The following is a 576716-nucleotide window of genomic DNA, read 5'->3' as shown; positions in this document are numbered from 1 at the left end:
ATTCAAATAACCCAATAAATTCCATATAAGGAGTGGTAGTTATCCAAAATACATTTATTTGGATGTACAGAGGGTCCATGAAGTATTACCGTGCAAATTGTCCATGACTATTTTTATTAATTTTGGTCTCAGATACTATGTGTTTTTAAGCGATGGAGTTTAATGTATGCTGGTGCAGAAGTTGTCAACAGCTTGTTTTGAGGTTTCTTTTAAATCTTGAAGCTCGCATTGGGTCAAATAAAGTGCACGAACATGGTGATGCACAATTTGCACGGTAAGACTCATGGATTCCACTATACAAATGTCATTGATGAAAGGTCATTTGTTGTAAAGCGCTACGACGCCAGGGGTCGCGGGTTCGAATCCCGGCCTAGGCATGGGTGTTCTTTGTGGAACAGAAAGGCTAATCAGGACTGGACCTACAGTTTAAAGTGGGATCTGAACCACTATGTGGCTCCACCGAGAACCTGGTAGCCTCTGATTACAAGGCGACGACGTTACAGCTACGCCATCGGAGTCCCCAGGAAACGAGTAATGAAATTAACAGTTACTTTTATGTACGTTTAGCAGTAATGAACAATGAAAAATACTTTTTCAACAGATTTAACAATTTCATTAATCCTCATCGTTGCGATTGGCAAAAAAGTGGCAGAAAAACGATGTAAATTAAGAAACAGAATAGTACAAAGCAGATTCATTAGTTTGTGTCATACTGCCTCAATTCCTCTACGAAAAGGCGATAGAAACTTAGGCGGAGTTCTGGAGGGGCCAATGGGGCCTGCCCCCCCCCCCAACTTAAAAAAAGACTAAAAAATAACACGTGATTAAGTTCAGTTACTACATTTTTGTTATGAAGCCATACCGCAAACCTTGACGTTTGGCATGATGGCCTGTGCGGTAATTGACCCGCAATAGCGGGTCTTAGACGATTTGATTGATGTGTACAGTTTGAAGAAAGAAAAACGTAAAATGACTTTGTGTTCAGTCAAGAGTTACTGCTGAGGCATCAAAACAACTTTTCATTTTTTTTTTTCTAAAATTTCTGAAGCATACTATTGTACCGTAACTTTTTAAAAGTAATACGAGTATTGTATCAATAAAAATTTAATAAAATGCAATAATCGTACTGTTTTGCTTCTTTTAAAACTGACAACCAATATACTAATTAATATTTGTTTACTTAAGCGAGGAAATTTAACATTTTCAAATCTAATTTTTAAGTTCTTTTTTTATAATTTCCGGGGGTAGGCCTCCGAACCCCTCATAAACTAGGGGATATTCAATAACCCTCAGGTACATCATATGCTTCTCCCAGAGTATGCCCACACCCCCAAAGCAAAAGCTCAAACTACGCCCATGGAGAAAACACCGAAAATAGTAAAATATAGCCTAGTACTCCCAACCTAAAAATAATCATTCGCCGCACATATACAAAAAAACCTTCGTCTCGTTACTACATACGGGCAAGATATGGGTGGGTGATTCATACAACCTCAAGGACATTTATTGCCCTTCAACCTTCGTCCGTTAATGAGGATTTGTACTATGATTGGCACATGTGTTACAGCACACGTGCCACAATGTTGGATAAATACAGTGGCGTGCGGTGATAAATCAGGCAGGGGAACAGGTCACCTGCACTTGCTCCCCATCGCATGGGTGTCTTAATATAATACAATAGATCAAGTAAAATTCAACCCTTATTGAAATGTCAGAAGTGACAAACATGAGGCACGTTAAAATTATATGACAATAATAATTTTAAAGCAAATGTGATATAATATAAAGAAAACATTAAAAATAAAATTGTTGATGCGCAACAAAGAAAAATTTGATAATATAAATTTATGAGTCATCAGAGAAAGAAAATAATATTTTGTCGTGACCTGTTTCATCTCTTTATTCGTAGATTAAGTTGACGTTTTTTCATAGAGTTGAGTATTCTTGTAATTCAAACTTTCTCAATCCAATAATGGCACACAGATGGTTGAGTTTTTCATGACGTTCGCTAGATTAGTCAGGGTGGCTACTGTAGGACAATAGTAAAATTCAAGTATAATTCCCGGTTTTCAAAGCGAACTTTACAAAAATTCAAGCAGATGTTTTCTCTATTTCAAACTAAGGTTTTACAGTCTCTCACCACCCACACACATACACACAAACAAATACTTATATTAACAATATATGGTTTGTGCGATTCCAATGAATCCAATAATTCTAATTCACTTGGACGGTACATATATATAATTTAAGGCGCGGAGTTTACATTTGTCATCTCACATAGCTACTGGGCAGTGGCGTGCCCAAGGGGGGGGTTGGTAGGGGTTATACCCCCCCTTTGGCCCAATATTCCTAAAAAAAAGAACGTCAATGGTAGGAAAATATGACAAAATGAGGGCGGACTACCGAGAAAAAGTATAGGTAACCCCTCCCTTACAAAAATCCTGGGCACGCCACTGCTACTCGGGACTATAAATACATCTACAAACACAAGTCACATATGTTACGGGAAATAGTAATCTACGAAAAATTGTTAATTCTATAAGAATTTTAAATTTACCTAATCAACTTCAAGATATTTTATCTTGCAATAATCTTCAGTCTATCAGATGGATTGTTCTTCAAAGAACACTAACAAAGCAAATGGATTGAGAGAATTCTGTTTTATTTTCCACGCAGCTTTATTTACCTTCCTCAATAAAAATAAAACCTAAACTTGTTTCAGGTCATTAATAAATATGTATAAATTCAATGGAATTGGGATTTTAAAAAGTTGCAATTTTTCAGAGAAAATTTCAAGCAGAATTCACGCACAATTCCCGGAGCCAATAATTCACGCATAATTCCCGGAATTCAAGAAATTCCCGGTGAGTAGCCACTCTGTTAGTAGAAGTTGTTAATGTGACAAAACCTGACCTGTTCCAGACTCCCTTCTCAGGATTAAACAAGGACAACAATATAATTTTCCACTGGAAGAATATTCAGTTAATAATTTATAGAGTTGTAGTAACTCGTTTGAAAATGCTCTGTATGATTTCGTTTTAGTTTTTAATTCAGTTAGAATATGTGTTGGTTTGTTGTATTTTCTGCAAAGTTGAATGAACTAAATGCTTTCGTCCTCAGCCGGTCGATCATACAACACTCGCAACATTCGCTTCTCGTCCTGCCGCTGCCACTGCATGCCTTGAAACTTTGGTCTTAGGGTTGGTGGAACAGGTGGATGTGAGCTGTTCCCTCGGAAGCTATTTCCCAGCGTTTAGCCAAGGCATTTAGCAGACGCTTAGACTGTAGAAGATTTTTCCAGTTCGTTATGAATGTCAGACGCAAGTTCTCAACGAGATTAGGAAGTTATGGACTTTATACACCCAAATGTATCACTTGTGACGTGATTAAACTTCAGCACATAGCAAAAACTGGAAGAAAAGCGAATCCGCAATATCTCTCTGAGGGAACAGCTAGAGTGTTCAGCTTCCGTGGTGCCGTGGGGATCGTTTATCTTCGGGCGTGGTCGGAAATACTGGGCTTCAGACATTTTAGGGCATGATACTAAGAGACCATGGTAGAGCATGGGGTGAGAACCATGATGCGTTGGGGGTAGATGACGTCAACAAACGTCCAGCCACGGTGAAAGATTTTCTTCAGTGTTACTTTTGGAAACGTTGATTTCGAGAGAAAAGTGTTCTTATTTTGTTAATATAAATAATTTAAATAGCCCAAAAGCGCAGTAAGTAGGAGGGAACAGCCTGTTCCCTCTGTTCCATGGAGGGACCGCCACTGGATAAATATAGTCCGACCATGGAAAACTCAGTGGCGGATCCAGAAGTTACAGTTGGGTGTGGCGAATGTCGTCGGGTACTTCACCTCATCGATAATCAATTCTAGCCTGTGGCGGTGATTGGGTTCCAAAACTTAGGCGGGGGGGATGCGGCAAGGTGACAAAACTATGGGGTGCAAGAACAGTTTATTTTCTCTTGGTAGTACATAAGATTTAGCATATTGCGGGGACAAATGTGGCAAAAAGTAGGGGGCAACTGCACCACGCTCCCCCTAATCGCCGTCACTAGCAACACTTGTAATATTTTCGTCGTCGTCGATTTGTAATAAAGGGGTCCCAGGTTCGATACCCGGTGGAGGTATACTGCAGACCTGATTAGCCTATTTGTGCATAAAGTGGACTTAATTCAATTCAAACTTGCAGTGTTTTATGTAAACGTAACTCCGATTTATCAATATTTGCAGGGGAGAGGAGACAATGTATTCTTTGGAATATGTCTGACCATTAAAAAGAGTCAAGGTAATTGGAGTTACGTGACCGCACCTTACTGCTAAGGATTAGAATTGGATATATGACTCCAAATATAGCTCTTCAGAGGAGAATATTTAAACAAAACTAAAAACCGATTTTTGAAGTTACACTCCTCTGGTTCTCATACGACGATATGAGAAATTTAATTGGATTGATTGATTGATTTGATGTTTTAAGTCCACTTTATGCACAGTAAGGCTAATCGGGACTGGACCTACAGTTTAAAGTGGGATCCGAACCACTTGTGCCTCCACCAGGGATCGAACCCGGGACCCCGAAATTTAATTGGAAAACGCAGTTTTGACCATGACACGAACATGGGTCTCTGATACTGTGCCATTGATCTACCAACTGAGCCCTGGCTTCATCTGATTTTTTGCTGTCGCTGTTTTACTGATCAGTAGCTCAGAGAGAAATGGCATGGTATGGCAGAGATCTAAATACTTTTTTTCCTTGGACTGTGCCATTTGAGTATCAAGTCCTGCAAGTGACTACACACTCAGTGCATCAGTTCCATAACACGTACGGTCACCACAGTTGCTGCAGCTTGACAAGGCCCCTTCTCCTGCAAACAATAAAAACTAGCCCAGATATGCTTTTTTTCTCTCTTTAGGGGTAACATGTAACCAGCGGCGGTTCAAGGGGGAGAGCCGCCATGCCATGGCACTACCCTCAGAAGAAATGCATACCTAGCCCAAGTATTGTTAAATTAATACATTGATAGTTTACAGACAATGAGATTCGAATCTTGCAATCGGTCAAGCTGACGTGACGACCGCCCCAACCTCCTCACTGCATCGCCAGCTGTTTCGTACCCTCGGCGAGGCAGCGGTCCGCGCCACCCAAGAGCTGGCCTAACCAAGTTGAAACACGTGCAGAGGGTTTGAGAAGTCTCAGCGAGTAACATTCCCACCATGAGCCGGGAAGAAGGTGGCAGGGGGTGGTGTTAGCCAATGGGGTTAGCCCATAAGACACCAGCCGTGCCAGTTTTCGCTTGGCACAGCGAGGGAACTTTCGCAATGTTGACACAGTTGCCATCTTCAGAGATAAGTCGCTAAACACGACGGATTTGTAAGACCCGTTGGGGAAGTAATTCATGAAAAAGGTACTATCTACTTTTCTGCCAACTTTTGGAGAAATGAATTTTTTTATCACGTTGGCACTACCCATCATACTTGCCACCGGCCGCCACTGCATGTAACCTGGCCTTTTCTACATCCCTACTTACTTTTTTCTGATCACGTGACTACTCAACAGAATAAATGATCACCACATGCTGAAAATAGAACTTAAAGTTTGTGGAACACAGAAGTGTTGTTTTTGTTATATTTGTATACATTTTAGCACATCATTTCAGATTCAAGGAAGAGAGTAGCATTCAGTGGCACCAACTTACATGGAGACGAGCCCAGCCAATAATTTATATTATCATTATTGTATATTTGTTATCATGATTAATGGATTACTTATTGGAATCAGTAAATTAAAGATTACCTTTTTTTTAAAATAAGTGAACATGTACAGGGCCTCCAAGAATAAATGGTGGAATTTCATGAGGTCTCTGTGAAGCATGTAGCTACTAATGTGTGTAATGATTTGAAAGTGAGTAAAAAAAAAAAGTAAAGTACTCCCTTGTGATTTGCACCACGCCATGAAGGCGTATGGGCGCTATTCACCGGATGTTTAAATTTCTGTGCTTCTTGGTGCTGGCGGGGACTGCACTTCCGGTTTTGAAAATAATAACATTGAATTCAAAGGAGTAAAGGCGACAATATTTGTGTGGCTTTTGGTTTTAACATGAGATAGGGAACAAACAATTGTTCTCAGGTATCTATGCATCGTTTTCAGACAGATCCGATACGGAAAAATAAGTGGATGTAGGCAGTAAAGCGAAAAAAATGGACGCAAACACGAAGGAGTAGGCTCTGCAGTTGGCACTTCATCAAATCAAATGAAGATAGTTTACGTGTTTCGAAAATTATAATTGTCTAACACACATGTGTTGATTAAATTTAAAAGTCGGAACTATTTGTAATCATATTATAACGCATTTGCCTTTTGGTTGTTGATAAGCCCTCTCTCCATGGGCGTCGGTAGGTCAGTCGACCCCTCCTCCCCCTCTGAAAATTGGCATCCTTCATTTCAAGTTGCAAGAAAGCAGGAAGTTCGTTATTTTTATTGTAATAACAGAAATAAAGTTCACTTGTTTAGTATTCGAACAGAGTAATCAATGTAAAGTATGCATTAGATCGAAAAAATGAGTGAAAAATACAGGATCCAGTATATTTTTTCATATTCTACAATTTAATTCAAAGGATAAATGGTTCCACAGTTTTCAGAATTCGAAAAATTATAATTTTAGATGAGGTCACACAATATAAACTTTGTGAGTATTTTTGCTAACTTCTAAAGTCCTTTCTTGAACGATACTTGCAAAAGTTAATAACAAAATACAATAACTGTGCATTTCAGTATATTAACTATGAAATGTAAAAGTAAATTGAAGACTAAAATTGGTAAACGCTGTAAGTGCCATAAGAATTCAAACACCGTTTTCCACGTTAAACTGTGAAATGTGCCATGCTTTATAATGTGGTAAACGTGAAAAGTGGCTGGTAGCCCACTAAGTAGTTCAAAGGGCGTGTAAAGAGGTCACTAGTGTGCACGTTCTTACGGGCTGATGTGCAGAACGATGCAATTTCCCAACACTTCGCTTTTGGCACTTACAACGTTTACCAATTTAATCCTCAATTATTAATGGAAAATAGTTGTGCTGGATATTCACTCGGCTTGTGGATCGAATAGCATGATAATAATGAACAACAATAATAATAAAATTTGAATAACGTTTATTTAATTAGTTATATATTATTAGTGTAAAACAATAATTTTAACCGTAGTAATAATTATTATTTCTTTTACTGTTCTGATCGAAGTATTTCAATGTTTATAATTAATATAAAATTCATTTCAACCTGTAGAAGTCTTTCAAAAACGAAACTGATGGTAGAAGATCAACATTGCCCCGGAAAATACTTAGTATTGTCCCTTATATCTGCATCCAAAGGATCCGGGAAATTGCCAATCTTTTCTAGGTACCTTTTTTCCCTTTATCACTCAAAAATTTTAAAGGTATCCATTTTGTTTCCGATCTTTTATAAGAAAATAAGCTCGGTGACGATATGTATTCCACTTGTCTACATTAGAAAATTCGCCAAACCGGAAGTTCTTTCCCCGCCATCAATAATCGAATTGTCTGATCGATCATTTTTTTGTTTACTCAGGCACATGACCACAGCACATTTTCTCAGAGACTAACATAGTTGCCAGGTGCTATGTATATGATGCGTCATTGATTGCCTGTGGCGCCACATATGCGAGATTGGTCGCTATCTCATATTAGGCACCTTCACTCAGGAATTAGACCCCATAGGGGGTGTGGAGTTACGGCCCTACACTTTCTTGATCGCGGCCGAAGTTGGGTGTGATGTGATCAGACCTCGCCCTAGCCGCCTTTACCCTCCGGAGTTTCCTCCAGGTGCCCACTTTATACGACGCTGGGTGGGTGCCGGAGCCGCTTGAACAGGTGGGAAAAAATCCCGGTTCTCCCCCACCAGGGATCTAACCTGGGCCTCTCGCATGGTAGTCAGACGCGCAAACAACTGAGCCTTTGAACGTTTGAAAGTGTCTTTATTTAATTCAGTCACTCAAAAATAATGTGTTCATGTGTTTATATTTTCTGTCATTGTCGTCGTCGTAATAATAAAGTTATTGTTGTGAAATTTATCATTTTTGTTTCAGATGTTTAACCTTTAAGACAATTAAAGATCAATTGAAGACTAACCATCTAAATTTTTAAAAATATACATTGAGGGAGGGGGATATTTCTATCATGAAAAAAACTCAAACTATTCCTCCCTCCCCTGATTGCTTCTTGCCACCCACTTGGAGCACCACCCCAATTTGCTAATCATGTGCAAGAAGAGTTGAATCATAAATTTCCAGAATGGTAGATTGGCAGAAGTGGACATATGCCATGGCCCGCAAGAAGTCCTGTTCTTACTCCACTAGACATCTTCCTCTGGGCTTAGTCAAAAATTATGTTTACAGTGAAAGAATTTATAACCATGACCACCTCAAGGAACCAGACAAGCAATTTTAAGCGTTACTCCAGACATTCTTGCCAGAGGGTGAACAGAAATTGAATAGCGCTATGACCTGTGTTTAATGGTGTGCATATTGAAACATGCTAATGTTGTTCATAATATTTTTGAGGGACTGAATGAAGAAAATCACTGAATTCATTCAGGCCCATAGCCAGGCAGGGGCTGGCACCCCCTTGACATAGGGTAAAACTATTTTGTATTTTAATTTCTTTGAGTTGAAGAGTGAAAATGTAGACAGCACATCATATTTTGTTCACAACTTAGTGAAGGATAAATTCACATAACATGAACAGCAGCTATTACATTCGTTCATCTTGCTTATGATCCGAAGTCTAAGTAGTGCATAGTGTTTAGATTTTCTAGACTTTAGAAAGTTTACATAGTGGCGCTTCTTTATCTGTAGTACATTCCTTGCCTGTGTTGCAGCCTCTCGTTTAACAGAAATCTGTTACTTTGATGTCGTCATCCAACATTCCTTCCACATCTGCATCAAATGTCAACAGACCCCAAGTTCTGGGAATGAAGGGGTGTTCCATTGCTTCCGTTGGAGGTGCAATGATTGAAGGTCGGCACTATGATTGAAGTCAATATTGTACATTTTTACTTGTATGATATAAATATCTGTATCATCAAAATTAGTATGGAGCGTGTATTAAGGGATGGTGTCAGTAACTGTCAATTAACAAGATATGTTTTAGAAGATATCTTACAAATACTACAGCTTTTGTGGTACTAAATTCTATATTAACTTAATTACATAATTTACCTTCATTTAATTCAACCACATTTCAGGGTTGCAAGGTGTATGTAATTTATTGCATATGTTCGAGAATAACCAACTTTCTCCTTTGTCATTAAAAGTGCCTTAGTGTGATAGCCTGAGGTGAAACACGTCTGTTAGTGACACGTGACAGCAACAGTATTGCCAGTGTCCCTCATAATATTGTGAAAACATCGATTTTTAGAACAGCCCATTTATCCCCTTGTGCAATGTTTTTGACACTTCGACAAAGTTATTTTTCTGTCAAATTCAATAGATGGCCATCCAAATTGTTCATTCGTATTGTGAAAATTTGCAATAATTTACCTGTGAGTTCTGTGCATCAATACACACGATTTGCAAAATCTTTTTTCCCGCCTTCATGGCGTGGTGCTATGCACAGGGGAGCACTTTACCTTTTTTTACCTTTACCGCCTTTGGCAACACTTTGCTTATTTGTTATTAAAACATGCATGTTCTTACATATGTTTGTCTCTAAATTTTCCCAACATACAGGGCATTCTCTTGGCAGAAAGCGTTTCTTCTCATTCCGTTATACGGTTGTAAACACCAGGTTGCGTGACTTTTCGGACACACTGTATAATTGATCTAGATTGAGTGTATAATAAGAACTGTTGCGGTGAAGACAGAACATGCTACTTGCTACATGTATGTAATCAAATGAAAGCATGCTGGAAATACTCTTACCAGTCTTTCGATACTATAGATTTACATTTGATTCGGAAATAGACTATTACTGGTTTATCAAGTTTGTCTTCAAATAATTCTGGGGTGTCAACCTCAATTCCACGTGGTGCACCGTGCACTGCATTTTGCAGACTAACAAAGCTCTAGCCAGAATAATCCTCCATGTGTTTTGCACTGGCCATATGTGTTTGTTGATTCATCTATTTCATTTTATCACCATTCATCATCTTCGCAATTAGCCAAAAGTGGCACAAATGCTAAGTAAAATAAATCATTCATTCATTCAAATAATTCTGGGAATCCTGATTGTATATCATCAAGTGAATGGGTAATAAAGAATGCTGGTGGTAGAACTTTTCAAAATTCGTGGGACAACAAACATCTGCGGATTTCTTTCATGATGAAAATAAGAGTGTGGTATAATGTTTAGGTCCTGTATTAGCCAGTTTCTGTCCTGATGTTTTTGAATGAAAAATGGGATGTCAAAATGTGCTTTTCGTGACAATGACTTAGCGACATAGAATTACTGCAACAATACACATTCTCTACTATTACTAGGAACTATGGCATAGTAATATTTAGTCATTCATATCTGACTACAGCACAGTGTATATTAGAGGTTTATTTGTTTCCAAACCTAGGTATTTATGGCAAAACAGTTTTTAAATAAAACTGTGCACATTTTGCCATCCTGCTTTTCATTCAGAAAAATATGAAAAATGACCCATTTTGTTGTTTTAAAGATCTGATCATCTTATATTATGTAAAGTATGCAAGGATGCTAATGGTGAAAAAATATTAAGTTTATCAATTAAAGTAACATTTCATTTCTTCCAACTTTTCAACTGGAAACATGCTTAATGAAATTTCAGCTACCATGAAATTTCACAGCTTCACAAAGAATACTCTCGCCTAGTGTTGGGAAAGGATTCATGACATGTTTTTGTAACTCAAGTGTTTGAGCATAACCAATGTGATTTGGTGTTTTTAAGTCCACTTTATGCACAGTAAGGTTAATCGGGACTGGACCTTCAATTTAACACTAGACAGCTGTGTCATCCGGTAGACTACGCATGTGGGGTAGTTTTCTTGTTTCACCCCCTTCCACTATAATCTTCCGCTCCCCGTCCAGTTTACCTTCATTTGGATCGTAGAGACTGACGGGAAGCATCGGTGTCCTTTTACAAGCCTACCTTCAGTGTCTTTTTAATTTTGCATTCTCTGGCAGACAAAACGTTAGTGTCTACGTACACCAAAACTTCCACAGCAACTTCATACGATTTTGCTATCATCCTGAATGTGAAGATGCCAAAAACTAATGTAGATACCCAAGAACAACAAGGAAGGAAAATTTGTGCATTCTGTCCCTCAAGCAAGATAAGGTTGACCAGATTCTCCTGCTGCCATTGCTCCCAAGTCATGTGTGATGAACACCAGTCAAAGTGTTGCTGCTTTGAGTGCACAGGAGACTTATGAAAATGTAATTTTGCATTCCTGCCATGCTATTCATGTATTTTGGAAGTAAATACTAACTTTTGTAGTAGGCTGTGTTTTAATTCTGAAGAAATCATTAGTCTAGCGGGCGAATGGTTAGCTTTACATTTGGCACAGGACACATTAGCTTTCTAGAGTTACAGTGAGATCTGAACCACTATGTGACCCACCCTAAGTTTTTACTACCCTTGATAGTATTGAAACTATCACAAAGGTGCTGCAGATGCTATGTGACCCACCTTTAGAGCTCCAAAACTTACCACTACCTCTATCATGAAATACTTACCAAAAAGTAGTAGAGAAACTTCATTTTTGGCAAACTGACACTAAAAAAGTAACAAAGCAATAAAAAGAAGCAAATTAACTAGTTTATTTGAAAAACTTTCTTCTACATATCAAATAGGATACAGAAAAACCGAGGACCAAATGAATTATTCAAGAATGGATATAAATCCAGAGATTTTGATTGAATGGTTTCTTCATCCTTCATAGAAACGGGGAACTTTGTCTCCAAGAATAACATCCCGTCGGATTCCATCTTCAGTAATAACTCCGTACCGTATAACACCTCCGCTGGAACCGTCACGACTCATGGCCAAAGCAATAGCTGAAATTAAAGACATATTTCATATCACACTACACCTTGTTAAAACATCACATGAAAGCATTATTTAATAACTTCAAATGTTTTCAAGTTGTACATTTATTTTAACTTGCTTTTCCGTGACTAATTGAGACTAGAGAACGAAATGGTGATTACAGCAGTAACCGCCCACAGTGAGATCATAGCCAACTGCTTGTTGGATTGATTGATTGTTGTTACATGATGATGAGCATGTGTGATGATATGAAACACCCATGCCCAGACTGGGATTTGAATCTGGGACCTTGGCATAGTAGAATGCTGTACAAATCACTGCTTGTAGCAGTTAACCAGCAAGGCAGCTATTTTCAGGTTGAATAAGGTTTGTTACTAGTAGCTACGATGTAACTAAAAACATATCAGACAGGCAGCAATAATGGGTTGACTTCAACTGCTGTTTTAAGTATACTTCATGCACAGATAGGGTAATCAGGACTTGACCTACAGTTTAAAGTGGGACAGAAATTTTTTGGTCGGGATGGGAATTTTCTTCAATCCTGACAAGATGAGAAAAATTTGCAAATTCGTAACTAAGTCAGGAAATTTTTCGTATGGGAAATGCTCAAAATGGCTCGAAACTGACATTGCTCACTGCCTGATAGCACATGCATGGTATATCACCTTTTCCTGACAGTGTTGCCATTACTTTATTTACAACCCACGTATGAGCCACAATTTTTACAACTTTTCAACAAGTTATGACACAAAATGACTCGTACTTTTCTGAATATGAACATACGAGGTGTGGCTAGAAAAAACAAACGGATTGATGTTGCTGTCGACAAATGGCAAGCACGTCAAGGATAAGCGATGCAGGGGTGTATAACGTGATATCTTGCTAACCGGCTGTACCCAGGGTGCGCGGCAGTCAGTTCTTCTGTAGTTTGTGGACGAAGTGAACCGTACATCTGTGCTCCGTCAGAAAAGAAATTAAGTGTGAAAGTGGAACAGCGTATCAATCTGAAGTTTCTTATCAAACTCGGAAAATCCACCACAGAAACTTATGGTTTGTTGAACGAAGTGTACGGAGATGTGTGTTTATCATTCACTCAAGTATTTAAGTGGTTTCAAAGGTTTAGAGAGGGACGAGAAGTGATGGCGAACGACTAGCATCCTGGACGGTCTTGCACGTCAAAAACGGAATCAAACATTGCAAATGTCGGTGAATTGATTTGAATTGTGTACAAGAAGGTCAACTGTTAACCAACAATATTTCATTACGATGCTGACGACCCTTCGTGGGCGAGTAAGAAGACGACGACCTGATTTGTGGAAAATCAAGTCATGGATTCTTCATCAGGACAATGTTTCTGACCACACGGCATTGTCAGTCAAGGCTTTATTGGCCAAGTATCCCAGTGTTACAACATCCACCCTATTCGCAGGATCTCGTTCCGTGCGACTTTTTTTATTCCCCAATGTCAAATCAGCACTGAAAGGATCCAGATTTAAGACCGTAGAATGTGTGAAAACAAAAGCAACGGAGGTCTTGAACATGGTTTCGGAAAATGATTTCCAGCACTGTCTCCAGCAATGGAAGATTCATATGGAGCAGTGTATCGATAGTGCAGGGGAGTACTTTGAAGGGGATAATGTTCATATTGTACAAAATAACCCATACAAGATTTTGTAGCAACAGTCCGGTTTTTTTTCTAGTCACACCTCGTATTAGTGAAGTATGTTGTATCTAAAGATATTTGTTTGGTGGTTATGCCATGCATGTGGCAAAATCCATAATTTAAAGATTTTTGTAATATTGCACAAACATTACCAAAACTACAACCATTATCTATCAGCACGGAGGGAAGAAATATACTTAAAATACATAATAATCATTTCAGCAAATAATTTATACTTACTGTTTGTAACAAACTTCACACATTCCTCTTCTGTCATGTTAGGCCTGTAGTTAGCATCTACATATCCATACACATATGTGCTTCCTGATCCACCAATTGCTACTCCTTGTCGTAAAGCCATACCACCAATTGGAATGCAATAGACCTGAAAATAAGGTTATCACAAATAGCAGAAATGTGACAAATATAACAAGAAAATTACAAAACATAAAAATGATGAAAATATGGACCAAGTAGGAATAAACACCATATTGGCTAGAAAAGAAGCTGCACTTTTTATCCACATTTCAAGGGTAAAAAGTTAATATGCGGCTAATATCCGCAACCTTGACTATTACATTTTATCACATTATATGCTGTTTAAAAATGGTGCTTCTTTTTCATTTTAAAATAATGCAACAATAGAGCTAGTGTAAACAAAACTGGTGGCATTCTAATGACGGTATTACTGAAGTTAATAATGATTGATACGTGCCTAACAAGAAAGAAATTGAAAGGAAATTCTCCAGACCATAATCAGGGAGAGATTATCGTTTATTATTGAGGGAAGAAAAATTACTGGTAGTAAGTTTATTCAACCCCCCTCCCCTTGAATTTTAAGGGTGCGACTTGTATCCACATATTGTCGATTTTCTTGTTTTCCACGTCAGAATTTTTGTGTGGCTTATATCTGGGTGAGACTTATTTTCAAGCCAATGTGGTACACTGTGTTTCAAAAGTCCCTCAAGGATATTGAAATCTGGCCGTGAAGTAGCAAGCCACATGCAAGCGATAGCATGTACAAGTTTGTTTCATGTCAGATGTCATGACTTAGTTACCCATTTTTCTCCTAGGGGGCAGTGCCATTTTCACATGAAGAGAAAACCTTTTGTGTCCTGCAATTTGCTAGTTCACTTGACCTCATCCCTAGTGACTTTACCAAGAGATTTACCGGAGGTTTTGCAATGCAGTTGCTACCATAGACATTGATATGTTGGAACAGGATTGACGTCTGTCCAGTCAGCAAGAGCCACGGTTATTAAAGGTCAAGGAATTATAAATAAATTCAATTCAGGTCCAGAGGAGAAAATCAGAAAGCGTAAATGGGTTCTAAACCATAAAGAACCTACTTATCATTAATGTATTTCAAGTAGGTCCCTGAACCTTTTTTCCGAATCAATTTATATACGGTTCAAGTTCAGCATTGAAATGAAACAATATGCAACTTGACCAAATTTCAATTATTCTAGGAAAAAGGTTCCAAACCCGTTAACCCAATAAAATCCATTATAATTTATGGGTTCCTGAACTTTTAAGAACCAAGCTAAGGGAGGACATATTGCACATTTGTAAAGTAGGTTAAAAAGTTAAATATCTACTTATTTCAATAACATGTTCTCATCCCCGTAGGTGAGTTGATTCCTGAGGTACTGACTTCAGAAGTCCCGGAAGGACTTATGAAATGCCTTGTACATTGGAAATCACTACTTAAAATAAATAAATATAAAAAAAAGTTCCAACATTGTACATTTAAAAAAATACTGTTACAGTAAATTCGTTTCAGGATACTATATTATGGTGATTCAAAAGTTCTTCCTACACTTATAAACCGGATTTTTATTATGGAAAAACATACAAACAAATGTACATTTTTGGAAACAAATGCTATAACTAGCAATTCGAGTTGTAAAAAAGCTGGCATTTTTGAAGGGACGTTTTTCTTTCTCGATAAAAAGCTGGCTTTTTACCAATTACAGCTAACCTATTTCATTTGAAGTTACTGTTATGAGTTTACAGGTTTGTAGTGACATATTTTACAACTAGCTAAAATAAATTTACATGATGTAGCAGTAAAGAGGAAGATATTGGCCAATCCCGGTGGACACATATTGCATAGTGGTTCAGATATAATTTTAACCCTAGCTTACCGGGGAGGGCATTGCAGGCACAAAACCTCTATTATTTATATTTTACAACTGATTCAAAATAAATAACATTCGTTTTCAAGGATGTTCCCAATATTTCTTTATTACTTTTGTTTATAAAAACATAAATGTACTTAATGTAATTAGGAGGCAAAATGCACGTGTTGGGCATATCAGGCGCCATCTTTGAATGTGTCTCATTCGAGACACTCATGCCGGTGCCTTGGTTATGATGGTAATTATTATAATTATTATATTTAATAAACAACTGCACTTCTGCAAACTAAAAAACATTAATAAAAATTATTATGGATTTTCTGAGTTTTAGTGAATGATGAAATATATGTGAGAGACTCATTAAATAATTGGTTATTATTTTTTATTAATGATAGAATTTTTTTATTATTATAACTGCACATATATAATCAGCAAAGGAAGCAGTGATTCAATTATAAAGTGGTTTCATGAAATTTAGTGATAAAACAAAGTGTGGGGACACAGACACGGATATAGTTAAATTTATTTTTATAACATTTTTAAACATTACAAAATCAATTGCAGTTTAAAGCATTGTTAATGCCGAATTTTTAACATTTTGACAAAATATATTAATATTTGAGTGAACACTTGGCATCCTTTAAGAGGACCTTTGTTTAGAATAATCACTACTATAAGAACACTTTCTTTTTGGCATGACGAAATAAAAGAAAACTTTTTACATCACCTAAACCCTGAATATTATCCACTCCACTCCGATTCCATTGACCACGAAAAGAAACAAGTGATAGCTGTATTAGAACTAGAACTGCCTTTGCCAGTCGCTTCTTATTCAACATATCGACAATCGACAATGAGCAGTTCCATGCCAATGTTAACATGAGGATTGAGTGGTAAATGGATATTGGTATCCAATTAGGTTAGTTATAAATTGTTATTAATTTCTTGTTGTATAAAATGATTTTGAAATTTGAATTTGTTTCTTCTTTAGCTAAATACGGGACAAATGGGCATCCCGAGAATATTTTCTGAGACACCGGGACATTTCTTTCAAAAAGGGGACAACCCCGTTTGGCAACCCTATCTATAATTATAAGAATTTTGTAAATTTTAATGATAGTTTGCAAAATATCAACTGCCATGTTTATTTACAGTTTAATGATAATGACGCTATTTATGGTTTAACATTATTAGTATTTTCTATATTTTCTACACAAAATGTTTGCAATTTTTACCTATAAAAGTTATTGAATTTTAAATCAAGAGAAATTTAAGTGCATTTAAAGTTTACACATTAGATTACCTCTTGTATGGGCTTCACCCTATCAGTACAACATTTTAACATTTTCTTTTCTTGCATAGAGCCTAAGAAACACTATTAAATGATTATGGAGATTAATAAAAGTGATTCTGATATCTAGAAAATCCTTGTGTACATTACTCTACAATTATATTGATTTAAAGTGATTTAAATAAGCTATACTTTAAAAAAAATCACCTGATTGAAATCGCGAATCCACCTTGTCACAACAAGTATCCATCTCTTACATTCTTTCAGGGGTATAATAAATGTGATAATAAAACATCATCTTAAGATCGCTAGCAGTTTTTTTTTTTTACACAAAAAGTATTGTAAGCTTACAAGTTTCAATATAAAAACCCAATAATATGACACATTTCACTTACTTTCTCAGTTACATAAAAACTTTGCTTAGGTTAAGTAACCAGCACTTACCTGCCCCTTCTTGCGCTTATCCCAGCCAGCCACTATTATACCTGCCATCACCTGGTCACGGTAGTTGTAGCACAACTCCCGAAATATACTTGCGGCGGTCTCAACAAGAGGAGGTTCCCCCAGCTCAATCCTGAAACAAAACACCATATTAAGTGCACTGCAATACAGAAACATGCTTGTGATTCAAAGTAACAAAAACTCACATGGAAGTAGTGTATGTTTTAATACAATTAGGCCAACACACACATTACGGCAAGTTTAGAAAGGTATCCATTTGGAGAGGCTTCTCTTTGCTAAAGGTTAAATGTGTGAATATATTATGTTAAGATGGACATTGTTTGGGATAGGGTTGTAAATTAACCCTTACCTTACAAGTAAAAAAAAAACAAAAAAACAGAAACCTTGGTATTTCGATTGTTTATAATTGAAATAATGTTAAGTTGGTCATTATTCGAACAAAATAAAAATAATGGGAGTATAAAACATGCACTCTACCATTTAAACCAAAGAATAAACGCTTTCACAATTTTTAAAATTTCAAACATTACAGTTTTATGTGAAAGGTTACACATCATAAACACTATAACACAAAAACAAAATTTCCCCCTAACTTTCTCTTGAACGACGTGTGTAAAAGTTAATAACAAATAGTATAACTATGCATTTCAGTACACTAACTTGAAATGTATAATAATAAAAACAGTGGTGGCTTAAGTAGAAAATTCCCACCAAGGATATAATAATAATAAAAAATTGGAATAAAGTTTATTTTTATTAATTATAATAATCATCATAAGAATGATAATTATAATTATTGTTATTATTTGTTCTATTCAAGTTTTATCAATGCCAACAAAAAAATTCTGGCAACACCCATGCATTGGAATTACATGTAAGTTCAAGCAAAAAATATTGCAATTATGTGGAACCAAACATAGAAAGAAATATTATACTGGTTATTTACAATCGTAAGTTAAAAGTTTCTTCATACATACTAGAGGTGTGGTGTGCATGTAACCGATGTTACCACAGGTAACAGTAAAATGTGAAGAATTAAAAAGTTGTTTCAATTAAATAACAACAATGTTAAATACGTTAAGCAATAGCGTAGCCGTCGAGTAGATATCGAAGAGTACATTTTTTCTGCAGCCGACAGAAGCGAAGAGGGAGGTCATTTCTGCTACCCTGAAGAGGGAAAGGGGTGCCAATGCAAGAGACGAATGGGGGAAGACTTTGAGACAAGTGTGCTACAGGTTATTCATATGCTTCTTCAGGGGCCTAGTTATCGGTCAGGCCTGCGGTACAGGCCAGTGTTGTCACATTGGATTGGCAGAAAAGAGCTAATTCCCACCTAAATTGGGATACTATTTCTCTGAAGCAACTAGAGCTAGAGTGCAAAGACAAGGCTGGATTGAAAGATCACAGAGTGGACGGATAATAGATGAAAATATAGTTACTTGGTGCAATTCGTGATTTGGACAAACAACAGTAGTACGTACAGCGGAATTCTGTCATCTGCTCACCACAGAAATGTCACGCTGACCCAAAAAAATGTGTGGTGGTTCTTCTTCCCCTTTCCACCTCAATTGCAAAGAAACAAATAAAGAATTCACAAAGCTCGACCACTGTTCATTGGATTTTCACGGAAACTGTCTCATGAGTGGTAGTTCTTGCTAGGATTGTTTGTGGCGAAATAACTGAGGGGATTGCAAAAAAAGAATGAAATGAACAAAAATCTATGTCGAAGGCTTGCTTGCTTGCTTTTTTTTTTAAGTCCACTGGACCTACAGTTTAAGGTGGGATCCTCTGAATCACTACGTGCCTCCACCAGGTATAGAACCCAGGACCGCTTGCTTACAAGGGAACAATGCTACCACTGCACCACCTTTTCTTGGGGGGGGGGGGGGGTGTAGATGATAACGTCTAGCAGAATAATTGCCATACTGACGGCTGGTGACACTTTTGAAAAAGTCAAGCCACGCCACTGATACATACATACAAACAAAAAAAAAAAAAAATATTCCTAACTTCCAGTGCTACATACAATAATCTTGAATTGTAATTGAGGAACTGACACTGTAGACAGTGTGAATTTTAGTGTAGATTCAATACAGTGTACAACAGAAGCTGGTTTCATGATTATCAATTCAAACACAAAATTATACTTATTTACAAATGTTAGGAAACGCTTACTCATGAAATGCTAAATGGTACGCCACAATATCTGCAATAGCCTGAGTGTCAGCTGCAGCTCCAGATCGGCAACAGTAGATGCGGTCGGAAACCTTAGTTAACTTGTCCGTTACTCTGTTGGCAATATAGGCCCTGGAAATAAAAAAAGGCAGATATTACACTCTGACATTATGTATGACTGATGCATACACATTAGCATGCATTTGCAACAATTCCTAAAGATAAAAATTAAAGAAATATTTTCTTCCACTGCACAACTACAATGATGCAAACAATTTGAATTTGTCCTTTAGTATGATCAAGGTTAAATGAAATGCAGAATGCAACTTTCATTATTCAATTCTTCAGGAGTCTGTGACCAACAAAATTTGGGAACATTTAAACCTGGGAAAGATTTATATTTTTTCTAACTGGACAGGTAAAGTTAAATATATAATAAGGACCCTACTTGAGAATGATCATATCACATTTTATATCACTGATATAAGGAAAATCTCCAAAAACATAAATTAATATATCAACTTGTTTTGAAGTTACAGATCCTAATTGCCAAATTTTAACAAAAATGAAGAAACGTCACCTCCGCAAGGGAGGGAAAGCTTATAATTGGTTAGAAAAGAAAAAGTTGGGAGAATAAGTTGTCCTTTGTCAAGTGTAATACTCAAATTCTATTTTACAGCCTTACTACTTATATCATTAAAATAGAATAATGAAATACCCTGTTGTTGTACGAGAATCAGCACCAATAACCACACCATCCTGGAATTGCACAGCCATAATGGATGTCTGAAAAATGTAAATTTTTTGCTTTCAAATTCTAATTTTCAGAGACAAAAAGAGTAAATATTTTTTGAAGAATAATATATAAAATACAAATTATGTTAAATTGTAAATAGTGTAATTATCATTAAGCTCTAAACACACGTCAGCTGATAATATTTTGAAAACTATCAGTAAAAAATTGCCAAAATTCAGTTACAAAAACTGTAAAAATTATTGTTAAGTTACAATTACATAGTGCATCCAAAATGTTTTATTTTTACTGGAAGAAAAGTTACTGAAATTATTACATAGTTCATTACCACACTCAACAAACTTCTTCAAAGTAGGTTCATATATACAGTACCAGAAACAGATTTAAGTAAAAAAAAAAAAATATCATGGAAAATGATAGTCTTTAATGAATATTATCTACCCTGATCATCGGTACTATATGCTGGTTTGTGTTAATTCACATTGTATTTTTTACACATAAACACACACAAAATGAATGTATATACTCTATGTGATCAAAAGTATCCGGACACACCGCGAAACATGTGTTTATCATAGAGGGCGACACAGTACTGCCATCTATTGCATGGAACACATAGTCAACAAACTCAGTAGTCTGCAGACAGTGTGAGACAGCAGTATGGGATGGTCTGAGGAACTCACAGACTTTCAACGTGGTCAGTTGGTTGGGTGCCACTTGTGTAGGAAGTCTGTGTGTAAGATTTCCACCCTCCTAAACATCCCTCTGTTCACTGTTTCCAATGTTATAGTGAAGTACAACCCAAAAGCATGCAGGCCAACCTACCATGTTGACCTCCAGAGACCATCGAGTGTTGAAGAGGGTCGTACAGCATTATCTTCAATCATCCATCGCCACCATCACACAGGAATTCCGAACTGCATCAGGATCTACTCCAAGCACCATTACTGTTTGGCGCAAGATGCGGCAACTTGGTTTCCATGGCAGAGCAGCTGCCCATAAGTCCAACATCACACAGACAAATGCCAAACGGCGCCTCGTGTGGTGCAAGGAGTGTCGAAACTGGACCATAGAACAGTGGAAAACCGTTGTGTGGAGTGATGAATCACAGTACACAATGTGGCGATCCGATGGTAGGGTGTGGATATGGCGAATGCCTGGTGAAGGACATCTACCAGCCTGTATAGTGCCGACAGTGAAATCCAGAGGTGGCGGGGTTTCAGTGTGGTCATGTTTCTCCTGGAGGGGGCTTGGCCCCCTTGTTGCTTTACATGGCAATGTCACGGCACAATCTTACGCTGACATTTTAACAGCTATCATGCTGCCTACCGTCAAAAACCAATTCGGGGATGACCATTGTGTCTTTCAACATGACCGAGCACATGTCCATACTGCAGGACTTGTGGGGGAGTGGTTTCACGACAAAAATGTCCCACTAATGGACTGGCCTGCTCAGAGTCCTGATTTGAATCCCATAGAACATCTCTGGGATGTTATGGAATGCCGACTTCGTGCTAGACCACAGCGATCCACATCAATACTACTTCTCATTTTGGCACTCTGCGAGGAATGCACTGCCATTCCTCAGGAAACCTTCCGGCACCTGATTGAAAGTATGCTTGTGAGAGTGAACCCTGTCATCAAGGCTAAGGGTGGGCTAACACTGTATTGACTGCCAGTGTTCCCGATGGAGGGTTGCCTAAACTTGTACTTTATTTTCAAATGGGTGTCCGGATACTTCTGATCACATAGAGTATATGGTGTTAACAATTTTGTCAAAACCAGATTCCCGGACTCTTTCTGATTCATGTAATTCAACGTGTGTAAAAAAGGTGACTATGTTTTAACAAAACACCAGACTTACACTTAACCAAGTTTTTAGAATATTCACATGTCAAAAGTAATAATAAAGAGGCAACTTTAACAGCAACTGACAGTGGATAGGGGCATCATGCTTGAGCTTTCACTTATTACTTGCTACCTTTTGACTAATGGTAAACAAATATTTTTTTAATAATAAAATTGTAACATGAATAATACATAACTATTGTTACATTTAGTAACACATGTACTTATCCTAATAACAACCAAACACAAAATTGCAACAAGAAAGCAGTAAATGACAATAGACACTTACTGTACTACATTTCTAGTTGGAAATGCAGTAAAACCTCGTTAATGCATATTAATTTGGGGGATAAGTTGACCGGTTTAACAAAAGTGTGGATTAACTGAAATAACCTAAAAGAACACTAGAAAGTGCATTAAAACTCCGTTCATAGCAACAAAACACGTTTATTATGGTGTATTTAAAAGGCATAGGCCTAAATATACTATACAGTACAGTAAAATGCGAAAGTCTGAAGAAAACAGAATTTCATACGTGTTTGACTGCCTTTTCTTTGGGAAGTTCTCCCATGGACGTTGGATGTACGTATCCTTAGCCTTTACGGAGCAATATGATGAATGCGATTGTTCTAGCCACATTTAAAACCTTGCATTCTGCTCTTTTCTTTTTTTCTTTGGCCTATCCGAATTAAGCAAAGTCCGGCTTATCGAGGTTTTACTGCAGTTCAAAACATGACTGCTTCTCCTGGAGTATTTAATAAGCAATTTCTACTGTAACTACTGATAATACTCAGTTCAACAAACTGAAGTATAACTTGTCTGCAGTAAATTAAAAATTTCTTCTCATTTTTTGCTTTGTTCATGAACACACTTTTAGTGCACTACTACAAAAATGTTGATTTTTCCTAGAAACCCAGTAACTTTCCTTGACATTTCAAGAAAAAGTAAATTCCCAGACTGGTACACAAGACACCCTGATACATGCAATTCTCTTGGTTATGGTTGGTTGGTGAGGTGTATATGATGTATTTTTAAATATGATAATATGAGATTGTGTTCCAAATTCCAACAACCACTATTGTAAAGAAAGGCGTCTGACAGAAATCTATTTTATGTACACTTATATTCTACACCCCTCTCCTTTTCCGTATATGCATTTTTACGTTACAATCAATTAAGAACCGCTCCTGGTTGCCTCTTGCATAACAGAGACTTCACTCTATGAGTGCACTATTTAGCATAGCGCTAACCTGCCCCCGCAGAGGTCCCTATACATACGATGCTCACTCTCTGTGTATCTCTATGCATCCATTTGGCTCTGTGTAAGTGCGTAAAACACTGCCTCAATCTGAGTCTGCAAGACTGTAAAGAGTCGGAACCCGGTATTTATACATCCAACAATCTGACCCAGACCCAACCACCATGACGAAGGCCCTATTGTTACCTTTCAAACAGGAAAGCCGTTGAGGGAAAACAAACCGTTAGCCTCCCCGGCAAAAAGCAACCTAGGCCAGAGCATTTACAAAAAAAAGAAACTTTTATACATATATATTTCCATTTTCCCGCTGTGTGGATCAAAACCACACAGCCACTCTCACAAAAATGTATATTTGCAATTTTCAATCAATATTATTTTGTTGACGTCCACTTCATGGACAGACAGGCTATCAGCACTGGACCAATAGTTTAAAGTGAGGTCCAAACCACTATACACCTCCGCCAGGTACCTCCCAGGACCACCAGATTACAAGGCAACAATGTTACTACTACATAGAGTTGCATAAAAGCCGGCTTTTTTCAAGGGACAGTTTTTTAACGATAAGAAGCTGGCTTTCTTGAAAGAAAAAAAACCTGAAATTTTGGCTTATTACCAATTACAGCTAACCTATTTCACTTGAAGTTACTGTTATGGGTTTACAGGTTTGTACCGACATATTTTACAACTAGCTAAAATAAATTTACATGATGTAGCAGTCAAGAGACAGATATTGGCCAATCCCAGTGGACACATATTGCATAGTGGTTCGGATGCAATCTTAACCCTAGCTTGCCGGGGAGGGCCTTGCAGACCCAAAACCTCTATTATTTATATTTCACAACTGTTTAAAAATAAATTACTTTCGTTTCCTAGGATGTTCCCAATATTTCTTTATTACTTTTGTTTATAAAAACATGAATGTAATGTAATTAGGAGGCAAAATGCACTTGCTGGGCATATCAGGTGCAATCTTTGAATGTGTATCATTGGAGACACTCATGCCATTGACAGTGTACAATTGGTTGGTTATGATGGTAATTATTGAAATTTTCATATTTAATAAACAACTGCAGTTCTGCAAACTAAAAAAACATTAATAAAAATGATTATGGATTTTCTGAGTATTAGTGAATGATAAAATATATGTGAGAGACTCATTAAATAATTAGTTATTATTTTTTTATTAATGATAGTATTTTTTGTAATTATTGTAATTACTGTGTCTGACTACCATGCTAAAGGTCCCAGGTTCGATCCCCGGCCGGTTCAAATCCGAGAACTTTTCTAACGATGGAAGCGGCCCCGGCGCCCACCCAGCATCAAATAACATGGGTACCTGGGGGAAACCCTGGGGGGTAAAGGCGGTCAGGGGCATGATGCTGACCACATCACCCCACTCACGACCGGATCAAGAAAGTGTGGGGCGTTACCCCCACACCCCCTATACGCCTTCATGGCATGGTGCTATGCACAGGGGAACACTTTAACTTTTTTTTATTGTAATTAATAAATAATTGCACATATAAAGCGACACATGGCTCTTGGAAACCAAGCCTTAGAAGCAAATACAACCTTTTGAACCAAAGCAACATAAACTGCAAGTGTCGCTTGTCACTTGGCCTGTACCGTTTTCTCAGGGAACTTTCATACCAAAACAACAAGTGTCACTTGGAAGCAGGAATTCAGTCAGTAATCCATTCAACCTTTTGAACTGAAGTGTGACAATGAGCAAAACATGTCACTTGAATGTAGCTTGGACTATACTGTTTTCTCAATGGCATACATCGTGAACGGTTGCATCAGTCTGTTTTTCTTACATGCACGGTGAATGTCTTGCTTTATACTGAAGAAGTCTGTCTCGCATGTCATCTGTGACTTCAGTCTGAAAGCTCCAACAATAGCATGACACATGCCACCTTGGTCTTGTTTGTGCATGCGTTGTAGATGCTCGCTTGAAGGTGCCCATGTCACTTGTCACTTCAATGTGACCCCCTCCCCCTGCACTGTCATGTGTCGCTTCAGTTTGAATACTCTCTATACTTAGCAAGATAAAGGCCAGCTTTTTGATAGAATGTTCCATTTATAACCATGAATGGGCCTCTGGAGTGGAATAAAGTAATGCTGTTGCCTTGTAATAAGAAGGGGTCCAAATTCAATCCTCAGTGGAGGCAGAGTGCTCTGGATCTCATTTCAAACTGTACATCCACTCCAGATTTCTTATATAGATCTTTTTCCCATTTGCAGCCAGTCTTATTTGCTTACACTTCAGTTTTAGTGGCGGTGTTTTTCAACCACCAGGCCACAAAAGTTCCGTTGCACCCAGGGGTTGACAACAAATTTAAATCTAATTTTATATTTGACAGCAAGTCTATATATATTTGTACTATGATTATGCCATACTTGATATATTAATATTAAATAAGGTTGCATATTAATTTTCATATAAACTTTAAAGATCAGAAATGTATTTATGAGTGAAATTGTTGGGATCAGGGCATAGACATGTAAGAAATACATTTACCGGGCTGTGGTCTCACAAAGGTTGAGAACCACTGCAACAAGCAGCCAAAATACATCACCAGTTGCTCCGTGACCAGGTTTAGCGGACATTTAATCAAATTATATTGATGTACTGGAAAGCCAGAATACAAATACATTTTACTGAACACAAAATTTAATTTCAAGAGATGTGATACTAGATTTTCAAAAGGTAGAGCAGTATTTTTTTTCTTCATGTATGTGTTCATATAAAAAATTCAAGCATTGAAAATCATATCATACTATTAAGTTCAATGAAAAAAACATACAAAACTACTCTAGTATATGTGAATATGTTTTATACTACATTGATATATTTAATAAGCCTGCCGAAATATGAAGATAACACTTGGAAAGAACTGCCCATTCAAAAAAGCCAGCTTTCTTGAAAACACGGTTTTTGTCTAGCTACGAATTTCATATTGTAAATTGTATTTTATATTTATAAATTAGTGTCTATTTTACAGTAAGGAGATAAACAAAAACCATGGAACAGGAAAAATACTTCCAACTCCTGTATTTTCATTGATTTGAGACACTTTTGTGAAAAAAGCTGCAGGAAAAAAACAGCCATTTTTTTTTACCACATCCAACTTTACTACTACACCATCAGTAAGGTCAATTTCAGATTTTTCCAGTTGTAGCAAGACCATGAAGTACATCAGAAATTGTACCAAAAAGATAATATTGCACTATTCATGTTGAATGTTCAATGAATTCCACAGTGTACTATGAGATGCAAAAAGTGAAAACATGTTCAGTTCTGATGTACAAAGCTTATCTTTATTCTGTTCCGAGCGAGTGATTTATTTTACTGGACAATCTGAGCTAATCATGAAGATGATGAAATGTTGAAAGGACAACCCTATGTGCAGGCTGGGATTCGAACCCATGGCACCTGGCATTGTAGCATGGTGTACTAACCATTCAGCCATGCAAGTTGGCTATTCTGTTCTGAGTTTTGATTAAGCAAACAATTCATTTTTCTAATAAGTCACTCTTAGCTTTCTTCCTCCTCTAAAACAGTGACTCATCCATACATCCACAACACCCCATTTCTTTTTTTAAAAAAAAGCCCAATTTATGTTTTTTCGGTGCTAAATTTAGCTTATACTGGGTGTCTGAAAAATATGGAATATTTTGAAATGGAAAATAAAAGAAGATTAACTTCGAAGCAAGTGTATTCATGGAGATGAATAGTACAGGGTATGCAATTAATTGCAAACATGTCGTTCACTCACAAGATGGCCTTCATGTTTTGAAGACGACGTCAGGAAGATTGCTACCGTTTGTGCGTACACATTCCTAAAGTCGTAGGGGGTCCATTCACGACGTCACTGTTACTTTAATCCTGGAACACGACTATTACACTTCTTTTCCGGATTACTTACTCCTTGTTTGATTTTCCTCACTTTACCCGTAACTGTGGCCTCAGAACATGAGTTTTCGAAACTTCAGCCAATAAAATATTATCTGCGAAATAGTGCTCCTCAGCAAAGATAAACAAACATATCCCTCTTGAACAATGAGCACAGGCAAACTGAATGATAAACGTTGAACATGCTGTGAAACAACCTCCGAGAGAAAGTCTTTAATCCACCACCGAGTTCATCACATATTTCTTTTCTTGACCAAGTGGTAGCAATCAAACTGATGATTCTGACCGTTTCAACATTAGTTTTCACTAATTTATGAGGGGCAGTCAAATGAAAACCGAACACCCGCTACAAAGTGAGAATGGAGTTTGTTTTATTCAAAAGTAATTGCCACAAGTGTTAAGACATTTATCCCACTGGGACACGAGACGATCAGTTTCAGTCTTGTAGAAAGAGGTAGGTTGCTGACGTATTCACAACCTCACCCACTGTTGCACTTCCTCGTCCCCGAATGAAACCAACGTCCACAAATTTCGGTAACATTATAGTATAAGGGAAACGGATTTCTTCAAATTTACAGGAAAAAGTACTTACGGAAATCATTTTCTGTAGCGTTTTGGAAGTTCGTGAATCTAGTTTTGATCCATTTTAATGCGAAAACATGTCCTTTTCTGCGAAAATCTCTGTCCGACAAACTGTTTGTGCTGCCGCCATTTGATTTCTGCATAAGAGTACAATGTTCCGCGTGTTAAGAAGATGCAACCCCATAGTCAGTGTTTCAGCCTCGCCGTGTTTTAACTAGAACATGACGTGTCGAGTATTTTTAATTTTATTATTTTTAACTATGCTTGCCTAACCTAACTTAACCTAACCTTACGGAAAATGGTTTTTTGGGCTAACGTCAATGGTTTGCAACGTATTAGCATAATTTCAAATCCGGAAATGTAAGTAGGTATTTTCCGGTGAACGAGGTTGCAACACTGCATAAATCAACAAAACACTCACACAAGGCACCCTGAACCAGTACGCTATCGCCTGCAATAATGTGTTACAGAATCGAAATAACAAGTAACAGTAAGTACTCGTAAATGTAAGAAATAGACATTATCTTAGTTACAAACGCATTATTTCACCTTAGGAAATGTTCCGCATTCCAAAATAGTATGTTATAGGTGTTTCCCTTATACTATAATAGTACCCAAATTTCTTTCTCCAGGCCACCAAAAATATGGAAGTCACAAGGGGAGAGATCGGGGCTGTACGGAGGATGTTCAAGCTTTTCCTAGCCAAATGTCTGAAGCTTATCCCTCACCAGATTGGCAGTATGGGGACGGGCATTATCATGCAAAAGGATGATTCCGTCCGACAGTATTCCAGGGCGTTTTTAACTTTATGGCACATTGCAGTTTCTGCAAAGTGTCTGCATAGCGCTGCGCATTGATTGTGGCTCCACGCTCTAGGAAGTCGACAAGCAGAGGGCCCTTGCAGTCGAAGAAGCAGCTCTGCATGACCATACCCGAACTCGTATGGACAGCTTGGATTTCTTTGGCAGGGGAGAATCGACGTGTTTCCATTGTTTGCTTTGCTGTTTGCTCTCGGGCTCAAAATGGTGGCACTACGTTTCGTCCCCTGTGACGATACGTGACAGAAACACATATTCTTCCTCGTGGTACCACTGCAACTGACTCAGACATGCAGTCATTCTGTCAATCTTTTGTCCCTCCGACAGTTGATGCGGAACCCACTGTGTGCAAATTTTTCGGAACTGCAGATGATCTTTGATAATGGCATGCACAGAGCCATGACTAATGCCAACCTGAACACGAATTTCTTCCTCTGTGATTCATCGGTCTTCCCGGATCAGACCATCGATCCTCGCCATCACATCAGGCGTAATGGCTCGATGGGCCTGTCCTGGGCACGGATCGTCTTGCAGTGATGTACGTCCTTCATGCGACGATGAATTCCAGCACCCTCAGCCACCAAGAAATGAACCACACCTCTCTGCTCTTCTTCGCTTGCCTCCATTTCCAATGCTGGACGAACACACTTTTCAGTACACTCACCTCCTGAGCAATGACGAAGCAACTGTGTGGATCTGTGCATTTTCACTGTGCATTTCTCCTACACTACATATGGCAGTATCGATACGTAACAACAGTGTTGCCAACTTTTGCAAGGAATGTGTTTTATGGTAGGTGTTCGGTTTTCAATTGACTGCCCCTCATACATTTTTTAAATAACTTATTGAAATAAAAATGGAAAAGAAATATTAAAATTTTCTTGGGGGAAAAATATTCTATTGTAAATGTTTCTCTTAATTTTCTCATTTTACAAACATTTGCATATTAAATTATACGTTATTTTCTCGAAAATATTATCTATAGCGATTTTTTCTTTAGAAAATGTTCAAAAAACAAGACACAAGAAAACTACTCACAAGCAATGCTTTTATTTACATTTTTCTTGTACATGTTCCAGAGTGGTAACTATCTAAAAAAAAACAAAAAAAAAATATTTCTCAACAATTCACATAGCAAATGAAAACAATTTTCACAATACTTTTTCGAGTAACTAAAAAGGAAAAAAAGTAAAGGCAATTGAACGGGAATGAAACCCAGAACCTTTGGCCCGTGAAACTGATAGGCAACCATCTGGACACCAGATCACTTGACAGTCGGACAATATCTTCGCCTAATGAGGCATGCATGGAAAACTTCCAAATTTTCAAGCACTTTTTCTCGGAAATGGCTGGCTAGTGCTCTGTAGTACCTTAGCATATCAATACCTGTATGGGTACTTTACCACTACACAAATTCCAGTCCCAAACTCAATTTCCCAAGACAATTCGCAATTCGTTAATGGTCTTCTTGCAACCTTGAATATTGACCGTCAGACGAAGAATGCCTACAAGGTTAGGTTCCATTAGCAAAAATACAAAGAAAAATTAATATTTTGGCTAAGAGAACTGTACCTTGTCTTGCCTAACATGAAAAAGCTCCCTCCCGTGACGTTAGAACACAATGTTTCTAAAGTGTTGTGCGATAAGTGACACCCATTCGGGGAAGTGGCGTGTTCCATAGAGCTATTGTTCTTATGGTACGGTTACGTTACGTTAAGAAAACATAGTTTATTTAGTTTTTTCTCGATTTCCATACTTCCACTAATTATTACATGCAGATTCGTGATTAGGAGTTCACAATTAGTGTGTAGGTGAAATTTCATAGAAATTGGAGTGGTCCGTTATTGTAAACTCGTTCCTTATAGACGAACGATTCTCTAAAATTGTGAACGATTGCGAAAAAAACAAAATAAAGTACGAAAATAAGGTACTATTATCGTATGGGTGAAACACCTATGAATCATATATTTCGGACTTCTTTACATTGCTAACGTGTTGCGGAACATTTCTTAAGGCGAAATAATGCATTTCTAACTAAGATAATGTTTATTTTCTCTATTTACGAGTACTTACTGTTACTTGTTGTTTCGAATCTGTAACACATTATGGCCATCATAGCATACAGGTTTAGGGGGCGTTCTGAGAGTGTTTTGTCGATTTATGCAGTGGTGCAACCTCGTTCACCGGAAAATATCTACTTTCGTGCCCCTATTTGAAATTATGCTAATATGTCGCATTTACGTGTAGAACTTGTAAAATAACCTTGCGATTTACCACGTTCATTGTCCATACACAGCAATTCGGAACCATCTTTTTTTTCACAATTCGTTAATGCTCTTCCTTTACGCACAACACTCTTGCAACGTTGAATATTGACGTCAGACGAGGAATGCCTACGTGGTTAGGTTAGGCCTGTTAGGTTAGGTTCCATTAGCATAAATACAAAGAAAAAATAATATTTTCGCTAAGAGACGCATTACCTTTGTATTGCCTAACATGAAAAAGGTCTCTCCTGTGACGTCAGAACACAATGTTGCTAGAGTGTTGTACGATAAGTGACACCCATTCGGGTCGGAACAATCTTTCTTTCGAAATTTGTTAATGCTCTTCCTTTACGCACAACCATCTTGCAATCTTGAGTATTGACGTCAGACGAGGAATGCCTACGTGGTTAGGTTAGGCATGTTGGGTTAGGTTCCATTAGCATAGATACAAAGAAAAATTATTATTTTCGCTAAGAGACGCGTTAGCTTGTATTGCCTAACATGAAAAAGATCTTTCATGTGACGTCAGAACACAATGTTGCTACAGTGTTGTGCGATAAGTGACACCCATTCGGGTCGGAACCATTTTTTTTTTTTCGTAATTCGTTAATTCTCTTCCTTTACGCACGACAATCTTGCAACCTTGAATATTGACGTCAGACGAGGAATGCCTACGTGGTTAGGTTAGGTTCCATTAGCATAAATACAAAGAAAAATTGTAAAAACAACTCTCTCCTGTGACGTCGGAACACAATGTTGCTACAATGTTGTGCGATAAGTGACACCCATTCGGGAAAAATGGCTTGTTCCGAACTCGACAGGTGGTTCTAGTGAAAACACGGCGAGGCTGAAACACTTGCTACGGGGTTGCATCGTCTTAACACACGGAACATTGCACTCTCATGCAAAAAGCAAATGGCGGGAGCAGAAACAGCGTGTCGGACAGAGATTTTCGCAGAAAACAACACGCATTCACATTAAAATGGATCAAATCTACATTCAGGAACTTCCAAAACGCTCAAGAAAATGATTTCCGTAAGTACTTTCTCCTGTAAATTTGAAGGAATCAGTTTTACCCATACGATAATGTTACCGAAAATAACAAAATGTAGTACTTTTTTCGAATAGAAATAGTCACCAAAAACTAGCAATAACTGCTAGTAACAACCTCCTTCGATGCTGCAAGATTACTCACTCAGTGCGCTTTCTATTCACCTAAATATGCAGATAATTATTCTTCGCACGTCCCTTACAAAAATTTTCAAATTACAAATAAACACACATGACAAGAAATCTCAAAAATGTAAAATACTTCAGAGGAGATGACACTAATGTCGAAAAGGTCTTGTCAAGCACGGGATGACCAAGCAAATGTCAACGGCAAACAAATAAATTAAAACTTATACATAGAACACAGGCACGGTATACAATAGAACAAACTTTCAGATAAATACTAACCCCTGTACTTAGTGGCTCTCTTAACCAGTCAGGATAAAGAGAATCCTGCAACATATCAATATTCTTTTCAAGGTGCGGTTCGACGAGACCTGCCATGTTCACTTCATAAATTTCACACAAGTAATACGTCCACAGATTACTTATTTCCGTGATATTGGATATTGATGACTTTTTATACAGCGTAATGGTTTCACAGCCTCGCACAGATTACTACTGTAATCTGTAACCTAGTGAAGGCGCTGCTCAGAACAGTAGCGTGCCCAAGAGATGGTTGGTGGTGGTCCGCCCCGTCCGCCCTGTGACAAAAATGGAGGGCAGGAAAAGATGACACTACCACTAAAAAGGTATTCTTCCGAAAATCCTGAGCACGCTACCAAGAAAAAACGACACTGTCGACAAGAAGCTCGGGGTAGTAGAGCAGCCACAGGCTGAACCATGGCTGAACTTCGCCCATGAATAAAGAATTTCTAATTCCACACAGATGCGGCAAGCCCCTTGTCGCCTCAGTTCCGAAGGTGTTTATAGTGCCAGGCCACCGGCGGTTCCATGTTCGGGTCGTGGTATGTTAATGGGTGCTCCGCACACTATATACTCAGATTGTCCCAAAATATATACGCAAACGTTAACAAGAATATCAAAATCAAGTGTTCATTGTATAGGCGCCCACTCCATGGGGCTTGGGGGGGGGGGGGGCTCGAACCCCAATGTTAACGATGTGGGTGTTGAGCCCCCCAAATAATTATGCTTAAGAGGATCTAATGTATTATTTTGCTTCTCTTGTAAAGTTTACTCTGAATTGTGCCACATGAACTTAACTCTAAATACACATTTCAAATGTTCTAGACCATCCATCAACTTTGGGGGGCTATGACCGGAAACAGCAAAACACATGCACTTATTGCTATATACTAAGTATATAATTATTATATGCTATTATATATTAATAGACATATAATGAATTTAGCCAACGACTTGTTAAAGACTGATAGGGAATCCCCTAAAATAATGCAAACATTTAGGAATATTATTGATGTGAAAGAGTAGACTGGCCATACTGGACTGCGACCACTTTGCCCTCATGGGTGGACGTTGAGAGCCTCCAGTATTCAACAGGTCTTAAAGAACTATGAAAACCTAAATTTTTTTGAGAAATTTTCTGATGAAGATTCTACTGATGCATCATCAAAATGTGCTGGATACCTGCAGACAATGCTTCACTTCAAGAATATTTTTTTCTCTCCCTCTACTGCCATGTGATGGGTCCAATAGAAGAGGTAAACTGTAAGATTCAGTCTCCACGGATTGGTGCTACAGAAGTGGAATCAAAACTAAATTACTTCACTGACATCTTTCAAGAAAAGCGTATGGGTTTTGAGCAGTTCTGGCAGAAATGCACAGAGGGCAAATCCAGCCTCGTTGATGAGCCAGAATTGCCCCGGCAACATCGTCTCTAAGAAACTTGAAAATCCTGATGCTGCCAAACCTCACAAGTTCTACACTCCAAAAAAGTATTATAAATCAATATACACTGACGTGTGAGACACAGTAAAACCATGTGTTAAACAATGACATGAATCTACAGGACTACAAAAAGTACAAGCCGTAGAGAAAGAATTCATCTCAGCTGTGAACAGTTGCACAATAAACTTTGAGCAAACGCGAGAATTCTTTCGCCAAGAATTGGATGCTGATAGGCTCTCCTTACACCTGTCCATACTTGGTGATATCGCCAAACAGAAGAAAGTGGTTCTAACCACCATGCGTGACATAAGGAAGTTTCTTTTGGAAGACAGCACCCTCCAGGAGCTTCTCCCTGAAGTTGCCAAATTCATGATGCTCCTCCGCACTGTGCCAGTGACGACAGCCACAGCCAAAAGGTCATTCAGTGCTCCTCGCCAACTAAAGACATATTTGAGATCTACAATGGGGCAGAAGAGACTAAGCAGCTTACCAGTAGTCCACATACATTAAACTGTGCTTGATAATTTGGACCTGAGACTGCTCGTTAATGAGTTCATAAACAAAAAACAGTGATTTATTTTGAATCATGTTCATATGTTTTTGTTGTGTGTGTCACTTTATATCTTAGTGTATATGCTATGTGTTCTTTCATTATGGAAAAAAAAGGTAAAGTGCTCCCCTGTGCATAGCACCACACCATGAAGGCGTATAGGGGGTGTGGGGGGAACGCCCCACACTTTCTTGATCCGGTCGTGAGTGGGGGTGATGTGATCAGCATCACGCCCCTGACTGCCTTTACCCCCCAGGGTTTCCCCCAGGTACCCATGTTATTCGACGCTGGGTGGGTGCTGGGGCCACTTTCATCATTAGTAAAGTTCCCGGATTTGAACCAGCCGGGGATCGAACCTGGGACCTTTAGCATGGTAGTCAGATGCGTTACCGACTGAGTCACCGTGGCCACGTTCTTTCATTATGGCAAAATTAAATTTAAAAAGTAAAATATTGTAGCAAGAACAAAAACGTAGAACTATTTTCCTGCAATTTGTGTTAGCATTTATGTAAATAAATAAAACTGTTAAATATTGTAAATATTCGTTATTTTTGTGGGTACGTCAACACTAAGGTTATTTGCACCCGTCACATGTCCTTTCTTTACAGGTCTGTTGCGGACATTAAAACACACACATGCCCTCTCCAGGACTCGAACCTGAGACCTCCAGATCAAAGCGAGTTGAGTCGACAACCCAACACGCTTGCCTACCGAGGCTGGCATAAAACTGTTAGGTTGCCCTATTAATGTAAATACATACTTTACAATAAAAATTTTAATTGTTATCTAAAAAGGCAAAAGACTTTGAAACCTTTTCTCAACGTTTTTCATGTTACATTTCATTTGCATGAGGAATATAATAGCTACTTAAAAACTGCTATACAAAGACGTAATTTTTATTTTTAAAAAAGGGGGGAGTGAGTCATTCATTAATTTATTTCAGTGATCATAAGGGCCCCCCCCCCAATAATTTTGACAAGTCGGCGACCCTGGTCCATTGCATTTTGAAGCACTGGCATTTCCAAGAAGTTAGAAAAGTCCCTCCCTGTAGATGACTGGAGGGAATGAGTGCAGTTTCGTGAATAAGATTTGGCAAAATGTACCTAGCAGATGGATTGGATGAAGAGTTCAGAAGAATAACCTCCATCCCCTGTTGAAAATTCTGTCTACTGTTTTCCTTTTACCACCAATTGTCTTCAGAGTTTCAAACGTAAGTTAAATATTTTTTTTAATGGAGGAATGAAATGTAATATTTACAGCTAACCAACTTAAGCTTAACACACTGCATGGCTGTTAATGTAATATAATACTGAATAAATTATTTTCACTTGGAGGGAGAGAGAGAGAGAGAGAAAGAGAGAGAGAGGTGTTTCTCCACTGTACTGTTTTCAGTCAATAGGTGTTTTGAAACATCTTATACACTGTTTCTAGATTTTCAAAGCTAGACACACTACATACAATAATATTACATGTAATACTGTAGGTGAAGAGAATATTTCACTTGTGGTTCCTCTGCTGTACATGTACATTAGACCTACTGAAGATCTTCAGTAGGAAAATATTGAGTTTCAGTAGATCTTCGAGAAAACACAAGAGTACAATTGATATCAGTAGATTCTGTCTACTGTAACAGTAGAAATTTCCAGGAGGGCATTCACCAAAACTCATGCCACTAGACTCTTTGTATAGGGATGAATAAAAGTTAAAGTTTATGGTACCAAGAGTTAATGAATTGAAGTTAACCATTGAATAAGAATGCAATACCAGCAAAATTATAATTCTTTGTGTTTGCATTTCCACCATCGCCTTAACCAGAATGGTTATTAGCATGAAATCAGGCTTTGACAAAGAAAATTATTCATGTCTGTAGATTATTTTAAATTTTGAGAATATCTTAATAAACATCACAATCATTCAAAGTGTGTATACATTTTATTGAGACACCTTGTATATATTCTGTATTCATCAACTCCATGTAATCATCCTCATGGTTAGGATTGGCCTTAACAAGAAGAAGAAGAAGACAAAGATTTTAAAAAATCAATACTAACTAAGACTTCAGTATACATATATCACAAAACATATCTGTTGAATAGTACATCTCAGCAAAAACTAACAAACATATTTGTCTTCAACAACAAACACATTGTAAAGCAGCAGAAGCTGTTCAAGAGAAATTTTTCACCTCCCCAATGTGGATGTTTGCAACACCCCTTAATACCCCGCCATTCCCCAACTTTCCACCACACTTCAATACAAGAAAAATGTCCAGCCTATGTATTTATGGTTTTGATGAGAAAAATAATAGCCTAATTTTTTGAATACCTTCTCTTAAAGAACATGCTTAGTGTAGGTATAAATTTATTTAACACCTACACGATGATATCAAAATAACAGTAATCCCTGTATGGGTAGAATCCACCAATCTTCTCGCTGCCAGGCAGGATATGTATATCTCTTATTCTTTCATGGGTGTTCTTAATCAGGGTTGCTACGATTTTTTGATTATGAAATTCCCTGATATTTCCAGGTTTTCCAGTCCAAAAATGATTTTTTTCAGACATGTTTATCATCATGATTTTTGCTTTGAATCTTGTGTTTTTCAATTAAATATATAATCCGTTAATAATTATGAATATTCACTTTCACAACTTGAATTTAGCAAATTTCATTCTACACACACAAGAAGTGAAAATTTGAAGAGTAAAATGTAAAATTACAATCGCATCAAATGTATTGGGTGCTACAATCACATGTATCTAGCCTCAGGCTAAGGTAACAGAGATACATTATTTCATCATAACAGATCTCCACAATATAAAAGCAACAGAAAATGTTCACAAACCATACACAATTTTTCATTTTCTGGCAGAGTTAGTGTCATAGAAAATGCTGCTTTTTTTGCTTACATTTATAAGTACACAGCATCTGGAGAATTTTTTGTTGCATATAGAAATTATATAGGAAATGCCAACAAGACTAAGATCTATAAAATAATAGACGATAACCTCATCTTCACCAGCCTTTCCGATAATTATGATCATATTGTCAATATACTTTAGTTATCAATCAGATCTCTGGACTCCAAGTTTTATTTTGATATTGTTTCTAATATCTAGTATTATAAAAGTGAAAATTTATTACAGAAATTCGAAGGAACCATAATTTGGCAGAAGACTGACAATCATAAGAACGAAAGAAATAAGTTTCTAAACTGAATCTTTTTTGGGAGTGGAATCACAAGAACCGGATCCGGAAGTGGAAGTGAACTGCTTGTTCATTTTGTAAATTCCAGACTACCTGCAAAATTTCTTGACATTTCCCTGACAAGCCAAATTCCCTGATATTTTCCTGTTTTCCAGATGCTTAGCAACCCCCTGTTAATGCTCCCAGTGTGAAGCTATACAAGAGAGATAGAATGTAAGAGATGGAAGCCCCATAACTATACAACATGCACTTATATATGCTCTAGTGATACTGGAAACAATGGACTGATAAATATCAATCCATGGGCAGCTGTGATCTTCCTAATCTAAATCTCAATACATCATGCAGCAGAGGTTTACAATATTGCTTGATTTATCCTCAGCCTCTACATTGTCCTCAATTTCAGATTCTGCGTAGTCATCATCATGGAAGCCATCCTCTTCTTTCACAGTTTCACAGACAAAAGAAACTAATTCATGGTCGGTCACCTTTCTGAATGGCATATTGCATAAATGTAGAACAAAATTTTCACTTGTGTGGAAGGTAACCATGCCATTCCAGAGGGTCGATTATTATTAGCATCAACAGTGTCTATCAGACTGACTGCACTTACTAATAAAGGTCATTACAGAGGAAGATTCCGTATTCACAGGAATACCAACATAACAACAAAAATAAAATTACTCTGCGGTGGTGTACCACCCTTGACCATCCTTGCCGATTGATTGATTTAAAATTTTTGGGTGCGTCGGCACACATGACTATATATACAGGGGATGGACAAAAATATGGAAACACCTGCAGAAATGCACATTACCTTTATTAATATCGAATAGGACCACCTTTGGCACGCAGAATGGCCTGCAGTCGACGTGGAATGGACAAATACAGGTTGTGTATGGTAGTCAAAGGGATGTTGTACCATTCTGCCTCCAAAGCAGCTGCAAGTTGTTGTAGAGACGATGATGGTGGGTAGCGGGCTCACACCTTGGTCTCCAAAACCAACCACAGGGGCTCAATAATATTGAGGTCTGGCGATTGTGGAGGCCATGGCAGATGTGACACTTCATCTTCGTGCTCATCAAACCAGTCCTGGCCGATGTGAGCTGTATGAACAGGGGCTCTGTCATCTTGAAACACGGCATCATCATCTGGAAACAAAGTTTGCAGCATGGGATGCAGCTGGTCACTCAAAATGGTTACGTAGTCCCTGGCAGTGACATGTCCTCGCAAGGTGATGATGGGTCCGGCAGAATACCAGGAGATGGCTGCCCAAATCATCACTGAACCACTGCCATGCTTCACTCTCGTAACAGACAGTCTGTATTGTACGCTTGTGCTGGCATTCTCCACACATACACTCAGCCAGCAGTTGGAAACAATGTAAAGGATGACTCATCCGACCAGATTACAGTCTCCCACTGCTCCATTGTCCAGTTTTTATGGGCGTTGCACCACTGTCTCCGTCTAGCAGCATGGTCAACACTCACGAGTGGTTTGGGAATTGCAGATCTGCCATGAATACCCTGCTTGTGGAGTTCTCTTCTGTTTTGATGCTAACATGGTTAGTAAGCACTGTATTCAGCTCAGCAGTGACTTTGGAGCCATGGTGATCTTCTGCTTGGTCACAATCCTACCCAATGTGCGTCTGTCTCTGTCACGCAACACAAACTTGCATCCACGCTGGTGCTTCGCTGATGCGGTTTTTCCGGAAGTGTCGTAGGCAGTCATGATCTTCGAGACTGTGCCTCTTAATACACCAAACATTTCCGCTACTTTTGTCACGGAAGCTCCCACCATACACGCACCCACAATTTGCTCTCTTTGAATCTGTCAGCTCGGACATGATTCACGATAACCTGCACGGACCGGTCGCTGAACTGTAACTGGCACATCTGTCAGGTTGACCAGGGTGTATACCTTACAGGAAGTACCAGTGACCACAGCGCCACCTACCATTCAGACGCAAATCATGTTTGAAATGGCTACCTGTTTTATACCAGGTGTTTCCATATTTTTGTCCATCCCCTGTATATATATATATATTAATAACTTACGTTTTGCGAGTATCTAGGTAACTCCTGCGATGCTTCGGGATGCAACTGCTCCCTTCCTCAGGCTGCTCACGTTTAGGTTATGTATAAATCATAACCACGTTGCACTCTCCATAGGTACAGGATATAAGATTGGTAAAAGGTGTGTGGTTAAAAAACAGTATTGCAGCACACACAGACCGTGGCTATTCACAGTTTTAAAGTTTTAACATCCCAAGGAGCAGTTTCTAATCGGGGAAACAGCATGGTAGTCTGACATGCACCTGTAATGGGTTTTAGTTATTGTTTTAGAAAGAATAAAAATGCAACTTGTAAATTGGCCTGCATAGGACAAACCTATTAAAGGATTAAAGCTGAAATAGACCATTGGTCTGCACCAACCACGCCATTTTTTTAAAAAAAATCTTTCCTTTTGAAAAACCACTATGATGTTCCACATTCTGAAAAATTAATTTCCTTCTAGAATATCCCTGTTGCTTCCCTTCACTGTTGTCCAGACATCTGTGATGGAAAATAGACGAAACAAATTCAAATATCTAGACAATTCCGAGGGTAAACCCCGTGAAGATTCACGTGAATGCTCTAGAAGAAATTCTAAGCAGATGTATTTTTTCAGATTATGGAAAGGAAAGACTTTCAAAAATGGCATCGCTGGCTTAGGCATGGATTAGTTGACATCAAGTATAGCTGGCATATTTAACAAAAAAGCCTCAAATGTATATATTAAAACTCTTTATTATCAATAATGGCACTTTTATAGTAAAATAAAAAATAGATTAAGAAATTTTTACATGGCACGTACAGGGCCTGGATATTCCAGAGTAAGTTGAACATTTGCACACATTTACAGAAAATAAACTCAAAATATAAACAACAAAAACACAGATAAATTTTTGTACACATAACCTCAATTGTGAGTAATTATATTCCCATGTAGCAATTTGCAGTAAACATTTTCTTTAGAATGCAATTATTTTAAATGCTTATGTATATATACTTTTTAAAAATTAAAATAATTAAATCATCGTATTTGGAATTTGGCTACAACTATTATTATCTAAAAGACTGATCAATAGATGTGCTAAGTAGGAAATTCCATATAGCTACCTCAGTGTGAATATAGCTCCCGTCCAGCAGCATGGTTAGTGCTCTAAGCAGTCCCGAATTCAATCCCCAATTGGAGTTCCAGAATTTCACAGTAGGCACAACATCGTGAAGGCAATTGCAGGCTACTTGAAAGCAACAGTAGAGGACTCTGGCTTCTGAAAGCCAGAAAATGGCATGATGACACTGAATGTGTCATCGAAGTGAAATCACTTGGCAGGACAACCCTCAAATGCTGTTGCATCCTGAGTTTACAATTACTTCCCTCAATTGCAGGAAGATGGAAGTGCCTTGTGGCAGTAACAGCAGTAATTGCTATTGTTACTGGTGGACACTTTTAAAACAAGTTTTTACACCTACACCCAACATGGAAAAATAAAAATATCTCCAGTACATACTCGGTAAGAAATAAAAATATTATGCATTTCATGTTAAAAGCAATTCAGTGCTTAGGATGGAATTTTAAAATATACATGTAATCCTGAGCCAATAAGAGCATAGCACAGTCTTACGAAACAAACTTCGTACAATTTGTAAGGCAAAATTATTGTTTTCACTGATTATGCTGAAGCATCATTATAATTCAGAGTATCAAGGTAACAGAATTTAAACATTCATAACAGTCAGTTACATGGGAACACAATTTCTAGCTGGGTTAAATTCACAAATGTCATGACACTTTAAATCAAACATAATTACAGATATACCATGGATACAGATTTGTTTTAATATTTCTACATATATAAACACACATATTATATGTGGATAAATGCATTTATATACCACTATATATAATATCCCAGCTACAATGAGTTCTGGAATGTTTCATTTATAAAAATAGTGTTTTATAATACTTCTGTTTCATTTCATTATATACATATAAGATGATCAACAATAAGATATACTCTGATACAATATATGAATGTAAATCAAATAATTTGAGTACACCAGTTGCACCATAATATAGTTGTGACTTGTGAGTACAGGTACATATAAAAATATTGAACGTTTAATATGCAAGTGAGCAACTACAGGAAACATATGAATGATTCTTCAAAAAGGAATATCTGTCAAAATTGAAAAAGAAAATCACGGTTGACCAATAACATGTGTGACAAGTTTATCAAACTAACAAATAGATCCAAAATATCTTGGTTTTTGACCAACATACACAGAAAGCAAATTCTTCAATTTGCCGTGTAATTATATATATATAAAAATACAGAACGTTTAATATGGAAGTGAGCAAGTACAGGAAACATATGAATGATTCTTCAAAAAGGAATATCTGTCAAAATTGAAAAAGAAAATCACGGTTGACCAATAACATGTGTGACAAGTTTATCAAACTAACAAATAGATCCAAAATATCTTGGTTTTTGATCCTAGCATGCTTTTGACAAACATACACAGAAAGCAACATCTTCAATTTGCCGTGTAATTATGAAGAATAACTGAATACAATTGATTTGGTCTGCTCAATACTTAATATCTTGTAAGAAAATATTGCATGTTGTAATGTGAAATTACGTAAGAGTAGGAATATCCAACCAAAAGGGGGAATTCTACACACAAACCAAGACATAATTCAAAGCAATACATGCATGGCACAGGAACAGATTCAAAATGATTGATGCATTAAATGGCACATGCTGTGGACAATACGCAACACAATCGTCAAACATGTCCAACTTCAGAGTGACCATCTCTATTAAATTCATTTTAGTACAAAAAGCAAAACAGAAACTTGTACATAGCTAGTTCAATATGAGTTGTTCTTTAAAGAAAAAATAAATAGGCTTGAGACTATATCACTTTGAACCAATTCAAATACTCTCACCAATGCTTGGAAATTGTAATATTAAAAAATTTCAAAATATTGATTAAGGGGGAGAGGGACAATTTCCCCTAGGTCCTTCTCTTCGGCAGCTGCCGAACACTGTTGCCAGCTTCGCTCTTTTGGAGCCAGATCTGGCTCTTGCGTGCAATTGTTTGACTGTTAACTATGGCACCCGCCCCACTATGATGCCATCACTGTTTCCGGCTTACATAGACAACTTCTGTCATAATTATACATTTTGCACATGATGTGATATTGTTATATTGGCTGCGTCGCCCCACCCACTCTTACATCTCCAGCTACTCTTCTTTATAGTGCCTTGGCTGACGTGAAGAGGACGTAATATTGTTATCCGGGAATACTGTATTTTCGATTTCATACGACCATCGGGTGATTATTGAGATGGGTGATGCTGCTGGATGGTGAAAATTAAGAATAAATTGCCATCACTTTAAAGCAAATGGCAATAAAAGCATCCCCTCACCCACACCCCCACTCTGACACCTAAAATTACACCAGGAGGCACTTTATCCAGTTTCATACAACTAGCTCCTTGAAAATTTTTACTCCATTTAGTTCTTTTATGTGCATCAGGTTTGGCAACACTACCAGGATGGCCATAGGAGGCAAGGAGAAATACATTGCTCTTATGGAAGTATTATTTTGTTTGTTCTCTTAGGAATATCAAACTTCCGATGGCATAGAAAAAGATATCAACAGAAACAGGACAGACTGAAGTAGTAATTGGCAGGCGGAAATGTCGAAACTTCCATTTGATTAGCCGTAACTTGAAGTTGATTCTCCATAAGGTACACATGGGTTTCTGAAAATTCTTATTCATCATATTTTTCAAACATCGTTTCTAGCTTAATAATAAACTTTTAAAAATGCTATTAACTTGCGTTAATTCATACTCTATTGAACACCAGCTTTTTTCCTCAGTAGCATTGCCCATTCAGACGATATTGAAATAAATGCACAACTGGTGCGAAACTGTCTCTCATCCCCTTAATATATTAGTGCGTAAGTATTACACTCTTTATATGCATGAATTACGAAGGTTTTTGCTTTAAAATATTTAAGAATTACATCAGAATATTAAATTAGATATCACAAAACTGGTGCAAAATAATAATAATAAAACTTCAAATTTTGCATAATTTCCAGGATAATTAGATGTCGCAAAAGTGTCAGGTGGTATTTTTGTGAAGACAAAAATGCCAGGGAAGTATTGGCCGGTATCGATAAATAATTTCCAACCAATATTTTCCGATACTGATACATCAACAATGGTATTGGCTCAGCCGTATAAAATAGATTATTTTAAAAATCTTCAGTGCAAAAGAATCATGCAACAGGAACTGTGTGGAAAAAGCTCTACTATAAAAAATTATAGTATTGAACTGTGACTTTGCATGATATTTAAATGGCAATGTAAGAAAGCATAAAACCTAAAACTTAATATCTACAGTAGAAACTCTTTATCAGTAAAATAACGCAACACATATTATTTCAAGACCTCTTCTGTTACACTAAAACTTTTCTATTTATACAAATATCTCATACCTGTACCTAATACGGTGCTGTATAAACATAAGTGGACACAAAAAATAAAACTGAATGACTTATTATTGTCTTAAAAATATACATAGTGCATTTACAATTACTTTTAGTACAAAATTACAAAATTCATAGTATATGCATTTCTATACAAGTGAGCAAAGCAGTATCTGTCATATTATGAAATTCATGATAGAATGGTTTTCAAAGCAAGTATTGCATGATAAGTCTTATCACAGTGATAACACTCACTCCACCACCAATGGCACAATTATATTTGCACCAGAAACTAATACTAAGTCTAAATACTTTAATTAGTACAATATGCATTTCAACATATTATATATTGGATATCTGGAAGGCAACGTATGATATCTTCATACTCAACTCAGCACATTGCAGTGTAGCCATCTGTATAAATTTATTGCAGTTTTTTCTAGTAAACTGCCCATGCTAGCTTACCCATGCCGTACATGAGACTTACTTATCTGAAGGGGTAGGGTTCAAACGCCCACACATTTATTTTTATCACTATTTTTTTTTATCACTCCTTCCTTTGTTGTTTATATGAAGAAAATTTTGACATGCATATAGCACAGTGCCATGAAGGCACATTTAGGGTATGTATCTCAATCTCAGCCATTTTTGAAGTGATGTGATTAACATCATGCTCCGGCCACCTTTACCCCCCAGGGTTGACCCAAGGTACCCATTGACTTGAGGTTGGGTGAGGCCCGGAGCCGGACAAGGCCAGAAATATTCCAAGGTGAAGTTATAAAATCATTACAAAAATGATCATCATTAATAAAAAAAACAAGAACCAAGTATTGCATGTGTGTCACACTATCATTCAATCTAAAAAAAATATTGTAGAAATGTTCACAGTTGAAAAATCAAAAAACAAAAGATAGTCACCCCCTGGTAGGCTAGTGTTAAGAGTGACTTGATCTTACACCCATTTCTATTAAGTGGTTTTACATTAATATAAATGCCTTCCCTTTGAAAGAATGGCAGTGCTAGTTATTTGAAATTTAAGACGTACAACTTAGCACTCGCAAACCAAGATAAAATAATCCTTTCTGCCGAATGGTGACAACAGTCTAGAGGAAACAGAACCAGCAAATTAAATTTTACTATTCAAAAATTAATTTTAGAGAGCATACAAGTCATATGAATGTTACTTAGTTTAAAAAACATTTGAACTGTTGCTCTTATCTTTTTTAAGTAAATATATATTTACTTACAAGGCTTCTTGACCTCAAATGACTCATTTCAAAATGCTTATCTCGGAGTCATACGATTGTGAACGAACTCAAATATTGCATTTCTGATGGACCCTGAATCTGCTTTATAACTAAAGCTTTCAGACTGAAACGACAAACATGCATTGCTTGGAAATTAACCTTCAGTAACACATGCAACCTTTGAAACTGAAGCAATGTGATAAGCTGCATGTGTCTCTCCTTGGTTGCATGGTGTTCGAACTGGGCAGTTGTTGTTTACATACTGAATGGGCCCTTGTCTCTCGTTGTGTCAGTGTGAAACTTCTATGTCATTTATGCTACCTTGTTCTTCAGGCTTTACAAACTATTTCCAAAATGTGCATAAGCTCCAAAAAGTGTTTAGAAAAACAGGCATTATACTCTACTTTCCTTCAAATGGATTTTCTCTAGCAGATATTAAAATCTTACTTCTACTGATATTCCGTTTCTACTAACAATAAACACTTTTTGTTGTAATACTTCAGTTTTTCTTGGAGAAAATATGTAACGTGAAACACTGAAATAAAAAATGTTTATGTGCTTGTAGAAACTGTGCAAAGATATACACAGTGATTCCTTCAACACTGACAAACTTTCGCATTACGTAGAGGGCATCAAGGCAAACAACTTTCCTTCACGTTTTTATCACTGAAGTCTTGTTTTGATGCATAACTTTCAAAAACAACATTTGTATCCTGCATGTATGCAACCACATAACACAAATTAACTGTTTCCACTGACACACATATTTTCTGTCAGAAGATGACAAACATTTCTAGGACAGACAACGCAAACCAATCAAGACCAATGCTGTCTGAAGTGTGAATATTTCTGGACAAAATGTATGAAGTGTTCCAATTATTTAATTTCAAACTACATTGTACCCATGCATGTTACCATCACAGTGAGTACTTGCTGTGTGTTTTGTGGAGAGTGATTTTTCCCTTGTATATACTCAAATATGCATCAGTGGTGTATTATCCCATGTTATCTCGTATACTGGCAGTAAACCAACTTTTTTCATATATGAAGGAATTGAGGAAACGTTTGAAGTTGTCAGACTGTTTTTCTGTTACTTGCATGCCTGCATTGGTGTTTTATTTCAATTATATCTAATTAATATATAATAAATACAGTAAAACCTCATTAATCCAGACTAATGGGGGGGGGATAAGTTCACCGGTTTAACGAAAGTCCGGACTAACTGAAATAACCTAAAAGAACAGTAGAAAGTGCATTAAAACTCTGTTCATAGAAACCTAACACATTTATTATGGTGTATTTAAAGGGCATAGGCCTAAGTACACTCTACACTACAGTAAAATGTTAAGCAATACTTGGATGTACATATTCTTAGCCATTACGGAGCAATATGACGAATGCGATTGTTGACTTCTAGCCACATTTAAAAACTTGCATTCTTTTTTTTTCTATTTGGCCTTTTTTCCTGTCCGGATTAAGCGAATTCCAGCTTATCGGGGTCTGGATTAATGAGGTTTTACTGTATATAAAATAGATAAAAATTGTTGCAGTAAACCAAGTCAAATTTTCAAAACACCCCAGTGATATGTATATTTATTTGCAAGCAGTCATTCCTTTAATGTCATCTCCGATAAGGACTGCTCCTGCCATCTACTTCATGTGAGGTGTGAAGGGGATTTCTATTTCAGACCTGTTACTGCTTGATACATATTGTTTTGTTTCCATTACATGATCATATATTATCCCTAATTGCTTTTGAAATTAGGTTAGGTGGGTCAGGTTTAGGGTTTTATTGCAGCGGTTCTCAAACTTTTTTACTCATTGTACCATCTAATGTACCTCCACCATAGATTTTCTCCGAATAGTGGGTTTTGGGGAATTGTTTTGGCTGCCTGATTGGTGGCGATTTTTATATGTTGGAGGCGTGTAACTGCAAATAGAGCAAACTCGCATTCGAGCTGCAGTGTACGTGGAAAGATTGTAAATAAATAAACATTAGAATCCTATGCTTATTATTTTACTGGGTGTTCCTACATTTACAAACTTGGTGCAAAAATTACAATGTATGCTATGAAATATATAAAAAAAACTTTATAATTTTCATATATTTTTTCCAGTTATTGAAAAAATTAAGAACAAAAAAAAGTTTGTAAACAAACTGTCAAGCATAATTTTCAAGTTTTGTTGTAAATCCTCAGAATTTCTAGCGAGAAGGATGTGCCTGCATAGCCTGAAAGTATCTTGATGTCTGGTTGTGAACTTTAAACTTTCAAGCGGAGATTCGTCTCTAAATTTAATCTATTTCGGGACTGTTCCCAGTTGTACTCGGGACGTCTTTACACTTTAACAAATCTTTGTGGGTTTTTGAGTTCAAGAATGAAATGGGTAGAAATTTCGAACGAGTATTTATTTCAAAACATATGAAATGATGGATGTTAGTAACAAAACCAACATTATTTAACTGTTGAGCGTTAAAAGCTATGAAGTCAGCTCTACACATATGTTGTCATGTGGGTATTCTCGACATTTCTCTTCCGAACTGATCACGTACCCCTGAGGGTACGTGTACCACAGTTTGAGAACCACTGCTATATTGCATTACAAAAGACCTCTACATGCTTTGAACAACTAATCATGTGGTATCTAGTGTCAAACACAAAACCCCTTTGAGTCACATGTTCACCTCTGGCCGTTGTCGACTTCGAAGACAATAAAAGAAGAATGGCTGCTCAGGGGGAAGTATGGATGCTTGGCCAAGCTATTTTCTTAATCATATTGTCTCCAATAAATTATAGTTTGCAAAACTCTAAATTGCACTATCTCAAAGCTTCAAACTTACTTCCACATCCACCAAATTACATGCCTTCCTAATAATCGTATAAAACTTGTAAGCTTCCCAGGTGGCATAATGGTAATGCTATTGCCTCCCTGATGGCAGAGTGGTAACGTTGTCACCTTGTAATCAAGGAGTTCTGAGTTTGATACCCGGTGGAGGCATGGAGTGATTCAGATCCCACTTTAAACTGTAGGTCCAGTCCTGATTCGCCTTTCTGTGCATAAAGTGGGCTTCAAAAATGAAAACTAAAACATTTATATTGCCTGGTAATCAAGGCACCGTGGATTCAATATCCAGCGGAGGCGCACAGGTTCAGATCCCACTTTAAACTGTAGGTCCATTCCCCATGTGCACAAAAGTGGACTTAAAACAAGAACTCAAAATCAAACTATAAAACTTGTTATAATCATTAACTGTTACCTATGAAGCCTTTCTTTAGTGCAAAAGTATCAAAGAAAAATATCTAATAGATCTGGCAACTTATATATGAATGGTGATGCATGCATGGCTTACAGGGTTAAACTCTGCAACTTTACCATGTCAGGCTAGTATTTGTTTCCACAGCGTACAATTAAGTTCAGTATGTTATCCAACAGAAAAACTAAGTCATAGGTAACAAAGAACATGTGCCATGTGGTTGGATGCATACATGATAAAAATGACACTTTTCCAGGGTTTGTAACATCAACATGAGACCTTAACATGGAAAATCTGCTTCCTCAGTGTCTACTAAGTACTGTGAAAGTTGTCTGCGGCTTCCCAAAGACGCAGTGGTAATGTCATCACCTTGTAATGAAGGGATCACAAATTAGATACCCTGAGGAGGCACATAGTGGTTTGGATGACACTATAAACTGTAGGTTAAGTCCACATCCACAAATCTGTGCACAAAGCAGGCAAACAAAATCTCGCACCCAATGTTGTCAATATTATGTGACAACACTCTGTAGACTGCAAACAACATGTACATATGCAGGAAGAATTTAAGTAAAATCAAGTAAATTTTGGGCACGGGCAAGATTGAGGTATTGGGAGAAGGCATAAAGTGCCTATAGCTCCAAATATTATTAAATTTGTAATAAAAAATTCAGATCAGATTAATCCACCGGTATTGGTGCATTACAATTTCCATGATATAATTTCACGGTGTCATTGCAAGTGAAATACTCATCAAAAACATCCTGGTAGCCATGATCTTTCCACCACTTACACAACTGCCTATTCCAACCACAAGGAATGACGTATACCAATTCAGGATATTCCATAGCAAGTAAAGTGTAATAATCCTGGTCTCCAAGGTGTCCCCTGAATTCGTATTTTTTAACCAACATATCTATCTTCTCTCGAGTCAAAAGCATTTGATACTTTTCCGACTGCCTCATTCTTTCGAGATTCAAAAGCACAACCCCACTGTTGAGACCAGGAAAACCTTTACCTAACGGCTCTCCGAACGATGTGTTTGGATGCTTGTTTCGATACAGATACAGAACATGCCTGTAAACAGGAGACAATTCCGGTGCTATACCTACAACAGACTCATTTTTGAAATTGTCGAACTGCATGTACAGTTCCTTTATATCTGCTTTGAACTTCGTATCAATGTCAACCATAATAACTCTCTTCAAATCTGGAATTTCACGATACAAACCAACAGACAAGGAGAATAGTGGATCTCCGTAATATGAACCTGCCTTTGGACTGAAGTAATGCTGCATTAAAGATACTAGTGGTTTCAGATTTCTGGCAAATCTGTCGACATTGTAGTATGTGACCTAAAAATAGAAAGAAGCAGTTGTTAGGAAGTTGATTGATATAGTGGATTTCCAGTGGTTTAATTTTTAAAAATGGCAAATATACAGTAACATACTTGATACAAGAAACTGTCTTATGTTTTGTGCTGGAATCTAAATTATTATTATTTATTTTATTTCTAAACAGCATACTGATTATCTGTTTGATTTGGTTTGGTTTGATTTGGTATTTTAAGTCCACTTTATGCACAGTAAGGCTAACTGGGACTGGACCTACAGTTTTAAGTGGGATCCGAATCACTTGTGCCTCCACCGGGTATCGAACCCGGGACCCCTTGATTACAAGGCAATGACGCTACCACTGCGCCATGGGGGAGGCCCCTGATTATCTGTTATAATTTGGGTTACCACATGATAAACTTAAAAAAAAAAAAAAAGAGGACATTTTTTAGATTTCACAAAAGACGTTACAGAAATGTATTTCTGAATTCTGATATCATGAAACTCAAATCAAATCAAGCTGCGGCATTGTTAGAAACTTATGCCCCAAATGCTTTGAAATCAAAACCTCACACGGCTCGGCGGCGACAACAGAACAGACGCAAACTTCCAACAATTTTTCTGTGTTGGAAGAAAAGTTTCTTGTCATTGCAGTTGCAACTGAGTGTGTTGTATCTCCTTACTTTGAAATTGAACACAAAACAATATTAACAATTATTTACAAATAAAAGAGGACGTCTGGTAACCATAGTTATAATTAACATGTTTATAAACATGTAGTAAAAAATAACATAGTAACATAGTTTGGAATTAGGTAATAGTGAATGACATGCCCCTCTTGTTTGCTCAGAGATGCGTAAAAAAAAATAATAGACATTTCACGTGTGGAAAAGCATGTACTTATCAACAATAAAATTGGGGTACATACCTTCTGTTAAGTGTCATTTTTGGATACACTACTGGAAGTACACTGACTAACTATACTGGCATTGTTCACAAAACAATAAAAATAAATTACATGAATGCTCTGTTAGAAAATTATTAGCTTGGTGCCTAACTGAAGCTATCAGGTCATATTTTTTTTTTTCTGAACGTGCAATTATTTTCTCTATTATGTTTATATATGACCTGATAGCTTCAGTTAGGCACCAAGCTAATAATTTTCTAACAGAGCATTCATGTAATTTATTTTTATTGTTTTGTGAACAATGCCAGTATAGTTAGTCAGTGTACTTCCAGTAGTGTATCCAAAAATGACACTTAACAGAAGGTATGTACCCCAATTTTATTGTTGATAAGTACATGCTTTTCCACACGTGAAATGTCTATTATGCGTCTGACTACCATGCTCAAGGTCCCGGGTTCGATCCCCGGCCGGTTCAAATCCGGGAACTTTTCTAACGGTGGAAGCGGCCCCGGCGCCCACCCAGCGTCGAATAACATGGGTACCTGGGGGAAACCCTGTAAAGGCGGTCAGGGGCGTGATGCTGATCACATCACCCCCACTCACGACCGGATCAAGAAAGTGTGGGGCGTTACCCCCACACCCCCTATACGCCTTCATGGCGTGGTGCTATGCACAGGGGAACACTTTACTTTTTTTTTTTTACTTTTTTTATAAACATAATGAAAAATGTACATGCTATATGGAATATTTTTAATGCAGGGGCATGTGCTATTTAATAACGGATAATTTTCTTAGAATTCCATTTTACTAATCAAAACTTGAGTACTAGTACACAATTGATGAAATTAGTGAGAAATCAACAATGAAGAATGGTTTTAACCTGCTTCGCAGTAAACTGTCAAACAAAGAGGTGTTAGGGGTAGATGTAGACAGTGTAAATAACTTTTTTTTTGGCAAATGGTAGAGAAGTTGCACATGGCAAGAAATGAAGTATCCTTAATGTGTTTGTAGGTATTTAAGTTATAGCAGATTTGGTTCAGGAGGTAGGAAGTGCCACAATGTTATCTAAGGTATATGAAAAAAAGTGGAAACGCTTTCTCTATCATATTTTACTGATTTATTTTTTTTTGTAAAGAATTTCTGTCTTCTTCTGCCTGAGTTTGTTGATGTTTGCTTGCTTTATAACCTGTATTATTTTTTAATTTTGAAAGTGTGATGGCTTCCCTACAAAATTTAAGTGTCTACATTTCCCCTGTACCTCATTCGATTTGGGGTAAATGTAGACATTTATGTTATATGCATGAAAATCATAGGATAGCATTATAGTGGAACCACGAGCAAAACAACTTGCGCAGACCCGAGGCTCCTGTGCACCGTACCCCCGCGAGTAGCGGAGGGGGAGAGTGGACAATGCTTCCTTATGGCTCGAGGTGGAGGGAAGAAGGGAAAGCTGCATGGGGACATCTCGTCCCAAGGTTTTTTTCCTTGTGGTCGATCTATAGCAAGTTCATACAACATAGCTACTTTATTTCTGTTCCAGGTTTGTTCCTCAACCAGAGTTAATCACGTTTAGTGAACTCAGAACAGTGAACCATGCCTCGCCCTTACACAAGGAAAACTAAACAAAAAAGAATTACACAGCAGAAAAGGTGAAAGAAGGATGTGAGGCAATAAAATCTAATAGACTGAGTTATCGTCATGCAGAACTTGAATACAAGATCAATCGCTCAGTTTTATCCCAGCGTATAAATGACAGAAAAACAAGTTTTGAGACTGTTAGTCAGGGGAGAAAAACAGCTCTTTCTCCTAAAGCAGAAGAGGAACTAGCATCTTGCATTTTAGCTCGAGCGGAGTGGGATTACACGGTTGATCGCGAAGAACTACTTAGTCTTGTACAAGATTATGTCCTGAAAAATAAGATTCCAACACCAATTAAAGTAGTAAAACCCGGAGAAGATTGGTATTTAGGATTTATGAAGCGCCACCCACAACTTAGCTTAACCACTTGCCTTACGACTTTTTTTCCAAATTGATGTCAAAATTTTACACTTTTTTTAATTTTATATTTTACTACTACTTTACATGCAAAATTACATTAACAATGATTTTTGGTACAACAATCAAAAATAATCAAAATATTCTACTCCAAATAGGCATTCCTTTATTAACCCGAGTATACTCGGAGCTGTTAAATGTGATATAAATTGTGATATTTACTAACATTAATGCAACGAACAAAATGGTATGTTGTTTATGTTATAAATGATATAATATTGATTTCAAAAGACAAAAGAAGTAATTATTCAGGATCAAGTTCTTGCCACACTCGTACAGACGTCAAACTAACATCAGAATGCGAACTTTTGACTGAAATATCATCACAGTCAGTTAGCGTTGTTTCACTGCCACTAGCACTTACACTACACTCTGATGCACTTATGTCTGTGCTTATATCACTCATTTTGCTGCCAAAAGGACGAGAAAGTTCCAACCGAATCAACGCTTCCGAACAATGCATTCTTGCAAGCAACCGAATGTCACGCAATGCAGAAAAGCTGTTGTCTTTCTTCACTTCTTGGTGCCTCAAGGCAGGCACAAAAATTAGTGCACGCTCGAGACATCTGTTGGCCGGACTTGCAACTAACTCCACCTACCCAATTCATCATGAAAGTTCCGCCCGACTTAGTACGGGCCGGTAACAAAATTACATTCAAACTCCTCAGGTTTCCGAGATAACTCGGGATAATATTTTGCCGGAAGAGTACCACATCCGAGATAATTCGGGTTAGTAAGGCAAGTGGTTAAAAAGCCCTGAGCAGCTTCAACAGAAACGTGCTGTGCAGCTGATCCCTTTGTAGTTCATGACTTTTATCGGAAACTGGATGAAGTGATTAAACAAGAAGGCCTTGAAGACGGACCAGATCTAGTGTTTAATTGCGATGAAACAGGTTTTGCAACTGACCCAAGTAAAGTGAGGGCAATTGGCTTAAAAGGTAGCAAATTTCTGGGTACTGGACGAGAAAATATTTCAGTCATCGGCTGCTGGGGCAATGTTACCCCCACATATCATCTTCCGTGCCAATGGAGCTGTACAAGTACGATGGACAAATCCAGAGGAGTATCCTGGGACAATGTATGCAACTACATATAAGAGTTACCTGGAGGAACCAGTATTTTATTCTTGGTTGGTTACATCATTCATTCCATTTGTTGAAAGAATTCGTACTGAAACAAACACTGACAAGAAAGCTGTTCTTATTATGGATGGGCATAAAGCTACATAAGTGTGTGAGTTGTAAGAGCAGCCATAAATGCTAGTGTAATTCTTCTAAAACTGCCCAGTCACCTGATTCACACTATGCAAGCATTGGATAAAGCTATATTATCATCATGGGAAAAAAATGTATTGTCGCATAGGCGTAAGAACATACTAACATCCCGAAATAACATCGATAAAAAAGACACTTGTAGCAGAAGTGTGGGAGAAAAACCAGAAAGAAAATGCCATTTCTGGATTTCATGAAACTGGTTGCTTCCCAGTTAACGTGAACAAATCCCCAAATAAATAATATGACCAAGTTAAGTTGAAACGCTTCCGAGAAAAACCGGCTACAGAACAGATTGACAATAATAGCCCTGATGATCAGAATGACAACAATAACCCTGATGATCCTCCAGAAGTTACGCATAGTTCACCTGATTCTCACACTGAATTGTCCGATTACCCTGAATCAATGGTGCATGATCCTCCTGATAAATCTACAGAAGAAAACAGCGAAATAGTGCCTCAGCAGTACATTCACAAATTTCAGCAACAACAGATGAAATTCCTTACACTTCTGCTTCAACTTCTGAAGAATCAAGATCAGTTATGGACATTTTTCTCGACAAAATGAGAAGGGAATTGACCCCACCTCAACAGAAGCCTACTGTGAGACAAATCAGAGTTAAATAACAGTCCTACGGTAGTGATGAAGTATTGCAGCGTTTAACAGAAGAGGAGATGAATCGAAAGAGTAAGCCTAAATCAAAAGAGGTGAAGCATACCAAGAAACCAGTCCCAAGGTGAAGCATACCAAGAAACCAGTCCCAAAACCTAAGAAAAAGGCCAAAAGACAGGATGTGGATGATGATACTTCAAGCTCTGAAACTGACAATGAAGAAGTTTGGAAAGAATTAGAAGAAAGTAGTGATGAAAGTATGAATATAGTGATAAAGAAGAAACTGGCAATGAAGGGACTGATAAGGAAGAAACCGTGGATGAAGGATTGACTGACTGTGTTCTGACAGACATAATTCCAGGAAATTACTTTGTAGCGGATTTCATTCGAAAGTGCAAGATTGAGGTGGTCAACGAGGACATGGTTATGTGACCGCCTACCTATTCTCGTAGCACTTCTGGCAACTGGAGAATCGCAGGGGACCAACCTCCTTACTGGGATTTTTACCTTTCAGGCTTAAACCACATACGCTTACTCATGCAAAATGTGAAAAACAAGTCTGGGATTAGTAATTTTCAGGCTTTTATTAATTTTCACATGCAAACATGCTTGAAATGTATAAATTTATTAGAAAACAATCTGATTGGCATGCATCGCAAAAACTTACATCCACGGCTTCCATTCAGCTAAGCCACAGAATATCTCCACACTCCTGTTCCTCTATTTTATACAATGCAATTGCCAATATGGCTTTTCTTTACATTGCTGTCAAAGTTATAATTCATACAGCGTGATGGCCATTGTAGCTTTTTACACATTGCTGGCAAAGTTGTAATTTGTACAGCGTGATTATTTTCTTTATATACAACATTTTTGATTTGAGAACTTATGATCTGTCATAGTTACAATGAAATTTCTCGAGCGAATGCCAGAATATAACTTTCGATGACCTAATAGAGTAGACCATGATACAATTCATACGAGTGCTTTATTTCTTGGTACAGTAAAAGTCACTGGCACTATTACATTTTCAGAGGAACCTGATCCTGCTGAAATAGAGAAACTGTATTCTAATTTCAAGAAAAGTGTTTTGCTAAATGTTTTGTTTTTAGGCTATTTAGCTGTTGGGGTTAAGTATTTGTCACATTTGGTATCTTATATTGCTAGGCTATATTTTCAGTTACATTTAATAGGTCTAGTAGCCTAAGTCTGGGATTTTCTTTTGTTTATAACATTGCAAAATCTGTAAAATCTTAGCTTAATAAGTCTATATAACAAAACTTTGCATTGCTCAGTGGGCTAAGTAGGGTGCAGACCCTATGAATATTATCGTACTAGATATATTTAATCTATGTTGAATCCAGAGTTAGCATGAGCCTATTGGTAAACTTTCCGTATCCAGAAAATTGCTGAAACTCACTATTTATGTCACTTTCCATATTTCTACTTAGGTATCCTGCATTGAGAAGATGACATTTAGCTTTTTTAACGGAAATAATCTATATTTTCGACGTATGAAGTAAGTTTTGTTCGTTTCTTTTCCCCTTGGGTAACACGCTAAATGGCGGTCACAGTTTCATTACCGTAGGCAGCATGCCGTGTTTCCATCCCACTACACCCAAAAATACTTACATAGCCCCACAAACCATTGACGCATAGCCTCACGAACCATTCATACATAGCCCCATGAACCATTTCCGGTAAGGTTAGGTTAGGTTGGGTCACGTTTAGGTTAGAATAGTTAAAAATTGGTTTAGAAAAAAATGCGTAGACCCACACACCATTTTCGCATAGCCCCACAAACCATTGACACATAGCCCCACGAACCATTGACAGATAGCCCCACAAACCATTTGCGAAAATGAACCTTCTTCAGTTACAAAAACACATGTTTGGAAACACTGACTGGGATTATGTCATCACACACAGGCAACATCCGGCTGGAAGGAAATGGATCCAACAGCTTTCGTGCATCGGTCACACATTTATATCGAAAAATACATGATTTACCGGCAACATTCAATGAACATTGTGAGAAAACACTTTCCCGAACTTCCACAAGTCTAAAGAAACTGCATTTGGTAAGTAATTTCTCCTGTAAATTTCAAGAAATCCGTTTTCCGGATATAGAAAATTTACCGGTTTATTTAATGTGTAGGTTAAGATTGTGTGTAAGCTTGGATGTTCTAAAAACTGTTTATTATGCACAGATACACAGTCACTTAAGCTATGGTACCTTACTTTGGGCTCATTAGCCTTCAATAAAAAGGTTATTAAAATTGCAAAAGATATGTGTAAGATTAATGTGTGGTCTTCCAAGCTGTGGCCACTGTAAGTTAAGTTTTGTTAGACTAGGTATTATGACAACTCCTGCTATCTTTGTATTCCAATGCCTGCTTTATATAAAAGAAAACATTCACATGTATAAGGAGTTAGGGTGTTCACATACCTATCAAACCGGAAATAGGGATTTTTCAGATGTAATTACAACAAGACACAAAAAACATTTTACTACATCGGTTAAGTTTCACAATGCCCTCACTTTGTCTTTAAGGCAACTGCCCTTTCTAAAATTCAAAAGAGAACTGCAAAAAGTATTGACTGATAATTGTATATACAGGGTGGCCCATAAGAAATAGACCATACTTTGAAGCGCCGTAACTTCTAGCAGAGTCTGTATGAAAAGAAAACAGATGGCTTATTTTGTAACACAAACACTCTTTAATATCGGTTTTCCATTGTGTGATCAACTTGCATGCCATCAGCATCAATACAGGCCTGTATCGCAAAGGCACATTTCCACATGCTTTTGCACCCAGTTCATGAGGAACAGCAGTAAATTCCTCAGTAATCACATCCTTCAGGTCCTGTAGGGTGTTGATGTTGCGGGAATAAATTTTATCCTTTAAATAGCCCCACAGGAAAAAGTCTGGTGGTGTGAGGCCAGGAAAGCGCGCATTCAATTGACCCGCGACATCCGATCCAATGTCCGGGGAATGCCTGGTCCAACCAATTCCGTACAATTGTGGCATAATGAAGGGGAGCTCCATCTTGCTGCCGCCACAACTGATCAAAGTTGTGTCTCTGTTGGAGTAAAGGGTAAACAGTGTCCCTAATGAGCTTCAGGTAATTTTCACCATTGACACCATCTTCAAAGAAGAAAGGGCCAATGACACCTTGGTACTTAACACCTCCCCTGACCATGACGCCGGGTCTTTAATCATTGTACTCGACTAGCACATCTGGATTCGAATCCCGCCAGTAAACACAATTATGTGTGTTTACACTACCGGACAGGCGAAATTTGGCTTCATCAGTCCACACCACACTCTGTTCCAACTGTGGGTCCTCTTCCAACTTGGAGAGCCACTCTTCAGCAAACTGTAGGTGGCGATTAGGATCATCTTTAGAACATTGCAATATGACACTTCAGCTACATGTTACAAGTTCAACCTGTCAGAAAATGCACTTCCGCTAGAAGTTATGGCGATTCAAAGTGTGGTCTACTACTTATGGGCCACCCAGAATAAGACAGTTAAGAATTCTTTGAAATTAATTTTGTTAGGTAAAATAGTTATGCTTGTAAGATAATATTGTTAACTATTAAATTTATGTAAGTTGTGTTACATTTTTAAGATGTTGTTGGGATGTTTGTTTGTAAGATTTGTGTATACTTTATTAGTATAAGGCTAGGTTATATTTCTGACGATCGTAATACATGTGATGTCCTCATATGTTTCTACAATAAAATTATTATTATTATTATTACAAGTGGTTATATAATTTGTTTTTGATTTACTATGTTCACATAAGTTTTTAAAGTAGACCTAGTCATATGTTTTATGTTCCTGTGAGCTGTTGTGATTAACAACAAAGTAGTCTAACATGTGTTAAAAAGTTTGTGTTTTGTCTACTCCTAACAGTTAATTGTTCATGCTTTTCAATGTAATTAAACATATTTGTCATTAGTCAGAGCATATGTCGTAAAAAGTAAGGTCATATGTCTAACAAAAATGTTTGCTTTACATCAACAAATAGTATTTATGTGTTTTTGGCATACTTTCTTATATTTCATATTGTTGCATTTCATACAAACCAAAAAACTGTTACGATATGTTCTGTAACTTTTGAATTATTTGTGATAGAAAAATAAAACTTGGATAAAAAGATTCACATGAATATTATCTTTGTCTGATTTTACCCCAAAAGCAACATCATGCAGAGGGGTAGTATGGAGAACACCTGGGCACAAGTTCCTTTTGTTTTATTGCGATTTCATCATGCTACGAATACAATTTATACATGGTTTGATTTCGATTTATGTCTGTTAACACATACTGCAGAATTTTAGCGATCACTTAATATTTTGTTCAATATATGCTTTCGTGGTTGGGTTAGGCAGGTTAGGCAGGTTAGGTTTGGTTCCCTTAGCATTAAAATAAAGTCCCTAAATGCATTCTACTAAGGTTCCCATTTACTTCTACATTCATTCCAACTAGTCTATGATACTTACAGTCGATTGTCAATGGCAAAAACATTGCCCATGGCAAGTGTGCATGCTTGCATAAGGTAATTTTTAAGATGTTTTTCTTTTAACATAACTTTTTTTGGAATCCAAACAGTGCACATTACTTTAAAGAAGGATCAAATTTTGTGTGACAATGATTTCCAAAATTCTACGATAGTTAGTCCCTGATAGGAGAATTTTAAATAAATCATAAAACAATCAGAACCCTTACCCAAAAGTTGTGGAAAGATGTACATATGAAACCACATGGATTTGTTAGAAAACAGTTTATTTTTTATTTATTTATTTATTTACTCAGAGTTTCAGATACAGTCTTATTTGGCCATTTTACACTGAAACAACATAAAGTAGAAACAAAAAATAACAAAAGATAAAAACAATAACAAGATGGGATAGATTTACATGTTCTTCGTCAGTAATATACAAAAATTACGTTCAGGAAGAAATATATCTACATTCAGGGGAAGTTTGTTGTAGATTTCTGGGAGCCTGTAAAACAAGGAGCGTTGTAGAAGGGATAGCCTAGTGGTTGGGTTGTGGAAGAGTTGCAGGTTGCGCGTTAGCTTTTGGGGTACCCTAAGTGAGAATTCACTGATTAGGAGATCTGTTCTGATTTTGCCATTTATTATTTTGTATAAAAATTTCATGTCGGCTAGATCACGACGAAAGGATGGAGTGTGAATATTCAGAGCAGCCATGGTGTCTGATTTGGATACATGTCGAAAGGAAGGTATTCTATGGCGAACAATTGCAAGAAAGAAACTGAGAACAGAATCTATTCTGGTGAGATTAGTTTTTGAGGCCATTGCCCAAATTGGGGAACAGTATTCGAGGATGGGCGAAATGAAAGATTTAAAGAATAAAGCAAGAGATGATGGGTTTTGAATTTCGCTAAATCTGTATAGAAGACCGAGAAGGCGCATGGCTTTTTTAGTGGTAGCAATAATATGATAATTAAAAGTGAGTTTTTCATCCATGATAATACCTAGGTCCTTTTGGGTGGAAACGTTTTGGATTGGATTGTTTTCAATAGAATAAGTAGACACTACTTTGGTCTTTTTTATGGAATAAGTAAGGAAAGAGCATTTCTGAGGGTTTAGTTCTAAATTCCACTGACGACACCACTTAACAAGTTCTGTGAGAGCATTTTGAAGAATCATCATGTCATGAATCGATGAGATCTCCTTAAAGAGTTTACAATCATCCGCAAACAAAAGTATATTGATAGGGAGGGAGGACAGTTTTTCAGGGAGGTCATCCATGTACAGAAGGAATAGGAGCGGCCCTAAGACACTCCCCTGGGGAACTCCAGACAAAACGGGAAGAAAGTTAGAAGAGGTACCTGAAAGAACAACACGTTGTTCACGCTCATGGAGGTAGTCCTGGAGTAAAGAGAGAAATTTGCCATGGATGTTAAATCTGGATGATAATTTATGAAGGAGAAATTTATGATTAATTTTGTCAAAGGCTTTCGAAATGTCCAAATATATAGTGTCAAGTTGGGAGTTATTATCAATAGCTCTGGCAGCATGCGAAAGTAAGACGGAAAGATTTGTTAGGCAAGAGCTGCCTGGAAGAAAACCATGTTGTGCTGTGTTGATATATGGTGACATAAACTGAAGTAACCTGTTTTTGATGATTTTTTCACAAATAATTGATAGTGGCGAGAGAAGTGAGATTGGTCTATAGGATTTTACACATTTTTTATCTCCAGTTTTGTGAATGGGCACAATGTTGGCCCGTTTGAAGTTTTTAGGAAACACACCCTTAGAGAAACATTTGTTGAGTAAGGCAGACAGAGAAAGAGCCAAGGAGTCGGCAGTTTTACGTAGGAATATTGTGGGGATTTCATCTGGACCTAGGGACCGGTGGAGGGGCAATGAAGCGAGAAGGTATTTTACTTCCTCGGGGGATGTTTTGATTGAAGATAGTGTGTGAGGACAGACAGCATTTAAGTGGGGGAGAGGATCGGAAACTGAGGGAGGTGAGAAGTTCTGATGAAAAAAAACATTGAAAAGTTCGGCTCTTTCTTCTCCACTAGCAATATCAGTATTATGAACAATTTCTTTAGGTATACGTGGGCTTTGTTTTCTTGAATTTAGTAAAGTGAAGAATCTCTTAGGGTTTGTAGTACATTCGGTTGTTATGTTATTTATATGTTCACTATATTTTTTCCTGAGTAGGTATTTTGAATGACGTCTGATGTCACAATAGGTACCGTGAGTGTGTACATTAGGGTGCTGCTTCCATAGGTACCAAGCCTGTTTTTTATTTTTTAACACAAAGAGAACTTCTCTGTCGAACCAGACGGGGTATTTGGTAGATCTCGGTCTCGCAGTGGGCACGAAGTCCTTTATCGTGGCATGCAGAATTTCGACAAAGTTCTCAACGGCTTCGTTCACTTCCTCTTCCATCAACAAAAACCAAGGGTAGACATTGAGCGCCCGTTGGATGGCATTCCATGGAGCTTTTCGCCATAGGTGGTGGGGGGGTTGGTTCTGCTTGACGGATTCCTTGTCTTTCTTCGTGGTAGGCAGGTGCATTGTGACGTCGAGTGAGTCATGGTCGGAGGTTAGAAGATTTTTTCCTGTAGTTACCTGCATATTAGGCAGGGTTGCCAGTACATAGTCAAGGTTGCTGTCACCACGTGTTTTATGCAAGTTGAACTGGTTTAACCCTATTCCGTGAATGAACGTATCAATAAACCACTGATCATTTTGGCAGTTTATAGTTCCCGTATTTGGGCTTTCCCAATTGATGGACAGGTTGAAATCACCAAATAACATAATATCACCACTTGTCATTGCTGCTAATACCGAATCCCTGCAGGCTTCGAGGATGGAAATAGGAGAGTTCTTATGTGGGCGATAAAACGATCCAATTAGAAGTTTTTTTGTTTTTTTGAAAATTGAGTTCTATCCAAATAATTTCACAGTCCTTGATTAGGTCTCTTCGTATTTTACAATTCCATTTAACATTAACGCAGATCATCACTCCTCCACCACGACGACTTGCACGGTCATTTCTAAATACATTGTTGAACCTATGAAGACTAGAGTTTAAAAACTTTTTCGGTTGAAAAGTTATTCGGGTTCAAAGTGAGAAACTGCAAAAAGCATCTACATTTACCCCACCTACCCCTACATATCAACAGGTTTTTGAAACATTGGAACGCATGAAGAATATAGAGAATGTCTCCAATTTAGTTAATTTTTGGTATACTAACTAAATTTGGCCTTCTCATCACGAATCTGTTGCTAAAATGCAGGGGTCACGTGTGGAAATAGGGAAAAAAGCCGATATAAGTGGATTTCTTTACAGCTGTATGCATTGTTTTAGGATCAAAATTTTAACTAAGTTTGCCTAACCTAACTTTACCGGAAATGGTTTGTGGGGATATCCGTGAATGGTTTGTGGAGCACTAGGTTCCTCACTGCGCAAGAATCCATTTTTGTAGAACACCGTTGTCAAACTTACCTCTAATCGAAGTCTGCATTCCACATGCTCGTCTACCTCGTTCAAGTAACAAAGGAACAGTGTGGCAAGGCTGTAGACAGCGCAACGAATGCCGAACGTCACTTGTTCATATCATCCGACAACTTTTAACTTCAGATTCGTGATTAGGAGGCCTCAATTAGTGAGTATGCCAAATATGAAGAAAATCGGAGAGGGGTCCGGGGTAACGGTTCAGATAGTTTTATGATTACTCATAGCACAAAGACTAACTATCGTAGAATTTTGAAAATCATTGTCACACAAAATTTGAACCTTCCTTAAAGTAATGAGCACTGTTTGGACTAAAAAAGGTAACATTATAGTATAAGGGAAATGGATTTCTTCAAATTTACAGGAGAAAGTACTTACGGAAATCATTTTCTGTAGCGTTGTGGAAGTTCGAAAATCTAGTTTTGATCCATTTTAATGCGAAAACATGTATTTTTCTGCGAAAATCTGCTGCCGCCATTTGCATTCTCGGTAACACTTTACTATACCGGAGACGGATTTCTTCAAATTTACAGGAGGAAGTACTTATGCAAATCATTTTCTGTAGCGTTGTTGATGTTCGGGAATGTAGTTTTGATCCATTTTAATGCGAATGCATGTGGTTTTCTACGAAAATCTATTTCCGATGCGCTATTGCTGCTGCCGCCATATGCTTTCTGCATGAGAGCACAATACTCAATATTGCTGCTGCTACAAGTCGATGTTGTCCGTATGTGCTAAATTGAATGAAAGGAGTGCTAATGGAACCTAACCTAGTAGGCATACCTCAAGACTACTAGAGTAGAAGGCTGGGGCCATACCTGATCACGTGGTCCTTGACGTCAGGCGTGACGTCACGCGCGGACAGATCGCTCTACGCTCCGTTTCGCAGCCGAATCAAAGCAGTAATTTTGAACAAAAAAGAACCGTAATTATGCCCAGAAGCTAACTGGGAGTGAATACACAGACTTACTTAGGATCCGACATAATGTATGTCCTTACAGTTGGATTACACAGCCATTTACGCACACATTTTATCGGTAGTTTATAAGTCGTCACATTCCTCTGGGAAACATTAGTTTCATGTAAAATTGCGGTTAAGACACCTAGTAATGCATTTTGTTAGGGCAGAAAGAAAAATATATATGTTGAATGCGTAAAATAATTTTGTTAAATAAAGAAAGGCAGAAAGCCAAAATTATGGATAAGTTGAATATGTAAAAGAAAACAATCTCGTCTATTGCTCTCTTTTAGGAGTGAGAGAGGAGCTGTTTTCACTTAACTTCTTCAAATTTGGTAACTTTGCTTCGACTATTGGTATTTATTTCTTAATTAAATTTCCTTATTCAGATTACAATTCTGAGTCTTATGAATCTTTGAACTACACAGGGAGGAATGTGAGGAAGTTCCGTGTGTATTATGTAACACACACTTTAAAAAACTTTTCACTGAACGAAAACTTGAGACATAGAACTGAAGAAAGTCGAGGGTCACTTTATATACTTATACGTATATATAATCAGTGGAATGTCGAACAGGGGTGCCTACAGGCGGGTATGTGAAAGCTGGTTGAGTCCACTTAACTTTGGGGGGGGGGGGGGGGGGATTGTGATGAAAATTTGACTGAATAAATAATAGAACAATGGAGGACGGAAGTTGAACTACGTTGTCATTTAAGCATCACTCGTATATAAATAGCAAGTTGTGTATTTTGAAGTGTATGGTAGCCTGATGTTGTGTAATGAGACTACTGGTATTGCAATCCACTAACAAGTCTCGTTAGATGCGATGTGTTCAGTTATATATTGTCGCCCGCTGTTTTTATTTTTTTCATCGGAGATCACGACACGTCGCAACACCTCACTGAAGGCATTGTGAACTGCAACACCTCACAAGCCACCAGGGTGCGAAATCATTGAAAACTGGTGAGGGGGAGAAAGTTCGTAACCTACAACCCCCCTCCCCACAAACATATGTGTGAATTATACGATGTGCATATTTGTAATGTTATTAAAAGTAAAAATAAATTACTCAATTAAAATAATTATTGTGATTATTAATTAGAAATTAATTTGTTACTTTCATACATATTGATGTAGATTTGTTAATGATATCTTGAGACAGAAAGCATTCAACACTCACAACTACACTAATTTGTGTGTGTTTTCAATATTATTCTTAGTAAAGTATATTTGAAATTTAAAGTAATTGCTTATCTTTTCATTGTTATAACAAAACTCTTTCCCCCGGGAAATTTTTGGTGTTTTTTTTTTTTTTTTGTGGCCAAGATTGTTGGTGGGCGGAAATCCCCCTCGTCCCCTCCAGGATTTCGCACCCTGAACCCAACAATCGAGAAATACAAGAAAAATGGAGCGAAAAGAACAAAACAGATCAGCCTTTCCACGTTTCTTTCCGTATGGGGTAAAGACTCAGCTGGGTTTTGTCCGCCCATGACGTCACACCCGCAGCAGTCGCGAAAAGAGGCGTGTCTGACCCCAGCCTTTCCTTCTAGTAGTCTTGGGCATACCTCATCCCCGTGATGGATCGTGAATTTTTGGGCTAACATCTATGGTTTTGGGGGCTACCCGTGGATGGTTGGTGGGAAATAAGGAACAACAGTAAGTACTCGTTAATGTAAGAAATAGACATTATTTTTGTTAGCAATTCATTATTTCACCTTAGGAAATGTTCCGCAATGCAGACTAGTACGTTAGCAATGTAAAAAAGTTCCAAATATATGATTTATAGGTGTTTCCCTTATACTATAATAGTACCAAAAAAATAAGTTATTTATGTTGAAAAAAACAACTTAAAAATTACCTTACGCACTTCCCATGGACAAGATATTCTCTGTCGACAAGCGACAGTAAATATCATAGAAGCGTGTGAATGAATGTAGAAGTAAATCGGAACCTTAGTAGAATCCATTTAGGGACTTTATTTTAATGCTAAGGGAACCAAACCTAACCTGCCTAACCTAACCACGAAAATGTGTTGAACAAAACCTTAAGTAATCGCTAAAATTCCGCAGTGTGTGTTAACAGACGTATATCGAAATCAAACCATGTAAAAATTGCATTCGTAGCATGATGAAATGGCAATAAAACAAAAGGAACTTGAGCCTTTCTAGACGTTTCCGACAAATTTTAACTTCAGATTCGTGATTAGGAGGCCTTAATTAGTAAGTATGTCAAATATGAAGAAAATCGGAGAGGGGTCCGGTCATCTTAAGTCATACCAAAATTTTAAGCTTGATTTTCTAGTAAAAATAGATAAAAAGACACGAAATAATACAAAAACTGTCAATGTAAGATGCATCAAGTAAAATTTTCCAAGAGCAAAATATAAATGTACAATTGAACATGGTACAAATTATAAACTAAGCAAATGTTAACTACAAATTACTTACTGTAATATTCTTCTCATTTTTATCCTGGGCATTCTTAACGGTTTCAGCAGCGGTACTTTCACTGTCTTCATCTGTAATAATGTGAAGTTGAGTAACAGCTGATGCGTGTTCCAACAACGATTGGAAGAATGTTTGGAATTTGAATTTCATATTACTATTACCTGGCACTTTTGTTAAAATACACCAGATATGAATAACTTCTTCAGTCTCATTACTTTGTACAACAGGTGTTTCAGTATTCATAGTGGGAAGACAGCTTGTTTCCGTTGTCATGGAGGTACGTCCTTGAGATATTTCAGTTTCCGTTGTTTCCGATGAACTGTCATTAAAAACAGTTCCACTTTCAATGATCCCCACATAACTTCCTTCTTCAAGATTGAAACCGTACAACAAAAGCAGAAACGAGGTCACAATAGACAGATGTAACACAATTTTATAAAACAGACGCATGTAGATGCCCTTCGGTAACAAGTATTTCAGACCATAGCTTCAAAACAACACATCTCATTCGAGAGTCAAAAACAAGGATGCTGCGCTGTACCTACAAACACAAACACTTGATCAAAGAGAACTCTTTGCACTTGATGGAATGATGAATTGTCTTGTTTGTTTCGCCGGAGGGTAGCAAAGTTGCCAATTCATCCTTTCAACACAATCGCGAAAAATCTATACAAAGAATACCAAATTGTCAACTATAGTCATACGATTTTTACCATATGTTAAACTTAGAATAGTTGCAGAACTCAACTTATATTAATATTATAATTTTAGTAGTTCTGTAAAATGAAAACGTAAATATCTCTTGAGATCTGACAAACATTTTAGACTATCTCCCTCCACAGACAACTGTAGAACCTCTTTGTGTAGAACGCTACACAGACTAGAAATGAATAGGTGTAGTGTAGCAGTTTGTAATCTGTGGTAGCCGTGACAGTACCAACCAGGGCTGTTTCAGTCTTATGGGAGATTGGTTGACCGTAGTTAGTATTCTGTGTTTCTACTGTTCCTCGCGAACCGGCTGAAGTCAAATTCGTGTCCATATTCACGAACCGTTTCTTCTACTAAATTTTATTGTGAGAATGTGAGTAGAATACGTGTAATATTTACAAATAGTACCAGCAATGTACGTATTCTACAACTCTTTCATTTACACAATATGTAATTTCTAATTTGGATAAGTAGTTTCATCCGGTCGATCTGCTTCCGTAAATTTTGAATTTCTGTCGTCTGATACTTGTGAATATGTTTTTGGAGATACGGTAAGTTTTACCTAATGTAGTTAATGTGAACGTAATTATCATATACACTGTATGAAATCAGTGCGTAAAATCACAACATTTTTCAAAAGAAATATCGCCAACCAAATTCCGTTCATTTCGTATATCAGCACAGACTTGTTTTCAATATCGAAAACGAACTTTGTAAATAACTGTAAACCATTCGTTGTTTAAAGATAATAATATTATGAACTGTTCAGTGTCGTCGTTTTGTAAGACCCAAGTTCTATGTGTATAAGTTAATCTGCGATGTTATGTTTTCTCGTATTAGATTAGGTAGGTCAGGTTTGGTTCTCTTACTTTTATACTTATACACACGCGAGGAAATAATAAGATAATTAAACCTAATGATTCTAACCTACTTAAAACGTATAAAAATTAAGTGTATGCTCAGGGGGGCACTAATTTCAATGTTGTTTTTTTATGTACATATAATAGTTAAGGATCACTTGAGGTAAATGCAACTTTGTATTGAAAGCAGCATATTTTCAGTTACTATTTTCACCAAGTGGTCAACCTCGTTTTTGTGCTATTTTCACCTAAATTCATGATTCCTCACAATGTGGGAATTATTGTATAAACATTCACGTTCTCTTGTAAGATTTTGTTTTGCATTGCTTGTTAGGTTCTATGTCTCAAAAAATAATCATCTGTACCATGTGATGGTAAAAATTTGATATTCCCCGGACACCTATAACTTCTTCGTTTTGTCAATTTTTGACATTTGTACTTACCTATCTGCTTCACGGAGCATTCTTTAACGTGTATTCACGTTTTTTGATCAAAGTAATTGCATTTTTTTGGTAAAAATCTGATATTCCCCGGACACCTATGACTTCTTAGTTTTGTCAATTTTTGACATTTGTACTTACCTATCTGCTTCGCGGAACATTCTTTAACGTATATTCACGTTTTTTTGATCAAAGTAATTGCATTTTTTTTAAAAAAAAAATGTTGTTGTAACTGAAGAAGGTACGTTTCTGCAAATGGTTTGTGAGGCTATATGTCAATGGTTCGTGGGGCTATGCGAGAATGGTGTGTGGGGCTACGCATATTTTTTCTAAACAAATTTTTAACTATTGTAACCTATACGTGACCCAACCTAACCTAATCTTACCAGAAATGGTTCGTGGGGCTATGCGTTAATGGTTGAATTTGCGCTATGAAACATTCCCACTTCACACAAAATACCTTCCAGATGTTAGACAATGCTACAGGAACTTATTACCGTAAGTAGTTTCTTCTGTAAAAATGAAGAAATCTGTGCGGGGAATATCAGATTAGTACCCATGTGGTATGACTGCTCTCTCTAAAAAGTGGTAATAATAATCATCATTTTTAATTTGTGTTAAGCTCTAATATGGTTAGTTGAGTGATTTAACTTGCAAAAAATGACAATGTGTGAAATGTAATAGCATTTGTACTTAATAATAAAAAAAACTGGTGAAAATAACTTGTTCTGCTAGTCTCAACACTTCATGAATGTAGTTGCACATTTTTTTTTATTTTCAGAATAATTACTGAAAATCATGGTTCCCATTGTGTGATTTTTTTTTTTTTAGAAGCTATACAAGAGAATGATAAGGTGGTTTCAGTATTGCAAACAACTGTGAGAATAACTTTGCAGTTCGGAGAAACCTTTCTGTGAAAAAAAAACCACGCTTCAAAGTATGATCATTTCCACAATTTATCTATTTCAAGATGATCATTTTTGTATTGAGTAACATGCATGTATCATGATACACAAAGTACAGTAGTTACTGATATAACAGGTTAATCAAGTCCAGTGAGAAGTATGAAAGTAAGTAGTCTATGCTGCACACTGTTTATGCTGTACTTCATTATATACTAGTTGATCATGTTATAAAACTATGCGTAATAACTACAGAAAGGAGGTATAGAGTAGCATGGTCCAATATGAATTTTTCATTTTTGTAATGGTGCTCGTATGTCCTTAGGATAAAGCAACCAAAGTTGATAATGAAGACTTGCATTTCTTAAAGTGAGTACATTAAGTACATCATTTTTGTTTGCCATAGCTTCGGTCGACTTTATTTTTGCAAAGTGTACTCTCATTTATGTGGTGAGCACTCTAGCATGTTGGCTACTGAAATGTTAGTGTCACCAGGGAAACTATGTTACCTATTGGGCAGTTCCTAGTACATATTTTTTTAAATAGTATTTGAACATGAAAATGCAAGAATATTAATCCCACTGTACATATTTGGAATGAAAGGAGTAGTATTTTTTTTATACATAATAGAGCATTTATTTAATTTCTAGGAATTATCCACCTGTGTGCATGTTTCATGCACGCATCAAGATAGAAGAGATACAAATGCAAAGTCCGGTATGGGACTTGGACGTGGGAAGTGAAATAAATATGGCACTTCTCTGTTTAAGTCTTGTATCAGCTGGCACAAAGTTCATCGTGGCGAGGGAAATAAATCAACATTTCTTCATTCATGTTCAGCTATTTAGTTAATGATGAGTATTTGGTTTTTAAATAAGCTGTTTTATGTAAGAGATATTGTAGATATTATTTTTAACATTTTCTGTGTATTATTAAAATAGAAATATTAATTTTCAATATTAGGGGTTTTAATTCTTTCAATTGCTTTAAATGCTGAAAGAAGTCTTCAAGGAAAAACAATCAATTTTCCAAAATTCATACTTTTCTGTCAGTATAAAAAGCATATATGTATAGTAGGTGCTGCTGCACTTGATACAATAAGATATGAAATTTCACTTCAACTTAATGGTCAGTGTTATGACAGTAAATTTGTGTTAAAGGCTGAACCTTTTCGTAGCATTCAACCTGGTACTTCTTATTTATTTGATTTTTTAGAAAACTTCCGAGCATTCTCTTAGTAATTATTATATTTTTTCTGTACAGACTAACCTATTTCTAATAAGTGCCTTAAGGTATGTGATCTGATCAGTGGCGTGCCCAGGATTTCCGAAAGGAGGGGGTTAGGTATACATTTTTTAGTAGTCAGCACTCATTTTGCCATTTTTTCCTGCATTTGATGTTCTTTTTTTTAGGAATACTGGGCCAAAGGGGTTTTTTTAACCCCCACCAACCCCCCCCCCTTGGTCACGCCACTGGATCTGATCCCTGACAGTATTGGAATTTTTATTATCGAATGGAGCGTAGTTGCTGTACGCAGTCATTTTTTTCCGTTTTAATGTGTGGCAAAGAAAATATTTTTTATTCATCTGTGTAAAATCTTGCAATACAATCCTGTATAGCCGAAGGATCAATCAGGAACATATTTTTTTTGCAAATATGGATTAACATGACATAAATCATTCTGAATTCTTGTATACTTATTTCATTCCATTTCTCCACCCAAGAAAAAAAGTTACCTATTTTAAGACTGTCATTTTCGTATGATGTAGATTTTTTTTAAAAAAATGCTTTTATAGGATATTATATATTTCCGCTCAAAGTAATAATGCAATTTCAGGAAGTTTTGGTAATACTACGTTTTCCATATAATTTTCGTATACTTTTATTTTTGTTTGATAGAAATCAATTTTAATGCGAAAAGTTTGTAATTAAACGAAAGCATTGCATATAATTAATTTCCGCCACTTCTAACTACGTTTAGTCAATTTGCGCGTATAATTTATTATACGCGCAAATTGGCTGGACGCGGTTAGAAAGTATCGGAACGCGAATGGTACGGAACACGATAGTGTTTTGTCGTTTCGAGCAATCCGCGGGTCCTTGCGCATAGCGTTCGTCTTCTGTTTTTTCCCCGACGGTGCTGCCGTCGGTGGTCGCGAGGAAACGACCTTCGAGTGCCGCCATACTGTCAACCATTTTTAACCCGCAGCTGTAACATCTTGTAGTAGTATGTCTATGGTACCAACAACCGCAAATTTCGTGAAATCGACTGAAGCAGTGAGTAAATAGGAGTGATTACAATTTATCATGCTAAAGTGCTAAAAATCATGCTCCAGTAAAGAAACCTATCGGGATGAGTGTATTACAAATTGTTTGGACCTTATTAGCGTTGACTTGCATTGAACTAGGCTGTGTGATTGCCGACAAAAGTGCAGAATGTTTGTTTTATAACAAATCATTACAATTTGATGTAGAAAAGGAGTCACTATTGAAACAACTTGGAAGCCTGCTTGGAAAGAGGTAAAATTTATGTGGAAATTGCTAGGTTAAAAAATTTAAAGAAAATGTATTTTGGGTACCTAACTGTTCCAATGATATTTTTTTTCAAATTCTCCTAGCAGGAAGACTAATTATGGAAGAATTTTAGCAATTATTGTCACACGAAATTTCAACCTTCCTTACCGATTTCATCATGCTGCGAATGCAATTTTTAGATGATTCGATTTCGATTTACGTCTGTTAACACATACTGCGTAGTTTTGGCAATTACTGAAGTTTTTGTTTTTGTGCTCTTAGCATTTAAAAAAAGTCCCTAAATACATTCTACTAAGGTTCCGATTTACTTCTACAGTCATTCCCACTAGTCTACGATATTTACTGTCGCTTGTCAACGGAAAATACCTTGTCCATGGGAAGCGGTATATCTTTCTGGAAAAAACCAAGAACTTCAGCCGTAATTTGAAAATATCAAGGTTACGCTTGTTATAGAGCTCACATTAAAGTGGAGCAAAATAGTGGGCCCAAGTTGGTAACGGTTCCGATTGTTTTATGATTTCTCCTAGCACAGAGACTAATTATCGTAGAATTTTGAAAATCATTGTCACACGAAATTTGAACCTTCCCTTAAGTAATGAGCACTGTTTCGACTCGAAAAAAGTTATTTATGTTGAAAAAAACAACTTGGAAATTACCTTACGCACTTCTCATGGACAATATATTCTCAAGCAACAGTAAATATCATAGAAGCATGGGAATGAATAGAAATAAATCGGAAACTTAGTAGAATGCATTTAGGGACCTTATGTTAATGCTAAGGGAACCAGACCTAACCTAACCATGAAAGGATATATTGAACAAAACCTTAAGTAATCACTAAAATTCCGACGTACATCGAAATCGAACCATGTAAAAATTGCATTCGTAGCATGATGAAATCGCAATAAAACAAAAGGAACTTGGGCCATGTCGGTAAATAAACACTACGGAGTTTTAGCGATTACTTAAGATTTTGTTCAATATATGCTTTCGTGGTTAGGTTAAGCAGATAAGGTTATTTTAGAATTAAAATAAAGTCCCTAAATGCATTCTACTAAAATTCCGATTTACATTCATTCCCACCAGGGGTGTCGCCACTGGGTGGCCTCTAGCCCACCCAAATAGAATGAATACATGATATATATTATAGTATAAAGCACACAAAATGGCCTTTAACAATTGGTTAACAATTGACTAAGATAACTTAGTTTCATTTCTGAAGTGAAGAACTTTTCTAGATTCTCCATTTGGTTGGTTTCCTCTCATTAACGTGCACAAAAATTATAAAATTAAACTTTTAACACGTGTATAAGTAATGAGTAAACCTACAAAAATAGGAAAATTTATTGAATAAATTTGTTCAAAATGGTTATTCCAGAGTTCTTTTTAGTATTCCAGTGACTAAACGAGTTTTGGTAATGAAATCTTTCTTTTTTTTTAATGTCATCAGTTGAATATAATTTTTCCATTATTACGTGTGCAAGCTTTCATTTGTCTTATTTTTATAATATAATAAAATGCAAAATACAGAAAATTTATATGCTGAATTTTTAACACTAATAAAAATTGAATGCAAAATATTTGGGTAACAGTTAGATATGGTGAGAACACATATCTTCAAATTTATAGGAGAAATGACAGGAAAGTACTTAAATTGAGTTCCTGTGGACTTTGGAAGCTGGGAATAGTGTTTTTTACATTCGTGCAACTTATTTGGCCTCTAAATAATGTCATTTTCGCCATTAATGTATCTCCGTTGCACGATAGCTCATGCCACCATTACCGTCGACTACGTGAATCAAATGTTCCATGCGTTCGAATATGTAACCCCCTGTCAGTATAGCTACCATGCGGTAGTTTTACCAGATGACGTATGAGTGTTGTTTTTTTTTTTTCAATTTAATTTTCTGTTTGCCTAACCTAACTGAACCTAACCTAACCTTCCGTGAATGGTTTGTGGATCAATTTTCACTTAAAAACCTTTTGTGAATAGTTTGTGCGGCATTTTTCGGTTCATAAGTTTGGAAACACTGCATATCAGCTGACGATAGACGACGTGAGTCAAGATTTACCCACCATATAGCAACGACCAATAAATACTTGTAATGTGAAAAATTATGCTTTTTCAGTGAAAAGAACATAATCCCAAGTTGAAAAATGTTCCGCTATGCATATAAGGTAAGTACAAATGTAAATAATTCGGAAATAAATGAGTTAAATGTGTTTTCACTATATCTAACTGGTACCAATATTTGTAGTAATTGCATTATAAGTATGAATTTGAGCCATGAACAAGAATGCTCAGTACAGCACAACTTTGGTTGTGGGGGGGGGGGGAGGACTCATGAAATGCCACTCCACCTTGAAAAATGGCCACCGAACCAGAGCCCACCTAAAGATATTTTATCCACCCTTGAGCCCACCCCAAGAAAAATTTCTGGCGACGCCATTGATTCCCACTAGTCGACGATACTTTACTGTTGATTGTCAACATAGAATACCTTGTCCATGAGAAGTGCACATGCTTGTGTGAGCTAATTTTTAAGTTGTTTTTTCAACAGAAATAACTTTTTTTTTAATCCAAACTTTAAGGAGGGTTCAAATTTCGTTTGACAATGATTTCCAAAATTCTACAATAATTAGTCTTTCTGCTAGGAGAATTTGTAAAAAAAAATCATAAAACAATCGGAACTGTTACCGGACATTCTTGCTATTGAACCACATAAATTTTGACAACTATAATATCCGATGGATCACAATACTGATCCATGCAACCTGTAACGAGTATGTTTTCCATGTGACCACTAATTAATGTAAAACTAATTTTTCAGAAGCTGTATTAAATTGGAAAACATTTGTTCCCCCTTGTTATTTACATTAGTTTAACAATAAATACTTTGATGTTTGATGTAGCAGGAAGTGATAACATACAGAATATTATAACTTCAAATTTTACACATATTTTTTGTTTTGCATCAGGTAAGGATGCATCAAAAGTTGATAAAACAAAGAGAACTTACCCGAGAGCAGTACAAATTAAAAAGGAAATAAAGCACAATTCAAAATATAATCTACACTGTATGGACATATTTCAAAGAAGACAGGCATACACTCATATACATTTACTTTAGCATTGCTAATTTCTGTCACAGCTACATGTGATACCTGCAGTTACAGTTTAAATTATAGTATTCAGTATATGAACTTACCGAGGCCACTGTACTCCCTCGATAATTATGTGGAATTTTTTTTAATGGACAGATTTCGATGTTTTACGCAATATAAAATTCGTTCCCGCATGCTGAAAGCACAAATAACGGAGATATTTGATCCCAAAGTATGGCCCACGTAAGTTAAGACCTGCCATTTCGTAGTACTTTCGCCACTTTTTATTAGTAAAAGCCATTTGTATGCACACTCAAATAGCGAAAGAACACGTCGAAAACAACTATCAGTCCGAAACCTAACAATCCTATATTTATAGCTGCTGTTGTAGAATGTTGTGTTGGGTGCTATGTTCACTTGTGTGAAGCCTTCGGGCTGTTTTGCTTCACAGTAAGGTAACAGACTTGCTTTACTTCACAATAACACTTTCCGCAAGCTAAAAATAGATGAAAATGTTTGTGAACAACAAAATCTTTGTAAAGCATGCTAAATATTTCACTTTCTCGAAGGGGGTACAGACGATCAAGGGTAACAACCTTCCTTCAGAAATAACTTTTGAATGTTTTCTTAGCTTTCAGGTGGATACAAAGACCAGTACTTATACGGTTGGATTCTGCATAGATGTAGCTCCAGATTTTGCAAGTGCTGTCGAGAAATTCAAAAATCAAACCACCACAGTGATTGGACGTAGAAATGAAACTGATATTGTTGGTCATATTGATGGAGCAGGTATGCATTTTTGTATAAAGTGTGATATGGCTGTAATATTTCCATGGAAGTATCACTCAACACCCATGTTCTGAGTATTAACTACTGTAATGGTATGGTTCGAGTGACCCCGTATCTACCATTAGAGAACGTAATTTAGATGGCTGAGGTTTGAGCTATAAAAGAATACAACTGATTAATTACGTATAGCCTTAATACTAAGTGGTAGAACCTGTAGACACATAAGTAATAATTAACAATAACAAGATTTATTATAAGGATAGTAGTTGTTGATATATGAAGATATTCCTGGTCCTAGTGTGAGAGGTAAGAGAGCTGATTGGAGAGAACGGTAGATTAGTGATACTTAATGAGTTGTAAGCGTAGATCCTTGTCCGTCTTCTAAGAGCCTGGACTTTGCTGGGTGGATAGCCATCCTGGGTCAGAGACTGGACAGCACCTCCAGCTGTACTTCAAATCTGCTGGTCAACTTCACACTTCCTGTCTTTTTGCAAGTGTTGGCCTTCTACAAGGTTATTTTTGTTGCCTCATGTCAGTCTCAGGAAGTCCCATATTTGGGGATGCTTCTTGTTGTGGCTAGGAAGTAAACAATCGCCACTTCCTTAATCGTTTTGACCTTACTCCAAATAAGGGTTTAGGGGGCCACGATGATACTGAACACATATAAAGCTTGGAACATGTGAAAACTTACATGTTACACTACTCCAGTTGTTCCCAAACTCTTTTCAGGAGAGAAATTCAGCATGGAACAAGTGTGCTGTCTTTATGGCAAAGCCGCCTATGTACATATTTGGTTCATTTTACCCAGCTGTATTTTTAAAACTGGTAGCTTTGATATTTTGTTGTATCAAAATATTGGGTGCCAGAGCTGGGGGGTTAAGGACAATGGAGTTTTCTTGTTAGACAAGACTCAGCTTTAAGGCGATGGGGGACAATTAAAAACTCGCCGAGGTTTACACTCGTTGGAAACACTGCGGAAGGGAACACTGCACAAGAGGCGGGTCGTTCGAAGAGCAGGCAAGTCCACAGCTGCCTCCCTCGTCCACTTAGCGGCAATATAATTTATGACTGTTGATGGGAGCGAGGGACACCCAAACAAGACCTCGGTCAACTTTCTTGCAATATGAGAGTTTTAAAGCTGTGACGTCTGGAAAGAAGCCACCAGATTGGAGAGAACTTCTCCCCCTGAGATATCTGGAACAAGTTCATGAAATTTAAATTTTGAATTTGTATTGACATTTCTAGACTTTCGTTTTCGGGATCTAGAAAGTGCAGAAATCATTTACGGAAGTCGGAAACTGACATTGACAATACACGCGACGGTATTTTCAATTACTTTTTTTTTTCTGCAGAATCTTTCGGCGCGTAAAATCATGCATCAGGGATACCATGAAGGAGAGCAGAGAAAGTGATCTCTATATGTTTTTATTTTCTCGATTATTTTATAATGATAGTGGATTCAAATATGAACTTGTCAACAATGCCAAAGTATTATGAATTCAATTAGAATTTTATGATCTGTAAAATAATTATGGCTGAGCCGATACCACTTTGAACCGATACCGATACCGATACTCTCACCGATACCGATACTCTCACCGATACCGATACTTGAAAATTGCAATAATTAAAATTTGTTCAAAATATTGATCAATATTGGTGTGTAAATATTCTTCTCCAATTATATGTATCGATTTACCAAGAAATTTGCTTTATAATATTCAAGAATTGCATCAGAATATTAAAATATATATTATGTCATAAATAAATATAGTTTGTCTTGCAAAATTGGTGCAAAAATTGGTGAAAAGAAAGTTTGACTTTTGCATAATTTCCAGGATAATTAGACTCTACGAAAGGGTTGCGCGGCATTTTTGCGGAGCTCGTGAAGGACCAAAATGCCGGGAAAGTGTCGGCTGATATCGGTGGAAGAATTCCAACCGATACTTTCTGATACCGATATCACTGGTATCGGCCGATACCGATACATCGGCATCGCTATCAGCTCAGCCCTAATAATAATAATAATATTAATATAGGTAATATATATTTTCCTAATGACTAAAGATGAAGACATGCCTCACCTTCCTGCAGACAAAAATTCTTCGGGCGCCCTAGGTCGTCAGAGGAATGAAATGAATTAACTTTACTCCCATTTTTATGTGATAAATTAAATAATAATGTATTTATGTTTTTGGGTATTTTTCAAACACCATAGCCTACATTACAGTTTACCAAAGTCTCCAACGGGGGGACATTATCGAACAGTAGGTCTCTGTCTCGTCTCGATTTTACAAAGTTTGTCTTGTTCTCGGCCCTGTCATTACAATTTTGAATATTGAGATGTAACAAACTTGTACCAATCCCTTCGAGTTCTGAGGTCTAGCGCGACTTTGGTTTAGGTTAATTTCTCGAAGGCCACACATTCTGATTGACCAGCTATCCAAGGAGACGAGAGTGTCGAACAGTAGGTCTCGGTGATTTCAGTCTTTAGAGAAGCACGTCTCAACGTTGGTCTCGTCTTTTGGAAGTCAAGGCAAAGTTCCCCGTGCATGTAGGACCGTGCAGAGGAGGCACATTTAGTGGATGTGGGGTATAGGGCCCCACATATTCTCGATCTCGACCGCTTTGGAGGTGATGTTATCAGCACCACTCTCCGACTGCCTTCACCTCCCACGGTTTCCTCCAGGTAACCACTGATTTGAGGCTGGGTGAAAACCGGAGCCGTTTTAAGTGGGGACAAGGCCGGAAAAATTCCAACCTTAATCGAATCCGGGTATCTCGCGTGGCAGTCAGATACCATACCGACTAGTCTTGAAAGTCAGGTATCGAATATCAAACAGCCATCTCAGTCTCGATCGACTAGTCGCCAAAACCTGCCCTTCAGTCAACCGGTAAACTATCGTTTTCTACCGAATTATAAGTTTCCTGTCCTTCTCCAACAGTGCTGATTTGAAAATCGCAATCTAAAAATGTGAGCTATAAAGAGCGTCCGAAAAGTAAAAAACAGCCAAATGCGAAGAATACACACACACACACACACACACACAGAGAGAGAGATGTGTGTGCGTGTGTACAACCACTATATATATATATGCATAAATATTATATATACAGACATACACACCCACACACGCAGGGTGGAACAAAAGTCGCAATACATAGGAAAATGACATTTTGTTTTTAAGTTTTTCTATTTATTTATTTTTTAAAGTGTTCTTTCTAATGCGTGTTCATCAAGAGTGGAAGAAACGTATTGCAAACCAATGGTAACCACGTAGAGGATATTATATGAATACGTTGTTTCTTATCACAACATATTTATTTGTCCTATGTATTGCGACTTTTGGCCCACCCTGTATATATATATCAGCCACGTATCTAGAAATATGTTTCGGGGGGGTCCGAACGAAGTTTTTCAGGAATAATAATATTTAATAACAGTAATGTTTAAATTATTATATAAAATTAAATTAATACTAATTACAATATATAAATTAATATTATATTATTATTACACGATTAGGTAAAATGACTATAAGAATAGAGATATAACAGCGCATATTCATTACGTAGCTTATCTGTAGTTAAAACGAAATAATTTACATAAAAACAAGTGACCTGGCAATGAAATTATGTCAAATAGATAAATAATTGAATATTTACCGAATAACAAAAATGATGTTACATGTAGTTGGAGAAAAGTGAGTTTCTGATATATATTTTTTGCATAAATTATTTTGAGTAGTAGTGCACATAAATCCTCTTTGTAGTGTCATTCAAAGCCGTATGATCCCAATATAATCCTTGCCTTCTAAAAAATTCAGAGGAAATTAATAACCATCGACAAATGCTAATATTTTCATTACTTCATTTTAGTACTTGGTAAGGCTCTCAGGGCGTCCAGACCCCCCCCCCCCTAAATACGTTCTTCCTGTTCTTCCAAACCATATGATCCCAATATAATCCTTGTCTTCCAATAAGTTCAGAGACAATTAGAAGCCCAATATTCACGAAGAAATTTTACAGTTAATTGTTGGATTGGAGATGGTGTGGCAGATTGGATTTTAACGAAGTCGAAGTTCCTGTCCACTGTGCGTTTGGTCCTGAAGTGGCAGCCGCTCACCCCCATCACCATGAAATATTTTGATGCAAACCTACAAAAATAACATGGATAATTTTTTTTAAGATTTTGCAATAATTTAGATTTTCTTCTTGTATAAATGAATAGGTTGTCTCTAAAGAGATGCAGAAGTCTGCAGTCTACTATATTTAGTAATTTTAGTTTCTTAGTAATTTTAGTTTTATAACAATTTCTGCGAAGCTAGTAAATGTTCCAATTTGGTCGGGACAGTTCACCATATTTGCTCCCTCTTTTGACTTTTTTCGAACTGCAGTCTTCAGAAAATGCTCTCTTTTTGTGGTTAATTCACATTCAGACATGTTCTTCATTATTAGGATAATTCCATAGTTTTGGTGGATACATTCAAGGTACGAATACATACAAAGAAGGAATGACAAAGAATGATGTCAGCCTGTGTGTGAATGTTGCATACATCTCTTGCTCTCTCTCCCTCTTTTTTTAGGGCTGGTAACAGCATTAGGTAAAAAAGTACTTCTACAGTCATTGATAAGACTTTAAAATTATATCAAATTGGACTAGTAAGAAATGGAGCTATAGCTGCGAAGGTTGTTGTCATTGTCACCCTAGGCCCCTGGATCATAGAAATTAGACCGACCTGTTATTTCTCGTACATTTCTCACCTCCCTTCGTCGGGAATAAAACATGGCATTACAGGTTAATTTAATAGGAAACTAATGTCTTTAAAGTTTCTCATTTTTTGTACATCCACCTAGTTATTTTTAATTCGCAATCGATGTTGCAGATGTGAACAATAACACACACTGCTTCAATGAAGACTGTTCTTCTATTAGTCACATTTCTTGAATGCTATGTTTTCTTTTCATCGAATTCAACGGAAAAGAGTAGGTGCATAAAATTTCTACAATGTCTAAGTATGCCAGCTACGTCTAGGTAGGGGAGGGTGCAAATTTGGTGCAGGGATGCGAAAATCATTCTCGTCCTGGACACTGAAATCTCTAGCTACAACTCTGATAAGGAAATATTTCCTTTCGAGAGACCATTAATAGATTTACACCATTATAGAAGCATAACACAATAAATGTATGAAAATTTAATTATCATTTTAATAAAAAGCAATACAAAATTACCTTGGTACATTTATAAAGTAGCAAATTAATTCCTTTGACTGCTTCAAAATGTCAAGAAATTAGAAGATAGGTGAAATGTTTTTAATAAGTGAAACATTTCACCTATCTTCTAATTTCTTGACATTTTGAACCAGTCGTTAAAGGAATTAATTTGCTAGTTTATAAATGTACCAAAGTAATTTTGTTTATATATGTTTATAAATATAAATATATATAAATAAATGAATTAATTAATGATATTAATTATTTAATAATTGACATATATTTCATGACAGTCCTCCTCCGTAGTCGAGCGGGTTAAGGCGTTCACTCGTCTTGAGATCGTTCGCTGCGGGACGGCGTAGGTTCGAATCCGGCTCTGGTCGGAATTTATTCGGCCTACGTATAGGGTCGGTGGCAACCCACCATCGTGAGGAAATTGGGAAGCTCCGAGTGAGTCAGCGTAACCCGGTCGAGAAGACCTACAACAACGGCTGGGGGTTCGTCGGGCTGATCACCCGTCACCCCAATACTGGTCTGAGACCTCCACGCTATAAACAGGTGACGGAGGAACAGTGTGGGAGGGAGACCAGCAGTCGGTAGGTAAGCCAAGGCCCTTCAAGGTGCTGTAGAGCTGTGGGTTATGTTATATTTCATGACAATTTATATACATATATAACCAAGGTTTCGGACTTGGCCCGCCTCAAAAACATCCTGGTACTGGCCTGATCGCACTCCCTAAATTTCTTTACGCACCCCCTCAACACCCCTAGATGATAAATCCAGGCGCCGCCGCTGCCTTTGCCTCCTAGTTTTGGCACCCAATCGCCTCTTCTGTATATAACCATATACCCAGAACATGCCCTCACCGGGATTCGAACCCGGGATGAACCCTGCACGACGTGCTAACCACTCCGCCACGGAGGCCGGCATATGAACTGATCACATTGAATATTTCCGTCATGTGATGTAAAGTGAAGTTGTTGCGTTTTTTTCTCCATAAGGAATGAAGGGGATTCTATAAACATTTATTCATCATGATTTTCAAACATAGTGTATTGCTAATGAACTAGAAATCGCTTACACTTGCAACATGGGGAGAAATTCACACTATATCATGTGGTATGGTTATATTTTATTAGCAGTACCCATTCCGACGATGTAGAAATAAATGTACACCTGGTACGAAACTGCCAAGTCTTCTAATATATGCAATTAATATGAACATCAAACCCAAATATGCACCAAGTGTTTTAAATCGAGTCAAATGAATTAATTCGTTGACAGCATGTGGATTTTCCTCAAGGAAAAAAATATGCAAAAATCCGCCGGCGAATCATCATCACTCATCTTCATCGTCGACATTAGTAAAAAGTGGCAAAAAAACCCAAAGGTAAATAGCAAAACTTTAAAAACCAAGCGGGACTCCAACCAAGTATAAAAAATTGAAGTACTGGCCTGGGTTTGTAAATAAAGATACAGAAGGTTCGAAACATGTAGGGGAATTCGTACCTGTAAGTCCCATGACGTTACTAACATCTTATACTAGCACGACGCCCTCTCTTTTTACTCTTGGAAACAAATGATTTTCAAATTACTGTATAAATGTTGACATTCCTACAGTAGCAACCAATGTCCCGGATGTTAGTTCCCCAACAAACTTTCACCCCGCTTACTTCTTGCCTTTGTCCTTGAAAATGTATCAGAAAGAGGTAACTTTTGTTACAGTGACAACAGTTAGAAAATAAAGTATCAGTGAATATATATATTCAGTGTTCGAAAAATCTTCTTCAGAGCTAGGCGCCAGCTTTGAAAAGCAGGCGCCAAGAAACCACCTACTAGCAATTGTGCATACTACAAGAAGCTGAGCCGGCCCCCGTGGCGGAGTGGTTAGCACATCGCGATACGAAGCAAGGGGTTACGGGTTCGAATTTCGGCCTAGGTGTGGATGTTTGTGTGTGTTCATTCATCAATTTCATCATATCACTTATCCCCATCTTCGCAAATTAGCTAAAAGTGGCACAAAAGGCGAAGTAAAATAAAGAAAGTCAATCAAAAATCGATCAATCTATAAGAAGCTGAACATCACCGTATTCAAAACATCGCTAAATCGTGTGAGAAAGCTGGAAATGGGGGGGGGGGGGGGGTTGGAGGACAAAGAGTAAGAAATTGTTACTGATTCTATGGAATGTTCACAACGTTGATAAAAAAATCATTTGCTAAATACGTTGATAAAAAATTGCTAACTTACGCTGTACTGCAATTTGAACTTGGAATCTTTAAAATTTCGTACATGCAAACTTAAAGAAAACGACAATACTACAGCAAAATATCACAGTCGCCAGGCTGAATTTTTTAGTCGCCATGGCGACAGGGATTTTTCGAGCCCTGTATATATATATAAAATAACCCATGGCTTAACAGCCCTCGAAGGGCCTTGGCCCTCTCTCCCATACATATATACTATATACAGTATATTAATAATTACTTACAGATTAGGGGTTAATTAAGTAATAACATAAGAAAATTGGGTTTAATTTTGTAAACGCATTGGAAATTGAAACTGATTATCTTTTGTTACAGTCACAGAAGTTAGGAAACAAAAATACTGATATGTATCATCTATCAGTGTAAACGTTAGATTCTGGAGAATGCCTGGATAATTTGTCCATTCTTCGCAAATGAGGAGTTTATGAATAAATGATGCAAGGAAACCGGATATTTTTCAGAAAAGGATTGATACACACACATACATACATACATACATAGAGAATGAACTTCGATGGAAAACATACCACTTACAAGTTTTCTGAAGTGCAATTTAGATCCACTTTATGCTCAGGTAGGCAAATCGGGACTAGACCTACAGCTTGAAATAGGATCGAAACCACTGTGTCATGTGCCTCCAGCAGGAATCGAACCTGGAGCCAGGTCACTGGCACTGTCACGCTTAGCCAGTCCATTATTCCTCAAGGACTCATCGGTTATGACGCACAAGCGGCTACAATCAGTACTCCTTGAAAAGCATAATGTCTGAAAAATACACGAAAAAATCTGACAAAATTTGTCTATTTGTGGATCACTGTATGAATCTGTTTGAAATAGTTCCCTTGTACGAAGAAAAAGTAAACATAGTATTCGATGGAATTCTGATCATTTCCAAAGCATTTCCATGATGGAAAGTAAATTCGGCAAAATACAGAGCATTCCCTGACATTCGCTATGAGACTCGGCGGAAAGCGGCCCGGCATCGGCGCTTGTCTTTCCCGGTGAATGGATCCGCGACAGTCGCTTATATTAAACCTCGTAAAAACGTTTAGAGTAACAGGGTCAGTTCTGAATAAAAGTGGAAAGAAAAATGGGAAAATAAAGTATACAAAGACAATCCGCACACCATCCGTGAGTTAAAAGATAGTATTGTACAAAAAATCGGGAGAATGACAGTAGACGAACTTGCACGTGTAAATGTCAATTTCCTTCGGAGATGCCAGGAATGTGTTGCAGCAGAGGGACATCATTTTCAACACCTTCTGTAGTCAAGGTTAGTACACAATATGAAAACTGTAATTTTAATAGCCGATTCTAGCGACTGTCGCTGACCCGTTCACCGGGAAAGACAAGCGCTGATGCCGGGCAGCTTTGCGCCGAGTCTCGTAGCGAATGTCAGGGAATGCTCTGTAGTAGTATGCTTGAAAGTAGGAAATGTAAAGTATATATTTTTTTTCGTTTTAAACATACGTTCAGTGTGAAATTCACATTCAGTAAAAGCAAAATAAACATTCAATACACAAGAACCTGTCTATTTATCGTCCGAAGTCACAGAGCATCCCAAAATTATCCGGACAATTTGTTCATGGAAATTAAAAAAAGCCCTGTGAACAAAATAACACAGTTTTATTTCCCACCCCAGCACTAATAAATCATCGTTCTTGAAGCAGAGATGTCCCATAGTTTAATATATAATGTGCGGAAACGAAAAATTGCAATGAGGAGAGGTACAAGTTACAGTAAAACAATAGTTAAACAATGGTAAACCAAATAAATATGGATATAATGTAAATATGTTCTGTATTTGTTCGGTTACATATACATTGAGACAAATCCATGAAGAATTACATAATTATTATAATAAATCCATGCCTCTCCTGCATTCTGCCCGTAATTTTCCAGGCTTGTTCAAGTACGTTACTGCATATTACAAGAAACTGTATAATATGTTTCCTGATTTTCTACCTGAAATCTATTCCCTGTTGTCTGCTTTGTTTTTCTACCGTCTCTACTTTTCAGAGCTTCCAGGGCCTTCTTGCCTGTCGCGAATCCCACCCTGTAAGCTTGTTTACTCTGGAGGACCCTTCAGAAATATTTTTCCTCTAAAACGAACATGTGTTTCTCGTTTGGTGACCAGTAGACAGACCTCTTCTCGCCCCTCCCCCTTTGCCCTCCGCGACGAGCCTCGAGGGGTGAAGCGTGTGGCGGGGGTAGCTAGCAGACAGGCAGAAATTTAACATTACGCATATGGGAGAATTACTTTACTGGTACTCTTGGGAATATCAAACTTCCGATGGCGGAAAAAAACATATGATGGGGTAGAGGATCCATTGAAGATTATATTTTCAGAAGGAAAATACAAAACTCCCATTGGTTTAGCCGTAACTTGAATTTAAAGTTGCTCCTCCATAAGGAATACATGGGATTCTGTAAATACTAATTCATCATATTTTTCAAAGACCGCATAAGGCGTAATAATCAACTTAAGAAACCGCTTCCACTTGCCAAATGGGGAGAAATTCATACTCTTCATTTCTGGCGGAGATCTTTGCAGTAGCATTGCTCATTCCGACGATATTGGAATAAATGCATGCCTGGTGCGTTATTGTCCCTCTTCGCCTTAAGAGGCCATAGTGTGGGGACAAGGGGGAACTGCCTCCTAATTGCTGCCACTGTATCAAAATTTGCATTTTGAGTTGTAAATCCCCATCCAAAGGAATTCAAAATCAGATAATTCAGGTACTCACGTTTTCCGTGAAGCTGTTTTAAGTTATTTTCTATTAATTTCGGTAGCCACTGCCACCATCCTCGTTGAAGTTCATTGTGTCTTTTCTTGACATGCCAAGCTTCCCGGACGGTGTAGTGTTAATGCTGCTACCTTGTACTCAAGGGGTCCCAGATTCAGTTCCCTGTGGAATTACATTGCGCAGTGGTACTTTAAACTGTAGGCCCAGTCCCGATTAGCCTTACTGTGCATAAAGTGGACATAAAACACAAAGTCAATCAATTAAAACTGACTTTGTCCATAATCGACTATGTATTCAAAGAAACTCTATCATCACACATAATTTCAGAATCTGTCAACAAATAACTGTAATCATCAATAGCAAAGTGTACCAAACACCTTGGTTTCAGTTATGATAGAGTCATATTGTTCACTCACTGAATATGCCAAAATATAATGATTGTATTGGTTTTTTGAACATAACTGAGGAATGGATATCCAAGGTTTAGAAATATAGGGTATTCCAGTAAGAACGATATGATTTTACAATGAAATAAAATAAAAAAAACTATTTCAGATACAAACAAACTTGTTATATTATTTTGAAGCATAGTTTATTACATTATGTTTTGAATAATACATCGTTTAGTACACCTTGACTTCGTGCACACGAGTGAATTCAATGAACCCAATTTTCGATGACTTTGTGCAATAACTCAGGCCTAATGTCACGAATGCAGCGTTTGATGTTAAATCTTAATGCATCAAGGGTTCGTGGTCCGTTTGCATAGACTATAGATTTCAAATAACCCCACAAAAAGCAATCTAAAGGAGTTAAATCACAACTTCTTGGAGGCCAACTAACTGCTGCATTTCTTGAAATTATCCTTTCACCAAACTATTCTTGCAATACGTCGATAGTAGCATTAGCAATGTGACATGTGGCACCATCTTATTGAAACCGCATGTCCTCCAAATCAATTTCATCTAAATTTGGCCACAAAAAATCTGTTAACATCAATCGGTACTGCTCACCAGTCACTGTAACTGCATCTCCTACCTCGTTTTGGAAAAAAATGGTCCGATGATGCATAAACCACACCATACAGTGACCTTTTGCAGATACAAGGGCTTCTCGTGAGTCTCTTGTGTTTTGTTTTCACACCAACATATGTTAACATATCCACTTAACCAGAAATGAGCTTTATCTGATAACATTATTTTTTGCCCAAAATTATGATCCTTTTCAAGTTCAAGAGAAAGTCTATTTTCATAATTTTTTTGGATAATAACCAAATGTTCTTGAAGCAAGTATTTAGCCATGATGAATTGTCACAGTGTACTAAACACAAATAAGAACTAGTGACACTTATTACATTTGAAGCATAGTTGCCAGTTCATTTCAAAATCCGTCGTCACCTTGTAATCAACAGGTCCCGAGTTCGATACCCAGTGGAGTCACATGGTGGTTTGGATCCCACTTTAAACTGTAGATCCAGTCCCGATTAGTCTTACTGTGCATAAAGTGGACTTAAATCATGAAACCACTTACAGAAATCATTTCAAAATCATATCATTCTTATTGGAAAACCCTTTATTATAAACAATGGTGCCTTTGTAGTTTTGCATTGTGACATTATGAAATACTAATCTGCAAACAATGGAGGTGTCTTACCATATTTCACAGCATAATCATAGCATCAGATAATAAAACTAATGATATTCAGACACAGAAGATTAAATTTTATAAGTGCAGACTTCGCAACGCTATAGTAAATTTTCTCAAGTGTAATATTTTGAATATAATGCACAAATCAATAACAACTAATGTGTTAACTTTTTTTTCAGACGAGAAAAATGTTCACTAAACTGTCATGAAGAAATTATGTCCATTGATTCGAACTATTGAATTTTAATGTATTCACGAGCATTCCGTGCATCCCATTCTTGTTCCAAAGACAGTTAACGTAGTAATAAATTAATTTTAAGTGCTTGTAATATCGGTACCAAAAAAAATCACCCCACTTTTTTGCAAATTAAAAAAAGAAATGGCACAAAGTCTGCAATGATTATGTGGTGAAATCGTCATCCTTTGCCGTTTCCTGCCTCTGGCTGGATCGGCATAGAAGTCAAGCCTCTTCATTTTTCCTGGTCTTCCACCACTCCTCTCTTTCTACAGTGTTCCAATCTTGTCCTCTTCTCCTAACACTCTCCACTATCTGCTCTTTCCACCGACATCTTGGTCTCCCCCTGGCCTTATTCCCACTCCTTGTGCATTGTAAGCTCTTACTGGTAGTCTTTCTGCATCCATCCTCTTCATGTGTCCAAACCATCTCATCTGTGCCTGATCTATCCTGTCCTGAAGCTTCACCACACCCACTGTCTGTCGGATCTCCTCATTCCTTATTCTATCCCTTCTAGTCTTAATATACTCCTTAAAAAATTCATCTCTACTGCCTGCATCATTCTTTGGCCTGTCTCTGTCATTGTCAAAGTCTGTGCTCTGTATGTAATTATTGGCACATAGTATGTGTTATATATTTCCTTCTTGCATTTCATAGGTACATCCCTGTTCCATATTAATCTTCGAACGCTTTGATATAGTCCACCACCCATGCGGTGAAATACAGTATTTAAATGTTTAATGGTTGTTTATTACGTGTATGCATTTATGTTTCCCTTTATTCCAGGAACATGGGTGCTATTAACGTACGGTACTTGCGAAGGATATAATGGGACACAATGCATCCATGTAGTGAAGACAAAGTTCATGATTCATTGCAGTATGTATGTTACTGATGTAAGTATGATAGTAGTATATATTTAATTTAGCATTTGATTTCTGTAGTACTATTCTGAATTTGAAAGTAATACAGTAAAACCTCCTTAATCCGGACTCCGATAAGCTGGACTTTGCTTAATCCGGACAGGCAAAAGGCAATAATAAAAGCAGAATGCAAGGTTTTAAATGTGGCTAGAAGTCAACAAGAGAACTTTCAAAAGAAAAGGCAGTCAACCATTGATGAATTTCTGTTTCCTGCAGACTTTGTACTGTACTGTATAGTGTATTTAGGCCTATGCCCTTTCAATACACCATAATAAACGTGTTTTGTTGCTATAAACGGAGTTTTAATGCACTTTCTACTGTTCTTTTAGGTTATTTCAGTTAATCCAGACTTTCGTTAAACCGGTCAACTTATCCCCCCCCCCATTAGTCCGGATTAACGAGGTCTTACTGTCAAATAGCGGTTGCTTTTTCATGTGACCAGTGTTGAAATTATGAGTTACTTTTCTATTTTTTTTCCTCATGGAATGAAAATTCCTTGATGCAGATATTTGTATCTTGTGTATCTCAGTTATTAGGACGTATGACTAACATGCTTTATGCTTTCGTATAAAGTATGTACCAGGAGGACACTCCGGGAGGTAAAGGTGGCATAGTGCTGATCACATCACCCCTACCTTCAAGAAAGTGTGATGCCCTAACTCACAACCCCTACACGCCTTCATGGCATGGTGCAAAGCACAGGGGAGCACTTTACTTTAGATAGTTTAGACTGAACCAAGTGTTGGGTTGAAATGGACAAGTTGATGATTATTAAAATTGTAAGGAACACAACATACTCATCCAATCCTCCAGCACACAGGAAAAGTAGCATCCAGATGGGTGCGGAAATACACACTGAAGTGAGGAGGTGCTCCAAATCTCGATACTTTAGTTTCTCAAGAGGTGAATTTACCTTAACCCCTTCGCTGTGAAATTTTCTGACAAAATGGTTTCCCGTTCTGTGTATTTTTTTTTCTGAGTTTGTGCAGTAATATTTTTAAGTAGCTACTGCTTCAGCACAATTCATCCGAGTGTCATGGTTCATACGTCTTTTTCTTCAGAATAGAACAGGCTTTCAAATGGTACCATGCACATGTGTTCATGAAGTATGAGGAAAGGGAAATCTGGGATAATTCAGGAAATATCCCTGCGAAAAATCGCTATTGGTAACTTTGGGGCCCTTTGGACCAGCCCTGGATATAGGTACCCAATTATAATCTACCTTGAAAAATACTATGCTCTATATGTAATGTGTCTGCCAAGTTTCATTGCAATATCTTCAATAGGTATGAGGGTGAGGGGAAAAAATATTTCGCAATCTTGGTTGACAATACTATTAGAAACTCACAAACTCAAAAACCAACAATAAATCACCAACAGTTCAAATAACGCAACACCAAAAAAATGTACATAAGGCAACTGACTAAACGCGGCACACAAATAAACTCACGTTTTCACTTTGTCAGCATAACATAAAAACAGTTTACTCTCGTCTGAACTACTTCTTTTTTTTCCTTCTTCTTCTTTTTCGGCACTGAAAATCGTGACTAAATAAAAGGTCGTTGTTTCTTCAATAGCAAAACATATGTTTCACCAACAAAAAATGTATTATTCCGTTCAACGCTGGTTACTTCAGTCAGAGATGTTTGCGGGCATAATATTATGCCCAACACAGAATAAGCTATAGTGACCAAGGGCGTAATATTATGCCCAACACAGGGAAGGGGTTAAGTGCCCAAATGTCAACCTCCCTTCCATGTTGCACACCCTGGACTCATTTTTACAGACTAATCAAGGCTGTGGTGTATGGACCTACAGCCAGTATAAGCCTCTCTAGGGCTGTATGTGTGTGTGTTGTCCCATTTTGACCTTATATGTGCTGAGTGCCCCTTCACAGCCTGAGCTTTTAACTGAGGTAAGAATATTTCAGTCGTCAGATACATGTTAATTTTAGTTATGGTAAGGGGCTAGGTGCAAAATAGCCTAAGTGCTGATGCATCCACAATTTTCAATCAATCAACACAACCCTAGGTTCCCTATCTCAAATTTCCTGTTTCATTTTTGCATTCTTTCACTGAATCACCCTGTATATTTTTATTATATGTTAATAATAATTTAATGGATATTAATGTTAATTGTTCGATGGTCATCAGTGAAATGAAAGAACAATTCATGCAAGAAATATGATACACAACCAATATCTATCTAGAATGAAGTAACAGTAACTGTACAGTGGGATGCAGAAGTATTACCAAGCAACCTGTCCATCATCATGTTCATGTACTCTCTTCAAGAGCATACGTACAATCTTAGTTTCCCCGTGACTGTACAGTACAATTGTTATGCCTGGAATGACCATAATGTATACAAAGTGGTGAAAGTTGTGATGAAACCAGGCTTTTGCCTTGGTTGCTTCGTTGGCAATGTGATGAGAATGTCAAGGTTACATACTACATGCTTCTGCAAATATCCTTTATTAGATTTATGCACTATAAAATTTGTACTAGTATTCTTTATGCAATTGTTAGTGTAGTTGTGTTTTCTCTTTCTTTCTTCTTCTGTTGTATTGTTACAATTGGTATTTTTTGAATTGTTTACTCCTTGTACACCTATTTAAATTGAAGCCAGAGCTCTGTTATAATTGATAAATAAATAAATAAACCTCTCTAATAATAATAAAGCAAGAGGATGATATGACAGGGTGGCTACTCGCCGGGAATTATGCATGAATTGTGCATCAATTTTTTCTCTTTATGGTAGGGATGTGACGAAGCTGAATATTTGCCGATGCCGATGTACTCACCGATTATTTTTGGAACCGATACCGATTCCGATATTTAACCGATTCCGATACATAAGACTATTTAACGAAAATGGAATGTTATTTTGAGAATGACAAAAATAAATTTCCTTTAAACATTTATATTTGCACATTATACACATACATATGTATTTTCAGAGATTTAGCATTAGTACAAAAGCAGTTCTTATTAGTCAAAGGACTTCCTGTTCTTAGTAATGGAAGTTCAATTCTGTAAGATTCAACTTTAAAAACATGAGTTTTTGCAGCACTTCTAGTGTTGGGAAAAATTGAACATTTCTCGTACTGAAAATATCCTAACTTGGCCAGGAACTTGTAAATTTTTCCCATCCCAAACGTCAGGATTAAAAAAAAAGTCCTAGTGCCATTCCGATCAAAACATTTCTATCCCTCACATCCGATAATCAAAGTGAAGAAAGCATCGAGAATTAGCCCCTATTAATTCGATTATTGAACAATTTCTGACACTTCGGGATCCCGAAATGTTGGGAAATTATTTCCCGAAGTCCCTGAACAGATTTTTCGGAATCACACAACTGAATGCTGATTAGGGATCACATGAAGCGTGTGAGAATAGTAGGGGAGTAGAGGCGTGCCTTACATTTTTTTTTATTTTTTTGGTCGGGACGAGAAAAATTCGCAATTTCCTGACTAAGTGGGAAAATGTACGAAATTTTGTGAACCTCGGGAAATCTCGAATTCTACACGTCATTTTCATCTTAAGTGATTATTTTTGCATATCTGGAATAATTAAAAACAAACAACTTCCGATAAGTTCCAGACATTTTCAATGCCGAATATGTCGAGAATTCACGAATTTGTAAAACGACCTTTCGGTATTTTCCGACTGCTCGGGATCCCGAAAAGTCAGGAAGCCATTTCCCCAAGTCGAGATCGGAAGGGAAATTTTTTTCCCGATCCCAACTTTTCGGGATCCCGCACACACCAAGAAGAGGGCCGATATTACACTTTATCTGGCACGAATGACAACTTGACTCGAGTTAGTAACACTGGTTACATACACAGGTTCATACTTCATTTTATAACCTGTGTATTAATCTTTTTCATCTTACGGCGTACGTGCTGTTGCAATGTATGTTAAAATTAGATTATATCATTCAAATAATGATAAATATATTTTAGTTGTTGGTGCAAATATAATTTGGCTTAGCATTTGCTGATTGTCCAACCTAAAACACATTAATCATAATAAAATGGAAAGAAGAACTGTACACAGAAGCTGTCGGAAGCAAGTCGGTATGTGTTTGTGAAGTGAATACGTTCATCACCGGTACTGTACTTTAGTTGGTTTTCTGTTTTTTATGTGAACATTATAAGCACAGTCTCGGATTTAACTCAATTTAACCTAATTTTCAATAAATCTTACAAAATTAAAATATAAAACTTATTTCAAGGTAAAACTCTAGTATAATCGGTACCGGTTTAAATATCGGACTTTTGCCGATGCCGATGCCGAAGCCGATGTGTCAATTTCGGCCGATATTCGAACATCGGTAATCGGCTTCGGTACATCCCTACTTTATGGCAACTTTTATTAATCTAAATCCCATTGAATGCCCTGAGGCAAGTTTTTCACTGTTTACCTTTTTTTGTATCAAAGAAGGATAAGAAAGCTGTGTGAAAAGTAAAACAGAATTCTCTCAATCCGTTTACTTTGTTAGTGCCCTTTGGAGAACAATCTATCTGACAAACCGAAGATTATTGCAAGGTAAGATACCTTAAAGTTGATTAAGTAAAGTTCAAATTTGAGATTCTTGTACAATGAACAATGTTTTGTAGATTAGTATATCCTGTAACATTTGTGACTTGTGCATGTCGATGTACTTGTATTTTGACTCTTTTGGCAAATGTTAACTCCACACTGTAAATGAAATATTTTAAATATATATCATAGATACCGTTTAATTGAATTAGAAATTTTGGATCACACAGAACCTTTATATTGTTAATATATGTGTGCGAGTGGTGAGAGGTGGTAATATATGTGTGCAAGTGGTGAGAGGTGGTAATATATGTGTGCAAGTGGTGAGAGGTGGTAATATATGTGTGCAAGTGGTGAGAGGTGGTAATATATGTGTGCGAGTGGTGAGAGGCGGTAATATGTAAGGTTGAAATAGAGGAAACATCTGCTTGTACTCTTGAATTTTTGGAAAGTTCGCCTTGAATTCTGGGAATTATACTTGAATGTTATCATGATCCTAGACTGGTCACCCTGTATGAATATGAGGGGAAATGGAGGAGGCCATTGTAACATACATTTAAAATAGTAATGTGCTATGTACAGTGGAACCTCGATTTTGCATTCCCATATTTTACATTTTCCTGCATTGTAATGTTGTTGTTTTTTTACCTTAGTCGCCTGAAAAATGTAAAATCAAAGTTCCACTGTATTGAGTATTCTGGAAAACTCTGGGAAAATACATTTAGAGTTTATGTGGGAACCCTGCTTGCTTTCATTGCTGCATACATTGTTTTCAGTTTGTTTATTAAGTGTGGTTTTCTTTCCAGACAAAGGTTAATTTTTTAGAAGAGAACAGGAATTGGAAAACTGATCACTACTACATGTTTGAAGTGTTGACCCCAGAAATTTGCCCAGATGAGGGACTTAGCAATGGTTCTATATTCTGTATTATGTAAGTTTTGCTGTTTACATAAATTCTATGCTAACTTTACATAAAAATTCTATTCAGTTACTGGAAATCACATGGAAACCTGATTTGACATTTTACCTTTCTGGCTCCAATTAAAAAAAAGATAAAAAAGTCAGCTCGGTGGCTGAGCAGGTAAAGAGGTTCACTTTCGATCTTAAGTTCCTGGGTTCAAGTTCCAACCTGGATATGGGTGTCCTTTGTGAGTGTTACTTCATCAATTTCAGCTAATCATCACTCATCCTCATCATCGTGATAGCCAAAATTGGTTGCAAAATGGTGTAAGGCACTTGAAATGTTCGTTTACAGCATCAGAGCACACTAACAAAGTAATTCACTGGTAAATTTACTTTTTCATTTTTCCGTGCAAATGTATCAGTGAATTACCTATCTCCACATAAAAGCCAAACAGATATCTTTAGATACAAAGTAACAAAGAGTATACACAAGTACAAAACAGCATTACAATTATAACAAACTCACTACCAACCACCCATGACCTTAAGTGCAAGTTTGATTCAGGTTTATAAGAATTGCTTAAACGGACGAGAAGGAGTGGAGGATAGATTAATGTTATACAGTAGAAATCCAGTTGTACTATACTGGATCTTACATTTTCTCATGTGAAAATTTTGAAAAACATATTGAGGTTCTGCTGTAGTATGAAAATGCTATTTTGTATGATATTTTTATAATCCACACCTGTCAGTTTGCCTTGTTACTATTTGATCTGGTAATTCTAATTTTGATATAGGAAAATACTAGGGCTGAGCCTATAATGATACATCGGTACGGCATCGGTAAATATAGGTTGAATTTTTTCTACCGATACCAAAGATTTTCAACGGCTAGAAGAGCAGGCAAGAGCAACAACTCGTCTCAATATTTGTCCCTTTTAAAAGTTCGTTCACCCTTCCTTCTGACAGATTGGAAGACCAGCTCCAAAAGTTCCATAGATTTTCCTAGAAACACTGGATATATCCCCACCCTCCTGGGAAGCTGATGGCAAGATCTAAGGCATGAAAGCTGAACCCAAATGTAACCATGAAGGCATGTAACTGGTTAGTTAACCATTGTGCAAATAATGAACCATTCATTGCCTATTCTTGCTTGAAAGACACGCCACGCTATTGCCTAATCAGGTGGTTGTGGAATTCTTGGAAAGGATGGATGGAATGGAGGTCACAGTGAAATTAGCTTTGTTTTATCTTTGTTCAAGCGGGAAGTATATTCAGCAGTTTCTCCTTGTACTCTTCCCTTCCATGTCAGTCTTTTGTGTGACTGCCGGTATCGGCCAATCGGGGTTATTTATTTTCGCCAAGATTAGATTTCGAACATATAGCTTTGAATTACAGTACTAAAGTTTGAGTTTTTGTTTCAGTCCAGTTTATGCACAGATAGGCTAATCAGGACAGGACCTACATTTTAAAATGGGATCCGAACCACTATGTGCCTCCACCGAGTACCGAACCCATGATCTATTGATTACAAGGCGGCAGTGTTACAACTACGCCATCGGGGAGGCCCCTCTAAAGATTTATGTACACCACTACTTATAATAATGCACATAAAATATTAAATAGGTACTTTACTTTTCATCAACTGGACGTAACATCATTTTTTTTTTGTTATTCAATAAATATTCAACTTTTTACATTAATTTCCTTGCCTTGACAGTTGTTTTTGCAAAAATTTCAGCTAGATGCTGAATACTTGCTGTTGTATCTCTGATTTTATAGTGTCTTTTTACTATTTCTGTAATATTAATATTTTTTAGTCAAAAAACAAAGATCAAATGGGTATTAACGTGTCTTCCCTATATTATTTAGTCTTACTCATACACATTGCAGAAATTAAATAATTTACATATTATTACAAATATACATATGTTATATTAATGTATTAAATATAAACACTTTTATTATTATATTTCTGAGACACTTGGCTCGGACCGGCTCCCCAAATTATATTTCTAGATACGTGTCTCGTGATGTGACGAGTTAGTATGACTTGATAGCCTTTTTTTTATTTTATACTGGAATTATACAAGTACCGGTAGGAATCGGTCAGGGTATCAGTATCGGGAAATGATGTAATCTGCTCAGCTCTAGAAAATACCGTTCTGTGTGTGAATTATGGTTACAGTGAAACCTATTTTCATTCAAGGGACCAAGATGAAAGAACTTAAAATATAAAATCAGGGAAAATTTTATAGCATTTTGTTCTATTAGGACCACTGTGAATGTATAATTCGGAAAAATGTAAATCTGGGAATATAAAAATCAGGATTCCACTGTAAATACTATGTAATACCTCATTAATCTCTGTGCATAAAGTAGAGTTAACCCCTTGCCTGTGGCGAAGTTGAAGGAAAGTGCTTCCAATAAGAAATCGTCATTCATTCATTCATTACATTTCAGGAACTGACAAAGAATTAACAATCGATAGTTTCTCAAAAACTAATAAAAGCATGATAAAGTGATGTCTATAAAAATGACTTGCCGCAATACAACAACCGTTAATTGTGACATACTGTCTATATGTAGATGCTTCGCAAAATAAACCATTGCGTATAAAAACCCTGCGGGTTGGGCAACTCACCTCTACGAGAGGTACCTTTTACATGTAGGGGAACTCGCCCCTGTGAAGGAAGGAGAACACGAACAACATTCAATATTTAACACTTCTATGGACTGGACATGGCAGGGTCATGATAACAATAAAAAGGATGTTCCTTTAACTGTAGATTCCAGTAAAGATGATTGTCTCCACTGATTTGGTAGATAAGACACAGTCCAGTTATGAAACGTCTTTAGGAAGCCCAACTCCCTGCTTCTAACTGTACCGTAGCACCAATATTCAATTATAACTTGGAGACAACAACTGTTTACTGTATAACTTTCGGACTACAACTGTTATCACGATCTATTTAAAGGGGATTCAAATTTCTGATCGTTAAAACCGTTGAGCCAGTTCCATCCTGTTGTTAACCGTACTTTTTGCATAAAGCTGACTTTACTTTATTTCAAATGATTTGCTGTTGATCCCTCTGTCAGCGGAGTTTGAAGATCTACTGAAGGTCATCGGTGTAATATGCCTGTAACAAAGTTACTTCCAGCGCTTCAGCCAGACCCCTTGGTGAAGTAATTAGTCTACCAAGCTATGATACCAGGGGTCCCGGGTTCGAATCATGCCTTTGGCGTGATACGATTGTTAGAGAGTCTGTATATAGATCTGCCACAGGCAATGGGTTAAAACAAATGTGTGCTTTCACTATCTAATAGGTAACAGCATATGAGATAGAAGTATAAAACCAGAAATATGACATAGGATAGTGCCGTTCTTCTTTGTTGCTATTTTCCTTGAGTTTAGAATGTAGAAATAGATTCTGCCCAAAGGGATAGTAAATAATATTGCCTGCACTGTTTTCACCATGTTTTCTTTTCATTACTCCAGTTTATATGGCCACAATCGATGTTTCATACAGTAACATTTGTTGTCATGCTGTGTAACGTCACTAATCCTATGACTCCACTATTTTACCTTTACCATGTTTTTTACTACAATTTGGGTATTTTGTATACTTTGCAAAAATGCCATGTAACACATTTGCAGAATTTTAATTATCCTTGAAATTATGAATTATGTAAAATTCAAAATTCTCTATTTTACACAAGTATTACATGACAAATCGATTTTATGATTAAATGACAGCTGTTTTGATTAGGGCTAAGTTGATATTGATGCCGATATATCGATATTATCAGTTGGATTTTATTCCCGGCATTTCGATCATTCACGGAGTATGCAAAAATGCCTCGCAGCAATTGCAGAGTCTGAAAGTTATGCAAAATTTGAAGTTTCTATTGATTTTGTACTAATATTATGAGTAACACTATTGAGCCTTGTTTCCATGTTAACAAAACATTAACATGCTGACCAAGGCAAAATTTATTGTATAAAAATATACACTAAAAACATTTCCACCCTATAACAGGGTCTTCTTCAGATGAAGATTCAAGAGGGTCTTCTTCAGGGTCAAACTCTTGAATCTTCATCTGAAGAAGACCCTGTTAGAGGGTGGAAACATTACATTTTTAGTATATATTTTTGATACTATAAATTTTCCCTTGGTCAGCATTTTAATGTTTTATTAATATTATGAGGAAAAACTACATTTTATGATTACATAACAGGTATTCTTATAGTCTGATGCAGTGGTGGCGATTGGGTTCCAAAACTAGGGGGGCAAGGCACCAGAACTGGAAAGGGTGGTGGTGGGCAAGGACAGTTCACTTCCCGTGGTATATAAGGTTTAGCATAGTGCAGGGGCAAAAATTGGGGGAGGAAGTGCCCCCCCCCCCCCAATCGCCGCCACTGGTCTGATGTAGTTTTTAAATATTTTAAAGGAAAACTCTGGCAATTGATGCTCATAATTCGATGGGAATACTCATCGCACTAATAATAAATTATTTTTCAAGTTTTATTTTTTACTGTCGAACGTCAATATGGGCATTGGCTCAAAGTGGTATCAGGTCAGCCCTAGTTCTAATATTTAAATATTTCGATGAAACTCTTGAATATTTTAAAACAAGAGTCTGATTCAAACAGGTGTTCTTGGGTTACCAGCCAGGTTAAATTGGAGTTAGCTTCCAACGTTTCGAGTGCATACATTGCTCTCATCTTCAGGGAAAGCTACAATTCCTATTAACAGTCTGGTCGTATAGTTGCAAAGGGATTTAAACATTAATCAGTATCTCGAACAAGTATTAATTGTCACAAATTTCAAGCATGAGTGTCGGCTCAGCTTATTTTTACTGCTTTATTACATTCTCTATCACATTGTCTCCCTCCACACCTGCCTTCAAAGCCTGTATTATACTGGTATTTTATATTTACCCCCACCCCAGTCATCTCCGTAGCAGAGTACATTGTGCACTTATATTCACCAAGGGTCCCGGATTCAAGTCCTGTCCTCGGCATTGTGTCCCTTCATTTGTTTCATTTAATTACCATTCTCAACTTTGCAGTTAGCCTCGAGATGTAGGTAAGCAATGCAAAATAAATATACAAATAAAGAAATTATTGTTCATTTCAGACATTTTGGGAATCAACTAGTTAATTGTGGGCATCAAGATGTTAGAGGAGGTGGGGCAGAGATTAATATTTCTTCGTTAATTATTCTAATGCACAACCTAATTTCACTCACTTTCTTATGCTCTTGAGCGGATTTGCACATGTTGCAAAAATTTAATATTTTTGTGCTTGTATACAGTGGTGTTTGAATGTACCATGTTCTGTTCCCAGCTTCTTCACAACAGTGGGAGTGTATCTGTTGGTCGGAGTAGCGTACAGAAGACTTGTCTTAGGAGCCAAAGGGTTTGAGCAAATACCAAATCACACAATGTGGAAAGAACTAGGCAACCTTCAAGCCGTAAGTATAAGTCCATATTTCTTTAGAATATGATTTTTTTTTAAAAATTAAATTTTGCACAAAAATGCTACTATTTAAGGTTTAGTGCAAAAGGAGGACCTTTATTTGTGCCGGTAAATCTCTGAATACATTTTCACATGTGCAGTGATGTACAACTATTTACACAAAAAGGACAAAACAGAATTATTCTCTTGTGGGAAGTGAAATTTTAGAATCCCATCATTCATGGTTATGTCACGTACCGTGGCTGTGGACTCTAAGGCATCATGCTTTGGGCTCTGGTTACAGGACATGCGCAGGTTCAAGTCTCCTGGGGGAAGCTTAACAACTTTTCTCGTGATATTCGGCCTGTGTAGGGAAGTGATGGACACCCACCATTGGGGAGCTACAAATGAGTATCGTAACCAGGTGGTGAAAACCTACAACAACAACTGGGGGTTCATCGTGCTGACTACACGTCACCCGTAACTGGTTGGATGATCTTCCACCTAGAGTGAGTAGGATCAGATTGGAGTGAGGCCTGCACTCAAGACCCTCAATGGGATGTTGTGCCATGGATTATGTATTATTTTTTATAATCATTCATGGTTATAAATGACAGCTCATGGTTATATAAGGTCATGTCAACTTATGGTTATAAATGTCGCAAACAAAGAATCATCCCTGTGTAGAGGTTAAAATAGTTCTCCAGAAAATGTGCAGCCAGCAATCACTAAGACTCTCAAGTATGTCTTAACAGACATAATTAGAAATTGATCCATGTAAAAAATACCTGTGCACCATTATAAATTCAGAATTAAACAATCTGAACTTGGGCCAATAGAAATGCTGCTGCGTTGTTACAAGATATCTTGGTGGTCATGTCTTCAATAGAAAGAGTTCCATTAACAATGATGTGAATTGAATGTCAGAGTCATGTGTACCATTCTCATGGGTCCACCTTCAGTCATATATGATGAGCTGTGTAGAGGATAATGTCCCAATTACGCCTGTTGGCATTGCCAGAAATTTTTGCAGGGGGGTCAGGCCAATGATAATACTAACAATAATATTATTCTCATAATTATTAATACAAAATAAATATATATTAATAAAAATAAACCAATTTTATTCAAAATTATTATTATCATTATATCCTTGGGGAGACTTTTCTACTTGATCCACCAGATGAGCGAATATGTAGCATAATGGTTTTTTTATTATTTTTTGATATTTTATTCAGTAAGTAGACTGCAATGCAATGTTATTATATTTTGTTTTTAACTTTTACACACCTCTTTTAAGAAAAAGCTAGGGAGAAATTTTAGTATTTTATTGTTTAAAAAATATATATGAGTTTATAACTACATGTCCCTGTGTAACCGAAAGAGTTGGATAAATTTCTTGTGAATAAGTGACAAAGTCAGCAACGATGTTAAACGAAAGTTTACCTTTTTTATACCCTCCAATTATGTTACTTGTAAGTTTTCTGTCATCTGAACATTTTTATTTTATTTTAACACCTCTCAACTGTTTGTTTTGCTATTGTAAAACACTTTAAATTCCCTGTTCATTTACAATTGTTGTCAACAATAGAGAGTGATGGCTCAAGCATTGGCTCCTGATTGTTACAAACATTATTTTGGCAACATTTGAAGAGTGTCACAAGTTGAACAGCTTGTTGCTAGCCCTACCCTTGCTACTAGCTGTGTGCTGGACAGCAGCACCAGAAGCAACGATTTTGTGGCACACGTACGGGATTCACTTCTGGTTTCTCTTCAAGACAGTCACGGTAATAGTTATACAATTCCTAGATTGTATTTTATGTAGCTTGTGTGGTGTCTTGCAGTTTTAGGTCCATATTTAACTCCATGTTTTGGTGAAAATAACTAAATGTAATACATTTTACTACATATCAGTCCGTTCCCTGGTTGTAAATAAATATTTACATTTGAACAGTCATGTAATTAGAATTATTGTATTTATTATATCATGCAGGTGACATAGTAAGCCCATTACTAAGCATTGTGAATGAAATGTTAAGTAAAGTAGAGGTTTGTTTATGTGCAACTTCTAATGCAAATTAGGCTGTTTTGGACCACCCTCGTAACTTTCTTATCCATGGAATATCATTTTTTTAACAAGCACTTCTGTAAGTATGCTGTAAATATCAAAATTTTATTACGTCCCCCAGCAGAGATATTAAGCTCAATTTAATAGAAAATGAAAACTAGCATTTTCAAAGAACTATAACTAAACGAGGAGACCAATAACAGAGCTTAAATATTTTCTGCTAAAACTTTGGATGCATATATTTTCCTCTAAAAAATATAGCTCTGATATTCTGTTAGTTCCCTGCTAAAAGGAATTATAAATTTTGATTATTGTTTTGAATCTAATATCAGTTTTGGCTCTTGATTTTGGCCATTTGCATTAGAGATGATAAAAGAAAAGGTACATAACATAAAATGTAGCTTGAAATGTACTGAAAACAATGATTTTTACCCCAGCTTACTATCATTGTCTTAGCTGAGTTATCATAATTATCGCAACTGTCTGCAGAGGCCAGAAATCATGAAACAAAAATGGCCGCAATTTTCGAAGGAAGTCAAGATTTTGAAGAATAATGCCCCTTTTGAACTACCCTTGCATAGGGGTTGTAGCAAAATATATACATATAATTTTTTTTAGCAAGCAGTGCTGGACTGTTTGGTATGAATTGACCACTTTATATTTTCTAGACACTGTATTATTCCATTTTGAATATTCTATTTCAATATGCTTCTCTTTTGGATTTTGTTAGCCTTGCTACTTTCTTTAGTGTTTGCCCGGTCTTGCCCCCCCCCCCCCCCTATTGGTTTCCGTCCATGGTTTCTATTCGGTTTAATCTGAGAAAAGCAATTAAAAGAAAAAATATATATAAAACTCACCTCTCATGGCATGGTGTGGTACACAGTGTTAAATTTTATGAAAGAAAAAAGTGGGCAGTGTGGAACTGCAGAACCTTTTTCCATTCAAAATTTTTCCTTCATTTACAGGATGGATAAAAAAAATCATGGTTTTCATAAAAAAAAGTCATTTTTGATGATTTTTATTATTTAAATCTGATTTTTAACCCCTTCCCTGTGAAATTTTCTGACAAAACGTTTTCCCGTTCTGTGTATTTTTTTCTGAGTTTACGTAGTAATATTTTTAAGTAGCTACTGCTTCAGCACAATTCTTCCGAGTATCATGGTTCATACGTCTTTCTCTTCAGAATAGAACAGGCTTTCAGATGGTATTCACAAACTCAGAAACCAAAAATAAATCATCAACAGTTCAAATAAGCCAACACCAAAAAAAATGTACATAAAGCAACTGACTAAATGCACCACACAAACAAACTCACGTTTGCACTTTGTCAGCATAACACAAAGACGGTTTACTTTCCTCTGAACTACTACTTCTTCTTTGTCGGCACTGAAAATCGTGACTAAAGAAAGGTCGTTGTTTCTTCAATAGCAAAACATATGTTTCACCAACAAAAATCATATTATTCCGTTCAGCACAGGTTACTTCAGTCAGAGATGTTTGCAGGCGTAATATTACGACCAATACAGAATAAGGTATAGTGACCAAGGGCGTAATATTACGCCAAACACAGGGAAGGGGTTAAACTTAAAATTTTATTTTTATTTTTTAAAAACATACTTCAAATTGCTCATATGGTTTTAGGCACCACACATATAGATATAAGTATGTTACCATTTTACATATTACATTTCCAATCGTATGAGCTTCACCCCCATCAGTGTATATATTTTGTTTCCTTTCTTCGAACATAATAAACAACATTAAATGATTACGAGATTATGGTACGTTCACCAAAAGTGATTCTGATATCTGTTATTTCTTTAAAAGAATTTTAATCAGTGATTTTTTTTAAGATCACCTGATTTAAATCAGTCCACCTTGTTCATTTGGCATTATATACTCAATATTATTTTTCAGGACGGTTGCAACTTTTTATGTCGGCCATCAGACAGAAGAGATGAGTGGAGCCATCTCACTAACAACTTTAATGAACCTGAAGATAGAGACGACGCTTTACTGAGGCCTTAATGATATTCTTGCCTGTGATAAAACATTGTGATATGCCATGCATAAAATTACCAACGTATTTTACTTGCCTAAGAATATATCCTCAGGTAACGTATTTGCCAGCATATATTTTGTGAATTGTGCTATACACGTTTTACCGTGAAGTAAAAATGCATCTTTTTTTTTTAATTCTTACTCTCTTCACCCACATCACTTGTTCTTAAGCTCTGATGAATGATGAGCGTGCACTTCGTGTAGTGACATACACAAAGAATAGACTGAGTTTATTGTGTCATTTGAAAGTACAGATTAGTATGTTTTTAATGCTCTTCTATTTTAAATACAATATATATCACCATTTTTAAATTGTGACATCTTTTTTTCTTCATGAGGAGTGAATTTCTGCATTTTTCCAACTCAATGTCAGTTGGTCAAGCTTAGGAACATGAAAAAATGGCCATCTGAAAGTTTCAGGTACATATTGAGATTCTATTGTCTGTGTGCCTTATTTTAGACAGGGAGGCTACATTTATGTTATTTAATATTGTATAAACTGAAAGTTCTTGTTAATAAATGCTTTAACAATAATTGAAAAAAAGTGTTTATAAGTGTGCATTCATTTATTTATTTTTAATGTCTGCATGATTATTGTCAATATTTCACCAGATACTAAAAATGTGTGTCTCCCGCACCGTGGGTGTGGAGTCTTAGGGAGAATTCACACCGAAGAAACACGCGACATGCAACACGCGGACACGAGTGTTTCACACCGAAGAGACAAGATGCATGCGAGAAGCGACATTGGTTTCTTTGCTCAGTTTGCATGATTGTACCGATATAATTGCATTAATCAGTTTACTAGTATCGTAACAAGAGACATTTTTACATGTAAACTTCGTTGTAAAATTTGTGCAAGTTATTGAAACTTGGGAGAGGCATGTTGTGCACGAGAAAACTTAGAAATAATATGCACTGACCTCAAACTGTATACGCTAGACTTTTCAACCTGAATAAAGTGAATATCTAAACACTAGAGAAATAGTTCTCAACCTTCGTGAAACCATGTCACAGTATTTTTTTTAAGTCAATGCCCTTAGCCGAAGAATTTTCCTCGTATAGCCGATAGATAGCTGCATCAAAAAACTTGATAAAGCGAAATGAACGTTGTATTTAAATCCTAAAACATTGTACATATCGATACTTTATTATATCAACAAATTAGAGGATCAAACATAATGTCACTTGAGCTCTCCTCTAGAGTCTAAATACAGCTCGTTGGAATGCGCGAACAACAAACTGAAGCAACACGATGCACGGTATTGACAAAACGGCACAGTCCGAGACACACCTAAGCGACACGTGCATCTTGCCGTGTCTCTTCGGTTCGAAAGGTTGCATTGATTACTGAGTGTTGGCTTCCAAGCGACATGTGTTTCTTCGGTGTGAATTTTCCCTAAGGCATCATGGTTTGGTCTCCGGCTGCGGGATGAATGCAGGTTCAAGTCTCATGGGGAAAGTGCAACAACTTTTCTCCTGAGATTTTGGCCTGTGTATGGGACCAGTGGTCACCCACCATCGTGAGGAAATTGGGGAGCTACAAATGAGTAGCGTAACCTGGTCGTGTAAACCTACAACAATGACTGGGGGTTCATCCTGATGACAACACGTCACCCCGTAACTGGCTGGATGGTCACCCACCTCTGCTGAGGCATGTGGGAGCGAAGCAGCAATCGGTAGGTATTCACTGGCCCTCAAGGGCTGTTGCACCATGGTTTATTAGTTATTATAATACTTCTTGCCACTAGGCAACACATTGTTTTGTTCAGCTGCAGCTCGCAGCACATGGTACAAAAGGTTTACAGAAACAGGTTGTCTGTGAAAAGGAAAACAACCTGGTTGCCCATCGTTCTCAGAGGCCTGTTTTGTGCAAAGCAAAGGACCCATATCTGCGTAATTAAAACACCACCAGAAAGTTAAACCTTGCACATCGTCCAGGAAAGCTTCCTGAGCTCTACGATGAACGAGACACTGATGATCATTCACATACAGGCAAAAACATGATTCATCTGACCAGACAACACATTTCTAGTCCTCCATGGTCCACTGTGTGTGTCTCCACTAACTATAACTGATCAAGTTTGTGAGCAGAGATGAGAAAAAATTATAATTCCTATAAATAAGAACACCGTAGAAGTTGAGAGACATGAAAGACAAGTTAGGACATTTTTTGTAATAACCATTCTTCCTGATAAATGTGTAAATATAAACCACAGGATCATATTTACTAGCCATATCGAAAGTGTGATATAATGTTAAAAAAAAGAGTTTGTTATTAACTATAAAATATGTGCGAGTAGCAGTAAGGTGAAATGGCTGCCGTAATACAAAATCCCGCCAAATGTGAAGTGAGATCTGTCAATACGATTTCTGAACGCCAAAGCTGACATCCATCGGGAATTGTGTGCCATTTATGGACCGACAGTGATGAGTGAAGGGAAGGTCAGGCAATGGTGCAGAGGGTTTCGGGAAGGGAATTCAAATGTCCATGACGATGAGCGTAGCGGAAGGCCTAGTGTTCAGACGGACGATCTGGTGGAACGCGTTAACAATAAAGTACGTTCCAATTGCCGGTTCACAATATCTGAACTCGCCAAAGAGTTTCCAGAAGTGTCTACGAAAACAGTGCATTGAATTGTGACTGACAACCTGGGGTATCACAAACTGTGTGCGAGGTGGGTACCAAAAATGCTGACAGACGATCACAGAGAGAAAAGAAGGACAACTGCACGTGATTTTTTGGCCCGCTGGGGGGAGGATGTGGATGACCTCTTTTCATACATAGTGACGGGGGATGAAACGTGGATATCGTATGCCACTGGGGAGTCAAAGCAGCAGTCAATGCAATGGCGGCACTCTGGTTCTCCTAAAGCAAAGAAATTCAAGCAAACACCATCAGCTCACAAAATCATGGCAACCGTGTTTTGGGACCAAAAGGGTGTGACTTCTGTAGAATTCTTGGAACCAAAACGAACAATTACAGCCGAGGTGTATTGCGAAACACTGAATAATCTGCGACGTGCCATCCAAAATCGGCGGAGAGGAATGCTACGCTGTGGAATTTATCTGATCCATGACAACGCCTGCCCACACACAGCTTCTCGTACTGTTGAGACAATTCAGAGATTTCAGTGGGAACTATTCAATCGTCCCCCTTACAGTGACTTATTTTATGATGGGCAATACTCATATATTGCAATGGACAATACAGACTATGAAGGTGTATGTGAGGAGCAGTGCGATATTCTTGATTGAGAAGATAGTGATGTGGAGCAGCGTGGCATAAATGATCATGACAGCAACAGCGAAGTATCAGCCGACAAAGATGACCATCAAACTTAGTGGGCCACACTACACTGGACGTGACGAATCAACAATGTGGAATATTCACCCACGTCCTCAACATAAGCGTAGGAGAAAAAGGAATATTGTGATCCATCCATCCGGAGTGAAAGGTAATTTCCAAACAAACATAAAAAATACGAGGGCTAAGTCATAAGCCATGGCAACTATTTTCTTTTTTCTCGCAAACAGGGAACGACACGAAAAATCTAAGGTATACATTTGAAAGTGTATGGAATGTACTTTCGAAAGAAGCCACCAGATCGTGTATGTAAACAATGGTGGGGTAGTAAACATGCACCCAAATCCAGTCGGTGAGTGACAGCGTTCGAAAATGGAGGTCATGAAGCAGGAGCAACATTCGTACGTTAAAATAGCAGTTCCCCACGGCAGAAATGCACGGGAACGCCATACAGAACTACGGAAAATACTGGGTGTGCATGTCATGTCCTATCAAACAGTGGCGAGGTGGGTGAACGCCTTCATACGGGCAGTGTGTCAACTGCCAAAAAATACTTTCGTCCAATGTCATGTGTTCTGCCTCTTCCCTACGAGAGTCTCCTTCATACAGACTTTATCTGGTGGCTTAATTCGAAAGTACATTCTATACACTTTGAAACGTATATCTTAGATTTTTCATGTTGTCGCCTGTTCACGAGAAAAAAAATAGTTGCCATGACTTATGACTTAACCCACATATAATGAACAAAAAATGATGAGAACTAAAACATCAATGAAAATTGAAAAAAATGGAGGTATATAGCATCGTTCTAACATGTCAACCATTGGTGTTACTTCGACATCAGTTGACCAATGCCTGGTTATTGTATACAAATGCTTTCACTTTCATTTAGAAAAAAAAAGTCATCATTTGAAAATAAATGGTCACTTTATGGCTCAATTTGGAGGTCATCAACATCTGAGCCAAGTAATGAGTGAGACAGTGTTCAAAGTTAGTGTCACAAAAATGCAACTAGAATTTTCAGTTTGGTGCTTTCATAGTCAATTTTGGTGAGTACTGTCATTGTTATAAAGCTGGCAGAAAATTTGCATGTTATCTTGAATCCTTTTGAAGGGGGGGGGGGGGGCATTGTATATTTCAAGCTTGCAATTAATTGGACAAGCTTAGAATGGGTACATGGGGGGAGGGGTAATGGTGGTTGGAGCATGGTGCTGATCACATCACCTCCAAAATGGCAGAGATCGAGAAGGCCCCTTAATGTGCCTTCATGGCAGGTTGCTATATGCACAGGGAGCTTTATCTTTACCTATATTCAGGGTGTCCAATAATCTGGAAAAGTCATTAAAATGTCTTGTCTCTGGAAAAATTGAAATTTTTGTAGTGGTGCACTAAAAAAATAGGTTTTTGAACAAAGAAAGGAGAAACAAGAAATTTTAAATGAGTTGTGTACAAATTATTGTAAGAAATGGGACATGTTCATCTAAAACTCGACTACAATAAATGGCTATTTGAATTCACCAATTCCTCGTTGGAAGGAGGCGGAAAAGTGTTTGTAAGGAGTAATACATATATTACTCAATTGTACCATAATTATGCCGTAATTCATGATTTTTTATATAAAAGAATTTTGTCCAACATTAGTCAATAGTTGATTCACTCCCCCAACCCCACAGCCAATTACTGTTGAGTTTTCCATCTCATGTTTACCTTCCCTCGTGGAGTAAATATTCTAAAACTTGGTTAAGTGAGATTCTATATCTCTCTCTCTCTCTCTTCTAAGAGTGAATGTTTAGCTAAAATACTGTGATGATCTTCCAGACATGTTCATGTACTAATATCCCTAGTAATTTGGACTGGAAAAGTCTGGGAATTTTATTTTAGCGAAATTGTAGACACCCTGTATATTTCTTTGACCAATTTACAGGGTCTGTTCAAAAAGTAATGAGACCAAATTCGGAAAAAAATATGTATTGAAGATATCGCTACAAATCATTAAAATGCTTCAAAACAGGACCCCTGGGCGTCGACACACTTCTGCCAACGAGTTTTCCATGCTTGGAAAGCGACCTGGCAGTCCTTTTCCGGAATGTCCTTCAAGCAGCGTGTCGAAGCCGCTTTGACCTCTGCTACGGTCTCATGACAGTGTCCTTTGAGGGCTGTCTTTACTCGAAGAACAGGGAGTTTCAGGTGTTGTCGTTTCGTACATGGACATTGTAATAGTGTACATATTTGTTTGTAAAACACACTACCATCCATTCGGAAATTATTCCTTGTAGATACGTACAAGTGATAATGGTACTGTCTAACAGTGCACTTGTGCATTTCCACCTTTAGGTCTCTTTTGAAATGCCATTTTAATATAATTAAATTTATCAAACTTCAAACAGATTACCCTAACCTAGAACAGTAGTTTTTATTTATATATTTATGATCTTGTATTGTGTAACGACCCTGCGTGGTCGCCACATTTAACGACACTGCTTGGTTGCAATATTATATTTTGTTAAGAAGGTATGGATGAAGAATGCATGCTAAAAGTTTAAATGTGTTAACGGATCCACCTCTACGTTTATTAGTTTCGCTTAATATTATTTGACCCTGCGTGGTCTATGTATTCTGTAAATGTTGACGGGTCCACCTCTACGTTTATTAACTTCGCTCATTATTAGACCCCTGCGTGGTCGTTGTATTTGGTAAATGTTATTATTTATTGTCAATTACACTGTTCAACTCGATGTTTAGGATTACAGAGTCCTGCGAGGCTTATTATTAATTGTATTGTCTGAATGCACACAGTTTTAGTTTATATTGACACATGCAACTAGTGATTTTCCCACTAGTGTTTTCTTAATGTCACTTCTTGGATGTTTCTCAGTAAGTAGGTTGCAATATGTAAAAAAATGAGTTAGCAACGCGTACTTGTAATTAAAATTTTCACCACTCATGCGCCACCGCGAGTATAAAGCCAGCGCAGCGAGGCCCGAAGTGCAGTTGGCTTTCAGGTCGGCTCACGATAGGATCTCTCTTACCAACGGACCTGGAAGAAGGATCACTCCGCTCTTGCGAGAGTCCAAGCATCCTAAGGAAGGAAGGAAGGAAGGAAGTTGCACTCCGCTCTTGCGAGAGACCAAGCACCCAAGAGAAGTTGTCCTCCGCCTGCGGGCGAGAGAAGCCGCACTCCGCTTTCCAGCGAGAGAGGTTGAACTCTGCCTTTGGCAAGAGAACCCACTCCACTTTCGAGTGAGAGATACCCCCACTCCGCTTATTGGCGAGAGAGAACCCACTCCACTTTCGAGTGAGAGATACCCCGCTCCGCTTATTGGCGAGAGGTTTCCTTCCCCTATCAACCTGCGGCACCCCGCCAGGGTAGTGTGGCGTTGGGTTTCCAGACAACCTACTCTCTCTTTCAAGGGAACCCGTGACGACTGCGGCGACCAGGCCCTAAATAAAATTAGGTCCCCATACTCCCCATTGGCGCCTCACTGCGAGGAATGAATTGGATGTTCCCTGTTCCCCCCTTTTTTCTTCTAGTCTAAAGGTGGTACAGGTAAAAGCACGTAAGGGATACAGGTAAAGACTAGTGTGCTAACGGACCTCTTTGTGTTCTGATTATAATAAACTTTATATATATATAAACCTGGTTTAATCTTTCTTTACACCCAGCAAGCCCTGAGATATTTCTGAGTCTTTGTACTACGACTGAATCAGTTAGCACATATGGGTAAACTTTTGCCGACCACCCAACTGCAGTGTTTAGCGTGTTGAACGCAGCCAGTACCAGTACTCCTGCGCCGTGGTGCTGAGCTCTGCGTGGGTGGACGTTGCATAAAGTTTTTGGCGCTCTTAACGTGGGGCCCGAGAGATTGTAAAGACTTAAACCAGAAAGCCAGTGGGGGCCTTTTAGCTACAAGGACTAGAAAGGGCTCATAAGTGTCAGTGTTAGTGTTCGTCCAAAGAATTCACGAAGGAGAAGATATAGTGTTGTGTAGTGGAACAAACCATAGACGGTGTGCCAAAATGGAAAGGGACGCGTCAAGTATGAACTTAAGAAGCAGAGGGAGGAAAACCGTAGATGAAGAGACTGGGTTCGGATGCTGTGAGGATACCGGAGGAGAGATGGATTATTTCCAGTGTTGCCAATGTCTCCAGAAGTTCCATTGGAGATGTGAGGGGCAAGAAGAGACCTCAGTGTCCACTGCAGAGTCCAGATGCAAGACTTGCTCATCAGTACCCTTGATGGCTTCCGGGCAAGAACCAAGTGCTCCTAGTTCGACCGCATCAGACCATTGGTTATTAGAATGGCTGATGAGAGATAAAGAGGAGAGGAAGAAAGAGAAAGCGGAAGAAGCCGAAAGGAGAACTAGAGAGGAGGAAGAGCGTAGACTTATGGAAGAGAAACAGAGAAAGAAAGATATGGCTCAATTAGAGAGAGTTAGAAAGAAAGAGGCAATGGAGCTAAGACAAGTAGTGGAGTCCATGGAGGAGAGAAGGCTTCATGAAAAAGCAGAAGAAGAAGCTAAAAAGGCACTTGAAAAAGCAGAAGAAGAAGCTAAAAGAAAACTAGAGACACAAGAACTTAGGTCGCTAATAGAGTCTCTAGAAGAGAAAAGAGAAATGGAAAAACGAGAAGCAGAAGAGAAAAGAGAAATGGAAAAACAAGAAGCAGAAGAGAAAAGAGAAATGGAAAAACGAGAAGCTGAAGAGAAGAGAGAAAGAGAATTAGAAACTCTCCATGCCTTAGTTCAAGGTCAAGACGAGAGGAGACAGCAAGAAGCTGAAAGAAGCAGAGCAGAATTACAGACTCTTTTCTCCCAACATAAGACAGACCAGTTAGAAAGTCTTAGGGAGGAATTAGATAAAATTAGAATCTCTTGTCAGCAGGAAGTAGTGAGAATAGTAGAGGAACAATTACAACCTTTAGCTGTCTGGCGTGGTGAAATGGAGCAAGAGCAGGAAGAAATGAAGAAAAATTTAGATGTCTGTCTACAATTAGTAGCACAGTCTACGACGGAAAGTGGAAGTGAAGAACCAGAGAGAGTTAAGCAGATAGAGGCATCGGTAGAGAGCATAAGTTCAGCAGTAAAGACTCTGAGTGAGCAGGCCGTAGTTATGGAGAAGGCGGTCCAAGAACACAAAGTAGCTGCAGAAACGATGGCTAAAGCAACCGGCGAAAAGGTGAACTCTCTTCGCGGAGAGACACAGAAACTGGAAGTATCTCTTCGGCAAGAAATTCATGAGCAGACTGGGTCTATAGTGAGAAGAGTAGGCGAACTGCAAGATAAGATTGAACGGTTACAGATACAACCGGGAGTCTATTCTGATGTTCTTCCAGATTCCATTGAAAGAGATAGAAGTTTGAATCCTGAAGCAGCCTCTTATGAACCTCCTAGAGTGGTGCAGAATCCTTTCTATCTGGGAACCCTTCAATCAGATAACCGTAAGCGGCCTAGAGAAGCAGATAGTTTCGACGGGACATCTCCTCGGCAAAGAACCGGATTTAAGATGCCTAGAATGGCTGACATCGCACACATCCCCAAGTTCAAGGGCGATATCGAAGCTCAGTCAGCTGAGAAATATCTTCGTGAGCTCAATGTAAGCTTCGAGCTTATGCAAGTACCTGACAATTACAGACTCGAATTGCTACCTAGAGTATTCACAGGTAAAGCTGAACATTGGCTGGCAGGTAACATAGACAGTTTTGCTAGCTATGCTGATTTCTGCATAAAGTTTAAAGAAGAGTTTGCCTCCGAGAAGGCTAAGCAGAGACAATTAACTGCAATAAGAAATAGAAGATATTCCCGTCCCGTACATGAAAATATGGAGAGCTTCGCTTGGAGCATTTACGCCGCCTATAGGAATCTAAGTGACAACTTCAGCGAGAGCGAGGTGCTGAATTTAATCATAGGTCAGTTACCCTATAGAACTCGAAATCTCTGCCTTGCGCACTCTCCCAGAACAGTCGACGAATTGACCAGCTTCCTCAAGGATTTTGAAATATACGATGATCCCGACTTCTGGAGAAATAAAGAGGACTTCAAAGGTAAAGAACTTTCCAATAAGAATTTCAAAGTTCGAAGCATTGAGACCAAGGGTGACACTAAACCAGAAAACTCTTGGAGAACTCGGAATTTTAATAGAGGTGGAGGTAACAGAGGACTGAGCAGTAACCCGAATGGTCGATGGGAACCTTATCGGCCAAATCAAGGGCGATCAAGAAGAGACTTTCCCAGGGGCAATTTCCAGAGAGACCAAGACAGAAATTGGAGATCCTCGGTCGGAAGAGAAGGAAGTCCAGTCCAACAGAGTTCTAGAAGGTACTCTTCTAGAAACTCAGATCGCAGTAGTGAACCCCCTGATCCTGGAGAAGTGCAGACTGTGGAGCAGCTAGACCCTCTTGGGACAGTTCGAGAGTTTACGGGTAACCAGAGGTCACAAAGTTGCCAAACCAACTAGTCACCCTCACAGTGTGTCTCCCATTTTCCATAGCCAAGCAGCCATCCCAGAAGGAAGAAAGGAGGAAGAAAGAAGTAGTAGGGGAAGAAGAGGACCAAGTGACTGAAGTGTAGAAGAGACAGAGACTCTTACCAGTCTTGATCTTTAATATTTCATGTAAAATTTTTCCAGAAATTGTAAGTTTTAAATTTCTACCAAAATTTTTGCCCGAGGAAGGGGCGTATGTAACGACCCTGCGTGGTCGCCACATTTAACGACACTGCTTGGTCGCAATATTATATTTTGTTAAGAAGGTATGGATGAAGAATGCATGCTAAAAGTTTAAATGTGTTAACGGATCCACCTCTACGTTTATTAGTTTCGCTTAATATTATTTGACCCTGCGTGGTCTATGTATTCTGTAAATGTTGACGGGTCCACCTCTACGTTTATTAACTTCGCTCATTATTAGACCCTGCGTGGTCGTTGTATTTGGTAAATGTTATTATTTATTGTCAATTACACTGTTCAACTCGATGTTTAGGATTACAGAGTCCTGCGAGGCTTATTATTAATTGTATTGTCTGAATGCACACAGTTTTAGTTTATATTGACACATGCAACTAGTGATTTTCCCACTAGTGTTTTCTTAATGTCACTTCTTGGATGTTTCTCAGTAAGTAGGTTGCAATATGTAAAAAAATGAGTTAGCAACGCGTACTTGTAATTAAAATTTTCACCACTCATGCGCCACCGCGAGTATAAAGCCAGCGCAGCGAGGCCCGAAGTTCAGTTGGCTTTCAGGTCGGCTCACGATAGGATCTCTCTTACCAACGGACCTGGAAGAAGGATCACTCCGCTCTTGCGAGAGTCCAAGCATCCTAAGGAAGGAAGGAAGTTGCACTCCGCTCTTGCGAGAGACCAAGCACCCAAGAGAAGTTGTCCTCCGCCTGCGGGCGAGAGAAGCCGCACTCCGCTTTCCAGCGAGAGAGGTTGAACTCTGCCTTTGGCAAGAGAACCCACTCCACTTTCGAGTGAGAGATACCCCCACTCCGCTTATTGGCGAGAGAGAACCCACTCCACTTTCGAGTGAGAGATACCCCGCTCCGCTTATTGGCGAGAGAGAACAACTCCACTTTAGAGTGAGAGGACCCGCTCCGCTTGCTGCGAGAGGTTTCCTTCCCCTATCAACCTGCGGCACCCCGCCAGGGTAGTGTGGCGTTGGGTTTCCAGACAACCTACTCTCTCTTTCAAGGGAACCCGTGACGACTGCGGCGACCAGGCCCTAAATAAAATTAGGTCCCCATACTCCCCATTGGCGCCTCACTGCGAGGAATGAATTGGATGTTCCCTGTTCCCCCCTTTTTTCTTCTAGTCTAAAGGTGGTACAGGTAAAAGCACGTAAGGGATACAGGTAAAGACTAGTGTGCTAACGGACCTCTTTGTGTTCTGATTATAATAAACTTTATATATATATAAACCTGGTTTAATCTTTCTTTACACCCAACAAGCCCTGAGATATTTCTGAGTCTTTGTACTACGACTGAATCAGTTAGCACATATGGGTAAACTTTTGCCGACCACCCAACTGCAGTGTTTAGCGTGTTGAACGCAGCCAGTACCAGTACTCCTGCGCCGTGGTGCTGAGCTCTGCGTGGGTGGACGTTGCAATTGGCAGTCGGTAGACACTCATTTACGAAATTACAATGTAACTGTTAATCCTAATACATAACATTTTCGGTGTGCGGACGTAAACACCTAACTAAGATTCATTTCTTAAACATATATTTATGTATTACACATTATTTATTGTTGTTCCTGGGATTTCATACAAAAAGCCCAAAACAAATGTTTCGGAAGAACTCACTTATGCACAGTCTACTGTCCACGATGCAACCAATCAAAATGTTGCATTTCTTGTATCGAAGTATGAGAATAGCAAGGAAAGCAAAATGCTTCTAACATGTCATTAGTTAACGGGCCTATAAAATCGCTAAGATTTTAGTGATGCGTTAACTATCAGCTCGTTAAGAACATTTTAACGATGGTTGGGCAAACCAGGCATCAGTCTTGTGCAAAATTATGGTTCCTCCGAATTTCTGTAATAAATTTTCACTTTTATAATACTAGATATTATAAAGAATATCGAAGTAAAACTTGCAGTCCAGATATCTGATTGATAACTAAAGTATATTGACAATATAATCATAATTATTGGAAAGGTTGGTGAAGATGAGGTTATATCTTCTATTATTTTATATATCCTAGCTAGTGTTGTGTACTTATAAATGTAAGCAAAAAAAAAACAGCATTTTCTACGACACTATAAATCTGGCAGAAAATTAAAAATTGTTTATGGTTTATGAATTTTTCTGTTGGTTTTATATTGTGGAGATCTGTTATGGTGAAATAATGTACCTCTGTTACCTTAGCCTGAAGGCTAGATGCACGAGATTGTAGCACCCAATACATTTGATGCCGATTGTAATTTTACATTTTACTCTTAAATTTTCACGTGTTCTTGTGTGTGTGGAATGAAATTAGAAAGTTGTGAAAGTGAATATTCATAATAATTAATGGATTATATATTTAATTCAAAAGCAAAAATCATGATGATAAACATGTCTGGAAAAATTTCATTTTTGCATTGGAAATGTCAGGGAATCGTAGCAACCCTGATTTTGAATGTGTGTCTTTCAAGTTATACCGTGCGTCCATTTCGACCTGCAGCCGAGAGATCTGGAGAAACGTGGCGGGCGGCGCTGATGGAGGTGCCGACATTTGCGGCCTGTAATGCCCTCATATTTTTATGGACATATGCAGACATTTATGTAAATATTGCAAAACTAGCACTAACCTGTGTTATAAGAGTTGTTCAAAGTGATGTCCACCTACATTCACACATTCCTGGCATCGTTTGATGAAATTTTGATTCACACGCAAAAGTTCTTCTTCTGTAATTCTTCCTAGTTCTGCCCTTATATTGTCTTTTAGTTCGTCGATGCTATGAGGGTTATTTCGGTAGACTCTATTTTTCAAGGTTCCCCACAAATAACAGTCACATACGGTAAGATCTGGCGAACGTGAAGGCCATAAACCTCTTGAAATTATTCTGTCATCAAACACCTCCCTTATAGCATCCAAAGAATCAGCGGCGGTATGGGCTGTGGCCGAATCTTGTTGAAAATACCCATATTGTCTCTCATTATCTGATAACTGAAAAAACGGCGCGAGTATTTGTGTGCGGTACCTCTCTGAATTTATTGTGTCTTCAAAAAATATAGGCCCTATTATTCTTTTGGCACTTACAGCACACCACACACCAATTTTTGCATCGTGTAACGGAACTTCGTGTATTATTCGGGGATTTTCAGTGCTCCAGTATCTATTGTTCTGTGAACAAACATGACCACGCAAGTGAAACCATGCCTCATCCGAAAAAAATATTAACTGTGGATCAACAATACCATCTACAATATTCTGCAAAACCCAATTACAGAAATTTACTCTACTTACGTTGTCAGGGGGCCGTAATTCTTGCACTATAGAAACTCTGTACGGTTTTAATTTTAGTAGCTTAGTGGCTGTATGTGCTGATGATTTTGACACGCCCATCTCCTGTGAAACACGGCGTAGAGGTTTGTTTGGAGAACGTTCTAACGCTGCACCAATTTCATCGAGTTTTGCTTCGGTTAGAATCCGTCGTTTTTGCTTAGGTGTTTTAAAATTTAACGATCCAGTTTCTCGTAATTTAAGGACAAGACGTCTAATCGTATCTCTATGTGGAGGTGAAACGCCTGGGAATTTCTGTACAAATTGCCTACACACGTCTCGACACGAGTCTTTTCACGTAAGTGTCATACATAAAAATTCTTTGTTCTAACGTGGACCTTGCGGCTGGCATTCCAATCGTCTGACTGACACAACACACATACACACTGCAATAACACAAACAAGTAACGGCAAGTAACCAAGAATAACACTCTTACGCACAGTACGAAATTAACACGCTCTTGGTTTACATCTGCCTGCCACTATATTCACAGCTCTGTAGTCGCGAAGGAACAAAATACTTGAGCTAGGAGATTTCGGATTGCAAGGAAGCTCACGAACACCATTAGCTTTTAACGGTTCGTCTGCAGTGTAATCTTGATACAGTGTTGCACATTTGAAACCTCCAAACGATCCCCATCGACACAAAACTCTTTCAAGGATATAAACTTAAGCAGGACGTTACTGGTCAAAACTATGATTAAAATGTTTTACAGAGTATTATCTGTGGCTCTTAATATAATTTCTAAAGCGTATTTATTTGTGTATATAAGGGTGGAACTTGGAAGAATTACAGAAGAACTTTTACGTGTTATAACACAGGTTAGTGCTCGTTTTGCAAGATGTCCACAAAAATAAGCGGGCATTACAGGCCTCAAATGTCGGCATCTCCGTCAGCGCCGCCCGCCACGTTTCTCCCGATCTCTCGGCTGCAGATCGAAATGGACGCACTGTATAAAGAATGCAATGTTAATTATAAAGGTATCAACTGATTAAATAATCAAGTACTAACAGTCACATTTACATGCTCCCAATTAGTTCTACTCTGAATGTGATTATATGCATAAAATATTGAAAAACATGGTTTATAACAATTGTAGGTGCACAACTTACGGTAACAGTTTCATACATCGGAGACACATTTCTTCATTTTTACAGAAGAAACTACTTACGGAAATGAGTTTCTCTAAGGTTTCCAACGTTAGTCGAGGTATTTTCTTTGATCGTGGTATGTATTTGACCGGGAAATCATGTCAGTGTATCCAACCTGCCTTTTTTTTAACTATGCTTGCCTAACCTAACCTTATTGGAATGGTTCGTGGGGCTATCCGTCAGCTACCCGTGCATAATGTACAATTTGCACACGTGATGAACACGATAGTAGGTATTTTTTGGTGAAGAAGGCTGGGAACACTGATATTCAAAAGCAAAAGAAGAGATATCATTCGCAAAGTAAGCAATATCGCACCGTTACATGCTTTCGGTAGCACTTAGAAAAATGCATTATTTTAGTAGAAAAAGTGTTTGTTTTCATGTAAAAATCATGATGGCACTTTGAACTATGTTCCGCAATACACAATTGGTAAGAACGAACCATTCGAAACACAAAATATCCAATTTCAATGTGTCTCCGATCATGAAACTGGTACCCAACTTATTTTGATTTTATTATTTTTTATGGTAAATATCTTACAGAATTTGTTCACCTTGGTTGTAATATACTGTTCAATATATTTTTCCCATACATGTTTCAAACCATATGTACACACTTTGACAGTTTTTCAGTTCATTTATTTTACAACTGGCCTACTAGTCCCAAAAATCATCCTCTAACTCTTCATCCTCTTTATCCCATGGTGACTCAAACTTCTCGGTACCAGAAAAATCTACTTGTTTATCATAAACAAAGTCAGGATCACCTTTCCTTACTTGGTTTTTGGAAAACGTTTTGTCCATTAGTTCCTTCTTCCGTCTTATTTCATCATCACCAAGCACATTCAAATCTTCGTTTGAATTCACGGAAAATTCCGTTTTCACGTTGTCAATTGATTCATTAAGTGTAAAACCTTTCATGTGCTCTTGCAGTATCCGAAGCATTTTTTCCACGGTAACCATGGGAACTTCTTCAAGATGGTCCATGTGACGCTTGACCAAGTCTTTAGCAACAAACGTAACACTGCTTGATATTCTAAAATTTCTCACAGGAATTACACACTTTCTTAGTTTGTTAGTACTTCTTACTTTGTAAATGAGTACTAATGCTGGTGGTGAAAAACGAATTCCACATTTTTGAGGGATGAATGGTGATGCTGTTGATGCCATGGTTCATATCTGTGGATGAAATTTCCTGATTAACCTCTAGATTTTCTAGTATTACATAATATACAGGGTGACAATTAATGAACTATATGAAATAAAACCGTCATAATTTCTGAACGGTTCGTGTGATGATGTCCAAACTGCGTGGCTGGCCACAGGGCATGATGGGAATTCGTATGCATATGTACATGCAACGTGTTGATGTCTGCCATTTGCAAGTGAAAATGTCCTGGAGGAGTATTTTGGGGACCGCATTCTGGCTCTGGGGTACCCAGGCCACTGGAAGGGGGCTATGTTAAGGACAAGGTGTACAGAAATAACCCCAAAACCATTGCCAAGCTGAAAACTGTCATTCAGGAGGTCATCGATGTTTCGACACTTCAGCAGGTCATGCAGAATTTTGCTGTTCGTCTGCCCCACATCATCGCCAGAGATGGCAGACATATCGAACATGTCATAACCTAAATCCGAATGTCTGTAGTGCCGTTTACATGTGCAATACAGTTTGTGTACTACGTGGTTTGTCACTAATTTCTGTTTCATTTCATATAGTTCATTATTTGTCACCCTGTATATATTTCTGGCAACACTGCCATTTGTCATGCTCTTTCTGCATAAAAATAATTTGAAATGTTTTACATATATTGACCAAAAGCAGGCTGCGAATTCTCCCCACTATCAATCTTGTCCAGAATATTCCCCTCCATCAAACTTTTCCGGGGGGGGGGGGGTTGTTCTAACAACAAACATAAACAATTAATTAGTTTGGAAGGAATATACTTTACTCGAATAATATTGAAAACATACACAAAGAATGGATGACAAAGAGTCTCATCTCTACGGACACTTAACACTGAAAATGTTCTGACTTGTTATTTCTTCTCCATTTCTCATCGCTTTTCGTCAGCTACAGCAAAGCATATAAAAAGATTAATCAAACACATAATAGCATTTAGATGTGAATTTTATGAAGGAAACTATTATCTTCTTAATGTCTTTCAATTTTTGCCCCTCTGCCCTTAGTCACACAAATCATTGTTCATGTTCATAGCATTAGTAGTATGACAAAACCTTCAATTTGAATCAAATGATTAATAATTGACACATATTTAATGACATTTTGCAGGACAGTCCTTCTTTTTTAGGGTCATGTTTTGTGGTCTGTGATGCTACACCAAAAAAACTAAATATGTCCTATTTTTCAACAGCATCCTGCAAAATGTCCAAACGAATTGTTTTCCTCTGTGAAACTGTTAGTGCCTTTTACATTAATAGTATTGTTAGTTTGCAAAGAAATACTTGTAGATTTAAAGATTTTCAATCTCACTTCGCTCGCAGTTTTGGTCTTACTTTAAAGCTTATATTTATTGCCTAGAAGCTGATATTTCATGCATTCTGGTCAGAGTGCAAAATCATTGAAGACTGGTGGGGGGAGAAAGATCATAATCTACACACATATATATATATATATATATACACACACACACACACAAAATATACTAATGTATATAAATATTATATGCCACATATTTATAATGTTATTAAATATGAAATACATTACTAAATATTTAAAAATACATTATTATTAAATACATAGAAAGGAATTAATTTGTTACTTTTATGTACGAGGGCCATGTTTTTTTTCAACATCCGATGGTGGCTCTAGCTGGCCCGTGAAGCACTAGGAAGTGGGGCATCATGTAGCGTGATTGACATCCCCCCCCCCCTGCCACTACCACCACCACACTGCCAAGGGCAACACGTAGAGATATCTGCTATAATAGACTCTCCCGCCAAGTATGAGGTGTGTTACTGGTTGACTTGATGGAGCTGGGGACCACAATCAATACAGCTGCATACTGTGAGACATTGCGGAGACTACGCAGAGCCATCCAGCACAAATGGAGAGGCATTGTCTTGCTTCATGACAATTTCCGACCGCATGTTGCTGCGTCAACCCAATCCCTTCTTCGATTCCACTAGGAAGTGTTTGATCACCCTCCCTACAACCCAGACCTGGCACCGAGTAACTTCCATCTTTTCCCGGTGATGAACAATTGGTTGGGAGGACGGCGCTTCCACACCAACGAGGAGCTTCGGGACACAGTGCAGACCTGGCTCAACAGACAGGCAGCAACTCTTTTTGCAGAAGGTATTGGAAAGCTGGTGCATCAGTACGATAAATGTCTGACTCTTCTTGGTGATAAAGTTGAAAAGTAGATTATAGGTGTTCCTAACTTTTGTCAATAAACCCATTTTGCTATTCACTGTGGTTTAGATTTCATGCCCTATCGGAGGTTGAAATGAAAAGAAAAAAAATAGCCCTCGTATATCAAATACTTCTAAAAAAGGTAAAGTGCTCCCCTGTGCTTAGCACCACGCCATGAAGGCGTATAGGGGGTGTGGGGGTAACGCCCCACACTTTCTTGATCCGGTCGTGAGTGGGGGTGATGTGATCAGCATCACGCCCCTGACCGCCTTTACCCCCCAGGGTTACCCCCAGGTACCCAATGTTATTCGATGCTGGGTGGGCGCCGGGGCCGCTTCCATCGTTAGAAAAGTTCCCGGATTTGAACCGGCCGGGGATCGAACCTGGGACCTTGAGCATGGTAGTCAGACGGGTTACTGACTGAGCCACCGCGGCCACATGAAGAAGCAAATTAATTCCTTTAGTAACTGGTTAAAGGACGTCAATAAGTTACAAAATATTTGGGCATGAGTTTACAATACCGGACCATTCTCCAATTACTATAGTTTCACCTACTTACTAATTTCGGCATCCTGATGACGTATCTGTAGTTCATATTTGGCGGTCACTTGTTAAAATTGTACATTTACGTGTAGAACTTGTAAAATAACCTTGCGATTTACCACGGTGATTGTCCATACACAGCAGTTTGGAAACATATTTCTTTCACAATTCATTAATTGTCTTCCTTTACCCATAACAATCTTGCTGACATCAGACGAGGAATGCCTACGAGGTTAGGTTAGGTTCCATTAGCACAAATACAAAGAAAAATTAATATTTTAGCTAAGAAAACTACCTAGTCTTGCCTGTTGATTTTTTCATGTTGGGAAATTTGGCATCTTCCGTGGAGTTATTGTTCTTATGGTAGGGTTACGTTACGTTAAGAAAACATAGTTTATTTCATTTTTTTTTCTCGATTTCCATACTTGACCACCAATTATTACATGCAGATTCGTGATTAGGAATTTACAATTAGTGAGTAGGCGAAATTTCATAGAAATTGGAGAGTGGTCTGGTATTGTAAACTCGTTCCAATAGTTGAAATAGTTTTGTTATGTAATAGTTCAAAGGAAATAGTTTGTTTTCTATTAACATAAATCAAATAGATTTCTTACTTATATTTGTCTTGCATTCTTGTTTTACTTTTATTGCGATTGGTGTAGATCTGTTAATGATCTCTTGAAGAGATAGTGTGCAATTTCAATATTATCCTTAGTCAAGTATTTGAAGTAAAAACTAATTGTTGATTTTTTGTTGTTACAATAAAAACTCTCCCCCCAAAACATTTTGGTGGGGGGGATTTTTGTGGCCAGGATTGTTTGGGGGGGGAAAACCCCTGTCCCCTCCAGGATTTTGCACCCTGAGTCTGGTTATATGATATGATATGCGAGGTACCTATTGATGACAAAGAGTATATGAAGCGGCACTTTGAAAATTGAAAATCGTCCAATTCTGATGATTTGCATATTTGATGAAATGATTGCTACAGCTATGGCACGAGACAAATATATTCTCAGTATTGATTAATATTTTAATATTATTTCACAATGTATGGATGTTCTATTGTAAGGAAGTAAGGAAACACAAAAAACAATAAGAACGAGAGAGATAGGAAGGTTAATCTGTAAAGTTAAAAAGATAAACAAAAGGAGGAACGAAAAAGAGAAATGAAATGGGAAACATATAAAATGGGAAGACCTCCGTGCTGAAGTGGTTCAATACTAGGAAGCCAGGGGTCCTGGGGTCGCACCCTAAGCTGGGCATGTATGTTCTTGGTGAGTTTTGAATCACAATTTTTGGGTGCGTCAGCACTTAAGGTTACTTGATAACTATCCGATATCGCCCGAACAGATTTCTTCAAATTTACAGGAGATATTACTTACTGAAATCAGTTTCTGTAGCATTGTCGAAGTTCTTCGAGGTATTTTCTTTCGCAGAAACTGAAAACTTCACCATAGAATGCTGCAGAACAAGAAATAATCATTTGTTACGTAAGGAACTTGCTTCTTCTGCAATATTAGGCCGTTGTTTCCATTATGTACGTGCAGATGGCGTGAGCATTGAAAGTCACGTGGTCTCGCCAGTGTTTCCAAACGTGCTTCTTTTTACGAGATTTTTTTTTAACTATGCCACATATAACCCAACCTAACCTAACCTTGCCGGAAATGGTCCGTGGGGCTATCGTGAATGGTTTTTGGGGCTATCCGTCAATGGTTTGTGATGACATAATGAACACGAACGTAGGTATTTTTCGGATAAGAAGGTTGAAACACTGCATACCCACTCCAAATCGACAAAACACAAGCACGACACGCGATGATCCATGTCGAGTGCACGCCATATTGTCTGTTACCCAAGCATAGCAAGGAAGACAAATAATGACTCGTAATATGAAAAGTTGACACTATTTTATGGAAAAAGGCAGAACTTCACCTTAAAGAATCTTCCGCAATGCAGAATAGGTAAGTATCAATGCTAAAATTAAGGAAATAAACGAGTGAGAGGTGTTCGGGCCTTATCGGATAAGTACCAGTTACTTTGCATCCATCATGTTATATGGAGCCCAGTCTCTTTTCTTACCTAAATTAACTGTATTGCTGATAACTAAAATATTAAAACATTCTGACCAGTTAAAAGCTGAGGCTCTAAAGGGGCACTCAGCACACATAAGGACAAACCACACACGGCAGAGCCTCGTTAGGCTGCAAAATGCAGTCCAGGGTGTACTACGTGGAAGATTTGTGAGTGTCCGTTCATGAATTTAATCATAACATCACTCATATTCATTGTTCCAATTAGCCAAAAATGACAAAAAGGTGGCGTCAAATAACAAAAATCAAATCAAGAAGAAAACAGATTGAAGAGAACTGTAATATTTCCGGAGACATATAAACCGCAAGACTTTTTCTTTTCAAAGAGGGTGAGGAGGTGCACTTGACCTTGTGCTATTTTAAGTTAACTGCAATTCCTCCCCGTATGCATCCATGGATGTCCGCTTTTCCGTTTCAGAAAATCTGGTCACTCTACAATAGAAATAGAGTATACAGAAATGTTTGCAGAGTTCGTGTTTTAAGTTCAATTTATGCACCGTAAAGCTAATCGGGACTGGACATAGAGTTTAAAGTGGGATCCGAACCACCATGTGTCTCCAACGGGTTCAGGCGACGACGCTATCACTGCGCCATCGGGGAGGCACCAGAAAGGAAACGTTGGTTTGCTCATTTCTGTAGGGGAGAAAAAGCAGTGACTTTCTTTAGTGATTTATATGTACCCATTTTCATCGATAAATTGATGGACACCCTTCCAGATTGAAATTTCTTGCGCGATTCAATATATATACTTCGAAAATCTTCCCATGTACTGCACAGCAGCTTGGTTTATTGGTAATTTACGGCCTACACCCACATGTTGTGTTTTATGACTTTGATATTCATGTGCCTCTTCTAATTTATAAGCATTCTACATATATTATGTATCGCAACAAAAACTGGATAGTCTTGTATCAAATACATACCATAGACATACTTACGTGAAGATTAGAAAAGAGAACATCGTAATGTTTTGTTTACTGTTACCACGCACAGATCTTATTCCACAAATTATTAGATGTAGTGGATTCACAGATTATAGTGGATTGTCCGAGATTTCATTTGATTTCGAAATTTCCCGAAGCTCTGAAAATCTTGAATTCTACACGTCATTTACAACTTAAGTGATTGTTTTTGCCTTTCTGGAATAAAAACAAACAATTTCCGATACGTTCCAGACACTTGCAATGCAGAAAACGTCGAGAATTAACAACTTTTTAAAATGACCATTCGGTACTTCCCGACTGCTCGGGATCCGGAATAATCGGGAAATCATTTCCCGAAGTCGGGATTGGGACGAGAATATTTTTTTCCCGATCCCGGTCCCGACTTTTCGGGATCCCGCACACCCCTAGATTTATGACGCGATGTGGGACGAAAGCCGATTCCAATCAAACATGTTGGGATGCATTCGCCGCGTGACATTTGCTGCTGTGCTGCGTGGGTCTCCCTTATCTCACAACACTTGCGCAACCTTTCGTTATGACGTCAGTCGAGCAATACCGACATTCAGTGGCGCAACCGCAGGAGGGTATTGCCCCCTCCCAACCTTGGACGGAAATGAGTTCTAGGGGGGGCAAAAATTGACGGCCAAGTCTGCCTGCAGGGGGCAATTACCTACCAAAACACAAAATTTTATGGAAATAAAAGTACTTTTCGTAAAATTTTCTTGCTCGCCTCGCTCAGAACTTTACCTAGGGAGCGGCGGGAGTCGGCCCTGGGCGCAGAACGATAAAATTTATGGCGACTCTATCAGTGGCGCAGGAACGTTTTTCATTTGGGGGGTACAAAATTCAGCCTTCCAAAATACGTATATCGTAAAAAAAACACATACTACTACTGCACCTAGAAATACATTTCGGGGTCCAACCAAGTGTTGCAATAATAATAATAATAATAATATATTATAATAATTATATTTTATTAAATTTTAATATTAATTAAATATGTACGTTATCTAGCTTACGTGTAGTTAAGATCGGCAAGATTTGCATAAAAACAACTGCCCTGGCAAGGAATTTAATGTCAAATAGAAAAATAATTGAATATTTATTGAATGACAAACAAGGAGTTAGATCCAATTAACGAAAAGTAAAGTTTCTGATTAATATTTTATGGATATTATCATTAGTTGTGTGCATAAATCTTTTGGAACCCTTCAAAGCCGTATGAGCCAAATTCCTTGCCTTCCAATAAGTTCAGCGGAAATAACCATCGATTATATAACAAATGCTAAACAATTATATTTTGATTATTTGCTTTTACTTCTTGGTAAGTCTTTCGGGGGAGTGTCCGGACACCCTCCTAAATACGTCCTTCATACTTAGGTATAATGTGAAGGCATGGGAAATATTCTATTTTAGAACAGCACATACGAATGTCCTGTTATTTAATGCAAAATTTGGATAACTATTTTTTTGTTTGTTTTTCTTAGAATTTATGTTTTTTTTTAAAACAGATTCTAAAACCAGATAACAATTCTGAAACATAAAACGCCCTGGACTTCGTTCTGGGCTTATTTGAATTTAACGGAACGGAATATCAGGAGTTCGAAATGTGAAAATTGCGAACAAAGATACATCTATTCATTTTAATGCAGGTTGAGATAAAGGGGGTGAGGAGGATCTTGAGCCACCCCAACCAGGAATAATCACCTGACACCCACTGGATATAGAAACCACATTATTGAATGTACCATACTTATAGAGTTCCACTTCAGTTCATTCTAATTTTAAATCCCCATAGCTACGCATAAAAATATCTTTAAACTATTTATGGTAACTGTGTACCACATCCAATATCTTTGGGCGTTGTATTAAAAAAAGGAAAAAAAACTGAGTTGAGATGGTTCCCGATCAACTCACAAGAAGTCTAACTTTGAAATATTTGTGAAACATTTGACAAAGCATTTATTTGTTATATAATTAGCAGTACCTAATGACATTTTTCAAGCGCTGAAAGTACTATCATTCATTACATATACAAAACCGAAATCATTCAGATCTCAGAGGAAGCAAGGAAAGACATACGCTCAAAAGGTTTTTTCTGTTTCAATCTTTGGTGGACAATGTGAAGAACCGTCCAAGGTTTCTTTTCGTATATAGTAGTATTAAATGCAGATATACATGAGTGTGTTTTAGGGTGACGTCAGTTTCTCGTTTATGTGAAAAGGTAAACTTTAATGTAAGCAAAACCATGTGCGCGTCACAGTTAAAGATTTTCGAATCTACAAAGAAAATCCAAAACACATTCCCACCTCGCCAGCCTCCGTGGCGGAGGGGTTAGCTTAGCGCTTTGGCCAATGCCGGATCTACAATCCGCAAAACACCGCAGTGCGGCGGGGGGCGGAGACAAGTAAGCATTTAGGGGGCCCTAAGCCATTGACATAGTAGAGGGATCGTATATGCGTATGTAAAAAGTATGTAAAAAATAAACTCAGTTACTCAGGGGCACAGAAATGAATACAATATATACAGGTAAAGGTAAAGTTTCCTGTGCTGTGCATGTCTGTAGCACCGTGACATGAAGGCACATATTTTCGTTGTCGGCCATCTTGGAGGTGATGTGATCAGCACCACGCTGCGGCCGCATTTATCCCCCAGGTACCATTTAATTTAAGGCTGGGTGGGCCCTAGAGCCGCTTTATGATGGGACAAAGCCGGAAAAATTCCGAACTTTAGACACCCACCCGGGTTTCCCGTGTGGCAGTCAGACAGAATCAAATGAGGCTAGAATTTCACTAGCAATGCAGAGGTGAAAGTTTCTTCAAACTATCTTGAATAAGGAACAACTTACGACTACATGATTGTAACAAATGTATAATTTTCCAGGTGTGAGAAAACAGTGTCAAATACTCGTATATACCACACATCACATCCCTTTCCATTTTTTAAAAAAATGAGTTGAATTCAATATGGTGGGCGTCTATTTGGAACACACCAATGTGGTCCCCCCTAAGCCAGTGGTTCTCAACCTTTTCCTGTCTGGGCTGGGACCCACCTTGAAGGATATTACACTTCATGGGGCCCATAAGCATGGCCGCCGGCAGAATTACTTGTAGGGGTGTGCACCAGGTTTATAATCATATTTTTGCTAACATCGAGTACTTTAAGAAGCCCTCTTTTACGCTTACTTATACAAATTACACATACTTCATTCTAGGAAAGTAAATATGTAATTTAAAAGACTAACCGTAAAAACAATTCCAGTGAACTCTTAAAACCGCCGCAATCCATTTGTTCATAGGCGGTTAGCTTTGTAATCTAAGCAATCTCGATAGCACAATAGCGATGTGAAATGACTACAGGTGAAACCTCTCGGCAATCGCATATATATGCACACACATATAGCGTATGTGTGTGTGTGTGTGTGTAAAGGTAGGTAGGTATACCGCGTTTGTTACAACCTGTCCCGGTTCCCGCGCTAGCTGGTCGCTGGCTTTTCTCCGTGCTGGGGGAAAGTCAAAGCCAGGCAGCCAATTAAAATACGCAACGTCGCAACAGCGTCTACGTAAGCGCCTCTCTTCTGGCTTCCATTCGCTCCTCGCTGCCCAGCAGACGATTTTTCCTCGTTTCTCATTGGCACCGAAACTGTGGAGAGATCGCTAGCGCGGGAAACGGGACAGGTTCTAACAAACGCGGTATAGAGAGGGCCCTTTGGCAATATTTTGCGGGGGGGGGGGGGCTAAGATTTGTAGGTCTGGCACTGGCTTTGACGCCAGAGGTCCCAGGTTGGGCATGTGAGTGTTCATCAATTTCATGATATCATCACACATCCCCATCTTCGCGATTATCCAAAAGTGTCAGAAAGTGAAGTAAAATAAACGAAACAAATCAATCAAACATTCCCATCTCACTCAAAGACCTTGTGAATTCAATCAAAAATCTACCAATAGAACCTGCAGTGAGTTTCATATATCTCGTGCATTCATCTGACTAATGTAATTTTCTTACAGATTGTCTTTAGGGTTTAACTTAAAATGGCGTTGTTTGTGTTGCATTCGATACCAAAATTAGATTTTAAGCAATTATAAGTATACCTAATACATACGTAGGTAAAAATAATTCCCCCTCCTCTGATAATATCGCAAATTGCACTCTGTTTAAATGTCTAGGAAAAATTTCATTTCACCTAGGAATGATATCGCGATGCGATGAGTCGAGAATTGTCACAGCCTCATCTCGTCTCCCGTGTGGCGAGGTCCGTCTCGTTCTTGTTTGTGTTTATTTTTGTTTCGATTTCCACTCAGAAGTTATTAAAACTTATTCTAGATTCACTTCATGCTCAGATAGGCTAATCGGGACTTCTTCTTATAAGGCGCTACAGCTCTTTATGGGCTTTGGCCTGCTCAATTACATCCTTCCATTCTTCTCTACTCAACACACATTTCTTCCAGTTCTGTGTCTTCAGTTTTCTTATGTCATTTCTGACATCGTCTATCCATCTGGTTTTGGGCCTTCCTTGTGATCTTGTAGCAATAGGTCTCCAATTGTAAATTTGTTTCACAATTCTTTCTTCGGGCATTCTTTCAATATGACCCAACCAGCTCAATCTTTGTGTTTTGATAAATCTTCTTATATTCTTACTCTTTATTAATGTTTCAAGCTCTTCGTTTGTTTTTATTCGCCATATATTATTAGATTGTCTCGTTGGGCCATATATTTTCCTTAATATCTTTCTTTCAAATATCATTAGTTTTCGAATTATATCTTCTTTCAGCACCCAGGTTTCACAGCCATATGTAACCACAGGTCTTATTATGGATTTATACAGCTTTAATTTTATTGTTCTGGAAACTAGTTTTGATTGGAATATCCTCTTATTCGCATAAAATGTTCTATTTCCAGCTGCAATCCTTTCTTTAATTTCTTCTTCGATTTCATTGTTTCCATTTACTATTGACCCGAGATATTTAAATGACTGTACCTGCTCTATGTGCATTGTATCTATATCCTCTTTTTGTTGTTGGCTTTTTCTTCTTGTACATCTCATATACTTTGTCTTTTTTTCGTTCACTATTAGTCCATATTTCATTGCCTGTTGCTTTAGTTTCACTAGTGATTCCACCATTGATTGCTTAGTTCTTGTAGTAATTACTATATCGTCTGCATATGCACAGATCTGTCTTAATCTTGTTGAAATGTTTCCTCTGATTTCCAACTTCTGAATCATTTCATCCATGACTATGCTAAATAAAGTTGCTGATAATGGGTCTCCTTGTTTTACTCCTCTATTTATTGCAAATTTCTGACTAAAATCATTGTTTCCTTTTACTACTGCTGTAGTGTTTTGTAATGTCAACTTTATTAATCTTATTAGTTTGTTTGGGACATTAATTTTCTTTAGACATGTAGGAATTATATTTCTATTTACTGAGTCAAATGCTTGCATAAAATCTATAAATATGTTATGCAATTCAATATTATATTCATAACATTTTTCATATATTTGTCGCAGTATGAATATATTATCAACTGTAGATCTATTTGGTCTAAATCCCATTTGATATTCACTCAATTTGTTTTCTGTAATTTCAGAGATTCTATTTTGTAGAAGAATTGCAAAGATTTTGTATGCGACATTCAGAAGCGTAATTGGTCTGTAGTTATTACACTGCAACCTGTCTCCTTTTTTAAAGATTGGGCAAATGATACCATGTAGCCATTCTTGTGGCATTTCCTCTTTATTCCATATGTTGAGTATCAAATTATAAATTTTATTCCTTATCATATATCCTCCGTGTCTTATCAGTTCTGCTGTGATATTATCTGAACCAGGTGACTTATTCATTTTTAAGGATTTTATGATTTTATTTACCTCCTCATATGTTGGTATTGGAATTTCAGTATCATTTTCCAATTTTTCGGGTATTTCATCTTCAGACGGTAAGTGTTCCCAATTTAATAATTCCTGAAAGTACTCTTTCCAACGGAGTAATACTTTTTCTTTCTCAGATATTACTTCTCCAGATGCATCTTTACATAATGAAGTTGCATGAGTGTAGTTCCTTACATGAGATGTCACAGCCTTAAAAAAATTTCTTGAATCCTTTCTTCTATGGCATTCCTCAATCTCTTTGATTCTATCATTTATCCATTCTTTTTTCTTCTTTCTGCATACATTGTTGGCAATTCTCCTTTTATTCTCATATTCTTCACAATTTGCCCTTGTGTGTCTCTGTAAACATCTTTGTCGTGCAGCATTTTTCTGATTTATTACCATTTTACATTCATTATCCCACCATTCATTCCTTGGTTTACCATCTTGCTTTTGTATTACTTCAGTTGCTGTTTTCAGAATAGCTTCTTTGAGATGTTTCCAATCTTCATTTATATCTTGGGTATCAATAATGTTTTCCAAATTTTGACTCATTTTTTTCCTATATTGTTTCAGAATTTCTTTACTATGCATATTGCTTTTATTCCATTTTATCTGTTGTCTTGGAATACTTTTTCGTACAGGTATTAATTTCTGTTTGATTACTGCCTTGACCAAAAAATGATCCGAATCACAATTCAGACCCCTCATTGTTTTTACATCCTGCACCATTTCCTTTTTATGTTCGTTTACTAAAACATGGTCAATTTGGTTGGTAGTTTTCCCATCTGGGGACACCCAGGTACCTTTATGTATCTTTTTATGTTCATACTGTGTACTCATTACAGTCATATTATTTGCAATAGCATAGTTACATACTAATTCTCCATTATTATTGGTTATCTCATGCAATGTATGTTTACCTGTTACTTCTTTAAATGCATCCTCTTTTCCTATTTTTGCATTTAAATCTCCCAACAGGACTATCAGGTCATGTCTCGGGGTTTTATCTTGCACTACTTGCAGTTCTTCATAAAACTTATCTTTAATGTCATCATCTTTCTCTTCTGTTGGAGCATACACGTTTATAAATGTCACATTACAGAACCTTCCCTTCACTCTAAGTTTAGATATTCTTTCATTACACGGTTCAAATCCTAGTACATGTTTTACCATTTCTCTCTTTACTAGGAATCCAGTTCCATGCTGACCCGTAGTTTCTTTACAACTATAATACACAGAGTATTTATCTTTCTTGATTTCTCCTTGTCCTTTCCATCTTACTTCCTGTAATGCGACTATCTGCAACTTTGTTGCTAAGACTTGATCAGCTATTTCTTGCATTTTTCCAGGTTTTAGCATAGTCATGATATTCCATGTTCCTACACAGATTATATCTTTCTTATTCCTTTTCATATGCCTAGGTCGTTTTCCATTAATCCATCCGGCTTTCTGTAATTGAGCTTTTTTAGCGGAAGGTTATTTTTATGAGACCAGGGTGCTGGTCTAGTGCTCAACCCCCATTTCTTTGGAGGACCAGGATTTTCTGTTAGGGTTTACTCCCTTAGCTGATAACATCCAGTTTAGGCGCTGGATACTCGCCTTCACCCTCCTCCGTCTGCTACAGCATCGGCCCGCCGAAGCGGGGGGCCGTATGATCTTTTTTTGCTGCATTGCCCAGGGGTCACGCGGCTAACAGCCTTCGGGGACGTGGAGGTAGGATTTGTTGGTAGTATTGGTAGTTGTTATACCCAATGGCGTTCCTCAGTATTTACAGAGTGTTCATATCAGCATCTGAACACTCCCTGAGACCATACCAACCTTTGACCCCCTGGCTTTGACGCCAGAGGTCCCAGGTTGGGCATGTGAGTGTTCATCAATTTCATGATATCATCACACATCCCCATCTTCGCGATTATCCAAAAGTGTCAGAAAGTGAAGTAAAATAAACGAAACAAATCAATCAAACATTCCCATCTCACTCAAAGACCTTGTGAATTCAATCAAAAATCTACCAATAGAACCTGCAGTGAGTTTCATATATCTCGTGCATTCATCTGACTAATGTAATTTTCTTACAGATTGTCTTTAGGGTTTAACTTAAAATGGCGTTGTTTGTGTTGCATTCGATACCAAAATTAGATTTTAAGCAATTATAAGTATACCTAATACATACGTAGGTAAAAATAATTCCCCCTCCTCTGATAATATCGCAAATTGCACTCTGTTTAAATGTCTAGGAAAAATTTCATTTCACCTAGGAATGATATCGCGATGCGATGAGTCGAGAATTGTCACAGCCTCATCTCGTCTCCCGTGTGGCGAGGTCCGTCTCGTTCTTGTTTGTGTTTATTTTTGTTTCGATTTCCACTCAGAAGTTATTAAAACTTATTCTAGATTCACTTCATGCTCAGATAGGCTAATCGGGACTCTATTTTCAAAATCTCTTATTATATTTTTTATTTATTTATTTGAGAAATCCTGAATACAGAGAGAATCCATTTTATATCAGGATATCAACAGAGAGAAAAATAGAAATTAACAAATGAGAAGCACGCACACATAACAGTTGGGCTGAAAAGTTCGTGGGCTAACATAGTAAAAAATATTTTTTTGACAAAATTCGATTTTATTATTCAATATAGTTGCCTTCGAGGGCGATACAACAATTATAGCGGTCATACAATTTTTCGATGCCATTTTTATAGTACGATTTCTCTTTAGCCTCAAAATAGGCCTCAGTTTCGGCGATTACCTCTTCATCAGTGCTAAATTTCTTTCCGGCGAGCATTCTTTTAAGGTCTGCAAACAGGAAAAAGTCACTGGGGGCCAGATCTGGAGAATATGGTGGATGGGGAAGCAATTCGTAGTCTAATTCATATAATTTTGCCATCGTTTTCATTCATTTGTGACACGGTGCATTGTCGATTGTGAGCACGCGCGGCACCCATTTTGCACACAGCTTTCGCATGTTCAAATATTCATGCACAATATGTCCAACACGTTCCTTTGATATTTTTAAAGTCTCAGCTATCTCGATCAACTTCACTTTACGATCATTTAAAATTATTTTGTGGACTTTTTTGATGTTTTCGTCGGTAACAGCCTCTTTGGGGCGTCCACTGCGAGCATCGTCTTCGATGCTCATTTCGCCTCGTTTAAATTTAGCAAACCACTTCTCAACGGTTGATTTTCCTGGTGCAGAGTCCGAATAATGTTTATCAAGCCAAGCCTTGGCTTCAACAGTATTTTTATTCGCCAAAAAGCAATGCTTTATTAACACACGAACTTCTTTTTTTATCCATTTTTTCACAATAACAAAAGCTGCTTCACTCACAATGCTATATCTCACGAACTAATTATCCGGCAGCTGTGAAATTTATACACGTATCTTTTGAAGGTTAGTACTAAGTAAAAATCACATGGATTTAATTCTAGTAACGCCATCTATGAGTCAGCCTACGAACTTTTCAGCCCAACTGTTATGTAACAAGAATAATAAAATAAAAAATAATAATAATAAAACAATAACTAGGGTATAACAAATATTTCTCTACTCTCTACAACATATAAAATATTATCTAACATTATTTTAACAAGACTAACCCCATATGCTAATGAAATTATAGGTGATTATCAATGTGGATTTAAACGTAACAGATCAAATTTTTCACATCAGACAGACACTTGAAAAAAAGTGAGAATATAATCAAAATGTCCATCAGCTATTCATTGATTTCAAAAAAGCATATGATTCGGTCAAAAGAGATAAATTATATAAAATATTAGTAGAGTTTGGAATACGTAAGAAGCTTGTTAGTATGATAAAAATATGCACCAGTGAAACAGAAAGTAAAATTCGTGTGGGTATTAATATCTCTGACAAATTTACAATTCATGATGGGTTAAAACAAGGAGATGCATTATCTCCATTGCTCTTTAATTTTGCCTTAGAATATGCTGTTAGGAAGGTAAAAGAAACTAAAGAAGGACTAAAATTAAATGGTGTGACTCAGTTGTTAGCATATGCAGATGATGTAGACTTACTGGGGGATGATGTGAATACAATTAAGAATAATGCTAAAATATTTTTCAAAACTGCTAAAGAGATAGGTTTGGAAGTTAACAAAGAGAAAACTAAATATATGCTTACAGGCCGAAACCGAAACCAAGTGTTTGGTAATAATCAAAATCTAATTATTGATAACAACTCGTTTGAACCAGTTTCCAAATTCAAATACTTAGGAGTAATATTAACAAATGAAATTATATTAAAGAGGAAATAAAAAGTAGGCTTAATTCAGGAAATGCATGTTACTTCTCTCTTCATAAACTTTTGTCTTCTCGTTTAATATCTAAGAAACTAAAAGTTAAAATATACAAAACAGTAATTTTGCCTGTAGTATTATATGGATGTGAAACTTGGTCCCTTACATTGAAAGAGGAACATAAATTGAGAGTATTTGAAAATAAGATCCTTAGGAAAATCTTTGGACCTAAAAGGAATGAGGAGACAGGTGAGTGGAGAAGGTTACATAATTTAGAACTACATAATTTGTATTCATGTCCAGATATTATTAGAATAATTAAATCAAGAAGACTTAGGTGGGCAGGCCATGTGGCACGAATGGGAGAGGAAAGAAGAGTTTACAGGATTCCTGTTGGGAAACCTGATGGTAAGAGTAGGAAGGCCAAGACGAAGATGGACGGATAACGTTGAGATGGGCCTAAAGGAAATCGGTAGGGATGGAAAAGAGTATATAGGTCTTGCTCAGGATAGGGACAGATGGAAGGCCTGTGTTGCTGCAGCCATGAACCTTCGGGTTTAAGAAGGCTAGAGAGTTAGTTATAACAAATACACCTAAGCGTGCACCTTTCCTGATAATAATTTTGTAAAAATTTGGGTTGGTAATCCCAATTAATGATGACTCAGGATTTACAATGGACCGGGGAACCATCAAGCCCGTGTCCATTTGCAAATGTAAATCTGGTTCCAAGTAGGTTAATGTCTGATTCAAGAGTTTGTCACTTTGACAGGAATACACAAATGAGACCTAGGTTTAATTCTAATCTGTCGAGGTGCTACAAACTCCGGCACGAATAAGACCCTGATCAGATTTGCAACTTTGATTGACACGTCGAAGGTTTTCCTGTGTTCCTTCCTAATCTGATTTGTAGGAGGAGTCCCGAACCTCCTCAAAGTGAGTCGATTCTGTTCAAAATCCAGTATTGCTTTATGAGCTCTTAAAAAATCATTTACGAGAATTAACCCGTGTTCAAAATTTCGAAACACCCGAAAGGGGTGCGTAAAGTTGCGGCCGTTTACTGTAAATGTTAACAGGACAATCTCTTTAATTTCAATTTGTTCCTTGGCTACCCCCCTTATTTTGAAACGTTTTGCAGTCGAGGAGATACCTCGATCGCTAGTAACCGATACTTGACTCCTGGAATCCACAAGAAACCTTTGAAGATGTTCTTTTATCGCTACGTTGATATATATAAGTTCTTCGTAGGGGAACGTAGAGACTGAAATTTGCTTCCCTACAAAATCTGCACATACGTCTCTTCTATGGGCAGTTACCGCTCGTTTAAAGCCTCCTTGTTCTGAAAACAGGTGGCGGCTGAGTGATTTGGATAATTACAAATTGAACAGCGTGGACTTTCACGTTGCTCATCTCTATCTTTCTGGCCTCGCCCTGCTGAGGATGAGAAACCCAACGAGTTTTGTCCGTGGAAGTTTCCACGTCCTCGCCATTGTTGGGCGTTACCACATTGCCTATTTCGATCTGAATTGTTAGGGCGTGAATTTCTGTAATCCCTATTGTACTGGGATTTTCTGAAATTTCCCCTGTATGTGCCTCTAAAATTATTCCCTGTTTGAGAATTGTTTCTATAGTAATAAGGTACTCTGTTGGTGTTGGCAAGATGAGTCGGTGCTAGGGTTTTGCTTTTGATTGTCTATGCCATCTAGTCTGAGAGTGAGACTAGCCAATTTGGCTTCCAAACTGGTGTCCTGAACCTGGTTATTTGTAGTTGATTTTAACTGTTCGACCTCTTTTTGCAATGCATTAAATCTTGCATCCATTTCCAGAGTAGGTCGAAGCTGTTTCGTCACAGTAGTGGCCAGATTGTGGTGATGTAATAAAATCTGCTGCCGTTGCGAGAGTGTTGGTGCGCTGGTCAAAGGAAGGAATAGATTGTCCTTTTGATCTTCGCACATTAGCTCTTGCAATTTGCGCTGCCTCATCAAAAACTGAAGCTTTTCAAACGACTTTAGATCTTTCAGCAACCTATTCACTGACTCATAGTGCTTATTATAGATTTCTTGCATGTATTCAACCTGCAATCCCTTAATAATTTGCTTAATCTGGTCTTGTACTCCCATGTTAGGATCTGCTTTGATAAGTAACAATTTCTTATCCCTAACATAGTTTGAGACTGGCTCACTTTCCTTATGAAATCTATACCGAATTTGTTCCTCGATCTGGAGTTGATCTAAGGACCCTGTGAATTCTTCCTTGATTTTTTCTTTATATTCTCATAAGAAATGTCCTGATTTTCTAGTGTCCCTTTCCATGCTTCTAAACACCATAAGGCTGGTCCTCCTAAATGAGCTGGGAAGATTTGCTGTTTTTTGGTATTGTCCCAGCCATTTGGGATGGCTAAGCTGTCTACCTTATCTAAAAATTTAGTGATATCTTCCCCGGCTATACCTTGAAATGGTATACCCTCTAATATGGTGGGGGAACAAACTGAGAGTGAGCCATTGTTTCAAACTGTGTTGGGCCTGAATCTCTAAAATCCGGAAATTGTTGCTCTAATTGTTGTTCCTCTAATTGATGTTTCTCTAATTGCTTTTCGCGAAGTTGTTTCTATAAGAATTGTTGCTGAAGGCATCTAGCGAGAATTGGGCTACATTTGAACTTGGGGGTTGAACTAGCACTTGGACCGGTATCATCAAGATTAATGCTTACAGACCCTTGAGCTATCTCTAACAATTGATCCAAAGTTTCATCGAGTTCGTCAGCAAGCTGAAAGCTGGACATTTATCATGGCATAAAAATATTCTTCCCCCATTAATGTTAACATGAGTGAAATCTTTAAACCCTATGTATTCTCAAAAATAATTGTTGCAATGACATACTAAAGAAAAACTGGACAAATTTGCAAAAATTTTTGGGGTGGGGTTTCAAAACTTGTTAATAAAACTAAATTTTTCATTTATTTCATATTGAAATAAGTGAAAACTCAGCATCTCCATCACTTATCATTGTACAGTATGATGGGATCGAACCAACCACCAAATGTAGCTATTCACCATTCATCCTCGTTAATGATGAGACCACTTGTCCTCATGACAAGTTGGATGCTTAGCTGCAGAAGGTACAACTGAAATATAATACCTAACTATACAACTAGAAATGGCAAATAGTCACTCGTTCGATTTTGTGAACCTTTGAACCAAAATCATGCATGCTACACTTAGAAGTGAAAACTCATGCTAATGAAATTGATCACATAGAGTAAAATAGTCTTCGTAAGTAGTTCACCTAACTTAGGCAGACTGGTCTCCTCTCCTTTCCAAAGTGCTGTTGCCTGTCTCTAATCAAAACCAAAAGTGAGTTCCTTGCCAGTCTGACCGTCCCTCTCAATACCACTTTCTGCAGCTTCCTACACGCTGATCAGTCGATTTTAACCTTCCAATTATTGCAAGCTGCTTACTCCTTGTTTACCTGTTGTAAACCTTGCAGCCTCAATATATCAGAAAGTGGAAGTCTGCTTAACATTCGACTATGCATAATTCAAATACCCGAGAGGACTGGACAGCTGGTGTAAACAAGTGAATGAACTTAGGTGAAATGAAACTTAGAGAAAGTTAAAATAAAAATAAAGAATAATCATCCTATGGATTAATACGATACTCAACTTTCATGTGGCTAATGGGAGTTACTTCTTATTGCAATCCTCTCCCTGTGACTAAATTCCCCATCCTGTAGTCATACTAACCATTCATGTGGCTAATGGAAATTACATCTTATTGCAATCCTCTCCCTGTGACTAAATTCCCCATCCTGCAGTCATACCATTCATGTGGCTAATAGGAACTACTTCTCATCGCAATCCTCTCCCTGTGACTAAATTTCCCATCCTGTAGTCATACTTACCATTCATGTGGCTAATAGGAGCTATTTCTTATCGCAATCCTCTCCCTGTGAACAAATTCTCCATCCTTGTAGTCATACTCAACATTCATGCAGCTAATAGGAGCTACTTCTTATTGCAATCCTCCCCTTGTGACTAAATTTCCCATCCTGTAGTCATACTCACCATTCATGTGGCTAATGGGAATTACTTCTTATTGCAATCCTCTCCCTGTGACTAAATTCCCCATCCTGCAGTCATACCATTCATGTGGCTAATAGGAGCTACTTCTTATCGCAATCCTCACCCTGTGACTAAATTTCCAATCCTGTAGTCATACCCACCTTTCATGTGTCTAATAGGAACTACGTCTCATCGCAATTCTCTCCCTGTGACTAAATTCCCCCATCCTGTAGTCATACTCACCATTCATGTGACTAATAGGATCTCTCCCTGTGACTAAATTTCCAATCCTGTAGTCATACCCACCTTTCATGTGTCTAATAGGAACTACTTCTCATCGCAATCCTCTCCCTGTGACTAAATTTCCCATCCTGTAGTCATACCATTCATGTGGCTAATAGGAGCTACTTCTTATCGCAATCCTCACCCTGTGACTAAATTTCCAATCCTGTAGTCATACCCACCTTTCATGTGTCTAATAGGAACTACTTCTCATCGCAATCCTCTCCCTGTGACTAAATTTCCCATCCTGTAGTCATACCATTCATGTGGCTAAGAGGAGCTACTTGTTATCGTAATCCTCTGCCTGTGACTAAATTCCCCATCCTGTAGTCATACTCACCATTCATGTGCCTAATCAGAGCTACTTGTTATAGCAATCCTACTTGTCTAAAAAAGTATCCAAATTTCTGAACTCACATTCTTTCAGATACCAAGCAAGCCATGACAACCTTTAATTAGAATTTATAATTTCTAGATGAATATTCTCTCTGATAGGAGTGTGTTTCTGAAATTAATAAAGGTACACTCAGAAAGAATACCCATGCCCAGGCTGAATTCCAACGTAGGACACGTGGCATGTGGCACATGGTGTATTAAACATATCCACTAGGCCAAAACCCCACTTCCTTTTGGGAAACACCTTGTCTGCTATATTACGTGTACCTTAAGGAGAATCTGTAAATTGAAATAATACAGGTTCGGGATGAATACACATCCGAGAAAGTTTTTGCTGATGGTTAAGGAAGCTGCTCGACAAGCAAGAGGTCGAAGGATCGAAACACCAACTGGGGAAAAGGGGGTATTTATAAAATTTTCCTTCCTACATTTTTATTAACAGTTTTGTTATCATGGTACTTCACTTCCACTAATTTCATGTTTTGTAATAATTGATACACTCAGATTTAACAAGATAATACTTATCTAGGGCCTTCCCGCTGACGTAGTGCTAAAGTCGTCGCCTTGTGATCAAGGTGTCCCGGATTCCATACCCGGTGGAGGCCCATAGTGGTTCAGATCCCACTGTACGTCCAGTCCCGATTAGCCTATCTGTGCATAAACTGGACTTGAAACAACTCATGGCAGCAAACTGATGAATGTGAGACAAAGTCAATTTTATGCTGGATATCGGCATTTGCTGTGAAGGATGCCATACTAGAAAGTTTGAAATCTAGCGTGGAATTTCTGAGGGGTTTTGTCATTTTAAAATACTGAACAATAGCTCACCAATGGCATTTGATGGTAAAATACTCACAAAAATTCTCTGACCAATGTGAATGTTTGGGTTATGATGTAAGAACAGTGGTGGCAATATTAGGGGGGGGGGGGGGCACTTTTTACCCTTTGTCCCAGAACTATGCTAAACCTTATTTGCCAATGAAAAGTAAGTTCTCCCCCCTCAATTCCTTCCTTCTACCTTCTTTCATGAAATAAACAAGTAAAAGGACATGTTTAATTTTGCCATTATCACAATATTATGTAGTTTTAACAGTTGATTCTCTTTGTTACTTCTGCCTCAACTACGGCACAAATTTTGTGCACCTCGCCTGACTTGCTATATCCTAGGCTATAGCCTAGTGGTAAATCCCTCCCTGTTAACCAATAGGCCCAACTGCCACTTCCTTTGATAAATCTCTCTCCTGTTATTTCAATATGAAGTGTGTGTATGTGTGTAAATTGAAACAGTAAGGTAGGTGAGCCAAAGGCAGCCCATGTTCCCAAGGTGGCCCACTTTACGAAAATCATATTAGTATTTAACACAGGTAACAAATGGCACTCCATTAATATAGCCAATCCGCTTCAGGTGCAGAAAACGAACTGTCTCTGGCTGCCAGCAGCCATTTTATTTGAGTTATTGAGAAACCCCTGGCGTCGTAGGAACTGTACAGACCAGTCCTCCACGGATGTCAGCAATTTGTCGTTACTGTATGTAATGTATGTCAACAATCAAAAGTTTGACACCAACAAGTTCCTCTAATACGATGTAGAAACTTGAATAAATATGTTTTCTTGAGCACAAGCATCATTTTCAAAGCTAACTCTAAAGGTACATTGGTCGAGCGAGTGGGAGAGTTACTGGGACGAGTTACTGTCCTATCTGCTCGACTCGACCCTTCTATGGCGAGTAGCTTTTAAAAAATTTCTACTCGACTCCAGCAAAGTGGGATAGTAGCTGCAACTGTTTGGTGCTCTTTTCAGGATGTCGTTGTCGATTTTTTTTTAAAAAAAAAAAAGTTGTGGAACTGTTTACACGCTCTTTTCCACGAGAAATGAATACAATAATGCACAAGGACATGTCTGAAAAAAAAAAAAACAATTTTTGATTTTTCTGTTTTCGATCATTCTTGGTTGAACGTAAATTCCTTATAATTTTATTTCTCCTACGCGAATACATCAAGTCTTGTCTCTTCAACTTCATACGCCCGTAGTTTATTTTGTTTGTTCCTACCTATAATCGACACAAATTCCATGGACACTCGCAAACACAACACAGACTCTATACTGTCCTCGGAAAGCATTTACTCGGTCGAATCGCTGTCCTCCGTGGACAGCCACTCGACTGTCCTGACTACTGGAGGGAGTACTGGCTCCAATTCTCTCCCCAATTGTTTACACAGGGAGAGTAGCTCGCTTTACCCTACTCGCTCGAGCTACTCTCCCGTCTACTCGACCAATGTAAACCAGGCTTAAGTCCTGCACCACCTTTGGGACCCATGGCCTACCTTGGAACAGATGTAATGGTTTCGTAATTCTAAATATCCATTTGACACACATTGTTAATTAGTTATAGGAGTTATTTCTTTTAATTTCAGAAATTTCTCTCTCATTACAGATTTGTAAATTGCCCTAAGGCCACCTTTGTTTCACCTACCTTACGTCTTTTAGAAGAAGTGTAGAAGAGTTCTTGCTGATGCTGGGATTCGATCCTTCACCCGTGTCAAGCAGCTGCCTTAACCATTAGACCAAACCAGGTACAACAATGAACAGGATTTCTCGTAGGAGTGTCTCTGAAGTTCTCTGGTTATTTGTTTATGTTACTTTGGAGATGGGACATTTTTGGACGATTTGCGATATTTCGAGTAATGGAATGAACATCCAATTTTCTTTTCTGCGGTTTCTCTGAAACTCGCCGATTCATAAAATAAACCATGCATGGATCCAACTTACACTCAGTACTGTCAATAATCTCTCTCACATTTTTACCATTTGACCACCAGTACAATTTCCCCTCAAACTTTCATCCTATATAGTATATATATATTGATTAAAACACTTTAAAAATCATAATTTCTGTAAATAAGATCGCCCTAAAGGATGCGAGACATGAAACAGAAGATAACATTTCTTTTGTAATAACTATTCTTCCCGATAAATGTGTTTATAAAACATAGGATCATATTTACTAGCCATGTTGAACAGTGTGAATGTAATACAAATATTTTAGAAAGTAATAACATCGTGCAGAATAATATGTACATGTGTATTATTCTTTAACAGACTCGCAACAATAAAGAACTTAAATTGTTAAAATTGCAAGCGACGTACCAATACAGCACAAATTTTAAGGCTTTTTGAGTTCCAGTATCTTTTCCTTAGACTTTTTTTAAAACCATTTTTGCAGCACTGATTATTCAGCCATCCTGTTCAGACAATGTATGAAGTTAAGATGAAATTAAACTCTCAATTTAATATAACACAACCACATTCAGCATACAATTTCCCATGTGTTTAAATGGGAGTGTGTGAGGAGACAAACATCGTGCTGCCACCTACGTTTAGCTTTCGTTGACCAGCCCAATTTAGGTATTGTACGAAATGGGTAGAATACATGTTTGGTTGGAGCTTGCATCCAGAGTGTGGTGGATGACTTTTGAAAGGACACCTGGCGGGAAAGTTGTTAAATGCTACGGGGGGGGGGGGGGGGGGGGGGGCATTAACAGTGCTCCATCCCCACTCATTCCAAGTGGTGATATATATATAGGGTTTTCGAATAAGAACGATATATGATATTATTTTGAAGCATAGTTTATTACATTATATTTGGAATAACACATCATTTAAGTGTCCACCTAGTGAATTCGATGAACCCAATTTTCGATGATTGTGGAATCCTACCTCATTTTGGAAAAAAAAATGGCCATACACCATACACTCACCTTTTGTGAATGCAAGGGCTTCTCGTGAATCTCTTGTGGATTGTTTTCACACCAAAAACGCCAATTTTGTTTAACATATCCACTTAACCAAAAATGAGCTTCATCCGAGAAGATAATTTTTTGCCCAAAATTATGATCTGTTTCAAGTTGCTCTAAAGCCCAAGAACCAAATATTCTTGAAGCGTGTATTTAGCCATGATGCATTGTCACAGTATACTAAACACAAATGACAACTAGTGACAGTTATAACATTTGAAGCATAGTTGCCAGTTCATTTCAAAATCATATTCTTATTGGAAAACCCTTTATGTATGTCTGTTTCATTTGACCTAATATTACATCTCGATGGTTGAAGAGCAGTTACTGTAATTCCTCCCCCCTGGAAATTTTACCAGTATAGGATAGAGGAAGTGGCAGTCTTTTCACTTAGGTTACTATTAGGCATCCGAGTGAAGATAGTCCTGTACTTCTAAGAAATGTAATGCACCCAGCAGCCTAAAAAGTTACCAGAAAAGTGGTTCCAATATAACCCTGATTACTAGCATTAAAAAGATCTGTGATTTGGAATTTTAAACTGTGTATTTCTTGTGTGGAGAAAATTGTAGAACCACTTTTTAAAATATTTTACAATTTTGGAGACCAATACCCGATGCTTTGTCCCTTCCTAAAACTTGTGCAGAAAAATGCACACTTAATTCACTATAAATTGCGGTAATAGCTTTTGCTAGTTCCATTTTGCAGTAGAATTGTACCGGGTGTTCCGTTCAAATCTCCGTAATTTCAATTAATCATACAAAAAAAAGGATTAATGATAGAGCAATGACATTTCAGAGAATTGAAGAAAAACTCATGTTATTTTCCATGCACTAATGCACACTAATACACCTCCACATGTGCCCCATTGTTAGCACGAACAATATCCAGTCTGTATTAAACTTCTTGCCATGTTCTCTCCAACTTGTCCCCTGTTACTGTTGAAATCGTATCATGTATGCGGGTTCGTAACTGAGATGTTATTCACTGGAGTCTCAAACACACGAATTGCCTAGATGCCTGGCAGACTGATTTGCTTGGGCTTCTCTAAAACCCCGCTCAAATTTCTTCCACCTTTTCCTCGGACACACGACGGCGAGCTCAATCAGATTGTTTTAGGACACCGACAGTTGTTAGAAACTTACTAAACAACAGCCTAATTGATTTAGCATCAGATGAAACTCCTCCGTACACACTTCTGAAATTTCGTTGCGTTGCAATCACAGATTTTGTCTCGGCACACCATAACATACACCACTGCCTGCACACGTTGTTGAACAGTCGCCATTTTTATTTATGCGACCGTGGCGCTGCATAGTGAGCAAACTGACAACTTCAAGTAATGAAAACAAAACTTGAAGAGTTGGTGTTAGTTATGTCACAATTCATCGTACTTCGTTCACAGTAATTAATTGAAATTAGGGAGATTTGAATGGAACACACTGTATATCCCCAAACCCTACATTCTAAGCTTTCATTTCATGAGGAACTTTGACAATTACTAGGGTTACCAGATATCTGGGTTTTCCTTATGTCCAGCATCCGAGATGAATTTGAGAAGTATCATAAATGTCCTACATTTTGAGCGTCGTATGTAATGAAATAGGAAAGTACATGTTATTGTTGAATAAAGAGAAATAATGCAAGTGAAGGAGTGGAGTGAGAGAATGCTCCCCATACACTGCCGTCATTTGACGTTGAATGTGTCGTGTACTAGCACCTTCCGCCACTAAGAAACGTATGACTGCTTGCTGCCCCTTACTGGCTTCCATGATATGCTGGACGGCAAGTCCCTACACTCACATGGCTCACACTAGCACTACTTCACACAAGCCTATAATGTCACTGCCATCTAGCGAGCAACAACGGTACTCCTTTCCAGTGTCAGGAGTTTCATGGAGCCGTGGCATCTACACATCGTGATATACGAGGTGGCCTGTTTTCCACTGACTGACCCTCATAGAAGCAGAAGACAAAAAATCACTTTACTACCTGTATGTATTCAAAGCTGAAATACTTCATTAACATCAACCATACTAAGTACAAACAATGTCTCTATGAAAGTTCTGAAAGTTAATTCCAAACTAATTACTCATTTCAAGTCGAAGGATTTCAGTAACAATTTTACACTGCATAGTTCCTAAAATCTAGCAATGTTTTTCTCATCCTCATTCAATTGAAAATCCCCCCCTCCTAGTGCTTATTCTGCAGAAAAGATGGAAATGGTAAATGTTTAAAATACCGATTGGAGGCTCATGTAGAGAGAATCATTCTGAGAAAATCAAAATTATGACTATAGGACAAGACAAGACAGGATTAATGATGGGAATTTTGCATTTTTGTTCAAGTTTTGGCAACATTAGTTGCCCTGCCTTCTAGTTTTATTATTTGTGGCATTTTCCCATGAAATTTCTACTGTACAGGACAGTAGCAGCTCGTGCCTAAAATAGCAGGTGAAGAAGTACATTTATAGGCAATGAAAAACAAATAGTAAGTGTCAGTGGCTCCCCCAATTTAAAACGTCTTTTTTGTCTTCATCCGTCCATCTGGAAAATGGTGTCTGCAACAAATTACACACTGAGTAATTTACTGGGTTCATTGTACAAACCACAGCTCAACACATGAACACAACACACAATAGGAAACGCGGAACAAGATCTCGCGAGAACGCAACGATTTTGCCACAACCACTGGAAGCAATGTTTTCTGTCGACGAGAGAACTGCTGCACCTAGATGGCGACACCCGTTCCATTCCAACGCTAGGTGACATCACCGTTGCCATGACAACCGGCTAAAGTCTTCCTCAACCTGGCGGCATCTGCTCTTGGTTTGTTTATGCTACGACGAACTCTTCACGTGCGTAGCGCCGAGCGGCGTATTATTTGAGTATTATCGTGTGCGTTCTGCTGGGAAATAGTTTAATTTAACAAGCAAATGAAAAATGTCAATATTAATTTGAAAATTAGGTGAAAACATCTGCACTTGTTGCACTTGGCCAGCCGCCACTGGTACAGGATGATGTTTACACACACACTTAAACAAAAATGAAACAGATCAGGTAAAATGAAACACAGTATAATACTTGCATTATACTTTCTGTTGCGAACTTTTTTTTTAATAAAGGAGGGGGAAATACAGATTCATTCAGACTGAAAGAGGCACATATTTTGTTCACAAGTATCTTCATGGCAAATCATCTGTTTCTTTGTATCACATTACGTTACATAATGCTCAATAACACAAAAGTAGATGTGTATACATAATTTTTAATCTTGTTTGGTAAGTGTTAACTTTGAAACCTAGTGGGGATGATGGGTGTGTGCTGGTGCATTTAACACGAGTCAGACATTCTTCATAAATACCAAGTAGTCTTACAGAATACCGTTCACACTGATCAATCACACATCATTTCGATTAAAACAGCTTTGTGGACATGTACATAAAATCTAGATGATAATATCAATACTACAGAGAATAATGTTTATTATGACACAGCGATTGGTTGACAAAAATAGATCACCCAGAAAACATGGGTGAATTTTTCTTTTCCATATGCCTAATATTTCAAAACCGATTAAAAATAATTTCTCTTTTGATGCACACCTTTTTTTGGCACACAAAGTTATTTATAGTTTAAATACATCATAACTTTTGCAACATTTCTTCTTCCATCATATTTTATGATTTTTAACTCATCTTTATTACTCACCATTTGTCCAAAAATATTTTGAAGTGGTAGACGAGGACTAGCTTCAGTTATTTCACTATAAGACAGAACTCTGAATCATTTTAAACAATTCATTCTTCACAATTGGCACTTGTTAACAATTTACCGTATTCCATTTTTTAAAAAAATATTAGTTAAAATTTAATGCTTATGTTGAATACCAATTTCGAAAGATCTTCAAGAGCTGCACAGACATATGTACACACACACACACACACACTACAATTTACATCAGGTATATTACGTTCCGAAAATTATTTTTAAGGACATGCTTATATTATGTCTGAAAGCTTCCAAGTTTATGCTCATTTAACACAATTTACACTTCTGCACATAATCAAATTCTGCTATCTGCATTTCACAGGACATATGTTTACAGAATTAACAACAAAGCAAACAAAATTTGTACATAGCAATACCATTGCTGCACAAAATATTTTTTTGACAGAGATGTTCAAAACAAAATTCATATTTCCAGCACTGTAGCCTTTTAAAAAGAACGTGCTACGCTCTTCAACTGCAATAGAACTCCTCCTTTTAAATATAACACATAAATAAAAGCACTGAATCGCTTCTTCAAGTCTTATTTCAACAACAACAACACTTTCTACAACAGACCTGTGTATTTTTGTGTGTGTGCAAGCACACCTGTTCACGTGTTCCTCAGTTGTCAATAACAGTTTATAATTTGTTCATGTAAAATGATAAACAAGAATTAAATCAACAATTAATATTTTAACAGATCTCTGCAAATCTTCTCCACATTTTGCAGAGATACTCAATACTCATCTCTATGATCTGATGATTGGATGCAACCCCATCATATGTATTATTCACAAATGCAGCAGTTACTTCGTCACTCGTGACCCAAAGGATGGCCAACATGCACAGAGGGGAGGCAAAGGTTCCTGACTCTTTGTTCCAGATGATTCTGGTACGATGGGATGATCATGTCATTTCATTTCTTGCTTCAAGTGATGGTCAATGGACGGTTTCGGACTTGTAACTGCAAGGGTGTTGACAGGTGTTTGGTCCTCCTTCCCAGCATGTTGATGATGGTGGTGGTGGTGATGCTGATGATACCGCTTGCGGAAGCTCCCGACTATGGAAGACATCCTGCTCTGCGCTTTTCCAACAGTGGACGTGGACGCAGGCAACGTTTCCTGGCTGTGCTGCTTCTCGGTCCCACGGAGCCTTGCAAAGAATCCCCTCTTCGATTCTGGACTCAGACTCCCTTTCTTCTTCAGCCTGTTCTTGTTCTGGAGCACGCTGTCTAGGCTCCCCGACCACTGCTGCTCTTGCGTGTTGTGCTGCAGAAGCTTCACCTGGTTGTTTGGAGTCAGGGGCTTCGAGGTTGCAGAACCATTGCCAAGATCCTCTTGTGGTGTCACAATACCACTGGAGCTTTCCTCTGCCTCTTTGTCATGGAAGAATGCACTTTTGGAATTCGCCGTGCTCTCCTGCTTGCATTGGTTGGCTTGCATGTGTGTGTTCTGAACTTCGGAATCACTTGTTGGGTCGATAATTTTGACTCGAGACTTCTCCGACCCTTCGACTGTGTTCCCCACACCCTCACTATTCTTACCGGCCCAGGTTTTGAAATTCTTACCGATCTTAGGATTTTGATGATTGTTTTCCAGTTTTTGAATGGTGACCACTTTGGCTGGAGTGTTTGTCTTTTTAAGGAAAGTAAATCCCTGAGAAAATCCTTTGGCATGAGAGGATGAGGAGGTAGGTGCACTACCAGCTGTTTTTGAATGTCGTTGCCCACTTTTGGCACCAGAGTTCTCACTTTCCTTGTCACTGCTGAAGGAGAGCTTTTCAGTCAGGCTCCTTAGGCGGGACAATATAGAAGTGTCCTTGCCCTGCTTTGATGGAGAACTCCCAACTTCACTGCCACCAGTTTCGTCATTTTGAGATGTCAGCTGGCTGTCTTCTGTCTTCCCTTCCTGGTCAGGAGTGTACCTGGCTTTGATTTCGGTCACAGACCCTTCCTTATGTACCACTTTACTCTGATTGTCTTCCTGTCGCATCGTCTGGTATGCCGTTCTGTCCTGGCTACCTTTCCTGCTTCCGAATCTACCTTTCCTGGCAAACATATTCAAGTCCTTATCGTGAGAAACAGCTTCGGTAGATATCTTGAATTTTAGAGTCTGCTCACTGACATCAACTTCAGTGATAGTTTCCATCTCCTCATCGTCGTCTTCATCATCATCTTCACTATTGTCTTCTTCCACTCGTTCACTTTCAGGTACTTCTACATTGTCCTCCTTGTCCACGCCACCCTCCTGTTCCCCTTCGCAAGACTTTGACCTGGATCTTGTCCGCAAGAGGACATTTCTTCTAGATTTCATGCTGTAAATGCTTCCGGATTTGACCACGGATGACTTTGGAGATGCAGCACTACCTCTTCTTTCAAGAACCTCATTGTTGTCGCCAACACCTTCATCTCCTTCACGTCCTTCTTCTAAGGCTAATTTTAGCTTCATCTCCTTCTCTGACACATCCACACTCTTCCTGTGTTTTTCGTCTTTGGCAGCCTCATTCAACTTGCGATAATAATCCAAGGCTTCCCTCACAGGTTTTATTATAAGGTCCTGAAATGAGGAAGAAAACATTACAAATGAACATTGAAATGTATGTACATATCAGTCATATCTTGTAATGAGTATATCTGCCAAAAGTAGCAGTGACGTAAAATAACTTATTTCAATGAATCAAGAAAATTCCAAATTATTTACATAAGACTTTGTTTTTAGGTTATGTTTACTGTGAGTTTTCTCTGTAATCTATACAAATATAATCCAGTTCACACAAATCTTATTAAATAACCAACTGTTCAAAAAGTATTGCTGCACAAGAGAGGTTTGCAGAGTATATTGTCAACAGAACAGTTAGAGATTGTGGTGGCATAGAACATTGTTCTAACTGGTCCAATTCGAAATTCAGTAAATATGACCAAAAACCAAATCTTCAATGAACATAACAGTAATTTTTTTCTAAACATTATCATATCTAGAAGATTTCGTGACAATGAATCGTAGAGATTATAATGGCTCTCAAGACATAATTATGAGCTATCTAGAGTTAAAATCTTCCTCATATTCAGGATCATAATTGATCGATAATGGATGAGAATTAGAGTTGGAAGTGGTCGGAAAAAGAACTAGCTTTTTTTGGGCTGGTCTTTTTTCAACATTTTTCCCCAAAGTGTTTCAAATCAATGAAAATACATTACGTGGCTGCATTTGTCTTATTTCACAGCTTTCATTTATCTCTCTACTGTAAAAAGATGCCCATATTCAAAATTAAAGTACGGCCAACGGCAAATTAAATGGGAGGAAAAAGATTTTCCTGACGGAAAATAAGTTAGCAATGCTGCGAACACCGAGGCATTCTTTGTAAGATGCTTGAGGAGCGTCGAGCAAACTTTCCTGAAAAGCACAACTCCAGTATTGAAGGTCATGCTACACGTGGATTGGCAACTTTCGGAGCATGCTGTCTGTCTACACAGTTCTCCCCAAATGCCTGTTTGAAGATGAATCTTCTGCTAGCATTTTATTTTTCAAATGTAGTTCTGATATTGTAGTCATTTTACAATTAATTTTATTTGTTTTTATGTCACTTTTATAATTAATCGCAACTATGAAGATTGATGAAGGGACACTTAAAAAAGGAATTGCCAGACCAGGACTCGAACCTGGAATCTAAAGTGGATAGGTTGGGGAAGACCGCCAATAACTCCTGGCCATGAACTGACTGGCTTATAACATTCGTAATTCCTCAGGAGTATTTTTTTATCTGTTCATGCCTAATACCTGCTTCCAAACAATTAATTTATAAGTGACATTAATCCACACTTCGTTCGGTGGGGACAAGCCACGTATTGTTTGAGAGGAGGAAAACATCTCTTTCATATACCAGATACAATCATGACCTATACTTGAATTGGTTTATTTTACTTCGCTTCTTGTGCCACTTTTGGCTAATTTACTAAGATGAGGATGAATGAGTGATGATATGATTAAATTGATGAATGGACACTCGCAAACATTCATGCCCAGGCAAGGATTCGAACCCGGGACCCCTGGCATCGTAGCATGATGTGCTAACCTCTCTGCCACGGTGGCCGGCATGTGCTAAACACTACTTTCGGAGACCATTTGGACATTGCAATTATGATATACAAGTTGCATTTTCTCTACTTACATTCATTATGTCCAAATTTTATCCTAATAGATAATGCAAACTGTTTTAATTGTTCACTCCTGACAACAATGGACGATGCAGGTTCATTGTTGGATATTTAGCAGGCAGGCAGGTTACATGTGAATGTTTTCCTTTAAAATTGTGTTGTTATTACAGAAGATTTAAGAACGTAGTTGGTGTGTTTTAGAATATCATTCCACGCAGAGTTTGGTGAAGGTTCAGCGTGCTTATAGGCGAAGGTTTCAAAATCAGGCTCCTTCACACACGTCAATTTTGAAGTGGTACCGGGATTTTGTGGATCGTGGCTGCATATGTCATCAAAGGAAAGGCCATTCAGGGAGACCATCTGTCAATGCGGGAATTGTGGAACACGTGCGGGAGGCATTTGTTCGTAGTCCTAAGAAGTCTGTACGTAGAGCTAGTCAGCAGTTGAACATCCCTAAATCCACCGTATCTAAGATCCTGCGTACGCGACTGAAGTTTCACCCCTACAAACTGCAATTAGTGCACAAGTTGAAACCTGATGACCCTGTAAAACGGTTAGATTTCTCTGAACATTTTATGTTACTAATGGAGGATAACGTAAATCTGTCAGGAAAAATAATTTTCAGTGATGAGGCAACATTCCACGTTGGTGGAAAAGTGAACAGACATAATGTAAGGATTTGGGGGGAGTGAGAATCCACATGCAATTTTGGAAGTTGCATGAAGTCATAACTGACACTGCAAGTGAAATAGGCTAGCTGTAATTAGTAAAAAGCCAAAATTTCAGTTGTTTTTTTTCAATAAATAAAAAAGGCCAGCTTTGTATATAAAAAAAAGCGTCCATTCAAAAAAGCCATCTTTTTTGCAACTCCAGTGAGAATACATGCCCAGGTTAATACATAAACTTGGGACCTTCAGTGGTAAGGTTGTAAGCCTGCTGTTCAATAACCAAGGTGAGCCAATTACGGTGTTTGTATATCATCAATTTACTATTTTAATCTTGCAATAGACAATTTAAATGGAATAGTGTTTTAAAATTGAATTTGTTCAAAGAAAAGGCTGTTGACTTTTGAAGCTGGCGATGAACATCCTAAAATTTTCTCAATGCGACAACTTTTTTTAAAGGGTGAAGTAAAACAGTGCAAATGATCCATACAAGTTGGAAAATAGCAGCCTCCAAAGCTGTTAAGGCCAATCAACAATCATCATCAGCCATTCATTAATTTCCATATGGGGAATACAGTTGAAACTGCTTTATATGTAACTCAGTTTTGCGTAATTCTGTTTTATGTGTAAATTACTGTAGGTCCCGGGAAAATATAATTTTAAACATGCAAATATATGTAATTCGGTGTTATGCGTGCACTAATTTTCATAAAATACAGTTGGTTTGTACAAGGTGGTTATAATTAAAGTGACGGTGTTCAGAGTGGTACAGCACGGGCTGTAATGAGAGTAGCAGTCTGAAACTTCGTAGATATGCTAATGAAGCAATGCGCTCGCGAATTATGCAAAAAAAAAAAAAAAAAAAATAGTTCCAATTCTCGCCACCAGGGTAAAAAATGGCGCTGTAAGCAGTCAAAACGTGGTATAGTTACAGGAAAAACACTATAAATCGCAGAAAACAATACTCTTTATAATAAAATATCGCTACAATTTCACTATTCGAATTACATGAACATTACTAAAGGAAAAAGCAACAAGCGTCACCAACCACAATCGGGGAGCTCACACAATGGTTAGTCAATGTCACCGACTTTGACGTCAGAGTTACGGAAAATTCCACGTTTTGACTGCTTACAGCGCCATTTTTTACCCTGGTGGCGAGAATTGGAACTATTTTTTTTTTTGCATAATTCGCGAGCGCATTGCTTCATTATCATATCTACGAAGTTTCAGACTGCTACTCTCATTACAGCCCGTGCTGTACCACTCTGAACACCGTCACTTCAATTATAACCACCTGGTACATAACCAATCTACAACAATGTCACAGAAGTGACCATTGTTACTGGTTGGCCATGTAGAACAGCAAGAGGAAAAGTTACATGCTTGACCAGAAAGTAAAATTTATAATTGAAGTGGATGCTAAGCCACATAAAACGAAAACTTAAAATAGCTGCAGATTTAGGCATCTTTTATACCACACTTTGCACAGTCATTAGTAAAAAAAATCTATTTTAGACAATTTTTTTAAAAAAATTGCTAGTAAAACTATAAAACTGTAGTGTCCACTGTGGTATTTCAGCATCAGTGTTCACTAAGGAAGTGGCAAATGCACATGGATGTCCGGAAGGGGGGCTGTGGCCCCCCTGGGAGAATGAAGGTCCACCTAAAAAGTATATATTTCACACATAATTTCATTTCAGTCCCATGTATGTTAATTATTATAAGGGTGTTGAAGGAACATTATAATTTCAGACAGAAGCAGTGTTTTTTTGAGGGGACATCACTATTATGTGGGAAAATATGCTTAGTTTGCCCCCCTGGAAAAAATCGTACGGACATCCATGCAAATGTAATGTATTAAAGAATCAAACTTTTAGATTCATTAATTTACCACTTTATGGCAGAAATAACCTGCATTACGTATATCTTGTTCCTCAAAATACATACAATTACAGTATTTTAATAATGATGTGACATGGTATCTAAATCTGATTTGTATGTAATTCTCAGTTATACTCATTATTCACATTGACACAGCGGCGGCTCAAGGGGTAGAGCCGCCGTGCCATGGCACTACCCTCAGAAGAAATTCATACGTCGCCAAGTAAAGTTAAATGAATACATTGATAGTTTACAGACAAGGAGATTCGAATCTTGCAATCGGTCAAGCTGACGTGACGACCGCCCCAACCCTCTCACTGCATCGCCAGCTGTTTCATTCGTACCCTCGCGAGGCAACATTTCGTGCCACTGAAGAGCTAGCCTAATCATGGACCTAACCAAGTTGACACATGTGCAGAGGATTGAAGAAGTCTCAGCGAGGAACATTTCCACCATGAGCCGAGAACAAAGTGGTAGGGGGCGGGGTTAGCCCATAAGAAACCGTGCCAGTCGTAGCCTGGCCTGGCGAGGGAACTTTCGCAGTGTTGACACGACACAGTTGCCACCTTCAGAAAAAAGTCGCTAAATACGACTGGTTTGTAAGACCCGTTGGGGAAGTAATTTCTGCCTACTTTTGGAGAAACGAACCTAATATTTTTCCAAAGTAAAATGAACATTTTTGATAATAGATAGATGCACCAAGAGGGCCATCAGACTTTTTTAAAATATAAAAGTAAAAAATCCAATGATGATGCGAGTTTCCTTTGGCATTTCGACAATTTCTTTTCATAACAAAGATATTTTCGACATCCAGTTAGAATACGTGTGCATGGGGGAGGAGAAGATGATAGGATTTGTTTTTTCCTCTTGTAATTGTTGTATTTTTAGGGAAGTGTCCTGTAGTGTATAAAGATAGGTTAGTGAGTGAAGATGAATCGGATTAGTACGTTATTACTTAAACACACGTTTTTTCCACGTTACCAAACGAGGACAAACATCTTGGCTAGTGGCGCAACCTCAAGCAGGGGGCGGGGGGGCATTGCGGTGGGTTTTTTTTCTATTTACTTGATCACGTTGGCACTACCCATCATAGTTGCCGCCGGCCGCCACTGCATTGACATATGTATAACTCAGGTTCAACTGTATTACTCAAGTTTCATTATTATTGAAAATGGAGTTTCCCACTTACTTGCAGCTCAGGGAAGAGTTCGCCCAGTGCCTCGAACAGAGGAAGCAGGACATAACCAATGAAGCTGCACTGGGAGGAAGGCTTCGTGATCTTCTCGCGATCCATGAAAGGTGTGACCGGCAGACCCTCCAGTTTCTCAGCGTCACTTTGAGTGAAAAATTCCTGAAAGAAATATGCCAATGATGGTAATAAGCAGCTGATTTGTTATTAATATGCATTCACATACCAGTTTCTCTAAATTCCTTGAATAACTTTTTCATTACTAGAGTGCACATGGTGTAATTTTTACAGGTCTTTACTATTACAAGATTGTAGTGGTACCATGGCATGGCAGCCACTGCCACTTTCTTTTGGCAATTGAAATTTTAATTTTTAATGATGTTCATTAACACAACTGAACGATGATAAGCCATTAATATGACATTCTGACAATGCTTCCTAAAAAACTTTAAACATGAATCGTGTACGGTGTTTGAAGCGGAGATGGTACCGCATCACTGCCATGTATGTTACCATCTTCGCTTCAAACGCCGTACCCTTTTGTGAATGAAGACAGTCGAACTTCGAAAATAATAGGATTTAACCATTAGATTGTGCAATACGGAAGTGCGAAATTTTCTAAATTTCACGTAAGTAATTTTAAACCGCGTTTACCGCAACCATCATGAATGAATCGTGTGTGAAGGTTTTACACACACAGAAGATAAACTATGTAGAAATTTCAGAAATGGCATACTCTGTCACTGCCAGAAGCCTTAACATAGACAATTTCACAAAGATAAAACAGAGGCAGTGAAAAGTCAGGCGAAGCCATGTTTGGCTCAGTACCTCAGTTTGTGGAGCAATAGCATGGTATGCCAAAGACCCAGGTTCGAGTCCTGGACGAGCTTGCAATTTGTGCTGATATTTCTACACAAATCACATCCTCTGGTGCCATTCTATGCTGCTAGAGATCCTGTGTTCTATGCCCAGAAAGGTAATATAACAGAAATATGATTTTTGATGTGGCAAGAAGAGCCAAAACAAGTATGTTGTTGTAGCTCTTGTAGAAGCTGGAGAACTATAACAACAATAATAATAATTCATAAGAAATAAATACCTTGGTACTGTACTATTCTTTAATGCCAATTCTTTAAATTAGTCACATACAGGAGATGCACTATGTAGATTTTACAGTGAGAAATGCACGCTTGACCAGGGCTCTAACCTGGCCAAGCCGGCTCGTTAACTCAGTGGTAGAGCAATGGCACGGAATGCCAGAGACCTGGGTTCGAGTCCTAGTCGAGCCTGCATTTTTGGCTGTAAAATCTACGTATTCTTTAATGACTACATGCATGTAAATGAATGAAGCGAACTCCACTACTGCTCATAGATTTAGAATGATCTCTACTTTGTTGTATACCTGTATATTATGAAACATATAGTGGATAAATTAATCTTTGTGTACTAAAGAAATAAAGTTACTCAAAGCTGTTATTAAAAATGGTGTTTTGAAACAAAGGTGTCTGTCAACTTACTAGTCATTGTTGAATTCCAATTGCTCTGTTGCTAAGGAATTAGGATAAATGCAATGGAACAGGCTGTAGAAGATGCACATGCTATTTATTTTTTCTTAATCTAAAGGAGCTCTAGTGATTTGGCTTTATGCCTATGTGATATTTAGAAGAACGTAAGGTAAGAATACATGAAACAGAAGGTGTCTTTGAGACAAATTGAAGAGCCTTATTCCAGTAGTAGTTTTCATAGTTAAGTAGTTACCTGAAGGAGACAGTCCAACCAAGGCTCAGCTACATCCATTGGCCTGGCTTCATTGGAGATATCAGCAACTTTAATCAGAACCATAGATAGCTGTAAAGAAAGATATATATATATATATATGTAAGTTTTGAAGATTATTCATTTAACCCTTAACTACTATGGAGCTACCTGTCACCCCGTTGTTTTGATTTTGAACTGTGAGCTAGCTGTTTTACTATTTCAGCTTCTGAAGCATTTGTCATGACTTGACATGGCTATTGTAAAGCAGTTTTCAATTATTATTGTTTAGTTAAAGAAACGTTACGCAAAGGGGACGAAAATCGGTCAAATATTTCAGAAATGTCTTTTTTTTTTTTTTTTAATTCCATTTTTATGTTGCCAGAAGAGAAGTAGTTGAAAGTAATATGTAATATTTTACTGAAATTGAAAATGAGTTATGAGCCATTTGAAATGCAAAGTAAAGAAAACGTACTTAACTATTATGGTACATCTGTGTGACGGCTCGCCAAAAATTAAATTCAATAAGATTTGAACAAAGACAAGACCTCGTGATCTTGACAGCAAGTAGCCAGGATCCCAACTTAAGGTATGGAGAACGGTTCACTTGTAGTTGGAGGGGTGCGAGAAATAAAGTAAAGGGAAATTCAGAGCAGTCTGAAAGACGCTTCATAGTAGTTAAGGGTTAATCACAGTCGTAATATTATTTCTTAAAAATAAAAAACCACGCTGTGTGTGTGTGTGTGTATAGTTAAAGTAGCATCCTATTATTTCATTTACCTGTTCATAAATTCTGTTGTAATAAAACTGTAATACAATGGAAGAATCTTATTTCAGGGACAAATTCTGAAAATGTACTGCAAAGAAGAGATGTTAAACAATTATCATTATGTTAATGATAAAACATGCAATTTGCAAGGTGCTAGAGAAATATCTGCAAGAAGAGCAATGATGGAGGCAAAGTGCTGGATAATGCTACCAACATGACTATGGCAGAGGCAAGACACTACTTGGCACATCAGACACACATAGCTATCGTGCACCGATTTGGTTTACATGTTATATCGACAGCATGAGGTGTGTGTACATGTGGTGGTCACATGGAAACATCATTGAACGTGATCATTTTGGAGGTCCTTGTGAGGTCTGACATTACGATGGGTTCTCGTACACCTATCCACGTCTTTGCTAGGAGTTCCGTCACTGGCCAGATATACCGGAATGTGATTATACAACAACATGTCTGTCTATTCAGGGGTGGAATGGTACTTGTTTTCCTGTTTACGGATGATAACTTAAAGACCATAGAGCGGACCTTGTCAATGAGTCCCTGGAATCGGAAGATATCCAGCACATAGCTTGGCTGGCGATAAGAAGTTCTGAAAAAATTGCTAATACAGAGCATTCCCTGACATTTGCTGCGAGACTTGGCGGCAAGCGGCCCAGCATCAGCGCTTGTCTTTCCCGGTGAACGGGTCCGCAACAGTCACTTATATTAAACCTTGTAAAAAAGGTTAAGAGTAACAGGGTCAGTTCTGAATAAAAGTGGAAAGACAATCCGTGCACCATCCGTGAGTTAAAAGAGAGTATTGTACGAAAAATCGGGAGAATTACAGTAGACGAACTTGCACGTGTAAATGCCAATTTCCTTCGGAGATGCCGGGAATGTGTTGCAGCAGAGGGACATCATTTTCAACACCTTCTGTAGTCAAGGTTAGTACACAATATGAAAACTGTAATTTTAATAGCCGACTCTAGCGACTGTCGCGGACCCGTTCACCGGGAGAGACAAGCGCTGATGCAGGGCAGCTTACTGCCGAGTCTCCTAGTGAATGTCAGGGAATGCTCTGTAGATACCTCAAACTTCACATACGCTATTGTATTTTAGCAAGATGGAAGACAGAAAAAAAAAACGAGTTTCACTATTAGGTGCCCTAAATAGCACCATGCAATTGTTTTTAAAAATTCTGTTGGCCATAGGGGTGACACCCAAATGTCAACGTCACTTCCATGTAGTAACTCCCGTACTGCATTTTCAGACTAACGAAGCTCTGGCATCTGGACCCTTAGCCCTCTAGGACTCTTATTGTGTCACAGCTATTCGATAAAAACTTTCAAATATAATGTGTAATTTAGGATGAGAGTGAGGGCTATCATCCAGCTTAGTGCCTGAGCACGTTCAAAGGTAGACTTTCGATCTAACTACCGAACTCCCCCGAATTCATGTCCCGGTCTGGGCATGGATGTTTGTGCATGTCCTTACACCAATTTAATCTGTCTTCACTAATGAGCCACGGTAGCTCAGTCATTAGGGTGTCTGGCTACCATGCGAGACACCCAGATTCAATCCCACGCAAGGGAAAACCGGGATTTTCTCCACCTGTTCAAGCAGCTCCGGCCTCCATCCAGCATCATATAAAGTGGGTACCTGGAGGAAACACTGGGGGAGTAAAGGCAGCCAGGAGCATGGTGCTGATCACATCACCCCAACCTTCGGCCATGATCAAGAAAGTATGGGGCCCTAACACCACACCCACTATATGCTTTCATGGCGTGGTGTAATTTTCTTTACGCTAAACAACAAAACTACAATATGAGTGAGGGCAGATGTGTAAATATTTTAAATTAACCATATTTAAATATGCCTCATTCTGAGAAGATTTTTTTACAGTTGCTAGATACCTTTAAGCATTGAGCATAAAGTTAGTGAAACTTCCAATAATGATTCCTTTAGTACGACGACAAAATTAAAAACATGAATATGGCAGGGATGCTGCATCAAAGAAGCATTTGTCAGTTTGTGTCGCAATACCTTTAAAGGGCAGAAAGCAGCGCACTGGAAAACCCAGCGATTCCATCTTGTTTAAGTTTGATAACAAGATCAAATCGTTAGAGAACTTTCGAAAGTTGCTTCGCCTTTAATTAGCATTGCTTTTAGCAAGAGCAATAGCTTTTCAGGAATGAGTTACAAGGGATTCTTTCACAGCCAGCGAACTGTGCACAAAGTTCTATTTTTGTTAAGGGTTGCCGACATTGATCGTTGAAATACAGTTACTTACTGAATACGAGTTTCTATCTTGATTCATCATTGCCTTGTTTATAGGGGTGGTATTGAGACGAGAGCACATTTAATAATCTCTCGGTCTCGTCTCAAGTTGAAAAGACCTCTCTCGTTATCATCTCGATTGATAAATGTCCTTCTCATTCTCGAAATATATAGTACAAACAAGTACAACGGGCCACAGCACATAGTTTCATAGCGTATACATTAACTTTTGTTAATAGTGTTTTTCTGTCTGTTGCCTGCTTTAGATGCTACGAGCAGGTGTGTGGGGTAGGAGGGGGATGCAATGAAAATCTGCCAAATTACTGGAAAAGGCAATGGAAATCTGCTAAAATAGTCGAAAATGCAATGAACATCTGCCAAAATTCTGGAAAATTCAATGAAAATCTGCAAAAATACTGAAAAATGCAATGAAAATCTGCAAAAATACTGAAAAATGCAATGAAAACCTGACAAAATAGTGGAAATGCAATGCAGATCTGCCAAAATGCTGAAAAAATATTTACTGAAATACCGAGAAGTGCAATGAAAATTGCCAAAATAGTGGAAAAATACAATGAACACCTGACAAAATGTTGGAAATGTAATGCACTTCTGCCAAAATACTGCAAAATACAATAAAAATTTGCCAAAATTCTAATTAACTAACACCCTAGCCTTCTTAAACCCAAAGGTTCATGGCTGCAGCAACACAGGCCTTCCATCTTTCCCTATCTTGAGCAAGTTCTATATACTCTTTTCCATCTCTACCGATTTCCCTTAGGTCCATCTCAACGTTGTCCCTCCATCTTCGTCTTGGCCTTCCTACAGGTCTCTTACCATCAGGTTTCCCAACAAGAATCCTGTAAACTCCTCTTTCCTCTCCCATTCGTGCCACATGGCCTGCCCACCTAAGTCTTCTTGATTTAATTATTGTAATAATATCTGGACATGAATACAAATTATGTAGTTCTAAATTATGTAACCTTCTCCACTCACCTGTGTCCTCATCCCTTTTAGGTCCAAAGATTTTCCTAAGGATCTTATTTTCAAATACTCTCAATTTAGTACTCATATATTTACTATCGTCTTTGAGGACCAAATAAAGACAACTTTTCATCATCTTCCAAGCTCTGGTAATAATGGTAGAAAATTAATTTAGGTTCGCACTTTATGCACAGATGGGTTAATTGAAAGTGGACCTACAGTTAAAAGTGATCCACTGTGATCGACCTCAGGATCCCCTTGATTTCAAGGTGACAATGTTATTCAATACCTCCTTGAAGAAAATACATAATATATATTATATATATATATATATTGTTTAGCATACTTAGAGAAAGACTACAACTATGTGCAGAAGCAGCATTAGGAGAGTGCCAAGGCGGCTTCAAAAAAGGCAGGTCTACAATAGAACAAATACATACAGTCAGACAGATACTGAAGAAGTGTTGGAAAGGGAACACAGAAATAACAAAGTCTTTGTCGATGTTAAACAAGCATTTGACTCCATTGATAGAACTAAACTTTGAAACATATATTGGAACATTCAGAATAGCCGCAAAATTAATTCGATTGGTAGAAATGAGGATGCAGAACACCAAGGCATGTGTGAAGGTACAAGCAAATGTGGGAGAGAGCTTTTCAGTTAAACAAGGTCTGAAACAAGGAGATGGCTTTGCACCGCTCTTGTTCCATCTATCTATGGTATGTGATAAGGAAAAACTAATGATAGATACCAGAAGAACATTGGAATACATATATGTCCTCAAATAGTTGGATATGCAGATGACATGAATATCATATATTCAGGGTGTCATTTTAATGGCGACCACGGAAACGTGTAGAGGACATCAAAGCAAACAACTTTTCTCAGTAACATTTTTCTCGTTGGTGCATCATTTTGGCGCTATAGTCGTTCAAAAAAAGCCAGTTTTGCCGCCTTTATGCTGGCAACCACACACATCATTTGATTGCATGTGTGACGTCATATTCCATCATGAAGGGATGCGTTCCATTGTTGCCAGAAACACACATATTCTGTGAAAAATGACAGCTACAATCAGCCACATTATGTACCGTAAAACAAAACGAGAAAACACGTTCTGTAACCTAATAGGAAGTAGACAAACGGTACGAAAAATTGTAGAAAGAAAATAGAATTCAAGTGGAAGTAGTCATATTCATTTTTGTCTCAGTTTACATGTCAAATATTTGCAAATGTAGTTACCAAGTTGGCACCTACAATTTAGTCTATCCACTTTTTTCTTCTGATACTAGTTGTGTGTGACCACTGAACAGATGACAAAATAGAAATGAAAGAACTCAAAATTCCAAAGGTAAGCAACACATAATATAATGTATATTCACGGCATTATGAGGCAAGTGGCAAAAATAGTTGAAAATACAGGGATATAAGTAGTAGTAAAACAAACTCTCCGACGACTGTGTTTATCTACGCACCGGATACACATTTAATAGTTTGCAAATGTTAGGGCAGTATATTCGCTATTGATTGATCATTAGATTGTTACTGTGGTTGTAGGTCTTTTAGCCGTAATGTAACAACGTGAACCTCGGATACTTCCGTTATCAGCACAAAAGTATCACAAGGCATGACACAAACCTGTAGATATCAACCTTGCAACGAGATTTGCAAATATAATTGACATGTAGCTGGGCGTAAACAGCCACATGTAAGCTGTAAGTCCAATAAAATTTCTTGTTGTTGATATTTGACATCAGGGGGTGCTTGTTGCTATGTGAAGTATGTATGTATTACGTCATCTGGGAGGATCGGGTTTGACGGTGCTTGTTGCATGTGCAGTAAGTTTGGTGCGGGGTACATTTAGCTACTAACACGTCGCAAAAATCGGAACAAGCAGATTGTTGATTTTGTAGCGTTCGTTTATTTTTATTGTATTTTTGTACTTGTAGACTGCAATCATATCTAATTGTGCTGTAGCAAGCTATGACAACTATAACCAGAAAACTAAAAGAACTGACATAAAATATCATAGATTTCCAGTCGATAATTGCGTAAGTAAACAGTGGATTCATGCTTGTAGACGAAATGTAAAAAACTGCAAGTGTGCAGTGCCAATTATTGTGAAGAAGACTATGTGCGAGATCTAAAAGCAGAATTTCTGTATTTTCCACCAAAGAACGTGCTGAAGCCAACTGCAGTGCCATCGCTAAAATTACACCCAATTTAAGAAATTTACCTACTTCAGTACCAAAAAATCGAGGAAGACGTGCCCTAAACAAACTAAAGACTATGCTGCCAGAAAAGAGAAAAATATATAGACGAAGGTATATACACAAACTGCAAGCAATGTTTCGTAGTTGGAAAACATATTCGATCGTTTATAAAGGAGAAACACACGTCTGCATTCAGAAGCAAATAAATTAAAGATTACAAACAACCTCTTTCAACCTGCTTTAACTAAATAAAGAAGTTCAAAATCTAAAATGTAACCTAACTGACAGTACCACAAGAAAAGTCATCAACATCTTGAAAATGTGTTCAACTAGTGCGAAGTACGTAGTGAGCCTAACTGATTTGTTATGTACATTTTATGTAAGTCGGATTTATAATTACTAACAAATTCATTCATTTAACACAAACCGATGTTGATTGTGATTTGTATGTTCACATTTTGAAAAACGTTGTCGAAAATGTGCATTTCGAAGATCGCGTACTAACTTCCACGCTATTGGAAATTAAATTCACTTAGTATATCTTCAATTCGAGTTACATAGAGTTGTATGCACGATGGTAAATATTGCATGAGTGAATATTACACCCATCATTGAAATTTTTGCAACTTTGTTCAATTTTGGTATTTCACAAATACATTGTAAATAATTTTGTACCCTTGTACTCAATATAAACCATTGGATGTTACATTATTTCTTTGCAGTGCATTTCTGTCAAAAAGAGCAAGATCTAAGATTAGTGTAATGCAAGTTACTTCGTTAATGTACAAATGTGTGTCGAATATCAGCCTTGGAGTATATGTTCCGGTTATACAACTCAGACACACATGGAAATGGAAATGGAAAATCTGCGGACAAAGTCCTTTAACGAATAATGATTCGTACATTTGCACGGTCAATCATTGTGAGTTCATGTAACTTTTCTCCTTTATTGTTTAATTAAACTAAGAACTAGGATATTTTCATCGATATTCTAAAAGCGTTTCATTTGCCGTGTGATCATAAATCCAGTGACGTGCACTGAGGAGTAGCTAGTCTAGCAGAGATAGATCAATCAATCTCACATTTCAAATTATATTCAAATCACAATATTTATTGTCTTGTTAAAGCCACAGTTCATATGCAACACTTTCTTTTCCACGCGCTTCTCGTCCATCGGTGTGATCCGTGGGCAAAGCTGGCTGGATACCCTAGCTCGCTCTTCCTCCGCCTGACCAGTTTTCAGGTAGACACGGCCGCTCCAAAGGAAAAAGGAAGATTTCTACCTCTACCTCCCTTGCCCCCGCTGCAATTGTTGAAAGCCCAGGCTTTCAGGTCCCCCAGTCTATCTCCTATAGGACAGATAGGGATTGATTTCTCATAGATTTTTTTTGTAAATCTTCCAAAGAACTCAGGGTAAAATTTTCGGCAGTACTTATGTTCTCTGTATTTACACAACCTTTTGCACGTTGTACAACATGTATGTATAATATGGGATGTAGTCATAAATATGGATGTCTTTATTTGGGCATATAGCTGTTGGTTTGGTTTATTTTACTTTGTTTTTCTGCCACATTTGGTTATGAGGATGAGGATGAGTGATGATATGATGAAACTGATGAAGGAACCTTATATGAACAATCCAGGCCAGGATTCGAACCCGTGATGAGTGCACATTCTTGTCCTGTGTGTTGTACTCTGCAGTGAATAATGAAATAATTTGGAATGAAAAATGTATCTCAGAACTCAAAAAGCCAAATGAATATTATTGAAGGGACTACAAAAAGGTGTTTTTTTTTCCTGTTTTGTTTCTGTGCACAAAGTGTACTTAAAACACCAAATCAACCAACCGTGGGGACACCAAATCAACCATCCATGGGAGAGTGGTTATCACAGTGCGCTACGATACCAGGAGTTCCGAGTTTGAACCCCTACCTGGGCGTGGTGTTCTTTGTGTTTGTCCCTTCATTAATTTTATCGTATCATCTTCGCAATTAACCAAAGTGACAAAAAAGCGACGTTAAGTAACAAAAATTAAATCAAATCATTGATTGATTGCTCGATTTGTTTTATTTTACTTCCCTTTTCCGCCACTTTTGGCTAATCGCGAAGATGATACGATAAAATTGATGAAGGGACACACACAAGGAATACCCATGGCCAAGCCGAGATTCGAACCCAGGATCTTTGGCGTAGTAGTCAAATCAAATCGTTTTTTATTTTCAAATGTGGGTGGGGTTTACGTGTACTTTTTTTAGTACTCTTTCATCATTTTGCAATATTTTCCTGTTATTGACATTCTTTTTTTAGGAATACGGGTGTGACCCACACCAACCGCACCCTCCCTTGACCACGCCACTGACTGCTACCCCAAGTGTCGACATCACCGCACGTCACTGCATAAATCTATTTCTATAGGCTTGAATTTAGTAGGTTAAGACATTTAAGTTTGATGTTCCTAGCACATCAAGTATTTAGAGTAGGTTAAAGCCCCTATCACACGGAACTGGATTACTAGTTGGAATGCCCTAGTTGGCCAGTGTTGCCAATAGCACGAGAGAAAAACGGGCTAAACCGCACCCAAAATGGAGCTAAATTTCACATCCAGGGGGCTAGATTTACAAATCTTGGGTGTTTTGCTGCAAAAATTCTGAAACTCAAGAACCACAAATAATCATCAATTGTCAAGATGAGGGGCATACGCTCAACTAAATTAAATTTTCTTACCTTCAATAATTTATTTCCCCCGTAAAATGTGGTGCAGTAAATTACACAAAAGCATTACACATTTTCGGCATATTCCTCCTTCATATATATGCACACGCACTCTCACACACACACAGACACACGGCCGCACACACGAACTAGTCTCTGGTCGAGCTTCACTGTTTCGAACGATTCGTCGATTCCGCACCGCATTTCTGTGATCTTTCAACTTTCAAGGACCAGATGCAATACAACAAAGATTCGCATTTTCTGGAATCGACGCTATCCGTAATTTGCCTCGGGCTACACAGCATATCAAAACCAGAAACAAGGGCATAAAGTGACAATGTGCACTTGCTACCTGCTCCCGAAGAGGGGTCGCAGGACGAGCTTGCAGGTGCAGAGGAGGGTCGGTTAAGTGAATTCTTCTTTGCAGTTTACTTTACTGAAAATACCAAAAAATATTTCATTACTGAAAGGGCTAGATCTGTAGGGCTAAAAAGCCCCTTCGGGCTTTTGCTGAATTTTGGGGCTGAGTACGTACTCAAAAGGGCCAGTTCTGGCCCCAAAAGCGCCAACTTGGCAACACTGTAGTTGGCGATGAACTGACTTTCTGGGTAGTAATCATGGCCGCCTGGCTGACTGCTTGACTGGTTTTAGGAATTCGCGATTAAAATTACCACCTGAGCGCTAGTGTCGCTTCCAATATGGCCGCTCTAAGTAGGATGAATCTTTGTTTACATTCAGTAGTAGTACAAAATAGCAGCGTGTTGTCATGACTGGTATGGTAGAAAACGTTTAAATTACGCATTATTTTTAAATATTGCGAATGCGATTTGTATTCCAGGTACTCTAACAAACGTGAAGCTGTACTGAGAACGAAGCATTTAATTATGATAGGCAAAAATAACATGGAAAATGCAAACGAAACTATGTATACGCACTGGTTGTCCAAAGCAGTGCTGTATCATCTGCATGTCACGTTGTAACTGGGGTTCTCGGAAATTATTTGAAAATAAAGGAATTGAAATGGACCTGTACTTGAAAAGCTGGGACAGGAGAAAATTACAAACATATCGTTGCAGTTCTTTCTCGAAAGAGAAAGGCTGGTTTAATAATAATATTCACGATTTCATGACCAGGCTCCTACTCACTGAAAAAGGACAGCGTACTGAATGAAACAGTAACATTATCATGTCCATTTCTTTTTCTGGTTACATTTGACATTAAAGCCCCTATCACACGGAACTGGATTTCTATTTGGAATGCTCTAGTTGACGCTGGACTGGCTACCCATTTGCTAGTTTTCGCCTCACACGGTACTTGTTATACCGTTCTTGTCGATAGTCTTTCGTTCCCATAATGGCGGCCGCGCGAGATGTAAACAACGTATCACTTCACACTTTTAAAATACGATAACTATCCAACCGAGAGGAATATCGCATCGCATTAAATGGTTTTAGGTAGAGAAGAACGGCGCTGATAAAATACGTACTTTACAACGTTTACTATACACGTATGGAAGAATATTTTAGCTTTTCCAATTGTAAACATGCCTTTCGTGTTGTATGCACTCGGAAGCCACAGACAAAAAAAGCCTGCTTTACAAACTCACAGAATATCTTCACATGGCCAAACTTTGCTCTGATTGGCTGTTCCACAGAATCTAGTCGAAGAAGTTAGTAGCAATTAGAACATGTCCTATTCCTCAAAACCAGTCAAGCAGTCAGCCAAGCGGCCATGATTACTACCCAGAAAGTCAGTTCATCGCCAACTAGGGCATTCCAACTAGAAATCCAGTTCCGTGTGATAGGGGCTTAATTCATTCTCAAACTAATATATTCATTTTCTCTCTTAATTGACTTGCACCTGTTCCAAATTTCACACATACGTAATACTGGTAATACATGAAAGCATTGGGTAAGACGCTTCATGATTTTTCGAAAAAAAAGCTTTATTTATAAACTACAATTTAAAACTTTACTTTCATGGTAATATATATTTCTCTCTGAAAAATAAAGTAAGCAGACTCGTGGATTCTTCGTAATTTCCTTGCCGAATTACAGTGTTATTTCCCCCATACCAATCTTCTTCTGACAATTACGTTTTTCCTGATTGATTAACAAATTTCATTTTGTTGATTTAGCGGGGTGGAAACACATGAAAACTTTTAATTTGTTCTGACCCATAAAACGATTTAGAGAAAAAAAACCCTGAACAGTAGACCTTACTCTCTCGCATATTCCCCATGCTTTAAACGACTTCAAAACAACGTATCCTACTTAGAGTACTTCCTGGAAATCCCACCAGATGGCATATCGGTTAATTTTAATCGCGAATAGGACATGTTCTAATTGCTACTAACTTCTTCGACTAGATTCTGTGGAACAGCCAATCAGAGCAAAGTTTGGCCATGTGAAGATTTCTGTGAGTTTGTAAAGTAGCCTTTTTATGGCCGTGTCCGGATTGGCAAGCGCTCCGTCCAGTTCTCTCCCGTTGCTCTCGCGTGCCGTCGAAGTCACGTCCAAGTCGTCCGAATCTGCATGTCCCTTTTCCCGCCAGGTGTCAGCTCGAACTTCACCCACCGCGCTCTGGGGCGCAGGCGCATCGCACGGAAGCAGAAGGCAGACGCCAAACAAACATGACAATGATTTCCACCTATTTACTACTCATATTAAAAATGTAACACGCTATTTCATCATTTACATTTTTTCTGCATTCAATATTATCGATAAAATGTTAAAGTATAACTGAGTTTTACATCCTCTAATCAGTAAATGTTGTCTGTACAAAGTTAAAGTTAGAATATGGCTGCCAAGCGCAGCGTCACAGCGAGTTCAAGCGTGCATCTGTCGCTCCTCTCTGCTCTCCCCTCCGACTCCACGTCTGCCGCGAATTCGGACAACGGAGGTTGGCTGAGTCCCCGGATGGAACGGTGCTCTAGGTGACATCTGCTGCCGATTCGGACGCGGCCTTTGTCTGTGGCTTCCGAGTGCATACAACAAGAAAGGCATGTTTACAATTGAAAAAACTAAAATAATCTTCCATACGTGTACAGTAAACGTTGTAAAGTACGTATTTTATCAGTGCCATTCTTCTCTACCGAAAACCATTTAATACGAAGCGATATTCCTCTCGGTTGAATAGTTATCGTATTTTAAAAGTGTGAAGTGATACGTTGTTTACATCTCGCGCGGCCGCCATTATGGGAACAAAAGACTATCGACAAGTACGGTATAACAAGTACCGTGTGAGGCGAAAACTAGCAAATGGGTAGCCAGTCCAGCGTCAACTACAGCATTCCAAATAGAAATCCAGTTCCGTGTGATAGGGGCTTAAGTTAGTTAAATTAGTACTTGTACACTTTGGCTCGTCTTCTGCACGCGTTTGTATGTAAAGTTCTTAATACGAAACAATACTTTTCAGAACTATGACAACGATAACTTGCAGCCAAATTTGAACCAGAGAAATTTAAGATATCTGCAAATTACAAACTGGAATTTCGTTTTCAAAGTCTGAAACTACTTCGTCATTCTTCCTCCACATAAAACTTTCCAAAAAAAAATTGCATGTGGAACTTTCATCTGTAAATTATTGTACAGTAAATGAATATATGAAGAAGGTTGGGGTTCTTTCGAATTCAGAGTAAGTTTCAAATGCAGTGTAAAATTTTATCTAGATTGTATATTGCTTCTTTCACTTATTAATTTGAAAAATAAAGTTACATTATGGAGAACGGTAAAGATTGGATTTTAAGTATGTATATCAGTATAATGTTAATACTTTCTGATGTTATGTAAAATTTGAAATGTTCTTGGAAATGATTGCAACGTTCTGAATGAATAAGAAGGAACGATTCAGTCAGAAAACTAAATATTAAGTTTTTGTACTGCGTTGTGTTAAATGTTGTAAATTGATTATACCGGACTACTATCGGATTAAAAATTAGGGATATTCAAGTTTGGACTCAATTAAAAGTTAACCAGTAGAACCACATAAAAACGAGTTACATCAAAATTCAGCTTATTCAATTCTGTGTCAATCTATAGTTACTAATTTTTTTTTTTTTATTATGCCTTCTATTTTTATCGTCGTGAGAACAAAATAGGATTTTTTTGCTAGTTTGGCAAACTATCGCTCTCTTTGAAATTCTATAAATAAAGAACGGTTTTTTTTATTTATAGATTATATATTATATAATTTATTTATTTATTATCCAAACTCTAATATCCATAATTTTTAATCCGATAGTACTCCTGTGACGTTCTGTGAGGCCCGTAGTACCTCGGAGGCCTCTGACGATCTCCGTGGGGGAGTTGTTAGAACAGCGCACTACGACGCCAGGGGTACCGGGTTCGAATCCAATCGTGTAAGACATTGATTTGTCCTTAATGAGAAAATTGAGAATTTAGTAAATGTGATAGTATATGTGTAAACAAAGATTGATTGATTGATTTGCTTTACTTTACTTCCCTTCTTGTGCCACTTCTGGCTAATTTGCGAAGATAGGATTGAGTGATGAAATTATGCAATTGATGAATGAACACTCACAAACATCCATGCCCAGGCCAGGATTCGAACCCGGACCCCTGGCGTTGAAGCGCGATGTGCTAACCACTATGCCAAGGAGGCCGGCTTGTGGAAACAAAGAAAGAGAACGACGGGGGGGGGGGGGGGATTCTATCTCTTATGGGTTTTCCTTTCATATTTAAAAAAAGACAGAAAAGCAGAAATAAACCAAATCTGTCAATCAATTCTTTCTTTGTAACTCTTTCACTATGCAATTCTTCTTTAGCATGCAACGTTTTTTTTTATTAAAATCATAATACGATTTATGAAATGATGAAATCTGAAATGCTAATGAGAACACGGACAACCTTCTTTGTAATATATCGATCAGGTTTCAGAAACACGAATTTTTATAATACTTTTGCATGCGCAATTTTCCCTCTTTTAAAAGTAGAATGTTTTAAAGGAATATCTCAATACCATCCCGAAGTATGATAATTAATATTTACCCCTCAAAGTAATGAAACACTTTTCCTCTCTGAAACTCGCAAAGAAATGATAGCGGCCGTTTGCTTCGGCCAAGCCCCGAACGAACATAACCGAAGGGGCACCGAGCATAACCGATCCTCCCACATGACGTCACGCGCTCGTGCATGATCGGCAATTTTCGGATGGCGCTACCTTATATATTAAGTTACCTTGATTTGACATGTAGGCTGAGACAAAATCCGATATTGACACTTCATTTTGAATACGTTTTTACCATTTCTCATATCGTTGGTTCACTTCCTCCTTCGCCTGAGATGACTGCTGATCTTCTGGCTGGTAGGCTATGATGTTCGCTCTACTAGACACGTTTCTCGCTTCGTTTTACAGCTAATAATGTGGTTGGTAGTTTGCCATTTTTCACAAAATGTGTGTGTTCCTTGCAACATTGCCGTGCGCAATGACGTCACAGATACGATCAAATGGTGTGTTGGGTTGCCAGCATTCAGGTGGCAAAACTGTCCTTTTTGAATGGCTGTAGCGTCGAATCGACGCACCAACGAGAAAAATGTTACCGAGAAAGGTTGTTTGTTTTGATGTCCTCTATACGAATCTGTGGTCCGTGGGCGCCATTAAAATGACACCCTGCATATATCTTTCAGATTACTTACCGCTTCTCTACAGGCTATGTCAGAAGCTACGATCTTTCCTTCTAAAGGTGTCATAAAATTCGATTCTCGCAAACACTGACCCTGAGATCAGAAACAATAACATTTTCATATCAGCAGGTACTCACCAGGTTGGTGTGCGCCTTGTTATCGAAATCGAAGACTGAGATGATGTCCTTGAACTGGTTGAGTATTTCATTGTGGCGGGCCATGTCGGTGGCCAGGATGCAGCGGATCATCCCTTCTCGCACCTTCTTGTAATTCTCCGGGGACAGGTTCCGGAAGATGTTGCACTCCGGGTTCTCCAGCACCTGGAACGCGATGGAGCAGTGGTGGTTCTCCAGCGGGGAGATGTCATTGTATCGCAGAGCCAGCTCTGTCTTCGCATTGATCTGAAACGAAACACATGAACGTTTGTAAATATTAACAGCCATTTATTGATTGATTCATTGAGTTTATTTTACCTCACGTTTCTGCCACTTTGGGCTAATCACAAAGATGGGTGAATGGTGGCGAGGTGAAATAGATGGCCAATCAGAAACACATATGGACAGGACACAACACAAGTCTCATGAGTCCAGCCACCAGAGCCTCGTAAGTTTGTCCAGGGTGTCGTCCTACGTGGTGGACATTGATACCTCACGACTAAAAAATAAGCCATAACCATCCTTAGGGTCATATCATCATGCTGTTTGTTTTGAAAATATGCTGAAACAAATTAAAGCTGACACATCTCAGTAGCGTAGCTTGAATTTTTAAGTTCCCACTATAAGCAAATAAACTAATCGGGACTGAACCTACAGTTGAAAGTGGGATCTGAACCACTGTGCTATATACCTCCACTGGATATCGAATCCGGGACCACTGAATTTATACAAGGTGCGGCAGAATTCATTAGACAGTTTGACATTACAGCCATTCACGTCTGCAGATAGATAGCGCGCTGTTTCACTCGTTATTGAAGCACCTCAAAGCCTTCAGTAGACATGGAGGTCTGGTCAAGTGAACACTGCGCGTATGCTGTGGCGCGGTTTTTCAAGAACAATGACTCAGCTACTGCAATGCAACGCACATGGCCTTCACGCTCGCCAGACTTAACTCAATGTGATTTTTTCTTGTGGGGATATTTAAAACAAAAGGTGTACGTGAATCGACCCCACACTACCGAAGAGCTGAAGGAATCCATAAGAGCTGAAATTCAGAACATTCCACTGGAGATGCAGCGCAAGACGATGGAATCTATTATGCAGCGTGCAGGGATATGTTTGCAGAACAATGGAGCTCATCTCACTGACATTATTTTCAAATCGTAACACCAAATGAAATGCTTTTGTATGTACCTTGCAGCAATATAAGTGTTTGAGCATCAGTTTATATTACAATACATAGTTTTGGAATTTAAAACTGTCTAATGAATTCTGCCACACCTTGTACATTTTGAAACTTAAGGAAAAATGAATCAATGTGCTTAGGGTCATTTCCGCTAAATGGTGCCGGGTATAATGCAGTTGGAATTGGGGTAGCCATGTTAGTCGTGGGAATTTCTACAGCTACGTTACCAGAATTATTAACAGTGTTAGAGGAAGTTGAAACGGGAGCCGGGGTACTCGCTAAGGGTTGGGGTTGGTTTTTGTTGGGTGTTTGTAGTCCAAGGACAAATTGAGGGTAATTTCTATTAGCAGACCTTAACCGTGTTAGTGGAGGGGAGAGAATTGGGGAGAAAGGACGTGAATTTATTGGATTTGCCGTGATTGCAGTTGCTAACTCTATGATTTGGTCGAGGGAGGAATCTAGGTGTTCGTGCAACGCTATCTGTGACGTATTCATAAACGAAGGTTCGTCGTGCTGACCAAAGAACAAAGGAAAGTATGGTTATACAGTTATTTATGTCATTAATATATCGCTGGTCAAATAATTATAAGCAAATGTTCTCATTCCTGTGTGAATGATGCTTGAATACATGTTATGCAGAAGAACTAGATTTTGTTGAAAAGGGGGGGGCTCGGCATAAAAGAAAAAGAGGGGTTGTTTTCCATAGGGTAATACACAAAATTGTCACTGGGTCTGACGCATCTTAAGCGTTTTGTGGGAGTATGAGTTGGAATTACTAAAAATTTACTTTAAAAATGCTCCCAAAGTGGGAGGGAGGGGTGGGAGGGAATAATTTAATGTAAAGCAATTCGTACAGGAGGGTACTTAATTGCAAAAAAGGGCCTGAAGCACCTCCACCATGTTGTAAGCCCGTTTTACCTGGGCTCTGAGGTCACAGGGAAGTTTCATTTAAACATTTAGGTAGAGCTTAATAATATTTGATGGCTGAACCTGCTCCGTAGGAGGGTAGAGATATGGAAAGTTCGTGTAAAGGTTATTCACGCTTGTTCATACCTGGTAGATGTGTGTGATGTCTTGTCCTAATGCTTCTCGCAGACCGAATCGTGATAGTTCCAAGGTTCTATCCAGCGACCCTCAGTTCACCAAGCCAAGCGATCCCTTGCGCCTTGTAGCATGCTAGGCAGCGGTAACTCCGTGTTCCATCGTCGTAGTTAGCAGTGTAACGTGTTGTGAAGTAGTCAGACTAACTATCCATGTAGCGTCGATGAGTGTCAGAATCAAAAGAGAGCTAGCTCCGGGTAGGAGCTTGCTTTTATCATTATAGGCGTCGAAAGGTTGTAAAACCTTTCAAACGCGGTAGATCCTGTGTAGATCCACGCGTTTGCCTTTCCAGTTCCTGGTTTTACGGAAGTTACAAGCTAGCGCATTCTTGGGATCACTCGCTGGTCGGACAAGTTCAGGAAATGAACAAGTGTGAATATTAACATGACGAGGTTTTCTCGGTTTACTGGTCTCCATATCTCTACAATATTTATACTCCGATAACAAATAGGGAGGACTCTTTGAATAAACTAACGCTTGTTCTTATAAATTTAATTTTCTCAGAGACAACTCATTATCAAGAATTGAAACCAGAACAGACGACTGACGAAGAGAAATGGGGGTGGAGAGCAATGGTGTATATTAATGACTAAGACATTCTCAACTTTTTGACATAAAACACTAACAGACTGTCTCGGTAATCTTCGGAGCAAGGCCACGCATAACGGTAGAGAAGGGGAGAAAGAGTGAGCAGAACAAAGCAGTGCGCACTGATGCAAATTTCTGGTGGCTGCAGCCACATTTTCCAATTCATGCACGGACTTCCGCTCTCACCCGTTCATTGGTCCAGTCCCACTTGCGCAGAGAACTTGTTTTCGTTCGCATGCTTCAAAGATTCACAGGACAGAGTGTAGGCGTGATTTGCGAGCGATCTGTATTTGTACAGCAGAAGCCTTCCCACAGAGGTGTATAGGAAACGTTTCAACGCCGGATCTTCACTCACCCCAGCACGGGGAGGAGAAACACACTCTAAAAGGAGTAAATTCAGAATTTTCTTATAAATCCTCGAAAGAGCGCTTTTCTTTTCTCAGTGTGGCAACCTTCGTAGGAATCAAAGCACTGGTTGGATATGCGATACAATGTACAGTGTCTCTCAAACGTGTTAGGACAACGACATTTGAAATTAGGCAACCCAAATTACGCAAGGCGCTGTTGGGTTGCGTGTAGAGTTAGGCTCAATTTCTCTTCCCCTTTCGCTCTCTCTTTTCTCCTCTCATTTGTTGTCCCCTTTCGTTTCCTCTCTCCTCTTTTCCTTTGTGTAGACTCATCAGCGATGAAATGCTATAAAATCGATTTTCCTTCTTTCAGAAAGTATTTCTTATTTGCGACAAATGTAATACTGATATTTATTTAGAGTTTTATACAATAATACTTGGTTTTATTCCTTTCGCGTATTTCATAAATATATATTGTGCGTATGGCAACCCTGAAATTGAGCCTAACTTTACATGCAACCCAACAGCGCCTTGCGTAATTTGGGTTGTCTAGTTTCAAATGTCGTTGTCCTAATACTTTTGAGAGACACTGTACATGGTGGTATCAAAAAGTTGCGAGGCTAGCTTTACAACACACCAACATGTGGCAGCACAAGGCTACACGCACAATCAGAGAGCACCGACCTTCCTAAGTCAGTGCGGAAAGAGACATTGTCCTATGTACGTCGGGAGCTGTGCAACTGGTGCTATTCTGACCACGTCTGCGATTTAATCATGGACAGCAAGTTAGAACAAAGAAGAAAGTGCATGAAACAGGGCAAATCTGCCACAGAGACGCTTGACATGATTCGGGAAGTTTACGGCGATGCTGCAGTCGTTCGAGGTGTTTTGAGTGGCACCCGCACTTCAAGAACGGAAGAACATCACTGGAAGACGACGAGAGATCAGGAAGGCATTCAACGAGCGCAACCCCCGAAAATGTCGAAACGATTCGGCCACTTTTACATGAGTGTCATCGGAGAACAATCCACAACATTGCTGTCACGTTTTAAGGCGTCCAAGGGAGGACATTTGGCAAAATTGACTGGATCTGTGGCGCATGAAAAACTTAATTCTCCACGACGACAATGCACCCTCTCACCGAGCTTTCCTCACATGCGAGTTTCTCACCGAAACAACATGATATTACTTCTGCACCCATCTTATTCGCTCCTGCGGACTTCGCCCTCTTCTCGAAGATGAAGATCCAGCTCAAAGGTCACCATTTTGACACCATTGCGGAGATCCAGGGCGAATAGCAGAATGTGCTTGACACGCTTCGAAAAGAAGACTTCCAGGACACACTCCAGCAGGGGCAGGAACACTGGGAGCGCTGTACTGCTGTGCGAGGGGACTATTTTGAAGGTGACAGCATGTAAACGTAGATACATAAAGTACTTCCTTGTACACAGGGCGTGTCTCGAAACTTTTTGATACCACTTCATAGCTAAGTTCGATTTCCAGCTTTCGAACCAAATCATTATAGCACCAGCGAAGTCTCCAGCTAATGTTGCAGATCCAACAACGAAACCGGAGGCCTCGAAAGATCTTGTACTTGTTAAAGATCTTCTCTCTAAATTAACACTGATCAAAACTCACGGGAGGAGGTACTTTGACATCGTTACGTGTGGTATTTGATCTTTGTCGAGGACCCAATTAAACATCGAAATTGTTCGTTCATTAGATACAAACAAGAGGCAGTTGCTGTACACCTGGGCGATCACAGGGATGCTATCTGGAAACAAGGAAAACTCGAGAGGCTGTGTTGGTTTCAAACAATCTGAATTCTCCTCTTGTATCCTCCTCTCTCTCTCTCTCTCTCTCCACTTTATTCCTCACTCTATCTGCCCAATTTATTTGTTTCTCTCCCGCCCCTTCTCTCTCCTTTTGCCTACTTTACGGTCTCTCTTTCTGGTTATACTGTACCTCACTCTGCAGGGACGTATCCTGAAAATTGACCTGGTTTACCGTAACAATTCTTATGTATTGTATATACAGTGTATTTTTTTTAAAAAAAACGACCCGATTTCAAATAATCATATCTAATTATTAAAGACTCGAACCTGCTTGCGTCCCGTAGCTGGAGCCCAAAGTTTGAGTCTTAGGACAATGCAGGACGTTAGTTTTAATAGTTTTCATAATACAGGGTGGCTACAAACAAGCAGAAATGAAATTCCCTGACTTTTCCAGGTTTTTCAGGACAACATTTACATTTTCCCCTGACAATTACAAACTAAACTAAATCGATGTTTTCGCAAATGGAAATAATAAACTCATACAGATCCACGTATGGTTCTGTTAAGTACCAATATTATCTTCTATGAAATTGACTTAATTTCTCTATTCTCTATGATATTAATTCAAAGTGCAAAATAGTGAATTTGGAAAATTATTACAATTCACAAGCTAGGGAAGGATTACGTAAGTTTAAAATAAAATACTTGATTATTTTTTAAAGTTACGACTGAATGAGATATGAGTGAAGCGTGATTGACTAAGAAATACAGGGTGTCTATAAAGTCACTTAACATTTCAATGAACTAATGGCAAATCTTTTCATTTTTCCAAGTGATCTGATAAAATATACTCTATAGAAGGGAGAATAGCCGTTGTTTGTGCTCGTCTGCGTGGAATGAAGTATGAACAGGTGCGGACGGACTTCACTAGGAAATTCAGAAAAACCAGGCCCCACCAGGCTGGCTATTAAGAACCTGGTCAACAAACAAGTGAATAGGTAGTGTTGAGGATGAAGAACGTCCTGGTAGGACAGCCATATCAACACAAATTGTGGAAAATGTACAGGACGCGATCACACGTAGCCCCACCGCATCGACCACGTGACTCAGTATCCATAATCCCAGCATCTACCAACTGTGGCTCATAGCACGGTGGATTGGAGCACACCAAGCTTCTTACTATGCACCAACAGGATGGGGCACCACCACATCTTGCCATCGTCGTTCGTGATCACCTAAACCTAGTTCTCACCGTTAGATGGATTGGTCGTGTCTCGCAACGGGGACTTGCCCCCCCCCCCCTCGATCTGACCCCATTAGACTTTTACATTTGAGGGTTTATCAAGTCTAAGGTGTACGGCGCGAGGATTCACAGCATAGCCCAGTTGAAACAACGCATTACGGCCGCAGTTGCTGAGATTACACCAGCTATGTTGGAGAAGGTGTTTCGGGCTGTGGTGGATTGTTGGCATAAGTGCCTAGACTTGAGGGGTGGTCACATTGATATATACTGATTTTGTGTCCTACTGTGATATATGTTTCAGTACATATTGTATTTTGCACCATAAATCCTGTCCATGCAGAAATATTAAGTGACTTTATAGACACCCTGTACAATTTGTAATTTATCAGTCTCCTTATACATTCTCGGTATTATATGTTGATATTTCCACTGAGGTTTGGAACCCTCTGCTTGCAAGAACCATGAGTGCGGACTCATTTTTCAATGCATAAAGCTACTTCTCTCTTCTCTGTAAAGCAAAAAACTTAACTCTTGCATATACGTGAAACAATTGAATCGAACAAAATAAAGTGTCTTAGTTCCTTACTTTATCAATAGGATTTCTGCTTCAGTACAATATATCCAAGTGAAGTACTGTGAAATTGACAACATGCAGTTATACCATTAATGCTGACGAAAAGGGTATGTAGGTATTAGAAATTTAACGCAAGGAATTTATATAATTGCATTGTATAGGTACATGATTTAGCTAACCACACATTAAAACAGGAAAACACTAATAATAAAAGCTTCTGAAAGTTCATATACGAGGGGCATCCTGAAAAAAGCTCCAATGGTGCCTATACGCAGCACTAGTGGTCGGAGTGTGACACACACACACATGCAGGCAGGAAGAAGTGGCATGTAGCTGTAATCTGGTACAGTTGCAATGCAGCCGTTTTAGGACAGTTCTAGGTTAAAGATTGCAGCTCTCATACAGTCTCCCACCGAGCCTAGCCTACATTGCACACTCAGAATTTGGCACAGAGCCACCAGCAATCGTGTGAGGTGTGCAGACCGGACGTCGTGAGTGATAGTATGGTCAGACGATGGTGCAGACAATTCACGGAAGGCCAATCGAATGTGCACAACCCCATACAGCTGAGTACCCACGGACCCTTTGCATCACTTCAGGTGAGAGATCTTGGACCACTCCCTGTACAGCCCTGGCCTTGAATGTACCGACTTTCATCTCTTTGCTTTAGTGAAGAGGTTTCTGGCAGGGCAAGGATTTGACAGCTACACTGCGGTAGAGATAGTTCCAGTCTTTGCTGTCAGACACATATAACATGGGCACACAAAATTTAGTACCATGCTACAACAAATGCCAGAACAACGGTGGTGATTATGCCGAAAATTAGGTTAGGACTCACTGTTACTAATGCAATAAATTACAACTGATATTCTTGTTTTATTTATGCCTAATCGGTAGGGACCTTGATATTTTGTTAATTTTTTTCAAATTGGTGTATTTTCTTATTTTTTATTTTTTACTATACGGTGTTATTTTTCTCAAAACTCACATTTTCATTTAAGCGCATTTTCTGGCAAATATCTGAAATTATACCTTCATGGTGTTTTTAACCTACTGTTTCAAATTGTAAGTCACATGGCTTACGCCTCTTCGTGAGAGTTTGATATCTTGAAAGTTATTTTGGGAAAGTTATTTTCCATACCCCTTTTTTTAATTTAAGGTAAGGATTTTAGATAATGGAATTTTCCTCGTATATACTGAAGGGTGCATAATGACCATAAGTGGCGACGCACCCAAAAAATTAAAATCAATCAATCTCACGTGACAGATACCGATATATTATGGCACCAAAAATTGGCATTTTCTTTTTTTTGACTTGTTAGTGTTACATTTCCCAAAATTCGCGTTTTTGTTTTAGAACATTTATCTGCCAAATATAGCGAAACTTAATACTCTATTGTGCTTTTAAACTATTATTTTTAATTGTAGGTCACATGGTCTACGTATTTTCGAGACAGTTTGATATGTTGGAACAGATTTTTGAGAAGTAAAAGTAAAATGCTCCCCTGCACTTTTCCACGAAGGTATATAGGGGTGTGGAGTTAGGGCCCCACATTTTCTTGATCACGGCTGAAGGTGGGGATAATGTGATCAGCACCACGCTCCTGACTACCTTTATCCCTCGAAGTTTCTTCAAGGTACCAGCTTCATATGATGCTGGGTGGGTGCCGGAGCAGTTTGAATAGATGGAAAACATCCCGGTTCTCCCCCGCAGGGATCGACCCCGGGTCTCTCGCATAGTAGTCAAGATGCCCTAACGACTGAGCTCCATTATTACTCGATCGACAAATGCCGATGGTGCGCACTTAGCTTGGTAATTCAAAACATATCTCGTGCGACAAATACGAAGATGTTGCTCCCGTGTAACGGTAGATATGCACTCGATCTCCCGTTAGAACCCTGCCACTTTGCTCTGTGATGTAAATGGTTTTGATACAAGTTGAAAAAATCGTGGGAAATACATGATTTAATGTGGCTGTCGGAATTATTTCTTGTACGTATAAGTATAACTATAGTTTACTCTTGAGTAAAATGTTGGAAAACTTGCATGTTCTATGTACACAAACATGGCCTAGAAAAGACAAGAATGTTGGATTTCACGAAATTTGTCGTTGTTTTAGGACATTTCTTTAAAAAATTCGCTAAAAACGCCAACAATTCGCATTTTATGCCAAATTCGCATTATTTCGATATTTCAAACGGGCAAAAAATGTGTCTATTCTGCCCATTCCTAAACATAACTTCGCAGAAATTACCATTTTGCACGGTTTTGGCGTTTGCGGAAAATCAATGTCCCTACTAATCGGACACTACTTTCTGGCCACCCCTCGTATAAATCAGTAGATGAAAAGTGAAAATGTAGCAGGGCTGGCAGAGAAAAGCCAATTCTTGAAGAAAGTGATTTGCTTTTATGATTGAATGATTCGAATATGATATTAAAATATTTACTTATTTATTATTAGTATTTTATTTCATAATATTGGACATTAACCTTACTCAGTGAGAGATTAATGACCATCTCTCACGAGTTTAAACAGACAGGACAGAGAGTGGCGTTAATTTCATTGCAATAATAGTGTTGCAGTAAATTTGAGGTTGGGAGCATGCACTTGCCAATTTTTATAACGTTCACCAATGCAGATTTATGATTCACTTTTTCGTGATAGTACGTATTCAATATATATCCCGTTTGGTTGGATTCTTCTTGATATCTAAGAATAGTGCAATGCCATTGTAAACGTATGTTAACTTGTGCGAAACCAGTAATACGTCAGGATGATGAAAGAAAACCTTCGTAAGCACGGCTACATTAAATAAGGTGAAGTGAGCCAGAAGAGTAATAAAATTCCAGCAGCATATTTGCAGTCTAAAGCTCTTCTTGTTTATGCATGCGATTTTTGTTGGATGTTGCAGTCCATGCATTTTCTGTCGCATGTTGTAGTGAGATACTTTGTCGGGTGGCGATATTCGAAAAAATGGAACCTATTTGTTTCCATGTTCCTTCAGTTTGCCCAATAATATGCCTTACTACGACGTCTTGACAACAATCGGACGGCGCCACCCACTCTTATCCCCTCCATCTGTTGACAAGTCCCCTTACTACTCCCATATGGACAAGAAAAAATGATAATTCAATGAAATTTTCACGTAATATTTAGAGGCTTAACCTTTACTCCCCCGGTTTTTGTGGGTTTTTTCATTGAAATTCGGTGGTCGCGCCCCCAAACTCCCCCTTCCTCGGTTCGTCGTTCTGAATACACGGTTACCTATTTTTCATAAAAAAACGGAGTTTCACATTTTGGCTTATTATTCAACTTGTATGGCACCCAAGAACATGAACCATGTTTCATTCTCTTTGGAAACGTAAATTCGTTGAAAAGAATACTAAAGTTCGCGCCTTCTCTTTAAAATAGTGGGAGAAGAGAGGGGAAACTCCAGATTTGTTTTTTTTACATTGAAATTCGGAGGTCGCGCCCCCCAAACCACCCTTCCTCGGTTCGGCATTCTGAGTTGTACACGGTTGCATGCGCTGATGTTTTAGCTGCAAAACATAAGTTATCCGAAGTAGATTGCTCCCATAGTGCCAGAGTTATAACAATTTTCCTCCAAAGAGTGTTCGAATTTAAAATTCCCGCCGAGAAGCCCGGGCGAGAGAAATTTCTCTCTCTCTCTCTCTCTCTCTCTCCTCCTGCCATCACTGGTTTCTGGCGCCGTGGTTGTGTTGCGCATAAAAGGGGCCTTAAAGTTGAGGCCGAAACTTAGGAACGAGATTTGCTGTTCCAGTGCAGAGTTCCATAACGATATCTTTAAATAAATAAATAAAAAAAAGTGAATGAAGACGAAATTCCCTGACATTTCCCTGACTTTTCCCGGTTTTCCAGGTCTGTCGCCACCCTGTAATATCAAATGAGCAATTTCTGTAGAAATATGTGTGAAAAGTTGCCTTACTGGCGGTAACTTGGAAAATACGCCACTGATACAAGTATACCTAAGATATACTTAAATATAGTTCACTGTTGTTGACCTGTCTCATGCCACTTATTTACATGGGTTGGAAATTTAATAGTGGCAACACTGCTGTGTATACGCCATGAAACGGAACCGGTGCTTCTCACTTATACCACATGTTAGTTTGATACCTAAGCTACCTCCCAGTAAATGGACTCTTCCTTCCAACACTAGGCGCATGCGCAGTGACGTTGGAGTTCTAAAGCTTTGTAGCCAGAACCCCATTAATGTGAAGGTTCTGGTGATTCTCGCCGCATCTCCAGGACAGACCTTGAATGCGCAGTATTGCTGTTCATTTTTGGAACATAACCTGCGACCTGCGTTGCGAAAGAAGGGGACACTTTCTGCTGAATCCTCCTATCATTTTGCAGGACATTGCACATGTACTGCAATCTGTGGCTGATTTGTTAGCTCAATGGGGCTGCCAGATGCTCTACCAGCCCCTGTGACTTTGATTTCATCCCTAAGATGAAGCTTCTGAACCGTTCCAGAGATTCTTCAAGCAATAGACCGCTCCATTCAAACCACCAACAAAGAAGGCACTGCTACAGGTATACTACGACTTCCACATCGCTGGAAACGGTTGTACATAATGCTGGTGACTACATCGAAGGGCTGTAGAAGTTTCAAATAGCTGTGGCGTATACTGAATCCAACATATGGGCTATCTCACTACGTCACGTGGTCCTAGGCTATGAATAGAAAATAGTTTACCAACTCATAGGAAATGAGGTTGCCAACTCATAGGAAATGAGGTTGCCAACTCATATGAAATGAGGTTGCCAAACTCATAGGAAATGAGGTTGCCAACTCATAAGAAATGAGGTTGCCAACTCATAGGAAATGAGGTTGCCAACTCATAGGAAATGAGGTTGCCAACTCATAGGAAATGAGGTTGCCAACTCATAGGAAATGAGGTTGCCAACTCATAGGAAATGAGGTTGCCAACTCATAGGAAATGAGGTTGCCAACTCATAAGAAATGAGGTTGCCAACTCATAAGAAATGAGGTTGCCAACTCATAAGAAATGAGGTTGCCAACTCATAGGAAATGAGGTTGCCAACTCCAGAATCACGATCATCATCTCACTGATATGAATAATTTTATTTACAACTTTTGATAGATTTTTCTCCTGTATTTTATTATCTAGACTTCAGGCTTCGCAGGTAGTCTAGCTAACCTAGAATATACGCTCCTGTCAAATAGGTATCCATTTTGTATCATTTGAGAATAAATAGTTGCCACTATTAAATTTCCAACATACGTAGTTTCAATGTGACGGCATAGTTGAGATGACAAAGTAAAGAAACAGGCAAGGGAATGGAAGAAAGTGTAAGCGACACCGCAGCATTCTCTTGTAGTGGCAAGGAAAATCATGACGACTTCAGTTAGACACCGGAGAAAGTGCAGCTGACAGGAAGGTACAGAAGGAGATGAAGTAAGAAGTTATCAACTTACCTGATAAATGTTGTTGTAACCCGGATGATCCAAGTCATGGCAGATACACGATGTGATCAGAATGAGTGTTTCAAGGTAACCTAACCGTCCTGGCAGATCAACGTACCATGCAATTCCGTACATCTGAAAGGGAAGTTAAACCATGAGAAAAAAATAATTAAATAAAAATTACATTGAATTAGTCACCTTATTTCCTGTTTGTGTAAACTTTGTGGTTTTCTTGTCTTTAAAGTGTCAAGTTTATGTAAATGTGAAGCAAGCTGAAAAATTTTGAAAGGATAGAGCAATTTCCAGAACACTTTGCCATATGGAAATCTGTTCTGTAAACCATTCCTTCTAATCCAAGAACAATGTATAATCATTTCAACATCACATTTAAGTTTTATTATTTTATTTTTCAAATATCATTATAATCTTAATATTTTTGGATCTATTATGTTATTTTCTTTTGGACATTGCCGCAGCTACTGGGAAAACAACTAATCGCAGATCAGTTATATTGCCCACTCAAAGTTACACACACACACACACACACACACGCATGCAACATGTATGATGAGGTGTAATAGCTTCACAAGTAGGAATGTGCGGGGGGGATTAAGTACACTGATATAAAATGCCTTCCCTGCTGATAGACACGCCTAAATACCATAAAATACCATGGCTCACCTATGGTACAATTTCCGGGATAAGATATACAATACTTATAACCCATTGTGGCCCCCCTTGGGTTTCCTAGGAGGAAATTCTACCATGAGGGGAAATTTTTCACAATGTACTTAATCTTGGAAACTTACATCTAAAGCAGAAAGCAAGGTAATGTGTTTTGAAAGGAAGATATTACGTAAGATCTTTGGCCCCGTTAGGAATGAAGATGGATCCTATAGAATTAGGAATAACATGGAGTTAGAAGGATTGATCCAATATGAACATGTGGTGAGATATATAAAATCTCAACGCTTAAGATGGGCAGGACATCTGATGAGAATGGAAGAGGATAGGCTACCACGCCTGGTATTCAATCAGAAATTGTGGGGAACAAGGCCAAAAGGAAGACCGAGGGGAAGATGGATCGATGCGGTTGAGGAAGATTTGAGAAGGATGAATATACGCAATTGGAAAAATGTAGCTCAAGATAGAACGAGGTGGAGGAAGATTGTTTGGGATGCCAGAGCCCACCAAGGGCTGTAGAGCAAAAGAAGAAGAAGAAGAAGAAGACTTAATCTATGGCATTCTCTTCCAGAGGGAATTTCTACACCGTTACACTGGCTCTGCTCCACAATAAAGGTTTCTGAAGAGAATGGGATAAGACTAATTCACAGTGAGGTACAGGCCCCTTTGCCCACCCGGTGACAACGCCCCTCACTAAACCCAAGGAATAGCTTCTTAGGTCCGCTCTAGACAGAAGCATTTCCTTTAACATTTTTTTGCTAGTATAAATGCTACGTCAATGCTTCCAAAAATCTTATAGCAGACAGTACTTTAAACGGAAGCATTTCAAGTAACATTTCGATTAGCTTTTGCGATTACAATGTATAACATATACAGCATGAAAGGCACGTTGAGTTACACCATCTACGGCGAGTGCACGGTGTTTACAATTGAAACAACTAAAATATTCTTCCATATGTGTACTGTACACGTTATAAAGTATGTATTTAATCAGCGCCATTGTTTTGTACCTAATACAGTTTTATACGAAACGTTATTCATAGGCGTAGCTACGGGGTGTGCCGGGTGTGCCTAGGCACACCCTAATGGACTGCTTTATCAAAGAGAATTAAAGACAGATATTTCAATAAGAGAGAAAATAAGCGGCAGTTTGTGTAAGAAGTTGAAAATGTCATTACTTGGTACAAACGTGTGCATTATCGCTGATAAAACGAGTGTGTATAGTTTTTCGATTTTTTTATGTCATTGGAGAAAGATACGTATTTACTGCATTCTACTCTGTACTGCAGCACTTTTCTTCTATACCTGTCACAAGCTGCACATGCGAGAGAGCTTTCTCCAAGCTTACCCAAGTTAAAACTAAATTAAGAACAACTCAGAAGCAGGATAGATTGGAAGCCCTGCTCTTGCTATTTGTGGAACAGGAAAAAGCTTAGTCTATTGATGTAAATGAAATTATTGATGAGTTTAAGAACATTGTACCCTTTGACAGACGTCTCTTGTTATAGATGACGTGTATTTTGATGGATTTGTTTGTAACATTTATGAACATTTTGTGTGTGTGTAATTTCTATGCAATTTGATTTTTTCCTACTACATATATTCAGAAATTTCCAACACTGTCATTTAGTGAATTTATATTCCTTTACAAACATCAGTGCAGTTAAAGAGCCAAGTGATTGTGTTGCAAAATATGCTATTAAAAAGGTGCAAGACCTCATTTTTTTCTTTGTGCACACCCAAATATAAAGTTCTAGCTACGCTATGACGTTATTCATCTCGGTTCAATAGTTATCGGCATTTAAAAATGTGAAGTGATACATTGTTCACATCACGCGGCCGCCATTATATCTGCATTCGTGATCTAGAGCTCGCTTCTGATTGGTTATGCTACAGAAATAGGGCCGATTTATCCTTTACCCTTCTACACGGTAACATTTTGGTCATGGCATAAATGTTAAGAAACATACTAAGGAAAATGCTTTCGTTTAGGGCGGCCCTTAAACGCTCCAAAGGGTTACTCTTCTTTCTTATACTCTGTAATGAACGCTAGGAAGCCATGTGTAGGATAATACTAGCTTCAACAGCAGAAACAATATTCCCACTAAGCCTGATTACATTAGAATACACCTACAACCGTTCATTAAACGCCCTGCTGTGCACATGAAATGCACTATATAGGCGGACTTAGTAAAAGTAAAAATGAACCAAAACTTGGCTGCTTCACACAGCTACTCTTGCAGTCACGAGCAGGTTTATTACTTTCAATAGGATGGCGCGAGTTACTTCCGCCTACGTCATTATCAGTGTTGTCAGGTAAGGGAGCGTCCGAGAGACTTTAAAGAGAGAAAATAATACCATTACGTGCAAGCTGGTATTCTGGTGAGGTTTAGTAAATTATTGCATGAGCTTATGAAATTAAACGTTTCCTGTCGTTACTATTATGTGTACACATTAATTCATTATTTCTTGTTGGTGAAATATGCAAATGGGGCATATTCCATTGTCACCGGTGGGACACACTGACTACCTTTTTAATATTGATGGATTGATTTGGTGTTTTAAGTCCACTGTGACATCGTGCAGGCCAGTGATGTGCGTCTACTCGTAAACAACGGTTGTCTACATTCTACACGTAGACTATTTTATACACGTAAATTACGTAATCTAGTTAAACAACATGGCGAAAGGTGATAACTTAGCAAAGGGCGCCGTGGAATTAGAAGAAAATTATACTGCGTATCAGTTGCTGATGTATGAGAAGAAATTTTCATACTCTATCTTTCAATTTCGAACAATTTCTCACCTAGGAAGAAACCTAATATAGGAAATATTCTAGTGTTTTATGGGAAAAAGACCACTTTTGCCTCACGACTGCCATCTGTTGTTGTTTTTTGCATACTACTTATCTTCTTTCATAGTTGACAATAGAAGAGAAGAGACATTTTGTTGTAAATAGGATTCTTTTGATTTCGTTAGGAACCAATATAGTTGAAAATGTCACTTTCCTTTCATGAAACCCTTGAAAATTAATTTTAATGCACTTTAGATTGTCTACATAGTCTATGTAAACTACAACCCAATATAATGTACGCGTAGATTACTTGTAGACAACGCATGTAGACGTAAACTTATAGTCTACGGCACATCACTGGTGCAGGCCTACATTTTTTATATTCTACTAATAGTTAAACAACATTTTTCTTACAGTTTCTGTGGAATTGAAATATGAAAACTTAACACGGTTGATTAAACATAACTACCCTCAAAATACTTTCCCAGATTTGTAGCTACAAGTGAATAATTTTGTGTCACGGTTGTGCCAGATGAAGCACAGCCTCTTTAGTTAGTAAGAAATTTATTTTAATTTCTGTGAATTGTCAAATTATTTAAGACAAAGAGAGAAGGTAATTGACCTTTGAATATTCTAGTCGAGTTGCGGGAGAAATGTAACAGTGAAAGGAGAAATTAATTGTTTTTCGGTGTAATGGGTTGGACACAATACTTCATTGATTGATTGAATTGTTGTTTTAAGTCCACTTTATGCACAGAAAGGCTAATCGGGACTGGGCCTACAGTTTAAAAGTGGGATCCGAAGCACTATGTGTCTCCATCGGGTATCGAACTCAGGACCCTTTGATTAGAAGGCGACGACGTGGGACACAATACAAAACACAAGTAAAATAAACAATATGTAAAAATACCTTATCTTCTAACTTAATTATGTATAATACTTGAATTTTTATGCAACTTACAATTTTTGATTGTTCACTCACAAGATAGGATAAAGTTGCAGCAGTGCATTAATCTTTAAAAATTGAGGTTCAGGGGCACTTTGTATGGAATGCCCCAAATTATATATGTATTCACACACATTTAAACCTTAATGCAATTTGAAATAATAATTTTCAAATTGATTCATTTGTTATTTACGTGGGGTATGACTACTTTTCATGGAATTCTCGGTGAGGTGAGATACCCTCCCACTGATTCAGTTACATATAAAGAACCAGCAAACAGAAAGGTTTACCATTTGAGCGACGCAGAAGCAGTGCCTGAAGTTGTGGAAGGGCACCTCGTTGTAGTTCTTGTAGACCTCATAGAGGAACTGTCGCAGGGTGGGGATCTCTATGCCGAACTTGTTAGTGAGATCGAGGTCCAGGAACATCTGCTGGAGGAGGAGCAGGATCTCTTCGTCCTCCCACTGCCAGTTGTCGAACGTCGGCATCCGGAGGTACTTCCTCACGTCCTCAGAAACTGCTACATCGCTGGAAGGACAGAAAATTGGCTTTTTTTAGGAACCCTTCCTTGGTATCTTACATGGCGCTGGTATTTGTATTATGCAGGGACAACCAGTGCACCAATCCCGGTTCTTCCACGTGACAGTCAGACGATGACTAGGGCCCGGGATTTATGTCCTATAAAACTGTAAAATATGTATGTAATTATGTCATATAAATTGGAAAATATGTCATGAAAAATTACAAATATGTCAGAAAAATGCAGAAATATTCCCAATAAAGCCAAAAATATGCACAACAGTACTCTCGAATTTCTCCCATACCCGATAGAGTAGAGTAGGGGCTGTAATGTACCGAATGTTATTTTTACTTTTGACTGATTTTTGTGAAAAGCGAAAAAGGCAAAGAAATGAGAACGAAACTTCTTCACTTCCCGTGCAACGAGAGAGAACATTTTTCCTCAATAATGATTGCATGGCTATCAATTGTCGGCGGGATAAAAAAAAAGTGGGGTATTATTGTTCTGTACTAAGACAAGACGGCATCTTTCTTCCTCCGTAATTCCCATATCCTGCCATCGACAATATGAACTATCCGTTGTGCTAAAGCTACGAAGGAAAAATTGTGATATAACCGATTATGTGCGAGAGAATTACGAAATTATACAGAAATATGTCTTATTACAACAAAATTGAAGAAATATGTTGTAAAAACGCAAAATTGGTGAAATATGTCAAAATATGCTTTGTCAAGTTTGTCTATTTCGGCTGATTTTCATCAGATATGACTTTTGTACTTGATACAGAGTCTGAAGAAGACCTTGCTAGAAGGTTGAAACGAAACGTTACGTTTAGTTTATGTTTTTAATAAAATAAATTACTGCCTTGGTCAGCATATTTAGTTTTTCAGATATGTAAAGATCTCACCCCAATATTAGAGCCGAAGCCAAATGAAAAATATGTTTAATATAAAGTCCCGGGCCCTAGTGATAACCAAACTCCGGATTTGTATGTAATTACATATTATATTCCTATATACATACCTTGAATAGGAAACTGTCAACGAATTTTGTAACGGACATGATTTTGCAGAAATTTTATGTTACATATTTGCTAACTTACTTTACATAAAACAACATATTTCGGGACCTTTTTCCTATCATGACCCTTTTCCCTATAATTTCGATCTCTGAAACATGATGAAGGAAATTTGTAGCTCATGTGATGTCATATTTTCTAATCAATGATATGCATATTGCTTACGGTCACTTAAAATTGACTGCCAAGCAGTGATGTGCGTCTACGCGTAAACAACGATAGTCTACATTCTACACGTAAACTATTTTGTACACGTAGATTACGTAATCTATGTAAACAACATGGAGAAAGGTGATAACTTCGCAAAGGGCGCCGTGGAAGTAAAACAAAATTATACTGCATATCAGTTGCTGATGTGTGAGGAGAACTTTTCATACTCTTTCTTCCAAATACGAACAATTTCTCACCTAGGAAGAAACCTAATATAGGAAATATTCTAGTGTTTTATGGGGAAAAGGCCACTCTTGCCTCACGACTGCCATCTGTTGTTGTTTTTTGCATACTATTTATCTTCTTCCATAGTTGATAATAGAAGAGACGAGAAATTTTGTTGTAAATAAGGTTCTTTTCATTTCATTAGGAACTAATATAGTTGAAAATGTCACTTTCCTTTCATGAAACTCTTGAAAATTAATGTTTATGTACTTTAGATTGTATACGTAATCTATGTAAACTACAACCCAATGTAATCTACGCGTAGATTACGTGTAGACAACGCATGTAGACGTAAACGTATAGTCTACGGCACATCACTGCTGCCAAGACAGGCTGAAGACCAAAATAAACGTACAGGAACTGTTATTTATCGAAAGATGCTGGAGTTCCCCCCCCCCCTTTCCACTTTGCGGTTACAATTGTCGTTTCGCTTTTAGGTTTAGGCAAAGCACCTAGAAACTTGGCGTCGGTGGACAAGAACGCTACTTTCCTGTACGCTGCGAGTTACACAATATGTTCAATTCAACAAAAAGTACAAAAGGAGCTATGTATTTCAATTCGATTTTTCTTTCTGTAGACATTTTTTTCACAATCTGTTTCGAAAGTTAGAAAGAGTTCTCATATTTACACATCCTACAGTAATTTGCGATGTGAAAAGTAATTAATAGTTGACAAAATTAGTTCCTTAAATATGTGCACGTTGCTGTGCTTCTTTGAGTTCATAAATTTGATACAAATTTTAATTTGAGCAACTTATGTCCTTAAAATTATGTTGAATATGTTCAAATAAAATAAATACCTAGAAGAATTCTTGAAATTACTTGGATACTAGATTATTATTAATATTACATATTCCATGATACATATTTAGCTATCCTTTTGATAATATATATTTAGGTACATATTTTATCAAAATGTAACCTTTAGTTCCAGAACCTAACTTAACTGAAGTTAAAGATGCTATTAAAAGGCTAAAGAATAACAAAGCACCTGGCATTGATTTAATACCAGCTGAGTTAATTAAATATGGTGGAAATTCATTAATATGTCAAATTCATAAATTAATTTGTTTAATATGGAATAAAGAAGAAATCCCTCAACAGTGGAAAGAATCCATAATTGTTCCTGTGTTTAAAAAAGGTGATAAAATGAACTGCAATAATTACCGTGGAATTTCTCTACTCTCAACATACAAAATATTGTCTAACATTCTTTTAACAAGACTAACCCCATATGCTAATGAAATTATAGGTGATTATCAATGTGGATTTAAACGTAACAGATCAACTACAGATCAAATTTTTCACATCAGACAGACACTTGAAAAAAAGTGGGAATATAATCAAAATGTCCATCAGCTATTCATTGATTTCAAAAAAGCATATGATTCGGTCAAAAGAGATAAATTATATAATATATTAGTAGAGTTTGGAATACCTAAGAAGCTTGTTAGTATGATAAAAATATGCACCAGTGAAACAAAGTAAAATTCGTGTGGGTATTAGTATGTCTGACAAATTTACAATTCATGATGGGTTAAAACAAGGAGATGCATTATCTCCATTGTTCTTTAATTTTGCCTTAGAATATACTGTTAGGAAGGTAAAAGAAACTAAAGAAGGACTAAAATTAAATGTTGTGACTCAGTTGTTACCATATGCAGATGATGTAGACTTACTGGGGGATGATGTGAATACAATTAAGAATAATGCTAAAATATTTTTCAAAACTGCTAAAGAGATAGGTTTGGAAGTTAACAAAGAGAAAACTAAATATATGCTTACAGGCCGAAACCAAGTGTTAGGTAATAATCAAAATCTAATTATTGATAACAACTCGTTTGAACCAGTTTCCAAATTCAAATACTTAGGAGTAATATTAACAAATGAAAATTATATTAAAGAGGAAATAAAAAGTAGGCTTAATTCAGGAAATGCATGTTACTTCTCTCTTCATAAACTTTTGTCTTCTCGTTTAATATCTAAGAAACTAAAATTTAAAATATACAAAACAGTAATTTTGCCTGTAGTATTATATGGATGTGAAACTTGGTCCCTTACATTGAAAGAGGAACATAAATTGAGAGTATTTGAAAATAAGATCCTTAGGAAAATCTTTGGACCTAAAAGGGATGAGGAGACAGGTGAGTGGAGAAGGTTACATAATTTGTATTCATGTCCAGATATTATTAGAATGATTAAATCAAGAAGACTTAGGTGGGCAGGCCATGTGGCACGAATGGGAGAGGAAAGAGGAGTTTACAGGATTCTTGTTGGGAAACCTGATGGTAAGAGACCTGTAGGAAGGCCAAGACGAAGATGGAGGGACAACGTTGAGATGGACCTAAGAGAAATCGGTAGGGATGGAAAAGAGTATATAGAACTTGATCAAGATAGGGAAAGATGGAAGTCCTGTGTTGCTGCAGCCATGAACCTTCGGGTTTAAGAAGGCTAGGGAGTTAGTTAGTTAGTTACTACATATTTAGCTATCCTTTTGATAATACATATTTAGGTACATATTTTATCAAATATTGTTACATATTTATATAACGTATGGTGAAAAAAATTTGCACAAAAAGAAAACACTGTGGTCAAGGGCAAAAACGCACAGATGTATTTCGGGTGCTGGTTGGTATACAAGGGTGGTATCTGAACATCAATGAACAAACACATTCACACCGAGTATGCTGGCCTTGCGACAATTTTGGGGCCCTTTCTGCATAGATGGAGCAAATGTTGATGGATCAACATCGCGCAAGCATCTGCGGATCCGTTGGATGAGGGTTGCAACGGTTCGTGGTTGATAAATATTGGCATACACCATCCGCTTTAAATTTGCCCAGAAATCTTCAATGGGCCGCAGTTGGGAAACATTAGGGGGATTCTGTTCTTTGGATATGTAAGGGATACCTAAGTGCTCCATGGCCGCAAGACTTAGTGCAGCGTAATGGCAGCTGGCTAAATCTGGCCAAAAAACAACATTGTCCCCACGATGGTATTCATTGATAAACTGCTTCACTTTAGGCAAACAGAACTTTACATACCGGTCGGCGTTGAGTGCAAGGCCAGCCTTGAAAAACTGAGGTTTCGACAGTCCTTTCTCACTCATGGCAAGCCATAGCAACACCTTCTGTGGGAATTTGGTTTTGGCAGCAAAATGCACTGGATCGGGCACGGCAGCAGTTCCAGGATCATAGTAGGTTTTCGGCTGCCACTCATTGCCATCTAGGGTGAAATAAGTCTCATCGTCCATGATACAAATCACGTCATTTGTTGCAGTGAACGTTTTTGTCACAAGGGTTCGTAAACGCTGTTTCTGGACAACAACTTGTTGCTCCGTCACTTTTGGCATAGTTTTTCGTTTATATCTCCGTATCCCCATCTTCTGTAATGCTTTCTTCACTGTGTTTTTATCACACTGAAACCTGCTACCAAGCTCACGGTAGGATTTTGCCACCTTGCCTGCAGTAACACGTCGCAGTTGTTGCAACACTCTGGGTTCATTTAACTTCGACTTCCGTCCACTGCCCGGCTTTCTTTCCACGTTGATTCCCTTCTCCAATTGTGACACAATATTATAAACCGTACGACGCGAAAATCCTACACGTTGAAAATGTTTCACAAGCTCGGACTTTGGAACATCACGATTCTCTGTCCAATATTGCACGATAATTTTCCGACGGTCGTCTTCTTTCAGCTCCATACTGACTTGTTTTTACACCAACCTTCCCTTGCTCTTCACACTACATAACTGGTAGACGTACAATCCAACACAGATCAAATGGTGTGTCAGTGTTCAATATTGCCAGTTCCGCAGGGTTGCAAACTTTGTGCAAATTTTTTCACCATACGTTACATATTTTGTACTTTGATATTACATAAAAAACTGGAGTGTGGTGATGATGCATCCAAACGCTTTAAAATGCATCGGCCGCCGCCATCGGAACAGAAGCCACGTCACAGCGCAAGCGAAAGCAAAATAAACCTGCCCCCCCCCCCCCCTTCCGGGCACCAACCGCCTTAAAATCTCTTCCTAGTCGTTTACCATCACCGCCGGTTGCCAGGCAACAAAGCTCGGATTTCTCGACGTTGTCAACACTGCACTGTAATTGAAATTGCGGCTTAATCATAGATTAGCCGCGGTCGACCTAAGCCCCCTCTCCCCCTCCCGAAAATTTGTAATCAGTCTCTTGGAACACAGGATGGTACAGCATCAGTCACGATATCTAAAAAAGAAAGCTAACAAAAAAAAATTGCGAATATGTTGCATAAGGAAAACAAACTGAATGTGTATTAATGCTAGAGATATTTACCTAGGATTTTTGGGAATTAAGATTGAATTAAGTACCAGGTGGCGAAAAACTAACTTCCATTCCGTGAAGCGAAAGGAAGTGGCTAACGAAATGTCACACCGTTAAAATATCTCATTAAAACTTTCTGCCCTACCAGAGAGCGGAAATAACGACTCGCAAATGAGATGAGGTAAAGCCACGGTTATACTTGAATCAGGGTTGTTAATGGTCCAAGAACCCATAAATTCTAATGGCCTCTATTGGGTTCAGCAAACAGGACCACAACCCTTTTTTTTCTCGCACAATTTAAATTCGGTCCAACTCGCATATTGTTTCATTTCAATACGGAACTTGCACCGTATTTAAATTGATCCGGAAAAAAAAGTTCCTGGACCGTATTTAAACTGAACCGGAAAAATGTTCCTGGACCGAATTGAAAAAAGGTTTACAAATAGAAAGGTTCTTTACGGTCCGGAATTCATTTACGTTTGCCGCTTCTCTCCTGGACCGGAATTAAAATTATTTAAAATTCCTAGACTTTTAACAACCTATTTTTGAATAGGGAGTTAGGGAGATTCCCCCTCTCCTTTCTGCATCCTCCCTTTACTTGCTAATATGGCGAGGAAATTATTTATATACTTATACAGGGTGAGTCATAAGTCTCCATACAAAAGGTGAAAACTGTGACTAATGTTTATTTTTTTCTTTTCAGGCAGGTGAACCAATGAAAAAGAGATGCCAGTAACGAAGGAAGAAAGGATTGACAACATTCTGTTGGCTGGGAGTGCTACCACCCGTCATGTAGCACGTACATTCAATGCAACCCACAGAATCAGCCAAAGCAGTGAAGTGAACAAGTGGCACCCATACAAACTGCAGCTCTTGCAACATCTTACAGAGGACGATCCCGACCGTAGGACAGAGTTCTGATAAGTTTGGCCACGGTGTCATGGGTTACATTGAATATACGTGCTGCATGACTGGTGGTACCTCTCCCAGCCAACAGAATGAGGTCAATCCGTTCTTCCTTCGTTACTGGCATCTCTTTTTCATTGGTTCACCTGCCTAAAAAGGAAAAATAAACATTAGTCACCGTTTTCACCATTTGTATGGAGACTTATGACTCACCCTGTATAATATTCTGATGCTTCAAGAGTAGTTACTGTAATCCCCACCCCCAGTGGATTTTTTAAATATCATGAACCAAGACGCACACGCCACCAGTTTTTAAGTGAGGAACAACGGACTGCTTCCTCCTGAGACGAAGGTTCTTCACGGGAACAAACACCGTGGCAGAGATCTATGCTTACTTTGGCACGTGGCAGGTGCCATGAACACACGACAGTGTTACAAAATATGAACGAAATGTTCTATGCTGAAGAAAAAGCTGGTTCATATCGCTAGCCTTCTTGCCAGTAAAAACTCTTCAGAGACATTTCACACAGAAGTGACGAACGACACGTGACACTTGGAAACGATCCAGTCAACCGTGACGTTTCACACCGTAGCGGCATAATAGCCTCCGTTCGATTGGTGAAATCTTCCACTGTCGCTTGTCTGTGAAATCTCTCTCAAAATGATTGTGTTAATTGATTTGCTTTATTTTACTTCGCTTTTTGTGCCACTTTTGGCCAATTTGCGAAGTGATGTCATGATGAAATTGATGAATGGACACTCGCAAACGTCCATGCCCAGGCCGGAATTCGAACCCGGGACCCCTGGCGTCGTGGCGCGTTGTGCTAACCACTCCGCCACGTGAGCCGGCTCTCTCAAAATGAAATGGTTGGATACAAAGCGTCGGGAATATAATTTGATTGCATTCTATAGTGAATAGTTCTGTACAAATCTCGTCAAGAATGTGTGTCGTATATGAAACAAATGGTATGTGTCGTGCGTCACCCTGAGTATATATGAAAGGGAATCACGTCACGGATCTGCAATACCATTTGGCATAAATATTGGCACACTTTTTCCGAACAGGAGTGTACTTAAGATATATGGTGTTCAACTTACCATATTTTTTTAATGGATTAAAATTGCCGAGTATTAAAAAAAACTGTACATTATTCTTAGGATACATGGTGTAGTACGTACCATATCTTCTTGAACTTCTCGAAGACCTTCTTCTTCTCGGTCTCACTCTTCCGCCGATACTGCAGCCTGTTCCAGTAGGGACGGGCGGACTCCGTGGCAGGAGGTAGGTGGAGCTCTTTGTAGAATCCTGCAGGAAGAATAGGACCTACACGCTATATCAGTCAATCCTAGAAACTACCTACAGTACTAAAAAGAATTGTTGCATGGCACCACCGTGTGTGGCAACACTGTGCGTTGAATGTGATTGTTGCAGCTGGTGGGCGCGCTCCGTGGACTTCAAAGCCAGCCGGTCGTTAACGTAGCTAGCGCGTCGACTATAACAGTGATAGTGTATACTTTCCTTTCTTCTTTAAATGTACAACACTTCAACTTTAATGTCAAATAAAAAAAATTGCATTCTGCCTCATTTCCTGACAACCCTAGTCTGTAAATATCACATTATGCAATATTTTGTTTGAGTACTGTATATGAAACAATCTGATCTCATTAGAGCTGAGTAAAGGTGAACCAACCTTATTTACTAACAACTTTCAAAACTAATAACTCCTTACCAATCTTCAAACTTGCAAGCAAGAAGCTGGCTTGACGAGAGCGCTAATATTACTCATTAATTACATTTTCTTTTAAAAGAACCAAACTCAGGGCCATGAAATCAGGCGGGTGGCAGAAGTTGGCGCTGTTGCCACGTCGGAGCACAACCCAGTATGTTCGCAGGTTTAAGAGAATGAAAGATCTCATTGTAGAGTTGGTCTTTGTAATCCATGTGATACAAACTGACAGTATTTTCTCGAAAGGTCAGGGTTGACACAAAAGTGCCCCGGAGAGAGGTCGGCCTGACGCTCGACCTAGACAACGCAGCCCGGTTGACGTTGCCACACAGTGCGCGGGAACCAGCGACTTTTGTTCCGCCTTCCCTATATGTGGCACCAGCGCAATTGTGCCCAGCCGCCTATTTTCATGTTCATGCCTTTAGTACGTAAATTAACAAATAAATATGACCAATGAAACAAGTATTGGTTGCCCCACACTAAACAGAAGAAATATTCACAATTGCACAATAAAATATAAAACGCCAAGATAACACATACAGAAGTGAAAAGGTTTGGTTTGAGTTGCTGTTTTAAGTCCACTTTATGTACAGGAAGGCTAATCGGGACTGGACCTACAGTTTAAAGTGGGATCCGAACCACTTGTGCCTCCACCGGGTATCGAACCCGGGACCCCTTGATTACAAGGCAATGACGCTACCACTGCTCCATGGGGGAGGCCCTGAGAAGTGAAAAGGACGATATACTATTATTTTGAAGATTTCTTTGTTCACAGTACACAAATATCCACTCTAGTAGCATTACAAACTATAATAGTCTGTGCGTGTATACGAGGGTCACAGAAAAAGTCATGCCAACTATTTTTTTCCACGATAATGCGGTGCAGGCAAGAAATTGTAAAATATACATTTGGAAGGTCAAGATATATGCTAACGTTTAATGTATGAATTTTTGAACAACATAAAGATCCGTATCAGGATAGAGAAAAATACAAAATACGCGCAGTCACAGGTCGTCCTGAACGTTGCATGTCGGCAGTTGCTTCTCTTACACGCCCGAATGCTGCTGCCTACCTTCGCAACAGTTTGGTATGGTAGAGCAAACTTTCCTAAAGCCTCCATAAGCTCAGTGTGACATTCTCTCGCATTCCTTCCACGGAGAACTGTATTTTCACAAAAGAACGCTGTTCACGACGGATCTTCCTGCACGACTGTTAATCACGCACTGACTTCCCACTTCCCTCAGTTCAATGTCTTGGCAGCCACTGCCATCTAGTGGCGTCACAATACATTGCATGTGACGGGGTATCCACTGTATATTTTAAAATTTCTTGCCTGACCCGCATTATCGTGGGAAAAAATGGTTGCCACGACTATTGCTGTAACCCTCGTATATCCAAACACACACACATACATCGCATTGTAATCAAGGGCTCCCGGATTCGATAATAGTTCGGATCCCACTTTAAATTGTAGGTGCAGTCCCGATTAGACTTTTGTGCATAAATTGGACTTAAAAACTCAACTAACAAAGAATGAGGTAATACTTGATTACGAGGCGAGAGCGTTCGTTAGCTATTTATCTCTCATTTTTGTCGCTTGTAATCAAGGGGTCTCGGGTTCGATACACGATGTAGGCACGTACCAGTTCGCATCCCACTTTAAACTGTAGGTCCAGTCCCGATTATCCAACCTATCTATCCATAAACTGGACTTAAAACAAAAACCGAACTCAAGCTCACATACATAACATGAACAGACAAATTAGCACATTCCTTTGTATAAATGTTAATCAGAAATATCATCAATCCGCGACAAAGACATGTTCCTATCCATATTAAGCGCAATTAAAAATTATGTCCCGTCTCTAATGCGAGGAAATTTCTTTCTTGCATCACATTAAAAATTAATTTCTGAATTTTTTAATCCTTAAGGATTTTTCACTTTCAATTAAGTTTCCTGGAATCAAATCAATACCGGGACCTTTGATGTTTTAAACAAGCTCTTGTTCTTTAGCCGTGTTATGTTCATAGACTTTTTGAGAGCTCTTCACATTGATTCAACACAACAGCTTTAAAAAATATATACACTTAGAAAATGAAGTTTCATTGTTTGTGTGCTGTTTCGCCAAATCGCATTTTTTACGTCTAAATTATGTAAATTTTGCAACTTGTCATCCATCCTTGTATGTATTTGTTTAGTAAATAACTTAAAACTTGATTAAATTTCTTTACTGTATATTGTGTTAAATACAGGGTGAGTCAAAAGTCCCTCAACACCCAATATAAAACGTAGAGGAGTTATGTTGGGTCCAGGCGGAACCATAGTTGTGTGTGTCAAGCGGAGGTTCGCCATATTGAATGCAACAAAAAAATAATTAAATCGAAAGGTGGTGATGTGATATATGAAATGAGGCTAGAATTTCACGAGAAATACAGTGGTAAAGGTTTTTCCAACGTATCTTTAACTAGTAAAAAGTTATGAATGCATGCTTGTACCAATTTTTCTCCTTTTCGAGGTGTGAGAAAAAAGCATTAAAATGCGTCTAATGCGTGAGTAACGCATCGAGATCATACTGACGTCTATAGAGACAAGTTCATCTGGCATTTGCACACATGATTTTCATCACAGACTTCCCCGAAGAGTTGAATGTTGTACCGAACGATTACCGCGTGACGCTTCCTTTGGAATGAAAAGTCCTTCACAATGAGGCTGCTAATTTTGATATTCATGGTGACGTTACTAAGCAGAGTATGTGTGAAAACCTCCACTGGAAAGATACCAGCCGAATGGTTCGTGCTGGTAAGCGAATCGAGTGGGGAACGCGATTCCATTTGTCAGACGGTATAATTGCTGAGGTGAACAGTTCTTTCATCTTTGACTATGGAATCTGGAATACGGTACTTTTTCCAGAGTTTTTTTTCAACAGGATGGAGCTTTACTACACTATGGGAAAGCTGTGGGACAGTTTCATCACGCTTAATTTAGTGGTAGATGGATTGGCGGCCAGCGACCTGTTGAACGACCTGCGCGTTCCCCGTGTCTGACACCTCTGGAAACATGTGAAGGCAATGGTACATGCACTAAAAACCCATGATATTGACCATCTGAGAGAATGCATGGTTGTTGCTTGCGAATTTGTCACATTGCAAAATGTTCTCGTGAGTGGAACGAACGCGTCTACAAGTGTACATAAAGGATCATCGACAACATATTGAGCAGATGTCATAAGTGGGAGATATGCTTGTAACTTTTACGTTAAAAAAAACCTTGACCGTTGCATTTCTCGTGAAATTCTACCTGGCTTTGATATCTCACATGACCCCCTTCCCATTTAAAAGTTTTGAGCTGAATTCAATATGGCGCAACTATGGTTTCCCCTGAGGGCTAACCTGCTTCTGTCATGACCAACATTTTATATGGGGTGTTAAGGGACTTTCGACTCACCCTGTACATTGCTAACTCTACCGCAGAAGGTTTATTCTGGAACCGCTCCCGCCACTCGGTGGTCTGCTCTCTGCTGGAAGACCTTGGAAGCTATCACGTGAGTGCTTCCGTCCAATAGGAGGACCGCTGGAGACAGCACGTGCTTCGCTCTCGGCCAATCAGAGTTCGCCGTTCTTTGAGAGGGAAATTTGAACCCTGGGTTGCCAGACTCACACCGGAGGGGAGGGCTAGGTACAGGGAGCCGTGCATTTCAGATGATGAGAGGAATAGAATTTGCCCATTAAGGGTTTGGATAGCTCAGTGACATTTGCTTGCCCCTTCGAAGGATTCGCGCAACAGCACGATAAGTTCTCAGGTTTACAGATCATTCCTTGGCGAAAGAAATACAAGGACTAACTTTCTGGCTTTTAGTAGCGCATTCATAACTAAACATGCTTGAAAAACAGTATTCCCAGGAGTTCCTTTGAAGAAACACTACATTTCACATAATGCAGCAGTGACTAACACAGAGCGATCCATTGAAGTGTAGACCGCCGCGTCAGCGTTTACGCTATCGGCAAGCGAGGCACTAGCGGCCGTTTGTCGGCTTTGTAGAGTGTCGATGAAGCAAGCCCACAGCAGTTTCCGTAATTATTTTAACAAGTTATTTACATACCAGATTTATTTAAGGAGGTGCTCAAACTAGTCACCTTCGATGTGCACACATTTTTGATAGATCTTTATTAAGACACCCACTAACGTAAGCTGGCGAGTGGGGCTAGAAACCTGTTTTTACGGAGGACCTGAAAATAGACAGGAGACTGTGGAATGATAAGAGTCCTTATTTTGTATTGTGTGGCCTGTTTATTGGTCTGGCGACTGTGAAGTGATAGGGTGCTTGTTATGTATTGTGTTTTTTCTAGTGTATTCAACAGCAAAGTGTGTTATGGCTCAGCAAATGTTTTGTACTGGACAGCGTGTATTTATTTATGATTCATGTGTGTTAACTCAATCGGAACGTGAAGTTTAAAGACGATTTGAAACAAGATTGTAAAAGTTACATGTCGTAAAACAATCACTCTTTAAACTAACTCACTCACTCTCTAGCCTTCTTAAACCCGAAGGTTCATGGATGCAGCAACACAGGCCTTCCATCTCTTTAAACTAGATACGGAAACTTCCGTACTTGATTCACAGACAGGGTTTGAAAAAAACCCAGTTTTTATTTATAAAACCAACCAACCCACGCTTTTTTCTGGTTTAATCGTTTTTTCGGGTTTAATCGGGTTTTTCTGGTTTAATTGGGTTTTTTCGAGCTTTTTTAAATAAAATATGAATACATGTAATATAATTCACATTTGTAATTGCCGCTCAACCTACCCACTGCACTTCGCCGCCTAGCACACCAACAAGCAGACCACAACAAACTGGTAACCATAGTAATGTTTATTTTTTATCTTTTATTCTCTTACGATTTCCTGGTTACCTTTGTACCTCTGTGGATAGAAAGTTTGTATGTTTGAATTGATATTAGCAGATGTTGATGAGGATTACGATATAAGATACATTACGACTTTTGTCAGAAGCATCAAGAGATCAATTGCAGGTGTGTACTATTATCTTCAGTCACAAGCATAATTAAATAGCGATATTATACATAGTATACCCAGATAGTAGATCGAAAGAAACTTACTTCAGATCCGAGTTCAGTGACTTTTATTTACAGCTTTACTTACAGCTTAATATAGGCCTATGTAATTTCTTAATAAAGATTAAACGTTTGTATTGGTGAACTGAGCTCTGATATTTCGTTCTACTTCATATCAATATTACAAGCGTTGCATTTTAGATAGCAAAATTAATCTCGAGTTATAATGACAGTCGTGATCGCATTCTAAGAATCTAAAATGCAATGTTCATTAGTATACACCTCCATGACATTCCTTCATTTCAGAAACCATTGAAATACCAAAGTTAATTAGTTGGGATTTGATGGTTCTTTAAGTAGCCCTGTCTGATGACATAAGAGCCGGTCAAACTTGCCCCACAACCCGAAATTTTCAAACTCAAAATCACCAAACCGCCAGAAGACCGAAAGAGATTATCACCGAGGAACGGGGAAAAAGAGAGGAGATATCGAACATCTTGATCCGGAGACGAAGAAGCAAATTACTTTCCTGGAGTGTGTAGGAGACGCCCGCATTAATTATTCTAAAGGCAGCTGCTAATTAATTTGGGAAGCCGAGATCATTGTTGGATTCCCGAATAAGAAATTCCAATCTCGGAAGTTTCTGGCATAGAATTCCAAGAATCTTCACTTCAATAAATTCGGAATTTCCGGGGCTGTGATATATGGCTCGATTTCAGCTGACGAAAAAATGTGGCACCACAGTCTTGAATAAATACCTGTAATATATTTACAGGTTCAACATATATGTTTACACCAGTACGAAGTGAAGGACAGAAAGTTCAAGAGGGATGTTAACATCAGCGAGAAGAGAAGTGCAGAAAGTTTAAACATACGTTAACACCAGGAAGAAAAGTACATGAAGTTAAAACGGAGATGGTAACATGTGAAGATATGAACTATAGGAAATACAAACATAGATGTTAACACAAGGAAGAAGAAATGAAGTACAGAAAGTTAACGTATAGATATGAACATTAGGAAGATGTCAATTAAACAGAGATGTTAAGATCAAGAAGATATGAAGTAGAGAAAGTATAAACGGGGCTGTTAACATGTGAAGATATGAACTACAAAATGTTTAAACGGACACGTTAGCATATGAACTACAGGAAGTTTAAACACATTAACGCCAGGAGAATGAAACACTGAAGGGCATAAGTTTAAACAGAGATGTAAAAATCATGAAGATATGCGAGCGACAGTAAGTTCTCGCGGATTGACGTAAATATAGTGCATAGGTGAAAACAATGTTCTATTACGAGCGACCGTTCAGTAGGAACGACAGGTCACTTGTGGGTTTAGATTATTTGTAGAGATTTATTTTTTGTCGGGTTGCATAGTTATTTATATAACGCATGACTAGCTGCTATTAGGAGTCACTGAAGAGAGAATTTTAAATTTGAAAATAAAATTGGTTTCTTATTCAAGTTGGTGATGATTAATCTATTTCCTAGGGAGCACCTGAAGCAGGAGGATGACTCACCCAGCCAGCTGAGATGCTCCGTCGACTCGAGCTTCGTCCTGAAGTTGTCCACCTGCTGCTTTAGATCCTGAACCACGGGAGGAAGCTCGTCGAAGTCCACTCGGATCTTCTTCTCCAATTTCGCCACTCTGCAAGACAACGAGACGAAGAATTAGAAACTCAGTTTTACAGCATCCATAGCAAGGTTTTTTCACATAAGAACTTATATTCTAGCTTTTATTATTATTTTATAAATCATAAAATTGAAAATAATTTGCCGCTGTTGACAACTTTACACTTGAGTCCATTATTTAAATAGAAACTGGATTCGCCTTGCTTCCTTTCCATAAAAATCTTATCACTTTGTTGATGAGCAGTTCTTTTGTTTTTGTACTTTTTAACATTGGACAGATATCGAACAGAGACCACTTAAACTGTTGTTTTTTTTTGGGTCAGATCCCATCTTTTCGGGATCCACATTAGTCGAGAAATTCCAAAGGATCTATTTAAAAGTGGCTAATTCATGGTATTCTCTGTACTCTGAAATTTCTTGGAAGTTATAGTTTTTGCTCCAGAAGCGCGACAATCACTTGGCGGGAAAATAGCGTGTGGAATTAGATATTCTCACCGCGTCGAAAAATTTCGCAACCTGATCGGGAAATGGCGAATTCTTTCAGTCCCGAATGTCGGAATTACAAAAAGTTCCATTTTGAATCCCGCCCCGGCCAAAACTCTCCCGTCCACCGCACCCATAATTGAAAGAAGCACATAAATTGAGAGTATTTGAAAATAAAATCCTTAGGAAAATATTTGGACCTAAAAGGAATGAGGAGACAGGTGAGTGGAGAAGGTTACATAATTTGTATTCATGTCCAGATATTATTAGAATTATTAAATCAAGAAGACTTAGGTGGGCAGGCCATGTGGCACGAATGGGAGAGGAAAGAGGAGTTTACAGGATTCTTGTTGGGAAACCTGATGGTAAGAGACCAGTAGGAAGACCAAGACGAAGATGGACCTAAAGGAAATTGGTAGGGATGGAGTGGAGTATATAGATCTTGCTCAGGATAGGGACAGATGGAAGGCCTTTGTTGCTGCAGCCATGAACCTTCGGGTTCAAGAAGGCTAGAGAGTTAGTTAGTTAGCACCCCTAATTAGGGCACTCAACATGATTTTAATATCTCTGGTGAAAATATTACCTCGTTATTTTCTTGAACATGGCGGTTAATTGCCTGTGTACCACAGAAAACAATATTATTTCTAATAAAATATAGCTACAATTTCATTATTCGAATTACATGGAACTTTCCCTTGTTAGGAACTGGTACAATTATTAGAAGTATTGCCACATGGATTTGTGGCATGTTATTGCATACATACAAAGGACAGAACGCAGTTTTCAAGGGCTCCTATGGTTTAAACGAATCTTCAGCGTTCTAACTTTAAAACGACGTCGCCTCCCCAATTGTACGTGTGGAGGGCAAGGGAGCCGAAACGAGTGGCTTGCGGGATCAGTTCCAACACTGCCAACAGCCTCGGAAGACGAAAACTGCTAATTTCTTTCCTGCTTTCCCTACCGCGTTTGGCAGACGCACTGTTGCTACATTAAGATATTTTTCCCTTGGTGCAGGGAAATCCAGGTCCAATTTTGAGTAAAAAACAGAAATTGCCGGAAAATGTTAAGTTGTCGGGCTTCTGTTTTTACATGCATTGGTGTTTTATTAATATTACATGTAATTAATGTGCATACAGTAAATAAATCACGATTTTTATTAAAAATAATCATTTTTGTTGATTTTTTTATATAAATCGATTTTCTTAATTAAAAAAATATGTTTAAAATTACTTGCATTGTTTTGGCCACCATAAATATACTAATATGTTTTTTATAGAAAGGCTTTTTTCTGGTAAACTAACCCTGTAAAATATTTGAATAGTTTGATTATAAATTAAAAACTATATGTAAATATATATATATATTTCTATTTCTGATACTGTATATATGAACCTACTACGGAAATATTTGTTGGATGTGTTAATGAAACCATACTATTTTCAGTAACTTTTCTTCCAAAAAAAAGAACATCCTGGATGAACTACATAATTAAAATATTTTTTACAATTTTTGTAGCCGAATTTTGGCAATTTCTTTAATGATAGTTTGCAAAATATCAGCTGTTTATTTATAGTTTAATGATAATGACACTATTTACGGTTTAACATGATTAATATTTTGTATATTATTCTACACCGAATGTTTGTTATTTTTGCCTATAAAAATTATTGAATTTTAAATTAAGATAAATTTAAGTGTGCTTAACATATATTTTTTTCCTTTCTTTATCTTTCTTAGAGTCTATTAAACACCATTAAATGATTACGAGATTAATGTACTTTCACCAAAAGTGATTCTGATATTTACAAAATCTTTATGCATATTATTCTGTAAATTATTCTGATTTTAAAAAAAATAATAAACTGATTTAAATCTTGAATTAAATCGCGATTTTAATCAACCTGATTTAATCCATCTTGCAGTAAATACATATATACAATTAATAAGAATTGTTGCGGTACACCAAGTCAAATTTTCAGAATAGGCCACTGCTCCATATGTGTTACGAAATCTTACTGTCTGCTTTGTGATCATTTGTGTACGTGTTGTAATAACGAACAAAAATTAGTGTTGTAAAAGAAAATGTACAGCCCTGTTATTTTTAATAAACTACACTAACAATGTCTGTTACAGAAAACATTTCCAGAAGCACGTAGATGAACGAGATTATTCACCGAGTCTCAATATCTTATTTGCCCTTGCACTATTATGGTTTTCTTGAACGTGCAAAGGACACATCCACAATAAACTGTGCACTTAGAAGAAAATTAAGTACACCGTGCTGAAGCTTTACAACAAGACACAATAGATTAGCCTCTGCTAATCTGCTAGATTGGGCATTACCCGAGCAGGCTGAGGGAAAACACGTAAATACTTCTGTCTTCATTAGAGTGTCGCTTGTCTTGTTGTCACCGGCAGCTACAACTATCAAGCGGATTCTTAATTATGAACGTCTGAGGCACACGGATTCCAATTTCGTTCCCAGAAGCCGTGAAACAAAGACACTGGCGAAATTCGGCGGGAACGTAAACCGTAGCTTCCCTCTCATTGGTTAAGAACGCGAGATTTGTCTTGCTCGCTCATTGGCCGCGCGAAATGGTCACGTGAACTTGACGCCTCTCAGCATGTTACTCTTGTAACACTCTCATTGTTGCCTTAAAGAGGAAATCAAGGCATTGGATTTCGAGTTTCCTTCAGGTTTGGAATTCGATGCTGCCTTATTCTTTGAGAATGTTATTTGTGTGTGTGTGTGTGGCAGTGTCAGAGGTGTAAGACAGTACTTGATCGAGAATAGTTTCACAGATCAGCCTTGAAGCCTTGGACTGGAAGCAAAAATCTTTCGAACTGCATTTCGACTGCAGCGCCAAATACGACCAGTAGCTAAAACTAACAACACATTGCTTTTCCCGCGTGATAAACAGCTGTTTCTCGCCATAGAAATCACACACACTTCTAACAAGCTCTTACACTTATATTTCCACATATTACAAGAACTACAATCAACATTTGGCTGACATTCGTCTTGCATGATTTCAAACAAAAGAAAGTGAACACGTGCACGAGTCTAGTAAACAAGGCTGCAACGATGCGTGCAGCATACTGCGGGCTCGATTGCTGGTTTAATTGGCGCCTTCGAACTGCACTAGGTGACGTCACTTTCGATAATACTATATTGAAGCCTGCTCTTTGGATCTTTCGGACAGTCTGTGTGTGTTTTACATTGTTGCGTGTCATGTAGAGAAATAAGGAAAAATGGCTCCTAACAAGAGTTTGTCCAAAATATTAATCTGTGGGAGCGGAGGGGGGGGGGGGGTAAATGTAAAAATAGATCGAGTAATCATCTTATCTTTTCTGTTTTTCTTTTCTTCGTGTATTTTCATTCCGTCTTTCATCTTTATGCAGTTTTAATATCTCTTTCTTCATGACTGCCTACTATCTTCTTGATCAGTTATTTTTCTATGTTTCTCCTTCAGTTTCCTGTTTCATTTATTTCTTAATTTCTCTCTCTCTGTCGATCCTTTTCTTTTCATCCTCCTGCCACCGTCTCTCTGTCGCTTCCTATATTTTGCTTAGGATCCTTATTCTCTCTTTTTCTCTTGTGTGTGTATGTCTGTGTTCTTTCTCTACTTTCCTTCCTACTTTATTTCCATCTTTCTTTTTCTCCCCTTCCTTCTTTTCCTCGCCTTCCTTTCTTCTGTCTTTCCTTCTTCCCCCTTTCCTTCTTTCGTTCTTTCCTTCTTTTCTCCTTCATTTTTCTTTCCTTCTTTTCTCCTTCATTTTTATTTCCTTCTTTTCTCCTTCATTTTTTCTTTCCTTCTTTTCTCCTTCATTCTTGGAATGACAATATGGCAACAATGGGGAAGGTTGGCGAGCAGCGTAGAACACGTGATGCTAAGAGAGAGGAAGACGAAACGAAAATTGGTATGTGCGCTACGGCAAAGATATGTATGTTGCACTCTAAGCACCCACAGAAATATTTCATATTAAGAAAGAGTTCACCGAAACAGATTACGACGAACACCAGAGTACATCGAACCATCTATATCCTGTATTGATCTCGAATCCAAAACTATGCTGCATTCCTGCAAGCCTCGATGTTCGTATAAATGATATTCGTCAATCTCTCTCCTGTAGATGAGGCTTATCCCAAAAATCCTTGCGTTCCGAGATCCAACCTACCATGGCGGAATCCCAGGAATTCTTGCTATGCTCCTGTTCTGCAAGTGATTCTTTGGTTCTGTTTAACCTATGGAAATGCAAGCATTCCGTTCTCAGCGTCAGTGGAATTATTGTTGGAATTATTTTGGCATTGGCATCTTGATCACCTCTTTTCATATTCTTTCTACTTACGTGATCCATCGTCACGCTTAGCCAAAATTGCAGAAAGGGGAAGTAAATAAATACAACAATCTCTTGTCAATCCTAATTGATTTGCTTATGATATCTAGCGTCGATTTTCTGCCACTTTTGGCTAATCGCGACGATGAGGATGAGTGTAGTGGGACAACAAACCGCATGTCCTGTGCATCGAACTCGCGCGAGGAGATTCGGCCGTATGGGTGTCTCAAAAATATAGGACATTTTGAAATTGAAAATGAAAGAAGATGAGCTTCGAAGCAAGTGGATTCATGAAGATGAATAGTAAAGGGTATGCAATTAATTGTCAACTTGTTATATATTCACAAGATGGCCTTCATGTTTTGAAGATGACGTCAGGAAGATGGCTACCGTTTGTGCGTACACATTCCTGAAATCGTCGGGGAACATCGTGCATTGCATCGTGTCCACAGGAATCTGGTTGATTTCCTCACGGAATCGTGTCTTCAGTTCTGCAATTGTTGCCTGTCGATGTTCATACACCTTTGTGTTTAGGAAGACCCACAAAAAAGAAGAATTGTTATGCATTTTGCATATTAGTCCAGGGGCATTTGAAATCCCGTGGGTTTTTGAATGAAGGGAATATATGACTACCGGTGATGCGTTGCTAGTGTGGTACACAATCATGTACTACCAGGTGTTTTACCTGCAATTGTGGTAGAAGTCCTGTGTGACGTCACTATATGGCAGATGCTCAGTAGTGTGCGTCCCGCTTGATCCAGTGCACAGTGAAGTCAGCATCACCGAAATTGGACCCTGAACGAACGGAGGAAGGTGCTCTTTCACAGATCAGTTCAGATTCAGTTTGCAAAATGATTCCCGTCGCACATTCATCTGGAGAGAACCTCGATCACGATTTGGTCGAGATGGAATACTGGTATGGGAAGACATCATGCTCAATGGACGGAATGAGCTACACGTCTCTGCTGGAGGTACTCTTACTGTCCAGAGGCACAGAAACGAGTTACTCCAACATTATGTGCGACTTTTCAGAGGTGCAGTGGGCTCAAACTTCAAGGGTGAAAAGTTACAAGCAGGGCACGGATTTTGATGACATGTCATCTTTTTTTCCTTATGTAGTATGCATTGCTCTGAAAAATTAAAATCCTGAATATGAACCTCTGATTATAAAAATGTTAATTTTATTGTGCATTTTATAGTCATATTTTCTATTTTTTTATGTTTTAGGTCATGTTTCAAGTTTTACGTCATTTTTCTGTCCTTTTTCTCGTTTCACTTCTTTTTTGGTCTTTTTTTTGGCGTAATTGCAAAAAAAAGTTAGGAAATTGCATTACGTTTCACTTACTCATTTTTAGCCAAGAACTGACATTTATCGCCTTCATGTCTGTAACAATGAACACAATAATTCTATCACCACGTGAATGTAGGAATGAGGCAACATGACATTCGACATTACCTACTGCAATACGTAATTTTGATTATATAACTGAATAGCATGGCACCTACTTCATATTTTGTACGTTACGTGACACCACATTCCTCGCAGTGTTGCCAAGTTGCGATTGCAAAAAATCCTATATTTTTTGAGACACCCTTCATTACATACATGTAGTTATGCTCAGGGCTCGAAAAATCCCGGTCGCTATGGCGACTAAAAATTTCAGCCTGGCGACTGTTATCTTTTCCTGTAATAGGTACTAAATTTTGATGAAAGTTCAAATTGCAGTACAGCGTATGTTAGCAAATGTTTTGTTTTTTTTGTTTTTACCAACGTTGTGAACATTCCATAGTGTCAGTAACAATTTCTTACTCTTTGTCCCCAACACCCAATTCCCTGCTTTCTCAAATAATTTAGCGATGTTTTGAATACTGTGATGCTCAACTACTTATACAATGTATTTCAAAAGTTGCAGAACCCAATTTTTGAAAATGTATATCATGAAAACTGTAAGAGATATTTACACCGCGTTTTGTGGATTATAAAACCTCACCCATTGAGATATTTTTCAAGGTTTAAAATTAATAACTGGCGGAAGGCAGCGTTAAAATTTTTCCAGGAATGCACTTTTCAATGAGAAGAATATGTAAGAAATTATCGAAGGGTAATAATTAGATGTCTGATGACATGTTAATCTGTCACTTGCGACCAATATTGGTCATGTGCAACATTTGATGGATTTTTTATTGGCGATTTTATGGGTTGAGTGAAAAAAGTGCCAATATGGCAATGCTAGCAAGCAGGTCGAAATAATGTCAGCAGACACACGCCACATGTGGCTAAGTATTGGCAATACATTTATGTGGAAAATCATAAACCAAGATTTTGTGCAGAAATTGGACTCTTGAGAGAATCCTAGGCTGCTCCTGGTTACACTGAATTATCTTCGCTCACTTTCGCTGCTACTGTGCCTGTTCTATTAATTGATTCAGCCTGGGGAAACGCGTGTGCATTGCTGAAGAGTATTTTACTACTCATTCTTACACTCATGTGCAAGAGGTTTTCCAAGAAAAATCCCCTGCTTCTGCTGTACCTCACAAAGCAACTATTTTACGACTAGTCAAACACCAACAAGTGATCCCACAAATTGTTAACAGTTAGTATTTATTATTGAAGATTAGGCACACACAGGAGATGTACTACGTATAAATTTTCAGCGATAGCGGTAGCACTGGCAGAGAAGATTCCACGCAGGTAAAACAGCGACAACGAAAAATCAAGCGACGGCAAGCCGGCTCGCTAGCTCAGTGATTAGAGGAATGGCACGGTATGCCAGAGACCCGTGTTCGAGTCCTGGTTGAACCTGCATTTTTCGCTGAAAATTTCTACGTTGGTATTTATTGTTGAAAATCAATTCACAGATGTTTTCAGCAAATTAACAATATTTTTAAAAATAATGTCATTGCTTTTATTTGGATACATGCTAACATAAATTTATTAACCCAGTGATACCCTACATATCTCTTACGGTTTTCATGATATACATTTTCAAAGTTTGGGTTGCGCAACTTTTGAAACACTCTGTAGTATGCACAATTGCTAGTAGGTAGTTTCCTGGCGCCTAGCTTTGAAGAAAATTTTTCGAGCACTGGTTATGCTGTTACGGGCTTTCCTAGCCCTTATTTTCAACAACAAAAAAAAATTGATGGGTCCTGCGGAAAAGGGGGTCTGGCCCCTGAATTATTTTTAGTTTTGCATACTCCTGGGCAAAAGGGATCTCGAAAAGTACTCCCGACACATGATCAAACCAGATAGTCGCTCATTAAAATTAGGCCCCACCGTTCGTTCCTCCACGGGACCTAATTCAGCAAGAATATTTTCTCGTCAGTAAAAAGGGCTAGAGTAATTGTTCCTCGCGATTATGAGGTAATTAATGAACCATGCCTGTGCGAGAAGACCTGAAAATTTTAATTAGGTGCGCAGTCCTCAAGATCTTCTCAGATAGGATCCGCCTGGAGGTTAGGTTATGGAAGATCAAAGGAAATTAAATTCTTTAATGTTGCTTATCGAAAACGGCTGCTTCCGCTTTTAAGTAATAAAGGTGGAGACTTGGATATTTCTAAAGCAGCGATATGATCGTGTTTACTGAAGCGTTAGGTGTAAACAAAAGCGACTTGGAAAAGATTATACATATACGTCGGCTGTTCAAAAAAGATAGGACTTTTGCAATTCAAACTTTATTACCAAGTTTGCACGTGATTGTCCCATCGTTTCTGCCATTGTCCGGACGCCTCCTGGAACTCCTTTTGGAGATAGCTCTCATCTGTGTTGTCGCGTTCTGCTGAATTTCGTACACTCTCGCAAAACTATGTCCTTTGAACGGTTTTTTCAACTAGGGAAACTGAGAAAAGTCAGAAGGGGCCAAGTCTGAAGAGTAAGGTGGGTGGGACATCACACGAGCAGTCAAAAAGTGGCCTACAAGCAGTGATGTGTGACTTGGCGCGCTGTCATGGTGCAACACCTAACTCTTGTCTTTTCACAGCTAGACCTTTTTCTGCGCACAGCGTCCCTCAAAATTGTGTGACTTGACCCGATCCTGATGTCGACTTCCTCAGCAACCTCTCTGACAGTTACGCGAGGATTTGCACGAGTATTGGAACAAACTGCATCGGCGTATTCATCTTTTGTTGACGTCGAAGGTCATCCCGATCTTGAATCTTCCTCGATCGACGTTCTGCCCTGTTTGAAACGCTAAAATCACTCATGACACTGCGATCGGCTCATTTAGTCCCTCCAAAAGGCTTACTGAAGTTTTTGCCAAGTTTCACTTAAAGCAAAATTTCACACAAACACGCTGTTCCGCCTGGTCACTGCTGTGAAGCGGACGCGGCGAGACGGTTATTGCACGTGTTTACTTCGGTGACTCTATCCGGGCTATTGGTGACTGTAGCGTGATGCGGTAAGCGACAGTGTGTTTCTGAAGGTTGCCGCTAGAGAATGCCACCTGCCGGAACTCGCCACAAACAATGGTTCGCGCGCTATGACAAAAGTCTAGCCTTTTCTTGAACAGACCACGTATATATTTATTATAACCAGTGGCGAAGCGTGGTGTCGCTGGAAGGGTAGGCACAGGCGTGTGAGTTCGTGTTGTTATGGGTGCAACTTTTTTAAAATATAAAAAATATAACCTTTAAATTTATTTTTGAAAATGTAACATGTTCTTGCATCTATCAACGTAACTGAATAGTAGCCTAACGCTTGATGTCAGCTAACTCGTAAATCGTATTTCCCAATTTTATTGTAAATTGACGATTTAGATGTCATTCGAGTGGCAGTCCTCAATGTTCCGATGCCCCTTCTTTCTTCCTATGCCCGGTAATAGGCATTTATGCTTGTTTTTGTATCATTCCAGAGTAATACAAGTCATTATTCCCCTTGATCACTTCACGCTCACAACAATGAAAGCCGGCCCCCATGGCGGAGTGGTTAGCACATTGCACTACGGCGGCAGGAGTCCTGGGTTCGAATCTCGGTCTGGGCATGTATATTTCTGGTCAATTACATCATATCAACACTCTTCCCCATCTTCGAAAATTAGCCAAAAGTGGCACAAAAAGCGAAGTAAAAAAAATCAATCAAAGAATAAAAAAATAAATGAGCGAAAAGAAAAACAAGATAAAATATAACAAAAAAAGAAACAACACAACATGAGTAAATCGAGAAACTAACGAAAACTTAGAACACTGTCATAGAAACATTTTTTAGCCCTCGGAACAAGTTGTCTTTGCCATTCTGCCCTCACCTTCCTTTCCCCTCGTTGGACACCCCGCACTGGACAAGAAACAGATGTGAAGCCTAACCTCCCAACCAGGAAAAGTGTGCTGATTAAACTCTTAAATTTTTCTAAATGCAACTAAATTGTGCTCGGATGACTTAGGTCTTAAGTTTATTTTATGCATCTATTTTGGGAACAGTTGTGATGTGAACATGCGTTGTTGATTAGTTAAACAATATTGGTAATTTTCTCCATTAAATTAGTTACAATGGTTTAACCAATATAATTGGCTTGAAAAAGTTTGAGAAAATTGAACGACTACAAAAGGTGGCGTCTTGTTTTATCTGTGACCCCAACTTTCTAGCAATTTCCTTCAATAAAATGTTCCTCGTGAGCTAAGTAAGGAAAGATAAAGAAAAGATGAAAAGAAGACGGTGGACCAGATTTGGCAGAATCGGCATGCTACCTTTTGTTTGAAACAAATAAGTTTTGCGATTTTATTTAAATTTAATTTTCAAAATATATTCCTCTGAATTCAATTTATCTGTCTCCCAGGGGCGCATGTTTATAGATGATGCTATATTTTACCATTATTCCAAACACAGGGTGCTAGGTGCCAACAAAGTTCAAATTATACTACGTTTAGCACAATTATGCTAGGGGTAGCATCACTGCGTGAGGCCGGACTCACTGCGTCCATTTCGGGCGAACGCGCTCCTGAAATTATGCTTTCCCGCACGAATCACATAGAATGTTATGGGACCAGCTGAGGCTCTCGGAGAAGTGGCTTGACATGTGACGATAGAGCCTCTGGCAGGGATGGAAATTTGTGGAAATTATCGTAAGGCCTAGTTTTCTTGTATTAAGGCGCTGTTTAATGAAATTATAAGTAATAAAATATAGCCAATCATATCAGGGTAGGCCCGGCCTCCGGATCTCTTATGACGCTATGAGCGACTGGTGGCTCTGAATTAGATGAAAGGCTAGCAGGAGAAAATTAAATCAATACTTACGCATAATTATTAGAAAATGAGACATATAACAAAACACACACTAAATGTTTTCCTTCTAGATCTTCATCTAATTCAGACCTACCGTTTCAGGACTTCGCAACTCGGGAACTATAGAAATTCCAATGAAAAAAGTGCTTTTCAGGAACTGGTTGGATATTTCAGTGAAATGTCTTTCCAACTCAGGTTGCCTCGGGGGAGGATGAATTGGCGTTTGAAATAATTGACATTTCGTACACCTGTGTAACCTAACCTAACCTACAAGCAATGGATCTGAAATGTACTCAACATTTATAAGAGGAAGGAAGAAACTTCCCGTAAAGCACGGTACTTTTTCCTTCAAATGGACATATGTGTAAGTAGTATTTCAGTATCGTGCAGTAACGATAAGAACCAATCAAAAGCCGGTCCTTCCCTCTCGAGGCGGTTACTGAGTTGGGAACTTTCGTCATAGTTCCTGAATTGGGACATCACTGAACCACCAGCCGCCGCCGCAATGACGTAGTGTTAACGCTGTGGCGCCGTAATCAAGGTGCCTCAGTTTGGATTGCCAGTGGTTCTGATTCAATTCTAATCTCTAGATCCTGCCCCGATTAGCCTATCCGAGTCCAAACTGTACTGTAAACTACTTTTTACAACAATAACAACAGTCGGTGAAATGATTAAGTTGCGAGCGGGAAAACTGAGGAACAACCGCGAAATGATTAAGTTTGCGACAGGGAAAACCGAGGAACGACAGCTTCCGAGCGGGAAAACCGAGGAACAATCGCAGAATGATTAAGCTCCGAGCGCAAAAACTGAGGAACAACCGCGGAACGATAAGTTCAGAGCGGAAAAACCGAGGAATAACCGCGAAACGATAAAGTTGCGAGCGGGAAAACCGAGGAACAACCGCTTGCGAGCGGGAAAACTGAGGAACAACGGCGGAATGATTAAGTTCCGAGCGGGAAAACTGAGGAACAACGGTGGAATGATTAAGTTCCGAGCGGGAAAACTGAGGAATAACCGTTTGCGAACGGGAAAACTAAGGAACAAGCGCGGAATAATTAAGTTCCGAGCGGAAAAACTGAGGAACAACAACAGAATGATTAAGTTCCGAGAGGAAAAACCTAGGAATAACCGCGGAATGATAAGTTGCGAGCGGAAAAACTGAGGAACAACAGCTTGCGAGCGAGAAAACTGAGGAATAACCGCGAAATGATTAAGTTGCGAGCTGAAAAACTGAGGAACAACTGCTAAACGGTTCACTCGCGTTCAATCCCTTTCGCGAATATTCCGGTGACCACTTGCGATTGGGCGTCAGTTAGTTTATAAAACTCACACAAGCTCTCTTGCTTCCACATGCAATTGCAGGAAAAATTGCGATCCAATTCTAGTGCGGGGAAAAAAGTCGATGGGGGAAGAAACATAAAATTACGAGATTGTTGATCTGCCAAAGGTTGTTATGGCAACCCCGTAATCGATAAAGCAGCTCAAACTAGAAATGTTCATCTACGGATGAAGACTGAGATGATCTTGATGGGTTTTCTGAAAGTTTCATTTCTTCTTTGCCGGCGTCATGTGGAGCACGGTAGCTTCTTCCCCCCATCTTATATTATTATTTTCTTTTGAGGAACGGAAGCGTTACGTCGAGTGGGCTTCTGGGAGTGACAAGCAGTTCCGGCGAAGGTCTTTCCAGCACATGCCAAGCAATGTGATATTCAACAGGTTTCTCCGAGATTTCTGTTGTTTTCCCAGCAAATATCGAGGTGTTCTTTAGTGATGTCAGGCTTCTCCTGGATTCTTTGTTTTCCCTATTTCACTCTCACGTTATGACCATTTACAACTGCTCCACGCCATACACTGTTCACCAAGAAATAGGATTTCTATCGATTAGCATTTAAAACATTTGTTCCTCGATTGTAACTTGGCGTTCTTTTTCTAGCTCTCCAGGTTAACGCGACAACAATTGGGGTCAAATCCGGATAAAAGTTTAAACTGATATCGAATAATTTTCTATCTGCATTTCAAATATCCGGATACAGGACATTCTGATATCTGAATATACGCATTATCCGGATATCCGGATATTCAGATTATACGAACAGTTCTATCGCTTAACCGTTTCCGGGCTATTCATATATTCTTGTATTCGTCATGTTCATTTATCTCTAACTAACTAGCCTTGGCTCGGCTGGACCATTGGCATTCGAATGGGCATTTTTTTTTTCAAATTTTCCTCTCCATTCGAAAAACCTCTTGGATATTTTAAAATACGAAAAATTACATGCGCTTAGAATTCCTTCTAGAGCATTGACGTGAATTTTCATGTAGTTTTCTTTCACTGTTGTCAAGATATTATCAATAGTTTAATAGACTTACGTAATCACGAAACTATTGATAATATCTAGTTAACAGTGAAAGACAACTACACGAAAATTCATGTTTCTAAGCGTATGTAATTTTTCATATTTTGAAATATCCAAGAGGTTTTTCGAATGGAGAGGAAAATTTGAAAAAAACAATTGCCCATTCGAATGCCAAACGTCCAGCCGAGCCTTAAACCCGAAGATTTATGGCTGCAGCAACGCAGGCCTTCCATTGTCCCTATCCTGAGCAATATCAATCACTCTTTTCCATCCCTACCGATTTCCTTTAGGTCCATCCCAACGTTATCCCCTCATCTTCGTCTTGGCCTTCCTACAGGTCTCTTACCATCAGGTTTCCCAACAAGAACCCTGTAAACTTTTCTTTCATCACCCATTCATGCCACATGGCCCGCCAATCTAAGTCTTCTTGATTTAATTACTCTCATAATATCTGGACATGAATACAAATTATGTAGTTCATGTTCGTATTTCACTGCACGGATTTCCTACAAATCCTCCATCAAAACTGTACCATCCGGATATCTGGATATTCGGATTGGACCTCCCATTTATCCGGGTATTCGGATAATCAGTAGCATCCGAAATGAATATAGGATAATTTGAAATCCTGATTTTTTTGTGGCCATCCCTACTGGGAACAAAAACGCTGGAAGGAACAATGGAAAAAACGTCATGTTTTTGTGACCGAGTGGTTATTTATTTATTTATTTTATTTATTTCGTCTTCTTTTACATGGCGAAGTTAAGGCTGTGGAGCCTTTTCTTCCACTTGACCATGTTTACAAAAAAAAAAATTGAATATGAAATAATTAAGATATTGAAAAAAAAGAAAAAATATAAAAATTACAGAGAAATAAAAAAAATACAAAGAAAAATTACATATAAGAGAGGTAATCTAACCTATAGATACGGGCACACACACTCACATACATACATACATATTTTTGCCCTTACACACGTACAAGCAAATACATAACACTACACTTACTTAAGCACAGTCCAATATTACACGGGGTGTAAGGGGTGGCCTTCCACGTAGTACACCCAAATGTCAACCTCACTTCCACGTTAGTGCACCCTGGACTGAAGACTAACGAGGCTCTGGCGACTGGCCTCATGGCCAGTATAATTTTGTTTGTGTTGTCCTGTGTTTTGTCCTTATTTGTGCTGAGTGTTCTTTGCCGCCTCGGCTTTTAACGAAAGTCAGAACATTTTAATATTTTATGATTTTAATTTAGCAACGTTAGAGTTGTTATGTGAAACGGTAAGGGGCTGGACCCCGTATAGTGTGACGGGTGCAAAATAGCCTTAGTGCTGACGCACCCAAAATTTTAAAATCAAAATCAAAATCAAATCCAATATTACACATACTTAAAACACAGTCCAAAACGATATACTTTGACGATAATTCATCTTAACTATTACGCTAAATAATTTTTGTGCCTTACGTCCTTCTATCATTCTCTGCACCCGCCATATTATTAGGGAAATCAAACATTTAATTTTCATTGTATAATATGTGTAACTTTAACAATTTTTTGAACGTCACAATTGAGGAAGAGACATGAATTTCAGGTGGCAACTTGTTCCAAAGGCCTGCTGAGGTAACAGTAAAAGAATTTGCATAAAAGTTGGATTTGTGGAGTGGAATGGACAGCAGAGACCTTTCGCGCGATCTGGTGTTGCGGCTGTGAAAGTCGGAAAGATGTTGAAATCGGTTATAGAGATATTGCGGGTCTTTTATTTGGAGGATTTTGTACAGTAAAATTAACTTATGAAAATTACGTTTATCGCTTAATTTAAGCCACTCGACCTTCGCAAAGTACGATGTCAAATGCTCTGAATATTTTAGATCGAAAACAAAACGAATGTAGGCATTTTGAATTCGCTGCAGTCGTTTAGCTTGCTCGTGATTGACATCCAAGTAAGCAATGTCGCAATAGTCAACAATGGGAAATACAAGAGACTGGACCAGTTTAATTTTTATGCGTTCAGGGAGGAAGTTTTTGAGCCGATAGAGTGAATGCAATGCACCGAAAGCTCTTCTAGATACAGAGTTAACTTGCTCTGCCCAGGTGAGATGGTGGTTGAGTATCACACCCAGATTCTTAACAGTAGTGGAGAAGGGCAGATGAATATCATTTACGTTGAGTCTAGGGAGGCTAGATTTATCTATTTTGCTCAAAATTCTAGGGGAACCTACAAGAATACACTGGGTTTTAGTCGGGTTTAGATGTAAGCCATGGTGTGCAGACCAAGTACTTATTTGTTTAAGGTCATTGTTCACAATTTCTATTGCATGCAGTATTTCTTGCAGGGGGAAAGAGAAATATAACTGAAAATCGTCGGCATAGATATAGTATTTACAGCAGTTTAGCACCGTCGGGAGGTCGTTTATATACAGAGCAAATAAGAGGGGGCCGAGTACAGTGCCTTGAGGGACACCACAAGGAATGTTTTTCCACGAAGATTGCCATATAGGTCAACGACACATTGTTGACGTTCTTGTAGATAGGAGTAGAACCAATTAACCGCGGAGTCGGAAAAATTGAATATCGATGATAATTTAGCGAGTAGAATTTCAGGTACCGTCGGACGAAATACAGGGTGTCCGGGCTAGAGGTATAGAAAAATATGTGCTTATATAGAAAGAACTATACATTTTATGTTGTTCGGTAAATGGTCAATCGATAGAAAATATCCCCGAGATTTGATCGTCAGCATTTCAAGGTCAGTACAGAGTCGTATAGATCGCGCATGCGCACAAATGTTCAATGTGACGCGAACTGGCAAGTCTAGCAGCGTACGCCTGACAGTCAACGTGTGCACACACAACGAAAAGTGCAGTGTGTGGTATGGTTAGTAGAGTTCAAATCAGTAACACGTGTTCAGCAGCGTCCAAGAGAATGGAACGTAGACCCTCCCACTTTTCCTGGGCGTTGGATCGGAAGAGGAGGTCCCACTGCCTGGCCCCCTCGATCTCCAGATCTGACGCCGCTGGACTTCTTTGCATGGGGGTTTATCAATGACGTTGTGTACAGGACGAAAGATCCAGATCCAGTGCACATGTTGACTATCAGGCGTACGCTGCTAGACTTGTCAGAGCGCGTGACATTGAACATTTGTGCGCATGCGCGATCTATACGACTCGCTGCTGACCTTGAAATGGTGACGATCAAATCTCGGGGATATTTTCTATCGATTGAGCATTTACCCAACAACATAAAATGTATAGTTCTTACTTTATAAGCATATATTTTTTATACCTCTAGCCCGGACACCCTGTAGATTGAGACGAAATAGAAAATTACGTAATGGATAAATTACACTTGATCTGCCGATGAATTAAAATGCTACAATGAGTGCAGAGAGAGAGAAACAGACATAAAATACCAAAGCGGTAGAGCCATGTACAGAAGCGAACTTAGGCCCCTAGCACACGCGCCACCAGGGTGAATAAAAACCAGTTTTGCCGATTTTTAAAATCTAAATCGATTTCTAAAAAACACGCTTAAAAGTTCTTGTGTGGTTTTTGGCACCATACATATAGATATATATTTTTTATAGCAAGGCTTTTTCTAGTAAACGGCCCTGTAAAATATTTGAACAGTTTGATTAAAGCAAATAAAAAATACACGTAAATATACATTTTTCTGTTTATGATACTGTACCTATTGTGGAAATGTTTGTTGAATGTACTAATGAAACTATAATAATTTCAGTAACTTTTCTTCAAGTGAAAATAAAACACTGGATGTACTCCGTAATTGAAACTTAAAATATTAACTTCATTATTTTTAGTCTTTGTAGCTGAATTCTGGAGATTTTTTGACGATTGAAAAATATTAACTATACTGCTTTTCCGGATTCTCTGGAGTAACGACGCGCAGAGGGGAAAGCTTGTGGGCGGGACCAGACTACATACATTTTCAAACAACATGCAAATAACCACAAACTATGAAACATCATGTATCAAAATGTGTTTTAAACAAGTCTGAAAAACATGTTTAAAACACTTTGTTTTAAACGTTTTAAACATTTCTAAAAAACAAAGCCATGTGTTTTAAACTTTTCAAACAAGTTGTTCTCGAACACATTCAACACTATGAGGCACTCTACTGAATGCAGAGTTCCCCTAGCTGGACCTCGAATGAGCAGTCGAGTCGCCCCCTCCCGTGGATGTACCTCCCCTCCGCGCGTTCATTGGACGAGTCGCACACCCTTCAACATGCGTACAGAACGCGTTCGCGTTCTCTTACTCCAGAGAATTCGGGAAAGGATGATACCGTGATTATTTACAGCTTAATGATAATGACACTATTTATGGTTTAATATGATTAGTATTTTGTAAATTTTTCTAAACAAAACGTTTGCTATTTTTGTCCATAAAAAATATTGAATTTTAAATCAAGAGAAATGTGTGTTCACATTTCCTTTCGGATGAGTTTTACATCATCAGTGTATATATTTTATTTCCTTTACTTCTCCTATCTTAGAACCTAATAATCACCATTAAATGATCGGTGAAAGTGATTCTGATATCCACAAAATCCTTATGTACATTATTCTATAAATTATTTATTTAAATCTTAATTTAAATCGCGATTTCAATCAACCTGATTCAAATAAACCAGCTTGGCTCACACCCTCAGCAAAATAAACACCTGTGAGAATCTATAGTTTATTTTCATTATAGTAACGAACATTTTCATTGCTTTTGCTCAATCACTTATTTCAATTTGATTGCATTTTCATTGTAAGCCCACTTTATGCACAGATAGGCGAATCGACAATAAACCCAAAGTTCAAAGTGGGATTCAAACCAACAAGTGCTTCCACTGGGTATCGAACCGAGGATACCTTGATTACAAGGTGACGATGTTAGAGGAGAAGGTCTAAATATGAGCGAAGGTTTAAATATGGGTTTTGGAGTTATCAGCGCTCCCGGGTGCTGCAGCCTGGTAGAGGCTATGGGAACTGGTTATCTGTCAAGCACAAAGGTTGCGGCGCCATATCGCAAGAGAAAGTGGTGGTTAGATTCGGCCTTGGACGCTGTTATAGAATTGCGACCTCCGAAAACTTTTTGCAGGTATGTTTTAACATAGAGTTTTCTGAATTCTCATCTGCTTTGTATAGGTTATGATATTAGCGCTACATAAAACAAATGTGGGCTTTTATAATGTCATGATTTGTTTGTGAAATATGTACCACAGAGAGAGAAAATAAATTGAAGAAGAAAAATAGCGTGATGGTCTAAATATGGGCTATGACATGAGGTCTAATGCTGAGATCACATTTTCAACAAATATTTGGATGTTTTTCGAAATTTCGGTTTTTCCAATTCCGCGTGAGTTTCAAAACAACAGATTATTCATAAATATGAATTTTATAATGTTTTAGCGATAAATGACAGTTTTTTTATTTTAATTGCTTTTTGTGATATTGCCACTAGTAGCCCATATTTAGACCACAATTTTGAAATACATCATTTTACCATTTTTTGGAAATTGCTTTTTTTTAAAAAAAATAAATGGAGTCCTTCTATACTTTAGCATGCTATTACATTTAAGTATATATTTCATAGATATGCTTTTTAAAGGCAGGTGCTTGATATATTAATTGTATTCCTCCAAAAATGACAACATAAAAATGGGGGCCTATATTTAGACCTTTTCCTGTACCACTACGCTATCGGGAAGGCCATTTTGTGAATTCGCCATTCATCATCGTCGTCACGATTAACCGAGAGAGGCAGAATGGATCTTAAATTAACACAAGATAGAGAGACAGAGAGAGAGAGAGAAGAGGGGGGGCAATGCAACGGATATTGATTGATTTGCTTCATTTTACTTCGCTTTTCCGGCTAAACGCGAAGATGAGGATGAGTGATGATATGATGAAACTGATATACGAAGGATCACAAAGAACGTGCATGGCGGGATTTCGAACCAGGGACCCCTGGCATCGTAGCGTGCTGTGATAACCACTCCGCCATGCAATTCTGGAATTTAACAAGAGTACTACAACAACACAGGAGGAAATTAACTACTTGCACACGATTGGACAAACAACCATTCTCAAATTTGATCAAACAACTACAACAAATTGGCACGCAGGAAGTTCTAATCAATCGGGAAGCCAGACGTTTGTGCGATAAGTGGGAGCATTCTGGGCAACAGATTCGAGAGGTTTGAGCACGGAGGCAACGAAGGTATTTACGAAACATTAACGAGTATCAAGTGGTTGCTTGACTAATGCAATATAGATCAGTCTATTATTACCACTTGACCTGCGTTTCAGCCAACTTCCAATAATGAACCTTTCTCGGGTATTGATCATAAGGTGATGTGGGCGTGTTTATCCTGTACAGCCCGGTTGTTCATATTTTAAAGTTGGAACTCCTCCAGACTTAAGTGTTAAAAAAAACACAGAGATAGATGATTGAATATATTTTCCTTCGATTTTCTGCCACTTTTGACTAATCGCGACGATGAGGATGTGTAATATTATGAAGGGACGCTCGCAAAGAACGCCGGGATTCGTACCCTGGACCCTGGCGCCTGCTTACCACTCCGCCAAAAGAGTGGTCGGAAAAAGAACAGAGAGGTAGTGGAAAATATAAAGAGTAACAGAAAAGTGAAAGGGTAAGACAGAGAGGGGAGAGAATAAATGGAGAAAACAAAGAAAAAGCGAAGAGGGAGAGAGAAGGGGAGTATAAAGGGAGAAAACAAAGGAAAAGTGAAGAGGGAGAGGGGAAATAAAGGGAGAAAACAAATAAAAAGTGAAGGGGAGAGAGAGGGGGGGTATAAAGGGCGAAAACAAAGGAAAAGTGAAGAGGGAGAGAGAGAGAGAGAGAGAGAGGTGAGTATAAAGGTAGAACACAAATGAAAAGTAAAGAGATAGAGGGGGGAGTATAAAGGGAGAAAACAAATGAAAAGAGAAGAGGGAGAGAGAGAGAGGGTGAGTATAAAGGGAGAAAACAAATGAAAAGTGAAGAGGGAGAGAGAGAGAGGGTGGGTATAAAGGGAGAAAACAAATAAAAAGTGAAGGGGAGAGAGAGAGAGGGTGAGTATAAAGGGAGAAAACAAATGAAAAGAGAAGAGGGTGAGTATAAAGGGAGAAAACAAATGAAAAGAGAATAGGGAGAGAGAGAGAGAGAGGGTGAGTATAAAGGGAGAAAACAAATGAAAAGAGAAGAGGGAGAGAGAGAGGGTAAGTATAAAGGGAGAAAACAAATGAAAAGAGAAGAGGGAGAGAGAGAGAGAGTGAGTATAAAGGGAGAAAACAAATAAAAAGTGAAGGGGAGAGAGAGAGAGGGGGGAGTATAAAGGGAGAAAACAAATGAAAAGTGAACGAGGGAGAGAGAGAGAGGGTGAGTATAAAGGGAGAAAACAAATAAAAAGTGAAGGGGAGAGAGAGGGGGAGTATAAAGGGCGAAAACAAAGGAAAAGTGACGAGGGAGAGAGAGAGAGGGTGAGTATAAAGGGAGAAAACAAATAAAAAGTGAAGGGGAGAGAGAGAGAGGGTGAGTATAAAGGGAGAAAACAAATGAAAAGAGAAGAGGGTGAGTATAAAGGGAGAAAACAAATGAAAAGAGAAGAGGGAGAGAGAGAGAGAGAGGGTGAGTATAAAGGGAGAAAACAAATGAAAAGAGAAGAGGGAGAGAGAGAGGGTAAGTATAAAGGGAGAAAACAAATTAAAAGAGAATAGGGAGAGAGAGAGAGGGTGAGTATAAAGGGAGAAAACAAATAAAAAGTGAAGGGGGGAGAGAGAGAGAGGGGGAGTATAAAGGGAGAAAACAAATGAAAAGTGAAGAGGGAGAGAGAGAGAGGGTGAGTACAAAGGGAGAAAACAAATGAAAAGAGAAGAGGGAGAGAGAGAGAGGGTGAGTATAAAGGGAGAAAACAAATGAAAAGAGAAGAGGGAGAGAGAGAGAGGGTGAGTATAAAGGGAGAAAACAAATAAAAAGTGAAGGGGAGAGAGAGAGAGAGGGTGAGTATAAAGGGAGAAAACAAATAAAAAGTGAAGGGGAGAGAGAGAGAGGGTGAGTATAAAGGGAGAACACAAATAAAAAGTGAAGGGGAGAGAGAGAGAGAGGGGGGGAGTATAACGGGAGAAAACAAATGAAAAGAGAAGAGGGAGAGAGAGAGGGGGGGAGTATAAAGGTAGAACACAAATAAAAAGTGAAGGGGGAGAGAGGGGGAGTATAAAGGGAGAAAACAAATGAAAAGAGAAGAGGGAGAGAGAGAGAGAGGGTGAGTATAAAGGGAGAAAACAAATGAAAAGAGAAGAGGGAGAGAGAGAGAGAGAGGGTGAGTATAAAGGGAGAAAACAAATAAAAAGTGAAGGGGAGAGAGAGAGAGGGTGAGTACAAAGGGAGAAAACAAATGAAAAGACAAGAGGGAGAGAGAGAGAGGGTGAGTATAAAGGGAGAAAACAAATGAAAAGAGAAGAGGGAGAGAGAGAGAGGGTGAGTATAAAGGGAGAAAACAAATAAAAAGTGAAGGGGAGAGAGAGAGAGAGGGGGAGTATAAAGGGAGAAAAATAAAAAGTGAAGGGGAGAGAGAGAGAGGGTGAGTATAAAGGGAGAACACAAATAAAAAGTGAAGGGGAGAGAGAGAGAGAGGGGGAGTATAACGGGAGAAAACAAATGAAAAGAGAAGAGGGAGAGAGAGAGAGGGGGAGTATAAAGGTAGAACACAAATAAAAAGTGAAGGGGGAGAGAGGGGGAGTATGAAGGGAGAAAACAAATGAAAAGTGAAGAGGGAGAGAGATAGAGAGAGGGTGAGTATAAAGGGAGAAAACAAATGAAAAGAGAAGAGGGAGAGAGAGAGAGAGAGGGTGAGTATAAAGGGAGAAAACAAATAAAAAGTGAAGGGGAGAGAGAGAGAGGGTGAGTATAAAGGGAGAAAACAAATGAAAAGAGAAGAAGGAGAGAGAGAGAGGGTGAGTATAAAGGGAGAAAACAAATAAAAAGTGAAGGGGAGAGAGAGAGAGAGGGTGAGTATAAAGGGAGAAAACAAATGAAAAGTGAAGAGGGAGAGAGAGAGAGGGTGAGTATAAAGGGAGAAAACAAATAAAAAGTGAAGGGGAGAGAGAGGGGAGTATAAAGGGCGAAAACAAAGGAAAAGTGACGAGGGAGAGAGAGAGAGTGTGAGTATAAAGGGAGAAAACAAATAAAAAGTGAAGGGGAGAGAGAGGGTGAGTATAACGGGAGAAAACAAATGAAAAGAGAAGAGGGAGAGAGAGAGAGGGGGAGTATAAAGGTAGAACAAATAAAAAGTGAAGGGGGAGAGAGGGGGAGTATAAATGGACAAAAGAAAGAAAAAGTGAAGAGGGAGCTAGAGAGGGGGAGTATAAAGGGCGAAAACAAAGGAAAAGTGAAGAGAGAAAGAGAGAGGGGTGAGTATAAAGGGAGAAAACAAATAAAAAGTGAAGGGGAGAGAGAGGGAGAGTATAAAGGGAGAAAAGAAAGAAAAAGTGAAGAGGGGGGGGGAGAGAGAGAGAGAGAGAGGGGGGAGGGAGAGGGGGAGTGTAAAGGGAGAAAAAGGAAAAGTGAAGAGGGACAGAGAGAGAGAGGGAGAGAGAGAGAGAATAAAGCGACAAAGCAAAGGGAAAAGGAAAGAAAATAATAAACTGAGAAAACAAAGGATAGGAGAGAGCAAGGGAAAATAAATATAATGAGAGTGAACAAAAGTAAACCGAAAAGTGGGGGTATAAGAAGTAAAGGAAACAATTAAAATAAATATGACAGAAAAATAAGAGAAAATTCGAGCATGCGACAGAAAATAAAAATAAAAAGAAGAGATATCACGCAATACGAGTCATCAAGAAAAGAGAAAAGTGAAAGATAAACAAAGCGACAGAAAGCAAGAAAGAGAGATGAGAAAAAAGAGACAAGAAAGCACGAGAGAATTAGAGGAATTATGAAAAATGAGATGAATATCCAAGGATAGGGGGCATAACGAAGAGATACAAATGGAAAAAGAAAAAAAAAACATTGCGATGAGGAACAGAAAGACATGAAAGTACGAGAAAACAGGAAAAAATGAGAGAGAGAACCAACGATAAGAAGCGTAAAGAAAATAGAAGGGTAAAATAAATTGAAAAATAACAAAACGAAAGAAAGCAACAGGGCGATGAAAGACAAAAGAGAATAGAACGCACATCCATAGACCAGGGTAGTGTGACAGAGACAGTCAATGAGGCAGGTAGTAAAAAAAAAAAAAAGGTAAAGTGTTCCCCTGTGCTTAGCACCACGCCATGAAGGCGTATAGGGGTGTGGCAGGTAGACAGATAGATATGGTCAGACAGACATGCAGAGAGAGAGAGAGACACTAAGCATACATGAGGGCATGTGATTGCCACGTTATAGATCCAGGCTACATTCTCGTGATCCAGCGTAAACAACGCCAGCTCATCATCTTACCAGTGGATACCTGGGATAAAGGCGACCAGAGCGTGGTGTTCATCAAGCCATCTCCATTATGACGGACACCGAGAATATTTCAGTATCACTGAAGCTTCGCTATTAAAACACATCTGAGTATTCTCGCACGAAAAAACACAATATGACTACGCATCTCCCACGGGCTTATATGCCAGTCATTTACATAATTAAATATTTACAGATAAAATTACGAAATGACTCCAGGCGTTACAGTTGCATCGAACCCACGCTGTGGAGTCGAGACCATGTGAAGTACATGACTGAATAGAACATGGGGAGTATTCCATTTGATATTGCTACTAGGTGTATTTTGCAGTTGAGGAGATACCGCACGATAAAAAAAAATACCACCCATTTGCAGATGATACACTACATTTTAGAAAATAAAATGTGTTTGGTTTCTATTTTTCTATTTTTTACACATACCGGGTGGCTAATTAAAGTTGTCCTACTCAGAGCCATCAGGAGGTTTTTCGAAGCAACAGATTGCGATGAAACCTGGCATAAAGGCAATGAGGACCATGAGGAAGCGAATGAAGATGAAAAAACTTGTTCAAATTTTCACCACCAGGTGGAAATGTGGCGCAAAGAATTAAATTTCCCTAACCCTGGAGCCTGTTCGAAACAACGGATTACGCTGAAACTTGGTATAAAGGCTATGCAAACATGAGGAAGCGAACGCTGAAAAAGTAGTTCAAATTTTCACCACCAGGTGCAAATGTGGCGCTGAAATAACAAAAACACTGATTTGATTTTATATCAGTACAGCAGTGTTCAATATGCCACCTTTCAACATGAAACCGTAAGACAGTGTGATCAGTGGTCGCACGAAGCGTTTCCCGATATGTTCCTCACCGTGGAATAAATTTCAACGCCATATTTCAATCTGGCGGTGAAAATTCGAACTATTTTTTTTCGTAAGCATTCTCTTCCCAGTGGTCTACATAACCTCTGTACCAATTTTGTATTGCTGCGGAATGGGGATGTGCGTTGTCGTGGAATGAAAGAAGCAGTCACCTGTCCTTTCTTTAACTTGGAACGGATTTCTAGCTTAACGTTTTTGGTGCGGGGTTTGTTGAATGATAATGTACGTTGATGAGTTTTAGGTCGGTGAGGAAATCCGTGTACAGTATGTCCTTTCAGTAAGATGTCGTTTTTCGCACGGTCTTTATTACTGTGCACGAGATGTTACCCACCCGGTCTTATTCTACTCGAAATGCTTTCTCCTAACTACACTCTTCCCTCGGACAAACAATCATTCCCATTTGTAATACTTTAGGCTGCATATACATTTCAGGGTGTCCCGACAGAACGTACCAGCAACAAAACGTACCACTCAGATAAACACCTAACTTCAGAATATTTACTCCGCGACAAAACGTACCACTTCAAGGAAAAAGCTTGAACTTAAAATCAAAAGAGAATAAAGTGGTTAGTGGCCCGTCGAGTGATCACGTTTGTGGAGTCCCGAATGATGCTCAGTTAGATGTAAAGAAGCGTATGCAAGAGGCGAAGAAAAGGGTGCGAGAAGAAGAGTCCCGAATGATGCTCAGTTAGATGTGAAGAAGCGTATGCAAGAGGCGAAGAAAAGTGTTCGACAAGAAGAGTCCCGAATGATGCTCAGTTAGATGTGAAGAAGCGTATGCAAGAGGCGAAGAAAAGGGTGCGAGAAGAAGAGTCCCGAATGATGCTCAGTTAGATGTGAAGAAGCGTATGCAAGAGGCGAAGAAAAGGGTTCGAGAAGAGGAGTCCCAAATGATGCTCAGTTAGATGTGAAGAAGCGTATGCAAGAGGCGAAGAAAAGGGTGCGAGAAGAAGAGTCCCGAATGATGCTCAGTTAGATGTGAAGAAGCGTATGCAAGAGGCGAAGAAAAGGGTTCGAGAAGAAGAGTTCCGAATGATGCTCAGGTAGATGTGAAGAAGCGTATGCAAGAGGCGAAGAAAAGGGTGTGAGAAGAAGAGTCCCGAATGATGTTCAGTTAGATGTGAAGAAGCGTATGCAAGAGGCGAAGAAAAGTGTTCGAGAAGAGGAGTCCCGAATGATGCTCAGTTAGATGTGAAGAAGCGTATGCAAGAGGCGAAGAAAAGGGTGCGAGAAGAAGAGTCCCGAATGATGCTCAGTTAGATGTGAAGAAGCGTATGCAAGAGGCGAAGAAAAGGGTTCGAGAAGAAGAGTTCCGAATGATGCTCAGGTAGATGTGAAGAAGCGTATGCAAGAGGCGAAGAAAAGGGTGCGAGAAGAAGAGTCCCGAATGATGCTCAGTTAGATGTGAAGAAGCGTATGCAAGAGGCGAAGAAAAGGGTGCGAGAAGAAGAGTCCCGAATGATGCTCAGTTAGATGTGAAGAAGCGTATGCAAGAGGCGAAGAAAAGGGTGCGAGAAGAAGAGTCCCGAATGATGCTCAGTTAGATGTGAAGAAGCGTATGCAAGAGGCGAAGAAAAGGGTTCGAGAAGAAGAGTCCCGAATGATGTTCAGTTAGATGTGAAGAAGCGTATGCAAGAGGCGAAGAAAAGGGTTCGAGAAGAAGAGTCCCGAATGATGCTCAGTTAGATGTGAAGAAGCGTATGCAAGAGGCGAAGAAAAGGGTTCGAGAAGAAGAGTCCCGAATGATGCTCAGTTAGATGTGAAGAAGCGTATGCAAGAGGCGAAGAAAAGGGTTCGAGAAGAGGAGTCCCGAATGATGCTCAGTTAGATGTGAAGAAGTGTATACAAGGGGCGAAGAAAAGGGTTCGAGAGGAAGACACGCCAATTACCAAGATTTACAACGATACTCTAGGCAACCTACACGACAAAAGTTAGGGTAGAGTAGGTTAGGTTAGGCTAGGTTAGAACTGACATAACTAAAACGAAAATCGAAAAAAAAGATGAAAAGACAAAACAAAATAAAAATGTGGACAACAGCTTAACCACAGTCCAGTCCAAAGCGTGGATAAAGTGTGATGCAAATCCGCAAAGCCATCAAGTGGTACGTTTTGTCGCATCGCAAATATTTTAGACTCATTGGAAGACCCTTCGCAGGTAGCCGGTCAGTGGTAGGTACGTTTTGTCGGTGGTACGTTCGGTCGCGGATTCACATTTCAGACGTCAAAAATTTGATGAGCATGCTCTCCGAAATATTATACGACACATACGTATATTTCTTTCGGGCATACTGAATGTGACAAATTGATGCAATACCGCAGGATTCAAATAGCATAGACGAGAAGTTGGAACATGTCCTAACATGACACAGGATGTGTCTTTCCATGGTGCGTTCTTTGGAACTGAATTCCGTTTATATTTGAACGCTTCTCGCACCATATTTATGTGTGGGCAGGGTAGCTACTCATCTGTTGGAATTTCTCCCTAGACGTGAAATATTGCAACTTTCATTAATCCAAATCCCATTGAATTTATACATATTTATAAATGCCCTGAGGTAAGTATTTCACAGTTTAACTTTATTCTTATCGAGGAAAAGAAAGTTGCGTAGAAAATAAAAGAGAATCCTCTCAATTAGTTTACTTTGTTAGTGTCCTTTGCAGAACAATCTATCTGACGGACGGAACATTATTGCAAGATTTGATTAGGCAAATTTGAGTGTGAAATTCTTATACAATTAACACTTTTTCGTAGATTAGCATATCCGTGAATATGTGAAATGGTAAATGTGAACTCCGCACCTTAAATATAACTCTTTATCGCAAGTTAGGTTGAAATAGAGAAAACATCTTGTACCCTTGAATTTTTGGAAAGTTCACCTTGAAAACCAGGAATTATACTTGAATTTTATCACGGTCTTAGAGTGACCACCCTGTAGGGGGAAGTGGGTAAGCATAATATCGAGAATTCGAACTCGTCTTTCCACTTGCATTGTGTTAACGTCCTCGACTTGTAATAAAGGAGTTCCGGATTCGAAACACTGCGAAGACACACAGTGGATCGGATCCTGCTTTGTAATGTAAGCCCAGTCCTGATTATCATAGGGGAGAGTTGCCGAAATTGGACCGTTGCGTAAGTTGGACCGCCTTTGTTTTTTCCTATAGACGAGTATTTGAAACAGGTGAGTTGGCACTACTGGTTGGCGTCAGTGCCATGTACAAATGACTGAATGGTCAGTCAACAGGAGCCGTTCGACGAAGTAGGTGTGCTGTTATTGTGTTTCTATTGTTCGTGTTGTAATTATTGTGCTTCGGATCTTAAGCTCTTGTGTAGACTAGGGGTAAGTAATCAAATGTCCTGTAGTATATTATAAAAGTGCCATTCATTAACCACTAACTACATGTGGTAAAACTATGATTTAGTTGCGTATGTTCGTGTACAGTCATATTTTTATAAACGGGGTATAATTGCCTACGTTGGACCACCACGTGTTTCCCAAATTGGACCGGGGAAAGTATGGGCTGTGGACAGAGATGGAATTGCAAATGGCTATAGCAGCATACAATAATGGGGACTAAGGTTTGAACGAGTGTAGTAGAAGGTATGATTTGTTTGGTTTTACAGCTGACCGAATATTCAACGTGGATGAGTCAGGCTTCACCACAGTCCAGAAACGTCCACAAAAAATTGTAGCAAAGAAAGGAAAATCACAGGTAGGTGCTGTTATAAGCTGCGAACGTGGAGTAAATACCACAATGGTGTGTGCAGTGAGTGCTGCAGGCGTCTAGATACCGTAGACGTACGTACATGCCATTTGTGAGCGGTCCAACCTAAGCAACCTGTTGTCCAAGTTAGGAAACCAGTTGCCTATAATGGACCGATGTCACTACTTTCGTTTATGTACCCTATTATATTGGTTCCTGCATTTTTTGTTGAAATACATATATTAGGGTGGTCCTTATTGGGACCAAAAATATTTTTTTTTAGTTTTTCAGTGGGGCACCCCGTGGTTAGGTTCTTTGTCAAGAGAAAGTAGTTCGGTATTTTTTTCATAATTTTTATATAATTTTTAGGGGTCGCTACCGCATCATGAAGTTTTGTATTACAAAAGACGTAATACGGCTGTTCGTAACTTTATTATAAGCAACTTAAAAACAATATTAAAGATTATTTGTAAGCTAAATCAGTAAAAAGATCAGAATTTAAACAAACTTACTGGAACTGTTACGTACAAAACTCTAAACGTAAAATATATGTATATAATAATAATAATATGTAGATGTACATACATTACAATAGCTAGGTGGATTTGCGCGCATCAGGGTATTTTTCTCTGTACTGTTTCACCAGCAACAACAAGTGCTGTTTTTGTTTTTCCTCTGTTGTATGCAATTTATTGTATTCTTCCATCAATGCCCAACTCCCCGCTCTGCAATATCGTTGACAACTCTCATAGAACGAACAAGTTCTCTACTTGCTTGATACTTCTCATCTTCCTCCCGTAAGTCTACATTATTCTCGAGAAACTCTGAGGAAATACCTGTGATGTTGAAAAATCTGAGCGTATTGGCACAGACAAAATCTTCTAGGCTCTTCTTATCTATGAGATCGACATCTAGTGTTATACGCTTTGGACGATGATAGAGTCCTTCGCCATGCAAGGCATCCACCATCTTCTCTTTCGTTGCGAGAGTAACTTCATCATCGAAAAAAGCAAGCGCAACCAACTCTTCTGACAAGTACCACAGATGGCCTGTAAACTTCTTTAGAGCAACTTTGGCCATCGCTTGATTGATTTTTTCGTACTCTTTTAAATCTTTCAAAAGCTGCAGGTCATTTCTAGGTGCGCAACAACTAGAGGCAGCTTGAAACCAGTATCTCAGGTAAATTTTTATTGTAAATACACAAATATCACGAACTCCCTGCTCTTCTTTTCTTGTAAGCTTGAACTGGTTTCTATATAAATAAATCTTCAAGGAATAGATCGCATTAGCCATCCATCTCGCATGATGTAGTCCCGCAGGTGCTCTAAAAGATATTCCCTCTTTAGGGATCCCTCTTAGGAATATAATCGTAAGGCTTAATAGTTCCTTGTAGTAATCTCGCGGCTGGAACTGTTCAACCTGATTCTGGGCAAAGGAGATCATATCTGTGGTAATATTTCCAATCTGTTTTATGGCCGAAGTATCAGTGGTAACAGTTTTAAAGTCAGTTTTCACTATTGCCCTCCACGTTTTCTTAAATCTTTTGAAAATTAATATTTCTGGACCAGTGAATGGGCCAAGCGCCTGAAGAACTATTGCTTTGGCGACAAGCCAACCATAACATGTCCTTTTCCATCTTCTGCTCCAACAAAATACACGCTCCGTTCCTTGGACAAGTATTGGTTGAGTAGTGTCAAAGCTCATGCATTATATTTGATCGCAAAGACCCAACGCTAATAATGTCTCATAAACTGCTGAAGCAGCTGCTTCTCCTGTCCCAGAAGCAAGTTTTGGCACTGCAAGTAGCTGATCGAGACCCTTACCTGACACTAAATTGGAAGACGATTTACAGTTTCATGTCCACAAATATCTATCATTTTTCTGTCCCAGTGAATAGTAAGTGGCACGTTTGGCTTGAACACATTTTTTAAAGACACAGCAATCTTCTGTCGAAACTTTATTCTTTCTCGACGAATGGAAGACTTGTTAACATTGTATTTCAAAGGATCACATCCAACGAGTTTAAGAGTAGTTGTCAGGACGACAGCTGCTTTTCGATCACTTAATTTTGCAACATCGTCACTTAACAGCCAAATTAGTGTCAAGAAGTTCCTTTCTACTTCGTTTCTTCGGAGGTTGAAGGACCTGGAACTGAAGATGAATCCGATAAATCGTTTTCATTTTCACTTGAAGATGACAGTAGGACTGGATTTTGCTTAGGGATTGATTTAATACTCTGCTTCTCTCTCTCCAGCATTCTTTTTCATACGATCCTTTTTCTTTTCAGCCTCAGCTTCTTTCCTTGCGAGTGCTTTAGCTAAGCCTCCAATTTTACCAGGGTGCCCTTTCTGTTCCACTGAAACTCTTATCTTGAGATTTTAGAAATGCATTATAACTGAGGAAGAGGAAACAAGTTTCGAGAGCGCAACAGTAGTGTTTGGGGGAGGGGTAATAATGTGATCGCGCACTGCCATTACATCAGCTTTATTATAGGAGAGCCAGGAAGATCAAATGAGCAAAGTGTTATGTAATAGAGCCAAGCAATACATGGCTCTGTACTGTCAGAGTAGCAGTTAGATGTGTTCGCCCCAAGTGAAAATTACTAATTTTGACAAAACTTTGATCGGCGGTGCTGACCTCTAAAACGTAATGAAATGTAATAAAATTTTACTGGATCTAATCTATCAAGTAGGAGAAAGGAATGGCGTGGTGCCCCGATAATATTTTAGAACTTGGATTTTAAGGACCACCCTAACATATATGTAGTAAAAGCTAATAGTTTGTGCTTCTCATACCTACAATTTCGTTCTTTTTCTGTGTCTTGTTTTTGATGCAGAAGCAAAATAGTACCAACTGGTCCAATTTCGACAACTCTCCCCTATCTGTACATAAAGTGGACTTAAAAAAACAACTCAAACCGGTTCAGTGGCCAATTGACAAAATTGACCTCTGTAGGTTCACTGGTAAGAAATAATCTTCATCTCCATGCTTTACCAAAAGAGGTTAGGGGCGTTTCCGATGGCGAAGTGGTAACGTATTCGCCTTCTAATCAAGGGATCCTGAATTGGAGCCACATAGTGGTTCGGATCCTAAACAGCAGATCCAGTCCCGATTAGCCTTTCTGTGGACTTAAAGAACAAACTGAAACAAACGAATGGAAACGGACGATAGATAACCAAAAATACGAACTGAAATATACCCAAGAACTAGACTTAACGAGATGAGGTTATAATAAATCTACGGTAGGAATGTGCGTAAATTCCTGACCAAATTTCGCAAGTTTACATAGAGAAAACTTCGCTTTAAATTCAGTTAAACAGAAGCTTATTTTGCAACCAATCTAAAACAAAATGCGAATTTATAAACTTCATGACAATGGATTGTCTCCTCAATACAATCCACTTTTTACTTGGAACACTTTGGAGAATTCTATGCATATGATTTATTTTTGGCTTGTTTTGTTCTCGGGACGTGAGAATTTCAGATTCAAGCCTCTCCGACTTTCCCAATGCAAATTCCACGGCGTCCTTGGAAGTAAACTTTCTGGTCCCAGATTATACCGTGGACGTGAAACTTTCTGCATTTTACGAAGTGGAATCCTTAAAAGTTTTTAAGATGGAAACGCTTATATTAATGACGTTGTCCTACGTCAGAGTGAGAGAAATGAAGTAGTTGGGAGGTGAATATTTTTAAAAATTCTCTACAGCGGCATTTATATTCAAATAAGATGACGCAGTGTTTGAGGTTACCTGGGAAACGTAATAAGAATAAGAATGGATTTCCTGTAGTCACTTATAAGTATAATTTGTCTGTAGTAGTAGCCCCTCAAATATGGATCGCGAAGTGCAATTGAAACTTAAGTGAACGTAGTCATAATCTCCACGATAAAATGTAGTTTACTCTATCTTACCAATACACAGTGATATATGAAAATGAAATAGATGATTATGGGCTGGAACTACCAAAACGGGTATTTTACATGTAGGATACGATTATTGTCACATTAAATGATATTATAAGGGTTGCCCGAATGAAACTAAGACTTTTGTCGTAGCAGAGCTTTGTGTTTGCTCTGGCAGGAGGCGTTGTATGTAAGAAGAAGGCAGAATGTGTTAGTGGAGTCGAAATTTATCGTCGTGTGAAGAATGTTTATGGGAATGCGAGTCTGTTACGCAGCACAGTGTTCAGATGGTGTGGTGAATTTATTGACGGACGTGTGCGCACTGAGGACATACCTAGACCTGGTCAAGCACAATGAGCCATCACCGAGGAATCAATTGCAGCCGTAGACAACTTTGTAAGGGGGAATCTCCGAGATGCGGCGTTTCCGCTGGGAAGTCCTCGACCATCCTCCCTACAGCCCCGGTCTCTCGCTCTGCGACTACCACATCTTCGGGCCACTAAAAACATCAGAAGGGTCGCCGGTTCGTCAACGATGCTGAGGTCCGTGATGCCGTTGAACCGCAGCCAATCACGGACGTTCTTCGCTCAGGGTATTCATACCCTTTTGACGCGTTGGGACACTTACTTGAACAGACAAGGTGACTATGTGTAGAGGATATGTCACCCATGGATCACTTTTACTTCCTGTATGTTCATATATTCCAATTAATAAATCATTACAGAAAAAAACCAATTGTCTCACTTTCATTTGGACAACCCTTATAGATTGTATACCCTCGAGTGTCGGAGACTCGAGCTAGTACGAGCGAAGGAAAGTGGTCCCATGCAGTACTCAGGCCATCACCCGCATATCCCGTATATTTGCTAGATATAATGTCTCAGGACAGAACTGGAAGCTCTAAAACACGAATTTTAATAAAGATAGGAAGGAAGGAAGAAAAGAAAAGGTGAGAGATAAATAGGGGAAGAGAAATCGAATGAATTAAAGAGAAAGACAGAAAGCAAAATTAAAATAAAACAAAGAGAATGGGAGAGAAATGGAGAGGAAACAGAGAAAGTGAATGAAAAGGAAGCGAAAAGACAGAAAAATAGTAACAGAGAAAATGAAAGAACAGGTGATATGAGGGTGAGTGAATAGAAAGCCAGTGTGAGAGAGGAAAGGAGAAAGAACATTGAAATTAGTATTTGTATTTTTTGCTATATAACGTCACTTTCCTGCCAGTTTTGGCTAATCGAGAAGATGACGATGACTTGTGATAAGATGAAGTATCTAGTAAAGATCCGCAATTGATTTGTTCCACAGAAGTGGAGAAAAAAATCAGACCAAGTAAACAAAATCTCGATACTGCCCTATTTACACATGATTGTGAAATGCAAGCTTCTAGTAAAACTTTCATCACAATAAGAAAACAGAGAGAATAATTTTCACATAACCCTTATGAATAAATAGGTACTTGAAGCTTTCCGAAGATATATATTTGACTTCTTTCCTCCCATTGAGTACAATTTTGCAAGAACTTAAACCGGAGGGTTCAATGTTTTGTTCGCAACGGAAGAAGATGGTGTTTCTAAAGTCTGTCACAACACACTCAAGACAGTTTCACGGAAACACCCAAAGCGTCGCTCTCTCTTCACTTAGGCGAACTCCTGAGGCGAGAGAGCAAATCAGGGAAACGCCTGCCTCCGGAACGTTTATCTGGAGTCGGGTTGCTAAGGTAACACCATTCCTTCCACCCCTCCTCTGCCAACGTGTGTGACTCCCTCCCGACGCTGGGAACGAACTCCTGTCTGCCCGTGACGCACTTCCGGTCGTCCGGAATCGCAAAGTAAATGTTATTGCTCGCATTTTGCCGGATGCTGGGAGTTGATGAGAAGCTGCGAGATTGCCTCGGGTGCATTTGGTTCGATTCGATGGCGAATCTGGTTGTCTTCCCAACCTGTATCTTGAATTTGTTTCCCTGCAGGATTCTTCAATTATCCCCAGGCTGTATCTTGAATTTGTTTTCTTTCAGGATTCTTCAATTATCCCCAGGCTGTATCTTGAATTTGTTTTCCTGCAGGATTCTTCAATTATCCCCAGGCTGTATGTTAAATTTGTTTTCCTGCAGGATTCTTCAATTATCCCCAGGGCTAGAAAGAATTGTTATTAAAAAAGCAACAAATCATAGTCTTTTTTGTTTTAAGCATGTTTTAGAGTGTGTTGAATGGTTTGGGGCGCCCACGATGACGTAGTGGCAATGTCATTGAATAGTAATCAAGGGGTCCCGAAGTCGATACCCGGCGGAGGCACGCTCAACAGTGGTTCGGACCTCAACTGTAGGTCCAGTCCAGATTAGTCTTTCTGTGCATAAAGTGAACTTAAAACAACAAATCAGATTCATTGATTTTACTTCGCTCTGTGCCACTTTCTTGCTAATCGCGAAGATATGATGAAATTAATGGACACACAAAAAACATACGTCAGGCCGAGATTCGAACCAGAGACCCCTTTGTAGCGCGCCGTGATAACCACTCCGTCAATTAATTACATCATCACTCGCCAACATCGTCGCTATTAGCCCAAGGCAGAAAAGAGACGTTAAATAACAAGCATACAAATATAAATTTGTATTTTCTTTATTCTTTTTCTCTTTCACTCCTTTTCAATTCACTCACCCATGTATCACCTGTCGTTTAATTATCTCTGTTACTCTTTTTCATCTCGTTTCTTTATTCTTTCCTCTCTTTCTTACATTTTGCTATCCTGATTTTCTTGCCTTTCGTATACGTTTCTTTCTATCTTTCTTTTTTTTTCTTCTCTTTCCCTTTTATTGACTCCTTCCCTTTTTCTCCCCTTCGCATTTTATTTTCTTACATCTCTACTTCCATTTATCATTTTTTCCTCTCGTACATTCTTCCTTTTCATCTTTGTTAGTCCTCGTGGTTTGCATTTTCCATTTCTGTCCTCAGATATTATACCGGGTGTCCACAATTTAAGTTGCCCTACTAAGAACCCTCTGGAGCTTTTTACAAGCAATGTTTTGCGCTCCAACTTGGTGTAGAGGCTATGGAGACCATGAGGAAGCAAATGCTGACGAAAAAAAATAGTTCAAATTTTCACCACCAGGTGCAAATGTGGCGCCTAAAATTAAATCCCCCTACTCGGAGCCCGTTCAAAGCAACGGATTTTGCTGAAACTTGGTACAGAGGTTATGTAGACCACGGGGAAGACATGTAAACAAGCCATGTTTTCAGTGAAATGTTTTGTTGTTCTAAATATAGTATCGTTCATATTTGAACGCGGTTATTTGTGTGTGTGTGTGAGATGGTGTGTGTGTGTGAAGAAACGTAACACAGTACAGAACATAAACAGTACAGAGAACACAGGTTTACAAAAATTATATCGCGAGAATCGTTGCAGAAAAGAATCGAAGAAACACCTTACACTTTTGTGACGCTGGCAACCCTGCGAGTTTTGAGTGGTAAACCAGCAAAACTGCTTCAAAAACGGTACAGAATCGTACAAAATAATAATCCGCTAATAAAAATTGTCACGATTTTCCCTTCCCGAGCGCATGGAATGAATTTCGCGGCATTGGGACGATGTAATTGAACACACGAGGCTCCCCCACCACACACACACACAGAGCGCTATATATATTTTTAATAAACGCCACTTCGGCATCTATTGAAATTTACATCCCGTGAAACTTTCCCTTTATAAGCCGAACATTGACAAGCCAGTGGCGTGTGCGTTGGAGGAGGGAGGGGGGGTATCTGGTAGCGAAATAAAACGGAATAAAAGTACCTGTCGCAGTGTGGAGCGTTAACTCAATTCAATGCGATTTTTTTTCTCTCACAGACCGTGCCCGGATAGACTCTTGGGAAAGAGGCGCGTATCCATGGATACAGAAATGAAGAATGACAGTGGCTAAAAATAAGGGAAGAGGGATGTTTGTCAAGTGCCGAGAGGTCAGTGTCCAGTTGCTGGCACGCTTCATTTCGCGTGGGGAATCGCGTTTCAACAGCTCGGATTCATCAGACATTTTAAGGGCAAAATGGACGTTTCCACGTTTACAACGGCGAGGTCTCGGGTTTTTACAGTGGCGGTCGGTTGGATTAATGGATAAGTGGGGGATTGTTGTTGAAGGACGCTTGAATAGAGAAACTCCAAAATAAATTCTTAAGGTATTTAGTATATAAATTAGATGGCATTTATCCAAAATTCACTTCGGATGACATCTTAAGCAACATGCTGAGTGTCCCGTCCCTTGAAACAGACTCCTCCGCACTTCTCGCAAAAATAAACTTTTATGTTCCGTACTCAAAATTAAGACCCAGAAATGACCTCTTCCAAATTTCACGCGGTAGAACCAGGATGGCCGAAAGGGATCCCATGTGGAGAATGTGCGTGTTGTACAATAATGCCCCTGACACTGATCTATTTAGACCTGAAAGCAAACATATTATGTGTTCTTTTTTTAAAGCATTGAAATGTTCATGCTCTACTCTAGGCTGCATATTTTTGAAATGCAAAAATCAAATCGTGCAGGGTCCAACGAAATCCACAATCTGCTCTGGAAAGCCCCTTATAGTACAGGCCAGATAAATTGTTTAAAATGTTGCAACATATTTGCGAAATCAGAAGGAGTTACATAAACATAAGTATAATGTTGTCGAGTCCACAAGCGCCGCCACGGGAGTATCTAAATGGATGGTTTCTCAAGTTTTAAAAGAATTGGATTGGATTGATTTGTTGTTTTAAGTCCACTTTATGCACAGTAAGGCTAATCGGGACTGGACCTACAGTTTAAAGTGGGATTCGAACCACTATGTGCCTCCACCGGGAATCGAACCCGGGACCCTTTGGTTACAAGGCGACGACGCTACCACTGAGCCATCGGGGAGGCCAAGTTTTAAAAGAAGGAAAAGAGTCGTTGGCGAAAGGTGAGCTGAAGTTCTGTACTTCGACAGGTAGAAAACAGCCCAGGAAAAAGAGAATACAAATTTCGTTGAAAATCCCCGGACCATTCCGCTCCCTCCAGGCTGCAACACTGCGAACCAACGTCGCTGCAGAGAATGGAGAGGAGAAATGTGCGAGATGCGCAACAGCTATTTGCAGCGTCTTGTTTTTAAACTTGTCAAGTTATAGCATGGCTGAATGTGTCCCATGGTAAAGTAATAGTGGCTTTAAAATATCATACATTGTAATTTACCAAAGTCTCCGACATCAAGTGGGGTGTAAGGAGCGATTCTATCCGAAGACATCTAGTCTGTAGTCAGGGTGCACTAGATGTCTGGATTCCTGACCAGTATAATCCTCCGTAGGGCTCCTGCTCTGTTCTGTCCTTATGTGTTTGTGATTGTCCTTTCATTCATCTCATCATATCACCATTCTTCCCATCTTCCCTATTAGCCAAAAGTGACAAAGGGGTAAAAAATGAAAAATAAACTAAATCAATCTGATATCAAGTCTCAGTTTCACACAGGCCTATCTCTTTCTCCTCTCGACAAATCTTCAAGGATCTCAGTCTCAATTTTTGAAAGGCAAGGCTTATACAGGGTGTATCAAAACAGTAGACAATTTTAAGAATATATTTCGACTAAACTATACGGAACACACCAATGGCATTTATTGTGTATGAATCATACCCAGTTTCTGCGAGTGTCTACAAATGGCTACAAATGTTGAATGTGGCTTCCACAAGCTATGCGACGCACATCCCATCGAAATTACAGTTCCTGTCACACTTTTCCCAAGAACTCCTCGTCCACCAAAGCAAGGGCGTTTCTTATTCTCTCCTTTAGCTGTTGCACTGCGGCATAGGTGGCACATAGACTTTGTCTTTCACAAAGCCCCAAATGCAGAAGTCTAGGGGTATAAGGTCCGGGGACCTGTAAACGTCACCATTTTCTTTAACACTATACCAGCGTTACAATGACCATGTTTACAAAAGTCTTGCGCATAAAATTTTCTCATTGTTATACAACAAACCTCATTGTTGCGTTTCAGAGAGTTTTTAATAATAAACGTGGTAAGTTGTTTATTATGATACAGGCGCCATATCTACAATTCGCCGAGAAATTAAGCAGTGCTGAACAGCCACCTCCATAAATGATAAATAACATAACCGCGATATGCCCCTTGGATAGTAATCAGTGTACTGGCACACCCTCCGGCTTATTGGTTATAGATTTCCAACGAACTGGTAATGAAGATGATCGTTATATAATCATTAATTGAAATTTTATTCGGATTTAATTAGACAAAGTTTTATTTTCGCAGATTTGTAGCTCCCTTTGAAAAATCACAAACAAACGGGCTGATGGAGAAGACTGATACCTCATCAAGAAGATAACTTAGTTATTTCATCTCGCGAAATTTCATATTAATAGCTCAACTGTAACACGAGATATCGCAGCATCAACATACATCGACCCTCCCGGATAATGTCAAACTATCATTTTCATTGGTAGAAAATTTTAGAGCGTCATATTTTCTAGTTTCCGAGATATCAACATATCACTTTTGATCGACTGTTGCCTATGACGGCCAGCACATAAGGATACTTTCAATCTAAAGGTAATGAAGCAGTTGTATCCTGTTGTATATGCAATCTCGCCAGACAATACCGTCTAGTAGGTTGCATAGAAGACAGGGGATTAAACTTTGTTACTGTGCACACTGCAAGAATGTTCAATACCTTCCTGGTGTTTTAAGTATTCTACAGATCTTCAGGAATCTTGAAATCCTTTTTGTAAAGTTCCCTAGATTCCTGCACGTCAGTAGCTCTTCTAGAAGAATTTTAAAGATAATTTTTAAAGTACATTTTGGAAAATGTAGCATTGTCAAAGAACAGAAAACGTCCAATAAATCCTATACATTGGCTCAAGTCGGCAGAACATTGGAGTGGAAGAAAGGTGTGTGTTATAAAGTTTTGAACAAACTTAAAGAAACTATTACTTTATCTTCCTTGCATTTTAAAGATGTATCAACAGCCAAGGTTCAAGATTCTATAAGCATGTCCTGAACTATAAATCCAGTTTATTTTTACATAGGTTAATCGGGACCGGACCTACAGTTAAAAGCAGATTCGAACCAAGACAGACCCGGGTCCCTTTGATTTCAAGGCGATTGAAGTTGAAGTCTTATTCTTAAAATTTTAAAGCAGCGTGCTCAGGTCGGTAAAATTAATCATCACATGGAGTAACCGTGATTCCTTATTTTTAGTTTACAAAAAATACTGGGAGAATGGAATAACTTTTCTCAGGTGTGTTTCCTAAAGCTTTAAAGCTGTCTTTTTTGTTGTTGTTTTTGCGAGTGTAATTAAAAATTTAGTACAGTTCAAAATCCCTTTGAGACAAAATCTGCTACGTGCTTCTAATTTGGAGGAAACAGGAGTGGGGGAAACCGGATACGAAAAAGATTTGCACATGTTTGTTATTCGTCCGCCCATGAGCAAGAAGAACAGAGAATTTGTGTGCAAATCTGAAACAGCGCTTAACCCCGTAGGACTCCCGAAAAACAATTCTTTGTTTACATTTAATTAATCGGAACGTTTTTGTTGTTATCAAACTCGCTGTATTTATCCTCCAGGATTGAATACTGGGAAATCGTACGTTTCAGTCGAGTGGAGAAATGGGATGGATTGTGTTGAGGTGTGGCTTGGTACGGTCGACTCAAAAGAACTGCACCGAGCTGAGTTGCTATTTTAGCGTGAACATTAATTTCGCGGATGTACTACAAACGCATTTAGTCTTTTAACAGTTAAAGCGTACCACCATTGGAAACTCAACCAGGAAATGAACCAACAGAGAACAGGACGGTTGCAGGAGTGGAAACTAGCGAAAGGGGTTAAAATTACTGACTAAACTGACCAAATGTTGATTAATTAATGACCAATTTATTACAGCGTAGTTATAAATTACTATTTTAAAATGCAAATTTGGATTCCATACTACAAACATATGTTTGTAGTATGACAATTTTGGATGACATTCATGAAGGGACACTCCAAAAAAATACACATGCCCGGATTAGAACCCGTGATCCTTGGCGTCGTAGCGCGCTGTGCTAATTACTCCGCTACGGAAGTCGGCCCACGAATAACGATTGATTGATTGACTGATATGGTTAGTTTACGTCGCTTTTCTACCACTTTCTGCTAATCGCGAAGACGAAGATGAGTGATGATATGCCGAAATTGATGAAGGGACACTCACAAAGAACACCAATGCCCAGGCTGGGATTCGAACCTGGGAACTCTGGCGTCATAGCGCGTTGTGATAACTACTTCGCCACAGATTAGAGAGAGAGAGAGAGAGAGGAAGAGAGAGAAAGAGAGAGAGAGAGAGAGAGAAAGAGAGAGGGAAAGAGAGAGAGAGGGAAAGAGAGAGAGAGGGAAAGAGAGAGAGAGGGAAAGAGAGAGAGAGGGAGGAAGAGAGTGGAGGAAGATAGAGAGAGGAAGAGAGAAAAGAGAGAAACAGAGAGAAAGAGAGAAAGAGATAGAAAGAGGGAGAAAAAGAGGAGAGAGAGAAAAAGAGGAGAGAGAGAAAGAGGGTGAGAAAGAGAGAGAAGAAGGGAGAGAGGAAGAGAGAGATAAAGAGAAGGAGAGAGAGAAAGAGGGAGAGAGAGAAAGAGAGAGAAAAAGAGAGAAAAGAAAGAAAAAGAGAGAAAAGAGAGAACAGAGAGAGAAAATGAGAGAGAAAAGAGAGAAAGAGAGAGGAAAAGAGAGAAAGAGAGAGAGAAAGAAAGAGAGATAAAGAAAGAGAGAGAGAAGGAGAAAGAGAGAGAGAAAGAGAAAGAGGGAGAAAAATAGAAAGAGGGAAAAAGCGAGAACGAGAGAGAGAATGAGAGATAAAAGAGAGAAAAGAGAGAAGGAGAGAGAAAGAGAGAGATTGAGAGAGAGAAAGAGAAAAAGAGAAAGAAAAGAGAAAGAGAGAAAAAGAGAGAAAGAGAGAAAAAGAGAAAGAAAGAGAGAGAAAAAGAGAAAGAAAGAGAGAGAAAAAGAGAAAGAAAGAGAGAGAAAAAGAGACAGAGAGAAAGAGAAGGAGAGAGAGAGAGAATGAAGCAATGTGAGACACAAATAGAGAGATATAATGCAGAAAGGAAAGAAGGAAGGAAAGGGATAAAGCAAAAATGAAGAAAAATAGAAACGAATGTCACAAGAAGGAGTGTTTCCTGACTTATCCCCTTAAATTCAAAGTGTATCAAGATGATGCTGATATTATAATGATCGGCCCGGAAGCTCCGTTCTGTGTCCAACACACACTTTAGTGAACTAAACTGCAAAAATAAAACCGAATTTAAATATTTTAGAACACCCGCACACGAACAACAGTACTTCAAGGCATACGGGTAGCCTAAAATAGACAAGCCGAACTGAACATAGTTCACACCATTGTTGCGTCCGGCCTATTTCCGGCGCAAAGATCCGCACCGTGTATTGTGTGAAATTTCCCGGCAACCAGCTACAAACACTTCCCGAGAGCACACGCACGCTGGGGAACTCGGCAGGTGTTTAATAGGGAATCGAAGCCGAGGCACGTTCGTCGAGATCCGGGTAATATCAGTGGGATAAATCCTTAACAGGCAGACCCAGATGTTCCGGTTCTCCAGCAACATTTTGTGGGATGCTGGAATTTCCATGATTCCACAGTTCCTGGATAACGTTTCAGCACACTATATTCGATAATATCCGCATCCGGATTCAGTAAGAACCAGGTACTATATTCGATAATATCCGGATCCGGATTCAGTAAGAACCAGGTACTATATTCGATAATATCCGGATCCGGATTCAGTAAGAACCAGGTACTATATTCGATAATATCCGGATCCGGATTCAGTAAGAACCAGGTACTATATTCGATTATATCCGAATCCGGATTCAGTAAGAACCAGGTACTATATTCGATAATATCCGGATAAGGATTCTGTAACAACCAGGTACTATATTCGATAATATCCGCATCCAGATTCAGTAAGAACCAGGTACTATATTCGATAATATCCGGATCCGGATTCAGTAAGAACCAGGTACTATATTCGATAATATCCGCATCCGGATTCAGTAAGAACCAGGTACTATATTCGATAATATCCGGATCCGGATTCAGTAAGAACCAGGTACTATATTCGATAATATCCGCATCCGGATTCAGTAAGAACCAGGTACTATATTCGATAATATCCGGATCCGGATTCAGTAAGAACCAGGTACTATATTCGATTATATCCGAATCCGGATTCAGTAAGAACCAGGTACTATATTCGATAATATCCGGATCCGGATTCAGTAAGAACCAGGTACTATATTAGATTATATCCGAATTCGGATTCAGTAAGAACCAGGTACTATATTCGATAATATCCGGATAAGGATTCTGTAAGAACCAGGTACTATATTCGATAATATCCGCATCCAGATTCAGTAAGAACCAGGTACTATATTCGATAATATCCGCATCCGGATTCAGTAAGAACCAGGTACTATATTCGATAATATCCGCATCCGGATTCAGTAAGAACCAGGTACTATATTCCATAATATCCGGATCCGGATTCAGTAAGAACCAGGTACTATATTCCATAATATCCGGATCCGGATTCAGTAAGAACCAGGTACTATATTCGATAATATCCGAATCCGGATTCAGTAAGAACCAGGTACTATATTCGATAATATCCGCATCCGGATTCTGTAAGAACCAGGTACTATATTCGATAATATCCGCATCCGGATTCAGTAAGAACCAGGTACTATATTCGATAATATCCGTATCCGGATTCTGTAAGAACCAGGTACTATATTCGATAATATCCGGATAAGGATTCTGTAAGAACCAGGTACTATATTCGATAATATCCGCATCCAGATTCAGTAAGAACCAGGTACTATATTCGATAATATCCGCATCCGGATTCAGTAAGAACCAGGTACTATATTCGATAATATCCGTATCCGGATTCAGTAAGAACCAGGTACTATATTCCATAATATCCGGATCCGGATTCAGTAAGAACCAGGTACTATATTCGATAATATCCGGATCCGGATTCAGTAAGAACCAGGTACTATATTCGATAATATCCGGAACCGGATTCAGTAAGAACCAGGTACTATATTCGATAATATCCGCATCCGGATTCAGTAAGAACCAGGTACTATATTCGATAATATCCGGATCCGGATTCAGTAAGAACCAGGTACTATATTCGATAATATCCGCATCCGGATTCAGTAAGAACCAGGTACTATATTCGATAATATCCGGATCCGGATTCAGTAAGAACCAGGTACTATATTAGATAATATCCGCATCCGGATTCTGTAAGAACCAGGTACTATATTCGATAATATCCGGATAAGGATTCTGTAAGAACCAGGTACTATATTCGATAATATCCGCATCCAGATTCAGTAAGAACCAGGTACTATATTCGATAATATCCGCATCCGGATTCAGTAAGAAACAGGTACTATATTCGATAATATCCGCATCCGGATTCAGTAAGAACCAGGTACTATATTCCATAATATCCGGATCCGGATTCAGTAAGAACCAGGTACTATATTCGATAATATCCGGATCCGGATTCAGTAAGAACCAGGTACTATATTCGATAATATCCGAATCCGGATTCAGTAAGAACCAGGTACTATATTCGATAATATCCGCATCCGGATTCTGTACGAACCAGGTACTATATTCGATAATATCCGGATCCGGGTTCAGTAAGAACCAGGTACTATATTCGATAATATCCGCATCCGGATTCAGTAAGAACCAGGTACTATATTCGATAATATCCGCATCCGGATTCAGTAAGAACCAGGTACTATATTCCATAATATCCGGATCCGGATTCAGTAAGAACCAGGTACTATATTCCATAATATCCGGATCCGGATTCAGTAAGAACCAGGTACTATATTCGATAATCTCCGCATCCGCATTCAGTAAGAACCAGGTACTCTGATCTGAGAACAGTGTTCCCAGAGCCGAATATCGGGACCGGTAAGACCCGGGTCTTTCAATACTGTCTAAACTCGGATCTCAACCGGATATCCGGGCCCGAATTCCTGAACCAGGTACCACTAATGGTTATCCGGACCCAAATAGCGGAACCAGTTAATCGGATCAGAATATCGGACCCGGATACCCGTACCCGAATATCGGCACCGGATAGCGTATTTACAAACCCTATAGTGCTGCAAAACTCCTGATTGGCTGTTTTCCGGAAGTTATTGCATAGTTCCTTCAAAGTGACGCTAGATGGCAGGGTTCAAATTGACAGTGTAGATTTCAGACATCCATCCTAACATGATGAGAAACTCCTTTAAACTGAGATTGATTTTTGAGCACATTTTTAAAATTATTACACAAAAATGGTATTATTTAGCACATGTCGTTATGAAATTTCGGTAACATTATAGTATAAGGGAAACGGATTTCTTCAAATTTACAGGAGAAAGTACTTACGGAAATCATTTTCTGTAGCGTTGTGGAAGTTCGTGAATCCAGTTTTGATCCATTTTAATGCGAAAACATGTTGTTTTCTGCGAAAATCTCTGTCCGACACGCTGTTTCTGCTGCCGCCATTTGCTTTCTGCATGAGAGTACAATGTTCCGTGTGTTAAGATGACGCAACCCCATAGTCAGTGTTTCAGCCTCGCGGTGCTTTCACTAGAACATGACGTGTCGAGTATTTATTATTATTTTTTTTAACTATGCTTGCCTAACCTAACTTAACCTAACCTAACCTTACGGAAAATGGTTTTTGGGGCTAACGTCAATGGTTTGTGGGGCTAACGTCAATCGTTTGCGAGGTATTAGCATAATTTCAAATCCGGGCACGAAAGTAGGTATTTTCCGGTGAACGAGATTGCAACACTGCATAAATCGACAAAAACACTCACACAACGCACCCTGAACCAGTACTCTATCGCCCGCCATAATGTGTTACAGAATTGAAATAACAAGTAACAGTAAGTACTCGGAAATGTAAGAAATATACATTATCTTAGTTAGAAATGCATTATTTCACCTTAGGAAATGTTCCGCATTCCAAAATAGTACTTTAGCAATGTAAAAAATATGATTTATAGGTGTTTCCCTTATACTATAATAGTACCGCAATTTCTCCTATACTGCGGTAATCACTTCACATATACGTTACAAGCGCTTTCAGAAATATTCAACATTATTGTTTTTCGATGATTTATTGATTCTTGTCGATAAGAAAGGATTAAATTGTATTTTTAAAATTTTCCATATTTATATACGTACAAATATAGATTTCTTATCATAATTTCGCCAATTTGATTACAAACTTTATTACTAGATAATCACGATCTATTTTTTTCTGTAAATGACCAACAAAAGAGGACGGACACATGTGCTCACAGCCAATAAGAAAGCGTTATATACCTCTGGTTCTGCACCACTCCAGGGTTTGTAAATACGCCATCGGATAACAAGCAAAGGTAAGGTAAAGTTTCCCGTGCACATAGCACCGTGCCAGGAAGGCACACTTAAGGGATGTGGGGGTTGGGTCATTTTGGAGATGACGTGATCAGCATCACGCTCCGGCCGTCTTTACTCCCCAAGGCTGCCCCCAGGTACCTATTGATTTGAGTCCGGATGAGCCTCAGAGCCGCGGGGACAAGGCCGGAAAAAGTTCCGACCTTAGATCAATCACCCCAGGAATCGAACCAGAGACTTCCGTGTGGCAGTCAGACGCCCTACCGATTAGACAACCGCGGCTCTCTGATTCCAGGACCAATATCCAGGATGCAATACGAAATACGGATGCTCGGTACGTTAACCGAGTACTTCTGCTTTCGCTGAAGTCTACAGAATTAATTGAATCTGAAGCAAGATCTTTTGCTAAAGTTCAACGACCACTCCATTGTTTCCTTTATCAAATAGCTGCTTACAGTTTGATATATTCAATGAAAACTCTGACGTCACCATCATAAGCCTCTTAAAAAGTAAAGTGCTCCCCTGTGCTTAGCACCACGCCATGAAGGCGTATAGGGGGTGTGGGGGTAACGCCCCACACTTTCTTGATCCGGTCGTGAGTGGGGGTGATGTGATCAGCATCACGCCCCTGACCGCCTTTACCCCCCAGGGTTTCCCCCAGGTACCCATGTTATTCGACGCTGGGTGGGCGCCGGGGCCGCTTCCATCGTTAGAAAAGTTCCCGGATTTGAACCGGCCGGGGTTCGACCTTTAGCATGGTAGTCAGACGCGTTACCGACTGAGCCACCGCAGCCACTTATTTATTACTTATTTATCTCCCATCATTTGTTTATCTCTTGTCACATTCAGAATTTATACAGTAATGTAATCATAATTAAGCATCATATTAATAACCCACAGCGCGACAGCCCTTGAGAGCCTTGGCTTACCAACCGACTGCTGGTCTCCCTCCCACACTGTTCCTCCGTCACCTGTTAAGCATCATATTACTTCAACATAATATTTTCTGGTAATATAATGAAATTAACAACAACAGATGTGTGTATGGTACAGAAATTAAACAGAAAATAAATGAGCACCTGGGTCAGTCACAAATCGTAATAGTAAAAATTACAAATTGTAATTATCTAATGGAAAAATCAGAAAGACGTCACAGAAAACGGCTAGATACCACAAGAATTAGCTCAAAGTGAAATGATAGCGAGTGGTATTACAGGAATTAGTTCAATAAGCAATGGTGACAGCTACAATAATAATTAGCTAAGAGAAGAGAAAGTCCCGCACGGCAAGTCCCGCATACTGAGGCCGGCCACTGAGACGCGGCAGCAGAACGCAACAAACCAGTTTCCGGCGTCGCAGTGGGCGATAAGAAAATCTGCAGACTTCCGTCACGGAAATTCCCGCTTCATTTCCGCACGTTTCCCTGTAGTGGGCCTTTCACCATTTGATTTCAAAAGAAGCAGAAAACAGAAGTTCTGTTGCTTTCTGTTGACGCGTCTCAGTGGGCGATATGCTTTGGGCTCTGACTACGAAACTCGCGCAGGTTCAAGTCTCCTGGAGGAAGCGTAACAATGAGATTTCGGCCTGTGTATGGGACCGGTGGCCATAGTGAGGAAATTGGGGAGCTACAAATGAATAGTGTAAACCGGTCACGGAAACCAACAAAAACGACTGGGGGGTTCGTCGTGCTGACCACACGTCACCTCGTAACTGGTAGGATGATCTCTTACCACGGCAGGTGGGTGTGAGGCAGGTAATCGCTAGGTAGGCCCAGGCAATCACTGGCTGTCACTCCACGGGTTATTAAGAGAAGATAAATACCTAATCACTGAATAATAGATCAACAATACAGCGTGTTCATAAATTATTGGGCCGATTTCGTGACACCATAATCTAAGTTGGAAACGTCCCAAGGATCGTAAAATTTCTGTCGATTATATATTGTGAATGTAAATTTCAAATAGTCCTAGTACTATACTGCCATCTTGCGGTAAAAAAGAGTACCTTAATGTCAGAAAAAATGCTGCCTTAACGACCAAAGGTAGTTGGGTGTGTACTGCACATGGCCACACTGGTCACCGGACCTTACAGTGTGGTATTTCTACCTGTACAACATTTATGTTCCTCCACTTCTACAGACACTGCTGTAACTGGGAAGAAGCATAAGCAATACCATCAGAAACGTCACACAAGATATGCTTGAGAAGATTTGGCGAGAATGGAAGTACCGCATGGACATCCGTCGTGCCACACGTGGGCCACACATTTAAGGTCTGTGTGAAATTGCAAATGTTCCTCCATCAAATGGTGCAAATATCATGTACTTCTGTTTATTATTGGTGAAAATATAGCCATACAAAATCGACCAATAATTTGTGAACACCCGGTACTTAACGGTAAAACCTAAGTTAGAGATAAGCTCTATGGTAAGGAGAAGGTTTAGTTCATAGGAAATTTAAAAGGAATTAACTTAAGGAAAAGCCAGGGACTAGATCTAGTCTAGAGCCCATGAAATCAAAATTTTCGCCGCCTACCTGAAAGCCGACCATGATTGAGGGAAATGCTGCGTACTGGAGTGAGGAAGGCGGAGGGGGGGGGGGGGGGTCGGAAAAATTAAGGAGAAAGAAGACGAAGGCATGAACGGGAGTGAAAAGAAAGACCAAGACAAAAAAGTGAGAATTGAAAGTGCTGGAACACCTGTATTAATTCGTGCGCCGGGGAAAACTTCTTACTTTGGGACTTGCGCCACGGTCGATGGGCAGAGAAGAGAGAGAGAGACAGAGAGAGATGGAGAGAGAGAGAGAGAGAGAGAGAGAGAGAGAGAGAGACGTTGAATAACCCAGGAAAACTATTCACTTTCCTCCAGGAGCGGCAAAAGCCTGTTTTTCTCCACAGAGGCAATATTTGTGTTGACGACCCCCAGGCAGGTAGATTGTTATAAGGGCTATAAATAGAACAAGCGCGGACGGGCTGCAGAGAAGGCCAGGAGCTACATATTGTGAGATGATTGGACGAAAAGGGAAGACGTGCTCTTACCTTTCCTCCAACGCCAGAAGATCAATGCCAACCTGGTCCAGCACCATTCCTGCAAAGATGAGAAAAAAAGTGGTCATTAGCTGGGATACAAGTTTTTTTCTTTTAAAAAAAAACGTACAGCGGCTTTAAAAATAATGCACCGGTACTAGATTTTAATATGGTATCGAAGTGCCAGTACCTTTTATGAAATGCTCTCCTAGGATAGGGTAATTACAGTAAAAGCTCGTTAATCCGGACCCCGATAAGCCTGACTTCGCTTAGTCCGGACAGACAAAAGGAAAAAAAAAAAGCAGAATGCAAGGTTTTAAATGTGGCTAGAAGTCAACAAGAGAACTTCCCAAAGAAAAGGCAGTCAAGCACTGATGAAATTCTGTTTCCCGCAGACTTTGTACTGTACTGTATAAGTGTATTTAGGCCTATGCCCTTTAAATACACCATAATAAACGTGTTTTCTTGATATAAACTGAGTTTTAATGCACTTTCTACTGTTCTTTTAGGTTATTTCAGTTAATCCGGACTTTCGTTAAATCGGTCAACTTATCCCCCCATTAGTCCGAATTAACGAGGTTTTACTGTAAAAAGAAAAAAATAAGTACACTCACAGGCAATAAAAATGGGACTCCTAGATCCTCCTGTAATGCGTTGTGTGTGTTGCCTAACTACACGGCGTTAAGTGGATTTAAATAGCAAGTAGTAGCTTCTGCCACCTCCGTAGTCAGGTAATGCACACAAGACACTGCAGTCGAGTGTATATCTCAGGATCTAGATGTCACGTTCTTATTGCTGGTGAGTGTACAAACCCATCTGATTGAAGGGTGCAGAGAAGCCATTAGGCGAAACGAGATGCGATCGCTGTCACTGGGAGGGCGGGGGGTGATTTTTTGAGTACACAATGATTGATTCGCTTCATTTTACTTCCCGACACTTTTGGCTACTTTACGAAGATCGGGATGAGTGATGATATCATGAAATTTACGAACGTGCACTCGCAAACATCCATCGGTGGGATTCGAACTCAGGACCCCTGGCGTCGTAGCGCGATGTGCTAACCACTCCGCCACGGGGGCCGGCTGAGTACACAATGATTATGACTGCCATCTTCAAGTCTATCGTCTTGAATTCAGTTCAACTATATTTATTTAACAGAGCTTTTGCTCCAATTACAATAGTCTTGCCTAGAATAATGAAACTTCACACATAACAATACAACAGATTAGATAAATAAAAAAAACAGAAGGTAAGAGGGAAAACACATCAGCCTTGACAATTATGCGAATAAAACATTATACAGTGCATATTGAGCATTCTTAATTCAATTAAAATAACAACACATATTCGTATATGTGTGTCTGTATATATATATATATATATATATATATATATATATATATATATATATATATATATATATACCGGGTGGCCCAAAAGTACCGGAACGGTCACATATCGTGAGAAATACCCATCGAATCGGAAAACGAAAAAATACATGTTTAATAAGTGAAAGAAAGCTATTCAACGATATCACACTTGATTCCCCACCCCCGCCCTCTGTGAAATTTTTAATGGAAACCCCCATTTTGTATTGTAGAATCGGAAAGAGGACTTCACTCCGAGTCCAACGAGCTATCAACCATCCTCCTAGCTCATTAGATCCCTCTCCCCGAGCAAATTCTATTTCAGAAAGAGATTAAATAGCCTACTGTCAGTCATGTGTGCGCCAAGCTGCAATAAATGAAGCGTAACAATTTCTATTGAATCGAGCTTTCGCCATCTAGACTAGAAACGACAGTTCAAATAGCACTTCAGGTAGTTCGTTTTGAACAAAGGCGGTGTTATCCCTAGTTTATATTGCATATTTCGCGGCGTTTTTCGTGTTAAAGTGCAAAATTCGTTGTTATTCTGAAAAATGGCATAATTCGCGTTATCTCGCGATTCCGAAACACCGAAAAACTTGCCTTCTTAACTTACCCAAATACATCTTAGACAATTTATTGTGCTTTCTTCAAATTGGGCGTTATCGTTAAAACGCAAACTTCACGTCCCTACCACTTCGTCATTTGAGAAGTTCAGTGGCGGCGATGAGGATAAACACAACGCGCACCGTACATGCAAAGAAGTAAATGCATAGTTGAAACAAAAATGCATCAACTCTGAGGCTCAGAGCAAATGTTTAAATGCATCATCGAGAAAGATCCATTAAAGTGCATCAAAGAAACGCTTAAACTGATGCATTAAAGTGCATCTCGACAGAAAGAAATACTCCCATCATTTGATGCACATTGGCGTTACTTTCACAATCGACCTCTGACTCCCTTACGTAAAGGACATAATCCTATCCGTTCTGCTAACAATGGTGGCGTGCCAAAGGTAGGGTTGGTGGAGGTATTCGCAACCTCCCCCCCTTTCCTTTCTAAAATCCTGGGGACGCCACTGGTTGTCAGTCCGAAGACAAACTCATTTGTAGCAACTTCCACGGTTCAATCGACCAGAAGGATGTGGAATATTTCCCGAGTTTCCTCACTTCACCGATCAAATCAAGGAAGTTCTCCAAAATTCGTAACCTTTGCAAGTTGCAAGAAGTGTCCGAGGGAAGAAACTGCTCTCGTCTTTCACCCTGTCCACGCCTTGCGGACCTTAACCCCCGGGGACCACCATTTCGGCCTCATCGAGTCGGCACAACTTCTTTACTGCCATCTGATGCCATCCCGGCCTGGAGGTCGCGGAGTCTCTGGACGAGTAAGGTCCCGCAAGACCAGAAAACCAATCTGTCACTGTGTGGAGAAGTTCTGCACAAAGGCACGCCATCTTTTCGTGGGGGAGAGGGAACGTGCAACGACTCTGGGCTCCGTGTGCGTGCTTGTCATCCTTCACCTACCGCAGGACAAACTTCCGCTGCATTGCTGACCTCGTTCAATCACAAGTCAATTTCCCGTCCTCCAAGTTCTTGGTGCGTTGCTTCAGCTATTGTGCCACCAAGATAACTGTAATCTCAAAAAATATATCACCGGTGCCTGGTGTTATAGTATTTATAGCATGACTAACGGATACCCGCAATCCGGTTGTCCGGTGTTATCAAACTTTCTGACATGACTATCCGATACCCGCACTTCGGTTGTCTGGTGTTATCAAACTTTCTGATATGACTAACGGATACCCGCAATCCGCTCGTCTGGTGTTATCAAACTTTCTGACATGACTAACGGATACCCGCAATCCGCTTGTCTGGTGTTATCAAACTTTCTGATATGACTAACGGATACCCGCAATCCGCTCGTCTGGTGTTATCAAACTTTCTGACATGACTAACGGATACCCGCACTCCGGTTGTCTGGTGTTATCAAACTTTCTGATATGACTAACGGATACCCGCAATCCGCTCGTCTGGTGTTATCAAACTTAATGACATGACTAACGGATACCCGCAATCCGCTCGTCTGGTGTTATCAAACTTTCTGACATACTAACGGATACCCGCAATCCGCTCGTCTGGTGTTATCAAACTTTCTGACATGACTAACGGATACCCTCAATCAGCTTGTCTGGTGTTATCAAACTTTCTGACATGACTAACGGATACCCGCAATCCGCTTGTCTGGTGTTATCAAACTTTCTGGCAAGACTAACGGATACCCGCAATCCGCTTGTTTGGTGATATCAAACTTTCTGACATAACAAAAGGATACCCGCACTCCGGTTGTCTGGTGTTATCAAACTTTCTGACATGACTAACGGATACCCGCAATCCGCTTGTCTGGTGTTATCAAACTTTCTGACATGACTAACGGATACCCGCAATCCGCTCGTCTGGTGTTATCAAACTTTCTGACATGACTAACGGATACCCGCAATCCGCTCGTCTGGTGTTATCAAACTTTCTGACATGACTAACGGATACCCGCAATCCGCTCGTCTGGTGTTATCAAACTTTCTGACATGACTAACGGATACCCGCAATCCGCTCGTCTGGTGTTATCAAACTTTCTGACATGACTAACGGATACCCGCAATCCGCTCGTCTGGTGTTATCAAACTTTCTGACATGACTAACGGATACCCTCAATCAGCTTGTCTGGTGTTATCAAACTTTCTGACATGACTAACGGATACCCGCAATCCGCTCGTCTGGTGTTATCAAACTTTCTGACATGACTAACGGATACCCGCAATCCGCTCGTCTGGTGTTATCAAACTTTCTGACATGACTAACGGATACCCGCAATCCGCTCGTCTGGTGTTATCAAACTTTCTGACATGACTAACGGATACCCGCAATCCGCTCATCTGGTGTTATCAAACTTTCTGACATGACTAACGGATACCCTCAATCAGCTTGACTGGTGTTATCAAATTTTCTGACATGACCAATTGATGCCCGTAATCCTGTGTCTGAAAGGAAATCTCCCCCATTTCTCTCTCACCTTAACTACACACTTGAAGGAGCGAAAAGAAAAAAAGATGATACGCGAATATAAGCTGAGGGAAGAAAAGAATATACCGGTAACCATTTTCTGTAGATCCACTTCAGTAGAAATGAATACCTGTATTAGCTTACAGAAGAACGAACACAATATGAATAAAACCAAAGAGTACGCTATCAAGAATGCAAACAGTTTTTTCAATGCCCAGTTAGAAACAACAATGCTATTGTTCCAGTTAGAAACAACAATGGTATTGTTGGATAACATTATGGTATCTACAATGCGGCAAGTTTCTACAATGCTATTGTTAATTATCATTATTTGGAATGAGAGATCAGCACATTTTTAACAGCATATGATTTGACGAAATGTCATAATTTTTTGAAGGTCTTTAGATTAAATGTGCGGCTTATATTCGGGCCAATACGGTACTAGTAGATAGGAAGGTGACCTAAGTTGTAATGCCTTGAGATCCTTGTTATGTAGTTGGACATTCCAGCGTTACGTGTGTGACATCTTACACACAAAATTTAAGGTTCTAGACCTGAGATTGGTTTAACATATTCATAGAATTATGAAGTACTTTTTTGCTGTGCGCCAAGAAATGAAAAAAAACTTGAGTATGATGGCATAGGCATGGAAAGCATTAACAAAAGTGCGTTACGTGTGTGACGCTTTAAAAATATAGCAAATTTTGACTTCATTTGTCTGTTAAGCATCTAGGCTGCAGATGATCAGGGCCGGATTACGACGAATTTGGGCCTGATGCTTGAAATCTTCGGTGAACAATAAACACAACGACGTTATAGTTACGTCACAGCTCAAAGAATAATAGTAACTGTATAGTAAGTAACGCTGTGTCTAGGCGTCCGAAATAGGGGCTCCAAAATTCATTCTAAGATTTATTTTCAGGTTAATATAGCAAAAGAAAACTGTTCAGCTTTCGGAAAATTCTCGTCTGTTTTCATCTGGGCTTATTTCAGGAATGGGCCTAATGCTGCAGCATCAATAGCACCCACCTTAATCCGGCCCTACAGATGCTAGTAACCTTTATTGGTGAAACGTGTAAATTATATGCATTCACAAACATCTAGACCTTCATGCAACGGTTCACAAATTTCTTTTTCTCATTGTACCCCTTAGTCGTAACCATAGGTTTTATCCGAATGGATTTTGGGGATTTCTTTTTCGGGCTGTGGAAAGATGGTAAACAATAAACATTAGAATCCTACGTTTATTATTTATTGGGTGTTCCTAGGTTTACAATCGTTTTAGTTAGTTACAAAAATGAAAAATTGAAACTCGTGTATGCTAAGTATTATACATACAAAAACCTTTAATTTCCATGTACCTTTCCAAAGTTACTGAAAAAAGGACAAAAAAAGTTTGTAAACAAACAGTGAACACAATTTGGAGTTTTTTATTGTAAATCCTCAGAGTTTCTAGTGAGAATGTTCTGCCTGCAAGGCCTGACACAGTTTCTTGATGTCCGGTTCTTCACTTTAAACTTTCAAGCGGAGATTCGGCTCCAAATTTAGTCTATTATAGATTTCGAAAGACTATTTTATTTCAAAACATATGAAACAAAGATAAGAGTGTCAGTGACAAAATCAGCCTCATTGTTGCTGTTGATTGTTAAAACTATGAAGTCTGCTCTACACACCTGCAGCAAAAATGTTATGTGGGTATTCTCGACATTTCTCTTCCGAGATGATTGCGTACCCCCTTCAAGTCGTACCCTGGGGGTACGCGTACCACAGTTTGAGGACCACTGCCTTAATGCAATTAAAAACAATAGTAATTTCCATATTAATAAATTTTGTTATTAACATGGAGCAGGACCAATTATCGTTGAATGCCCCAGTTGTGTTTGATCATTTTTAATTTGTCAAATATTTAAGATGTCACAGGCAACTAGTATCAGATGGACAAATAGAAAAAGCTTCACCTGCCAACCTGGCAACATAATGTAACAAACAGAGATGTATCAACAACAAGGAAGAAGAAACATAGCAGCAAGATAACTGTAATGTGGAAATATCTAGAACAATACTGACATGTGTATCTAAGTTTCTAAATTGTTGTTAAGTGCATTCACGAAGATTAAATCTTCTAAGGTAAACAGTTTCATTTTCCATATTTTTATATATATTAGGTTTTGGCTCATATATTACATATTTTAGTTATTCTTACATATTATTTCCATATTTGAGAACATTTCTCAACATATACTCCATATTCACGCAATGTCCCCGTGTAACCGAAAAAGTTGGGTGAATTTCTTGCGATGAACTGACAAATTTAAAATACACTACCATTGTTTCTTGCGATATTGAACGCAGTTTTAGTCTATATACTAAATAAATATATATAAATAAATATATATATATAAATCCATCTTAAGAGACAACAGAAGGAAATTCACGGTGGAACACTTACAACAATATGTTTTTGTTTTTAATCATTCTTTTGGAAACAGAAAATGTAAACACAATTTGTGTTGTTTTACAATCAATGTCAATGTAAGCGTACTGTGTTTTATGCAGCTCGTGTATTATTAAAAAGGTAAATTTTTACAATTTTAAGTCCATATTCAACTACATATTTAGTGCATTTTTACTACATATAAATCCGTTCTCTGGTGACAACCCTTAGCCAACTTGCAGGATGGAAAATTAGCAAGAATTTTGATTTAAAAAAGAACGAACACAAATCTCTTGGTAGTACCACGTCTTTTTCCCCAAACCATCTTCAGACGACAATCCTCTAAGTCTTTCGGCAGAATTTATCTTCTGCAGGAAAAAGTAATGGATATTTTATTTCTGGTAAGTCCACTTCCCGCGTCTCCTACCCATACTACTGGTGGTTCCAGTCAGCTTACGACAATGCCTGCATCTGAGGGAGGAAGCCATAATGGCCTATCTGCTCGTACGAAAGGACAAAGTAAGTTAAAGCTGTACAGGCGCTTGGCTTTAATGTGCTGTATGTTCTTCAAGAGCGGCAGAATTCTCCTTCGGATCTTTTGACAACTGCGACAAGAACAGAGTTGCAAACCCATTTTATATTCACCGCAGACGTGTGTCAAGAAGATTGATGAAGTGACACTCCTAAAGAACATGCTCAGGCGGGGATTCAAAACCGGGACACGCTGCGCTAACCACTCCACCATGGAGATCGGCAGAAAAATTAAATAAATAAAGAGATAAGGAAACAAAATGAACTGGGTGTGTACCAGTGTTGCCACATGAAGGGAAATTTCCCTCTTGAAGGGAAATTTCCCTTTCGCAGGGAAATTCGGATCGAAATTTTAGCCAAAAGGAAAAAGGGAATTTCGATGAAAAATATCACAATTTCAGGGAAATTTTAGGACTTCTGTCTCTACATTATAACAGTTTATGTTAAGTTCCAGTTTCATTTTCACATTTTAATTTTTTTTCTGTTCCTTCTTATTTTTGCTCTGAAGCCCGTATCTATTTATATTTGTTTTAAGTTTATTGTACGCCGCTTTTCTGTATCTTCATATGATTGTAACGATGAGAATGAACGAATTAATGGATTCCTGACTATGATCCAAACCCGGGACATCGGACCAGAAGCTGACATGTATGTGAAAAATTTGTTTAACATTTTTTATTCATACGAACATGGACCAACGGAAATTTTACTACTACTGCTACCACTGCTAATAATAATAATAATAATTATTATTATTATTTGTATTTGTTTAGGTGAAGGGAAAAAATGGCCCAAAATGGGAAATTTTGCCCCTTGGAAAGGGAAATTGTGTCCTCAGATTGTGGCAACACTGGTCAAGAAAGTCCAGAAATTATGCTTGTATTCAAGAATGTTTGCTATTTCTTGAAGTGTAGTAAATTTACATTGCTATATACCTGTGCAGGGATTTGATAAAATTGAATATTTGGAAATCTAAAATTGTATTGAGTTGTGCATAAGATTTATTGACTTCTGTTTTTAAGAATTACATTCTGGTGTGCGTGAAGCTTTGTAAAAATATTAAAGTAATGTGGCCATTCCTCATCCAGGATGAGGTCTGAAGCATTAATTTTCATTAAGTACAGCTTCGGTATTCATCTTAACCGACCGTGTGGAAGGGGTTTTTCATCAAATAAAAATATATATTTTCTTAATTTTCAACTACACCTAAGTAGGTAGTGATTATATAAATGTCAAGAAAAATTCATGAAAAACTCAAGAATTTTGAACTTCTTTAATTTCTTCTCTATCTGAAGAATGTCTATATTTTTCGTCTCTCCCTATATCGTCTCTTCTCTCATTTTTCAATTCTTTTCTTCTCTTCCTCTAACTTATTTTATTGATTTCCTAACTCCCTAGTTTCTTTTATTTCTTGGCTCTTATTTCTATCGTCACTAGGCGTATCCAGCGGGGACAAAGAGGGTGCTTACCCCCGCCCTGGAAAACAGAGTGGTGAAAAAATGTTCATTTTTTTTTTTTACACATTTGGAATGCACAATAAATGTTATTCCCTTTTCAAATAATTCAAAATAACAATTTCGAAGTATACCTATTGGGTGATTCATAATTACCTCAGGGGTTTGAAACTAATATAGTACAAGAACTATAACACCTACAGCAGAGGTGTGCATATCAAAACACAAAGAATCTGTCCAAGCTTCTTACGAGCCCTGCAGGTGCTAGATATTTGCAACACTGCTGATGCGGTAGCATGGACGTCCGCAGGATTTTTTCCAGGGAGGGGCACGGAAGGTATTTTTTTCCAGGGGGGAACTAACTAACTAACTCCCTAGCCTTCTTAAACCCGAAGGTTCATGGCTGCAGCAACACAGGCCTTCCATCTGTCCCTATCTTGAGCAAGTTCTATATACTCTTTTCCATTCCTACCGATTTCCCTTAGGTCCATCTCAACGTTGTCCCTCCAACTTCGTCTTGGCCTTCCTACAGGTCTCTTACCATCAGGTTTCCCAACAAGAATCCTGTAAACTCCTCTTTCCTCTCCCATTCTTGCCACATGGCCTGCCCACCTAAGTCTTTTCCAGGGGGGGAAACAAGGCACATTTTCCCCAAAAATAGTGTTGTTCCCTAAAAAAAACATTGCTTAAATTTGAATTTATGGTGTTCATGCAATAATTAACACATATTATTGTGGCTAAAATGAAATTATATGTGTGAAATACATAATTTTTGGTTGACTTTCATTTTCCAGGGGGGACACGGCCCCCCCTTGGCCCCCCTTCCGGACGCCCATGTGCGGTAGACCTCAATCCTGAAATCAAGTTCCTACCACACACGTCTCAACACATCTCAGGCAGCCATTCTTCTTGAATTTGTTCTACCACGCGCTAATTGTCTTGCCTGTAGGTGCTTCTGTTCGATATCTCGTACGAAATCTCCGTTGTACGGTCACGAGCGACTCATATTTTGGTTAATTCTAAGACGCAGAAGGGCATGTATTCACCAGTACATTGCCCACTCTCTGGAACAGCATTTGTGTACGCTGATGATTCACATTTTTTCTATCTCTATCTTAGGATGACCCGTAATCAACAGTATATCCCACTTTAGAGCTAGAGTGGCGGATCTGCATTGGTCTTGGATGGAAACACTTCATTTCGATATGGCCCTCCTTCCCAGCAGGACGTATATTGGGTTTTCATAGAAGGAGGAAGGAAGAAAAGAAAATACGACCACGCGAAGAACGTGGGTGTGTGACGCAGGCGAAAGGGATTACGGCCCTTGCGATCAGTCATTTCAGCAGCGACAGAGGATTAGGAGCCGAAGTTAAAGAAAGTGAGGACTCCGCGAACGCTAAGGACATGACATCAGTGCCCGGGGAAAATGAGGAGGCGCTATATCATGTCGCGGAAAGCCCTGGCGTAAAGCGAGAATAATGGCGAGGACGAGAGTTATAAAATAAATCGAATCCGTTTTTTTAAATTTTTTTCTCCGTAATGTGACGGCCCCGTATTTTATGCAATTATATGTCTTTTGTAATGTATGTACGTGAGCTGAAATGACAAATATTGGAGAATTACAACGTTAGGAACGAAATACATAGACAGCGCGCTACGATGCCAGAGGTTCCGGGTTCGAATCCCGGCTAAGACATCGATGTTTGGGTTTGTCCGTAATAAGAAAACCGAAAATACTGTAAAAATTGATATGTGTGAAAGTTGAGAAATGTGTGAATGACGGGGATACTACCGCATAGGGGTATTCCTATCTTTTTTTAAAAAACGTGGTAGCGTAGTCGCCTTGTAATCAACGGGTCCCGGGTTCGATACCCGGTGGAGGCACATGTCGCTTCTCTCTCTCTCTCTCCTGCACTCAGATCGGGGTTTACCGGGTTGCTGCCTAACACCATCACTCCCAGTCGCTCGCTGCCTCAAACGGGATGACCGCAACGACCCAGCCGACCGCTGCAGCCGGCATCCGTCGCCAGCCGACTGCCTCAGTCCAGACAGCAACGGAAGCAGGGTTGACTGTCCACGAAGGTGAGTGACCATCACCCAATTGACAATATTACCTCTCGTATCCTCAAAAAGTCAATAAAAGCTTCCTCTTTCATTTCATGCTACGTCCCTCGTGACTCCGATTCCTGTCATAACAGAGTCACGTTTCATTATTATATCAACGTATTCTCAGACATCTCATCTTTACATTGATATATGATATACTTCACAATTGTGTTTCGCAACTGCTTTCACAATTTTGTTTCGCAACTGCCTTCACAATTGTAAAAGCTACCCTTTGCGACAGATTTTCCAATGCTGCCGAATAGGGAAAAGCTACGAGTTTGTTTGGACTCAATCTTACTCAGTGACGTCACACTAATATGATCCATAGACAAGTCTACGGTCTCATTGGCTGAAAGAAATCACGTGTTGTTAGTAGGAAGATAAAAAATGCAGCTGTTTAAATTGTGACGTTGCATTTAAAGGTAACGAAGATGGCGATTTTTCGCTTTGACTTTAATTAACTCATTCACGCGACTGTAGTGCGGCTCAGGTGTGCAAATTGTAACCCAACACGATGTGAAGCTTTTGACTATCGCAAACTTCTGTCTACGCTTGCGGAACTGTTGCAAGGGAGTGACCTAGAAATTCAAAATTCCTTCCACGTGTAAACTGAATGCTTGCAGGCAAACGTGGATCCGGTGCCTGTTGGGCTCATGTTCTGTGTCCTGTCCATCTCAGTCTGTGCTTATCCTTTCTTCATTGTCATGCAATCACCATTTATCCATATCGTCGTGATAGCCAAATGTGGAAGAAAACTGATGAAAAAAAAAACAAGTGCAAACTGAGAGACTTCCAGGAACCAAGCTCGCAGTAATTTTAGAGCATCGCTTTAACTACAATTCTGCAATAACAAAATAATGGATGACAATGAGGGCAGTTACCGTGGTTACCGATGCTCTCCGCTTTTACTAAAGAAACACAACATTTCAAACATCATTTTATTAGAAAACTCTGGCGTAAGTCAATTCTCTATGAGTGCATGTAGCCTGCAGAGAGTTTTGAACATGTAAAAAGAAAATTATAAATGTGTGTGCTGGAATTTTGTGTTTTCCTTTTGAAATTGTGCGGCTGGAAATGTGTTGCAATCTTCCTAGGCAACAATTGAATTGGTCTCATGAACAATATTGTATTCAACAATAGCCAGATGCCACAGAAACAACAAAACCACCAGCCATGTTGTTTTCTCTTGCAGGTTTTACCTTGAACGAGAAGTTCCACGGTACAGAAAACCCTTCCATCTGTTCATGAAAGCGTCATTATTAGGGAAAGGATTTTAAGGTGCAAAATTATGGTCGAGAAAGGGCAAAACAGTTTCTGAAAATGTTTTTAAAAAATATTGAAAAATGTTCCTTTATTCCTTGCTTTTTTTTTGCGCCTTCTGTATACAATGCGCGCGGACCGCAGAGAGAACTGTGGATCTGCTGCATGGGTTTTGTTGAAGTTCGCGTTCTCTCTCCCTGGTTTTGCTACATTATCTTGAGAACTAATGGAGCTGGAATGATTATATTATACCATCTTATAGCTCTCGTTCTGCTCTACGAAATGAGACTAGCCTATAGGATTTTATGTAGCTGCTCAAGAAGACTAAAAATTATTTATTTTTCTGTCCAATTCCTTTAACAAAAACGAAAGAAAAGTAAGAAAAAATATACTGAAGCATCAAAGAGGTAGTAAAAAGGTTATAAATGTGCTAATCTCACGAAGAAGGTGCAAAAAGATGCAACAATGTGTGTTCATTTTACTTGATTTCATGTCCTAAAATACATATCTCAAACGATCGGTATGAAAAGAACCATATCTTTAGAAATGTTCTGAACCTTAAAATCCGTTCCGTAGTTATTACTGCATTTCCAAAGCCAAAAGAGCTCATTGTTTTCAATTCAAAGTCTCTGTCGTCAAAACTGTTGGTTGTTCGTGTAACCGATTCGATTCTTAACCATCCAAATTGGTGCATTCTCGTGCGATGGTGGAATGTATCTCCAACACTAATGAAAAACAGGAGATGTGTATCACTTGTCGCACCCATATTATTGAAGACACTTCGTGTCCTGACGTCATTGCGGTACATTAGGTTTAGTCAGGGCCGTGTATCAGCCAATGTTTTGGTCTTGAAGCCAATGGGCGGAGCTTATGGTCTGCGTAAGATGGCCGCATCTACCTCAACTGACAGAAGAACATCGCATCGCGTGCTGCTAGCGTACCTCGCTTAGTTCATTCGCGAAACAGCAGTAACCAAGTTGGAAGTTCAGACCCTAGAAATGGAAATCGTTACCATCAGCAGCGTCAGTTTAGATCACGAGGAGAATATCCAGCATCCAGAGATAACTCTTACGACAGACCATATCCTCGCCAAGACAAAATTTATCTCCACAGAGATATAGCAATAATTCTCAGAGGACTCAAATGACGAGCAGTGGCGTGCAAAACAGACGTTACTGAACCATATCCCAGCGCTGAGCAAGTTCGTAGTGTGGAAGTAACAGAGAAACGAGTGTTGGGACAAAGGATCTGATCTGGAAACGTCCCCTCTTGTTAGGCAGTCTCGGATGAAACTGAAGGCGAGAAGATACATTTCCCAGTCAGGTGACGAAGATATTTGCAATAAATCAAGATTTAGGCGTTAAATAAGGCACGCTCTTCAATGTAAACATTCGGTGAGAGCTAGAACTACAATTCAGACCTAGTTGCAAGCTTAACTAAGCGATGAAACTCTTGAATACACCATTCCAATTGAAATCTTCATTGTTAAAGATTTGTCATCAGATCTCATGTTAGGTTATTCGTTTCTGCGAAAGTATACATAAAAAATAATAACTTTTTGGCCAATCTCAGAAACATTGCATTGCACTTATCCTAAGAGAACTAACCTAACAACGAAGACATACCACAATCAAGTCAGGACAAGAAGTGACTTCAATATGGGTGCGATAAGAGACACCTGCATTGCTTCATGCAGTAAGGTGGTTACCTAGAAACGGTATCGGTAGAAAGAGATGAAAGGAGATATTTTCAGATCCAAGGTGTTCTGAGAAACAACGGTTTGAAGATACGAAAGGAAGTGCGGCAATCTGATAGTAATGGTGGAATGTATTCGACAAACACAAAGCTAACAGGAGTACCAAGAATAACAATTCTAAACCTTGAAGGGATACACTGCATTGCAGTATAACAACCTCCCACCCTCTCTAGCTTTATATATGCATTCACCTTCTCGGATGTGTGAGGCTCACATGACCCAGTAGTGGTTAACGTTGTCGCCTTGTAATCAAGGCTTCCCGTGTTTTATTTCTATTGGTGGTAGTCACCAGAAATAAAAGTCTGACCTCTATATCCTAAAATACTCGCTTCACTGTACACTGCAATGCGTTAAGTTGACTAACTCCATTTGCTATTGAAAAGTTGCTAGGCAACACAAAAGCATTATTGCACTGAAGGGAGTTGTTTAAGATCTAGACGACCCATTTTTATTACATATGACTGAACATTTCAATAATTAAATTCCTACTTTATACTGTAAATCTAGAGCCTATTCTCTTCAATGTACAGTACCTTACCAATGACTAGGGAACGTTTTTCTTAACTGACCCAATACAATGCAACACCTTAAAGGATAGAATTGTGTGTTTACGTTACACACTAATATAAAAATATTGTATCATCGGCTAATGTTTAGTGGTAAACCGGTATACAAGTGACTTCAGTTACCTTCGAAGGCATATGTTGTTGTAACAGTTTTGCACTAGTTAAAACACCATTAAGCCTTGTTTCCATGATGAAAAACTCAATATGCTGACCAAGGCAGAAATTTATTTTATTAAAAACATAAACTTAACGTTTCAACCTTCTAGCAAGATCTTCTTCAGACTCTGCACCAAGTACAAATGTAACAAGGTACAAAACAGGACGATATATATACACAAACATTACTCCCCTCCAGACTATTAGCAAGTTGTTCTGGAACATTCTAGCAGGTGGCTTTCCCTTGTCAACTGTACTCTCACCTGAAAGGCTAAACATTTATTTTCATCTGGAATGTAGTTGGACTCTTTATCTCACGCTCTGTTTCCATCATTCTTCTTCCTTCTTCTCTCCACTTTCTCCCTTGTCCTTTCCACTCTTTCTAACAGCCTTCTTTCATTCTTTGTTTATCTTCAGTCCCCCATTCCAGTTCATTGTGTCTTCTTCCCCTTTCTTCTCTATTTCCTTGGCCTCCTTCCATTTTCTCACTAGTATTCTCTTCTCTCTTCCTATCTGCTTAGCCTGATTTTTTTGGTACTAGATTCAACCACACAAATGAAGTTTCTTTTTTCAAAATGTAAGGTGCAGCACTTTTCCAAAAATATAGCTCTATTCACACCAATCGTTTGAGATATGTATTTTAGGACATAAAATCAAGTCAAATAAACACACTTTGTTGCACCTTTCCTTGAGATTAGCACATTTATCCCCGTTTTACGCCCTTTTGATGCTTCAGCACCTTTTTCCTTCATTTTCTTTCATATTTTCTTAAAAGATTGGACAGAAAAATAAATGATTTTCATTCTTCTTGGGCAGCTACATAAAATCCTATAGCCTCATTTTGTAGAGCAGAACGAAAGCTATAAAATTGTATAATATACTCATTACAGCCACAATAGTTCCCAAAATAATGTAGTTTCTCTACATATAAGGATCTCCTGAGACAAAAAACGTCAGCGACTTATACGAGGGTCACTATTTATATTTTGAGCCTAACAATGAAAAAACAGGAATTTGGCATTGAAAACTGCTTTATTGTTTTTAGAAGTATTCTCCTTTATGGTCAATACACTTTTGCATTCGTTCGAACCATTTGTCAAAGCAGTTTTTCCAATCTTCTTGAGACACCTCCATAATATGTTTTTTGAACGCATCAACGGCGTCTTCCGCCGACGAAAATCGTTGTCCACGCAATTTATTCTTGACATTCGGGAACAAGAAGAAGTCATTGGGTGCCAAATCAGGACTGTACGGCGGATGACCCATCAATTCGATTTTTTGACTGTTCATAAAGTCGGTTGTTAGACGAGATGTGTGACAGCTGAGATTGTCTTGATGAAAAATGATCCGACGGCGTTTGTTTGTTTTCCGTATTTGACCGAAGACATCTGGCAAACAAATTGTTGTGTACCATTCAGAGTTGACCGTTCTACGTTCCTCTAAAGGCACAGTTGCCACATGACCAGTTTTCCAGAAAAAAACAGGCGACCATTTGTTTCGATGTGCTTCGAGCGCGAACAACTTTTGTTGGATTGGGTTCATCTTGAAACACCCATACAGTCGACTGCTGTTTACGTTCCGGCTCATATGTATATATCCATGATACGTCACCTGTTACAATCTTATATACGTCTTTTGAAGCACCACGATTGTATTTATTGAGCATTTGTTTGCACCAATTGACGCGAGCGTCTTTTTGAGTTTTTGTCAAATTGTGTGGGATTCAACGAGAACATACCTTTCTCACAGCTAAATGATCATGTAATATTTTATATATGCTGGTGGAACTAATGCCTATGGTTGCCTCAATCTCACAGTATGTCACGTGACGATCTTGCAGTACTAGGTTTTGCACAGCATCAATGTTTTCTTGAACAACAACTGATTTTGGACGACCTTCGCGAATCTCGTCGGTGAGCGAATGGCGGCCACGATTAAATTCGTTATACCAGCGTTTCACAGTGGCAAAGGATGGGGCTTCATCGCCAAATGTGGAAGTAAGTTGATCGATGCACTCTTGTCTTGATAATCCACGTCGAAAATCGTAAAAAAATCATCGCACGAAAATGTTCACGAGTTAATTCCATTTTATTGTTGTCGCGCAATCTCCAAGGCAACATAAACAACACAAATCAAGCTATTGACAAAACATTTGAAGTACGTTATGGTCAATAATGCCAGACGATTCCGTGCAAACGTCAAATCGCGCCTAACTTCAATCAGTGTTGCCAAGGCTCAAAATATAAATAGTGGCCCTCGTATTCGAAAGCAATAAAGGGTGGCGCAAAAGTCATCATCCTATTTGAACTGACCTTTATTTTGTCATCTTGTTGTTTATATCAGTAGTGTATTGTCAGTTAAACAGAAGATACTCACGAAATTTATTGCGTGCGAAAATGAATAAGTATACCCAACAAGAACGTGGAAAAATTGTGACAATTTTGCATGACACAGAGTAATTTTCCGTTTTGGTGATTTGCCATGGCCAGTCAGGTCCCCCGATTTGCCCGCTCCGGATTTTTTTCTTTGGGGTTATTTGAATAAGTCAGAAACGTTACAGCAACTAAAGGACAATATTCAGCATGAAATTGAAAACATTTCCCCGCAGATTTCCAACACCATGGAAAACGCAATAAAAAGAGCCCAAATTTGCATCAATTCGAATGGTGGTCATTTAATGGATGTTATCTTTAAAAATTGAGGACATAAAACTTACAAGTATCAGTAAAAGTTTAACACAAAAAAACCTACCTTGTTTAATTTAAAAGTGAAGCTATAGGCTAAGAAAATCAGGTGATGACTTTTGTGCCACCTTGTAGAAATGTTGAACGTAATCCAGTATAACAACTTGTCTAAAACCCCGTAAATAACACGTTTACTTCCTAAATACTTTATCTAATTATTACTAATTATGTTATTTGCTACAGTATTGAATAAAGAATGCTAATGTAACTGCATCAGACTTGAATAAAGGCACCTTTTTTCCTCCCTTTCCGACCACATTAAAATCCTTTCCCGAGTGATAATAGAGCATGATTACCTACAAGAATATTTGTGACACAATCTACTGACCATGTTAAAATATTATAGCTCGCGGGTACACAGATTAAAAGGGTGATTGTTGCGAACACTCACCGTTGCAATGAGCCGCTACAACCTCCAGTCTGTAGCGTGTTTCCGGGCTGTTGGCTACCAGTCGAGGAGAGATATTCACGAGGTGGCCGCACTCTGTGTACAACTTCAGTATGTCATGAGGACCAGCCTCTGCGGCGGCACGGAACAGGTCTGCAAAAGACAAAACAACAACAATAAACAACAAAGAACATTGTGGTCATGCCAATAACACTACGAAACAAATTATTACTTTTGTTTTCTGTTTCCTGCATGAAAGAGGGGTTTTCTTATAGATTAAGACCTCAGAGTTCGAATCTGCAATTAGTTTTAATGTATCACCCAAGGTTTTTCTGAAATGTGACTCTCCCTATGAAATTCACCCATATAAGCCTTTCAAGCAAAATGTTATAATGAGCGAGTTGCTACGCCCTTGGGGTAGGTACTTAAATGTTATTTATACCACGGCTGCAGATATCTTAATCTCAGGGGATAGGTTCTTTATTCGAGAATTCCAAATAACAAAGCGTTTTATAACGAAGAGGATATAGTTAAATGCGGATCTATATTCTGAAAACTGTACATAATACAGAGAAAATATATAGCGAAGCTTGTATTACATTGAAATATATATATATGCTGATTCCAAATTTACGTCGGTTATGTTCTTCTTATACATATAAGAATAATTGAAAGGAAATCTTCTTCTTCTTTCTTCTCGTAATTTCTGGGAAAAGGCTTCTTCTTCCTTACTATCTTTGATTTGGGAAAAGGTTTCTTCTTCTTTCTTCCTTCTATTTTTGGAAAAGACTTTTCTTCTTCTTTGATTTGGGAAAAGGCTTCTTCTTCTTTTCTTCCTTCTATTTTTGGAAATACTTCTTTTTTCTTCTTTTTGATTTGGGAAAAGGCTTCTTCTTCTTTTCTTCCTTCTATTTTTTTTGGAAAATACCTTCTTTTATTCTTTCTATTTTTGGAGAAGGCTTATTCTTCTTTTCTTTCTTCTAATTTATTGTCCTTGCCTTTAAAGCGTAATCTTATTTATTACCTATATGTGCTCTCTTTCCCAGTTTCTTTAGCAAACGATACAAGCTATACTTACATAAAGAGTAGGGTCGACTAAACTGACAGTAGCGCCACCTCCTATGAAACGACCAACAGGGGAATAGCCCAGGATCGCTAACAGCAAGCGCTGCCTATGGCCCAGTGCGTCTAATAAGAAGCGCAACCGTAAGTGCTTCGGGGCGTCTAATTGAACACAACGCCCCCGAGGGACGGACAAATACAAAAGCTGACGATGTTCTCCTCGTCAGAAGATCAAAAAGGAGAGAGATACATTTCTGAATTCATTTGCTCATTTATTAACTTTCCTAATTGTTTCATATACGAGCATATTTTTAATTATCTTAATTTGCTATATACAACATTTTATTCACTCCTTCTATAATTTTTGTACTCTTCCTTTATGTATTTTGCATTTACTATAATATATATAATCACTCTTCTCCACTTCTAGCTTCTACAATGAACTCTGCTCTTCTTTATATGGCGTGCTGCCATCTGCCGTCGCTTTCGGGAAACATTTCTTCCTTGCATTTTTCATTGTGTCGTCGGAACTGGCACGTGACAGAGTGAGTTATAATGTGATTATCACCTGAAAATTTGTAATGAAGTTATAAATAACTGAATTTGATGTGTATTGTCGTTCGAGAATACACTAGGGTGACAGAATAAAATAGACACCTGCTGACAGAACATCGCCACCCCAATAGTGCTTCTAACTGATGATGTTTTCCATTCCAAGTTCGAACAAACATCAGGAAGGATGTGAGACTGTCAACCATGCCACATATGACAGGCGCCAAGGATATTAGCGTCTTTACACGAGGGCGCAGCATTGGGCAATGGGACCGTGGCGCACCTCAACGAGAGATTAGTACGTCTTTGGCCATACCATTGGCAACAGTGACAGGGTGATTGTACAATTTTAAAAGGACAAGATGTGCCGACCGACCAGGGCCATCGGCACGTGTCAGACGAGCGATAGTGAGACACGTCCTCAGAAATCCAGGGATCAGTGTGGCGGACGTCGCGCAAGCGGCACAACTTGCGAAAAGAACAATTCAGCGTTATCTCCATAGGGAAGGGCTTTATAAACGAGTGGCCAAAAAGAAACCACTGCTCACAAAATTCCAAAAAAACAGACGTTGCAAGTGAACAGAGGACATGACTTCGCACGGTGTCAACTTTTGGCGAACTGTCATCTTCTCTGATGAAAGTCGGTATTGCCAATTCAGGGATAGCGGGAGAATTTGGGTGTGGAGGCATGCCTCGAGCCAGCTGGATGACAGATTTGTCAAGCAGAGGGTGAAATATGGTGGCATCAGTGTGATGGTGTGCGGGCAATTTGGCATGGTGGAAGTTCGCCACTCATATATTGTGATGGACATATCAATGCAGCAAAATACACTGTCATCTTGCAGGATGGACTGCTTCCAGTGTTCCACAACATTCTGGACAAGACCCGATATGTTTTTATGGAAGACGAGGCCCCATGCCACAGAGCCAAAAAACAGCTGTTTGGAAACGTCATCAAAGGATCCGTATCTTGCCTTGGCCTGGCCAATCGCCAGATTTGAATCCAACTGAGAATGTGTGGAACATTATGCAACAAAACATGGACAAGAGGTCCCAGAAGCTCTGCAACAAACATGAGTTAATGGAACATGGAGGAATGGGGACGTGTACCACAAGGCGCCATTGACAGTTTGATTGAAACCATGCCATGTCGGTTACAGGCGTTGGTGACTCACAAAAGCGGACAAATCAAGTATTAAGATTCCACATTCACAGCAACCGCCTGTGTTATTTGATTTGCCAATAAATGTTGGTGTTCCGTATCATGGGTGCCTATTTTATTCTGTTACCCTAGTGTACATGTTTCAGAAAATATGAAATTTTCGTCGTGGAATTACACAGAGAAACACGGGAAAGTAAATAGTAAATAACCCGTGACGCAACAGCCCGTGGGAGCCAGGGCCTACGTTCTCCGACCTGGGAGATCATCCAACCAGTTGGTCAGCACGACGAACCCCCAGTCGTTGTAGGTTTTTATGACCGGGTTACTCTACTCATTCGCAGCTCCCCAATTTCCTCACGATGGTGGGTGGTCCCACACACAGGCCGAAATTTAAGGAGAACAGTTGTTACGCTTCCCCTAGGAGACTCGAACCGGAGCCCAAAGCCTTAGGTCAATAATTATTGCAGATATACAGTGGGGTTGTAGCTGCAAAAATATTTCTCACGCAATTAATTATAGCATTTTCACAGTGGGCTTAGACGCTCCTACAAAAGGTACAGTCACCGGCAATAAAATGTGACAGGTACATCCTGAATGTTCTCTTCCTTGCAAGGCGTTATGTGTGTTGCCTAACTCTACGGCGATGGTAGAAGTTGCCAATGAAAATTTGTTACTAAAACCCACATACCGCCTAGAGTTAGGCAACACACATAACACCTTGCAGGTAAGAAAATATTTCAGGTATCCCACTCTTATTGCTGGTGACTGTACCAGCTATGGAAGCCTTATTAATATGATTCATCTTCAAAATATACTAGCTATGCCAATGATTTTCATATTTCTCACCTACATATTATACTAGTTATGTAATTATAATTTGTCACATACAAAATATAGTACTTAAATCATTAATTATAATATTTGTCACGTACGAAATATACTAGACATGATAATGATAATAATATTCATAACAAATATACTAGTTATGGCAATAATTATAACAGTTTAAAATATTGGAAAAATTAACCAGATACATATCCAATAATAAACATTTGACTGCTGCAAGTATAACCAAAAGACAATAAAATTAGAGAACAAAATATCTTATCATGTAGATTTTCCCAACGTCAATAGTTGCATTGTTTATATAGGAGGATTTTTGACAACTAGGGAAAGGTGGGGGACTTTGCAACGCTTTTCAGTTTAATTTTTTTTATTTAAAAACTGTTACAGTTGGAACAAGTTACAAATATGCTATGAAATGGTACATCTTTTGGCTACTTAAGAAACAAATATGAAATTTTAATTTTCAACCTCAAGTGAGAAAAGTCTGTTAATTTAAAGCAGGTCCGAGTGTTGCTATGTGCCCCATGCATGGGGTAAGTTGCAACAGTGTTTGGGGTACGTTGCAACAGGGATTATGCGTTGTCTGAATGACACTATTTGCAATCAATGCACACATAATAAGGATTGCTCTCGCGCACAGCCAATGGGACCACATTTTGCATTGTTTGCACTGCACCCAGTCTTTTTCTTCTTTGTCGTTTTCCTGGGTTCAGCCTTTGGGTATGGACGAACATTTTCAGGAGAGAAGGAAACTTTAGGTCTACTCACTACTGAAGACATTTGTGTGCCACTTGGACCCAGCATTTCAATTTGCGAAAGCAAATGTTCATTTTGAACATCACCTGAAGATGATTTAGTTGGCAGTGCATCGCACCTGGCAGTTTGGACTATGTCAACACTATCAGATACGGGAGGTCTACTATCAACCTGTCGTGCTGGATTTGGTCTATCTGAAACGAAACACAACGCAAAGTCGCTTTCTTGGAATACCTCAGAATTGAAGGGAAATATTCCTGTTTGAACAAAACCTGATGTTATGTTGGTAGGGGTAACTGTATTAAAAATGCTTTTTTAACTATCTGTGGTAGATTGTAAGAGTTTTTCCTGGATGATTCTTATGCCAAGAATCAATTTCTAGGCCACACACTTTCTTAAATGGACCAAAAACACTGACATCTAACGGTTGTAGTCGATGCGAACAGTGTGGAGGAAATGACAAAAGGGTAATATTATTATTTTTGCATTCATCTAAAGCTTCACAGCTGAGATGGGAAGAGTGATTATCGATGAAAAGAAGCACAGGGGAGTTTTCGTTATTATTCACCTGAGAAATGAAGTGTCGAATGAATTGGACAAACGTTTCCTCAATCATCCAACCTGAACCAGTAGCTGCTCCAATGCAGTCTGTTGGGCCATCTCGAATGAAATGGTCCCGAAAGTTCTTACGTGGAAATATTAGCATTGGAGGTATAAAAGTCCCTTGAGCACTAACTGCCACTGGAACTGTCACAAGTTCACCTCTTTCTGCACTGCTCACTATGTCAACCTGTTTTGTTCCTTTTCGAGCTACAACCTTATTTGGTTTCATGACAGTTGTGATACCAGTTTCATCCATGTTCCAAATTCTTGAGGATGAATAATTGTTTCTGGACAGAACTTCGGAAACTTTGTCAAAAAAAACATGAGCACATTTTCTTTGTTGAAACTGGACATTCGTGCTAAAGAAGTTGATTCAGGCAAGCGCACCGAAAGATCTTTGTTTCTCTGCAGGAATCCCCTGAACCATTCAATACCAGCCATTCCGCTTACCGACCACGATGAAGGAGCACTTATATCAAACTTAACTGCACAGAGATGCGCCAATTTTCGCACTTCCTGTGGTGTTAATCCAAACATAATCTCACTGGAATGCTGCAAGTGCATTTTGAAGATATTCTCTTCTTCCTCTGAAAACACTTTCCACGGTTTCGCATAACCACAACTTATGTTCTGTCCCTCACGAGGACCACTTTCTTGTAATTTCTTCTTTTGTATGTATCTTGAGAGGGTTGAATAATAAATGTTGAACTCTGCAGCCACTTGTCTTAAGCTGACATTTTTGTCATCTTCGTGTTCCAGGACTAAATTTGCTGCTCTATCCATCACATCAGGCGGTGTAGTCCCCTTTTGAGTCTTCCTCTTGTAGTTCCTCATCTTGCAGGCTACCTGAAACAATAGAAATAATAATAATAATAATAATACGGCAACAATTATACAGCAATTCGACAACAATAGTTTCGGCGGGAACATAAGAAGGAACAATTTTTTAAAAATAAATCTGCAAGACGAAAGAGACCATATCAGAAAGCATAACAATATTAATGTTTCGTGCTGCTAGTAGAAATTACATGCACATGCTTATAAACAAAAATTCATTCACAATTTACGTATTTATCTAGCACTACTAAGTGAAATATAGTGTTTTCTTGCCGTACTGACGTGCGTGTAATTTTGTATAAGAATAAATAAGTGAAAATTCAAAATGTGTGTTGGTTACTGAATATAGGACTAAATATATGCGATCACATTTTTCTTTTACTTGAAAACATTGTAAAATTAGGAAACAATAAACCGTATTTCGATTTATCACATTCGGGACAGTGAACAATTACATTCAATATCTTATTAAAGCGCTGGTCTGTCATGGGGCAGTTTGCAACATTGTGGGGTTAGTTGCAACATTTGTTGCAACTTGCCTCACCGACATGTTTGATTACGAAAGCTATTCTTGCCTCCACAAAAATTGCATAACATAAAAAGCAATATCACTTTCCACACCTTCAATAAACATGCTTTCAATTGACCACATGTCGCATGCTGTGGTCATTTATAGGAATTGCGTATTAAAAATTGTAAGAGATTCTTAAAAATTACTCACCGTCCTCAAAATTCTTCTTTCTTCATCCACTCTGACAACATCTGAAAAACTGGCTTAACGAATGGTTCATCAGACACACCTACCAACGTGTGTTGGAACGACAGTAAGCGCAACGCAGTAGAGCCATCCTACATAACAGAAAAAGCACTGTTGCAACGTGCCTTTGTTGCAAAGTGCCCCACTTTCCCCTATATTAGAGATATTAAAAATATAAAAATATATTTCTCACCAAAATTTGTTTTTGTGGCAAAGTATCAGTTTGACAGTGATGCCCGATAGAAATATTAAGTAGTCTTGTCAACATTTCTGTTATGGTTATTTTACGTCGCTTTTCTACCTCTTTGGGTAATCGCGACGATGAAGATGAGTGATGAAACTGATTAAATGACACTCACAAAGAACACCCCCATGCCTAGGTTGGGGATTCGAACCTGGGACACCTGACATAGTAGCGTTCTGTGCTTACCATCCCCGCCACGGGGCCGGAAATTTAGTAGCTGCGTTGATAATTATGTTTCTTTTAACAACGGCTTTAATTAAGTAAGTGGTTTTATCGAAAAAGTTAACAACATGTTTAACACAGTGTTGCATTTTATGTGATAATGATATGCTAGAGTTGACGAGCTGTATCTTTGCGGGTGGCCTTGGCTACTCCGCGCAGTGTGCGAGAGAGAGACGTTTATGTAGTTGCCACCTACTCTCCCTTTGGGTGGTCTACAGCAAGGACAGAACGCAAGGATAATGACGCGCAGCCGCTAGCTCCTCCCCCTTGCTACTGCGCAGCTGGGCTTGCGCAGGGTTCACCCGCAAAGATACAGCTCGTCAACTCTAGACGAGGACTACATTCTGAATCTAAAATATATCCATTAATACTGAAGCAGCTCAATCATGACCACAGTTACTTTGCTGTTTATTCTACGTTGAGTTAACTTTCCTATCAATCTATCTAGAGTTTCAAGATGACAAGGGTAGCGAAGTGCAGAAAAAAAATCAAATAAATAAGGGGAATCAATCAGTTTCAGGACTTCCTGGGAAATCGCTAGATTCCAAACAGATGCCACTGACGCCACAATGCATTGTGGGACGTGTGATATATAGCCGCGTGGCAACGGAGGGAAAATCGAGCGAAATAGTGCGAAACGGGAAGAGGAGGAGGATTCCTCCATCATCCCTTGTCAGGTGGTGCATTCATCCCTCTCGTGATGGCCTCTTATTCTGTCAATGGTCGTTACTTCCAAACTTTTCTTCCAGGAACCTTTCAAAATCGTCAACCAGGATGTTTACCAAAATAACAAATCCAAATTCTTTCCATTTTCTTGACCTTTTTTTTTTTTCATATTTCTTAACATATATTTAATCACCCCCTACTTAGGTATTGTTGGAAATTAAAAAAATAAATATTTTATTAAACGAAAACCCCCTACCACAAGGTCAATTAAGATGAAAACTGAAGCTGTATTTAACAATAGTTTTAGACTTTAACTAATGCATGTAAAAATGAATGCTTCAGACTTCATCCTGGATGGAAATTGGCCACATTTTATTTAATATTTTTACAAAACTTCAGGCATACAAGAATGTAACTTAACTATCAGATATCGCCCGAACAGATTTCTTCAAATTTACAGGAGGAACTACTTACTGAAATCAGTTTCTGTAGCATTGTCGAAGTTCTTGGAGGTATTTTCTTTCGCAGAAACTGAAAACTTCACCATAGAATGCTGTAGAGCAAAAAATAATCACTTGTTACGTAAGGAACTTGCACCTTCTGTAACATTAGGCCGTTGTTTCCATTATGTACGTGCAGATGGCGAGAGCGTCAAGAGCGGTCTCGCCAGTGATTCCAAAGTGTCTTTTTGTTTACGAGTTTTTTTTAACTATGCTTACCTAACCTAACCCAACCTAACCTTGCCAGAATGGTCCGTGGGGCTATCGTGAACGGTTTGTGATGAAATAATGAACACGAAAGTGGGTATTTTTCGGTTAAGAAGGTTGAAACACTACATAACCACTCCAAATCGACAAAGAACAAGCACGACGCGCGATGATCCATGACGAGTGAACGCCATATTGTCTGTTACCCAAGCATAACAAGGAAGACAAATAATGACTCGTAATATGAAAAGTTGACACTATTTTATGGAAAAAGGCATACCTTCACCTTAAAGAATCTTCCGCAATGCAGAATAGGTAAGTATCAATGCTAAAATTAACGAAATGAACGAGTGAGAGGTGTTCGGGCCTTATCGGATAAGTACCGAATGTAAAGCATAAGAAACGAAGTGACCAAATATTAACCACAACTCAATACATTTTTAGATTTCCAAATATTCAATTTTGTTAAATCCCAGCACAGTTATATAACAATTAAAAATCACTATACTGTAAAAAAAAATAGCAAACATTCTTGACCACAAGAATAATGTCTCGACTTTTTCTTGACATTCTTGACTGATAAGACACTATTCAGTTTCAACCCCGAAAACTATGGAATCCACACTAATATAAGTCGTTTTACATGTCTTCCCCTTCCCACCCCCACCCCTAAGGGTGCCAGAAGTGTCTTGGAGTAGAACGGAATTGGGAGTGTCATTATTCATCGTAGCGACCCCGAAAACTATGGATTTCACACTAATATCGGTCGTTTTACATGTCACCCCCTTCCCACCCCCACCCGTAGGGGTGCCAACGGTGTCTTGAAGTTGAACGGCTTTGGGAGTGTCAATATTAATCTTAGAGACCCTGAAAGCTATATATTCATGGGCGTCCGGAAGGGGGGGGCAAGGGGGGCCATGCCCCCGCCGGAAAATGAATGTGTACCTAAAATTATATAATTTTCACATAATTTCATTTCAATCACAGTAATTTATGTTAATTATTATAAATTCGTTGAAGAATTTCAGACTGAAACAGTGTTTTTTGAGGGAGCATCACTATTTTGGAGGAAAATATGTGTCCTTTGCCCCCTGGAAAAAAATTACCTTGCTCGCCCCTCCCTGGAAAAAATCCTGCGGACGTCCATGTATGTATTCCACACTAATATCGGTCATTTTCGATAATTTTTACATGTCACCCCTTCCCATCCCCACCTCTAGGTGTGCCAGGGGTGTCTTACCCCCACAGTATTCATTTCCAGATTGTAAGTGAGACGTGTACCAAGTTTGGTTGAAATCGCTCCAGGCGTTCGAGAGTTATGCCGGAACAAAGACACACACACATCATCCATTTATATATATATATATATATTGTTTGTATTTGTATCAGTATGTACTGCCTCGCTCCATCCACCTCCTTCCCATCCTTCTGTGCGATCTTGCTCTAGACTCTCCCGGGATAGAGTATACGTGGAATGGAGGTTGACGTTTTGGTGTCCTAGAAAAGGGTCAAATCTTACACCCCAGGTTGTTAATGGAGATATATGGGCATAGCGTAGAACAAATACTAACCCAACTTTCTCTACTCAAAAGAACTTTTACCCAATGTGACAAACACAAAAGAAGCCCTTGGACTTAAAAACCGAGAACAATCTATAGTTCACGGGTCAGCAGAGACTTACCCCTAGGGTTACAGAAGTAACTTCGCAGACTCAGGAGAAAGAGGAAGATACCGGAGTAGTCGGGGAGTCGAGGCGAAACTGCTTCAAACTGGAAAGTTGGTGTCGGGGCATCCCTGTTGCCATCGGCAACCAAACTTAACCATCTCTTTGTCGTTTCTATGGCTTCTCTGTTAAGGAGTAACTGCCCACATGGGATGCGAAATGTGCTGCTCCAAAGTGCTGGCACTTTAGCGACTTCGCTTGGTGGTCAGTGAGAAGATTCCACAACTGCCATGGTGTTTCTTGTATACTGCCTGTCCAATGATGCTCCCAGCCCTACTCTCAAGGTGAAATTGTCGCCCTCCTCCGTGGTTGAGTGGTTAGCGTAGTAAGCAAAGAATCTAGGGGGTCTTACAGTCTAAGCCTGAGTATCGATTAAAATAATTAATTATTCTTGATACTTGATAATTCATTTAGTTAATATCACCCACATCACAGAATGTGCTTGTACGTCAGTTAACTATAAAAATTCTATTGCACATAGCGTTACGACGCCAGCCTGGGCATGGATGTTTGTGGTTGTCCATTCATCAATTTCATCATGTCATCACTTATTCCCATCTTCGCAAATTAGCCAAAAGTGGCACAAAAAGCGAAGTAAAATAAAGCAAATCAATCAATCAATTTCATCATATCATCACTCATCCCCATCTTCGCAAATTAGCCAAAAGTGGCACAAAAAGCGAAGTAAAATAAAGCAAATCAATCAATCAATCTCATCATATCATCACGCATCCCCATCTTCGCAAATTAGCCAAAAGTGGCACAAAAAGCGAAGTAAAATAAAGCAAATAAAACAAATCAATCAATAAATAAGCCATTAAATTAGGAGGTCGTAAACAACATTTATAGATGTCCTAGAATGTTTCAAAATAGTGTTTACATTCTTCGAACGTTAATTACAGGAGCACTAATAGCAGCAGAAAGTATGAGCTTTTTCGGTGTCTAAAGATTTGGATGTTCACTAACAACAATACATCGTGGTTTCCACGGAATGGATAACACTGGTAGTCTCAATCGTATGTCCCGTGTCATCTTTGTGTCGTACACACCGTTCTTTACATTTCCTCACAGGTAGAAATCTAACGGTGTTAAATCGGGAGATCTGGGTGGACATTCGACACTTCTTACGTTGCTCGATAGAAAAAATGGTCACCTCTGCCACTTTGCGTAGGCTACGCTAATACCTGTCACCTGACGAGCTGTGTCGGAACTAAAAACAACAGAATGCCCTACACGCGCTCACACACACTCAACGTACACATTGCAGCTTCAAATACATAATAGTTTCTATGTTATTAACAGGGAAAGGATTTTGAAGTGCGAAATTATGGACGGGAATGGTCAAAAAGGTGCAAATAAATGCCTTTATTCCATGCTCTCTTTTTCTGCTCCTTCTGTATATAATGCGCGCGGACCGCAGAGAGAACGGTGGTTCTGCCGAATAGGTTTTGTTGAAGATTGTGTTTTCTCTCGCGGGTTTTGCTACATTATCTTGGGAACTACTGGGACTGTAATGATTATATTATACCACTTTATAGCTGTCGTTCTGCTCTACAAAATGGGACTATAAGATTTTATGTAGCTGCTCAAGAAGAATGAAATAACTTATTTTTCTGTCCAATTTTATTAGCAGAACATAAAAGATAAGGAAGGGAAAAGGCGCACATCAAAGAGAGGGCACAAAGGGGATAAATGTGCTAATCTCACGAAAAGGTGCAAAAAGGTTGGAAAGGTGCTGCACCTTAAAATCCGTTCCCTAGATTTTAACGTTCAAAGAATATAAACACTATAATAGGACACACTGAATCTATATTATTGGCATTTTTACCGATACCCAAAACACGGTGGATCGTCGTTGCAGGTTGAAATGAATTCTGAACTTCATTGTCCATGGAAGGACGCACGTTCTAGCAGTCCCCGTCTGTTTTTACAGTTTCTGCCAACACTGATTCCTGCTCTGCGTCGAAGAGGCGTTCCCACGGAAACAAGTGACATCATCAGCGTCGTTCCCAATTAGTAGAATAATACAGAATGGATAGGACGCTCGGAGCTTTCAGGAAGATTGAATCATTCACGACCTTCGGAAGAGTGGATTGGAGAAGTCCTGGTATTTCAGCCGTCGTTGCCAAACTACTCGGCAAAGAAAGATGAAACTACAGGAAACAATTACGAAATCATGAGTCGAAAGACATCTTCACAAAATCTTAAAAAAAACAAACAACAGGGGCAAGTTTCAACTTGCAATTTTGAGTACTCGACTATATTTCGTTTGAACCAGTTTCCAAATTCAAATACTTAGGAGTAATATTAACAAATGAAAATTATATTAAAGAGGAAATAAGAAGTAGGCTTAATTCAGAAAATGCATGTTACTTCTCTCTTCATAAACTTTTGTCTTCTCGTTTAATATCTAAGAAACTAAAAGTTATATACAAAACAGTAATTTTGCCTGTAGTATTATATGGGTGTGAAACTTGGTCCCTTACATTGAAAGAGGAACATAAATTGAGAGTATTTGAAAATAAGATCCTTAGGAAAAGATTTGAACCTAAAAGGGATGAGGAGACAGGTGAGTGGAGAAGGTTAGATAATTTAGAACTACATAATTTGTATTCATGTCCAGATATTATTAGAATAATTAAATCAAGAAGACTTTGGTGGGCAGGCCATTTGGCACGAATGGGAGAGGAAAGAGGAGTTTACAGCATTGTTGTTGGGAAACATGATGGTAAGAGACCTGTAGGAAGGGCAAAACGAAGATGAAGGGACAACGTTGAGATGGACCTAAAGGAAATCGGTAGGGATGGAAAAGAGTATATAGATCTTGCTCAAGGTAGGGACAGATGGAAGGCCTGTATTGCTGCAGCCATGAACCTTCGGGTTTAAGAAGGCTAGAGACTTAGTTAGTTAGTCTACTATATTGCGTAGTAGTGTGTACGTGTAAATATCATCTCGTTAGCTTACGAGAGACGTTAATGACTGGCAATTAAAGGCTGCTAATTGTCTTGTTAACTTCTGGGAGTTTCCACTGTAAATTCTTAAGCCGGGGAGAAAGGATGGGGTCTATTTCAGTCCAGGGTACCTTTTGCAAGTTGAACCCAAATGGGTACAAGTCCTGTATCTTGTCTCCGTAGGAATTCTGTCCTTGTGGCAGTCAGATCATTTTTGACCCATCTCTCAAAGACATGAAAGGAACGCAAATGAACCAGTGGCGTACGTAAGATTTGTACGAAGGAAAGGGGTTGACGTTGGATTGCGTGCTTGATCTTTACTCTTGAAAGGACTGGAAAGATTTTTTCATCCGTGACGTAAGGAAAGATGAATACCTACGTATGCAATGAACCTCAGTGAACCCGTTAGAGCACGCCACTCATTAGCATATATTGTACGAATATCCACAAAAAATTGGAATTATAACATTTTATGACAATAAATAAACAAAACAAACTAGCGTTAGTTTGATTTGCACAGAGATACAGCAAAGATAAGTTGAAAGGCAAAATATATTATGTCAAAGATACACCTACTAGTGTGTTGCAGCGAGAAGATTTCGCAAGAGCGCGAAATAGTTCGCACGGACGACGATAGATAGCGCACGGAATTGAGAGCTTCTTCGCTCGAGCGAAACGAGCGGTATACGATCGAAGCCCAGTAGTACACGTATAACCATAATTTGTCTGAGGACCTCAAATATGGATCGTGAGGTGAAAGACACAGGGAAATTGAAACTTAAGTAAAAAAGTAATTATTTCCATGTTAAAATGAAATTTAGCTTATCTTACCAGTACACAGTGATATATTACAAATGAAATAGATTATTGTGGGCTGAAACTACCAAGGCAGGTATTTCAGATGTATGAGTTTGCGATTATCATCACATTAAAATGATATTCGAATGTATTCGCTCGAGCGTAGCATGCATAGATATATATATACAGGGTGTCTCATAAGCAATTGCGTAAATTGACACAGGTGAAAGTACACGATAATAGAAGCAAAAAAGTCTCAGTAAACATGGGTCTGCAAACGAGCCGTTTTCGAGATAATCGCGAATGTGTGGTTACAAGCCGCCATGACTTCATTGTTTGTAAACGTCGTACTAGTTGATAAAATGCTAATAATACAGTAAGAAAAGTGACTCCCACGGTACGATTAGACTGTGTACTGATTGTATCCATCCTGTTTGATTACAACGCCACCTCTCGGAAATGTTCTGTTTTGTACACAAAGAGCAAACCTCGGAACGCGCAAGGAGTAAAGCACTCTGTGTTTACAAAATGCAATCAGTGACGGCTTCTAACCACACATTCGCACACATTATTAGCATTTTACCAACTAGGGCTACGTTTACAAACAATGAAGTCAGTGGCGGCTTGTAATCACACATTCGCGATTATCTCGAAAACGGCTAGTTTGCAGACCCATGTTTACAGATACTTTTTTGCTTCTATTATCGTGTACTTTCACCTGTGTCAGTTTGCCCTATTACTTTTGAGACCCCTGTATATGCACGCTACGCTCGAGCACACACACTCATATACATATATACACACGTTTATCTGCACAGACACATGGTTGGGCATGGTTGGGACGCAAAAATAATAAAAAAAAATAGATAATGAAAGATTTACCCTATTTTTTTAATGAATACTTCTTGAAATAAATACAAATTTCCTGTCATTTTTCTGTCATAATTCACGAAATTAATTTTTAAAACTTTTGGGGGGGGGGGGGCTAAAGCCTCTTCAAGCCCTCATATTACACAAGTCCTTGAAATTAACTCTAGCCATTTCTCAACTTTCATTCCCGTGAAACCAGCACATTTGCTATTAACCTTTGCTGAAAGCCTTCTTTCTGCATAATATTCGTTGCTAAAGACAGCTTCATTCGAGAGAAATTTCCATCAAGCTTTTCCAAACGGAAAATAAAGGGAACAGGAAACAAAAGACGCTAGCACGAAGGAGGATTTAGCTTTTGAAGGAAACCTCGGAAAATTAAGTTGTGGCTCGAATAAAATTAAAGGAAAGAGTAGACGGTAATGAGGTTTAAAGTCTGGAGTCGCTCATGTATTATTCTCTCCCCCCTTTCTGCATACAGGGTGAAGGAGGATTATGCACCCGCTAACAAAGATGCCAGAGTCCAAACTAATTGAGTTTCTCTCATTACATTTTTGCGTCGCTCATTTCAATTACCTGAGCATACATAATGCAGGGTATTCCGGCTTAGAAGTATACAAAAATGACTGCTTATCACACGAAAACTACTCCTTATATTGTCTCGTAGTGTCGACCACAGATTTCAGTAGTCCACTTGTACGATCAATCGTGCCTTTGAGTTACGCATGCGCAGAAACAGACGAGAACAGCTCTCAACATGACGGGCCACCGAGATCACCAGATTTGACACCATTAATTTATTCTTTTCATGGGGCTTGATTAACGTTCACGATTTGGGTGCTTTGAGACATCGTATGCGCAACTAACGCCTCAAATGCTGTTCAACACTAAGGTGTAGCAGCGTACATAAATACTTTGAGTTACTTTGAACAAAAACGGGACAAAAAAAGTACGGTACATTACAGACGCTAAAAAATGTGTGAGGTGAGTGGAGAAGGTTACATAATTTAGAACTACATAATTTGTATTCATGTCCAGATATTATTAGAATAATTAAATCAAGAAGACTTAGGTGGGCAGGCCATGTGGCACGAATGGGAGAGGAAAGAGGAGTTTACAGGATTCTTGTTGGGAAACCAGATGGTAAGAGACCTGTAGGAAGGCCAAGACGAAGATGGAGGGACAACGTTGAGATGGACCTAAAGGAAATCGGTAGGGATGGAAAAGAGTATATAGATCTTGCTCAAGATAGGGACAGATGGAAGGCCTGTGTTGCTGCAGCCATGAACCTTCGGGTTTAAGAAGGCTAGAGAGTTAGTTAGTTAGTTAGTTAAAAAATGTGTGTATGTTTGTACTACAGCGCCTTGAATAACGTAGTGTGGAAAACGGCACAGTTCTGCACGCCCTGGCTGGTTCCACTCGAAAATGATCCGCTAGAGGCGCTGGTGTTGAACCCGGTGCTTGATATTCGTCTGCTTATAATGGAAGTAAATGGAGTTTTCGCTGCAACGTCTGATTCTTTTACATGAAGCATTTCTATGAATGTGATAATTGCTATGATATTTGGTACAGTGGTCGCGAAGATATTAACGAACATTCTAGACAGTCGACCACGTCCTGTTATCGTCGTACTTTCGTTAATAATACGGGAGAAAAAATACGCGTGGAATGCTCTTGGCAACTAAATTTTTGTGTATGAATTAGGTTCATTATTATTATCATCATCATCATTTCTTTTAAAGATATACACACTGAAGCATTTGTATTTTTGATATTTACTGTCTCTTTTCTTCCGCTTTAAACTAATCGCGGCGATGATGATAATGATGATTCCATGAAACAACAAGGGGAACCCCACAAAACTTTCTTTGTGCCATCGACGTGAGTGTAAGGAAACTTTCAAACCAATGGGACAAGCGACACGGGATGTTCATACTGTCACACTAGTGACACACACTTCCAAACTGTAAAATAGCATTCATTGCACATGAGGGTCCAAACAGCAAACGACACGTTCATATGGCGTATTCGTGTGCTACTTGTTACTTCGGTCGGAAAGCTCCTTAATGGGAGCTCCTTAATGGAAGGGTGCTCAGACTAAAGCGACGCGCTACAGGGGGAGTTCCCAACTAAGTGACAAGCGACATGGTGCCTTAAGTCTATTGGCAAGCGTTCGCTGCTAATTGTGCGAACAACAGATAGGCGACACGAAAAACCGCACATTACAACAACAGATCTAGGCGACACGATAAGTCACACGTGTCGCTTTGGGCCATTTCCTCAATAGCTTGCAACATGTTGCCGTGGTTTGTTGTTCGCGCATGCGCGATGCAATGAGTGTCTTGCTTTATGGAGATTGCGCACCAAAGCGACAAGGGGCACGCGACACTTATCGCTTGAGGATTTCACGAACCGAACGCTGGCCTGTGCTTCCCGTCATGCCGCTACGATGTGAAATGTTGCTCTTGATTGGCTCGTTTCCAAGCAACATGTGTCGCTTCGGTGTGAAAGTTGCCTTGGACCGAAAGACCCGTGTCGCTTTGGTGTGAAATCCTCGTATCGTTTGTCGCGTGTCGCTTTGGTGTAAAATCTCCTTGAGGAAACGGTGCAGTCAGAGCTTGTGTCCCTACGGTTCGATAGGCTGCATTGATTACGGACTGCTCGCTTCCACGCGACACTTGTGGTTTGTCGCCTCGGTATGAAATATCTCTCAGGATACTATTTATATTCATATAACATAGAAAAATAAAACTCTAGTACACAATCCAACCCCTGACGTCCGGAATCACTTTGCGATGTTTCTTCTTGTGTTACGCACGCATGCTATTTATTTATTCATTTTATTTTACTTTTCTTTCCAAATTAATGTCATTTGGTGACTGCAAATCACTCCACAAATATAACTGTTTCCATCAATTCACGTACCGCCTTTCAAGACAAACAAATCTACATAATATATTCCAAAAACTAACAAAGCCGCATTACTTTCATAAGAAAATTAGCACCGACATTGATCGCACTGCCATCTATGTTCTCATCCGTCTCGGGAACCAGTTTCTTGGGTCGTTTTCCACACTGTGTTATTCAAGGCGCTGTAGTTTGTACACATCTAGCCCGGATGTTGCGACAATGGTGTATTCTCCACGTTACTGCGTTTGCCGCTGGCAAACAAATTTGTTCCATTAATTTGTATAGATTTGGTTTTAATGTAGGCGGGGGGCCCTACACGATGGAACAGTGGTAGCATCGTCGCTTTATAATCAAGGGGTGCCGGGTTCGATACCCGGTGGAAAATATTAATTGCTGCAAAAAAGTGTTTATGCATGTTTTCACACATTCTTCATTCATTCGAAATCGCGAAATAATGCGAATTTGACAAAAAATAAAAAATGTGACCTTTTCGCGAATTTCAACGTATTTTATGATAAACAATAACACCGCGAAACCCCAAGATCTTTGTGTTGGTGTGTGAAATGATTATTCTGGTTGCATAGTTTATAGGATGGCGATGTAAAAATCGCTAAGATGAGTGATGCTATGATGAAATTGATGAAGGGGCACTCACAAAGGACACCCACGACCAGGCTGGGATTCGAATCCAAGCCCCCTGGCGTCGTAGCGGGCTGTGCTAACAATTCCGCCACGGAGGAGGTGAAGGGGTAGGATTCAGCCTACAACTTCACGAGTGCATCGTGAATGCGTGAATGAGCAGAACATTTTCAGAGCGGGTCATTCTCCGGAGGACTTTGCAGGTCCGCACGTTAGCCACAAGTGTGCAAAATACATACTCGTATGATAACAATCTCCGCAACTCCACAAGCATGTTACAGTCAAAAGACACAATTTGTAGAATCTTAGTACATATGGCTATTCCATCTGTCTTACTTGGTATCAACCAGTGGCGTATACCCAGCCTAAGGTCTGGGCTATCTGATTATGTCACGTGGTCCTGGGCTATGAATAGAAATCAGGTTGCCAACTCAAAGGAAATCAGGTTGCCAACTCTCAAGAAATCCGGTTGCCAACTCTCAAGTAATCAGGTTGCCAACTCTCAAGACATCAAGGTTGCCAACTCTCAAGACATCAAGGTTGCCAACTCTCAAGACATCAAGGTTGCCAACTCTCAAGACATCAAGGTTGCCAACTCTCAAGACATCAAGGTTGCCAACTCTCAAGACATCAAGGTTGCCAACTCTCAAGACATCAAGGTTGCCAACTCTCAAGACATCAAGGTTGCCAACTCATCATCTCACTAATATGAATAATTTCATTTACAATTTCTGATCGATTTTTCTCCTGTAATTTATTCTCTAACCTTCAGGCTTCGTAGATAGCGTAGCTAGCCTAGAATATACGCTCCTGGTATTAACTATAGGTTAATGCTTGTAATAAAGTGAACATTCGGTTTGGCTTTTGAATTCCAAGCCGGCTGCGGAAAGGTTTGTGTGCGTCTTAATTATTGATATATTTATTCTATTATTCCATTCTTTTATTGTAGAAATATTTATTCAAAGGAAATCCGTAAGAGAGTTCTGTTCCACGGTGGAGGGTCGAGACGAGGTTCTCAACTGCAAAAATTAACGAAACAGAGCCGAAGTTTTCCGAGCAAACTCCCATGGAATTTCAGTATGAAGATATTTTGTCTATAACGAGTTCTGAAAACATTGGATAACGTCACAAACTCGAGTCATCAACTATACTTATATTTTCGGGGCCTGAAGTGAAGAAGTTATTTCGGGTTAGAGAGTTCTGGAGTTGACAAACTGTTGAGAGTGAACTCGCTCACATCTACAGGGACTGAAGTGAAGATGTTTCTTTCGGGTTAGGGACCAGGTGAGTTTTGGAGATGACAAAATGTTGAGAGCGACTTCGCTCACATCTTCAGGGACTGAAGTGAAGATGTTTCTTTCGGGTTAGGGACCAGGTGAGTTTTGGAGATGACAAAATGTTGAGAGCGACTTCGCTCACATCTTCAGGGGATAAAGTGAAGATGTTCCTTTCGGGTTAGGGACCAGGTGAGTTTTGGAGTTGACAAACTGTTGAGAGCGACTTCGCTCACATCTTCAGGGACTGAAGTGAAGATGTTTCTTTCGGGTTAGGGACCTGGTGAGTTTTGGATATGACAAAATGTTGAGAGCGACTTCGCTCACATCTTCAGGGACTGAAGTGAAGATGTTTCTTTCGGGTTAGGGACCAGGTGAGTTTTGGAGATGACAAAATGTTGAGAGCTACTTCGCTCACATCTTCAGGGACTGAAGTGAAGATGTTTCTTTCGGGTTAGGGACCAGGTGAGTTTTGGAGATGACAAAATGTTGAGAGCGACTTCGCTCACATCTTCAGGGGATAAAGTGAAGATGTTTCTTTCGGGTTAGGGACCAGGTGAGTTTTGGAGATGACAAAATGTTGAGAGCGACTTCGCTCACATCTTCAGGGGATAAAGTGAAGATGTTCCTTTCGGGTTAGGGACCAGGTGAGTTTTGGAGTTGACAAACTGTTGAGAGCGACTTCGCTCACATCTTCAGGGACTGAAGTGAAGATGTTTCTTTCGGGTTAGGGACCAGGTGAGTTTTGGAGATGACAAAATGTTGAGAGCGACTTCGCTCACATCTTCAGGGACTGAAGTGAAGATGTTTATTTCGGGTTAGGGACTAGGTGGATTGTGAAGATGATGACAAAATGTTGAAAGCGACTTTGCTCACATCTTCAGGGCCTGAAGTGAAGATGTTTATTTCGGGTTAGGGACTAGGTGGGTTGTAAAGATGATGACAAAATGCTGAAAGCGACTTTGCTCACATCTTCAGGGACTGAAGTGGAGACGTTTTTTTCGGGTTACCGACCAGGTGAGTTTTGGAGATGATACCCAGCTACTGTTCACAACGACGTCGCTCACATCTACAGGGACTGAAGTGAAGATTTCTTTTCGGGTTAGCGACCAGGTGGATGAAGATGACAAAATGTTGAGAGCGATTTCACTCTTATAATTATGGATTCACACGTATCACTAAAGATTAGAGTGACATTTAGCTGGGCTACCTTTCTAGGAGACACTAGGTCAACGAAGTATGCTCAATCATTACCAGGAATTGTTTATGGCGCATATAACTGAACAGAGTTTATCTATAAACCAGGAGGAACATATTGCAATTACCGCACCTGAACATCTGTCAGGAGGCTCTGGAAAAACAACACAAAAAAACAAAAATCTATAACCACTGCAACGCACGCTGGAGACATGAATCAAAAGGAACATATATGTCACTGAGGAGGTTATTATTGCACAGCACCGAAACAGTTCACGGTACACCACGTTAACCGCTTTATTCCTTACCGGAAATCATTGGCGATATTCGTCCATTCTTGACGCTGCCCATTTCGGCGGCCGTAAATAAATTTCGAATGACAGGTCGTTAAGACAGGGCGCTTGTAACCAAGCAGACTGAGGATAACGACATCACATCCGACTCCCGATACCTATCTAAAATAATACCGAGACTATATTGAGCAGTGTTGCAATCTGAGGAGAATTTTCACTAGGCGGACAGAAAATTCTTCGCAAGTAAATTTTCCATCAAGACAGACAAAAATTGAAATGTTGGGAGTTATTTTAATATTATAAATAATTAATATAATATAATGAGTTACATAGTTGGACTCGGTGAAGCCTTCTGAAAACAATTTATCAACAGACTAGCTCTAATAACCTTTATTTCCTAATGAACTCTGAAATTACCAAAATGTCACTAACCATGTTTTACACCAGATATCTTCATATACGTTATTTACTAGGCAGGACTAGTTGGATTCGGTTTTTAAGTCCACATTGTGCACAGAAAGGACTGGACCTACAGCTTAAAGTGAAATCCGAACCTCTATGTGCTTCCACCGGATATCGAACCCGGGACCCATTGATTACAAGGCGACGACTTTACAGCAGCGGCGGCTGATAGCTCTGAATTAGGTGAAGGGCTAGTATGTAGCCTTAGGTCTAAAATTTTAAAACAGAAAAAGAATGTTTGCTGGCAATGCTGTGTATGGAGGAAGGACTGTTGTCAGTACATTTCAACACAGAACTTTTGACCGATTAAAGTAGGGAGCGGAAGTTGATGAAATGTCATATTTTTTCTGACATCTCGGACACGATGGCCAGTAAATATACACAATATTACACTTCGTCTAGAACCCAAAAAAGGTAATTTTAAAGTGCATTTTTTGCCAATTTTCAGGTTTTAGATAATTTTCCCCGATTTTAGGCATTTTCCGTCATTTTTCGCAATATTCGTTGTATTGTTTCGTCATATTTTGTCACTTCTTTCATTTTGGAAAGAATTGCAGGATTTATTTTTCTTTAGTGCCACAGAAACACACCACACTACATCACCAGGCAAAGATGTGGGAAATTAACGCACTTTACACCAATTCATTCAGTGTATATCTATGACTTTTTCATAAAATTGTTTTAAACTTATTCTGTTGTTTCTATTGGAAATCCTCGTTGCATATTTTAATTGAATGTGCATGTGGTATCATTTGGTGCTTTTTTTTTTAAAGCAAGATTGCATTTTGTTTAATTTCCTTTTCATTTAAATTTTTAACCTGAAACTAACAAATTTAATGGTCATTTTTTGCATTTTTTAAAGTCATTCTATAGGTCATATACCTATATTTTTTAGGTCATCAACTTCCGCTCCCTAATCATAAGCCATGAAATCATTACGTTCGAAATGCGGATCTCTGTAAGTAACATTTTTCTTATCTGATCAGGTATTATGGCTGAATTCGTGTTTCTTCTTCAAGATTTGTACCGATTCTGGTTACACCTACTTGCACACGTTCTGCTTTAACTCGCAACTCCAACAGATGCATTACCAACGTCAACGCGAAAATATTCGTACTTTTCTTAGGGGATGTCCGTTATGCCCAGAGTCCGTGTGCCCTTTCCTTACCCTCTGTCTGTCTCCGTCCCATCATCTATATCATGTGTTCATCATCATCACCGTGATTGAAAAGCAGACTAAATCAAGCAGAAATACAGGGTTAGTCTCAACGAAATAGACAGTTTAAATGCTTTATAAATTGAAATTTGTTTGCTACATCAGAAAGCAATTTAGTACTGTTGTGCTAGAGAAAGTCTTCAAGTTTACGATCTCCGCTTTTCGCTTGTCTTCGTGACGTCAGCATCACGTGAGCGTACTTGACATCAGTCGACCAATATGGCCGAGGTAGAAAAGGCTTTCTGTGTGTGCTTTAACACCGTGTGAAGTACTTCTTGTGGGGGACACATCAAGGACCGGGGTTTTGTTCCACTCCTCCCTACAAGTGTGAAAGAGCTTGAACAAAGCATCACAGTAGCTGCTGCGACTGTTGATATGGACATGCTGAGGCGTGTTTAGGGAAAACTGGACACTGGAACTGGAACACTTGTAAACTTACCAATGTAAACGTCAGGACTTACTCTTCAGACCATGTAAGTATTTCAGCCCTATTATTAAAACTCTTCTTTCTGTAAAACTTTGCATCTAGTGGAAAATTTTACGCAAAGTTTGCAACACTGACATGAAGGAAAGCTCTTCAGCGCCATTGCAAGGCCAAGATCAAGACAATATTGCCTACCCTTGGTCCATGTTTACGACACCGAGAGTTTTAAGACACCCTTTGTGCACTCGCTGTGTTGATTTTCATCATAATAATCCCAATAAATCGATTCTAACCTTATACTGCATCCTTCATCGCTCTACCAAAGGATACAAAGAGACTTTATGATCAATACGCGTCTCGTGTCGAGAGAAATATGTCTCTAATGAAAACGACGCGGCGGCCATGCTACTACCCATCAAACAGAGCATATGAATACAAAATACAGTAAAACCCGTAAAGAACGTAACTGCTATAAGATCTATTTCCTTGTATTACACTTCGTATCGCTCTCGCTCATTGTTATCTGTGTATATTACACAATAACAGTTTATATATTACCTCACTTTGGTTATACTGTATTGTTATTGACGCTTCCAATTGTCCATTCCGAGCAACAATTCAGCCACTCAATTGTTCGGATGGAATTATACTCATCGCAACTCCACCTGGCGGCTGACCTTGAAGGCTATTTATGTCCCCCAATCATTTTCGGGGGGCGTGGTCCGATGGGTGTGAACAAACTCAGTTGCGAAGTAAAAGCTGAAGGGATCACATCGCTCTCCCGAAGCAACGTTGCCAAGCGTACTTCTGTTTGTGCCAGTTGTCTTTATATAACTGGGTGTTCGCCTGCATTCCGACCTGTGGGTGGTCCTTCTGGAAACTTCCTCCTGTAGGACTGCGTGCTGGCTTGCCGAGAAGACTCTTTCTCGCTTTACGGTACGTTTGGCAACATGTGGTGTACTCAACGCTCATTTGTTCCGTCCCGCGAGCAGCGTTCGGCACCTTGTCACTCGAAAATGCCCGATTTCAGTCGAAGAAAATTCAAATTATCGCTGATTCCCAGCCGCCAGTTGGAGTTGCATTCAGTCATAGAGAGATCTACCAAAGACAAGTTATTTACGCCAGACTAGCACGGCTATTTTCTAGCAACAGGTTAGTAGTAACTTTGTTTAGGCAACGAAATCAATAGTAACATTTTTAAATATTGATTGATTTCGTTTATTTTACTTCGCTTTCTGCCACTTTTGGCTAATCGCGAAGATTAGGATGATTTGATCAAGGAACGTGCACGAAGAACACCCATAACGAGGCCGGGATTCGAACCCGGGACCTCTGGTGTCGTAGCGCGCTGTGATAACCATTCCGCCACGGCCATTTAAAAAAAGAGTAAGTGCATCTCTAACCGATATAAGTCTTTGGAAAATTAATATTACAAGTGCTAAATGAAAACCTTAGACTGTATACAGCTCAAACGTACATGAGGTATCAACCAGGGTTGTTAAAAGTCCAGGAATTTTAAATAAATTCAATTCCGGTCCAGGAGAGAAAATCAGGAAGCGTAAATGGGTTCTGGACCGTAAATAACCTTTTTTTCTCTAAAGTATTTCAATTCGGTCCAGGAACTTTTTCCCCCAATCAATTTAAATACGGTCCAGGAACCTTTTTTACGGAAGAATTTCAATTCGGTCCAGGAACCTTTTTTTTCCGGATGAATTTAAATACGGTCCGGGAACCTTTTTTCCAGAATGAATGTCAATTCGGTCCAGGAACCTTTTTACGGAAGAATTTCAATTCGGTCCAGGAACCTTTTTTTTCCGGATGAATTTAAATACGGTCCGGGAACCTTTTTTCCAGAATGAATGTCAATTCGGTCCAGGAACCTTTTTTACGGAAGAATTTCAATTCGGTCCAGGAACCTTTTGCCCCCGCACCAATTTAAATACGGTCCAGGAATATTTTTTAAATGTAACAATACGCAACTTGGACCGAATTTAAATTGTGCGAGAAAAAAGGTTCCGGTCATGCAGCGGAACCCAATAGAATTTATAGGTCCCTGGACCTTTAACAACCGTGGCATCAACCGTTATTTACAAAACGACCTCAAGGCTGCAACACTAATCAAGTGAGATTCAAAACGTCATTTTCAAGATGGCGCCTCCTATACAAACTTGCACCAGTGAAGAGGAGTGGTTTCTTTCACTCTGTCAGAATAAAACTTACAGAAATTTCTCGCAAATGAAAATTCAATATCTCTATGCATGCTTTCCACACCAGCAAGTTGACTAATGGAGGAGAAAGTTCGACAATGGCTTCAGTTCGCAGGCAGATGGGTGGAAAGGCCTTATAGCAGTGACTGGCTGCACGTGGACCCGAAAGGCATAACTCAAAGTTGCAAATCAAAAACTAAGGCAATTTTGTGTTTTGCAGGAATAAACGAAGACTGGGTGTGTGACGTCACCACGTGTAGAGTGACGCGGAAGTAGAAGTATCCATCACCACATTCAGTCGAATGTCGAGGAACAAAAAGGTCACACGTATGGACGCACCACTCCACGAATGCACCATCGAGGAACAGCGCGCCGTAGTGCGCTTTCTGTGGTCGGAGGGAGTCAAAACGGCAGACATCCACCGTCGGCTGTTAGCGCAGTATGGAGCAAGCACCATGACTCAACGGAAGATGCACGAGTGGGTGGACCGCTTTAAAGCGGGACGCACAAGTGTAACGGACGAAAGTCAAAGTGGTCGCCCAAAAACATCCATTATCAGGAACGATCGAAGAATCACAATAGCACAAGTGGCGGAACTCTTGGACATCAGTTTCGGATCAGCATATGCAATAGTGCATGATGAATTAGGGTACCATAAAGTTTCGGTTCAGGTCAGATGACGAGGTCCAGCAGGCGGTGCAGACGTGGCTTCGTGAGCAACCGAAACCTTCTTCGCAGACGGGATACAGAAGCTGATTGCACGATACCAAAAGTGCATTGCTGTGCAGGGGGCATATGTGGAATAGTGATATGTGTAGTTCTTCTTCTTTTACCTAAGTATATGTAGATCAGCAATAGATCTGCGCTAAAATGCAGAAAACTTGTGCAACCCTACATACAGAAATCGCCTAGGTAAGAAACCAAAACGAATTAAGGTTTACATTTGACTCTCTCTTGTATATAAAACTAAAGACATACAGTTTGCTTAAACATTAAATGTTATGTTGTAAAGTAGGCTATATAATGTAAAGTAACTCGTATTATGGATATAGTTTGATGTTAAAAATTTTGGAGGATATTCCTGGTGCGTTCATATAACTGACCGAATTACATTTTTTATGTGGTTTAAGTTTAAATTTTGATTCTTTTTGTTGATATGCACGCATCACAATGAATCAATATCCTGCTCTAGCTTGGTCTCTTCTCGAACCGAAATTTAAGAACGTTCTTTCAGAAATAGCAACAAAGGGTTCACTTCTTACTGTAATTCCAACAGCAATTTCACGCTGTCGTTCGCCAACATGTCTTGTGTGAGCTGCACGGAAAGCGCTTTTCTTCAATCTTTTCTCCGTGAACGATTTTCCATTGAATAAGATTTTAGCTTCTGCTCCATCAGATGAGTTGTCCGACAGCCGGTCGGCCTCTGCTGTGCTGTGAGAAAATGTAGGCGCGTGTAAGCAGATTCTAAAAGCAGGGGCGAAATCAATGCACCACGACGCATAATTGTGAGTTTTTCTGTATAAATGTTTAATTGTTTAATTGATTCACTGATTTGGTTTATTTTGGTATCGCTTACAGGCCTAACTCTCACTTTTGTGAGGGTTTTTTCATATGGCTTTATTCAAGGAGAAATTCCTTAGGTGGAGTTCGGCCCGGTCTCACATGACTGCGACAGTTCAGACAACAGCTGTGATTTTTGTAATGATTTTTTGTTCGCGTGTATTGGTTGCATTGTTCACTTTGGAGATTCGTGTCAGTGTTTGTGGTTGCCTATTGTATTCGGTCATTGTTGACTGTTGACAGTAATTCCTGTTTTAATCAAAGAATCTTGTTTTCGTTCAGAACGTCTGAGAAACAGTCTGTTGTAGTGTTTGTGGCATTGATATTTGTGTTTCGAAGTAATTTAGGTCCTCTTCTTAGTCAATAAGTTTCAACCCTCACAAACGTGAGTAATAGGACTTAACGCCATCTGCAGTCTGCTAGTTTCATTGTGCATTCTCTTTGCAAAAATGGAAAAAAATGAAAATATTGCTGGAAATGAGGATTTAATTCTGGATTTCTTCGATGGTCAAGAGCAAAAGTGCTTGAAATGTAACGTGTACTTGTGTCTTAATAAGGACGTTAACTGCTTTCTAAAATTGCACACAGATGATCAATAAAGTTGCGCTTGTTGAGGTTTTGCATTTGGTACACGATTTGCAACTTTTTGCAAAAAACATTTCCTTGTTTTTAGTAATTGTTACAAATTTTTAAATTACGGTAGACAAACTTTTATATCTTTTGTATGTTTCGAATCGCATCTTTGTGGAATAAAACAAAATGCAAGAATGAAAGCATTATTTTACATTCACATTCACAACCCTCACCTTTGTGAGTAGCAATTTCAGGTTGTGTTGGGACCTAACCCTTACACATGCACATATGTGCATATATATATATATATATATATATATATATATATATATATACAAACACACACGAGAAAATTTTGAAACCCTGGTAATTCTATTATTTAAAAGGTATTGTTGTAGAAAATTGAATTGCATAAACAAAAAATTCCGTAGCGGTTTTTGAAAAGGAGAGGAATTTTCGAGAAAGGCTTAGCTGCCTTGGGACCAATGTCCAACGGAGCCGATGCGGATGGAACAGCTTTTTAGTGTTAAGTGGTGTTAAGGATACGCCAGTAGTTGTTAGGCGTCGTTAAGGAAAAGTTGTCGATGTTGAGTGGTGTTAAGTAAATCTTTATGAGTAGTGCCCCCGGATAGTTATGCAATGGAAATGCACATATGAATCACATATATTGTAAGGGCATATAACTTCACGAAGTTGATAGCCACCAGCAAGTCAAGGCATTCTTTACTTGCGACTCGGCGACTGTTGTTTCTGGACGGAAAAGTCCGGGAATTCCGCGGAAGGAGAGGGGTCATCGAGCGGTCGTGGCAGATGGAGCTGCAATTTTATAATCGGTCAGGCAGTTAGTGTTTTCACATACATACAGGTGGTCAGGAGATAAGTATTGAGCGGGGTGAGTTTGACTTCGGTATCGGTTGGCCTTTGCCAGGCCCGTAGCTAGAATTGATCTTCAGGGGGGAGGCTTTGTAGACCAAGTCCAAGTTTAACAGTATTAAATTAAGGTAAATTATATGTGTGGATGGAGGAGAGCCATCAAGTTAATGTAAAACATAAAATCATGCAAACACTACAGTTCTATCTACATCTTCTAAAACATCTCTTTAAGTTTTAATTGACTTCATCCCTTACTACACACTCCATACTACTTTTGATGGTACAGATATTTACATCATACAAGAAAAAATACACAACATTCAATCATAGTGCCTACAGTACATTCAACCCCGCCCGAAGTGATAAAACTCCCCTTCGTTCCCAAAAATTGGGAGCTGTTGACCTTTGACGTAGATGTGGAAGGGGCAGCGAAGGTACAGATAAAGAAGTTCCCTTGAAAAAGAACTTTCGAAAGTGTAGAGAATCTTCTACCTAGACTTCGGCTCATAAACAAGATAAATGAATGTAATAGCTGCTGTCTGTATTTTAACTTGTCACTGCAAACAAATTAAATAAAAAATAGTTTTACGTAATGACCTAATGTCAAGGGGGCTGACGGCAGTGCATGGCCGGGCATTGCCTACCTTCAGAAGGTTCGTTCATTGCCTATTATCCACTTTGTTTTACAAAACAAGAGGATGACACTTCTTTGCCTATTCTCCACTTTGTCTTACAAAACAAGAGGATGACACTTGTTTGCCTATTCTCCACTTTGTCTTACAAAACAAGAGGATGACACTTGTTTGCCTATTCTCGACTTTGTCTTACAAAACAAGAGGATGACACTTGTTTGCCTATTCTCCACTTTGCTTTACAAAACAAGAGGATGACACTTGTTTGCCTATTCTCCACTTTGTCTTACAAAACAAGACGATGACACTTCTTTGCCTATTCTCCGCTTTGTCTTACAAAACAAGAGGATGACACTTCTTTGCCTATTCTCCGCTTTGTCTTACAAAACAAGAGGATGACACTTCTTTGCCTATTCTCCGCTTTGTCTTACAAAACAAGAGGATGACACTTCTTTGCCTATTCTCCACTTTGTCTTACAAAACAAGAGGATGACACTTCTTTGCCTATTCTCCGCTTTGTCTTACAAAACAAGAGGATGACACTTCTTTGCCTATTCTCCACTTTGTCTTACAAAACAAGAGGATCACACTTCTTTGCCTATTCTCCACTTTGCTTTACAAAACAAGAGGATGACACTTCTTTGCCTATTCTCCACTTTGTCTTATAAAACAAGAGGATGACACTACTTTGCCTATTCTCCACTTTGTCTTACAAAACGAGATGATGACACGTCTTTGCCTATTCTCCACTTTGTCTTACAAAACAAGAGGATGACACTTCTTTGCCTATTCTCCACTTTCTCTTACAAAACAAGAGGATGACACTTCTTTGCCTATTCTCCACTTTGTCTTACAAAACGAGATGATGACACTTCTTTGCCTATTCTCCACTTTGTCTTACAAAACAAGAGAATGACACGTCTTTGCCTATTCTCCACTTTGTCTTACAAAACAAGAGGATGACACTTCTTTGCCTATTCTCCACTTTCTCTTACAAAACAAGAGGATGACACTTCTTTGCCTATTCTCCACTTTGTCTTACAAAACGAGATGATGACACTTCTTTGCCTATTCTCCACTTTGTCTTACAAAACAAGAGAATGACACTTCTTTGCCTATTCTCCACTTTGTCTTACAAAACGAGAGGATGACACTTCTTTGCCTATTCTCCACTTTGTCTTACAAAACGAGAGGATGACACTTCTTTGACTATTCTCCACTTTGTCTTACAAAACGAGAGGATGACACTTCTTTGCCTATTCTCCCCTTTGTCTTACAAAACAAGAGGATGACACTTGTTTTCCTATTCTCCACTTTGTCTTACAAAACAAGAGGATGATACTTCTTCGTCGTTCTGGCGGGAACACTCGACTACTACTCTTTTTTAGAGAGAAACAACAATGTAATTGACAGTCTAGAGATGATCTTGAACGTGATATAGTTACCATAAAATATTGCCCAATTGTATCTTGTAAAGCAGAGCGAGGTTCCCCCCCCCCAATTATAAAAAAAATATTCTTGTTGAAAACAGGAGGAGTTTCAAGGTTGAAAATTTGATGTGTGTTGTAATCAAGTTCAATTATGATCTGTACGGAATGTCTCTTTCATTTATAAAACAGCAACTGGAGTGAGTGGAAGAACTCAACAGCAATTTTTACTTTTATTGCATGTTAAATCGTATGAGCTGAAAAAAGAACACATATCTGCTTACATGTAGAGTTTTTCGTGGTAATTGAAAGAAAAAAACATTTTTAAAAGGTAAGGTTTTTTGTAAAGTGCATATTTATATGCATATTTTAGTTATTCTAAGTGCAAAACTATCCGGGCCCGATTTATGAGCATTAACGGGTGTTGAGGATAAAATTTTAGGTTTTGATGGTAACTGAAGCTTGTAGGTGAGTAGATTAGTTAGGTGTGAGAAGTAGCTTCAGTGAGTAGATTAATTAGGTCTGAGTAGTAAGTGCAGTTGCTTCCCAATCAGGCTGAAAATTCAAATTTATAGTCAAAACGAGCTCATCACCCAGGAAAAGAGCACGAAACCATAAAAAATTCTGCTTCCAATTGAACAATTGGTAATTAAATCATCAACGCTCGATGCCATTCACCTCATCCACAGCAGGAAATTAGAGCTCGCCTCAGCAATTGCCAATTGTCGCTTGGTTCTCCGCAACGCGCGGAAAAGACGACGTAAATCGGTTGTTTTCAATGTTTTCACTCGCTCGAACGTGAACACAATGTTTGGAACTTTGTAGTCCAGATTGGTAGAGCCACAAAAAAGTAAATGGTAGGTTGTATCTAAGTCTGTGGCAGTCCAAAACCCGGAGGTGTATTCCTCCATCAACAAAAGGATCCCATCTCTCCCTATCCTATCTTGACCACACTTCCTTCCCTTGAACTTCGTCTTCCTAAATGACTCTTACCATCAAGTTTACCAGCCAAGTTATTGTAAACTATCCCTTACGCTCTCATTCATGTCACATATCCTGCTATCAAGGGGTCCTGTGATAGATACCTGGAGGAACCACGCTGTACAATGGTTCGGATCCCACTTTGAACTGTAGGTCCAGTCCCAATTAGCCTTTATGTGCGTAAACAACAACACAAACACGTATTCCGCGCTCACAGGAGATTGGTTGCTTGATTTGGTTTATTTTTCTTCACTTTTCTGCCACTTTTGGCTAATCGTGAAGATGAGGATGAGTGATGATATGATGAAGGGACATTCACAAGGAACACCCACATCCAGGCCGGGATTCGAAACCGGTACCTCTGGCGTTCTCACAAAAAACTTCCTGATTTAGATATTCTAATCATATGAAGAGATGAAGTTGAGCAGCATCTATGAGTTCTGTCACCTGTCTCTTCATCTCACATAGGTCCAAAATGTTTATGTCCCTCTTTTCATGTAGGTATATGTTCCATGCCAATATAATGCCACAGATAATCTATGGCACATCTTACTACTCATGGTTCAATACTTTTCTTAATTTGTATTATTTAGCGTTGCTTTTATGTCCCTTTTGGTGAATCGCAACGATGAGGATGATGTGATGAAATTGATGAAGGGGCACTCACAAAAACATTTATTCAACACGCAAGAAGGTTTGCAAATCATACAATACACATTCTCTGGAAATGAGGTAGTTTTTTACACCCACATTCTCATTGCACACAAACTTCAACCAACCTTTCGTACTAGATTTCGCAAGGAATTTTCCGTAGCCTGCACAATTGTCGCGGCTTTTGGCAACTTAGGGTTTCTCCGGCAGCGTAATAGCAACACTGTCAAATTGTAATAAAGGGGCCCCGAGCTCGATTCTCGGTGGAGACAAACTCCAGAGAGGTTCCGATCCCAATTTAAACTGTAGGTCCAGTCCCGATTAGCCTGTATGACCATAAAGTTGGCTTAAAACCAAGCGTCTACGAGCCTTCATTTCCCGCTTAAACATCTACGTAGCACATCTTGTTTGTGTGCCAAATTATGCTGCAGATTCACACTGGGAGATGCTAGGCACCCTCGACATCATCAGAGACAACAGATCCCGTTTCACTATCAGTCAATTCCACACAGGAAAAGCTGCAAAAAAGAAAGTCAGACGAAACCAGGGCTTGATCGGTAGCTTAGTTGGTACAGAAAAATGGCACGGTATGACAGAACAACCTGGTTCGAGTCTGCATATTTCGCTTAAACATCTACGTGACTTTGCCTTACACAAAACTCGATATGTGCCTCCCCGATGGCCAACCAATCGGTCCCGAGTTCGATACCCAGTGGAGGTTCAGATCCCACTTTAAACTGTAGGTCCAGTCCCAACTTATCTGTGCATAAAAGTGGACTTAAACCCCAAAGAAAATTCGATGCGTCAAACATGAGCTACAAAAAATAGTCGTCTTCTTCGCCAGTGCCTTCAACAAAAACGTACCATCTAGATGCCCGTGCATGAGAGAATTCCTGCAATGAACCTCAGCGTATGCAACCATGCTAAGCAGCAAAGTAGTGTGTGTTGCAGCCCGCCTGCAGAAGTGCTATTCCAAGACTCGAGGAGCATTCGTAACTATATTACACCAAATTTCTGATTGGATGACCACTTTGACTATCCGTTCCTCTAGGTTCATATACATTTTCCTTTCGTCCAATAAGTGTTCAGTTAGTTACCTGCAGCAGCGAATGAGATTGGTCTGGATGTTTCAAGAACCTAAAGGTTAAAATACACAAGAGGGTAAATATGCCTCTAGTTTTGCGTGGACGGAAAACGTGTAGTGGCCCCTTACACTAAAAGAGGAAAACAAATTAAGAGTTTATAAAAATACAATCTTAAGGTTCGGCTGGGCCTTAGTCCGACCATAGTCAAATTTCCTCCTCTCCAAAAATCACTATGATATTCCAAATTCTTAAAAAAGCACATCTGCTTATACCCTGTCTGAGCTAACTGTAGAGCGAGACCGCGCATACAATTAGGGAAATGGGTGAGATCGAGTGGTGAGAGCGAAGCAGTACACGCTGCTCGAAGGCTGGTAACTGTAGTCGCTTCCCACTCCCCTTCAAGCAATTTCATCCCACTCACGTGTTCATCGGTGGAGCAGTCTCGCGTCACTGCTTGATTTCGTTCGCCTGCTCCAGAGTTAGCTGGGACAGAGTATAGAATTTTCTTTAAAGAATTTGGAATATCATAGCGGTGGAAATAGGAGAGGAAATTTCGAGAGCGGCTCGGCTGTGATCGAGCAAAGGTACACTCGAGTCTTAAGAAATATATTTGCAGCTAAAAAGAGATGAAAGAACAGAGGAGTGGAAACGTTTACACGATAATGAGTCTCATAATCTAATATTCATCCCAAGACAAATCAAGAAGACATCGCTGGGTAGACCGTGGGAGGAGGGTAGAAAAGTTTATAAGATCTTTGCTGGGAAACCTGATGGTAAGAGACCCATGAGCAGGCCAAGACGAAGATAGAATGAAAATATTAAGATGGGCCTGAAGAAAATAGTTAAGTCTGATGAAGATTGGACTGATCTCTGTCAGGGTAGGGACAAGTGGAAAGGATATGTCATAAAACATGCAAAATATCTTGCATACGCCGACGACATTAAATTATATTTACAAATCGATGATAATATTTCTCATGAGAAACTTCAGGATGATACTAACTCAGTTTATGATTGGCTTAATGCAAACTAATTGACCATAAATTCATTAAAATCATCTGTGCTAGCATTCTGTAGGAAAGAAAACTTCAAAATTTTTAATTATTTTATCAGTAATAATATCATCAAACATGTGAAATCCATGAAAGATCTGGGCATTATTTTGGACAGACGCTTAAAATTTGAAGACTATATTAATCACATCATAAATAAAGCAAGAAAGCAATGTACCTATATTATAAAAAAAAATGGAGTTGTTCAAACAACTTACAATTTCTAATTTTAATGTTTACAACTTTTGTCAGACCTATAGTGGAATACAATATTCCGATTTGGTATTACGCATGTAGTGCTAGGATGAAACAATCAATAGAAAAAATACAAAACAGATTTATCACATTTATATATTACAAATTCAAGCTATTCAAATACTATTATGAGTATGATAACCTGCTGAATCACCTAGAAATAGACAGACTTGATGTCAGAGCTGAAAAGCGAATTTTATCTTATATGGAAGGAATCTTGGAGGGAAAATATATCGTACCAAAACCCCTTCGAATGATATGGCTTAAGGTGAAATCATACAATTTGAGAGGAAATAGCGAATTATTATGTCTGGATAAGAACTACAAAAATAACAATTATGTTCTGTATCTCATAAACAACTATAATTCGAATACTGTGAGATAGATAGTGATAACGTTGTTAAAACCATTTCAACGATATATATATAAGGATAACTATTTCAGAACTATAGTTCTATTTCATCTATAGAACTATAGTTCTAAATATAACAATTGTACATTTGTTTATGCATTTTTAAAATTCTAGTAGTTTTAGGTTATGTTTTGCTAAATATTTTCAAATGCTCTCTAGTCCAATACTTTGGTTTTGGATACCTTGAAATATGTAACTTTGTAACCATGTAACATGCAATACTGCTGTATTAAGGCTGGAAAGCTGTTCTGGGCAGTTTAAAAACACTTTTAAATAAAATAAATAAATAAATAAATAAATATGTTGCTGCGGCGATAAACCTTCTGGTTTAGGAATGCCAGAGAGTTAGTTTAGTTTAAAAGAAATATTCTTATTATAAAATTAGCAACTGAAGTCCTGCATTAGGTTTTCTTTGTTGTTATCGATTTCTTACTTCAATTTCACATAGCATCAGTCATCCTCATCGTCGCGATTAGGCAAAACTAGAAAAAAAGCTACGAAATTAACTTAATTTAATTAACAAAGCACTGTGGAGACAGCCAGTGCAGCGAAAGGCATTTTAAGCAAGGTTATGCAGAAATAGGTACTAAAAATCATAGGCACTATGAAAATGGGCTATCAGCCTCGAAACAACACGATTGATTGATTGATTGATTGATTTGGTTTATTTTACTTCGTTTTTCTTCAATTTTTGGCCAATAAGTGATGAGGAAATTGACGAAGGCACACTCAGAAAGAATCCCAGGCCGGGATTCAAACCCAGGACGCCTGGCATCGTAGCGCGCTGTGCTAATCACACTACAAAAATGCTAGTAGGTAAAAAACAGCACCTTAGTAATAAAAACACTAACGAGTCCATCACTCGTTGACAAATGAGTTTCGAGAATGACTGAAAATTCTTACCGGTATGAGAATAAATGATTTAGCTTAATCTGCAAGGATCGTGACATTAGTAGTTCAGCTGCGTGGGTGGTAATTGCTACCAAGTAACCTTTCGGTCCTTTCACGTGGGACGGAGAAGCTGGATAAGGTAATACGAAGATGGTTCGTTATTAAGTTAGCTGCAATAAAGCTGACAGGTGCCTGGAAGAGGATGTAGCGCTCAGGCAAGAGACGCTCATTATACTCCATTACGCGAAATCCAAACTGGGAAAATTTTCTCCCCGTGTATGTAATGTTATTTTAAGTGTTCGGGATATTCTTATCGACGATTTCATCTTTTCAGACAAAGTTTAAATCTTGTCAACTGTTTATCATTCATGTTGGGAGACAAGATGGATTGCTTTAAAACAGGCTTTTTTTTAAAAAAATCACTGATTAAGTAATTTTAAATAAATATTTTGAAGAATAATGTACAAAAAGATTTTGTTGATATCAGAATCACTTTTCATGAAAGTACATTAATCTCGTAATCATTTAATGGTGTTTATTACGCTCTAAGATTGAAAAGAAAGGAAACAATATATATATATACTGATGGGGTGAAGCTCATACAAATGGAAATCTGATATGTAAACTGTACATAATAATCTTTATAGTCAAAAATAACAAACAGTTTGTGTAGAACTAGAAAAGTATACAAAATACTAATCATATTAAACCGTAAATAATATTATTATCATGAAACTGTACATAAACACCGTAATTCCAAACTATCATTTAAAAATTGCCAAAATTCAGCTGCAAAGGCTATAGAAAACATTTTAAGTTACAATTATGGAGTACATCCAGAATGTTTTATTCTCACTGGAAGAAAAATTACTGAAGTTTTCATAGTTTCATTAACACACTCATAGAAGGTTCATATATACAGTATCAGAAACAAAACAAATGTATATTTACATGCATTTTTATATTTGCTTTAATCAAACTGTTCAAATATTTTACAGGGCTGTTTATGGAAAAAGGCTTTCTATGAAAAAACATATCTCTATATATGGTGCCAAGAACTATACAAGCAATATTAAGCGTGTTATTTTAAAATCGATTTAAACAAAAAACTAATTTAAATATCAAAAATATTTTTTTAAATAAAATCATTATTTTTATCCACCCTGTATGAGAAATGATGACAGTGTTTTACCAAATGCTTTTAGCTTCTTGAGATGAGCGGGGCTCTTACACTGTTTCCGAGGAAGTTTTTAGCCCATTCGTACCTTTTTAATGCCCTGTGCAAGTCCCTTTACAACCCTTCTCAAAGGGTTTTTTACACCACCCCTTTTTAATAAGGATTTTCCCTCGTATATTTTCAAGGGTGGAAAAATTACCATTAACTTAAAAAATTTAACTCGTCATTTACGGGAGCATTCAGACTGAAGCGGAAAGCGACATCGAGCGTTAAGTAAAACATTCACTGCGCATGCGCCAACAACAGACCGAAGGCAACACGATGCACGGTAGCTATTGACAAAAAAAAAGGCCTGGTTCGAGCGACACGTGCAGCTTGTGACGCTTTCGTACATCAACATGGGGACATGGGGGGGGGGGGTAATGGTCGTTCAAATTGTCCTAGCTATTAAGATGCTCTACATTGTTGTTGTTTTTAAAACTGGGGAGATAGAATCCACCCTTCCCCGCACGTTCACCAGCCACATCGAACATTGGTAGTATTGGAATCGTTAATGTCCTTTGACATTCCATCAATATTGCTCGAGAAGGAAAAAGCTTAGTTCAAAGCCTAGATCAGCAAAATGACTACAAAAGTAGCCTATTTAAACTTATCGTCCCACTGTCATGCAGTTTTCTCCTTAAAAATGTCCGAAAGTTAAATTTGAGTTCTTCATCCCGTTGATATTCCTCTCGGAACGAAGGCGGGAGATACGCAACTCTGAGAGAAAAACAGCTTTCCTTGCGAGATGAAAAGGTGGACCAGAACGTTGTCATGGTGATAGCTCTCTGAGGCACTCCTGTTACCATGACGGAGCCTCACATAAAGAAGGGTTCTTCAATGCGCGCTGTCTTTTCCGATCCTTGGCAATGCGTAGGTATATATTATGTACGCAGGCAGTTTGTGGGTTCACTCTAGGCTGAGATAAGAAAAAAAACAGTCAGTCATCTTATTAACATGCTCCTATCCTATTTCCTCCAACTCTCTCCGGCCCTGCCCTCCTTCAGTGTCAAGTCTTTTTCTTCCCTATTTTTAGTTCTCTTTCCTTTACCTCGAATCTTCATCTTCACATCTCTGTGCTGTACTGCAGCTCTTGGTGGACCATAGCTTCCTCCAAATGCAATCTTCAATCATATCTCTTATGTCTCTTCATCTTCATCTGTGTGTGTCTGTCTGTCTGTGGCTCCACAGTTCTCGGAATTAGCCTCCTCCACAATTAACCTTCAATCATTATTCTTCTGTGTGTCCCATACAATCAACCTTGAATCGTTCTTCTTTTACATCTCATATTCATCTGTGCGTGTCTATCTCGAAGTTCTACAGACATGCGACCTTAGCTTCCTCCATAGCCAACAGTCAATCATTCTTAATCTGCTTCTTTCTTCAGCTTAACTGTGTGTGTGTCTGTATCTATCAGTGGAGCTACAGACCTCCTCCACTATCAACCTTCCATCATTCTTCTTCTGCCTCTTATCTTCATCTTCATCTGGGTGGGTCTGTGTTTATCTACGAGTTGAAGGTTAGCTTCCTCCACTATCAGCCATCCATCATTCTTCTTCTGCCTCTTATCTTCATCTTCATCTGGGTGGGTCTGTGTTTATCTACGAGTTGAAGGTTAGCCTCCTCCACTATCAACCTTCCATCATTCTTCTTCTGCCTCTTATCTTCATCTTCATCTGGGTGGGTCTGTGTTTATCTACGAGTTGAAGGTTAGCCTCCTCCACTATCAACCTTCCATCATTCTTCTTCTGCCTCTTATCTTCATATGTGTGTCTCTGTGTTTATCTGTGACTCTAGAGAGGTTGCTGGGCTCATCCTCCTTAACAATTCTAACTATCTTTAATCTTCCTTCTGATGCCTTCATCTCTCTATGGCATTACAATCTTGGTGCAGCTTGATCACAAACACGGTCAGTCTCCAGCCTCCCATTTTCAATTCGCTTCCTCCAGAATTGAAATCACCATGGCCTTCAACGTAATTCGTTCATCCCAGTCCTGGTCTTCCTCTTTGATTCACCCATTTTCCTTCTGGTTATTTGGTCGACTGCCATGTTCTCCGCCGTTCCACTGCGACTCTTACTTGGCACGACGCGTTCATACTTGATCTCTACGTACAGTCGGAGAAAGAATTACCTGGGCCACGGGACCTAGAATATTGTAACGTCTTAAAGCCTGTTGTTTATGCAACCCAAATAACAAATTATTCGCTTAAGTTTGTCTGGTGGATCTGAGTTCTCGGGAAGGATTGAGCATTGATAGCATGAGTCACATGACTCATGCCCCAGCAACAACAAACAACAGCTGGGTGCTACGTGGCCTCAAGAAGAACATTTCAGCAACTGGTTTCTTAACAAGATCTACTCGTAAGAAAATATTTTTCGAGTGATAATAGTCATTGTCAAGAAGGTTCACTGAAATGATGGTTCTCATCACATGCCACACGCTAATGGTTTAAGTCCAGTTTATGCACTGGACCTACAGATTAAAGTGGGATCCGAACCAAATGTTCCTCTATCTGGTATTGAATTCGGAAGCCTTTGGTTACATGTCGAAGGCGTTACCACTACGCCATCGGAGAGGCAATGGAACGCCTTGAGAAAGAGACGAGTGAAACCATATTTGGCGTAAATTTTAAAAATAAGACAATATTTTGTGGTCACAGTTTCGAACCGTGGGAGAGGCATTTTTTGTCCCATCGTCCATTTCACGAGTTTCTAATTCTTCCTCACGGACACGATTAACGCCAGTGGGAGAAGAAAAGCGAAGTAAAATAACTGAAACAGAAATAAAAGGAAAAAGCGAAACAAATTTTATCCATAATATTCTGCAGTCACTTCAGTCGTGTTCAAGGAATCCTACCTTTAAAGAGAGCCGTGGCCTCTAACTTGTCTTTTCCCCTTCCTTTGTGCTCTCGATTCCCTCTGTCACGATTGGTCTAAAACTAATTAATGCGACGTTAATTAAACAATCCAAACAACGAAACAATGCACAATCAACTGCTCAACATTCCAATTTTTTTCGAATCGGAAAACAATTGAGATGCTGTAAAATGAAGCAAGATGCAGTAAAAAAACTGGGAATTTGTTACGGTATAGAATTAAATCGGTGAAGATGTTCCATTTGATTGGATGTTTGTTATTTAGTGTCACTATTCTTTCACTTTTGGCAAATAGCGACGATGAAGATGAGTAATTAGTGATGATATGATGACATTGATTAACGGACACTCACCAAGAACACCCCATGGCCAAGCCGAGATTCGAACCAGGGGTCCATGCTGTCGTAGCGCGCTGTTATAACCACTCCGCCACGGAGGTTGGTTAGGAGTGGACATTATACCATATTTTGTGTGCGCAATTGGGATCAATCAATGGAATGACTAGGCATATTATATTATTAATATATTTATATCATAGTATCACGTCATATTATTCGGCACGAAGTAACATCAGAGACATTCAATCTTGCATTATTGCCTTTCAACTATTTCTTCGACTTCAGGTTAATAAGATCAATAAGATAAATTATGAAACAAATGATAATGAATGTGGGATATTGACAGTTATTTCGAATTACCTGACACAAGCAACATTAAGCAGACTCGGTGGGCAAGCTCATTAAGTGGTCAACCTTCGATCTCGTCACCAAAGTTCCCGGATTTGAGTACCGTCCTTGTCACAGGTGTTTGAGTATTTCGTCATTAATTTCATGTAATGGTCACTCTTCCGCGACTAGGAAGAAAAGTGATGTTACGTAACAAAACTAATAAAAATAAACAGATAGAAGAGTACTTATTTCATCTCTCACGAAATCTCCTATAAAACCGGGATATATGAAATATATGTATCTTCACATACTTTTTCGATTTATATATTTAACTAGCTGAGACCGAGAACGGGAGAGCAATTTTCAATTCGAGAAACCGAGAGACGGAGACACTGTAAAGTCTTGTTTCTTTCTTGACATCTCCCTAATTGAGTTGTTGTTCTGTTCGTTATTGGCTTTGTATTGGCAATTGTCATTATTCTTCCCCTGTAGGTAAACCATAAAGACGATTTATGATGAAATAAAGCAGATAAAAAGGCAAGAACAAGAAAGCCATGCCTGCCCGGGACTTCAACCCAGAACCTTACGTAACGAGATTTGAAATTCTGGAGAAGGCATCTGTGTTTCGCTTGGCTTTATCTTTCCTCAACTTCTGTTATTTTATCATGCACGTATAATTAAAATGGATCTGAGAAAATATGTTGCGATCCATAATTGTGTTGGTTTTTGTATGTGGTTGAACATGAAATTTTCTTACACTGTGACAATTTCTTTTGTAGTTTTTCTCCACAGATAAGCTAATCTGGACTGGACCTTCAGTTTAAAATGACATACATACGAACTACTACGTGCATCCACCGTGTATCGAACCTGGGATCCCTTGCTTATAAGGTGACGACGTTATCATTACACCATCGAGGAGGCCCCGTGAGAAAATATTATTCACTCGACCTATACAATAATTTATTTAAACATATACATTTTCGTTTTCTTCTTTCATTTTGTTAAATACTCTTCTACGACTCTTTTTTTGTCTTGGAATTTCTTCTTGTTTCAGGAAAAAAATAATACATGCAGGCTGTATACCCCCCCCCCCCCATACAAATAGATAGAAAGCTCACTCTCGAGAACTAATTTATAAATAACGTAACAATTAGGAAACAATTCGAACGTTAACTGATATAACTGCAGAGGAAACAATACTTACAGACGCTAACGAAATATCTATTCTTGTATTCTTGTATAAGCTCACAGGCAACAGGTATCTGGTGAGTCATTCACTCTTGCTAACTACGAGCGAAGGTCACTGAACCAAAGGGTGGCGAACAGGCGTCTGCTCTACGAAACTAGGGTTAGCAGACGAGCCCCGTGTTCCTGTTATCAATGACGCACGAAATAAAGAGGAACACAGCTTTCATATCAAACTAGACCTGTGTTTTGGTCCCGTTATTGCATGTAAAACACTTTCTCGTCGTAGCCTTGAAGGCCTACGTAAAGGCTTCTCTGCAAGAAAGATATCTTACCATTGAGGGGAGGAAAAGTGTGTGTGTGTATCGAGGTCCTTCAACTTTCGTATTATTCTTCATTTCAGAACGCGTGCTGTATCGTCGATTTAATCCAATCTAGCCGTTCTAGGTTCTGTTTCTGTTCGGTAATTTCACATTGTCTTCTTGCTTATGTTATTCGCGACAAAGCTTCTGGTTTCGATAATCTGGACGATAACGGGATTGTTTTGTTTGGTTGATTTGGTGTCTTAAGTCCACTTTATGCACAGTAAGACTAATCGGGAATGCACCTACAGTTTAAAGTGGTATCCGAACCACTATGTGCCTACACATTACTTTGTTGCTAGATATTTGCATGCTAAGATGTAGGAAATGCTACATTTTCAGTGTGTGGAATTAAGATTTATTTTTGATACGAAGAATCGGAGAATGGAGTAGTGAGAAAAATATCATCTCACATGTTTGAATTATAGCCCCCTCCCCCACACACACACAGGATATCGGCCGTGGTTTTTATAACGAAATATAATATGGATGAATTGTGTCAAGAAAAACTGGAACCTATTCACATCCCTACGGAACTTGGAAGAAAGTCCACATAGAAATTAGAAAGTTCTGTTCCGACAAAATCGGGACGTATAGTAAATGAAAAAGCAAAGTGCTACCTTGTGCTTTGCACCAAGCCATGAAGGTGTGTAGGGGGTGCGGAGTTAGGGTCTCACACTTTCTTATTACGGCCGAAGGTGGGGATAATGTGATCAGCACCACGCCCCTGGCCGCCTTTACCCCTTCCCCCCCCCACATGTTTCCTACAGGTACCCACTTTATACGACGCTGGGTGGGCGCCGGAGCCACTTGAACAGGTGGACAATATTCCAATTCTCCCCAGTCGGAGATCGAACTCAGATCTCTCGCATGGTAATCAAACGCCCTAACGACTGAGCTACTGCGGCACATATAGTATAGTAGCCTTTGTAATTAAGGCAATAATTATTTTAGCGTTTCGTTCAACGGTTTTAGGGGAATCATTTTCGGACATAGGCTATAACTCGTGTCGGTTCTGCGACCTGGCTTGAGAAAAGGCGATTTTGTGACGAACAACATTCCACCTAACAAGTCACGTGACTTTCCTACATTTCCTGTGTCTGTTGGCTATTGCATGAAAGACGAGTTGCTCCTTGAGACAGACAGAATCACCCGATCACCTAAAGGTGCAATGTGTGTTGCCTACCTTTCCGGCATTATTTACTGCCATTAAAGTCTTATGGGGAAGAACTTTTTTCCACCACTGTACAGGCCATTCGGTTTAGCTTGAGCTCTGACCTTCAGCTGCGCAGAAACCTGCCGTCAGCGCGAGTTCTACTGAGAGCAGAGTTGCTAACCACCTTAACAATTACCTACATCCATAATCTGACTTCAGAGCTTATTGCTAAGGGTGTTCGGTATTTGCATTTAGTTTATTTTTTTTAAAGTGACAGTTTGAGAAGGTGATAATTCAAGGAAAAGAATGACAGAGGATTCTTTTTGTCAGCGAAACCCCCATTTATTAAGCCCCTTCGGCGAAAGAGGCATCCTCACTCCCCCTCTTCCTCTCCAAGGGAGGGGGGGGGACAATTCCTGTTATCACTTGTAAGGTGATTGTTGATCTGTGTTGCAGGGTGTTTTTATTGAACGGAAGCTGGGGTGAAAACTGAAAAAAATATTCGAGAATGCAAATTGATTCACAGTCAGAGTGATTTTGCTTTGAACGTTAAACAAATGCCAAAGCATGTTTCCGCTCTGCTACTGACGTGTCATCAGGTACTTCGAAATGCATCTAAAACGAAAATGATCGCAACAAAGTAACTGGGAAGAGATTAGTAACGCCTAGCAAACCACGCAGAAGAAAGGAATTTAAAGTGATGTGAACGAATTTGACAAGCGTGTTATTCGTAGAACAATTGACGAATTTCATGATCATGAAGGACAGAGTCCTACTTTAGATTCGTAAGTATTTTTTCGTTTTTAATGAGACAACAGCATATCGCTCTTGCAGTTTCATGTCTAATAGAACTGTAACTTCCGCGAATTGCAACACTGCTCCCATGAGTCACGTGACGTCCTCTGCAGACGACAAATCTTTCCCGCTTTGCGCATGCCAGAGCTCAGGCTACACCGAATGAACTGTATATGAAGACGCTTAAAACAAGTAGGTACCTCCAAAGAACAATTTTGAATTCTGGACAGACGAGCCGATAGATAATAGTCACTATTTATATTTTGAGCCTAACAATGAAAAAACAGGAATTTGGCATTCAAAACTGCTTTATTGTTTTTCGAAGTATTCTCCTTGATGGTCAATACACTTTTGCATTCGTTCGAACCATCTGTCAAAGCAGTTTTTCCAATCTTCTTGAGACACCTCCATAATATGGTTTTTGAACGCATCAACGGCGTCTTCCGCCGACGAAAATCGTTGTCCACGCAATTTATTCTTGACATTCGGGAACAAGAAGAAGTCGTTGGGTGCCAAATCAGGACTGTACGGCGGATGACCCATCAATTCGATTTTTTGACTGTTCATAAAGTCGGTTGTTAGACGAGATGTGTGACAGCTGCCATTGTCTTGATGAAGAATGATCCGACGGCGTTTGTTTGTTTTCCGTATTTGACCGAAGACCTCTGGCAAACAAATTGTTGTGTACCATTCAGAGTTGACCGTTCTACGTTCCTCTAAACGCACAGTTGCCACATGACCAGTTTTCCCGAAAAAACAGGCGACCATTTGTTTCGATGTGCTTCGAGCGCGAACAACTTTTGTTAGATTGGGTTCATCTTGAAACACCCATACAGTCGACTGCTGTTTACGTTCCGGCTCATATGCATATATCCATGATTCGTCACCTGTTACAATCTTATATACGTCTTTTGAAGCACCACGATTGTATTTATTGAGCATTTGTTTGCACCAATTGACGCGAGCGTCTTTTTGAGTTTTTGTCAAATTGTGTGGGATCCAACGAAAACATACCTTTCTCGCAGCTAAATGATCATGTAATATTTTATATATGCTGGTGGAACTAATGCTTATGGTTGCCTCAATCTCACAGTATGTCACATGACGATCTTGCAGTATTAGGTTTTGCACAGCATCAATGTTTTCTTGAACAACAACTGATTTTGGACGACCTTCGCGAATCTCGTCGGTGAGCGAATGGCGGCCACGATTAAATTCGTTATACCAGCGTTTCACAGTGGCAAAGGATGGGGCTTCATCGCCAAATGTGGAAGTAAGTTGATCGATGCACTCTTGTCTTGATAATCCACGTCGAAAATCGTAAAAAATCATCGCACGAAAATGTTCACGAGTTAATTCAATTTTATTGTTGTCGCGCAATCTCCAAGGCAACATAAACAACACAAATGAAGCTATTGACAAAACATTTGAAGTACGTTATGTTCAATAATGCCAGACGATTCCGTGCAAACGTCAAATCGCGCCTAACTTCAATCAGTGTTGCCAAAGCTCAAAATATAAATAGTGGCCCTCGTATATTGTCATGAACGTAACCCGGAAATAGAGACAGTGGATTGCAAACGAAGAGTTGATCAGGGTTCCCAGCCATCTTTGATGCATATTTAATGAAGCTTCGCTCATTGAGTCGTCCTCGAAAGCTTTCTTCTGCCACTAGTTCCCGCGGAAAAATCCGTTGGTCGGTGTGAAGGAGACACTCATGCAAGCTCGCACACATACATACCGCTGCCGATTGAAGAACCCAACTGAAGGGAAGGTTCGCGCATGCGCAGTAAGGTTCAATGTGGCAAGTTCTATTCCGGCAACCGGTTCTGAACATGGTGGATACTTTTTGGACAGTCCTCATACATTGTGCCCCAAGAATACATTGGAGGCTGCATATTCGTCCTAACTGACCGTTTTGGATTGATTGAGTTAGCATTTTAAGTTCAGTTTAGGCACAGTAAGGCTAATCGGGACTGGACCTACAGTTTGAAGTGTGATCCGAACCACCATGTGCCTCCACCGGGTATCGAACCCACGACCCCTTGATTACAAGACGACGGGGAGGCCCTGAGAGTTTATATCTATTTATTTTTTGCACTTAGCCACTTAGGCAGTTTTCAAACCAAAGCAACACGTGACACATACCGCTTGGGAACAAGCCAGTCAACAGCAATATTTCACACCGTAACGGCATGACAGGCAGCACAAACCTGCGTTCTACAGGTGAAATCCTCAGTTTGTCGTTTTGATATGAAATCTCCCTATGGGCTAATGCTGAGGTGGTATATTTAAAGAAGGCAACTTCCGTATCCGGTTAATCTAACCTTATCAATGAGACGTCAACAGACCCAACCAGCCAACTATAAAATCTGACATATTTACCCGGTTCTGTAGCGCTCGTGGGCGTCCATCACACAAACATTTCCCAAAAAAAGTGCAAGAAGGGGGTACACTCAAAGAAGATGGAAAATTGCTTAAGTTGGCAAGTTTAGGCACAGCACGTTCCCAGAGCTCCAGTTTGCCATGTCGGTACTTGGAGAATTCGAAAACGCAGATCCCGTAACAATATTACCGCAACATTCCCCCCCCCCCTCTCTTGGGACAGCGACGCAGTAAGTGGAGCAAGGGCACTTAGCAAACAGTTCCAGTATTCTTTGAGGGCAGTTCGGGAGGGTGGGTCTCCACCCAGGGGCGCAAAACGCTCTCAAGGTCTCTCCAATTTAACAGCATTTCTGCATCGCCCAACTTCTTCCCTCGACACATATTTGCTTTCGGTTTGCCGAGTGGCAGAACGCTTGCAAAATGGACTCCCCGAAGGCTGAGCCATTTCGGCACTCCCGGCGCGGCCCCGTGGGGGGGCTGAAATGTTGATGACGGAAGCGTGTTTCTCCTGCCTGATGATCGGTGGGCGATGAGAAATGAAATACAGCCACTCTCCATATTCGAAGTGCAAGATGTTTAGGGAATCCCCGTGGAGAACTTCATCGAGGTGCACGAGGCCCTTAAAGCGTTCTTGCATTGACAACGCCTGCTGCGTGTGTGGTCACATTGATCGCAACGATACGCGCACAGTTAAGTCAAGAGAGGTTGCAAACACCCTGAAAATAACACTAAATGTCAAAATGTGGTTTATTTTTGTGCAGCGCGTTTTCCTCGCCCTCAGCCCCTGATTTTCGCTTATAAAAATGAAACTATTGGTCACAACGTACTGAAATTTGCAACGGACACACCTTGGTGTACGAGAAGCATTAGCATCAATGTATGCCTGCATACGCCTCTACATGTTACAGAGGGTAGCCACCAACACATCAGGAGTCGCGGCGTTAATTTCCCGCCGAATGCTGGCTTGTAGTTCCACGATAGTCCGTGGCTTGTTGCGATAGACCTTACACCGTATAAGAAGAAATCCGGTCAAGAACTCAGACTGAAAGCACACGTCTGTACGTCTGGCATTTAACGGCAGAATCGCCCAGACGCGCATGGCCACGCAAGGACTAGACAAACTGGCGCCATCTGCAATGACCCCACCATGCTTCTCATACATAAGGCATGTCCGTAGCAAATTTCATTACATTGACCAATTGTTTCATTTTAATAATTGAAAATAAGGGGCCGAGGGCAGTGAAACACCCTGTAGGAATGTCTACAAATGTGTTCTCCGATGTCAATATTGAGAGTTCCATTACATTCCCATGGACTACACTGTTTCTTCTTATTTGTCCCAGGGAAATTCACATACAGAGTGTCCGAAAAGTCACGCAACCCGGTGTTTACGACCGTATAACGGAATAGCGAAACGGAATGACAGGAAACTCTTTCTGCCATGAGAATGCCATGTATATTGGGAAAATTTAGAGACAAACATATGTAAGAACATGCATGTTTTAGTAACAAATAAGAAAAGTGTTGCCAAAGGCGGAATTTTTTTTCCTTGCAAATCGTGTGTATTGATGCACAGAACTTACTGACGTAAATTATTGCAACATTTCACAATACCAACGAACAATTCGGATGGCCATCTATTGAATGACAGAAAAATAACTTTGACGAAGTTTCAAAAACATTGCACAAGGGGATAAATGGGCTGTTCCAAAAATCGATGTTTTCACAATATTACCGGGACACTGGCAATAATGTTGCTGACACGTGTCACTAACAGACGTGTTTCACCTCAGGCTATCACACTAAGGCACTTTTAACGACAAAGGAGAAAGTTGGTTATTCTCAAACATATGCAATAAATTACATACACCTTGCAACCCTGAAATGTGGGTACAGAAGAACGTGTATCAATTGTTATGTTTTCTGTGCCTTAGCCGCGAACGGCATTCCGGATTGTGTCTACTTATGCTGACGTCGTGTGTGTGTTTTCAAAATGCCGTATTCTACACAGGAAAGAGTGTTTATTGTTGAAGAATATATCCGAACATCGTCATATTCTGGCGTAAGAGAAGCATTTAGTGTCAAGTTTCCGATTTGTGAGTGAGAATTCGCCTAGGACATTGCAATGAAACAAACTCGTATTTTTCCATGTTCCCCGTCGAATGCAGTGTACTTTTGCGAATGTTTGGGAAGCCCTCGGTACTTCTCTCGAAGAATTTATGGTTGTCTACGTATTCAACCGTATCAATGGACTTGCATTTCTGACACCCAACGGACTTGCAATTGCCAGAACATGAAAGTTCGAGGGAGCCAAATCTGGACTTCATGGAGGATGACGCACAAGATCTCTCAGTTCAACTTTTCAACGATGCCAACGTTAATGCTGCGGTGTGGTAACGCGCGTTGTCATGGTGGAAACACTGTCCCCTTCCATTTGTTTATTTAGGATTTTCGTACGGGTACCGCATTCTCGCGAAATGCCCCATGACCTATGTCCCAACCCTCGTATATTATGAAATTACAGCCGTGAATGTCATGGGAATATTAAATTTCGGATGAGAGATCTTTCAGACACTATTAAACTGCGAAAGAATGAGGGAGAGAAAAATGTATATATATTGAGAACACTTGAAGATGTATCTAACTTAAATTGATGTCATTACCACTAATTACTTCTAGATGACGACTATTGATAACATAACAGTTCATTATCAAAATGTAAGGGGTCTTAATACAAAGACTCAAGAATTCTATGTAAACAATATTGAAAATGGCTATGACATAGTTATTATTACAGAAACCTGGTTACATGAAGGTGTCTTTAGTAGTGAGTTGTTTAGTGATAATTATAAAATATATCGTCACGATAAGAAAAACCAAAATAGAGGAGGTGGAGTAATAATAGCAGTGAGGCAAAACATAACGTCTTGGAATGTTATTTTAGATGATAATTTCGTTGTCTTATGTGTGAGAATGAATTTAAGAAATAAGGTATACTATATAGTAGCTGTGTATTTTACTCCCTCCTCAACGATTGATAATTATATGCATTTTTATTATTTCTTTGAGAATTATAATGAATTTCATAATGCCAACATTACTATTGTTGGTGATTTTAATCGGCCAAAAATCTCTGATACGAGTTACAATCTGCAACTAGGTGGACCCTGTTACAGAGCCCTAGATAACTTTTTGAGTCTATATGGCTTACGCTCATTAAACAACATACAAAATCATAATGATAGAACACTGGATTTAATCTTAGCTAACGTGTATGATGATGTTACTATTAACAGAGAAGAACTCCTCCTTGTTCAGGAGGATGCACACCACCCAGCATTAGTAATAATTCTACATTTTGCAAAATCAACAAATATTATAGAAAATAACCCAGTCAGATCGTTGAATTTTAGAAAGGCAAACTTTCTTGGAATTTACGAAATGTTACGTTATGCAAACTGGTCACCTATTAGTAGTATGGATAATGTAGATGATGCTGTAGAGTTCTTTAATGACAATATTAATTCAATATTTAATCTTACAGTACCAACAAAGAAAATTTATGCAAATAATAAAGATCCTTGTTGGTTTACGCGAGAGATCATCGAAACATAGAAGGCGCATGAAATACGATAGCGACAGTAGAATTAAATATAAAGATACTCGTAAAAAAGTAAAAACACTCATAGATAAGGCATATAATGTGTACCTAAGAGAAACCGAAGAAAGTATTAAGAATAATAGTAAATTATTTTGGAGTTACGTAAAAACGAGAAAAGGTAGAAATACTTATTCAAACCAAAGTATGACATATATGGATAATGTAATAGAAACAAATCAAGGTATGGTCGATAACTTTGCTTGTTACTTTAAATCTGTCTATTCTGAGTTTCCAAGCACGTATGATGTAACAGAGCAAACGGAATTATGCGTATCTAATTCACTCTCAAGCAACAAAATTACTGAACCGGAATACTGGAAGGCAATAAAAAAATTAAAACCAAAAAATCTAGTGGGTCTGATGGAATCCCTCCATATTTACTTAAAGGGTGCGCTGAAGTGCTTAAAACGCCTCTATGTTTAATATTTAATCTAATTATGAGGACGCAAACCTTTCCTACAATCTGGAAGCTAACAAGAATATGTCCTATCTTTAAATCAGGTGAAAATGCAAAAATTGAAAACTACAGACCGATTGCCATTCTGTGTGCTCCAGCATAAGTGTGGGAACAAATTTTGTATTCAAGGATTTTTAAACATGTTAGAAGCTATATAAGTAGCAATCAACATGGCTTTTATCCATGCCAATCCACTACAACTAACCTAGTAAATTTTGTCCAAGATGTCCACAATGCCTTTTATAATAGATCAAGTGTGCATTCAATTTATATTGATTTTGCTAAAGCATTTGATGGAATTAACCATAATCTTCTTTTACGTAAGTTATCAAGTTTTGGGTTCACAATCAATTTAATAAACTTATTCAAATCATATCTTCAGGGAAGAAAGCAATATGTAACATATAAACAATCAATATCTCGTGAGTATTATGCGAACTCTGGTGTGACCCAAGGATCAAATCTCGGGCGTCTATTATTTATGTTGTTTATAAATGATTTGCCATCTTATGTTAAGTATTCAAAATGCCTTATTTACGTTGATGATGTAAAATTATATAAAGAAATTACTAGTGTAGAAGATACATTAAAACGTCAAGAAGATCTAAATGCATTTATGAGTGGAGTTGTATAAATGATCTTAGTTTTAATATAAAGAAGTGTTGCTTTATGCAGTTAACAAATAAGAGAAATACTATTCATTATACATACTCTGTAAATGGTCAATTGCTTCATCAGGTGTACGTAGTAAAAGACCTTGGTGTTCTTATTGATTCTTCCTTGACGTTCAAACAGCATATCTCATATGCTGTTAATAACGCATACAAAATACTAGGCTTTGTTATTAGAAATACTAAGAATTTCAGAAGTATAAACTGTATAACAACCATATACAACAGTATTGTAAGAAGTAGACTGGAATATGCTTCTGTTATCTGTTCACCAATCTACAAATCGCATGAAAATACCGTGGAGAGAACACAGAAGACATTTTTGAGGTATTCATATTATATAAAATATAAAAAGCCAGTACAATATAATGTTCCATATGAAAATTTGCTGCATGAATTTAATTTTAAGAGCCTTTGTAATAGGCGGAATATTCTGTATCACTTATACTTACATAAAACTGTAAACGGTATATTAGACAATAGTTATTTCCTCAGTCAACTACAATTCAATACGAGAAAAAGTAATTTACGTGGGCGAAACTTACTGATTCCGAAAATTCCCAAAACTGAGAAATATAAAAGCAGCCCATTAAGTAGAATGTTCGATTTGTATAATACGCTTTCAGTGAATAACCAGGCCTTAGATTTATCATTGCCATTCAAACTATATAAAAAAATGATTGAATCAGAATTATGACAACAAATACACTGTAATCATTCCGGTATCACTATTCTCCCCATTATTTTCCATTGTATTTTACAATTATATATCTATAGGTATCTTATGTCTGTGATTATTGCACCAGTCTTTGTTCTTGTATGGTGAAAGACAAGAGAAAGGGTCAGATTGTTTAATTTCATTATTGATTATGTTATTGATTACTGTTATTATCGGTTGATGTATGTTTATATATTTGCTAATTGTATTGTTTTCTTTGTTTTTCTGCCGTCTGTAATTGGAGGTTTACCTCTGTTGAGGGCAGTAAATAAATAAATAAATTATTCAAAACACTGAAAGTGAATGTGCCTTTGGTGATTATTATAGAGTATTTTGCTTTCCTCTTTTGGCAGGCTTTAATCCCTAAATCAGGGCTATGGTGATTATTATTTATCGTGCAGATTGTATTATCATCTGAAACGCGACGGAAGCTCCATCTAGTTTCCTCAACTGCGTCAATTAACTCTCTAGTTTAATTAGGTCGGCCGTGCTATTTTCATGGCTTCCTAACACTGCTCTTTGATCTGTTCATAATGAAACAGGCACGGCACAAAACTATACAAAGCGTTACGGGTTGCTGCATGAATAGATGTATTGTACGTGTGCTACAGCCACAATGCACCCACGCAATTCTAGATTATCTCACGATACGACCTAATTATTTTTTCGCAATTCTTTCGTCCGCGAAGCAAACGTTTGTTTGTTGTTTGCAGCGAGAAAAATCACTGGTTCTAAAAGACCAGCCCTTGTGAAACTGTACTTCGCGAAACAAATATCCCCATTTCCCTTACGCGTGGGTGTTGCGCATACAGGGGTTATTCAAAATGGATGATGCAAATGTAAAGATGATATATTCATAGCCGAATTGACATGCCATAACCGCCATGACATGAATTGACAGAAGTACTCTCTCACATTACCACCAGGGTTGCCAACTGTACATGTACAGTAAAATCATGTTCCACATGTACAGTGTGAGAAGTTACCAATGGATATTTGCTATTAAAATCCAGCTCTCGCCGTACAACTTGGCAACACACATAATGTCTTGCAGGGAAGCGAGTTTTCCAGGAGAGGATATAGGTATCCCACTGTTATTGCCGTTGACAGTACGTACGGTCCAAGGTCCTAAATGTACAGTTCCCGAGATAATTTTACAGACGTGATCTGGGTGACAAGATTTAAAATCTTGCGGCTGCGAAGTTTATGTACTGGAAAATACCACCTCAAATTACATATTTCTTTTTTATAAGGACAGATTCATATTTTTATTACTAGTACTAGTATTTCTTGTTTGCACTTATGATTACAAACTTGCTCTTGCGCCATTTATAATTACATGAAATAACTTTTTGCCCCCCCCCCCACAAAAGTTTTAACTTAAACATTGATGTCGATGCAATACACCGATTTTACTAAGGCATTTGACAAAATTGACCATGATATATTACTACATTGTATCATTCAATATTTCACTTAATACTTTAAATTCCTTCGCTTCATATTTAGCCGATCGAACGCAAACTGTAATATACAGGGAAATCAAATGTCGTCCCTTCACGACACATTCTAGTCCGCTTTGGTTTTTATTACTTATCAACGATTTACCAAATTGCATACAAAATTCTCAAAGGTTGCTTTTCGCCGGCCATCTTAAGCTTTTATACTAAATAACTACCTCTGAAGACTGTTTGAAACTACAGGAAGATGTAGTTCGTGTAAAGTAACAAGTTGGATCTTAACCCAACAAAATGCAGCGTAGTCACTTACACAAAACGCAAAGCTCCTCGTGTTTCCATACCATATTAAAAATGTACAAATCACGCGCAAAAATGAAATTAAAGACCTCGGAGTGATCTTGGACACCAAGCTCAAATTTAATAAGCATATTGAAACTGTTACTAACGACGCTTTCAGAAACTTAGGTTTTATAATCTGGTCAAGCCACGACTTCACGGAAATAGAACCAGTGAAAATACTTTACTATTCCCTCGTACGGTCAAAACTAGAATATGCGTCAGTAATCTGGAATTTATTTATTTATTTATTTAAAGACATGACACTACAGGCAAATGCCCATTTACAGTGTCTTGTTGGTATGAAATTATAACACTGTTTGGTACACAAAATATGCAATCAGAAGAATTCAAAAAGTACAATAATATGATAATATGTGTTACAGTAATATAAAAATTAATATAAGATTAGATATGAAAGAGAAGTATAAAGTATTAACCTGACAGTTTGGGTTAGAACTTACACATGATAACCAAGAAAATAACCAAGGAAAAACATATGTACTTCACCTTACATTTAAAAACGATGATATATAGATGTAATGACAGTAATTAGTAAATAACACAAAAGAAAAAAGGAAAAATAGGATGGACTCTACGCCTGTACATAAAGAGACTGAACTAATAAACAAAGTTAAGTCTGGCTTTGGAAATAAGTTTCTGTTTCCCTTTTGAATTTTCGAAAACTTTGGAAGATGTCTATCTTATCATATGTCTTTGCAATTTCGTTACATAACCTACACATTCTCCGAGTGGGTGCCGCATTGGCTGACTTTGTTTGAGCTCTCGGTACTTGAAACAGCTCTTTCCGTGGTCTTACCTTATTATATGGTACATAAAAAGGGATTTCTGAGAGCAGCTGAGAGGAGTCTAATGAGTTGTTTAAAAGTTTATGTAAGAATAGTAACTGATGTATGTTTCTTCTATCGCCTAGGGATTGTACATTGGAGTATTTTTTAGGGTATGATAAGGAGTATATTTGGGGTAAACGCCGTCTCTTTTCAGTCCTAGGAATCGAAGGAACTTGCTTTGTACATTCTCTATTCTGCTGGTTTCATTTAGGTTTTGTGGGGACCAGACGATAGACGCGTATTCCAATTTCGACCTTACGTAGGTATTGTATAGCGTTTGGAATGTTTCTAACTTCTTAAAGTCGTTTCCCATTCTCATTATAAACCCTAGGTTTCGGTACCCTTCTGCTACAATGCGGTCGATGTGTTTTCGGAAACTGTCCCACTCAAATAAATTTAATTCATAGACTAGAACGAATTCAGTCCAAGTTTCTTAGATATCTCAAACTCAAAGCCTGTGGAGAATATCCAGCATTCGAGTCATACGATAATCTAGTCTCAGAGACCAACTTCAGCAAACTAGCACTCCGACGACAAGTAAATGACCTGCTCTTTATGTATAAAGTAATTAACGGTATAATAGACGATTCCAACTTATTGTCAGCCGTATCATTTAATGTTCCCAGTTCCAAAACACGGCCCAAGCACAGAATCTTTCATTGCAAGAGAGCGAAAAGTTAAATTCTTTCTACCTCTCCAGTGTGGAGAACGTGCAACTCTTTCAACACAATTTCATGTGTAATTAACACAATTGATATTTTTGCAAGGAGTTTATACAATTTTAAAAATACTATTACTGGAACACTGAATCTATTGTAGTAATATTATGTAATTAGAGCACTACAATTGGCTCAGCCTGTTTAGCTCTATCAATAAATAAATACTAAGAGTGTACACCCGGTGAAGTACATTCACAAATTATACAAAGTAAGCATTTTCGAGGCCTATAGCTAAAAACATTAACATTGTGGCGCAGGTGTTGAGAATCACATAGAAATCCATATTATTATTATCATTTTTATTATTAAACGTTCCAAGCACGTCTTATTCCCAAGAAAGCCGTGAATTCAATTTACATTGATTGAAGTTACTGTAAACATCACAATATTCTCCCGTAAAATTATAGTCTGTCTATTTTGAAAGTGTATCATTAAAATTTTATTAATAAGGGTAATCATGTAATGGCCGTTAATACTTTAAAGATAGCCATGCTCATTTTTTTTACATTAGTTGGATCTGTTATGCTACTCGATTCTTATATTTGCTTAATTCTCTCAATTTCTCTCTCTCCCTTTCTCTGTCTAGTTTATTTCTTTCCCCACCCCTTCTCTCCATCCCTCTCCCTCTCTCTCTCTCTCTCTCTCTCTCTCTCTCTCTCTCTCTCTCTCTCAGTCTCGCTTCCTTTATCTCTCAGTCTCGCTTCCTTTATCTCTCCGTCTCGCTTCTCTTATATCTCCGTCTCGCTTCCTTTATCTCTCAGTCTCGCTTCTTTTATCTCTCAGTCTCGCTTCTTTTATCTCAGTCTCGCTTCTTTTATCTTAGTCTCGCTTCTTTTATCTTAGTCTCGCTTCTTTTATCTTAGTCTCGCTTCTTTTATCTTAGTCTCGCTTCTTTTATCTTAGTCTCGCCTCTTTTATCTTAGTCTCGTTTCTTTTATCTTAGTCTCGCTTCTTTTATCTAAGTCTCGCTTCCTTTATCTCTCCGTCTCGCTTCTTTTATCTCAGTCTCGCTTCTTTTATCTATAGTTGTCCAGGGTTCGATACCCGGTAGTGGTTCGGATCCCACTTTAAACTGTAGGTCCAGTCCCGTTTAGTCTTACTGTGCATAAAGTGGGCTTAAAACACCAAATCAAATCTTTTATCTCTGTCTCGCTTCTTTCATTTCTCAGTCTCTCTCTGTATTTTTCTCTCTCTCTCTCATTCCTTGTTTACTTTTATCTCTGTCTAGATTCTCTTATTTCTTCTGTTTTGCTCCCTTTATCACTATCTTCTCACTTCTTCGTTTATTTCTCTCTCTGCCCCTTCTGTCTCGCTTCTGATATTATTTGTATTTCTTCTTGTTTGTGTCTTTCTCTCTCTCTCTGTCTTGGTTCCTTTACCTCGGTCACACTTTCTCTCTCTTGCTTCTTATATTTCTTTCCCTGTCTCACTCTGTCCAGCTTCTTTTATTTAACATTGTCGCATACGCACAGACAAAGGATTTTGCTTAACCCCGGCACCTTCCCAAAATAAACAAATCGCTACGCAGGCTAGTTAAATACAATAACAAACTTCCTAACTAGATCCAAAAGGTCCTTAAGGTCTCCAGCGAGACCTTTAACTAGAGGAAGCAACGCGGGATTGTTTATATTCGATACGTTTGGCTTCAGGCGATCGTACACTCCGACCAATCCTCACGAGAGCCTGCTCTTTGCTGCCCTCTCTGTGTCAATGTTGGCTTTCCATTTGAAGGCGAAGAGTTGTCATCTTACCGGTGGCAGTTTCCACTTCATTGAAATTGCCTCCGTCGCTGCGGGACCGGCTTTTAGACCTCGTCAACCCTCTCCGGCCAAGAGAACCTCCGGTATCATATCGTGACGCATACGCGGTGCTTTTTCTAGTAGAATCAAAATCTAAAAGTTGTCTTGAAGTGAAGAGTAAATTGAAGTATTTTTTTGCGAGACGTAAAAAGGGAGAAACGGTGGGAAGAGGAAGTAAATGATAGAGCTTGAGAAACAGAATAAGACGGGGAAACAAATTAACAGAGAGAAAAATATAATAAGGAATGGAGATAAGTGACGCGACGGGTGGATGAATGGAGAGGAAAGACTACAAGAAAGAAAAGGAAATAACAGAAACAATGTAGAGAGAAGGAGAGAGAGAGATAATAAAGAAAAAGAGAGGGAGACGGAAATAAATGAAGCCAAACACACACGCACAGAAAAAGAGAAATAATAAAAGACAGGGAGAGAGGGAAATAAAAGATAGAAGACAGAGATATAAAACCCAAGATAGAGAGAAAACAGACATAAAATGACAGAGAGAGAAAGGGACGCGAAGCACAACACAGAAAGAGAAATAATAAAAGAAACAAGACAAAGAGAGGGGAGAGAGAAATAAAAGATACAAAGAAAAATAGAAATAAGAGAAGGACAGAGAGAGAAAGAGATACATGAAGCAGAACAGAAAAAGTGAGAAAGAAGATAGAGACACAGATAAAAAAGAAGAGAGAGACAGAGATAAATTTGATTTCCACTTCAATTATAGAAATTTATCTATCATAAAAAAAAGAAGAGAGATATAAATTTGATTTTCACTTCTGTTACACTTTATATTTTGAGATACAAAATGTTATCATGCATTACCTAACCTGCCTTAAATCTACCATAACTCTGTATCGCATTGGCATTCCATTTTCAAATTTTGTACAATTATTTACATATACACAACTCATTAGACTCCTCTCAGCTGCTTTCAGAAATCCCTTTTTATGTACCATATAATAAGGTAAGACCACGGAAAGAGCTGTTTCAAGTACCGAGAGCTCAAACTAAGTCAGCCAATGCGGCACCCACTCGGAGAATGTGTAGGTTATATAACGAAATTGCAAAGACATATGATAAGATAGACATCTTCCAAAGTTTTCGAAAATTCAAAAGGGAAACAGAAACTTATTTCCAAAGCCAGACTTCACTTTGTTTATTCGTTCAGTCTCTTTATGTACAGGCGTAGAGTCCATCCTATTTTTCTTTTTTATTTTGTGTTATTTACTAATTACTGTCATTACATCTATATATCATCGTTTTTAAATGTAAGGTGAAGTACATATGTTTTCCTTGGTTATTTTCTTGGTTATCATGTGTAAGTTCTAACCCAAACTGTCAGGTTAATACTTTATACTTCTCTTTCATATCTAATCTTATATTAATTTTTATATTACTGTAACACATATTATCATATTATTGTACTTTTTGAATTCTTCTGATTGCATATTTTGTGTACCAAACAGTGTTATAATTTCATACCAACAAGACACTGTAAATGGGCATTTGCCTGTAGTGTCATGTCTTTAAATAAATAAATAAATAAATAACAATTTGAAAAGAAAATTAAAGAACAGTTTTTGACAAAATGGCTACCCAAATATTGATTACACCTCCTTGAAAACAATTTCTCTCTGAAATAGGCATGTAATATCTCGTGTTCTTCCATGCCTTTTCAAAGATATGCACTTCTATAGGTGTCCCGATTGCCGAAATATTGGAATTTAAAACTAACAACATGGTGACAAAATGGGTCGAAATGGCTCATTTCGCACCCTTGCAGTTTTCACAAATACACTTTTATTGCATATCAAGGTGCTACATTTGGCGTTCGCTGTGATCGGCACGTACAAATAATGTATTAGTGCAGTGGTTCTCAAAGTGTGCGCCACGGGACACCGATAAATGTTGTAATATTTTCACTGAAACGACACTTACTTGTTGTGATATGATATGATTCTTAAAAATATGTGCTTATTTAGTACTTTTTGTTTCTGAATTTGAAATATGCTTATTTTTAAACTTAAGGCAAGAAATCCTAAATACTCTAACTAATAGGCCTACATTCTGACTGGGACGCCGGGGAAAAATCTTGAAACACTAGGGGCGCTGTGAAACGAAAAAGTTTGGAACCTCTGTATTTATTATCTTATTATTATTCATTATCTCGTTAAGTTTGCCCCTCGCCACTGGCTATGCCGACAAAAAAATCGGTGCGTTTCGAACTTCGTATTGTGTTCCTGGTGCGTGAAGCAGCTATGTGAAGATAAGGTACTTCACGGTTGGTACGTGCCCCCAGCTATTATCGCTAACGGACAGCATACAAGTGGCCGGGGATGATACAGTGAGGACGGTGCCCGAATAATATCGCATTGTGCTCGAATCTGAATTGTTCGGAAGCAAGGAAATTTGCCACTGACGTCACTGCTACGTAAATGTCATCAATAATACAGCGCGATGGTAAACGGTGTAAAATGGTTTCCAGTTTTTATCGTAGACGAACAATTACTGCATTCGTATTTTGGTTATTTCCTCTCTAGGCTAATCTCAATGATCAGCATGAAACCAGGATTGGTAGAGTACGTCACTCACTCTCTAGCCTTCTTAAACACGAAGGTTCATGGCTGCAGCAACACAGGCCTTCCATCTGTCCCTATCCTGAGCAAGATCTATATACTCTTTTCCATCCCTACCGATTTCCCTTAGGCCCATCTCAACGTTATCCGTCCATCTTCGTCTTGGCCTTCCTACAGGTCTCTTACCATCAGGTTTCCCAACAGGAATCCTGTAAACTCTTCTCTCCTCTCCCATTCGTGCCACATGGCCTGCCCACCTAAGTCTTCTTGATTTCATTATTCTGATAATATCTGGACATGAATACAAATTATGTAGTTCTAAATTATGTAACCTTCTCCACTCACCTGTCTCCTCATCCCTCTTAGGTCCAAATATTTTCCTAAGGATCTTACTTTAAAATGCTCTCAATTTATGTTCCTCTTTCAATGTAAGGGACCAAGTTTCGCATCCATATAATAATACAGGCAATATTACTGTTTTGTATATTTTAACTTTTAGTTTCTTAGATATTATATGAGAAGACAAAAGTTTATGAAGAGAAAAGGAACATGCATTTCCTGAATTAAGCCTGCTTGTTTTTCTCTCTTTAATATCATTTTCATTTGTTAGTATTACTACTAAAATGTACGTACTATCTAAATCTACTGGTCATCAGCAACAAAATGAAAAAGTTCGTCTCGTACAGGACAGGAAGAACATAACCACTATTTATAATAATATATGTACTTGTGTGTGTATTTGGATGATTGATATGATTCACTACCCCCAATGTCTCGTGACGGAGTGGTCACGATACGCGCTACGAAGCTCTTTCCCGCTTTTGTCTAATCGCGACGATGAGAATGAATGATGAAATTGAAGGGACGCTCAAAAAGAATACCAATACCAAGCTGGGATTCGAACCCGGAACCCCTGGCTGGTTTGTTTCTGGGGGGGGGGGACGATAATAATTGGGCGCCATTTTGTTTGTTTATAAGGGGTTGGGGGTTGGAGTAAGGGGCATTTCTTCCCGACCTATTTAACGGCCAACCAAATTTCAGCTTTTCCAAGCAGTGCTCGATGCGGGGAAGGTATCCTCCAGCAAGCAATTTTTTTTCGCAAAGCTGTCTCATTATCACCATGTTAAAACCCCCAAGGCTCGACCAAGCATCCCCCAAGCTAACATTTTCCACTTCAAGAGGCGCATAGCATTTTCCGGCAAACCTTCAATCGCAAGGAGCATTTTGAAACTCAAACCGTCATACAGAATTTAGATGAAAATTTCAATAGATTTTATCAGTTTCCGTCTGATTCCTTGGTGCGATAACCAGCAAGAGAGAAGTGAGGGCTTGAGAAACGGACGCTCCCACAGAAGCAGACAAGTCAGATCAAGGAAATATCATAACTTATTGAGAAATACAGAATCTGCTCCGGTTCATAACTTATGCAGAAAACGAAGGATTCGCAAGTTTCGGGCTAAATTATGCGAGGCCCCCAGAGGCGCTAGAAAAGCGAGGCAGCATTAACGCAGGAACAGCCGCCTGCCATTTATATTACCCGACTAGCCACTAGAAAATTTATGGCGCTGCTGTTGCAGTCTTGATTCTTGAAGAGCTTGTTCTCAAGATAGATTCAGGACAAGCGAGAAGAAAAAGCGGTAATCTTCTCCAAGCATCTCTGTTAAGACACACATTGAAAGCTCCCCAAATAGAACAATCTTGCGAGATGTAAGCACGGTTGGTAAATTGATAAACCGTACTCCTCAAATGTCAAAATGCTGATTCGGCTGTCTTAGAAAACACTAAGCCCCGCGACAGGTTACGTTTCCAGCAACTTGTCGCATACATAGACCCAAACGTGCGCACAGAATATAGTTCCGCTGCAATACTGCCGATTTTCTCAATGTCTGCGATATGAACAGCTCGCTGGTTAAGCAAGACTGGCATGGGAATTGCTGAGAGCCGTTCTCGAGTGGATTAATATACAGGGTGTCCACAAAGTCCTGCTACCATTACAATGAAACATAGCTCCTAAACTATATGAGATAAAGACATGCGGTTTTTTGCAACGTGTTCTACAGCTCTCAAAGTTTTAATAAGTAGTGGTATTTTATTATTATTATTTTAATTTTTTTGCAGATTATGTTGTGAGCGACAATGACGACAGCACAGGGTGATGTTCTCTGATGAAGCCACTTTCCATGTGTCTGGACATGTTAACCGCCATAACGTTCGGATATGGGGTTCTGAAAATCCTCACGTCATTCGTGAACATGTTTGAGCTATCCCAAAACTGAACATTTGGTGCGCTCTTATGCACGATAATCGGTCCATTTATCTTTGCTGAGGACACGGTTACAGGGGCTAATTAATTTCTACGACATGATTCATGAATACCTACTCCCTCAGGTGTTGGAACTGCAGCCAAACATAATCTTCCAGCAAGATGGAGCGCCTCCTCATTGGTCTCTAGAAATGAGGGACCTTTTGGATATACATTCCCCTGGGAGATGGATTGGCCGCGATGGACCAATCTCCTGGCCACCGCGCTCCCCTGATATCACCCCCTTGATTTTTTTCCTCCGGGGGTACGTCAAGGATCGTGTCTACGAAACCCCTGTTCCAGATCTTGTCACACTTCGTACACGGATTGCAGAAGTTCTCGAACAGGTTGATGCTGCAGCGTGTATGGATGGAGATCGAATATGGTCTCGACGTCCTGAGGGCAACTAACGAGGCGCATGTGCAAATGTTGTAATTGTAAATAAAACTCGGCGAGCTGTAGAACACGTTGCAAAAAACTGCATGTCTTTATCTCATATAGTTTAGGAGTTAAGTTTCATTGTAACGGTAGCAGGACTTTGTGGACACCCTGTATAAAACCTGCTGCAAACTTAACCTGTCGTGGGGCATAGTTTGAGTTGCTTTAAGTTTATTTGCAATGTATACTCTGACCCAGCTAACTGTACAGCAGGCAAACGAAATCAAGTCTCTGCGCAAGTAGTGACGGGATACAGCTCCACCAATGAACACGTGAGAGAAACGAAATTGCGTGGAGTGGGGGAAAGCAACTGCCTTCCCAGCAGCGTGTACTGCTTCGCTCTGGCCAATAGATTTCCTTTGCTTCTATGACGCTATGCGCGGCCTTGCTACACAGTTGGTTGGGACAGGGTATAAACATCAAAATTTATATTTTGGATAAAAAGGGAGGATCAACATGTTAAAGTTGGGACGGGCGAATGTGACTCGGGTAGATCACTTCACTGAGAATCAATCTAAGCTGGACTTGCACTGTTTTAAATAAATAATGTACCGGGTGGTCCAAAAGTCCCGGAACGGTCACATATCGTGAGAAATACACATCGAATCGGAAAACGAAAATATACGTGTTTAATAAGTGAAAGAAAGCTATCCAATGATATCACACTTGATTCCCCAAACCCGCCCCTGGGGGTGGGGCGAGGGACAATTGTAAAATTTTAAATGGAAACCCTCATTTTGTATTGTAGTATCGGAAAGAGGACTTCATTCCGAGTCCAACGAGCTGTCAACCATCCTCCTAGGTCAATTAGCAACGGACATATGGCGATTTTAAATTTTGGAAGGAAAAAAAACCTTAAAATTTCATAAAACCCAAAAAATTTTCAAAGGGACGTATCTCTGCCACTAATTGAGCTAGAGTGTAAGCGATTGCAGATTCGGAATCCCACCCTCCATATACTCTATTGAAAGGTCTTGACGTGCAGATTCCGAATCTGCAATCGCTTACACTCTAGCTCAATTAGGGGCAGAGATACGTCCCTTTGAAATTTTTTTGGGTTTTATGAAATTTTAAGTTTTTTTTTCCTTCCAAAATTTAAAATCGCCATATTTCCGTTGCTAATTGACCTAGGAGGATGGTTGACAGCTCGTTGGACTCGGAATGAAGTCCTCTTTCCGATTCTACAATACAAAAAGGGATTTCCATTTAAAATTTCACAGTTGCTCCCGCCCCACCCCCAGGGGGCGGGTTTGGGGAATCAAGTGTGATATCACTGAATAGCTTTCTTTCACTTATTAAACACGTATTTTTTCGTTTTCCGATTCGACGTGTATTTCTCACGATATGTGACCGTTCCGGGACTTTTGGACCACCCGGTATAATACTGTAAACTGAAACCAAACTGTCTTCTATGTCTTAGGGATTGGGGTTTTAAAAAATTGGTCCAGGCCTGGAATAGATGGCTATAATTGTATGCTGCTATCATAGTTCCTCCCCTGTACTCCCTGGACTGCATTTTGCACACTAACGAGGCTCTGGCGTCTGAACCCATGGCCAGTATAATCCTCTATGGGACATGTGTGCTGTCCATATGAATTTGTCAATGTCCCCTCATCTTATCAGCATTCAACCTCATCTTTGTTTTGTGGCAGAAACTCGGAAGTAAAAAAAAAATATTCATAGTTTCTCCCATGGAAACTGAACGATCAGAAATTAAGAGTTATATGAATAATAAAAGAAAACAGGTCTTGGGGTCGACTCTGTTCTGAGGCAAATTGCACAATGGTTCGGGTGCAAATTTAAACTGCAGGTCCTGTTGCGATTAACCTATTAGCACAAAGTTGGCTTAAATCAAATTTAAACTACTATTTTAGAGTCTGTTAAACTTGGCGATCAGACAGAACATTTGATTCGTTCCCTGACAAAACATTTCGGTCTCCTGAAGCGCATGGTCTCGCGCGAGTACTCCAGTTGTCCGTCCCCATGACCGGCTCTGAATGAGCAGTCTTTTTCAATTATAAAGGAGAAAAAAGTGTTTGAACACAACATGTTTGTCACACGAATCGCATCCCTTTTGAAACAGCCATAACTACCGTATTCACTCAACTCTTAAGTCACAGACCGCTGCAAATCTTCAATGTCGCCAAAGCTAAGGCCCACTACAGATGAAACCATTTTCCTTAGCATTTATCTTTAAAACTATGCCATGACCAAAATGCTACCATATAAAGTGAGAAATGTTATGGCATTTCTCAAGGATAGACTCGGTCCGAATCATTTTTCGTAGCGTAACCAATCAGAAGCGACCTCTAGGTCACGACTGCGGTTGTAATGGCGGTCGCGTGAGATGTAAACAATGTATCACTTCACACTTTTAAAAGCCGATAACTATTCAACCGAGAGGAATAACGTTTCGTATAAAAGGTTATGAATAGGGCTGGGAAGTTGAGGAAAAATCCTTTTTTCCTAGTGTCCGAAGACGAGGCCCAACATAATATATGTTCATTTTGGGTCATTGTAGACCAGAAAAAGGTGGGTTTTATTTGTCTTTTTTTGACTTTTTCGGAGTTTTTTTGGCTTATTGGTCCTTTTTTAGCCTTTTTTAAGGTCTTAACGGCTTCTTTTGCGACTTCACTTTCTTTCGACTAAGTTCATACTGCCCATTCTCAATCGAATCATCATCAGTTCATCAACTCTTAAACATCCTTTCTGTAGTAAAGAAATAATAAAAACAGAAATAAATAAATATATTTTAACCATCCCTGAAACGAGAGAAAAACATTCTTGGACGACTGAAGCAGGTACGGTACGAGTACAAGGTCCTTTAACCTGGCAACTTTCTCTTGTTTTGAAGCTTTTAGCACGGTGTATACGACCAGGCAGCAAGCGCCTGCAAAGATCTCAAGTCAGATAAGGAGGTGCCGCGCATATTCATTAAATATGTAATTAAAACTGAAGTTATTTATTAATTTGGATCACATTTTAGGTCCTTTTTGATATTTTTAGGTCTTTTTATAGGTCTTTTTTTGGCAATTATAGGTCTTCAACTACCAAGCCCTAGTTATTAGAAACAAAACAATGGCGCTGCTTAAATACATACTTTACAACGTTTACTGTACCGTATGGAAGAATATTTTAGGCATTCCAATTGCAAACACCGTGCACTCACCATAGATGGTGTAACTTGATGTGTCTTTCGTGCTGTATGTATTATACATTGCAGTGGCGTAAGCAAGGGGGGTTACCGGGTTTAAACCCCCCCTTGAGCTTTTGAAATATTATGGAAAATGCTGTAGAAAAAATTAAAAATGGCTCAGTCAAAGATCTCCGACAGTAATAATAATAATACCAATAATAATAATTTGAATTATTATTCCCATGCAGAATGAAGAAAAACACAACATTCCAAACACAATCTATGCGGCCGCAAAGTTCATTTTTTTTTTTTTTTTTTTCACAAAGTCGCACAGTGACTCTCGCGAGAATTGTGAAAATTCCTTGCTTCGTCGTAGTATGCCGGATTTATTGCGAACGTTCTTCCCGGTACTGATTTCACATCCCTGTGAACTCTCAAGTGATGCTGAGTCTACATCCACATCATTAAATAATGTTGAAGTGCTTTGTGAATCACCTAGAAGTGATAAATGTGTTGGAATGTCTATAAACTTACTTTTGAACGAAAACATAGACTCAGTGGAATTTATCAACATGTATTCTCATCCTTCATCATCATCCTGGGTGAGTTCCATAGGTAAAAGTAATGTAAATTTCCCCGTGCATATAGCACAGTGCCATGAAGGCACACATAATGGGGTGGTGGGCCCCACACATTCTCGATCTCGGCCATTTTGCAGGTGATGTGATCAGCACCATGCTCCGGCAGCCTTTATCCTCCAGGGTTGCTCTCAGATACCCATTGATATGAGGCTGGGTGCGGAGACAAGGCTGGATAAATTCCAACCAATTCCTGGAATCGAACCCGGATCTCCCACGAGGTTGGCAGACTATACCACTGCGGCTCCATGAATGAGTTACATTTTTTGATTATTTCAATTAATTTAGTACATTTGCTTGTTTTTATGGATTTTCTTCACACTTAAAATGTCTCACCTATCATATACAAATAACCGTTAACTAGACAATTATTTCGTAACAAAGAAACAAAAAATAATAATTTTGTTCAATTGCTTTCATAAATATATTTATGTAGATCTTTACTACTTAATAATATAAGTGATATAAGTAGTAACAGCAGCTGCATTAGTAGTATTATTAGTAGTAATTAAACTAATTAATTAATTATAAGTATTATTAATTAATTATGATGGTTATTAATTAATTAAAGTATAATAAAACAATGGTAATGTGAATTTGTAGAAAGTTTTCGAAATAACACCCCCCCCCCTTGATGAAATCCTGCATACGCTACTGGTACATTGTAATCGCAAAAGCTAACCGTTGCTTGAGTGCAAAGTACTACCTGCTATAAGATTTTTGGAAGCATTTACATAGAATTATGCTAGAGAAAATGTTAAAGGAAATGCTTCGTCTAAAGCGGTCCTAACTTATTTTTACTGTGGTAATTATTCTCAAACATCTGACCCCATTTCTGTTAACGATTCTAAATTCCACGGGAGTCAATTGGCTGGTAAAGCTCTCAATCGAAAACCCATGCCCCTTGCATGTGAATAATATTTGAAACGTTCTGGCATCTTTCCTGCTGTCCAATGCAGCAGCGCCACTGACAATATTCATGCGAGTTTTCATCAATCTTCACGCAAAAATTCAATGTTCCCTTCCTCCCCCCCCCCCCCCCCTTAAAGATGGGCGAAGGTATGTCAACTGCTGCAGACAATAAATATTAGACAGAAGGTTGCAACTGGTAGTTAGGCAGCTCTCGTGTGGCCCGGGGGGAAAACTTGACGTAACGTTGCACGAGTTAATAATGAAGATTCCTTAGAGACGTGCCAGCAGTGATGGCAACTTTATTGCCCAGGAATTCCCGCACAGGAGGAAAAATTCCCACGTTATTGAAAAATCCCGTTTAGAAAAATCCCAGAGCAAAACGTCTCCTTTGTAGGTTAAATTTGAACTTTCGAGTTCAAATTTTAATTACTTTTTCTTTAATAGATACTGTATAAAGTTCAATATTGGATGTAATGTTCTTCTACTCCAAAAAACGCTTTTTTTTTTTTACGTGAAATGTCTACGTAAACCTTTGATTTTAGATTTCTCCGTGTTTAAACAGTTCGTTCTGCTAGTGCCAAAGATGTTCTATTGGCTTCAGATCTGGCGACCAGTGATGTGCGTCTACTCGTAAACAACGATAGTCTACATTCTACACTTATACTATTTTATACTTAGATTACGTAATCTATGTAAACAACATGGCGAAAGGTGATAACTTAGCAAAGGGCGCCGTGGAATTAAAAGAAAATTATACTGCGTATCAGTTGCTAATGTGTGAGGAGAACTTTTCATGCTCTTCCTTCCAATCTCGAACAATTTCTCACCTAGGAAGAAACCTAATATAGGAAATATTGTAGTGTTTTATGGGGAAAAGACCACTCTTGCCTTACGACTGCCATCTGTTGTTGATTTTTGCATACTATTTATTTCCTTCCATAGTTGATAATAGAAAAGAAGATAAATTTTGGTGTAAATAGGATTCTTTTCATTTCGTTAGGAACCAATATAGTTGAAAATGTCACTTTCCTTTCATGAAAGCCTTGAAAATTAATTTTAATGCACTTTAGATTGTCTACGTAGTCTATGTAAACTAAAACCCAATGTAATCTACGCGTAGATTACGTGTAGACAACGCATGTAGACGTAAACTTATAGTCTACGGCACATCACTGCTGGCGACTATAGACGCCACTTTCGAGTCACGGCCTCTAGGCATGGGTGATTATTGGCGAGTACCCCACTCATCCTTCTCGTAGCGATTCGACAAAAGTGGCAGAAAAGCGACGCTAAATAACAAGAATAAAAAAGAATGGGAGAATTAGAGAGGAATGGGTGAATGAGAAGTGGAAAGAGTTACGAGATGTAGAGAATGAAAAAGTAGAGAGAGAGTGTGTGTGAGAGAAAAGGCCAGAAAGATGGAGGCAGAAAATGAACTATGTGAGATAGAAAAAAGGAGGATAGACAATTAGAGGCAGAGAAGAATGAGGGAGAGATGGAAATTGAGATTGGGAGGTGTAGAGAGAGAGTGTATGTGATAGAGAATTATTGATTGGCTGACTGATGTTTCAATTGCTCCGCCTTTCTGCCACTTTTGGCTAAACGCTAAGATGAGTGATGATTAGGGAAAGGATTTTAAGGTGTAGCACCTGTCCATAAATATAGCTGCTTTCTCACCGATCGTTTGAGGTATGTATTTTAGGACCTGAAATCAAGTAAAATGAACACACTTTCTTGCACCCTTTCGTGAGATTAGCACATTTATCACTCTTTTTACCTCGTCTTTGATGCTTCAGCACATTTTTCCTTCCTTTCATGTTTCGTTAAAAAATTGTACACAAAAATAAATTATTTTCACTCTACTTGAGCAGCTACATAAAATCCTATAGTCTCATTTTGTAGAGCAGAAGCAGAGCTATAAAATAGTATAATGTAAATTATATATGGCTAATTGCTAATTATATTATGTGTTAGAATGTTAATGTAACTGGTTTAGACCTGAGTAAAGCCATGCCCAGCCGGGATTCGAACCCGGGACCTCTGCCGTCGTAGCGCGGTGCAATCGCGATAGATAAGGAGTTACAGAGAGAGAGAGAGAGAGAGAATTACTGTGCGATAGAAGAAAAACTGAATTTTTAGGAAGCTCAACACAAGAGTACGACAAATTCACGCAAAGTATTAGAGCAGTATTTCCGCATTTACCTAAAACTTCACACAGTTTCAACAAATTTCCCTTGTCCCCGAATTTCTTTTTAAAAAAATCCCCACACGGAGGGAAAAATATTCCCACCGACATGCGTGCCAGCCGTGGTATTTCGCCCCCGAGGGCAGCTTCCCCCGCCACGCACGAAGGCAGCCAATCACAAAATCCGAATTACGAGGTTAAAAACGGAGGCACGCGAATCGTTACGTTTCCTCCTCCATGCGCCCAGACACTCTCTCGGCTCGATTCCCAGACAACAACCTGATAAATAAAATGTTTTTATGGCAGATGCCGTAAAACGATTTGCCACTAATGGACACCCTTACAAAGTAGACTATATACTTTGCATTGCATGGTGCTGCCGCCTGGGGGCCAACACTCTAATGACTCCAGGGAAATGCTGGAATCTCGGAAGGAACGGATAAAATCAGGAGGAAGAACAAGCATTGCAAGAAAAACCAAATATACATAAACATTTTCCCAAATATACCTTGTACTTGATACACTTGACGTGTAAAAAATTGAAAAATCGTGCATAAAAATTCCAATATCCGCTAGTAAGGCGTAGTCGGTTTTCATTCGGGGAACAGATCGCTGATATAAGTACCCCAAAAAATAGACAAGAATTAAGATTTAAAAGAAATTTTCTTGTTTAATAAATTTAAAATACGTGTTTAAACGATGAAACAGCTTTATATTCCCAACGTGTACGAAATTTATTATTTATTAAAATACTCTGACCTTCTTTCAACAGCTGGAAATAACAATATATTTCGTATTTTATAAATCTTGCTTTTTGAGATTTATTTTTAAATTTTATTACAAGGATTAGATTCCATTATACAGATCTTTGCGATCTTAACTTAAAAAAAGGCTAAATAATGAATTATACTGTTATATTATTATATATACTGTTATATATATTATATTTGTATGCCATATTTTTATGTTCTCATGTAATAAACAAAAATATTGCCATTATTAATTTGCCAATTTTTAAAGTCACTGGGGTATAGTTACTCCTTTTTAAAATATAACCACGCCAACGTTACTTTAAAAATTAATTAATTAACATTTTAGTCATATTATTGTAGATAGGTGTGTTCAACCTCAAATCAGATTAAGGAAAGGTATTTCGATTTTAATGAGGTTCCGTAGTGAACCAATTATGTAAATCCGCAGAGGTTCGTTGTGAGCTGAGTTGACTGTATTTAATTATGAGGCTTGTTCTTACTTTTACTGATCAAGTAAAATTGAGCTACACTAAATTTCACTAATTAACCTGATTTGTTTAAATATGAATATATATAGAAGCACGGAAATCGTACATTTCAAACAAGCTGGGTGCGGATCACGTCACCTAGACAATGCCGGAGATTGAATGTGATGAATTTGATTTCATTTTCCTATATTCCGTTGTCGCTTTTCTGCCAATTTGGCTAATCGTGACAATGAGGATAAGTGATGATGGGACATACTTTACAATGTGTGTTGTTCCTATTCTTGAATGTGGCTCCTGTATTTGGTCAATGGCATATGAAAGCAATTTAAAGAAGACAAAGTAGTAAGTTTCTTCGTCAGAATAGTCAAACTCAGATGCCCAACCCTTGCAAACTTCTCCAAACAAGAAATTCTATCCACTCTACAAATTCATGACCTTCCTCTTCGCCGTCAACTCTCAGATTTAACACTACTCTTCAGAATCATTAATGGACAGCTTTTCACCAGCGAACTCTTGCCACTTCTTAATATCAGAATCCCACGTCCCAACAGTAAATGCAACAACTTCTTTTACATTAAATCTTCAAGGCTATCTTTAGAACAAAGATCACTTCTCTACAGGCTACAAACCATTTACAACTCACTAAGAGACGCTCCGGACTTCCATTTATCAAAGCAGACTTACAGAACGGCGTACATAAAGCAGCTGAAGTGTAAATAATATTCCTTTTGCCTTAGTTGTTATTATTCTTGTTATAAATGTAAGTGTGTGTGTATGTGTCCATCTTATTATTTTGTTTATTTCTTTTCCGGTTGATATCCTGATGTAAAATGGATTTTTCTATATTCAGGACTTTTCAAATAAATAAAAAAAATACTACTAATAAAGAACACTTAGCCCAGGCCGGGATTCAAACCTGAAACCTGTGGCGTCGAGATAAAAAATGGATTCCCTTATGTGCCTTCATGGCATGGTGCAATAATGAAGAAGTAACTTTTCCTTTATATAGATATGGATAATCATATAGATATCCGCCTGTGGTAAGACCTTTCTATTATATTTTTTAAGTCCACTTTATGCACAGATAGATTAATAGCGACTGAACATGAGGTTTAAAGTGGCACCCGAACCACTACGTACCTTCACCGGGTATCGAATCGGGGACGCCTTGATTACAAAGCGACGACGTTGATACAACGCTGCAGGGTAGGTCCCATCTATCTATATACATAAAAATGGATGTATGTTTGTTCCGGCATAACTCTCGAACGCCTGGAGCAATTTCAACCATACTTGGTACACATATGACTTACAATCTGAAAAGAAATACTGTGGGGGTAAGACACCCCTGGCACCCCTAGGGTGGGGGTGGGAAGGGGTGGCATGTAACAATAATCGAAAACGACCGATATTAGTGTGGAATCCATAGTTTTAGGGGTCGCTAAGATGAATAGTGACACTCTCAATGCCGTCCAAGTTCATCACTTATCGGCATGGGGGGTGAGAGGGGGTGAAAAATAAAATGTCAAAAATTACTTCCATTAGTGTCGAATCCATAGTTTTCGGAGACGCTAAGCTAATTTGCTGACTATACACTATGTTGCCATCCGTCACCGGACACCCCATACCAGTACGTTAATCCGGTCGCAGCACCACATCAGTATCGTGTAGGGCCACCATTCGCCACAATGACGTCCGCAACCTTTCGAGGAAGACTTTCCACCAAATTGCGATACGTGTCGACGGGAATCTTGCCCCATTCCTCCTGCAAAGCGGCAAACAGCTCATTGGTGTTTTTTGAGTGGCATGGCCTGGCTCTCAAGCGGCGCTCCAACTCGTCCCAAAGGTGTTCAATGGGGTTGATATCTGGACTTTGGGCCATCTGTAATGACGCCTTCCGGTTTGACTTCACCACACGTTTCAAGCATCGACGGTCACGATCTGTTAATATTTTCGGTTTACTGGGTCTGGGTCAGCATGTCATGACCCCCTCTCGCTTCCACTTCACGATAACATCACACATTGTCGACCGGGGTATCTGAAATTTGTTGGAAATCTCACGGGTGTAATGCCCAAACCTGTGGGCTCCAATGATCATCCCTCGTTCCGCCTCACTCAGTTCGCGTCGTCTGTCCATATTGACTGCTGTAGCTGGTATGAGTATATTCTCAACTGGCAACTCCTTTTATAGGTTGTATGACGTGTACAGACGATCCCAAGCACTTTTTGAGGGTTGTCCGGTGACGAATGGCAACATAGTGTATGTTACTTGCTCAAGTGTGGGTTCACCAAATAATTTATTTATTCTTGCTCCTAGAGGTGAAACAAGTGTTGTTTATAATCACGTTTTGAGTTAAATTAATATTATACTGAATTTGTAAAATATTTTACTTTATAATTTAAATACTGTACTTATACTTTTAAATACCTGTAAATAAAATTAGTTACATTTTACATTATAGTTAGAATTCATTATTTTCCTGTCTACTACAAGATTGGGATAAATAAATAGCAGGGCAACGACGGTTAATCAGCTAGTCTACAATAAAAATATGTGAGAGTGGGTGTAGGGGGAAGGGGTAAAGTGTAAAACTCCTGACAAAATTTTGGGACAAAAATGTAGCCTGCCTCAAGACACTATTACGGAGCCATGCCCCCACCCCCTCTCCTACGGTTCACATACTTCATTAATGAGCAATTGAGCAACAAAATGCTCGGTGGGAGAGCATGTATGCCTATGATAACGCGTTTCCATTCAAAGGTGTGACATTTTCGAAGGTTCGTAATAAACGTGATCAGATCGTTACGGGGATCAAAGAGGTACATTTTTCGACCTCCAGTGGGTTTTCCTTCCTCTGCTCCACTTGAAGCAAATGCATTTTATTTCCGCTCTGGGACACGTTGCTCATTCATCATACCGTGCTGTGATGTTATTCAATGGACGATCAGAGAGTATTGACCATTCGGACAGAGGTTAAAAACTCAATTTTATCCACCGTCGGACGAAGTCGATCGATATTTAATTGCTTTATCAGCTTCCGAGGCTGCTGAAAGCTCCCGAGTGCTGTGGTCAAGCAATTTTGATGAAAAACGTATTTATTGAGAAAATTTCAGATACAGCACGTAGCCATTTTACACTGAAATCAGTAACAATGAAAAGAACTAAAATAAAAATAAGAAAATATTAATATAAATAAGTAAGATAGCACAATTAAATATTATTTAGCAATGTTCTGATGGTTGACCGAAAGGCGTACTCTGTGGAAAATACATGAGCACTTGATGGGAGGTCGTTGTATTGAGTGGGAAGTCTGTGGAAGAGCGATCTTCTTTGATTTTCCAGTCTAGGCTTTTTTGTGTAAAATAGATTTGTGTTGCGTGTTGAGCGCATAGGCACTCGAAAGTGGAATTCCTGGAGGAGCGTGTTGCAACGGATTTTGCCATTGACAATTTTGTAAAGATACCTAAAATCATTCAGGGCTGATAGGGAGTCTGTAAGTTTAAAAAGGACAGGAGATGTGGTGTTGGAAAGGTGCGTAATGAAGGAACCCTGTAACGAACTATAGCAAGGAAAAAGTTAAGAAATGAATCGATTCTGGAGAGCTGAGTGGGACATGTCATGGACCAGACAGGAGAGCAGTATTCTATTATTGGGGAAATGAATGATTTGAAGTACAAGGTGACTGCATGCTTAGTTAAATAGACGTGCTGATGATTAGTTTGGTTCATTCTACTTCTACCACTTTTGGGTAACCGCGAAGATGAGGATGAGTGATGCTATGATGAAACTGATAAAGGGCACGTCCCGTTTTGACTGGGACAGTCCCGTATCAGAGACGTGTCTCGGTGTCCACTATTTGTCCCATTTTATAAAAGGCTAGGAGTGATCTTGAAATCAAAGTCTAAGTTGAGAGACATTCCATGCTAAAAATGATGTTATGTGTGCGTTCAGTAATTTGAAGAGCAGTGAATAAGCACGCAGTCTCTTTACGGAATTGCAACAAGAATTTAAATTTCCTGCGTATCGACCAGTGGCGTGCTCAGGATTTTTGAAAGGGATGGGTTATGTACACTTTTTCTGGTAGTCAGCTCTCATTTCGCCATCTTTCGTACCTTTGATGTTCTTCTTTTTCGGAATACTGGGCTAAAGGGGGGGGTTATAACCCCCACCAACCCCCCATGGGCATGCCACTGGTATCGACACAAACTCAAAAGAAAAATCTAGAGCTGTGTGTCCGATATGTAGGTTAAGGTTCCAGGGAGATTTATGAACAATTGAAGAAGGATAAAGCTGTTCTGAAGAAGATTGGGTCTTCTACTAACTACTGGCATTACTCAGCTTCAACATTTCAAACATCAAAGGTTGATCAGAAAGGATGAGAAACGTTATTTAAATCGTATCGAGATTATATTAATTGATGGACTCCGGTGTAATACATGGTAAGTGACATTTTGGTCATTTTTGAGTTACAAAGTAAAATGTGTCATCATTCAATTTCCGAGTGAAATTACCATGTCATACAATTTGCATTGGTCTCAGTGAAGCCTTCTGAAATTGGTAAACACAATACGAAAACAATCTACAGTATAGCTTCTAATAACCTTTTTTCTTAATGAACTCAGAAATTACCAAAATGTCACCATGTTTTACACGCGACCCCTTCAATTAATACCCTTTGCCAACGATATATCATATTTCATTTTTTGTTTGTGTTGTATCATTTACTTTATCCTTCCTTTAATAAATAATAATACCTTAATAATAACAATAATTTTATAATTGGGTTTAACCGATTTTTCAGGATTTGTAAACTGATCTCCTTGGGATGTCCCGTTCTTGGGTCAAAGTATTATGGTCACCCTAATTAAAGGAACACTCACAAACACACATGTACAGCACACAACACATATCCTACAGCAGCAGAGGCGTGACGTGCATGTAGCTGGTGTTACCGCAGGTAACAGCAAAATGTAAAGAATTAAAGAGTTGTTTCAATAAAATGACAACATTGTTAAATACGTTAATGAACACCGTTGCCGTCGAGTAGATATTGCCTAGGACATTTTTTCTGCAGCCGACAGAAGCGAAGAGGGAGGCCGTTCCGCTACCCTGAAGAGGCAACAAGGGAGAAGAGGGCGCCAATGCAAGGAAAGAGCTGGGAGGACTTTATGGGGTTATTCATATGCCTGTTAAGGGGCCCTGTTGCCGTTCAGACCTACCGGATCACACAGTGTTGTCACATCGGATTGGCAGAAAAGAGCTAAATCCGGCCTAAAATAGGAATACCATTTCTGTGAAGCAACTAGAGTAGACTGCAGAGCCAAGGCTGGATTGAACTACAACTGAGACCAGTTAGGTAATAGACGAAAATATAGTTCCTTGGTGTGATTCGTGATTTGGGCAAACCTTGCTCCAAAATACTAAGTTGGAAACAGTAGCACGTACAGCTGGGCTTCCCTTCCACAAAGGACCGAAGTTCTGTCGTCTGCTCAGTGATGACCACACAAACGTCAAACTGACCAGAGAAAAATGTGGTTCTTCTTCTTCTTCCAGGTGGCGTGGCATCTTTTTCAAAAGTGTTAACGGCTATCAGAAAGACAATTATTCCTGCTAGACGTTATCACCTCCTCACCCCGGTAAAGAAAACATGTCTTCGAGCTAGATATTTGTTCATTTCGTTCTTGTTTTGCAATCAGCAGAGTGATTTAGCCACAAACACTCCTAGAAAGAACTACCACTCATGAGATAGTTACCACGAACCAATGAATGGTGGTAGACCCTTGTCAATTCTTCATCTGTCTGTTTCTTTGCACTGAGGTGCGAAGGGGAAGAAAAAGAACCACACTTTTCTCAGGTCAGTTTGAGGTTTGTGTGGTGAGCACTGAGCAGACGACAGAACTCCGCTCTTTTGTGAAAGGGAAGCCCAACTGTACGTGCTACTGTTTCCAACTTAGTATTTTGGAGCAAGGTTTGTCCAAATCACGAATCACTCCATGGAACTATATTTTCGTCTGTTACCTAACTGGTCTCAGTTGTAGTTCAATCCAGCCTTGGCTCTGCAGTCTACCTCTGGTTGCTTCACAGAAATGGTATTCCTATTTTAGGATGGATTTAGCTCTTTTCTGCCAATCCGATGTGACAACACTGGCTGCTCCGGTAGGTCTGAACGGCAACAGGGCCCCTTAACAGGCATATGAATAACCCCATAAAGTCCTTCCCTGCTCTTTCCTTGCATTGGCGCCCTCTTCTCCCTTGTTGCATCCTCAGGGTAGCGGAACGGCTTCCATCTTCGCTTCTGTTGGCTGCAGAAAAAATGTCCTAGGCAATATCTATTCAACGGCAACGGTGTTCATTAACGTATTTAACAATGTTGTCATTTTATTGAAACAACTCTTTAATTCTTTACATTCTGCTGTCATCTGCGGTAACACCGGCAAAAAACACCTTCGCACCTCATTGCAAAGAAACAGAGACAGATGATGAATTGACAAGGGTCTACCACCATTCATTGGATTTTCGTGGTAACTGTCTGACGAGTGGTGGTTCAAACAATCAGAATTGTAACAATATCCAAGGCAACCCAGTCAACAATAAGAATTCTTTAGCAGGTTCATTATTTAAATTTATTTGTGTGTGTGTGTGTGTGTAATTTTATTATATAATTATTAATAATTAGTTGTATTTTATATTACCCAATTTATATAGTTTACTAATTTTTAGTGTTATGTTGTTGACATTGTATATACTAAGATATAACAAATGATGTATTGGCTTGTAAGCTTGTAATAAGATCTTGTGTTATTCCAGTATTATACTAACATTCCACTGCTTATAACACTTAAAACCATACTGGTGGGATAGGGGCCGATAACAGCTAAACCCCTGACACAGAACTATTACATAATAATGACCAGAAATATACACACAACGTATTTCCCATCATCAATCATACAATTTTATGTGTGAGTACAACTGAAGCATCTTTCCGGGTACATGGGCGTACCCAGACATTTTTCTAAGTGGTGGGGGCAAAGGAAACTCTTTTCCAGAGGGACAAACAATACTTTCTCCGGGGGCAAGGGACATTTTGCATGGAAGGCAATGATTTATTTTGAATTAATTGAAACGGGAATGATATACAAATTTTCGCGTAAAAAAGAAAATGAACAGGGGTGGAGAATGTCTGTCTGCCTTTGCAAGTAAATGATCACACTGCGCAGCTTAAAACAAAAGCAAAACTTACCCGAATCAAAAAAAAAAAAAATTCTAAACGTCAAGGTTCTTGTGCTATCATCATCTTCATTCTACCTTGAGCAGCTAGAGCTTAATGCTTTTATCTCGATTGGGTTATCGGCAGTTCAGAAGCATGAAGCACTTGTCAACGGAAGAACTCGAAGAGGGATCTTTTCACCTGCCTATCTTACGAGTGTTTTCTATTCGGGAAGGGCTTGTTTGCCTGATAAGCGATTGATCGAAGAGCACGTGTTCGAGATAATGTTTATATTGTGGAAGTTGTATCGGGTAGGGTGTGAATTAAAAGGCATTTCACGTATCCCTGGGATGAAAATATCCATGGACAACTCATATATACTCTATCCCGGGAATGTCTGGAGCAAGGTCGCGCAGAAGGATAGGAAGGAGGTGGGAGGAGCGAAGCAGTACACGCTGATACAAACAGGTGGGAGCTGCGGTCGTTCCCTCTCACGTGTTCATTGGTCGAGCCTTCTAGAGTCACTACTTGCGCAGAGACTTGCTTTCGTTCGCTCGCTCCAAAGATTCCCGGGACAGGATATACTCTCCGAATGTACCATTCTACTTTAATTTGCACGTAAACAATCTAGAGTTAACTTGCAACAAAAGTCTCCAATTAATGAAATAATTATAATAACAATATGGTTATATTCAAAGGAGGAAAAAAACTTAACATAATCCATTCGCCAGCCCCCCCCCCCCCCCAAATACTGTCTAAGAAAGCCATGAATCCAACTAATATAAAGCCGCACATTTTGAAATACGATCTTAAAATTTTTACGACAGCCATTTTTCTTGTAGTGGCAACACTGTTGGTATACGCTTGTCAGTTGTCACTGGGACAAAAGACGATCGGGTCTTGTTTAGGGCCGTGTCCGGATTGGCAAGCGCTCCGTCCCGTTCTCCCCCGTTGATCTCGCGTGCCGTCGAAGTCACGTCCAAGTCGTCCGAATTTACATGTCCCCTTGTAGTACGGTTGTCACTTTTCCCGCCAGGTGTCAGCCCGAACTTCACCCACCGCGCTCTGGGGCGCAGGCGCATCGAACGGAAGCAGAAGGGAGACGCCAAACAAACATGACAATGATTTCCACCATATTAAAAATGTAACACGCTATTTCATCATTTACAATTTTCTACATTCAGTATTATCGATAAAATGTTAAAGTATAACTGAGTTTTACATCCTCTAATCAGTAAATGTTGTCTGTACAAAGTGAAAGTTAGAATATAACTGCCAAGCTCAGCGTCACAGCGAATTCAAGCGTGCATCTGTCGCGCCTCTCTGCTCTCCCCTCCGACTCCACGTCTGCCGCGAATTCGGACAACGGAGGTTGGCTGAGTCCCCGGATGGAACGGTGCTCTACGTGACATCTGCTCCTTTGTCCGAATTGGCGGCAGACGTGGAGTCGGAGGGGAGAGGTGCAAGGCGCGACAGATGCACGCTTCAACTCGCTGTGGCCCTACGCTTGGCAGCCATATTGCAACTTCCGCTTGACGGAGACGTTTACTGAATAGACAATGTTAAACTCTGTGATTCTTGGGCATTTTAGCGATAAAATTCAATGTAGAAAAACTGATAATGAAGAAATCATGTCACATTTCTAATATTAGTAGTAAATAGGTGGAAATCATTGAAACGTGTGGTTGGCGTCTGCCTTCTGCTTCCATCCTGTGCCCTAGAGCGCGGTGGGTGACGTTGGAGGCGACACCTGCCGGGAAAAGTGACAACCATACTGCAAGGGGACATGCAGATTCGGATGCTTTCGACCGCAGATGAAAGCAACGGGACGGAACGAATGCCAATCCGGACCAGTGTTGCCACATGAAGGGAAATTCGGACCGAAATTTTAGCCAAAAGGGAAAATGGAATTTCGATTAAAAATATCACAATTTCAGGGAAATTTTAAGACTTCTAACTTTACAGTATTACAGTTTATTGTACATCGCTTTTCTGTATCTTCGGATAATTGTAACGATAACAATTAACGATTTAATGGATTTCTGACCATGATTTTAACCTGGGACATCTCACCAGAAAGCGATGAAGCTGACATGTGAAAAATTTGTGTAACATTGTTTATTCATACGAACATGGACCAACATGAATTTTACTGCTGCTACTACTACTACCGCTGCTAATTATAATAATAATAATTATTATTATTATTATATTTGTTTAGGTGAAGGGAAAAATAGTCCAAAAAGGGAAATTTTGCCCTTTGGAAAGGGAAATTGTGCCCTGAGATTGTGGCAACACTGATCCAGACGCGGCCTCGCTCTTGTACAGTCACGGACACTGCCGGCTTGTAATGAATACAATAGAATCGTTACAAGCCGGCAGTGTCCGTGACTGTACTATGGACCGTGTGTAGGTGTTTCGTGCTGAATACTACTGTTGTGTGGTAGTTAGAAGACGTTAAAGTGAAGTGTGACTATAATACCGCCCTGAACAATGTTCAAGCGTCAAGAACAGCGAATATTCATCAAACTGGTTGCACGTGGAAGGAATGCACGGCAAATTCACAAGGGCTTACGCGAGGCACGTGGGGACCACGCTTTACCGTATCGTAGCGTTGCCAGATGGGCCAAGGCATTTGAAACCAATGTTGCCACATGAAGGGAAATTTCCCTCCGAAATTTTATCTAAAAGGGAAAAGGGAATTTCCATCACAATTTCAGGGAAATTTTAAGATATTTGACTCTACATTATACCATTATATGTTAAGTTCCAGTTTCATATCCACCTATTTATTTTTATCTGTACCTTTTTATTTCTGCTTCTTTGAATACAAGCCTGTATTTACTTATAGTTCTTTTATGTTTATTGCACGTCACTTTTCTGTATACCTTCGGATAATTGTAACGATGAGAATTAACGATTTAATGGATTCTTGACCAGGATTCAAAACCTGGGGCATCTGACCAGAAAGCGATGAAGCTGACATGTATGTGAAAAATTTGTTTCATTTTTTATTCATAGGAGCATGGACCAAGGGAAATATTACTACTAGTACTGCTGCTGCTTCTGTTACTGCAAATAATTCCACTGCTAATAAAAATAATAATAATGAAAATAATAGGGAAAAATTGGTCCTAAAAGGGAAATTTTGCCCCTTGGAAAGGGAAATTGTGTCCTCAGATTGTGGCAACACTGTTTGAAACTGGTCGTGAATCAGCCGCGAAAGAACATGGTGTCGGGCACAGATCCACACCACCTTAATTCACTTCGCAGATTGCTGGAGATTGATCGGCGTTGGACATGAAGTGAATTAGCAAATGAAGTTAAGATTTCACCATCCTCTGTAGACCAGATGCTAACTCAGGACCTCGGCCTGCGTAAGATATCGGCAAAATGAGTATCGCATATCCTGACGGAAGTTCAGCGTGAACATTATTCAGGGCGGTATTATAGACACACTTCACTGTAACGTCTTCTAACTACCACACAACAGTCAGCACCAAACACCTACACACGATCCGATCGGCTTTTGTCACAGCGGCAACTGACAAGCGTAAACCAACAGTGTTGCCACTACAAGAAAAATGTCCCTCGTATTAATTAATACCAGATTGGAATAAAAGTAATTAATTCTAGCACCGGAGTAGCCTTCCTAAACAAGCATAAGGAACCATGCAGTACATTCTAATAATATATATATATATATATATATATATATATATTTAGCAACAGTGCAAACATTTATAACGGCATGTTTCTTATTCTGATTTAATGACACATGTGATGTAGAAAACAAACATTAAAAAAATACATACTGTAATCGTTATTTAAAAAAAAAGGCTGGAAATTTTCATAAGCAAACTCGAAATATTTAAAAAATATGTATTTTTTCAGAACCGAATATGAACATTCAGCCGGCAGGTGAAAATTTTCAGGCGCCATGGCAACGATGGAGACGAGAACACATCATAGTCGCAAAGCTCCGAAGAACACCAGTTGTGAGCAATGTGGCAACAGCGCCGATTTTTCCGGACGCCTTGTCTCATATCTCCGACTGTAGATGAATATACTGCTGATTAAGGAAAGCTGTCTTGAAACCAAACCAGGATTGTCATGTTTCATTCCAGAGCAATATTGAGGACTAAAAATGGTAAACGTTGTAAGTGCCAAAAGCGAAAGTGTTCAGCACATCAGCCCGTACGAACGTTCACACTAGTGCCTTTTTACACGCCCTTTGAACTACTTAGAGGGCTACCAGCCACTTTTCACGTTTACCACATTATCAAGCATGGCACATTTCACAGTTTAACGTTGAAAACGGTGTGTGACTTATTGTGGCACTTACAGCGTTTACCAATTTTAGTCTTCAATTATGAGACTGTATGGTGAATATATTGCCTTCGTCTGCTGAAGAAATTTCTGGAATCAATGTTGCCAACCAAGTTTATATGCCACTAAAACGCCACTTTTTCACATTAGCCATAAAATCGTTATTCCAAAATCTATAAAGTGCTGGAAATTTTCCACATTGGTCGGAAACCGTGAACAAACATTGCAAGGTTCACAGAGCTTCGATAAATTTTATCCACTTTTCTCCCACCTGAAATTGGAATTCTGGAAACAATCAACACTAACTTGAGGCATTAATTAACTTCTCGAATTTCCTGTGGCGGGTAAAGAAAAGTATCGCAGAAAACCAGATGAAAAATATATCTTACAGTTTTCATGTTATGGTTGACCAAAGCTACGGTTGCATGCACTGCCCTGAGTTCTTAGGACTTACCTTTGAGTTCGTCCGGGGGGATGTCGGAAGGAAACTGGGCTCGCTCTTCCTTACCCCCGCCCACCGTGAAATACACGACTCGGAGATATCCCTGATCCATAGGCCTGTCTTCATTTTCCGGGCGTCACCTGGACACTTGGCGGGAACCTCCTGTGGACATAAGGGAAGTGGCATTAAATTTTCAGTCATAGGAAGAATTGGTGAATAAAAGGATAAAAACGTGTATGAAAAACTCAATATGCTGACCAAGGCAGACATGCATTTGATTATAAAACTTAACTAAATGTAATGTTTCAACCTTCTAGCAAGGTCTTCTTCAGACTCTGCACAAAGTACAAATGTAACAAGGTACAAAACAGGACGATATATACCGGGTGATCCATTTATAATGATAGTATGGAATATCGCATGCAGAATGCATCCAATCGAAATATTGCACAGAATAAAAGTTTGATACTATTGAGGGGGTAAGTCAATGCCGCAAAAATTTCGTCGCCGCCACCTACCCCTTAGGGGGGGGGGGGGTAAATGTGAAATTTCAAATGGAACACTTTGAACTTTTATAAACATTTGGTAGTTTCAGTTTCATTTTGTTCCCTTTATGTAATAATACTTTTGGTTTCCGTTGAGAACATTGCAAAACGAATTTTATTTAAAAAAATGTGTGCAAAGAATTCGGCAAAAGAAAATTGTTTGCAATTTATGTCTTTGTGTAACAATAAATAATATTAATTTGTTCCAACACTTTGGTTTCAAGGAACAATTTCATATGAAGAACAAAATTAAGTATGTTACTACAAATTAGTTATCATTTGAGGTACACAAATAAATGTTTAAAGGTGCAAATGTTCAAAATGATGACCGTTCTCTTCAATGCAGTTCAAAACACGGTGTCTGAAGCTCCACACTGTTCGTCCCAAAATGTCAGGAGTGATAGAGGCACAAGCATCAATAATTCGTTGCCGCATATTTTCTGACGTTGTTTGAACAATTGTTTGAAGACAGGGTTTTGTAGACACTTAAAGAAAAGTGCTACCACGAAGTTCCAACATTCCATACTATCATTATAAATGGACCACCCGGTATACACAAACATTACTCCCCTCCAGACTATTAGAAAGTTGTTCTGGAACGTTCTAGAAGGTGGCTTTCCCTTATCAACTGTCTAATAGTCTGGAGGGGAGTAATGTTTGTGTATATATATCGTCCTGTTTTGTACCTTGTTACATTTGTACTTGGTGCAGAGTCTGAAGAAGACGTTGCTAGAAGGTTGAAACGTTACGTTTATGTTTTATAATAAAATAAATTACTGCCTTGGTCAGCATATTGAGTTTTTCATATCATGGAAACAAGGCTTAATGGTGTTAAAAACGTGTAACATGATACTTGTACAATGGAATCGAGCATGGAAACATTAAAATTTATATCTTTTTCGTCATATTATATTATTTTTAGCAAAGCCATCGGGAGGTTAGGGTGAGTTCTAGCCCACGCAAATAGCTCCACGAGTAATTTCAGTCATTTATAATGAGTCGAGGCACACAATTTTCGTAAATAAAAAAAGCGAAATTTCGGTACAAAAACAAGAGTCAATTTTGGGTTCAAAAGCGGTAAATAAAATAAAATTTCGGTGTTATAGCGCTGGAAAATCCGATGAAAAGTGGTATATAAAAATACATTTTGGTTTTAAAATTGTGAATATAATCCTGAATTTGATTGAAAAAACTGCACTTATTACACAAAATTAACATTTCACTTCTAATAGCACATTTGTAAAGTTATCAGAGTATTAAGTTTATTTCTGTGTAAAGGAGTCCATGTTTGCTTCTCAAATATTAACAGCAGGTAAATAAACCCTACATTTCGTAGTTTAAGAGTTTATTTCGCATTTTGCAGTTAATTTCGCATTATTTCGTGACAAAACATGGCAACAAAATTTCAAAAAACATAAAAAATTAACAGTACAAGGTGTTTTTTGACATTTCGTGTTTTCGTCAAAAACGAAATATGCATGCTCCTAATAATGAGACAGAATTATATACAGAGAGGAGAAATATGAGGAGATGAATAGAAAAATAAAGATAGAATGACAGAGAGAACGAGAGAAATAAATAGGAACGAGAAAAAGAGAGAAACAGGGAAAGAAAGTGATAGAAAGGGATAGCGAAACAGGATGAAGAAAGAAAAGGAGATTGAAATATATATATATATAGAGAGAGAAATAAAGTAAAAAAGTTAGATATAGAAAATGGACAAAAACAGAAACAGAGGGAGAAAGATGAAGAAAGGAAATTGATAGAAATGTATACAGAAACAGGAAGAGTAGGGAAGAAGAAACTGGGTAGAAGAGAGAGAAAGCAGTAGAAAAGTTACATACAGAGAAAAGACAGAAGCGAAGCAGAGAGTGAAACAAAGAGAAACAGGGAAGAAGAAAAAGAGACAAGAAAAACAGGAAAGGGAAAAAGAGAGAATGGGACAAATGAAGAGAAAGAAAGGTAACGAAAAATAAAGAAAGAGAAATAATGAAAGAAAGTGCGAAATATAGATAAAGTGATAGAGAGGCAGAGGGAAAGACAGACACAATTTTCCCTTCAAGACATAGAAAAAAAAATATTCACAACGACACGACCTAAACAAGACAAGGCATTTGCAACTCTATCAGTGCGAGTGTTAAGAAGGCCATCCTGCTATACGATTGATTGGTTATTTTACGTTGCATTCCTGACGATTTTGGCTAATTGTAACAATAAGAATGAACGATGATAAGATAAAGTTGACGAAAGGGCAATTCACAAAAACGTGAACAGGTCGCAAGCTCCATAGAGAATTCATTAAACTTGCTGTGGATCAAGGCGCCAGGATCTCGTTAGCCTGCAATAACCAGTGGAAGTGAGGTTGACGCTTAAGTGCCATCAGAGAGCACAACATTATTCTAAACCTCCGAAGAAATCCAGCTGTGAGCGACGTGGCAACAGTGCAGATTTTTTCGGACGTCTCATTCCATGTCTCCGAGTTTAGATGAATATACTGCTGATCGAGACAAGTTGTCATAAAGCGAAAGCAGCGTTGCCAAATCTCATTTGAGAGCAAAATTATGGTAGATTTAAGTTTTCGTGACACTTCATTTGCTGGGGAAAAATTCTAGGCTGCTAGTGTTGCCAACCAAGATTATATGGCACTAAAACGATCCATGTAATCGTTATTCCCAGATCTATGAAGGGCTTGAAATTATCCCTCTTACACAATCATAGAGCTAGCCCGCTCAGTACTACTAAACCTCAGGAATAAAATACAAAATGCACGGGTTGCTGTGTCGTATATATATGACGTCAGAACCAAGTACGCATTCACAGAAAACAATAATAATTTCCGCAAAGCCGAACACCAGGATCCATGCACGGAGAGGTATGCTTGCAAAGTAATCCTCAGCCGCTACCAAAATCCGGTTAATTTGCGAAATCCCATTGGCCAAACGGGCAGAGTGCTAGTGAGAGTATTAAATTTAATCCGGGTGCCTGTCGCCGCTAGTTAGCAGCCAATTAATTGAATACAATGAACTTACCTCGAGGGAGTCGGCTTGTAGATCTAATCTTGTACTGGAGACAGTTCTCTTGCTTCCGAAGAGCGAACACACGAATGGCTGGAAGCCTGGCACCGAGGAAATGCGTTAACATGGCACGCGTGAATGCTATGGCACCAACGGGCCTGTCCTACAAGCATGTGTGTCTGGTTAACGCGAGGAAGCAGAGTTGCCAATTGCAAGGACGAATATCTACCAAGGGGAAAAGTTGTTATTTGCTTTACTTTGTTGTTCCCCAACTTTTGGTTAAGATGGGTATCAGTGGTGATATGATGAAAGAACACCCAGGCCAGGACTTGAACCCAGGACCCTTGACGTCGTAGCGCGCTGTGCTAACCACTCCACCACGGAGGTCGTCTTGAAGGAAAAAGTAACTATACATACAAAATATTGGCAATTTCCGAAATAAGAAAGGTTGATAGCATATCGGCAACACTGTAATGTGAAAATATGGAATTTGTAATACTATCATAGATTTCATAGCATTTCTTGCTAGAGGCTAATTTTATTTACGCAGGGTAACTAACATAGTGTACGTTAATGTAATTATGTTTCTGGGGTATTTTTCATTTTCTGGACAAGTAATCGTACCGTACACACTGGTATTATCATGGGAATTCACATTATTAGCCTTTTACGATGGTATATTGCAACACTGTCTAGTAGCACCAATAGAAATATATATATATATATATATATATATATATATATATATATATATATATATATATATATATATATATATATATATATGTATGTATTAATAGTTCATGTCAAACAAAGTAATATGTGACAGGTGCTTTCCAAATTGTCCAAATGTTCAACATTAACATTTGCAACGATTCTACAAACAGTTTGAGCAAACATTTATGACTGAAATGTTATCAAATGCCGCAGACTGAAACGTACAACTATATGCAATTAGATGTTAATGAAATGTCGTGTTTAAGAAAACTGTTGTGCAGTTTGAAAATCCTCACTTTTCCTATTTTGAACTGTTTACATAGCAAATATAAATTTACGTACACAGATAAATATTCACCCTTTTCTATTTCTATTGTCCTGCTGCACATTACTGTAGCATGCCATCGACAATATTAGACATGTAGAATTCCTAGAAGATACATTTTATACTATCGTATATAGTCTGGGTAAATTGCAAATTTCATTAGAATGCAATGTTAATGGGACATATGGATAATGTCCAATTAATATTGCATGCTAATGTAGAACCATTCTCACTAATATTAAGAGAATTACATATTTCATGTTCATAGTTAAAACTATAATAACGAAACATATTCTCTATTGACAGTAATGTTACGTTGTTTCACATTTGAACTTGTGGTTGTAGTTTTGCATTTCATTTACGGACATTTCGTACTAATATATATTGTTCATTTTATACAAAGTAACGATTGCTCAATAGCAAGAATATCGAAAAACACCCACAAATGAGAAGTTAGATGGACACAGACTTACATTTTGGTTTCCGTTAACAAAATTAAGGAATGTATAACACTTTAGAAAACAACAAGAATATCTCCTTATGCACCCGCACAAAAATTAAAACCACGAATTAACGAGAAAACATCAGAAAGCACTTATAAATTATCCGCCAAGTAGAAGCCACAAGTATTTAATAGCAAGGTTAAGCCATATGCTGTAGAAATGAGTTCATTGGCCGCAACAGTGACGTCACTTTGTGCCACACTGACATTCGTTCACTTGGACTCAACGGCACCTTATACTCAGGGTGTAATTTAATAGGGTGGGGATTTCCTCTCTCAAGCTCTAAGTATCCCTTCCATCACAGACTTTATCCCCTACTATCAAATTGACATTATGTGATGAAATTATTATCAAGATATAGTCAACAATATTTGAAGTAGTTATTGTAAGCAACAAAAATAGTAATATAAGAGGGCTGTAGAGGGATATTATTTCCGTAACATCTTTGGCAGTAATGCATTTGAAGCTTCGGAACGAGTCACAACTCTCGAAGCAGCCAATTAACCAAGCGAGCCGCTGACGTCATCTCAACCCGGAACCTATCGCTAAGCCCCTTGCTCAGGTTCTACACGCCCACTAGGCTCGCTAGACAGACTCGCGCAGTCCGCTGGAGAAGTTCCGAAAGTAATTCGACTCTACCAGCATAGGTCGTTGAAATTGCCCCGTTGGTAACTTTTTCACTGTAGTAACTCTTCCCCTTCATTGCATAGAAGCAACATCATTGAGTTCTTGACGAAGAAGTTTTCAATTCTTTCTTGCCCTTGCTTTATTTCTGTCCCAGTGTTTAGTTCTCTCCCATTCTTTCTGGTTCCTCATTTTCTTCCCTCTTGCTCTGTATATTTCTCTGTCTTTCATTTTCCCAGTATCTTTGTCATATTCCTTCTATTAATTTCCATCACTTTTTCTAGCTTCTTCTACTCCTTTCTATTCTTCTCTCCTCCTCCGTATTTCTATATTTTTCTAGCTCTTTCCTTCTGTCTCTCACGCGTTATTTCATTCTCTCCTCTTCTTTTTCTCTATTTCCCTCTTTCGCTTTTCCAATTTTCTTCCTCGTTTCACTATCTTTTCTTCGTCTTTCTCTGTTTCTAACTCGCTATCAATCTCTCTATTTTTCTTTTTTCGCTATCTCCTATTTTCTTCCTCTGTTTCACTATCTTTCTTCCCCTCTATTTTTCTTCTTTATCTTCTTTTTCGCTATCTCCTATTTTCTTCCTCTGTTTCACTATCTTTATTCCTCTCTCTATTTTCCTCTCTCTCTCTTATTTCCTTCTAACTCTCTATCAATCTCTCTATTTTTCATCTATCTCTATCGCCTTCTTTATCTCCTATTTTCTTCCTCTCTTTCACTTTCTTCCTCTATTTTCCTCTTTCTCTTTCCTTCTCTAACAATCTCTCTTATTTTTCTTCTCTCCCTATCTCCTATTTTCTTCCTCTCCCTATTTTCCTCTTTCTCTCTTTCCTTCTAATTCTATATCAATCTCTCTATTTCTCTTCTATCTCCTTCTTTCACTATCTCCTATTTTCTTCATCTGTTTCAATATCATTCTTCCTCTATCTTCCCCTGTCTTTCTTTCCTTCTAACTCTCTATTTCATTCTAATTTTCTTCTTGCTCCATTTCCGTCTATCCTATTTCTTCCGTTTCTCTATCTCTTATTTCTTTCTTACCCTCTATCTCTCATAATATCTCATACTCTTTGTCCCTCTGTGTGTTTCTTGTTCTACTTCAATGATTCCATGTAAGCTTTTTTGAAGGGGTGACCAGGAAAGGCGACTACGACTATTTCACGGTGGGCAAGAGCCCACCTTCGCCCCATGGTAGCAACGCCTCTTCCTACACTCCATCGACATGACATCTTGGAATCAAACAACAATTTCCTTCTGCATTCATCGTTGTTTGTCAAGTGTCAGAACAGCAGCCAAGTTGACTAATAATAGTAGGAAGCGAAGGAAAGGTTGAAGGATGGGCGGGCATGTCGCAACCGCAATTTCCACTTCCTTTTTACTCACCGCATCTTCCGTTGTAGTGATCAACACTTTGTTGGCTGGCTGTAGATCTTCTCCGCTAGAGTTCCAAATGGAATAATTTGAACAGTTTCCCAGTGAGGAAACCAAGTGCGTCGCGAAGGGTGGAAGGGCAGTCACCTTTCTTGGAAATTGGCGTCGTTAATTTAAAATTAGAAAACGAAGAACAGAAACTTATTGCTTTTATAGTCCCTTATGAAAATAAAGCTCTTGCAACAAAACAGTCAACGAAGACCCCCACAGCCAACATAGGGTGCGCAGACCTTCTGATTAGGGGGAAGGGGGGCAAAAGCCATGATGAAAGTTCAGTCGGGAAAGGTAAAACTCATTTCATCTCATACTTTTAGTTTTATTGCATCGATGCGCGCGCGTGTATATATATGCGTGTGTATACACACACAAACATATTATTTAAATACATTACACAATCAATTCATCCGTCCCATAACAAACCAATAGCAAAAATGACAAATTGTCTCTCACGTGCGCGATCCTTTTCCTCCAAACACTTTTTCAGTGAAGTTAAGACGAAACTTTTTAACAGCAACAATCTGAAGTACTTAGTTGTTCTTACGTCTCTCTTTGGTAATTTACAATGCATTACAGAAAACAATCAAATTACGAGCGAAGCGACCAAGAAAATATTTAGATTCAAATTTTTGCAAACTGAAAACAATATTGATTTAATGGGGCCCCATAAATTTCATAGGGGCTATAGCATCCTCTATTACATGTTTTTTTCATTTTGATCGTTCAGCGCCCAGGGCCAACTCCCGATAAAATTAGAAATCGAAGGGGCAATTGCACCTCTGTGACCCTCTGCAAATACTCTTGGCCCTTTGGAAGAAATAATGCAAGACGTGAAAAGTGATACCATTTTGAGTGCCCATTTGTCCAGCTACTCTTAAATTCTGCTAGTCTTGCTTTCTTTTACTTCAATGTTTGCCCCCGCCCCACTTGTCCCAATTTCTAGTTCAAGTGGTGTTTTTTGAGGGGGCAACACTTATCGGGGCAATATGCCCCATGGAAAAATACCTTCTTTGTCCCTCCGTGGAAAAATATCTACGGACGTCCATGTTTAAGGAGGGGGCAATTGGCCCCCTTGCCCCTCCCGTGCGCACGCCTTGACAGCCAATAACATTCACTGTACGCGTTGCATTTGGTGCCCTGTATATACAGGGTGATCATAATTAAAGTGGCCCCTTTCAGACACATCTGGAACCCGTTCGAATGCTGATGGAAAAATAGTTAAAATTTTCACCACTATGTGCAAATGTGGCGCGTCTGTTTGCCCGTGAGAACCAATAGTAGAAGTCACGAGACCTGATGATTTGTTGGTATCTCTTGAAGCTACGAAATGTTCCGAATCCCGACGTGGGCATGATGTTCTTTGTGAATATCCGTTTCTCAATATCATGGTATCATCAATCAGCTTGATCTTAGCCAGAAGTGGCAGAAAGGCGAACTAAAATAGACCAAATCAATTTAGTGGAACATTAGGAATTAGACGAGAGTACAGTGCTTTAAAACTAAAGGTTGTGGGTTCGAATCCTAAATGGGGATCAACGTACAGCAGCCCAAGGTGACACAAATTTCATAGTTAAATTAAATTAAATTAAATTAAATAGTTAAATCATAACCCATATCATCATCTCCAAACAATTTGGATAGAAATATTGGCTTGATATACACATAAAGTTAAGTGTAAAAATAATACTGTTATCAGAATTGGGCTTTTATTTTTAAAACATTTGCTTTTGTGTGTGATATTGTTCAACCAATCTATTGTCTACCAATTTTGAGATTTGTTTATGTGAGTACACAATTAGTGCACAATGTTTTTACTAAACCATAAGAGGGGCTTATACCCGTTAAACACTATACGGCCATAACAAGACGCCAACATAAAGGAAATACGGTATGAAGAGTAAGGAGCAAGATTTGGAGACATGCCCTGCGAGTTGGCAACCTTGAATTGTATCAGAAGGGAAAGATGAGTTGGGAAGGTCGCCCTGAGATGCCCGCATTGCTCTCCGAGGTGAGGGCAACACTCGCAGGCGTTCTCATGTCCTTGCAACACAGCACCTGCCTTGCCTACTGCTGCCCGCAGGTTCCCGGAGTTGGTAAATGTACCAGGATGACAGTAAACACGAACGTCATTGTCTCCATCGGCTGACGTCATCTGATTGCGTAAGCACGGTCTCCCACTATAGACAGGAGAAGGGAATTCTGGTACGGTTCCAGGACGTGATTTTGTCCAAATTTATCACATAACGCTCTCTGGTGCGGGGCACATTCAGCTGCTAACAGTCGCTAAGATTTTTATGACCCAAAAGTCACTTCGGTTATAAGGATTTGTACATAAGGCTTATGTAGAAATCAGAATCACTTTTGCTGAAAGTACTGGGTGGCCAGAATTAAGTTACCCAACTCAGAGCCCTCTGTAGCCTGTTTGAGGCATCGTAGAACTCTGAATCCACTATGCAGACCGTGGGAAAGATGATGGCGATAAAATAAGAATAGTTCAATTTTCCGCCACCAGGTTGAAATGTAGCGCTGTAATAATAAATATTGAAAAACATAAGTCAGGTGTACAAATCGTTATTGTTGGTTTCTGCCAGTACAGCAGTGTTCAATATGCGTGCCAGCAATATTACTACCGTTCTGAGAAAAACAATTTCACCAGCAATGCACGTTCTTTCTTGGTGATCACTTCCGAACTTTTGTTCCGCACTCACGTTAAGTGATTTAGCTGAGTTATTAATTAGAAAGACATTTGTTAGTGGCTGGAAGTTGCGAGAAAATAATCTCTCGTTTATTGCAAGATTGAAAGGTAAAGGCAAATCCATAACCTATTGTAGCAGTTTACGTCATTATTACAACCCATCATTAGAGGCATGCATATTTCGTTTTTGACGAAAATACGAAATGTGAAATAGGACATTCTAATGTTAATTTTTCATGTTTCTGAAAGGTGTGAGGTGCATTTTCCTACTCTGTTTTGTCACGAAATGATGCGAAATGAACTGCAAAATGCGAAATAGATTCTTCAACACGAAATTTACCGTTTATATACCGACACGACACTTTCTGAAGTCTAAAGTATTCTGTGAGTTATGCAATTAACGGAAAATTGATTAATTCTGCTGTAAATATTAGAGAAGCAAAAATGGACTGCTTTATACAGGAATAAATTTAATATTCTGGTAATGATTTAATGTGCTATTAGAAGGGATATTTTTATTTTGTGTAATAGTGCAGTTTTTAAATCAAATTTGAGATTATATTCACATTTTTAAAACCAAAATGTCATTTTATATGCTGCTTTTTCACCGCTGTAACAGTGAAATTTCATTTTATTTACCGCTTTTGAACCCGAAATTGACTGTTTTTGTACCGAAATTTTGCATTTTTATTTACCAAATATATGTGCCTCTACCCATCATGGATGTACAGCGCCACATTTCAACCTGGTGGCGGAAAATTGAACTTTTTTTTTCTTTTATCGCCATCCTGTTTCCCATGGTCTGTATAGTGGATTCACCAAATTTCAGAGTTCTACGATGCCTCAAACAGGCTACAGAGGGCTCTGAGTTGGGTAACTTTAATTCTGGCCACCCGGTACATTAATCTCGTAATATTTAATGGTGTTTATTAGGCTCAAGGAAAGGAAAAGAAAGGAAACAAAATATATGTACTCATGGGGTGAAGCTCATACGAAAGGAAATTTAATATGTAAACTGTTAACACACTTAAATTTTTCTTGATCTAAAAATCACTAATTTTTATAGGCAAGAGTAGCAAACATTTTGTGTATAATAATGTGCAAAATACTTATCATGTTAAACCGTAGTGTCATTATCATTAAACTGTAAATAAACATGGGAGCTGATATTTTACAAATTATCATTAAAAATTGCTAAAATTCAGCTACAAAGACTACAGTTTTTTAAAGTCTATTATATTTTTTAAGATATTTATATTTTAAAAAATATAATAGACCACCACAAATGACAACGCCCTACAGAGACCTACTTCTGGAATTCAATTTCTAAACCCTTAGCAATAGGCGAAAATTGTTAGATCAATTGTTCCTGTACAAAACAGTAAACGGCATATTAGATAATAGTTTATTTCTTGGACAACTTCAGTTTAATATAAGGAAGAATAATTTACGTTGTAGAAATATGTTCATCCCAAAAATTCCAAAAACCCGAAAATTTAAGAGCTGCCCGATTAATAGAATTTGTGACATGTGTAATGAAATTATGATTTATAATAATTCCATAGATTTTTCAATGCCATTCTTGACTTACAAGAATACATTAGAGTCAATTTTTAAAACTACGAATATGCAATAGTTAATACATAATAACATGTTAATACATGGTAATATACGTAGTATACTCAAGATTATATGATTATTATTATTTTACTTATAAACTGTTTTGTATGTTTATACTTCTGTAATGAATACAATTTGTGAATAGATTACATATGTAACCATCGTAATTGAAGTTGTATCGTAATTCTGTAATTTTGTGATTATTATTTATTATTATTATTATTAATATCTACGCCTTCCGTAATTAGAGGATATACCTCTGTTGAAGGTAATGATAAATAAATAAATAAATTATATAGTATTGGAAGAAAAGTTACTTAAATCTTTATCGTTTCATTAACACACCCAACAACATTTCCATAGTTGGTTCCTACAGTATCAGAAAAAGAAAAATGTATATTTTACAGGACAATTTACCAGAAAAAGCCTTTCTATAAAAACAAAACATATCTACGTATATGTATTGTGCCAAAAACTATAGCCTACAAACAATTTTAAGCGTGTTTTTAAAAAATCAAAAAATCGATTTCAATCAAAAAAACCGATCAAAAATTGATTTTTAAATAAAAATCATTATTTCAATCCTCCCTGGTTTCAAACATCAATATTTAACATGTGATGATATTTTCACATACTATTTTTAGTTCCCTTTATGAACTCTGAGTTGCAATGCACAATAAATGCTTTCTGTAAACTTTCAAATAAAAATGATTGCCTGTTGTCAGCCAGCAAACACAGCCAGCTTACAAAAGCAGGATATTTGAAGTAAACAATGTAATTTGGCTCAAATTCTGTAGTATCGAGAATCAATTTGTATTGGGGAGGAAGGTAGTTCTCATAATTTTGCCGATAATAAACAGTGATCCACATTTAGAAGAAATTCAACACGAAGCAAATATTTTCTCAAGGTTATCTTGGGCCAAAATCCATTTTCTGATTTCATTCCATTAGATAAGGAGACTGGTTTTCACCATTTTTTCAGGAAGTAAGTGCCTCCCCGATGGCGCAGCGGTAGCGTCATCGCCTTGGGGTTCCGGGATCAATACCCGGTGGAGGCACATAGTAGTTCGGATCCCACTTTAAACTGTAGGTCCAGTCCCGATTAGCCTTACTGTGCATAAAGTGGACTTAAAACAACAAATCAATGAATCAGGAAGTAAGCAGACGTATAATTGTAAAAAATTCAACAAGTTGATTGAACATGGGAGGTAAGGAGAAATCTATTTCGAAAATGGGTATATATTCCTTGAAAAAGCAAAAAAAAAAAAAATGCTGAATATGACCGAAAATGAATCAAAATATGCTCTGTCACCTGGAAATGGCCAATTATGCCCTTAAAAAGCACCTTAATTAGTTTCTTCACAATATGAATTTCTAGCTATATATTTAGAGAACACTTTACCTTACCAAAAAAACATGCGGTCATGAAAATCCTAGGCGTACTATTTACTAAATTTAAACCTTGTGTTTCTGAAGCAACAATTCCTAACCTACATTTCAGCTTAGTTCTAATAATGCATATCTGGTCAGGTTACGAGGGCCAGGTTCAGAATTCTTAACTTTCAGTTTAAGATACTGTTAGCAGTTGGATGTGCCTCGCACCATACCTATCTGGACGTGAGCTAGACCCCTCCTCCTCTCCACGTCAACTAAGACGACGAATAAACCTTGACGGGTTGTTTTCTTTAAGTCAACTTTCTGCTCAGATCGGTTAATCGGGACTGGGACCTACAGTTTAAAATGGGATCCGAAGTGATCCACAACCAGAGTTTGGAACCATGGGAACTCTTGGATGGTTTTTAACAGAAAGGATATGGACCTTCCCGATAGCGCAGTGGTAGCGTCGTTGCCTTGTAATCAAGGGTTTCTGGGTTCGATACCGGCAGAGGATATGCTCTTACATTGGATCGAGAATAGTGCAATAAGAAGTCAACCCACTTTTCTAGAACATGGTACGAAAACCTAAGATCGCTACAAGTTTCCTTTTAAAAGGTTTGTTCTTGTCTTTAATCCAAAAGCATTTGTAATCCCGTGGGTTTTTGAATGAAGGGAATATATGACTACCGGTAATACGTTGCTAGTGTGGTACACAATCATGTACTACCAGGTGTTTTGCTCGAAATTGTGGCAGATGGCCTGTGGGACGTCATAAATCCAAGATGGCTGCCGCTTCATGCACTAACAAAGAAAATCGATCGTAACTCCTTTAAGAGTGACTTTTGACAATTTGTTATACATACATTTTTTGTTCAGAATTAAAAAGGGAACAAAATTGATTCTTACAGTTTTTTTAATATCTCGCACTGTTATGGAGATATATCCAGTGAAACTATTTCGTGCCCTTTTCTGCAAGGGTTCTATGCATATTTTACACTTTACTTGACATTCTGGCATAGAAAGGGGGAAAATTACTGCCTGTGATATTTTGCTGATTCCTACTACTGTGGCGTATGGTCTGTGTGACGTCATACATCCAAGATGGCTGCCTCTGAAGACATTACCAAAGAAACACGACCATCTCCCCTTTACACATTTAGGAGTCATTTTGACCATTTGTAAGTTTGTTGGGATTTTCCACGAAGAGAAGACATGTGTATGGAGGATGCTTTCATTTGGATGCATGCAATCATGTATTACTACAGGTGTTTTGCTGGAAAATGTGTCAGACCAAACAAGACGTCCGAAATCCAAGATGGCCACCATGGAGTTTCTGCACATAAAATACTGTCCATATCGTGATTTAGAGTCTGTTTATCAAATGTTTCCAGAGGCATTATCTGTTAAGAAATAACAAGTGAAAAATATTTATAATTATTATATTACTATTATTATAACTATTATAGTAAAAGAGTAATAACATCACCTGTGACTTCCGCATCGTCATTTGAAATTTAAGCAGCTTATCAGTTATCAAGATTAAGAGTGGTTGTAATCATTTGGGAAAAATCATATCAGTTCAGTCAATTTATTCAAATTCCTCGTCACTGATCTGAATCTCTTTCCTGTAAGTCATTGTTTTCACACTTTTCTTAATCTGCACTACAAAGACAGTTCAGTACGTTGCAGGGACTGATCCCGGCATATGCATAAACATTTCCTCTTTCCGCAACCACAACATGCCAACTGTAATATTATCATTGCTTCTTTTTTCCTTTTAACAGCCTATTGGACTGGGTAGATTTGGATGTTCCTTTTCAGCTTTTATTTCATTCCAATACTTGGAAGTAATAATGAAATGTGTGAAATGTGTGAGGATCACTTTTTCGGATGTGTTCACATTAATGTAATAATTGCATCCCAGTGTGTGTTTGTACGTGCAAAGAAGTGGTTGTTGAACGTATTTGATGGCGCAGAAGATGATGTGCTCCAATCTATTGCAAATCTTTGTTCTCCTGGATTTGATGAACAAAATGACAGAATGAAAGAATCAATTGATTTATTTTACTTCTCGTATCTGCAACTTTTGGCTAATTTCAAAGATGAGAATGAATGATAAGATGAACGGACAATCACAAACACATGTGGACAGAACACAACAACGCAAGTCCTATGGGTTTAAATGCCAGAGCATTGCTTGATTGAATTGTTGCTTCAAGTCCACTTAATGCACAGATAGGTCTAGAGTTTAAAGTTGAATCCACACCACTTTATAAGCCTCCACCGGGTATTGACCCCTTGATTACAAAGCGACGACGCTACCACTGCGCCATCGGAGAGGCCCTAGACGCCAGAGCATTGTTAGTGTGCAAAATGCCGTCCAGGGTGTACTTCGTGGGAGGGAGTGAGGTTGACATTTGAGTCTCTCTTACCCCCCGAATATGATGACAGGATTATTAAGAAATTCATTCATATAGTATACGTGCCTGACACAAAAATCAAAGATTTCGGCAAACTACGATGGTGTCTGTTCGCGAAAAGTGCCCCAACCAAAGTGGCCCTCACACCATTTATCAGAAGGAGTTACTTCCAAGTATTGGAGTGAAAAGAAGCAGAAACGGAACATCCAAACCTACCCAACCCAATAGGCTGTTGATTGTAAAGAAGGAAATGTGGATGACAAAAAGATCATTCCTGTCATATTGACACTGCCTAGAGCTCCAGACAATGTTGAATGAGGAAGTCACAGGCAACGTCATAATACGGCAGTGTCCAAAAAGTAGAGAAATGGAAGGGAAGATTTGCACGATCATAAATATTTATCAAGGAGTATAAGTCACTTACGTGCATAGGCAACAGTACTGCTAGTGTCAAATAGGCCCATGATTGAAAGGTAAACAAAACACAGCATATCAGAACAAGAGTGCCTCATTCTGTATCTGAGGACAATCTCTTGGTAAAGTGTGCCATGTACAGTACAAACATGGCACAAAGACGTCAGCGAAGAATCATCGGACGCCTGGAAGCAGGTCAAACGCAGACTGAAGTCATACCAGCATTAACTGTGCCAAGTCAATTCCAGGATCTGGCAACAGTTCCAAAACACAATAGATGATGATGGTAGGGCAGAACAAGGTTGTAAACGAGTAACAACGCCACAACAGGGCCGATATCTGGCTTTAACTGCACGACGAAACCGAACGAAGTCTGCAAGACAACTGTTCTCGGAGCTTGCAGCCACATCAAGGGTTAGAGTTTCTCTCGCCAAACTGTGTACCGGAGACTCAAGACAGCTGGTCTCTATGTGTGTCCCGCTTGATCCAGTGCACAGAGGGGTCCCCTTACAGTGGAGTCAGCATCATCGAAATTTGACCCTGAACGAACGGAGGAACGTGCTCTTTGACAGATCAGTTCAGATTCAGTTTGCAAAATGATTTTCGCCGCACATTAATCTGGAGAGAACCTCGATCACGATATAATCCACGGAATATCGTAAAACGGGATCAGTTTGGTAGAGGTGGAATGTTGGTACGGTAAGACATCATGCTCAATGGTCTATGGAGCTGCACGGCTCTGCTGGAGGTACTGTTACTGTGTAGAGGCAAAGAAACTATGTACTCCAACTTGTGTGAGTTTTCAGAAGCTCAGTCGGACCAGACTTCATCTTCAAGAATGATAAGATGATGATACATGTGCGCATCGAACCAAATTGGTGGATAACTTTCTCGAAGGTGAAGAAATCCGTTGCATAAACTGGTCACCGAGGTCCCCAGACACAAATCCTGTAGAGTCTTAAGGAGACGAGTAAGCTCGCGATCCTTCACCAAGGACATTTCCAGAGCTCTACACTGCTCTTCGTGGGGAATGGAACCAGCTGCCCGTAGAGCTCTTGAACCACCTTGAAAAGAGCATGCTACGTCGTTGTAAGGTTGTGTAGCAGTAACTTCACCCCGTACAAACTTCTTCTTTCCGTTAAGGAAGTGATCTATTTTCTTTTTTTTTTTTTTTGGCATGTGTATTTCTAATTTCATGGATTCTACTCTATTGTATACCATATAACGTTTTGATTAATTTTCACTATGTTTTACGCAGTACTGACACTTCATTAATAAAATAATAATAATTTCTCATATCTTCCTCATACTTAACTTTTGGAGACTACTGTAGTTATAAAAATTGTAATAATATTTTTCACTATTTAATTATTAACAGAAAATGCCCCTGGAAACATCTGATAAACGAACTCTAAATCACGATATGGACAGTATTTTATGTGCAGAAACTCCATGGTGGCCATCTTGGATTTCGGACGTCTTGTTTGGTCTGACACATTTTCCAGCAAAACACCTGTAGTAATACATGATTGCATGCATCCAAATGAAAGCATCCTCCATACACATGTCTTCTCTTCGTGGAAAAACCGAACTAACTTACAAATGGTCAAAATGACTCCTAAAGGTGTAAAGGGGAGATGGTCGTGTTTCTTTGTTAATGTCTTCAGAGGCAGCCATCTTGGATGTATGACGTCACACAGGCCATACGCCACAATAGTAGGAATCAACAAAATCTCACAGGCAGTAATTTTCCCCCTTTCTATGCCAGAATGTCAAGTAAAGTGTAATATACGCTTAGAATCCTTGCAGAAAAGGGCACGAAATAGTTTCACTGGATATATCTTCATAACAGTGCGAGATATGAAAAAAACTGTAAGAATCAATTTTGTTCCCTTTTCAATTCTGAACAAAAAATGTATGTATAAACAATTGTCAAAAATCACTCTTAAAGGTGTTACGATCGATTTTCTTTGTTAGTGCATGAAGCGGCAGCCATCTTGGATGTATGACGTCATACAGGCAATCTGCCACAATTGCGAGCACAACACCTGGTAGTACATGATTGTGTACCACACTAGCAACGTATTACCGGTACTCACATATTCCCTTCATCCAAAAACTCACGGACTGTGAAATATTGACATATGCCCCTGGACTACTTGGAACTTTAGATAATTTCAAAATGAAAATCCCTGGTCTCGTCTTGTCAGAATATCATTTCTACTAATCATCAAGAAGATCAATCTTCCTTGGAAAAAAGTAATTGCATATTTATTTTTCCTCAGACCCTTCCGGAAGGTTATCGGAGTTGGCCTGACAGGAAACGGAAGTGCCTTTCGTTGAAATCGATAGTCAAGAAAGCAAAACATCCCAAGACGATTCCCTTCCATTTGTTTGTATTCTCTTGAGAGGATGCTCATCATTCCGGATTGAAACTGCATTGCTACCGTATCACAACACCGTAATTGGTGTTAGAGGCCTCCATATTTGGTTTGGTGTAACAGGACACCAAATGCCATATTAACACCGAGAGGTTTCTGTGAACACCACTTTTGGTGGCAACTTGGCTACATATTTGTTTAGAGTGTAGGGGCTATGTGGAATGAACACCACGGTCACCTGACCTAAACCACATGGACTTTGCCATACGCACATTAAAAAGTATGCAACTGTGTTGCCACCGAAGGTGGTGGCAACTGGACACTCCTATTGGTGTAATGCGAAATTTGGCGTTGGTTGTTTGGTATCGAGTTACACCATTTGTTGTCAAAACCACACCACGTATCGACATCTTTAACTCTAGATTAGTTATTTTGTTGCACCAATGAGGCAGGCACGTATCTAGAAATGTTTTTTTTTTTTGGGGGGGGTCCGAACAAAGTGTCTCAAATTAATAATAATAGTAATAATGTTTAAACAAAAAATAATTTTTATATTAAATTAAAATAATAGAGGAAAAGGACTATATATGGTACCCCCTTTTTATGTTGTCATTTTCGGAGGGAAAAAATAATATATCAAGCAGCTGCCTTTAAAATGCATATCTATGAAATATATACTTAAATGTATTAGCATGCTAAAGTATAGAAGGTCTGCATTTTTTTAATAAAAAAGCAATTTACAAAAAATTGTAAAGTGATGTATTTCAAAATTGTGGTCTAAATATGGGCTACTAGTGGCAATATCACAAAAAGCAATTAAAATTTAAAAAAAAACAGTCATTTGTCGCAAAAACATTATAAAATTCATATTTATGAATAATCTGTTGCTTTGAAAATCACGCGGAATGGGAAAAAATCGAAATTAAGAAAAACATCCAAATATTTGTTGACAATGTGATCTCAACATTAGACCTCATGTCATAGCCCATATTTAGACCATCACTCTATTATTCTTCTTCAATTGATTTTCGCTCTGTGTGGTACATATTTCACAAACAAATCATGGCATTATAAAAGCCCACATTTGTTTTATGTACCGCTAATGTCATAACCTATACAAAGCAGATGAGAATTCAGAAAACGCAGAGTTTTCGGAGGTCGCAATTCTATAACAGCGTCCAAGGCCGAAACTAACCACCACTTTCTCTTGCGAATTAGCGCCACAACCTTTGTCCTTTACAGATAACCAGTTCCAATAGCTTCTGCCAAGATGCAGCACCCGGCAGCGCTGATAACTCCAAAACCCATATTTAGACCTTCGCCCATATTTAGACCTTCTCCTCTATTAGTTAAAATATTAAAAATAATTAATATTGTATTTTTATTACAGGAATAGGTAAACGAACATTGATATAACAGCACGTATTCATTATCTAGCTTCCGTGTAGTTAAGGTCGGCAAAATTTGTACCAGAAACTGTCCTGGCAAGGAAATTAATGTCAAATAGATAAAGAATTGAATATTTATTAAATATAAAAAAAGGTTGTTAGATCCAGTTCACGAAAAGTCAAGTTCCTGGTAATATTTTATGAATGTTACGTTGTAAGTAGTAGGTAAAAAATCTACTTTGTCATGTCATTCAAAGTAGTATGATTACAATATAATCCTTGCCTTCCAATAAGTTTGGCGGAAATAAATAAAAAACAGTTTATTTTCATTATTTAATTTTTGTTATTTTATTACTTCATTATTTTCATTATTTAATTTTTGTTACTTCATTATTTTCATTATTTAATTTTTGTTATTAGTCCTTCGGCGGGGGGGGGGGGGGGTCCGGACCCCTGGACTCCCTAAATACGTCCTTGCAATGAGGGTCTTAAACCATTATGGTGGCAACTCAAAGTCTCGAAAAATCCTGGGGCGGCATGGGGAAGTTTCTGAGAGGCAGTGCTTCTTCAGCCTCCTTAAACGACATCCATGGTACAATGTCAAGATGTCGTTATTTAAAGTTTAAAGGTTAGGTTCGCCCGATTATCTTCCAAATGAATCCTGTGCTGCACAGTGATGTTCCGTCTCACTCAAATCTTCATTTCGTTTGCTTCTCTCGCCCATTGGAGTGGAAGCGAGATGAAGCTAAGCGAAATTCCGAAATTTTTAATGAACTTTTCTCCTTAAAATAGAACAACAGCGTGCCAGCTGACACTCGATTACATGTAATTTTCGTTCAAACATGTTTCCACCGCCTCGCCTCCACAACAGTGTGCACCCAGCTTAAGTTTACACTTCTTTGTATGTGCAGAACACTGTCGTCTGCACAGAGGGAAATTACAGGTGGCTACTCTAAGGCCATCATAACATTCAAGTATAATTCCCGGTTTTCAAGGCGAACTTTCAAAAATTGAAGGGTATACAATCAATGTTTTCTCTATTTCAACCTTATACAGGGTGTTTCATAAAGGACTTTACAACTGTGTAATTATATATAAATTTATTCACACGACTCGCAGAGCTGATTTTGGTGTCATTTTGTAGCAAAATACATCAAGTTTTTACCCTGTAAGTTAATAAGGTTGAATGCGACTTCCATTGGTAAGTCGATTTCTTGCAGCGATTCAGGCGTAACTTCCTCAACTGCAGCGTAGATTCTTGCTCGGAGATCAGCGAGTGTAGCAGGTAGGGGTGGTCTGAAAACTTTACCCTTGATAAATCCTCAGAAGTAAAAATCAAGAGGTTGCAGGTCTGGTGAACGAGATGGCCATGCAATCGGCCCAACTCGACCTATCCATTGATGTGGAAAGCGGTTACTGAGGAAAACCCGGACGTCATTGAGGTAGTGTGCCGGTGCGCCATCTTGCTGGAAGTGAATTTGCAAACACTGACTGGAAAACAGTGAAGACAGCCATTGTGGTACAACTGTCGCTAGCACTAGCGGTGGTGTGATTCGGATCTAAGCTACTACGTGAGTCAAAACTTGATGTATTTTGCTACAAAATTACACCAAAAGCAGCTCTGCGAGGCGTGTGAATAAATTTATATATAATTACAAAGTTGTCAAGTCAATTATGAAACACACTGTATATTACTGCCTCTCGCCACACACACACACAAATACGAGATATTAACAATGTAAAGGGTCTGCGAGATTCCAATGTATCCAAAAATTCTAATTCAATTAAGGTCCGCAGTTTACATTTGCAATTTCACATACTCAGACTCGAAATACATCTACAAACACAAGTCACAAATGTTACGGGATGCAGTAACCTACGAGAAATTGTTAATTGTATAAGCAATTCAAATTTACATAATCAACTTCAAGATATCTTATCTCGCAATAATTTTCCGTATGTCAGATAGATTGTTCTGCAAAGGACACTGACAAACCAAAAGGATTGAGAGAATTTTGTTTTATTTTCCACGCAGCTTTCTTTTGTTTTCCTTCCTCGATAAAAATCAAAGCTAAACTGTAAAAAAACTTGCCTTAGGGCATTTATAAATATGGATAAATTCAATGGAATTTGGATCAATAAAAGTTGCGGTAAAACTGTCATATGCGGGAAATCGTTCTAACTCGTTTATTCTCTACTTTTTTCCATTCGTACTTACCTATTCTGCATTGCGAAACATTGTTTAACAAGGGATTTCGCTTTTTTTTTTTTTAACGAAATTAGTATATATTGTCGACATATCGAGTAATTGTTGTTCGTTCTTTTCTCGCTTCCTGAACACGCAAAATGGCGGGCAAATCTTGACTAGCGTTGTGTTTCAAACGACAAAGCAGTGTTTCAACCTTCTTAACAGAAAAATTCCCGCATAGCCCCGAAAACCATTCCCGCATAGTCCCAAAAACCATTCACGCATAGCCCCAAAAACCATTCGGGATAGTATGACCATCCACGAATAGCCCCAAAAACCATTCGGGATAGTATAACCATCCACGAATAGCCCCAAAAACCATTCACGATAGCCCCACGCACCATCACGGTAAGGTTAGGTTAGGTTGCTTTAGGTTGGGCAATATAGTGAAAAAACTGTGTTTGGAAACAATTACCGGGAATTACGTCATCAGATGCTCGCAACATCTGGTTCAAGTACATGGATGGAAATGCAAGCAACAGCTTTCGTGCATCGGACGGACATTATTATAGAAAAATACATGATTTAGCGGCCAAATACATTGAAAAATGCGAGAAAACACTTCTACGACCTTCCGAAATTACACAAACTCAATTCCGTAAGTCCGAAATTACACAAACTCAATTCCGTAAGTACTTTCTCCTGTAAATTTCAAGAAATCCATTTCCCGGATATGATATTTTTACCAAAGTTGCAATTTTTCACGTCTACGGAGAAGAATCCAAGCAGCACTCCTGGAGCCAATAATTCTAGCATAATTCATAATTCCCGGAGTTCAAGGAATTCCCGGAGTTCAAGGAATTCCCGGTGAGTAGCCACCCTGAATTAACACTAACACACACACACGCACGTATGTTCATTCTGGCTTCATAAACATTACGATTCGTAGCACCAAAAAGTTATTAACTAAAATTTCAAAATGAACTCAATGCGTCTCACATTTCACTAAACCGATCACCAATTCATCTCTTGCCCCTTTCACTCTGTGTTTGTACGGGTTCTTTCACAGGCCGAGTTCTGGTGAAATACACAACAGTGCTGTGCTCAAGGAGGGGCTGGGAAGGTCATGCCCCCCTTTGGGACATGAGGACTGAATAATATATGTACCGTCCTTCTTTCGAAAATCGAGGACACGCCACTGATCGACGCCAAGGAGACACTGAAGAGTCAGAACCACCGACTGTTAAAATCCCTTAATACAGGGTGACACAGTGATGTATACCCATTTTGGAATGAACATTACACAGTTAATTGTACACCAAACTGTATTATTTTTGTTGTATAATGTGTGTGATCTATTGCCATTTATTTTACATTTATTTATTTATTTATTGCAGTTACCGTGGTCGGTGGAACATCACGTGTTCATGTATGATGCCTATGTTGCAGCTCAGAGGTTCAGCACCTGGTGGTGTCTTTTGGAGTTACAGTGCCTGTGGTTCGAAACTGCTTAACTCATTTTAAGATTGTTTTGCATGTTGGAACTGCTCCATGCCGCCTTACGTGGAAGTGCCGGCGGAATAACCTCTGAGCTTCAACCACTGAGTCGCCGTTCCTCACATAGGCATCATACGTGAACACGTGATGTTCCACCGACAACGACTCCATGGTAAATACAATAAATAAATGTAAAATTAATGGCAATATATCACACACATTATACAACAAAAATAATGGAGTTTGGTGCACAATTAACTGTGTAATGTTCATTCCAAAATGGGTATACATCTCTGGGTCACCCTGTATAATAACAAAATAAAACATGTAAAATCCTTTTACTTGCTCATTTCATTAAGATAGAAGAATATATAGCTTCTTACATTATAACCCTATTTTCAGTACTGTATTTTAATCAGAGTGAAAGTCTCAAATGAAGTAAAATGTTTACTCAGATGTGTGTGCATATTAAAGTTTACAAGTGTAATACAGAGCATGCAATTAATGGAAGTGAAATGCAATGATGACAGAACTGTAACAATGTCGGCAGGGTACAAAAAGGATAGCCTAGGGTCCCAAATTTTATAAAGTCTCCCAGGGAGTGTTTTTGGTACTACTTTACTATACCGGAGACACCTATCAATGTTTTATTTCGCAATTTTTTACATTGCTAACGTACTATTCTGCATTGCGGAACATTTCTTTAGGTGTAATAATGGATTTCTAACGAAAATAATGTCTATTTCTTACATACGATAGCCCCACGAACCATCACGGGGACGAGGTATGCCTACTAGGTTAGGTTAGGCCTGTTAGGTTAAGTTCCATTAGCACTCCTTTCGTTCAATTTAGCATATACGGACAACATGGGTTACAAATTCCACGGCATCTTCCACACCCGGCAACAACTTCACGACGCATCCTCGACACATCATGTTGTAGCAGCAGCAATAGCGCGTATTGTGCTCTCGTGCAGAAAGCAAATGGCGGCAGCAGCAATAGCGCGTCGGAAATAGATTTTCATAGAAAACCACATGCATTCGCATTAAAATGGATCAAAACTACATTCCCGAACATCAACAACGCTACAGAAAATGATTTGCGTAAGTACTTTCTCCTGTAAATTTGAAGAAATCCGTCTCCGGTATAGTAAAGTGTTACCGTGTTTTTTTCTGAACGCTTCTTCAATTCGATCTAATCATCACTCGCCTCATCGTCGCGATTAGCCAAAAGTGGCAGAGAAGAGACTCAAAATGTATATATAGGGCAACGGCAAAGGAAGAGGAATACAACATCTTTGTGGTAGCTCCCAATGCAAGGCACAAGAACTGCAAAAGAAAACAATAGATGATTGAGTCCTTACCCACAATTCTCCGAATCCCGGGGCATTTTCCGAGTAAAATAAACCACTTTCCGTTCTCCACCGCACAACACCAGCGTCCACTGAGTCACTCGACCCTTACCAATGCACCGACGTTCTTCCCCCGGTTACCCTCTCCCCCCCAGCAAACCTATTGTCCAGCGATTTGCGTCCGAACACACATAAAAAATGAGAAACGGTGCGACGTCCCGTCCCGACGCTCATACCAATTGCCGAGGACATCCATTGGCCATCGAATCGCATCATGTCCGTCCAATAACGGTGCGAGTTTCACACACAGAACGACATATAAGAAGATGGTCGCCAAAGACAACGGATTCTAGTCGCGGCACAGCCTGCATCCAAACGGCCGCATTGGATATCGGCGCGTGATAACGCTAACGCAAGCAGAAACGGCCATCCTGCATGCATTGTTGAAAACAATGGACAATAATGCCCGGGAAGACATGTGGAGGAATGGTCACGTGGCTTGTGACGCACGATCTTACTCTGTAATTGTCCTCGTACGTTGCAAAGCAAACACCTGTGCTTACAGGCGCTCCTAAGGTATTCGTCTCGCATGGTCCTGGATGGGCAATGCCTTATACGTAACGTCGACGACGCAATAGTCGTGCATAGCCTAGTTCCGCTATGTCAGGGGCTTTCTTGAAAACTGATATCGTCTATAAATTCTAAAAACAAAAAAGTGGTTAGGGAAACTAGATTCAATTTGCTGTTGTTGATTTTTCTGCAACTTTTGGCTAATCGCGAAGATGACGAAATTGATGCAGGAATTCGAACCCGGGACCTCTGGTGCCGTAGCGCGCTGTGATAACCATTCCTCCACGAAGATCAGCAGGAACTAGATTCGAATCCAGGAGCGGAATCAAAGCGTGGTGGGGGAGACCCCCCTCCATAGTGGCACCCGTGCCGCGGTTTTGCCACCCCTTTCAAAAAATACTAATTGTTGAGTATTTCCTGATAATGGACTGGGTAAATACTGTCAGTTTTGCAATAGTAATTTGCAGACACATTTGACAATCTAATTGGAAATATTTCTTACAAATGTGACTATTATTTATGAAGGATAGAATGAACCCTGGTAGGGATGAAAATTTATCATATATACACATACCGGGTGGCCAGAAGTAAAGTTACCCAACTCATAGCCCTCTGTAGCCTGTTTGAGGCATCGTAGAACTCTGAAATTTTGGTGAATGCACTATGCAGACCGTAGCCGATGCAGACCATGGGGAAGAAGGTGACGAAAAAAAAAATAGTTCAATTTTCCGCCACCAGGTTGAAATGTGGCGCTGTAATTATGAATATTGAAAAAACACAAGTGTACAAATCTTTAAATCAGGAACAAGAGGCTCTATCCGCCACTGCAACAGCCACTTCGGTGACAACTTCTTCTGCAATCGGCTGGCGGCCCCTTCCTGGTGCAACACCCAGATCTCCAGTCTCTTCAAATTTCTTCATCATCTTTCTTAACCCATGCGTCGTATGCGTCGTCATGGGCCCCTTTCGAAGTCCTTTCGCATGACGATAACCTCGCAATGCAGCTGCACTATTACTACTGTTCTGATAAAACAACTTCACTAGCAATGCGCGTTCTTTCTTATTTAATGGCATGGTGATCACTTCCGAACTTTTGTTCAGCACTCACGTTAAGTGATTTAGCTGAGTTATTAATTAGAAAGACATTTGTTAGTGGCTGGAACTTGCGAGAAAATAATCTCTCGTTTATTGCAAGATTGCAAGGTAAAGGCAAATCCATAACCAATTGGAGCCGTTTACAGTGGCGTCGCTAGGCCCTTTTGGAGGCGGCTTCAGCCCCCCCCCAATCCCTCGATAAGCCCCCCCCCCAATTTTTAGCTATTATTACATACAGTATTTCGAGAAAACATATTTGAACAATTGTTAATGCAGGAACATACCTGTAGATACATATTCTGGGAAAGAATCGTTTCGTTGTGACATAGTTTTTTTTAAACCACGATCTTACATCTGACACGTCATGTCTTTAGCTGGCAACAGTGCAAACGATCGCCGTCATTTGTTCTATTTTCACAACGGTTGCTACCCGAGGAAACGGTAGTGGTGCGTTTTGTGTTACGGAGTTTGTGATATTGTGTGTTTGTTATCAAAGCTTTTCGTGACATTTACTGTTGTACGTACAACAATGGACAAATTTATTATTCGAAGTAAGCGCCTGAAATCGGAAATCGGAAAAGGAAGAGTGTCATGAATTGTGTATGGATTGTGTTATTGATAATTTTGCAAGAAATTCGAACCGCAGAGTACAGCTGATACATAAAGACATAGTTCACCAGCATTAGAAAAACAGAACAAGAATATCCATCTGTTTTCATAAAAATTAATGCAGTAAATCTATGTTAGTTTTAATTCCTTATGCTTGTTATATATTATTGTCTTATTAATCACTTTGCTATTTTCAAACATTAAAAATATTTACAATAGTAGTAAGTCATGTATCTGGTTGCAGCCCCCCCCCCCCCAAAGCAGATGGCCTAGCGACGCCACTGGCAGTTTACGTCATTATTACAACTCATCATTGAAGTACAGCGCCACATTTCAACCTGGTGGCGGAACATTCAACTATTTTCTTTATCGCCATCCTCTTCCCCACGGTCTGCATAGTGGATTCATAGTTCTACGATGCCTCAAACAGGCTACAGAGGGCTCTGAGTTGGGTAACTTTAATTCTGGCCACCCGTACACACACACACACACTAACACTACAGCCCCCACATATATATCTCTGGAGTTTGGACTCGCAGCCAGTATAATCCTCTGTGGGGCCTGTGTTGTTTCGGCCCTGCATGTTTGTGATTGTCCCTTTATCCATCTCATCATTAGGGAAAGGATTTTAAGGTGCAAAATTATTATGGTCGGAAAAGGGAGAACATATTCTGAAAATGTTTACAAAAAGGTGCAATGTGCAGATAAAATGCCTTTATTCAATGCTCTCTTTTTCTGCGCCTTCTGTATATAACGCGCGCGGACCGCGTAGAGAACTGTGGTTCTGCCGAATACGTTTTGTCGAAGCTTGTGTTTTCTCTCTTGGGTTTTGCTACATTATCTTGGGAACTATTGGGGCTACAATGTTTATATAATGCCATTTTATAGCTCTCGTTCTGCTCTACAAAATGAGACTATAGGATCCTATGTAGCTGCTCAAGAAGAGTGAAAATAATTTACTTTTCTGTCCAATTTTTTAACATGAAAGAAAAGTAAGGGAAGAGGTGCTGAAGCATCAAAGATGTAGTAAAAAGGGGATAACTGTTCTTATCTCACAAATAGGTGCAACAAAGTGTGTTCATTTTACTTGATTCCATGTCCTAAAATACATATCTCAAATGATCGGTATGAAAACAGCAATATTTTTGGAAAGGTGCTGCACCTTAAAATCCGTTCCCTAACAATCACCATTCACCCTCATCTTCAAGATTAGCCAAAAGTGGTAGAAAGCGAAGTGTATGTCAGTGGCGTATACTGAGCCCAAAATCTGGGCTATCTCAGTATGTCACGTGGTCCTAGGCTATGAATAGAAATAAGTTTACCAAATCCTAGGAAATCAGGTTGCCAACTCGTAGGAAATCAGGTTGCCAACTCGTAGGAAATCAGGTTGCCAACTCGTAAGAAATCAGGTTGCCAACTCGTAGGAAATCAGGTTGCCAACTCGTAGGAAATCAGGTTGCCAACTCGTAGGAAATCAGGTTGCCAGCTCGTAGGAAATCGGGTTGCCAACTCGTAAGAAATCAGGTTGCCAACTCGTAAAAATCAGGTTGCCAACTCGTAAAAATCAGGTTGCTAACTCGTAAGAAATCAGGTTGCCAACTCGTAAGAAATCGGGTTGCCAACTGCAGAATCACCTCACTGATATGAATAATTTTATTTACAATTTCTGATCGATTTTTCTCCTGTATTTTATTCTCTAGGCTTCAGGCTTCGCAGATAGCCTAGCTAGCATAGAATATACGCTCCTGGTGTATGTATGTCTGTGTAAACATATAGGCCCGAAACAACAAGCCCCACAACAGAGGATTATCCTAGCTGTGAGTCCAAACGCCAGAGCCTTGATAGTCTGCAAAATGCATCGTGCACTACGTGGAAGTGAGAATGACATTTGTGTGTCTTTTAAAAGGTAACCCCTTACAGCCCATTTATATGTGTGTGTATGCGTGTGTGTCATGTTGGCGTATTTAAATTATAGAATATTAAAAAAAAGTTTCCAATACAAAACTGCTACTTACTAAGCATGTAAACAGAGATTTTATGGGACATGATCTCTCGATATTTTCCGGCTATCCATCTTTTTCTCTTTAATGGAATCATCTGTGTTACAGCCTCCAGCTGGAGGAGGAAGAATCTTGAAGAAAGGCTTTGATCACGCCGTAATTAAGTTTATCCGCGCTACCTACGTCACAGCGTGCTTCCTTCCTACACAAACCCTTTTCTAGAGCACTCTCCCAGCAGACGAGATGAGTTATATACGAAGGGCACCACAGGATTTCTCCAGAATTCAAAAATATTAGTAAAGATTATTGCAGTGCTCTGCAGAATAACAAGTCGTTAGAAAAGGTTTCACCTAATTCGCTTGTTTAGTGTTTTTTTTGTTTTATAAACTTAACAATCGTTATGTTATGGAACGTTCCATGTGTTCCTGAATCTCCATTTTTAAAATTAAATGTAATGCTGAAACTTTATCCTATCTTGTAAGTAAACGATTGAAAATTATGATTTTTATAAAATAAGATTAGACATAATTAATACATAATAAACGAATAATATGTAAAATACCTTCTACCTTTTATTTACTTTTGTTATCCATTGTGTCCCAGAAAAACAATTAATTTATCCTTTCACTGTTACATTTCTCCTTCAACTCCACTAGAATATTCAAAAGTCAATTACCTTCTTTCTTTGTCTTAAGTAATTTAAAGGTAAAGTGATCCCCTGTGCTTAGCACCACGCCATGAAGGCGTATAGGGGGTGCTAGGGTAACGCCCCACACTTTCTTGATCCGGTCGTGAGTGGGGGTGATGTGATCAGCATCACGCCCCTGAACCCCTCAGAGTTTCCCCCAGGTACCCATGTCATTCGACGCTGGGTGGGCGCCGGGGCCGCTTCCAACGTTAGAAAGGTTCCCGGATTTGAACTGGCTGGGGATCGAACCCGGGACCGTGAGCATGGTAGTCAGACGCGTTACCGACTGAGCCACCCCCAGATTTATAAAATTTAAATAAATTATATTTTATATATATATATATATATATATATATATATATATATATATATATATATATATATACGAGTATACACACACGCACAGAGTGGTGGCCAAAAGTCTAGAAAATGCTTTAAGAAATCTGTGTTTTGGCTTTCACATACAAATACATTTTATGTCCTTCTATTATTTTGTTTTCTATTAGCCTACACATTCATACAAGTGGCAGGATATTATATCAATGGTTTCTGTAAATAATATTATATTTTTCTTCTTCTTCTTATGCAAAGGTTGGTTTATCATTTGAACTATATATAATTTTATCAATGACTTCAAAGTTTATTCTGATGTAGCGAACAATATTATAAGGGTATTATTGAGTGCATTGTTGAAGTTTCTGTTCCAACATTTTTGGCTTTATTTGTTGTTACTGTGAGCACATTGTTGCTTGATAAATACCAGTGATTGTTGTTGCGAAACAGTGGATATCTTAGTAGTATAAAAGTATATATTATAAACTCGAGAAATGATGAGCCCCCCTCAAGCAGATTTGCCCACACTTAAAACAAGCTCAACATGCCCATATGAGCTTTTTGCTCAAGTGTGGTACTCTGTCTAATCCAAGATTTTTGTAAAAATGTCCTTGGGAATTTCCTGTGAAATGATGAGCCCCCTCAGATTGATTTGCCTACACTTACAAAAGTTGCACCTGCCAGATTGTTGTCCATAAACTTGTCAAAAATATGCCCCTCTTGATATTGTTTTTGCTACACTTAAAACTAAGCCAAAAATGCTCATAAGAGCTTATTGCCTCTAGTGTAATACTCTGTCAAGTGTGCTTAAATACTTGACAGTCAGTTCAGAGTATTAATATGTTAACCCGAATATTTTAATTGGGCACCAGGCCCAACTTGCATAACTAGTACTAAGACAATGCATTGTGCAGAGACTTTCTAGAATTGCTCTGTGACTCTCTCATTTCTTACATCATAAACATATGATTTTTCACCTATAAGAATAACACTACATATGGTGTCTGCGGGGAGTGTATCGTGGAATTCACAGATAATTTTAATGTTTGTCCTGTCATTAACCACAACTTGTTTCCTTTTTGAAGTGTTGATGACAAACATGGGTCTCTGTGCTTTGAATTCATCTGGTGTGTAATACATGTCAGTATTGCCAGTAGTGACCCTTTTGTATGCTGTAAATGCTTCATATAATTTAAGGAAACCATCCTTGGACATGTCTAAATTATAATTTTCTCTAGGGAATACCTCATTTCTGCCATTTTTAAGATATATGTTCTTGATGTTGCAGCTATCAAATTTACTTGAATTTTTTTCCTGATTATTGTGTCTTCCAGTCTGAAACAGTACCACCACAAAATCCGGCATGTCATATTGTATACTGGAGAATGAATTTGTAGCATCAAACTCATAATAAGTACCAGTGGCAGGTTTCTGTACACATTGATATGTATAAAATTGTAAAGGAACCTGTGGATTTTTTATTATATCTGCTTTGTATTTAAGAGCATAACTGGCTTCATATTCAACAACCGGGATTCTTAGCTCCATAGTCTGAATAATGCACTTGCCTTTATCAGGTAGGGTATTAGGCAGAGCTTCCCCTGTAGAGTTTATTGCACTGTACCTCATCAAAGCATTATTATCATTGGCAGCTCTTCTAAATGTGATTCTTAAACCACCCTTCCACATAATATCTTTGTAATCTGAGAAGAATCCTGGCAACAGGCGCATGGGGAACAGCACTGTGTGGCTCTTGGATAATATTTTATCACCAGCCTCAAATCCACCTATTTTGTAGTAAGAAGCCTCGGTTTTGGATAATTTTAGTGTGGCCAAAGCTGTGGAGGTAATGCCGGGATAATCTACTCTGTTTATAACAACACCATGCTTTCTGATCTCAATTTCAGAGAACAGATGTGGCACAAAATTGTCTACCAATCTTATATTTGAATTTGCCGGATAATCTGTACCATCGAGCTTTACAACATCAAATTTGATGTATAGATCTGCTCTGTGGGGGTGTATAAAGCCATCCCCTACATCAAGATCAACCTCAATCTCTGTGTTGGGTTGATTTAAATTTGCAAATGTCCTCCTCTTTGGAGGGAATGATTGTAGCTCATAACTCTCAATATTTTCCATTTTTTTTGTATGTATTTTTATTTAAATATTAATTTCTATGATTGCAGTTGTTGTGGCTCCAGCAAAATCAACTAATTCCTCTTTTTCATTAGTGACCATCAACTCAATGTAATTTATTCTATTATGGCACACAGGAAAATATAATGTTGGTGATGGAGTGTAGATGATCGGTTCCATAAATTCAGAGTTAGGTTTAAATGTTGCAATGATGCCAGTTTGTTTGTGAGTGCCTATGCCATTTGATTTGGTGATCATACCCTCGGCCACATTACAGTGAATATTTAGTCTCTCTATGGCTAAGAATTTGGGTATATTCATAGCAGTGTGTTTGATGGCCGGTTCAAGTTTTGTGTTGTTCTCAAATCCTAACAGCTCTCCTATAGTACCCAGATCCACTGTCTCTGTAGCAGATACAATCTCTGCTCTGTGAGTGACAGAATTTTGAGTTAATACTATACCTCTGGGTAATTGAGCATTTAGAGTGGACAGATTATACTGCCCTGGAGTGATGACAATTTTTTGATCCCCTACTGCAATTGTGTTGTTGTGGTGTGTAATATTAGGGATTAAGTACATGCCATAAAATGCTCTGAGAGCTATTGTTTTGGGATACACTATGTCATCATGTAATCTGAGTTTCAATATTGAATTTTGGCTGGTGAGATGGAATACCCCCATGATGTTTCAGATACCACAAGGCTTTTTGAAAATTTTCAATTGATGGTTTATTTATTTGAGACATATATCTAAGAACAGATAAACACAAATGTCCGCAATTAACATCTTTGAAATTTTGAACACGGGCATTATTGTAATAAAGATTAGCTGAATTTAGATATTTTACTAAATTTTCAGGTGGAACACCTCCAAATGAATCAAACACAAATGCCTCATCTTTTAAATATTTAAGATAACAGATCCAGTGAGTGCCCTGATTTTTGTACTTATCCAAATTAACAATGCCACACTCTTTGTTGAGTGGTTGTTCTGGTAAAGAATCAGACATGTACACACCTCTAAAATGTTTGATGCCCAGTGGCTTGATTAAAGCTTCAATATCTTGGTTTGTAAGCGGCTCTTGTATTTTTTAAACTTATTCATGGCTCTCTTAACACCTTTGCCTTTTTTCTCCATGGCCAGGTTATGTCGCCTTAATTCATCTAATTCTGCCCTATTCTTCTTGGCATCTATTACTGTTTTTGCTATGGCAGCTGATCCCCCAGCCAAGCTCCCAACAGCCCCGAGAGCAGCTAAGATGGCCGGGATAGTAAATATATATCCACCCACATGTGATTTTTTCCTGGATTGCTGTATTTTTTTTTAATTGAGGGGTACTAAGTAACAATTTCATACCATGGCCCTTGGCAATACAAGAATTTTTTTTCTTGCGCTGCTTTTTGGTTAAAAGACTATCAATAGTTTTAAGAGATTTAAGACCTGCATAAGGTATTTGATACATAACACCCTTGGCCTTCATTGTAGGTTTATTATATATACATATTCACAAACCCCACCCCAGTTTTTGTTTGGTGCTCATAGCTATGGTGGTTGCCAATGCTGCTATTCTTTCACTTATAGAAGCATCTTTGCTTACAAATCTACCAAATGCAGCCTCTTCTAATTTCTTGTCTGCAACATGTCTCTTCTCAAGATCAGAATGTGTGTTGTATGCTATGTCATGGTCTCTACAAGCAGCATCTAGGGGATTAACACCAGGATCACCTCTGTTTAATCTATGGTCCAATTTTGTGCCTGGACCACAATACTGATAGCCTGGAATGTGTAGTTCAAATGGCAGCTTGTTTATAATGTCATCAACCAGCCCCCGACCCTCAGAAATATTCCAAAATTTAGGTGGTAGAGTATTAATAATTTTTATAAGATATCCAATCCCCTTAGTGTCATTCACTATAAAATTAGACAATTTTGTGCTTATCATGTCCATAATTCCAACCTTTTCATTGTAAAAAATGTGGTTGCCAGCATTTTCCTCCCCAGCTATCACCAATAACCTATCTACAAATTTCCTGACATCATCAACCCACACAAATTCTTTAGGCAGGGTGTTGTATTGTTTGATTCCACTGCCAGTCTTGATCTGTGACCATATGGGCTTGATTAAGTTGTTATATTTTGCTCCACTGCTAGACTTGACTCTTTTTTGTGTGGGATCATTGTTCTGGTATAGAGCATCTGATTTTATTAATATTTCTTTGTAATGCTCATAATCTTGATCTGTATAGCTGCCAGGCCTTTTCCTAGTCATCAGTTCCCACAATCCAGGTGTGCCGGGATACTTAACAAAAGCACCTTTTTCTCCAAGACGAGATTCTGAATATACAATAAGATCATCTCCCATAAATGTTACTCTGAAATTGCCAATTCTATGTATGATGCTACCATCACGCTCTGTGTCAGCATATAAGCCAAAAACCTCATCTTTGTTGTCTTTAGGTGTGCTTAAATATTTTTGAGCAAGAAGACCCAATTCAATAGGATCCAGACTAGCTTCAATTCTTCGAGGAGCAACAGGACTAGGTGTATGAATACTAGAAAGTGGGGTGATTGGATAATCTAATATGTTCCTAGCAGCTACAGGTACAAGCTCTGTAATCAAATTTTGATTTTGCTCTGTAACAGTTTTGATATTTCTACCTAATTCACTAATAGCATCAATAATAGGCTGTTCTGTTTGTTTGTGTTTTTCATAGATTCCTCGGTTCTCTGATTTCCATCCCTTAAATCTTTTTACAAGATAATCTCTTAATTTAAGATCATCAATGATTGGCCTTTTCATGGTTATTTATATATGTTTCAATGTCTAGAAAATTGTTGATTTTATTTCTGTATTTGCCACTATTGGGTTTTCTTGTCATATCAATTGTGACAAACCCATAACTGTCCTGGTTCCAGCACCTACTGCAAAACTTGGAAAAATCATTGTAGCTCAAGTCCCCACCTACATATTCATCATGTATGTGTTTGAGGTTGGTATGATCTTGATGAAACACACATATAAAATTGCTGTTGTCTCGGATCAGCTGCTTCTGTATTTTTGAAAAAGTCTGTGCAAGGTAGAAGCAATCAATGTTTTTGTGTCGGCCCTGTGTAAAGAAATTTCTAACCTTGTTTTGATTATCCAGTATAATGTCATCAAACACAACAACAGAATTATCGAGACATTCATGGAGTGGCTTAACATCTGATTCAAAAGTGGCAATATCCAGTCCATCATATAGCTTCATCAGCTGCTGATATTTTAATTGTTCCAAGCTCTTAGAGAAGACATACAAGTGCCTGTTTTTCCAGTCTAACCAGTTGGGTGCCAATAAAAAATTATCAATCATTAGTGTAGTTTTACCACAAGCCGATGGCCCAACAATAAGACATCTAATATTATCAGGCAGCAACTTGCCATTTCTCTTATTCTGCTGTTCAGGTTCTGGCAGCCTCTTTATAACATCCCAGGTGTTCATATTATCACTTTGTTTGCCTCGATCCAGCTGTGTTCTGGAAGTCCTAGCCATTTGACAAATAACTTGTTGCCTTTTCTGCGGATGATTTTTTCTATGAGATGTGTGTCAGGCTGTTTAGTTTTGTTGAGTTCTTCTTCATAGAACCTGCCTTTGAGAATTTCTCCTCGGTGGTCTTTTATTATATATGTGTTAAGGGTCCCAGGTTTAACTTGAACCACTGTAAATAATTCAGTGCTCCAGTTTCTTGTAAAGCCTCTTTTGAATAAGTGCTTATATTTGCTGATTCTTACTTGATCACCCACCTTGTATTTGGCTTTTCTTGTTGTTGGCTGATATTTAGGATAATAAACAGTACTGATCAATTTTTGCTCATCAGATGAAGTTACTTCAGAGGGTTTCATGTTGATTGTGGAATGGACCGAGTTGTTATATTTTTGTAGAAGTTCTGGAAGAATATTAATCCATTTATAATTACCTTGAAGTGTAAATTGTTTATACATATGATTTTTTAGGGTTTTGTTGAATCTCTCTACAATTGAGGCCTTGAGATCACTGTAACTCGAGTAATGTTTTATTGACTGGCTTTTAATAAATTGCTGGAACACAGAATTATAGAATTCTTTGCCATTATCTGTTTGCAAATAGCGCGGTGATCTTCCACTCTGATTGATGATTGTCCTGAAGGCTTCTGTAATACATGCTCCAGTCTTGGATTTGAGTGGCACAGCCCAGGCAAATTTTGAAAATGTATCTATTACAGTGAGTAGATACTTGTAGCCCTTGTTGATTTTGTCTAAGTTTTTCAGCTGTCCACTTGCCATCTCAATCAAGTCGCTCTGCCATAAATCATCTATGCCTTTTGTGACTACTGGCAATCTCTTAAAATTATGTCTGGCTTGTCTGTGTAATTCATCAACAATAATTTGTCTAGACATAATATGAAAACAAGAATATTGCAACTATGGGGTGTTCAGCAGCTGATACTACAGGATTTTCTAAATATAATTTGTCTCCTATTTGTATATGAAATTCCAGAGAGCCATCATCTTCAACATAAGATGTTTCTAATGTATTGGGATCTGTAAAATCCTCCAACTCTACACTGGTGATTTTTGGTTTGTTATCAGCATTTGTTATTGATAAGGTAGGGTAGTGGTGTGCCTGTGGTTGTAGCCAATATTTGATCTTGATTGGTCTCAGTGTGCCCCCAACAAAAAATTGGTAATAAAATTGTGCAGGGGACAGCATATATATTTTGCCACCTGGTGTAAATGGTGAATCATATTCTTTGTTGGGGATGCTGTACAATTCAAGAATTACTGTATGTTTTGGATTCTCGATTATGCCTGTTATTTCTTTTTCTCCTGTAAGCAATCTGCTTGTTACAGATTCAAGGTGCTCATTGATGGTCCTAACAACATCATCATGGCCTGGCTTGATTTTTATGTCCACAACAAGTTTCTTGTATTGTTGCACAATTTCTTGTAGCTGGGTGGCAAAAACAGACAAAGCATTTGCTTGATTGGATTCCATGGTCCCTAGCTGTTGCTTGATATTAGCTACAATTTGCTGTAAATTTTCAACAACTGCCAATTTTGAATTTTGAGCAGTAAGATCATGGACCTGTCTTCTGATATCCTCAAACAGGGCATGCAGTTCATTAATATGTTGATTGGTTGGTAGAGTGGCCACTGTCTGAGTGAGTTGTTTGATCTCTGTCTGGATATTCTTGATATCTTCTGATTTCAATATGCGATTCACTGCTCTCTTTATATTTTTAAGTTCCTGTGATGTAGGCAGATTTGATACAGTATTTTGCAAAGATTCAAGTGCCAATTTCACATTATTTAATTCAGAAGCATCAACCACACCACGCATAGCATCTTGGAGCAGGGCTATACCTGCCTGAGTGGGTGTTGATTGTCGTAAAATTTCAAGCTTTGTTTGGATATCATCGATCAAGTGATGAAAATGAGATAGCTCGGATTCAGTGTTGAGGTTTTCAAGTTTTGTGATCTGTTGCTGGACACTGGCAAGGGTATCTACAATACCGGGCAGGCGAGATTCTAGAGATTCTTGTACATTTGTCAAATCACTTTGCACTGCTGCTATTGTACCCTCAAGATGGGTTATGGTACTTTGAATTTTTCCAAAATCTTCATATGTTTCAAGTTGCAGCTTAATGTTGGCAACACTCCGAGTTATTGCACTCAAAGCATCAGAAGATGGCAAGTTGTTCATAAAATTTTCAAGTGTCTCAATTTTTTCTTTAACCTCGGCTATGGCATTGTTCAAGGGGTCCAGATTAGGTATCTGTAATGATTGAATCTGTTCTTTTAGAGTGGAATTCACTAGATCAAAATCTTCTTGTGATTTTATGCTTTTGACAATTGTTTGGAGCTGTGCCTGGACATTATTTATTTGATCTTCCAATTGTTGTTTCAATTGCTCAGAGTTGGTAGCCTGGGTCTTAAATTTGGCTTGAAGAGCTGCTACAGCCTCTTCTAAACTTTGAAAATTATCCAATGTGGCCAAATCAGTATATTTCTGAAGCAATAATTTGAGTTCAGAATCAATTTTAAGAAGAGGGTCCATGCATTGTGATTGCAAATTTGTAATTTCTAGTTGAAGACTGGCATTCAGTGTGGTTTGTAAAGCTTGTAAATCACTTCTTAATTTCTTGACTCTGACATCAAGCATCAGAATCTCATCACTGTAATCTTCATGTCTTGTATGGCCAAATATATCATTAGGCATTTTTGTTTTAGTGGTTATTTATTATTGAATATCTAATTCTTAATTCTATAAAAAAGGGTATAAGCTTGTCATATGATCCCGGGACCTCAATATATAAGCAGTCACCAGCAGAAACAGTATATACAGTGCCAGAAATCATGTTTGAGTGCTTAATTCTATAAATATTTCTCCCTATTGAAATCTTGACATTACCCTCAGGGGTTGTAATAAATTGTAATTGTCCACCTACAGGTAATTGGTAATGATTTAAATTATTGTTAAATATGTACAATGTTTTACCTGTTTCATCATCAACATCTGTAAGTATGCTGTTCAGATGAATAATTAACAAAGCACTTAGTTTAGATATTATATCAGAAGAGTGTTGTGGTGTTGGCAGGTCCATAATAGCCTGTTTTTTGAACCCAAATAAGTTCATAGGCATGTTTATTTATTTCAAATCATGCTCTGTAATTGGGCATTGATTGCCATTTTTCAAATCACAATGACCCCATGGTAGAGTATGTATGCCACATGATAAAATGCATCTCTTATCATCATGTGGGTCCAGAGCCACTTTTCTTACAATATTTGTAGTCAACAAGTGATCCACACTCTGAATTCTGGATTCTGATGTTCTGATTGTGCTACATGATTTGAGGCAATTTTTGTAATCTTCAAATTCAAGCTCTTTGTCTACAGTCACTCTGCCAATGCCCTTGGCCTTTTTGGCAACAGCACCACTACATGTTTCAAAACTGTACATCTTGGGCCTTAACCCAGGAAATGCCACAATAACATCACCAAGTGTCTCATCTTTTAACTTGCCAGGCATCTTTTTGTTGTGGTGTTGAATCTCTGTATGTTCACTGGTATCAAAGTATTTAAACAATTCAGGCTGGGACATATCTTTATAAACATCTTCTGTTTGAATATCAAGAACAAAACTATCTGTGTCCATGTACATCAATTTTACACGATCCTTATAAAAAGGCTTCAACACATCATAATACAATTTTAACATGTGTAATTTGGCCAATTCCAATATTACAGCCCCTACATAAATAGGCTTATCAAACTTAATTTTTGTTTTTTTCATGTTGAAAAGTGCCATATTTTCATCATAAATTGTTCTGTAATTGAAATTAGGCTTTGCAATCAACTTTTTGCTCCGGCTGGGGTCAGTAATTATTTTAACATCAATATGTTTTCTGACATTTTCAATTGTTTTGCCATACACTGAATTTACCATCAATTTAAACAAGGTCTTATTAAATTGGCTCATTGCAGATGTTCGAAGCTCTGTGTTTGTATCAATATATGGTTTCAACCATCTTGAGTGCCTGAACCTCAAAACTTTTCCAATTTTGCTCACTTGAACACCATGTTTCATCAGGAACTGGAGGTTTTTGTAATATATGACATAACCCTGTTTTGGCTCTAGAGTCATCATCAATTTCTTCTGTTTAGAGCCAGGTGAGCACTGAACCTCAGGAATTGGGGGCAGATCAGAAAATTTGTTGTGTAAATTATCAGGAATTGTCAGATCAACCTCTAAGAACAGGCCATAGTTACTGTCATCAAAATCCTTAAGATCTTCAATATTGAAATCTTCAACCCACTCAACCCCTGCATATGGCAGTTTTTTCATCATAGCATAACCATACAGGCTATTGGCATCTACATACAGTATATAATTTGATGGCAGTGCTGGATCATAATCAGGAATATATTTGTTATTAGCTCTGGCATATCTCTGAGAACATTGCACCATGCCTCCTCTTATACATTGCTCCATAAACAGATACATGTCTTGATCTTGGATCAGATCCAATTGCATTTTAGTGTTTAAAAACATTGCAGACCATGCTAGGCCCGGAGCACTGTAAAAATACATTGGATCCAGCTTATAATTTTGCATGGAAGATTTTCTGAATGCCTGAAGTATATCAGCTAAGAGGGTCACATCAAGTTTTAAATATGCCTTGTGATAATCACCAAATGTCTGGCATTTTAAATTGTTCCACATCAACTGGGCATGGTGATAATCATCATCACTGATTCCAGATCCTCTGATTTTGCTGTAAAACTCTTGTTGTGGTGGCAGAGCACACTCATCAAATTTAGAAAAATCTGTAACATAGTCATATGGATATACACCCTTCCGCCTAATTAATTTCAGGTCCTGATTTGGAAACATGCTACATGTGATTTTGAATTGATCATCAGATAATTGAGTGGCCAGTGTAGCCAGGCTAGCCGATAAAATTCTGTATGAATCAAGAAATCTTAAGTGAATAGGAACACCATTAACTTTAATTATTTTGCTAATAGCAATATATTTCTCATCATTTTCAGCTAAAATATTTAAATTCTGCTTGTCAAACCCCTCGTACCTGATCAAATGATGGAAATCATAATTGGATGCACCATGGCAAAATATAGGGGCAAATTTTGGTCTCTGGATCTTAATATTACAGCTATTACACAGGGCCATTAAGAATTTACCATCTGTATGAGAATGGTGTTTCACCTTGATATTTGTATCTGAAAATTCAGAATCACATACCGGGCATTTTCCTGCATTGTTGAAATCTTCAATCTGTTTCTCTGTTAAAGGCAACATGGGTTTTGATTTTAATAAGACATTAGATGCTATGTCACGGCACTCATTTTCTATTCTATGTGCAAATTTTTTGATGGCATCTGCTCCCATGTATAAATCTTTTTTACTAACAACACCATCCTGTACAACCACATAATAAAAACTGGAAGGTTCATGTAATTGATATGATGTAATTGAAGATTCCTCAGGGTCTGGGCTACAGAATGCAAGAGGTTTGAGATTTGATTCAAAATCACAGACTATATATGCTGGGTGTTCCAACAAGGCTTCAAACTTTTTGAATTTGGCATTTTCTCTTGGCATTGGCATTACCATATGAACAGGTTTATGGTTGCCACAGTATTTCAGATGCTCAATTAACTTGTTTTTAGCAATTTCTGCATTCAAACATCTTCTGCACAACTTAAATATTCTATTAGATTTGTCTAGTTGTGTTCTGACTAAAGCTTCAAGATTATGTATCAGAGTGTAATGGTGTGTGCCATCCCCTTCAATTAAGAGCAGATCAATCGGAACAGCAGAATCATCATCAAATGTACTGATTCTGAGAGGTGCTATCAAGCAATTGCCACGGCCAGTAGAACAAATAAATACATTAATAGATAATTGTTTACCATTGATATCCCGGGCCTTTTTTTCAAATTTATCAATATTCTGAACAGACATTGGATATTCTAAGCCCTTCATTGCTTCATTAAAAATATGTTCATGCTGTTTATAATAACTTATTCTCTGAGGATTCCTTGAAACTGGAAACAAAGCAGCTAAAATACACCACAAAAAACATTTCTCATCATTATTTTCTATATTAACCACGGCTCTTTTGTTTTTAATATTGGCAGGTAATGGCAAATATGTAGATCCTTGTAATGGGCTGAATTCAGAAATATTAACATAGAGCTTGTGTGGAGATCCGCATAGGCTCCATCCAGACTCTTTTGCTGCAAATTCAGAGTGTTTAATATTCAATTGCTCTATCAAACTGCTTATTATTTTGTCTGAATTTGCATTTGAATATAAAGGTACAGTTTCTGTTATGTGCGGCTGTGTAAATTTTGTGCCGTTTGGTTTCTTATATTGTGTAAACAATTTGAGGGACAGCTTATAAGAGCCATTTTGTGCATTTAGAATTGCCTGCACATCAGGATTTATACTGTTCAAAAAATTCTTAATGTCACATCTTGGCTCTGATTTAAAACAGTGATCCCTAAGTTGGCCATTAAAACTGCTATGGATGGGTGATGCATAGCGTGGCTGCTTTGCTGTTCTAGCATTAACAGGTGCTTCATGCTTCCTTTTCAGACCAGATGTAGATGGTTGTGGGGGCAATGTTGATGACTGTGCAGAGCAAGTACCTTTATGTTTATATGTGAAATATTCCATGCTATATTTTCTATGGCATTTAGGGCATATTTTAGTGGGAGTTCTGCATTTGTCTAGAACACAATTCCTTTGGTGCCTGGCCCAATTGGGGCTGGATATATTTTTATTGCATTGATTACAATATTTTTGATTTGGCATTTTTGTTGTTGTTTATTATATAAGATTTCCTGGGGTCCAAATCAAAACTTTATACTTAATAAAAAATATCAATTGGGTTCAGCAGTGTGATTTGTGTGTGTGTATATGTGTGTGTATGTGTGTTAATATTTTTGGTTTTGGTATTTTTGTTGTTGGTTTATTATATAAAATTTCTTGGGATTCAAATCAAAATTCTATGCTTAATAAAAAATATGAGTTGGGTTCAGTGCAGACAAAAAAAACTGCATAGCTCTATGTCAATTAGCTCTTGAGATATTAATTATTTTGTATTTAGGAACCACTTTGGCCCCCCTGCCAAAAATTGGCTTTTATTGCATCAGTGTATATTGTTTCTATGACCTTACTTGGGTTTTCCGCCAAATTATATGCTTCTAAGTCTCCTATACTTTGGTGGAGCCTGTTCAGGTTCTATCCCCCGCGATGTGGGTTCCTCTGCCGATCCAGCAAAGGTGAGGAATCTGCACTGTGCTCTGGCTTATATAGATTTATAGAGCCAATAGAAACCTTGCTTATTTAAACCAATCAGAAAACACCACATCATCACATTATGTCATAACCAATTAATCAGAAAACAACACATGCCTAATAATTTATTGCATAATATTACACAACATGATGCAATAGAAGTGTACCGGGAAGTAAATATGTATGGATGTGGGTGGGGGTGGGAGGGTGTGCATCTTGGCTTAGTTTTAAGTGCTGTGTTCAAAATAAAAATATAGTGGCTGGTAGCTGTATACAAGCCAGCAGAATGCCCTTCTTGTTGTATCCAAGCCCTATTATAATTTTTGTTTCTGCATTCTGTCACTAGTTTTGATCCTAGGACAGGTATATTTATGGGGGTGACTCTGCATGGCCCCCAGAGCAACATACTGAAATTTTGAAAAAATCGATTATTTTATTCTTGCAATTTTCACTAGTTTTGATCCTAAGCCAGTTATATTCCTGGGGGTGACTCTGCATGTTCCCCAGAGCAACATACTCAAATTTTGAAAAAATCGATAATTTTTTGAATTTTGATTATCTCTGGAATCATGAATCCTAGAGACATGGGGTTTGTTGCTTTGGCCTGGGCATGGCAAGATGCAACTTTTTGATCTCTATAATTTTTCAAAAATCTCTTGTTGTTCTCTAGATCTTGAATAACTTGCCTATTTTTCAAGATAGGTGCATGGGGGTTGCATATATGAAATCTAGAGGCTGTTTAGAAGTTTTGTTAAAAAATCGATAATTTTTTGAATTTGAGATTTTTCAAAAACTATCAGTACTGGAGACTTGAAATTTTGTAGGCATATTCTAGGCATGATTCTCTACATTTTATGTCTCTATAATTTTCCTGATATATACAATACTTAAGCTGTAAATGCCTAATTTTTATAAATAGAATTTTCTGAAAAATGCAATATTAACAGAATTGTTAATATTTTGAAATCTAAACATGCTAGGGCACTATAGCAGTCACTATACTTAAGATATCAAAAAATATCAAGAGGGGCATATTTTTGACAAGTTTATGGACAACAATCTGGCAGGTGCAGCTTTTGTAAGTGTAGGCAAATCAATCTGAGGGGGCTCATCATTTCACAGGAAATTCCCAAGGACATTTTTACAAAAATCTTGGATTAGACAGAGTACCACAGTTGAGCAAAAAGCTCATATGGGCATGTTGAGCTTGTTTTAAGTGTGGGCAAATCTGCTTGAGGGGGGTCATCATTTATCGAGTTTATAATATATACTTTTATACTACTTATCTTGAATGTTTAGGAACATTTATAATTATGATAATTTGTATCTATATCTGTTCCAGTAATCTTATAGTATACATTTTAAAAATAAAATGTAAAATTTCATCAATTGTATTAAGTGTGAGAGAATTAAAAAGTATGAATAATTGAAAATTTTGATGATTTTCCAGACTTTTGGCCACCACTATATATATATATATATATATATATATATATATATATATATATATATATATATATATATATATACACACACACACACACACACACACACACTGCTGAACCAAATAAACCGGACACCTTACTATTTGACATCCGAATTGCAATTACTTATGAATTACGCTCTCAGTTAAGTATTGAACAATATTTATTTCACTTTTGCTCGCATCTTAAAGTATATATCATAGAAAAATTATATCAGCTTTAACATGCACAATAATTTCTGCAACATGTATTTAGCCTTCGAATCAGAATTTATGCTTTATCACAAAAATTGCAAGTTTCCGGGTTTTCTTGTTCAGCAGTGTATATACTAAATTATAAAATTAATTTCTTATTAAGTAAAGAGGTAGTGTTTATATCTGTCACAACCGTGACATAAAATTGTTCACTTGTAGCAACAAATCTTGGAAAGTATACAGGGTAGTTATGTTTAATCAATACTGTTAAGTTTCATATTTCATTGCACAGAAACTGTAAGAAAATTGATCCTTAACTACTTAGTTTAATATAAAAAAATGTACTCTGTCCCCCACCCGTGACAATGGAATGCCATATGCATTTCGTTGTGGGTACATATAACGTTCCAGTTGCATTAGCGTTTGTTATCGAAGAACGGATGACGTCATAGAAAAGACTGAACCAGCATATTTCGACGGCCGGATCTTTCCCGGTTGTCTGATAGGAATATACGAAACATGGCCAGACACCGTGAAGCACTATTTACGTCAGCGCTGCATCGTTCATCTTCTCCTTTGAAATTCGAACGAATGGGGGCAGCACTTGCATATGTAGGAACCAAAATGTTATGGTTTCTCCCCCCTTTCGAGCAAAATCTGTACAAAATAGCGTCCAGAACAGTTCAATTACGATACTAATCTTAAATAAAAATTAATAAAAGCTAGAAGAACATAAAATATGCAGAGCTGAACCACGTCGGAACGACAGATCCAGCTATGAGCAATAGCTTACCTATACTCTATCCCTTGAATCTCTAGAGCAAGGCCGCGCATGACGGTACACAAGGGGAGAAAGCGAGTGGGTGAAACAAAGCCGTGAGCGCTGATGGAAACTGTTGATAGCTGCAGTCGCGTTGCCCCCTCCAAGCACTCATTCCCCCTCTTACGCGTTCATTGGTAGAGCCCTCTCGGGTTACTACTTGCGCAGAGACTTCGTGGAGGGGAAAAGTGACTGCAGCTATCAGCTGTTTGCAGGAGCGTGTACCGCTTCGCTACGCCCAATAGCTTTCTTCCCTTGTCTACCGTTATGCGCGACCTTGCCCCAGAATTCCCTGGATAGACTATACTACTGCTTTGCTAAACCCATTAGCTTTCTCCCCTCATCTACCATTATGCCGGACCTTGCTCCAGAGACTCCCTGGATAGACTATACTGCCTCGCTTCGCCCACTCGCTTTCTCCCCTTGTCTACCGTTATGCGCGACCTTGCTTCAGAGACTCCCTGGATAGACTATACTGCTTCGCTTCGCCCACTCGCTTTCTCCCCTTGTCTACCGTTATGTGCGACCTTGCCAAAGAGATTCCTTGGATAGACAATACTGCTTCGCTTCGCCCACTCGCTTTCTCCCCTTGTCTACTGTTATGCGCGACCTTGCTCCAGAGATTCCTTGGATAGACTATACTGCTTCGCTCTCCCCACTCGCTTTCTCCCCTTGTCTACCGTTATGCGCGCCCTTGCCCCAGATATTCCCTGGACAGACTATACTGCTACGCTCTCCCCACTCGCTTTCTCCCCTTGTCTACCGTTATGAGCGACCTTGCTCCAAAGACTCCCGCGATAGATTATGTGATGAAGGTTCCAGAAAACTTGCTCCAATCAAGAAGACGCCATTTTCTTGGGGAGTGGGTCAGTAGCCAAAGGATAATCCCTACTTTCCATCGGGGCCATATCGAACGGCATACTCGGAAGGAGACTTCCTTCTCTCTTGTGGGCGCCGAGGGCGGCGTAATTGAGTTCTTTCAACTTGAGAGACCTCCGCGAAAGCTAATTGATCAGAATGTGAAGATGCGTCCAAGGGGACTCGTAATTAATGGATGAAAAGCCGATCCAGTAATCCTCCGAACTCCCCAAGAATAGAAGAGGAAGAGGGGGGAAAAGCGAGAAAAATGCTAAGAGAAGCTGGAAGACTCGAGAACGTCCACTGCAAATCCCGGAAAAAAGTTAGGACTCTGGTTTTTTCCCCCAAAAGATTCACTTCCGACTCTGAGACTCAAAAGTAAGATTTGATTGATTGAGTTGCTGTTTTAGGTCCACTTTATGCACAGTAAGGCTAATTGGGACTGGACCTAAAGTTTAAAGTGGGATCCGAACCACTATGTGCCTCCACCGAGTATCGAACCCTGGACCCCTGTTCCATATCGACTTTTCACAGAAGTGCTACCAACATGGCAAAAAATTCTGAAAAATGACCTAAGAACCAAAAGAACACCGAAAATGCAAAAAAAATATATTCTTTTCTGGTTCTAATTGAAGGGAAACTGACTACTATTAGGATGAGCATCCTCTTAAAGCCCAAGAAAAATAGATTAATTTTTATTAACCTCCCAGTCCTTCTGTGGAGAATTTGTTGGAGGCGTATCTTGCCGGAATGCACCGGAACTCCGTTCCGGTAAATTACTTTGGTACCGGAACTCAGTTCTTGCTGCGACACTGGTCATCTTTCTGATTTATTTAATACGCTATACAAAAGTCCACCCTGTGTTACATTAATTCTTGCAAACAATGGACGAAGAAGAAAATACATGTAGAAAGTTCTTGTACTAAATTTGTCTCCTGTCGGTAGCCGGTCAAAAAATTTCAAAAAAAAATATATATATACGAGGGCTATCCAGAAAGTCACTCACATTTCGGCGGGGTGCCGCTAGGGGCGGGGCGAGTGCCGCCATTTTGTGCCGGGACTTCCGCCCGTTCAGTGCGCATCCAGCTGTGGACGTGTGAAGTTCGTGTCGCTTCTGCTCTGTTCATAATACATTAACATGAGTGCTCCGATTGAAAATCCCGCCAGTTGTGAAGTAGGGTCGGTCATACGAATTTTGTTGGCAAAAGACACTAAACCGATTGACATTCATCGAAAACAGTGTGAAGTTTACGGTAAAGATGTGATGAGTGAAAGTGGAGTGAGGCGTTGGTGCCTCATGTTTAAAGATGGCCTCACAAATATTGTGAAGAGCAATTCAAAACAAACGCCGAGAACTGAGTGCAAAAGTTCTGCTGTTTCATGACAACGCCCGCCCGCATTCGGCCAACCGGACGCAGGAACTTTTACAGACCTTTCATTGGGAGGTTTTCGACCATTCGCCATATAGCCCGGATCTCGCACCAAGTGACTACCATTTGTTTCCCCATATGAAGACCTGGCTAGCAACGCAGCGCTTTGATGACGACGCAGACCTTCAGGCTGGTGTGCAGAAATGGTTGAAATGGCGCCAACTTTTTATGACAATGGACTTTGTAAGCTTGTTCATCGGTATGATAAGTGCCTAAACTTGTACGGCGACTATGTCGAAAAGTAGTGTAAGAGTGTCGCTTCAAAATGTATATAATAAAAACTGTCTACTTTCACTTGTCTTGTTTTTATTCCAAAACGTGAGTTACTTTGTGGATAGCCCTCGTATTTAGGTCAGTGCTATTCGTTTAAGATGTACAGTAATGGAGAACCTAATTTCCTGAAATGCCAAAGGTGATATATCTTGTGTTTGCATATTTACTTTGGTTCCAATAAAAAAAAATAATAATAATAAGTGCCCTTTTACTACGAAGTATCGGCATATTTTTACAGATGAGAATAAAACTGTTTTTAACGAAAAAATATTTTAACTGGAGAAATAAGTATGTGTGGGTGCCTACATGAATGCACCAATATTTGTGAAGATACCTCAAACTTTAAGAGTAGTTGTTTAGCGAACACAAAAACAAATAACAACAAAAAACCAACTCGAAGAATACCGAAACCTTCCTTCCCAGAAAAAAAGCACGGATAATAATGATAAATACCATTGCTATTTTAATATGAATTTATTATAGTTATTATTAGAGGAAAGTCACCAAAACCGACATACCTTTTGTTTTTTAACCTCAACTCAGAGTAGAGAAGGAATTTTCCGAAGTAGATAGTCTTTCCACGAAAGATACAATCATGTCATCTGAGAACACTTTCTCACGTTCCTAAACCGACACACCTGTTTAAGCAAGGAACTAAATTACAAAGCAACACAAACAAATGTACTAAATGTACTAAACAAACAAACTATGTGATAATATTTTAATGGCTTCTATTTTCTTTCCTCAATGGCAAAACAAATAAAGTCATTTTCAGAAATCACAGAGGACATGTCATGTTCTGCACCTTCAGATTGAACACGAGCCCAAAGATTGAACATGATACATATTCACCACTGTCATCAGAACAAAGTCCACAAAAAATACATTCAGCATCTATGATATCTTCATCTGACGCAACAGTTTAGGGGAACTGAATTGTTGACGTACGAGGTGTGGCTAGAAAAAACCCGGACTGTTGCTACTAAATCTTTTATTGGTTATTTTGTACAATACGGACGTTATCCCCTTCAAAGTACTCCCCTGCACTAACGATACACCGATCCATACGAATCTTCCATTGCTGGAAGCAGTGCTGGAAATAATTTTCTGAAACCATGTTCATGATCTCCGTCGCTTTCGCTTCCACAGAATCTACGGTCGTAAATCTGGTTCCTTTCAGTGCTAATTTGACCTTTGGGAATAAAAAAAAAAAAAGTCGCACGGAGTGATATCCGGCGAATAGGGTGGATGTTATAACACTGGGATCCCATGCTTGGCCAAAAAAGCCTTGACTGACAATGCCGTGTGGACGGGATCATTGTCCTGATGAATAATCTATGACTTGCTTTTCCACAAATCAGGTCGTGGTCTTCTTACTCTTTCACCAAGAGTCGTCAGCACCACAATGTAATAATGTTGGTTGTTTTTCTATAGCTCAAGTAGACGATCTTTTCGAATCAATTCACCGACATTTGCAATGTTTGATTCCGTTTTAGACGTGCAAGGCCGTCCAGGACGCGAGTCGTCCGCGATCACTTCTCGTCCCTGTTTAAACTTTTGAAACCACTCAAATACTTGCGTGCGTGATAAACATGATAAACACTCATCTCCGTACACTTCCTTAAACAAACCATAAGTTTCTGTGGCGGATTTTCAGAGTTTCATAAGAAACTTGAAATTGATATGCTGTTCCACTTTCACACATTTTTCCGACGAAGCACAGATGTACGGTTCATTTCGTCCACAAGCTACAGCGGAACTGAGAGCCGCGCACCCTGGAAATCACACAGTCGATAGGCAGGATAGCACGTTATACACTCATGCACCGCTTGACCTTGACGCGCTTGTCGTTTGTCGACAGCAACATCAATCCGGTTATTTTCTAGCCACACCTCGTATGTCGGTTTAGGGAACGACGCCATCAACAACAATAACCTCAAAATCTACAAACACCACATCTTCACAACTGAAATAAAAATATGTTTGTAATCGTTATTCTGTCTACAATAACGTGATTGAAATTATAAAACTTTACCCATCTTTCCAGTATGAATAATATAGAACTATGGACAGACAAACATGAATATTGAAATCAGCCCAAAACAAAAACCTACCCCTACACAAAGAAAACGTCACGAACATTTGTTTCGCACAATATCTTGAGAGCCTAGAGAATAGAGTTACCCTGTTGCCGTGAAGCGGAAGGACTTCTCGGTTGTGAAATAGGGGTGTGTTTAGGAGCCCTATGCTAGTTTTGGTGACTTTCCTCTACTAATGGTACTGGCGTACGCAGGGGGGGCTGATGTGGCTACAGCCCCTCCCGAAGTTTTGAGAAAATCAAAATTTTTAAATCAAAGCAGTCAAGAACTCAGGAAAAAACAAAATGTTGAATGCGAACTTCTCTTAAAATGACCTCCGATCACCATTTTTGTCTTTGAACAATTTTCAAAACGAAGACTGAAAACTGTAATGCAAATTATTTTATAGTTTATTCCGTCCCTAGCTAGAAAGCAGGTTTGTGATATTCACTTTTACAATGTTATCCCCTTCCGAAAAAAACAGTATTTGGACCTAAAGGGGATGAGGAGACAAGTTAGTGGAGAAGGTTACATAATTTAGAACTACATAATTTGTATTCATGTCTACATATTATTAGAATGATTTAATCAAGAAGACTTAGGTGGGCAGGCCATGTGGCACAAATAGGAGAGGAAAGAGGAGTTTACAGGATTCTTGTTGGGAAACCTGATGGTAAGAGACCAGTAGAAAGGCCAAGACGGAAGATGGAGGGACAACGTTGAGATGGACCTAAAGGAAATCGGCAGGGATGGAAAAGAGTATATAGATCTTGCTCAGGATAGGGACAGATGTTGCTGCAGCCATGAATCTTCGGGTTTAAGAAGGCTAGAGAGTGAGTGAGTTAACGATAGTGGCCGGGTCTATAATCTTAACGAGCCGGGCGTTTGATCCAGGTTAAGAACCACCCTATACAAACACGACACAGTTCGGCAAGATGAGATGGTTGCCGAGGTGCAACGAGGAAAATCCACGAGGCCAGAGACCTGTTGAAGGAAAGAGGTGCGGTAGAACGAAAACAGAATTCTTGACTCATCGGAAACCTCGAGGACGGAAGAGGAGTGTAGGAGAAAATGCAGGAATTCCAATATCCCTGGAATCCTACGGTTGACTCCTGGATGACGCGCTGGGAAACCCGAGGACAATGACGGAACTGGAGATCTCTTATTCCATGCAACTCTTCAATTGAGCCTCGAAGGACTGCTGGAGTCTTTCGACCAACCACAGGTCAAAAAAGCACAGCGGCCACGTAGGACGATCTCATTGCCAAACTTACCTTCTCTCACCCTCCATGGCGTCTAGTTTATCATCCTCTCTTTCTCTTTCTCTCCCTCTCCCCCCCCCCCCCTTTCTCTCTACCTCAACATCAATGTTTCTCTTCTCTAAGCTCCTCTTTCTCTATCACTAACCTATTTTCTATCCCTGTCTCTCAGTTCATAGGGCTTACGCAGTGATGTGCGTCTACGCGTAAACAACGATAGTCTACACTCTACCTAATCTACGTGTATAAAATAGTCTACGTGTAATCTATGTAAACAACATGGCGAAAGGTGATAACTTAACAAAGAGCGCCGTGGAAATAAAATTATACTGCGTATCAGTTGCTGATGTGCGAGGAGAACTTTTCATACTCTTTCTTCCAAATTCGAACAATTTCTCACCTAGGAAAAAACCTAATATAGGAAATATTCTAGTGTTTTATGGGTAAAAGACCACTCTTGGCTCACGACTGCCATCTGTTGTTGTTATTTGCATACTATTTATCTTCTTTCATAGTTGATAATAGAAGAGAAGAGGAATTTTGTTGTAAATAGTATTATTTTCATTTCGTTAGGAACCAATATACTTGAAAATGTCACTTTCCCTTCATGAAACCCTTGAAAATTAATTTTAATGCACTTTACATTGTCTACGTAGTCTATGTAAACTACAACCCAATGTAATCTACGCGTAGATTACGTGTAGACAACGCATGTAGACGTAAACTTATAGTCTACGCACATCACTGGGATTACGTTATGCCACAAACAGAATTTGTTTTTATAATTGTGTATAATTCCCCGTTTGTATTGTTATTACGTTCTTGTGTGTGTGTGTGTGTGTGTGTGTGTGTGTGTGTGTGTGTGTGTGTGTGTGTGTGTGTGTGTGATCTGGCAAGATCGTTGATTAGGATAAGACAGGGTGGAAATCATTGCAGACTTGTGGGGGTGAGGAAGATCACAAATATAGATACATATGACGCGCTACGACGCCAGGGGTCCCGGGTTCGAATTCCGGCCTGGGCATGGATGTTTGTGAGTGTCCATTCATTAATTTCATCTTAGCTTTCATCCCCATCTTCGCAAATTAGCCAAAAGTGTCACAAAAAGCGAAGTAAAATAAAGCAAATCAATCAATCACATACAATGTTATTGGAGTAGATATGTTAATGGCCTCTTGAAAGAGAAGGAGAAGGGAGAGAGGAAGAGACAGATTGATTTGCTTTATTTTACTTCGTCTTTTGTGCCACTTTTGGCTAATTTGCGAAGATGGGGATGAGTGATGATATGATGAAATTGATGAATGAACGCTCGCAAACATCCATGCCAGGCCAGGATTGAACCCTGGCCTCGTAGCGCGATGTGCTAACCACTCCGCCACGGGGGCCGGTAGGAAGAGAGAGAGAGAAAAAGCTCCAAAACTCTCAAACACACGAGGAGACACACATTATTCTTCGTTCTTTTGTGTGTGTGTGTGTTCGTAGTCAAACCAATTGCTTATACTTACTTGCTGTTATAACAAAAGCTCCCCCCCCGGAAATATTTGGTGAATTTTTTAAAGATTGTTAGGACCCCCCCCCCCCTTTCAGAATTTCGCACCCTGATATTACTTTAATTCCAATTTTTAAACATGTTACGCTTTTTCTCTGGCCTACCATATTACAGTTCTGAAGTGTGTAAATTTCAAAGAAGCCATGTGATTTGAACTTTGACCCCCTCCCCCCAACTAGACGAGGAAGGAAAATATACATATGGCCTCTCCTGCGGAGGGCGGATTCCATAGGCGCCGACATTGGGGTATCAAGACAATTTCTGCCATTCCAAAATTAACGTAGAAGGACACTTTTTATGTGTGTGTGTCTCTCTCTCTCTCTCTCTCTCTCTCTCTCTCTCTCTATATATATATATATATATATATATATATATATATATATATATATATATATATATATATATATATATACCTAGTCTTACCATAAATACTGTCCCAAAGTTGTAAGTAAATGGACACAAAATGGTGAGAGATATTTTAATATCAGAATACCATGAGGTGCATGGATGCATTATGAACCAAAATCACAAATAATTATTCGAAATGGCCTCCTTTAGCACTGACACACTTCTGAAGTCTCCGTGGCCACTCATCAATGGAATTACGCAACACATCAAGTGGAAACTCCGCAGCTGCCTTCTGAAGAGTCCGCTTTAAACTGTCAATATTGGGATGTCTCTTCTTGCAAGCCATCTCCTGAAGCTTGGACCACAATTTGTAGTCCAAAGGATTTAAGTATGGACTGGCAGAGGGCCAATCTGACGTGGAAATGAAGTCAGTAACATTTGCCTCCAACCACTGCTGGGTGGTGCGTGCTTTGTGTGCTGGGGCTGAGTCCTGCTGGAAGCTCCAGTTCTCTCCATGGAAGATGGTGTCGGTAAGATTCTTGCATAGTTTCTCAAGCACTGTCTTCTGATACACTTGGGCTGAAGTTTTTACCCCCTTTTCACAAAAATGGAGATCCGTTGTACCCTCGTAGCTCACACCCCACCACACCATGACTGATGCAGGATGGTGATCCCTCTAGATCCTGGGGGCCTTGTCAACAGCTTCCCGACAGGATGTGGCATACACCCTGTCATTTTGGGCATTGAAAGTCTCCTCAACACTGAACATTTTTTCATCAGTGAAAAGGATTCGACGGTGCCCATTTACCGCGTAACGCTGAAGTAACTGCTTTGATTTCCGGAGCCTCTGGAGCTTCAGTTCACTTGTCAAGAGATGTCCTTTGCGTCGTTTGTAGGCATGGAGTCCCAGGTCACTGCGTAACGTACAAGACATCGACATTTCTGAAATCTTTAGCTCACGAGCTATCACTGACTGTTTCCGTACAGGATTTCGTCGCACTCGTGCCGCCACTGCTTTCACAAGTTCTGGTGTCCGTACTGGGTGTGGTCTTCCTTGTCGTGGGCGATCTTTAACAGTACCAGTCTCAACAAAGCGCTGGATAGTGCGGTACACAAATTTCTTGGAGATTTTCAGCTTCTGGAGGGTTTTGAAAATCTCCCTTGGTGATTTGCCTACCTTGTGCAACGCTACCACGGCCACACGTTTTTCGCACTCATCCCATTCCATCTTCAACACTTACAACAGACAACTTTCCACTTGACCAGCTCAACAAGTAATGACTCACGCTTCACGATACCGCTCTTGCCGTCTCTAGCTTGTACGGCTGGAAGTACAGCCACCCTCAAACGTTGGGACAGTATTTATGGTAAGACTAAGTATATATATATATATATATATATATATATATATATTGTTTATGCCGACCTCGAACCCCCCCCCCCAAATTTACCTTGACTCCCAAAATTTATCAATTTATCTGGCGGGATATACTGAGATTCTAGAAGACAGATTACGGATTTCAGCGTCCTACGACCATCTTACGACAGACTGTCCCGTCGATGCAAATGGCTACCAGAGGCTTCATTAAATAATGAAACTGACTTTGTGTTCTCTCACATGTGCACTCTTGTGAAGTAATGTGTTCATGGTGCAGCGTGGTCCATAACCTACAACTTGGCAACATCTCATGAGCTTGAGATGGGCATGCTGGGAGTTATGCCGTGAGGGAGGTGTAAGGGTGTCTTCACATAATCGCCATGGAGCCGCGAGTGAACATCAAGTTTCATGAAATACATCCTGAAAACTGCTTTCGGGAATGAGCATTCTTGAATTACATTGTTGCGGAGGACGAAACAGAACATTTTCGCCTCCTACGAAACGACAAATCGCAGAATGGAAGTCGCTAAATGCATCAAGAGGCAAGATAATGCAGCTCCAAAACTCAAGGTGAAGACAATGTTGTGTTTTTCTATGACAGCAAAGGCATTATTCATCATGTATTTGTTCCAGAGGGTGAAAACTACTTGGGTGTTACTGTTGCAGATCTCTGAATGATTATGAAAGTGTCCGACCTCTGTATCCTGGCAGTGGTTCCTGCTCCACGATAATGCCAGCGAGCAGTGGTTGTCTAGGTATTCCTAGTCCAAAAACAAGTGAGTGTGTTGAATCATCGTCTCTGCTATCCAGATTTATCTCGCTATGATTATTTCCTGTTCCCGAAAGTGAAGCTGCTGCTGAAATTACGTACTTTTAATGAACACAGGAACATCCAACAGGTAGTGACGTCCAATCTTCAACCCATACCACATGAAAACTTACAGATGTCGCTTCAATCGTTGAATATCCGTGCCAATTGCTGTATTGAAGCAGGAGAGATGTACTTTGAGTAATAAACAAGCCTATGCTAAAATATTTTGTTTCCTTTTCATTTGATAAGGACTGTCTCATTACTTAATTGTCCGACTGTGTATAATTGTGTGTGTGTGCACTGGCGTAAGCTGGATTCTTTTCCGGGAGGGGCTGGAATTGTAAAGGTGGACAGTGCACAGCTGCATACACAATAAGATGTTTCTTATGTTAGAAACTTTCCACTCTCAAAAATGACAATCGGGGCTCATTTTGAGACGAGTTTGCATTTGCCACTGTTTTTTTCCTGATTTCTTCACCAGTTTTATGATTTTATCAAAATTTCGGAGGGGGCTGTGGCCCCTTCAGCACCCCTCCGCGTACGCCAGTGTCTGTGTGTGTATAATCTCGTGTCAGTTTTGGGGAGATGCGAAATATTTCGAACTGCACAAAGGACAATAAAGCATATCGCCCAACGAGACGCGGGGAAACCGCGGCAACAAAACTTCTGTCTGCTTCTATGAAAATCAAATGGTGTAACGCCCACTACAGGGAAACGGCCGGAACTGCAGCGGGAATTTCCGTGCCAGAAGTCTGCCGGTTATCCTAAAGGTTATAGCCCACTGAGACGCTTGTATTGCGTTCTGTTGCAGCGTTCCTCCTCTCATTGGGCGCTAACTTCAAGTATTACTCTATCTCTCATCTACAAGAAACTATAAAATATAGTTTGTTCTTGTTTTTAAGTCCGCTTATTCACAGTAAGGCTAAAGGGAAATTGGACCTACAGTTTAAAGTGGGATCCGAACCACTATGTGCCAGGTCCGTAGCTAGAACAGATCTCCAGGGGGGGCTCACGGGTCATCGGGGGCGGGGCTTTGTAAACCAAATCCATTTTTCAGAAGTTTAACAGTATTAAATAAAGGTAAATTGTGTGTGTCGGGGTCATTAAGTTTATGTAAAATATAAAATTTAGAAATATATCTTCTAAAACATCTCTTGAAGTGCTAATGACTGCTACTGACACCATCCCTTAATAGGCACTCCCATACTATTTTTGATGACACATATTTATATCATACATGTTAAAATGTACAATATTCAAGTCAATCATAGTGCCTACCGTACATTCCACCCCCGGCCGAAGCAACAAAACTTCGTTCCCAAAGCTTGGGATTTGTTGACATTTGATGCAGATGTGGAAGGAATGTGAATGATGACATCAAAGTCACAGATTTCTAAAGGGGAGGCTTCAACAGGGGCAGGGAAGGTACAGATAAAAAAGGCTCCCTATGAAAGAACTTTCTAAAGTCTAGAGAATATTCTAAACACTTGTCGCTGCTTAGACTTCTGCTCAAAGAAGATGAACGAACGAAGCTGTGAGCAAAATAATATATTCTGTCTACATTTTCACTCTTCACCTCAAACAAATTAGAATACAAAATAGTTTTACCTAATGTCGGCTACAGCGGGATTGCGCACACTTTTCCGGTGTTATCAGTGGTATCTGATAAGCCGCTGACAAGCTGTCACAATGTACAGGATTGCGCACAAAAAAATGAGGCGATGTTGTCAGATGTAAAATGTTCTCAAGCCGTTCTCTCTTCTGTTGTGTTAATTAAACGTAACCTAACATAATTTCTCTCTCTTTTCTTGTCTAAAGAAAAAAAACTTTTTTTTCAGTGGCAACGTTGGATCAAAATCTGTGGGCAAAACAGGTCAGTGAGATTTGTGCGCAATTCTGGATCTAAAGCGTGCTCAATTCGGTTGCGGCGTCGGCGCTAATGTCATGGGGGCTGAGCACCCCCCCCCCCCGGCCCCTGTCTGGCTACGGGCCTGCTATGTGTCTCCACCGGGTATCGAACCCGGGAACCCCTTAATTACAAAGCGACGACGTTACCACTACGCCATCAGGGAGGCTATAAAATAGTTGTCTCTTTGTAAATAAAAAGGAGCCGCATATGTTAATCTGGAGAAAACTAAAGGGGTTGAAAAGGGCCTAAAAGACGAGTCAGTGAACAATGATTTATCCCTGAAGCAGGGCACGGTTTCTGTTAAGGTAGGCATCTCCCCCATCCAACCCCCCGTACACTGGGCATCAGAGACCAATATTTGCAATCCAAATGAACTCGGCTAGAGTCAGGAATAATTCATCGCTCGCCGTGTACCCAACAAAAGCGGAACGAAGACGAAGATTTCATGTCAGCATTCGTTCTATTGTTGGTACCGCGATGCATGACGGGAAGACAAACATCTGAGCGAACGGCACCCCCTTGCTCCTCTCCCCCATGTTATTGGATGTCAGGTGGGGCGGTATTTTCCTTCCCTCCAGCACTTCGATGTGTAACTCTTCCCGGGGATTACAAAACAGATCAACATGTGACGTCAGTTGTTAGAGTCCAGTTTTCCTTGACCGCATCTGGATTGAAGTAATTGAACTCGTCAGTGTTGCCAACTCGAGTCCCGTTGGTAACCGGAGAGGATGCACGTGCCGTTGCCATAGTTACGGGTGATTCGATACACTCTCGGGCGAAGTACTTCAGCGCCGACTATTCTTGGGGACAAGTCAAAGCGGAAAAAAACGAAAGACGTCTGGGATAAGTCAAGGACAAAGAACGTTCCGGAAAAGAAAAGCCAAAGAGATATTCCGTAAGTGGTCCCTAAGTGATGCGCAAACGGAGCAGTGTTACAATAAGTCCTTGATGCAGCATCTCGAGAACCTTTTGTCTTAAAGGCAAAAAAGGTATGACGGCACGTACACGGCATTGTTGCACAGCCCTTTCTAAGTCCTCCTTACTGTTGGAGAGTGCCACTTGTTTTCAAAATTTTCAAAGTGCCTGGGAAGCCATCCGCAGATTTTTTTCATGTGATGGTGGGGAGGGCAAGCAACCGCCCCCCCCCAAAAAAAAACACATTGCACTCTTGCAATTACTCATACCAGTTTTGTTTGCTATGGTCTGTCCTTTATAATAATTATATGTGTGAAATATATAATTTGGCTGACACTTACTTTCTGCTGGAAATGTTCTTGCAAACAAAATAATGCTTTATCTATCATTCTACTACATAATGTAAGTTTCTAAAGTGTAAATCGCCAACCCCGAGACCTTCTGTAAACAAACCGTCTCACCGATTAGATGTATCACTGAACACGGAGACCTTCTTCCCGCACGCATAGAACTCGCCATGTTAAAAGTGGCACTACTTCCTTGCTGTTCACATGATTATTTTTAGAAAATAGACAATGTTATAAAATATCATTATGTACACAAATCTCCAAGCTCATTGAAAGTTACAATGCATATTCCTACAAAATGTTCACACTTATCTTGCCTTGCCATGTCACCAAGTTATTTTGCGAAGTGCACTATATTTGGCGGAACAAAAATCGTTATTAGGATGCTTGTCAAAGTTTCCAAACAGTAACCACAATAAATTTACGAACTTTCTTTGTCTTGTTTTGATCATCATAATCAATATATTTATTGACTTACAGCATTGCATATGGCTGTTTATGTCCATTATAGATTTTATTTACACAAGATACAATTTACATAAAATTTACAAACAAATTTCAAATACACTCCTATTTATATCAAACCTTAGAAATATACATTACCATGTTATATCATTTTGTCTAAAAAAATGCAAGTAAAATATATTCAATTCGCATGCAAGCAAGAAGCCAAATTTATGGGAAATGATTACTGGTGCCAAGAGTTAACCATAAAGGTGAAGCAATAAGTACAAAAGAAAGAGCATTGGGTTCAAAGTGAGACGTCATTTGCGGCAGCGTATCCCATACTACAAATTGGCCGTTGTTTTACCTTACGTAATGAATCCTGTAACAACGCTGGACTTTCGTGTGGATTATTTTACTTCTATGAGTTTGCAATGCTTTCTGCATGAACGTGGTTTTGTTTACAGAAGGTCTCAGGGTTGGTGATTTGAACTTTATATCTTGTATCGGACAATTATAACAATGAATGATCAAACACTGATTAATAATTTAAGTGTTAACAATTTGAGTGTCGTAACTTTAAAAAAAAATATATGGGTGCGTCAGCACTTAGGCTATTTTGCACCCTTCGAACGATACGGGGCTCAGTCCCTACCTTATCAAAAACATGAGTAATAACACAACGGCAATGTGGAAGACTAAAATATTCTGACCAGTTAAAAGCTGAGGCTGTAAAGGGACAGTGTCAGCACAAGCAAGGTCTAAACACAGGACAACATACACAGAGTCCTACGAAGATTATACTGGTCGTAGGTCCAAACGCCAGAGCCTCGTTTGTATGCAAATACAGTCCAGGGACCGTAAAGAAACTGTAAAAGTAACTCTCCATAAGGTTACTTCTATTGGGAAAAAATAAAAGTTACAACTACAGTCCCTACCAAAAGTTTAAGACCACCTTGTCATGTGTTTCAGACAAACAGAAAAAGTACATATGCGTGTGCTTTTCATGAAATAAACACTTTAATACAAAATTGGAATCATTATGTTATTGAAAGGTACATCAAGTTTAAGAAAGTGTAAGGGCATATTAATGCACGTCTAATAGATGCAACTAAAGATACAATTTGTAAAATCATTGAATCTGAACTTTGAAAATATACTTGGAAACAAACATTTCTCCAGAAATTAGATGAATGAAGTGTGAAATGTCAATAGGTCCACCTTTAAGTTTCAAGCACATTTGCACAAGTTTTCTCATGCTGCGGACCAATTTCTGGCATTCTTGGGGCGTAATCTCATCCCATAGTTCGGAGATAATCCTGTCCTCGCGTACAGACGTTACCCTGGGGCGGCCGCAGCGTGGTTTATCAACTACTGTACCTTGCTGCTTGAATTTGTTTGTTGTGTTCGCCACGCAGATTTTACTCACATTTAATGCGACTGCAATTTCTCTGTGGGTCCTATTGCATCTGTACTTACCAATTACTTGTCATTTCACGGCCACGGGCACAGATTTTTTCCCCCATTATCACGTAGCTTGCGATTCAAACAGCCTGTTTATTATCAAGCGTAACGGAAACAGATTTGGACTTGGATATGTCTTTCTGCGCCATCTATTGACACACGTTTCAACTCATGATTGATAAAATTTGTTCACTCCAGCGCAGTCGCCGAGGAAGATATTGTTATCTGAAGACCTCTCAGTTTTCGCTGTATTATTTTTATTTTGCGCATTTTAGAAAAAAAAATATAAAACACGAGAAAATTGTTTTGAATCTTTTTCTTTGCGATAAAACCTTCGTTCATGTTCCACAATACTGGAAAAAATTCAGTACTGTCATAACGACTTCGGTTACGTGTACACACATTCATCTGTACTTCAAAATGCTGAATTTTTCAGTTAAGAAATCTGATTTTCCACTTTCGTATCTCAAGAACTACTACAAGACGTATACCAATATTTTTTCGGCAATATATGCCTCACACACTATTACTTCCATACAATTTCACTCCATATTTGTACCAAAAACTTTCGGCCAGGATTCATTTATATGAAAAAAGTTGGTGGTCTTAAACTTTTGGTAGGGACTGTACTTACTTTTAAAAGTTACTTGTAACGCAGTTAAAAGAAACCTAGTAACAAGTTACTTCCAAACACTGGTTTACATTAACTTCGTTCTTAAAGTATATGGAGGCTAAAGCTCTCGCCACGAAAACAGTCCAGTCAAGGTCACGCCACTCACCTACAGTGAGCCAATAAGGAAAACATTTCAACCTACGAAATCAACCGCATAGGTAAATGCGCGAAGTGTCGACTGGGCAGCTTAGAAGAAAAGCTCCGACCTTGACTGGACTGTTTTCGTGGCGAGAGCTTTAATGATGATTCACACTGGGTCGACGAGAGTGGAGGTAGTTAAGGAAATGACCCTCCCGTATGAATAATGGATTGAAATCAGAAAGGGGTGACTTCGGAACGAACACAGGAGCACAATGCCTATTAACGATGACGGGGTAGGGTGAAACGCAGCAATAAAGAACGGCAGGAAACCACAGAACATGGCAGAAGAGAGCAAATTAATCGCGACCCGCCGATACGTTGGCTTCTGCACGATGAAGCGCCAGCTCATACTGGCCACTGTTTTCCCAAACTCTGGGCAGGATGCGAGATCAAAGCAATGCGGAAGAGTGTTGTTTCATTGTAAATTGCCTTCCTCCGCATGGGACATACGAAAATGTATTCGCTTCTGTTGTGAATTCGGCCATGCCTGTTACTGTTATGAAGAAGTCGTTATCATATTCAATAAATGTCACATTCTTGGCAACATAGTGAGACTTTTGTTTGTTGTTTTATTTCGGCAAGGTTTACTGAATTGGAATATGTGAACATTCATGAAGTAATAGTGATTCATGGGCTACATATGCTACATATAGTCGGCATCACTAGATTGTGGGTACCCTGAGTAAAGAACGTCCATGATTGGCTGCCGAAGCAGTCTTCAACGGCGTCAAGTGCCTCAGCATCGTTAGGGAACCGGCGGCCCTTTAGAGCAATTTTTAGTGTCCCAAAGAAGTGGTAGTCGCAGGCCGACAGGTCGGGGATATTGGGAGGCTGTTCGTGCCACTGCATCTGCACACTGTAACCGTGACAGACACTCGCATGCACATCCATCATACGACGATCAATTTCTTCTCCATTAACACCTTCTGACGTAAAAAATTGAATAACTTCTCGCTGGCTCTGATTGGGCGTATAAGCTCCCTACGCGTTGTGCATAGGTAAGACATTTTCTTTTCACAGAGAAAGAACGGAGGCCTGCATTGTATCAACGATTCCAAGAAATTTGGTCTCCCATTGCACGGCACGCTTTGCAAAAAGAAAAATCCAATATTTCTAAAGCAATTTGAGGAAAACGAGATTCCTGCTTTTGTTTTCAAGATGAAGAGCGTTGAGGGAGGGGGTATCGTGTTCTCCACGGCGGACGAAGACCTCTTAATGAAGTCTCCTAGTATTGAATTCTATTCAATAAATCGTCTCATAAAGTTCTCTGGGGAATTTATGAGAAATCTTGGTGGAAGAGGAGGCTTGTCTGCAGCTTGGAGACTTTCTGGTGTGAGAACGACGTTTGGTTGCTAGGCGAAGATACTTCGCAGCAAACAGCTACGGCGCAGTTTCTTTTTTTCGTTGTACTTTCTGCAGCACTTAGAGCAATGGTTCCCACCTTTCATGAACCCGCAGTCCGGTAAATTCGTATCTTAAAAGTCGATACCCGGATCACAACAAATTTACTCTTAAACTTCATACTGATTGATTGATTTGGTGTATTTTACCGGGTGTTTCAAAAAAATTAATATGATTTCGTAATCTAATAACGTTACCAATTCTCATGCAAACGATCTGAAAATTTAACAATGTGTACAAATACCTCAAAAGTCAATGTGTAAGGTCGGTATGTTTTTGTCTTTGCAGGAATGGACATGTCATTCACTGGAACAGAAAAGAAATTTTGCTTGTTAGAGTATGCTCGAGTCGAGCAAGACTTGGCGCGAGTAGCGACACGAGACGGCTCCACCAATGAACACGTGTGAGGGAACGGGATTGCGTGGAGGGGGAAGCGACTACACTTACCAGCCTTTGCAGCAGCGTGTGTACTGCTTCGCTCTGCCCACTTGAAGTGTGAAGTCGACTAAATCTAACGGAATATTTTAGTTTCCTCTGGCTAAAATCAATAAATTAGTTTGGTAAGTGCTGATTTTTACTGCCATGTTCCATTTCGGACACCGAAAAATTCAACTTAATCACAATATTTCCACTTAAAATTGATTATATGTTAATTGGTGCCCGAACTAAATTGATCACGGTGCACGAATTTGGGGGTGGGGCGAAACGCGATTGTTTCATTTCTGACCAGCACTAGGGAGAAAGAATTCTCTGTTGTCGCATTGGGAACCCCAACAAAAGACCATCTTTCCAGTTGGCTGCCAGCTGGGGCTGCAAGTCGCAGACTTCATGAGAACCGCTCGTGGTCCGGTGAAATTGACGCCAGGAAGAAACACTGACCTACTATCGGATTAAAAATTATAGATACTAGAGTTTGGACTCAAATTAAAAATTAACCAGTAAACCTACATAAAAACGAGTTACATCAAAGGGTACCAGTTTCATAGATCGGAGACACATTACAATCGGATATTTTGTGTTTCGCATGGTTCGTACTTACCAATTGTGTATTGCGGAACATAGTTCAAGGTGCCATTATGCTTTTTACACGAAAACAAACACTTTCTCTACTAAAATAACGCACGTAACGTGCGATATCGCTTACTTTGCGAATGATATAGCTTCTTTTGTTTTCGTATATCAGTGTTTCCAACCTTCTTCACATGTGCAAATTGTACATTATGCATGGCTAGCTGACGGATAGCCCCACGAACCATTCACGGATAGCCCCACGAACCCTTCCGATAAGGTTAGGTTAGGTTAGGTTAGGTAAGCATAGTTTAAAAAAGGGGGGGTTGGAAACACTGACAGGGGGGTTACGTCATCCAACGTATGGAGCATCTGGTTCACGTAGGAAAGCAATGGCAATCGTGTGTCGGTGAGATATTTCTATTGAAAAATACATGATTTCCCGGTCAAATAGATTCCACGATGAAAGAAAATACATCGACTAACGTTGGAAACCTTAGAGAAACTCATTTCCGTAAGTAGTTTCTTTTTCTAAATGAAGAAATGTGTCTCCGATGTATGAAACAGTTACCCATCAAAGTTTAGCTTTTTCAATTCTGCGTTAATCTATGCTAGCCAATTCTTCTTTCGAGTAAGCCTTCTATTTTTTTATCGTCGAGAGAGCAAAACAATGGCAAACGATCACTATCTTTGAAATTCTGTAAATCAGTAACGGGCTGTCCGATTGTTATGAAATTTTAGTAGGGTGTAGGCAGAAAGGTTTTAAACACGATTATTAATTTTCAGGTTTTCAAAATTTCTCAAAAACCAGTTTTAGTCAATGTTGCCAAACAACTTTTTCTTGGTATTGGGTACTCCTACAAATACAATATTGTCTTGTTTTGAAGCTCTTTGCATCTGTTTTTAACATGCATTATCATTGTCAATTTACATTCGGCGGAGTAAAGCTGTTCGCGGAACGTGACAAGAGGGCTCAAAGCGATGTCCGCTGCGAGTCAATGAACAACTGTACTTACAAATAAATGGGTTCTTAATACAACAAATCCTGCAATCCATTTGAATTTTATCGACCTTGAAAACACATTTCAACACCAAGATGAGAATTGTGTGTGAATTTTAAGCATTCGCATAAAAAATGTTCGCCATATTTAAAAATGGCGTCCACTGGACAGGGTGTCTACTAAGTGTCTGTTTTTAAATTCCAGGTTTGTCCACGTCTATTTATATTATTTTTCCAGGTCTATATTTTTTTAAACAAAGAAAAGTTGTTATTGTTAATAACCCCTACCAGAAGGCCAGTTGAGAAAAATTTGCAGTAACTAACAAAAGCAAGCTGAGTCCTCACCTTTAACTGCCGTGTAATTCCATATCCCTTGGTAGTAGTAATTGTTTACATTTTGTTTTTACTACAAAAGTTCTAAAAATTATTAATTTAAATTCTAAGCATATGTTAATTTCTATAATTATATGTTATTGCATATTCTTCTTGGATGAGGAATGGCCAGTTACTTTACTTTTACAAAATTCACCCATACTCATACATACTTGGTCATACCCAGGACCCTTGAATCGCAGCATCCCCACCAAAATTCAAGTGGAGGCAGTGACAGCCTCTGCTCAGGTATCCCTGTGGTCGCCATCCACGTACTCACAAAGCATAAGCCCATAAGTGAAGTGGACATTGTAGTGAAAACGGTAATTTTGAGAAAAATCCAGGTTTCTGGTTCAATTGGCTTTTTCCAGGTTATCCAGGTACAAAAGTAGTTTCCAGGCAAATTCCAGGTTTCCCAGTTCAGTGGACACCCTGCTGGAATATATGTTATCTTGAAAATGATGTCCACACGGAGAACATTGGAGAAAAACTTAAAATTATCTTATTGTCAGTGTAGGACCTAAAGGAAATCTGTAAGAATGGAACAGATTGGATTGATCTTACCCAGGATAGGGACAGATGGAAGGCTTGTGTTGCTGCAGCCATAAACCTTCGGGTTTAAGAATGCTACAGAGTTAGTTACTTAGTTATTGCCAGTATCATGACTAACTCATGGAAAGGCCGTTGCAATCCAAAGTACATGTGACTGAAGATTAACTGACACAGCCTACCTTCCATCAAGCGAAACTTCCCCTTACAGAAACAAACATCCCAATTAACGTGGCGTCTAATTAGCGACGTAGTATTCAGTTTCCCCCAAAGTTCACCAAGGATTCGTTACGCTAAATGTGTATAATGATCAAATTAACTAGGGTTGTGCATTTGTCCTACCACTTACATGAGTAGTGGCCAAAGTTCATGTCCCACACTGAAAGGCTGAACCTTGCACCATAAAGACATGAGTTTAATTACGTATCTGGCAATAAATTAAACACAGGGATGAAAACTCGAGTAGAATGGAAAGGGGAAAAGGTTAAGGAACTCCCAATCGAAATAAGAAACTTTAGTATGATCACTTCTAATGTAAATGCCTTGTATGAAATGAAAACCTTAAATATCTAATATAAATTTTTGGACAGAGTGTATATAGCTCAAATTTACATGGGGTATCAACTGTTATTTACAAAACGACCTCAAGGCTGCAATACTAATCAAGTGAGCTTCAAAATGTCCTCTATACACTTGCACCAGTGAAGAGGCGTGGTTTCTTGCCTTCTTGTCAGCCTAAAACGTACAGAAATTTCTCGCCAAATGAAAGTGCAATATCTCTGTACATGCCTACCACACCAGCAAGTGTACTAATGGAGGAGAAAGTTCGACAATGGCCTCAGTTCGCAGGCAGATGGATGTAAAGCCCTTCGCAATGGCTCATAAGTAACTGCACGTGGACCCAAAGACTTATTCTTCTTAAGGTATACAGGCACTAACTCAAACTTGAAAATATATGTGGATCAGCAATAAGTCTGTGCTAAAATGCAGCAAACGTGTGGAACCCTACATACAGAAATCTACTAGATAAAACAAATGAATGCTTTCATTTGACTCTTCCTTGTAGATGGAGCCACGATTGAATGCGATTCCTTATATCGGGTGGCCACAATTAAAGCACCCAGAGCCCTCTGGAGCTCGTTCGAAGCAACGGATTGCGTTGAAACTTGGTACGGAGACTATGGAGATCATGGAAAAGCGAATGCTGACGAGAAAAAAATAGTTAAAATTTTCGCCACCAGGTGGAAATGTGGCGCTGAAATATGTTTTCTTTATTATTGATTGATTAAATTAAAAGTTTGAGGTGCGTCGGCAGTTAAGCTCATTTGTCAGCTTTCTATGTATACGTGGAAATATACCCTTATCTAAAATTCTGACTGAAAAAGTTAAGACAAGGGGTGTAAAAAGTCTCTTGGGAAAAATTAAAAGTGCAAGGTTGTAAAAAGACCTGCACAAAACTAATACAACACATTAAAAAGTCAGAATGTATTAAAAGCTTCCTCACAGACGGTGGAAGAGACCAGCTCTGCGCAAAAATCTAAAAAGGTATGATAAAACACTATTGTCATCACCGAAAAGGGATGACAAATATGGTGCACAGTGAACAATATCCTGAAAAAGGCTTCGTCTGACCATTGATCGCATTGACTTACGCTTCCAAAGGATCATTCACGCAGTGGCGCAACCACAGTGGGAGGGGCATTGCCCCCCCGAACCTTGGACCGAAATGAATTATGGGGGGGGGGGACATTGACGACCAAATGTACCTGCAGGGGGCAATTACCGCCCACAACTTCAAATTTTATGCAAAGAAAAATACTTTTCAAAAAATTTCTTGCTCGCTTTGCTCGCAATGCCTGCTTTACTTAATCTTATCGAGTTAGGTAGCAGCGGCAGTCGGCCCTGGGCGCCGAATTATCTAAATGAAAATAAGTTGTAAGATTGACTGATTTGTGGTTGTATCCACTTTACGCACAGAAAGGGTAATCGGGACTGGACCTACAGTTTAAATTGGGATCCGAACCACTGTGCCTCCACCGGATATCGAATCCGTGACCCCTTGATCACACGGCGACAATGTTACCACTACATCATCGGGAAGGCACAAAAGTTGTAAAAGAGAGAATGCATTGGCGTCCCGTGAAATTATTTGCGCCCTATTAAATCAATATTGATTTCAGCCTACAAAAAAATTGATCCAAAGATTTTCTTGCTCACTTCGCTCGCAATTTATCATTGTTTTCTGTAATGCATTGTAAATTACCTGACAGAGAAATAACACTTGTCTTGATTGATTAAATGCATGAACAATTGTTTCGAGGAAAGGGAGCTTGCACATTTGAGACAATTTATGTATTGATTGATTGATTTGCTTTATTATACTTCGCGTCTTGTGCCACGTTTGGCTAATTTGCGAAGATGGGGACGAGTTATGATGAAATTGATTAATGGACACTCACAAACATCCATGCTCAGACGAGGATCCGAACCCGGGACCACTGGCGTCGTACCGCGATGTGCTAACCACTCCGCAACGGGGGCCGGCTGACAATTTGTGTATTTTTGCTGTTGGATGTTGCGAGATGGATAAATAGGTTGTGTAATGTATTTAAATAATATATGTTGTATATAATATGTATTAAAGAAACTTTGAATACGTACACAATTTAGCGTCAACGTCGCTCCATATTGCATATATTTGAAACATATAAGTTATACATGTTAATGTAAAAATAAATTATATTTGGAATGAATTTATCAAGCACTTTGTCTTTCAAAAATAGTTTGTGTGCTTGTTTTCCATTATTAATGTGAAGTTGAACGTATTGAAAAAATAATTCAAATAGTTTGTTCGAACGCAAATGCTTTAGCACCAACTTCTACCCCTTTTTGCATAATATACGAGGGTAATAACGTTTGATACTAATAATAATAATGTTGGTCCCGGGTTCGAATCCCAGCTTGGGCATGGATATTTGCGAGTGTTCATTCATCAATTTCACCATATCATCATACATCATTTTAGCCAAAAGTGGCACAAGAAGCAAAGTAAAATAAAGCAAATCAATAATAATAATAATAATAATAATAATAATGTTATAATAATAACACTATTATTATTAGCTTTATGATTATTAACATTATTATCATTATTAGCATTATTATTATTATTATTGGTACATTTATCCTGGTACTTGCCCCCCCCCCAAAGACAAAAAATCGTGGTTGCGCCTCTGCATTCATGTTGAGATGGTGCATATTGAACACTTCTGTACAGGCATAAACTCAAATTGCTGATGACTGTTACTTCAGCGCCACATTTCAACCTAGTGGTAAATATTTGAACTATCTCTTCATCAGAATTCGATTCCACATGCTCTCCGTAGCCTTTGTACAAAGTTCCACCGTAATTCATTGCTTCGAACGGGCTTCAGAGTGCTCGGAGTAAGGGAACTTTAATTATACGCGCCACATTTCCACCTGGTGGTGAAAATTTGAACTTCTTTTTATTTTTTCAGCATTCGCTTCCCCATGGCTTCATAGCTTCTATACTAAGTTTCACCGCAATCTGATGCTTCGAACGGCCTACAGAGGACTCTTGAGGAGGGCACCTTTAATTGCGGCTACCAACTACAGTACTATGTATGTATGTTATAAAGATGTCTTTTCGATTCCGTTAGTATTTGAATCAATTCTTTTTGGCACTATGAGAGATTGGCCACCTCTCACACCGCATTGTTTTTTATATAACAATTAACATTTTTATTTAAAAATAGGCTATGTATTTATGCCGGCCTCGGTAGCCGAGCGTGTTGGGTGGTCGACTCAACTCGCTTTGATCCGGAGGTCTCGGGTTTGAGTCCCAGCGAGGGCATGGGTGTGTTTTAATGTCCGACCCAGACTTGTAGAGAAAGGACATATGACGGGTACAAATAACCTTAGTGTTGACGTACCCATAAAAATAACGAATATTTTCAATATTTAACAATTTTATTTAATTATTTACATAAATGCTAACACAAATCGCAGTAAAATTAGTTTTACTTTTTTGTTCTTGCTACAATATTTTACTTTTTAAATTTAATTTTGCAATAATAAAAAAAACACACAGCACGCCGTGCTTTAGCAATAATGCCTTTGATCATAGCCGTTCCCGCTTTCGCAATACAGACTTTTCATAAGCTTTCCTTGCGTACTTTACTGCAAGCCAGTGTTAAATAAACTCAGACTTTAGAATTATTTTCCCCTTATTCTTTGGACTAGAGGAAGAGATTTCGATGATAACTAAATATCGTACATATCAATATTGCCTAAAAGTTGCGTTTACGACCTTAAATTGTTCAGAATTCACTAAACAACATCGTTATTTTGAAACTCTTTTTAGTAAAAATGTTAACAATACTCAAAACTTAGTATATAGTAATAAGTCATGTGTTTTGCTGTCTCCGGTCATAGCCCCCCTAAAAGTTGATGGTTTAGCGGTCTCAGCCCCCCCCCAAGTTGTCTAGAACATTTCAAAGGTGTATTTAAAGTTAAGTTCATGTTGCACAATTCAGAGTAAACTTTACAAGAGAAGCAAAATAATACATTAGATCCTCTTAAGCAATATTATTTGAGGGGCTCTGCCCCCCATCATTAACATTGGGGGGGGAGTGGGCGCCAATGCTATACTGCAAAATAAATACATGTCAACCTCATAATTGTTGTTTCTTTTTCAATTCGAATACTTATTTATCACCCCTCGTATTTCCATGAACAATTTTCAATTCATCATGAAATAATTTCAGTATGAAACCCCCCCGGAGTTATTTTGTGTGGTACACTGCACCATTAATATAGTGGGCGTGGAACTAGGCAAAAGTGTGTGGTTTCACAGATGCAGGTAATGTAGAACGCTTTTAAAGCTTATTTTTATTAGGGCGTTTTAATTGAACGCATTTCCGTGGTTCGTCCTCGGTGAAAGTGGATCGGGCGACCAAATTATACCTCCCAACGATGGACGTAATGAATGGAGCCAGGCTATTTCCCGACGACCATGCGAAACATGATGGCAATATATTCTGTGACGTCAGAAGGAGGATCCCATAATTAACATGATGTAGTTATGGTGTTGCTCTATTTTTCTTTCAGGAAGATTACAAGATAAAAATACAGTCAGAAAATCATTACCGAGTGCTGTTACCTTAAACTGGGACGATTCGTTGAATCGATTTCGAAGTGGTATGTACAGGGCGTTGTCCTTAAAAACTGACAAAATTTTCACAGCACGTGCACTCAATAGAAACGATTTTTCTTCTCGTTTCGATGCTGTGAGCGTAAGAAACACTTGTTATTTATACGGAAAGTATGTAACCACGCGTCACACCCAAGGTGGCCACTACACTGTCCCGGAAATGTTTGGAGCAAACAACGAAAACCGGTATCTGCGGAAGTAGGGCTCGACTTCGCTCCGCCAACTCGCTTTCTCCCCTTCTCTGCCATTATGCGCTGCCTTGCGCCACAGATTCGCGAGGCAGAATATATAAAACGGAGAAAGAAAAAGAAATAAGAGAGAACATGGAAAGAGCAACAGCGAAGAGAAACAACAAAAAAGATGGATGAAGAAAGAAATGGAAAGAGAAATGGCGAGAAAGAGAGTAAGGAGGATGTAAAAAGAAAATGGAGGAAGGCTGGTAAAGAAACAGAAAAAGAAATCTGACAAACAGAGAAGAGAAAGAGAGCGGGATTAGAAATAAAAAAAGGAAAATAAGACGCAAACGGATAAAGAGGAAAAAAATTAACAAGAAAGCGTTAGAGATATAAATAGATGAGTTATTAAGAATAACAATTACTTTTTTTAATTTCCACAATAATGTATTGATTCTTTCTATTAATCCTTCTATTAGGTCTATGCCATGAATGAATTCAATGATCTCTAGAATGAGCCACATGGAGAAATAATTAATAATAGAGGAGAAGGTCTAAATATGGGCGAAGGTTTAAATATGGGTTTTGGATTTATCAGCGCTCCCGGGTGCTGCAGCCTGGCAGAGGCTATTGGAACTCGTTATCTGTCAAGCACAAAGGTTGCGGCGCCAATTCGCAAGAGAAAGTGGTGGTTAGTTTCGGCCTTGGACGCTGTTATAGAATAACTTTTTGCAGGTATGTTTTAACTCAGCGTTTTTTCTCATCTGCTTTATATAGGTTATGATATTAGCGGTACATAAAACAAATGTGGGCTTTTATAATGGCATGATTTGTTTGTGAAATATGTACCACAGAGAGCGAAAATAAATAGAAGAAGAAAAATAGCGTCATGGTCTAAATATGGGCTATGACGTCTTATGTTGAGATCACATTTTCAACAAATATTTGGATGATTTTCTTAATTTCTATTTTTCCCATTCCGCGTGATTTTCAAAACAACAGATTATTCATAAATATGAATTTTATAATGTTTTAGCGACAAATTACTGTTTCTTTAAATTTTAATTACTTTTTTGTGATATTGCCACTAATAGCCCATATTTAGACCACAATTTCGAAATACATCATTTTAACACTTTTTTGGAATTTGCTTTTTTTTAAAAAAAAATGAGACCTTCTCCGAAAATGACAACATAAAAAGGGGGCCCATATTTAGACCTTTTCCTCTATAGGAAGCAGACAAAATCGGAATATACAATGAATGGGTGAAGAAATATAAATAGCAAGCAGATAGATGTGAATAAACGCTAAAAGAGTGAAGAAAGCAGACAAAATTGGAATAAACAATGAACGAGTGAAGAAATCTAAATGGGAAGCAGATAAATCGGAACAAACAGTGATCGAGTGAAGACATATAAAACAAAATTGGAATCAACAAGGAAGAGGAACAAATGAGAAGAAACAAAAGTAGAGAGAAAGATATGAAACTGAGAAACAGAGAGAAAGGGAAACGAGATATCAGCATCAGCTTCTGACGTTCATTACAAAAGGAAAAGAGCGTCAAAAGCACAGTTTCGCCCCGGGCTGGAACAATGCCTATAAGACAGACTCCAGCAACACAATGAAACTGGAGAATGATTGATGAGCCTTCCGGATAATGCAGATCCCCTGCGAGATTCACCGTTGGAAATTCGCAGAGATAGGAGCGAGGAGAGGAGGAGAAAAAATTGAAGTTCCTAAAAGGGACGCCAGTTTTACCATATTCCGTAATACATGAGTGACGTCCATCATAAATTTGAAAACTTGAGCTTTTCTGGAGTCACTGATTGGAACAGTCCCTGCTTCAAATACCCAATCAAATGCAATGTTTATGGGGATTTCCAGGTCAAGAGGTCAGTTGCTGTAGCAACTTTTGAAATAGGTATCATTAACTGCAGAATCAGCAAAAAATTAAAAAAACAATTTAACAGTTCAATTGGATATCCTATAGAAAAGATGCATACGCAATCTTTACATTGTGCTAAGTATGAAGTATTTAGATAATATCGGAATAAATATACAGTGATTTAAAACGAAAGAGGAACTTGATTAAATCGGAATAAACGTTGAATAATTAAATACTTATATAATTCTGAATAGACAGTTAATGATTAGAATAAATAGAAATGAGATGCAGATAAAATACGAATAAATACTGAATGAGCAAAGAAATTGAAAAAAGAAACTTATCAAATTGGAATAAACGCTAAATGAGTGAAGAAATCGAAATGGGAAGCAGATAAAATTGGAATAAACAATGAACGAGTGAAGAACTATAAATGGGAAGCAGATAAAATCTGAATAAACACTGAATGGGTGAAGAAATCGAAATGGGAAGTAGAAAAAATTGGAGTAAACAATGAACGAGTGAAGAACTATAAATGGGAAGCAGATACAAGTTGAATAAACACTGAATGGGTGAAGAAATCGAAATGGGAAGCAGATAAAATTGGAATAAACAATGAACGAGTCAAGAAATATAAATGGGAAGTAGATACAAGTTGAATAAACACAGAATAATTGAAGAAATCGAAATGGGAAGTAGATACAATTGGAATAAACAATGAACGAGTGAAGAACTATAAATGCGAAGCAGATAAAATCTGAATAAACACTGAATGGGTGACGAAATCGAAATGGGAATCAGATAAAATTGGAATAAACAATGAACGAGTCAAGAAATATAAATGGGAAGCAGATAGAAGGTGAATAAACACACAATAATTGAAGAAATGGAAATGGGAAGCACATAAAATTGGAATAAACAATGAACAAGTGAACAAATATAAATGGGAAGCAGATAAAATCGGAATAAACAATGAATGTGTGAAGAAATATAAATATGAAGCAGATATGTGAATAAACACAGAATAAGTGAAGAATCGAAATAGGGAACAGACAACATCGGAATAACACTGAATGGATGAAGAAATCGAAATGGGAAGCAGATAAAATTGGAATAAACAATGAACGAGTGAAGAAATATAAATAGGAAGCAGATAGAAGGTGAAAAAATAAAGAATGAGTAGAAATCGAAATAGGAAACAGATAAAATCGGAATAAACACTGAATGAGTGAAGAAAGCAGACAGAATTGGAATAAACAATGAATGAATAAATAAAAAAGTAGATACATCTGGAATATAATCTTAACGATTGGAATAAATCGAAATGAGGTGCAAATCAAATCGGAATAAAGTCTGATTGAGTGAAGAAATAGGAACGCCAATTGGGACAGGAACGACGTGAGGTATTCCGACTTGATCTCTGCGGGCAAAACCCCCCACTTACTGTAAAAGGTTGGTTTCTGATACCGCAGCAGGTACCATATCGCTGTGGATTTTCTGGCAGCCATGCGATTGAGGGCGACATCCAACGTCGCCTCATGTAATAGGTTTTAAATCCCTCGACATCCACGCGAGGATTGAAATAAGAGCGAACCCGGCGACACTAAAAGCAACCCAGATTTCAGCACCACAACTCCTACGCCATTTTACCTTCCAAAAGTATATTGAAAATCCTCGAACAGGGTCATTGAAAAATAAAAATAGATAACATAACAACCGAATGTACTACAAACCCTAAGAGATTCTTCACATTACTAAATTCAAGAAAACAAAGCCCACGTATACCTAAAGAAATTGTTCATAATACTGATATTGCTAGTGGAGAAGAAAGAGCCGAACTTTTCAATGTTTTTTTTTTTCATCAGAACTTCTCACCTCCCTCAGTTTCCGACCCTCTCCCCCACTTAAATGCTGTCTGTCCTCACACACTATCTTCAATCAAAACATCCCCCGAGGAAGTAAAATACCTTCTCGCTTCATTGCCCCTCCACCGGTCCCTAGGTCCAGATGAAATCCCCACAATATTCCTTCGTAAAACTGCAGACTCCTTGGCTCTTCCTCTGTCTGCCTTACTCAACAAATGTTTCTCTAAGGGTGTGTTTCCGAAAAACTTCAAACAGGCCAACATTGTGCCCATTCACAAAACTGGAGATAAAAAATGTGTAAAATCCTATAGACCAATCTCACTTATATCGCCACTATCAATTATTTGTGAAAAAATCATCAAAAACAGGTTACTTCAGTTTGCGTCACACAGCACAACATGGTTTTCTTCCAGGCAGCTCTTGCCTAACAAATATTTCTGTCTTACTTTCGCATGCTGCCAGAGCTATTGATAATAACTCCCAACTTGACACAATATATTTGGACATTTCGAAAGTCTTTGACAAAATTAATCATAAATTTCTTCTCCATAAATTATCATCCAGATTTAACATCCATGGCAAATTTCTTTCTTTACTCCAGGACTACCTCCATGAGCGTGAACAACGTGTTGTTCTTTCAGGTACCTCTTCTAACTTTCTTCCCGTTTTGTCTGGAGTTCCCCAGGGGAGTGTCTTAGGGCCGCTCCTATTCCTTCTGTACATGGATGACCTCCCTGAAAAACTGTCCTCCCTCCCTATCAATATACTTTTGTTTGCGGATGACTGTAAACTCTTTAAGGAGATCTCATCGCATCATGACATGATGATTCTTCAAAATGCTCTCACAGAACTTGTTAAGTGGTGTCGTCAGTGGAATTTAGAACTAAAGCCTCAGAAATGCTCTTTTCTTACTTATTCCCTAAAAAAGAACAAAGTGGTGTCTACTTACACTATTGACAACAATCCAATCCAAAACGTTTCCACCCAAAAGGACCTAGGTATTATCATGGATGAAAAACTCACTTTTAATTATCATATTATAGCTACCACTAAAAAAGCTATGCGCCTTCTCGGTCTTCTATACAGATTTAGCGAAATTCAAAACCCATCATCTCTTGCTTTATTCTTTAAATCTTTCATCTGGCCTCAAAAACCAATCTCACCAAAATAGATTCTGTTGTCAGTTTCTTTCTTGCAATTGTTCGCCATAGAATACCTTCCTTTCGACATGTATCCAAATCAGACACCATGGCTGCTCTGAATATTCACACTCCATCCTTTCGTCGTGAGTCGTTTTCACGTTCAGAAGACACAATGGGCTCTTATGGGCAATGCTTTTCTTATGGGAAATACGAGCGCGCTGTTGTCAAATTTCTGGATTTACAAATTTAGCTTAAGTAAAATCGGTACCTGCAGTTTTGCAGGAAATTTTGTAGAGAATACGATGGTGTACACAAAAAACTGGTAACTTGCTTACATAATTTTAGATAAATTAAAAACTCAAATTTTCTGTGAAAACACAATTTTTACATTGTTTTCATTCCTAACGTTGAAACATGCCGTAAAATTGAAGCTTCCATTATGAAAAAAATTGACACTGTTTTTTAATTGTCATAGGTGACGGTGGTACTCAGAATTTATCAATACTTTAAAGCATATTTGCATTAAAAAATATTCAAATAAAGTATGTGGAGATTTTTTATATTCGTGCAGTAGAAAATGTCGTCGCTGGCCATTTTTTGTTCTGTAATTCCAAGTAAAAACTTCCAGCGACAAAGTTGTGGAGAAAATAATGAAATTATTTTTTATAACCACTCAAAGGTTCCCAGAAATATTACTTCCATGCATTTGGAGTTTCTTTTTAACCCGAATCGCGCGCGAAGTAAGGAGACGTTGTCTGGCCATCTTGAGCCGACTCACCGCAGCATTCCGGCTATCACCACCAAGTTTTCCAGTTGTTATTTTATTTCCATTCAGTAAAAATATGAACTTCATGCAGTTTGTTATAATAGAATTGAAATTACTTAAATTTAATAATTGACAATTATTTCCAATGCTGCTGTTGTGAGCAACATTAGTGCTGTCGCAAATACACGTTGTTTTCGTTTACATTACTGTCGACATTAATGCTGAAATGAAGATCACCTTTCAGTTTCCAACGTACACATAAATTCATAAACACCATATTAACCTTTGAAAGGCTTTCCAACACGTGACAAAATATGGGGCTTCAAGATAGAAATATGACATGCCTTGCTTGAGTCATTCACGTCTTATCAGTTCACGTGGGCCATAACTCATTTGTTTGTTTGGGTTGCAACTTGAATCTAACCCATGTGCCAGGTTGAGTGAGAGATCTGCTTTGGTCTGTTTAGACTTTTTCCCTCTCCCGAAAAAGTGTTTTCAGTTGTGTGAGCTCTCCGTGATTTTTACTTTTTTAAATGATTTCTGAAGTGTCATATTCGTGCATTACACTCGCGTGTGTAGTGATCGCAATGGATCATAGTAAAAAGGGTAACTGTAACGTTCACAGTATAATATTAATGTTAATAATTACATATAATTATCATTATATATACAAAATATGTAACACCTTCATTGTGAAGGAAGGTCATCATTTCCCGGCAACATGAGCTAGCGCTGTATTGGCAACACTGTGCGGTTTCTCCATAAGCGCCGTTGTCTCTTCTGAACGTGAAAACGACTAGCAGACATGAAATTTTTATACAAGATAATAAATGGCAAAATCAGAACAGATCTCCTAATCAGTGAATTCACACTTAGGGTACCCCAAAAGCTAACGCGCAACCTGCAACTCTTCCACAACACAACCACTAGGCTATCCCTTCTACAACGCTCCTTGTTTTACAGGCTCCCAGAAATCTACAACAAACTTCCCCTGAATGTAGATATTTTCCTTCCAGAACGTAATTTTTGTATATTACTGACGAAGAACATGTAAATCTATCCCATCTTGTTATTGTTTTTATCTTTTGTTATTTTTTATTTCTACTTTATGTTGTTTCAGTGTAAAATGGCCAAATAAGACTATCTGAAACTGTGAGTAAATAAATAAATAAATAAATAAATATATACAGAGGATTTGATATACATATAAGAAAACAACAGAGAATTAGTTTTGTTAAATTACTGGCTGCATCAGTTATCTATCTTCCAACCGTTTTCGTCCTATTCTCCCTACTTGATTCAGAGAAATTATACACAACATTCATTCAGCCAGCGTTACTCTCCGCCTCCAAAAGCGTAAGAGCGCGGGAAAATTTCAAGAACATGCTTGACTGATTGGCTGTCTCGAGCGCCTGCTATGATGCATAGGAAAGGCAGCTCCCTCAAGTGACCAATCACGTCGCCTACTTCCCCAAGTGACGCAACAGCATAGGTGAATGGGAAGGGTTCGCGCCGGTAACTACAGCAGCTCTGGTATAAGTGGCGGTGTGGTTAGAAAAGCACGCTACCCTGCAAGGGGTTTAAGGTTAGAATCTCGGTCTGAGCTTGGGTGTGCTTTGTGAGTGTCCCTTCATCAATTTCATCATATCATCACTCATCTTCACGATTAGTCAAACGTAGCAGAGAACCCAATCAACCAATTAGGCAACAATCATTCACTTGTCGCTTCAAATGACACTCATCTTAGTTCTACGAGAAATCCTAGAAGTGATAGGGGTACGGGGAGGAGGGGGGTATTTTCCTAGCTAGAAAATGTATATTAAGCATCCCCCCTCCAGATGTAGAGGAAAAGGTTTAAATATGGGCCCCCCCTTTTTATGTTGTCACTTTCGGAGAAATAAAATTAATATATCAAGCACCTGCTTTTAAAATGCATATCTATGAAATATATACTTAAATATAATAGCATGTTAAAGTACAGAAGGTCTCTATTTCTTTTTAAAAAAAGCAATTTCCAAAAAATGGTAAAATGATGTATTTCAAAATTATGGTCTAAATATGGGCTACTAGTGGCAATATCACAAAAAGCAATTAAAATTTAAAAAACAATGATTTATCGCTAAAACACTATAAAATTCATATAATCTGTTGCTTTGAAAATCAAGCGGGATGGGAAAAATTGAAATTAAGAAAAACATCCAAATATTTGTTGACAATGTGATCTCAACATAAGACGTCATGTCGTAGCCCATATTTAGACAATCACGCTATTTTTCTTCTTCAATTCATTTTCGCTGTCTGTGGTACATATTTCACAAACAAATCATGTCATTATGAAAGCCACACATTTGTTTTATGTACTGCTAATAGCATAACTTATACAAAGCATTCAGAAAACGTAGAGTTAAAACATACATGCAAAAAGTTTTCGGAGGTCCCAATTCTATAACAGCGTCCAAGGCCGAAACTAACCACCACTTTCTCTTGCGAATTGGCGCCTCAACCTTTGTCCTCGACAGATAACCAGTTCCCATAGCCACCTTCAGGCTACAGCACCCGGTATCGCTGATAACTCCAAAACCCATATTTAAACCTTCGCCCATATTTAGACCTTCTCCTCTATCATTGCCAACATGTTTAACATAGGTGCATCCCTTCTCCACATTGTCCAATGTGATCAGTCACAAGACAATTATGGAAAGTAGTTGGTGCCTCAGGTGAAGTTAGGTTGATCGGTGCGAGGAGGCCCAGTGGTCACCTGACCCAACACTTAATACACAGGAAAGTGCACCTGGTGGCATTTGTACGTGTGACAATCAAGTTGGTGAAAGTATTTACGTTATCCCTCACAGTATTTTCGAGAGATACGGTAAGTCCCGGATTCGTTTCCGGTGTGGACTAACTTAAGACTATAGTACCGAGAAATGTGCTGGTGCTATTCTTTGTTTTATAGTTTTACTATCTGGAGAAGAATTGCTTGAAACTTTTTTGTTCGTTGTAAAATAGTGCTATATATAATTTTTATAATACCTAATGATCCGTTTTGGGAGAGGCACTTGCCCCGTGCCCCTCCCGCTAAATCCGACAATTATCATAAGTGACTTTTTTATTTGTCATACTTTTTAAAATCACGAATGCATTTTCTCATATTTTGATTATTTACGTCACAAGTGCATTTGTCATACTTTGGTGATTTTAGGTCACAAGTGAACTTTTATTTGTCATATTTTGGTGATTTTAAGTTATAAGTGTATTTTATTTGTCATATTTCGATGATTTTAGGTCACAATTGAACTCTTATTTGTCATATTTTGGTGATTTTAAGTTATAAGTGTATTTTATTTGTCATATTTCGATGATTTTAGGTCACAATTGAACTCTTATTTGTCATATTTTGGTGATTTTAAGTTATAAGTGTATTTTAGTTGTCATATTTCGATGATTTTAGGTCACAATTGAACTCTTATTTGTCATATTTTGGTAATTTAAATCAGCGGTTCTTCAACTGTGGTCCGCGGGACCCTCTCAGGGGATTGGCGAAACCCTCCCAGTGTTCCAAAAAGGTTCGGAAAAATACTAAGACAAGAGCATCTACTCTTTAATGCTAAGAATGAATTATGAGAGAACGAAAATTATACAAATTTGCGGTGTTTATTTACTGAGGTAAAAGAAATTGAAGTAGATAAGCCGAAAACTTAGACATGACTAAGCATCGCCAGTTCCTACAGGTTGTTATTAGAAAGAGTTCGCATGTCCCCCTATTTTGCTTTGCAACTGGATGAAAGCTCAGACATTACAAACAAAGCAACACTGATGTGCTACGTTAGTATGAACATCTCAAAGGTGTTTACGAGGACTTACTCTTCATCTCATATTTGACGCACACTACAGCTGAAGAAGTATTTGCCAGCTTAAACGCGTTTATAATATCTCATAATATGGACTGGTTGAAATGCGTTGGAGTTAGCACGGATGGAGCACGAGCAATGTCGGGAAGGCTTGCTGGACTTCCAGCACAAATAAAATAAATCGCCCCGTCGGCAACATGGTTCCATTGCTGCTTTCACAGGGATGCAATAGTGGCCAAGAAGATACCAGAAGAGCTTCAAAAGACCTTAAATGAATCAGTGAAAATTGTCAATTTCAAAAAAGGCAGGTTACTGTATTCAAGACTTTTTGAGCAGCTCTGCAAAGAAATGGACAGTGAATATCATACTTGTTTTCACTGTGAAGTTCGCTGGCTGTCACGAGGTAAAGTTTTGTAAGTTTTGAGAGACGAAATAAGAATATTTCTCTTGGATAAGCAATTTCATCTCAGCGATCGTTTCAATGATTTTTCCTGGTTAGTCAAGTTAGCATGCTTATCAGATAACTTCATTCAAGCCTTCAAGGACAAAAAGTAACAGTCTCTTTAGTTGAAGACAAGATCGAAGCAATGATCAAAAAGTTGGAGTTGTGGGGCAAAGCGTATACTGAATGGAAAATATGAGGAGACCTTTTCAAACTTCTCAAATTTCCTACGTTCCACGGAAGAAGAGTTGTCAAGAGAACGACAAGTCACTCTTCGCAGATTTGAAACACTTGCAGTATGTGTCGCCCCAGTCGAATTTGTTCATGTTACCATTTGTAAATAGAAAGTGCAACATCTGCGTGTGCATACGTTATCTATGACTCGCACAAGATTGACAACGTTCGAGAACTAAGTTAAATTTCTTTAAGACAACAAAATTAATCATTGTATAAACGGTTTTGGCTTTGAATAAATATATTAGAAAGGTATGTTATTTACAACTTTAACTATTTTATGTAAATATTGTAAACATCTACTTTACATGTCGTAATTATGTAAATCTATACAAACCTGTAAATATCCACCAAGTTTCCTTGGTTTTTTTGTAAATAACCGTGAAGTATAAAAGGAAGCCGATTTTCTGTATATTTCAACTATCTTACCCGATTGTAGGTATCACAAGTTTACCTCTTCGGAGGCTGCAATTTGCTTGGTTAGTTTCTCAAACCTGCTGCTTTGGCTCTAGTTGCTTGCGATACCGAAAAGCAATCGTGGCTAATCCTGGAAGGGTTACCCGTTTCGGATTTGTCATAAAAATCTGCATCAGTTAACCTAAATCCAGAATTGCCAAGGATTAAGTATTAATGTATATTGTGCATTAATGTTAATAAACTCGACTTTTGTTGGAAGAAATTTCCATACCTTTTCATTGCTAAAAACTAAGGAAAGGTATTACAATCCTACACCAGTGACCACGTTATGGTCTGTAAGATAGTTACCCTAACAGGTATCTGAGAAGTTCGATCCTGGGTAACTCCTCCATTTTCAGTTAACGTGCATGAAGTAGAACGGCTTACAGAAGCAGAAGAAGACCAACTCATGGAAGTAACAACGGACGGCGCTCTGAAAATGCAGTTCAAAGAAACGACACTTGCAAACTTTTGAGGCCATGAAAGTATTAAGCCTTTCGCAACAACCTACTTATGTGAAAAATCATTCTCTGTTCTCATCTATCTTAAAGCAAGTACAGAAACAGTTTGGAAAATGTAGAATCAGAACTTAGGATTCAGGTTTCATTAAGCCCGATATATCATGACTTGTCAGTGAAATGCAGCATCATCCCTTTCGCAGGAAATAAGATTAACAAGTCATATCTTGTTAGTATTCATTATTAATACAAAAATTGTATTTTATATACTTTTAATTAATTGAATGTAATTGCTACAATTAACATTACAATAAAATGCAAATAAATATAAAATGTGCGCGTTCATTTAATTTTCCCTTCCTTAAATGGTACAAATCAGTAATGAAACATTAGACATAAATATGCATGATGCAAATTCCGGGCTTTAAACTTTGAGTTAATTCTTGGGGGTCCGCGAGGGCGAGTGATATCTGAAGGGGGTCCGCGGTGTAGAAAAGTTCAAGAACCGCTGGTTTAAATCATAGGCTCAGTGCATTTTTATTTGTGATATTTTGGTCATTTAAATCATAAGTGCATTTTATTTGTCATCTTTTGGTGATTTTAGGTCACAATTGAACATTTATTTGTCATATTTTGGTCATTTAAATCGTAAGTGCATTTTATTTGTCAAACTTTGGTGATTTTTGGTCATAAAAGTCCATGGCCTGATTATTACATTTTTCCACCCTGTTGACAAAACAAACAGAGGTGCGAAATCACAGCACCTTTCTATTATGTTTGATATATTTAGAAATCCGAGACTCAAAAACCGCGCTTGCCAAAACACATCCGCGCGAGTGATTGATGTTCAACAATGTTGAGCAGCATTCGTCACTTCAATGACACCCATTAACCTTGTGTCTCTCCGCCAATATTGCCACGAACATAAATTCATCGACCAAACTCCACTGGGAGGGTACGCGCCCCTCTTTCCCCTCCGCCGACAGGAACAAATAGCTCTGTCAGCCTAGTTATCAAGTTGCTTTGTGTCGTGCAATGCCCAATTAACAAACCGAAAAACGAGTAGGTATCAATAGCTCAAACCATTATTTTCATGAAAATAATTTACCAGTCTGATACTTGCGTATGATTAATTAAAGTCATTTCCGCCTGAGAGGTTATGCAAAATATGCGACGAGCAAGGTAGTATAAGTGATTAGAGTTGAGGTAGATACAAAAAGTTCCCGGAATTTTAGTTGAAATTGTTGAGATATGGCAACCCTAACCTCCGTCATGCTATTGTCACTGTTGTCAACTTGGATCTTTTGGGACCAGATTTCTCATAATTATTAAATGCTCCAAGAGGCTTTCTAACTCCACTAGGAAACTTCTAGTTCCATAATAATTCTATGTATTTCAAACAAGATCAGGAATATGCAGTTTACATTATATCGCCTTGAAATATAAAAATGAAATAATATTAAGGCAAGCATTTAAATTCAATTTCCTTTAGCCGGAAACCTGTTTCGGCAACTCACAGCATTCATCGCACAGGTTCCATATCTGCCGCCTTGAAATAGTTAGGCAATTCTAATTCTATTCATCCGGAAGACATTTTCAGCCGTTCCATTTTCTTTTATCTCATTGCTTCCTGCCTGCCACCATTAAATAGTTAGGCAAGAATTCAAATTCAATTTGCTTCAGCCATAATACCGTTTCAGCTACTCTACTGTCTTCTATTTCATCAATCTCATCGCCAACTGCCGTACGCGCATTTTCTTTTTCCAGTCAACTTGTGAATGAGGTTTCATTTCTTGCTCTCTGATTGGCTGTTGGAAAGTTACGGTGCTGCGCTTGTGAGAATATCTTGTTTGCGCTGTACGTTAGGTTAGGTTAGGTTAGGTTAGATTAGATTAGATTAGAAAGCAGCAAATTTGCGCTAAAACAATATGCAATAAGACATTCTCACAATCACAGCACCGTAACTTTCCAACAGCCAATCAGAGAGCAAGAAATGAAACCGCATTCACAAGTTGACTGGGAAAAAAAATCGCCTGTCGTACTGAAGAGCAGGGTTGCCAACTAACATTCACTACAGTAGTGTTGCCATCTTTACTTTCTTTCTGTTAGAGTGGCGAATTTACTCCGTATTTTCTTCACTCGTCTTCCGCGTCGAAATGAAGTGGAAGATCCAAGAGCAAAAGAAAATACGCTCGGGTGGATCCGACTAAAGCGAAAAAAGAATCTGGAAAGGAATTTGAACTAGTCCGAACAACGAACACATTGCAAAAGGAATAATGCTCAAATATGGAATGAAATGACACGTGACAGCCTTCTGGACACACCAGTCGCTTCCGGCACCAAAACCACTTCCTCGTTCAGCGGAAACCAAAAACCACCCGCGAGGAAAATGTCGCCATCAAAAATAATGTTGAGGTTCCAAGAATTTTGCAACAAGAGAAACTGCTGGTAAGATACGGTGAGTGGCGTGGCCAAGGATGGAAAAGGGGGGGGGGCTGAGATTTCTGGAAAGAGTTAATGTACTTCGAATGGTGAAATTGTGGCGATATTTTATAACAAAATATATTGTCTTCTGTGACTTACAGGCTGTAAGTTACAGAAATTATTATTATTATTAATTGAAGTAGGTTTACATTTAAGTTATAGTGCAGGAGGCCTTAGAAAGATCGCTTCGCGGGCTTACAGCAGGCGACAATATGGGGGTGTGTCTGCGAGAACCAATCAGGTCCGCGAATGAGCCAGCCCGGCTGCCACAGCTACAATTTAGCTCGCTGCACCCTTCTGGAAGGGTGAGTGACCTCTTCCTCTTGCTACCTCGGCCTGTTTGTTCGGCTGAGGAGCAGACTACACGAGAGTATCGGCAATAGTGTGGGAGCGACGTCTGCTGTTAGCCCGCGAAACGCTCTTTCTAAGGCCTCCTGCACTATAACAGTCTACTAGCTGATTCCCGGCGTTGCCCGGGTATTTATTTATCACAATCTTGTATTAGACAGGAAATTAATGAATTCTAACTATAATGTAAAATATAACTAATTTTAAATGTGATGGTAAATGTCACCAATTAGCTTAGCGACTCCGAAAACTATGGATTCGACACTAATCTAGGTCATTTGTGGGATTTTATTTTTCACCCCCTCTCACCCCCCATGCCGATAAGTGATGCACTTGGAGTTGAACCGCATTGGAAGTGTCACGAAAACTATGGATTCCATTCGCAACACAGCCTGAATGTTAGACAACCCGAGAAACACTATCGTTGTGCGGATTGCATAGTCACGGATGTCTATTTCTGCGGAATTTAATATCGGTGGTTGTCGATTATTTTTACATGTCACCCCTTCCCATCCCACCCCTAGGGGTGTCTTACCCCCAAAGTATTCTTTCCATATTGCAAGTGATATATGTACCAAGTTTGCTTGAAATCGCTCCAGGCGTTCGAGAGTTATGCCGGAACAAACAAATATCCACACCCACACATCCATATATAAAAGATAGAAGAGAGATTTTGTACTGATTATCAAACTATAAAAAACAGCTTTTTCTAAGCATACAGTTGTGCAAATTGTATATATATATAACATTACATAGGCTACAGAATATGCAAATTACAAATGTAATGAAAAAAAAACAGTAGTAGTACAGTGGAACCTTCATAACTCGAACCTCAACAACTCGAATAAAACCTTGGTAAGACGAATTTTTGTACAGTTTATGGGATGCCGTTCGAGCTCAATAACTCGAAGGTAGACTATGCAAAACCTCTGAGTCGAAGTTAAATTATAATCACCTCTTAACTTGCAAGTTTTAGTTCCACGGACCTCAATAAGTCGAAGTGTAGTAAACTTTAGACCTCTATAACTCGAAGTTGGCGATTTTGGCCCTCCATAACTCGAACCTTGGTAAGTCGAAATTCTCGATACCTCGAATCCCCCCCCCCCCCCAAGTTCGAGTTATCAAGGTTCCACTGTAGTAGCAAAAATAATAGCAATAATAAAAGCAGAAATAATAGCAATAATAATAAGTTTATATGCCCCTGTCCCCCTGCGGGCGCCTTTGATTACGAGATTAATGTCCTTTCACCAAAAATGATTCTGATATCTACAAAATCTTTCCGTACACTGTTCTACAAATTATTGCTTTAAAGCGATTTAAATTAGTGATTAAAGAACATGTCACCTGATTTAAATAAATTAGGGTGACCATAATATTTTGACTCAAAAAACGGGACATCCAAACCAAAACTCTCCGGTGTGGTGGGGATTTCCGGACAAGATCCTTGTTGGGGGGCAGGGTGCGAAATCCCTGGGGGACAGGGGGGAATTCCCCCATCAACGATTTTGTCCTGAGATTTCCCCCCCATCGAACATTTCCGGGAGGGAGAGTTTTTGTTCTCAGAACAAACATAAACAATTAGTCTGGGAGTCGAATATACATTCCTGGAATAATATCGAAAACATACACAAAGAACGGACAACAAAGACCCTCATTCATCTCTAAGGACACTGAACCCAGCAATTCCTGGAACGCAGAAATTATTCCGACTTGTTATTTCTGCTCCATTTCTCATCCCCTTTGGTCAGCTACCACAAAGTATATTAATAAATCACGTAATAGCATTAAATGTGAGTTTTATATAGCTATTATCTTTTTAATGTTTATTAATTTTACACCCCACCTTTTTTGTCACACAAATCATTGTTCACAGCATATTAATACCTTCAATTTGCAATTGAATTTTGAATGAAGGACAGTCGATATAATATATTGTGTATATTTTATAATATAATTTGGTTATTCAGTAATTGACACATTTATTTACAGACATATATATATAGTATGTGTCTGTGATATGTGTACCAAGTCTGCAGTGATTTCGCACCCTGGTGGGGGGAATTTCCGCCCGGGATTTCGCAACCTGCGGCCATTGTTCCCGACGCCCATGAGGTAGGTCCGCCCCTGATACAATACCGTTGCCAGGCACGGGACCGCACACGCCAACCGATGTTAACCGGCAGAGACCAAGGCAGGTAAAGGGAGAAGGGGGGAGGTTATGTTATGAGCCATATTCTTGACAATAATGAGCACTCCGACTGATCGAAGAGAAGAAAAAAAGAAAAGCAGCTGTGACGTCAAGATCTCCGGTTACCGTGGCCACGGAGTCAGGTTGTCTGACGCAAGCCGACTCCTCTTTCTCTCCCGAGCTCGACTTCTTTTGTTTCGCCACGTGCTCCCCTGTTATCGAGGAGAGTGAAGGTGTCTGATGCTCCGGGCATTTCAACAACCCCGATCCATTGGAGATTCATTTCGGGACCTTCCTGTAAGGCCAACTCCCGTTCGAGGTATAAAAAGTTTAAAATGTGCTCCCTAGATGGCTCTGAGTGTCTCGCTTCGTTTCTGAAGAAGCATGAGGCACTGAATTTAAAGTTAGCTTTTCAAAGTAACAATTACTTCGGAGGTAAAAGTTACTACTAATCATTTTATTCCGTGTAGACCTCGGATTCTTAGGTTCTAAAAAGTACGCTTTTAGGTTCCTAAAATAGGCTCTAAAAATCCTAAAATAGGGTCTAAAAATCCTAAAATAGGCTAGAAATCCTAAACTAGGTCCTACAAATCCTAAAATAGGGTCTAAAATCCTAAAATAGGGTCTAAAAATCTTAAAATAGGTCCTAAAAATCCTAAAATAGGTCCTAAAAATCCTAAAATAGGGTCTAAAAATCCTAAAATAGGCTAGAAATCCTAAACTAGGTCCTACAAATCCTAAAATAGGGTCTAAAATCCTAAAATAGGGTCTAAAATCCTAAAATAGGCTCTAAAAATCCTAAAATAGGCTCTAAAAATCCTAAAATAGGTCCTAAAAATCCTAAAATAGGGTCTAAAAATCCTAAAATAGGCTAGAAATCCTAAACTAGGTCCTACAAATCCTAAAATAGGGTCTAAAATCCTAAAATAGGGTCTAAAATCCTAAAATAGGCTCTAAAAATCTTAAAATAGGTCCTAAAAATCCTAAAATAGGCTCTAAAAATCCTAAAATAGGCTCTAAAAATCCTAAAATAGGCTCTAAAAATCCTAAACTAGGCTAGAAATCCTAAACTAGGTCCTACAAATCCTAAAATAGGGTCTAAAATCCTAAAATAGGCTCTAAAAATCCTAAAATAGGTCCTAAAAATCCTAAAATAGGCTCTAAAAATCCTAAAATAGGCTCTAAAAATCCTAAAATAGGGTCTAAAAATCCTAAAATAGGCTAGAAATCCTAAACTAGGTCCTACAAATCCTAAAATAGGGTCTAAAATCCTAAAATAGGGTCTAAAAATCTTAAAATAGGTCCTAAAAATCCTAAAATAGGTCCTAAAAATCCTAAAATAGGGTCTAAAAATCCTAAAATAGGCTAGAAATCCTAAACTAGGTCCTACAAATCCTAAAATAGGGTCTAAAATCCTAAAATAGGGTCTAAAATCCTAAAATAGGCTCTAAAAATCTTAAAATAGGCTCTAAAAATCCTAAAATAGGTCCTAAAAATCCTAAAATAGGCTCTAAAAATCCTAAAATAGGGTCTAAAAATCCTAAAATAGGCTAGAAATCCTAAACTAGGTCCTACAAATCCTAAAATAGGGTCTAAAATCCTAAAATAGGGTCTAAAAATCTTAAAATAGGTCCTAAAAATCCTAAAATAGGTCCTAAAAATCCTAAAATAGGGTCTAAAAATCCTAAAATAGGCTAGAAATCCTAAACTAGGTCCTACAAATCCTAAAATAGGGTCTAAAATCCTAAAATAGGGTCTAAAATCCTAAAATAGGCTCTAAAAATCCTAAAATAGGCTCTAAAAATCCTAAAATAGGTCCTAAAAATCCTAAAATAGGCTCTAAAAATCCTAAAATAGGGTCTAAAAATCCTAAAATAGGCTAGAAATCCTAAACTAGGTCCTACAAATCCTAAAATAGGGTCTAAAATCCTAAAATAGGGTCTAAAATCCTAAAATAGGCTCTAAAAATCTTAAAATAGGTCCTAAAAATCCTAAAATAGGCTCTAAAAATCCTAAAATAGGCTCTAAAAATCCTAAAATAGGCTCTAAAAATCCTAAAATAGGCTAGAAATCCTAAACTAGGTCCTACAAATCCTAAAATAGGGTCTAAAATCCTAAAATAGGCTCTAAAAATCCTAAAATAGGTCCTAAAAATCCTAAAATAGGCTCTAAAAATCCTAAAATAGGCTCTAAAAATCCTAAAATAGGGTCTAAAAATCCTAAAATAGGCTAGAAATCCTAAACTAGGTCCTACAAATCCTAAAATAGGGTCTAAAATCCTAAAATAGGCTCTAAAAATCTTAAAATAGGTCCTAAAAATCCTAAAATAGGCTCTAAAAATCCTAAAATAGGCTCTAAAAATCCTAAAATAGGGTCTAAAAATCCTAAAATAGGTCCTAAAAATCCTAAAATAGGCTCTAAAAATCCTAAAATAGGCTCTAAAAATCCTACAATAGGGTCTAAAAATCCTAAAATAGGCTCTAAAAATCCTAAAATAGGCTCTAAAAATCCTAAAATAGGCTAGAAATCCTAAAATAGGGTCTAAAATCCTAAAATAGGCTCTAAAAATCCTAAAATAGGTCCTAAAAATCCTAAAATAGGCTCTAAAAATCCTAAAATAGGCTCTAAAAATCCTAAAATAGGGTCTAAAAATCCTAAAATAGGCTAGAAATCCTAAACTAGGTCCTACAAATCCTAAAATAGGGTCTAAAATCCTAAAATAGGCTCTAAAAATCTTAAAATAGGTCCTAAAAATCCTAAAATAGGCTCTAAAAATCCTAAAATAGGCTCTAAAAATCCTAAAATAGGTCCTAAAAATCCTAAAATAGGCTCTAAAAATCCTAAAATAGGCTCTAAAAATCCTAAAATAGGGTCTAAAAATCCTAAAATAGGCTCTAAAAATCCTAAAATAGGCTCTAAAAATCCTAAAATAGGGTCTAAAATCCTAAAATAGGGTCTAAAATCCTAAAATAGGCTCTAAAAATCCTAAAATAGGTCCTAAAAATCCTAAAATAGGCTCTAAAAATCCTAAAATAGGGTCTAAAAATCCTAAAATAGGCTAGAAATCCTAAACTAGGTCCTACAAATCCTAAAATAGGGTCTAAAATCCTAAAATAGGGTCTAAAATCCTAAAATAGGCTCTAAAAATCTTAAAATAGGTCCTAAAAATCCTAAAATAGGCTCTAAAAATCCTAAAATAGGCTCTAAAAATCCTAAAATAGGCTAGAAATCCTAAACTAGGTCCTACAAATCCTAAAATAGGGTCTAAAATCCTAAAATAGGCTCTAAAAATCCTAAAATAGGTCCTAAAAATCCTAAAATAGGCTCTAAAAATCCTAAAATAGGCTCTAAAAATCCTAAAATAGGGTCTAAAAATCCTAAAATAGGCTAGAAATCCTAAACTAGGTCCTACAAATCCTAAAATAGGGTCTAAAATCCTAAAATAGGCTCTAAAAATCTTAAAATAGGTCCTAAAAATCCTAAAATAGGCTCTAAAAATCCTAAAATAGGCTCTAAAAATCCTAAAATAGGTCCTAAAAATCCTAAAATAGGGTCTAAAATCCTAAAATAGGCTCTAAAAATCCTAAAATAGGCTCTAAAAATCCTAAAATAGGTCCTAAAAATCCTAAAATAGGCTCTAAAAATCCTAAAATAGGCTCTAAAAATCCTAAAATAGGGTCTAAAAATCCTAAAATAGGGTCTAAAAATCCTAAAATAGGCTCTAAAAATCCTAAACTAGGTCCTAAAAATCCTAAAATAGGCTCTAAAAATCCTAAAATAGGCTCTAAAAATCCTAAAATAGGGTCTAAAAATCCTAAAATACGGTCTAAAAATCCTACTAAAATAGGCTCTAAAAATCCTACTAAAATAGGCTCTAAAAATCCTAAAATAGGTTCTAAAAAGCCTTGATGAAAGTTCAGTCATTTTATCTCACAGTTTTAGTTTTATTGCACCGACGTGTGTGTGTGTGTGTGTGCGTGTGTGTTATTTAAATGCATTGCATAATAAATTCATCACCCCCATAACAAACCAACAGCAAAAATGACATTGTCTCTCAAACGTGCGCGCTCCTTTTCCTCCGAACAATTGTTCCTGCAATTAAGACAAAACTCTTTAGCCACGACAGTCTGAAATGCTTAGTTTATCTTACTTCTCTCTCTGGCAATTTAAAATGCAGCACAGAAAGCAATGAAATTGCAAGCGAAGCGAGCAAGAAAATTTTTAGATCCAATTTTTGCAAACTGAAAACAATATTGATTTAATAGGGCCCCATAAATTTCATGGGCTGCCATGGTATTCTCTTTTACAATTTATTTAATTTTGATCATTCGGCGCCCAGGGCCAACTATAGACCGACAAAATTTGAAATCGAGAGGGCAATTGCTCCTCAGTGCATCCTCAAGGTGCTCTTGGCCATCTGGAAGAAATAATGCAAAAAAGACGTCTTGAGTATCCTCTTGTCCAGCTACTCTTAGATTCTGCTCTTGCTTTCTTTTACTGCAATGTTTATCCTCCTAGAATAGATTGCCGTCTGGGGGTGGAATTTACATTAATTATTATAATGGGGATCCAGGAATGCGATAATTTTAAATGTAGGTGATGTTTTCTGAGGGGCTAATTCTATTATTGGAGTAATATGCCCCATGAAAAAATACCTTGCTTGTCTCTCCGCGGAAAGAAATCTGGGGACGTCCATGATTAAGGGAGCAATTGCTCACCCCCCCCCCCTCCGTGCACACGCCTAACCCTATCGTCACCTGGCCTCCCCGATGGCGCACTGGTAGCGTCGTCGCCTTGTAATCAAGGGGTCCCGGGTTCGATTCCCGGTGGAGGCACATAGTGGTTCGAATTCCACTTTAAACTGTGGGTCCAGTCCCGATTAGCCTTACTGTGCATAAAGTGGACTTAAAACAACAAATCAATCCAATCAATCAATCCTATCGTCACCTCAAATACCTTCCATCCTCTCTCTCACAACGAAGATGACTCCACAGACAACATGACAAAGAAGCCACCAGCTGTCTACATCTACTCGTACAACGCAGAAAACAGCCACGAACTCACCTCAACAGTGATGAAAAAGTCGGCGACAATGAAGTAAAGATCCGGCTACTCCATGAAGGCATGAAGCTACAGCTCAACTCCAGACAAGCGTACAAGCTCATCACCTACTGCGAAGAGCAGTCGCTTAGCTACACTACGGAAAAACCCAGAAGAGAACGACCAATCAAAGTAGTTCTGCGGAAGTTGCCAATCGAAGAAATCAAGCTGGCGCAACACTACAGCGTGATACAAGTCCACCAGATGAAGAAGAGAGAGATCCTAAAACTCACGCCAGAATACCCACGTCACTATTCGTAGTAGCATTACGAAGACAACGTCAGACATCTACAACCATGAATACCTACTACACTACAAGATACAAGTGGACCCATACCGGTCACCAGGGGTACTACAATGCCATAAGTGCCAGAGGATCGGGCACTCCCAGGGACAATGCAGGGCCCAAGCAAGATGCGTGAAATGTGCAGCCATCACCTCACCGCTGAGTGCAAGAAACAGGACAGATGTAATGACCCCGAGTTTGCCATTACTTCGTGGTTTTATATTATTATTATTATATCTTATATTATTCATGCTTATTATAGTTGTTATTATACAGTTCATAATTCATATATATATTCATAAATATATTTGCCTTTAAATGTTCTAAAGATTGTTGTAAGTTTAATTTTAATCAAGTTAGTGAAGCCTAAGTTAATAATTTCTGAGTTAAATTCCTTATATCTATTTGTTGTTTCATGTTTCTGGCAAACGCCGTTCGTTTCTCTTATATTTTGAAAGCCATTGTTGATTTATTTAAACTCTTGTGGTGTGAGAAGATCACGCGCTTTTCATTGCATTGTTGCCACCACATACCTAAATTCACTGTGCCAGATTACTGTACATTTCTAATATATTACTGTTGGCTTTTATCAAACTTCCTAGTATTAAAAGGTTATTGTGTCTGGTAACACTGTGTAACTGAGGAGGTGTTAGTAGTTAGTAGTTGCGCGGAGAGATTTGAAGTAGCAAGAGGTGCTTCGCGTTACGGGAAAAATAGGCTTACGCATCTCGTGCTGTACCGTTCGAAAGTTTTTGAATTGTAATTTTAGTCTTACATGATATACGTGCGTGTCTATAATAAACGTAAAGTTGAACATATTCCGGTTTTTCTTTATTTCGAAAGTGTATTTCGTACTTGTGGATACCTGCATCAGGAGGAGAACCTCGTGGGTTGTCATTGGACTTCACCTGTGGATCCAAGGGGAAGGAACGCAGTAACTCAGCCCGAACCCTGGGATTATCCAGCATGCTCTGCTGAGCTTATAAGGTAAGTGTACTTGTGAAGTGCACTGCTACGCGGGACGTAGCACAGACAACTTCCCTCAAAGTGCTGTGGGAAAAATCACACAGCCAACTACAGAGGATGCAAAATGTTCCTTTCAGTCCAACAGACGAAACAGACGAGACAAAGCTCCACTCCCAAAACAGAAGAGAAGAAAGAACAACAAGAACAGCAACCAGAAACAACACACCAGGAAACGATTCCAGAACCAGAACCAACATACAGCCAGAAACTACAAGGTCCAAGCAAAGAACAAGAAGAAGCAGATGAGACCCTCAAGTGGCTAACGAGAAAACTACAAGACAAGAGACTTACATCACACGTCAAAAAAGCCAAAGATCAACTCCAAAAGACAGAAGACAACGCAGACAAACTACAAATCATCATAGAAAACATCTTCACGACCATCGCAGATGGGAGTCCTCTAAACAAACAAATGACCAGACAATACAGACAAAAGATAAATAAAAGAAATTGTCACAGGAAAAGAAGACCCTTCTAAGGACCAAAACACTGGTTCTACATAGAACCACCATCACCGACCGACCTTCGAGCGAAAGTCGCAGGAGTAACCAGACACACAACCACCGCTACACGCCATTACAAAACCATCAAATCAGATCGAAGTCAGGGAAACGACACTTCCACCAATAGAAACTCAGGAAAATTCACTCACTCATGAATTTAACCATCTCGAGTATGACAATCAGTTTTTGTCACCTACTTTTTTTTTATCCTAGGTTTTCGTTATTTTATATTTTTCTGTAACCTCGTATCCGCTTGAAGCTTCGGTAGAAAAACACCACGTGTCTGAACCTTTTGTGTTTCTCTGCTTTTGTTGACTTTTCCCCCTTTCGGTCGTAGGAGCTCGGGACCAACAATATGCTGTGATAAATCCTTCACTGTTTTTGAGCGACTTTTGTGCATTTGGCGACGGAAAGTCAACGTGGGAGGCCAATTACTGGAGTAACATGTTGCGTACCGGATGAGGGTAGAACTATTCTTTTCACCCCATTTTAACGCAACACGTGTGCTTGAAGAAGCTAGACCAGGCAAAAAAGGGACGCTTGACCACCAACGTCGTAACTTCAGATTCCAGCGCCTAAAAGTCAGTCCGTTGTATTCGAAGTTTCAAGCTGTCTTTATATAGTGGCAGAACGAACAAACACGTACAGTCTACCGCCAGTTTTCGAACCGACAACACCTCTGCGACAGTCGGAGTAAAGATTCGGGACATTGTCTTTATCTACCGCGCCGTGTATTTTATCCTGCGTGAGTGAGTGACAGTGACTAGTTGTACGAATACGCAGTGTTAATTAGTGACCTGTGCACTGGATTCGCGTTATTCGTTTTGTGACGAGGAACATTAATACCACAATGGCGGGCTAATCACGAGAGAAGGAGGCCTACGGGTCTTCCTAGCCTGCCTGCATGAAGCCGACAACGCAGCAGATCATCGCTCAGCGTCGCGACGCCACACTACTAAAACGACGCCACAAGCGCTACAAAAGCCACAAACGACACATCGCCACAAACGACGCCCACAGTCCGATTAGAAGCCATGAAATGATACCGCCGAGAGCCGCCAGTCGAGACGCCGACGCCCGACGAGAATTCTACGGAGAGAGAGAGAGAGAGAAATTGGAAGATGAAGCGACACCAGCCCACACTTAGATCTACCGTCTAGAAGAGAAGATTGAGATAATGAAGCGACACCTACTGCGTCTTGAGACGACGCCGACGTCCCGCGTGAGATTAGCAGCGAGAATCCACGAGTACCCCCGGTAAAGGAACTTCGCCCATTTTTTCGCCGTCCCCCCAGAAAGAGAGAGAGAGAGACGATGCGAAGCAATTAATCGCTCCATTACGAGGCCGACAGGATGATCGCCGTGATGTTTGAAGCGTGAAGGAAGGTGTGTCAAAGAAGATTGCGAAGTGCCGCTACAAAGAAGTAGCGTGGGGAAGTGTTAGTGTCGCAAAGAGGACCGCGGGTTAACGTCACGCCGCCGTTTAGAGGACTACGGTAAACGTCGCTGGAACGTCTAGAACGTCGAGATGGTATAGTATACTACTGTTAATTTTCTATATGTGTGAGTGATCATCTACCCAAGCCTCCAAAGATCGGCCGTCGGACGAAAAGATACCAGTATTTAAAATTAAAAGTCGCAAAGGTATTGATTATAATTATTTCTCGCCAGCATCATCTAAATTTCACGACAATTGCTAATTCGGAAGATATATTCACAGCATACTGTTGTTTTTCCACGCTCTGCGCCGAACTGTTGAGTAATATTTTTGTTTATGTCACCTTATATGCTTTACTCGGTAATATTTGATTAAAACTGCATAAATCGTGTATCTATTGCAGAAATCATCCCTCAAGTTTGCTAAGTGAGGAAGTAAATTAACTGCGTGCTATTTTTAATATATATATTCATACATAAGTGTCTTCATTTTTTCTGTAAACATGTATGCCTTGCAGTTGATATCTATGTTGCACGAGTTGCGTGCCCTGCCTAATGTTACTGAAGTTCCAAGGCGCATTAGTAATAATTTAAACAATAATTGTTTAAATGTTCTGGTAAATTGCAAGAATAAAAAGTTTACGTGTCATGCCCGTTGGCAGAATGTAATGAGCACGCGCAGATGAAAGTTTAGTATCTTTAATTCTAAGCACATTAACGTCTTCGGGCGCAGTTTAATATTCATAAGAAAAACTAAATGTTGCATGGTGTCTAAAAAGGGCCAATGTATTTATCTTAATGTAATTATTCCCCTGCGGTATGAGAGAGTGTGTGAATGCTTGAATGATAGTGAGGGGTTGTGTAATCTGTCTATTTTTGTGTGTTATATAATATACATTTTTGTTATTTATGATTTGACTATGATTTGTGTTCAAACATATAGTATACTTATCCTCATAACTGGTGGTATTTATATTTTTAGTTCAACGTTAAGTCAGCAAAGCATTTTTCGCTGGCTAACACCAATTATTATTATTATTCAACGTCACTTTATGCACGAGTCGGCTATTCGTCGGGGGTAAAAACCGATCCGGTCACACGTACCCTGGAATCAAACCGTTAGCTGGGCCGACACCTAGGAAGGGGACTTCGGTCTCCAGACTAAGTGCCAAACGTAGGTCATGTAGAAAAGCCCCTTTGGTGAGACGAGCGACAGTAGCACAGGTCAAGATATCAAGACAACAACAACGCCAAGGAAGGGAAAATTCACATAGGAGTCATAAGGAAACGGCACTCGCACATCAACCAATCAAGAAAAATCAGCCAGCCATGAATTTAGTAGATAAATGGAATGAGATGGCCTGAAAGTACTCATTTCATTTGAAACTCCAATTCACAAGAAAACTCATATCTCACGAAACTGCATGGAAAATGAAATACGAATTTTGGGTGAGACAAGGTTGGCATTATTTTATACATGTAAACAATGTGGCATTTGAAACACTTCGAGCTACTCTGTGCCTATACAGGGAATCGAAGACTGAATTCGGACACCGACTTAACACCAAAGTGCATCATGATCTGTGTCATATTTATCGCTTATCGTATTTCATTTTACTTAAAATATCACATGTAAGTTTTACACACACACACACAGAGAGAGAGAGAGAGAGAGAGAGAGAGAGAGGGGGGGGGAGAGAGGGAGGGAGAGAGAGAGAGACGGGGGATATCTCCTGAACGGACATATCGATATACAAGGGACATCCAATGAATATCTACGGGATGTCCATGCTTCTTCCGACATGAATTTCCAAGAGGACCTTCCCTAATGATAAGGGAAAGGACCCGAATATCGTCCCTTTTGTAAAAACACAAAAATTTCAGTTGAAAAAGCTACGTGCAGAAATGGAAAACAACACGATTTGAATAGAATATTTTATATATATATATATATATATATATATTTATTATATTTATACACTTATTTTCCACAACACAACCGCTAGCGTGCACACAGCAACCTTTGTTCTCTCCTCATACTAAACAGGCCACGTTCAAATAGTTCTGCCTGTTTTCCGCAGATGGCAGCACGTTACAACGCCAATACCACGGGGGACGGTATTGGGAGAGAGGACGATAATCGGGTCCATTCCCTTAATATTGTAACGCTGTCGATCAGTAATCAAGAGGTCCAAGATTCGATCCCCGGTGGGGTGGTTCGAATCCCACTTTAAACTGTACACGCAATCCCGATTAGCCTACCTGGGCACAAAAGTGGACTTAAAAATACATTTTGCCAAACCTTTGACGCATATCCAAGATACACACTGGATGTTTTGTGGCGTTTATGTGCTGTACTGGCGACGCAATAGATCTACGACCCCCAATACAATCTTGATTCGGCAACCGACATAAATGTTCCTGGCAACATTGCATCGCACAGTAACGCCTCTCGCAATCGCGTCGCCTTTTAGGTCCCGCGAAAAAAAAAGAAATAATGGATGATTGTTTCGCCAAGGCAGTGCTATATAAGGGGCGTCGGTTTGAGGTTTGTGAGTGGGTAAAGAGCAGTCGGACCTTTCCTGAACGTTGCAACAACCTCCAGCAACGTCCAGCCAAGAGGTCGATGAAACGGCAGCTGCCGGTGCCACCTTTCCCTGACCTCGCGTGCCCTGCTGGCCGTCCCACGAGATTTGGGTATCAAGAATATGGTGGGCGTCGATAATTGGAGACCCACGGCACATTGGCTCCAAGACAGTTCCCTTGTTTTTAAGTGTACTGGTAGATATTTGCTGGGATTTTTTATCTGGGAAAAAGGGCTGTTTTCGCCCATGAGGGAAAGTTTCCTCAAAAAGGAAAATTCGTGTGAGAAATTTTACTAGAAAAAGGGAATTTTCTCATTATGAGGGTATTTTTCTTTGAAAATTGAAAAAGGAACTTTATATAGAAAGCAGAATGGGTTCCCCTTCCAGAAAAAGAACCTCTCTACTAAAGGAAACATTTCTCCCTTCTAAACTTAAAAATTTCGATTCGAAAATACATGGCAAATTTTCCTCGCGAATCGAAATTCCTTGTCTTCTCAGAGGGAAATTTTACCTTAATAAAGGCCAAAACTTTATCAAAATTTGTTTTGAGTTCACTTTATGCTTTCATATACAGTAGTGGCATTAATTCTGGACACTTTTGAAAATTATGATGAAAATCACATTCAAGTTTTGATTTTAATTTAAATTTACGTTTTTATTGGTCAAATTTTCAGGAAATAGACAAACGTCTTTATGTCCAATGTTTCAAAGAGTGAGCACACTAAATATAATAATAATAATACAGAAAATGTAACTAAGTGTTCTTAGCATAACAACACCTGTAAAAAGGTTCATTCAGTAAAACGTAAATTTTGGCACACACTCATTACGGTTATCGTAACTGTGTTGTGTTAATATTTTGTGGGATATCCTTTCAATTTGATAACTGCCTCGATTCTTCGTGGCATCGAGTCCACCAAACATTTGAGATCTTCCGGTATTATCACTCTAAACCATGATTGGACGATGGCCTCTAACAGCTCCCTCTTGTTCCAATGCGCCACCAAAACTTTCAGCCTTGACCACAAGTTCTCAATCGGATTGAGGTGGGGACTGTTCCCGAGCCAAGACAGAACAGTAATACCATGTCCCTGAACCATCGCTGATTGATTCCAGCGGTGTGACACCTCGCGCCATCCTGCTGAAAGATGCACCGCTAAACGTTACCCCCCAAACAAATCACGAATAGTGGGCACCTGTAAGACCTGTTCTTGGTATTTTTTGGCATTAATGTTGCCTTCTAACACTGCTAGGCGCCCGACACCATGACACTGGTACGATGCTTCATAGTGGCGGTGGTGCACTCAGGTATCATGTCTTCACTTTTTCGGCGACGCACGTACCTGATACCATCACCTCCAAAGATGCTGATCTTGCTTTCATCGCTCCAAATTACTTTACCCCAATCTTCTTGTGTCCACTCCCTGTGTGCTAATGCCCATTGCACACGCTTTTTCCTTTGCTTGACTCGTCGGTAACGCGTCTGACTACCATGCTAAAGGTCCCGGGTTCGATCAACGGCCGGTTCAAATCCGGGAACTTTTCTAACGGTGGAAGCGGCCCCGGTGCCTACCCAGCGTCGAATAACATGGGTACCTGGGGGAAACCCTGGGGGGTAAAGGCGGTCAGGGGCGTGATGCTGATCACATCACCCCCACTCACGACCGGATCAAGAAAGTGTGGGGCGTTACCCCCACACCCCCTATACGCCTTCATGGCGTGGTGCTAAGCACAGGGGAACACTTTTACTTACCAATCTTCTTGTGTCCACTCCCTGTGTGCTAATGCCCATTGCACACGCTTTTTCCTTTGCTTTTGGTTGAGATAAGGCTTCTTTCTTGCGACCCTCGCTCGTAAACCATTTTCACAAAGTTTTTGTCTGACTGTTCGGTCAGAAACTACTACTCCAGAAGTTCTCAAAATGGCATAACATCTTTTGCTGTACGCCGGCGATTTTGTAGAGAAAGGCGACAGATTCTACAACAGTCTTGAGAAGTTAATTTTGGTTTCCTGCCACCTCTTGGAGCAGTTTTTGTGTTCCCAGTTGCTTCATACCGCTTGCAAACCTTTCTAACGCCTGACTTTGTAGCACCACCACCAAACCTTTTTGCTATTTCTTCATAAGAATAACCTTCATTACGAAGTGTAACTGCCTTACTCCTTTTACTTGGTGACCAATCAGCTCGTTTTATTGTGTTAGGAGCCATTATTTGCAATTTCAGTATCACTTTTCAACTCGCTCCACTACATAGAGTACCTAACGATGTTCTCTTCACAGAAGTCAGCTGCCAAGTGTTGTAAAGAATGAAAACAAAGAGTTCAGTTGGTTGAAAATACCAATAACAATACTAATAAATATACCAATAATCAAACAACAATGCTGCAGTAAGGTGCAAGCGATTCTTGAGGTCAGCGAAGGATGTACAACAATGATGCTCAATGTTGATGTAATACACAAGAATCGCACACAAGCGTTCTGTTGGTTGAAAATAACAATAACAATAATAATCAGGCTACAATAATGCACCAGATGCATTATTGAAGTTACTGAATAATGTAATTTAAATTGTTTAATTTTTCTATACAGGATATACTTTTAGATTCGAGTTATTCTAAAAAAATTAACATTTTACAAAAAAGTGTCCAGAATTACTGCCACTACTGTAGGTTAATCAGGACTCTACCGTTGGAACCGAACCATTTCAATGTGGTCCCACAATGGATGAAACTAGGAACATATTTATTAAAAAGAGAGAAATTATTCTTCGTAATTGATGTTTTTAAAATTTTATGGAAATTAGACGAAGTAAGGCTAGCAACACTGCTTCTAACTGGGAACAAGGAACCTTATTATAAGACATTTACTTCTTAAAAATTTTAGGAAAAATTTCACGAAGCGAGGTTGGCAACACTGATTTTAACAAGTAGGCACTCGCAACATCCTTCTAGAGTCAAATTAGCTTTCCTATTGGCGAGGAGGAAGGGTTAAGTAGGAAAAGAAAAATATGCAGAAACTCGTAACAGACGCAAAAGTGCCGATGAAGGATTCAAAAATGGAATCCCGGTGAGTTCAACCAGAAGATCCCCCTCCCATTAAATCAGCATCCCGTTTCTCGATTTCGTTAAGTTGCTTGGCAACAACCTATCTTTCCTCTTTTCCCGTCTTCCGCTACAGCTACCCCACGTAGCCGCTGATTATCTTAACGGAAGCTCTTATTTCCTATTCTAGGCCCGAGATACGCAGGGTTTCCCATTTCCCAATTATCCTTTCTGTCTTCCTGAAGCGTCGACGTTTGATCCAACCGAACAGAATATCAACGAAGGCTTCTCTTTCTCCCTTTACAATGTGTCACAGGATGTTTATTCTCTTCTGCTGTTGTTTTTATTATTGCCTACAATATTTGAAAGGGAAGATCATAAAGTTCGAGGCCTGGTTCAGGGAGCTTGCGAAAACGTCCGCCAGGAGCGCTGTTAGCTATGACTAGGGACGAAGTTTTCGATTTATTTTTTACTGGAATTCGGTGTTATTTTCCGCGGTTTAGGGCAAAATTCGGCGTTATTAATTTATAATCGGTGGTATTTTCAAATGCATTTTTACTGTTCCTTCTTTGCTTTTCACATTGTTTCAGTTCTGGAATATAGGGTGATTGGTAATTCGACCTATTCCTGGAAAGGGGTCATACTAGAGCACATTTGAAACAAATTTGACCCTATGCACCAGGGGTTGGAAATCAATGGGTTTCGAGTTATTGCAGTTTGTAGATTTTCGTGACATATTCCGACTTGCGGCTAAGAAACTACTCATTGTGAAAAAACTACTACACCCTGGGCACTCAATCAACATGTTGCTAACAGCTGACGAATCAGTGACTACTGGGAAAAAAATTCATGCCCAAAATTCCCATACCCACAGAAAGAAACAGTCATTGGAGCACACGTCAAGAAGAAATTTGGAAATTATCGTTTAAATCGAAGAGGATTACTCAAAAAAATGGTAACACACTTAGCGTAAAAATTACGGAAAAAACTTCCTCGTTTCATAAGCTCTCCAAAAATATACAAATGTTGTCAACTGGCACACGGGTTGTGGGGAAAATCTAGAAATTGCAGAAAAATTTGAAGTTGGACTTCTGTGTTGACTTCACCTGTATGCTTGCATTGGTGTTTTAATTCTATTAAATGTAATTCATCTAGATGGGTTCTTTAATAATATAGCTGATTACCCGGCGTTGCCCGGATATTTATTTATCCCAATCTTCTACAGAGCATTCTCCGACATTCGCTACGAGACTGGGCGGCAAGCGTTCCGGCGTCAGCGCTTGTCTTTCCCGCTGAAGAGGGTCCGCGACAGTCGTTAGAGTCGGCCATTAAAATTACAGTTTTCATATTGTGTGCTAACCTTGACTACAGAAGGTGTTGAAAATTATGTCCCTCTGCTGCAACACATTCCTGGCATCTCCGAAGAAAATTGGCATTTACACGTGCAAGTTCGTCTACTGTAATTCTCCCGATTTCTCGTAAAATAATCTCTTTTAACTCACGGATGGTGTGCGGATTGTCTTTGTATACTTTATTTTTTTAGATTTCCCCATAAATAGAAATCGCAGGCTGACAAATCGGGGGACCTAGAGGGTTTTTGAAACACCCGTTTCTTGTGAGAGGCGGCGGATAGATTTCCGAGAAGACTGTTCTAACCTTTGTCCTATCTCATCGAGTATTTCCTCAGTAAGTACACGTGGGTTTTTCTTTCCACTTTTATTCAGAACTGACCCTGTTACTCTAAACTTTCTTACGAGTTTTAATATAGTGGTCCTAGTGGAACGGGGACACCAGGGAATTTCGTTGCAAAACGTCGTCGCACTTCTCCACAATTCCTCTTTCCAAAGTAACACTCGACAAGATAAATCCTTTGTTGTAATGTAAACTTTTGTGGTGCCATATTAAGCCACAAGCTTCAACACACGGACACGACACAACACAACACAACACAACTTCCGAGGGAGGATTATACTGGTGTCAATCTGCAACGTCAACACATAGGGAAAGAGCGAAGGCAGGGAGAGCGAAAAAAAAAAAAAAGTATCGTGCGACTGTCGCGGACCCGTTCACCGGGAAAGACAATCGCTGATGCCGGACCGCTTGGCGCAGAGTCTCGTAGCGAATGTCACGGAATGCTCTGTATTAGACAGGAAAGTAATGAATTCTAACTATAGCGTAAACTGACTAATTTTATTTTCAGGTATTTAAAAGTATAAGTACAGTATACAAATTATAAAAGTAAAATCATTTAGAAATTCACTATAATATTAATTTAACTCAAAAGTTGATTATAAACAACATTTGTAGTTTCACCTCCAGGAGCAAGAATAAATAAATTGAACGGCATTGTGAGTGTCACATCTTAGCGACCACGAAAGCTATGGATTCCACACTACTATCGGTCGTTTTCGATTATTTTTATATGTCACCCCTTTCCCACCCCCACCCCTAGGAGTGTCAGAGGTGTCTTACCCCCATAGTATTTCTTTCCAGATTGTAAGTCATGTGTGTACCAAGTTTGGTTGAAATTGCTCCAGGCGTTCGAGAGTTATGGCGGAACAAACATACATACATATATACACACATACATCAATTTTTATATAAATAGAAGATATATATATACGTAAAAACTGCATATCCCGGAACCTCTATCGAAGGAAACTTGTAAATACGGAAAAAAAAAAGTTCCCAGAACGGACCGATTTTATACCTGAAAATGACCTGCTTAAGGCGGAAACCTCCTTAAGACGGAAACGGAACACCATTTAAAGACCAACGAAATGTTTTTATTCTCAGTAAGACGGAAATTTCTTCCTTTATTTTTTTCGCTCGCAAGAAAACAATGCAATACTGGAAGTAGAACACGCCTCTGTTGCCACTTGCTTATCGGTAACATTGTCGATATGAAAGAATGCGCTAAAATACTCATAGCTGTTACGATTCCGTTTCTTTCCTTCATCTCTTAACCTCTTTCTCCACCTTTCTTTGTCTATTTCTCCTCTGTTCTTTCGTCATCCTTCTATTTTTCTTGTTATCTCTCTTTGTTTCTTTCTTTTCTTCACTTTTATCTCAACCTCTCTTATTCCATCTTTCAATCTTTCTCTTTCCCTCTATGCACATCGCGCTACGACGCCAGGGGTCCCGGGTTCGAAAAGATACATAAGTACAACTGTACGTTCTTACAATATTATAAAAAGTGAACCAACATGTTGTGTAGTTACATAATTGTAATCTCTGCTATGCTTATTGCGACTGTATCGCATTTTCATTCATGTACGTACCGTACGTGCATTAGTACTCTACATCCACCAGAAGGGAAAAAATCGTAACATAATTAAGCGAATGCGCGGCTTTGTTCGTGAGTAGTCTGTACAATGGCGCCGTTTACTGTTAGTCAGAAAGTTGAGTGCTGCTTTTGGTTTGCAGAATTGAAGTCTCCTGTAACGGTACAAAGAAGATTCCGGCAACAATATGGACAGGAAGCACCAGAACGTCATTACATTGTTAAATGGCATAAACAATTGCTGGAAACAGGGTTTTTGTTGAGGAAGAAAGGTAGTGGTCGGAAGCGTGTGAGCAAGGATAAAGTGGTTGCAGTTCAGGAAGCTTTCCAGAGAAGCCCGCGTAAATCTGTGAGACGTGATTGTTCTCAACTTCAAATTCCACGTTCTACTGTGCATGATATCGTACATAAAAGGTTAAGGCTTAGAGCCTACAAGTTACAGCTTGTTCAGAAACTAAAGTGCAGTGATAAACCCGCTAGGTTTGATTATGCTAGTGAAGTGCTATCACGCATTGATGATGACAATGAATTCCTGACACGCGTAACATTTTCAGATGAGGCTACCTTCCACATTTCCGGAAAAGTGCATAGGCATAACTGTAGAATATGGGGTGAGCAGAATCCCCATGCAGTTGTTGAACATGAACGCGACAGTCCAAAGTTGAATGTGTGGTGTGGTTTGACACGAGATTCCGTAATTGGGCCCTTTTTCTTTGAGGAAGCTACAGTTTCAGGTGCAAGTTACCTGCAAATGTTGCAACAGTATGCTGTACCTCGTATACCTCATGGGTACATATTTCAGCAGGAAACCCCCCCCCCCACATTATGCCCGTTGTTACTAACTTCCTTAATAACAATTTCGCTGGTAATTGGATTGGGAGGGGTGGACCCATTAAATGGCCACCACGGTCACCAGACTTGGCTCCTTTGGACTTTTTCCTTTGGGGTTATGTGAAGACTATGATTTACCAAACACCTGTGCAAGACCTCAATGATCTCCGTGAAAGAATTATCGATGCATGTGGCTCCGTCACTCATCAAATGTTGAAGAACGCTTGGATGGAGGTTGAGTACCGCCTTGATGTTTGTCGCGCCACCAAAGGAGCACACATTGAGATCTACTAAGGTGAAATTTTTTTCTTGTTCTTTGGTTAAAAAAAATTCTATGATTTTCTCTTCCAAATAAACGTTATTTGACATTTCTGTCGTTAACGATTGTTCAGTTATTTAAATTCTTTATTGGTATATTTTTTTCTCGGACACACTGTACTGTATTTAAAGTCAACCCTGTATAAGAAGGAAAACTGTTAAGACGGAAAATTTTCATCGGAACCATCATGTTCCGGGATAGACAGGCTTTACTGTACAATAAATAAGAATTCTTGCAGTAAACCAGGTTAAATTTTCAGCATACGACACTGCTCCCACTCTGAAAAATTCCTTGCTTGGAAAAAATCCTGAGGCGTCCATGTGATCAGCGCTCTAAAAGATTTGGGAAGTTGAGGGGCAATGTCCTTCTTCAAGTTACTTCGAGGTAGAAAGAACTAGATGGAATCAAGCAGGAGGGAACAAAAGTAGATTCACTCACATGAAGAATAGATCCCAAGGGTGTATCTTTTTCATTCTTCTCCACCACCCAATGGCTCCCGGACGAAACGCTTTCAAAAGACAATGCCGTTTGATGCAATAGAAAGGGGGGGAGAAAGAAAACCTTTCTTCGTGTAACTAACTTCATTCGCCTACAGATAGCGCTGTCGTCGTTAGGCACGAAAATCTAGACTTCTCTTTTTCCCCCTCTTTGTTTACACGAATATCACATTTCCCCTTCTTGAATAATTAGGTTTCCTCATCTACGTCATTCATTAATAACTTATTTGGGGGGGAAGTTTCTCCCTTTTTTGCCTAGTTTTATCTGTGTACGGCTTGAAAGTTTAATCTTGCCGGATTAAACTTTTACAGAGGCTGAATACTTGTTTCTTCTGCGGTAATTTATTCATGTATATACGAGGCTATGCAGAAAATAAGGTTCGTTAGGCTTTGTAAAAGGCAAATATTTTGTCACAAATTTATTATATAAGTGCATGGCCATGAAATTAGGCGGGTGGCAGAAGTCCGCGCTGTTGCCACGTCGGAGCATAACCCAGTGTCAGGTCAGGGATAACATAAAAGCAGTGTTGACACAATATGAGGACACAATTTCCCTTTCCAAGGGGCAAAATTTCCCTTTTCGGACCAATTTTTCCCTTCGCCTAAGCGAATCATACAATAATAATAATAAGTATTAGTAGTGGAAGTAGCAGTAGCTGTAATTATTATTATTAGTGGTGGTGGAAGCAGTAGTAGTAGTATTTCCGTGTGAATAAAGAATGTTAAATTTTACACATGCATGTCACTTTCATCGCTTCCTGACCAGATGTCTCAGGTTTGAATCCTGGTCAGGAATCCATTTAATCGTTAATCCTGATCGTTACTATTATCCGAAGGTGCAGAAAAGCGATGTACTTAATAGAAATATAAATATATACAGGCTATATTCAAGGGAGCAGGAAAAAGAACAGAAAAAATGAATATGAAATTGGAACTCAATATAAACTATAATAATATAGTCAAATGTCTTAAAATTTCCCTGAAATTGTGGTATTCTTAATGGAAATTCCCTTTTGGCTAAAATTTCGGTTCGAATTTCCCTGTAAAAGGGAAATTTCCCTTCATGTGGCAACACTGCATAAGAGTGCCCCAGAGAGAGGTTGGTCTGACGCTCGAACTAGGCAACACAGCCCGGTTGACGTTGCCACACTGTGCACTGGAACCAGAGACTTTTATCCCGCTCTCGCTTTGCTTTTACCACATGTGGCACCAGCGCTATTCTGCGCACCCGCCTATTTTCATGGGCGTGCGTTTAGTTAGAATCCTTACACCATACTTCTCAAGTCATCGTCAGACGCCAGAGAACCGATTTATATGTAAATGGAATATCTTCATATGATATTAATGATGATGCTAAAATCAGTATTATTTTGTATTATCTTTGTGAATCGTGGTATGCGAACTCGAAAAATGCTGCAGACATCCGTGGCACAGCTCCCTACAACAACAGGAGTCCCGGGTTCGAATCCCGGCCTCGGCATGTGTCTACTCTGCGAGTGTCCCTTCAGCAATTAAATCATATCATCACTCATCCTCATCTTCGCGATTAGCCAAAAGTGGTAGAAAAGCGAATTACAATAAACCTATTCAATCAATCAATCGAAAAATGCTACACTTATTTTCCATATTTTTACATATGCAGTGGACTTTTTAATTCGAACTCCAAGTGGATACCAAAAAAGTTCGGAGCAAAAACATTACGGCATTAAAGATGGTTTCAAGGGGAATATACTTCTGTTTAAATTACCCAGTTATTCGAATTAAAGAGAGTACACTGTAGATATTAGATTTTAGCATATATTTTCCTACAATTCCCATATTTTCAAACAATTTCCAACATATATTCCATATTCATGCTATTGTTACATTTTCCCTTCTTGTGTTAAATACCAAAGGTTTTCCATTCATCTGTTCGCTTTGCACTCTCCAGCTATCGAGGTGAAATCCACTGCATATTTTAAATATGCTCCCATTACTTCATGCGATATTGAACGCAGTTTCAGACAATACGTATACATCTGTCTTTAGGGACAACAGAAGGAGATTCATGTTTCAGTACTTGTATAAAAATTTGGTAATCCATTGTTTTAGTAACAAGATATAAAGCACATTTTGAATTTGTAGCTTACATTACAATTAATATCTTGTAAGCCTAATACTTGAGGGGGCAAAATCAAAGTAGGCCTAATTTTGAACGGGCAGTATTAAACTGGCCATAATTTTGAGAGGCAGGATAAAACAGGGCCTCATTTTGAGAGGCAGGATAAAACTGGGCCTCATTTTGAGGGGCAGGATAAAACTGGGCCTCATTTTGAGGGGCAGGATAAAACTGGGCCTCATTTTGAGGGGCAGGATAAAACTGGGCCTCATTTTGAGGGGCAGGATAAAACAGGGCCTCATTTTGAGGGGCAGGATAAAACTGGGCCTCATTTTGAGGGGGCAGAATAAAACTGGGCCTCATTTTGAGGGGGCAGAATAAAACTTGGGCCCAATTTTGAGGGGACAGAATCAGACTTGGAGCCTATTCTTGAGGAGGTAGAATCAAACCTGGGGCTTAACTTTCGGGGAAGAGACTCGAAAAGTTTTCCAATTACTAAAAATAGCATCCAGGATTATTTACTAAATAACTGTGACGCTTGCGAACTTACAAATATTACTCCTTATTACTTTACTCCTCAGGTCCCCTAATTTGTAAATTTGAATAAGCCCGAATTTTCTTTGGATGGGTAAGTGCCTCCCTTGATCCCGCCAAGTTGCGACTATGGGCGAGCCGCTTGCTAACTGAAACTGCCACTTTTCACAATTGTAACTCCATACTCAATTTCACATTTTGATTAAAATATATTTACGTATTGGCCATTCCATTCTTACGGATGGGACCAAGAGATTACATTTTGGACATGAAAGTAACTATTCTACTGATAGTTAAGCAACTTTTTGTTACAGTTTCTGAACAATGAATTACAAAACTAAGCACTGTTCATTCAACATAACTACCCTTAAAATACTTTCCCAGATATACCTAGGTATAGCAATAGGTGAAATGTTTTTTGTGACAAACCACAACTCTTTACTTAAAAAGAACTTTATTTATAATTTCTTCGAATTGTCAAATCATGAAAAACATTTTTTTTAAGACAAAGAGATGAAGTAATTGACCTTTGAATATTTAAGTGGAGTTGAGGGGGAAGTGTAACAGTTAAAGGAGAAATTAATTGCTTTTTGGTGCCAAGGGTGGGACACAATACTAAACAATAATAAATCAAAAAGTTAAAATAAACAATATGTAAAATACATTAACTAAATTATGTTTGTTTGTTTGAACTGGTGTTGAAAGTCCACTTTATGCACAGATAGACTAATCGGAACTAGACCTACAATTTAAAGTGGTATGCGAATCGCTGTGCAGATAATACTTGAATTTCTTTACAAATGACTATTTTAAATTGTTGATTCACAAGATAGAATAAAATTGCAGCATTGTATTACATATTTAATTTTAAAAACAGAGATTCAGGGGTACTTTGTCATGGAGGTTTCCACATTTAACTGCTCTTCAAAACGTTTCATCGCTCAGACCATCCGCTAAAACCGCCACTGAATCAGAGTGAAACATTTGAAAGTTATGTTTCAAGGTCAAATGCTACATCTTCTTGGAAGAGAAGAATGTCAAGACATTTCGCAAGTGCATCTAAATTTAACCAGCACTTTTAACCTAAGAGCTCCGCTCGGCTATTAATAGATATGGAGTGTTGTATCGACGGAAATAAACCAGTGTTTACAAGCAACATTATCAAGTCGTAACTCGCACTTGAACGCAAAGTAATAACACAGTTAACACCAATTCGCACAGACAAGCCGGGGTCAAAATTCAAACACGCCGACGCTATAAATATGCGTGGATTTCCGTGTCAGGAGAACATCATCATAAAGTAGCCTGAACGGTGTACTCATCTCGCCACAGAATACCGCATCTTGTTCTTTGACTAACAAAGGAAACAGGCCAACAGGCTATAATAGCCTATTTACGTCCAGTCTTCTCCAGGGCAGGTGTAGAATTGCCGCCTATTCGACACCATTTTCTATGGGTGTGGGGGACAGAATTTTTTGGGTCGGCACGGGAAATATTTTAAATCCCGACATTCGGGACGGGATTGTCGGGAATTTTCGGGATGGGAAATATTCAAAATTTCCCGAAGCTCTGGAAATCTCCAATTCTACACGTCATTTTCACTTTAAGTAATTGTTTTTGCATTTCTGGAATAAAAACTAACAATTTCCGATAAGTTCCAGAAACTTACAATGCAGAAAACGTCGAGAATTAACGACTTTTTAAAATGACCAACCGCGTAAGGGATTAAGCGCGAAAGTGAAATTTTCGCGCTTAATCCGTTTCGCGGTTATTCCAGTGTTCAATTTTAGGTTCGCGCTTAATCCTTTTCGCGGTTATTCCTTTCGCGGTTATTCCAGTGTTCAATTTTGGTTTGGCGCTTAATCCGTTTCGCGGTTGTTCCTTTTTGCGGTTATTCCAGTGTTCAATTTTGGTTTCGCGCTTAATCCGTTTCGCGGTTATTCCTTTCGCGCTTATTCCTGTGTTCAATTTTGGTTTCGCGCTTAATCCGTTTCGCGGTTATTCCTTTCGCGTTTATTCCAGTGTTCAATTTTGGTTTCGCGCTTAATCCGTTTCGCGGTTATTCCTTTCGCGTTTATTCCAGTGTTCAATTTTGGTTTCGCGCTCAATCCGTTTCGCGATTATTCTAGTGTTCAATTTTGGTTTCGCGCTCAATCCGTTTCGCGGTTATTCCAGTGTTTAATTTTGGTTTCGCGCTTAATCCGTTTCGCGGTTATTCCTTTCGCGTTTAATCCTGTGTTTCGTTTCGCGGTTGTGCTCTTTCGCGCTTAGTCCGTTTCGCGCTAAATCCCTTTCGCGGTTATTCCACTGCCCCGGTATTTCTCGAAAGCTCTGCATCCCGAAAAGTCGGGAAGTCATTTCCCGAAGTCGGGATCGGGACGAGAATTTTTCTTTCCCGATCCAGGTCCCGACTTTTCCGCATCCGGCACACCCCTACTATTTTCTGTGAAGATTTTGAGTATTGTGGCATTCATAGGCGCCAACTTGGGGGGGGGGAGGCACTTTCTGCCCTCCCCATAAATTCAAGTAAAAGGTCACATTTTATGTATATTTACATACATATAAGTTGGCCCCTCTGGTTGTGTTAGAGGTAACAAAAAACACATCTAACAAGCACTGCCTTATCTAAATGCATTTGCCGGCCTTTGTGGCGAAGTGGTTAGCATAGCGCGCTACAACGCGAGAGGTGCCAAGTTCGAATCCCGGTCTGGGTATAGTTGTTCTATGTTAGTGTCCCTTCGTCAATTTCATCATTGCATCCCTCGTCCTCATCTTCGCGATTAGCCAAAGTGGCAGAAAAGCTTAGTAAAATGAATCAAATCAATCAATCTAAATGCACTCAACATGCATTGAAAAACTACAGGAGGGGAATTTACACATATGGAGATAAGAGCATTTGTGTTACAATAAATTCAAAAGTTACATCTACTTGTGCTGTAAACAAGATATATTCCATGTTGGGCAATTAAAGTACTCGACACACATTTTACGTAAATTACTAGAAATTATCTATCGTAAAAAAATATTACTTTCCTTAATTTATTTTTTAAAAAAATTCTTCTTATTTCCTTTACTCTTCCTTTCTATCTCCCTGTCTGTTTATCTATCTATCTCCCGCTTCATTGGTTTACTTCCTGATCCGGTTTCTCTTTCCCTGTTTGTCCATACATCTCTCCCTTCTCTATTTTTCTTACTTCTCCTTTCTGTCTTCTTCTTTGTCTATCAATTTGCCACTTCCTTTTTTCACTTTATCTATTTCTCGCTTCCTTATATTACTTACGTCTTCTTTCCTCCATCTCTTATATCTCTTGCTTCTTCATTTCTCTTCCATCCTCTCTCCCTGTCTCTATTTCTCACTTCCTTATTTTACTTACTTCTCCTCTTCCCTCTCTACGATTGTCTCTTTCTCGCTTCTTCATTTCTCTCTTCCTGTCTTCTTTATAATACTTATCTTTTCCCCTCTCTATGGTTGTCTCTATCTCGCTTCATTTCTTTTTGTTTTCCTTTCTCTCTTCCCATCTATTTCTCGCTTTCTTATTATACATACTTCTCTTTTTCCCTCTCTATGGTTGTCTCTTTCTCGCTTCTTCATTTCTCTTTGTTTTCCTTTCTCTCTTCCTATCTATTTCTCGCTTTTTTATTTTACTTACTTCTCTTTTTCCCTCTCTACGATTGTCTCTTTCTCGCTTCTTCATTTCTCTCTTCCTGTCTGTCTATCCATTTCTCGCTTCCTTATTTTACTTACTTATCTTTTCCCCTCTCTATGGTTGTCTCTTTCTCGCTTCATTTCTCTTTGTTTTCCTTGCTCTTCCTATCTATTTCTCGCTTTCTTATTATACATACTTTTCTTCTTTCCTCTCTATGGTTTTCATTTCTCTCTTCCTTATCTTTACTTACTTATCTTTTTCCATCTCTATGTTTGTCTCTTTCTCGCTTCTTCATTTCTCTGTTTTCCTTTCTCTCTTCCTGTATCTATTTCTCGCTTCCTTATTTCACTTACCTCTCATTCTCTCTCTCCCAGAATGTCGTCTATCTCTCCCTTATTTACTATACTTCCTCACTCCTCTTTGCTCTATCTCCACCTTTCCTATTTCCCTTACATCCTCTTTCCTTCTCTCGCTCTCTTACCCTATATATCTTGCATCTTTCCTTCCTTTCTCAATCTCAGTCGTTCATTTCTCCTCTTTCTTCCCCTTAACACATTTCTTCTGATGAGATGTAAGCCTAAACATGTTAATTTAACCTCTTCCCTCTCGGACAATTCCTTACGGGCTCTCATAGCCGTATCTCGTCCTCACCTTTTATGAAATGACATAGTAAATTTAGTTTTTACGTGTGTTTTACAATGTTCTTAGTAACTTTCTGTACTTTTACTTCCGACACTCGGGATTGCTTCTACCCTTGTTAAAGCGTTTGAATCTTCCGTATTAAACGAACGGATCAAATGAGCTGAGCGGACCAATCCATCAATAATGGTTAGTCGAACTTGCCCTCCCCCCAACCCTCACTCCCAGTACGCCACTGGAGACGAAACAAGAGAGCAGCCATGAGTTATACAAGCAATTAAATGAAGTTTCAAGATAAATAATCTCCCCCGTGCCCGGGGAACATGTAATTTTCTCTAGTACAGCACGTGCCCCCTCCCCCCGGTCACCTGCAACAATCAGAAGACAAGAATGAAGGAGGCAGACAAGATTCCTTTCCATATGGGGCGAGATGCGTCCCAAGGCGCCTCAGTGCCCCCTCCCATCTCTCTTTTTTTCATCTGTCTTCAAGTTACTCCACCCAGATGCAGGCGCCAGGTTGTTTCGGCCAGTACGCACAGGCCAAAATACACACTCACGCATGTCTGGGATCGCAGCGGCAGTTTTATTATCCAAACAATTTCTCAAATGACTGGTGGCCGCTGCTTGATGTCCATGGGAAACGCCAAGATATACTACGTTACAGACTGCACTCATAATAAATACACAGGGTGGTTCAGAAGTCTCGTAACCTAATTTTTGATCAATAACAAAGACGCTGTATTCCATGAGGGCATCAATGTTTTGATTGGTTTGCTTCAGCTCTCTCCTGCATTACGTTTTACTTGGCATCTTCCTTTTCTTACATCATCTATTTTTCTCACATGTTTGTGACTTGGTCTTTATCGTCCATTTTGGCTTCGACTCTATCATACAGTTCGCTTCATCATTCTATATTTTCTGTTCGTTACTTCGCATTTCTGCCACTTTTGGATAGTCATGAAGATGAGGATGAGTGATGATACGATGAAATTAATAAAGTGATACTCACAAAGAACATCCATGCCCAAGCTGGGATTCGAACCCGGCACCTCTGGCGTCGCATCTCCCTACGCTAACAACTCTGCCACGGAGGTCTGCTGTTCAATGTCCATTTTCAGCAATTCCAAAATTTTATTTTACGTCGCATGGTTTCCTCTATGGCGTAGTCGTCGAATTATAATCAAGTGGTCCCGGGTTCGATTCTCGTTGCAGGCACGTTGCACAGTAGTTCGTACTGCACTCTAAACTGTAGGTCCAGTCCTGATCAGCCTTTCTGTGCATAAGTGTGCTTAAAAAAAACTGTTTTAAGCCACATTGCTACTTTTTGGCTAATCGCGACGATAAAATGAGCGATCATAAGCTGAAATTTATGAAGACACTTTATGCACAGATAGGCTAATCGGGACTGGGCCTACAGTTTACATTGGGATCCAACATTACCATTACGTCATCAGGGGGACACAGTCACGAAGAACATGAAAACCGTGCACCTCGATGGCAAGATCGGTGTCGTTGAATGGGGCTGTCCAGCTCCAGCGTAATTGTGTCGTTAGAGCATTTCGTTCGTCATTTGGTTGCCCTAAGCTTTACATGGGAGCGCGATGCTATTTGCTATCGTGTGCAGTTTTCTATTACCTTGAGATACAGTACAAAGCGAGACAAACATATACATCCAGTTGGCGTTTCCAAACGTTAAAATCCAGTTTAAAAGCCAACGTGTGGTTAGCCCTTGAACTAACGCAATTGACACTATTTTTTTTAAAAAATGAGATTGAGATCGAGTGTCCCATGAGGCAAGAAATATTCATCTAACAGTAACTTGTGCTCAGGCTTTCAAATGGGATTTGAACCCAAACCCCTTGAGTCTTCAATCAAGCAGCTTACAAATTTACGAAGATATATCCCTTACTACAGGTACTTACGTGATACTAAAGTGGAAGGCGAAACTCCTTTACAGTACTTACCTGAAAAGAAAAAATAAATTAGTAGAGGATCTATTGTTTGCATACATATACATCAAAGACGTATTTAGGGGGGGTCCAGGGGGTACGGACCCCCCCCCCGGAAAGACTCATTAAGTACTAAAATTAAAAATATATTCGTTTAGCCGTTGTTGTATAATTTCCTCTGAACTTATTGGAAGACAAGGATTATACTGGGAGCATACGACTTTGAAGAACAGGAAGAACGTATTTAGGGGGTCCGGACACCCCCTCCCCACCCGAAAGACTTATTAAGTACGAAAATAATGTAAATATACTCGTTTAGCATTTATTGTATAATTTCCTCTGAACTTATTGGAAGGGGAGCATACGGTATTGAAGAACAGGGAGGGGGGGGTCCAGGGATCCGGCCCCGCCGAAAGACTCGCCAAGTACTAAAATTAAGTAATGGAAATATTAGCATTTGTTGCATAATCGATGGTTATTAATTTCCTCTGAACTTTTTAGAAGGCAAGGATTATATTGGGATTATATTGCTTTGAATGACATTACAAAGAAGGTTTATGTACACTACTACTCAAAATAATATGCATAAAATATTAATCAGAAACTTACTTTTCTCCAACTACATGTAACATCATTTTTGTTATTCGATAAATATTCAATTATTCATCTATTTGACATTCAGCGCACTTGCTTTTATGTAAATTATTCCCATCTTAACTACAGGTGAGCTACGTAATAAATATTCGCTGTTATATCTCTTATTCTTATACAATCGTTTTACCTATTCGTGTAATAATAATATATTAATTTGTGTATTGTAATTAGTAGAGCCAGGATAATTATGTAATTACATTTTTTTTCTGTCAACATTTTTGGATCAAATTAGTGAAATCTTTGAATTTCATTCGGAAAAGTGCCTAAAAACGTGTATTTTAAACTACATATACAGTAAAAACTGCATATCCCGGAACCTCTATAAGAAGGAAACCTGTAAATACGGGGGGGAAAAGTCCCCAGAACGGACCGATTTTATACCTGAAAATGACCTGCTTAAGGCGGAAACGGAACACCATTAAAAGACCAACGAGATGTTTTCATTCTCAGTAAGACGGAAATTTCTTCCTTTATTATTTTCGCTCGCAAGAAAACAATGCAATACCGTAAGTGGAACACGCCTCTGTTGCCACTCGCTTATCGGTAACATTGTCGATCGTCATAGCTGTTACGATTCAGTTTCTTTCTTTCATCTCTTACCCTCTTTCTCCACCTTTCTTTGTCTATTTCTCCTCTGTTCTTTCGTCATCTTTCTATTTTTCTTGATATCTCTCTTTGTTTCTTTCTTTTTCTTCACTTTTATCTCAATCTTTCTTCACCTCTCTTATTCCATCTTTCAATCTTTCTCTTTCCCTCTATGCACATCCGCGCTACGACGCCAGGGGTCCCGGGTTCGAAAAGATACACACGTTCTTACAATACTGTAAAAAGTGTACCAACATGTTGTGTAGTTACATAATTGCAATCTCGGCTATGCTTATTGCGACTGTATAGCATTTTTATTCATGTACGTACATGCATTAGCACTCGACATTATAAGTAATGCGAAATGTTAATCTGTCTTTCCATTATTTCCTGCAGCGCTCTATACTGTATTTAAAAGTCACCCCTGTATAAGAAGGAAAACTGTTAAGACGGAAAATTTTGCTCGGAACCATCATGTTCCGGGATAGACAGGTTTTACTGTATTTACATGTTTTACTCGTGAGTACATATTTTTACACATTTCACTATATAAGCACATATATTTACATATTTCTTGATATTTGCACATATTCATGACATAATGTGCAAGAAATGAGCATAGCAAAGCCTCCACTTCTGCTCATGTCGGCAAGACCATTGCGAACTACTACACTGGCATTCAACAGAAGGGGTTAAACGTCAAGTCAATTCCGAGGTGGTGGTTTTGCAATAGAGGGACGGACGAAGAACAGGGAGAAACCTATGACGCCAAATTTCTGACAGCCTTAAACTTGTTCATTCTACAGTCGCTGCCCTGGAAAGTGTTGAAGGAACTGTTGAGGATGCAGTGAAGAAAAAGATGTGTTCCTTTTTGGAAAAGAATCAGGGTTACAATACAATCTGTGCTATTAACAGTGTGTTAACTGAAGGCAAAAGCTCTGATGCTTTGGATATTGAGTACACACCAGAAGATTTGTGCAAGTTTTAATATGCACCAATTACTTCGTGCGAAGTGGAGAGATCATTTAGTCGATACAAAGCCCTGTTAGGCGATAACAGAAGAAACTTCGTGTTTGACAATTTGAAACACATTTTTGTTTCTTACTGTTACAGGGGACATGTGTTGGAAAAGTAACAGTAATTCAAAACGTGTATGCCTAATATTGTATTTCAGATGTGCTTTTTGTTCATCTGCTTGATTTGAGGAATTTGTTCCAAGAAAATAGGACACACATGCAGGTAATGTGATATTACTTATGTTACATATTTCTTACTTTTTGAATGGTTTAAGTACATATTTTTGAATTTTTAAATACATATACATGTACATATTTTTCAGTTTGTTAGTATGTAATTATCCGGGCCCTAGTAATTAGTATTAATTTTATTTAATATAATTATATAAATTAAACAATAATAATAATTATTATTATTCCTGAGACACTTGGTTCGGATCCCCTCACCCTCCGAAACATATTTCTAGATACGTGCCTGAATTATACATTAACGTTTTAATAAATCAGTCTATGTATCGGTTTCCAATAATCATCAACATACGTGTTCCTATATGCCAGAGGCGTCTCGTGAACGATGCGGTGCATGCTGCGCATGCGTCAATTGTGGGAAAAAAGACAGCTTGCTCTGCGACGACATTCATGAGCATTTCTGCATTCTAATTTCTTCATATAGGAGAAGTATTTATTTTACACGAGAGCGCTGAACTAAGCTTATATTACATTTATTGGATCTGAAGTGAAAGTAATAATTATTTTCCCACAATTGATGCATGCGTCACTTCAGATTCAAGAAATGTAATATAAGCTTAGTTCAGCGCTCTCGTGTAAAATAAATAATTCTTCTATATGAAGAAATTAGAATGTAGAAATGCTCATGAATGTCGTCGCAGAGCAAGCTGTCCTTTTTCCCACAATTGTCGCATCCGCAGCATGCGTTCACGAGACGCCTCTGCTATATACATACACACAGCGCTTTTTCTTTTCTGGCAGTACGCAACGGTACGCCGTTCTTGCCCCTTTCTCTCGGTGAGAATAAAACAAATAACATTTTTTTTTCAAGGAAAGGAGTGTTTGCGTGTAACTATATTAATGCACGATCACATGTGAACATACAACAATATTTTATCCCGCCTTGGACATGGATGATCTTTGCGAGTATTCCATCATCAATCATATCATCCCTCATCGTCGCGATTATACAAAGGTGGCAGAAAAACGACACTAAATAACAAAACTACATTATTCGGGTACCTCTTATGATGGCACAAGAAAAAAACTTTTGGGAGTACAAGAACGTTTCTACGTCCCCCAACCAAAAAAGCACTGAACACGCACATAAGGGATCTTTCCTTCTAAGAACATTTATATCCAAAACGCAGTGGTCCTGAATGACGACTCTTTCTGAACTGATTTAATATGCATTGTCTTAAGCTTGGATTCGAGAGGTCTCCAACCCAAACCCTTTGGGCGGTTCACTTGATGTTAATTTTTTTGATATCAAGAGAGAGAGAGAGAGAGAGAGAGAGAGAGAGAGAGATAGTATAGAAGAACTTGCAACCTAAGGTCCGCTAACAGTGTAACACTTGAGTTTGAGTTTTTAAGTCGACTTGAATCACGGATATGCTAATCGGGACCGGACCTTCAGTTCAAAGTGAAATCCGAACCACAATGTGCTTCTACACATATCGAACCCGGGATCCCTTGATTACAAGGCGACGACCCAACCACGCCGTCCGGAAGGCCCCCCCCAGTGTAAGACTTGGTTGGATGTGTGTGTAATTTTTGATCTCATTTTGACAAAGCCACATATGAGGGCATACAGGGAGATTCAAATGTCCTTTAACACCCACTATAAAAAGTGAAGCTGGGTACAATTGGTCATGATAGAAATAGGTTATGCTTAGGCGGAACCACATTGGTGTGTTCCAAGCGGGCGTCCGCCATATTGAATTCAACTCAAATGTAATTGGGAATGGGTGATTTGATTCTAGTATGACTGCCACGCGAGAAACCCTGGGTGGGTGACTTATGGTCGGAATTCTTCCCGCTTTGTCCCCGCATAAATGGCTCAAGGGTCCACTCAGCCTAGGCTTACCATGATTTTTTTGGATCCAACCCAGGACATATTCGCGATCAACTCGTTACTGCTGAATTTCAGTTTTTCTTTACAAAAATAAATTGAAATTACTTAAAAGTCTTAACATTTTATTGGAACATTAAACTATAAATTGTGCAATAAAAAATATTAACATTATTTTCTAAAATCAATCAATTAATTTGCAAATGTTTAATTAGATAATTTTCTGATGTTTAGGAAGCCTCTCTGTTCTAGGTAGCATTATCTGTTGACTCAGTTGTACTTTTCACTAGACATGACCTTTTTCAGAAATGGCTTGTTTGTTTTAATAACATCATAAAATTCACAACATGAAAGTTCTGAATTAATTTTAACATTCAGCAGATGTTTAACATTGGATACTAAAGTTTTTGGCGTCGAATCGAAACTGCAAGAGTTCGTCGCCGTTGTCACCGAACCCAGTTAGCACTGGCAGACAGCCAGCGCACAAGCATCCCAAAAAAAAAAAGACATAAATGCCTCGAAAAGATTATCTCGAGAGGAGAAGGGGAAGATACAGAAGCGGATATCCGGCCCACTTGCAATACAAGCGAGCAATGCGCTTAACCTCGCGAATTTCGAAGTTAGGATTGTCTGCGAGGATGCATTGTGCATTGCCTGCACAAAAACGGGAATCGAAGGTTAATGGGTCATTTAATCTTCTTTTATTTAGTATAAGTATAAACTTTATTACTTTGTAAACTCTTACATCAGATGGAGTTCAATCCTTAATATTTTGAACTCTTAAGTATGATGATGCAGACTAACGAGCCCTGACGTCTGGACTCTCAACCAGTAGAGAAGGCCTCCTGTTGCGCCATCTGCATATGTTTGTGAATGTCTGTTCATCCATCTCTTCCGATCACCTTTCATCGCCGTCGTCGCGACAAGACAAAAGTAGAAGAAAAGCGGCGCAAAACAGACTGAATCAATCTATCAAGTCTGATGAAATTCAATGCTAATATTTTAAATCCTGTTATGTCTGACACTGTCTAATAATGCTGTTGAAGGCTTTCCTGTGGGCGAATGATGATTAGAGCTCTGATAGTTATGCACTTAAACTCAAAATATGCACTAAAAAGTGTAAAATATGCACTTAAATATGCACTTTAAAAACCAGTTTAATTTATAAACGCTATTATCCTGAATGCTCATTCGCTACACAGATTTTTTTTCAATTAATATGGTTCTGCGTTAAATGAAACACAATACATTACAGATCAAGATCATGATTGCATTTGATAACAACATGTCTCAAATTTTCGAACTTGAAACTCCTTCTGTTTTCTGCTATAATAGTCTTATATTCAGAAAACACACGTTCCACTTTGCAAGATACAAGTGGACTGTATTTTAGGGCAACAAAGTCAGACACATCAAGTTCCAGATCATCCACACGTTGTCCATTTGTATGCAGAATTTTAACTTTCACCATTGTTGCATACCCACTGTTCATTTTCAATACTGCATCCAAAAAATAAATACAGTATATGCTCGGTATTGGTTCGGGGTACAAAAATATGCACATCAACTTATTATCATACAAATATGCACCTGCATATGAAATAAGCATTTTTAGTTAAAAATCCTTAAATATGTATTTGCAATATGCAATATGTATAATTTTATCCGAGCCCTAATGATGAGGTTATCTCGGGATATGAACTAGCCGATTTGCGGATAGGCTTCCGGAAATCACCTGGTTGATATCCCAAGAAAATTTGGGTGCATTAGTCCTTAGGTTTATTGCACCCGTCACGTTATACAGGGTCCAGCCCCTTACCATAACAAACAACTGTAATGTCGCATAACTAAACATCTTTAAATATTCTGATTTAGGTTACAAGCTGAGGCTGTAATGGGCCACTCAGCACACATAAGGACAACACACAAAATTATACTGGCCATAGGGCCAGTCGCTATGGCCTCGTTAGTCTGCAAGAAGCAGTCCAGGGTGTACTACGTGGAAGTGAGGTTGATTATTGGGTGTACTACATGGAAGTGTAGAATGCATACAGGGCAGCATAGGCGTAGCTAGAACTTTATATTTGGGTGTGCACAAAGAAAAAAATGAGGTCTTGCACCTTTTTTAATAGCATATTTTGCAACACAATCACTTGGCTCTCTAACTGCACTGATGTTTGTAAAGGAATATAAATTCACTAAATGACAGTGTTGAAAATTTCTGAATATATGTAACTAACTAACTCTCTAGCCTTCTTAAACCCGAAGGTTCATGGCTGCAGCAACACAGGCCTTCCATCTGTCCCTATCTTGAGAAAGATCTATATACTCTTTTCCATCCCTACCGATTTCCTTTAGGTCCATCTCAACGTTGTCCCTCCATAGATCCGAATGGGGGACTATTTTACCTCCGGAATATTTTACCTTGGGAACATCCATGGCCTCATATTGCTGTTTCTTGTCAGCTCTAGGCATGAATGGAGGACCGCATCTGTCGTTGGTCAGCGGATCCTTCGGATCTAGCTGGGAGGATCACATTGCGGTCCACCAACCATACCCCACTTCTGCTGATTGTGGGACGCTCATAGAGCCATGACAGGACAGCTCTGTAAATCCCAACAGAGCAAAATGTTGACCATTTCACTCTGTTGGTTGACTAACTGCAGTGAACAAGTCACAGGGCGATGAGGTCGTCACATCCCTTATGTAATAGAAAAAAATCAAATTTCATAGAAATTACACACACACACAAAATGTTCATAAATGTTACAAACAAATACATCAAAATACACGTCATCTATAACAAGAGACATCTGTCAAAAGGTACAATGTTCTTAAACTCATCAATAACTTCATTTACATCAATAGACTAAGCTTTTTCCTGTTCCAAATAGCAAGAGCAGAGCTTCCAATCTATCCTGCTTCTGAGTTGCTCTTAATTTAGTTTTAACTTGGGTAAGCTTGGAGAAAACTCTCACACGTGCAGCTTGTGACAGGTATAGAAGAAAGGCGCTGTAGTACAGAATAGAATGCAGTAAATATCTTCTTTCTCCAATGACATCAAAAAATCGAAAAACTACAGACACTCGTTTCATCAGCGATAATGCACACGTTTGTACCAAGTAATGACATTTTCAACTTCTTACAAACTGCCGCTTATTTTCTCTCTTATTGAAATATCTGTCTTTAATTCTCTTTGATAAACCAGCCCATTAGAGTGTGCCTAGGCACACTCGGCACTCCCCGTAGCTACGCCTATGCAGGGACACCATACACAGTATATCTGATTGTATTACATGCACTGTTTTTGCAAGTTCTGTGCATTTATACTTAGAATTATATTTATGTGTGTGTGTGTATGTCATGTATATTATCTAAAGTTAACCGACAAGGGTAATATCTGTTGTGTATGTTACCAGCAATTTCCTTGTCAGGATGTATTCATGTAAAATAAAATAAAACGAAAAGATCCATTAGGACAATAATAGACAAATTGGGGCCTGGCATATAGTTAAAAGAAGCCAGAAGCGGTACCATTCTGTGCGGGATAAAAAAAAACTACATGGAAGGTCACCCCTTGTGACTAATGGCGAAGATGATGGTGAGTGATGATATGATGAAACTGATAAAGTAACACTCACAAAATGCAATCAAGGGATCCCGTGTTCGATACCTGGTAGAGCCACATAGTGATTACGTAGGTCTAGGATTTTGATGACCTTAAAATTGCCAAAAAATGACCTTTAGAAAGTGCATTTATGACCAAATACATGCAAGAAAATACCCTATAAACTTAGGGAAATGACCTAATAATTCTGAAAGATTTGTAGGACAAATTTATAAACCACCAAAAGGACTTCAAATTACAAATTAACGTTACAGTATCTATCACATGTTGATTGCGTATGGCAGTACAAGTAAGAAAGTTCACTTTTTGGTACTGAGTTGCAGTACACAAAGAAAATCAGATGCAAATTTTCAAAAGTGAATGATTGTCGGTTTTCCGACAAGAGAGCCTTGTACACGGAAAAAATTATCTCGACTTCCACCGACACAAGAGGAGCGTATTTGAAATGAACAGTATCACTTTCAATTCCATAGAGTGCAAATTGTTTCTCTGACAAAATGTCCAATACAGAGCACAAAACTTTGTACCGCTTGTTTTTTAACTATAATCCGTCTTACGATAATGTATTTACTGATAATGTGGGAAATCACATTTTCTGAGCTGAATTGTTGCACAGCAACTTGTGTCAACAATACTGCACTAAATTTCTTTTGTTTTTTCAAACACAGTCGTTCAGATCCGCGCTGAAGGCAATGAGACGAAAGTCGGGAACTTCTCTCCTTCAAAGAGTTACATTTGCATGTAAAATGCCCCTTCTTTCACAAAATGTAGGAAAATGCATAATATGACTTTTAAAAGGCCGAAAAATGACTTCTTAAACGGTTTCAAAAGTTTAAAAAATGACCTTTACTCCAAAAAGGGTCAAAAAATGCCCTAACAAAGGCATCCCAATTAATTCACTTACGTTTAAAACACGTTACTACTTACTTATGCAATGTTTCTGCCTTACCAAAAAAAGATGCATTTGCATCAAAATCCTAGCCCTAGACTGATTAGAATCCTACTTTAAACTGTAGGTCCAGTCCCGATTAGCCTTTCTGCGCATAAAGTGGACTTACAACAACAAATGCAATTCCAACGTAAATTGGCAAACTGATACGTCTAATGTCATCTTAATCCTTATATTTTAAAGCCTCTTCTGATGAAGTCTAAGGCTTATATTTTAAACTTTGTAACATCTGATGGAGTTTAATGTTTATATTTTAGATCCTGCTGCGTTTAACTTGTTTTAATACATATTTTGTTATATTTTGCTGCATCCCATAGTTGATAATCGTTACATTTTACAAAATGCTTCCTCTTTGGTTTTACTGCTTATATTTTGAACAGCGTCCCGTAGGAGTTCCAATAGAAAATTGAGTAGCCTTGCGTAATAACCAATCGGTTTGTACCATTGGTTTAAAAGGTCTGGTTTCCCTTATCGATCAAAAGCCCGATAAGTTTCCCTTGGGATAAGCACAACATGAGAACTAATTAAAGTAGCCAATCAACTTTGGTTTTGCTCAAGACCTGAGAATGCTTTATAATTACATTGAGTAGCGGTTCATGAGTTCCAGGTATAAGCTGTTCATCTAAGCGAAGGTTCATTACAGGATTTTCTCGATTCAGGTTCCAATGATATTGTCAGAAGGTCAAAGATTTTTATTTTTAATTTCAAGATCTTAAATCTAGATCCTTGCATCTTGGACGGACTGTACAGGGTGTTCGAAAAAGAACCCACGTTGTTTTGAAGCATTTATTTGATAAGATATTGTATATTGAAGCAGAAATGTACTATATGTGCCATTCATGAGCTTCCACAGGAAGGTAGTTGGATCTTCAGCCCAAAATATGGGAAAATTTTTACTTGTTATAAATTTTTGCTAGTGTTCTTCCTTCCTTGATATAAAATGTAATTCTTCTTAATTACTCTCCCCTTCTCTTGTTTCTTATTTTTAATGCATTTTCTCTTGTTTTCTCTCTCTTCTCTGCCAGTCTCTCTCTTTCTCTCTCTCTCTCTCTCGTTGGTTTCCTTATTTCTCGTTCTTCACTTTCCTATTCACAAATTTATTTTGTTTCTGTTCATTTGTCTCTTTACGATCTTTTATGTGTGTGTGTGTGTGTGTGTGTGTGTGTGTGTGTGTGTGTGTGTGTGTGTGTGTGTGTGTGTGTGTGTGTGTGTGTGTGTATGTGTGTGTGTTACGATGACCCCTCGTTTCGTCGGTTGTCACATGGATGTTAGCAGTGCACATTCCTCAAAGACAGTGCTTTCCGTATAATTACTAGTAAATTCATTGCTCCCAGGAAGGTTACTCAAAGTTAATGAATATGGAGAACAGTCATGGGCGTCCGGAAGGGGGGGCAAGGGGGGCACGGCCTTCCCCCTGGGAAATGAATTTGTACCTAAACCTTATATATTTCACAGATAATTTCATTTCAATCACAGTAATTTATGTTAATTATTATAAAGTCGTTAAAAAACATGATAATTTCAGACTGAAATAGTGTTTTTTGAGGGGGCATCACTATTTTGGAGGAAAATACATGTCCTTTGCCCCCCCTGGAAAAAATCACCTTTCTTGCCCCTCCCTGGATAAAATCCTGCGGACGTCCATGGACAGAGTGAGCCTCAACTAAGTTTTAAAAAATTACAAAGTAACGCTGAAGTGTCACTTCAATATATTCCACTTCAAAAACAGATTTTCGAGTTTGACGGCACTTAGAAAACTTCTGTGTGATTCCACGGTGGCATATGTTTTTAAAATGAAATGTCACAAGTTTTATTTCCTGTTATGTAAATGTGCACACTATTTACATTTACAGCTCTTTAGACAACAAAATTGGGTTCAAGTTTAAGTTCACATGTTGTCGACTAGGTGGCACCACCGACAGATATGGACGATTAACTTTTCCAACACGGTGTAGCTCCTCCACATTATAAGGAGATTGTCCTTAATGTGTTCCACAATCTATTCTCAGAAATATAGACAGGGGAGTCTCGATTTGAAGTCATGGAGCAATTTCGTGTCAAAGATGGTTCTCCAGTATCAGAATAGGACAGACCTCTTCACTGGTTTTCAGAGCAAATAAGGCTAACCACTGCTCATCGTAGCACAAGATCTTCGGTACTCCCTGGAGGAAAGATGAAGCGAGACGTCTGTCATTCTCAGCGACGGATGGAATTGAGGCATGGATGCTTACTTGACCTTTGGGTTGCAGAATCCATATGGTTTGAGACAGGACAAGCCCCAGGAGGAAAACAATCCTTGGAGTCAGCTGGCTTTCGGTTCAGCAATTTTGGATGAGAAGTGTATTTCGGTTCAGGAAATGAAGTCTCGGTAGACCAATGCTCCAGATCGTCTTGTAGTGAATTCCCAAATGTAATGCTGCCCTACCCAAGAGCTTAATGAAATGAGTTCAAAACATTGGCCTGCAAAATTGTACTTTTGATGGGAGATAGGGTCTGTTATCATAAGCTAGTTAAGAAATACTTCACTTTTGGTTAATCTGAACGATGTAGAGTGATGGTTGAAAAAACTGACACGTGGACACTGCCCTGACCAGGACTCAAATTTGAAACCACACAATCGTGTTACGAACACTGAACGTGCTTGGCCACAGAGGTGGCTCATAAAAGACATTTTGGTATAAATAATAACTTGAGCAACGTCTAAACTTAGCATGCCACTAGTAACTTATGAAAACTGTTATAAGTTCACTTTATGCACAGATAGGCTAATCGGGACTGGACTACAGTTTCAAGTATGATCCGAACCACTGTGCAATGTGCCACCACGGGTATCGAACCCGGGACACTTGATTACAAGGCAAAGACGTTACCACTACACCAGCGGGGAGGCTAGCATATCGCTAGAATTTGAGGTACATATTGTTATTTATGTCTTCAAACCTTTTCACTGTCTTCCCTTGAGCCTTGCCCTTGAATGAATCTGATGGTTCGGGAATTTATGCCACCACTCTCTTCCTCGCCCTTGTTAATTTGCACTTTCCGTACAACAGTAATGCGATCTAATTGATTTGGTTCCCTTTACTTGGCCTTTCTGCCACTTTTGGCTACTCGCGAAGATGAAGATGAGTAATGATGCAATCTATATATTGCTATGACTCATTATACATATAAATGCTATTAAAAAAGACTATTTGCTTTCAAGATGTGTTCTGGTTAAATGATTCTGCGTGTAGGTAAATGTTTTTAAGATTGAGAAATTAGCTAGTTTTCATTTCTATTTTCGTATTTTAATTTCGTCCAAAACTGAAGGGTACGCGGTAAGCGATTGATTGGAGAAATGACTCCAATGTCGCCCAACAAACATGAAACACTAAAGCATTGCGACCATTACAAGGTTCACAGTTACTAGCTAGAAGCTCTCGCCACGAAAACAGTCCAGTCAAGGTCACGCCACCCACCTACAGTGTTGCCAATAAGCAACAATTTCAACCGGCTGATTTTTTTAGTAGTGGCGACTATGCTGTGGCGACACCGTGCAACGGAGCCAGGCAATTTCGTTTATACCAAAGGTTAAACTCTGTCCCAGCTAACTGTGGAGCAGGGGAAGGAAAACAAGGCTCTGCGCAAGTAGTGACGCGAGACGGCTCCACCAATGAACACGCGAGAGGAACGGAATTGCGTAGAGTGGGAAAAGCGACTGAAGTCACTAGCCTTCCCATCAGTGTCTACTGCTTCGCTCTGACCAATAGATTATCCACTTTTCTCTGACGCTATGCGCCACCTTATTCCACAGTTAGTTGGGACAGGGTATAGTTACATGCGTGCCCTCCCTCTTCCCACTCCATGCCCGTGCGCAGTGACAACACGAACAGAGCGGTCGCGGAGTGTAGTCACGATGTTTACGAAGCAGGAGCAGTGGAGCTGGTTAAAAATTGAATGTGATAGAGGTTGAACAAATTAAGGGGGGAACCCCCGAATATAACCAAACCTCCACCCGTATACATTCGAGGGTATACGCTGTGTCCCAGTGCCTTTGTAAATAAACTGGGACGTCAAATTCTCGAATTACGGTTCCCCCGTTAATCGTTGTTCTACATCTTTATTGGTAAATTTAAAAATACAGAATAATATAAATGGAATATATGGTATGCATGATGCATTTACAATTATTTTTTTTTGATTGATTTGCCTAAGTATTCACAGACATCCAGGTTATACCGTGTTGAATGATGATGAAAAGTCTGTATTGATGATTCTGGCAGCCAGAATTACATTAGTCTAGTTACCTGGGGTCCAGGTCTATTTTTAACTTGACTGGTGGTATGAGGTCAGCCATTCAACGCGCAGCTGAGTTTAGTTTGCACATTTGGTTAATTTATCTCTATTCTATTTGGTAGTAACTCCACCCCAAAGGCAAGGTGTTTCTGTCGTCAAATGGCTAGCCTCACCATGTTCATTATTTATTGATGATCTTTATAGTTTGTTATGATGATTGGGATTGTGTAATGCCTATGTTGTTAAATTTTTGTTAGGTATTGATCATATAGTTAGAGTTTAGGGTTGCGTGGTTTATCCAGTTATGTTGCATATACAAATGTTGATTGTTCTTGTGTTTGGTACTTTTAATTGACGTGTAGTGTGTGGTGTGTGTTGGTGTTCAAAGTGTAAAGTGGTTTTTGTTTAATATGTTGAAATATAATGAAGTTAAATGAAATATAAAATATATAAAAAAAAGGAAGAAAAAAAATAATATCAGTATCTATATAAGCCAAAAATAAGTAAAACGAATAAAAACTAAACAATGGAATATAATAAGGATATGAAATAAAATGAGATAATATTATATGAACAGTAGTAAGTTTGTTTCAGGCATGTGAAGGAAGGAACAAGGCAATTTCTGCCTACGGGTTCGATATCACTTCAGGAGGATCACAGGAGTACCGGTGATCTGCGAAGACTATGGTCTTGTCGGCACTCCCGAAGCGTTGGCATAGTTGATTAGCCTTGGTTGTTACATCAGATCTTGGGGTTGAAACCAATACTCTTACATGGAATTGTTTCTAGCAAGTGCCACTCTGACCAAGTAGTCTTTGTGGCGTTCACCCTGCATTCGAACTGGTCAAATTCTCCTTCTCTCCGCTTCTTCTCTTCTCCCGGACGACACGATGAAAAACCTTCGTCTAGATGCACCCTCTGGAGCCTCCTCATCATCATCTTCCTGCTCCTCTCTGGGAGCCACTGGCGTCGGAGTTCGTGGAGTAGACAGGGTTCTCTTTGGTTGCACTCTTGTCTTCGCGGATGGGGAGGGAGGGGGATTTCGGGCCCCTGGAGGAGACCGGCGCCTGCGGGGTTGAGCTCTGTATTTTATTAGCTCCACATCAGAGATGGATCGAGCGAGCTCATTAAGCTTCTCTAGTTGTTGTTTGCACAGGAAGGGTTCTAATGTCCGCAGTTGGAAGTTCAGATCTGAGTCTTTTGATCGATTCGTCAGCCACTGGACAGTGAAAAACTCTGTGTTCAGGCGAGTCTCGGTCACAGCCACAGTCTGCACATCGTTCAGTGCCCCTGCTGCCTATGCGGTGGAGGTAGGTACCGTATGGGCCATGACCTGTTAAGAGGTGGACCAATCCTCTGGATATTCCGGTTCCTCTAAGAGGGTTGCTCAGGACGTTAGGGATGAAGTCGTACAGTCTCCTACCATTTGTTGAATTGTTCCATTCCCTCTGCCAATCCGCCAAAAGTTTGTTCTTGATCTCCTGGAGTGTGGCATAGAATTCCCCCACGCAGTCGACCAGTGCCGCTTCGTTTCCTCTTTTAAAGTGGTATTTCGCCGCTCTCCAACGAATCTCACAGTCAATGGGCATAGTTCCAGTCAGGGCTAGGAGAGCCTCGGTGGATGTGGTTCCAAAAGCCCCCGTAATTCTCAGTAACACCCTGCGCTGGGATGATCGGAGTGTCCGTAGATTTTTCTTGTTTTCTAAGGCTGTTCTCCATGCGGATGCTCCATAGGTAACTATAGAGTCATAGACAGCTCGGACGTATGTTGCCATAGTTACGGGTTTTAGGTTGTAATCCTGCGATGCCAGCCTTGTTAGCTTATTCATGATTGCTTCTCCTTTTGCAGTTACCTTCTGTATGTGCTTTCCGAAACGGACGCCCTCCTCTATCGTCACTCCCAGGTATTCAAAGTCCCCGACTCGCTGTATTGGAGCATCTCCGACCCTAATTGTTGGGTTTCTTTTGGTACTTAGTTTTCCTTTCAGGACAAGGTATTTGGTCTTGTTTAAGGACAGTTGGAGTTTTGATTGATTGCACCATTCCTTAAGTGTCCGTAAGGAGTCGTTAACCGCCAGTTCCACACCTCTTCTGGAGTTTCCCGAGCATATCAGCACAATATCGTCCGCGTAGGCTATTACACTGTCTATGTGGTCATTATTTGCGAGAGCCTGCAGGCAAGGCTCCAAGTTCAAATTCCATAGGTGCGGTCCCAAGACCGAACCCTGTGGGCAGCCCTTGGTTGTGGTTTTTGACACTGTTTCTCCGTGTAGGTCCAGGTATACCTTTCTCCCTCTAAAGTAATCCTCCAGAATGTGAGTCAGGGTGGCTGGGCAGTCCAATTCTCGCAGGGTTTTGAAGAGGTGGGGCCACCAGAGATTGTCGAAAGCTCCCGTTATGTCGGCGAAAACCGCCACAACCAGCTTATGGGGGTTTGTGTGAACAGCTTGTTGGAGTTGGTTTATAGCATCTTCCGTGGATCGTCCCTTGGTGAAGCCGAACTGTCTGTCTGATAGTGCTTTCATGGTAAGGAATTAGGATAGCCTTTTATTAATTAGTTTCTCCATAAGTTTTCCTAGTGTGTTTAGGAGGCATATGGGTCTGTAGGACTTGACACTTGTCTCGTCCTTTTTTCCATCCTTCTTTATAACTACCAGCCTACCCTCCTTCCAAGACAGAGGAAAGGTTCTGGTGGCGATGCACATATTAGAGAGGAAAGTGATGAAGGGTAGTGTTTTTGATGATGAGAGTTTCAAAATTGAGGCAGGAATGCCATCAGGGCCCGGAGCTTTATTGTTCTTCATGGTGGCTAATTCCCTTGCTATCTCCTCCATGGTGAAGGGAATAATGGGACGGTTATTGGGAATTGTGCGGTTGGTTTCCCTAATAGCTTTGTTCTCATCGCTGTCATTTTCCGGGTTGTCATCTGGCAGGAGACCATTCAGAAGGAGTTCAGAGGTTTCCCTTAGGTTTGTGGTGTAAGTTCCATTCTCCTTCATGAGAGTAGTTAGGCCCGTTCCTGGCTTGATCTTTCCTGTTGTAATTTTGTATGGGAGTCCCCACTTGTCCTTATTTAGACTTTTTTCCACGAATCTCTCCCAGTGCTTTTTCCTGAACGTAGTCAATTCATTTTGATATGCAGTTTTGGCTCTTCTGTAGTGTTCCAGATTTATTATTCTTAGGTGGTGATTATTAGTTTTTTGATATATCTTACGAGATTTCCTCATGTTAGCTCTCAATTGTGTTAATTTGTTTGACCAGGGGCGATTTTTTTTGCCATATTTTCTTTTGGGAGTGGCCGCTTCGATGGCTCTTTGCAGGGTGTCCGTCAGTAGAGTTGCCCATACGTCCACACTGACCCCAGGATCTGGATTATCAGGGAGATCAATGTTTTGTAATAGGATTTCACGGTCAGTTCTGGACCAGAGATAGCTATTTGTCCTCGACTCATTAGTGACATTCCTCGTTCTCTCCGATTCTACCACGAAGGTGATCAGATTGTGGTCGCTTGTAGTTTCCATGTCCAAGACTCTCCACTCCCCCACAAGATCAGCCATCTCGGCACTAGTTAAGGTCAAGTCAATATTGCTGCTTGAGGTTGAACAGCAGGAGTGCCACCATGGACTGCAACAGGCTTAATCCCTAAGATAAGGGAACCACTTCTTCAGATCCGCTTCCGAACAGTTTGAGCCATTCTTCTGGGAGTAGATCGCGGTCTTCACACTATCAACAGATTAGACAGTGCCAATGGCTTCCACATCGCTGGCAACATGTTGTACGCAACGCTGGGGACTACAGCAAAGGCCTGTAAAACTTAGAACCATACATGTATGCTATGTGTCTAGAAAATAAATAGTTGCCACTACTAAAAAATCAGACCTTGTACAATGAGCGAAGTGTAGCAACCCTGCAGGACCAGGGGTGTGGAGGAGGCAAGGGGAAGCTCCAACGTTGACTGGTCTATTTACGTGGAGAGAACTATAGGCGAAGATGTACGAGACTATTGCTTCCCACATACATCTATTGGCTCAGTAACGACATGAAAAAAAAACACTAATTTTGAATTTTAATAAGTACGACGCTATGAAATACTTATCGTTGAACTTTTGAAAGAAAGAAAAACTGGTCACCAGAACAACCGCGAAAAGGGATTAAGCGCGGTTGTTCCTCTCGTTGTTATTCCGGTGTTCAAATTTGATTTCGCCGCTTAATCAGTTTCGCTGTAATTCCTATCGCGCTTACTCAGTTTCGCGTTTAATTCTTTCGCTTTTAAACCTGCGTTACGTTTCGCGATTATGCCAATTCGCGCTTAATCCCTTTGAGGTTATTGCACCACCTCACAAAAACACTTTCTCCGCCCCGAGGGGGAATATCTCATCGAGTAACGTCACAAACAAGGAAAAGACACACTAACGGTAAGGGAACAAAATTATGAAGAGTACTTTTTCATACATTCGAGCAATAAGACATTTGAATGAGGGAGTTATTTTTGCTGAAAATGTCAAAGAAGAAAGGAAAAATTCAGGTATGCATAGATGAAGACATTCAATGCCCTTTTATACGTATTTTAAAAAAAGCTTTGTACAGTACGGACAGCATCTTCTTTCAGTTCTAAAAATAGACCGTTAATGAAGACTTTCCCTACAAAGGGAAGGAGTCGAATATTGCCTCCAGGGAAAGAACTTCTATGGCTACGTGAAATGAAGACAAAAAGACTGGAAAGTTAAGACGACATTTTTGTTTGCAGTAGTTCGTTTGTGTTCCTGACGTCACTGGTTCCAAGCCGACCCCCGTTCCGGAGTGGTTAGCACATCGCGCCGGGTTCGAATCCCGGCCTGGGCAAGGATGTTTGTGAGTATCCATTCATAATATCACCAGTCATCCCCATCTTCGCAAATTAGCCAAAAGTGGCACAAAAGGCGAAGTAAAATAAAGCAAATCAAATCAGTCACTGGTTCCAAGGTTCGAAAGGGAAACTTCGAAGCATTTTCCTCGATATAACGTGGCTGCTGGTTCGTGGGGGGGGGGGGGGGGGCACCAAATAGTCACTAGAAATTTGTACACTGTATTCCCGTTTCGCCTAATTCATTATCATCACAAGATAATGTGATTATGATTCCCGTTCGTCAAATTCTGGTTTCGCATAATTGCTGATCAACAAAACATAACGTGATTAATAATTCCAGTTTCGTCTAATGGTTTATCAACAAGTACTTATGATCCCCGTTTCGTCTAATCGCTGTGTTTAACAGTTCAGTCATTCATTCTCATCGTCGTCAATGCCGATGTCCGTGGCAGAGTGGTTAGCACAGCTCACTACAACATCCGTCTTTCTGGGTATGGGGTTTGTTTGTGAGTGTTCCCTTATCAATGTGAACATGTAATCACCACGATTAGCCATAAGTGGCAGAAAATCGAAGTAAAATCCACAAAAATTAATCAATTCTCGTCGTCGCCATTAACGCTAGTAGTAGAAAAGTGACGTAAGCAAAATAGAAATCTGAAAATGTTCTTAAAACCTTAAAAAAAAACTCAAGGATAATACACGATCTTTATTTATTCTAAGCATTTTGAATACATGCACGTTTATATCAATACATCAATACAATTTACACAACAATTAATTAATTTTGTTATTAATTAATATTACATGTGCAACGATAAAATAAATAAAGAGGGGGACCCCCGAAGAAACCCGCCTCCACCCGCCTACATTCGAGGGTATGCGCTTATGTCCTGGTGCCTTGAAATAAACCAGGACGCCAATTGCTCTGAATTTATCGGTTTCCCCGCTTTGTTTTCCTTTCTTTATTGTTTATTTATAACATACAATTACATACATGTACATCAAACAAAGAATATATATATGTGTGTGTGTGTGTGTGTTAAAAATTTGAAGTTATTAATCAAACCCGATACTGCATATGCAAATGACTAATGGCTTCAAATTTTTAACAGGTTATGGCCACAGCCCAGGTGTTCAAGAACTGTGCTGCAATGTACTTGGGAGTAATTACATCACAGTGGAAAATTTTATCGTAAATTGTGTGATGTACTCATGACTGATCACACGATATGATAATGCATGTAGTGCTTGTGAAGCTTTGAATCGAAATTTGTGCTATGTGATTGTTCTTGTACTGAAATTACGGTGACGAGAATACTGAAACAAATTCGGTACTATATGCACTAAGAACAATGACGACTCGAATCGTGATTAATAATGGTGGACAGCCAAACATCGAGAAACTGGAAGGTGTTATAAATTACGCCACGTGGAAGTTCTTAATTCAATTAACTGGTCGATTGTGGTTTATGGGACTGCGTCGAAAGTACTACAAAAATGGATCCAGTTCGAGACCAGAAAGCGTATGCCAAGATTTGTTTGTGCGTGCATTCAACTTGCTACCCACAGGCAGCTTACGAAAACCAGGGTATAAGTAGGCGCTTAGCCATTAAAAGAAGACTGGCCGGAGTGCGTTATGAAGAATTTCCTTCAATGGACTTGTACAGTGTCTCTCAAACGTTTTAGGACAACGACATTTTAAACTAGGCAACCCAAATTACGTAAGGCGCTGGTGGGTTGCGTGTAGAGTTAGGCTCAATTTCAGGGTTGCCATATGCAGAATAGATATTTATGAAATAAGCGAAAGGAATAAAACCAAGTATTATCGTATAAAACTGTAATAAAATATCAGTATTACTGTTGCAAATAAGAAATAGTTTCTAAAAGAAAGAAACTCGATTTTCTAGTATTTCATCGCTGATGAGTCTACACAAAGCAAAAGAGGAGAGAGGAAACGAAAAGGGACAACAAATGAGAGGAGAAAGGAGAGAGCGAAAGGGGAAGAGGAAAAGTAAAGGAGGGAAGAAAAGATAGGACAGATGAGGATAGGAGAAGTAATGAGGAGAAAGGGAAAAGATGCGAGGAGAGATGAGGAAAATGGATCAAAGAGGAGAAGATAGGAGGGAAGGAGATGAGAGAAGAGAAGAAGAGGAGGTTTGAGAGGAGAGGAGGGGACGAGAAGAGGGGAGTTGAGAGTAGAGTAAAAGAGAGGACATGAGAAGAACGAAAACAAGAGGAGAAGAGTGCAGTGGAGTCGGAAATGTAAGACAGGAGAGGAGATAAGAGAAGTGGAAAAGAATGGGATGGAGACAAGAGGCGAGAACAGGAGGGAAGGCGATATGACATATAAGAAGAGGAGAATAAGGGGAGAGAAGAAGGAGAAAGAGAGAAGAGAAAGGAGGCGAGAGGAGAGAAGATGTATTTGCAGAAGATATCGTCTCGGCGTCAAGAATTGATGCATTGATCAAAATATCGACATGAAACATTAAATAATATTTTAAAATGAATTGGAGAATGTATTAGATCGGTGCGAAATACCTTTTGGCTGAGTTCAGAGCAGGATAACATCTGTGACGTAAGATCTTTGATTCTACCTGCGATTATACCACTAAAAACATGAATGTAATTTTCATATTTATAAGAATTATCCAATTTTCCTCCACTTCTCAGTTCGTTGAAATGGAGGTTATGTTATTTAACATTTTTCCTATCCCATCTATAATTCCAAACAGAATTATTCTGTTTTACACTGAATGGACAATGAACACAATGGGATATGTCTAAAACATACGAAAATTTTCTGCCACCGGAGGGGTTTGAACCTACGACCATCAGATTGACAATCTACAACGGTAACCACTACCCTACAAACCTTGGTTCTTGAGAATAGCTACGAGGAGCTGACCAGTGTGAAATGTAGATGCAACTCTCCTCCTACATGTAATGTGCAAATAATACTTGTTTGTAACAAAGAAAACAAAGGTAAAACGAATCGGCGCAAACATTTAATGGACAGTTGCACATGATGAAAACTTTTCATTCGATATTTGCGGAGGTATCGTTGCATTGAACTGGAGTGGGTAAAGGAGTAAAATTATTATTTCCTAAATTACCACAAACATAAATAGTTATTTCATTAATATTTGTCTTTTAAGCAGTACACAATTATCGTTAGAGTATCATAATTCACGATCTTATATGTAAAAATATCCCTTTGAACATGTGTCAATTCATATTTTTTTTTTAGTAAATTCCAGATGCAGAAAAATGTAGCCACTCTACACTGCTATTACAAATAATGTTACAATGCTCTTGTTTTATAAAAGGAGAATTAAAAGACACAACACGAAGTAAGGAGACTCGAACCTGGGACCGATAGATGCCCAGTCGAGAACTCTAAGCACTACACCACACCTTTACCTGCCGTTCAAACAAAAATTTTTATATACGGTATTCAGTCACTTCAATATTGTAAATGTCGTTGGATATTCATGTAGTTGAACATTTACTTCAATTTTGAATTGCTTTTCTTGATTAGCAGCTATCTTCGAGAAAAGAGAGGCTTCTACATTGCAGGACGCATTAACTACGTTTTTAAGCACAGTAAGGCTAATCGGCTCTCGACCTACAGTTTAAGGTGGATACATTGTGCACGAGGTATCGAACCCGGGACTCCTTGATCACAAGGCGGTAACGTTAGAGCTATGCCATCGAGGAGGTTTCGAAGTATTTGAATTTTTTAAAATAATGTAAGCTATATTTCAAGCTGCGAATCCTCAAACTACCTGCACAGCATGTGTAGAAGTACCTGCTTTTCTAGTTTTCGTGAAACTAAAAATCAACTGGCATATGTATGTTTATGATTAATTGGAATTATAATTATAAAGAATGATAAATGGCCAAACATAAATTAGAACGTACTTAACATACAGGTTTATGGAAAAATTGTTCTGTGGTTTTATTAATGAGAAATAAAATGAGCACTTTATAACTATTAGGTAGAATATCTTTGTTTTGAGTTTCCTTACGCAACAGCAAATACATTTCATAATACTGTTCTGAACACGGGACCTTCGTCAGTACACTAGGCATTTCGTCTGTTGCAGTATCACAGGAACAGAAAATCGTTCTGCAATGTAGAAGCCTCTAGATATTTTCCATGAATAATTTCTAATCACAATAAAAAGTTAGAAGAAATAACTCGCATTTTCACAACAGCTACCAATATTCTCGTTTTTCTTCATCACTTCGAAATTTTTTCTCGAAGATAGCTGCTAATACAAGAAAAACAATTCAAAATTAAAGTAAATGTTCAACTACATGAATATCCAACGACACTTACAATATTGGAGTGACTGCATATATAAAAATGGTTGGTTGAAGGTAAGGTAAAGGCGTGGTGTAGTGCTTTGACTTCTCGACTGCTCATCTAGCGTTTCCAGGTTCGAGTCTCCTTACTACCTTTTTTTTTCAATTTTTTTTCCTCATCTCTCCTCGCATCTTTTCCCTTTCTCCTCATTACATCTCCTATCCTCATCTGTCCTATCTTTTCTTCCCTCCTTTACTTTTCCTCTTCCCCTTTCGCTCTCTCCTTTCTCCTCTCATTTGTTGTCCCTTTTCGTTTCCTCTCTCCTCTTTTGCTTTGTGTAGACTCATCAGCGATGAAATACTAGAAAATCGAGTTTCTTTCTTTCAGAAACTATTTCTTATTTGCAACAGTAATACTGATATTTTATTACAGTTTTATACGATAATACTTGGTTTTATTCCTTTCGCGTATTTCATAAATATCTATTCTGCATATGGCAACCCTGAAATTGAGCCTAACTCTACACGCAACCCACCAGCGCCTTACGTAATTTGGGTTGCCTAGTTTAAAATGTCGTTGTCCTAAAACTTTTGAGAGACACTGTACCTGGGTGAAATCATCTCATTGGAACAAGAGTTAGCGGATGTGGGATGCAGTATCGATGATGAAGAAATCGCCGAAATTATGTTGATTGGATTGCTTGAAGAGCTTCATCCTTTGGTAATGGGTATTGAAGGAACTCAGACGAAACTTACAAGCGAGTTTGTGAAGTCATGCAGGGTGATTTTCGACGAAGTAAAAGTGTACACAGATGCTGACTGGGCAAATGATTTGGTAGATCGTAAATCATACAGTGGTTTAGTTGTAAAATTTGGAGGTTCAATTGTAAATTGGGAATCAAGGAAACAACGAACCATTGCTTACTCAAGTACCGAGGCAGAGTATTATAGTTTGAGTGATGCTGCTAAAGAGGCACAATTCATGAAGAATTTGTTATCAGAGATAATTGATATTAAGGTGCCAATTGCAATCTTTAATGATAATTTAAGTGCTCATAAAATTGTTGAAAATTCTCAGCACCATAGGCGTACAAAACACATCGATGTACATCATTATATTAGGGATGCTGTTCAACATGGAGATTTTCATTTGGTTTATCAACCAACGAATGATATGATTGCAGATTTATTAACAAAACCTTTATCTAAAATTGTGCATGACAATTATGTATCACAGTTAGGTTTAAAATAATTATGGGCATATGTATGTATGCATATTTGAGTAAGGGGAAGTGTTAAAATGTTTTGTTTTCAAACATTGTCATACTCAAATATGTCCACGTTAATTTTTCATAGTGTGAGCTAGTGTGTGAAGCGACTTAATTCTTTGGTTCAATCTTATTGTGTCTGTGTGGCTTCTAAGAAGAGAAATAAAACTTCTTATGTTCAGTTCGGCGTATTAATCATTACGCATATGCAGTATCAGGTTTGATTTATGCCTTCAAATTCTTAACAATATACTCGTATAATAAGAATAGATAATTCAGTTACATAGCTATGTTATTTAGTTATCTCTGTTTTTCTCTCCAGGATTGTCCAGACCATTCTGGTGTCCAGAACAAGTCGTATTTATTGTTTTATGACATTTGTAAATTGATATTATATATTTTTAATATTAAGGGTGTGTGTTATTTACTATTTCCCATAAGATATTAACGTCCGAGTTTAAATAGATAAAATTATAATTAATATTGCAGAATGATATGACACAATGAATGTGATCGCACTAAATAGTTATAATTTAGTAACATTAAGTTATTGTTAGTTGGTTACTCAGTTTAATGATACATTAAAGGATAAGAAAATTCATCATTAAGAGGGAAAAGGGAAATTATACCTAAAAAAGAGGGATATTTCTTCCTGTGAGGGAATTTCCAAGCAACAGCCGCTTAAACAGAAAACCTTCCATGCGAGCATAATTCAAACAGTTCCTTTCAGAGATCTTCTCGGAAAGCGGCTCAGGGTAGTGAAGGAGGAGATGAGCAAAAACAACCCCGAGGCCTGTCTCCTATCTCGATAATCTTCGAACAAAAAACACTCCTCAATGTGTTTCAAGTTAGACGAAGACGATTGAGAACAGAGAGGGGGAAAAAAAAAGAACGAAAAAGGCAACGGAGCAACACGATGTTCGTTATTTTTAGACGGAAACAAGCGAATAGGTCAGCACAGACACTGCGGTATCTAAGGAACTGGTGATTTCTGTCCTTGAGAAATTGGATTTAAGGATTCCAAAGCTGGTATGCTTCGTATGGCTAAAGCCCAAATCACACGGAACTGGATTTCCAGTAGGAATGCTCTAGGAGTCGTTTTCACGTTCAGAAGACACAATGGGCTCTTATGGGCAATGCTTTTCTTATGGGAAATACGAGCGCGCTGTTGCGAAATTTCTGGATTTACAAATTTAGCTTAAGTAAAATCGGTACCTGCAGTTTTGCAGGAAATTTTGTAGAGAATACGATGGTGAACACAAAAAACTGGTAACTTGCTTACATAATTTTAGATAAATTAAAAACGCAAATTTTCTGTGAAAACACAATTTTTACATTTTTTTCATTCCTAACGTTGAAACATGCCGTAAAATTGAAGCATTCATTATTAAAAAAATTGACACTGTTTTTTAATTGTCATAGGTGATGGTGGTACTCAGAATTTGTCAATACTTTAAACCATATTTGCATTAAAAAATATTCAAATAAAGTATGTGGAGATTTTTTATATTCGTGCAGTAGAAAATGTCGTCGCTGGCCATTTCTTGTTCTGTAATTCCAAGTAAAAACTTCCAGCGACAAAGTTGTGGAGAAAATAATGAAATTATTTTTTATAACCACTCAAAGGTTCCCAGAAATATTACTTCCATGTATTTGGAGTTTCTTTTTAACCCGAACCGCGCGCGAAGTAAGGAGACGTTGTCTGGCCATCTTGAGCTGGCTCACCGCAGCATTCCAGCTAATCACCACCAAGTTTTCGAGTTGTTATTTTATTTCCATTCAGTAAAAATATGAACTTCATGCAGTTTGTTATAACAGAATTGAAATTACTTAAATTTAATAATTGACAATTATTTCCAATGCTGCTGTTGTGAGCAACATTAGTGCTGTCGCAAATACACGTTGTTTTTGTTTACATTGCTGTCGACATTAATACTGAAATGAAGATCACCTTTCAGTTTCCAACGTACACATAAATTCATAGACACCATATTAACCTTTGAAAGGCTTTCCAACACGTGACAAAATATGGGGCTTCAAGATAGAAATATGACATGCCTTGCTTGAGTCATTCACGTCTTATCAGTTCACGTGGGCCATAACTCATTTGTTTGTTTGGGTTGCAACTTGAATCTAACCTATGTGCCAGGTTCCCCTTACTTGAGTGAGAGATCTGCTTTGGTCTGTTTAGACTTTTTCCCTCTCTCGAAAAAGTGTTTTCAGTTGTGTGAGCGCTGTGATTTTTACTTTTTTAAGTGATTTCTGAAGTGCCATATTCGTGCATTACACTCGCGTGTGTAGTGATCGCAATGGATCATAGTAAAAAGGATAACTGTAACGTTCACAGTATAATATTAATATTACTAATTACATATAATTATCATTATATATACAAAATATGTAACACCTTCATTGTGAAGGAAGGTCATCATTTCCCGGCGACATGAGCTAGCGCTGTATTGGCAAAACTGTGCGGTCTCTCCATAAGCGCCGTTGTGTCTTCTGAACGTGAAAACGACGATAGTTGGCGCCTCGCACGATACTTGTTACAGTACTTGTCGATAAACTTTTGTTCCCATAAGACATTGCGCAGAGCAGACAATCTGTAAAGATGGGCATTTGAAGTCTGTTGTAGGAGATTTACTTCTTTGTGCTGTTATTAAAAAGTAATAAGTATGGACTAGAAATTGGCTCGAAAGAATATGGTAATTAATGCGTACCGAACAATAATTACGCATATTCATAAATGAGATTCGCAGGATTCATTCACGAAAACAACAAACATTTTAATACACTTGTAATAAGGATTTTCATTTTCGGCTAATCATACTTGTACACATCTCATCGCTTTGCATAAATACCTAAATATTAATGAACTGAACACGAATGCACTGCACGTCATCTCTTTACCTTTCTTTTTATCGAGAAACTAACAAAAACAGCCAACACTCGGAAACCACAGACAGAAAACTGTCCTTTGTAAACTCACAGGTTATCTCCACATGGCCAAACTTTGCTCTGACTGTTCCGCAGAATCCAGTCGAGGAAAGCCAGTAGCAATTATAACATGGCCTGTTCCTCAAAACCAGTCAAGCAGCCAGCCAGGCAGCCATCACTTCCGGTCAGGTAGCCAGTTCAGCGCCAACTAGAGTGCGCGTCAAATCTCCTGCAGCCTTGAACGGCTGAACAGCACCAGCGAATCACAGACGTGCGGCGTTGCCTTGTTCCGTGACAAGGCGTTTCGCTCAACCACGCTGTCTTTTCCGTGTGAGATTTCAACATGGCACCGCTGCAGTGCGCTGCTATTGCCTATCGCCATATGCAGGAGATTTGTCGCGCACTCTAATTGGATATCCAGTTCCGTGTGATTCGGCCTTTAGAGATGGTGCAGAGACCAACAGGACCATTGAAAACTGAAAAGAAAACGACAGTAAGACCTTACACACGAGATCGAAAACGAGACAGGTCTCGAAAAATCGAGACGAGACATCCAGTCCACAACTCTCGGTCTCGCTCCATATATTTTGGTAACTTCAATGTATGACATTTGAAAACCAAATTTACTTTAGGGGTGTAATGATGACCGTACCTGAAGGCGCTCAACTACACAGTCCGTCCAGTGGGAAAGGTGACTGATTTTTTTGCCACGCAACCACCAGTGCGATCTATGGAGAAGTATATGTACTACGTAGCGACACATTTCGACTTTCTTCCGGCAAAGTTGCAAAGCTGTCGGCGCATACGGATCTTGTGACTGTATGACAATCAGTTTTTGTCACCTACTTTTTTTATCCTAGGTTTTCGTTATTTTATATTTTTCTGTAACTTCGTATCCTCGTGAAGCTTCGGTAGAAAAACACCACGTGTCTGAACCTTTTGTGTTTCTCTGCTTTTGTTGACTTTTCCCCCTTTCGGTCGTAGGAGCTCGGGACCAACAATATCCTGTGATAAATCCTTCACTGTTTTTGAACGACTTTTGTGCATTTGGCGACGGAAAGTCAACTTGGGAGGCCAATTACTGAAGGAACATGGTACGTACCGGATGAGGGTAGAACTATTCTTTTCACCCCATTTTTAACGCAACACGTGTGCCCCAAGAAGCTGAACCAGGCAAAAAATGGACGCTTGACCACCAACGTCGTAACTTCAGATTCCCGCGCCTAAAAGTCAGTCCGTTGTATTCGAAGTTTCAAGCTGTCTTTATATAGTGGCAGAACGAACAAACAAGTACAGTCTACCGCCAGTTTTTGAACCGACAACACCTCTGCGACAGTCGGAGTAAAGATTCGGGACTTTGTCTTTTTTTCTACCGCGCCGTGTATTTTATCCTGCGTGAGTGAGTGACAGTGACTAGTTGTACGAATACGCAGTGTTAATTGGTGACCTGTGCACTGGATTCGAGTTATTCGTTTGTGACGAGGAACGTTAATACAACTATGGCGGGCTAAAATCAAGAGAAGGAGGCCTACGGGTCTTCCTAGCCTGCCTGGATGAAGCCGACAACGCAGCAGATCATCGCTCAGCGTCGCGACGCCACACCACTAAAACGCCGCCACAAGCGCTACAAAAGCCACAAACGACGCCCACAGCCCGATTAGAAGCCCTGAAATGATACCGCCGAAAGCCGAAGCCGAATCAGCATCCTAGAGTACTTCGACGCCGACGCCGACGCCCGACGAGAATTCTACGGAGAGAGAGAGAGAGAGAGAAATTGGAAGATGAAGCGACACCAGCCCACACTTAGATCTACCGTCTAGAAGAGAAGATTGAGATAATGAAGCGACACCTACTGCGTCTTGAGACGACGCCGACGTCCCGCGTGAGATTAGCAGCGAGAATCCACGAGTACCCCCGGTAAAGGAACTTCGCCCATTTTTCGCCGTCCCCCCAGAAAGAGAGAGAGAGACGATGCGAATCAATTAATCGCTCCATTACGAGGCCGACACGATGACAGAGAGGCTGTTTTCCCTCGTCTATGATCGCCGTGATGTAGAAGTGTAGAAGGAAAGTGTGTCAAAGAAGATTGCGAAGTGCCGCTACAAAGAAGTAACGTGGGGAAGAGTTATTGTCGCGAGGAGGACCGCGCATTGACGTCACGCAGCCGTTTAGAGGACTACGGTAAACGTCGCTGGAACGTCTAGAACACCGAGATGGTATAGTATACTACTGTTAATTTTTTATATGTGTGAGTGATCATCTACCCAAGCCTCCAAAGATCGGCCGTCGGACGAAAAGATACCTGTATTTAAAGTTAAAAGTCGCGAAGGTATTGATTATAATTATTTCTTGCCAACATAATCTAAATTTCAAAACAATTGCTAATTAGGAAGATCGATTCACAGCATACTGTTGTTTTTCCACGCTCTGCGCCGAGCTGTTGAGTAATAATGTTTATTTGTGTCACCTTATATGCTTTACTCGGTAATATTTGAGTAAAACTGCATAAATCGTGTACCTATTGCAGAAATCATCCCTCAAGTTTGCTAAGTGAGGAAGTAAATTAACTGCGTGCTATTTTTAATATATATTCATACACAAGTGTCTTCATTTTTTCTGTAAACATGTATGCCTTGCAGTTGATATCTATGTTGCACGAGTTGCGTGCCCTGCCTAATGTTACTGAAGTTCCAAGGCGCATTAGTAATAATTTAAACAATAATTGTTTAAATGTTTTGGTAAATTGCAAGAATAAAAAGTTTACGTGTCATGCCCGTTGGCAGAATGTAATGAGCACGCGCAGAAGAAAGTTTAGTATCTTTAATTCTAAGCAAATTAACGTCTTCGGGCGCAGTTTAATATTCATAAGAAAAAACTAAATATTGCATGGTGTCTAAAAAAGGGCCAATGTATTTATGTTAATGTAATTATTCCCCTGCGGTATGAGAGAGTGCGTGAATGCTTGAATGATAGTGAGGGGTTGTGTAATCTGTCTATTTTTGTGTGTTATATAATATACATTTTTGTTATTTATGATTTGACTATGATTTGTGTTCATACAAATAGTATACTAATCCTCATAACTGGTGGTATTTATATTTTGGTTCAACGTTAAGTCAGCAAGGCATTTCTGCTGGCTAATATCAATTATTATTATTATTATTATTATTGGTTATTATTATTATTATTCAACGTCACTTTATGCACTAGTCGGCTATTCGTCGGGGGTAAAAACCGATCCGGTCACACGTACCCTGGAATCAAAACCGTTAGCTGGGCCCGACACCTAGGAAGGGGACTTCGGTCTCCGGACTAAGTGTCAAACATAGGTCATGTAAAAAGCCCCGGTGAGAATTGACAGTACCTGCTGAACGTCGGTCGGAAAGGGAGCAATGTGCCAACATTAAATAACATCAAGTTTGGTAAAGGTGCAACAGAGACGTTTCAAATGATTCAAACCGTTTACGGTATTGAGGCATTGAGCCGCAAGTACGTGTTTAAGTGGTATGCAAGATTTCTTGATGGTTGGGAGAGCAGGACCATCAGTGACTGACGAAAATGTCCAAAAAGTGGCGGAGATTGTACGCATCATCCACAAGGAATTCACTCCAGAGGGTCACACTGTGAACGCAGAGTATTACGTGGGTGTTTTGCATCGTCTATTGGCCAGGATTCGTAGAGTCCTGCCTGAATATCGGGAACAGGGCTCATGGTCTCTGTTGCACGACAATGCACCCGTGCACAAGAGCAGCTTGGTACGCCAGTTTTTGGCCGAAAAAGGTATAGTGGAGCTCGATCACTCCCCATATTCTCCATATTTAGCTCCATGCGACTTCTGGCTATTTCCAAAACTGAAATTGGCGTTGAAAGGAAGGCGTTTCGACACCATTCCAGACATCCAAAAGGCTTTGACGGCGATTTTGGAGGCAATTCCGAAACAGGAGTACCAAGACTGCGTCACAAAGTTCTACAACCGCTGCAGTGCATGTATCGATTCACAAGGTGTCTATTTTGAATAAACGTTATTGTAAACAACCAGTCCACAACGACTTGTCTTTCATTTCTCATTAGTCACCTTTTCCACTGGACGAACTGTGTATCAACCTCACGTGCACTTCATTTTCCAAGTATAGCTGAGGTCAGGCGCAAGTTTTCACAGCCACTATAGCCCTCTGCGAGGCTTCTCAGAGTTTTCTTCTAAGACCACTTTATGCACAGACAGGCTAGTCGGGACTGGACCTAAAGTTTAAGGTGGGATTTGAACCACTATGTGCAGGGCTGGATTAACATATGGGCAACTGGGGCAATTGCCCCGGGACCCCCACCAAAAGCAAGCTGTGAAGGGCCTCCACCAAAAAATGTTTTAACCAGCTGGCTATGCTTGTTAAAAATTACATAAGTTGTATTTTAAAAATAAAAAAAACTTCGATATTGTCGTATGCCTACACTCTTCTGGACCCAATTGTAGCACAGCTCTCATGGACTGATGTAGCTGTGGTGTAGAAATAAGGCACACTTATTCAAACAATCAATGCTCAGATACGATTAAGATAATAAATAATCCTACAAAGTACATAACTTTCTTTCGTTAATAACGTCTTATTAGAACGGAGTTTTTCTAGGGAAAAAAATTGTGAAGATACTAGCGCTCTCTCTCGGTGCATCAGTGAACTACGGGGCACCTAACCTTAAGCAGCGCTTTTGTGAACCGCGCTAACATAAGCTAACGCAGGGGGTGCTCGTTCGGCGGCGCAGATCGTATGCGCAGTTGTCCGTGGATACATGACGTCATCATTGAGAAGCTCGGCACGGAAAAGGCTGGTTCCTTATGCAAATATTGAGATATTTGACAACGAATATCTTCTAAAATATAGTAGCAAGGGAAAAGTTACAACTTTTACTGTTAAGATTCATCCTTTCTAATCAATTTATCACAAAGTTGATTCAAATGTGTAAAATGGTTTTCAAGAAATCGTGTTACGAAGGAACCCCTGTTTTGTTCTCTCCAGGCTTCGAATGTAAGGGAGTTTTAACTTAAGCGCGTTGGATTTCTTTTTGCTCTGTTTTTAAATAAGATTATTTTGTTCTTGTCAACTGAAATCATGCTTAAATGCTATGGAAAGCTGTGAAAACTATTATCAGAAAATTAACGGAAAAAATCTAAAATATCACAGCTTGATTGATATAAAAAATGCGGGATTGCCCATTTTTGTGAAAAAGGCATTATGCGATCTAAAAGCAGAACTTTTTAATATTGTATGTAAATGTAAGGGTGTAATAAACGTGACTGCTTCCCGTAAAATATCACTGCACTCTCCACGTTTCTCTTCTGTCTTTTCTTTGGCGCCGTCAATAGCTTCAACACGTTGTTTTTTTATATATATTTGTCACATATTTGTTTTAATTAGTATTCTGCTCGTTCCGCCACCTGAACGCTGCAGATAGGACTCAAAGGGCAGTGTAGTTACACCGGAAGAAAGCTCGGAAATGGCAGGCTTCAGAAGTTAAAGTCATCCAAATTAAATTAAACAGGTACGTGCTCTCTCTAAATTTAAAACATAGTTCACAAATAATTTGATTAAAAGTTTTAAAAGTATCTGTTTTATTTAATAACGTATTAATTGGTGCATTCTTCTCCAGCATAGCTATAGGCAGTGACCACACTACGAAGGGGGGGGGAGGAACGCCCCCCTATTCTCGTTTCTCGTTCGACAATTTCTCTCTCTCTCTCTCTCTCTCTCTCATCTTCCCCCAGTAAAACGACAAAAATAAATACATGAATGAATGTTCTTTTAGCCAAAATATGAATTTTTGTGTCGTATGTAACGGAATAATAAACATGATTGCCCCGGGAAAATATGATTTACCCCTCCATCTTTTCTATTGCGCCTTCACTAGCTACAACATATTTTGATTTCTATTGTTCCCACATATTTATTTTAATTTTAGTATTGTGAATCATATTCCACTGTGTTACCTCACTTTCTTGAAGAAAGTGTAGTTACTACAATTTCCACAATGAACCTGTCGGTAATTGTCCAGTAGATGGACCGTGCATGTGTAGTGACATATTTACTCTTAATTGTAAATAATATCATTTATAATAAATTATGTACGTAAGTACAGTCTACTGCTCAGTTCTGTTTCCGTCTGAACCCCTTAGTATTTACTATATATTGTAGTTATGGTGTTCACTGTTCATAATATACTGTAGACATTTAGACGCAGAATTTTACTGCTGCTATAGCGCTACAATTTTCCTCCTGTAACTTTATTTTATCATATGTTCGATTGTGAATCACTACTGATTCTAAAATCAGGTCTACCATTTCAACTGCTGAAAATTGGTGGTTAACATATTGAGCTAATAAAGCTCCTAGTAAAAAATAATAAAAAAATGGGGGGCACAAAACATTTTACCCAGAGGCCTGCACCGGGTATCCAACCTAGGACACGTTGATTACAAAGCGACGACGTTACCACTAAGCCCTCTGTGGGGCTCGTGTCGTGTTGTCCATATATGTTTAGAACTTTTCCTGCACTTCATCTTCACGATCAGCAAAAGGTGGCAGACAAGCGACAAAAAATGAAAGCAATCCATCAAAAATTACTCTGGTATGCGGCATATTCTGACATTGTGCAGATATTTACCTAGTTATCGTATAAATAGATCACGTGTTCAGTTTAGTGGCGAAGTGGTTAGCATGGTTCGCTACCACGCCAGAGGGCAAGGGTTCAAATCCAGATCTGGGCATATGAATGTCTTCATCATATCATCACTCATCCTCATCTTCGCGATTAGCCATAAGTGGCAGAAATGCAAAGAAAAATAGTAAACTTTCCATTCGTGGCAACTGTGAACCTGTGCAGCGTGGTTGCATACTTTTATGATAACAATTCCGTTTATTTGCTGTTCGTAATGTTGAAACGAACCATGCAAATAACTTGGGTCTCTTAATGGTGTCTGTACGCTGTGGAAGTTTTTTTGGAGACTAGACACCAAGCCGACACGATCCATTCGAGACGAGAATAGACGACTGTTTATAAAATCGAGACAATACCGAGAACGAGGCAGGCATTTAGAACTCGAGACCTATAACGAGACAGTCTTGTCTCGTCTTGATACTCCCTCCATTTCCCTATCATAAGACTGAATGACGAATAATTGGAACATACTAGAACTAACGTACGGTAGCCACCATCAGAAACGGAGTGGTTAGAAGACATTGTCTCCGCATTGTCTCAACAATCAAATTCTGGAGCCATTGTTCCCAAAACAAATGAACTTATGAATACAATGTCTTTGCAACAATGGAAATTTGAAGGTATTGTCCCTAACTTCAAATTCCGAAGACATTGTCGTCCAAATAAACTTATTGTAAATAATGTCTCCTCAACAAATGAAACTGGAAAGAATAGTCCATAACATTAAATTCTGAAAACACTGTCCCTAAAACGAATGAACTTTGGAAGGCATTCTCTCCGCAACAAAAGTTGAAAGACATTGTTTCTAAAATAAAATTCTGTAGACATTGTCCGCACAAAAAACTACTTGAAGACAATGTCTTCGCAACAGTGATATTGGAATAGACTGTTCCTAAACAAATTAATGTCTTAAAGACATTGTTTCCGCAACGAACGAAACTGGAAGGCATTGTTCCTAAAATTCTGAAGACACTGTCTGTAAAACAAAATAATTTCTCGAAGACATTCTCTCCGCAACACGAAATTGGAAGAGATTGTCCCCAAAATCAAATTCTAAAAATGTCGTCCCTGAAATCAAATTATGAAGACATGCAAACCAAAACGAAGTAATTTTCTCACGACATTCTCACCGCAACACATTTAGATGTCGTTCCCAAAATCAAATTCTGAAGACATCCGAATCAAAAGGAATGAACTTTCTGAAGACACTATCTCAGTAATAAGCAATTGTGAAGACATCGTCCCCATAATCCAATTCTCGAAGACATTCAAACTAAAACGAATCAAGCTGTGAAGACACTGTCTCTGAACAGAATGAGGTTGTGAAGTTGAGGCAACCAACGGCTCTGTTATTCCGCGTCAGCTGCTGCTAACAAGAGCAAATGAATGAGGCGTTAATTCCACGACATATACACAGGCGACCTCAGTATGCGTCAATTTAGAAGAGCGGTCATGAACAAGCTTGGCGCCGAGGAAGTAGAGAAATATGGTGATCATTTTAGCCAGCACGCACGCCACAGCCATTCATGCGCAGATGGGACCATCACGTTTCTTTTATATAGGCTCCTCTTACGCGCTTAACTCGCAGAATGTTAATTTGGTTGGCTGAATGAAAGGACAGGCGGGAAGCGTGCTCGAGACAAGCGTAATAATTTACAAGAGTTTAACGTATCCTACAAGACTCGTCTACCACGTCCGCTGGCTCTATTCTGTGAACTAGAGTGGGATTCGTGAACGAATGCGGGTGACATGCGCAGTAGCGTGCGAGGCGGTCACGTGATCGCGAGCCAATGCGCGTCAGTCGGCCACGGGATTCGGTACAGTGCAGACGTCTGTGTGTCTCGTTGATACCTTTGCATGTTCACGTAAAAGGTGATGCATGTACAAAGGAATAACTTTATTTCACAGATGGGTTCAAGAATGGATTGCAATGTGTACAGTCAACGGCAAAGATAATATTGTCCATCGGTATTTCCATTATTTTTATTCTAGATCCTGTGTTGTTTTAAGGCACGGATATCTGTTGATTCGAAGCACGTGTAGTGCTCTACTTTTTGGCATTTTTTATTTCAATTCATCATCATATTGTGGAAAACAGACTGAATGAAAGTTGCTATTGGCAATTCGCGTACTGTTTCTTTTGCCGTTGGGTGTACAAGCTGGCAATTTTCTGTAATATGAGGAGTCATTTAAAAATACACCAATATGTAGACAATGTCTGCTTTAGCATCACCAAAATGTCATTCCTTGAAACAAATAATGAGGAATAAAAATTGCGATGGACATTTTCACTGCTTATCTTAGCCATCGACAGTACAGATAGAAACGTTTTTGAAACATCAATGTTGCCAGCTCTTGGTAAAATATCGCGGCGCCGCCTAGTTCAAAGAACTCGTAGTGAGGTTAGAACTTCGAAAAGATAACGCGACAGTGGCGTATTTGGAAATTTCCTTAAATACACCATAACTCCATTTACTCGTTTCAAAAGATTAATTTCTGACACTAAAACTTAAACAGCGCTCATTTGCCTGGTGACCTATTACTTGAAAATAATATACAAGGGAGTTTTTCTAAAACTTCCAATTCCCCTTAAAAATAGGTAAATAGCTAATGTCTATGTAAATGTATGCTTAATAACTCCATACCAAACCAATATTTATATTCTCTCTAATTCGCTCGCCTTATCAATAGCCTGCCACCTTTCTCCCTATAAAAAATTCTGGCGAAGACTGCATCTTTAAAATGGTTAAGTTAAATTTATGCTGACAGTGGACGTGCTACAGCTTCAATAGAATTGCTATTCTTCGGTCTTTCCGTATAAGTACATGTGGGAAATCCATTACAAGAGATTCCTATAGCGTTCGTTCTCCTTACAATTACACCTGTATTTCGGCCACCTATAAATCTGACGCCTCTTCCCCTTCTCTCATGAAAAGAGAAAGAGTGTTGAATCGTCTGCATTCCTAATTCGTCTTGGTTCCGGTTATGAGTCACATCCAAGTAGGGGCGTACCTATTTGCAAATCTGTTTTTCCCTGAGACAGACCAGTTCGGCACCTTACTTTTTATGGACCGCCACGAAAGAATAGGTCTCCCTCGTTCCGTATATGATTTTGCGGAAAGGTTTTGGTTGTTGGGCGACACGCGATGCGATGCAGTATCAACCAGTGGCGTATGCTGAGTCTAAAGCCCCTATCACACGGAACTGGATTTCTAGTAGGAATGTCCTAGTTGGCGCTGAACTAACTTTCTAGGTAGCAATCATGGCCGCCTGGCTGACTGCTTGACTGGTTTGGAGGAATAGGACATGTTCTAATTACTACTTGCTTTCCTCGACTGGATTCTGTGCAATAGCCAATGAGAGCAAAGTTTCGTCATGTGGAGATAATCTGTGAGTGTGCAAAGGAGCGTTTTTGTCTGTGGTTTCCGAGTATTACTCCAGCAATGTATAACGTATACAGCATGAAAGGCGCGTTGAGTTACACATCTATGCTGAGTGCACGGTGTTTACATTTGAAACAACTAAAATATTCTTCCATACGTGTACAGTAAACGTTGCAAAGTATGTATTTAAGCAGCGCCATTGTTTTGTACCTAATAACGTTTTATACGAAACGTTAATCCTCTCGGTTGAATAGTTATCGGCTTTTAAAAGTGTGAAGTGATACATTGTTTACATCTCACGCAGCCGCCATTACAAGTTATCTCGTATGGGAACAAAAGTATATCGATAAGTACGCTGATAAGTATCGTGTGAGGCGGAAACTAGAAAATTGGTAGCCAGTCCAGCGCCAACTAGGGCATACCTACTGAAAATCCAGTTCCGTGTGATGCGGGCTTAAGACTTGGGCTATCTCACTATGACACCTGGTCCTAGGCTATGGAGGAAGGGAGAATACTAGACTGATTCTTGACGTCTTCAAGGAAGCCACGTTGCCATCCCAACGGTAGTCGGGTTGCAACTTATAAAAATTCAGGTTGCCAACCCCTAAGAATTCGGGTTGCCAACCCCTAAGAATTCGGGTTGCCAACCCCTAAGAATTCGGGTTGCCAACCCATAAGAATTCGGGTTGCCAACCCCTAGGAATTCGGGTTGCCAACCCCTAAGAATTCAGGTTGCCAACCCCTAAGAATTCAGGTTGCCAACCCCTAAGAATTCAGGTTGCCAACCCCTAAGAATTCAGGTTGCCAACCCCTAAGAATTCAGGTTGCCAACCCCTAAGAATTCAGGTTGCCAACCCCTAAGAATTCAGGTTGCCAACCCCTAAGAATTCAGGTTGCCAACTCCTAAGAATTCAGGTTGCCAACTCCTAAGAATTCAGGTTGCCAACTCCTAAGAATTCAGGTTGCCAACTCCTAAGAATTCAGGTTGCCAACTCCTAAGAATTCAGGTTGCCAACTCCTAAGAATTCAGGTTGCCAACTCCTAAGAATTCAGGTTGCCAACTTCAGAATTGCCATTATCTTCTTTTTCAAATTAATACACACAGTTTCTAAGAGATTTCTCTTCGCAGATAGCGTAGCTAGCCTGGAATATACGCTCCTGGTATCAACGGTGTGATGCCCGCTTTAGACGGAAGCATTTCCTTTTAACATTTATGCTAGCATCATAAATGCTTCCAAAAATCTTATAGAAGACAGTACAGTCAACGGCAAAGATAATAGTAAGCAAATTGCCCATCACTACGTTCATTACTTTTTTATTCTTCACCATGTGCTGTTTTAAGGAGTGAAATTATGTTGGTTCGAAGCAGATATTGTCCTCTGCTTATTGACGTCTTTATTTCAATTCATTAACATCACATTGTGTAATACAGACCGAATAAAAATTGTGATGTGATGTTTCTTTTGCTGTTGGGTGTACTTTACATGAAAGCATTTCATGTAATATTTCGGTTAACTTTTGCGATTACAATGTATAATATATACAGCACGAAAGACATGTCGAGTTACACCATATATTGTGAGTGCACGTTATTCATAATTGAAACAACTAAAATATTCTTCCATGCATATACTGTATACGTTATAAAGTATGTATTTAAGCAGCGCCATTGTTTTGCACCTAATACCATTTAATAGTAAACATTATTCCTCTCGGGAGAATAGTTATCGACTTTTAAAAATGTGAAGTGATGCTTCACAGATGTTTCACTCGGCCGCCATTACACTGCACACGTGACCTAGAGGTAGTTTCTGATTGGTATTGCTATGAAAAATGCTACGCCAATGGGATCGATCCTATCCTTGAGGAATATCATGGAATCGGAAATGCCACACATTCTCACTTTACACGATGCAATTTTGGTCATGGCATAAATATTAAGACAAATGCTAAGGAAAATGCTTTTGTCTAGAAACATTTTCCTCGGAATTTTTCGTAACATTTCGGCTACGATCGCATCCTACCGTGTTAAGGCGAGGAGGGACAATTTCCCCTAGGTCTTTCTCGCTGGGGCAGCTGCTGATCACTGTTGCCAACTTCGCTCTTTCGGGGCCAGATCTGGCTCTTTCGTGCACTCGTTTGTGAACTGTGGCACCCGCCCTCTGCCCCACTATGATGCCACCACTGGCTCCGGCCCATAAATACCAACTTTTGCCATGAGTGTACATTTTGCACGTGACGTGATATTCGTATAGCTATAGGCTGCGTCACCCACCTCTTCTTTCCTCCCCATGTTTTTTTTTTTTTTATATATAGCGCTGTGGTTAAGATGAAGATGACAATTTTGTTATCCGGGAACCCTTTATTTTCGATTTTATATTAACATCATTAGATTATTGAGATGGGTGATGCCGCCAAATCTAGGCGGTGAAAACTAAGAATAAATTGCCATCACTTTAAAGCTAACTGTAATAGCAGCACCCTCACCCTCTGACAACTAAAATTACCCTAGTAGGCACTTTATGCAGCCTTCGTTAATCTAGCTCCTTGAAAGTCCTCTTTAGCTATATTAATGGTGAAATTTAGCTCTATTATGCACATCAGGTTTGGCAACACTGCCAGGATGGCCGTAGGAGGCAAGGAGAAATGCACTAGGCTTATGGGACCATTATTTTATTCGTTCTCTCGGGAATATCAAACATCCGATGACGTAGAAAAGTACATGGACGGAAACGGACACGTTGAACTATGTCATAGTAGTAGGAAAAGTCGAAACTCCCATTTGATGAGCCGTAACTTGAAGTTGAAGTTGATGTCCCATAAGGAATACATGGGATTCGGTAAATACTAATTCATCATATTTTTCAAAAATCGTATAAGGCTCAATAATCAACTTAGGAAACCGCTTCCACTTGCCACATGGGGAGAAATTCATACTCTTCATTTCTGGCGGAGATCTTTTTAGTAGCATTGCTCATTCCGACGATAATGGAATAAATGCATGCCTGGTGCGTAATTGTCCCTCTTCGCCTTAAGTGAAGAAATCTTACAGTATCTTGACGTCATCGCATATTTCACGAACAGAATTTGTCCTAGACGAGACGAGACAGTGCCAAGCCAATCGGAATTGTAAAATCCTGTGTAAAATAAAATTGAATCTAAAATAAATATCTAACGAAAATAAAATAGATATCCACGAACAGACAATGACACCACGAGAATTTTTTTTTTTTTTTTTTTTTTTTTTTTATAGCCAAGTTTCTTTACCCCCGTGAGGGTTGCTTTTATGTGCTGACTAATTCGTGCCTATCAAACTGAGCTTTCGCGCGGCTATTTCACAGACCCATGTCCTGTCGTTATTGATATTAAAGTGGAACGTAGGACTCACACGGACAACTCCCACAGTCTGCTTTCAGAAACGGTCAGCTTGAAGACCAAAGAACTTCACGCTACTTTAGTCCAGGGGATGTAGTCGAGGTTACACGGCGGTATGCGCTGTTGCATACCCTCCGGTTAACCTAACTCATTAGCGCATAAATTCTGCTACCTTCTACGTTCGTTCCCTTCATATCTATTTATATAATTTGCCATAACTCCAGTGAGCTTATTGAGATCTGCCTAGGTTGACCATACGTCCCGTTTTGACCGGGACAGTCCCGTCCATATTATTCAAAAGTCACTATTTGTCCCGTTTTATAAAAGTCAAGAAGCTATCTTGAAAACCAAGTATTTCAATATAAAAAAAAAGATGTATTGTATGGCGCGTGTTCCGTTATTTGTATACACTGTCCCAGCTAACTGTAGAGCAGGGCCGCGCATATCGGCAGAGGAGGAGGAAGTGGTGAAAGCGCAGTGTTGCCAACCGTACGGTCCAAACCTTAGTCCGTACGTTAATGCACGGCTTGTCAAAATTTGCTCTTGCAGTTTTATCCCTAATATTTCCCTAAGAAATTATTAAACCAATCGTACGGACTTGGAGACAAAAATACGGTCAGTTTGTCACGTGCGTTCGGTATTGTCGCTTTCAAAAGTTTGCAATGCTGACAGATCGAAGCAGGGAAAACGGGTAACTCCAGTCGCCCATTACGCAATCCCGTTTCTCTCACTGTTCATTTGTGGAGCCGTCTCGCGTCACTACTTGCGCAGAGATTTGTTCTCGTTCACCCGGTCTACAGTTAGCTGGTACAGGGTTTAGAATAAGTGTGCAGTTTCTCTACGGAATTGCAACAAGAATTTAAAGGTACTTCGTCTTAACACAAACTAAAAGAAAAGTCTAGAGTTGTGTGTCTGATATGTGGGATAAGGTTCTCGGGGAGATTTATAAACGATTCATGAAGAATAAAGCTACTCTCAAGAAGATTGGTTCTTATCCTCAATACTTCTGGCATTCCTCAACTTCAGCGTGGGACTAACAATAAAGGTTGATCAGAAAGGACGACAAACTATGTAAGTCATACCGAGATAATAATAATTAATACCTTTTGACAACGTGAGATCATATTTCAGTTAATCTTTATAATGTATCATTTGTGTGATCCATCCTTTAATAAATAATAATTAATAACAAAATTTTATAATTAGGCGTAACAGATTATAAGGAGGTGGGGGTAAACTGATTTCCTTGGGATGTCCCTTTTTGGGTCAAAATATTGTGGTCACCCTATATCTGCCTTTTATCATCAAAACCAGTGTAAAGGTTTGACTTATAGTCGACGCGCTAGCTACGTTAACGACCGGCTGGCTTAGAAGTCGACAGAGCGCGCCCATTGGCTCAATGACTCAACGTGCAGTAGACGAGCACAATGACAGCTGCGCCCATTGGCTCAAGGACTCCACGTGGAGTAGACGAACACAATGACAGCTGCGCCCAATGGCTCAAGGACTCCACGTGGAGTAGACGAACACAATGACAGCTGCGCCCATTGGCTCAAGGACTCCACGTGGAGTAGACGAACACAATGACAGCTGCGCACAATGGCTCAAGGACTCCACGTGGAGTTGACGAGCACAATGACAGCTGCGCCCATTGGCTGAAGGACTCCACGTGGAGTAGACGAGCACAATGACAGCTGCGCCCATTGGCTCAAGGACTCCACGTGGAGTAGACGATCACAATGGCAGCTGCGCCCATTGGCTCAAGGACTCCACGTGGAGTAGACGAGAACAATGCCAGCTGCGCCATTGGCTGAAGGACTCCACGTGGAGTAGACGAACACAATGACAGCTGCGCCCAATGGTTCAGAGACTCCACGTGGAGTAGACGAGCACAATGACAGCTGCCCCACTGGCTGGAGGACTCCACGTGGAGTAGACGAGCACAATGACAGCTGCGCCCAATGGTTCAGGGACTCCACGTGCAGTAGACGAACACAATGACAGCTGCGGCCAATGGCTCAAGAACTCCACGTGGAGTAGACGAGCACAATGACAGATGCGCCCATTGGCTCAAGGACTCCACGTGGAGTAGACGAGCACAATGACAGCTGCGCACATTGGCTCAAGGACTCCACGTGGAGTAGACGAGCACAATGACAGCTGCGCACATTGGCTCAAGGACTCCACGTGGAGTAGACGAGCACAATGACAGCTGCGCACATTGGCTCAAGGACTCCACGTGGAGTAGACGAGCACAATGACAGCTGCCCCATTGGCTGAAGGACTCCACGTGGAGTAGACGATCACAATGGCAGCTGCGCCCATTGGCTCAAGGACTCCACGTGGAGTAGACGAGCACAATGACATCTGCGCCCATTGGCTGAAGGTTGAGTGTCATTGGACCGCTATTTATCCCCACCCATGTTTGTGGCGGCCGTTTTTCTTGTTCTTCGACGTTAACGAAGTAAACGCGTGGATTTTTTTTATACATGACCCGAGATTTTGAAGTATCGAATAAGGCCCATGCGAAAGTGTCAACAATGCTCTTGTTTCTCCCCTCCGCAACAACTGACGTTGGACTATTAATCGTTAAAGGTGGCAATTGAGGTCCGTTGTATATCAGTTTTAAGCATGGACAGAACGGGAAAAAAGAGAATTGTTGCTTTTTCTGTTCACTTTTTGCTTTTTTGCAGAAGTATTAAACTTATTAAAATCATACAAACTGATATTCACAAAAACAATGTCGTCAAGAAAATAAATTCCAACAACATGTGCGTGCGTACGTGTGTTTCTACATGGATACACGATCAAATTATAATACCACAATATTTAGAGTAGTTCTTATGATGAGCACAATAACAATAACAAGAAACTTGACGAGTGCGCAGTGGTAGCGTCCTCGCCTTGTAATCAAGGGGTCCCGGATTCGATACCCGGTGGAGGGAAAGTGGTTCGGATCCCACTTTAAACTGTTGGTCCAATCCCGATTAGCCTTACGGTGCATAAAGTGGACTTAACCCACCAAATCAATCAATCAATAGTAATAATACTAATATTGTGATTGATTTTGTTTACTTTACTTTGTATTTCTGCCACTTTTGGCTAATCGTGAATATCAGGATGAGTGATGATATGATGAAATTGATGAAGGGACACTCACAAAGAACACCAATACGGGGATTTGAACCCGGGGCCCCTGGCGTCGTAGCGCGGTGTGCTAACCACTCCGCTGCGGGGGACGGCTCCATTGTTATTCTAGTACGCATTTATTAGTATTGCTCTCTCCTCGAAAACAGTCCAATCAAGATCGGAGCCTCCCCTTGCCTCATACACACCCCTGGCCCTCCATGGTTGCCACACTTCTTCTAAGCTGCCCAGTCGTCACTTCGCGCGTTGTTACGTATGCGGTTGATTTCGTCAGTTGAAATTGTTACTTGTTGGCAACACTGTATGTGAGCGCCGTGACCTTGACTGGTCTGTGTTCATGGCTTTAGCTTTAGTAGTAGTAGTAGCAGCAGTAATGGGATGTAGTGGTAGTAGTACCGTGTATATTCATTTGTGGTTGGGGTTCCGGCAATTGACTAAAACCATGTGAAACACTGCTCCCTGGGAGCTAAAATATGACACACATTCTAAGCTGTTACTTCAGTTACTAACAGTTTATGTGTGCATATCAGGAGCGTATATTCTAGGCCAGTGGTTTCCAACTTCAAAAGGTCTGAGGGCCAAAATTATATCTAGCAGTTGATTGGGGGGCCGCATTTTTTTTTTTTTGGGGGGGGGGGATTAAAAATTACAAAAATTGTAAGTACTGAACTGAAAATATGTAGTACTTTCGCATGACCTAAATTTCTAAAATGCGGCAATAAAAACAATGGAATCACAAATCAAAATTGTAACATTATAATTACAATTTATTATGGATGAATTGAAAGAAATGAAAAACAGACCATACAAATGAGAATCCTTCATAGTAAGTTCAATGTGAAAATTGAGGCCGATATGCTTCTCTTATTAAAGTTGGAATGTCCACTTCAATATCTCAGAAGGTGAAGCAGTGAAGAATCTGCCAGTCGGCTTCTGGAGCGGTTCTTGATGAACTTCATTGAAGAACAAACACTTTCAAACGTTCATTCCGCATAGCGAAGGGGTTGAAATGCATGGTGTGAAGAGAATGTTACGTCACTTTAGATTCTTCTGATGATCATTATTGACTGCAAAATAAATTCTACCTGTGATATGGTCTTTCTTCACAGAGCTTCCGTTCCTTCAGTAAATATAGAACGTATTTTAATAAAAATACATAAAATTAATGTATTTTGCAAACTGGCTTCGCGGGCCGCAAAAGAAGACATCGTGGGCCGCCAGTTGGAAACCCCTGTTCTAGGCTATCTGCGAAGCCTGAAGTCTAGAGAATAAAATACAGGACAAAAATCGAGGAGAAACTCTAAATAATATTATTCATATCAGTGAGATAATGATGCTGATTCTGGAATTGGTAACCTGATTGCTTATGAGTTGGCAACCTGATTTCCTATGGGTTGGCAACCTGATTTCCTATGGGTTGGCAACCTGATTTCCTATGAGTTGGCAACCTGATTTCCTATGAGTTGGCAACCTGATTTCTTATGAGTTGGCAACCTGATTTCTTATGAGTTGGCAACCTGATTTCTTATGAGTTGGCAACCTGATTTCTTAGGAATTTGTAAATTTATTTCTATTCATAGCCTAGAACCACGTCACATAGTGAGATAGCCCAGTTCTTGGACTCCGTATACGCCACTGGTACATATATATGAGGGAGGGGATAATGCACTAACTACCCTAGCTCCTCGGGAACCATAGTCGTGGTGTTGTAACAAGCAAAGCACACAAACAAACGAATAATGGACCGGGACGTTGTTTTGTTCATCAGGCCTCTGTGGGTTGTGGAACTGTAATCTTCAAAGCAAATAAGCAATGTGTACTCTTGAGATTTGCATACGTCAAAGAATAGACAGGCCATGGGCAGAGGATCAGCTACACACAGCGTTGCGTAAGAGTCTTAAGCGAGTTGCTACAGCTGTTCTCCGGCTGTTGCGAAACGAACGTCGCAGAGATGTTGATGGAAAGCATGCAAAACCGGAAGTGACTTAGGTACCGGTTCCTCCTCTGTGAAGTTGACATCTCACCTGGCAGCTCGTATCGGATCCAAGACACACATAACCCATATTTCTTAAGTACTCTCTCCAAGATATGGCAACTGTGGGAAATATGATTTGAACCTCTATTGAAATTCAGCGTTTGTAGATATTATGAGAAATATTGAATTTGAATCTTCTTGAGGCACTACAACTTCATACAGGGTGCGTCAAGGGAAACTGAGGGTTTTCCGGAGAAAGGGCCCATGACGCCCGATATTCAAACGGCGTCAAAAGAGCCACTTTTCACGATTCAATGCCACCCTACTTCAATCTCTACCCTGCCTCGAATTCCCTATTCGAAAACCGCCCGTTTCCCGCGACGCACCCTTTATATTGAATATTTTACCCTTTTCAATAATATCTCTCCATTTTTTCCTATCATGGATTATCTTCGTTCATTTTCTTTCTTTTTCAAAACTCTTCATATTTCTTCTTCCCATCCTGTCTTTGGCTTGCCTAAGGATCGTGTCCCGAGTGGGTTCCATTGATAGATTTCTTTGACTAATCTATCATCAGTCATTCTATTTACGTGCCAAGACCACCTTAATATTTGCGATTTAATTAAATTTATGATCTATTCATTTCGTATTATTTTGCTGAGTTCTTCGTTAGAGTGTCACGAGGTTCTTCAGAGATCCATATATTCTTAACATCTTCCTTTCAAATATTATTTGAATAATTTATCCGACTCTGCGAATGTATGCACTATCCTTGATGTATTTCTCCTTAGCGACGTAAATTTTTAAAAATACAAATTGCATAATCCAGTAATATTTACGTAAAATTAATATAACTATGTGCCTCAATCGGGTATCCAACCCGGGACCCCTTGATCACAAGGCGACGACGCTACCACTGCTCCATCGGGGAGGCCACACAAAAATACATAATTTGCTACTCAAGTGGCTATTTCGAGACAGTGTGGTCTAATCGGTGGAGAGAGTTATAGCCACAGAGGAGACCTGCTTTGGGTGATAATTTTCCCCACCCTGTGCCTGCATAAAGCTTCTCTGGGATTCACCCAGCCTCAAATAAATGGGTACTGAGGGCAACTCAGGAGCGGTAAAGGCGGCTGGGGTGTGGTGCTGATCACATCACCTCAAAAAAGGCCGAGATCTTAAATGTGTGTGGCCCTATCTCCATATCCCCCTATTGCACTGTGCAGTGAGCATGTAGAACTGCACCTTACACGGCTATGTAAACAGATTCTACAAGCAGTAGATAGAGTCGGGGTGCCACTTCATTGTTATAATAGAAACCTCAAAACAAGATGCATTCTGTTGATTCAGACTCAAATGATAACAACAAAAAAATGCTGGTTTTCTTTACAATTTGATTCGTGCAATATTGGAGTTTTCTGCTAGAGACTGCTGTTACGCACTGGAATGTGATAAATCTAAGATTAACTTCATCTGGCATCTGTCACTGAGATCTCACGTGTTCACCATCGCTTGCAAACATCGAATCGTTCATGAATGCATTCATGCAACAGATAACTGTGTTTTCGATCTGCTTAGTGACCTTTCGAAACGTCCACAGTTTGTCTACCATAATAACAAATCTTGACACGTTTTTCCTTTTGTCAGATATTTTTTATTCAATAAAAAACCCTTACCAGAAGGCTGGTTAAGATGAAAACTGAAGCTGTATTTAATATTTATTATTAATGCATGTACAAATTAATGCTTCAGACATCATCCTGGATGGGGAATGGCCATATTACTTTCATATTTTAACAAAAAGTCATGCATGTAATAATGTAATTCTTAAGAAAGAAAGTTTAAAAATATAACCACAACTCAATACATTTTTAGATTTTCAATAATTCAATTCTATCAAATCCAAGTACAGGTATATAACAATGTATCACCATACTGTAAAAATAGGAAAAAATCTTGACCACAAGCATAATTTCTTGACTTCTTTCTTTACTTTCTTGCCTGGTCGACAAAATGGTTCAAGTTTCATTCCAGATATTTTAGTGTGAATGTGATATAAACACAACTTTAATATACACCGTGTTTCAAAAAGAATCATCCTATTTCGAAGTCATTTAACTCGGTAACCGCTCACTAAAACACATCGAACAACGTATTGTCAGGAAGAGGATATTCGTGAGTTTCACATAATTGCCGGCAGGTAGCAGTAGCATGTTCCCTCCGCGCTCGCATCAGATTCATGCAAGATGGCGACGTCGCAACAAAAAGCTTTCTGTGTATTGCACTTTGAAGTGTGTAAATCTGTTACAACAGTGCAGCGTGGACAGTATGGTAAGAACTGGCTTTTCCCATAGTTACAGCTTAATCCCAATGACTACTGTGGACGAACTGCAAAATCGGATCACAGCAGCTGTGGCAGCAGTGACTCCAGACATGCTCGCATCTGTATAAGACGAATTCTCCTACCGTATGGACATATGCCGAGCTTCCAAAGGGGGTCATATTGAGCAATTATGAACATTTTTTATGTAAAAATGTATGTATAGCTGTGTATTTTAAAAGCAATTCCAATTTCCTGGTTTCATAAATAAAAAATATATTGCCTTTTGAAATTGAGTGATTCTCTATGAAACACCCTGTATTTGTTTACGATATTCCATTAATTTACCATTTAATTGAAGTCTTTTACGTCATTTTATTACCTGTATAAATTCATTTGCGACGATAAGCATGAACAGTGAATTGATTGATTGAACCTACGCTTGTAACCACTCTGCCGACGACGACTTTCATTAATTTAATTCTATTATTTGGGGTCGTTTTTTTCCACTTTTTGCTAATCTCGACCAGTGGCGTACCCAAGGAGGGGAGGGTGTCACAACCCCCCTTTGACCCAGTATTCCTAAAAAAAATCACATCAAAGACGGGAAAAGAAGGCAAAATGAGAATTTACTACTAAAAAAATCCTGTGCACGTCACTGTTCGCGACGATGAGGATGTATGTCGATTATATGGAACTGATGAAGGGACACATGCAAAGAATACTTCGGTAACAAAATCGAAAGGCGACAACCAGTTGACGAACTCTGCCACCGAGCTGGCTAATTTCATTGAGTTTGTGTTTCTAACCTTATACACGATAATATACTGTGTCATCTTTCCTAAAATGTATTTTAACAGCAATTCACCGTGTAGTTCCATTTTCCTGATAAAAAAATATCAGCAATAACGTCGTTTTCCTCACTAGTTTTATTTAGTATCATTTAACAAATAATTTTACAATATCCTTATATCCTATATAAACCCCCTCGGTCTTACCCACTTTTAACTCAAGCTATATTTGTCTTGTCCACGCATACACTGTTTTCTCACCATTTTCCCTGTCGTATTTCAAGTCCTTAGCGTTCGTTCTTGAATCTGATATCGCACAGATCGTTAAACGAACTTCTGCGCATGACGTTTCACGTAAGCCTCTTCCCAGCCAATACGGCTGCTTCTTCCGCGCAGGCGCCGAGGGAAAACGGCGCAGTAACTTTCTGCGCACGAAGCTATCGTTCACCAACGTTTAGGTTCTTGTACTTGGGAACAAACTAGCAACAAACACGCTCTACTTTTTTACCATTCCGCGCGTCGCGTCGTGTTCATACGAGCGCTCGAACGGAGAAAAGGAAAATATAAAGATCACCAGTCCGACTTGGTAATAAATACCGCAATGAAAATGCAAACAGTTACGACATCTTCATATGGCAGTAGAACTTCCTCCCCTCTTCTTATACCGGCAAGCTCCACCTCCCCTCTTCACGATACTTCGCTCATGCACATTCCATAAATGGAAGTGCAACTTGTGGCTGCCGGTACAGAAAAAAAGATAGAGAGAAAATGAGCTGCTGAATCGTCACGAACGATGTCATTGTCTTTTGAGCTGGAAAACAGAAGAAAAATGAGACGTACGAGGTCTACGAGAGCTTCAAGAGGGGTGGGGGGACATAGGAAGGCAGTTTATGAACGGCCGAGGTGAAAATTATCCATATATGGTCATACGATTCCGGTCGCTCCACAGAAGCATGGGAAGAGAATGAAAAAGAAGAACCAAAACTAGGAGGAATGGGGGAGGGGGAGAGGCGTACGCTAAAACAAACAAAAAGAGCATGTAAACAGGTCAGGTATAGAAAAGCATGGTTCATAGGTTCTTACACTGTAATCTGAGGAATCTCGGATTGGCGCTCGTGTTAACCTTGAATTACGCGAAACCTCTCTTTTTTATATACACGTTGGTGGACTTCCTTGAGGAATACAAGCTGAACGACGTCTACGGTACATTTTAACAGCATATCCTTGTTATTGAATGCATAAAGATTGGTGGAGCCCGGGTGTGAAGAAGTAAGGATTAGGTAATCCTGTTCCAGGTACAATATTCCCGGTTTTCAAGGAGAACTATTAAAAAATTCAAGGCTACAAGTAGATGTTTTTCTATTTCAACCTTATGTATTACCTACCGCCTCTCGCACAATTTTTTTCACAGGAATTTCTCCTCAGAGACACCGAACCTTTTCCTCATTTAAGTCTGTTAGTTCCCACAGACTCTCTTCGATTAAAACCTCCCTTCAAGAAGTCAAATCTCTCCTCACCTCTTTGCCATTGCGCCGTTCCTTAGGCCCCGATGAAATTCCGACGATTTTCCTTCGCAGAACTGCTCATTCCCTGGCTCACCCTCTGTGTCTCTTACTAAACAAGTGCTTTTATGCAGGTGTGTTTCCTGAACTGTTCAAGCGTGCCAATGTTGTATAAATCTGGAGACAAACATTCGGTGAAAACTTATCGACCTATCTCTCTGGTCACCACTCTCTGTCATCTGTGAGAAAATAATCAAAGACAGGTTGCTGAAGTTCACATCTCCCCTTATAAATACTGCTCAATATGGTTTTCTTCCAGGCAGCTCTTGCTTGACCAATCTATCGGTATTACTTTCTCATGCTACTCAGACTATCTCAAACAATTCCCAGTTTGACGTTATATATTTGGACATATGAAAAGCCTTCGATGAAATTAACCATAATCACCTTCTTCATAAATTACAATCCAGATTTCACATCCATGGCAAACTTCTATCTTTACTAAAAGAATATCTGCATGCACGAGAGCAGCGTGTTCTCCTCTCTGGCTCCTCTTCCAGCTTTCTACCCGTCCTGTCCGGTGTCCCCCAGGGGTGTGTCTTAGGCCCACTTTTGTTCCTTCTTTATATGGATGATCTGCCAGACAGACTGTCTTCTCTTCCCATAAATATACTTCTCTTTGCCGATGACTGTAAACTCTTCAAAGAAATTTCATCTGAACGCGATTCACTAATCCTACAACAAGCTGTTACAGAACTACTTTTGTGGTGTCGCCAGTGGAAACTTGAATTGAATCCTCAGAAATGCTCCTGCCTCACCATTTCCTTAAAAAGGAACAAAGTGTTCTCCTTTTATACTCCCTAAAACAGTCCCATCAAAAAGGTTTCCTCTCAAAAATATCTTGGTGTCATCATCGATGAAAAGCTAGACTTCAATGATCACTACTACTAAACGAGCCATGCGTCTCCTTGGTATTCTGTACAGGTTTCCTGAAATCCATAACCAATCAGCCATTAGCATATTTTTCAAATCCTTTCTCTCTCCCATTATTGAATATTGCTCTCCCATCTGGACTATGGCTTCTAAAACTAATCTTTCCAGGATTGATTCTGTCCTCAGCTTTTTCCTTGCCATAGAATACCTTCTCTCAGAGACCTCCATGAAACAGATACAGGTATTATGTCCATTCTGAACATCCAGTCAACACACACTCGTCACGAACTAGCAGACATGAAATTTTTGCATCAAATCATTAATGGAAAAATTAAAACCGAATTCCTTGTCAACCAATTTCAACTACGAGTACCCGCACGGCCAACCCGCAACGTAAAGCTCTTTCACATTCCCTCTCTCCTGCAGCGGTCTCTATATTGATTGATTGATTGATTTGGTGGTGTTTTAAGTCCACTTTATGCACAGTAAGGCTAATCGGGACTGGACCTACAGTTTAAAGTGGAATCCGAACCACTATGTGACTCCACCGGGTATCGAACGCGGGACCACTTGATTACAAGGCAACGACGCTACCACTGCGCCACCGGAGAGGCCGTTCTCTTTACTATAGGCTCCCCCACTTATATAATAACCTGCCTGTAAATACCGATATTTTCTTGTCAGAAGACAGTTTCCGACGATCGCTAAGAATGTACGTGTAACAATTTCTTTTTTTTCGTCTACCATCTTGTATTGTCTTGTTTTGTTCTTGTTATTTTTATTTTTATTATTATTTTTATTTTCTTGTTGCTACAGTTTCAGTATAAAATGGTCTTTCAGTACTGTATCTGAAACTTTAAGTAAATAAATAAATATAAAGGATCTGTGTTATTCCAATGTATTCAAATATTCTAATTCAATTAAACTGTAGGATATTTAAAATAGTTAATTTAAGGTGAGGAGTTTACTTTTGCCATTTCACATACACAGACTCGAAATACATCTGCAAACACAAATGTTACGGGATATACTAATCTACGAAAAATTGTTAATTGTATAAGAATTTCAAACTCAAATTTACCACATCAAGGTATCTTCTCTTGCACTAATCTTAAGTGTGACTGTTCTGCAAAGGACACTAACAAGGAAACGAATTGACAGAATTCTATTTCATTTTCCACTCAGGGTTCTTTTCCTTCCTCGATAAAAAATGAATGCTAAACTGTGAAAAACTTGCCTCATGGCATTTATAAATATGTACAAATTCGTTGGGATTTGGATTAATGAAAGTTGCAATTTTTCACCTGTACGGAGGTAAACTCACGCAGAATTCCCGATGAGTAAGGCATCCTGTGTAGTTAAGTTGCCGGACTGAGTGACGGACAAAAATAGCCTATGTGCTGATGTGCCTATAATACAGGATAATTCAAAATGGATGGTGCAACTTTACACAGTTATTAGGACGTAACTATCTGCGATAGAAAATCAAACAAGGCCTCAATATAAAGACTTTGCCGCTGTTCCACAAGGATCGCCAGTGTTGCAAAATGGCTAGTGACCAGTAGAAGGTGTATTGTGTGTTGGAGCTATCAAGAACTGGATTCACTCACAATGGTGTAAAGACATTTCCACATTCGTTTTGTTAGTAATGCACATGTTTCACCCTTCCGAAAGATAGGCCAAAGTTACAACTGCGAATTGTTAGTGTCTTGAAATCATGGACAGTGTGACTTTCTGTCTCGTGCATAGCATGTACTTGATCATAGTTAGAACGTGGTTCCCATGTTGAATCTTTGTAATGTGAGAAACTTCCACAGTTTTTCTTCATATCGATGCCTTTTCTGATTTTCTATCACAAATAATAACGCCATTACAACTTTGTAAAGTTGCACCATTCATTTTGAATTACCCTGTATAAAAATGGATCAAGTTCTGTGGGAGGTCTCTGCGCTGCTGTCGCCGCCACTGACACTCCCCCCTCTTTGGGGGAAGGGGGGGTTCGCACCCTAGTTTCCAATTAAACATAAAAAAAACGTGCGGTTAGCCAACGTCGATGCTGGGCAATCATTGGCCCCATCTGGTCCTCAACACATACGCGGACAACTCGTACGAAGTCGTGTCGAACATAATGACACATGTGATGCTGTATCCTGAATTGCGACGTCTGGATACCACCCTAGTAATTATAACGGTTCGAGAGAACTTGCTGAGGAATGTTACTTGCAGCTTTGGTTTTTTTTTTCTCTTTCCCTCGTAACCCCCTCGATTGCCTCATCTCTTGCAACAGGCGCGCGAGCCTAGAAGGAGCGATGCGGCAACGTCGCACCGAGGAAGTGTGGCAACGTCGGCACAAGGCCCGATGCAGAGAGCGAGAGTACTCCTCAAGATGTGTAATTGAGATGGAGGAGCTTCCTTCTTACGAGTGTCTTGTTCGTGGACTTTGGGGTTCTTTGTCCAGGCGCTGCCGGCTGTCGTGGGCGTCGACGGGACATATCATCATCATTCATCTTCGCGATTAGCCAAAAGTGGCAGAAAACCGGCGTAATATAAACTAAATCAAATCAATCCCAAAAAGCCAGAGGCACAAGCGGTCATTTCATAGTTTACGCACACGCTACTTCAAGAAGCAAAGTGCATTGCAAATGAACATATTTCTGAGATACGTTCAATAATCGTTGGCCTGCTCAATTCAGATGTAGACGCTACCTTGCAAGCAGGGTGCAAAATCCTGGGAGGATGAGGGGGATTCCCCCCACCAACAATCATGGCCTCAAAAATCCCCCCAACCAAAAATTTTCGGGAGGGAGAGTTTTTGTTGCAACAAACAAAAGATAAACAATTACTTATCATTTCAAATATACTGTACTAAGAATAATATCGAATACATACACAAATTAGTGTAGTTGTGAGTGTTCAATGTTTTTTTCTCTCTCAAGAGATCATTAACAAATCTACATCAATACGCACAATAGAAGTAGAAAACAAGAATGGAAAACAATAATAACTATGAAATCTAATTGATTTATATTAACATAAAGCAAAAACTAAAAAACTTACACATAATAAAACCACTTCAGCTATTTCATAATTTATTAACATCTTTACCAGTTAGTAAAGGACGTAGTTCGCTACTATATAATATCTGATATTTTTATAAGTAACAAATTTATTTCTTTTGGATAATTAATAATAATATTTTTTTTAATTTAGTAATTTACTTTAGTACTTTAATTTGGTAATTTATTTTTACTTTTAATAACATTATAAATATGTACAGAGCATTCCCTGACATTCACTACGAGATTCGGCGGCAAGCTGCCCGGCATCAGAATTTGTCTTTCCCGGTGAACGGGTCCGCGACAGTCTCTACAGTCGGCTATTAAAATTACAGTTTTCATATTGTGTACTAATCTTGACTACAGAAGGTGTTGAAAATGATGTCCCTCTGCTGCAACACATTCCTGGCATCTCCGAAGGAAATTGGCATTTAGATGTGCAAGTTCGTCTGCTGTAATTCTCCCGATTTTTCGTACAATACTCTCTTTTAACTCACGGATGGTGTGTGGATTGTCTTTGTATACTTTATTTCCCCATTTTTCTTTCCACTTTTATTCAGAACCGACCCTGTTACTCTAAACTTTTTTACGAGGTATAATATAAGCGACTGTCGCGGACCCGTTCACCGGGAAAGACAAGCGCTGATGCTGGGCCCCTTGCCGCCGAGTCTCGTAGTGAATGTCAGGGAATGCTCTGTATATCGTATAATTTATATGTATGTTTGTGGGGAGGGGGGTTTGTAGATTAAGATCTTTCTCCCCCCCCCCCCCAATAATCTTAAATGATTTCGCACCCTGTGTTCAAGCTCCGAGAAAAATCTTTATCTACATTTGGTTCAACTCTGAGAGATGACGGAATACTGCTGCTCCGTGGCTTCTATACATTAGGATTGGGAAGGGAAGTTTACAACTTAATCAGTTACGCATATGTTGTCACTTTAGGGCAACACCCGTGCTACAAATGCACGGCTGTATATAGAGGAAATGATGGAATTTAACATGTTAGCACCAGGTATCTACGAAAAATTCTGCAATGGACTCTGAAGCAAAGTGAGCTGTTTAGAATCGTATTTTACCGTATCATATTAGTTCAATGTATTGACAGTGTGTAACAATCGTGAAAGTTTAAGGTTTTATATTTGTAAGTTAAGATTTTTAAAATGTTTGTTACTTCAAATAATGTGCAAGTTGTCACAGACAACTATAGTTAGATTGATACAGTTGTGGTTGGAACTTGTATATATGTTTATAAATACGTCATAATCTGTTCGTGTTGACGTCACTTTCTCATCTCAGCAGAGGAAGTGAACCCACCTGAATCTTTTTCACCTAACAACAGACTCAGTTAGAAAACGGATGAAGGTGAGAAATCAACAGAAACGTGGTAACGGTTAATGGAATGCCCGAATAGTGTAATTGGTAATTATTTTCGTTTCATTCTGGCTACACTCGGAAATAATAATTAAGTACAGAAACTTTGGTGTATTTACGTTTGACTTGTCCAACGTTAATTCTATATGCAAGTGTGTTTAGTGATTGTGAAGTGATTTAACATGCTATAGAATTGTTCCTCTTCAGGCAGAAACGTGAGCAAATCTGTACCTTGCTTGTAACTCCAAATACTATAGGAAATATAAGTGATTATAAAACTGCGTTTAACTTCGAATACTGTGTTGTGTTTCTTTTCTACCCAGCAAGCCTGATGATTTACAAAGATTCTAATGTTCCCGACTAAAGGAGTAGCGGACTATCTTTTTGGCGCCTTGTGTACAACCGGGAGACGTTGCAAGTGACGGTGATTAGGGGTGGGATGCAGTTCCCCCTCCCGCACGTTTTGCATCCGCACTATGGTCTCTTAATGCTAAGCCTTGTCTAAAAGTGGATTTCACCCAAAATCATCTTCCCGAATTCCATTTTAAATACGATTCTTTCTAATTGCAGTGGAAATTAAACTGTCCTTGGCCCCCTACCACCTTCCCCCCTCAGTTAAGACACCTAATCGCCGCTACTGTATATATACAATTTTAAACAACAAAAACAACATGTAACACACGCAAATGATCGAAACACTGCAGAAAACAATATATTACGTTCTCACCAATATCATAAGAAATGGAACACGTAAATTTATGGAAACACATGACTCTTCATTAAACTACATATCTCGGCAACCCCTGACTGTAAAGCCACGAAACAAAAACCAATCTCTTGAGGAAATCATAAGCTATGAATTTGGTTCAGTGACTTTATGACGTAAATTACATAGTTTCTTACATATTTGCTGTTTTTTGTGTCGGAAACCAACTTTCACGCTAATTCTAAATATTAAAGAAAATATTTGAATCTTTCTAATTCAATTAAGATTTATGCTAGCTCTTTCAAATAAAACCCATAATTTTGCAAATTTTGTGCTCTTTCGTTTTGGTTATCTTCACTTTTTGTGTACAATGCACCGTTTTTGAGATATAATATTTTTTTAAAAAATTAAGGTTAATTTTTGCCGCCATTTTCTAAGATGGCGGATTTTTAATATATTATTCACTATACCATTCTGAACAATATGGAACCAAAAGAAAATGTGTTGCAATTATTTCCAGGTCAGGCCATTTTTCCCCGTTCGTTTTCTCTACTAAGAAAGACAAGACATTAACGTGTGTGTGTGCGTATACATACATACATACATACATACACACACACACACACACACACACACACACACATATATATATATATATATATATATATATATATATATATATATATATATATATATATATATAGAGAGAGAGAGAGAGAGAGAGAGAGAGAGAGAGAGAGAGAGAGAGAGAGTGGCAACACTTTCGCCTCGTAATCAAGGGGTCGCAGGTTCAAGGCACATTGCACAGCGATTCGGGATACACTCTAAACAGTGGAATCAATTCGCGATTACCCTATCGGAACATAATGTGAACTTGAAAAAAATCTGCCCTTTACCGCCCCCAGCGTCCACTTCAGAACCGCCACTGGCCGTTCCCCCATTACAAGAGCGCCCACTTTCGAGATAGAAAGCTTGCCTACCGAAAACAAGAGAGGCTGAACAGACAGTGTTTGCTCTGAGACTCAGCAGCTAGACAAACAAGCCCAAGATCTTACCTGTCTGCAGTCTGAGTCGGTGCCCTTAAAAATAAGACGCTCCTAAAAGCACTCGCGGCTCTAATTTTAATTGATAAAGCTTGACGTCACACAAAGAAGGGAACGGAGCACTGGCATCGTTTTTGAGGATCTCAAAAGCACTCGTTACCAAGTGACAGACCGCGACAGTGTTGCCAATATCTGCAGTTTTCTTCCTTTCCTTTACCGTTTATGTTTTGCTTCGAAACAGAGGTGTCTCCTGAACGCATGCGGTGCATGCTGCGCATGCGGGAAAAAGGACAGCTTGCTCTGCGACGACATTCATGAGCATTTCTACATTCTAATTTCTTCATATAGGAGAAGTATTTATTTTACACGAGAGCGCTCAACTAAGCTTATATTACATTTCTTGGATCTGAAGTGAAAGAAAGTAATAATTCTTTTCCCCCAATTGATGCATGCGTCACTTCAGATCCAAGAAATGTAATATAAGCTTAGTTGAGCGCTCTCCTGTAAAATAAATACTTCTCCTATATGAAGAAATTAGAATGTAGAAATGCTCATTAATGTCGTCGCAGAGCAAGCTGTCCTTTTCCCCACAATGGACGCAGGCGCAGCATGCACCGCATGTGTTCAGGAGACGCCTCTGCTTCGAAAACAAAAACGAACAACTATTCGAGAAAAATCTTCCTGTTATATGAAATTACTGCTCTGTGACAGGCCACTGAGGGTAGGTCAATGTTCGAATTGGACAAAATGTACAATATTGAAATATATTTTTAACAGTTATAAGCAGGAACGGATTTATACAATATGTAAATATAACTAAAGGATTTTTTCTACTGTTACGGCGGCCGGTCCTAGTTCTGGCAGGGAAGTGGGGAAGCGACCAATCCAGCACGATAAGAAACGCTGCAGCCAGTACAACGAGGTTCACGTAGTACTTCTTCCCGCCGCGTCGTAACTCTCGGCGCCACCGTTGTCTGGTTGGTATGCTCCCCACTTAACTTGCCAGAACTAGGATCGGCCGCGGTACGAGTAGAAAAGACCTATAGTACAGCCCACCGCTCAGGAGAAGATCCCTGCCGGAAGTCGAGTGACGTAGCGGCAGGCGACTCCACTATTAGGGTTGGGGGAGTGCACCCTGGGTCAGAAACAAGCGCTGTCGTCTCGCTGTAAGCTGTGAGGCTTGAATCTCATCTACTCTCAAGCAACGCTCAAATCACTGTCCACGCTCGGTCAGGGGGTATCCACATTAGCGGTCAAGGTATAATCATCGTCAATCTGGTGTTGATTTCTTGACAGAGTACTCTGATTTTCTAATTATTTTTTTTAATAAAGAGCCTGCCGATTGTACTAACTACAATGTTTAAGATATTTTCAACGACGGAATTGGCTATTACAGCACTGGCGTTCGAAGAAAATGGTAAAGAAAAAAAGAATTGCGAAAGCGAGAATGTTTATTTGCACTTACAATGTGCAAAACTACAAATGCAACAATGGTAAACATTACTTTGTCGGTCTAGGTTGGCCATGAAAATTTTCGGGCTGATTGTTTCATATCGACATTGTTGATCATTTCTTTTATTCGAACGTTTCCGACACTACACGGCTGAATAATGTACAGGATAAGCAGTACAAAAATATGCTGTACACTGAAGATAGGGAAAAAAAACAACCAATGAGAAATAAACAAATTCATAACTCAAAACTTAAGAAAGAAAATGAAAATTGGCCAAACTTACTGCATTTATGAAAGAGGTTGTGCCAGATCATCATCCTCCCCATCATCCTCTTCATTGCAGCTTGTGGTGCTTTCTGAAGAACTGTCGCTGTCGCTGTCCTCTGCTCCTCCAAAAGAAATAATTATTCGTTCGACCTCGTCTTCCATCAGTCCGTCCTTTTCCCAGTACTCTTTCTCAAGTTTTTCCACGTGCGCGCAGTACCCCTTCCAGTCCTCTTGGTTGCAAGATGCAATTCCCTGTATAGTGAGATCATGTAGTTGAGATACCGACAGCGATCCCGATATATTATGATCCCGCACATATTTTTTAACTTTCGCCCAAGCTAATTCGATGGCGTTCAAATCGCATGCATAAGATGGTAAACGGAGTCCTGTATGGCCATACTGCTGCAGAGTTTTGTCCACACGGAAGGTTTTCTCTTGTGGCTTATTAGCCTGTATTAGTTCGTGCAATTCGACTTTCCTCATGCTTGCGTCGAACGTGATGTTATGATTTGTCAGCCACGTTACCATGTCTGACTTAAGGCTGTAGCTCGAGGGAACCTTATCCACCTGCACAGTATGATAAGGAGCATTATCTATGATGACAACGGATCGATGGGGTATATTCGGGACCAGCTTCTCTGTCAGCCACTTCTCAAAGTTTGAGCTGTTCATTTGCCCATGGTAGTCTCCTGTGGAGCAGCCTGCTTTATAGATCAGGCTTGCATTGGGAATGAACCCATTACTGCAACCTGCGTGGACAACAATGAATCGATGTGCAGAACTTGCGTTAGATATCACACCCGAAATATCATTTGACTGCCAACATTTGTTTGATATTAGATTGGTGTCCACAGCCGTTTCGTCAACATACACAAGCGTGCGATTCTCTTCCCGAAATCGTTTTATGGCACGTAAATATCTGCTCCGCCATGTCACAATGTCCGGTCTCTCCATTAAAATTGTCCTTTTGTTCCTGCAGGTCTTCCATTCAAAGCCGGATCTTCTCATCAAACGACGCAAAGAATCCTCCTTCCACGGGAAATTAATTTTTTGTCGTATGACAGACAAAAGTTTACCACAAGTCGGTACACTTTTTTCACTTATGTACATGTCACGAATTGAATTCCTAATTACATTCATATCAAAATCATCGAGAGTCACATTACGGTGAGGTGGCCTTTTCCTAATCTTTCCAGGGGAAACTAGTTTTCTCATCGGTGACCGCTCATTTCGTTCACGAGATTCTTTCCGAATCCTCTTGATTGTCGGCTCCGACAAACCTGTTGCTGCAGACGCACGCTTGGTGCTTTGTGTAATTGGCAGCAAATATTGCTTTTCTTCAGATTCACGATCGCAAAAGTCAATTACTTTGCTGACAATATTACGCGCTTCACTATGCACAGTAGCACCTTTCCTCCTTACACCTGCCATAACTCTTACAACACCACGAACACCACGAAAAATCACAATGAAACACCCACGCAAAAGCACTTCCACAACAACAATGACCGCAGCGGAAGACTTCCTGCTACCCCTAAAATCTGCAAATAGACCGGTCTTCCCCTGACCCTCCGCTCGTCCTCTCCCCTCATTTAGGGATCTTCTCGTGAGCGGTGAGCTGTACTTATCTACGAGATCTTAAGGTGGAACGGCGAAATGCCTACCCGAGAATTAAAACCGAAGGCCGCGCGATATTTACACTTCGTAATATACAAGCATTATGTATAACAACAACTACAGTTTTATTTTTGTATTGCTACACACGGCACAGCTTATTTTCAACGTTACATTTTGGTTCAATATATTGTGTGCGACTGTGAGAATACATGGTGGACCAATATAAAATTCAAGCACAATTCCCGGTTTTCAAGGTGAACTTTCCAAAAATTCAAGGGTATACAAGCAGATGTTTCCTCTACATCAACGTATTAAAAACCTCACCATTAACACATATGCACAGACAACTATGTTAACACTATAAAGAGTCTGTGTGATTCCAATGTATCCAAAAATTCTAAATCAATTCAATACAGTAAACCCTCGTTAACACGAATCCCAAGGGACCGAAAAAGCAAGAGTTCGTGTTAAAAAAATTCGTGCTAACCGGGGACTCAAATTTTATTGTTGCAATACAGTTCTTTCTACACATTAACCATTTACAATACGTATTATGTATGTCGTCATAGAAAACACTACTACAGTACTACAGTAAAGAAAGTACTCATTGATCCTTTTCTGGTGAAAAATGTCTGTATATTGCGCTGTCGCAGACGGGAACGCAAATGCCTGGTAACTTCATGGCCAACTGTACTCATAGCTTCCGTAAAACTAGCGGTCAATTCGGATCAATCTCGTACTGGCTACGTTTTAAAGAATATAAAGACACATTTGAACACATTGTTGATCTGAATCTGTTGGTTACAATACTGTATAAGTTGATTGTTGACAAGATGATAGAGATTGTTGAGCGATTTCTTACATACCTAGCAGAGGAACGACAGAGGAAAACTTTGAAAGTTCGTGTTAACGAGGGTTTACTGTATTTAAAATATTTAATTTAAGGTACGGAGTTTACATTTGCAATTCCACATATTCAATTCAGACTCGAAATACACCTTCAAACACAAGTGACGGATGTTACGGGATATACTAATCTACGAAAATTTGTTAACTGTACAAGAATTTCAAACTCAAATTTGTCCATTAAACTTTAGGATATCTTATCTTGCAATACTCTTTCGTCTGTCAGACTGTTCTCGAAAAGACACTAAAAAAGTAAACTGATTGAGAGAATTCTGTTTTATTTTCCCCGCAGCTTTCTTTCATTTCCTGGATAAAAATAAAACCTATACTGTGAAATATAAATTCAATTGGATTTGGATTAATAAAAGTTGCAATTTTTCACGTCTACGGAGAAAAATTCACGTAGAATTCCCGGAATTCCCCGTCAGTAGCCATCCTGGAATAAAATATCAATATGATAGTCGGAAATTCTGGACACGTCCGCTATTTATATAAAACAATCATAATTAGCAGATTCTTCAATCAATAAAATAAGCGCCCTTCAATCACATAAAAAGTCGTGTCCAAAAAACAGCTACATAAAATTAACACTGCACCCTTTATTTATAAGAGAAGACTCTCAGAAAGTCGACATTCATTTATTTTCTCCTCTCGTTTCCTCTTCGCTTGTGGTTGATAAAAGTGGTGTTTAATTTATTATGAATAATATGTATATATATTTTCCCGACTTTTTTGTATCCAATTCTAAAATGTAAACACAAATATGTATTTTTCAATTTGCCTACCTGATATTAAAACTGATATTATAAATTTTCATATTATTATTATTATTATTTGTGGTCCAAAAATTATAAAATTTTACAGTTACGGTTTTACCATGTAAGTAAAAAAAATACCATCCCATTATGAAATTTTTGCACACAAATAGTCAAATGATGTCTTTAAAACATACATTAATAGAAATTGAGATTGTATCGTTTTTTCAATTGAGATCAAATAGCACAGTCATGTTGAATTTCAAATTAAAATTCATGAAAAGAACAAGAGAATGATACCAATTTGAGCTTTCTAGGTGAAATAGTTTTTCACCTACCATCTTAAGATTTCATAAATGCCATTTTTTTGGATTTTTGCTTTTTTTTAAAAGTGAACATCACAAAAATTAAGAGCGCAAAAAAATCTGAAATTTGGCAGTTTTTGCCACTACGAAAATTATATATTTCTGAATGTCAAGGTGCAGACCATTGGTTGATTTGATTTACCCAGATGGATCTGATCCCGCGTCCTCTTGAATACGAGCCGTCACTGAACGACACGAAATTCTTGCGAAGTGTTTCCCCCACTGTCGGGAGTAGTGGTGAGGGTTCTAAAATACGACGCCTCTGCAGGCGAGAATAATAAAATTCCTCAACTCGCGCCAACGGCCGAATCATCTCCACCGCTGATCTCAAAACGTGGATGACGAAGAGATGTGTTGCCACGGCGTTGCGTTTAGGTTCCACACAACGTATCTCAGACTTAACCTCCAACGCCGCCGAAGGGGTTAATGATTGGCAGGGCGGGATGAAGAAACTTCGCAAGCTGTAATTGCCGTGTAATGGGAAGTAAGTTGCTATGGAAACAAATTTCCGTCATGGCATTCTCTGTCCGCCCGATGACCTACCAGTCGTTGCAAGTTCATTCCTTCGCACAGAGACTACCGGCCTCCTGGGGTTATTCAAAAATTTCTATAAAACATACATCAGAGAATTGCCTTTTTTATATACAGGGTGTCGCCAAACAATACCGACAAACTTTCACAGTATGCAGATGACATCAACTTTCTCAAAGCAATGACTGAATCACAGATACCCGTTACCGTACTTTTGTTCCCACAAGGCATTGCGCAGAGCAGACAAGCTATAACGGAAGAACATTGTAGGATAATAGCTACAGCTGTTATTATTTAAAATTAAAATCTAGAGAGAAGCCTGGGCTAGAAATTGACTCGAAAGCAGTACAAGTCAACTCGACAAGCTTTTTAATGAACTCCGGTATGTAACGTAAGATTCGCAGGATTCACTCACATAAAAATACTTTGTTTAATTAAATATGTCCAACATTTAATACATTAGTAATCACAATAATAATTTTCATTATCGGCTAGGTGAAGACGAAGGATAGAAAATGGACAACCTCAACCTAGACAGGTTTTGCACCTTCAACAACAAATTCCGTAAACAAGCAGTCTACCACTACTAGAGGTTGCTTGGTACTTTAGACATGAACGTTAGTTCACGATTTGTAGACTTATACTTCACACTCGAGATATTTGATCCATATATTGACCAAATTCGTAATACTTTGTGGAAAATACATTGCAACTGTAAGGGCGGTGTTACAGAATGAGCGAGGGTCAAGTAACAGTTTAATCCACCCTAGTTACCTACAAGAGGACTTTTCAGGGTCGTTTATTGAAGAAAAAGAATCACACACACATAAGGTAGAGAGGCAGATGAAGGGAAAGAAAGGATCAAGAAAGAGAGAGAAGCAAAGGATGATGGAGAGAATATAGCAAAAGATGTAGACAAGAAACGGAGAGGAAACAAAGCAATAAAAAGAAACAGATGAAAAAGCAGGTAAAGAAATGTTGGGAAACAAAAGGCAGATAGAAAATTGAGAAACAGCGGAAGAAAGAGGAAAGGGAAGAAGGAAAAGGAGAGAATGAGGAAGAAAGACATTGAGAAGAGAAATAAAGGTCGAGAAGACAGGAAAATAGATAAGCAGAGAAAGGAAGAGAGAAAGTGTGATAAAGGAAAGAAAGATCTAGAAAACAAAGAGATAAAAGTAAAAGAAGGATTAGAGAAAATAGACGGATTAAAGAAAAGCAGAGAAAGAAACAGAAGAGGGAAGAGAGAGAAAGGGATGAAGAAAATGACAGAGTAAAAAAGAGATATAGAGAAAAGGAAGAAAGAAAAATAAACGAGCAGAAGAAGAATTCGACAGAAAGAGGAAGAAAGATATTGAGCAGCAGAGAGAAAGAAAAATACAAGAAAGGTGGGAGATATAGAGAGGAATAAAGATAAGCAGAGAATGAAATGTTGACAAACAGAGGAAGAAAGAAAAATAGAGAAGCAAAGAAACAAAGAAAAAGAGGAAGGAAGGGAAAGCAGAACAAGATAGAGAGAGAAAAGGTCGGAAGAAAGGATGCAGAGAACGAGAAAGGAAGAAGCGATAACAGAGACGAAAGGAAGACAGATGAATCAGCTGAATGAAATTCTCTAGGATTATCCACAATGCTGAAAAAACTGACGAACAAAAATTCGTTCCTTTCAAATCGGCCAGCAAGTACTCGATTCCTGCTCGCAAACAGGTTGCTACCCTTTCAGAGAAACGTTTCCTGCAACGGGGTCCAAATGAGACTGCAATCACACGCCCACACAACATATTCAGAGGAAACCTAGGCAGCTTCCAGAAAAGGTCATCCAGGGGGTAACCCTAGTAGCAAATTACTGTATTTGAGTCTGAAATAAACAAAGCTAAAGGTCAGAATTTGCAAACTGCGATCGCCGCTTCGTAGTTTGAAGGTACCAGTCCCACGCTCATGCTTCCGTTGTAGTGAGTCAACAATTTCAAATTTCATTCTACACACAAGAATACGTGAAAATTCGAAGAGTAAAATTACAATAAGCATCAAATATATTTGGTGCTACAACCACGTGCATTTAGGCTACGGTAATACAGGTACAATATTTCACCCAGTGGCGTATACGGAGTCCAAGATCTTAGCTATATCACTATGTCACGTGGTCCTAGGCTATGAATAGAAATAAATTTACCAACTCATAGGAAATCAGGTTGCCAACTCATAGGAAATCAGGTTGCCAACTCATAGGAAATCAGGTTGCAAACTCATAGGAAATCAGGTTGCAAACTCATAGGAAATCAGGTTGCAAACTCATAGGAAATCAGGTTGCAAACTCATAGGAAATCAGGTTGCAAACTCATAGGAAATCAGGTTGCCAACTCATAGGAAATCAGGTTGCAAACTCATAGGAAATCAGGTTGCCAACTCATAGGAAATCAGGTTGCAAACTCATAGGAAATCAGGTTGCAAACTCATAGGAAATCAGGTTGCAAACTCATAGGAAATCAGGTTGCAAACTCATAGGAAATCAGGTTGCCAACTCATAGGAAATCAGGTTGCCAACACCAGAATCAGCATCATCTCACTGATATGAATAATATTATTTACAATTTCTGATCGATTTTTCTCCTGTATTTTATTCTCTAGACTTCAGGCTTCGCAGATATCCTAGCTAGTCCAGAATATACGCTCCTGATTTCACCATTAACAAATCTCCACAATATAAAAACAACAGAAAACGTTCATAAACCATACACGATTTTTCATTTTCTGACGGATTTATAGTATCATAGAAAATGCTGTTTTTGCTTATATTTATGACACAGCATCTGGAGAAATTTTTGTTGCATATAGCAGTGGTTTCCAACTTCAAAAGGTCCGAGGGCCAAAATTATATCCAGCAGTTGATAGGCGGGCTGCATTTTTTTTTTGGGTGGGGATTAAAAATTACAAAAATTGTAAGTACTGAACTCAAAATATGTAGTACTTTCGCATGACCTAAATTTCTAAAATGAGGCAATAAAACAATGGAATTACAAATCAAAATTGTATAATTACAATTTATTTCACAAAAACCCAGTACTTATGGATGAATTGAAAGAAATTAAAGGCAAACCATACAAATAAGAATCCTTCATAGTAAGTGTTCAATGTGAAAATTGAGCCCGATCTGCTTCTTTTATTAAAGTTGTATTTGAATTTCTGTATTTGAAACTCAGAATGAAGCAGTGAAGAATCTGCCAGTCGGCTTCTGTAGCGGTTCTTGATTAACTTCATTGAAGAAAAAACACTTTCACACGTGTATGTGCTGCCGAACATCGATGTCATTCTTTGCTCAAAACTACGAAGGTTTGGAAAGCGTTCTTTTGAAAGGTATTTGAAAAACTCTGGCCACTTTTCTTGCCTAGTTTGAAGGAACACATCGCCTTGCGAATCACGCAATTCAAGTTGGAGAGAAGCTATTTTAATATTCAATCTTACGTTTTTAGGAGATATTGCTCATTTCGATATTTGAACAAACTTTAACAATCAGTCACAGTACAATCCGAGTTGGGACACTGGAAATCTCTTCGTACTTCGTGCGTAGTAAAACAGATCTCTATAGCGTTTCTCTGCAGTTTGTTTCTGAACACAAAGAGTGAAGCCTTCGCGGAAGCGGGCGAGTTCATTCCACATAGCGAAGGGATGGAATGCATGGTGTGAAGAGAAAGTTACGTCACTTTAGATTCTTCTGATGATCATTATTGACTGCAAAATCAATTCTACCTGTGATATTGTCTTTCTTCACAGAGCATCCGTTTCTTCAGTAAAAAAAAGAACGTATTTTAATAAAAAATATATAAAATTAATGTATTTTGCGAACTGGCTTCGCGGGCCGCAGAAAAAGGCAACGCGGGCCGCCAGTTGGAAACCCCTGGCATACAGGAATTCTATAGGAAATGCCAACAAGACTAAGATCTATAAAATAATAGATGATAACCTCATCTTGACCAACCTTTCCGATAATTATGATCATATTTTTAATGTACTTTAATTATCACTAGAGCCCGTATTTTAGGCAAAATGCCTATTCGTTTCCGACGCAAGTAGACAAAAATTGAACACAAAAGTACACCGATCCGAAGGTTCTTAACATTCTGAACAATACTTTATGTTGCCTTTTTTTTGCCTATTTCACCTTACGCTGCCTTTTTCAAACATTTTTGCCTCTTTTGTCATTCCGATAAGGCATTTTTTTAGATTATATTTTTCTTCTTATATTTGATTTCGTTTTTCAATAACCCTTGTTATTCAAATTATTATTTGTAAATACATTTTTAAAGATTTTAGAAGAATTTAAGTCCTTCTCTTCAATTTTTAATGCCTCTTTCTAAAACTTGACTGCCTTTTTTTCAATTTTTCGTTTCCTTTTTGCCTGCCATTTTTAATACTTTAATCCGGGCTCTAGTTATCACATATCTGGACTCCAAGGTTTACGTAGATATTCTCCTAAGTTTCTGAACTGAATATTTGTTGGTAGTGGAATCACAAGAACCGAATCCAGAAGTGGAAGAGAACTACTTGTTCATTTTGCAACTTTTTCTCTTGCAGACTCCAAAATGCACGTAAATTCACTTACATTTCCGTTTTCCAGACGCGTAGCAACCCTGCACTGGTATCAGGGGCGTGGGGGCAGAGTGGGCAAGGATGCTTCTGCACACCCAAATAACCATGAAATTTTCAGGAAGAATCACACAGAGAGAGAGATATAGAAGAATTGATTGATTTGGTTTATGATTCTTCACTTTTCTACCACTTTTGGCTAATGGCAAAGATGAGGATGAGTGATAGGATGAAATTGTGAAAGAACACTCGCAAAGAACACCCATTCCCAGGCCGGGATTCGAATCCGGAATCCCTTGTGTCGTAGCGCTGAGGTTGGTATAGATAAGGAGAATGACAGAAACGTATAGAGAAACAACGCGTAAGATTTGCATTGGATTGATTTGGTGTTTTAAGTCCACTTTATGCACGGTTAGGCTAATCGGGACTGGACCTACAGTTTAAAGTGGAATCCGAACCACTATGTGCCTCCACCGGGTATCGAACCCGGGACCCCCTTGATTACAAAGCGAGGACGCTACCACTGCGCCATCGGGGAGGCCTACAACGCGTAAGAAAGTGATAGAAAACAAAAGAAAGAAATAAAAAGAGAAAAAGGTGAAATGAGATAAATACATGAAGATGCAAAGATAATGAGAAAGAAAGTGAAACAGGAGAAGGAGGAAAGATAATGAGAGAAGAAACAAATAGATAACCTAGATATAGAAAGACAGGAAAGAGGGCGGTAAGAGAGAGAAACTGAGAAACAGTGGAAGAGGAATGAAATAGATAAACAGGTACTGAAACAGAGGAAATAAGGAGAGAAGTGACGTGATCAACACCACATTCCGACGCCTTTACATTTCCCAGGTACCAGACAGGCTGGATGAACCCCAAAGCTCTTAATGCGGGGACAAACAGAAAAATCACCCTTAACGTCGAACCTAGGTCAAGACAGGAGGGCAACACTTTTATATCGCTTACGTCGGGTAATGCTACAGCCACCAGTCCGCGTATAAATTTATCGTCACGAGAAGAACTAACACTATTTTTAGGTACACATTTGTATCAGACCGGCATACTGAAGTGAGGAGTGCACTACTTTGAGCAGGCACTATTTTATTCCTCTTGCGAGGGTGGTATGCGTCAAGAATCCTACGCGATAATATGAAAAATATGCAGAATTTGTTGCCATGCAGTCCAGACAAGGAGGTAACCATTTGGGTTCTGTGGAAATGGTTACTGGACGCAGGCTTGTCAACACGCTGGAGATTAACTCATCCGTCATCCGGTTACACCGACGACATAGCCTTGTAAATCCTTTGCGGGCGAGCCATTTCTATGATGATGCCTTTATGTACTGTTTCCTCGGAGTTATTTATTTGCCTCTTCTGAGAGGCTTCTCTGCGCCACCCGCTGTGAAAGAGGTTGCGCGGGTCCCCGGTCTACCTCCCAGAGAAATCCGTCCTTATGCAACACTTCAACTTCCCCTGTATCTGTTTGAGCTCACTTACACTTAGCGGACTTGATTTGTCGCAAATGAAATATCACCAAAATATGTTAACTGTTGCAAAAATGTGTTTATGTACGTACATTAAAATGTACAGTGCTGACTGAGGAAGAGGATTTCGTTCGTGCGTCTAATAGTTCGCACGGACGACGCCAGATGGCGTACGGAATCAAGAGCTTCTTCGTTCGAGCGAAAAAGGCTCGAACAGGCAAAACGAGCGGTATGCACCAGGGTTGTTAAAGGTCTATTGGCTGCAGGACCGGAACCTTTTTTCTCTCAATTTAAATTCGGTCCCAAGTTGCGTATTGTTTCATTGAGAAAAGGTTCCTGAACCGTATTTAAATTCATTCGGAAAAAGGGTTCCTGGACCGAATTTAAATTGAGCCGGAAAAAAAGGTCCCTGGACCGAATTGAAATACTCTATACATAATAAGGTTTTTTACAGCCTCGAACCCATTTAAACTTGCTGATTTTCTCTTCCGGACAGGAATTGAATTTATTTACAATTCCTGGAAATTAACAATCCTGGGATTGTTAAGGATCCAGAAATCCATACATTCTAATGGGTTCTGTTTGGTTCCGTAACAGTAGGGCAACCTTTTCTTTCTAGCACAATTTAAATTAGATCCAAGTTGCGTTGTATTTAATTGAAAAATAGGTTCCTGGACCGAATTTAAATTCAGTTTCAAAAAAGGCTCCTGGACCGAATTTAAATTCAGTTTCAAAAAAGGTTCCTGGACCGAATTTAAATTCAGTTTCAAAAAAAAGGTTCCTGGACCGAATTTAAATTCAGTTTCAAAAAAAGGTTCCTGGACCGAATTTAAATTCAGTTTCAAAAAAAGGTTCCTGGACCGAATTTAAATTCAGTTTCAAAAAAGTTTCCTGGACCGAATTTAAATTCAGTTTCAAAAAAGGTTCCTGGACCGAATTTAAATTCAGTTTCAAAAAAGGTTCCTGGACCGAATTTAAATTCAGTTTCAAAAAAGGTTCCTGGACCGAATTTAAATTCAGTTTCAAAAAAGGTTCCTGCACCGAATTTAAATTCAGTTTCAAAAAAGGTTCCTGGACCGAATTTAAATTCAGTTTCAAAAAAGGTTGCTGGACCGAATTTAAATTCAGTTTCAAAAAAGGTTCCTGCACCGAATTTAAATTCAGTTTCAAAAAAGGTTCCTGGACCGAATTTGAATTCAGTTTCAAAAAAGGTTCCTGCACCGAATTTAAATTCAGTTTCAAAAAAGGTTCCTGCACCGAATTTAAATTCAGTTTCAAAAAAGGTTCCTGGACCGAATTTAAATTCAGTTTCAAAAAAGGTTCCTGGACCGAATTTAAATTCAGTTTCAAAAAAGTTTCCTGGACCGAATTTAAATTCAGTTTCAAGAAAGGTTCCTGCACCGAATTTAAATTCAGTTTCAAAAAAGGTTCCTGGACCGAATTTAAATTCAGTTTCAAAAAAGGTTGCTGGACCGAATTTAAATTCAGTTTCAAAAAAGGTTCCTGCACCGAATTTAAATTCAGTTTCAAAAAAGGTTCCTGGACCGAATTTAAATTCAGTTTCAAAAAAGGTTCCTGGACCGAATTTAAATTCAGTTTCAAAAAAGGTTCCTGGACCGAATTTGAATTCAGTTTCAAAAAAAGTTCCTGCACCGAATTTAAATTCAGTTTCAAAAAAGGTTCCTGGACCGTATTTAAACTGATCTGGTAAAAAAGTTCCTGGACCGAATAGAAATACTTTAGAGATAAAAAGGTTCTTTATGATCCAGAACCCATTTACGCTTGCTGATTTTCTCTCCTGGACCGGAATTGAATTTATCTAAAATTCCTGGATCTTTAATAACCCTGATTAAATCAATGAAATCTATAAATATGCATTATTAGCAAATGTTAGTTGAATTTACTTATCATATAGGAAAGTATTTCTGAATGTATTCGTTCAAAAATTGGTCGAAGTAAAAAATATATATTGTATTAACAAGAAAAGTAAATATATGTGATGTAACTAGATTGCAAATCTTAATTCAAATATAAAAAACTGGTGCGAAGCAACGTAACACCATGACTAATATTTCCCCACAACGCTATCAAAAGATTTTTCTTCAACGAAGCGACCAAAGTTAATAAGAAATTAAAATAATTATGCATTTTAGATAGTGGCGGGCGCAGGACGCCTATATCTTATTTTAGTAGTCAGCTGTCATTTTGTCATCTTTCCGTGTCTTTGATGTTCTATTTTCAAGAATACTGGGCAAAAAGGGAGGATATGACCTCCCCCCTTGGCCACGCCACTGATTTCAGAATGTTAACGGTACGAAGTATGTTTAAAAAACCAAAAAAAACTTTTGGTGTCGGACCATAGGGCCTCCTCAATGATGATGATGAGGGCCCTGGACTTTATGTCCTATAAAACTGTAAAATATGTAAGTAATTATGTCATATAAAAGGGAAAATATGTCATGAAAAATTACGAATATGTCAGAAAAATGCAGAAATATACCCAGTGAAGCCAAAAATATGCACAACAGTACTCTCGAATTTCTCCCATACCCGATAGAGTAGAGTAGGGGCTGTAATGTACCTAATGTTATTTTTACTTTTGACTGATTTTTGTGAAAAGCGAAAAAGGCAAAGAAATGAGAACGAAATTTCTTCACTTCCCGTGCAACAAGGAGATAACATTTTGCCTCAATAATATTTGCATGGCTATTGTCGGCGGGATAAAAAAGTGGGGTATTACATTGTTCTGTAATACCTTTCTTCCTCCGTAATTTCCACATCCTGACATCGACAATATGAACTATCCGTTGTGCTAAAGCTACGAAGAAAAGAAATATGAAATAACGGATTATGTGCGAGAGAATTACGAAATTATACAGAAATATGTCTTATTACAACAAAATTGAAGAAATATGTTGTAAAAACACGAAACTGGTGAAATATCTCAAAATATGCTTTGTCAAGTTTGTCTATTTCGGCTGATTTTCATCAGATATGTAAAGACCTCACCCCAATAATAGATCCGAAGCCAAATGAAAAATATGTTAGAAAGTCGGGGACCCTAATGATGATAAATTGGCTAATGGCGAAGATAGGAATTCATGATGATGGTGAATGAAGGGACACTCACAAAGAACACCCATGTTCAGGCCGGGATTCGAACCCGGGATCCCTGGCGTCGTAGCGGAACTGTGCAATCTGACACCAAAGGGAATCGAAGACATGACCTCTTAATTGTAAGGCAAATGCCACTATGCCATCGAGAGAGTCCTCGCGATTTACACGTGTTCGTACTGATAAGGTACCTTTATGTGGCATACTATATATGCTGCGCTGCAATGCTTACACCACGGTCTCGAGGATTTTAAATTAACGGTGCGTTGAATGACTATAAAATTCAAGTCGTATGTACTCACTTCATTCGCTGATTGTATGAGTATGTTCAGCATGACTATACCAAGTTCTGGTTCTTTAACAGGCAACACGCTGCTTTTTACAGGAGTATCATAGTTTCTTTAGTTGTCTTATTAATCGTCGCTTTTCTGCCACTTTTTAATAATCGCGACGATGAGAATGAGTGATGACTGGGCGAACCTTCTACCTGGGATCGTAACTCGCCAGGGGTCCCGGATTCGAATCCTGGCTGGACATGGGTGTTCTCTATGACTCCTCATCTTCACGATGACCCCAAAAGTGGCAGAAAAGCGAAGGAAAATAAACGAAATCAACAGCTCTCACTTGGGTTAACGCTCTTGCTTTTAGTTTGATTGATTGATTGATTTGGTGATTTAAGTCCACTTTATGCACACTAAGGCTAATCGGGAGTGGGCCTACAGTTTAAAGTGGGATCCGAATCACTGTGTGCCTCCACCGAGTATCGAACCCGGGACTCCTTGATTACAAGGCGACGACGATACCGCTGCGCCATCGGGGTGGCCCACTTGCTTTTAGTTAGGGCGGTACCTGGTTCGGTCTCTTGTGGAGCTTCACCGTGAGGACAATTGGGGAGCTGCTTGTTGTGGATTCCGGTCTCCAAAGCCAGAAAAGAGGGGTAATGAGTAGCGAGCGGAAGTTGATGACCTAAAAAATATAGGTATATGACCTATAGAATATCCTAAAAAATGGAAAATATGACGTAAAAAATGCAAAAAATCACCATTGAATTTGTTAGTTTCAGGTTAAAAATTGAAATGAAAAGGAAATTAAAGAAAATTCAATCTTGCTTTCAAATGAAAAGGCACCAAATAATACTACTTGCACATTCAATTAAAATATGCAACGAGGCTTTCCAATGGAAACAACCGAACAATTTTAAAATAATTTTATGAAAAAGTCGTATACACAGAACGAATTGGTGTAAAGCGTATTTATTGATTTCCCGCATCTTTGCCTGGTGAAGTAGTGTGGTGTGTTTCTCTGGCACTGTAAAAAAAGAAATCCTGCGATATATATATAGGCCTATGTTCACCTTGGTGAAAAGACTCAAGAATATTACCAAAATGAAAGAAGTGACAAAATATCACGAAACAATACACCCAATATTGCGAAAAATGACTGAAAAATGCTGAAATCGGGAAAAATGACATAAAACCTGAAAATTGGCAAAAAATGCAAAAAAAAATGCACTTTAAAATTACCTTTTTTGGGTTCTAGACGAAGTGTAATATTGTGTATATTTAATGGGCATAGTGTCCGAGATGTCAGAAGAAAGATGACATGTCATCAAATTCCGCTCCCTAGTAATGAGACTAGACGTGCTGACCACATCTCATCCAAAGAAAATCTACTTGGCGGACCCTCAAAAGGATGTTACACCGCGCAGCTCAGTTATACTATCGTTCCGAATGTCAACCTCACTTCTACGTAGTACACCCTGTACTGAACTTTGCAGTCTAGCGAGGTTCTGGCGTGGAGCCACTCTGCGGGCCTCGTGTTCTGTGCTGTCCATGCGTGTTTGATTGCATGGCCACTCTAGGATCATAAAATTCAAGCATAATTTCAAGGCGAACTTCCCAAAAATTCAAAACTACAAGCACATGTTTTCTCTATTTCAACCTTACGACTTACCGCCTCTAACAATATAAACTATTTGTGAGATTCCAATGTATCCAAAAATTATAAATCAATTCAATCAAACGCTATGTAATTATAGGGAATATTTAATTTAAGGTGCAAAGTTTACACTTGACATTTCATGAAAAACTCAATATGCTGACCAAGGCAGAAATTTATTTTATTATAAAACATAAACTAAACGTAACGTTTAGAACAACTTTCTAATAGTCTGGAGAGGAGTAATTTTTGTGTATATATATCGTCCTGTTTTGTACCTTGTTACATTTGTACTTCGTGCAGAGTCTGAAGAAGACATTGCTTAGAAGGTTGAAACGTTACGTTTAGTTTAGGTTTTATAATAAAATAAATTTCTGCCTTGGTCAGCATATTGAGTTTTTCATATCATGGAAACAAGGCTTAATGGTGTTATAATTGCCATTTCACATACTCAGACTCGAAATACATATTCAAACACAAGTCACAAATGTTACGGGACATACTAATCTACGAAAAATTGTTAATTGTATAAGAATTTCAAACTCTCAAATTAACTAATCAACTTCAAGATATCTTGCAATAATCTTCCGTGTCAGATAGATTGTTCTGCAAAGGGCACTAACAAAGTAAACGGATTGAGAGAATTATGTTTTATTTCCTTCGATAAAACTAAAAGCTGTGAAAAACTTGCCTCAGGGTATTTATAAATATGTATAAATACAGTGGATTATTAAAAGTTGCAATTTTTCACGTGTACGGAGAAAAATTCACGCAGAATTTCCTGTAAGTAGCCACTGTGGGTTGTCCCTTAATCAATTGTCGCAACTCATCCCCATCTTCGCAATTAGCTAAAGTGACAAAAAAGGTTAGCGAAACAAAGCAAAATCAATCAATTCGCAACGTCATGATTAGCATCCAAAGACTAGAATACAAATGTACTCGTCAAAATACAATCGTGTGCGATAAACCATGAACATATCTCCCTCAATAAAAGTACTGAGACTACGCACAACCTTTCCCACGAAACGATTAATTGAAACTGGCTATCATCAGTTGTTCTAATTTCCTGTTCTCATTACAAGATTCCTCCATTCTCTTTACACTCTAAGCAAGCAGGCTAATTATTACACCATCACGCTTCCCTTGTGAGACATTCTCACCGCTTTTCCTATCGCTACTTAACACTGTAATGTACTCAAGACACAAAACGAACGCGGCGTTTACAATAGCTATGTATAGATTGAATCATAAATACACACCTCGTCTTTGCATTTACTCAAACTTTACAACCGCCATTTCAGTACCGAAGCGGATGCCTTCAAAGGCAAATCCATTCTCATCTCCCTCCTCAAACTTATCACCCACATGACTAACAGTAAACATTACAAAAAAACCACGAGATAGCACACTTATCTAGGACATTCACTCCATCTCGACCTGGGAAGTACATAATCAGCGCAGAAGAATCTTATTGGTGCTCCACAACCAATCACGAACGGTAATTACAATGCTGTATTGTTTTCTGTTGAAATCTCAGACTGCTTAAGAATTGCCCTATCGCCATTTCTCAAGAAAAGTATTAATTACATAACGATGCAACAGATAACATCTTGCAGATATGTTACACTAAGTTTGATTTTCTTTGTACTGGTAGATAACCTTACGTTTCGATATGTCTTTCTAGATAACCTCAATATTTACGTCATAATAAGGTAAAGTTCAGGATTTCGGCCTTCGAGTTTGTAGCTTGTAGTTAGTACTGGGAGACGTATGAATAGCTATTCAGACGAGTTCAATTTGAAAAACCTTATACTTGGCTAAAATAATAAATTTCCATTTATGACAAAGATAACATAACAATTGAGACTGCTTGCTAATTTTTTTAAAAAATGCAACGTCACAAACCAGATATGAGGAAAACATAGATGGTAGCACCAGGCGTATAGAGTATAAATAATTTCTAGGAAGCGAAATGTTGATTCAGTAAAAGCAAAAATATTAAGAAAAGGTGCAAAATAGATAAATATTATGTATAAAAACAGATAATGAATAGAAACGATAACAGAACTGATATTTAATTGCTAAAGTGAGCAAGCCTACAATCAATTTTTAATAATGTATAAAGAAGTCTTGTTTTCCCTGTCCCAATCCCTCGGAGGATAAAATTTTGTACCTATTTGGTCAGCGCGAATCACCTGCGTCTCCAAAGCACAGTGGGAACCTTATATTTGGCTAAAATAATAATGACAAAAATAAAAAAAATGCATTTTATATACAAAATAAACCAATTTCCATTTATGACAAACATAACAATTAACAATTAAAGCGTGAAGGAGTCAATCGATGCCACAGACTGGAGAAGTTGGACCAGTAACAGAATCGTCTGCAAATGCTTCCAGCAGAAAGAGGGAAGTAAGGAAGACGAATCGAAATTGAAGTGCTCTGCACAAGAAACATGCCGTGGACTTACCGAAAGACGGTGTGAACTTCCCATATGAAAATAAACGGACGCATAACTTGGGGCCTAACTTTGGGGAGCAGCAGAATCAAACTTCAGACATAACCTCGAGTGGGTAGAATGAGTCTTGGGACTTTGGGAGTGGGTAGAATGAGTCTTGGGACTTTGGGAGTGGGTAGAATCAATCTTGGGACTTTGGGGGTGGGTAGAATCAATCTTGGGACTTTGGGAGTGGGTAGAATGAGTCTTGGGACTTTGGGAGTGGGTAGAATGAGTCTTGGGACTTTGGGAGTGGGTAGAATCAGTCTTGGGACTTTGGGAGTGGGTAGAATCAGTCTTGGGACTTTGGGAGTGGGTAGAATCAGTCTTGGGACTTTGGGAGTGGGTAGAATCAGTCTTGGGACTTTGGGAGTGGGTAGAATGAGTCTTGGGACTTTGGGAGTGGGTAGAATGAGTCTTGGGACTTTGGGAGTGGGTAGAATCAGTCTTGGGACTTTGGGAGTGGGTAGAATCAATCTTGGGACTTTGGGGGTGGGTAGAATCAATCTTGGGACTTTGGGGGTGGGTAGAATCAAACATGGGACTTTGGGGGTGGGTAGAATCAAACATGGGACTTTGGGTGTGTGTAGAATCAAACATGGGACTTTGGGGGTGGGTAGAATCAAACATGGGACTTTGGGTGTGTGTAGAATCAAACATGGGACTTTGGGGGTGGGTAGAATCAAACATGGGACTTTGGGGGTGGGTAGAATAAAACATGGGACTTTGGGGGTGAGTAGAATCAAACTTAGGTCTTCAAATGCGGGAGCAGAATAAAACTTGGGACTTAACTTCAGGGGCAGAATCCACAAGTTTTCTATTCCATAAAAATAGCATCCAGGACTTTTTTGCTAAATAACTTACATTTGTGCAATCATAAAAAATACTCCTCAGTACTTTATAACTCAGGCCCCAGGAGGTTAGCAAAATTATCCTTCACTTTTAAATTTAGTAACCTGAAAATTTGGGGAGGAAGGGGACAAGTTCCCCCTTGCCTTCGCCAAGTTACGCCTATGAACGAACGGCATGGCTTATGTAAATATTATAAATATATATATTCAACAAATAGCATATCTGATAAGTATATTAAAGTCAAGCAAAGTGCGAAGCAAGATGCAAACATATTATAACATCAAAACAATAGTTATGTAATGATGTGTATAGCCTATATCAAAACAAGAATATATACACTGTGTATTTCCCAGTTTGAGTATAATTGGCCTTTGCACACTTAATTAGCCGTGTTATTTCTACTGCACATAAAAGGGTGTAGCGGCAACCATATGCCATCAACTTTAGCGAACGGGATTTGAGAAACAGCTTCGAAAAGGAGGGGGGGCTGAGTGTCAACTCGCGATTCAAATCAAGCCATATCTGGAAAACCAGCATCGCCCAGAGCGGTGTGAATACTTAGTGCCAAAGAAGGGACATGCAACTGTCTCGCAAAAGTCTTCAGGCACTTCAAAAGGAGGAAGGAATCTTCATCTCTTCTTCCAGTATGAATTATGCAGGCGAAACCCACGGCATAAGTAAAGTGAAATGTTGAAAGTAAAAGTGAGAAACCAGGTTTCCTTCCCAAGCGAAGCAAAGAAAAAAATGAAAAGAGAACGTTAACCCTGAACAATGTACGACTGGAAGCTGTGCAGCAGGTCTGCTCCGCCGAGAAAGAAATTAGGTCGTGGCAGATGTGAGGTCAACAGAAGCAGGTTGTTATCCGTCCGCCATGTGGGAGGGAAGGCGGGTGCCTTGGAAGCAGATTGAGCATAAATTACCCTCAACCTAACATGTGTAATTGCTCAATTCTACTGTGAGGCAAACGGATGTCCCAACTTATGGAAGAGCATGGCCATTCTTTCACGTCAAGCAATTTCCTAATCGATATATGAATAGTGACATTTTCAGTTCAAGCTTCTTGAATTTTCCGCTAGGTGCGCCTTTGTTCTCTGCCCGAGTTCATTTGTTACTTTATTTAAGAATTAGGTCCGCTTTAGACGGAAGTATTTGCTTTAACATTTTTGCTAGCATAAATGCTATGTAAATGCATGGACGTCCGCAGTGTTTCTCTAGGGAGGAGCAAGCAAGGTATTTTTTTCCGGGGGGGGGCAAAGGAGGCATATTTTTCTCCATAATGGTAATGCCCCCTAAAAAAACACTCCTTCAGTCTAAAATTGTCATGTTCCTTCAACACCCTTACAATAATTAACATAAATTACTGGGACAAATGAAATTACGTGTGAAATATATACTTTCAGGTGAACCGCGGCCCCCCATTGCCCCCCTTCCGGACGTCCATGTGTAAATGCTTCTCAAAATCTTATAGCAGACAGTACTTGACGGTTATCTTTTGCGATTGCAATGTATAATATACACAGCACGAAAGACATGTACAGTTACACCATCTATGGTAAGTGCACGGTGTTGACAATTGAAACAACCAAAATATTCTTCCATGTGTGGACTGTATACGTTATAAACTATGTATTTAAACAGCGCCATTTCTTTGTACCTAAAACATTTCTATATGAAACGTTATTCCTCTCGGTTGAATAGTTATCGGCTTTTAAAAATGTGAAGTGACACATTGTTTACATCTCACGCAGCCGCCATTACAACTGCACTCGTGACCTGATTGGTTATGCTACGGAAATAGGACGGATCCTATCCTTCAGAAATGCCATGAAATATGCCATGGCATCTGGAATACCATAAGATTTTTTACTTTACACGGTAGCATTTTGGAAAGTGCTAAGGGAAATGCATTCGTCTAAAGTGGGGCTTTTAATGGGTGCGTCGGCACATTTCCAGTGGAAGAAGTTCTCTTCAAAGATCGGGTCATTATATAAAAACTAGAACTCCGTGGTTAAACATCACTTTGAGGGCTAAATAAAAGCAGCTTACAGGGTGCAAATGAACAGAAGTTATCCCCAACCCCTCATTTTCATTCCAGCCAACACTGGCGTACGCAGAGGGGAGAGTTGACGGGCCTACAGCACCTTCTGAAACTTTGAGAAAATCAAATCTTTCAAATGAAAGTAGTAAATAACTCATGAAAACCTGAAGTGGTAAAAACAAATCCACCTAAAATGACCCCCATTATAATTTGTCCTTGAACTTTTAAACGAAGGTTACAATGGTAATTACGAAATATTTTATAGTGTCCCCCGTCCACCCCTGAACGCAGACAATTCCAGCCAGTGCCAGTCAGGGATGATTCGTACAATATGAATGTCTCATTTGTAATAAAAAGTTGTGTCACGTTTCTTCTTTTCGAATACTATTAGTTCATTTTTTGACAACACATCTGGCTATTGTGAAACTTTAAACATGTAATGTGGGATCCATGAGTATTACCGTGCAAATTGTCCATGACTATTTTCATTAATTTATCTTACATCGTATATTTTTAAGCGATGGATTTTTATGTATGCCGGTGCACAAGTTGTCAACAGCTTACTTTGAGTTTCCTCAAATAAAGTGCACGAACATGGTGATGGACAATTTGCACGGTAATACTTATGGATCCGAATGTACCTTCCTTGCTATCACGAAATATTTAACGTTATTTTTATATTTGTTATTATTGGCTAGAATATAAAATATCAATGAATTCAATGAAAGAAATTGAAAGGACGTAAAAATCTGCTTTTAGAAGTTAATGTATAATTGTTTAAGAAATGGTAAACTTTAATATGATCCTTTAAAACTGCTAGATTCTTTTGTACAGCGCGAAAAATGATTAATACATTTGTTGCAAACTAACAATGAGTGAAGGATAAATATACAAAATGAATGATGCGGAAAAACTTCAGATTACATCACACGAAAACTGCCCGTCACAAAACAATGGTCAGGGGTGTACACGTATGTATCACCCTTATATACTAAGGCTTCCTACTCCATCTTCAAATGTCTACTTCTGTTGCGTAAATTGAATATACGCAGCGTTTCAGCGGATTTACAAGTCATATGCTACAGGAAAGCAGAAAAGGTCGTTTCCGTTTATGACACATGTGGCAACGTTCCATGAACATAATCTCAGTTTCGCCCTCCGAAGTTAGTATCAATGTTGCTAACCACAAAACAAACTTCCGTCCGGTATACATCATGACTTGCGTTATCTTCAGTGCGACTACCATGGGCGTCGAAAATGGAGGAGCAGGGGACACGTCTCCCGAACAGTTCAAAACAACAATCACCATTCAGTCATTTACTGCAAAATCACTCACCGGTGTGTTTGTCTATCAGTGTCACCAGTGGCGGCGATTGGGTTCTAAAACTAGGGCGGGGGGGGGGGGGATTGCAAAAAAAAAGTGGGAGGCAAGGACAGTTTACTTTACCTTTGTCCTTAAAGTGGGGGCAACCGCCACTGAGTGTCATGCGTGCATCGAAAGAGGGGTGTCATTGGTTATGAGGGTCAAACTATACCTTATATCCTAGGCCTGCGCACATAGTTTACATGCATCATCATTATTGGAGGTCATGGGTCGCAACACGTTATCAACACAACAGTCGCAAATGTGTGTCAAATAGTTGAAAAAATTGACATGGTTCGAATGTACTATTCCTAGCAGGTGATTTGGTGTGACTGATTCTCATATTGTGGTCTACCAATGATGACGTTTCACGTAAGCAAATAGGGGCTTTCCCGATGGCGTAGTGGTATCGTCGTCGCTTTGTAATCCTGTGGTCCTTTAAACTGTAGGTCCAGTACTGATTAGCCTATATGTGCATAAAGTGAACTTAAAACTCGAGAGACAAACGTAAGCAAAGGCTCTAACAGATAATTCTGTTTTGTATTCTCCATTTTAAATGTTGAATTATGTTATGCAGACACGTAACACTAAACTATGGGGAAGAAAGTGTAGATGTAAAATTTACAAGTGTTGTTCCTTGAGCTCCGTAGGAGCGATAAACAGGAATCACGTTGCAGACTCGTGAGAAAAGGAAGCGGGGGGGGGGGGTAATGAATGGTAATAGATACGAAGAAATTAATTCAGTGCACGTATTGTTGAATTCATACAACCGGGGTTGGCAACTCTTGCTTGAGTGTCACTTCATGGTCACTAAGGCAATGCCTATTTCACTTGGCTACTTTTTAAACTTGGGTAATACGGTTGAGGTGAAACACATGAGGATGTTTTCCTGTCACTCAGTCAAAAACGAGATACCGATGGCAGTACCAAAGAAAATAGAGACTGACGTTGATATTTCTATATTTTGAATCGGGGGTGGACAGTTTATTTTTCTCTCCCTGTTGTAGAAAATGATTACGTAATCAGTGTATAACGAAGAGGCTTCAAACACTAGTCCATTTTACTTCCTTTGACCGTGTCAACTCAGATGACGAAATAGATTCTAGTAACAGAATATATGGAGGAGTTTATGAAGCTTTCAGACCGAAGCCACGCGACAGTAGTGGTAACGTCGCGCCTTGTAATCAAGGACTTAGGGGTTCGATACCCGGTGGAGGCAAATTGCACAGTGGTTGAGACAGTGGCGTATGCTGAGTCAAAGACCTGGTCTAACTCACTACAGGATGAAGGGAGAAGACTCGGCTCATTCTTGACATCTTCAAAGAAGTCACGATGCCATCACAACGGTAGCCAGGTTGCCAACTCCAAAGTATTCAGGTTGCCAACTCCAAAGTATACAGGTTGCCAACTCCAAAGTATACAGGTTGCCAATTCCAAAGTATACAGGTTGCCAACTCCAAAGTATACAGGTTGCCAACTCCAAAGTATACAGGTTGCCAACTCCAAAGTATACAGGTTGCCAACTCCAAAGTATACAGGTTGCCAACTCCAAAGTATACAGGTTGCCAACTCCAAAGTATACAGGTTGCCAACTCCAAAGTATACAGGTTGCCAACTCCAAAGAAATCAGGTTGCCAACTCCAAAGAAATCAGGTTGCCAACTTCAAAGAAATCAGGTTGCCAACTTCAAAGAATCGTCATTATCTTTTTCATTAATCAGGTTAATTCACAGTTTCGAACTGATTTTTCTTCAGTATTTTACTTCCTAGGCTTCAGGCTTCGCAGATAGCATAGCTAGCCTCGAATATACGCTCCTGAGTTCAGATCCTACATTAAGCTGTAAGTCCGGTCCCGATTCGCCTATGTGTGCATAGAGTGGACTTAAAACAGCAAATCAAGCAAGTTACCAACACGCCACATCGTTCAGAAACAAAATAAAACTTTCGTACCGAAATGACGGGACAAGCTGCACGTGTCGCTCGGACTGTGCAGTTTTCTCAATGGTGTGCATCGTGTTGTTTGCGCATTCGCGGTGAATGCTTTCTTATAGACTGAAGGAGCCCGCGTCGCTTGCCTCTTCGGTGCAAACCTCTCTCTATCGTATGTCGCTTCGGTCTGAATGAGATTTCAGACCGAAGCGACAGAATCGTAGGCAAATGAATGCAACTTTTCGAACAGAAGCGACACGACAAGCTGTACATGTCGTCCGTACTGCGCAGTTTTCTCAATACCGTGCAATGTGTTGCCTCGGTTTGTTGTTCGCGCATGCGTAGTGAATGTTTTGCTTTAGACTGAAGGGATTCGTGTCGCTTCGGTGTGAAAGCCCGTGACGTTTATCACCTGTCGCTACGGCCTGAAAGCTTCCACAGAGTAGTTATAACATGGAATCCAGTAAAGGAGCTTCCATATTGAACGACACGCGACAGACGATGCACGATAGGTAAGGGTTCACAACGACATCGGTCTCATTAAGTCTACAGAAAAACATCCACTGCGCATGCGTTACAAACAGACCGAAGCGACACGATGTACGCTGTTGAGAAAACGTCCTAGTGACATGTGCAGCTTGTCGCGTCACTTCGGTAGGAAAGGTTGAATTTATTTCTGAAGGTCGTTTCCAAGAGACACGTGTCGCTTTGGTCTGACAGTTCCGTAAAGAATGAAGAAGAATGCCTTACAAACGAGAGAACAAGGAAAAAAGAAGAGTTGAGGAAAATGTGGATGGAAGACTTGTAAGATAAAAAATCGTGAGAAAGATACAAAAAGACCACTAATTGGGACTCAACCTTAAGATGACCAGATGACCTCCTTGTTCAGAGTCTGTCAAGATTTTTTAGTCAAAACGGGACGCCAAAATATCAGTTTTTTTTGACAATTACTTCTCGGCGTAGAATTATGGAACAAAACACCTTCTCCTCTATTATTATGAACTATGGCATTCTTGGTTAAAAGTTACGTAATTCACATTTCAATGTCAACATATTCCAACTTTCTTAAAATATTGGTTTGTGGACAAGTGACAAGAACGGTCTTTCAGTAAAAACTTTGAAACCTATAGGCTATTGATTAATAAGGTGAATAATCACTCGTGTGTAAACCTCAGAGTATTAATTTATTTCCTTAATTAGTTTTTAAACATAAGTATTTATGACGAAACAGTTTTTATATTAAAATTTGTACATTTTGCCGTCCCGTTGTCCCTTCAGGAAAATATGACAAATTGTCCCGTTTTGTTCTTCTAAAAATCTGTTCACCTTACTCAACCAACAGTAAACGTGAGATCCAACCACTGTGTCTCCAACGGAGATCGAACCGAGGAAGTCAAGGCATACAGGGCAACCACTGTTACCAACACACCATCATCACATACCGGGGAACTCCGAGAAATACAGGGTGATCCATTTAGGTATGGATAAAATAAAACATTAATAGAAAGTTAAATGTTGTAGTTGGAAAATTTTCATGTTGGCGTTTTCGTGCGTGAAACATTGGAGTTTTGCTGTAGTGTGTTGGCAACAATGAAGTTTGAACTGATTTCGTGATTTTCTTGACCAACATTTCAACGTTGGTGTGGCCATGGGGGAGCAACTACTTGGCCTCCCAATTCACCAGATTTAACCCCTCCAGACTGCTTCGCCTGGGGTTTCGTTAAAGACACGGTCTATTCACAGAAACCCACAAACATTGATTATTTGAAACTCAAAAACACACAGGCTTTCGACAGAATCACCCCAGTGGAATGAACTGAATCACCGTTATGAGTTGTGCAGAGTTCGCAATGGAGGCCATGTAGAAACTGAACCAAACTGTTAGTAGTGTATAAAAATAAAAACTCCCACCTTTCAGTCTTTTGTATACAATATTTCAGGCAATTACATTTGACCAAAAACATTTCACATCCATTTTATTTGAGCCATACCCAAACGGATCACCCGGTATATAAATGTAAGAGGCCCCAAATCCACCCAGAGCTGGAGCACAAAAAAATCAGGAAATTCCTTTGGGTTCTTTTCTATTTGCATTTTGACTTTATTTCACCTAGCTTAACCATAACGACGAAGATAAATGAATATTTGATGAAACAGCGCCAAGCATGAGAAATGCACTTCATTTTCTGGGAAAAAAAGCAGCTTAACGGTACATATTATGTAACTACTGACCCTTTGACAATTTTTTTCTTTACTGTAATCTAAGTCAGAGTAAATTGTCACCGACATGTTGTTGATATAAGATTACGCTTATCGCAATTTTAAAAGAAGTGCCATAACAATTTTCAAGTTAGTCGTGTGATGTGTTGGGTACGTTGCGTGAAATATCAGTCAAGTGGAACTTTTTTTATCACTAAAGTACTTCACATTAATTACTTTTTGAAGGATAGAGAGTAGTAACTGAGTGCGTTTAAGTCCGCTTTATGCACGTCAAGGCCAATCGGGACTGGACCTATAGTTTAATATGTACCTCCACCGGGTATCGAACGCGGGACCCCTTGATTAGAAGGCGACAAAGTTACCACTACGCTATCGGGAGGGCCAATAGAGGGTAGTGAAGCGCTTACCACTGAAAGTAATAAATGACGGTCATTTGTTTTATCAAATAGCAAAGTACTTCACCGAGATGCAGGAACAAGTCATATTTTTTTATATTCACTTAGCGCCGCTTTTCTTCCACTTTTGGCAAATCGCAACGATGAGAATGAGTGATGGTATGGTGAAATTGATGAACAGTCACGCCGAGGCCGGCGTGCTAAGTAGCTCGCACATTTTTAATTGTACAGTGATCTCAGTGGTCAAAAGAGTTAATGATGATCACGGCAACGAGGTCCAGGTCTCTGTATTCCTCTATGAGTGTCCCTTCATAATAAATAATAATAATAATAATAATAATAATAATAATAAAGAGTAAACTATTGAAATGAGATCAGTCGCACCTGGTCTAGTGAGTGAGGTCTGCCACATTCTCCGTCTAATTTCAACCTGTAAAGCCAGTTTCGTTCTCGTTTCAATATATGTAGAATAAGCACCAGGCAGTGGCGGCTATTGGGTGCCAAAACTGGGGGGGGGGGGAAGACAGTATATTTCCCTTTGTTTATACGGTTTAGCACATTGTGGGGGCAAAAGTGGTGGGGCAACTGCCCCCTCTAATCGCCGCCACTGGCAGCAGGACAACAAAAAGCCTTAGCCGGACCATGGAAAAAAAAATTGTCCTTACGACTGCATTCTTACTGCCTAACGCTTCGTTCCGACGCTACGCACCACACACAAAACTAAATGCATCATATCGATTGATGCACCAGAATGCATCGATTGATGCACTAAAGTGTGTTTTATGGCTTCTTCAAAGAATCAGATTCACATTTGATGCAATTTTGTATGTCGTGAAATTTGATTCAAGTGATTCAGTCGAGAGGCCTCCCCGATGGCGCAGTGGTAGCGTCGTCGCCTTGTAATCAAGTGGTCCCGGGTCCAATAGGTCCAGTCCCGATTAGCCTTACTGTGCATAAAGTAGACTTAAAACACCAAATCAACGAAATCCTTCAGTCGAGATGCACTTCAATGCATTAGTTCATGTTCCTTGATGCACCTTCCTGCATCTTTTTGGATGATGCACTTAAACGTTTGGTCCGAGCTACAGAGTTTATGCATTCTGGTGCATCAAAACGCATCAACTGATGCATTGAAGTGTATCTCGACTGAAAGGAATCCTCACTTCAATCAAATGATGCACTTTGGTGTTTCTTTCACGACATACAAAAATGCACCCAAATGCAACAAATGTGAATCTCATTCTTTGAATAAGCCATAAAACACACTTTAGTGCATCAATCGATGCATTCTGGTGCATCAGTCGATATGATGCATTTAGTTATCTGAGTGCACAGGCGTGGATAGGATTTGTTTTCGGGTGGGGTGCAACTTCCGACAAAAGAGTTTGTTTCGAGTCCACTTTATGCATAAAAAGGCTAATCGGGACTGGACCTACAGATTAATGTGGGATAAAATTCACTATGTGCCCTTGATTATAAGGCGCCAACGTCACCACAACGACATCAGATAGGCCCTTTTGACAAGAAAAATACCGTATTTGAAAATTGGTGGTGGAAAATAATACTAAAATAACTTGTAATGTATCTGTCATTATTAGGAATAGGATTTTGTTGATTACCAGAAATGCCCTAAAACACTGCATTTATGATGTAAAAAACTTCAAAAAAAATTCTCAAATTATAATTATTCTTTTATTTCCACTATGCTATGCCATACATGCAATTCCTGTCTGTCCTTCGAAGAATGTCATGAACAAATCAAACAATTATAGATGTTTTCTGTGTACATGGGTATGTTTATAAATACAATTATCCCTGTATGTGCGTATATTGTTTATATATGAGTATCTACATGTGTATAGTTATAAATGTCTCAATCTGTATATGTATCTTGTTCTACCTCAGTGAATATCATTTTTGGATTTATGTTCTCTAGAATACTTGTGCTGGTGTTCTTTATGAAATAATTATTGTAGTTTTGCTCTCCTTCTTCTTCTTTTGTTTTGTATTGTTGTAATTGTAATTTTTTAATTGTTTGAAATATATATGTAAGCCTATTGTAATTGGAGCGAAAGCTCTGTTATAGGTGACATAAATAAATAAATAAATAAATAAACTCCAGATACAATGAGTTGCAACTCGGCTTATCATCTAAGTTCACTAAGTTTAAGGTGCAGTATGTTACGAAGATTTTCTACAAGTTGGTAAGGGACAATGAACAATGAAATTTCATTTCCAGAAAGGTTGGCCCATTAGGCTAAATACGTACAAGAAAAATCAATCTAAGTAAATGACCTAAAATGCATGCATTACCAAAAAATGCACACAAATGGCCCAACAAATACATCAGCCTTGTCACAATACAAGCAATGACGCAGTGGCAGCGATTAGGAGGGACCTGGTGGGCAGCTGCCCCCTTTCTTTTCACTTTTACTCTCACACTATGCCAAATCTTATCTACCAAGGGGAAAGCAAAATGTCCTTGCCCAAGCCCCCAGTTTTGGAATCCAATCGCCGCCACTGCTAGCACGTTTTTGGATAACCAGAAATAAGAAGAAAGATCATCGTACTCCTAGCCCTGGTCGTTATGCATATTAATTGTGACGACGCTATTCTAGCACAATACTACTTTATCGCAAACATAACAATCACATAACAGAACGTTTACGATTTTGAAGCGAGTGTCATTTGCATTATTATGACAACCTTGTATGCACGAATCTGTGTTTAGAATGTAATTCATCCATCTCAACATCTAAGCAGTTCCTAAGCAACTATTAACGTTCCTCGATATTCTAAAAAAAATGTTTCTTACATGCATGGCACAAGTGCAACCTTTGCATGTGGTTTCAGTTTGCCTTCCCTAACCAACATGGAAACACGAGACAATGAACAAAATAGAATGTTAAAATATATAAATAAAGGGTACTTTTGCTCTTGTGCGAAACTTCACTTTAGAGTAATGTAATCTGGCAACATTTCAGGAGGGGCACTGGCCCCGTGAGCCAATGCTACAACCCATTTTGAAAACAGTATGGACACACAGGTTCACAGTTGCAACTAACAGATTAGCCTTACAAGTATGATTAACAAAATATATGACCTATCTCTCTGTAAATAATCTTGATATATCTGCATAATTTTCATAGTAAGTAATTTTGATTTTCAAATCAAATAATTTACTTACACTAGCGTGCCCAGGATTTTCGAAAGGGGGGTTATGTGAAGTTTTTTTGGTAGTCAGTCCTCATTTTGCCATCTTTTCCTGCCTTTGTTCTTTTTTTTTTAAATGCTGGGACAAGGGGGAGTTATAACCCCCACGAACCCCGCCTTGGGCACGCCACTGTTTGCTTAAGACATCATGTCTCGAAGGGCCGACTGGTTCATTCTCGTCCCGACTTTTACGGCAAGAGTCTCAGAACCTTCCCTGTGGTAAACCATAGGGGGCAGAGGGGGTAATTGCCCCCCAAATTGGCAGGTTTAAATTTACAAGTTAATGGTACTGTGCGTACCTTGAGATGCAAAGTAGTACGTAACTTTTACGATTTCGCAAATTTAACAGTTATTAGCAAAGTAGTCCTGGACATAATTTGTATAGGATAGAAAACTTTTTTATTCTCTCCCCAACCCCCGCCCCACTTACGCCCATGCACAGGATGCAACTGTATCAGCAAAATCTTATGAACAACCTTGCATGTCCCGCAAAATGTAAATATTCAACAAAAGAACAGTTACATAAATAAAGTCAAAGCTCTTGTCTAATTTGGTGACAGAATTTCACACGCTCACATTGCAGTTTTCAACTGCCTGCTTCAGACGACACGCAGACGAACTCGCATTACGAGAAAAGTACGACATATAAACACTTCTCACAAGGAACTCTCCCATGAACTGACGTAACACGACACAACTGGATCAACGGTAGACGTCAGTTGTCGCAATTCAAGTCAGAAAATTGAAAAATTATGTAGTACCACGATCTGCTTCATAATTCGCATTTGGACTGAACTGGGTCCAACAATGTTACGGAATCTGAAGCCAAATTTGCAGATTAAAATGTACAGTTTGTCTCATAATCCACTTAAGTTGAAAATACGATGTAGAATGTGTCGATTTTATCCTCAAATATTAGAATGTGTAATGAAAAAAATTGTCGAATAGGAGACGCAAATTACTGTTAGGTTCACTGCAACAGTCAAGTTGGTATCACTGCTGTTCCAAACAGCTGACAACCCTTGTTCGATTATGTGTGTAGACAGTGGCTTGGGGTTGGTTCTTCGTGTGTTTTACATTCCCCATTTACATTTGACCCTTTCAAAAACATTTTATATGCAAAATATATCAATACAGTGAACATTACAATGCATAAAATGAACTCGCACATATGTTTCAGCAACAGTTGTAACAACTGATTTGTGACAGACATAAATCCTTTCTTCATAGAAAAAATATCAAATGATAAATAGTACTTACCAGCCTTCTGCTACGATGTAATTTTCACAAACGTTCACAAAGATCCAATGCACTGTCATCTTTAAAATTAATGTTGCAAACAAGTGGTCACGTATCTTTTAGTAAAATTCACCACAGAAACTACAGTATCCACGATTCACTTTGTAACACACAACACTAAAACAAAAGTCGATTTACGAAATATCATTTAACAGCATAAACTCTTATCGTGTTTATTAATTCTCTTTCGTAGATTGTATAAGTAAAATTTGGCACGATTCGTGTGCTTTGCGGAGGTAACTTGTTGCTCTTAATGTGATAGGTTAGTTACACACAAAAGTATGCTGTAAACTTATGATCGTTAACACGATTTATCAGTTGAAATAGCCCTTGCACAGTTCATACTTTTATGTTCTCGGTAGCATTATCTGATAATTGCACGATTGTTGCTTCTTGCTTAAAAAATAACAATGCCTGGCGTTTATTTATTTCCAATAATTCAACAAATTCCGAGGCTACAACTTATCACACTGGCCTATTTCACGAAAATAATTATTGAACTTCTCTTCAATACAGAAAACGTAGAATGCGACGAAACGAAATGTGTACAAGTCACTCACTCATTTTTATGCAACTTCGATGAACGTACATCACACAATACTCGATGATCTTCAGGCAACTTTACAAGTAACTTCTAAAAATAAAAGTCCTGATTTTAGGCCTACTTAAAGCTTGTTAACGCACTGTCTTCACGTACAACACTTGGCACTCTTCACATGCTGAGGGGGAGGGGGCAACACACGTGGTCGTCTCGCTGAGGGAGAAACAAGAACCTTCACCCCCTGCAACTCTTCATACGTGGCAGCAGACAAATTATTAGTAGGTGTGTCAGGGTGTGTGGAATCCGCGCTGTGATGAGGAAGGCGGGCTCCGGTCGAATTCGTCACGGCGAGACGAGAAAAGTTGCCTTGCAGAGCGCCCAGACCGAACCTTCCCGTGCCGGTTCCGACGTCAGACTGGTTGAGCGTAAGCTATTACACTCAAAACTTGCCCCGCTCCAACTCGCTCGTGCGTTGTATCGAGATACGGCGCAGCTCATAGTCGCCCTCCACACGTACAAAAAAACAGAACTGGAAAACTCGCTCTACATCATACATCGTAACGCAGACATTGTGCATAACTTTCGAAAGATTTGTTTCTGTGTTGGAGCTACCAACTTATGAATGTCACCTTATCATTTGTTTGAAGTAACCTCTGACACCAGACGTCTGACGCACAAAAACTTCATCATCAAGAGTCAACAAACCCTAACCAAACATGGCAAGTTTGTTTACATATCCGTTTAGACAGGCTGCTAGGATAGCGAATGTTGAAAGAAGTGTACAAAAAGAATGAAGGCTCATAGTTTTATGCAGCCATGGCCCATGGGATTCATTCGATACTATCTTGAGTCAATATACTAGTCAGAAATTGAGGCGGTCAAATGGAACATATACGCCGACATTGCCTACATTTCTGGGTGTACTTCTTTTCCACTATCACTTTAAACTCTGAAATAAATCTGTATTCATGCAAGAAACAAATCACTAATTAAATCCGTCCTTCAAAAACACCACAGGCAAAAGTGTGATGTTCGACAAAATTGAACAAGACAGTAACTTTGGAGCTCTGGAATTGTGTGCAATGAAGCAGTGTTGCCATTCAGAAATCTGAAGAAAACCTGTAAGGATGCACAACACTAATTCACTCCTTATTTCTCTCTAATTTATATTTCGAAATATTTTCAGTGCGGAATCAGGACCGAGCCACAATCAGAAAGTAACTTCAATTTCGAAACAACTGGAAAGTTTAAATTTGCCTTGTTTTGTTTCTTCAATTATTGTATCATCTAGATTTGTAGTAGGAGGCTTGTTCTTCTGTCTAACATACCGAAACAAGGAAAAGATCTGGGTAAATTATTATTATTATTAATTATAATAATAATAACAGCGGATAACGAATGATCCCGTCGAAGCTTCTACCACTTTTAGGGTGTGGAAGTAATGCATATGCTATGCACAATTACAAGAACAACATAACTCATACTATTTATGATCATCTAGATCTGTCCCTACCACGGACAGACGTCTACTGTTCATTTTATCTTTAGACGGGCACCCTGTATCCTAAAGCTCTGCGTACCACCTGCGAATTGAATTGCAAAATGATTGTTACTTCGTGAATTTGTTGAGGAAGTGTCAGATTTTGATTAAATCTGGGCGCATAGTATATCTTGTCACTGTTATGAGGCCTAATCGTGCAAAACCTGCCTCGACAGTGCTTGTAAGAAAAGAAAACTTTGAGAGTTCATCCATCAACGGCGGTTAAAAATGCTATAGGTTTCATGGCTTGTCCGCAAAAAAATTGAAACCCCGACAATCATTTTGAATAACTCTGTATATTCATGACGTTAAGGGAAGTTGCTTGCCTTTGTGGCCCCAATATGCTGCGAAAGTTAGTGCGGTGACAGACTGTAGGCCCTGTATACTGATTACATTTCGAGGCTGGATTGGGATACTCGAGACGAGAAGCATGTTTATAAAACGAGAAGAGACCGAGAACCTGTTGCTAAGATACCATCCCTAACAACTTCCAAGAGCTGCTATCAATTCGTGATTGCAACAGTATGAAATGCGCCGCAGCTCCTAGCATACAGATAACATCACCTAATCCTCAGTTCTACCCTCTTGAAAAGGCAAACCAGCTTACACTTTAGGACAGTACATCTTACATAAGTTTCATTGAAATGGCATGTGCACAGGGACGTAGCCAGGGGCAGGGCTAAGGAGGCTGATGCCCTCCCCGAAATCCTACAATATCTAATTTAAATAGTATATAGTGGTAATTTATCTTAATTCCGTATCAGGATTAAACATCTTGTGTAATAATTTGTAATATACTGAGAAATTCATACTCAGAGCTTCTTGATTGATTGATTGATTTGGTGTTTTAAGTCCACTTTATGCACAGTAAGGCTAATCGGGACTGGACCTACAGTTTAAAGTGGGATCCGAACCACTATGTGCCTCCACCGGGTATCGAACCCGGCACCCCTTGATTACGCTACCACTGCACCATCGGGGAGACCCCATATTCAGAGCTTCTACCCCCCACACCTTTTCCGTCTATAGATGGCGGCGGCTGATAAGCAATGAGCCCCTCCCGAAATAAAATCTTGGCTACGGGTCTGCATATACTGAAACTTCTTTCTTTACTGAGGTGATCAGTGACGGATCAGGGCCCCCCTACCTACTTATCTTTATATATATATATATTTGGTTTGGTTTGAGTTGGTGTTTTAAGTCCACTTTATGCACAGTAAGGCTAATCGGGACTGGACCTACAGTTTAAAGTGGGATCCGAACCACTTGTGCCTCCACCGGGTATCGAGGGGACCCCTCGATTACAAGGCAATGACGCTACCACTGCGCCATTGGTTAGGCTATATATATATATATATATATACATACATATATATATACACAGACACACACACACACACACACACACACACACACACACACATATATATATATATATATATATATATATATATATATATATATATATATATATATATATATATATATATACGTGGCCATACAAAAATAAAAACCTACATTATATTGCCTACACCACTGTCCGTTTAATAAAATGTTCCGTATATTTTGGAGCTTTTCACTCTATTAAAATTGTACTCGAAGACAAAAATGTCATTCGTGGATCATTTAAATGGAAGAGGATGCATTTATTTGCATCTTTCGTTGGGATTTTTTTATTTTCTCAACATTTCAGGAGGGTTTGTAGCCCCATAAGTCCCCCCCCCCTTGCGTACGCCAGTGTCGCACGCACATTGGTATCATTGGTCCTTCCACCTTCACTTTACGTCACTGGACATACTGTTTAAAGCGGGATTGAAAAACCGAGCAATACTCCTCCACTGGATTCGAACCCTGGACCTTTTATTTGACTACATTCTTAGCCAATTTGGCTAAGTAATGACCTTCGATCTCCCCCACCGAAGTTCCTGGGTTCGAGTCCAGTTCTGGGCGTGAGTAATCTTTTGTGAGCTACGACGCCAGGAGTCCCGGGTTCGAATCTCGGCCTGGACATGCATGTTTGTGAGTGTCCATTCATCAATTTCATCATGGTATCACTCTTCAACATCTTCGCAAATTAGCAAAAGTGGCACAAAAGCGAAGTAAAATAAAGCAAATCAATCAATCTTTTGTGAGCAATGAGCATACAACTTCAGGTCTCACTAACTTGTAGTTTAGAAGCACAGCACAATTTCCTAGAAATTTCCACTACATTCCACACACATTTACATTCTTCATGAATTATGATATGTGAATATAGTTGCATAATTTCTACCGCTTCGTATAATTTGTACTAAAATAATTAATTCACAGTCGTAATAACAATGTGAATATTATTCTGGTCCTCCATTTCCCATTGAAGATGTGGCCCCCTCTCTCCCCCCTCCCCTTTCAATGAGATATATGAAATTTTTGCATGTATTCAGTTATTAAGTATCACGGTTGGCAACCCTGACTTGGTGTTTCGAATAGTAAGTGTCACGTGAATCCACGTTAAACGTCACAATCGGCCGGCACCAAGTTGGCGCCAAGCACTACGAACGACCTCTAGAAAGAAACAGCTGACGTCTCGAGGTCGCGAGAGCTAGCCACACTAGATTTTTTCCCCCTCCGTAATTTTTTTTCGTTCTTTTCTTTCCTTTAAACTGTTCGTTCAAAAGCACAGGGCCTGTGCACAATAAACATCATTCCAGGAGCTGGAATGAGGGGGGGAAAAAAGATAAAGAAGAAGAGGCAGAGATCAGCGGCGCCTTCTCACTCTTACGTCTGCTAGACGTGAAGGACTGCCCTCTAGTAAAAACAGCTGCGAATCGGAAATTCTATCATGATTCATTTGGTTCTGCTGACGGAGGGGCGGCAAGAGGACGGGGGAAATAATCTGGAGCTGGAAACACTGCGCGGCGATACGGCCAGCCTCCAGAACGTGCGCAATGTATATTACGCTCAGTTCGTCTTTACTGTCTCTTCACTATGATGATAAAAAAACTGAAGCAAAAAGAAAAGAAGAAGAAACCTTGCCCAATACTCGATGGATATTGGGATAATTTCTTGCCTGTAGCTTTCCTGGTTCTTTGAATCGTATTTATCTGCTTCTTATGGTCGCCCGTAGGCCTGAGCACGGAGGACAAGGAGGGCAGTTGCCCCCAAACACATCAATTAAGTGTTAAAATATACTAACTATTTTCAACCAGGGTTTTTAAAGTTCCAGGAATTTTAAATAAATTCAATTCCGGTCCAGGAGAGAAAATCAGCAAGCGTAAATGGGTTCTGGACCGTAAATAACCTTTTTATCTGTAAAGTATTTCAATTCGGTCCAGGAACCATTTTTCAATGAAACAAAACTCAACTTGGACCGAAATCAAATTGTGCGAGAAGAAAAGGTTCCCATCCTGTTACGGAACCAAATAGAGCCCATTACAATGAATGTATTTCTGGAGCCTTAACAACCCCAGGGTTGTTAATTTCCAGGAATTGTAAATAAATTCAATTTCTGCCCGGAAGAGAAAATCAGAAAGTGTAAATGGGTTCCAGGCCGTAAAGAACCTTTTTACGTCCCGATTAGCTTTACTGTGCATCAAGCAGACTTAAAACAGCTGCCAATCAAAACCTATCGCCTAATATAACAATATTCTAAACTTTTTGTGAGGAGTGTATAATTGGTAAGTACGTACGAGGTGTGGCTAGAAAGAAACCGGACTGTTGCTACAAAATCTTTTATTGGTTATTTTGTACAAAACGAACGTTATCCCCTTCAAAGTACTCCCCTGCACTATCGATACACCGCTCCACACGAATCTTCCATTGCTGGAGACAGTGCTGGAAATCATTGTCTGAAACCATGTTCATGACCTCCGTCGCTTTTGCTTTCACAGATTCTACGGTCTTAAATCTGGTTCCTTTCAGTGCTGATTTGACGTTTGGGAATAAAAAAAAGTCGCACGGAGCGAGATCCGGCGAATAGGGTGGATGTTTAACACTGGGATCCCATTCGTAGCCGAAAATGCCTTGACTGACAATGCCATGTGGGCAGGAACATTGTCCTGATGAAGAATCCGTGACTTGCGTTTCCACAAATCAGGTCGTCGCCTTCTTACAAGCTCACGAAGGGCCATCAGCACAGTAATGTAATAATGTTCGTTGACAGTTTGACCTTTGGATACCCAATTAACGTACACAATCCCATGGATGTCGAATCAATTCACCGACATTTGCAATGTTTGATTCCGTTTTTGACGTGCAAGGCCGTCTACGATGCAAGTCATCCGCAATCACTTCTCGTCCTTCTTTAAACCTTTGAAACCACTCTAACACTTGCGTGCGTGATAAACACTATTCTCCTTAAAAAAAACATAAGTTTCTGTGGCGGATTTTCCGAGTTTCATAAGGAACTTCACATTGATACGCTGTTCCACTTTCACACATAACATTTTTCCGACTGAGCACATACGTACGGTTCACTTCGTCCACAAGCTACAGCGAAACTGAGCACCGCGCACCCTGGGCAATCACACAGTCGACAGGCAGGATATCACGTTATACACTCATGCACCTCTTGACCTTGACGTGCTAGCCGTTTATCGACAGCAACATCAATCCGGTTTTTTCTAGCCACACCTCGTATATGTATAATTTTCATGGTGGATTCCTCAAAAGTGTTGTCAAGGCGTATGCCCTATGACTTTACCAGCGTATACAGCACATAGGCAGAAACCGTGGTGTATAAAGAACGTTGACCTGAGGAGCAATATTGTATTGTACACAATGGGAGCGGTGAAGAGATCCCAAGGTTACGGATGGCTTTATCATTGCTGTTTGCGGGTGGACTTTATTAATCCTCTCGAATGGGCCATAAAAATCTTATTAGCTTTGGAGATACACGAGCAGTGTTCTCTGCATCGAGAGCTGCTTCACATTCGACCTACTTCTCCAACAGACTTGCGAGTGTGGCTACATTGCAGTGACGGCGCCCGAAGGCGTATTATCTTTTTCCAGTCAACTTGTGAATGCGGTTTCATTTCTTGCTCTCTGATTGGCTGTTGGAAAGTTACGGTGCTGTGATTGTGATAATATTTTGTTTGCGCTGTACGTTAGGTTAGGTAAGGTTAGATTAGATTAGAAAGCAGCAAATTTGCGCTAAAAATAGGAAATGAGACATTCTCACAATCACAGCACCGTAAGTTTTCAACAGCCAATCAGGGAGCAAGAAATGAAACCGCATTCACAAGTTGACTGGAAAAAGAAAATTCGAAGCCCGAAGGAGACAAGGTGTAGCGCACCTTGAAATAGTCTTAACGAACCCACGTAGCCGATATGAAAATGTTCAGAATCACTTACACATACGGGGAAGGAGAGAGATAGATAGAAGGAATTAGAGACAAGAATAAGAGAAAAGCAAAGAGAGAGAAACAGACAAAAGGGGAGAAAGAGAGAGCAGAGTGAGACAGAGAGAAAGACAGAGAAGGGGAAATGGAGAGAGGGAGAGAGAGAAGCAAAGAAAGAAACAGACAAAAGGAGAGAGAGAAAGAGAAGCAGAGGGAGACAGGGAGAAAGAGAGAAGGGGAAATGGAAAGAGGGAGAGAAGAAAGAGAGGGACAAAGAGGGAGAAAGAGAGAGAGAGAGATAAGATAATAGACACAGACAGAAACAGAGCGAGAAGACAAGACAAAGAGAGACAGAGAAGAAAACAGAGACGGAAAGAAAAAGTGAGAGAGGGAAGAGAGACAGAGAGAAATAAACAGATAAAAAGAAAGAGAGGGGGAGAATAAAAGAGAGAGACAGGAAGAAGGAGCGAGAGACACGGTGCTTACTTTCTTCTTCAGACTTATTTGTTTGATCAGACAGAAAATGTCATTGTCTGACGAACTGCCGCATATATACAGGATTTCTAAGACTCGCAGCACCGAAACGAGTAAAACATGACTAACAAAAGATGTTCGTCTTCATGTCATTTATATTGTACGGCCCTGCAGGGTAGCGCTATGTTTATATCTAGTCTCCTTGTAGTCTTGTCACGTGCCTAGTCGGCCGAACACAATCACTAATGCGATATGTAATATTTTATAGAAGCGACGACAGATGGCAGTGCGCAAAAGAACGGGAAAGAAAGCTGATTGTTGAAATTAGAACATGAGAAGGATGATTATATGTATTAAAGCAAATGGGAAATAAGTAAATGCAGATTATAAAAATGTATATACGGAATAAATAACATAATGTAAATAGGAGATTATGGTAATTAAGGATATACCCATATATGGAATATTCAGTAAAGTTAATAAGTTGAGTGACGAGTTCAAAAATGTGTCCTTTTTCGATCTTTGAGGTCGGATTTGATTCTGTTTACCTCTGGCGAGGAAAATATCGCCAGGTTTTGGTTGTTTTGTCCCTGGTGGAGCTGTATTCAAATTAGACGCCCCAAAGCACTTCCGGCTGCGCTAGTTATTAGCAGTAGCAGCACTGGGCCACAGGTAGCGCTCTTTATTAGTGATCCTTGGTTATCCCTCTTTGGTTTTGGCATAGGAGGCGGAGCTGTAGTCAAATTAGACGCCCCTAAATTCCATTGTAGCTTTGACTTCCATTTCTCGATGCCGAAGAAAAGAGGAAAGCGTGCTGAAAAAAGAGTTCGGGAGTATGTTATGGAACGGAGGAGACAAGAGGGAGGATAAACTATCCAACCTCCTGTTGGAAGCCATGATCCTTTGGGTCTCAAATAACATATTTCAAGAAGAGAAAAGGATTTCAAACTTATAGCAATAGATATACCCGTTTCCGCCAAGGGAACTTAAGATGATAGTCAAGGTATGATGAGGATCCGAGAAGAAAGGTAATAGAGGATGCCAAGTCATAAAGAAGAAGGCCTAAGACTATTTGTTGTAAAATAGAAGATTGAAGAAATAGATAAAGAAGGCAAAGACGATTTGTTGTAAATAGAAGATAGAAGAAATAAATGATAAATAGAAGAAAGAAGAAGAAGTTTATAATTTTTCCATAAAAGAAATTGATGTAAGAAGAAAAAAGGAGAAGGTCAAGAACGATTTGTTGTAAATAGAAAATGGAAGAAGTAGAAGAAAGAAGAAGAAGCCGATTCTTTTACTAAAGAAAGTTACGTTAGTAGAAGAAGATGAAGCCGATTCTTTTACTAAAGAAGAAATTTACGCTAGTAGAAGAAATAAGAAGAAGCTTATTCTTCTAATGTAGAAGAAAGAAGAAGAAGGCAAATATAATCTCTTACAAAGAAATATTCATGTACATATATCGTATAATCTCCGTAACTGGGAAGATTCTCAGAATATAGACTCGCATTTTTATCATATCCTTTGGCTATAACGCTTTCTTATTTGCATTCTCAAACAAAGAACCTATTACCCTGAAGATTTGTAGCCGTGGTATAGTAATTTAAGTTGTGAACCCAAGGAGCGTAGCAGTCTAGGGGTCTCAGGTTCGATATCAGATAGTGGCACATAGTGGTTCGGATAGCACTTTAACATGAAGTTACAGTCCCGATTATCCTTTCTGTGCATGAAGCTGGCTTAAAAAGAGACACTGAACAGACACACACACGCGTGCGTTCGATAGTTGTCACAATTGTGACTTTGGTAACCCCTTAAAATTATTTCGTGGTTCTAAAACAAGAGGCGAGATATAAAAACTATCCACACATTTACGCCAATAATAATATATGCACAACGAAAGTAAAACAAGGATGCAAGACTAATACAGTATGACACAAAAAAACGGGTCCCAACTTTCGATAGGCTTCATGTCTTATTTTTTTGTTGGAATGAAATGCAACTTCAGTTATAATTAGTTTATTGTGTTTAGAACATCAAACTGAAACATGAAAATTTTGGCCTTTTCTTCTTCATTCTTCAACATCTGTTCGAGATGACCTCCATTAACTTTTGTTTTTATTGAGTCACCCTGTATAAGTATGACATTTGGAAGCAAAATATACACAAACATTTACACCTAATAAATCCATTTCAATTACCTTCTAACTTATTGACATTTTTAACCGTCGGTAAAGAAATTGGTTTGCTATTTTATAGTTTACTGATATATATAAAAGTAACAAATGGTTTTTCTTCGTAATATATAAAGATTTAGTAATTTATTTTTGTATATAATAACATCATAAACGTGTATCATCAGTGGCGTGCCATATACTTTTGTTTTTAGTAGTCAGCCCTTATTTTACCATGTTTTCCTGCCTTTGACGATCTTACTATTAGGAATATTAGGTCAAAGAGGGGAAGCTATGACTCTCACCAGTCTTTCCTTGGGCACACCACTGCATATCATATAATAATTAATACAGTAAAACCTCGTTAATCCGGACAGCCAAAAGGCCCTCCCCCCAAAAAAAGCAGAATGCAAGGTTTTAAATGTGGTTATTAGTCAAAAATCGCATTCGCCGTACGTACTGCATTGTATGTACAGTATTGCTTTACATTTTACTGTACTGTATAGTGTATTTAGGCCTATGCCCTTTAAATACACCATAATAAACGTGTTTTGTTGCTATAAACGGAGTTTTAATGCACTTTCTACTGTTCTTTTAGGTTTTTCAGTTAATCCGGACTTTCGTTAAACAGGTCAACTTATCCCCCCATTAGTCCGGATTAACGAGGTTTTACTGTATATATATTTCTGTGCGAGTTAAAATCTTCCTCCTCCTCTCGCCCAATCAGTCTTCAGTGATTTCGCACCCTGCTCTACAAACGCCATTGCAAAATGACCATGCGGAGAGGGTAAAGTCACGGCAATATCCCTTTTCACGGTACGGAGAGAGGAGAGACAACAGGTTTCATCTGAATTTCCGAAAAAGGAGATGTTCCCGAAAGCGAATGAACCCTGCTTCAGTGTGAGGCAGCCGAGATGGCAGTTTTATAAGGTCATCCTGGTTGGATGATTCTAGTCGCGGATATGAGCCACTGGCTGGAAAAATGAAGCGCAGGCCTCTGTAACAAAAGGTCGAATATCAAGTTGTCGGTTTAATCTTTGCAGGAGAGAGAATGGGTTGATGCTAACAACTTCCTCGGTTTTGAACCTACAGCTAAAATATTTAATAAGGGCTAGGATGCAAATGCATCTTTTTTTGGTAAGGCAGAAACATTGTATAAGTAGATAGGAACGTGTTTTACACGTAAGTGAATTAATTTGGATGCCTTTGTTAGGGCTTTTTTTGACCCTTTTTGGAGTAAAGGTCATTTTTTTTAACTTTTTAAACCGTTTGTCATTTTTCGGCCTTTTAAAAGTCATCTTATGCAATTTTGCTACATTTTGGTGAAAGAAGGGGCATTTTACATGCAAATGTAACCCTTTGAAGGAGAGAGGTTCCCGACTCTCGTCTCATTGTCTTCAGCTCTGTTCTGAACGATTGTGTTTGAAGAAACAAAGACATTCTGTGCAGTATTGTTGACACAAGCTGTTGTGCAACAATTCAACTCAAACAATGTGATTTCCCCCTCTATCAGTAAAAAACATTGTCGCCAGACGGATTATTGTTAAAGAAACAAGAGGCACAAAGTTTTGTGATCTGTATCGGACATATTGTCAGGGAAGCAATTTGCACTCTATGGAATTGAAAGTGACTTAACAGCAAGCGATATTGTTAATTTCAAGTACGCTCTTCTTGTGTCGATGGAACTCGATTAAATTTTTTCCATGTACAAGGCTCTCTTGTCCAAAAACCTACAATCATTCACTTTTGAAAATTTGCATATGTTTTTCGTTGTGTACTGCAACTCAGTACTTAAAGTGTAGAAGATGACAAAAAGTGAACCTTCTTACTTGTACTACCACACTACGCAATCAACATGTGATAGATACTGTAACCTTAATTTGTAATTTGAATTTATCTTAGTAGTTTATATATTTGTTCTACAAATCTTTCAGAATAAGAGATATGTAACGATTTATAGGGCATTTTCTTGCATGTATTAGGTCATAAATGCATTTTTTAAAGGTAATTTTTTGGCAATTTTAAGGTTATCAAAATCCTAGCCCTGGTAATAAAACTATTCATGTTTCAGTTGAAAAACTTCTGATCTCCGTGACGGAGGGGTTGGCACAACGCACAACGATGCCAGGAGTATCTGGTTCGAGTTCCGGCCAGTGTACCTTCCCCTGTTTCATCGCATCACCACTCCTAAGAGCTTAAAAGTGGCAGAAAAGGTCGCTAAATAACAAGAATCAAGTTTTCAAACTTTGTTCTGAGGTGGCAACACTGTTGATCACGTAAAGAAGCTAGACGTCATATTCTGTGTAACATCAGATATTTTACATTCTAGCGATAGCAGAACTTCAATATCTTGTGTCGTTATCGAAATATTTTTGAAGTGGATTTTATGTGATTGATTCATCTCTTCACATATGAAGTATTGGGAAATATATCGCTCGCAGCGCCTCCTTGAGCACAGCATTTTCTTACGGCATATTTTCGTCATAGCGGCAAGTCGAGCAATCTCGTATTCCGAAGATCAGTGAATATCTGCATTAATTCAGTTTGTATTGTTGATTTTTTTCGATTTCCATCTATAATTAAAAACGTACCGAGTTCTAACTTCATAGTGCTCTTCCTGTATTTATAGCCAAAACTATTATATATATGTTGTAATGATGCGATCAATACTGGATCCTTTTTTATGTTATAAATTGTGTATGTCTATGTATTCCTGTCCGTTTGGGTTCTTGGCCGTTGGGGGAGCGGTAAGTTTCCAGTAACGGTTTAGGTCATTAGCGGGGCCTATAAATAGGAAGGGCAGGTTTTCATGTATACGCCCCATCAGAACCAACATTTTACCCAGCAAGCGGAGGACGTCCGGATGTATTAGATGTCATAATAACAGGAAACGTACCCATTCCAAACACGCCAGAAACGCTGAACGCCCTCGACTCGGACCACTTACCAGTCCTCTTCCAACTCACTCATCTCCACCGAAAACAAAAGCCAAGACCACCTCAAACCACTACAATAGACTGGCAAAAGTTCATGGACCACCTCGTAGAAGTCACAGACTTACACAGCAAAATCAGAACACCGGAAGAGATTGAGCGAATCGCACAAACAATCATAGAAAACATCAACACAGCAGCGCTCATCAGTAGCACAACAACCAAGTCCGAAGCCACCGAAGACCTCGACCCAGTGGAAATACTAATAATCAGCTTCAAACGATGGGCAAGGAAGAAGTGGCAGCGCACGCAGAATCGCCAATACAAAACCATCTGGAACGTGCTAGCAGGGAAGCTAAAGAAAAGAATGTGGAACCACCAGCAACAAAAATGGGACGACCTGCTGGCTGAACACCAGAAGCTGGACCAACAGTTCTGGAAAATCACCCGCTCACTAACCAACAGAGCCACAGGAACCACGCCACTACTACACGGACCGAGAGGACTGGCCTTCCAACCTGAGGAACAAGCCGAAATCTTCGCTGATCATCTAGAGGAACAGTTTAACACCCCAGCCGAGCCATACGACGAAGACACTATCACACTAGTGGAGGAAGCCCTAGAGGAGGAGAGAGACAGACAGGGAGAGGAGAATCCCACACTCACCTCACCTGCAGAAGTAGCCCGAATCATCCGCCAGCTGCCAGCAAGGAAAGCTCCTGGCCCGGACAAGATCAGCACCCAACAACTGAAGCACCTCCCCAGGAAGACGCTGGTGCAAACAACGAAGTTATTCAACGCCATTCTGCTCACCGGACACATACCCACAAGCTGGAAGACAGCCAAAGTCATCATGATCCCTAAGCCAGGAAAAGACAAGCTCTTCCCACAGAACTATCGACCGATAAGTCTACTAAACCATATCGGCAAACTCTTCGAACGTGTCCTACTACAAAGACTCAGGAACATCACGGCAGCCCTCAACATAATACCAGACCACCAGTATGGATTCAGATCAGGCCACTCGACTACCACGCAGTTAGTGCGACTTATAGATCATATCACCACAGGATACAACAACAAGGAACACACCCTGGCAGTGTTCCTGGACATCGAAAAGGCGTTTGACAAGATATGGACACAGGGACTAATCTACAAACTCACTCAAAAAGGATACCCCCAATGGATCACCGCATTAATATCATCATTCCTCCAAGACAGACGTTTCTACGTCACCTTCGCTGGAAGCAGGTCGTCAACAAAGACCAGCAGGGCAGGAGTGCCACAGGGATCGACCCTCTCCCCACTCCTGTTCACAATCTACACGTCAGACATGCCACAAATGCAACAGTGCCACCAAGCTACGTATGCAGACGATGTCGCCTACTACACCAGCAGCAGGAACATCAGATGGCTATACCCAACCATGCAAGAGCAGCTACGCAAACTAGAGGACTGGACGACAAAATGGCGCATGCAAGTCAATGCAACCAAAAGTGAAGCTATCATGTTCACCAGGAGACGACCAAGAGCACCACACCAGCTACAACTACACGGAAATGACATCCCGAAGAAGACTACTACCAAATACCTGGGAGTAAAACTAGACGCAGGACTAACCTTCCGGCAGCACCTCCAAGACTCAAGCAAAAAAGGACTCAACAGAGCACTCGCCCTTTACCCCATCTTCAAGAGCAGTGCCCTAACCATAGAGACAAGGGTGAGAATCTACAACACGATGATCCGACCAGCACTGACGTATGCAGCACCGGCGTGGGCACACGCCGCAAAATCCCACCAGTACCCACTACAAGTGATACAAAACAGAACTTGTAGCATGATCTCAGGACACGAAAGATCAACACGAATCACCCAACTCCACGAAGACCTGGAGATGACAACCCTGGAAAACCACATCAGATACCTAGTACATAAGTTCTGGCAAAACATACATAACCACGAAAACCCAACAGTCCAGAACATCGCCAAACGCCCAGCCACGAGACAGGTACACGCTATGCCTAGACAGTAACTCCTGCAAACTTAGAAAAATAACTCCGTCAGCCACACAAGCATAGGAGAAAAATACAGAGAACAAACATACTCCTAAAAAACATAACACATATAGGAGTCATGGGCCAGACCCGACACTCCATGATTATTCCAAACGCCAAGAAAGACCAGACCAGACCAGACCAGTCGGCCTCAGATGTTTGGCGGAGTACAGCAATGTAAGAGGTATTTTTTTCTCTGAGGGGAGCGGCTGGGCGAGCTTTCATTCCTTATTATGTGAACCGACGGCGGGGATGTTAACTTTCTTTCTTTTAATACACACACTTGCTCTTTTCACATTATTCCAATAGTTTATTTCATGTGGGAAACCGGGTACACAACACACATACCTTCAGCCACCTTTTTTGGTACTGAGGGTTATATTTTTTTTACTCGTGGAGCCAGTGGCTACGCGAGTCTACACACTCTCTTCGGGAAGGGGGGACAGGGTACACCGAAATGTAATTTTGCGAATAACGGCCAAGAATTAACTTCTGTAAATGTAATATGAATAAACCTATATCTATCTAAAAGGAATTGGGCGTTAAGTTGTAATTTGAAGAGGTACGTGTCTATTGCCTAAACTAGCATCCACAGAACTTCAGGTACTGCAAGGTTTGAACCTCGGGACAAGGATTCTAAAATGTATGGTTGTGTATGTTGTGTATGTTGCTGAGAATCAGCTTAAAAGCACAAAATATACCGTTACAATATGAAGGTCGAAAACAACTGGTATAGCTTAACCAAGACAAGAATGCCTCCTGCAAACTTGCGAACTAAAACGCACAGTCATTTGTTTCTCCTCTACCTTCTTCTGTTGTGCCTGTGAGCCCTGCGACTGCAGCGTCACAGGGACATTATCATCTTGATCAAGGCATACGTTTTCCTCGGCAACCCACCCCCCCAGCACCTCCTTTCGGCTCGGCTCGTTATTCGTGAACGAGGTTCTAAAGAAAACCATTGGGCGCAGGGTTGCCCAGTCAAGAAAAGTGCAAGAATTACCAATTTCCAAGAGTAAAAGTAATTAATTAATTTTCGGGGCGTTGATGCTGTAAATGAAAATATCAAAAAGTGGATTTCTAGAAACATGCTTTCTCAGTGCTCAAGTTAAACTTGAAAAAATTCTGTCTACCGGGTATCGAGATAATCGTGACCAAAGTTACTCCGACGAGGAAGATGCTCAAAATTTCAGCCAGGGTACATGATCATTGATCACCTTAAGACTCGAAATTTTCCATAGCTTTCTGCAAGAAGTATCAACCTCATCCCCCCTCCCCTCCTCCAATGCCTATAGTAGAACATAATGGCCTTGCAATCGAGATATCCCGGGTCTGATTGTCAGTGGGTGAATCTACAAGCTGTCATTCTACTGAATAGAATTTGATCTTCTACCGGGTGTTTCATAAGTAATTGTTATTGTTGTTGTTGATCTAGTGTTTTAAGTCCACTTTGTGCACAGCAAGGCTAATCGGGACTGGACCTACAGTTTAAAGTGGGATCCGAACCACTATGTGCCTCCACCGAGTATCGAACATGGGGACCCATTAATTACAAGGCGACGACATCATAAATAATTCAGGGGTTACAAAAATTTATTGCAAGTAAACTATTGAACTTATGTTAATGAAACCATTCCAGAACGACCGAGTAATGCAATTCTCGCCGGGGCAACTTCCGATCACTGTTGCCAACTTCGCTCTTTTGGAGCCAGATCTGGCACTTTCGTACACTCGTTTAACTGTGAACTGTTGCACCCGCCCTCTGTCCCAGCATGATGCCACCACTGGCTCCGGCCCATAAAGACCAACCTTTGCCATGAGTGTACATTTTGCACGTGACGTGATATTCATACATATGCTGCGTCACCCACCCCCCTCTTTCCTCCACAGGTATTTTTATATATAGCGCTGTGGCTAAGGTGAAGATGACAATATTATTATCCGGGAATCTTAATTTTCGATTTCATATGAACATCATTGGATTATTGAGATGGGTGATGCTGCCAAATCTAGACGGTGAAAACTAAGAATAAATTGGAATCACTTTAAAGTTAACGGTAATAGCAGCGCCCCCACCCCTCTGACACCTAAAATTACCCTAGGAGGCACTTTATGCAGCCTTCGTTAACTCCTTGAAAGTCATATTTAGCTCTATTAATGGTGAAATGTAGCTCTTTTATGTAATCAGGTTTGGCAACACTGCCAGGATGGCCGTATGAGGCAAGGAGATATGCATTAGGTTTATGGGGAACATTATTTTATTTGTTCTCACGGGAATATCAAGCATCCAACGACGTAGAAAAGTACGTGGACGGAAAAAGGACACGTTGAACTATGTCATAGTAGTAGGAAAAGTCGAAACTCCCATTTGATTAGCCGTAACAGTAGTGTTATTTGTGGTATTATAAGGACAAAAATCGTACAAAAGAAGAGGTTATTTGATTAAACAGCCCGATTTGCCTACACTTAAAACTATGCCAAGATGCCCTTATTCCCCATTTCTTCAAGTGTGATATGCTCTTAATTCCAAGAATTCTGAATTCTAGTGTAGAAAAGAAGAACCCTCAATAGACAGATTTGCCTACACTTAAAACTAAGCCAAGATGCCCTTATTCCCTATTTCTTCAAGTGTGATATGCTCTTAATTCCAAGAAATTCTGAATTCTAGTGTAGAAAAGAAGAACCCTCAATAGACAGATTTGCCTACACTCAAAACTATGACAAAAGGGGCATATACCCCAATCGGCCATGTGTGTACATACTTAAATCCCAAGAATCTTGAATTCTAGTGTAGAAATGAAGAACTCCCCTCAGACAGATTTGCCCATGTGTGTAAAAGCTACATCTCTCAGATTGTTGTCCATAAACTTGTCAAAAATATGCCCCCCTTGATATTGTTTTGACTATACTTAAAACTAGGGCAAAAATGCTCATATTCTTATCCTCTACAACTTACAGATCAATACAATAGGACAAGGTCAGGCGTGCAAATTGTTTCATGTTCTTTCTAATCTTTGATCAGTTTCATGTCCCGGCCAGCAATAAATTATGCATGCCTGGGAGATTTTATATGCTTGCATGCATGAGATAAAATCTACACTGTGCTCTTTCAGGGAAAATTCCCATACATGCCATCATGTCATTGACTCCAAGGGAAATTCTTAGTAAAAAGAACATTGGCCTCTTGCATGTTGTCATATATGGCTGAATTGGATTCAGGTTTTGCTTTGTTCTGATAATATATACCCGAGTGAGACTTACAGCATATTCATTGCTCAGTTCAAAGTCCAACTTTGAATTGTATTTAGCTGATATATAGCTCATAACTCCTGGGTTCTGATGCTCAATAGGATATAGACATAGTCCCATGCCTTATATGTTTTATAATCAAAGGCTTTTGGGTTTAAGACCTCTCTATGGAGAAGTGCTAGTCTTGTTGCCTTGTAATCAAGAGGCCCCCAGGTCTGAAACCTGGTAGAGTGTGTGGGCCTCCCCTGATGGCAAAGTGTTGGTATTATTGCCTTGTAATCAAGAGGCTCCGGGTTTGAGGCCCTGGTAAAATGTGTAAGATTGAAATACA

At 39.1% G+C, this 576716-nt stretch overlaps 8 protein-coding genes across 11 annotated transcripts; 2 read left to right on the top strand and 6 right to left on the bottom strand.

Annotated features, from left to right (window-relative positions):
- Positions 1 to 11784: 11784 nt before the first annotated feature.
- Positions 11785 to 32813, bottom strand: Prosbeta1 (proteasome beta1 subunit). The gene is made up of 6 exons (XM_083115010.1): positions 32664 to 32813; positions 20484 to 20551; positions 19766 to 19897; positions 17573 to 17702; positions 13937 to 14081; positions 11785 to 12041 (listed from the first exon to the last, which is right to left on the bottom strand). Exons 1-6 carry the CDS (start codon positions 32757 to 32759, stop codon positions 11914 to 11916), a joined length of 699 nt encoding a protein of 232 aa, XP_082971136.1. The 5' UTR covers positions 32760 to 32813; the 3' UTR covers positions 11785 to 11913.
- Positions 32814 to 48883: 16070 nt separating this feature from the next.
- Positions 48884 to 67372, bottom strand: LOC145981518 (xyloside xylosyltransferase 1-like). Its single transcript, XM_083114814.1, has 2 exons — positions 66539 to 67372; positions 48884 to 50291 (listed from the first exon to the last, which is right to left on the bottom strand). Exons 1-2 carry the CDS (start codon positions 66986 to 66988, stop codon positions 49617 to 49619), a joined length of 1125 nt encoding a protein of 374 aa, XP_082970940.1. The 5' UTR covers positions 66989 to 67372; the 3' UTR covers positions 48884 to 49616.
- A 4298-nt stretch (positions 67373 to 71670) lies between these two features.
- On the top strand, positions 71671 to 104479 carry LOC145981223 (cation-dependent mannose-6-phosphate receptor-like). The gene is made up of 6 exons (XM_083114368.1): positions 71671 to 71968; positions 75720 to 75877; positions 88772 to 88881; positions 94259 to 94383; positions 99706 to 99832; positions 103802 to 104479. Exons 1-6 carry the CDS (start codon positions 71802 to 71804, stop codon positions 103910 to 103912), a joined length of 798 nt encoding a protein of 265 aa, XP_082970494.1. The 5' UTR covers positions 71671 to 71801; the 3' UTR covers positions 103913 to 104479.
- Positions 104480 to 110844: 6365 nt separating this feature from the next.
- On the top strand, positions 110845 to 113705 carry LOC145981455 (uncharacterized). Its single transcript, XM_083114686.1, has one exon. It carries the CDS (start codon positions 111270 to 111272, stop codon positions 113703 to 113705), a length of 2436 nt encoding a protein of 811 aa, XP_082970812.1. The 5' UTR covers positions 110845 to 111269.
- Positions 113706 to 119045: 5340 nt separating this feature from the next.
- Positions 119046 to 119375, bottom strand: LOC145981454 (centrosomal protein of 19 kDa-like). Its single transcript, XM_083114685.1, has one exon. It carries the CDS (start codon positions 119373 to 119375, stop codon positions 119046 to 119048), a length of 330 nt encoding a protein of 109 aa, XP_082970811.1.
- Positions 119376 to 147761: 28386 nt separating this feature from the next.
- Positions 147762 to 559095, bottom strand: Pde9 (phosphodiesterase 9). Of its 4 annotated transcripts, none has more exons than XM_083114911.1 (12): positions 558073 to 559095; positions 353692 to 353841; positions 271185 to 271334; positions 253379 to 253427; positions 204433 to 204560; positions 197287 to 197431; positions 189159 to 189396; positions 184457 to 184579; positions 172159 to 172422; positions 157424 to 157513; positions 155666 to 155827; positions 147762 to 150329 (listed from the first exon to the last, which is right to left on the bottom strand). In XM_083114911.1, the coding sequence occupies exons 2-12, from the start codon at positions 353789 to 353791 to the stop codon at positions 148686 to 148688; spliced, it is 3093 nt and encodes a 1030-aa protein (XP_082971037.1). In that variant the 5' UTR covers positions 353792 to 353841; positions 558073 to 559095; the 3' UTR covers positions 147762 to 148685. The 4 variants fall into 4 exon arrangements, with proteins under 4 accessions (XP_082971037.1, XP_082971040.1, XP_082971039.1 ...); XM_083114914.1 differs by having other exon boundaries at positions 197287 to 197413; positions 558073 to 559094; XM_083114913.1 differs by lacking the exon at positions 558073 to 559095 and adding an exon at positions 378180 to 378260.
- Positions 233568 to 234265, bottom strand: LOC145981150 (uncharacterized). Its single transcript, XM_083114277.1, is given in 2 exon segments — positions 233568 to 233684; positions 233687 to 234265. Coding segments are annotated over 2 exon segments (696 nt in total).
- On the bottom strand, positions 407419 to 407970 carry LOC145981453 (uncharacterized). Its single transcript, XM_083114684.1, has one exon. The coding sequence runs from the start codon at positions 407968 to 407970 to the stop codon at positions 407419 to 407421; it is 552 nt and encodes a 183-aa protein (XP_082970810.1).
- Positions 559096 to 576716: the final 17621 nt, after the last annotated feature.

This window comes from Lepisma saccharinum, chromosome 29 (genome assembly GCF_977018435.1).
Source record: "Lepisma saccharinum chromosome 29, izLepSacc3.1, whole genome shotgun sequence".
NCBI classification, from domain to species: Eukaryota; Metazoa; Arthropoda; class Insecta; order Zygentoma; family Lepismatidae; genus Lepisma; species Lepisma saccharinum.
Note: the sequence above shows the minus strand (reverse complement) of the source record. Positions and strands in the feature narration are given on the sequence as shown.

Coding starts and splice junctions, on each gene's coding strand:
- Prosbeta1 (XM_083115010.1), bottom strand. CDS start 32,759: ATGGCAGGTCTCGTCGAACCGCACCTTGAAAAGAATATTGATATGTTG. Junction 19,898..20,483: donor GATTCTCGTACAACAACAGG/GTATTTCATTAT, acceptor TTTTATTTCCAG/GGCCTATATTGCCAACAGAG. Junction 14,082..17,572: donor ATAAGCGCAAGAAGGGGCAG/GTAAGTGCTGGT, acceptor CCTTATTTTCAG/GTCTATTGCATTCCAATTGG.
- LOC145981518 (XM_083114814.1), bottom strand. CDS start 66,988: ATGCGTCTGTTTTATAAAATTGTGTTACATCTGTCTATTGTGACCTCG. Junction 50,292..66,538: donor AAAATGAGAAGAATATTACA/GTAAGTAATTTG, acceptor TTCTATTTTTAG/GTCACATACTACAATGTCGA.
- LOC145981223 (XM_083114368.1), top strand. CDS start 71,802: ATGAGTGTATTACAAATTGTTTGGACCTTATTAGCGTTGACTTGCATT. Junction 94,384..99,705: donor GGTTCTATATTCTGTATTAT/GTAAGTTTTGCT, acceptor TTCTGTTCCCAG/CTTCTTCACAACAGTGGGAG. Junction 99,833..103,801: donor AACTAGGCAACCTTCAAGCC/GTAAGTATAAGT, acceptor ATTATTTTTCAG/GACGGTTGCAACTTTTTATG.
- LOC145981455 (XM_083114686.1), top strand. CDS start 111,270: ATGGAAAGGGACGCGTCAAGTATGAACTTAAGAAGCAGAGGGAGGAAA.
- LOC145981454 (XM_083114685.1), bottom strand. CDS start 119,375: ATGGACCATCTTGAAGAAGTTCCCATGGTTACCGTGGAAAAAATGCTT.
- Pde9 (XM_083114911.1), bottom strand. CDS start 353,791: ATGGATCAGGGATATCTCCGAGTCGTGTATTTCACGGTGGGCGGGGGT. Junction 271,335..353,691: donor CCCCCCGGACGAACTCAAAG/GTAAGTCCTAAG, acceptor TGTCTTTTGCAG/ACCTGTTCCGTGCCGCCGCA. Junction 157,514..172,158: donor ACAAGGCGCACACCAACCTG/GTGAGTACCTGC, acceptor CTTTCTTTACAG/CTATCTATGGTTCTGATTAA.
- LOC145981453 (XM_083114684.1), bottom strand. CDS start 407,970: ATGGAATGGGATGAGTGCGAAAAACGTGTGGCCGTGGTAGCGTTGCAC.